Raw genomic sequence first — 576,716 nt, forward strand, 5'->3', positions numbered from 1 at the left:
AGCACTTGTCAGCAATGCTGAAGGAAAGAAGTTAATACAGCAGTGTGGGGACTTTGGGCCAAATGCATGAAATATCTGTCAAGACATTTGTGGAGGTGTTCAGGATGTGTCTCCCATGTTCTCTGGCAGGAGCAGCAGTGGACCTGGGCCTCACCAAGGGCTGCTCCCAGCTCCACCTTTGGAGCCACCGGTTGGTGACACTGAAATGCCTCCGCCACAGAGCACGATGACAGCGTGGCTGGCTCCAGGTAGGTTTGGCAAAGCACAGCCATGAGCCCTGGGCTGATGTGCCCAGGGGTCTGTGCACTGCCATGTTCACAGTACCTTTGGCATTATAAACTGGCTAGCCTGCATTCCTTGTTTCATAAAGTCAGAAAAAAACCAAGAACCCAATGTTTTCACCCTGCTCCTTTCTTTTTCAAAGTGTCATGGCAATTTTCCCTTCACATCCTGCTCTGGCAGCCCAGTAGAAAGATGGTGATTTTGTACTGTGCTGTCTTACCTGAACCTGTTAGGCGGTAACTGGACACTGCAGGAGGTGAGAAGGATGGGATGCAATTTAGCTATGGGAGAAGGGTTTCTACATTGAAGTGCTGATGCCAAAACATATTCCTGCACACCGCTGCAGTAGCAGAGCTTGTGCAGGGAAGGGTCAAGGCAGCTGCTTGCATTACTGCATTATCCTGCATCCCTCCTGCCTTCCCCCTGAAAATCCTGATCATCTGCCATGGCCACACTGATGTCAAGATGTTATGACCACAATTGCTGCAAGTGGCTTTATTTTTCATCGCCACTTACCTTTTCTGTTCTGTCCACCTTGCTTGTGGGTGGTGCAGGGATCTTGTTTTATGTATTACTTTCTTAATACAGTGCAGCCATGCCATGGTTTCCCTTTGGCAGGAGGGACTGCATGGCAAGACTCATGTTTACAACACATTGTGGTGCAACAAGCATCTCCAAAACGTCCATTGCTATGAGAGCCTGTCGCCTTCTCTTTGCAGCCATCCTCTCCCCTGTCACCTTCTCTTTGCAGCCATCCTCTCCCATGACATGTAATGCCCCCCCCCCCCCGCCCCCCCCCCCCCAATTACCAGTTATTGGAAGTTTTGAAACTTCATAAGATGCAGTGGCTTCATTTAGACAGCAAAGCTGTGTATTGAAATATGAATTAGTAGCGTGTGTATCGGCAGGATAGACCATCTGCTATGCTCAGCACCCGGGTTTGAAGCTGGTTGGCTGGCAGGACAGCATGTGTTTACAGAAAACCCTAACAGTTGTAAAGGAGCCATTTAGGTTTATCGTGTCAATTCCTGTACAACTCCATGAGGAGAGATTCCTTTCACAAACTCGCATAAAAAAGATAGATAGACTAGTTTTGACCTCTCTCAAAACATTTGACGGTTGAGCTTGTTGCAAGGATAAAATATCTAGAAGAGCAAAAAAAAAAAATATCTTGTCATTTCCCCCTCTTAAGCATTAGACTCCTTGAATGCAACATCCATTCATAGCTTAGTTCTTGCATTATAATTTAACTGCCTTTTATTTTCCTTCTGAGATACAAACACAGGAGCTGTACATGATTTTCATACCATATTATGTGAGCCATTGTGAAAAAGCTGTCCGGAGTAATGGCTCCATTTCAACATGATGCATATGCCAAGATACAGAGATCATTTATTTTTCTTAAAAGTGAAATGAGGATGAGATTAAAAACGTTATGTTTTGCCTATATGAGCAATATTCCTCTAATCAACTGTTCCAAATATATTGCCTCTTTGTAGCTTCTCTGTAATACAAATCGTCCAAGGTAAGGCACGTTGTAGCACACCAAAGGGATTTATGTTGCCACATAAGCATCCCTCTTACCGGGGCTATCACTTGCAAAGCACTGATATACCAAGGACAGGGCAGAATAAAACCAGATTGGCCCTGGGGATAATTCTGGAATGAGTGCTCAGTTACTTTCTCATACATGGAGGAATTGCTAAAAAAACCAAACAATTACACTCGTTACTGAATGTGCTGAAACCCTTGCTACTGTTTAACAGGCATCTATATTGTACGTATAGTTCATGTGCATATGGAGGCAGAGTAAAAAAGGACCATTCTTCTATGTAAAGCTGAGGCTGAGACCAAGACCTCTGGTCATGGTCTCCCATGCGTGACTGTGTTGGACCGAGAAGACAAACTAAGAAACAGCCAGATTTGAAGCATCTCTGAGATAATTCATTCCAACGTGCAAAAGAGAAAAAAAAAAAAAAAAAGTATCTTAATATATCGGTCTTAAGACTTCAATCATTTTTTTTTAAAAAAGTGCTTGTTCCTTTTGATGGAAAAACCTATGAAGCAAAATGAAAGCTGACAAGATGAGAGTTGCCAAGCTGGGGGAGAAAGCTGGCTCTTGCGAACATACCCTGGCCAGCCACCTGTGTTATTAAGGCCCCAGGTATGGATGCTTTAGGACTAGTAACACACAGGGGATCATAAGCTGCATAAAAAGTGAGTGTAATTGATATTCTAAAGAGGAATATAGTATGCTGGTAATTCACAAAGAGCCCTATGGCTTATATGAGGTAGTCAAGCTTGGGTAAGGACAGGAGACTGGTGGGATGAAGAGAATGTTACCCTTATATAGCTCAGGTGTTGTGCTTATTAAAATCCTCTATCTAGGTCATGCCTTGAGTGCTTAGATAAGAAATACAGATAAGGAATTGTTTTTACTATCATAGAGGTTTAGATAACTTTCTCTTGCAAACTTGTGTATATATAGGTCCATATAGATGTGTGTGCCTATGCATATGTGTGTACATGTATACATAAGGTCAAATTTCCTTTATCCTGACCAACAGCTTTGTGCTGGTGAGAGTCAGGGATTTGGTGCTCAATAGCGGAGGAGCAGAACAGGGAGAATCAGGACTGTCAGCCTCCATCTCCAGGAAGGCAGCAGATTAATACAAAACCATGAGCACAGGTTGTCTGCTGGGGATTGCATTTCATATTTAGGTCATCGGGGAGTGGAGGGTGTCTCCAGACGAATTGCAGAGGGTCACTGCAGGGGAGTTAAGTACCCAGGACCCGGTTTGGGGAGCACTGCATCACCTGCCACATCCCTCGGTGACTACAGGATGCTGCAGGCAGTCCTGGCCCATTCTAAAAGCAGCTTGTTAATGCAGCTGGGTGAGCAGAGCCCTGGAAAGCTACCTTGCAGAGAGTTTGGCAACCCAGCTGTTGGGTCCACCTCTCTGCCTTTGGGTGACCACCTCGACTGTTTGCATTAAGACACTTTCTTGGGCAGACCGCAGCAACCTTGTTTCAGAAGAAATGGCCTGGCCCGGGAAGTCTGCTGGAAAAAAGCCACTTGGGGGAGTTAAGTAGCTGATTCAGCTTGCACAAGATGCCATGGACAAGTCATCTGTAATGGAGCCTAAGGCTGGATCTTATTTTACATTTGCAAATATCACAGTCCAAAATTTCATTTTCATATGTAATGCATGTGCCTTTAGTTTCTTGTTCTGACTTTGTTCTTGATTCAGCTTGTAACTCAAGGTAACACATGGCTGCCTCACCCATGGACTAGAAACACAGTGACTTTGAGTGTTTCTATGTGCCATTGCTCTTTTTATTATTGTTAATGTTGTTGTTGTTATTGTTATTATTATTATCCACACTTCTTTTGGGAGTATTGTTCTAGTCTGCTTATTTCTGTTAGGTGGTGGGATATGGTTTAAAGAAAAGAATGACAACGCCTATGACAGCAGCATTTTTCAGACTTTTTCTGAGCATCCCTCATGAACGGCTGCGGATGGGTTTGGTGCGCTTCCCTGCAAGGAGCTGAGTGGTGCAGCTACACCATATCATCTCGCTGCCTATTTCAGGCTGTGTGCTGTACCCTTCTGGGTCAAAGCGAAAATTGGAGAGGATCGCAAGCCAAAGTGTGGAAGATGACTCACTGGATTATTTTCTACTTTTCAAATATAACCCTTGCATTCTTGCCAATATATCGATACAGTCAGGCTCTCCCTCCTGCAGCAAGCCTCATGTATTTGTATTTACATATACTATGTAATGCCTTAGTCAATATTCGCCCATTTTTTTATATTTTGTTTTTCTCCCAAACAGGCACTGAAAGACTGAAACTGCAACCCACCTAATACAATTTATGTAAATGCAATGTACCAAGGGTTCAACTAGCAATGTCTTTGGTAGCCATGGTCCTTCTTTCAGGACTTACTGAAACTAGTCAGAACGGCTCTGGAGTACCGGACAACCCACGACCTGTTTGACTTTCAGGAAGGAGAAAGCAGCTCAGATGAGGTATGTTCTTACACGGAGACAGGGTGAACGGGTGACAAAAGCAATGCAATCAGAGCTGGGAAGGAAGGTATCTTTGCTCCTCTCCTTTCTATAATGATGATGCTCTGCAAACCCCAGCCCAGCTTGATCTGCATCTCCCACTCCCTGTTTTGGGAGGGAAAAAGGGGATGGGCTCAGGTCTGAGAGGACTGAGTTGAGGCTGTTGTTATTGGGGAAAACACAAATACAGGGCTCACAGTAAGGAAACAAGGTTGATGGTACCTCAGTGGGAAACCTCACCAGCAAAGCACTTAATCTCAGGGATCATTTTATTTTCAGAATGTGGGACATAAATACACAGTTAATTGTGACCGGAACCCACAGCAATAACCTGTTTATGGGAAAACTCTAGTCCTAATCTAGGAGAACTGTAATCTTACCCTGCCATCTAAAATTTGTTGCTTTATTAAGATTACATTCTCAGCCAAAAAAAAAAAGTGAGTTAGTTTGATATGTTTATTGCCCTTTGTCAGGATGGCAATATTTTTTTCTGCTTTGAAAATAGATGTTCCTGCTTATATGGCTGTATATTTATCCTTTCTTTTAGTTTTTTCATTACTGTTCCCTTTAATCATTTAATGAGGAGTGTTCAGGTTCCTGATGATTTAAAATTATGAGTCGCAGAGACACTGGCAATATCTTTGCTAGAGTAACGTTGATCCTCTAACTTTAAGACTTTCAATTCAAACCACATGTTTTTGCCACTAACTCCAAAAACAACCCCTGGAGTTGTGTGACTGTCACTAGAATATAAACCATAGCTATTCTGCAAACAAAAGCCACAGTATTTAAATTGTGATTATGGTCAGAAAAGTGACTATTTTAATCATTGCTCTGGTTTACTCTGGAGATCTGCTCCCTTTGCACATTCCAAATATCTCTGCAGATTTTTATAGACTGAAAGGAGATTTTACTGCTTTCCACTCCTCTCAGTCCTACGGAGGCCAGCCAATGCAGGGCAAGTGAGCCAGATTTGTTCCAGGCTCACACATCAGCGGGAGTGTGAGCTGAATTCCCCGGCAGGACCTGTCGAACAGACGATGTGCCCGCCAGGACAAGCAGCCACGCTTTCATGCCCCCCAAGAGCTCACAGGGTACAAGGCAGTTAGAGGGGGGGCAGAATAAAAGACCAAAACTGCAGTGTTTTCCAATAAATTTGATTGTTTTCAAAAAGAAAAAAAAAATCTCAAAAGGCCCTGTGGTCTGGAAAGGCTTTTTTGAGTGCAGCTCCTGGATGCCACCCTGCTTCAGGGGTAGGAGCTCCACACAAAGGAAAAAAAAATTTTTTTAAAAAAAACGGCACTAGGTACAGAACATGATGCAAAAATCTCAAAGGGATTTTCTTTTCCTGCTGGCTTTGAGGAGATAATTCAGTCCCTTTAACATCTCCCTTTTGTGAACACTTTCTTACAGCCTTCTGGGTGCTGAGCTTCACCCTCTTTGGACTCCTACAAACCCAGTCACTGCCTTCCCCCTGACTCTCAAGGCCCTTTTTTGTGCGTTTGCTACATCAAGAATCAAATCCTATTTAGAGGGTGGCTGCTTTAACTCTCTATCTGCATTTATGTAATGTATATATTTTGTTTCTGTGAAAATCTCCTATTACAGTATTGGGAATGTTCTTCTGATATATGTGTATTCAAAATATATGTTGGTAGGAGAAGACCTAATTCATTTTAGATGGTTTTATTAGGCGTCTCTTAACAAATCCCAGAGTATGTAAATGAAATATAACTATACGTACATATTCATCAGTCTGTTCTTGGAATTAAATATGAGCGCTGTGACATTTGGTTTTAAGGAATGACTAATTAACATGTGTGCAGGATGTTCTCATCTTCCTGCTTTGGAGTCCCGGAGTCAGGGAAAAGCAGACAAAACATATTTCCACTCTTTCTATCGTAGTTTGCAAAGCAGAAAGCTGTTCATGACAGCCAAGAACTTCTCAGGCTTTTTTGTACCTGTTGGGTGCTGACATGGGGCCCCTTCTTGAGCATTTAATGTTGTTAAATGTCATCTCGTCTGTGCTGGGGCCAGAATCACATTTAAAAAAAAGTGTTGAATCTGACCTGGCTTTTAATAATTGCACCAACAAGTCGCAGATCACAGTAAAGAGCAGGACAACTTCTGGAGTACAGCCACTGTTGCTGGTGATTTACCTCCACCACAGGATGCTGTAAAACTGGGCTGAGCCCTAAGATGTTCCCCATTCCCACCATCCCAGAGGTGCTCTCTAGGAAAACCTGGGCTGGATCCTGCAGGGGTGTTTGGGGTTTGGCTGCCTCGATGCCATGCTTGGGAACACCAGGCTTAACTGCGCTGCTGGTGAAAGTGCAGAGAAAAATCTACTTTTGTTTTCAGTGGGGCTGGCTCAAGTCGCTTTTGTGCGAGAGCGTGTGTGCAGGGCACACACTTTTTGCAGCAGAAAAAAATAACTAAAAAACCCCCAACAACTCACCATAATTTCTTTCTGAGGTGCTGTGGGAGGGCGGGCACACCATGCTGCCCCGTCTGAGCGCTCCGGAGAAGTTGACCAGAACAAATCTCAGCAGGAACACACAAACCTCTATTATACCTTTTAAAAAGCTCCCCATTGAATGCAACCGGGCAGATGGGAAGGGCCCTTTTATTTCCTTTTTCTTTCTCCGCCTGAGTTCATTCTCTCCCTTTGGGGAAGCCAGGTTCAAAGACATGCCAAATGCATCAAAACCTTCCCAATAAAGTCCCTTTCACCTCCTGGTGGAGCGGGAGCGTGCTGGGAGCGCTGGGTCCGCCAGTGACTTTCAGGACTGTGTGTGGCAAATTGTGTGCACAGCTCCCAAAACAATGCCCTGAATCGGACATCTAATTCCCTGGAAATTAAATCCCTCAGCTGGTCAAGGAAAACAGGAGCCAAAGGGATTAAACAGTGCAGCAGGGAGAATCTTTGGGGCTTGATGGGGCGGGGTTTGGTTCTTGTGGGTTTATTCGTTTTGGGGGTTTTTTTGGCAGAGGGGTAACAAAGTAGTGCTTTAGTGTTTCTTCCATCCCCATTTTAATTTGAACCATGCATCCCTCCCTTCTCCTCGTAATCCCTGATCCTCACTGCCATGGGAGAAAAATACTTGTCTCAGGTCTGTGCTGATGACCCAACAGGTGAGCTCCTTCCTGGCAAGCACTGCCCTGTTTCTGGCTGCAGAATTCATTTCTGTGGCCATGGAGTGAACGAAGGGGGATGCTGCAGACACAAACCCCCTCCCCATGGCTGCAGGCATCCCGCATCACGTCAGGTCCCCGCTAGTGCCTGCAGCTCCCAGCAGCTCCCTGGCAATTTGCCTTTGCTCAGTCCTGGGCTGTTTATCCCGGTACAAACTTGGCCAGGACTGGAGCCGTTTGGGTGTCAGGGAGGCCAGAAATGAGGCTGAGGCATTCCCATTGATTTTTTGCTGCCAGTTTATTAAATATGAGAAGGTCCAGCCATGGATGCTCTGGTACAGCGCAGCGAGTGGCTGGATGCTGGATAAAAGCGCAGTCTCTGCTCCTTAGGAAGCGATCTTTCCCCACAGGGCTACTTTTTAACTGCTACAAGTCAAAACTTAACGGGCCTAGCAGTGGCAATTTTTTTTTTCCCTTAAAAAAATCAGTTTCCTATGTATTTTTACTGACAAAAGCCTGAAGCTTCCTTTATATGCTTTATTTTCTTTCTCCTCTGAAACGATCGTTAGACAAAAGCAGTTTTGCTGCTGGTTAATCAAGAGAGTGATGTGGCCCTGCATTTTAATCCTAAACCAATTAGCAGGATTTGACATCATGCCATTAGACTGCTTGAAACAAAAATCAAGGACAGCGTAATGCAGCTAGAAAAGAACAATAACCATCAGCACTGCCCTGTCAAAGGGGAAGGAAGAAATTTGGCTGCGTGTGTAATTTCCAAGCAATCCCCCTTCCCTCAAACCTGAGCATTCAAATGAGGGAGCTAAATAATAATGAGAGGGGAAAATGTGCAAGCTGTAATCACATGACCTTAAACTGCACCAGTTTTAAAAGCAGAAATCACTGTTCTTGCTCCTGAGCCGATGCAAATTGGTTGCAGTTTTAAATCCTGAGTTCTGTTTTATGATTTCTTGAGCGGGTGTTTTGTGCTTTGCTTTGCAGGCAGGTTGAACGCACACCGGGAACGGCAGCATCTCTGATGCAGCTGTAGAGTGAGGGACCCTGGTGTGAACATGCCAGCATCCCTAAGAAACAACTTCCCGGTCACGTAAGTATCTGCTTTGCCCAAACCACCCTAAAATAATTAATGAACAAAGCACCTTTTAGCAACTGTACTTTTTGCTGGCAGAAATGCACCTTACAGCTGATCCCACAGCGGTAGTGCAGCCTTAGCCGGTGGCAGGGACTGGAGCTGGGCTGGCAGGCATTAGCCTGGCCACGGCTACTGCCGGCAGGCAGAAATAAGCCTGGCGAAGATGTGGTGAGAACAAAAATGCAGGCAGGCCCTGGGGTGCAGTATTTGAGGGATGAATGCCTAAAGCACATCGGGGACTCCGCGCCTTGCTGCGCTCTCGAGGCTGGCAGTGGAGAGCTGGAGCCAGGAGTGAAACCCAGCGTCTCATAAAAGCAGCATATGGATGGAGCACAAATGGATGGGGTTTTATGTCCTGTGCAATATTTTCATTGATATTTATTTTGATTTAATTTGGCTAATGTGCAGGAAAAATGAAAATGCGCTATGCTACTCAACATCTGATGAGGAGACGAATGCTTTTTAAAATTAGTATTCCCACATAGGCAGTGATCTTTAAGGTCTGCCCAGCAACTGTGCTGGAAAATCATGAGTCACTCCATGTAAATCATGAGATGACCCTCAGAGCAGCAGACTTTTTTAAAAAATGTTGAATTGTTTCAGTTAGCATTACAGTTTCTAGTCTTTCTGCTTCAGCCTTTTGTCCGTAACTTAATTTTCCTTTTAATAAAAGTGGAGTTTCCAACAGCCTCAAACCATTTCAAAGAAAGGGAGGTTTTAAAAAAATTAATAAAATACCATAAGATTCATGATAAAATGGTGAACAATGGCAATGGTCGTTATCCCTGCTTTGAGAGAAGAGAGGTTGAAGCAGAGCCAGGGAGGACAGGAGCAATGGTCACTAACTGTAGCGTGAGGTTGGAGACCAGGGTGCAAATCTCTGCGAAAGACTTCCAGGGTGAACCTGGGCAAGTGACATAACCCTTCCTCTCTCGTAGCTGCCATCTGCAATACAGGATAAAAAGAGTCCATTTCCTCCACGGGGACCTGTAGAAATAAATGCCTTAAAACTGGTGAGGGGTAGCAGCGATGGCAGGGCCACGTGCAGTCTGGGAAGGAACAAAAAATAATTCTGCAAAGGTGGTAGCAACAGATAAATCCTTGCCTTCCCACCAAAGCAGCACTCCAAAGCTTTGTGACTCTCAGTTTTGGGGGGATAAATTTGTGAGAAGAGGTTAGGGTGGCTAACGTGAGCAGGGGCTGAGGGACACCCAGAGCATCCCCCCCCAAACCCCGCGCTTCACCCCGCTGAGGCATCCCCCCAGGGCTGCCTCCTACTGCAAAACTGGGATTGTAATGTCCCAGTTCCCTCGCCTGTTAATAAAGGAACAAAAAGCGCATTTGCCTCCTCAAGGGTGTTGTGAGACAAAGTTGGTAAGTGTTGAAAAGAAACCCAAACCGGAGGAGAAAGCTGGCTTTGTTGCCTTCGGACACAGACCACCGCAGACCTTGCTCAAATTTTGCTGTAACATCTCTTGAATGAAAACGTGTTCTCCCAAAAAACCCATCAAACACGTCCTGACTTGAAACGGCTGCCAGGGTAGTGAAAGGAGCCGCAGATTATAGATCCTCGGGGCTCTTGTGGCAGCAAAATGTTTGTCCCGTGGATTTGGGCTGAATCCAATGTATCCAAAAAGTGCTCAGAGTGACTGTTTAACCCATCCTGTAGGGAAAAAGAAAAAAAAAAAAAAAAAAGAAAAAAAGAAAAGAAAAGAGCTAAACAAACCAAAAAGGCAAAACAAGAAACAACAGCAAGAAAACCCCTTTATATTAAAATAGTAATAAAATTGAGACACTAGCCAGGGAAAAGGAAATTCAGAACGTCAAAGGGTAAACCTCAGCCTGATTCTTAAACTGAACTGGAAAATAAAGGAAAAAAAAGAAAATTAAATTCAATTGGTCAGACTTTGTAAACTGGGCTTGGGGCTTAATAAAGTAAAGTGCTCTCCGAGGACAACAGCAACACTGAACTTCTGAATCTTCAGAGCTGGAGAGGGCATCTTAAGGTACCATGCAAAAAGATAAGATATTATCTAAAAGATTACTGATCCCGTGTTTCTTCTACCCTGTATCTCGCTGAGATCTACAAAAGTGAAAGCCACGTGCACATTTTTTAAACTTTTGTTGATATCACAATGTGCATACTGTGATGACAGCCTCTGGAGGAAAATAATGATGATTTTTTTTTTAAATAGGAATATGTTTGAAAAAACCTGTTCTAATCTAGAGAAAAATCTAAGAACAGTAAAAAAAAATTCTCTAATCCAAGACTAGAACAAAATTATCACAAAAGGAAGCAGAGGAAGGGGTGTACCCACAATCTGCTATAACTGCAGAATTAATTACTGAAAATGATGAAAGAAATGGAAGCTTTAAGAGAATGGTGGTTTTCTGCTGTATTCTGGGCAAGCAAATATATCAGTCATCTGAGATGGTAACAGGATTCAGAGAAAACACTGCAACTGCTTGGTGGATTCCAGGTGCATATTATATTTGTAAATACAGAGTTTTTATCCTTAGTAAAAAAGAAAGACTTGCCTCTCTGAGATCTTTGGGTTTGCTTGTTTAATTCCTAGCCTCAGAAAACAAAACCTTTTTTTTTTTGAATTATTTGTCCATTTTTGGTTTTCAGCTGCAAAGTCAGTCTCCTTAGGCTTGCATTAATTTGATGTGTATCCATCTTAATTCAAGCTGATCCATTTTAATCTTGGCAGCATATCGATAGCAAACGGGGACAAAACGCCATTCGGTGAACTCCACTGTACCAGCAACACCAGAGACAAAACAGAAAACCTGGGGATGTTTCCTGGAATCGATTCCTGGGCTGCAGCTCAGTCTTCGTATGTATATGATTTTATTTTATTTTTTTATAGCCGAGCAGTTATCACCATAATTGTATTTGTAATTTCAAGGGTGCATTATCATACTAATGGATGATGAGCACTCAACAGTCACGAGAAACATTAATTAAAAAAGAAGTCCTCCTGTCCTAGCAGGGAGATTGTTCCCTAATCCCCATTATGGAAATCGGTTAAGCCAAGAGAATATTTCCTTTATAGTTTCAGCTCTTCAGAAAGCCTTTGATGTCCTAAGCCAAAGCAACTACCCATCAGGAACTGAGAGACGTACTTTGTTCCCCCATGCCAACTCTTTACTTATGTCTGTCATTTAATTTCCCCCATAATATGGGGGAAAGTCTTAGCCAACATCTTCATTTTTGTTCATTAGTGAAATCATGGTAATAATACCACTTTGCACTTAGCTCTCTCCTAGGCACTTTGGTGGTATCTGTCACTGTGGTGTGTATAGAGAGAAAACCCTCCATCCAAAAATCACCAGTCAGTAAAGTTTCTGAATATAAAAAAGGTTGAAGCACTACAGGACTGTATTATTATCACTTAAAACTCTGAGAGGCATTAAAATTATGAGTGTGGGAAAGGTGTAAAATGTAGCTGGCTGCCTTGGTATCACTGGGGCTGTCAGTGAGCTCTGCTCTCCATCTCTGCCCCAGGCTTAGCAGTCACTCTTCTCACTCGGTCTTGCTGTTTCTTCCTCAAATAAGAGGTCATTTTTTTGCTGTGCCAGAAGGTGCTCTGTGCATCCATTATTATGCTGTCCTTCACAGCTTTAATCTGCCTAGGTAAGCTGCATCCCTAAATAGTTTGAAAGGCGATAAAATAGGTACACAAAAAAATTACCGCAGCTTCTATGTTCTAGAAGGGGTGGGGTGAGGGGGAGGGGGGATGTCCTGAAGAGCTCTCTTTATTAATATGAGATGGCAAATATTTTTTCCTGTTTATTAAATCATGTGAAAGGTTAATTATGGTTAGCGACTGTGGGTAGAAAACAATTCTTGGAAGATGCTTTTGTAACAACAGGTTGGCAGTATGCAGAAGCCATCTGCTTCCTGCAAATGTTAAGGTACAATCTCAAACTTGTGAGGTTAAAAATTACAGATTGCAGAGTAGTTTGGTAGAAGGAAAATCCATGTTGTGTTGATGTAAAGTTGCTCAGTCTCCTTGACACACAGCCTGGAAGGAATGCCAAGTTCCCTAAAGGACGGTATTTGGCTGGAGAGGACCCTCGCTTGGGGTATTCTGTACTCGCACTGGCTGTCTACAAAGCTAATTAAGCTGTTTTTGTGCAGTGATTCATCTTTTTTAATACAGAAATTAGTTTCAAATCCTGACCCACGAAGAAGAGTGGATTGTGGATATAATATTCTGCTTTCAAGCAGGGAATTCAGCTTCTTCCATGGAAGAGGATAAAACGCTGTCATCGTTATCAAGGTGATGCGCTCATGAAACTTGTTGCTTCAATCCACCTAGTTGTGACTGCAAAGTCTTCATGGTAAGGACTGTCTGTTTGAAAAGGAAGAGCTGTCACCCTCATTTTATAGAGTAAGCTCGGCAAAAAGATATTAAATTATTTGTCCAAGAGCATGCAGGGAGGTTGTGGCTAATGGAATTAAACCCAGATTTTTCAGATCATAGTGAAGTGCCTTAACCACAAAATGATTCTTCCTCTCTGTGGGTCAGCTACTGTAACTTCAGTATTTGGGCTGGGTTTTCAAACGTTTGTCTTCTTCCAAGGATCGAGTTTAATTCTGCTGAATTTTCCACTTCCATGAAAAACATCGCCCAGTTTATCTTTCCTCTCTACAAATAACTTTTCCCAAATTTACTTTCTCCCCACCAAGGAAACGCAGGCTGAGACACCAGTAAGAGGAAGGATGGGGAACTGCCATCACCAGGTCTGTCCCTGTTGCTTTTCAGCCAAATAGGCAGAAACTTTTTTATTTTGTTTCCCCCCCAGACACTGATCTGGGGCAATGTCATGCAACCTTCAGCCCCTTTCCTGCTCTCATAATTTACTTACAAGACCTCCCCATGCTTGCCCCCAGGAGCTGGCTGCTGAAAGTCTGCCGTGTAAAAAGGCTCATTTCCAAATGTTGCCGGTAACGGAGACACTGAGTTGTTTACTGTGCAATAAAATGATTCAGGGCCTCATTTCTAGTGCCTCTACCCTGAGCAATTTTGTCAAGGCTACGCATGTGTACAGGGCTCTCTCCTCCAGCACTGCCTTATTTTTTGACAGATGCTTTCCAGCTAGATGGCTTCTTCTTTAAAGCATTCTGTAAAGTGGTTTTATCTTCCCCCTTTGCGCTGGAGCTAGTGATCCACTCCATTATCGACACCTCCTGCCAAGAACGGTGACCTGCTGTTAAAAGCCCTGCGGGTGGAGGAGGAAGGGGCTGACCCCTTGGGCAATGCTGCAGAACACCTTGCCATTATCTCCCGGTCATTTATCACAGCCTTGCTGCCCGGTGCTCACAGCTTGACTGCCCTCACCAGAATCGTTAGCGGCAGGACCTGCACTAATCTGCATTGTCCCCTTCTGCTGCCATCAGTGCTGCGGTCTCATTGCATGCACGGTCCTGAGCACGGCTTCTGATGGGCTGCAATTGATGGGTTCTTCTATTTCTGGGCTGAAACCACTGATGGGGAAGAAGGAGCCAGCTTTATTCATCTGCCTGTCATGTTGTCAACAGGCCTGGACCTTTCTTTCTCTTCTTCCTACTCTCATCTCTTCAAGGAAATTGAAGATCTTTACGGGTAATATCAGTAACGCTTTTATCAGGCTTCCTGGAGCGCCCTGTGAGAGTTGGCTGCATGTGAGGGACTGAGGCACACAGAAATTAGGGATGAGATTTTTCAATCCCACCAAAGGGATTTGGATGCCCAGCATCCATTAAAATGAGTAACAGTTCCTGTCCCGCCCTAAATGGCCGGAGCCCAAATTGCTCCACGAGATGGAAACCATCTTGGTTAATGCATGGACACTTAAGCCCTCAGCGTCTGACTTCACTTATATTTTATTTCCAGCAAACTTAGTTGATCATGTCCAATGAAACACTTGCACCCCCCCCACCACCACCCATTACCCGCTCCCTGACAGCTCATCGGGCCATCGCTTGCCAGCTCCGCTATCAGGGGAAGGTGATGAAGGTAGCTAATTTGTTTGCAAGTTGGTGAATGATGTAAAAGGTTCCTCGTCCATCATAATAAAGGCTCTCGAAAAAAACGAGACAAATGGTCCTTCCTCTCATTTCGCCTGCACTATACGGGGACATTTGAAACTGAGGGAAAGTTCAGTGTAGCCATATGTATGGAGGCATGCACACAAATCACAGCTGCTGTTAATTGGATCCAGAAATCTAATTGGTCCCTCATGGTTGGCCAGCATTACATATAGGGTCATAGCAGCGGTGATGTGGGATCCGCAGGGACTTGGTCCACTCAACTTGGCAGCCTGGTAACAGGGGGCCGTGCTGGCACCATGGCCCGGGCCAAGCTGGGGTGCTACTCTCCGTAGCCAGGAGCGCAGAGCTGCCCCAAGCAGCTCAGGCTGCTCTTGCTTTCCCTGACCTGCCAAGGGGGCTAAGCCGCTTGGAGCATCAGCATGGGTCGCTCACTAAGCAGAGCAGGCATCCAGGGCCCTGCCCAACTTGAGGGGGGATGAGGACATAAAATAATATAAAATAACATAAAATAATGTAAAATAACTCCAGGTGGTTGAACTGATTAATGCCTCACCCAGAAAGCATCCCTACACCCAAGCGTTGAGAAACACCTCTTAAATTGCCAGAAATAGGATGTTTCCTGCATCCCCTTCCTGCCCAGTGTGCATTGCAACCTGCTTCTCTGTGCTAAGGACTGTTGGTCTTTTTTAACCCTTTTTAGGACCATTATCATACCATCCACCTCCACACGTGAGCCGAACCAGTCGCTTGGGACTTGGACGTTCCCAAGGTACGTAGAGCCAAGGGGCCTGGGAAAGTGGGGAGGAAAGCCCCAGGTTTTGGTCTCGGGTCCATTTTAGTCCTGGAGAAGGCTCTGAGTCTTCTTATATTATGCAAATCTCCTCAGCCAATCCTGATTTTAATAAAGTTGATTAATCATTGTGCTGTGGACAAGGACAGTTATTCCCTGACTTATGCTACGGCGTTTATTGAAGCTGTATCCTTAAATGAATTACTGCAGGGATCATTAAATTTTGACTTAAATTGGACATAGTAAGCTCATTTAAAAAAATAAAAAGCTTAGCAAGTTATATATAAACTAGAGGAAAAATTAATCTTCTCAAACTGTCTCCCATCTTCTTTTCAAGCAGGAACCTAAAGGGCAGATTTGCAAAGGGGACTTTTAATTTGCAGGGCAAATTTTCACGAGGGCACTTTGAAGCTGCATTTGTGCAAATCCTAAATTGAATTGTGGGCTCAAGATTTGGTGCTTTATTCTCATTCAGCTCAACGGGTCCCCAGATTTGGGGTTGGCAGTAGAAATATTGCTCCCCTGGAGAGAGAAGGGGAAAGCTGTCGCCCTGCCCCTGCGTAGTGCCAGAGGGCTCAGTGGGAAGTGGATGCCACTCCATGAACAGGTAAGGGTGGATTTGGGGGGAAAACAGGGTGAAATGGAAAAGCTGGCAGCATGTGCCCACTGCCTTTGCCATGGTATCATTGGGAGCCATGCCCTGCACTGGGGGAGCTGGAGGGGAGCAGAGACCCAGAGAAGAGGCAGGCAATTTTTATTGGGATTATGCTAAAAGGTCACATAAAAGATCCCACCATTGGTTGATGGCTTTAGGGTTGCAGTATTCATTCACTGAGGGTTTTTAGAGGGAGTATGGAAATGTTGAACATAGGTCTAGTCTTTTGCTTCGCAAGCATTTTAAAACAGTTCAGTACTTGTTTGTTTGATTCTCCATGTATAAAACTGTTAACGTTACTCCTCGGTGCTGAGGATACCCACAGGAATGACCACAGTGCCTCGATGCACCGGGGCACGGGTGGGAAGGAGGTTTCCAAGCCCCTGTCCCATCTGCTGCGGTTTCCTGAGAGCATCCCTGAGAGCAGAGCTAGGCAGACCATCAGCCACTCAGTTTGGGGTAGCAGGGGAGCAGGTACGACCCCACTGAGTCCCTCCAGATGGGATAGTACCATGCAAAACCCCAAACCCCGAAGCCTGTGCATAGCAACATTCAGTATGCATTTATTAAATAAAAGAGGACTGTACCTCTGCCTATGGATATCGGTTTCCATTAAGGGGGGAAGACTATAAGCAAAAGTAAGGTGATAAAGCAGGGGGCTTTGAAGTAGTAATATTCAGATCCCTCTTGATATCCAGCTTGTACATTCAAGTCACACTTATTCATCCCACCTTACGCATCCCAGTCACACCATCCCGGGGGAAGGGGTGAGCTCAGAGGGTAAAGGGATTGCAACTACATGCACTGCATCAGCCTGTTCTCCATTTTCCATGCCTCTCTGTATTTTAATTAAAAATCTTAATTAATTTTTCACTTTGTGTCAAAACTTCTTTCAGCACGACTATCAATGATGGACATACCTCTTGGGGAATGAAGCATTCTGCTAGAGAAGGGGAAGATACTTTTTTTAAATGACTGTTGTGCAGCAAACCTGGAAGGGCTGCAGTTTACCACCTCTTGCTTGGTCATGGCAGGATCAAGCTGCTGCTCTAACACGAGATTTCAAGGCAGGTACTAATATTTTTTTAAAATGCAAACTGTGCTATGCTTCGGATCTTTAATACATAAAATACATTTATTTAAACAATAAATGCAGAACCGCATATGCATGCCAAAAAAACCAGAAGGAAAATAACGTAAAGCTTCCACGCCTCTGTGCTTTGTGCTTTCTGGCTGGGGGCTCAGCAGCCGGGGTGTTCGCGTCTTCCTCTGTAACCCCAAAGCGCTTTTTCTCTCCATGGAAATTTCTATTGCATCGCCATCTCGTGGTTTTCTGCAAAAATTGCTGGTGCTGCAGAATGCCTGCCTTACACTGCCGGTGTTTAATTGCACGATGACACCTATTAAAAGGTAATATCCACTGGACATGAGGTGCATAGGTAATTGCAATTACTATTGCATAGCCGGGCCCTTAACAGTGAAGCTGGGGAGGGAGAGATGCGGGGACTTCAATTACAATTTGTGCACTCGTGGGGCTCGGCGCTGCCTTTCACATTGCTGTCCGCGTGTGGGCTCTCATCCACGGCCTTGTTACTCACTCTCCTGCGTTACATGGACTTGGGAGTGCTGGAGAACATTGTCCAATGGATTTTGTTTTTGCAAATGCAAAGAAAGGTATATACATGGGAAGGACCAAGAGCAAACTCTGCTCCAAATGATTCAAGACACCAGGGCTGTTATTTAGAGGATGATATACAGCATGCTTATGTCTATGCAATAGACACATTTTCTTTCTTTCACATCTTTTTACTTCTTTAATTAGTTTGAGCTGCACTGAAACTATGAAGGGCAAAAACCAGATTTATGAAGTTTTTTACATTGTAATTTTGGCACTGGTAATGGTTTGGAAATGGTCACTTACTTCAGCCTACACTACTGTTTCTGTTTACACAAAGGTGTGGGGTTTGTGAAGATTACAATGAAGTTTAGTCACATGAACGTGCCTCGCACCTAAAGTTTATAAAAGGCTGTCAAAACCTGAGCTCTCAAATTAATTTGAACATGTCCCAGCAGTGGTCATCACCAGGTAAAAAAACCTCCAGGCCTTAAATCAGCTTAGTGAGGCAGGGCTGTGCAAGAGCCCCTCTGTGCAGGGAGGTGAGCAGGGGGCTGTGGGTGCAACGAGGGATGGTTGTGAGGTTGCAGGCACAGGGCTGTGATTGCACGGAGGAGTTGCCACAAGGTTGCAAGCATGGGGCTGTGATTGCAAGAGGGGATTGTTGTGAGCATGGGGTTGTGGTTGCGAGGAGGGATGGTTGCAGGGCTGCAAGCCCAGAGCTCCCCATCTGCACTGGGTGCTCTCTGCATCCCCTGGACTGAACCCTCTGCCCTGGAGCTGGGCTCCCTGGGGCTGCGTGAGCTGCCCCAGACCAGAGGGACCCACAACAGCCCCAGTCTTGCAGTCGCAGCACCTTTTCTGGCTGGTGAAGCAGCGTGCAGGGGGTGAAGCACTCCAACCCACTGTGGAGATGAGTTGCAGAAATGATCATCAGGCTGAAAATCTCAACTCCAAGCATGCCAGCAACAGCTCTCCAGTCCAGCCCGCTCTGTTGCTCAGGTCAAAATTTCCTCACCATGGTTTCATCCTGCTGGAAATGTAGTAAGTCTTTCCAGGAGGCTGCATATGTGCCCCTGGTTTTCCTCAGCAAGGCAAGGAAAGCAGGAATGTTGAAACTCAGCCGGAGGTTGGGAAATTGCCCCCCTCTAATACAAGCCAGACCCATGGAAACCCTCCAGGTCTCAAAAGCCCTCATCGGCCCAATCAGGACTTTGATGACGAAAAGCAGAATAAAAGTGAACAGGAAGAAAGTGAGTTTAAACAAGCTCAAACAAGAAACAGCAGATTTTGAGAAAGCGAAGTGAGCAGCAATGGGCAGCCCCAGCTGTTTGAGCTGCCCCAGAAAAAGCCAAGAAACCATGGAAAATGACATGTTGTGGTGAACGGCACAGATCCCCAGGTCTCTCCATAGCCATGTGCATACGACCATGAGCACTATGAACAAGGAAGGACAATGTGTAAATCACTAAGCAGTTTTGCTGGTGAAGAGTCCAAGTGAAGCCAGTTTTTTGCTCAGCTTTGGTGCTTTCTGCTGACAGCTGACCCATTTTCCCACGAAAAATCACCCTGAAGGTGCTGGCCAGTGGCCTTCTGCTGCACATCTCCAGGGCATATCAGCTCTGCTGCCCCATCCTCACCCCTGCTGGGTACCCTCCACACCCCCTGTTTACAACCAGTTGGAGGAAAACACAGGGTGCTGTCCCCCCCATTGTCTCCCCTCACCCTGCTAAGCCTCAAACAGGGTTTTGCTTTGCTCCCAGGACCATGCCATGCGCTTCGTGCTGCTTCCCTCCAGCCCAAGGAACGTCAGGAACAAGGCAGTGCAGAGGCCCTTTGGGCAGGCTGCTGGGTGGGACGTTACTGTTGCATTTGGGACTACTCTTAGGGCAGAGCAAACACTGTTTCGGCAATGGCAGCGATCTGTGGGTGCAGGGAGGACGGCCTGCAGCGGGACCTGGGGAGGAAGGAGTAGTGTTTGGCACACAGCACCTTTGGAAGTAGCTAATCTATATTATTAGGCATTGTAAAGCATTTCAAGAGGCAGGTTCCAGCTTACGTTTCACTCCACCATGGAACAAGTTCAGACACAAATGAGACATGAATGGCTTCCTTTACACCAGTTGCCTCTCAGCAATGTTGAGATTTAATTAATCCCTTTCTGGGAATAATGTACAGTATTACCCTAATCTCTAATGCAGGATATCAGTGCTAATGCTCAGCATAAAAACTGAGGCTTGTGAAACGTACAGCTGGAAACACGGCCATGCCCCCACCGGTCGGACTGCTGCGAGCAGCTCTGCTGTGATCTGGCTGGCCTCAGCACTCCCGCTGCTGGGGGAGCTGAAATACTTGCTGCTGGTGGTACTCAGGGCTGTGGTTTTGTGCTGAAGCTTTGCTACAAGCCAAGAGAATTGTACAGCCATGTGAGTCCCAGCTTTCCTGTTCTCTGCTTCAGTCCTGGCCATGTAGCCAGTCCAGCTTTTGGTACCATATTACCCACTGAAGGGGAGCAAAGCCACCCAAGGAAGGCAAGTCTTCCCAGGCATTGATGGGAAATGGGTTCATGCAGTCTTCCTTTAATTTAGCCTTGCCAGAAAACCTGCAGAGAAAGCTTCAGCGGCTGGCTCCCACCTCCCAGCACCTCCCTGGGAGGTGGGTGCCCACATCAAGCTGGTGGAGCTGCTCAGAGGGGAAGGAGGCAGATTTCACTCAGGAGTGTTTGAGCAGGATGGGCGGCTTGTGTGTGCTTAGCCAGCTTTGCAGTGAAGGAGGATTGCCTCTTTTTCTAGAGCCATCAACTGAGAGACAGGAGCCTGTGTCCCTTGGGTCGCTTTGGTAGCACTGAGTATTCCTGACAGCCCGTCCCCTCAACCCTCGAGTTCCTGCTCTCCCCTCGGCTCTTGCACATACACGGCCACCTGCTGCCAAACTGCCCTGACCCCATCTGCTCCACTTTTCATCTGCATCTCCTGGAAACCACTCTTCTTCCTCACCCTTTGCCCTAGGTTATCTATAAAGGGCTAATCCCAAAGCTAGTGGTGTCAAAGAAAGGGCTGCCATTGACTTCAGGAGACTGCAAGGACCTTAGCTGCTCACTTCAGGGTGGATTCTTAATAGATGATTAAACAGAGGAGAACAGCACAGGCTCATCATTGGGACACTTTTCTAAGTGAGCCTGCATGTGATTTCTTTCCCCCAGGAGAATGCAAAATGTGAGGGATTGGAACAGGTTGATGCTCACCGGTGTTCTTTGACAGGGCTTATCTTCATTTGCATTTTTGTAGGTGAGAAGTGAAACGCTGGTCGGGTTTTGAATGAAAACTGCAGCAATTTCAGTGCAGAATATCAAGACATGTGCTCTGGGTCGTCATGCACAGAATCCAACTGGAGAGGATCAAAGGAAAAGGGTCTATTTTTGGTTTTACATCTACTAATTACTCTGAACAAATGAGCAATGCATCTGAGAAGTAATCTTTTTTCAGGTTTCCATCTGGTAAAAGTCTTGTAGGTGCTGTAACTTCAGAATAATTTCAAGCCTGTACTTTTCACTGAAGACTCTGAAGTTGGAGTCAACCAGTGAGTGGAAGAATGCAGATTTGCTTTTGTGTCATTCATGTCCATTCAGAAAACTACTAAAGCAACGTGCCTCAGGGCTTTGGACACCTACCTCCGATAATACCGGACACAGTGAGTTTTATAGTTGGTGCAGAATGCCCTTTGCATAGTTTTCAGAAGAAAAAATGTTTCAGAGGATCAGTCCTCTGTTCCTCATATATCTTCTAGCTGTATTGGTAGGTGGCCTTCCTTCGCAAACCTCAGCTCACATCGGGGAAGGTTTGTCCTGGTATATTGAGGACAGATGTATACTTCACTGCGTTAACACCAGAGCTGGTTCCTACTTCAGGGCTTTCTGCTACGCCTTCCCTGGGGGGATATGGATGATATGCTAGGGAGGTGTAGAGACATCACTCTTCTGTTGGAGTTCTCCTAGGGCTAGTCCTGATGACTGACTGCAGCTCAGAGAGGCTATTTTCCAAGCATTGTCTCTGAAGACGGTGGAGGGCGGTGGGTGCCTTCAGCGGGTGCTTGGATCTTAACATGCCCTGTCCTGGTTTTGCCATCGCAGTACACCAAAACTCCATCATTCCTGTAGGTGAGTCATGACCCACTGAGTATCAGATCAGAGATGTCTTTCCCCCTGTTATCCATGTCCTGCTTCCCAGGAAGCATTGCGTTAGGCATAGGCATAGCAGCAGTGTCAGGACAAACAAGCCAGAGCTCAGGCCATGGACCTCCATGGGGCCTCTGAAACTGGTACGTTGAGACTGGGCATCCTGGGACCCAGTGGCTTCCTCTCTGCAGCTCTTCTCAATGCAAGGCGAACTGGTGTTACCTACATTGCACCTTTCTAGCTCTTTGTCTTCTGAAGACCTGCTAAAGACCTTGAAGCCAATTTAGAAGGGATATAGGGAGGAACTGAAAATAGACAAAATGACCTTGACTTCTCAGAAAGAAGTGAAGTATTTCTCAGGGCTTCACTCAGTTTTGAGAGGTATGAAGTTGCACGGCTGGGACATGGTCTGACCACATCCCCACACACCACCTTTGCAACACTCAGTGCTGTTGCAGACAGTGACATGTCAAGAAACATTGGTTAAGGCAGGCACTCTTGCTTTTGCAGAACATATTTTAAATCTGTATTTTTATGCAAAGCAAAGAAAGAATGAAAGACAACCGAAAGAAAAAAAGAAGGAAAGAATGAATGAGCAAATTAAAAACGAAGGAAAGAATGAAATTTAAAAAATATTACAGGAGCCCAGCGCAAAGAGATGTTTCCTTTTTATAATCTGCCGAGTTATAGCAAGGTGAGAGCTCCCTTCACCTCTCCATCCTGTTCTGCAGTGATAATGAAATGGCACAGTGGGGAATGGGGAGGGTTGTGGGGATGTGGGGAAGCATGAAGGAGTCAGAATTACACGTTGTATGTACTATTACTTCAGTCCTATATGAAGGGTAGAGTCTTGCTATATTACATCTAAGGAATGCAACAGTACTTAAAGACTGAACATCACCACTTCTCAAAGATACATGGATTAGTACAGATTTGCAGGCTGGTTCCTTGGGAGGCCAGTGGTAATTCTGGGGTCAATTTCCCAGCTTTCTGTGAAACTGAGGTTTCACATAATTTTTGAACAAGTTCCACCCTCCGAATCGTAGTGTCATGGACCTGCAGAAAGGAGTGGGAGCAGAATGGGAGACATGAGAGCTGTTGCTTTTTAGACCGATTATTGCAGAGTATTCTGTGCATCATTCTGAATTTGAGCTTGTTTTTGTATGGAAGTAACTGGCTGGCAAGATTGCTGTAAGTATTCCTTGTAGAGCTGTGTTGGGGGAAAAAAAAAAAAGATTCCTTTTTTACATGGAAAATTGTGACTTTATAACTCAAAACTTGAAAAATTTTAGCTGAAAACTGTGGGAGACTTCCCCGATGTGGCTTCTTGTTTTCCAACAAAAACAAAATAGCATAGATGGAAATGGAAAGTTTCTGTTTTCATTTAGAAGGAAAGTTTCCTACCAGTCCAAATAGCTGGTAGTCTCCAGCCTGGCCCCTCTGCCAGCCTCTGACTTCCCTGTTGCTCATAGATCAGTATTTTCAGGAGGTGGCGGAAGTTTTGCAGAGCTGAGAAATGGTCCGTGCTTGGCCCCAGCTGCTTCTGGGCGTGGACAATGTCCATGGTGTATTTGCAGTCACTTTGCCATGGATGTGCAGCCTAGGAGTTGATGGAAAACTGACACCCGTGGCTATTGGAAAATAAAAATCCGTTACCAGGCTGTTATCAGTAATAATTTTCAGTGAGAAAGGATTTTTTAGGTCAAGAAATATGGAAATATAAACTCTTTAACCCTTTGTGGCTGAAAGATTTGTTCAGGAGTGGTAACATGGTTGGTGGCAGCTGAATTCAGCTGGGGTGGTTCTACTCACCGTGGCACCTCTCGGAGCTGGGGTCCCCTTACCTTAACAACCCATTTGCATTTCCAGGAGGGTTTGGGACTGGGAATAAGGGCAGCACAGAGACTGCATCTTAAAAGCTTGCCTTTACTTCAGGGCAGAAGAACCCACGGGTTCGGTATAGGGGCCTGACGCTGCAAGCACAGCACACCCAAGTGCCCATCTGTATTCTCACCCATGAGCTATGGGCAGACTGGGGATGCTGAAGGGGCCCCATGCAGTGGTCTCCCACTTCCTGGCAGCACCATGGCCACCCGTGCATGGTGTCACCATAGGCAAGGCACCTCCAGTGACCTTCAGAGAAAGAATTATATTTGCAGGCAATAAACTGTTGCCCACATATCCCGTCTCCAGCTAAAGCGCAGCCTGTTAAATTAAACCCATTTTGTTAAAGGTTTTTAATGCTGCTTGCCCATATGCAGAATTATGTCTTTAAAGATTAAAAAATCCAATATAAACAAAATAAATCCAGGGAGCTGAATGCATGAATCATTATTTTAGTACATATTGTCCATTCTAATCTGCAGTCCAATTGTGAAGTCATTCAAAATGCTGCTTCTCAGTAATTAGCAGGAATCTAACTCAGAGCCAATTTCTGATTAAATGTGCTTAAAATCAATAAAACATCATGAGTGATTAGAGTCACGTGTGATTAGCCCTGTCGAACAAAGCAGAATAAGTTATGGCCTCACTTTAACTTGTCAAAAAACAGAACTGGGGGTGGGAATGAGGAGGAACAGCTGATATTTCTATAAAGGGTTTTTCCAGTTCTCTGCCTTTCTCTTCGCTCCTTTAGAAAAGTGAAAGGATTGGTTTGTTGTCTGAAAATTACAGGCTGAAGGGGAAAGTTTGGGGCGGCTTTGGCTTCTCTTGTGGGTTTGTTTAAGGATATGCTGGGAATGGCCTTTTTGAATCCTGCGTCTCAGCTGCAGGATGTTTACCTGCTTCTCCTGGAGTCACCTCTTCTCCAGCTCAGTTCTGGCTATTTGGAGAAGGAAATACCTATAAGATTTATACTTTTTTTCCCCCTGGAAGAGGCACAAAGATCTTTTCTCCCTCTCTGTGAAAGGGAGAGATGCAGTGTCATATCTCCTAAGCGTAATAGAAATAAAGAGCAGCAGCAGCTCAAAACCAGATATTGATTGAAAGCACGAGAGGTAAAGCTGGTGGTGAGGTGGTTTTCCTCCATCACGCTGCTGTGCGTCGGGACAGCTGACAACACCCCTGCCCTGGGGTGCCCTGGACACACACCACCACCCTCTCCATCTATTCGGGGTGCGGCATGAGGTGCCGGTGATGGAGAGTGGCTTTTTGGGCAAACGGCTTTTGGCAGCATCCCCCCAGAATGGCAGCTCGGGGCCGGGGGGGCGGAGGCGTGCCAGCACCCAGCTGGGAGATGGCTGCGATCTCACGTTGGGTGCGTGGGGGCTGCGTGGGGTGGCAGAGCTTCTCCCGGCGCTTGGCAGGGCTCACCAGCAAAGCTTCCCTTGACGTCAGGAGATGGAGAACAACACTCATTTATAGCTACAGCTTCTTCACTTACAGCTGTGTGACCGCATCCCCGCCGGTTGGATCCTCAGAGGAAAATCCAGCTGTAGTGCTTGGTGCTGCCGCGGATCTGGCCCTAACAGCGATGCTGCTGGGGCTGCTTTCTTCCTACCTCAGTAAGCAGAACAAAAACCCCACATCCACCACGTGCACATGGTGGTGGGTGAAGCGGGGAGGCTTGGGAAGCATTGTCCCAAGTGTTTTTCCGCTGCAGACTGTGTTTAATTATATTGTTTCGTGGCCTATTTGAGAGGACATTGTTTATTTCAAGCGTACATCCGCATGCTCATTTCCTGCTCTCGGCAAGGCTCTGGCCTTCCACCCAGTGAAGCTCAGGAATTTTTGGCAAATTCTGATTATGGGTTTTTTCCCTGTGTGCAATCCTGACACGTCCCCTCCTACAGACAGACAGAAGTTGTACGTGGAGCTGCTCAGGACTGCTCATTCCCATGAGACTCCTTCTCTGCCTGTCCCCTGGTGTAACAGCTTGTCACACCTGGGAGATGCGATAAGCCATCAGGGAAAGCCATATTTAACTTGGGTAAAGGACCTGGAGGCACAAGGAAACTTCTAAGAGGAGCCCTGCTGTGGGCAACCCCACCATCTCCAAGCACCAGCTGAGTTTTGGGTTGGCATTTCTTCCAAATGAAAAGGTCTTGCAAGCCTGCAACTGAAATGAAAAGGCAAAGAACTTTCATTAAACGGTGTTCTTGAGTGAAAATCAGCCGTCTAGGTTCAGTGAGGGTAGGCTGTGTGTCACAACGTGCTGTAGGTCAGCACTGCCAACATGGGGATGTCACTTCTCATCAAAAGGCAGTGCACACCAACGGGGACAACGCACCTGGTTCGCCCTATATAAATGTTCTCTGATAGGTTTTCTTGCTGCTGTTCTTGCAAGCTGCTGGTCTTTAAGAGCAAAAATAATGCAGAAACAGAGAAGCAGATCCTCAGCAGATGTCCATGGCAGTAGCTGGGTTGCCCCCAAATTACACCAGCTGAGCCCCAGGGTCTGCTGTGCTCTGAGAGATAAATCACCCTGCACTGACCTCCTGGATCCAACAGCAACGCGGGACCATCTGTGCTCGTCCTCGATGCCACGGCACATGTGGGGAGATCTGCCGCTCAAGGCGGTCAGAGTCAGGACCATCCAACACAGGGTGCTGAATAAAACCCAGAGCTGAAAGTAGGAATTACATAAATCAGCTAATTATTCCTCTCCCTGCACCCCCTGTGCATAGTTTGGTGTCTGAGTTGGGGTTTTTTGCTTTTCTCCAAAGCAGCTGGAGATGGGATGTTGAACATGGTGTGTTATTGCTCCTAGTGGTATTAAAGAAAAACATCTCAAGTGCTGGTTGGCATGTTTTGATTATACGTGAGGGTAAAATGAGTGCCAGATTTTGAGTGGGGAAGACTTCTTCCTCCAGATCAGATTAGCAGGAGCTGTCGCGGGAGCAAAGCAGGGAAGCAAGGCATTGGGGGGCAGGGGGAGCCCTGGACGTACTCTCTTACAGTTAATTTGGCATTTTCGCTGAACAAATCCCTGCTACAGGAGGCCAGAGCCCTTGGTGGTTCCTTTTCTCTCTTCCTTTGGTGTTACTATTTGTGGCTTTATTTATTTGTACTAAAAGCCTTAGGCTCATTATGGCATTTTTGTGAAGTGTTTTTGTGGCTTGTGTTGAGTGAGTGTGTGCAGAGCAGTTGTTCCCTGGACCCTTTTGGATTAATGTTTGTCATATGATTGCCTGTGATTTCATGACCTCTGTGGCTGAAGTGAGCCCTGTGGGTTTTTTTATGTATGTGCAATTTAGCTTTTAATTAAGGCCTTGTTATCCAGGGAGTTGCAGCTTGGTTGGCTCGTATGCCCCAAGGTTCTCCTGGCTTGATACTGGAGTAAGGTAGCCCATATTTGGAAATATTCAGCTCGTTTCTCTTGTTTCAGTTTTCCAAGCAGTTTGAATTAATCTTCAGTCTTCTTTTCCAATGTTTACTGAAGAACAGCAGGTTTTTTTAACACTCCCTTTTATCACGCAGTGTGATCAGTCGAGCTCAGACAATGCGTATTCTTGCTGGGGTCTGTTGCTCATTTAGCAGTCTACAATCTACTAATGAAGTGCAGATGCATTGAGGAAGATCCTCCCTCCGCGGATGAACCCTGGACCAGGATGCACCGAGGAGCCGTGTCCTGCAACTCGCAGCAGCCGCTTGCAGGCCCAACGGGCCAGAGGAGTTGTGCTGGCTGTTAGGAGAGCTACTCGTTCCTAAGAGGTTTTAGATGCTTTGGTCACCCTCGTACTTCGACATGTCAGCACAATTTTCTCCTTCTTTTCTGTTTTTCAGGTCCCTGTGTTTAGCTCTTAAAATACATATTATACATGGGCCTAAGGTCTGCCTTTTTGTAGGAAAGCGAGCAGTTTCTTTTGCCGTGGGTTTTGGGTGCTCGGGCTGTATCACGTGCACAGGATCCATTTTCAAAGCTGACTTCTTTTTCATGCACGATTGCTCTCAGCTCTCTCTAGAATACCCAAAGAATCTGGGAGCTTTGGCAGACACCTGGCTGCAGATTAACACCAGATGACCAGAGCAGATAGGTACCAGACTTTCATCCTGCCCCTTCGGATAAACCTGGCTCCCCTCTTGCTCCTGCCTCTCCCCAAAGCAGGGATTTACCTGACAGCAAGTACCCAAGATATCCCCACACTCAGCTGTCTTACTAAAGTAACCTAAAGATTACTACCAACAGCTTTCCATGCATCTGTTTTGGAGACGTTTAGCATAAAGGGAACTCAGGTTGAATTCTACGGCGGTGGTTTGGGGTGTAGTTCTGGACAGTCCCATGACATCTCTATGAGGAAGCAATTGAGGTGCCTCAAACACCAGAATTTCAGTACCGGACCAAATTTTGAGAACTAGAAGGCCTTGAAGTATTTGTAGGCAGTGCTTTTATTGATTAAATGCAAATTTGTAAAATCAGGATCCAGAACTGAGCTTGGATTTGATACATTTTACAATTTTCTTGTACATTAGGTGGGCTCCAGGATCTCTTGTCCTGGTCCGGTTTTAACAGCTTAGTGCCTCATTCTTAGAGAGCACTTCTCACTGCCACCTTTGTTTTAAAGCTACTGATTCCTGCTTCCCAGTTTTCCAAGCTCAGTGATGAGATGTTGAGCTGGGTGCTACAGTAATCTAATAATCTTTAGAAAACGTTCTGGGGTGTTTAATATTCTCATAGTGGCCAAACTCTGAGTTCGGTCAGTTGTAATCATCACACTGGAGCGTGGTCAAGATGCAGTCTGGCCTGGACCCTGTGGCCATCTGCCCGCAGGGAAACCAGCTGCCTCTCAAGGTAGAAATACCCTTCAGACATCACGATAAATCCCATTTTCTACCAACAAACCTTCATTCTGCAGCTTACCTCCCTGTGTGTGAATGACCGTACTTTTCAAATAGGTTTGTTGGTGGTTGTTTATGTTTCACATGGCCTCTTGGAGAAAAGCCACACCAGATAGCCTGTCAGTAACCATGAGTAGATTTGCCAGACCTTGCAGAAATCCACCACCAAGTACATGCACCTTGGTGGGATCACCTGGGAAGGCAGGCGCCTGTAAATCATTTGAGCCAAGGGGTTTAGAAAGGCAGCTATGAAGGGACAAGATCCTCCCGAAGGAAAGGCACATTCAGAGCATTTTAAAAACTGATTTCAGTGATACAGGATGAGTCATGTCTACTGACATTGACTTCTCCATCGGTTGCTGAGAGAAAGGGATGCTTGCGATGCAGGAATTACCTCCCACTAAGTTCAGATGCCTCAGATGGGTCAGATAAATCACACTTTAGTTACTCATTTCTCTCCACGGATGCTAAAGGGAATCTAGACCCCTAGCACTAATGTAGACATCAATCCCGGAGACTTCTAACATCCGTGGAGATGTGAATCTCAGCTGGGTTGTCTCTGCCTCGAAGCTTGAATGTGAGAAAAGGGAAGGCAGGCTGACAGCAAAGGCAGCAATGAGAGGCATAAACCAGATGCAAAACGTTGAGAAAGACAGAAGCTATAAGATAGCCCATAGTCCTGGGAAGCTAAGAGCGCCTATCTAAGAGTGAAGTAGCAAAACAAGAGAACAGCAGAGAAAAAAAAGCAGGGCTGGACCAGTGCAGGAAGATGAAAATTTCCTTTCAACACTAAAAGTAACAGTTTCTAAAATCCACCTTCTCTGTCCCTCCCAAAATGTAAATGCTAGTAGTTACCCCTGTGAAAATCTGGAGCAGCTTTGTGGTAGTAAGTAGCAGATTCTTGGCTACTGGAGCCTCAGTGTGGCAGATGGGTTTTTTGGAAAATGACACTTGCGGAGCCCAGCTGGTAACCACAGCTGAGATCTCCCTATCAGAGATCTTAGAAGTCAACGGCTGTACCGGCTTTGATTTCACTGGAAACAGTGGCTGGGCTGCTGGAAATTACACCCAGGTGTTAGGTGGAGAGGTCAGACTTGGCCAGCGGCTCCCAGGATGATAACGGACCCGTTTCAGGCAATTCCCCGTGTTTACCACGAGAAATGTCTGCATTAACTGTGATATTGCTGGAACCTTTGGCACATGATTTTGCCTTTTTAGGTGAGCTATTTAAAAATGTCCTCCCCTAGGTTTGGGTGATACTTAGGTCTGGTTTGGCCGAGGGTTGGGCATCTCTTTCTCTCCATGCCCAAGGCACCTTGCTTTGCAGAGGCCAATCTGCTGCCAGCCTGCTGCTAAACCAAGCCAGAAACAGGCATTTTCCACCCCCCAGCAGGAACGGTTGGTATTTAGAAACACTTCCCTTCTGAATCACAGGAGAAACTTGGAATATTAAAAGATTTTATTGAATAAAAGGATAGTACACTGTTTTATCTGACATGTGGGAAAATGAAAATCGATCAGCAATTTCCCTGAAAAATAAACAACGCAGCATAGGGGAGTTCTCTTGGTGCTGCTGTTGAAATCTTTATGCTCCCAGCAAATGTTGAAGAAGTGTTATTTTCTGCAGGAGAGGGGAAAGCATGTGGCGTGTCTGACCAGTTGCACTTGCTTCCAACTCAGAAACATCAGCTGGGTTTTGACTTTATCCCTGCTGAGGGCTGGATATTGTTTCCCCAGCACAAATGACTTTGTTTTTGTTGAGTTTTATTATTTTTTTTCTTGCATGAGGTCTCCCTGTACCCAATAATAAATGAAGGGACCTCCAAGTGTTTTCAGTGTCACCTGCAAACTGGCTTTTGTGTTTTCACCTTCTCTGAGATGAAGAAAATACAGTTTTCTTTGTACCATCTGATCTGAATGCTGTTTAACCCTCCTTTTCCAATAGTTTCTGTGTCCTCAAACTTTGTCTCTAAAACTTACTTTTTGCGCCCATGCCATATGCACACCCACCTGGATGTGTTATGTGCTATGTTATGTTTTATGCTGTGTTAAGTGCTGTGCACACACACCTAACCATGATGTGTTATAAGTAGAGATAGCTGTGGATTTTCCATCCTGTCATTTTCCAACAGAAAAAGTAGATTCAAAAACATCAAATTTTGCTGTTGAAAAATAGAAGTCCTTTCCCACTGTATGCACAGCCCCCAAATAAAGCCATCATTGGGAAAATTAAAATTAAATATTTCATTCGGGGATGGATTGTTTGTAATTAGAGTGTGTGTGTATACATACATATAATGTTTCAACTAAATGTTTTATTTTTCATTATTTCAACCAAGTGTTGAGCTGCTTTTGCCAGTGGTGAAACCAGGAACGTGAAAGCCATGGTTCAGTCCCATACCTTCTCATGGGATATCACCTCTCCCTTCACATGATGCACAGTGATCATCGCAGTGTTACAAGTGATGGGAAGTGGCATTTGGCCAAGGCCACAGACCTATGGAAAAGGGGAAAGTCCTGATTCCAAGACTGGGATTTGACGTTTTACATCATCACTCTCAGAGAAAGGGGCTGGGCTGCTCCTGAAGGTATGTCTGGGTCCATGAGATACTTCCCATCACCCCCAGGGAGCACTGGAGAAGGTCTCTGGTTTGCCAAACTAGCCTTTGTGAGTGGTTTTATGGAGGCGAGTGGTTGCAGGGGCCTTCTTGTTGCCATTCCTGCTTTAGGAGAAACCAAAGAAGGGCTGCAGTGACTTTGGACAGGGTCAGTGGAAGTGATGGAGTCAAGCAGCTGATGAAGAAGTTGATTGGTGTGTGGCTGGTCTCAATTTATATTGATCTCTACAAACAAGGGAGGCAAGTACATGTTCTTTCAAAAAATATTTTAATTTTTTTTTAAAATATTTAAAAAAATAATTGTAGAAGTCATTGCTATCCAGTGAGTAACTGGAGGTGTACAGGTCTGGTGGTTCTGCTTTGCTTTCAAAGCCCTAAGGCACTTTTAAACACAGAGTGATCCTGTTGCTGCTGCCTGTACGAGTTCACAGTCATCCTCTGATCAGTTCTCCTCTCCTCATCTCCCTAAAAGTGATTAGTGGTTTGTCCTTTCTGTTGTACTTCTCAATCGCTTCCTTTGCAGCAGCCCAGGAGAGCAGGAGATTCCTGCTCATAAGCTCCAAGTGCAAAATGCTGTGGCCAGGATGGAGAGAAGGAGAAGTAATGCTGGCCATACTTTAGCCAGACTGGCATGTGGGACACCAGAAGACACCAATGCAGAAAGCTGGAATGAACATTCCATTTGTGCAACATCAAAGAAAAAAAATAAATGTAAAATACAACCAACAGACAGGCTATATTCAGGGGTCTGCTTACATGACATAGAGTTTGGGAATTACATCTACCCAATGGAAGTAAACTGTTTTGAAACCATTTTTTACCAAAGTTGCATTTTCTGAGACAAGACACCCCATGAACTTCACTGGAGAGGTTATTTAAAGGTTAAGTCGTAGCACTGTGAGTAAAGCATAGTCCTGAAAGTCAAGAAATATGTGTTCCCCTCCCAGCTCCGTGGGGATTTTACTGCATTACCAGTAACAAGTAACCTCATCTCCACGCACAGTGTTTGTGCATTCCGCCCCTTTAACCCATCTTAGTCTTTCCTCTGGCTTCATAGTCTCCCAACCAGCTAGTGAGCAGCTAACGTGCCAGCCGAACTGAGGGTGTTGGAGCTCATACCCTGCCTAATGGGTTTGTTTGGATCTGATTAGAGCAGTTTTATGTAGCTGGGTGTACACATGGCTGCTAGAACCATGGGATCTGAGCTCTCTTCCTGGGTCTGTGCGACTCTCCTTGTTTGCAACATCTTGGTTTTTTGGCAAATCAGAGTGCATGCTAAGTACGTGCTAATACACAGACTGAATGACAATATATTATCAGAGATTATTTCACTCCTTTCTCACCCTCCATTTCATGGGATTTAGACACTGTACACTAACCAAGGCAAGAGTTATTTAGATTGTTTATTTTTCACAGAGGAGATTAGTTGATTTTTTAGGGAGAGGGAGTGTTTGTTTTGTTGGTGTTTTTCTTATAAATAATTTTCTTTTGGCATCTAGGCATGCTGGAAAAGGAGAATTATCTATTCCACAACTACAGCCTTAGCTATGATCTAGTTATGTCCTCTGAAATTCGTGTCAGCTTTCAGAAATGTCTATTGTAGAGAAAACATACCATTATGGCTATTCTGCAGTATTTAAAGGACAGAAGCACCTAAGCTATTGCTCCCCTGACTTCTGTTTCCATTGAGTGAAAAATATCTTACAGACAGAATATCGCTGATCACCAAACACAGTGCAGAATTGTTGCTTGTTTCCTATTCTCTAACAGGGATGCACCAAAAATAGAAACAGCTGCATCTTCAATTGGGTGAAATTTGAGTAATGTTGATGCGCTTGAAATAAAATGGGAAAGCCATGCGGAGTGAGGGGTTTGATCCGCTAGGTGCAAATGAGACCAAATTTCAGAATTCTATGGCGTATATAGTTCTAGATTTTCCATGACCCAAAACTCAAGAACATTTGAATCTAGGGTTCTAGTTTCTTCTTATAAAGACAGCAACATCGGCACAAAGGTTTACAGTAGTCTGCTCAGGGAGTGCTCTCACCAGGAGATGCTGACAGATGTAGCAGACCAGGGACTGCCAGATGATCTCAACGAGATTTTAGAGCATGAAAGTAAGAAAGCTGGTTTTCTGCCTTAACCCTGTTCATTTCAATGATATTACAGGTTCTAATAGAATTTACTCAAATTGGTGGAATTTTTCCAAGAGTTAAAGTTTTAGAGTGCCAACCATTCAAGAACACCTGCAGGCTGTAATTCTGAGGGATTATACGTCTCTCTTATGTAGGAATATACAGGAAAGTAGCCCCCAAATCCAGGACCCTCCATGGTGCTGTCTTCTGTTGTCCTTGCCTGTAAGGCTGAACCTGCAGGTGTTACTTAGCATGGGTGTTGGACCAGCTACAGGTCTCCAGCACGCAGCAAAGCTGTTATTTAATAGACAAATACTTCTGAAACAGTCAAACTGAATGCAATTTCTGCACATGAAATGGATAAACTAAGTGGTTTAGGTCTTGCAGTACCTAAGTATCTTCAAAGACCCCAGCCCTGAGGTAGGACCAAACACGGGACTGTTGCACCAGTGCTCGTTGCCGTGCTCCTTAAGGAGACAGCAGCATGAGCGGGAAACAGGGTTGTAGTCCTATTGCAGTGCCACGTTGGGGTGAGTTTGTTCCTCCAGGTCTGTCTAGGGCTGACTGGAAAGCTTTGGAGGATCCTTCTTACTTGGCTACTTGTCAGCTCATGGAATCGCACCTCTGTTGTCCCCCCCTTCCCATTCCTCTCAGCCTCTGTGGGTCCCCAAGGCCTCCCAAAGGCTGTCCCTCTGCGACTTTTACATCTTTCACATACTTGGGCTCATTTGTCATGTCCCCCGGTTTACTCATTGCACGGTGATGCATATTTACTAATTCTAACATTTCCTCGTTAGTCATTCCCTCCAGGCCCATTAATCACTATAAATTCCCAAACGAGAGGCTGCAGTACATCGCTCCTTCCAACAGACAGCTGACACGTAGTAATTAGGCAGCTGAACATAAAAATAATGAGGCTGAGGCTCCCGCAGATCTCCTTCCCCCTCTCAGCACCTCGGGGGCAGACTCTCCGCAGCGCACGGCCCCGCACGCCACCGCTCCTGCCATGGCTGCACAAGCTGCTCCCTGACACGGATGTGCCCGTTTTCCTCTCTTTACCCCCAAAACCTGCTCTATGATCCATCAGAGAGGTACCCAAGCATTAAGCTTCATGACTTCTGGCAGTAACCTAGACACTGAATTATTTAATCTCTCTGCCTCCCCTGTTTCCCTGTCATGAGGGGACTCGTCCAGCTCCCATTGTTCATCTCTACCTGCTGCTCCAGAAAATCCTTGTGCCAAGCTGCCCTGCCAGTTTGCCGCAGACTCGCTAACTCAGAGCACACTCTTGGAAATAATGCATCTTTCACAATGGCTTTACACCCTGGAATAAATAGCATGATTCAGGCATTGGTTTGACTGCCATGTGCAACGCAGAAATGGTCTGAGAGACCAAAAGGATCTTTGTGTCCAGCCTAATTTTCCTGTTTTCTTCTATTCTGTCTCCTCTGCACAGTTAGGGAGCAGTTCTGCAGTCTTTTTTGTCTCTTTTTTCCTTTTCTTTTTTTTTCTTTTCTTTTTTGTTTGTTTGGGTTTTTTTTTGGTTGGTTGGTTGGTTGGGGTTTTTTTTGGGGGAGGGGGCGCAGAATGCTTTGTGACGATCACTTTTGTTTGCCACAGAAATACCCTGGAAATGGAGTGCCCATGGAGAGCAACGCAGCACCATCCACTCCAAATTACACTGTCGTATCTGGCATCACTGGCCAAACTGGAGTTAATGGGAGGTAGGAAGAAACTTCCCCTGTAGCTCTTTTTTTCTCCTGCTCCCTTCTGAAGCAATGTGTCTTGGCTGCATTTGGCTTAAATAGACCCTTGATCTGCTTTGTTTATGGTAATTTCTTTATTCCTGTGAGAGAGAGAGGCAAGGCAGCACCGAACTGATATTGTTCTGGGACTGCAGATGGGCAGATGGTTTGAAAAAATGACTGCAAGATTTCACTTGCACTCTGGGCCTGTCTTTCACATTTGGGTGCAAAGACCAAGTTTTGTCTTCTGTCACGGGGAGCCTAATTTAGATTGCCTAAAACTTGAAATCAGTTTGAAGACAAATCCCCAAGGTCAGTGACTCCACAGATTTGGAGGTTAAGGAATTGAGGTTAAGAACTGACAAACGAGGATGTCGAGGCAAGATTATGGAAATGAGGATCTGTAGCAAATTCTCTCTCGCTTCCCCCTCGTAACCTCCTAATGACATTAGCGCCTGTCTTTGACAGTCCCTCCTCAAAGGGGAACTTACTTGAGCACTAAAGACGCTTTTATGATTCCCAGAGACACACACAGGAAAACATGTGGGCAAATCTGCTAAGACCCAGATATGGGACGCAGACCTTAAAAGCCCTACACCGACTTAAAAGAAATGACCTGAAATAAGGAAGAGAGCAAAACCACAAAACACAGTTGGCAGGTGGGCACCTGCCGCCGTATCCCCATCCCGCTCCCTCTGCCCAAAGCAAACATCCTTTTTTACCCTCACCCTGCTGAATGTACTCAGTTGAAAATTCAGTCTTCACACCTCCCCAGTGAGCTGGAGCACTTCTACTGTCCCTTCTCACAGCTGCGAAGTTGCGATTCAGAGGGATTAAAGCCAAGATCATAAACCATTACCTGTTAACACTGCCTGCTCAGCTCAAACCACTCATCTCCCAAGTCCTCAGAGTGAGTTAGCATTTTGTGCAATGCATTTTTGTTGTTACTAATGCAACCCTGCTCGGAGGTCGCTGAACTCTTTTACTCCAGGGAGAGTTTCTGGACACCTGGTCCAAGGCCAGAAGTTTTTTCTGTATCTCACCCACCTTCACAGAGGAACACTGTGCCGGGCATGGGCTGGGTTTATTTCTGCAGGGTGGTGGTTCTTTGACTAAAACACCAGACGCACATTTTCCTGCAAGGTTGTGTCTCACCTCACGCATTGCAGCTTGGCTGCTGCAAATAAGGTTTCCTCCTCAAATCAGTGTAGCAGCAGACCTTTCCTCCCTCTTTTGCTTTTGATCTTCCCCACTGTAACTACACAGAGAGCTTACCGAGAACCACTGGATGAATAAGAGGCATTTAATGGAGATGCCTTTACCTGCCCATCAGGTTGGTCGACTGAGCCATGGGGCTCACTGCTTCTTGTCTGTAGGACTTTTCTACCGGTGTTGGAGAGATCAGGCCCATTTCTCTCCTGTGATTAGATGACAGAAAGCAAGGTGAGCACGCTCCTTTTCTTTTAATATATTAGCCAGTGATGGCTAATGAAAAGCTGAAAGATAGTTTTTAACTGTAAAGTGAGTAAGATATAGCCTGTACGGGCAGCAAAGTATCCACGTGGATGGAGGCATTAAGTATGGATAAATAATGTACATGGCTTTTTGAGAAGCAACTTATTCACCTGTCTAAAAGACCTGCCATCCTATTGATCTCAGCTGTATGAATTTATGGCCTTGTTATGAATTTTCTCATGCCTCAGCTCCCTAACATTGCAGCATTCATTCAAAGTAGCTATAGCTTTACAAATAGATTTTTTTTTTTTTCAGAAATAGAGTTTTTCCATCTGTTTGTTCCATTTTCCCATCTGTTCCTACAGCCTCATAGTCTTGTTCAACCTGTTTACAAAGATTGCCTTTAAGTGAATATATATTTTTTTTTTCCATTCCAGGACAATTGTTTCTTTCACAGTGGTTTGATATGTTCTTAAAGTGTCTCTCTGAACTACTCTGGGAACTTTTTTCCTAACCCATTTACCTTTCCAATATGTGTTTTAATCCATCGCTGTGACCATACGCTTTAAGGCCATGAGGAGTTCTTGTCTGATGCACAGTGATTCCTGCGGCAGGACTAGATGGTGACCTGTGGCTAGAGCCCTGTGAGCCAGCATGCCCTGTAGATGGCATTACAGTGTCCTGCTGGGGACCACAAAGGTGGGTGACATCAGGGCATTACCAGTAGTGCTGCCTTTGGCCAACCAGGTGAGTCAGTTTAGGTGTGTTTCTTTTTTGTTACACTAAAATAGCGCTCGCTGCTGCCAGAAGCAGGGTGGCAGAGAGCCCAGCTACTGCTCTTTGCCACCATACGGGCTTTCCACCACGATGCCATTCAGTTCCCTGCTCAGGAGCATTTGCTGCACTCATCTAGTGTGACCCAGGTGTTGCTCAATAGCTATAGACATCTTCTAAAGAAGAGTTATCAGGCCATTCAGAAACACAAGCAGCTTGTGATAAGAAGCAGATCTATTTAAATTAAGACTAACTTACCAATAAATAAACTGCCTGTTATCAGTAGAGGCCTTCACTGAAAATGGTCTCGCAGCACCTCCCAAGGGTTCCTTTCACTGAAGAATCTCTAGTAGCTTCTGAGTGGTTACTAGAGATTAAAGTACCCAAGGCAGTCCCCAGCCTGTGTTTGACCAGTCTGAAAAAAATGCTCAGGAATCGTCAGCCAGTATTGTATTACATTTAGATCAGAAGCTGGATTGGATTTGTCTCTGTAATTGTCTGAGAGACACAAGTAAGCACCCTTCGAGAAGCTATCATTTCTGCCTCAAAGAAAGCACAAATTTGCATCTCTCCAGGCCACCCAAAAAGTGATCTTTGATTTGTCAAAATAATCCTTTATGCAAAGGAATTGAGAGCTTGGAAGATATCCAAAAATGTGTTAATCTACACTTTTTCAATTTCTCTTTTTATGTAAGGAGGGGGGGAACTAATAATAAGCTTGTAAATCATGTGGTTAGGTTTAAAGAAAAATGCTTTGGGAAAGTTTTCTAGCCTTCTGCAAGACATTTTGGTTTTATTCCTTCTGTCTCCACAAGGCTTTTGCCTTCTACCGTTTGCCAGCAGGAGGAAGATTGGAAAAATTCTACTGGTCCTGTCATCACAAGGGACAATTGTGGAGTGGTTTTATTGTTACTCTTCTCCTGGTAGAATGAGATCAGACCCTCCATTTAGCTAAAGACAAGGCATCTTCTTTTTCGTTCCAGATGTGCTAAGCTATTTGTAAACAATGAGGCCTTTTGTCATATTCAGCATGAAGTTCAACACTTTGCTGCATGTTCATGAGCCTTTGAAGACTGCCGTGCTCCACTGTTCAGGTAAAAGGGCTCACAGAAAGTCTGGAGCAAAGGATACCCCAATTCCTGGTTTCCATGCAGGAAGACTTCCCCAGAAGAGCTCATAGCAAGCACTGACCTTCCAGACTAAATGCAACATCTACTTCTTTTAAAGGTTTATAATTAACAAGAGCACCTTGCTAAGACATGTGCATGATGCGGGGGGAGCAGCGTTTTGTAGCAGTCCCTCCTTTTGCTCTTGGTGGTGGCTTTATTTTAGGGGGGGTCTTCTGGCCACTTGGAGCTAAGCAGAAATAAGCTATAAACTTACTTCTAAGGGCAACTGTCTGGGCCTTGGGTGTTTGGGCACAAGTGTCAGTCCTGCGTGTTTGCTAGCAAGCTCAAGGCTTTACCTTCCAGCTCAGCTTAGTTTGATATAAAGTTTATCTATTACCAACCTGTGTTGGTTTGGTTCCCTTTGTTCCCAGAAAACAAAGGCTCTGTGTTCACAGCTAAATCCACACACACGAGGGTTTCCTTTAGCTAAACAAAAGCCCACTAAATAAGAACGTTTCTCCCTTCGGGATAATGCTGCATTCCCCCCTGCTTATGGTATGCAGCATTCCCTTAGTTCACTTATTTTGTTACTTTTTACAGTTCAGTTTCCATACGCCGCTCGCTGCTCATGTGTGGTGCCAGTGCTGGTGGTGATGAATTTCTTGTGGAGCTGACTTGAGCAATGTCTCTCTGAAGTAATCATTTTCTGTCTCCCCGGCGTTTAGCTGAGTACATAGTCTCCAAGACCTTTCACCAACCATCTATCAGCGACGAGTTCAAGCTAAGCAAGAACTACCCTGTTCCAGAGGCTGAGCAAATCGCATGCCTACGTTGTAACTAATTATTTCTATTGGCTGATTGTTTTTTAATGTGTCTGTTTTACAGGTAAACAGATTTATCTTAGGAAGGCAAAGGTAATAATGATGCTGGGGTTTACTCATCGCCTTCCTTTGGAAACTGAAAGGCTGAATGTTGTAATAGGTGTAATTTAGCTGTACAGTCACTTGATTTTCATACCCGGGCAGTATGGGCATCTGGGATTGCTGGGCAAGATTGGGGAAAGCCTGAAAAAATAGTGGAGCCTCCTAACAGGACTCCACAAATGCATGACATTAGCCATGCGGTCTCCAACCCCCAACTCCTCATGAACCTTCCTATTAAAATTGAACCTTTCCTAACTGGCAAATTCTCTGGAGAAGCCAATATCTGGTACAAGGAGCCCACCACCTAGACCCCGCATTCAGGCAGCACAAGAACATCAGCCATTTGTGATGTTCAACTCACCCTTACGCTCCCAGGTGCAAATCAGAGCACAGACATCTTGCAGGCATCTCGGCAACTGCTCTGGCAAGCGTGGTGCTGCTTCTACATCGGTTGTATTGCAGGAGCACTTAGATGTGTCTCAGGGCACATACCCATGGATCAAGGAAATCCAGAAACACAGTGCTCAACCCAAAATGCTTATGACTGAAACACCAGGAGGGTGGATGGAAGCACAGGAGACAGAAAAGCAATGTTCATTCTTGCAATTTAGCACCAATCAGGGGATTGCAAGAATGAAACGGACCCTGAAAAGCCCTTTCAAGCTTACAAAATCAGGAAAAGTAAGAAATTCACCAAGTTAAAATTCTTGGAAGGGAATGTCATATGCATATGCTGTAAGGTAAAGCCACGGGCAGATAGGGCTGTCTGGGTGATGTCCTCACCCACGTCACCCCTGCACGTTTTTCGAAGCTGTTTTTAAAGAAGTCTGGGTCTTGAAAACAAAAAGCTATGGCTAAAGGTATTCAGGAGTGGCATTTGGCTGTCTTCAGTTTAGCATGGCCAGCCTTGGAGACCTGAACCAGTGTGAATACCACCAAGCGCTCAGTGGTGTCCATGAGCAGTGGTCCTGTACAGGGTGAACGTTTGGGTCCCCCATCCTTGGAGTTTTCTGCTTTGGAAGCATCCTTCTCCTTTTTCTTCCCACCGCTGCAAATATCCTGCTTTCAGTGGAAATTTTACCAGGGGCAGGTTTTCTTGCCTGCCCTCCTTGGGCTGGGATGAGGAGGAAGACCTTTACCTGCTGCTCTCTGCCAGGCAGGGGGCACCAGGAAGGAAACAGGACCCAGCCGCCTGGCAGCGGCTTTTTCGGCTGGATTTCGGTTTGCCTGCTGGGCTGGGGTTGCAGCTGGCTGGCCTGATCTCCTTCCCTCCCACCGGCTCTCACTGAGAGCAGAACATGCCTTCTCCTGCTGATTTCTGCTTGCCATATTGATTGCAGCAGGGTATAATGGAGACAAGTCAGGCAGAAAGCCAGCCACCCTTGGGAATGATTAAAGAGCAAGCAGAAAAGGATAGAAGTGAGGAAAAACAGGCTGACACTTAGGACGTGGCGGATCTGGAGCAAATTGTGCCCCTTTCTCCACCTCGCCCCAGAGCGGTGCCTGGGACAGTGCAGCAAGCACCTCTTTTTCATCTCTGCCCAGAAGAAGCATCGTATGGACCCCATGTACACGGGGAACAAAATCCCCCCCGAACGTGTACAATATCCCTATTGTGCATGGATTTGCAGACTGATTATTCAGAGTGTAGCCAAGGAAAGGTAAGGCTATGACCCATTGTTTTCCTGCGATCAATTGAATACTGTCATTTGCATTTAAAACGCTCCGAATTTGCACTGTCAGTATGCCAAACAGCTGCTCGGGCTTTTCAGCATTCCATGGTGACAATCACACTATCGTACATCATTGGCACCAGGATTTGCAATACTCTCAGTGTCAAAATTTTGTGGGTTTTTTTTTTTTTTTTAAGAAAAAAAAAATCCCCCCCCCCCCAAATACCCAAACCTGTGAAAAATCCGCTTTTAAAATGATGGCGTTCGATGCTGCTAAGCAGGCCTTCACAGATGCCAACATATCAAAATTCATCTCTTTTCTTCCTCTCCTACAATTAAAAGGTAGTTAAGAAAGAGGCTGTTCCTGATAGATCCACCTTCTGTTTTCTCCTTTGTATGCGTATTATTCATTAGCAGTCTAATAAGAGTTTCAAAATGCTCTGTGCCTCTGCCAGCAGGGCATATGTATGTAGACATGTGCTTGTGACAGATAAGTACATAAACAGCATATTGGCACCAGAAAGACATCTGTGCCTAGAAAAACGCTTGTGATATGTACATAAATGACATTTTAGCTCTAGTCAAGTCCTTGTGGCTTTGAGAGGAATATGTGACTGTACTCTTCTCTGTGAATACTGAAAAGGTGCATCTTAGAAGGAAGAGTATTTTAGAGGTTTATGGAGAGTTGGAGGAAGAGCTTGGATGCGGGAAGCCGCCCCGTGTGAACAGCCGGGGTTGCAGCCCCGGCTGTGCCAGGTTGCGGCAGACGGCGGCGGAGCCTTGCCAGGGGGATCGTGGGCGGCTGCCGCCGGCAGCGCCGTGAGCACGGCCCCCTCGGGGGGAAGCACCCGGCACCCCCAAAATCTGATTCAATACGTCCATATGGGGTCTGCCGTGCCAGGCTGGCAAAGGTGATGCAGCTCCTGACTATGACGGGAATCAAACCTTGGCCCGAAGACCAAAATGTCAGGGGGTGATCCAGGGCCTGGAGGCACGGGGAGTGCTCCCTGCAGTGCCTCCTGCTACCTGCATCTATCAGCTGGCTGGCAAAGCTGAGCGCCATCCCTTCACCGCAACTGTCTTCTGCACCAGAAAAGGGACGTTTTGGTCCGCTACAGAAGGGGACTGAGCATCCCATCTTCTGGGATCCTTCCCAGGTTGCACAACGGGACACCATAGGTCTGGTCACACTGCTTGGTTTAGGCTTGTAATGCCTCACTTTGCACATTCATGGTGGCGATTGCCTGCCTGATAGCTTTAATTAGTGCTGCAAAGGTTGTAGAAGCCAGGAGGTTGTAGGTGAGAGGTCTATGGGAGTCCCAGGAAAACTAGAGAATATTTGCATCTAGTCTGAGGTAGGAGAGAGAGAAGATGCAAAACTGGAGGCACTTTAGTATTCGCTGCACATGCAAGGCAGTAAATATGGACTCGGCGCCCTGAGTTTGGGGCTTGGACTCAGAACCCGGGATGCATTTGAGCCCTGAGGTCCCATGGGAGCACTTACAGCCCAGGGAAATCATCCTAAGCAGGGAACCGAACCTGAAGGACTGGGCTCCACCATGCCTTCCCTGAGCTTGTTCCAGGTGCCCCAGCACTCCCGTTCCTGGCTCTCTGCAACTACAAATCTCCTGTAGATTTCGTTGTACCCAGTAAAATAAATCCTTAAAGGAAATGAGTGTCCATTGCCTCCAGGTCCATTAGGACTCACCTGGGCTGGATCATGAAACAGCAGCTGCACCTGTGTGAGATCCCCCTGGGACGTGGCCTTAACACACACCTCGGGGCAGTCGCTGCTGTTCACCTGGCTGCCCGTGGTGAAAATGGCATTGCTCCTTTGGGTCTGACATAAGGAGGAAAGAAGCAGTGAAATATTCCTTGGTGTAAATCAGGATGGAGCCCGTCAGTTGATGTGACCTGAGCACACAGCTCCCCAGGTGGGTGGGGGTCTCACACCACCAACGTGGTGGATGGAACCACAGCGGTGGATGAGCTGTTAGTTGCCTGAAAAAAGTGTTTGGGGGAAAAATTGTCTCCAGTCATTCTCATTTTGCATGTGATTTTTCCTACATATGTTTCTAATCATTAAGAAATTCTGTAGCTTAAATAACGCTCTGAAAGTACGGTAACTGTTGGACTACATTCTGTTGTAACCTTATTGAATTTCACTTCTCTGGAAAAAATAATGGGATACTATATCTTGAAAAACAAATGGTAATTGCATTTTTAACAGAATGTTTCTCTTTGTGTTTCAAAACCTTCTGCACACAGTTAGACATCTAGCCAGGGAAGAAGGTACAAAGCATATGGGCCAATTTCTGTCTGTTGGCTGTTCAAGATGCCTTAATATTCAAGCAGTGATGTGTGTGTGTCCATGCAATATGGCACTATTTGTCTGCATGGTATCCACGAGCTCAGGTGAGGCTGTCAAGAAGTTGAGCACTGGGGTCAGAAGAGGTATTCAAAGGGGAACTGGGGAAAGTGGCTTTACATCCTGCTCCTGATTAGATGTGTGGGCGTACATCCTTATATTAATTCACATTTTGGCTATTTGGACCACAGAAGACCAACGTTCCTGTGTTAGTGGTGCTGACCAGAGGCATGGGTTCATCTTTCAGGTGGCCAGGATCTTATAGCCGTCGGTCTTGTGAAGATTGCAGAAAAAGGGATTGTCCAACACCTTCGTACTGCCCACGCGCCGCAGCCATATGACTTCCTCCTCAGTGCTCTGGGGATTTGCACATCACCACGTGCTGAGAACTGATTTCATTAAAGCCCGGGACCCAAAATAGCATCGTCTCAATGCAGTTGGTAACATGCTGGTGTTATTGTCTACCGAGGTTAGGAGAGCCCTGGTAGTACTGGAACGCTCTTCCCCAATTTTTCGTAAAGCTGGCGTGTTGAGAACTTTGTGAAGAGATGCATTTGGACATGGGAAGCTTCAAGGCAAAGTAACAGGCTTGAGGTTTCTGACTGACAAGACACATGTGAGTACATGCAAAATGTGCTCCTCCTGCTAAAAATAACATTTCTCCTGTCAACCACGATGCATCCGCCCCCACAACACCACCCAGAAGAACACATTAACACCTTGGCTTTGCACGTAGCCCGATTCACAGCAGCCACAAGTGGTAGAGGGATCTGCACTCTGTGTGCATGCTGACAAATCATATGGCATAGCGCAGAACAGAGGAGTGAAACTGGGCTAGCAGAAGTTGACGCCTTATCATCACAGTCCCTTTGAGCATGCTGTAGGCTGACACCTCCACCAACCGAGTCATCTCCCCGATGCCAGGATGAAGAGCACGAGCCCACTATCCTGATATAGCCTCTGGTAAGCAAGGCTCAGCTTGCCACACCAGGATGGGTGGAATAGGTGCGTTGACGTAGACGGGTACAGGAGCATCACGGGGGCATGGGCACAAGCAAAGCATGCCCGACCACTGCTGCTCACAGCTGTCCTACAGTGAGATGTAAAGTATACTTTATATACCAGTGATGTGAGATGTTCCTCCCATTACTGGTCACCACTTGGTGCCTAATACCATCCAGAAACCTGTAAATAATATTTTAAGCCAAGAAGTGTCAGGCTGCGGGTCAGTGTTGCCCTTAAAGAGGAGTCCTGCCATGGCTAAGGTGCGGGGCTGTCATACAGCCCGTGAGCTTCTACTGGCACTGCAGTCACCAAGGTAATGAAAGACATGGTCAGCAAAGCTTTTAAAAGTGGGGAAAGACTAAGGAACGCCAACATTTTTTCCCAATTATTATTTCCTAGGAAAATTTGCTTTTTGCCCTGAAAAACTGAAGCTTTCTGAAAAATGTTGAAGGCAAAGATTTACTTTCCTTCTGAACTTCTCACCATAACTTCTAGGCAAATAATTTGAAAAATCATTATTGACAGCTTTGCTTTGGTATAAATTTAGATTGTTTGCAAAGTAAATCTCTTTAAAAAAGCACCAAACAAAACCAGAGGTGGAAACAAGTTAAGCTAAATATTGGCAGGTGGCTAGAGGTAGAGTTGCGGTCACAGAGGTCACTGTCGGTCCACTGCAGTTTTACCCTGGGACAATGTGAAGCTTTACACAAAGAAGATTTTCGGAAAACCCAGGAGATTTAAATGCATAAGTTCCAATCTCTCCTTTACCTGCCAAATGCATGAGCCTATGTTCTCAGTCACAAAATTAAGCTTCTTTAATTCTTGTTCAAGTGGCTGGGCAAAGGGCTCCTGCAGTGCTTCCCTTGTCTGAACTTCACCTGATGGCTCTGGCAAAGCCTGGCAGGCTTTGGTGGGTGCAGAAGGCATCCAGCCCTTTGCAGATGGTGCTTAGCACTTAACAGGATCAGCCCCTTAGCGACATGTATGATGTCCATCACCTCAGATGCCTTACCGTTTCTTAAATTATGCAACGCCCACCATATGTAATTAGCCAAGTAAGCTGCTTTCACCTAACCTCAAACGTTTGTAATGCTTATAATCCCATCTAGGTGTCTGTATAAAGGAGCTCCTTGTTAAGGGCAGGAGGGAGGAATATTCTTCTGTAAGAAAATTAGGGAGTTGTCAGAGATGTAAAGCTAAAGGTTCGCAAGATTGCTTTTGTTTGGCCAAGTGTTTTGAGGTTTTGGGGTTGTTTTTGGAGATGCTGGTGTTTAAACTTAGTTATTCAGCAGGTGGTCTGGCAGTAGCTGTACGTGATAAAGGAGTTTGCTCATAGCAAGTCCTGTCCCCACTAGGCTATCAGCATCTTAGCTTGCTGTTTTCTTTCCAGTCCTTTCTTACTCCTGTTTTTGCAAATATTACAGCAGCTTCAACTTCCTTCCTGGGATGAAAATCCATGAGTTCATCAGCCAAGATGGAGCTTCAGTTTTGGCCTGATTTGGTTTCTCTCTTGACAAAGCTGAACGGTTGGACACTCTTGGTGGTTCTGGTCATGTTCCTTTTGATTATTGACTTTGTGAAAAAGAGACGACCCCGGAATTTCCCTCCAGGGCCACAGGTCTTTCCTCTTGTGGGAACCCTTGTGGACTTAAAGCAGCCCCTCCACCTCGCACTGCAGAAGGTAAGAGCTCCATGGACTTTTCTCCTGCTAACAGTATTTTAACTCTTCAGTGACTTTTGTCACCAAACCTGTGAAGCAAGGGTAGCCTCTGAAGAACTGGCTAAATAGTAACCACATGTGGTAGATGACCTTCCTGGGTTTTATCTCTTACTATCTTCTCCTCTTCCATGGGTGTAGGAAGGTCCAATGGGAAAGAAACCCATAATGGAGGAACACCAACGCGTTCCTCCTTTTCCTTCCCATCTGACTGCTGCCATTTTCTTCTGGAGCCCAGAAAGGGTGCAGAGGGGCTGGACCAGGCTGGGGCATGGATGGCAAGTGCTGTGTGGGAAAGGGACCGTTTGGACAGTGAAGATCACCTCTGGAAATCGTCTTGTCATTGTCTTTGCTCAGAGGCCAACAATTTGCCCCATTACATCTGAAAGAAACATTTAAGACCCTGAGTTAACGATCCCTGTGGCTTCTTCTGTGTTGCAGAAAGAGGCAGTGATTGCTCTGGAAAGGTTTCCAGAGCTTTGACTCCCACCAAAGCCAACAGAAGAGGGTTATTCTATGCGTGCTGAGTATGCTTCTCTGAAAAAGTGGAAGGAAAGGTTCTGACTTGGTGGTTGCAAATATCCTTTCTGGTGATTATTTATCTCTTGCTTGTACTTAGCACGCTGATGCCAGTCTATGTACCCCGGGTTTTCACAGGCCACTATCACAGGTGTCCCCTAGGGGAACCCTCGGTGAAGGCTGAGGTGGTGTGCTAAGGATGTTTTGTCCATACGCACAAGTATTATTAACAAAATTAATCATGTTCATTTATACACACACTGACTGAGACACCCATTTGGCCCCAGACTGGTTTCACAAGTCTCCACAGCAGTTCAGGGTGATGTCCTTTCCTGTAGACTCACACTAAGAAGAGGATGGCCTGAGCTCCTTGGCAGAGTGTGGCCTGAGAGACAACATGATCACCCTTTGCTCTTAGACATCAGGGAGCTGAACGCTGCACAGAAGACACTAATGGTAGCCAAGTCTGTGCAAGGTAGATAGCTATAATTTGGCCATAAATGCATTCAGGCTTAAAATTAGAAGTAGGTTTCTAGGCATTTGCAGGTGGAGCCACTTTCTAAACGAGACAGCTGGAGCAAGAAACCACACTGCTTTAGACAAAAAAGTTGATGAAAGGAATTGCCCCCAGCAGCAAGAGCCTGGGTATGGTGACCCAGGTGGTGCCTTCACCTCCTACCCTATCTGTGAGGAAGAGGGACGGAGCAGATGCCCCTCAGTTACAAAGCAAGTAATGTCCTTGTTACAATCCTTGTTGCAAGTTAAATTGATGCAACTGCCTGGTGAAACCCAGGTCATACCTGCTAACAAATACAAGCAAACTATCTCTCCCACACTACAGCTCTCCAGGATTTTTTTATGCCGTCTCCAGCCTTCGTGGAATAGTTCAGATTGGGTGGGACCTGTGGACTTGGGTCTGGGTTTTTCTTAAGTCCGCTTCCTCCAAATGGGACTAAATTCGAAGTTATTTGAATTCATAGGTAATTCGGGTATTGTCTAGGTCAGCTTTGAAAGTTTCCATCTTCTTGCTCTCAGAGGGTGATGAACTCTCTTTCAGCTTACCGGTCGGTACGGGAACATCTTCAGCGTGCAGTTTGGAAGCCTGACGTTTGTGGTAGTCAGCGGGTACCAGATGGTGAGAGAAGCTCTTGTCCACCAGGCTGAAATATTTGCAGATCGGCCAAATATTCCACTCCTCCAAGAAATATTTAGAGGCTTTGGTAAGCACAGCTACCAGGATTTTGGTACAAAATATTCATCTCTTTACAATGATAAGAATTAGAGTGAAAGAAACAGTTTGAGTTCAACCCTTGCTAACTTCACCCATGAAGGTGAAGTTAGGTTGCACAGAGTAAGGCAAGAACTTAATTCAGTCTAATGATCTCACAAGTGCACGTTTTAATCTCCTGGGATTTTGGGATGGTGATGGAATCAAAGTCAGGTCTTGATGAAAGAGGAGAAATAAATGCAAGCTGCCCAGAGATCAATAGGCTTGTGGAGTTTTCTCCTTGGTTTTAATTTCTCCTTCACTTTTTTCCCCTCAGTCGCATGTAGCTCCAGAGACGGGGTATGGTGCTCCTGCCTGCAGCTCTGCCAACAGTGTGATAGTACTTATAGTATTTTGGCTTACACCTTTTTTTCCCACGCAAAGTGACAAAGTAACAGATTAAAGCAAATCCATAAAGCTAGATCTTTAGCATAAGCCAATTACTCTTGAATTTTAATTCCCAGGCAAAACTATAGTTTTTTCCAGGTCTGTGGGGTTCGTTTGCTTTGGTGGTGGTGGGGGGTGGTGGTTTCAAGATGAATGGCCATTGCTGAATCCTATTGCTCGTGTGTGACCCAGAGCAAGGTTTGTTTGCTTGTGTTTTCTACCTGCAGGGCTCATATCATCCAATGGGCATATATGGAGGCAGCAGAGAAAGTTTGCTTTAGCAACACTGAAGAGCATTTCTGTAAGTTTTGAGGAAAAAGTGCAAGAGGAGAGCCGGTACCTCGTGGAGACGATTGAGGAGGAGAAAGGTGGGTGGTTAAGGTACAGCCCTGTGCCCCAAGCTTCCAGCTAAATGAACAACAAGGTGTAAAACTCTCAGTCTGACGAAGCTCCTAACACACAAAACATCTCTTCTGTTGTTCAGATCTCTACCTTATGCTTCCAGACTGTGCCTTTTACCACTATTGTAGACCTCAGGCCTCCCATTTTAGTTCTTCCTTACTAATATTAAGCAAACATATACTAGGTGTTTATTAAAACTTGCATGTTTATATGGCTAAGAAAGTCTCTCCCGTATTCCGCAAAGGAATAAATGCAGCTCTCCTGCTATCAGGCATGTATGCTCAGAGGCTTAGTTAACCTCTGCTTGTCCTTGGTTTTGCAAAGTATTTTAAAACTTGTTTAGTCAGGCTTTCCTTTTGTATCACGCACAGATGAAGCGTGTGCCTTGCTTTTTTTATGGTCCAGCTTTTAACAACTGCCAGAGGGATATTAGTAAGAATAATTTGTATGTTGGTACATGGGTGATGTTGCACTTCAGCTTTAAATAGAAGCAGATGGGGTTTAGCTAATTCTATGGAGCTATATATAGTAAACAAGAAAGATCTAAATAGGAATTGCAAAATTATATACTGAACTTGCTCCATTTTAATTGCTGTTGCACTGAAGAGGCCAAATACTTCATGTTGCCAATTGATTATAGTCCCTTATAGTCCTAATCAATAAACTAATTAAGCCACTGGTTTGGGCCTTTCTTCCCATTAGTAATGACAAATAGCGATCATGTCCATCACTCTAATATCTGAGAACGAGCCCAGTTTAATTACTTTCTTGAAGAGTGGAGAGATTAGCAGTCCTGTGCAGAGTGCCTTGCATTTCAAAGTGATGCTCCCCAGCGTACTGACAGCAGCTCGGGGCTGGACTGAATTCCTGACCGATACTAGTCTCTCATATCATGGCAAGTAGCTCTCCAGGCTGCCTAAATGTGCCCTAGGAGGTGATGGTCTCAGCTCGATAGCTCTTCCAAGGAATGCAGATGTGGTGAATGTCATACCACACTTTGCTCGTACTGGAGCTGATGTGCATCATGTCTATGAGCCATATGAGCTATTGCTGGGTTTTACAGGTGGGTGCAGAGACTTGCAATCCTCTCCTTCTCCCCTCTCTCCTCCATCTCACTTGATTTCTTTTGGGTGGACATTTAATGGCCAGTGCGGTGGCATTTTTGCAGTGTGGCTAGTCCTAGCTCCTTGCCCTGGGCTGAGCTTCAAGGGACCCTCTCCTGGTGTTTAAAATTGGCACCAAAAAACATGTTGTAGCATGCAAACCTCAGCCATAGCGTGGCAGGCACCTGGTTGTTTTCCCTGGAAAGCAGTTCAAGCTCTACTTCAGCAGCTCTGTGCTAGCATCGGTGTGTGCCAGCAGCTTGGGCTGCAGACAGGAGGGGATGTCCTGGGAGAAAGGATGTCGTGGCCCACAATGCCCAACCTCCCATGGGGTGCTGGAGGTGATGGGGGTGGTGAGGACCCCAGGATGCAGGGCGAAGCCTTAACATCACCATGGATGAAAAGTAGGTGAGGTCTCACCCCAACTTCACAACTTGACCTGGTAGAGAATGTGGTTTTGACTGAGATTTTTAAAGAAAAAAAAAGCAAGCTCTTTCATTTTGTTCCCTCCAGGACAACCATTTGACCCTCATTACAAAATTAATAGCGCTGTTTCGAACATCATCTGTTCCATAACTTTTGGGAACCGCTTTGACTACCATGACAACCGTTTTCAGGAATTACTGCACTCGCTGGCTGAAACGCTGCTGCTCATTGGAAGTTTCTGGGGCCAGGTAAAACCGGCTGGATGCTTTTCTAGCTTCAGCTGCATGTAAGTGCCCAGAAACCAGAGTTTCTAAGGCACTGACATAACCTGCTTCTCACTGTAGAAAAGAGTCATGTTATAAGGGAAATGACCACAAGTATTGTTTTACATTACACTGGGTTTCTACACAAAATCCATCAGGAAGGCAAGGAAGAAAGTTTAAATTACTAAGGCACATGGAGAAAAGAACACTACAGGATTGTAAAACCAACCTTAAGCCTGACATAACCAAAGAACAATGGAAAAAGCTTACAAATATCTATGTTTCTACAAAAAGAAGAGCCAATTAGTAGCATGATCTGTGAAAATTCCTATCTTTTCCCCCATCCCTTTCCCAACCAGTTTCTCAAATAGCTTTTTTTTATTACAAAACTGCCTGTGAGTCCAGGTGAAACTAGGTGGATTTGGGGACCACATACCATGGGTCAGGTCTGATCTCTGTCCCCTCCATGGACCCAGCACTAAGGGGCTCCTCTGGGTCCACATTGACTTTGACTCCAGTGGCTATCTCACATTAGGTGACAGCTTTGGCCACCCAATATGAGAGAACTTTATCAGCAGAAAACATCTGGCCGATTCTTATCTTGTTGGTACTTGTTTACATCTGTGTAACTAAATTGACCTTTGTAGCAAAACTACTATATTTTTCCCTGGCAGCAAGCGGAACTAATAAATTGTACTATCATCCCAGCTATGATACTGGCCCATTTTTAACTCAAGAAATGTTCTTTTGCTCTTTTTGGTTTCTCACCAGCTGTATAATGCTTTTCCTTTGGTCATGCGATGGCTGCCAGGACCCTTTAGGAAAATCTTCAGGCACTGGGAGAAACTTCAATATTTTGTGAAAGGAGTGATCGCAAAGCACAAGGAGGATTTGGACCAGTCCGAGGCAGGGGATTATATTGACTGTTACCTGAAGGAAATAGAAAAGGTAAGAGGGAAATACCTAAAGCCACCTAAACCTTAACCCACAAAATCAGCAGATGAGACTCAAGGCTGCTTTGGCAGAGGAGCTCATGCCTCCTGCGTTGTCTGCCCCTCCCTACCTCTTCCACTTCAAACTTTTTAGCAACAGCAGGAGGCTGTTCACTTTGCAAACACACAGATTTTTTGGTGGGTTTTTTTTTTTCATTTGAAAGTATTTACACTTTGCCTCCTTCCATCTTTCATTCTGTCACACGGCGTAGGAGGACTCTCAGGGAACATGTTCACGTTTCTGAGAGCTTGGAGGCCTGTGCTTGCTGTTGTGAAACTTCACATTTAAAAATGCTACCTGCTTTCAAGAGTCACCTTACTGCAAACAGGATAGCTTTCGGAGCAGTCCGTAGGGCTTGAAATTCAGCAAAAGTGAGGGGTAGAAGTTTCCATGTCCAGGGGTTGTGGATAATAAACTAGCAGAAGGACTTGATTTATGTACAGGTGGTTTTAGTTTGGGTTTTTGAAAGCATCCTCTCCTTAATAGAAGTTTTCATCCCCATTTTTTTTCCCCAAGTTTAAGGATGACACCAGCTCATATTTCCACGAGGAAAACCTGCTGTGCTCCACCCTGGACCTCTTCTTAACTGGGACTGAGACAACGGCGACTGCCATCCGCTGGGCTCTGCTCTACATGGCCGTGTACCCCCACATTCAGGGTAGGGCCACCGATGGGTCCTTCATTTAGCCCAAAACTAGTTAAGTGAAACTCACAAAAGAGTTATTTCCAGCTCTACCACATGTTGGACATCCCTGTGCCCCACGTTTCTTATCGGGAACCTTCTGAACACAGATTTTTTTTTTTTTTTTTTTTTTTTTTTTTACTTTTTGCAGAGAAAGTGCAGCTTGAAATCGACACAGTGATCGGCCAGTCCCGCCAGCCCATGATGGCCGACAAGGAGAACATGCCGTACACCAGCGCGGTGCTGAGCGAGGTCCTGCGGGTGGGCAATGTTGTGCCGCTGGGGGTGCCCAGGATGTCCACCAGCGACACTACCCTGGCCGGCTTCCACCTGCCCAAAGTACATGGACACCACCAGCCTCCCCCTCATCCCACCATCCCACCCAAAGCATGGGCTGCATGGCCCAAGTCCCAAATTTCACCAGGAGGGGAACCAGCCAGCAGGATCTTATGGAGATATCACAGCTATACAGAAAATACAAGCTCTCCTGTAGTGCTGTTATGGGTCTCACCTACTTGTGGAGGAGGATTGTGAGATCCTATGGTGCTGGTCATAATTTTCAATTTTAAGAGGTTTATCCCTTAAATTAACCCGCCACACATAATGGGAATAGAAGGCCAAGAAAAAAAGGAATGCAAAGAGTCTGGGTTTGTTATTTCCACAGAGTATTAAAAAGTAACACTTGATAAAAGCCAGGTAACAGGGATTGATGTATACACACCATTCTGCAATTATGAAAGCAAATACAGGATTTAGATATAAGTAGTCTCTTCCATGTATATGACTGGTTGAGTCAAGGAAAATTAAAAATAAAAAATCTAGGTGTTTTGCTCCACACTGACTAGAATATTTCTTTTTCTGATAAAGGATGTGGAGATAAACCAGATCGGGTTTAAAAAGCAAAATGTGATGAAGTGAATCGATTGAAAATTATTTGGTTAAATTGCTTCAAATTCCTATGGGAACACAGTGTTACCAATTTAAAGTTGGTGTATGTTAACATCACCGGTGACAGCAGCACAAGGTACAGATCAACATTATGGTGATATATAAAACACACAGAAGTGAACAATTCTGCAGGCTTTCACTCTCGTTTAATTACATAGCTCAGAAAAAAAACATTTTGCCCTTAAAAAATGTAGTTTACGTTGTGTGTGGAACCGAGCTAATAATACACTAGTCTGACAACACGTCGGCTCTTCTCCATCACATAACGGCCCGTTTTCTCCACCTCTTGCAGGGCACCACCCTGATGACCAGCCTGACCTCGATAATGTTCGACAAAAACGTGTGGGAGACTCCAGACACCTTTAATCCTGAACATTTCCTGGAAAACGGCCAGTACAGGAGGCGGGAGGCTTTTCTGCCCTTCTCTGCAGGTAGAATGATGGATGGGAAGGTGGTTTTCCTTTTTGCAATGTTTTTTTTTTTCCCCCCAAGACACCCCCTCTGGACTAGGAGGTACTGCTCCTTGCCCAGCTTCCAGCCCATCCCCAGAGTGAAAATCCCAGTGGCAGTTAATACTGACTGCTGGGAGCGGGAGGGAAATCAATTTGTCACCGCAGGATGAAAAAGTGACGCTTTTTTCCTCTTGTGCAAGCTGTGTAAATGTTTTGGGTTTTTTTCGCCGAGTTTTCCCCTCTTCGTCTATCGGCACAGCCACCGCAGTTTGCTCAGCAGTAAACTTCTGGGGAAGGTTTCTGCAGAATGTGTGGGTGAACATTGCCACCTAACCTTTCGAGGAAGAAAAGCTCCCGCAGCCTGTGCAAGGCCGCGCGTGCGGGAGCCCCAGCGGTGGCTGACGCTCGCCCGGGACTCGGTGAGGTTTTTACTCCTTTTCCAGGCAAGCGGGCCTGTCCCGGGGAGCAGCTTGCCAGGACCGAGCTCTTCATCTTCTTCACAGCCCTCCTGCAGAAGTTCACCTTCCAGGCGCCGGCGGCTGCCACGCTGACCTTCGCCTTCACGCTCAGCCTCACGCGCTGCCCCAAGCCCTTCCAGATCTGCGCGCTGCCTCGTGACTGAAGGCCGGCGTGGGGCTGCCCCCCAACCCCCTGCTTCAGCCCTCCGCAAGCCAGAAAGTGTCCCTTCGGCCACCCGCCCCGCGGAGTTCGGGCTGAAATGGTGAACTATGGGCATCTCGTACCCACCAACAGGCGGGTGGCCACGGGAAGGGCAGAGGGCCACATCTTGCATGCTGCAGCAAGGACAACCCTTGTGGCTCTTCCCTTCACCTCCTGCCTCCTCCCCTCTATCAGTTCAACAAAATGCATGAATTTAAAAGCTTTATTACTTAATCTCCACTGTCCGCAACCCCCAGGGAGGTGTTTGCCAGCTGTAAAAGCATGGGAACATGTTGGGTCCATGTTGGCTCTTCCATAGGGGATATATCCACCACCCAGAGACCATTTAGCAACCCCTAAATCCGAGTGCTGCAGCACACCAAATGACCATGGGCTGTGTTCCAAGGTGTCCATGGTCAGTGGGGGCAGCTGGCCTTGGATGTACAAGCTCTGGGTTCATGCCTTAGCACCAATTTGGACTTCCAGGTGGCCTATCCTGAGCCTCAGGTGGGCTTGGGCTCAGTGTGCTGTATGCCCCCTGCACCATCACTTTGGTGCTTTCTGGTGGAAATATCTGAGCTGAGATGTTTGCAGCAGCAGCGCGTATTTTTTTTCTCTCATAAGGATATTGAAATTTTAATTAGGAGGCTACAGGGTGCCAGAAGCAGCTTCCACCAAAGGCCAACCCAAGCAGGATGGCACAAGGAACTGTGCTTCCAGTAGGTCTTGAACGCCTACAAAAACAGTATTGCAATTGTGGAAGCAGGAAAGGTTTATCCAGATAAGGTTTGTGCTAATAAAATACAAAGTGGGAAAGAAAAGTTGCAAAAAAATAATTGTGTGGTGTTGCTCAGGAGTGGTTTAACAGAAGCCCAGCAGCATGAGAAGTAGCAGTGTCAGAAGGGCCGTGCCCACGCCGGCTCACTGATGGCTGAGGAAGGAAATGTGGGCACGGAGGCTTTGCGGGGGGAAGGCAGGAGATCTCCACGTACCTTCCGTCCCTGGCAAAGGTTTATGGCCACGCACGGTGTGGGGCTGAGGAGGTGGCTCAGGGGTATGGCACCCTCTGTGGTGGAGACACTGTTTAGCCCATGCTGGGGTCTCTCTGGAAAAGAGTTAATTAAATATGCAACTTGTGGAGAAGTTTTCCATTTATGTGACCAAGCACTAACGCTTAAAAATGTTTTTTCCTGTGTGCTTTTGTTTAGAATATAGCCACAGCAAAGATTTATTCCCCACCCCCCTTTTTTTTTTCTTCCCACCTTTCACAAGTGACTTTTTTATGGGCACCTACGTAGGGCACTGAGTAGTTAACAGGAAAAGAGGATTAAATCAAGTTTCATTTCCACTGGCTTTAGCCTCCATCTCTGCAATAACCGCCTTTGCTGCCTTGCAAAGCAATCACTGTGCAGTGGCAGATCTATGCCACATGGGAGAGTCCTTTGCACATCACATCCCTGCCACGCCGGGCACCCCGGGATTTTGTCAATGAGCTGTCCTTCTAACTGATCGCTTTAATCCTATTGCAGTTTTAATTAATGTTTCGCAGTTACAGGCTCCCGTGGTGGTTTGTGGGTTTTTTTCTTTCTTTCTAAAAGAGAAAACATAAAAGATCTGTGGACTTTTTTTTTCACCTATGAAGTTTTCAAAGCCATTCAGGACTAGCAGTGGTTTCTCTCATTTTTTTTTATTCGCTTTGGTGTAGGTCTGAGCTCTGGGATGGGGCTGCAGCTTGTATTATTTGCACTGGCTTAGCAAACAAGTGTTGAACTCTTCCCTCTTCCATTTCAAACTTGCCTTTCTCTGTTACTTTAGGGTTTCCTTCCCCATTCATGGAGAGAATAAAAGATTGAAGTTGTCTTCTTTTTCTTTTTCTTTTTTTTAAATCCATTGAAGGGGAAAAAAAAATTAAATGTAATGATCCCAAATCATAAAGGCAGGAGGCGTGAACATGGAGGTTTTTTGAGTAGAACATCTCATGTGAATGAGGGGGAAACTCCTGCCTTTCCACAGGGCTCATGCCTAAGTGCACTTAAAAGCCAGAGGTAAAAAGAGAGCTTCTCCTGAAAAACAGCTTCATCCCCTTTATGTTGCAGAATAAAACAATGATTTAACTTCTCAAGTTTCTCAAACGTAAAGGCTTTGCCCTCACGTGTATGGCATCACTCTGGCGGTGCTGCTGCATCTCTGTGCTTTGTCTTCAGCACCGGACAACCCCATCAGCCACATCCAATGTCCCCAAAAGAGAGAAAACGAACCCGAATCACCCCCCGGGGCACGAGGAGGCAGCTGACAGCCGCAGCAGAGCCACACAGTGTGATGGCAAACTGCTGGTGCAAATGCCCTCGCTTCTTCTGCAATAAAGCACAGCACACAGCTCCACGTCCACTGTGGTGTAGTGCCTGGCCAGCCGCCTGCCTCGGAGCCACTCTCGGGTGGGAAGATGGTTACAGGTCCCGCCAAAGGGCCCAGCACCTGCTGTGGCTTTTCAGCACCTGCCCCGGGTTTGTCGGGCTTTGGGCACGGCTTCGGCATGGGCTGCACGCTCGACAGCCACAGCGGGCGGGAAGGGATGGCGGGAGGGCCTGGGGCAAGGCCGGCTCCCGGCCGGAGCAGGGTGCTCTGCTTGCACACATCCAGCCGAGATGAGAAAATGATGGTGCTTAGAAACCGCTGCAGATCCTGGACGGCTTCCAGCCCACATCACCCTGACACACCGAAACCTCAACCAGTGAGTCAGATGGTTTGCGAAAGGTTTGTGCAACCTTATCTCGGATGGCCCTGCTGACCTGGGGCTTGGTCTGGGACTCTTCATATCACTGAACGAGCTTCTGCAAACTCGGAAAGCGTGAGGAGCTCAGAGCGGCGGGAGCCTCCCCGGCACTGTGAAGCCGACGCTGGGACACGGCACGGTGAGGGCACCACGGGGAGGAGAAAGTGGGACTCACGTCAAGCCACGGGCTCATGGGGACAGCATGGCGTGGCTGCCAGAAGGTTTTAATCCTGGCCCCGCAAAGCTCCTTTCTGTCCTTTAGGCAAGGACGTGGATCACTGGGGTTTTGTAAAGCAGCGGTGGGAGGCAGGAGGGGAAAGAGGGAGCTGGGGGTGTTATGGTTTGTGTTCAGGGTTTTTTAAATGGGATCAGAGGAAATGCTTGAGTTTAATCAAACAGTCCTTGCTGAAACATGGGAAAGCGGGAGTTCAAATGTGGTCTCCAGGCCAGGTCAGCAAAAGCTGCTTGATGCTGTCTTGTGTTTGTGCCCCCAGCACCTTGCCCATCTCCCCCCATCCCTAGGGGGTTTGGTGGCATCCCTTGAGCTCAGCCCGCCCTGACCTGCCACAAGACACATCCCTGTGGAGCTCCACCATCCACCCATGCTGTGCTTCCTCTGGGAGAGCATCTCCTTCCAGATGCTCCTTGTCTTCCTCACTGTCTTCCTGCTGGTCGCCAGCTACGTGAAGCAGAGGCAGCCAAAGAACTTCCCTCCCAGCCCCTTCTCCCTCCCCCTCATCGGGCACATGTACCTGTTGAACTTCAACAACCCCCAGGCCACAGTGCAGAAGGTACAGGGGTGGTGGGCACCGTGGGGAAGGGGGCGGAGGGGGTTGCGGTTACACCACCTTTGCAGCATGGGGAAGGGATTAACCCCAAGCCCATGGCCCATGGGGACCTAGAGGCGGCAGGTTCTCCCTTGGTCAGCAGGAACATCATGAAGTTTGCCTGGGTAGGAGGAGGGGGACAAAGGTGGAGCGACCTTTTTGGACAAAGGGCACGACATGATACCATGCACACGGTGGCAGCTGTAGGAGCCCCATAGGCCTGGCCAGGGACTGGAAGGGTGTTTGGGAAGGGCATGAAAAACACAGGACTGAAAAATCAAACCTGGACAGTTTTACTTGAATTATGGCCAGTTAACACCAACTCCTGATTAGTGATTTGGGAAAAGAGGAAAGAAAAAAGACTGAGTCAAGCAGACACTTGTGCAAACACCCTGTCTCCCCTCCTGCTCTCAGCTTCCCTTATTTTCATCTGTGTCCCTTGCCAGGGCTGTCCCTGTCCCGACAGACACATGCATTGCAAATGAAAGCCCTTTTATTTATTTTGCCCCCCCCTCCCAGCTTTCTGAAAAACTTGGGGACATCTTCAAGCTGCAGCTGGGCACCACATCGTTTGTGTTCGTAAATGGGCTGCGGATGGTTAAGGAAGCTCTAGTAAACCAAGGGGAAAACTTCATCGATCGCCCTGAAATTCCAGTTGACAAGGAGATCTTCAGCAAGTTAGGTGAGTTATCCCTCAGGACACGTATCTCAGCTGTAAGGTCAAAGAGTTGACCCTGCGGAGGTCCAAGACAGCTGGAGATAAGACAGAGCCCTGGAGCTCTCTGCCCTCGGTGGAGGGCCCTGCCTTGGCTCACAGTGGGGTGTTCCTGCAGGACTGGTCTCCTCCAACGGGCACTTGTGGAAGCAGCAGAGGAGGTTCACCTTGACCACCCTCCGAAACTTAGGCTTGGGGAAAAGGAGCCTGGAGGAGCGCATCCAGGAGGAGTGCCGATACCTCGTGGATGTGTTTGGGGACGAGCAAGGTGAGTGCTATGACCCTCATAAGCTGTGCTGAAGACAGGAACCGGTATGGCCCACTATAATTTCACCCATGATTCATTGCATGCTGGAAATACAACTCACCTTGCAAGCGATGCTAGCACCCTGCCAGCATCCCAGCTCACTTTTACAGGCATTCTGCCTCCTAACTGACTGGTGAATGCAGCTAGGTAACACCCAAAGCGTTAGTCATAGCCCACCCTCAGCCTACTGCTCTCTCGCAGATCTCTGGAAAGTCCTGTGCGTGTGTAAATCCCAGTGTTTCCGATTAATTCAAATGACGTCCACCCTTCTGCAGCTCTTGCCTTCCAAAGTAAACAAACATCTCCGTAGTCTGATTGTCAGGGTGTTTGCCAGACTTGGCCAGCTCATGGGGGTGCCTAGGCGTCCCGGGAGAGCAGTGACACAAGAGGGTGCCCATCAGGGCCGCTCATTGCACTTGTATTTGTTGAATATTTTATCTCTGACAACTGTTTCCTACTTTTCTGTGAAGACTGGAAGAGAATTGATCATTCCCCTTTCCTTCTCCAGGAAAGCCTTTCAACCCCCACATTAAAATCAGTAACGCCGTTTCAAACATCATCTGCTCCATCACCTTTGGCAATCGGTTTGACTACGAGGATAAGGACTTCCAAAAACTGCTGAAGCTCATTGACGAGACAACTAGCCTCCACGCGACCATCATGAGCCAGGTACACCCTCCTGCCACCAACATGGATGCTGTGCAGTTTTGCAGGGCCATAGTTTCTTCGCTGTAGTCAGCCTCAAAACTCGTAGTGTTTTCATCAGCAAACGTCGTCATCATTCCCTATTCCTTCACACAGGGTAGATTTGCCTGTAATTTGTTCCTGCCTATTTTCAAGCTGGGCAATGGTCATATTGCTCTCCCTCACCCCACGCCACCTTTCCTGCCCATCGTGCCCACTGTACCATCGGGTAATACACGAGTCACTCCGTAACAGGAATATCAACCCCTTGTAATGGTCTCCTGGAGCTGAGCTATTTCCACAACTCCAGCAATTCAGTGGCATCGCAGGCTCCTTCAGTTTTGATAACAGTCCTGTATTCCACTCACCCTTCTTCTTTTGTGTCCAAAGCTGTACAACTCTTTCCCGTCTATAATAAAGTTCTTCCCTGGGTCCCATCAAACCATTCGTAAAAACTGGAGGTTGTTGAAAAGTTTCGTGAAAGAGAAGATCAACAAACACAAGGAGGACTGTAACCTCTCAGAGAACTATGACTTCATCAGCAGCTACCTGCAGGAGATAGCCAAGGTCAGCAACGTGGAGCAAACCCTTCCGCAGCGGGGCTTAGAACTCAGGAGGGATGAGAAATGAGCCTGAATTCCCCATCGGAGCTGCCTGTGTAGCCATTTAGGAGCTTAGGACGGACATCGGGCCCAGAGCACCTGTTAGTGGGATGGAGGCACGGGGGGGGCCAGCAGCGTCTGCCAAAGTCCTTGGGGTTGACTTGGACTAAGCCAGTGTCAGGGCAGCCCTTGCTGTTCACGTGGTACTAACGCACCTTTTTGTGAAGGGCAACGGCATCTTCCGGGAGGAAAACCTCGTGGCATGTGCAACCGACCTGCTGTTTGCTGGGACCGAGACCACGTCCACAACCATCCGCTGGGCTCTGCTGTATATGGCCATGTATCCAGAAATTCAAGGTACAGTTAGAAAAAAGGTGGTTTTCCCTGCTTTTAGCCCTCACAGCTTCATGGGAGCCTCTTTTTTTTGAGAGAGAAAAATGGGGAATCCCCCTACACCCACACAAAAGAGGTGCACAAACAGTAGCAGGTGTCCCAGGTCGGTCCTTGGGGGCCCCTCACAGCAACCCCTTGTGCTGTTCCAAGGGTGCTGGGTTTTTTTCGTGAACCTTGGCTGATCCCTGCTGTTTCCCACCAGCCCGTGTGCAAACAGAGATTGACACGGTCATTGGGCAGCTGCGGCAGCCAGCCCTGGAGGACAGGAACAACATGCCCTACACCAACGCCGTCATCCACGAAGTGCAGAGGAAAGGCAACATCATCCCTTTCAACGTGCCAAGAGAGGTGGTGAAGGACACGGTCTTGGATGGCTTCCACATACCAAAGGTAACCTCACTCCTGAGCACTGAGACTTGAGCAAGGGCCTCCCAGTTCCACAGGCAGGATCCGCCAGACCAGCTCGCTCCTGTGGAGGCAGGAGGGGCAGAGCTACAGCCTTTCTGCCCTGGCCAGAGTTCAGTCCTAGCGAACTCGTATTTTTGCCATCCAAACGTTCTCCAGCATGTTGAATGGTGCAAAGCACTGCAGGGTGACACCCCTCCACACCCCCTATCGAGGCACAGATCCCATCTCACTTAGCTTTTACAGGAACTTTGGCCCAAGATTACAGCAGATAAAAATTATGCTGGTGAGGGAGAAGTGTGGGTATATAATAATGCACCTCTGAACAGGCAAGAAGTAGAAAACACTGCCTGTGCGGGGGGTGATGGACAAATAATTGCAGCAGAATTTGACTGTGGATGTTCTTCACGAAGAGGAGAATGAAAGATAAAAAGGTCCTTCCTGCTGCCAGTGACAGAGAAAGTGTGATTTATTTCTTTTTCACCTACTAGGGCACCCTTTTGCTCACAAATTTAACCTCCGTGATGTTTGACAAGAATGAGTGGGAAACTCCCGACACTTTTAACCCCGGGCATTTCCTGAAGGATGGTCAGTTCTGGAAAAGAGAGTCTTTTATGCCATTTTCTATAGGTAAGATTTGCTGGACCATGGTGCTTCTGTGCTGAGGCACTGGGATGGGGCTCCCAACTGCATGGTGGAGACACAGAGGAAAATAGCGATGGAAAGGGCAGGTGTTGGCTGCACCCTGGAAGAAGCCACTCCAGCAGTGCTCAAGTGGCCACCCCAAAGCACCTCACCCATGCTCTGAGCCCTTTCTCATCTCTCTTCACATGTACAGAAGAGAGATGAGGATGAATAAGAGACCCTAAAAACGGCAGAGACCCTAGAAACACCCTCACCAAGGGAAGAGCATCGCTCTGTGCTCCTGCTTCCACGTGGCTGAGTTCACCAAGGGCTTCGCTGTTGCCACCACAGGGTACCCCAGCCAACAGCTTCCCCGGGGAGACTGCTTTTAGCACCCCTGCTTCCCATACCAGCCTCACACACCACCTCTGGTAGCTCTTTGGTGCAGCTCAAACAAACCACCGCTCCCAGCACGGCCACGGCCAGACTGTGCACGTCAGCACAGCTCACCGGAGCACGTGCCCTCCGGGGGCAGCCCGCGCTGTAAAGCCCATGGCGTTATCAGAGCTCAGTTTGGGCTGCAAATCTCACCCTGGGAAGGGGGTGACACAGCTGGACCACGGTCCTACGGGAAGGCAGGGGCTTTCTCAGCAGTGAAAGCAGCTGGGCAGCTGGCGCAGGCTGAGGATGCCATGGGTGGCTGTCTCCACAGGGAAGCGTGCCTGCCTGGGCGAGTCGCTGGCCCGCTCTGAGCTCTTCCTCTTCTTCACGGCTCTGCTCCAGAAATTCACCTTCCAGGCGCCCCCGGACACCACGCTCACCCTCCAGTTCAAGCTAGGCATCACGCTGGCCCCACAGTCCTACGAGATCTGTGCCGTGCCGCGGTAGGGAAGCCTGGGCCACCATCCTCGCAGGGAAAAATCCTTCGGGAAGGATGCTGAGAAGGAGCCCTCGGTGGCTCCCCTGGGCAGTGGTAACAACCGCCTGGCTCCAGGGAGAGGCTGGGTAGTTTCTTTTAAAGCAATTGCAAAATAATTTCTTTTCGAAGCAGACCTTGCACTCTGTATCACATGAGAGAGGCGATCAGCCTGGGATCTCCCAGGGCACTTTTAGGCTTGCCATATGGCACTGCAAATGAATGTGGGGCTTGGGGCTTTCCTAATTTTATGATGGATGGCCATGCTTCACCATGGCAAGAGAACGAGCAAGACTTTAGGGATTGCTGTGTTCAGGCTGTGGCTGTGTACTGTGGAAGAGCAGTACCAGCCTGTGTTTTATCACATTAATAGAACATTTTTTGGTTTTGTTATCCTTGGCATGTAATCGGGTAAAAAAAACCCAAAAGTTGCTCTATAATATCTCTTTCTCCTGCATCAATAAACGCTTACCAAAACATTTTTGTCACGAAGCGTTCTGCAAAGTGAAGCCCAACAGAGGTGATTCCCAGCCTTCAGCCGTGCCCAGAGCACCAGGGGGTGGCAGGGGGCTGCGAGTCCACCCAGGCAGGGCCTGGCCCACGTCACTGCAGCATTGCTCTCCGTTAGCAGAGGGGCCGGCACTGTAACAGCAAAGGCAATTCCTACAGAACTGATGAAAATAAATGTCCCTGTCAGTACAAGTACACTAGCAGGTAAACCATCAAAGCCTGTGGCCAGGTCCTGGCTTGCCACAGTGATTAGGAGTGTAACACCCACAGGGAGCATGTGGGGAGTGCTCTCTGCTCCGCCAGATCTCTAGAACTTCCAGCCATAGAAGTCACAGGTCCTGCCTTTTGGAATATGCTAAATCCTGTTTACCTGCCCAGCATCATCGAGTGGCTGGTGTGGCCGGGGTGGGTAGAGGGGTGAGCTCCAGCAACAGACGATGCACAGCTAAACCTGCTTCACACAACAGTCTAATGAATAAAAAGGTCCTTTGGAAAATACCGCCAACAAATTACTAATGTTTCAAACCACCACGTGTAAGGTGAAACAGTTCCAAGATTGACAGACAGCTGATGGTTAACACCAGTAAATGCATCAACTCCAACTGTGGCACCACGGGACCCCAGCAAGGCCTCCAGGCACAAGAAGATGCAGCTCCCAGCAGTGGGACCGGGGGCTGGTGGGAAGGCACGGCGCCGATAACGCACACCTCCACCTCCTGCTTGCCTTCCGGAGAAGCGAGGGGAGAGCCATCTTTTCCTGTTCATTTTCAATTTTTCCTGCAGTACTTTTTACATGTTCCTACAAGAAACCAATTTTTCCCAGCACCTCTTCCAAGAATTAAGTCATCTCCTGAAGGACGTAAAAGCATCTTTTTTCATGCAAGTATTAATGCCCAGGTGGGTTTCAAATCCTTTTATTTTAACCTGCATTTTCTTCTCCTCCGAGTACACAAGGGAGGAAGCATGGAAGGCTGGGATGGCCCTGCAGACCGGCTCATGGAAACACCCTGTGGCCCCACAGCTGCACACTGGGGCTACACACAGCCATACAACATAAAGCAAAATTCATAGCTGGTGAGCACGGGCTCTGGCAGGGCTCTTTCAAGCACAGGGCTTGGCAAGGAGGCTCTGCCCCCTCCTCTAATTTTCTGTGCCAGACACAGAAACAAGAGGTTGGACTAAGTTGCTGTTTCTGGCACTGGAGACCCCTGTTTTGCAGATCCGTAAGGTGGAAACGCGAGAACACGTGGTAGAAACTGAACCAGCCTATTTATAAAATGCAGGAGACCCGACCAGGTTCTCACCAAAGGTGGGATGAGACATCCCCAACCCCAGGTCTCCACCCCTCCTCTCCCCACGCCCACCGCCCTCCCGACCTGCTCCTGGCAAGGGGCTTCAACATCTTCCCTTCGCAGCAGAAACTAGGAAGTTCATTTGACTTTCTAGACCTTTCTTTCTTTTCCTTCCTTGGGAGAAGCAGAAGGGGAAGGCTGGAAGCAGGCTGAGTGCCTGGAATCAGCAGGGAACAGGAGAGGGGACCAGTGACAAGTTTCTGTTGTGTGCAGCATTACTCCCAAAGCACTTCCAGTTCACAGGTGTCATCTGAATTTTATTTTTTTTTCTCTCCCCAGTGCTTGGCTAAGATTCCCGTTTCCTTTCCCAGGCTGCTGCTATATCCAAAAGCTTCCTCCCCCTCCTCCCCGGGTCACCGCTGGGTTAGCTGTACTCCGAGCAAAGAGCACATTTCACAGGACTGTTTGGCACCACGTCGCACGCACAGCTGACCTCACCCCCTCGGGGCTGTACTGTACCTGCACTGCTCTTCCAGGGACACGCATTGCCTAAACATACAGACCTGCTGCTGCGGTGCTTGGTGCCCAAGAAGCTACCAGAAACGCCACAAGCAAACAGGGCTGCAGACGCAGGCTCTGCGCAGGCAGCCTGCATTTGAGCATAGCTTCTTGTGACTCAGCAGGTGGAAACAGAGGGTCCCGGTCCCCGCTGCACACAGCACCCCTCGCTTGTGCCCCACACCCCCCCCCCCCGCCCCAGCATGGGTGTCCTGTGACAGCTCCCACATGGGCTGAACACATCCTGCAGCCTGGCCCGGGCTTCCTGCACAGCTGGCAGCCCCTTCCCTTCCCTCCTCCCTCACACACACACCTGCAGGTTTTGTTCCTCAGCATCTGAAAATGCTGTTACATTCAGCCTCAGAAAGAAGGAAAAATGGTGCTTCCACGTCTGGTCATTCACCTCACCCTCACCGGGACCCTTCTGCCGCTGTGAAGGCCCTTCCACAGCCAGACACCACACAGCTCCCCACCCTCACAGGGGCAGCAGGCCAAGGCAGGAGAAACTGTTACTTACCCACGTCAGGACAGTCAGGCTGAGGATTATTGTTCAGAGAAAGGGAAAACCTGTGGCAAAGACAGGTCTGACAGGGCCCCTAAAAGAAACTTGTGACATCATCTCCCTGCGGATCTTCACTCCGGAGGGCTGAACGGCTGCCTGCTCTCATTCCCAGCCTCGCTTCTGGGTTGAGGTTCGTGCCCAGGGAGCAAGAAGCTTTCAACAAGACTAAGAACTGGGCACATAAATACCCTGCACAGCAGGCTGAAGAGGGCAGTCTGTTTTCCAAATAAAAACAAGCACGGTGATTTAGAAGTGTGTACCTGTCTGTCCTCTGTGTTCTCTTAGGTGGGGCTGAGGAGAGCACAGAGATCCTAACTTCTTTCAGTAGCAATCAGCAATCGCTGAAGTCACTCAACAGCTCACGTGTAGTGGCTTTTAGTCTTTCCACTTCACAAGGTCACCAAGCGAGCGCTCAGACGCCTGTCAGCACACTGAGTAGAGGCAACCAGCTTCGGGGAGGAGCAGAACTGCAAGCAGGAATGAACTGAAAAGAGGAGGGGAAGGTAGCACAAGCCTGATGCGTTGTTGTTACAGCAAAACATACACACACTCATCATACATACATGTTACATATCCTGTAACATGACATTTTAGATGGTGTAATCAGACGAACTGGGTCTGCATATTGACACGCCACCCAGAAACACGGATGCTTACATCAGCTGTGGACTATTAAACACACTGCTTGAAATAAAGACACCAAAGAATTAATTTTAAAAATCTTTATGTGAATATAAAAGAATTCTTTCCAAAGAAAAATAAAACCAAAAGTTTAAAAATTAGTGCAATTTTTCAAGTTCTAAGCAACACAGTGTTTACAGTTGTTTTAAACAGAAGATGTAGACACTGATACACTGAAAACCTTAACTCCAGCTTGACTATGGGAGGAAGGGAAAAAGCAAAAAAGTTAAGAAAATTACTTTACTAGACATTACTACCTCTTAAACAATTGTTTTCCATTTCTAATTCCTAAACTATTTATGGCTACCTAAATAAAACATCAGTATTGCTTATATTACTTATTTCCAAGTAAGTGTATACTGTAGAAAATAGAATACTCATATATATATATATTTTAAAGAACAAAAACAGGTGAAAATTTATTTTCAGTGAATGTTTTCTTAATCCACTATAATACAGCTGTTGCAAAAGAATCTTCTCAAAACTGCTGCCTGATCCACCTTGAGTAGAAGAACCTACTAGTCCAAAATTTGGATTATTGCTACAAAACACTTCATTTACATAGTGGCTATTTTTAATATTTTATTAAAAAAATAGTAACTGATATGTCAATCAGAACATATTTTTGTTTCTTTGGATCTATATCACCCTATTGGTAATATATTTGGATCTATATAATGGAAACTGGCTAAAGTTACTAATAATGCTGAACAACTTTAGCAATATTCAATGACTTAATCTCATAATTTGCATCTGTTCCTAACTGTGCTGTCTGGGCATGATACGAATCCATCTTGCAGCAGAGACAAGTAGCCTCTTTCTTTGTCCTGCCTCAGCAGTGGTGCACATTGCATCAAAGAACATCGCATTGACATTGTTCTGCTGCTACGTGTTGCATACAACTCAGCTGTAACACAGCAATGCTATTAGTAGCCTCTTTTGTTTGACATGAATGAAGTTAACGTTGAAATGGTACTCATTCCAACGCCCCTTTCTGCACTGCCAGATGAGCTGAAGTGAACGCAGCACCACGGCTTACGATCAAATCTTTATTTCTACAGATCGGTTCCTCATTCATAGGACATAACCCCAGTTTAACCAGTTATTAAACAGCCACTCTGAAACAGGTTCTCAGTCCCAAAGAAACACTTAAGTTATAGTTACAGGCTTTGATTTTAACAGTTTGGAAAACTCCCAAGTAACATTTCATCTACTACCTGAAAACCCGATTCATTTTTGGCAATCCCAACAGGACTGTTGGGGATGACCTTGCCCTGAAAAAAGGCTGATCCCTGTTCGTAGTTCTGTATTTAAACTCTTCCATCCCTAGCCAGAGGACAAACTTCCAATTAAATGATAGGGAGGTTCTTGGTCATTTTTGGTCCCAGGGTCTGCAGTTTTGAGAAGTGTACATCAAAGACATTTGCTCCAAGTTTTTCACTATTCAGCACCCGGTATGACTACTGGCACAGCTCCACTACTGTGAGAAGTACAACAAATGCATCAACCCTACTAACTAGATGAGTATTTGAAAGACGTTCATGAAAGTTTCCATGCTGCAGAGAACGAGCATTAAGAGACCCATTCAACACCATCGGGGACAGTTTCACATTTCACTACGACAAACCAATGTACCAGGCTTTAGAAACGTAAGCACCTTGCTAAGAGTTAGTCTCGTGTTCCACTGCTCACCACCACCTCCCACACCACTAGCAGATTAAACAAACAATTGTACCTCAAAAATACAAACCCCAATAACATCACTGCAGCAGTAAAAGACCTCAAAACGCAAGAGGTAGTCCAAAGAAGCATAAAGTCCTGAAGAACACCACCTGACAGACAAAACTCTTCAATGGCAGTTTGTCTGGCATATTCTCTGCTCATACTGTATTCAGCATGAGACTGGCTTTTCTCGTGTACGCAGAAGTTTTGAAAGAGGAAATCTCTGTTGGATGCCTAAATGTATAGCACTGTAAAACTACCACAACTAATTAGCAATGCTAAGTATTAAAAATGAATACTTCCCTTTTCTTTAGCATTGCAAGCAATGCCCAATAAAGAATTTGAGATGCTGGGAAAGGAAGAAATCAAAGAACAAGCCACACTGAAGGGCATGCAAAATGGAGAACTAGTAAAATTTCACAATTCAAAACTTAAATTCTCCAAAACTGAATTCCACTCTCAAAAACAAAGATGGCCTTTGGTGAAGACAGACATATGTTTTCATTCACGCATATGACTGAGTTTTATATTATATCATGGACTAGTACAGCACCCCCAAATATTTAGTTTAAGTGTACTCATTTTATCTTAAGGGAGCTCCTTTTATCTTAAGGGCTGCTGTAATTCTGTTTTATTTAACTATGGGTATAAATGAATTTGTTCTACATGGTTTGCAACGAAAAACAGACAATAACAAGCTTCCTAAAAATACAGTTCCCAACAACAGTAATATATTTGGTACAGTGACACAAATTTTGTGAAAGATAGCAGCTTCCTGCACACTAATTTCAGATAACAATCCCCGTTCTTCTTCGATCGAGATATTACAGTTTGCACTTTCCTCCCTGCCAACAATCCTTACTGCCAACAACTAGCAAAGCTATCTTTCATTCATCTGCCTAGCAGTTAGTTCAGAATAACTGTAGTGAAACAACATTTAAAAAAAGAGGAAAATTAGTTTCTATGCACAGGGTTGTATAAATAGCTGGAAATAAATGGGGTTCCTTCCCACCTAACTCCCTTTCTGCAAATAAATGCAATGTACCAATACGCCAGACTTTTAAAATGTAGCCCAGACTTTTGAATTATTATAATAGCTTCTCTTCTTACGCAGGAAAAGACAGCTTATTTGGCTTTAGTGAATTCAACATCTTAAAGACAGGTTTTCCTTAATGTATATATGCACAAACTTGATCTTTTCTTTTTTAAATAAACTGAGTAGCTCTGCTTCTCACTTGAGATGACAAAACAAATCCTGTCTTCTCTTACAAAAAACAAGTCAATCGGTACTAGACCTCTTTTTCTTTTTCTATAAATACAAGTATTTTCTTGCTTTTAAAATTGTACTTCACATTCCAAAAAAAGTACTTTTTCAAACATGGTACCAATCTTTTACATTTATTTTTAGAAGAGCCCAGCAAAACCACCCAATATTGCCAGTTTCCTGAAGTACATTTTTGCATAACATCTTCCCATTACAAAAGTCAACTTTCTAGCCCAAACCCATTAAATAAAGTTTTAAATATATAGTGCCAAATTTTATATTTACAATATATTCTGAAGGCAAATATAAATCTTTTAAGTTGTGCTTGTAAGTACCTACTGCAGTTAAATCTACTTCTACTTGGAAAACTATGTGCTACCTTCTAGATGCACCACTGATCAACTTAATCGCTTCTCGATAGGTTCTGATGTTGAATTTGCAGCTGCCCACCATTCTAACCTCCTCTTTCATCAAGTAGTTATAGTGGAAGCCATAAAACATTTAAGGACACTTTAGCATGTAAGTTTCCTTCACGGTCCTTCTGGTTTAATCAGATGTTGCACCTGGTACTTTAACAGTGAGATTCCTTCTGGTATTGGTGACGTGGCGTTGCTGAGCTAGGAATGAGCGCCCGGGACCGTCTCTGCAGGCACCGCTACTGCCCACCAGCCTTGCTTCCATACCTAGCTTCTGAAGAGTGAGGCTCTGCAAATACATTAAACAACATTTACACTATAGCAGAAAGAAGAAAAAAACCCATCCAGCTTTCATACACAAAGCTCATCCTTACTTAGCATGCACACCAAATTTTTTACTGTATTTCTTATCTACTCTTTTCCTGCCATAAAAGGTATGAACCAAGGTTCAAGGAATCAAGATTCATTCACATTCATACGGAATGTGTTAATTTTAGCTTATTGTAAAGTTGGTCCTTTAGTAAGCCATTTAATTTTACTTTCCTTTTTGATTTCCCATTCCAGTCTGTCTTTATGAAACTATATTGAAACATTGCTTCATGTGAAGATGAACATCTTTCCCCAGCCCTCTGCACAGCAATCTAAGGCCAAATGTTCTAACCACCTCTGCAACACTGCTACAGGATGAGAAGGTGGCTCTCGCTTATTTCACAAATACTGCGCTAAAGATGCTGAACATCTAAATCAGGAGTCTGGAATCCTTTTGAACCATGGCCTCCCTTTGTCTCAAGCCCAAAAACTTCAACAACAAATGCTACTGAACATTCTGGATTCAGGTAAAATTCCTGATGGAAGCTTGTGCCAGCAAATCGTACATTACTAACATGGAAGTCATGGCCTATGCCAAATTTTAAGTCTCCTGTTCCAAAGCACAAAAGTAGAAAAGATGTAACAAAATAATTTGATGAAATAGTTTATTGTTAAAATATTGCTAAAAAGAAAAGAAAAAAACCCAACAGAGCAAGGTAAGATTTCACTGTCACATTTAGCAAAATGTGTTGTTTTGGTTTCTGAAATACCAACAAATGACCTTGTGACCCACCTTGTTATACCAGGCAGTTACAATTAGCTTTTCCTCATAATCACGTAACTTCGCAAGTTTGTATTCAGCCTGCAAAGAGAAAGAGAGAAGAGAATCTCAATTAAAACAAAAATAATCTGCATAAATTTACTGCAGTCCATCGAGGGAAATAAACACATGCAGCAGAAATGCTTAAAAATGCGGAAGAACTTGTAAACAAATGACTATGAGAGAAGTTACGGACTCCTTCAGGAAGAAGCTAAATTTTACACAAGTTGTAGTTCAACTTTGAAACATACTTTGAGGGGGTGTGTGTGGTGGGATGAAACTGTCACGAATGAGCAGTTAAGTCACCTGAAGACTCACCAAAGTTATGAGTGAAAAAGTTTTAATCTGTTACTTGCTCGTGACAGAAATGCATGAAAGTCTAGGGTGTATCAGAAAGTCTATAAATAATTCAGTAATCTTTTCATCGGAAAGTCAAAGACAAGAATGTATCTGTAGTGGCTGAACATTCTTACGTTACTGAATTGCTATTACATAGTATACTTAGCTAATATGTACACATAGCAGAAAGTCTGAGGCCACAGCATTTATAAAGTCAGCCCTTTCAGCTTATTATAACCAGTCCCATCAATATGGCTATAAAACCAAACTGCTGCATTGCTCAAGTTTTTTTTAGCACTTGTACTACTGTCAACAACCCTTTCAGGATTTCAGCCGAGCAGATTTTACTGAATTAACAGGTTTTACTCTTCTATATAGGACTACAGTGTATGAAACCACCGATAACCAGGGATGTAGTAAATTAAAGAAGTCACTGCCCAAATACCTAGTCCCTCACGCAAACTAAGTTACGCTACTACTGAAAAAGGTCACACTGCAGCGCTGAGCAACCTACTGTAAGAACAGCAAAACTATTAGCTTTACGAAGTGTTTTGCCTGAGTTTTTCCAGAGGGTTTAGAAAGAATCCAAATTAGTGTTTCAGTTGCACACTGAAAAACACTGCTGAACAGTAAACTGCTGACAGACTTACACTAGGATACAAAGTTAATTAAGCCCAACCAAGAATCTCTAGTTTTGATGGTCTGCGCAGTTTCTAACTGAATGCAGTGTTGAAGGGTATCGGATCATTGGGATACAGCAACTTGAGTGTCTAATACCAGAAACAGCAAATATGTCAGAAGTCACTATTAAATATTAAGTTTTTACCTCTAGTGCTTCAATTTTTTTGTCTTTCTCCATTATCTGTTTTCTGAGCAACATAATTTCTGCTGATGCGGGATTTAGCTTGGGATCTAAGGTTTTTATCACCTGTAACAAGGCAAAACAAAAGCATTACAAGTCAGGTTTGATTCACAACAGCTCCGCATCTCTTTTGCTCACAGCAGAAACATGAAAACAGACTGAACACTAGTAAGGCAATTATAATGAAAACTAGGCTGTTACACCGGAGGTACATCAACGGGTACAAAGGAGTTATTAATGTATCTCATACTTTAGCTAAACCCCATTCGCTCACACATTTAACTGACTGCAGTTAAGCAATTTGACTAAAAATGCTACAAGCAGCTACTAATTTTAATTGAGAGGTGGGGGGGAGACACCTCAAGTCGATCTGTTTGAAAATTTAGGAGGGAGGAATGTTTATGCTCAGAAATATGCCACTCACATTTCTCGCTTTCTCAAGGTACATTTTATATCGTTCTTCCATTGCTTTCATATCCTCATCTTTTTTTCGCAAAGCTGCTTCCAGCTCTCCAATCTTCTGGGCTATTTACAGAAATTATCAACACACACGTACAAAATAAAAATAGACATAGTACTTTCAAGGCTTCCATGTTCTCTTGATTTGACCACCCTCCCCCAGAGAAACTGTTTAGCTACTACACAATTTCTTAAAGTTGCTATTTCTGTTTCAGTTGTACCATAAGGTCCCACCTGACCTTGAATTCCAATTGCAGAGTACTGTTCAACAAAACTAAGCCCCATGAAACTCTCCCTGCCCACCACCATGTGTAAAAAATCCCTCCACCCACCCCCACTGCAGGTTTAAAGCTAAGCTGTAGAAGAAAGCCTTATCCAGAAAAGTATCCCACAGCCCAGTGGCTATAGGAATTTCAGAAGAAACTTAACACAGTCTCAATAAAACCCCAAAAAATGATACACAGAACTTACGGTTCTGACTAACATCAGGCTGGAGTTCTGCAAGATCAGCCTCCTTCTTCTGTAACTCATCATGAACTTCATTCAACTTTTCCCTATGAATGAAAGGTTAGGCAAAGTATTAAGCTCACAAATAATTTCATGCACTGTTTTAAGACTGAAAGCCGAAACTTGATGGTGGTAGTGTTTAAACAACTATTTCAAACTCTGGCAATGCTTTTGAATTTAAACAGAAATATTACTACATATTTTTGAAGAACCACAGAAGTTGCAACTTGTGAATTGAGTCTCATTTACCCAAAACTAAAAACAAAAAAAGAAAATAAACAATAAAAAAACCACTCCAGCATCTCCTTAGCAGGAACTACACCTGCTGAAAGGATGGAAGTATTTCAGAAGAATGAAACACATTTTAGGCCCAGCAAGAGTGACTGTTTCAGTACCATGTTGGAGAATCAGAACAGTTATAAAGCTATTGGTGATGAAGAGACACTTAAGTGGATAGTAGCATTACAAGATTATCAGGATCAGAGTAGACAAAACTAGAACACTATATACTTAACTCACCACATGCATGATTCTCCAATCAGTGGCTTTGAAAAACAAGACATCCCTACAAAGACTTAGGCCCTTTCTGTGCTACAACAGTCAAATTATTTAGCATAAATAAGCTACTGCAGATGCATGTGCCTTACTTACATATGTGCTGCCAATTTCTGCTTCAGGTTGCTAGACTACGAAAGGAAAGAGTTAAAATTTAGTTGTATTTCTGTATTTCATGCTGTGCAATGTTAAAGTGCTCTTACAAATCAGCCAAGAATACTTAGCACACCTAAATAAGTCAAACCAAATAAATCCTAAGAAAACTGCATTTTTTCATGCATTTCTGTAACTGTATTCATATTTTTTGCGTTGCACAGATACTAATTCCAGCATCTTTTTTCTTTAAAGGTATCCTTCTTACTACACCACTCTTTAAGGACAAAAGCAGTGGATTTTAGAAGTAAAGCAGAAGGTAGAAACGTTAGTTCCTTAAAGAAGGCAGGGGAAAAGAATCACATAAAACACGAGCTTTTCAATTGAAATGCAGTTGGTGTGGGGGTCTCGTGGATTCTCATACTACAGAAACTAAGCTCGTCTGCTCTGAATACAGTGGAGCCAATTCTGTGTTACCTAAACTGATGGAGTTTGGAGACAGGAGAGAGTTTTTACAATACATTGAACAGCCTCAACTGTTTAAGATCCTTGCTTGATCTTTTGAAATGTGTGTGTTGTTCAGGATGAGGAGGAGAGGGGTCGGGTGACCCAAAGGGGTTCAAAGCTTGCTTACTCTTACTGCTGCATAAACTAGTGCCTTTCAAATTGACCTTAAAAAAATAAAAATAAAAACGCACCAAACCATGATCTTGCCTTCTCAGTAGTTATCAGCACTAGACACATTGAAAAACAAGAGGCACATTTAAACAAAGGAATTGATGTTGCACTGAAGGATTTTAAACACAGCCAGCAATATGTCTTCAAGGTCAAGAAGCCTGAACTTTTAACTTACTCCTTCAGTCTTGGATCCCTGCTCCTGTAAAGTCTTTTGCAGATCTTCAATCTGCTGTTGTAACCCCCCAATACGTTCTTCATTTAGCCTTTTAGGAAGAAAAGACAGTTATCTAAATAGATCACAACAGACAGATTTTTTGTTTCATATCTGGATGATAATTTTTCAGAGGGTCTACCCAGCAGGACTAAGCCACAAAAAAAGTGACTTCAAATGCTTTTTTTTTGACTTTAACTTCTGCTGAAGCAAACACATAGCAGCTTTATTAAACATTTCAGAATAAAAGACCTAGAATCATTTCAAGTTTTGAGACAACTACCCAAAATTCTCACACCCCAGTAAACTTTCAGCACTCACTAACTGAAAAAGAAATTCAGACCATGTCCCAGTATTACAACATGATTAGTTTGAAGTTCTAGAAATAAGAGTTTATGTCCCTTATTGGTCTACCAAGAATCATTCAGAGCTAAGAGCGTCCTATAATCAATACTTCCTTCAGAGTACACACAGACCTACCACATTTTATAGCTACTTTTGTTTGCCTGCTCTATATCCTTTTGTTAATGATTACACTGCTGAAAGAAAAAGGATAATTGGCTTCCTGCACAGTGCTATACTACAGATGCAAGCCACAAGGCCACTTCTGAAAAATTAGAAATCATTTTTTGCTGTATTTTACGATGCTGTTTCACCTATCACCTTTTCTCAGTTTCTAGTTCATTCACTGTCCGATGCTTTTGCTCCAGCTGTTCCTGTAGCTCTGTAATACGCTCATTTTCTGATCCTTCCTGTTGTAATAGAAGCATCTTATTTTCATGCTGCAGCCGAATAAACATTTCTCTGAATCAAAAACAACAACAAAGTCACTATTAATTAAGAGAAAGGTGACTAAATGTAGGAGGTAACATTCCTGTTCACTCCCTCAACTTTAAAGTCAGTGGAACAATTCTGCTTAATGATACAGTTGGGCTAACAATCCAACTTCTTATTGAAAGGTAACTTACAATTTTCAAATATCACAATAGTGTTTCTTTAAAGAGATATGAGCAAATTTTTAAATTAAATCACTCCAAAGCCAGATTTTATTGTGCCTTTACATTTCACGCTGCCAGACTTTAGAAGTAATATTAGCTACTGTGTATTATTTATTTACTCTGTCTGCCAGTGGCAAGATAAGAAATGTTTCATTCAAAGAGGATGTTTCAAATCAAGCTTTATATACAGCAATCTGATATTCTTTTAAGAAAGAATGCAAACTAATTACAGTATGGGGAAATAACTATGAACAGCTACGTGTGGATCCAGACAAGCATCAAGGAGGGAAAGCAAGAAGTGGGAGACAGGGTCATGTTGCCAAAAATACTGGACTTTCAGAGAGGCAATATTATGACCCACCCACAAAAATCCGAAAACAACCTCAATCTTTTTGTCTCACCTATATTCTACCGGCAGAATTTCAGCAGCAAGATTCTCATGGCTTTTAAGACGAGATCCACCTGAAATTGCATGGGAAGTTTGATTTAACAAACTTAAAGAAATCACTGATACACATAAAAAGCCTCTGAAGATAAAGCAATACCTGTTTGACTCAGGTGATCCTGCTGCATCTGTGAATACCGGAGCTCTTCATTTGTCTCTTTCAATGCATCACATTGTACTATCAGCCTCTGAGAAGATATATCTGAGTTAGAATTAAGTCATACTGCACCACGTTAAGACCAAAGAACATTAACAAGGAATAGTACTGACACACACACACACATTCTAAGACCTATTTTATGTTTTAGATGCACACAAACATACACAGGAAGTGCTGAACTCATTTTTATGGTAGCACTGCTTCTGGGAAGGTTTTCCTCTTGCAGATTTAGTGGGTGTTCAAATACACTCTCGTTTCAAGGGACTTACCTCTTTTTCTTTGATTAAAGCTTCATGTTTTTCTTCAAGTCGCTTCATTTCAAATGCTAGCTTATCAGCTCTTTTTGACTCTTCGGACAGTTTGTTATGAAGTTCTTGGACCTTTTCATAAAAAGACTATATTCAGCATATGGATGCTGCAAGATGCTACCTTTAAAAGCTATGTTAAAACCTTCACTCCTGCCCAGTTCAGCCAAAATAAACAGCTGGGCCTCCAAGGTGCAGGGAAAGATGGGATGGGGGGACCCATGTGTTTGGGGAGGGGGGGAGGTTTGCTGTTTTGTTGTTTGGTTTTGTCTTCTAGGGTTTTGGGGGGGTTTTGTCTTTTTTTTTTAAAAAAAAACCAACTCTTGGATCTCTTAATTACTAATGAAATAAGTGAAATTGAAATAAGAGCTTTACAGTTTAAAAATGAATCTCCATGAAGAAAGTTAAGAATATTACATACAAGTAATCTCAGTAATAGCTTAACGATCTCTCGCAGGCACACAAAGTACCTCAGTTAAAGTAAAGCCTGCAAACCATGGACAACCAATCTGTTGAGAAGGTAACTACAGCTAAGCTTGCAAGTGTAATAAACAGGGGGAAACAAAAGTGAATGGCAGAGTATGAATGACTGTTCATGAATAAGAAATTCTAAGGGGACAATACATGTTAATCCCATGCGCTGTTAAATTAAGATGTTTGATTTGTTTTGGTCACCAAACCATATCTAAATAGAACTGTTTTAATTAAGATTACTATCTGAAGAAAAAGTAACATCTTAAATATAGATGTAGCCTTACCTGTTTTTTGTAGGTTTCTAGCTGGGCACGTGCTGCGTTGGCTTTCTTCAGCTCATCCTCCAGACTGACTGTATTGTGCATGTACATCATGTTGGTTTCCTGCAGAGATTTGACTTGCCTGCGGAAGTCATTCAGGTCCTGTAGCTTTTTACGATACACTTCGACAGTTGATTCCAGCTTACTTGCCTTGTCTGCAGTAGCCCTTAATGAAGAGGAATTAGAAGAACAAGTACATTTCTTCAAAAGATTTTAAGAAGTCAAATTCTGCTGTCATGCACATTCAAGCTGTTTCCACAGACAGATGCAACGTGCTTAACAGTTAAAAGTTAAATCTTACTGCTTCGTTTTAAAATGCATAATCAATGAAAAATTGCATTACGCAAAGATCACTTCTAAAAACTGAGATCACCACAGAGTTTAAGTGGGAGTAAGACTGAGAGTCAGATGCCAGAAGTACAAGCAAGGGTTAGTATGCCAAATATCTCTAGGGAATTCTGTGGGGTGCAATGTAAACGCACCACAACATCCTGTGCTAGATAGTTACCTCAAAGTACTGGTAGCTGGTACGGAAAAACATGCATAAGTTCTCATTATGGGATTAGACATAATTAGAATGTAACTGCACTGTAAAAATGATCATTAGCAGATATGACCCAGAACTGTCACCTGATCATTAACAAAAATTTACGTGGTAAAAAATATTTGGATCATAAATACACAAATTAATTTTAATATTTGTTTGACATCTGCTGTATCATAGCACTAGAAGCTAGTACAAGACCATTATGGAAGAAAATCTACAGTTAAGATTTGTTTCAGATGTTACTTAAGAACTACTATAAGTTAAACACCTGAATCCACTTTTCTTTCTATGTTTTATTCACACTATTTTATAAATAACAGACCTGCTTTTGCAGTACGGTTTGCTTTGGATATTTCTTGGGTGGTCTGATATTTAATGTAGTTTACACAAGCTGGAATGTTACGTTACATTAGCATCAAGGTTATTGTGAATTTCATCTCATTTTGTTAATCATGTTGCTAACCTAAATCTAGCCTAGAATGCTGCCACTAAAAGTCACGTTAAAGCTCTAGCTTTATATAAGCTTTTCTACATCAGAAAAGGCAGCCTCTTGCCAACAGAAATGTCACCTTAATAAGGATGCAATCCCCGCCCCGATCTCTTAATTCTTGCATAACTTACAACCTTCCATCCCATATGAAGAAGAATAATTTCTGCATTCATTAATCCTGCTTCACAGAAAAATTTTATGCTGCTATTCTTATGCAAACAACAGAGCCTATGCCTCAAAGCTTGCACTCCATCTCTGCTTTGTCAAAGGGCCCTCTTCCAACATGTATTTTAGATCTCATTCAGATAAGATCTATCTGCAGAAGTAACACCTCAGAAAAAAAATCTTGTTAAATACAAAGCCTTGGATTTAGCCATTAAATCCTCCTAATGTGTGTACAGGGAGCGCTCTCTACTACATACCTAAGAACATCATTTTCATCTTTCAAGGCTCTAGATTCTTCTGCCAAAGAGGTTAGCTCATTGTTTCTATGTTGCAGTTCAATCAGTTGTTTTTCTAGGTCTTCACAATGGACACGATAATCATCTTTTGCAGCTTCAAGCCTACCAGATCAGAAACAGGAACACTGTTAAGAACTCATTGCTATTACACATTTTTAATTTTGTACTAGAACTACTGAAAATAAACAAGACAAAGGAAACCTACTGATTTAAGTAGCCAGAAAAACGGTACTGTAAGCATGAAAAATGTTATGGTCCACGTGTTTAATCACAATGAATTGTATACTGCAAGTTTGCCGTATCAGCACCAAGGGATCACATGAAAAGTGATACCTTTCCCCCCATAGGGATCACAGGGAAAAAGACTAACACGTAAAAGAAATCAGTACCGTAAAGAAATATGGTGGGGTTTTGGGGGGTTTAGGGTTTGGTTTGCTTACACACAAATCACTTTGGCACTCATTTTCTGCATTCTATCACCTTTCTTGAAGTGTCAAATGGCTACAATACAGCAATTAAAAAGTAACATTTTCTACAATAACAGTTTTTGGGTTTTTTTTAAAGGTAAGGACTGTCTTAAATATGTTTATACAGTTCTAGATGCCCCATCCCTGGCAGTGTTCAAGGCCAGGTTGGCTGGAGCTTTGAGCAACCTGGTCTAGCAGAAGGTGTCCCTGCCCATGGCCGGTGGGTTGAAACTAGATGATCTTTAAGGTCCCTGCCAGTTCAAACCATTCTGATTCTATGACATTGAGATGGAAAATCCTGAAAGAGTACCAGAAATTCTCATGATATATTTGAAATGACAAGCAAGGGATTTTTGAGAGAAATAATTTCATACCTGAAGTTTTCTTCTTGCAGTTGTTCCAGCTGCAACTGTGCATGAAAATACTTTTTTGCAACCACAGTACTTGGATCATCCAGAGAGTCATCTAATTGCTCTAGCCTGTCATTCATAATCTCATTTTCTGACATCAAGCTGTTTTTTTCATCCTGGAGGGCAGCCACCTAGTGCAGATAAAACAGCATCAACATTGTAAGACCTGTTCGACTGGAAAGAACTACAGCAAGACAGCAGTACATCACCAAATTAGTTTATGAAAAAGGCTGAGCGTTTAGAAATTTTAGAATGTAATTTACACAGCATACTTGAGCGTACAGATGCTTTAGTGTATGACAGTTATGAAGCACTAAAGGAAAAGTCCCTCTAAAAAAAAAAAAAGACAAAATTTTTGTAACTGAAACCATGGTAAAGGCAGACAACGTGAAACGGAGAGAAACTGGTACTTTCATTAAAAAGGATACCATGGACGCTACACAAAAAAAACCCTAAGTATTGGTGTAAAGATACTCTCCATCTTGCTCGTACTTAACCATAATAAGCAGGATGGCACTGGCTAGCACACCAACACAGTACTGCCGTGCGCTCAGCAGTGAATGGTTGTGCAAGAAGCGGTTTCAGGCGCCGTAAGCTAGAAAGCACACACGCAAAAGAAAAAAAACCTAGACAGCTTTATACAGAGCATGCATTTTTTGCAACAATCAAACAAGTTTGATATTGGAAGTGTTCACAGCTAAGCAAATGAGAATACAACACTTTATTGAAACAGTAAGTATATTAACAGCCATAAAATGGGGAAGGATTAAGAGGATAGAACCTTTAAAGTTTTTCTAGTGAAAGCTGTTGTGTTAATTTTAACATCCTGTCAAACATAAGAGCATGTAGCACGTGTTAGTTAACTGGCATTTAAACAGGGACAATATGCTTTTTTGGTTATGTTTTCCTGAATCATAAAGAAAACCTACCTTTCTTATACTCTTGGAAAATATCAAGGAAGACTGAGACCTTACAAGTGAATTTATTAAGAATTAGTTTAAATGAGAAGCGTCAGTCAATACTATGGCTTCAAATAAATAAAATAAAATAAACATATCATGGTGACATTATTAGATTAAACATCAGATATAACGTAGAGCACACAATATTAAGAAACAGTTTGTTTGTGATCACAATTCAAAATTCTATCAGGAAGACAGATGTAAGAAAACAGCAATTAATCTACCACTTCATTAGGTGCTGGCTTTCTAGGTTCACTCCTTTTTACATACCAGATCACTTTACCATACACATGCACACAAAACACCTGAGTAGAGAGCATATCTGAGCCCTGCTCAGTGTCATACTTCCTGTTCAAGGTTCAGCCACTCCTTAAATATGCACATTCACACTTCTAGAATAATGTTAAAAGAACACCCACCTCAGACTTAAAAAAAACAAAACAACACAAAATTATCACAAAACTCAGAGCGAGTTTTTAACCTTTTCTCAGTTGCTTCCTGATAGCTTTCTCTTCTCCTTTTCTATTATGTCAACGTAACAGAAATGGTGTCAAAAATCAACACAAATTTAAATTAAACCACATCACGTTACTGAAGAGCTATGGTGCCATTAACTCATCTGTTTATGCTCAGCAGTCCCTTTCTCTCAAACATTTTTCATGTCTTCACCCGGCCCACGCTGTGTTACAAGCAGCTGGCTTTGCATAACCTATCATTACTTATTAGAGAAATCTCAGAAGAGAAGTTTGTGGGAGACAGAAGAAAGCCTGGGACTTCTCTAATGAGACATACTAAGTCCTTAATGGAAGCAGAAAGTGCAAGTGAACTGTTATCCTAGCACCTCTGGAAGTATGAGCTTTTGGACAGTGAATACATTTTTTGAAGTTTAACAACTGTAATCTGTGAGTTTAGCTGCCTAATCAACCCTCTTGCCCATTTAAAAGAAATCATTTTCTCCGGCAGATTCTGCTCACAAGCATTTTCAAATCTCTGTTTTCACTAGGAAGCCTTACTACAGCCTCAAGAAAAAAGGAAATGAAGTATTCTAACAATAGCTTCCTGGGCATGGCAATTACCTATGAGCTATTCTGAGCATTCCACTTTGTCAGTTGTCATTGCCTGTGAGAAATGTAAAACTGGCCTCTGGTTTTGTGGTTTGTTGGGGTTTTTTCAGAGGTTCATACAGCCGGTATAGTGCTCTGGCTCCTACAAGGAGACGCCACCCAAATGTTCTCTTTGTACAGAATCAAATCTGAGATGAATGGCCTTACCAGATAAACCTATTTCTATTCTCAGATTGTAGTGCCATAAAAGCAGAATCAGACAGAGGGCTAACAAATGGATTTTTTTTTTCTTTTTTCTTTAAGAAATTGATTAACATGCAAGTTCTGTTTATTGTTATGAAGTCCTCTCTCCTTCTTTTAAAGAATGACTTGATTAATTTCTATACCCATTAAAAACAAAAGTAGGCCTATTATCAGTGTGGTTCGAAAATGTCAGCAAGAATCTATTAGTTTCCATTATTTTTGTTTCCTAAAATATCCTCCATGTGTAGAGCCTGTGCACAACTGTGTAGAGAATTCTAAAAAAAATTCAAATTTTAGACTTTCATCAACTCCTATTAAAAACAGCACTATTTTCCTACAATTATATTTAATGACTGATTATTAATGAACTGGATTTTTTGGACACCGTTCAAAAGACTAGAAGAAGAAGTGACTAAAAATGAAATGGGCAATTTTTAAAGCCATGGTAACATTGTTTTGATGCTACCTGCTACTAAGGGTAAACATAAAGCTAGCAGACCAAATGACCTTTGAGTTAGCAGCTGGCACACTTCCATCAGAAAACTATTTCCAGTAATTGCATTTTGGAGTAGAGAATGATTGCTTTTTCCCCAGAAACAGCTAAGAAATCTCACAGAAACTTAAATAATTCAAAATGCACTTTGCCTTTCAGAATTTCTGCATCTTAATAGCAGCACCACTACATATTAAAGAAATAAGCCATTCTTACCTGTAAATCTAGCTCTTGACATCTTTGTGCCAACTCTTCTTTTTCTGCTAGAGCTTCCTGAAGATCTTCCAAAGCTTTTTTAAGCTTTTAAAAAATAAGACAGTCAGTCATTCTGGCCCATATCCAAAGTACTCACAGTTCTAGCTTTCAGAGCGTCTCAATTGCTCATAACCAATTGTTTAAAAAGGATGTGTTAGGTGCACACACTGACACAGAAACCTACGTGTATGCTGTTAGATCAGGATCTCTGTTCGTTTCACCTGCATTCTAAATGACTACCACACGTAATAAATTATTGAAACTCCGAGTAACATCCAGATTCAACAACAACAACTTAGGCTAAAAGCGTAGCAAAACCAAACATAGGAACAATCACGTTGTCACAATTTCAAAATCACTGCCTGTTAAATCAAATGCCCTTCATCTCAGAATAGAAATACTGACGTTCCTTCATGGGCAGATACTTTTAAAGACAACCTCATTTTATGCACAATGCCTTGTAGTGTTCAGGTTATCAAGAACTTTCATGGCCCCTTAAAAATAACCCGAAGTGTTTAGCCTGACATGGCTGAGCCTTGATGTGCTCCTAGCTGCTCTTGCAATGCAGGTTTGCACTGGCCAGTTTTACCCCACCCAGAAACATGACATAGCAGTCACCGTTGTGTTGGGTTTTTTTCAAAGAATGCTACAAAATCACAGATAACTTTTCACTTAATTAGCAGTGAAGAACAGCATTACTTTATTGTATATTCTCTGCCTACATCTGTATGTTGCTCTGCCTTTTGTGTACCAATATGGTTTAATCAGATCAGCTCAGAGTGGAAAACAGACCAAATAGTCTGTGCAGATAGAAGACAAAAAGAGTGCAATTTATTGTTGTTTATTATTTTTTTTAACTTTTAGAATTGGAGAGGAAGAGAAACCCTCCTCTTCATTTGAGGGATGGCAAAATACCAACTTATTGTTCAGTCTTGAATTACAACAGCAACAAATACCAGGCAGTTACCTGCTGTTCCATTTCACTCGATGCATCAGACGTGGAAGGACCTGTTATTTCCTTGCTCATGAGCTACAGAAAGGCCACAGGAAAAGGAGGTTAAATTAGAGGTTAAATTCACTCTCTGTTAAGTACTAATTGGATTTTCCACCATGTCCTTACATCCTTCAATATATCAAAACAGATTAATGATAATTTAAAAAAACAACTTCATAGTTGATAAAGAATTTAAACAAATCTAGAATAAAATTACTTTTTTTTACCTCCCATCTCCCCAAATTAACCAAATTAGCAGTAACATCTTAATGAATGAAATCTGTGATCTGTTGAAGTTACTGCCATTCCCTAGTCAAGTTAAAATGGAGTGAACCAGAGGATGAGATTTCACTCAATTAATTTACTAGTCATCACACTTCTTTTTGTCATGTTAGTTGCCATTAAGCAAACAATGGGAACACCAACATAGTTCTCACTGATCTCCAGTACAGTATGTTTGTCAAGAATTACAGGGCTTTACATCTTACTCAGGCATTATAGTATTATTTCTGGACCTTCTTCAGAAAGAAAGTTTGATTAGTTAGAATAAGGTTTATGGATTTATTTCTCTCAATAGGCCACTCACAGCTTTAAAGACTATATAGTCAATTTAAATCTACATTTTCAAACCTACTACCACTGATACCTTGATGAGAGTGCAATTATACATAACATTTTCTTCAAAGGCAGTATCTAGTTTCTGCCTCCCTCCACACTCTGCCTCACAGTCCTGAAGCTCACAGATGCAAGTGACTGTAGAGCTGTGCTGTGAGCTAGATCACTAAGATGATCCAATGCAGAACAAGTTAAGATAGTGGGGGATAAGAGTAGAAGAGATGCAGCTGGGAGTTTGTAAATCAGATGCTGGAATGTTCTGTCAGAACAATGTAGCCTCAAACAGTTACAGTCAGCTTAACTTTGGGTCCAAGACTACAGCACTGGGACAGAAATTTCAGTACTTGACTCCACTATACCTGGCAGTTGGCAACGAGATACATTTTTTGTATGGAACAGGAAATCTTAAGCATTTATTGTATTGCATTGTTGTATGTTTGGGCATATGAGACTGAAATAAAAACCCTTAGGTTGGGGTCTGAGACTTTTTGGTCCTGGATACTCCCAGATAATTTAGGGAAGTACTTACGCTCTTCCCTGACCTTTGCTTGGACAACAGAATTCAACAAGATGAACAAATGGATATTGAGACTTCTCAACTGACAGCATTAGGCTATCAATTATTACTTACCTCTTGAATAGCAGTCATGACAACATGTTGAACAGACTCTTCAAGGGTCATGATATTTTGTATGTGTTCTGTGGAAAAGAAGTGGCAGTGACTCATGACGTTCACCTTAATGGTTTGATCAACATGACATACTATTTGCAGAAAGATCCAGAAGAAACTATTCTCTATAAAGCTTCTTCAAAAGAGGTAGCACTCTTTTTATACAGAGCACTACCATTAACCAACATTATTATCCAGTAATATAGTAGATAAGGATAAGAGATTAGAACCTCTTAAGTGAACAGATTTATATTACATATAATAGAGCAAGGAGATTTAAAGACATCTGTATTTACATGGTTCTTTGTTCATACATTCACCTATGTATTATACATAAGATTTTCCAAAGAATCACTAAGCTCACAATTGAGTTAATAAATAAAACTCAACAGAAAAAAGTAATTGCCAGCATCTGCATTCCCAGCGCAGCCTGAGGGCTTACTTCCTGAACACGCTTTTATAAGTCATTTCAGACTACCTGGGAATTGCACCTACTCTACTAACAGAATCATGCTGACGATTCCTTTGCCGTCAGAGCATCGAGCATTAGCTCCGGTAAGGGGAGAGAAAACACAACTAATTCAGTCTTGAGCCTCTGTAGACAAACAAAAGGCAGTTTCTAATACAAGCTTTTAATTTAATTTGCTTGATTTACATCCAAATAGTTTTAGGTCTCAGTGCATATTTTAACAAGTACAAATAATCCACATGCACTTCGGACTATTATTTTTAAACCCACCCTGATCAAAGTTTTGAGTTTTATTCACAAAATTTTCCCATAGATTTTCTGCTTTTAAGTGAACTCGTTTCAGAACAGGCATCCAATATATTAACAACAAAGACTTTTTGATAGATAAGAAAAGTTTCTACATCTCCTCCACCTTAATCGCCTGAGGCAGTCTGCTGTTAGTTGAACAGGTTAAGGTAGTGCGTACCTTGTTTCCTTTCACAGTTGACTGCACAACCTAAAATAAGCTGCAGAAGCCTTCCCAGTTCAGTAGGATCTGAGTTCTCTGATATCCGGTTTAAGTCCGGAATAAGCTCTTCTGAAATCTGCTGACCCAAGAACTGAAAAAAATAAAATAAATAAATGAAGAAAGAAAGTAGGCTTCCACTTTTGTACACAAAAATCTGGTACAATGTAAGAAATCTGGACTCAAGTAAGCCATCCAGAGAAAATGGTCCATTAATAAGTTTGCTACTGTAAAACTCGTGGAAGGGAAAGATTTTAAGCATTAAACACGGAGATACACACTAAAAATGCTGCCTCATGAGGGAATACATAGATAGCAGTACCGGATTAGCAAATCTGAAAAGGCCTTGATCCAGCAGAGGTTCTTAACTAATTTGTTACAGGGCTTCGCACATGAAACGCAGCTGTCACACACTGTGCCTCCCTTGCACCAGCAATGACTGTCCCAAATGCCTGTCTCCACCCCACCAGCGATGTGTGTTTGGGGAAAGGGGTACTCAGTGCACTGCTAGCCAAGGGCCTTTACCATGCTTGGCACCTCGGATTTTTCTCTGAATAGGCCTAAATGTAATCTAAAGTACACAGCATTAAAAAATATATGCAATGAAGTTATTCACTTTAGTAACAGTTCTGTAAAATTGTTCTGGCAAAACCACAAGTTCGGAAAGTCTATTAACTAAGGGTTTAGTTAGCTGACCACTTACACAAAAAAAAGCAACAGTGGTAAGTTAAAAGTTCTTGGCTAGACCTCAAATATGAGAGAATAATTTGGTCTACCAACATAATTAAAAAAAGGAATTAAAAATGCTTCCAAATCAAGTTGCTCCCTAATCCTTCAAAAAGCTCCACATAAACCTGAAGTAGTTCTTCTGGGCTTGCCAGGGAGCCTCAGTCCTGGCAACACAGAGAGGTTTGGCACTCAATACCACAACCAAACCCAGATGAGACCAGGAAGCCATAAGATGGTCTGGCAAGTTTTTCTATACCATACCCATTACATAACTGTAATCAATCTCCATACAAAATTCAGCTTGCCTTTTTTTTTTTTTTTTTTTTTTTAAACTAAAATACAGCACCCTTTTACGGCTACCATATTCATCCTGCATGAGAGAGAACAAACTATAATCCCTACAGTGTCCATGAGGATTTGTAACTTATCTCCCAGCTTCCAAGTGAGTAGGGCTGCCGAATCTGTTTCTGTTGTGTACAAAAGGATTACAACTTCACTAGACAAGAGCAAATACGAATGCACACACAAAAGTCAACAGGCTTCTGCAGCTCAGTCCTTATGACACTGACCTGGGCAATGACGGAGACAATGACGGTCTCCAGATTATACTCAAAGAGTCTTATCTAAAATACATCTGCTCCAATTTATTTTATATTCGCTCAGACCTCCCGCTTAACCAGATAACTATCATATACTTTCTGCCAAAAAAGTCCTTAAAATACATTATTTTGACAAGAAAAAAGAAATGCAAGCTAGGTGAAGGAGGACAATAATCAAAATGTTTAATTATTAGAAAACATAAAAATTACTTTTTCCATACCTCATGATAGTAGTCCATAATTCCTTGCAGTATCTTCTTCAGATTACTGGACTAATGGTTGTACATGAAAGATAAGGTTACTGGCTTTTATTAGAATTCTTAATTTTGCTGAAATTAAATAATAATTTATAATAAAATGTTTACATAGCAGCTCTACAAGAGGACCCTATAATGACACGGGAAGAGATATACCCCAACAGGAAATCCCCATACAACAATGCTGGAAGGCAGACAGTTCAAGTTAATTTAAAATAACCTAAAAAAGTTTGAAGTTTAAGCTTAATTCTGCAGGGTTTGGACAGCTAGATACTCTCAGGACAAAGACAATGCTCAACCCCACAAACTTTCACTGACTTCAGTTTTGAATACCTTTATTCTCCAGTTGTCACCAACATCATCTTTAATGCGGTTTAGCCAAGATGCATCAAACCAAGCAACATCTCTGAAAAAAAAATTAAACAATTAAACATAAATAAGCTCAGACTTAAATAAGATATGACATTCCCAGCATTAAATCATCATACACTTGACTACAGTGTCTAATGAGGCACGAATTCCTGGAGATTGCAAGTTATACCTATGACACAAGAAATTTCCATCCTGCTGGCTGCACTAAGACACTACTTTCCAGGGAAGGAAGAATTTCTGTACATGCTTGAGCTAGCTCCAGCTAGGAACACAAGGATAAGGCGGCCTTTGTTGTGCTGAATTTTTATCCCTGACAAAGTGATCCTAATGGCATAAAGAAACATCTTCTTTTGACTAGTGCTGACGTTAAGTTTGGTTCCTACTTTTGTACATTTGGGTTTTCCAACATTCACTACAATTTATCAAAGGCATTTACCAAGAAAACAACAACAACAACATTTTAAACTACTGACATTTCATATTTTTGTATGTCTTTGTTTCCCTTGAGCAGAAGTATATTCACTTTGCCAGCATAAATAAGGATGAGTTGCTGAGTGAGGTGTTTACACACATTGAGCTGCCAAACAGTACATCATAGCATATCTAACAATTTCTCAGCTTTTACACAGTACTGTTTATTCATTGGTCTCAAAGCAGTAAGAAAAGTCAATTATTATTCCCACTTGCATATAAACCAACTTGTTTATAAAGAAGCTTGCCTGAAGCCTGTGGCAGCCCAGTACCGCAAACACATGGGAAGTGACCTTCAGCAAATCTTCACTAAGCAATCCTAAATCAACTTTTGCCATGCTCCAGGAAAAGGGTGAGCTCTGTCCTTACACAGCACATTTAAAAATCTTTTCAAGCAGTCAGAGGGGATTCTGGATCTGGCTTGTGGGTTTTTTTGGGGGGGCATGGGGTGGTGTTTTAAGTAATTTCTTAGTAATCAAAAATATAGTTTGAACAGGAGATGGTAATTCAGACTTCTCCTTTGTTATCTGAGCCAACAACAACAACAATAAAATTGCAGTGATGACTTGTAGCATGACACTCTTCCAATAAAAGACTTGTGTTACAACCCTCTGAAGTAACTGCAAATTTCAAAACTAGTGTGTTGCTCAACCCAGTACCATTTGTCATTACATCAATAACATAGGAATTATTCTGCTTTTGATAATGTTTAATAATAAAATTGCCAACTAAGCTTCACATTCTTTCTTCCACACAAATAGTAAGCTATCATTTAAATCCCAGAACTCAAATCTAAATCAACTGAGCAATCCCAAGAGGAAGAGAGCACAAAGGCATGCCTTTTGAACTTTTAATTCCTCATTTCAAAGAGGAACATATTGCCTGAAGCATGGATATCCACGGAAATAGTGTCGATGGGAAAAGTGAAAAAGATCCCATCATTCTTCCCAATTACCCTTAAGTATGAATTTAATACTGCAGCATTCTAATATCTCATCACCTCCTCCAGTCTATCGCTTTGTTCAACTATTATATCATCCCCAAAACAACAATGCAAAGGCATATTTTATCTTCTGCTATAAACCATCCACTCTAAGTTTCTGTCTACTTTCAAAGCAACTATGCATATCAAACAAAACCCTCAAGAAATTAAACACCTCCTCTTCAAACTTAAGTATCAACTTACATTTGGTGAAGTACCTGTGCCATGGCAACCCCATTAGTCAGGTCCTGAACATCTCTGCAAGGTGCAGCAGTATTGAACGTCTGCAACTAAAAAAAGGAAAAAATTGTGTTTCTTGCTCAGAAGACAGAAGGACAGAAAATTGGTTACCATTTTCCTGTTCTTCAAGGCACAAGCATTTAGCATGGTGTCTTCCTACTTGATGCAGTTGAAAACCCTTTTGAACTTGCAGTTTTTAAGCCAACCCAATTATCTCAATACTTGTGACTGTTAATTATGACGAGTAGCTAAAAAAGTTTGCACTACCATGTTTTGCTTTTTCATTCTATTCCTTATATTGTAAATCAGATTATGGAATACTGACTTGGGAAACTAAAGTTGTATTTATCCATACCTCAAATTATGTTGCAGTGCTTAGTTCTGGACACATAACTGCCTAAACAAAAAATGGCATCAGAACAAGGGGCAAAAGGTGAGGGGGGGAAATCCAGCCTTTTACTATAAGCATTTAGTAACAGAAGTCACGACACCAACAGAAACCCCTGAAATTATTTGGGGGTTAATAACACAAGGGAGAAAATAACGAAAATAACACAAAAATAGTGGAAAACAGCCATCTGAGAGCTACTGTGGACTTCCAGGATATGAAGATACCTGAAAAAACCTGAACCATTTCCAGTCCCGTGAGCTGGCAAATTAGTCCCCTGCAATTCGGGAATTCCAAAATCACTCTAAAGATATTCCTGTTTAAATATGCACCTTGAAAATACTGATATAAACCCAAGAAACTTTACTATAACCTGAAGTTATACATCTTTTCCTGGTAATAATATTTTATTCATATATTATTCCTGGTATTTGTATTTTATATTTATTTATTTATTTATTTTCCGAGCATCACACTACCTAGTGTTTAAACACAGGGCTGGACACAGTTTTACCCCAACTACATACTTCTATCTAAAAATTAAGCAACAAAGTCCCAGTTTTCACTCTCCTCCTCTATTACAAAACCAGATTAGGGATGGAATCATTTTATAAGGAGTTGCCTGATATAGTCTATATTAATTGTTATATGCAATCTTTGTATTTTAACTGGTGCTTCCAGGCACAAGTACAATTACAGCACAAGCAAGATGCAACTCCCGTCTTAAAGAAAAAAATCTAATAGCTCGAGCATTTTGCAGCTAGTTTCTCCAAAAGCAACATAAATGATGAATACTTTCAATATGACTGCATCCTTAGAAAGCACACCCAGCAGACAGTCCTATACGTAAGAACCCCATCATCAATGTGATGTATAACACTAGTTTATTAAGACATCCACAGGCAGCTCTTCTGGTGCCCTGCTAATTTATGCCTGTAATTCTGATTCACATAAAAATCCTTAAAATACTGAGGTACCCAGGTCCTCAGACCAGACTGTCAAAAGCAACCGTGAGCTCTGCAAAATATTTCCTAAGGTTCCGCAAAGTTGTGTCTTGGAGAACCCCTGGAGCATAGACAGTGTATTTCCATTTAACAGTCCTCAATGAGGTTTTCTTCCATTAACTTGGCCAAGACACTTTTTGCTGCCACAAACTCGGCACACAGACATTCAGCAAGGTATCCCCTCTTGTCAGTCGGTCACCTGCTAGCTTTGCCTCATCTCCACTTCTTGTGTGGATGGTGAACAGGCTCCTCCCCAGTTGCCTTCTGCAGAAACTCAAGTCCATATTGACCAGTACCATACCCATCTCCTCCCGCTGTGTCTTTCCCCCACCCCACAGCTCTCATCTATGCAGCCAATTGCCATATGGAAGCTCTTCCATACTTCCCATGAGGGCAGGAATTTGTTCTCTTACTTTTCTGGTTTTCAAGCATTTAAGATCTGTACGATGGGATAACCTCAATCTTAAAAATGTTTTGCCATTTTGGATACTATGTGTTTTTTTTTAAACCATCCCCAAGCTTATACCTAACATTTTGATAGAATTAGCTATTATAACCTCAATGTTTTATTCCCCAAAACCCAAACAGCTCAGAACAAACTATTCTAGGCAAGAGAGCTGTCTGCACACACATGGCAGTTCATCACATAGTTAAGAAAACAAGAGCTCATCAACGATTCTTTCAAGTTCAGCCTTCTTTACAATGATGAATAAAACAGAAAGGAGAAAGTTTGCTGTGAATACGATTAGATGATGTATACGCAGAACAGAATGGAAGCAAGAACAGATCCTTATAATCTGTTCACTATGAAACCCAGCTTCTTAAACTTACTATGCATACAAATGTCCTAAACTACCTGTCCATCTGTGAGAGGGCTTTCCCAAACATCCTGTGACCAGAGGTCACTGGTGAATAACCTTATCAAGCGTGTTTGGGAAATGGAGCTACTCAAACCAGAGTGATGGAAACGCTGTTTGCAGCTGTGAGAATTTGAAGCAGTTATCATCTACTCTATGTTTATAATGAGTGACCATATACTTTGAATATTTGCTTGCTTGCTTGCTTCAAAAGAGTCTAATCAAGCCAAGAAGAGAAAAATATGGGAAGCATGTGGTTGTTTTTTTTTAATTTGTTTTTCAGTTTTAAAAAAGTGGGGTTTAAATCTTGTATTACAGCAAGTGAGAAGTCAGTAATCCCTGGTAGGTTACATAAAAGATTAAGTAGAACACCACAGTCTAAAGCAACTGTGATTGACAGCATTAGTTTCTAATACTACAGCAGCCTGAATGCCAACAAGAACAGGCACGAAAGCTTACGAGTCAAGACGGAGCACGCCAGAATTCAGAGTTTTACGGCACAATACTGTCATGCTGCTATTTGTATGCACCCCCTTCTAAACCAAATAAATTGGTAAGTACATATAATACCATTTCACCCAAGCCTATTAGAGCAGGTAAACAAAGCCTTAGAAAACCCTGTGACATGCAACACTGCTTTATGTATGCCAGTATCTCCAAGAATAGAAACAGCTAATTAAAAGTAAGCAAAAAGCAGGACTGGGAATCTTAGTTTCTCCATATATTTAAAAGTTACATAAGCACCTAGAAATAATAGAAGTAGTATTAATTATGGGTTCTCCAAACCCTATACCAGCCTAGTCATTTCCTCAAAACAGATTTTTACTATACTTGCAAAACCAACGAAAGTAGTAGGCATGGGGAGGAGGCAGGTAGAAGCAGCCAGGACTGTAGCAGTACTCTCTCCCCCCAACTTTGATTAGTTTTACTAAATACAGCTTCAGGGCCATGCTGCTACTCGTGCTGAAAACCATTTCAGGAATCTAGCTTAAATGTACCCTACCACTTGCTACTATAATAGAAGCAAGTATTTTTCTCTCAGACATACGGCTATTATGCTCACAATATACATCTGAAAATGTAATTTTGTGGCACGTAACACTTAAATGCCTTTTCTCTGGATCTGTTGAAGGCTCTTCCAAACAGCTGTAGATGAAACAGGAGTGTTCACATTACCCAGTGAAATTCAACCTATCCAACTCTTGGGAAGATACGGCCTCAGTTTCATCCACATGATGTAGAGTTGAGGTTCTCTGTTTCATACTCAGATTATACACACTAGGGACAGAAGTTTTATGGAGTTAGTCAAAGAGATGTGTCTCTGGACAATGCACGTTTTATAACACAGAATTTGTTAAAATAAAAAAAAATACAAGATCTGGCGGTAGAACACAAAAAATCATGAGCATCTCTTTGCTATATTAATGAGTAAATAAATTGAGAAACCTTTAGAACCACATAGAGTTACAGAACCCATTTCTCTTCAGATCTTCAGCCACCCCAGATCATTTCCCCCCCTATTATTCAGAATGAAATTAAAATTGAAAGAATGTGTCAAACATATCTTAATGTTAACAACTGGTGTCTACTACATTGTAAACTGGGTCCAAGAAATAGGGTGTTAAATCTAAAAACATGCATCTGGCAATGCTGACTGTTGCACAGAAAACCTGAACACACAGAGTTGTATGTACGTTGACATTAAGGACACTACACAAAGCTCTTTCAGGTTAAGGCTAGTTAAAGTTCCATTAGCATTACCTTTAAAAGTCATGATGTAATTACAGCTATGCATTCTGAGGATACTAGAAGTGAGTATTAGGCTTAAAATATTTGAAACAGGAATTGTAAAAATTTTAAGAGAGTTCAGCACTGCTGACAGGATTTTGAGAAAAGAGTTCAGGAATGCCCTGCTTTATTTTGCAACTGAATCATGATGAAGTTATTCTTACGTGACTACTGAGAGGAAAACAGAAGGTTAAAGAGCCCCCAAAAAAGGAAAGAAAGGTATGTATAGATTAAGTGACAAAAGATATCCACCTCAGAAAGGCAAGCATAAGACAACTGAAACTCTAAAGGCCAACAAAACATCGGAAAGATACAAGATCACTACAAGGCAAATGGAGAGAGGAAAAGGAAATAGTTTTTTCAGTGATTTATTAGACTTTAACTTGTTAAAACTTCTGTACTATCACACAGAAAGTAAAAGGAGTATCTACTCCGCTATGTTGCTATCACTTTTGCCAGTTTCATTCCTAGATCTCGACAATGCTTCTAAAACAGTCCCTTCTTTCCCTGATTTACACTTCACACAGCCAAAACACCTGCTATTGCCTCCTGCCAGGTAACTGTGGCCTTCCCTGCCAAGATTTCATCTGAAAGTTGTATTTAGCAGAGCCCACCCTTGCCAATAATGCAGCATCTACAAGAGCAGAATTACCCACAAGGAAGCAAAAGAAACTTGTTAAGACATAAGGGATAAAAACAAAGCAAGCCTGATCAATGAGACGAACACATAGGATTTGATTCCGTATCTTAAAGGTCTTTTCCCACTTAACGTGATTCTATTGTTCTAAAGACGTGCTGCTCGCACAACCAGCGCCCACGTTTCGGTGTGCTGCGCCTGGCTAACCCCTGCCTTCACCTATCCAAACCTGGGATGAACCGTTCCGAGGTTTCTGCTCCCGCCAACTCAAATCAAATTAACTGCACGTATTTATTATTACTGTTAATTACTGGGCAGTTCCCACACTGAAGCCACTGCTGCAGAGCCACTCCGTGGGCCTACAGGACACTCAGAGGACCCCGTCTGCGCTCCGCGGGAGTCGGGAAGGCCGTTTCAGCGGCTCCAACACGCGTCTGTCACGCAGGCCGCACGCCCGCAGCCATGGCTGTCCCCGAACCGCCTGCGGCTCCTGCCACCTGCCGCTGGGGCAGCTCCCCGCCCCGCCCCGCGCCTGACAGGAGCCCCGGGCGGCGGGACGCCGGCCCCCGGGAGCCGCTCGCCTCAGGGCGCCGCCGCCCCCCGCACGGCCAACAGGTGCCCCCGTACCGCTGCCGGCCGCCCGCCGCCCGGCTCCGGCAGGGACAGCCCCTCCCGCCGCGGGAGGCCGCTCCTGCAGGCCCCCTCGGGGGCAGCGGGGACGCGCCGCCGGCGGGCAGGGAGAGGGACCCCGCGCCACTCACCCAGAGGATGAGGCTGTCACAGAGCAGCAGGTCGGCCGGCTTCGCCTCCATGGCGCCGGCCTCTCCCGCACGGCCGCCCCCGCGGAGGGCGGCTGCGTGAACGCCCGCTGCAGCGAGCGCGCTCACGCCCAGAGCGCCGCGCAGCTGCCGTGACCGCGCGCGCGCCCCCCCCCGCCCGCACCGCCCCCAGCGCCCCGCTCCGCGCGGGGGGGGGGGCGGTGCCAGGGCGGACACGTCAGCGCCCGCCCATGCCTTCGAACGCTGGGAGTGTCAGCAGGTGTGGCCAATCACAACGGAGAGGTGTAGCTGTTCGCGCCAATCACGAGGGCATGCTTTAGGGGCGGGAACGCACCGCACAGCGGCTGGTCGCCTCAGCAGCCCGCGCTACAGCCGCCGTGCGCGAAGCTAGGTTGTGTCGCGTACCAGCGGGGTGCGGCGTGGGCCGGGCAGCCGGCTGGTACAGCCCCTGCCTGCCCTCCGCTGCCCCGGGCCTGTGCAGGGGAGCCGGCTGGTACAGCCCTGCCTGCCCTCCGCTGCCCCGGACCCGCGCAGGAGGCGTCGCTCCGCCTCAACATGGCGGCCGCTGGCTCCTCCCGCGCCGGCGGCCCGGGCCGCGGCTGCCTTCTGGTGGTCGCAGGCGCTGGCGTGGAGGTGACGGGGTGAAGGGCTGCTGGCTTGGCTCAGGCTTACTTGTGTCTAACGTGTAGGTAGGTTAGTGTGCCTGTACCGGCCACAAATGTTGCTTTCAGAGCAGGATACAGAATTGTTTGAAAAATACTGTCGTTAAGTGAGGCAAAAATGTAAGTTCGTCCTTCTGGGGAGGCAAAGAATGGAAGGCCCTTAAGCACGAGGCTGGTGAGCAATTGTTTCACACGTTCTCCAGGCTGGGGGGACATATGCCCCGCCCAGTGGCACAGGTGGGATTGAGAAGGTCAGTGGCAGTTTTGCCTCTTTTTAGTTTATACTGCTATTTTTTCCCCTCTGCTTAGCCTCATAGGCTGTTACCAGAACCAGCCAAAACCCACTAGAGCTCAGTGTCTCCCGGGTGGCAGTGCTCACCCTGCTAGCCCGGGTGGTGAAGGAGGCCTGGCAGTTCGAGGGCCGCTGCTGAGCTCCTGCCCAGCAAGGCTTCCACGCCCCTGGCAGTGTGCAGGGCATGCTGCCCAGGCTCCACCGGCAGCCCTGTAATGACTGCCTGCACAGTACATCAAACACCACCAGACAGGCACTGTGCATGTTCATCTTTGGTATTTCACTACATGATGTAAAAGTACTTCTTTGTTTGGACCGTTTCAGAAAAAAAAAACTTGCTTTCTTCTGCTATATTTGTTTCATAGAAAAAACCTTCCTTATTTTATCAGATCTTGGGTATGCCTGGTTCAGATCTTGAATACCCTGCCTCACACAACCCAGAGAAAAGATTTAAGTACCTTACACTAGGAAGATGTGATTACTCTGTCTCCTTTGCTGTTTCAGCACAAGACCTTCAGTAACTTTTCTCTCCAACAGCCTCTTTTACTAATTGAGTTGAACAGTTATTTTGTGTTAGGTGATTCTGTTGAATATTCTTACATTGCCTCCTACTGAAATGTGCAGGATGGCATTAAACACATCAGTGTTTAGGTCAGTCTAAGAATTGACTAACTGGAATAATAGCTGTTATAGGCATCATACACTCTTTTTGGCTATCCTGCTTTAAGATACATGCTTTAATTTTCGGTTACTGATTCTACTTTGACTCACAGAGATTAAAATTGTGGTGGATGACGTGGACAGTATTTACATGACTCTTTCTCCTTATGATGCTGTCTGGAATTGATAAAAGCTCGAAAGTAGACTTTAATTTCTGGACACCCTTTGACTGTTTCCTTCACCGAAGGTTCTTAAAGAGATTTGGTTGCTATGAAAGATTATCAGAAATCCTTATGAAAAATAGAGTAAGGAATAAAAGCTTTTACTATAAAATCCCACAGAGTTCTGTGCTAGGATTTGTACTGTTGAGTGTGCTTATTTTAGGTTTTTAATATTTTTGCTTTTTTATGGTAGCTGTTGCTAATTATTTATATTTTTTTTTACCCCTCATCATTTGCTTACTGTTTTTCCTTTCTGTAATTTCATGTCTTTTCCCTTCTCAGGAATGTCATAGCATCTGTCACTTACTACCAACCTTCACCCAGTTTCCTATGTCCCATTTCACAGAAACATAATTCTGCATTTCAAGTTACTGATTTCGTATGTTCTTTCTCTGCAGATTCAACCTCTCACACTTGTTTTCTTTATACAGTGTCTACAGGCAACTCCTTTTTATCCTGGGTTTATGCTACATAAGCCAGGGAGCAGCAAAAGCCCACTGCCTTCTAGGGAATATGGAGCAAAGAGGGAGAATGCAGCCAGTGGGGCAGGGGCTTCACCAGCCAGGGCCTCATCCCACAGTATCCAAGCAAGGCGAGCAGGCAGGGCCAGGGCTGTTCAACCCCGAGTTCAGATGATCAGGCAAGTTCATGGTGATGAGGCAAATACAAAGTAAAGCCCGGAAGGTAACCCGCCGGTCAGGGTCAGGCTAAGAGAGAGCAGCCAGAGTTCAGGCACAGTCCCATGATCACCAGGCAGGTGCACAGCAACAAGGCAGTTCTGAGGTCAAGCTGGGAATTCAGTCCACAGGTCACAAGTCCACATCAGTGGAGTCCATGACCAGGCACAGGCATGACTGTGACTCTGCTGAAGGCGTAAGGCTGAGCTTAAATAGAGTGGGCCAGGGCAGCAGGTGTGGATGGACGCAACCAACTGAGGCCATTCAGGTCTGTTTGTGCACTTGGGGCCCTGACAACATACTCTGTTTCAGTGGGGTTGTTTTCCATACATGCAAAAACTACTGCAGAGAACAGCTTTCCACTAGAGGGCTAATACCCCTGTTTCAGGGTTGCTCCTCATTCAAAAGCATCTAGAAAATATTATTTATAAAGGATGGCTATGCTGGAAAGGCATTACAGACTGTCGATAGCACAGGGAGCTTGGCTGGTATCTGTGGGAGAGGCGTTCATCTGAAAGACAAGGCAGGCTACACAGGTTTGGTAATCTGGGGTTATGTCAGAAGAGATTGGCTGACCCATGCACTCCTGGTTGGTGCATCCACGTCAAACAGCTGACTCCAAATGACTGAGTGCTCACCCAGATAAACTAGTATTAGCACACAGCAAGGATCTTTCTAAGCAAAGCTATGTTTACAGCATACTGAACTCTACAAAAAAACAAAATACAAGTACATACGGAAATCTGTGTAGCTATTTTACATCTTTCAAGTTGCAGCTGCACAGGGGCACAAGGAACACAGCAGCACTGGCAAACTATGCTCAGAGATCTGCTGTGGGGCAGATGAAGGGCAGCTATGTAAGTTATGTAGAGTCAAGTGGTTTGGTTTTATGTTTTAAGCCTGAAAATTTCTTCATGAGCTGCAGCTTACATGAATGTGTGTCAGCAAATTCTGGTTTTGTGTGAATCAAAGATTATGACCTATATTAACATTCTAGAAATGGGGAAGACTAGCTTGGCACCTCATGCCAGGACTGCAGTTCAGTCTCCTGATGTCTAATGTCCACTGTTACTACATTTTAAAAGTCAAGTTAAAGTACTTCTCGCAACAGGAACTTAATTAAAATGTGTTTACTCTTTTTGATAATGAATCCCTTGCCTTCTTGACAAAGCATCTGGCAGTCTTTCAGTAAGGGTTGTCTACCTTCCTTAACAAAAAAGAATGGCATTTGCTACAGTAAGTTAAGTTGCTAGGCTTATAAATCTGATTCCTAAGGATTTTTTATTTTCAATGGGTCTTACATTATTATATTCAATAATATGAACAATATTTAGTTCAGACATTATTTGGTGGCTTGCTCAAGAAAGCCACATATCCAGACACTTGAGTTTTCCCATACCCTGTGTGGCAGATATGCATGTCTGTTGTAGTTTAAAAATATTCTTGTTGGAAAATACTAATCTACAGGACTGCATCTAAAAGGGATTTTCCGAGCACTTGGAAACAAAGACGTCAGAATGTAAAAATACCGAACAGTGACACTTGGTGGTTAGTTATGTAACTTGCATGTTTCTCACCATTAGAATACATGAGATGAAAAATACCATTTTTTCAGTCATATTTAGTAGCTAATGTAATTTATGGAAGTCTGCACTTCCCAACGATCTTCCAGAAGTTTTAGAAGCATTAAATAAGCCTCATGATGTTCTGTGGCACAGAGGCATATTTGAATTTTTCAAATGTAGAAACTAGAAACTCACCAATTGCCAAAATGTGTTGAGTTAATCATTACACAATCAAACTGATTTGATACATGCTGTATTCTCTGGGCCACGTGTCCCTTCACATCCTGTCATAATCTCTTACATCTTCCTGGCATATACATTCCTACTTCCTTTAGAATCAAGCTATATGTGTATTGGAAGTTACTATATTGTCACGAAAAAGGCATTGGCTATCTGTTTATTCTCAAATGTGTCCAATTTAGAAGTTACTGTTATCAAATAAAGATTATTTAGCATAACTAACACCTAAAAATCATAAAATATTAAGAAAAAAGCCATTAATATGAACTCACATTATTTGACCGGCTAAAAATTACCCATACCTTGCTGGTCTCACGCAGGTTTGTGTTTCCTGATGGCACAAGAGATTGTCCAGGCTTCCAAAACCAGGAGGTCACTAGCAGTCAGCACTCACAGCCTTGAGATTACAGCTGTAGCCCCAGGGCCTGCAGGCTCCTTAGAAAGTTGCCCAAGAGACCTGTGTCAGCTGTAAGAGTCATAGCAATCACTTGCTTACTCCATTCAGGTGTTAAAGCGGGCAGGGAATGACTTCATTATTGCTTTCCAATCTCTCCATGAGTTGCATTTTACAAGACATGTAACTGCCAGGGCAGGCGGAGGTACAGAGAAAAATCATACTCTGAAAAGGAGCTGTTTGGGCACGTGATACCAGCTTACTTCCTTAGGTCTACCTGAGAGGAATAGCTCGAGGAGGTAGAAAGAAAGGCTAAAACCAGAAACAGTAAAAAGAGACAGACAGTCCTGATGGTTGGGGTAGGTGACTGTTTCAGTGTTAGTGCCTATGCTTTTCTACGGGTTTTGTTGGGGGCAGGAGGTATTGCTACTGGTGTTTTAGGCGAGTAGGAAGATACAGGGTATACAGCATATGTCTATATTGCACAGTTGGCCAACATCACTGGCTCCTGTGCTGTGTTTGAAGGAGATCCCATTGCTTTTTCTCTAAAGAGGCTTTATGGTACTTTCCAGCTCAATTATGCCCTGAGGGAAGTGGGAGCAATGTCATGATGATGCGTGTACAATTTTTCACTAGGTAACTTAAGTGTCTGTTTTGTTAAATACTCCTGAAATATTTTGTCTGACTGTTACAGGAGATGAAAGTAATTATTATCTATTCATTATCAAAATAGTAGGAATTCTGGATATTTTGTATATTAATTTTGAAAATTAATACTTTTTAAGAGAGTGTATTCATCAAAGGAGTCTTGTATTCAGGCTTTTCTGAAAGGTAGAAATATTTTCACATGGAATAAGCATCTTTCAAGTATTTTCACATTAGATGGAAATACTTTCATCACTTGAGGCCCTTTCTTGGAAGTCATTCAACTATGAGAACACTCGCTTTTAATAAAAGACTGTTTAAGCCAGTGGGATTCCTGGAATTCCTGCGCCATTTATGCTCTTCTTTACACTTTTTTTAGCACATCTTAATGAACATTTTCTTTGATCCCCACAGACTTAATGGTGGTAAGAAACAGTCATCTCATTAAAACTAGGAAGGCTGTTTTACAATGAATTTAGTTTTGACTGGAGTAATTTCTGGGGACCTTGGTTACAGACTCTCAGGTATAGTTACCTTAGCCCATGTGATACTGTCAGTGTGTATATGGAGTACAAATGCATGTACACCTGTTATACAGAATAATAATATCTATTATAGCAGTTTCAGGAAAAAATGGCAAGTACTTTACAAATGTTAGTTAAGGTTTATCGTATGTCAGTGAAGTAAGTATTGATGAACTGAAACAGATGTTAATTTAACAATATTGCTAACATGAGCTATGCAGATCACATTTTATTACAGAGAATACTAAATTGCAATAGGTCTCTATTGTTAATCTCACATGTAAGAAAATAAACAAAACCTGGCAGGATCCCTGTAGACAGTTTTTTATCTCTTATTAGCAAGAGAAGGGGAAAGGAGCTGACTGGACAGGAAGGCTGCTTGGACTTGATCTGACACAATTTTTAAGCAGCTTGCCTTAGTACTCTTCAGAGCCACAGGCTCTGCAGAGATGTGGCTTCTTTTTGAAATTATGCATGTGAATATTTCTGACCAGTCCACTGTTTCTCAGTTTTCATGGGGAAAGGAAATTGACTTTGCAGAGTCAAAAAGAAAAAGACAAGATAGACTATATGAGGAGTACCTTACCTGGTCACTCCTTAAAGAACTAGAAAAGATGAATGCAAATAATGATGGGTTATCTCTGCTTTAGTATAATGTAATTCTGGGGGGTGGGGGGTGTAGAAAAAAGGTGGAAATAATGCCACAGAGCCTTATTTATAAGTTATATAAGTTATATATAGCTTATAACAGAAGTTGTGATATCTCATTAAATTCCATAAAAAGCTATACTGGAAACAAAGCAGGTCAGAGGTGGAAAACTACCTATGTTTATAAAAAAAGGCTGTGACCAGATCTTTGTAATTGTACTTTTTGGCTTCATAGAGCAGGAGAGTAAATGGTTAACATCTTTAAGGAATGATCTACCTCAGTTACCTCAGGGAAACACCTCAGATTCAGGAACTTTTATGAATGGTGACTCCAGCAGGAGAAAATATTTACACCTCTACGACAACATTTTTCCTCAACGAGACCTCGCTTTGTCACTGTAACTTCTCCTCCTAGCATGCTCTATCGCTGCCTTAGTTGTTTCCCTAACATTTGTCAATCTCATATCTATGTTTCTCTATTTCTGGCTTTTTGTTTACTTTCTCACAGATATCTGCACTTCTATTTTAGTACTCTTATCTTTTTCAGTGAACAAGGTCACAAGCGAAAGTGGGCTTTGGCAATTCCAGTATTAGCTGGCTGACGTTAATTGACTTCATGGAACTGTTCGCACTGTCATGGTAGCAGCTCCTGGCTTTACAAGTTCACATATATTAAATTTCTCAGATACAATTTCAGTTGGTGCCTTAACAAGAAAATGAGTACTAGGATGTGGGCTGTGACAGAGACTTATTTGTCACAAGCAAATGCGCATTCAGACTTTCAAATCTTGTTTCCACAGGTGCACTGAAAAGGCAGGGCAACGTTGTAACTCTTAAGGTCCTGTGTCCCAAGAAGACCGTTTGGTTTGTAGATTCTGATCCTGAGATTGTCCTTGCACTTATTTAATATTGTGCACCAAATACCTCCAGTTTTCACCGCAGTCTGAGATTACTCCATGAGTAGGCTCATGAGCATGTTTAGTTTCAGGATCAGGGAAATCACAAACTTTATTTCCAAAAAGAAGTAATCCCTTTAGCTTGGTTCTGTGCCAGGGTACTGTATGTAGTCTTGGACAGAGAAACTAATTCTGGTAATATCTCTAATCTCCCTAAACACAAAATAATTTTCAAAACTGCATCCCATTGTACCTATCTTATACTATTATCTTGTTTTTCAGAAGCATTATCATCAGCATAGAAGATTCACTGAATAAAACGTTAATAACTTATTATTTTTAAGTGGGAAATTAACAGTCATTAAAGAGTATTCCTTTCCCAACATCTATAAGTTGGTGGGGAAAATTACTAAAATACATGATTTTAAATGGAGTATTTAAGTAGTGTTCTTTAGTTGGAGAAGGAAAGTGATCAAAAATAGAAACACTAGGTGAAAAATGTTGTAGCTATCACTTGCTATAAAATAACACAGAAATGTCTAAACCCCAACCATAGCTACACAGACTAGGATAGCGCTATAGGTATGTAAAGCATGATATGTATTGTTCTGATACCACAACTTTTCTATATTAAGCTAGTTAGCATGCACCTGACAAAATTTGAGTTCAGATTTTCCATCATTTTTATATGAATGTGATTTTCCTTTTTTTCTTTGAAAATAAGTCTCCGTCTGCCTAAAAATTTTGAACACATTTTCTTTCATATTTTAAGGTTCTCTTGATATAGCATATTCCAAAGAGTGAAAGCCAACTCCTACAGCAGGGGGGTCGAGTCTCTTGTTGACAGATTGCTTTCTCTAAGCAGTGCCAGGGAGGTTGCAGTTATTTTTATTGGCATTTCTAACAAAACTACCTTTTGCACTCGGATCATTTTTTAAAGATAGAAGTTATTATTGCCTGATTTTACTAGTCATTTGCTTATGTTTCCATTTAAAGAGATTTCTGTCTTGCTTTCCTGATGCTCTTCACTGACAGCTGGTCTGGTATGTTTTGCTCTTGCATAGGAACCAGGTTCACAGTGGTTCTGATGGCTTAGCTCCTCGTTTTAGCAGAACACTGTGAAGCCTGCCTACGTATCCAGCAGCCACCACTATTACATCCCAAGACAGAATTAGGTCACAGCTGGGACACACTGGGAGTGCATAATGCAAAACTCCACCTCAGTCGAACCCCCCTTGATTTGTGTCAAATGCCATTACGTAGGCCCTGCTTCAGAACATTGCTAGGAAGTGTTATTTCACATCTTCATACTTCTCAATCCCATCTTTATATTTCTCAGGCCCAATTTTTAGTTAGGCTTTTGTAGAGTAGAATAAGAAACTTGGTTTGTAAAATTGGGAATGAATAATGCAATAATACGAGCGATTGGCATGAACAGACCTGTTGGCTTTGATGGGACTATTCGACTATGCAAAATAACTTGGGCACTAAGTGTTTGCCAGCTCAAACTCCAAAGCCAAAATGACAAGCTTATTATCAGCAAACAGTATCACTTGCAATGTAGTTGTGCTTTAAAGCCTCAACCAAAGATCTAGCACCAAAAAACCCAACCTACAGTTAGACTAAATGGATCTGGGATTGTAACTTTCAGGCATGTGCTGAGACCAAAGAGGCTGGCAAGGCAATAGGAGTAACTGGCCTCGGGCAATCATGGTTTTTCTGATGTAATGTATAGATTATAATTTTATTGTGTCTATGATCTTTCTCAAAATATTCTTGAGCTACGTGAAGGGAACCTGCTATTATTTAACAGTCTTTCTCTGGCAAACGGGTATGGTCAAATTCCATGAGTTAAGCTTAACAGAGTCTCACTTTCCCCATTAAAGACTGGGTGCTGATGGAAATGCAAGAAGACCGCATATTCTCTGCTGCTCTGCATCTAGCTGTGCATGGGGCAGGGGGAAGTGCTTTGAACTGTAATGGTAACTTGAGCAATAATAGGTTTAGAGTGACCTAAAAAATGGAACTCAAATCCAGCTTATTGAAACAATGCAGAATTTAGCATCCAGTTTCCAAGACTAGCGTGTCTGTTAGGTAAGGGCATAACGTCTGCAAAAGAGCCATAGTGCTATGCATACAGCCCCTGGCAAGTAGAAGGAAATCTGGGCTCATTTCATCTTCACAAAACGTTTATAATATTTTTGCTATTATTTAGTTAGAGGGGGGCTTACCTCTGTATTAAAACCATTCAGATCCTTTTTTGAGTTAGTACTAATCAATTGCTCAAATGGCCTAGCTAAAACAGATTTAATGTGTTCAGACCAATTTTCCAGTGTATAAACATTCCTGTCTAAAATAATCACAGGAATAAATTACATCTTTGTTAGCAGCCTTTATGAATTTAACAGAGTTAAATTGAGCAAAGTAGCTGGGAAAAGGTTGGAGAGAAGGAGCTGTGCTCAGATATTTGGGGAGTACATTGGGGCAAAGCACTTTACTAGAACAGCCTGGAGAGGATGCTACTGCTTAGACTGTGTCAGTTCTGTGGATAAAGTAACGGCTCCAGCTTCTGCATCTGTCAGTCTGGCACCTTTAATAAGTAATTAAATGTCACTGTAGAATTGTATACATACTTGGATAAATAATAAATGACAGCTATCACACTAGCATGCGAGCACACATGCGTACCCAGGGCAGGAAATCACATACAGCATTTCATTTGTTGCCAATTTATCTGTAACAAAGTGAGGAAGATGCCCTGGGGTCTGGTGACTAACAAGGAGCATTGTTTATGCTACAAATCCCATCCGGTTATTAGTCTTTGAAAAGTGCTTTGTTTAGCTTATCAGTGCTTCAGCAGGAATGCCAGGGGCATTATTTTTGTTCTAAGTGTATTTCTGTTCCAATATTACTGACTCCCGTTCCACCCCTCCATAAGAGGTTATGTGTTACCTGAGGGCTGAAAATTAGGCATGTGCTTCAATACCTTGTTGAATCAGGATCAGGATGGTTAACACTGCACAAAAACTAAGCCCTTAACAGGTTTCCTTATTAATTTTGCTGCATTAAATTGGAGGACATCTTACAGAAGTCAAGCCTTTCTTAAGTCCCATGTATATATGCCCATCAATTAAAATTATTTTAGCATGTTAGACTTTCTGCTTAACTTCCCCACTTTACTTGATAATTGGCAATATTGTATTACACACTCTGGAATTGCATAACTGCAGAATTAGATTATCACAAGTGTCTGGCAAATTTTAAGCCTTTTACAACAGTACTGATAAGCTGCTACTCTATCAGATGATCAAAATACCTGTAGTGTGCCCTTGATCAAGTTAATATTTAAAAATAGCAATGCAATTTTTAAATTAGGTTCAAGTATCTTTTCAATTATGTTGAACATCTTTTGGAGGGAGATTTCTACAATGTTTTAGAAAGGGAGGGCTCCTGGGTTTATTTCCCAGGAGTCCTCTGCTTTGTTAGCAGATTTGCTTTACTTGAGGGGAAAAAACCCAAACCACCACATTTCTTTCATAACCATAATTTAGAAAACCTGACAGATCCTTGCCATTGAGCAACTAAGTTGACAAAGACACGTAGCTGGCCTTAATGAATGATTTTACACCACCACTATCAGCTGGTGTAACTCATTCAGGTCCTCTCAGACATCTCTGGAAGGAGGAATGGTAAGCCCAACTTTGTGTAGTTCTTCTGAACCATGGTAGGAAGTGTTCATTAGAATAATATCAATAAATAACCAAAGTATTTATTTATACTTTTAATCATGAGATTACTTTTGGAAAATCTACATGAACTGATTCTTCCTTTTAAAATATGTCATGTTTTTAATTGCCTTGTGATTAGGATAAATATGTATTGTCAAAGAATGAGCTGTCCAGTGTATCCTCCCTGATCATCTTAATTGTCCTTGTAATTGAGGCACAGAGCAGTTGCTCACCTATCAAAGGAATCTGACCAAGAGGTCACACAGTATTATGCCTTCCTAACAAGTCTGAACCTCAAAGCAAGGTCTCTTTTTCTTCTAAATAATGGCACATGTTCATGGAAACATAAATAAATATTTGTTAGCACTTGAATCTGCTAAGTGCTTTTTAAACTTTAATTCTTTCTGTTAAGCATGTTGATGAGAATGAACTCATCACTCATGCTTTAAAATTAAATTTCCTTGTGGTAGAACTGAAAGATGTTGTGAGCTGAGGTGTATCAGAGAGATAAAGGTTTATACCAAGGAGCTTCTGGCTTCATAATCAACGTGATCACACCTTTCATTTTGCATGCAAGTATTAAACATTTATCAAATCTAGTGGCTGTATTTCAGTACAATAGACTTGATTTTGCAGAGTTGTACTATAATTATTTTCTGAAATGCTCAGCTTTCATTTTAAGCCAAAAGATGTGTCCAGATTTGAAAAGATCTCCTTATTTTTCAAAAATCTGACTGTTATATAGGGAGCTTCTGGCCTTGAACAGTTTCAAAGCCTGGCCCCTAATGAGATACCTACATGGAGAATTCTTTTGCAAATCTGACCCCAAAAACAAGTAACAGCTGTGGTGCTCACTGAGAAAGGAATATAAACATAAGGGCCTGATTTTAGAAAAACTTTAAACTGTATTTAAAAATAAACAAATAAACTTCCCATAGTCTTTGCCACCCAGCAAATTTAAAATTTGACATAAAATACATCGTCATCCATTGCAATCCCTATAATCTTAATCAAAGTCTTCAAAAGTCATCTGTCATATATGAGCATGTATGTCACAGTACATTCAGCTTTCTTCTTGCTAGTTCGTGAACCTGGAGGCGTTCATTTTCCTTCTGTACTTTTTACATAGGGAGTCACTTTATGTCCATTATTGAATTTAGGCGCATGGTCTGGTGAAAATTGCTGCTGGTGTGCATTGGTGTGGTGATGAGGGTTTTCTCAGTGGACACGGTGATCGAACCAATTTGGTCAGTGAGAGCACTATGCCAGCATCCCCTATGTGGGTGATGGCTTTCACCACTGAGAATTAATTAAAAGGTGACCAGTGCCACCTCTTGAAAATTCGGAGCCCTGCCCAGTTCTTTCAAAGAATACTCTGGTGCATTTGAGAGGATGCTGGGTCCCCAGCTTTACAACGTAAGAGTTGAGACATGCCCTGTGTTTAATATTACTGTTGGCTAGTGGCAGGCATCTCCAGTACTTGGCCTGGGTGATTTAGGTATAATCCTTACCTTTCTCAGTCTCTGTCTGTGCTGGATAAGGTGCTCAGGAGTCTAACTCTGGAGTAGGGAATTCATGATGGGGAAGATACCCACAAGATAGGTATTGTGGTACTTAAAATTTGAGGTGGCAGAGTTTAAGGCTTTCTCTGGATCTTTGGAGCCTAAGTCTGGTTTTGACAATAATTTGCTTCTGAACTTTGGAATTTGGTTTTGGTTGTGTGTTGTTTTGTTGTTGGGGTTTTTTTGTTTGTTTTGTTCCACCAAGTGAAGTAAATTGGCTTCTACTGGACTATACATTTTACCATCCCATTCTGGCTGTAGCATGATTCCCATGAACATGGCTTAGAAACACCAATATTTTATGGTTTTTAAAAATGACTCTTAGACAAAAGCTGACATTAGCTGTTCAAAATTAAGAAAATTGTATGGAAAATCTTGACTTGGGGTATCTTCGTATAACATAATGGGAGTTGTGGGGCTTTAAAGTATGAGGAATTCTTCAGTTTCCCTCCATCTCAGATTTGGGAACAGACTCATTTCAAACTTCACCAGTGTGAGCAGTATGAATCCTGAAGGAACTTTCCAACTTGATCTTCTGTGCCAGCTTTGTGGCACTCTCTAATCTGACTGCAGCTAATCAAGGTACTAGAACATGATGCTTCTGCTGAGAAATGATGCAAGTTTATCTCACTTCTCCCACAGCAGAGATGTTTCTGGCAGAGGAGCCTAATTTCAGTATGCTACTTAGAAAACTACTTCCATAGCCCCCGTTTTATTCATCAGAAGTACTGCACAGTATCAGTACGGCAGTGTCCAGGCCTGGGATTTTCAAAAGGGAGATAGGAACCAAGATTCAAACACAAGGCTATGAAATAGTAGCTTTTATGGGCACTCTCAGAGTTTCCCACCTAAAATATTAACTGGAATGACAATTTTAATTGTGCTGTTTGTAACTACATGTAGAACTACTGCATGAGAGGAAGCTCCCTAAAAATCTGTCATTTTATGCAATCACACTAAATATTTATTTTAAGACACAAAATACTAACTGCCATAATCACTGTTTCAATTGCTAATTCAATCTGCTAGTTCAAATGTTCAAAGGCTGGCTCAAGATTTTGAAACGGGTAAATTAATTCTGGCAGACTCATAGCTATGTCAGATATCATCTGTCTTCTGTTTCTGTCAGGTCCAGCTGGGTGGTCCCCTTATAACCAGGATAAAGTCAACTTGAACACCATTTTGAGTTCTTGGACCCAATAAATGAGAAATTTGATTATGTGCATATAATCTTTTAAAAATAAATGAAAGATGTGGCATGTTTTTCCTAGCCTGTCTACTCAGGACAAGGCTAGGTCACTGATGTCTTTGCCGAAGGTGACCCCAAGTCTCTTTTTTTCCCCCAAAAAATGCTCTGTTAAGAATGGCTATACCAGTTCAAAACCAGGGCAATCTGCCCTCTCTGCAGCAATGGATGCCTAAAGAAGAATAAAGAAACATTAATGATGCTTCCCCAGAATACTCTTTCATCATCTAGCGATTTATGGTTCAGGAACTTCCTCAGTCAGGTGCTACCGTTGCTTTTAATAGTACTTGATGCATAGCACCTGTTGAACTCAAATTTCCAGTATCCCTAAGAATGTCCACTGCTTAACTGCATATGTAAAGAACTGCCCGTTTATTTTTTTTCCTCTGAATCTGCCACCTGTTAGTCATACTGCAAGAGCTGGTTGAGTTTCCCACCTTGGGTCACTGAAAGAAAAAGAAAATAAAAAGCCCCCCTGTTTTGTGGTACTGGGTTTGAATGATTTTTCTTCATTGTATACATGCACATATCCTTCACCTAGTGTTGTTAGTGCAGGGTCATTGTCTGGGTCTTTTCTCAAATTCGTAGTCCTAACTCGAACTGAAGTGCTGTGAGAGCAGAGCTTGAGCATTTTCAAGGTCTCAACAGGGACCTGCACTCACCTGATGAGTTTCCAGCCCCTTTACCTCGTAGCTTACCTCAGCAGCCAGGACTGGTATCATATGGCAACGCATCAACATTCAATTTTCCTATTTTCTAAACAGCACAAACACTGTTTCTGTGCACTTGCTCATGTAACTCAGCAGAAGGTGAGTCATCTGGAAAAAAACTATAATCATTTGTCCCCTAGGAGTCATATAGTAAGTTAATTACTGTACAACACATTCTGATACAAAATACAGGGGCAGTTTAAACCTCTTGAGGTTGCAAAGGGCAAGAGAGCTTTTCAGAATTTCCATTGATTATGGTCTGGGAATGCTGGGTTTCCTGTGACTTGGTATCTATTGCATAATCAGGAACACATTTGGCTCCCTTTGTTGTATGAGACAAGCTAAAGATATGTGTGTATTATTACTCTGCACAAATAAAGAGTAGAAACCTAATCAGCTTATGTCATGTATGCAGTGTTTATAAACACAACTGCTCTAGGGCAGTTCCTCAGCTGATGAAAACTTACTGCATCTTGTATCAGTTGAAATAATGCTCTTCTGAATCAGCAAATACCCCACCACTACTGCATGGGAAGTAAAAATTTAGGAATGTGATGTGCCATACGAATTTTTAGGATTGTGTTAAAACCTGCTTATTTGGAGTTCACGTGTCAGTGTACTGGACTGGAATCAGATCGTTGCTCTGTTTAAGTTATTCGTATCCACTCATCCCAGCTTTGTTGGGCTATTGTGTGGTTGTTATCTCAGCAGGAGATAATCTTATCAGTGCATAGAGAGGAAAATCTGAAAACAGCGTAAATGCCTTCAGCATCTGAAATATTTCTGTTGAGAATCAGAAACAAATACCTTTATAACTTCACAAAAAGTAAAGGAGAAAGACTTTTCTCAGTAGTTATGGCGTGTTGTTTTAAAACCTCCAGTTCTTCTAATTTACAGATCCTCATTATAGGAAGGAAGGACTGGTATTAAAGGTGCTGATTTAAAATTACTGATTTGGTGAACTCGTAATTGTAGACATGCCTCTGGCAAGAGACCCAGTTTCCTGAACACTCATTTGGCAGAGCTGGATGATGGCATCTCTCTTAGAAATACTACATTAGAAAAAATAATTACTTTAAAATATCTTTGTCTATTGTCAAATGAGCTTGAGTCTTCAAATTAATTCTGAATCTTCCAGTATTTGACATGCAAAATACAGAATCTATTCCATTTTCTCGTTATAAAAACTTCTATAAATACATCAAATCTTTGGAAGTGTATTCATTGATCTGTCATCAGGTGCCAGGTACCAATCAGGTGTTGGAAAATAGATAGGTGCCAGTCAGGTATATGAAAAACAAATTAAGAAAAAATCCAAATCGGGCAACAAGGGACAGCAGGCATACAGTGATACTGTAATCTCAAAGTACGCCATTGTCTCATCTGAATGCCTGACTTCAGTAATGCAAAAATAATACCCATTCCCTATAATGCTGGACCTCTGTGATCGTTAAGAAACATGTGAAGTTCATAATTTTTTGATCAAAATACAAATTAAAGCTGTAATTTACACCGTCTCCTGTTAAACCTCACTAAGCCTGCATAGGCAGTGGAGGACAGTCAATAACCTTCAAGATGCTGCCTTAAAATAAAGGAACTTCCTTGGAAGCTCCCTCCCAATTTCAGAAGTGCCCCTCTGGTTCTGGGACTGATAGAAACGTTGAAATAACTTTACCTTGAGAAAGAAAGGACACTAACCACACCATTATTACATTTTCTTCAAAGACTAATCTCATCGTAGTTACGGCAGTCAAACATATGGTCAGATGTAAGTTTCTCCACAGTGTGCTAAAACTAAGAAGGCAGGTCCATCATCCATTACAGACCAGCTAATGCATCATAATAAAGGTAGCAAAACCTTTCCATGTGGTAAGGAATCAATAACAAGTAAGAACAGCTATTTTGTCTCCAATTGTATCAAGCCATCCTGGAATAGATGAATATATTGGCAAACAGGCTTTTACTGCTTACAGGCAATGATTTAGGAGCAAAGACTGGAAGACTAACGTACATCCTTCAGCCTTTCCCCTCCAGAAATATGATAATACACTTTGGAATTTAAAATGCCTCTTTATCATTTCAGAGGCTTACAGAATTCTTAGCTTCCCACTCTAAAAACAAAGCTCAATATTATTTTTAATTATAGACTTCACTAAGCAAAGGGAAGGATTGATTGGAAGCAATTTATTTACTTAAATAAAGGAATCTCTTTGCTATGTAGCCTATGGCATACACTAAGAGTACCATTCTGCCACCCAAGGAAGGCAGAGAACACACTGGACTTGATTTTAGTACATTTAAGTGATAGGCATAGCTACAAAGGAGGAAGAAATACGGTAATGATTAGTTCTGTGTGACAGCTATACTTAGTTTCTGTGACTCTCTGCTAATAATAGTAAATTATTATTAATGAACTGAATATGTCAATCAAAATACTAATTTACTGAAGACTCTGTACTACTACTCTTCCAGGTCACTCCAAATTTGGCAACATAGTAATCACAGTGACTTGAGCTGCCCCATCTGCCTCCAGACAGCTACTCTCCCAGTAGAAACCAACTGTGGACATCTATTCTGTGGTAAGTTCTCTGGACTGGCAGTGCAGTGTTCAGACAGGGTACTACATAAAGCACTCCTCAAACAGAAATCTGAAGTCCTGTGTAAGAACCAGGACCAAGCCCCTCTCCCTGGAATTAACGTAAGTGCTCTCACTAGAAGCAGCAGAAGTCCCATCTTTATATCAATAACTGTATTTTTATTTGCTCATTGCTTTCACATCTACAATGTGCCACTTTTGAAATACCAAAGAAGTCTTAAGATGACAAGAAGTAACAGATCACCTCACAGGATACTGTTAAATTACAACACAAACTCACGGAATGGGTAAAACGCACCAGAAAACCACACAATGTATATTCAACTGTGAAAAAAAAACCTATTACAAAAATCAGCAGTCAAACAATCATACAGTTTGTAACTGTGAAAGCTCAAGACGTAAAAACCAGGAAGTCTTACCTTCAAGTGTGAACTCACTTCTGAGAAGACAGCTTGTCTTTTTAATCAGCAGCAATAAAAAAATCCAGCTATCCCATAAAATTAACTCTGCTTGTATTTATATTGGTGAAAACTGGGAGTAAGACACACTGGACTTAGGTCTGATTTGGTTCAACAGACTTGTTTCCCATCTAAAACATTTGTCTAAAGTAAAACAGAAGTGATCTAGAGCATGAAGGCATAATTACATTGGTTTGTAGTCCTATAAAAGCTTTATAAACAACTAAAATAATATATACTGAAAGTCACATATTAATTGAAAAAGTGAGTTTCTAGTTGTGTATAAACGTTCTTATAATCTGTTTATTGTTTTTCAAGTAAACCCATGTGGTCATACAGGAGAAAAATATGCAAAGACATCTCATCATGATGTATGCTCCAGTCCAGCATCTGTCTTAACAGGAAATGGACAGACCCAGATTTAGAGGGTCCTTCTGTTGAGGCTACCCATGGTGTGCTCTCCTGTCCCCCTCCTGTGCATTTATAGTCACTGGATAATCTAAGTAAAACCATAATTCTCTAGATAAATGTGTCTGCTAAATGCCTTCTTTGAGGCTGCTAAGCCATATGGTGAGGATTACAAAATTTAAATGATTTTTCACAGGGAATACAAGGATGAAGCATAGAGTAGTGGAGGGAGTTACGTTCATAATTGCATTTATAAAGAGGATTTCAGTATTTCTAAGGCCCACATTCTGCACTAGAGCCAGTGTGAGTTTTGCATCTGCTCTGAAAGGTGGCAGGATAAGGCCACCAGCATACTTGGACTGAATGTTACTTCTCTCAGACCTCTGAGATACATCGTCCAGTGACTTACAGGTGAAGTTTACAACCTCACTGCTTCAGCTGCTTATCAGGTTCCTTGCTGAACGCTGTCATCCCCACAGCATGGCTGGCAGAAGAGCACTGGAGTTCATATTCTGATGAGGCTGAAACTGCCCATGAAGGTTCTTCAGGGCGACTGTGCAGCACGAGACCAGTAGCCTCTGGCAGAGGGGCAGGCAGGCAGCTGGAGGCAGTACTGTCTGATACTGCCACCGCAAGTCACATCAGAAGACACTGGTCAGAACCACAAAGCTCCATTCTACTGCGCTGGCATTTTACAGAGACCTTAAAGCAAGTGCAAGTGACATTTACAAGCCATTGATGCTTCTTCCACCGTGTAAGAGCGTTATAAAAAGACCTAAGCACAACGGAGAACAAGGGGCTGTGTTGTTAATGCTGGTGCAATAAAAGCACAGTTTTATCTTTAGGAAGTGTCATTTTTCTCTACGCTGAAATGACTGCTCACGCAGCACAACTCCTTATCACCACTGCCGCTGTCTCTGTGCTCTGAAACCACAACCAATCAGTGGATCACCAACAGCAAGGGACACTTTGTAGGGCTCATCTACCTCATGAGCGACACCATTTAATACTTCAGGTTGTTTCATGTTTTCATAATAGTGTTTTATAACATACAGGAAAAGGATGCTTTGAATATAACTCACTCCAGGACAAATGGTAAGTGTATGGCCTCAAAATGTGTTTCAAATAATGTTGTGATAGTTAATAATTTCAAGTACAAAGATAGACATAACAACAAAGATCATCAACTTTCCTCTTTTGCTAGCCTGGTTAATTTTCCCTTTTCCATCTGTGAATATGACATAATGATATTTTACTTTATTTTGAGATCTGCAGAGGAGAAGAACCATACACAAACTTGATATATTTTATTATCATTAGCTGTATAAATTTAGCTGGGCTTTAGTTTCCTCAAGTACATCACCATTCACACTCTGAAGCATTGATTCCAGTGCAATGCATTATATATGTTATGACTATGTTTATATAGTAGAAATGGCCTCTGTAACATGTCTGTTTTTCATGCCTTAAACCAATAAAACTTTACATTGGGCTTATCAAAACCATTCTGTGTAGATTTAAGTCTGTTGTGACTGAAATCGGTAATAAAACTTCTCTTGATGCCCTGTGGAGCAGAGCTAAGGCAATGCTGAGCTCTCTTAATAAATTCCGCTCTGGTAAAAGTTTTATTTAAAAAATGTGGTCAACCCAGAGCTTTTAAAGAAGATTAATGTGGACTTATAAAAAATGTCTGATTTTATTATTAGTAGTAATTCATACAGTTTGTCCTGAAGTTTTCCTTTTCAGCTTCAGTTTGAACCATATGTTCAGGAAGTTCAACTGAAAAGCGATCCTTGAGCAATATTATTTCTTTCTAATTAACAATAACCACAGAGGTATTTTAGAGAAACCTACAGACTCCCTCAGAAGGTTGTGTAGCAGGCCAGATTAAAACAGGATTTTGTCTATATTATGAAAAATTCACTGAAGCCCAAATAGGTCAACTTCAGAGGAGTCCTTCCTTTCCTGTTCTACTAAACAAAGGATTCTGCATGCAGCAAATTTTAATTTCCATGTGTTTTTTTTTCTAAAAGCCCTTGAAGAACTATGGGATCCATCAGTGCTCCGTTGTCATCGCTGAGACTGAGCACAGGCACAGCAATGCAGCCATGTGGATCACGATACGGGATCTGGACCCACTGGGTCAAAGCGGTTCTTCGAGTCAGGTGTGATGTTTGTCAAACATGGAAGTTCAAGCAAAAGCTGGAAGCTGGCTGCCAGACTGAGTATATACATACCGCATGGGGATTTAAATATAAACACGGCCATGTGCCCAGCCAACTGGTCTGGATATGGAAACATAATAGAAGAGTCATAAAGCAAAACCCTGCACACAAATGAAAACAAAAGGAAGAAGCACAAGCCAGACAGAGCAAGGCTCATAAAAAATATCTTTTGGCCAAATTTAACATCCCTAGTCTGAGTATGTAAGATGTAACAGATAGCATCATGAACATTTTTATACTTGATTTCAAACACGGTTTCTCTAATAATCCCCTTTTCAGTGACAGGGTGGGTGCAGAAAACCCTGCACTAAAAAGCACGTGAAGATTCCTTGTTATACTACTGCTTACAAGAAACTACTTGCTGATTACTTTTAAGAACAAAGAGCATTTTCCAAGGCAATAAAACAATTCCAACAAAATGGCAGTGCAGCGTTCTGCTTGTTTTCACTGGGGTTCTTGTCAAATTTGATCAGTTTAAATGTTGATTCATTTTTTTCCCCTGACCTGTCACACTGCACACTGCACCCGGGAGCTGAAAGTCAAGCTGTGCTGCTTCTGATTAGATGCTATTCGTGCTTTGCTGGTTTTGCTGTTAGTGCCAGCACTGACATTCATGTATGTCAACCACCACTGTCAGCTATACGTGCCCTCTAATCTTACTGTCCTCAGACTCTGCCCTCTTTCACACCTGAGACCTCGGGATGTTGTATTTAGAAGTTAGCAGTTGTCTGGGTAAGGAGAATTGAACAGAATGCAGCAAGTCACTCCTCCAGAACTGTGCATTTCCAGAAGGGTAACAGAGTTGAAATACAGTTTGATACCTGTACGATACTTCATCACCAAAATACATGTTGTGCCACCGGGAGTCTGCATGCCCAGGCTGTCCCTTGGCTGTGCACGTTGGTTTATCTGCCATAACTGGCGCTCATAACCCCTGAAAGCCATACCAGCTCTGGAGGAACTCCACATTTATGTGCTGCCTTTGTCCACAGCAGCCAGCACTGCGCTCTGAAGCGTGCCTGTATTCCCGAGTGCTTCAACAACAATCCAGGGAGCTTCAAGCATAAGATGCTACCCACAGGAAAAGAAACTGACTCAAAGTCTCTCTTAGGAAGCCCATGTATGGCTGTATATACCAGCATAGAAGAGCTAAGGCTCTGGTTTTGCACAGTCACTTTGCAGAGTAAAACTATGTATTATAATGAAAGAATTACGTTTACTTTCAGAGTCAGTTGTAGAAAGAGGGTTTATTAATTCTGACAACTTCCTTGTAAACATTAAATATGCTCAAATATATTTCATGCATCTTAATTTCCTTTTTGTTTGTGGGGTTTTTTGTTTTGTTTTTTTTGTTTGTTTGTTTTTTATTTTTTTGTTGTTGTGGGGTTTTTGGGGTTTTTTTGGTAGGCTCCTGTCTGATCACATACTGGAAACACAGTCCCTGGTTAGCAGCAATAACCTGCCCTCTCTGCAGACAAAAGGTGAGACTTAACCTCCATCTCCACATACCATTATGATACATATAAAAATGACAAGCTTGCGCTCTTAATAGCAACTTTGTTTATCCTCTAATTTTCTGTAGCGTTTCAAAACCCACTTAGACTTGAATGACCCTGCAGCCATTCGCATTTATCATTTGACACGTCATGTCAGGCAACTCCGTGAAATATTAAACAGGCCTCCAGCATTTTACTTTTGCATAGTTCTCTGGGATAACACTCCATAAAAAGCAATATGGAAATTCCTAATCTCACCTGACCCCAGTCAGAGGCTGCCTGTTGTACTGGAAGGTTGGATGCGGGGTATAAAAGGAAAATGTTCTTGCTATTGTGGAACTGCCGGAGCTGGACAAAGGTCCAGTTGCAAGAGAGAAACTACAGAGAGGCACATACTACAGAACGCTGTCCTTTATACTGGAGATTAAAATACTCTGTGCTAATGCCAATCTTATCTTGTGAAGGTGGTTCTTCTGGATAACATCTCTTGTGAAAGCAACAAGATAAGCCAAGCAAACAAATTGTACATGACATTAGAGATTACAACAAGTGTTTCTCAGGGCAGCCTCGACCCGTGAGTATTTATACCTCCACATTTACCCCGTTAGTAGCGCAGAGGATTGAAAGAGACCCAGCAATGAAAACTAGTTTGTATCATTATGTGAATTACCTTTTACACACTTACTGGCAATACTGTAGTGGAAGGGTTACGATCCACTGCTGGGTCCAGCACTTTCTGGTAAAGGTGCTTCTTGGAGTTCCTTAGCTCGGAGCAGTTCTTCTGCAGTCATCCTGGCAGGGAGTAGAAAGCAGTGTGGGATGAAATACAGGAGGCAAAGCAGAACTAGAGATGGTCAGGCTGGAACTTTCAAGTATGAACTTGGATTTGAACTCCAGGATTTTAACTCGCCTCTGAAATTTCAAATGTGATTCCAGCTTAGAAGCAGCTGTTTTTTACCCCAGGTATTGCCAAATTTGAACAGTCCATGCTGGCTCTGCACTTTCTTGAAGTGGGAATCCCAGCTGGTACAGAAACATGACAGGCAGTGGAAATGATGTGAAAGATGAGGGCTGAAGGCACAAGTGAAGCCCAATCTTGACAGGACGTAGAACATCACCAAAGCAAATCTTCCTCTCCTGTCACAACCTAGTAGGGGTCCTGAAAGGACTGCGGGGTCCGTTTCGATCTATGGACTAGACTAAGCACTGTGGAGGGCAATATTATTTTTCAACCCAACGACCTAGCATTAATGAAGAGGAATAATCACCCAGGCCTATGGCTCCTGTCCACAGCCAGGCAAGACTTGAGGCCTCATTTTCAAGCATTCATATCCTACACTTGATGCCAGGTTTTAACGACAGGCATATACTCAGTGCAGCCATTAAGGCTCAGTTTTCAAAAGGATCCAATATCAAGCATAAATACTTTATTTTCAAAGTGCTAGGGCTGCAGGGATTCCTTTTAGAAGTGTGCCGCCAGATACTGCAAAATAATTGGACAGCATAGGTGGATTTGGACAGCACAGAAAGGTTCTGCGTTCAAGAAACTGGAGTCTAGAAGTGCTTAAGAGACACCTTGAACCAAAAGAACTGCATGCATCAGAACGCAAAATTATGTCAGTCATCTGAATATTTAGTTCGCAGGTTACCTTTATGACATACAGTTACTCCTGACTCTTGCCTTGTGAGGAATCTTCATTTGGGGTGGTCTCATATGGATTTTTTTTCCTAAGAGTTGCCATTTGCTCCTTTGGAACTATCATATGCTTGTCTTCTCCGTTTGACATGAAGCCTGGGCCTCTCTGTAGGACACTTAGAACAGCTGATGACATGGTGGTTGTTTCCTTTCTTTTAATTTGCCTGATAAACATTTGTCAGCAAATTGCACCTAATGGGGTAAATACGGCAAGGCCTGCAGCTCAGAGCATGCTGCCAAGGGCCTGACTGCCTCAGACTTGGGAGTCCTTGGTCAAAATTAATCAAGCAATGACAGGCTTCTCTCTGCAGGCAGCGTATGATGGATTTGTCGTTCTGTGGCTGACAAAGGCTGAAGCAGGACGCAGTAATACTTGCCGTGGCCAAGTGATTCGATGTGCAAGCACTTAGGCGGCTAGTTTTACCCTGTACACTTGCTAGACTCTTTCATGCTGCATTTTTCTGTAACTTATCTTCATACAAAGTGCGTGAATTGAAAATGCCTAAAGCTATGAACAGAGCTTAAAATTACAATGCCAATCAACTTGCAGCTGAAGGGTTTTACAGCTCTTGAGCTTTAACATTTTACATCTTGGCTCAATCTGAGCAAAATTTTAATTTGAGAACTTAGCATACTGTACAATTTGCTAAGTTTGCTAAGTCTTGTATAACACAAGGAATGTTAGATAGTATCACTACAAAATCTTGTATCAGTGCTTCATGTTATCACAGCTGATTACACATCCACTGGAATACCGATTTTTTTACAGTTCTGCAATGAGTACAATCCTGATTTTGAAACAGATAATACGATACTGGTAGTTACACTGGCTTGGAAGTAAAAAGCAACTATAATGTAGAAGTATTGCAAGGGGGGAAAAAGCATTAAAAAATCATGCAAGAAATGTGAACAAATCTCTGGGTAACTTTCGTATAAGCCTCTGCCAGGTACACAGCTTCCTTGAACTCTGTGCATCTAAGCTTTGTAACAGTCAGCATGACTCTCTGCTTCCTTCCTAGACTTCTTCATACACTCCTTGTGATTTCCTTGTAAGTCTTGGTACCAGTTCAGCCAGAGAGATCAAGGCCAATTTTATGATGATGATATAAATAGCAGGAAGTTTACAGAAAGTTTGCCCAAGTTGGGGGGTGTGTGTGTGCATGTCTGTTTGTGTTGAGCTGCGAAGAGTTAAAAACGCTGGTACGGTACCAGACAACCCCACACATCAGTCCCTATATAATCTGTACATTTGCCAAGTACTTGGAGTCAGTGAACTTCATTTTTACATATGAATTGTACATTAAGCTTTATGAATATTTATTGCTCACAATACACTGGTCTCCAACTGTTCTTTCCTTCTACATATTTTCAGCCAACATATTTTATTATGCCCTTGAATTCTAAGATATGACATACCATTATGTCGCAGTCATTTTCTTGCTTGTTACACTCTTTTTGTTATGATGTTTCTTCATTTTTTTTTCCCATCAACTTTCATTGTCTTTAATTATGTCCCTGAACTTGTGAAGCTGTTTCTTTTAACAATGCATACTTTGGAAACTGCAACAATTGCTTTTCCATGAACTACGAGGCAGGAAGTGCATTGTTTCTTTAAAAAAAATTACCAGATGTTTTTGAGTGCTGACTGCTAACATAAAAAAGCACAGAAACTATTATTTTCCAAGTTCTCTAAGTGTAATTTTGTTATTGTGTAACTTCTGTTTGCATTTAACTGGGAATTACTGCCAATACTAAAAAAATGGAATTTCTACCAAGCTAAGTGTATAAAGATGGAGTCCATCTATGTGAATACAGACTCCTTGGAAAGAAACTGTAGGTTGTTTCTCTTGCATAATACACTCACCAGGAGAGTGGCAGTTAGCAGTTTGAAGAAAAGAAGGATCCTCGTGAGTGACCTACAACAGAGTTGTAGCTGATCTGAATTACACTCTTCTGTTCTCTCACCCCTTGCTTCTTAATCCGCTCCTTCAGCTGGGGACCCTAGTTTTGCTTTTTAAACAGAATTGTACCTTTTATTAAGAAGTAACCTGCAGGTGGCAGAGAAAGAAACAACTTCTGAGAGAATTTCACTGGCAGTGCTTGGATCTTGCAGGATCAAAACGAATTGTACTGTCAGAGGTGAATCATTTTTGCTGTATACAACCAGCATGTCCACACTCTCCTTGCGCACCCAGTTACGCCACAACCTCTTGTCATGAACCCGGCAGTACCTTGTAGGACCGGCTATTCTGGGCAACCTTCAGAATCACCTGGGAACAAATAAAAGCCTTCTGTTGCCTGGGTTTGGCCAGCGGGTTTCTGGGCCCTGACAAATGCAAGTCTAAGGAAGGAAAATGAACCCTCGCTCCCTCTGCGTTCCCTGTACCTGCTGTTGCAGAGTTCAGCTCTGCAGCTGGCGGCCCGTGTAGGCACATGTGCTCTGAGCTGGGCCTGGCTGGAGCAACATGATGAGAACGGACAGGGAGAGCTGGGCTCTTCAGGGCTGACTCCCCATGAGGCAGCTGGCAGGATGGAAGGGAATGCACCTGCATTATGAACATATTTTCAGTGACTGCATCTGCCTGACTTAGTCCTTCAATGTCAACAGCGGGCCGTTTCATATCTGCGCAGTGATTAATGCTCACTGAGGGCAAGTTACTTGCAAAAGACAAAATGGCACAAATTATTGACAGCAAACCGACTGCACTGCAAGAATGGAGGCCAAAAAAAGAGCAGGAAACAGAAGAAAACAGAGAAAAAGACTGCACAGCTACAAAAGCGATTCTCAAATATCAGCCACCAAAGAAGAATTATAATCAGCTAAAAAATACAAACCCAAACTGAACTTGCCAATGGAAATCGTGTTTGGGTCTCAGCTGTGGCAGACACTAAAATAAAAAAGACCATGCGTGATGCCAGGTGTAGTTACCTGTGAAAAGCATGGCAAAGGGCAGCGATTCAAGTCCCTTGAGTCATGTCCGTTGTCCCTTGTGCTGCTCCTGCTTGTGGCCAGTCTAAATACAGCCCCTGGGGTACCGGCAGCTGGCCGTCTTGTCTTCTGACCGGAGCAAATGGTTATTCCTTGGCCCCGGGGTGCAGCGATTACCGACAGAAAATACTCAGTGCTCCGCAGTGAAGTGAGTGCATTTTATTTCTCATTAAAAATTAAAATGTAGACCTTAAATGATAAAAGCATATTTTCACCATGGACAGTAGAATTACCCTCATCGCAAGAGATTTGTTATCCCTGCTGTTCCCCAATTATGACTCCAGATCAGAAGCTGTTCATGATGGAGCGATACTCTCTCTGATGTTCCACAAGTTTCAGAAACACTTCGTATTTCTTGTCATAAAATCTGTGTAAGAAAGTTAATTTCAGCAAAGCCTGAGCTTTTAGGATTTAAATCCCCTGTAACAGATATGTTTACTTCCTTCATTTAGCATCAGAGCCGCTCCGACTCTTCCCTAACCCCAGCTCGCACAAGGAGCAGAGTCCTGCCGGCAGGCTGCCGGAGCAGGGCTCCCCCCACAGCTGCCATTTCCCGGTACAAGGACACCTTGCGTTTCCCCTCCCGCCAGCTCTGGAGCTCAGAGGGCTCTCCCTCCGGCGGGGAGGCACGGGGGCTTCGCGCCCTCCTGCCCCGCACGGCCGCCGGGCTCCCCGCAGCCGCGCAGCGCCCGGGCCCGAGGGCGGGCAGTGCCGCCGGCCGCCGGCAGGGGGTGCCCGTGCGCCGGGCGGGAGCGCCTCCGCAGCGGGCCCCGCAGCGCGCCGGGCGGGACGCGGGGATGGCCGCGCCGCTGGGGACCCGCCGCCGCTCCGGGGAGGCCGCTCCGGGGGGCAGCTCCGGGGCGGGGGGGGCAGCTCCGGGGGGGCCTGGCGCGGCGCCGAGGCAAGGCGGGGGCACGGCCGGGCCTCCCCCGCCGTCGGGTGCCCGTGTAATCCCTGCCAGCCCGGGCGGGCCGCGGACACCGGCCGCCCGCGGGGCTCGCCGAGGCCGGGATTACCTTTGATGCTCGTGGTTAGGCTGCACGACTCTCCCGATTTTCCCCATTTTTGCCATGGCTTCCTAGTAAAAGACAAAACACAAACTGGAAAAGCCTGTTTTGATTTAAAATACTTTTTGACAAGAACAAGATGTTTCAAAACCAATCGGAACATTACTGATGTATTTTGTTTCGGCTGAACAGGCCAGATGGCATAAAATATGTTCAATCCCATTATATAGTAGTCATGAGAACAAAGTGCTGCAGACCCCTCAGTAAACCAGAATCTGTTCCTCTTTCTTTCTGGGAGTCCAAGGCAGAACAGACTTATCTTTTATTATTTACACCAACCAAAAAACACTGCATCCCCGGAGGGGAGATTTCTCAAACAAAATGATACCGTACGTGAAATCCCTTAATCATATTCTTAAATTATCAACTCGCTGCAGCAGGGAGGACTCGGGTGTGCTCCAAGAAGCCAAAGGTAACTCGCAAAGTTCTGCTATGGAGCCCACAGCCAGCCGCGCAGGCCAGCACAGAGGTGTGAGGCAGCCCGTGATCCTGCTCTGCTTTTGGCCAAAACAATGTCAGGCAAAGGGATCTCACAGAATGCCCCTCTGGGACAGTCACCTGTGGAAGGGAAAGGACCGAATAATAGGCTCCTTTCCTCATCTATGCGAGATTCTGATTTTCTGTGGACTCTCCTGAGCAAGCCCGCTGGAATGAGACACTAATGAGTGAATGAGACACTAATCACATTAATAGAGGATCAAGCCCTCAGGCAAGGGTGGAGGCAGCAGGCACAGGCTATTTTCAGTGGAAGTTATTTCACAAGGAGCATGAAAGCAGTAGCTTTCAGATGGAACAGTATCAAACACAAAAGATCAGGATTCAAGAATCAGTGTCTGATTAAATCAGTATCATCGTTCATAGCTTTTAAGCAGGACCTTAAATCTGTCTTAATGTCAGTGCCTAAAGCACAGCACTAGGAGAGTGTCGGAATGACCCCTGGAGAACAGTCAGCCTGTGCTGCGGCTGGAAGCCATCTAGGCAACTGCTATGGCTGGATTTTTAAAAGGGTTGGATGATTTTATAGGCTGTAATACCTGCTGTAGTAAAATCTTTGCTTTCCACTAATCCAGCATTTCACAGCCAGGGATCTCCTAGAACTGCACAACGAAGATGAGCAATGTGAGCACTGTTTCACTGGCCCAGGACAGGGCAAGCGAGATGACCAGCAGCCTGTACGTCTTTCTGGGTTCCCCATTTCCCCTGTTAAAGAAACGCGATCATGACCTAAATGGCAGGATGTGAGCGGGCTGCCGTGCAGCCAGCAGGCACTCTTTCTCCCATGCACAGCGGTGTTTGCTCAGCTAGGCACGAGGTGCCTGGGATGCCACCCATGTGCCAGAGCAGCCGGCAGCCCCCAGCTCTGCCTGGCTGCCTGAACCTGCCGTATCACCTGGCATGTTCTCGGCACGTTTGCTTCATCCTTCAGCATTGACAAGTCCTTTTATACTGCAAGTCCGAATTGCTACTAGAATGTGAAACACCTACTTTCTACGTTTGTCAACCTCAGGGGGTTAATACTGGATGAAATTGTGGCTCTACCAAAGTAAAAAGCACTGCCAGTGATGGTGCAGTCAGGGTTTTACTCCGCTAGGGCTTCTGATAAAACAGCAGGGAGTACTTCTGTGCACTCACATGCCCGTACTCTTTCATATGTGCAGAAGTTGGTTGTATTTTGATTCCCCAAGAAACACCCTTGAAATAACACTTCCAGTGAGATAGTGTGTTCTTTTCCCTGGGACATGTGAGCCTGCTGGCACAGAGACTCTGCACACCAGCCAGATTAAAATACTGGCATGGAAAGGTTGGTATCTTTCCCAGTAAGAGAAATGGGCATTTTATTCCCTGTTCTTTAACAGGTGATACTAGCCCAAGCATTGTTCCTGTTTGCAATAGTTTGTCTTTTACAACTCCCTTGCATGGCCAGCTGGATTTAGAGGCTACCCCAAAAAAATGAACAAACACACAGAAAAAAACCCCTCTCGGAGTAAAAAACAGTTCCCTCTGTTACAATCAATACTGCCTCTCCAGATAGCGTGTGTCTTACAGAAAACATAAGGCAAAGGCAAAGCCCCTCGAAGCACTGTCACGCACGGCAAGAGTCACCTTGCTTTCTGCTCCCTGCTTTCTCTCTCCTTTCGAATTGCCCTGGAGATACTGAACAAAAATAAAACCAAGACATCTAAAAGGTCTAAACGTATCAGACAAATGCCAATTATTTTTTTTTTTCAGGTGCAAAAAAAATGAAAGAGCTGGACCAACTGCCATACACCCCCTCTGCACAGGCAGGCCCTGCCAGCTGCTGCCCCGTCCCGGGCAGCGTTCAGAGAACAGGACTCGAACAGCGCCTATCCCAGGACACGCGCCGCTTCTGCCCCAAGTACCCCACACACCTGTGTGCTGCCTTACTCTGCGGCCTCTTATGACTTCCAGTACTGAAAAACACATTACTGCTTCTTTGGGAAATAAGCCAGCCTTTTGAGATAGAGATATCTTCAGACAGGTTTTGTTTTTATGCTGTTCCTCATTAATTCCAGGTCTCCTCAGGCTGGTTCAAAAGACAAGACACCAGCGCCGACTCCAGCAGGTGTGGAAGGTGAGGGCAGCCTGGCTCGGCCCAGCTGCCCCGCTGGCCACTGCAGCCCCGGGCCTGGCCGGGGCTCCCTCCCGCACATCCCCTCGCTCCCCACCCGTGCCTCCCCCACACCCAGCACTTGCAACACTCCAGCTTTCAGACCAAGTGCTTTGCAGCAGCCATCTTCAGAGGGTGAAACCAAGGGCTGATGAAAGCCCTCCCTATGAGGTCTCCTCAAACCTGAAACCCCCGGCACAGAGACCCCGTCCTCCCACGGGCAGCAGCAGAGGGTGCCACTGCTCCCAGGGGGCCCGGAGCAGAGCAGGCTGGAGAGATCCCTAAAGGAAAACTGGCCCCTCAAGGCCGGATCAAAACTAGGAAACAGGACCTGGCTGCTGCTTATCTTCTGCTGGTCCACCCGACTATCCACCTTTAGCTAAGGAGGAAGACGCCAAAGCAATCTTTCCAGTTTATTGGCTAAAATACTTACGTATTTTTAAATCTACTGAAAATACATAGGTCTTTGAGAATCCACTGCATTAAGGTCTCACAGCAACTACCATGGTAATGTGGAATGACATGTTAAAAAATATACACCCAGCAATTTTTAACGACTCACTCATTCTAGGTTGCTCAAAATACGCTAAATTAATTCCCTCTCAATTTGCATTTTGGTTGTGTGTTGTTTTGGTGTTTTTTTTAAGTCAGTTTGGTCATTGTTAGTTTGAACAAAAACTATACTCCCAGAGGAGAGTCTTTTCAACAATTTTCTGGGGGCAAAGAGGAACAGAACATTGAAAATATGAATTTATAATGAAATCGGAAACAAAGGAACATTAGAATCGCATTACTGAATCGGATCAACCTTGTGCACTGCTCTGTCTCCAACAAAGCCTTAAATATAGCGAAGTGATAATACTGCTGTTCAGAAATAGTTTGTTTGAGGGTTGACATCCAAATCTAATTCCAGTCACCAAGAATTTCACAATCTTAATTTGAATGACGCTCTATCTTCTTTGTTTGCCAGTCTAGACAGTACAATGAATAGAGTGATTTGAACACAACGAATTCTCTCTTAAAACAAAATATTTTGTAAAATTGCTTTTTAATCATTTCTTTTCTCTCTTTCCATAAAGGCTATGCTATAAATAAACCCTGAAAGTTCGCATTTGATCATAATTTCTAAAGGCTGGGCAAGAGGCAAGTGAAGGGTTTACACAGAAAAAAAAGAGAGGCACTGTGGAGCAGAAATAAAGGGATGCATTCATGATTTCTAACCTTTTGTTAGAGTGTCAAAGCTGAGACAGATACAAGCCAGTAAACACTCTGCTTACCATGAAGAGTTAGTCAAACGGGGTTACCCTGCCCCGGACAGAAGGAGCCCAGGCCCAGGGAACAAAATTCTCCAAAGCCCACCACGGTTTCAGAACAAGGTGCTGTTTTGCTGCTGGAAGGGTGACCCAGCAGGGGAAGTCAGTAGGCATTCAGGTTCATTCCATGCTGAATTCAGCTCTTCGGCATGATCTGGGGCAGCGGTAAATTTAAGACGCCAGGGCAGCCTCAGCAGGCAGTACACCTCCCAGGGAAAGCCTATTTTGACACAGCATATAAAAGCTGGAAATTTCAGCTGTCGTCCTTTCAATAATGGAAAGGAATCCCTAAGTCTGATTTTCAGTAGTGACTCAAGGACTCCTGTGGCTGATATTACTGAAAAGTAATGGGATGTAGGCCCTTAAAAGCACATTTCAAATGAGAAACCAGATTTAGGGATGCCAGCCTTCGGTAAGGAAATCAATTAACATAATCCCACTGAAATTAATGAGCTGGGAACATCAGTCCCCTTAAGAATTCGGGCTTCTGCTTTATTTAGGTACTTTAAAAATTGTATCCAAAGTTAAATGGATGAAGCATTCAAGCACAAATGCAATTTCCCAGCTATGTTCTCCCCACTTACTCATTTCAATAATGTTTGGACTCCTACCTAGTGTAGTCATTAATAGTGAGAACAACCACATACCATCTAAAGCTTTACTGTACAGTTTCAGTGGCTGGAAGCATTTGGCCTGCACACACAAAAGCATCCAGCAAAGCTCACCAGACTGTGTGGGTATACCGTGCTCCAGTTATAGCAACAGCGTGCCAGCTACTCGGGGGAAGGATCCTCAGACAAATGAAAACACAGAGAGGCACTCGAATGCTAATTAACTAAGTCTGGTGCTGGTCTGTGGCTTGTCCAGTGACAGCCGTGGCTCTGTTGCACCAAGAATGAGCGGCCTACGAATGAAGGATGAAAAATACCTCTGCCGCAAACCAGTTTTGGATCATAACTTATAACTCATTCGGGAATCTCGGAACAAGCTGGCACAAGATGGCTTACCCTTCTTCTCCCCAAACTGAAGTTGTTCATTCGCTTCATCTTAGTACTTATGCAAAAGGAGGAAATGATACTAATTTTCATTGTGCCAATACAAGCCAAGTGATCAAATGCTGCCATTCTTACAGCAAAAAGTAGTGAGAAATCTGTACAAGCAAATGTGCTTCTTCACATCATTCCGGAGAATGACACGAGGGTATGCATGGAAGGTCAGTCTCAACTCCTGAATCACACAGACCTTTGAAACACGAATTTACCTTCCCTACCCTGAAGACATTACTCAGACTCCCACTCCAGCCAGTCTTGCCTCTCTGGTGTTTTTGTACAGCTCCACAGTCACAGATCCAGCATCAGAGGAAAAGAATTTAAAAGTTACCCCGTTCACAGTAGACTGAAATGTAGGAACATTCTTCTCCACCAGATTTGTTCTGATTTACAGATTTCAGCAGGTGTAAGTACCTTCAAACTAACAGTCTGACTTTATACTTCTAAGTCCTCATAACAAAAACAGTAAATAATGTTATATGTAATAACTCTTCCTGCTCTTCAGCAGCGAAGAACCTCTCTCTCACTCATCTCTATTCCACACACATAAGCTGAGACTAGCAGATGCTAACTAGCATCATTTTAAGAAGTCCAGCCACAGATATATTGGAATTTGAGGGGAAAAAATAGATTTCTTGAAATGCTGATGTTCAAGAAATACTTTTAAACTTTTCTAAGAACTGTAAGCAAGGCTGCTATTTTCTTATAGGCCTTTATTTAGGGATTACTTACTTAATAGCCTGGAGATGCAATATTCACCTTATCTATGCTTAGGGGAGTTACATGAATATATTTATGTAACACAGCCCTAGCAGAACATTACTTTTTAGTGGTATATGACTGCATGAAGAAAGCATGTGATGGACCGTATACAATATTTTTTTAGTCGTTTTTTTTCCCCCCTTAAATTTGTTTGAGTTATAGGGGCAGATCTTGGCAGCATGCACAAAGCCCAAAATCTGTAACTCAATTCTCTGTGGTATTCTGAATGGAGTGAGCCAAGTTTTAAACACATTATGGATAAATATTAGAGCTGAGCAAAAATTTCACACCTAAGACCAAAGTGTGAAAATTTGGCTTTCATTCACTTAGTGAAAAGGTGGAAAATTTCACACAAGCTTGTATTTTCCTTTTGCTCTGTTCCAGCGTAGATTTCTATGTTCATATCAAACCTCAGAGAGACAGAGAGAGTTTCTGTCTGTAAGTGAGACTACAGAGGAGGGAGAAGAGGATGGAAGGATGGAGGTCCAGCGAGCAGGACACCAGCTCAGGACTTGAGTTCAAGTCTGTCTTCCAGGAAAAAGTCACTGGCCTTTTGAATCTCACTATCCATAACTCAGTAACAGCGCTGGCCCATCTCAGAGGAGTATTTTATGCAGCTGTTGAAGACTGTGACAGCAGTAGCGGGGAATCAGGCAGGTAGCTTAGAAGAAGCACAACACTATTCTACCCCTAAACCATCCAACTTCAGTTGACAGAGGCCAACTGGATGGATCCTCAGTACTGAGACAATGCAGTTTTCTAGTTCAAGCACTGAATCAGGAACCAGAAAGTTTGCAACGGACTCCCCAGGTCACTGGGACATGTAATTTACTCTCTTAATTTTCAGTTACCTCTCTCTGAAATAGGCTGCTCCTGTTATTTTCCCCCAGGTTTGGTCTAGCTTGTACACAGTTGGCAAACTCTAGGTTTGTCCCTGACTTTGTACTGTGGGTGGCAGACGGAGCTCTCAGTCCTACTGCGGCCCTTCATGCCTCATTCAAGTACGTATCGCTTGACCCATCCTCCACCACAGGAGCATGGCTTTCACTCCTTAGTGTCAGAGACAGGAACAAATGGAAAAGAGATCACATAACAGTAGAGACAAGTGCAGATGAGGACACAGTACATCTTCTACCTCCAAAGCACCTACTTTTACTCTGCTTCAGTGACTACACTGAGTATTAGACAGGCTGTGGCCACCGTAGCTTGGCATCGCACTGAGCTTGTGCTTCAGCCAGGCCGGCCAGCCAACAGACAAAGCCATAAGAGGAGCAGCAGTGGCAATGCAGCTGCTGTAAAGGGTGGCTTGTTGTGCTAGCGATGATATTAATTACCAAAAAGACCAAATTTAGAATGGGATGAGGGTCAGCTATGATTGCTACATCATCTATCAGCTGGAAACTATGTTTGGGTCTAAGCTCTAGCCACACTGCTACTAAATATAGATTGGTTTGTTGTTGATTTGACTCTGCACTCCCCCAAGTTGCCTTTGACTATCAAATAATTAAGCAGTTTGCTTTGTGAGGGCTCCACTGCTGGCACCTCTTAGTGCCCAAAGCTGCTTGGATGCAAACTTGACAGCTTAGCAGGGGTTTCAGCTTACCCGGGCAATGGAAAGAGCCCAAGTGTTTAGCTCCTGTTTCAGTTTCACAGATTGCTGGCACTAGGTGCTGTGAATCAACAGTCTGTGGGCAACATCTAAGCAGTCTGGGGCACGGTTTAGCCACACTTACCCTGACATGAGCTTGTATAACTTATTCATGAAGCGTATGGCCACTTTACAATGCCTGTGTACGAAGACCCAAGGCAGCTTTAATAGGGCTAGCCCGGGTACTGATAAGATGCGATCACAGCAGCGCGCAGGTCTGCCCAGCCTGCCCAGCAGGGTGGCTTCCACAGCCGAGCGCCCGCTCTGCCTCCCGGCCGGCCCCACACCAGGGGTGGCCATGCCACAGCTGGCAGCTTCCTTACCGGAGGGGAGGCTCCCTGACTCCACCACCAACGCCAGACCGTACAGTTCCCTCACCCCCTCCTGAGGTGGAATACATTTGTTAACCACACACAGCATCACTGTTACAATAGACTAAGAAGGTTTGTCCGTATAAACCACATGAAAATACATTGATTTAACCCACTTTTTAGACTTGGAAATGTTATGCTGACAAGTAGCGCTGTTTAACAGAAAGCAAGCTCACCTGGGAGTCGAGAGCAGATCCCAACAGCAGATCCTGACATCAGATCCAGATGCAGAGCACTGTACTACAGCTACAAGCTACATCAGCCCTACTCGTCACTGCTGGTGATGAAGTAAACTAAGCTTGGGAGCGCTGCTCCTCGCAAAACCTGGAATAAGTTATTTTGCTTCTCTGGCTCCCTTCTCACCCTCTGTTGCACTATCTGTCCTAAGTTTTTTCCCCTCAATTTTAGGTGGTAAAACCTTTGGGGTAGGCAGGGCAGGTGTGTGATTCCACAGTGACCTGCACAACAAAAGAAATGAGCTGGACAGAAAGCAGGAGTCGTCCTTTGGGCAGGAGAGGGTAAAACAGAGAAGCTGAAGAACAAGCACCCACACAGGATATCCTGACACTCACTCGGCTGTGTACTTGACACAATATTTAGTTGAACTGCACCACTTCCTTTAAGGTGCAAAATTCAGATTTATTCAGCTGATTTCTTTTCACGTTCAAGCTGAACGTACAGCTTTCCTTGCATTTAGTCATTGAGTTCAAACTTTTATTTGCCATCTGGCAATGGATTGGGGTTTACTGGGGGGAGGGGATAGAAAAGGGGCTTTTTTTTTTCTTCCTTTTTTATTTTTTTTTTTTTGCATCTGTATTTGCTTTATGAGCTATGGCTAAGGCATCGTTTACACATGGGGAACTGGACTGGGTTCTCTCAATTCTTTCCATATGTTCACTTATGCTGTCAAAACATTTTTTCGATCTAATTAATCTACACATGTCTCTCCACTTCCCCACTCGCTGGGTTTTACCATTTTGGGGGTATCTAGCTGCGATTTTGTCAGCTTCTGCCTACACTTTGCTTTAGGGTTACTCCATCAAGAAAACAAAACTATTTGCAACATTTCACTCTTCTCCATCTGCTTATTCCTCCCCTATGTCCAACACTGCCGAAGGAGAATTTCCTTTTCCCCTCACCTTTCAAATGTATTCTTTGCCATTCTCCAGTGTCTACCTGAGGTTAATGAGGGAAATCCCTGCTGTGAGTTTTGATTTGGGATTATTTTTTATCTAGTTAATTTGATGTGTGGTTTACTATAAAAAACAAAACCCACCCTGTTCCTCAGAAATATGCTTACATTTTACCCAATCTGGACTGCATTTGGGAAATTACAGTGGACAGGGGCTCGTAAAAAACAAGAGACCTTTAAAAAAAAAAGTCTTTCACTACTGTAAACCTGTAGAAGGTTGAGATGTTAAAGCAGAGAGTGAAACTGCACTAAAATATGAAGAAAGCCTTTCTAGTAACCTTACAGACATCCTATCTCCAACAAAAAATATCACTTAAAAGAAAAACTGGTATTTTATAGATATCCAAAGTGTGGCAGGCAGAGAGTAAAAGCTAGAAGAAACGAGAAATCGGTTAAGACTCAGAGCTGGACTGCATAGCCGTTTCTCCTCATGAAGCACAGTACAGGACAGCTACTGTGACAGAAGGCAAATGGTTCCTTGCCATGATTGCGACAGACAAGAAGTCAGTAACCTTTCCTAACACATCGTTTCAGAAAGTATTTTTCTTTCCCAAATTAGGGGCTACAAGTGGCTCAACTAAGTGGGAGCTGAAGCAAGGCACGCTGCTCACCGCAGGGGGGGTTGACTACCTGATCTTTAAACTATTCTATGACACGGTTCTGTGATCAGCTGATGATATTGTCCCATTTTGTTAAAAACCAGGCATCCTCTCCTCTCTGGGTCTGAAAATCAGAGGCAGCCAGGGATGAGAAGCTACTGCTCTCATTTGCTGTTCTGCCATTACAACTGTCCTTCAAGAAGAGCGCTGCTCCTAAAAAGCACTTTAAATGCTGGATACATATCGCTACAAATTCCCTAAACCTGGGAAGCTTGGTCTGACCAATGGGACAGCCAGTCTGTTGCTAAATGTGCTCTAACACCACCAAGGGAGAATCTCAACCTGAACTGTGAAATTCCCGTAGGCACAGACCTCAGAGAGACTTGTATGAGGACACTGTAACAGTCACATCCCAACAGCTGTTCTGCTCTCCTTGCTCCTAAAATGTTTGGCTGCTATCTCTCGGAGACCACTGGGAAGTGGTAAATACAGTTCTCTTTAGCATTACAACTTCCGTGTAAGTAGGAACCTCTTTCTATGCACAAACTGTCTGTGCATTGCAATTACATTTCTTGCACAGAAAAACCTGGAGGCACCAACTTACACAAATTCATTGGGAAGAAATTTTTCTCATCGATAAAAGTCAAAAGTTAGGCGCATCACTACTCTAGCTGTCAGGCCTGACATTTTTCCATACAAAAGCAAAACCAAGGGCTATTAATCCCCACCTGCCCCAGAGCCATAAAGGAGCCTTTGATTACAGCATTATTACATAACCTCTTTTAATGAGCAAATCAAACCTGCCATCCAGCATTGCCAGCAGGAATTTTTAAAGGTATCTGAGGCATCTTTTTCCTTGGGAGATCTTCTAAGAAAGCATCTGTATTCATTTGGCAAATAGAAACAGAGCACATTTTATAATTGACTGTGCCCAAAACAATAGCTGGTTCTGTCTGAAAGCACACCAGTTAGAGTTAAAAGTGCAGTTAGCATGTGAGTCATCAAGTGGTAGCAGAGCTTGGCTGGCTCACAGCCTGAGATCTAATATAGCACCATCCTGCCCCAGGGGTTATCTTAAAAGCTGAAATCTTGCAGAGAAGAGGACACTAGACAGCCTCCACCTTCCCACCTCCAAATTTTGGCTAGGTGGGAGGGTGGACAAGCTTGTTTATAAGCTATCCTTTTTATCTCTGGGAAAGGCGAACACCACAAAATCCCTCCAGAGGGATGTTCTCACCGTACAACACCCAGCTGGGTCACCATTCCTACTTTTACTTTGCTGTCCCATCCTGTTTCCCTTTTTCTAAGCTCCCAGTGATCTGCACCTTGTGGCTCCTATTTCCAGGCAAACTTTGCCCCTTCACTCTAATGAGAAATTTCTAACCCACTGCTCCTGAAGCGCTTACAGGGGACAGCTCTTCCCAGCACAACTTCTGTGACTGTAAGAGGGCAGTCAGATACATCGGCTCCCGAAATTTAATCTTGGACAAGTCACGCAAGCCTTCTACACCTCAGCTTCTCAGATATTCCATGGGAATCAATAACACCGCTAGATTAATATCAAACACTTAGGAGGGAAATCCAGCCCGTGCGGGACACAACTGAAGAAAAAACACTTTGTGCTTCACGATTCAGCTGATCCTAAGAATCGAGCCAGTTCCTGCTGCTGAGGGTCTGTCCTTTTATTTAAAGACAGCAAGCTGAGAGAAGAGATGAATAGCAGAGACTCAAACGGCTCATGGAGCTTTTCACTTGTAGGTCACCAATCAGAACCTCAGCGAGGTCAGCGAGTGTTTGTGAGTTATCGTGGTATGCAAGCTGTTTATAGTGCCCTTTGCAAAGGGGATTTATTAGTTTCAAATTAATTTCTATTGTATGCAGTTTTCACAAAATGAAACCCTCCACTGTTACAACTTGGTCACTGTTAACCCTTTGCAAAGCTACACAAGACAAACTGCTACCACCACCTGAACAGCCTGCCTTCTAAAATCATACTTGAAGAAGTGTCCTAACTGTGAACTGAGCCTGGATGACCTCAAAGAGCCTTTCCTAGCCTTGAGTAGAGGCACAGCCATGAGAGGAAAGTTGTACTGCAGCTGCACATACTGTTCCTCGCTCGTGCATAAATCGGGAAAGGCAGAGCCCAGCTCTGCAGGCTTGTTCTTTACTCCCCACAGTGACTCTGAGCCCTCGCCGGGTCTGCTCGTTGAGAAAGATAAGTGTGTGTGCTGGCAGCAGCACAGGCCTATTCTTTGCAGAAAGTACTTTCTCAAAGAAAAAACAAAACAGAAGAAGCAAAAATGAACAACTATATCATTATCTGATGTGCTGAGATCTCAGCAGAGATCATTTCAAAGATCCATATTGTTTACAGCAGCTGATGAGTCTAACAAGTGCTGAAGCTGTGCTCTCGCTTAAAGTGCTAACATATTTACAGTTTTCAATCCTGTCCTTAGCACTTATCTGTCATTTCAAGATGAATGCTCCTTTTGTACAGGCTAATTACTTGCACGAATACTCCACTAGCTCAAGATCCCAGATTTGTTTCGCTTTTCCATTAGCAGCAATTTTGTACTTTGGAAATTGCTTAATACAGCAAATCTAAAAAAAAAAAAAAAAAAAAGCTGTTTTTTATTCAAAGGTATTTCTTTGGCTATGACAAGTCTAGAATAGGGGGAGGGAAAGTGAATTACTTTTATCTGATTAAAGTCCTAATTTTACCGTACAATTTTTCTAAATGCACTTACCCATTGTTCTGCTCTGGCTTGGTTATTGGGATTAGAATAATTTGTGAAGAGCTATATAAAATCAGACTTTATCAGATCTAACTGAATTACTTGATAAGAAGTGGTTTTCTCATGCTCAACATTTTTTTCTCTATATATAGTACATCAAAAATTTGGTCGGGTCCCATCCTGCCCCCTCCTCTTCCAACAAACAGTAGGACCATGTACAACTGAAAAGCTGTCAGTCATTTCATTTTTACAGAAGAGAAGGAATGCAGGCCATTCTACAACTGAGTAACTTAATTAAAAAAAATACAACCCAGACACGCCAGAAAAAGGATACATTTATAACAAGGAGGTCTTATCCTGCTGAGTGTTTTACATTACATTCATTGGGTTACTGACCTGTCACAAACCAGTTTCAGATGCAAATCAAAAAATGCTCAGCAATGCAAGATGCATCTGTTGTTTCTGCTAATCCTGATCCCACTGCAGTTAAAAAAAGGATAACATCTGATTTTCAGAAGTCTCCAGCGAGCATCTACAACTGCAGCTTAGAAGGCTCCATACTTGAGCAAAAAGAGCACCCAGTGTCGCAGCTGCGTGCTAAATGTCTAAGTTACAGCGTTAGATGTCTAAGGCTACAAGCCTGTGAATGAAAATGCTGATCTTGAATTGGCCTTTGCTGCTCCTAAGGAACTGCCAATACAAACTATGAGTGAATTTGTGTTTTAAAGGATGTGGTCTCCCATTCCTGCCCAAATATTTTCTAAAAACAAGAATTCTGCACATGAAGTGCATTTCATTGTCAATGTATAACACAACCTCTAAAAGTAATGAATGCTGTAAATATTAAAAACTGATATAACCTTTAGAGTTGTAGTAGTGTCATACTGCCTAGGCCACCTTTCATATTATATACACCGCAATGAAGATTACCACACATAATAAACTGGTTGCAGTTCTCAAGTAAGATTCTGTTTTCCCGTTCAGAAACCAAAAGATATTCCAATTATGTGCAACTGAGTTGTCTACCGGCATTTCCGTTCTTACTTAAATCTTCCAGAGCAACACCATTAGCAGCATCATAGATTTTCTTTGCACTTTTAATTCTATCACTTTTAATGTAACTATAAGACCAGCCTCTGAGGTACTTAAACACCGCTACGTCTGCTTCACAAATCAGTTGGATGAAGAACAAAGTTAAACAACTTGCCCAACGTCACAGAGTCAGTGGCAAAGCTGGCAATAAAACCTACGTACTCTGACCCTCAAGCTAGGTAACATATATTGTTTTCTCATTGCAAAATTCTGCTTTTATTTATACAGAGGTAAACTCTGAAGAATTTGATACTATAGCGGTTTACGTCAGATTTGAACTAGTACTGCTGATGGCAGGGTGTCTGCCATCACCAGGCTAAGAAGAACGACATTGGCAAATGCAGCTTTTTTTCCCCTCTGTCACTAAAAAATACTACCCTACATTTTACATGGTATTTGTGTGATCTGTGAAGCCAGGCGATTCAGTTCTTATCTCCAGGACATTAAACAAGCCTGCTGATTTGAGGTGTCTAACATTTCTGAATGTTCATATCTGTTCATACTTGAGGAGTTACAATACAAACAGGGATCCTGATACAGAGAAGCCCTTCTTACTTAACCCTTACTGCTAATGCTGCAGAAAAAACACTGCATGCATGGGTGGAATACATACACAATCCTCTCCAACCCAAAACCCTATTGCTGTGTTGCAGATGTAAGGCGGTATCTATCCATAGTACGCTTTCCTGCTTTCTGAAGTCACAGGCAAAAGAATGGCAAATGCCATCATTTGGACAGACTGAGAAAGTTACAAAACATAGCAAGAAACACAGATTGGAGGAGAATTAGGGAGGTAAGTTTAAAGGCCGCTGAACGAATTGCTCGCGTGAAACAGACCCTGTGTAATTAGCCACTAGGGGGAACAAGAGTCATGCTGCTTAATTAAGGTGCAGTCACTTCGAGCAGGGCGCCCCGAGGGTTACCTTGCCCGGGGAAGCTGGCTGAACACTTTCCCTGTAAGCCTTAGAGTGGGACAAAGCTGTTCTGACCTTTGTCTGTGTTTCACTTTCCCCCTTCAGGTCTGTATAGGCCTTGGCAGAAGCAGTGAACAAGACCTGAAGAATTTACACATCTTTCATTCTAGCTGCAATTAACTAGGGCTGCACCTGAAGCACCTGGTAAAAATATTTAAACAAAAACCTGGGAGCAAAAGGGGGGAGACGAAGGATAAGGAAAGGACCAAAGGCAAAAAAAAAAAAAAAAAAAAAAAGGGGCAAAAAAGGCAAAGCTCGATTTTTCAGACAGTGTACACTTTGACGGTGGCTCTTTCAAAGCAGAAGGGAAGAAACCCCACATGCAGGTCATATGCAAGCTGCCTGAGAACCGCAGAGCCATGCTCTGCTGATACCGTTGGACTGAGGCAGTGGTTGGGAGGATGGCAAGGGACCTGCCCCCACTGGTGCCTGCTGACCTGCACCAATGAACCTGCATGAGAAAAACCAATGAGGCAAAAAGTAAAAGCCCCTCTCGGGCCACTTCTTCTCTGCTTCTGCTGAGGACCCAGAGCTATTCAACAGCATGGCTAGGGCTGAATAACAGGCAATCTTTCCTATTACCATAAAATGACAAATAAGTAATAGTTACAGCCTGTAAACACAAGACTCAAATTAAATAGAGTTCTAAGGGGTACACTGTAACTGGAAGCAGGATGCTCCTCCGATTAGAGCCAGCTCAGCCTAAAGAGTATCAGATGTTACTCGGGCCTTAGAAGGCCTGAGACATAAACTATGCATGTAAGAGAAAAAGAAGTCAAATGACTCATGACAGAGTTTGTTTTAATATAAATGAATTCTTCTGTCTCTTTGCTTTTAAAGACTTGCCATTTCAGATCCTGAACAGCTAACCCAGGCAGCTGGCTTCCTTAGCCAGTGTCCTTCATTTTGTGTATCAAACGCTGGCATTTGCAAACTCATATTCCTTTGGCTAAGGGAGGGCAGTTTATTTTAGCATTGTGATCAATGCCATCCTAAATCTTTCCTTTTCCAATCCAAGAACACTGGCACAGCCCAATAAGCGCAGTGTGGATACGCTGTACGCACAGAACAGAGCATCACAACCCTTTACTGAAGTCCTACAGGCCTTGGGAGTGGACCTGGGGGATGCAACACTGAACAAGCTTCAAACCATCCCTCCCTCTTTGCTTTTTATTATGTGAGACACAGGTAAAGGACTGAGACATGGAAAGAGTATGGAAAGAGAGAAAGAGAACAGAAGAAAAGGAATAAAATTAAAGGGAAGAAGAGAAGAGAGAAAAGAGATGAGAAGAAGAATCAACAGTTGAGAAAAAAAGTGAAAAAAACTAAACAAAAGGGAACACAAACAAGAAAGTGGCAAGAATACAAGAAGAAAGAATAAACAACATGAGAGCGGGAGTAGAGAGAGGGAGATGGCGGGGATATTGGGGATTTAGTGCCAAAAAAGAAAAGCCCCATTTTCCACTATACCTATTTTCTTTCTCGTGCTTTTCTTTCTCTCTTTCCATGCCTTGTTCTCCTCTGGGATGAGTGAAACTTCCACATCCAGAAAGCCACAAGCGTGGCATTTTGCATCTCACGGCAAATGTGCAGGCTATCCAATGTTTCCACAGGGGCAAAGTTATACAAAGCAAATGAAAAGGAAAGCTTGCTCAGTCTGCCTTTCATGCAATGCAAGAACCATCCCTTAGATGGGACTATTGCAAAATTAAACAACCTTACAACCATGACCAGTAAATAATGAGTAATGTGCTTGTGTATACAAAGCCTTTACACCAACCAATCAAAGAAAGTGAGAATAGCTCATCACAAAAAGACCCCATTTATCAGAAGGGCTTCAAACAGCTTAGCATCTTTAGGGCCATTACTCATCTCTTTCACCTAAGCTAAGTACCAGCTGCCAACCCAGAGGATAACACATACCCAATTTATCTGCTGTAAGACACTCGAACACTGCTTCCCTCAGTCTACTCTACAGATATAGGATTCAGCACCTAAACTACTTAAAGTTAACAGAAATGAGTGATTTCATGACAACAGGTTGGAATACACTCGTCTGGGACAATTAGGCAAAAATTGTCTTACTAGACGTTTTGAAAGCAAAAGGAGTCTGACAGAAGGCTACTGGACTCAGTATTTCGCTGGATATATTCAAGGCGTTTAACTCAGTTCTGAGCTACAGGGCTGGGCAAGGAAGGGATCTTCAAAACGCAACAGATTGTCATCCTCCACCCCATGGTTTGGGGAGGGAGAGGTTGGGCTGGGCAATAGCGCAGCCCTCCCCACATATTCTTGTCATGCAAAGACTCTTCAGAGGAAAAAATATTGATTAGAAGTTGGTTTATTTTCCAGGGTGTTTTCCCTTGCTGGATCCCCTGCACGTCCAAAGCTCCAAAAGAAGTAACACAGTTGGATCTAACACTCCGCAGTCCGCTTAGTGAGGAGCGCATTGCCACATCACTTTTCCTTGACAAAAACAATGTGCTCCCACCAGAGCTTCCACACCACACTCCTCCCTAAAATGTCTACCTGGTAAAGGACTAGCTGGAAGCTGTGCAGAAAACAGCAACAGAAAACCCTTCATAGAATCGTAGAAGGGTTTGTGTTGGAAGGGACCTTAAATACTATGTAGTTCCAACCCTGCTGCCACTGACGGGGACACCTTCCACCAGCCCAGGTTGCTCCCAGCCCCATCCAGCCTGGCCCTGAACCCTGCCAGGGATGGGGCATCCACAGCCACTCTGGGCAACCTGTGCCAGCGCCTGGCCACCCTCACAGTAAAGAATTTCTTCCTAATATCTCATCTAAATCTACCCTCTCATACTTTGAGCAGGTGCTCACAAAACCAGGCCCTACATGTGTCAAAATGTGTTTATGTACTGAAGGTCAGTAATGCTCAGGGGAATGCAACCCTTAGCAGTACTACACATTTCTTAGCTGAAAACTGCACTTGTGAAAAATGATAATCCAACTCGCTTTTGCTGCTTATACACGCTTATAAGGCACAGCAAGGTACAGGCACAGTGGTTCTCCTTATTTGTGTTCTTCTAGTGTTTTTCAACCCTCATCTGGAGGAGTATCTTTGTACAAAAATCTGCAGCTTATGCTTTTCTGTGCCTTGGTGGTTAGCCTTTCTGCCTGATTTCTCTCAAGAGTAACAATTATGGTCTTGCTAATCATTACATGGACACTTGTCCCAATAAAAACAAAACAGAGCCATGAAGCTATTTCATATGGATTCTCTACATGTCACTGTCCAATTTCTGGTATCAAACTGTGTCTCAGAAATGCTTTAAGCACAGCGGGTGCGAGAAGTTGCTTCAAAACAAGAAAGCAAGCAAGGGTTGGGAACGGTTGTTGTAAGTCTCTATGAAACCAAGGGAACGGGAACCTGTGCCTTAGCTGAACCAAGAAAGGAGGATGAGAACTGGATTCCAATTCTGAGAGTGAGGAAAGCCAGTATGCTAATAAAGCAACTGCCTTCTATCACTAATAAAACTAATAAAGGTGACAGGATCTCTCCTCTACCATTTCAAATCCCTGGTTACATGAAAGGGAATAAAGAAAAACATCTTTACTGTTAACCACAATAAAATTAAATGTATTGGAAACACCTAGATAGTACACAGAGTCTTGTTAAACTATACAGATAGGGCAAATTTTGAGAAAAGCCCCTCTAGGCATCTTTAGGAGAAAGGGCAACACAGTACATGTAAGTTATAAAACTTCTTAAAATATAGGGGTGACAAAAGTATGTTCTAGTAGTACAAACTACTGGCATCAAATCCCACAACTAAATGATCGTTCTGTCCTTCAAAAAATTTATTGTGAAAAAACCTCAAGCATTTCAGACAGCTAGTGCTGTGACTCTACATGCTTGTGCTTTGCCACAGAACAGTCTGATCCCCTGTGCTGACATAGCAAGAGTGCAAATCCCTGATGGAAAATTAATCTCACAATGTAGCCAGATTGAGTTTCCAATTCTCCAGTGCATAACTTGAAGGTTGTTCTGCTCAGCTACTGAAGAGGTGAGGGCAGAGAGACTTTAACTTGTTTGACATCCTGAACATCATTTAAGCAAGACACGCTCTGAAAGGGACCTTACTGGCTACTGACAGTCACAACAGATCCACAGTATCCTCCTTTGTACTCATCCTTCCTGTAAAATATTGCTATCACACTTTTCCCTGCTTAAATGGCCTGGACAGAAGGGGAGTCCAAGGTCCGAATGACTTCAGCTCTGTCTCTGAATATGCGGGTAAAATCTGTCCTTAAAATAGAAAGGAGATGGATCACAGTATATTTTAAAGTACGTATCTCTCTCCTATAAAGACACATTTATGGTTTCCTCATATTTATGGTTTTCCTCAAGAAAAGCCAGGGCCAGCAAGCTAAAAAACCTGTAAGGTTGTGATATTATTAACCTTCTTCTACAAGATGATCTTAGTCTTAGTATGCTTGAAAAAAAAATCAACTAATTGTACATCTCCTCAGACAAACCCCACCATGGTCATTTCATGGTTTGTTACAAAAATATACAGCAGCAGAACCTGAACTATTCTAGGCAGCATGTTTTCTCCTGCTTGCCAGGTCTTGGGCTCACTGACAGATGAGAAGAATACCATTGGTTTAGTAGGAGTCTCGACTTCTGCAGATTAACAAAACATCAGCTGATGTCAGTTTATTAAAAGCTAAAAGACACAACAATATGTCTTAAACCCACAGACAGAAGAGATTATATTTACCTACATACGGTTGTTTCTAACGTGTTAATCGGGTATGTGCGTGCAAGATAGAGAATTCAGGTTAAGTCAATGGAGCTATGCCAGTGCGCAAAGCCAGCTACACCTTCAGCATAAAGACAGAGGATTAAATAGATAGGTTTCATCATTTGAGCGTCTGAGATGGCTTCATTACCTTTTCAGTCCATCCTCGTAAATGTGGAAGAAAAAGTAATAAAATCTTTATCACCACTCTCAGACAGAATTAATAAACAGGTAAGTCACATTGATATCTCAACACACCGTGCCCCTTCTCCTTCCACCGATGACCAAATAAAAGGCCAGCTTTTATTTAATTTCATCACTGTATTTCATTAAACCACCTACTTTTAGAAAAATAATATGGCACACCTTTAAGTACTGGATTTCTGAGATTGTCGCCCCCAGTGTTAGTACTTCTGTGCCAAATACTCAGCTAACGTAAATGGGTAGTTCTGTTACACCAATATAGCACACTGAATTACTGCAGCTGCCTTTCCTTGGCATTAAAGAGTTACTGAGAAATTCCAAATCTGAACATTTGTGCGCTGGATGACATTTAAAATGGAGCTTGCTAAGTTTCCACAAAAGGACAGCACTTAACAAAAGACACCATCTATTGTATCCTATTACCTACAGCATCCACAGCTTGTTTCCGAACGGGTAATAATATGAACGAATTGCAAGAGCTCTAATAGCCTTTTATCATTTCAAGATGTGTCATCTACCAGTGAACTGTGTATCAGATTCCTGTTCGGGCTCTGCTCCAGCACAGTACTTCAGCACATGGGCAGTCCTGCTTATCTTCAGCTGAGCTTCTTGCCTGCTTGAAGGTTTGATGATGTACCTAAGTGCTCGACTGGATCAGGGCACTGGAGTAAACCAGTGTCACTCCTCTGAAATCCTGGAGCAATACTGACTTACATCAACTGAGGATTTTGCATTATGATTATGGACTAAAATCATCTGTCATTTCAGTAGCTGTATGACCTGCTACAACAAACTTTGACATTTTCTTAGACAAGTTTTTACCTGTAATAATTTCAAGTGATATAAACCGACTACAAATCATCTAGTCTGACAACGAACCAAATGCTACTGTACAGCACGCACTGATCTGATAATACATCAAATGTATGACAACATATAGCGTTAGACATTGCGCTCCACCAAGAACATTTAACAGCAACAGAGTTATTTCTCTCAACTCCAATATAAAAGGCAGCCAGCAGGATGATATCAAATGATGGCAGCTCTGCTTCTCATAAAAGGACCTTGGGGACTCCAAGGAGATTTGTGTATCTGCACTTCAACAGCACAGCAATGTGGAAATGTTAAAGTTAGTAAAGCAAACAGTCCTCAAATGAGAAGGGCAACAGATGTCAACCAGTATCACATGTCAGTAAACAGCAACAAGACAGAGGGTACTTTTCTTAGCACTTTTGTGAAAGCATCATGCTATCAGCTACAGCCACATCTCAGCTGTTTGACCCTCGAAGTGGTGGTGCTTGGGTGTGTGATTAACTCCCACCAAGAGAGGATCTCCAAACATATTGAAAGACTGTCCACTAAAGTCAGCTGAAAGACAGTAGAAATGCTTCTGTATATTTATTGTGGCTTGAAAAGTGAAAAAAAAATTATAAAAAAAAAAAAATCACACTCTCAAACTGATTGAAAGCTCATTCTGTACTTGGCAGAGACAGACAAGCATTTATATTTCTCAGCTTTAATACAGAAGGATCATCCTTAGGGCAAAAGAGTAGTTGTGATTCATCTGCTTTTTACCCTTACAGCAAAGACTTCTGACAGTAAGGCCAAAACATGCTAACTAAAAAGGCACTCTTTGTACCATAAACACTAGGCCACAAGGAACTGGACAGTGGCCATCAAATCACTGCCTTTTAATTTTTCTCTCTCATCTATATTTCTCTAAAGATTTCTGGTAAGAAGGCAGCTGACTCTATACAAAAGCCAGAGGCATTGCCAGTATCTTGGTGGTTTCATGCATGCCATATTGAATCTAACTTTATTACACAAGGAAAAAAAAAAAACCAAACCCTTTCAATCAGGCAAAGATGTATTTCAGTGTCAAAACACCAGGGAAAGAGGTAAAGGGATAGAGTTCTACTGCCGAGTCACTGCTTTGAGTCCAGGCCTGGTTAGCTCCAGTGTGCTCCAGAGCCATCGAACACCTTAGCTGCTCACATGGAAAAGGGTTTGGCTCTCCTCCAGCGGTGGAGCCCACATCATGAGCTGTCTGAGACATCCCTTGGTAACTTTGCTGCCAGTCATGAGAGAACGACAACTGAACAGACTGTGAAGGTTCAGCTCTCTCCACCATTAGAATACACTAACTGTAGATATATAAGCTATGCACTGAACTGAAAGTCACTTTTGTCTGGAGCGCATGTCCTGTCAATTGAGACTGATCGGATACAATCCTGGAAGGAATTTTTTACAAAATCACTTAGATGAAGAGGCCATACCCAGCCAATACACTACTCGGAAAGGCAAGAGCTGTCTCCTAGCCTTGCCCATGGATGGTCTCCACTAAACCTTGGGCTCAAGCTCTACACATACAAATCTGGAGCTTTTGAAGAAAAGGAAGGCAAGATCACAGCCCCTTAACACACTCCTTGTATGAAGCACAGTGCCTAAGAACAACCATCTCCTTCCTCTGCTTCTCCAAAATCCTCTGATTAAGCGAACAGGAGAAAAAAACCCATCCCAACACAGCAGGAAGGCCTTTACTAAAAGGTGCATTAATTGGGTAAAGCAAGCCAGCAAGATGATTAATTTGCTGCTCTCCTTCAACATTATGTTTACACAAGTTGATTATAGCACTTAATTACTAATTCACCCTGCTCAAAAACAAGAGTGCTTTAAATTTTTAATGAGATGAGGGAAGGCAACATTCCCTAACTCAACAGGGAGAAGTAATTTTATTTCCTCTTTTGATTTCCCAAGTTATTACCATTTCTAAGGAAAAAACTATCCCCTCCCTGATCTTTCACTCATTTCTTGCTTTTGAAAATATGGAAATCAACAAGACACTTGTATTAATTTCAGTCCATGACCTGACAGGTAATGCTTTGGAAGAGGAATAGAGGATCAGATCTTCAACTGAAGCATGTCCATTGAAAGAAGTGAAACAAAATTACACCAGAGACTGCCCAATCCAGAAATGGAAATAGCCTGATCCCCTCCAGTTCTGTCAGCAAAAACGTTGAGTATGTCCCAGCACTATTTCTGGGTGTTCTTCTGCAATGCTGTCTATTCACAATTGCCAGCTGGTCCATTACCAAGGCTGTGGACTAACTGTTGCACTGAAGAACGTTACATTCATGGTAGTCCGTAACATTTTCATTGTTAAGAGGCGAACACGCTGCATATTGTATGTTCTTCCTGGCTGATCTTTATAAAACTTGTGTCATCTGTGGGTTTTGTTATTCGATGTTATCCTCTATGCTACACCAACCAACAACTTCCTTAGACAGCTGAGAGGAGAACTCCATTAAATGAAGCATAACCAAGCAGTGCACAAACAAAGCTTTTGCGAGTTCCTCGAGTTCAGATTTGTCAGTGATTCATCTCCCCTGCACCACCATCATTTCAGACCCCTGTCCACAATACATCTCCCTCACAGCTATGGACTTTGCCTGTTACTTGAAGACAAGCCAGGTGACCATGATCCACATAGCTTCTAGGGCTGCTTCCAGGGATGCAAATTGTACCTAAGGGGTACTTCACTTGCTCAGTGCTACTGCTGCTAAATGATTCAGCTAATCCACATTAGGTAATGACCTAACACCCCCTTCTACAGAATCTGGCTCATTTTTATGCACCTCCAATCTGCTTTCATTTTTTTTCAATGAAAAAGCTTTTTGCTATCTTTTTGCAGGATATGCCACCAACTTGCATGGCAATCAAAACTAACAAAGACAAGACTACACCTCCCTTACAAGTCAATTTTACGCCTGAAAAATCTTGTAGTCATGTAGACTCTAATTTCTAGCTCAATGTTTTAGACCAGAAATGATTACAGAAAGCTGACTGCAGAAAGTTACCAGTAAAAGCTATTACAATAAATCATACAGTTTCGTCTCTTCCATATCAGCTAGTAACAATGACACGCACATTAATACAGCAAATCCAAAATAAATCTGGTAATCTGGTTTCATACAGGTAATTTTATTAATTGCTTTAATATGCAATTAAGGAATAGTCAGTGGGCTGCAGGTTTTTATAAGGCAATAATCCTGTTCCCTCGTGTACGGCTTTGTCCCAAAGAGTAGGCTATCCAAAAAAAAAAAAAAAAAAAAAAAGAGCTGGATGCCTGCCAAATCAAACAGCACCTTCTTCCCATTTTCAATTACATACAAGTGAGGCAGAGTAACGAGGATATACTGGAAACTTTGACATTTATTTATTGAACATTTTTACTGAGAAGGAATTGCTGGCTTGCTAAACCGGAAACTATATTTTTACTACAGAAACAATCACATAGAAAACCAGGATCCTGCTGCTCAGCATGAAAAGAACAGCTAGAGCCAATAAATGGACCCATCTAAGCCAGCAACGTTAAGGTTATTTCATTCAATGCAGCACATATTTCAAAAATCCAAAACCCCAAAATATAGTGTATACATCAAAAATCCTTATGTCATACTATGTTACACAGCACTGTCTGCTGTGACCCGGCCAGGCTGTGTTACAGCCTATAGGCACAACAATCAAGACACAAAAAAATCACTCAAAGAAAAAGGGTGTAGCATTTGTAGGGGCAAATTAAAAGATAAGCCAAATTGCAAGAGAAAATTCAGATTTTCTCCCCTTTCTGGAGATTCTGGAGACTAAAAACACCAAAAGATGAAACGGGGAAGAACTCGCCACACTGCATGTTCTTTTTTCTTTTTGGATAGACCAATTGTTTTAATTCAGTTTTACCACAGAGGAGAAAAATGCAGGGAGAGTAAATGAAGAGGAAAATGGGGAAGTCAACATTCTTTGAAGAAACAACATATGGTGACCAGGCATGAGAGATAGAGGTTATAAATCTTTCCTTGATAGAATTACCTAAAGATGAAATTGCAGCTTCAAGGGGCTTGAGCTTTTAAACCCACACTAGAATCTAGCAAATTAACCTGTATGGTTACAAATTTTGCAATAACTTTCATTTCCAATGCTTCTCAGTGAAGGCTCAGCATACTGAGAATTTTGGTATTAATACAGATGTGGTCAATAGAAAGCATGAAAACCTTTACCCCACAAATCACTCAAAATATGCACAAAAAGATGAATATTAAGAATTAGAACAAAATGCTGCATCCTGCAAATAGTCACTGCTGTAGTATAGAAAGGGAAAAGAGACGGGAGATAGGCTGGTGCTTGCTTCTTTGTGAGAAGAAACCTGTTTAGGGATACCAAAGGAGAGAGGAAAAGCTCTTTAGTGCTCCAGCCACTGCGAGCAACCGCCCACCAAAGTGAAGGCCGAGAATCCTGTTGCCTTGTGCACTCTTCGGCCTGGGTTCACCATAGAGCAGTACCCTGGTGAGCAAGCTGCCCGTCCTTGTAAAAATTGTCCTCTGAAGCAGATGCCTCCCCATTTCAAATTCCAGTAATGCAACACCACAAGACTAAGCATCAGGAAAGTGTATACAGGGGTACGACAGCAACCACCACAGCCACATACTTTACCCCTAAGGAAATACCATCCAAATCCAATGCATTTCTTAACTGTTAAGCTAAATAAAACTTAACTCTAGTTATTACATAAGGTACCCTACAGTTGGGTCTTCCCTAGGTGACCCATCTTTTCTTTCCTCTATGGAAAAGTAATGCCTTGGTAGATATGAAGGATCTTGTCTGTGTGTCCTGATTTTGTGAGTGAAGAACCAGCTGCCAGAGCAGTGGCTCTGACCCGGCAGCCCCATACCCAACCCCCTACAGTGACAGAACACACAAGCAGGGCAGCTCTTCACACATAATGCACATTACACCCCAAAGCATCAGGTTTAGCACGCGGATGCAGGAACAGCCCTGCTCCACAGACTGCCCACAGCATCCCTCACTGTGCACACAGCACACGGGCACATACGTCCTAGGAGATCCCCCGGCAGAAGCCTGGCAGCACTTCTGCTGTTGCTTCTCACTAGTGGGTTTCACATGTCTGTTCAGCAGCCAGTCCTTTTGTCAGTAGAGCACGTTAAACCCAGACTAAGATTATCAGAAGTGATTTTGAGGGATCCTGGCTTTGCATGCTGTTTCCAAGCTGTCCTAAAGATGCATGAGTTTTAGAAAATGAAAAACAGCCAGCCCATGAAAACCTGATAGCTTTTAAGTGTTTTGATTTTGATGTTGAGTGGAAGTGTCCAAAAATCATTCTGAGAAATGTGACCAGTCACTGGGACAAATATAATAAAAATTCCCATTCAAACAACCACAGACATAAGGAAAGAGATTATGGGTAAATAACCCACAATTTTCTCCTTTACTATTAGACTGAGCAAGCAAAGAGCTTTGGAAAGCACAATAATTAAGCACAAACCATCTATTAGAGGACAGGTAACAACCTTTACTATTTGCAGACTACAACAATGCTGTGTGTTTGCAGCAGCACCTCTAAGGAAGGTTTGCTTTGGAAGATGCATTAGAAAAATAATAAGAGAAGTCTATGGAACCACAATGCTAAATATGCATTTACACCTCCCTGCCCCCAAAAAGACTTTTATTAAATTTCTTGTTTCTTGAGCAGATGTAGCTGAATTCTTTTAAAAATATTTTTTATATAATTGTACATATTTGCTGCATGATACAACTGGTATTGCCATAGGTGACACCTCTTTAACGCCAATCTTCTGAACACACACTAAGCCAAAACACTTTGCAGGTGGTTTCTTCACACTGCAGCGATGTTGTGGCATCCTGGATAGGATTCAGAGCCTCACCTGGCTCCCAGTGATCACCACCGGCAGTATGATGGAAAGACACATGCTACAAATGCCCAGTGGGATGTATAACAGCAGTAGTTTCCAAACTACTTTCCCCTTTTCCATTTCAGTGATATCCCAGGGAAGCTCGCAGGCTTGACCTGTAGCTCAGTGAAACAAAAGGCAATTCTCCTGCTGACTAGCAAACCCTGGAACCAGACCTTACACAAATAGCTGCTGAAGCCCTGAAAAAGCCAGAGGCTGCCTTTGGGAAACCAGACTCCCTATGCAGTGCTGAGGCATTGCATTGCAACTTGCATTTATTCTTTTTCTTTATGTACTGGTATTAACTTACTTGGTTCAAGCAGAAATGGAAAGGGAGCATAAGGAAGTCCAGCTCCCAACAGCCACAGGTAAGCCCTTAGGAGAAGTTTACTCCAGGACAGGAACCTGCACTGTACTTACGACAAACCAAAAACTATTCCCATAACCAAAGAGGCAGGTACCTCCTGACATACCGTAACAGTAAAAGAGCAAACACCTTTTAAATTACAAAGTCTGTGACGTGGCTCACTCAAAGGACCTAGTTTCACTGAAGAAGACTTCTGAAGAAGTGTGCTACAGAGACTGACATATATGTACGCATGGATAAAATACATTTATCTGCTCTGACATTATTGGATAAGCTTCTGAAATATTTCTATATATAAGGGCAGGGTTACAAAATAAAGGTAAACGAATACACCAAAATTATATAAAAACACATCACAGAAAATCTCACATTAGATTTTTCTAATGGTTATGAAGACAGACTTAATAAAAAAAGTTTTGCGATGTTCGGTTGTTGCACAGTAGTGGAAACATCTTAAACTTGGAATGAAGTACCTACGTATTTGAAGGCAGAACATTAACAGAAGAATTAAATATGAAGTCCTGTTACCAGAAGTTGCTACTGAAATTACATTTTTCAGAATAAGTTCTCCTTACAAGCACTTATATCATTAAATACATACATATATATGTATGTATGTATATATATAGTACTACATGTATTTGTTGCAATGGGATTCATTTTAATGGAAAAAATTCTTATGGAAGGAAGCTGCTCTTCCTGCTAACCTACATAGCACTGCAGAATAGTCACATTTGGAAATTTCACATTTGGAAAAATGCCAAATATGACCCAGTTCCTCAGCTTATGTTGAGCTTTTTATTGATTCCAGTGGAACTGCATCAACTTAACTAGGTCAAGAAGCTGACCTCCCTATTCAGAAAATATATTCAGATAAGTTTTTGTGCAAAATTTTATCTACAAATTTCTCTGCTGGATGTTAGTGTACCTAGGGACCATCCTGATAAATAATTCTGTCCAACTGGATGCAGTGTACGGCTCAGTGCCCTTGTGTAGCATGAGGAGATGCTTTCCTTATACTAGAGGAATTGCCGGGTGGGAAAACAGATAGGATTTTGGGCATTCAGACCTTTGGGTTTCTGTATACTACTGTTGTTTGTAAGAATGCAGCCAAGTCATGCTTTGGCTGACCCACTGAACATAAAAGCCTTACTGCTACTTTTACAACTGTTAGTGGACAGAAATAACATGAATAAACATGAAGTTCCATCCTCATTATTACCCCTGCATTCACTGTGGGCAAGACAAGAGGTATAGGTGTGTCATTTTTTACTGCATAAATAGTGCTGTGCTGTTTCTTATGTTTAACATCCCTCAATACGCAGAAAGGAAAGTAGGACAAATGTATCTGAGATGAAAGTGTGAACTTCTTGCAGGATCAGAGCCTTGCCAAATTCTTTTTTTTGTCTGTAAAATTACATGGCCTAACTTCATAGACAGCAGCTTCTACCTGCATGTCCCTACAGTCAAAAGACAAATGAATCTTCAATACACCTAAATGACACAGGGAGTAAAAAAGAGGGTGGAAGGAAAGCGATGCTGGCTCTTGTCCGGCTGTGCAGAAGGTACAAACTTTTCCACTGGAATTAAAGCCTGCGCATGGTGCCAAATGACAAAGTGTAAAATGCATTAGAACTAAAACAAACAAAAAAACCAAAACCACCACCACCAACAACAAAGGTACTGCATACCTGTATAGATGCAAAATCCCCAGAAGCACAAGCTCCAAGAACAGCAGCACCCACCAAAACAGACTCCACTTCTTTCGACAGGACAACAGGCTTGCCTATGCAAGAAAAAGCCATGCCTCTGTTAAGAAGAATACAGCAGTACTGCACTAGCGGCACACTAAACAATTAAAGCAAAAAAGCCAAAGAAAAAACGAATTAAAAAGGACTTGAAAACCACATTCGCAACTCCATTCCGAGCTACAGTCTACTGTAGATTAATGCAAATTTCTCTGCTCTGTGGTTCCAGGCTCCACGAAAAATGCAGAATTTAAATAAAACAATTTCAGCAAAATATTAATGCAGAACACAAAGCGTATAAAGAACAACCCCCCAGATGTTTGACACTGGGTACTCATCTCAAAGGGCTTGGTATAAACCTGTTACCCACACCCTCCAAACCCACGTGCCTATTAAAAGTTGACCTCGAGGGGAAAACAGGGTGGTATCCTTTTTGTTTCTTTTGCAACGGACAAAAAAAAAGATTGTTTGTGTTTGTTTTTAACTACACAGCCAACAAAGCCAGTCTGGTTTTGCTGGAAGACATGAAAATATGACTTAGTAAACTTTCACAAGCTATGTATGAAATAATAAGAGAAATCTTGTCTTCCAAATTGTGCAAAATACTTGAAAACAAAATTAAAACACTGGAAAAACAAACAAAAAACCTCAATATATATTCTGAAGTAAATTAAAAATTGTTGTTTCATCACCCGTGGGTACTATCATGAACATACTTTCCCTCGGTTCACACAGTTTTCTAAGGTCTGTATTACTACTGTAAAAACAGCAGGACGAAAGACTAGTAAATAAAAATCAGCCCGCTTTCTTAATTCTCCTTAAAAATCTGAAATATTAGTGTAAGTCCAGGTACTTTTCTAGCTGCCCTTTAGATGCTTATCCTCACTAAGTCCAAAAATTTAATATTCCTACAGTATTTGGCATGTGTCTAAATTTCCATTACTGAGATAACTTCATTCAATGAACGGTGATGCAAACACAGTGCTGGGAGGAGGGCTTCCTCTGTGAATAGCCTCAGTGATATTATGCCCCAAAAAAATGCTGCTCCTGAGAGCCAGCAGTAAGATGAGAATGAGCTGAAATTTGGAGGAAGATCTAAAGTGAGCCATGAACAACTCCTGCAGAGGACAAGGCAAATACACACTTTTCAAAATGAGAAATAAAATTATTCAGATAAGAACCAATTATTGACCTTGCACCCCCCAGGCATCCAGTTACATTATGCTATACTTTGCACTGTTCCACTGTGTAAAGTTCCTTACAACTGTCTGTCGGCGCGCAACATCAAGGTTCCACAGTGGTGTTTATGCCATCTCTTCCTACAGTTAGCACAGGCAGGGTGGCGGGGAAGGACTGAGGGTACAGCGAGACCTTGTTGCGTCACTGCTGGAATGACTACTGACAGCGAACCGGTGGCATTACAGCACCCCGTCAATTTCTCTGCCCAAACACATCCACCTTAAAACCACCGGTGTAGGATCCGTCACCTCAGCATTCCTCCGGTTCAGAGGGACCACAGCTTGGGACTTGGGTCAGCCTGGAACAGAAAATCTAAACCCCAAGCTTACAGCTACACGGCTCTTCGCCAGGCGTTGAAGCAGTGAGCAATTTCCAACGTGCTCTAAAATTTACTGCACATTTCCCGCATCATCAGAATGAATACAGAATTCTTACCAGGCAAACAAAAAGATCAAGATACTTTTTAAGTGGCCTGCAAAATTATCTATTGGATGTCTGCGTGGCTGAGTCATGGGCATTTGCAGCTAACAATAATATATTCAGGTTTTTTTCCTTTCGGGAAAGAATGGGGGATTGATCCTGGAATGTTAGTTATTTTATCTGATAGGCTCTAATGAGTTCAACATAACCAAGAGCATTTCAGTTAGATGAACTCTGACATCCCTTGTCAGTCACTGATTTTCCAAATGGGGGAGAACTCCAGGCTGCAAAAAGGCCTTTTTGTAATGAATTGTACTTGGCCGTTAGTTACAGTCAAAGAACTTCTGATTACATTTTAATCAGAATACCTTTTCACAGATCTTTTATTTTACACATCATGAAACAGCATCCCAACTCTGCACGTAGCTGAAATTCACCTAAAACACTGGAGTTACACAGGAAACGCGTGGACTTGGCAACATCACTCTTCACAATCAGAAAGCGTCACTTTGTCTATAATGTGTTTAGTGCATTTTAGGTTCAGTCGGCACTGTGCTTTTTGCTTCTCCATTTCTGTTTTCATCTCAGGTAAGTATATAAAGTGTATTTTCATCTTCCCTCCCGCATCAAGGTTACAAAGTGTGGTTTGACATTAAGGCAAGTCACATCTCCAGATCAAATGCCCCAAATCTAAGCCTTAAACTTTATTCGTGACAGATCAACTGGTCTTAATTTGAAATATACCCCAAACACACATCATTCAAAGTTTCTGTGAAATCCTTTACACTGCATTTTGTTATTTTTTCCTCGTTTTTTAAAGTATATTCAACTGACTTACAGGTGTGCTCAGATGTCCAACACACACAGGCTTAAGGGAGACCAAAAATACCATGCCAGCCTGAGACCCCTCCATAACCAGCCACACAGCCAGCACCTTCCGCCCATCAGGAATTCTACAAAATCAAATGCAACACCATGCAGGAGCAAGGATCCAGAAATCATCCTCTAAACCATATTACCGATACAGGTACGGAAGCAATTCAGAAAAGAATTGTTCTATATAATGGATACAAAGCCCAGCATAAGCAGGAAGCGACAGAAGCCCAACAGCATTCAAACAGGATGAAGCTAAGAGAGGTTCTAGTAAAGCACATCTTAATGCCAGTCATGCTCACAAAATGTAGCTCGCATTATCCTCATCTTACTAACATCTTGTAATCGGACTGAATGGAACAATTTCTATAAAATGGTTCACAGAGTTTTTAAAAACCTGAAGTAAGTGAGAAACATCCATACAAAGTTCTTACATTTGTTCTATTGCACTTTCCTAAAAAAATTGTAAGTCTAAGATCTGCAGATTGGAAATCCTGCTGGACATTTCTCCTGAAGTCTGTTTTCTAACAATACAAACAAAGGAGCTTTGTTTGCACCGCATCTCTATGTTATTCAAATGTCTTTAAATTTCAGGAAATTCAGTCTTACAGGAAGTAACATTTCATTACACACTTTTTGGCCAACCAGCAAAATACAGTTCTATATAAAGAAAGTATTTATTTTTCCAAAGACAAAGTATTTAGCCACCTAAAATAAAGTACTTTACACTCCTTTCCCCGCACTTCCTCTAACTTACCAGTGATGTCCGCGTGCATCTGCACAAAGAGAGGGTTCTTGCTCAGCCCACCGCACAGAAACAGTGTGTTGATATGATGCCCTGCAGCCTGCATGGTTTCCAAAATATGTCTTGTTCCTAACTTCAAAAAGGGAAAAAAAACCCATGAAACAACAAAAACAGATGAGCACAGGAGAGCAGCCACAGGAACAGATCTTAAAACACAATTTGCTAAAAAGAAAGATACTCTTAACTGCCCCTACCAGTAACCTGAGGGCTGGGAAAAGACCTGCAGGGGTACGGCCTCTGCTTTGCTTCCAGCCAGTAACAGGCACTGTAATTAAGAACTAGAAAAATCAAACAGATGGCACAAAGAATTGGGAAGTACATGGGCACAGCATACTGCAGTAAACATCCTGGGGCTGGCCGAAGAAGTGAAGACTTACCGGTCCGTGAAAACATGGGAAAATAGGCCTTACGGGGAAGTACTGACTAGGGGGAGGACAGGGATGATGAGAAGACACACAAATGGGCACCAGGAAAAACTGACGGCAGTGATAAGCTGCTGTTTGTGACCAAGTGCAGCAGGGTACAGAAAACATCTCCAGATCCAGAACTAAAGCCTACCTGGCAAAGCCATCGCCACCAAAAGCTTCTATTTACTTTGTATAACAGCATCTGAATATCACTCTCAGTAAAGAGATTTCAATTCCGAAGCCAAATAGCAAAACAGGACAAAAAAAAAAAAAGGAGCAAATAAAAACCTGTATTTTCTGTCTTTTCAGCAAAAAGGAAAACCTGAAGAATTTGGTATTGGCTTAACTATTTCTCTTGGCCTTTGCCCTATGAAAAATAAAATGTTCCATTTCATGCCTGGATTAATTGAAACATCTAACATGTAGGCACATTTTTAAACTTTGCGTTTACAGTCTCCATTCTGAGAAACTCTGCTCCACGAATGATGAAAGCAAATGCTTTGCCATTTTTTTAAAAAAAAATCTTTTCTCTTTCTGTTTGCTCTGCTTGCCTCCCACTACTCACTGAAGTCAACCTTCTCCCTCTCTCCTTTTGCAAGAACATTTTCCATTTCTTTGACAAGCTATTTGTCCAAAAAGAATTCCCAGCTCCTTATACCTTGGAAGTTAATTTTGAAGCTCAGACTTGACAAAATGCCAAATTCAAGCCAAAATTTTACTGAAAGTGACTCTTTGTAGGTAGATTTCCCTACAAAGCACAATCTGGTCAAAGTTTTCACAACCTGCCGTTTCAGTTTGCTTTATGCTATGCGTTGCAAGTTCGTTAAGAGGTCTGCAACCTGCAATAAACCCCTCTTCAAATAAAAGCTACTGAAAATTGAAGCTAGCGAAGTTTCATCAGACTGGAGACGTCACTACGAATGACTGGCACCATTCAGGGTAGGCCTTCAAATATATTTTGTTTTTCCAGGCAAGCGGTTATGAGGAACTTTAGCAGCCGCAACACCAGCTGGCTAAATCCATCGCTTCCCTATTGACACAGGAGGCTAATTTCTAAATCACACAGCCACAATTTTAATTATGGAAAAATAAACTGCTCTAAAAAGAGTCTGTCTCCTCAGAATGGGCTTGATGGCCACAATTATATCTCTGATCATGTTCTCATCCGTCTTAACTGTTGCATTGCATTTTGCAATGAATAGTTAAAAGGATATTCTCTTTTCACTACTTCTGAAATTCAAATTTATTAACAACTTCTCTCACAACATACACATGTCAAAGGCCCTGAGAAAGAACATGCTGTGAAAATTATTTTGTGTTTACCTGCCTGGAAAATTGTATTCACATGGCAATTTAAATTAAAACCAGACTTATTTCACTGGGGCGGGGTGGGGGTGGGGAACAAACTAATTTAATCCTGGATTGGAGAAAATGCAAATCGAGGGGCTTCAAATGCAAATTTTATATAAAAAGAAAAAAGCCTCTCCTACTGAAAAGAAAACTAGAGATTAACATTCTGTGGGCAGGCCTACACGTTTTACATGATTTTTACTTGGGTTTAAAGTTTGTCTTGCACCCCTTGAAGACGGCTAATGGCACAGGGCCGGGGCTGTCCTGAACTAGAACTGTTTCTTTCAACAAAAGTGAAGCTAAAATCGGGAGTGACAGAGTACGGGAGGAAAAATAAATTTCCGAGGTATCACATTAGCAATTAGCAAATAGTCAAACCCAAGTCTCCTCTGTCAACTTTTTAGTTACTGTTTCAAGAGTGTTTTAGGAAAACTGAATTTCCATTAACTTACAATGAAAAGAAAACTACAGTACGGCCTTGTTATATTAAATCTCATGATCAGCACAATTAGCTACCAAAAAGATATGCAGATGCTGAATTTAGTGTTCAACACAGTATCTGTGTTTTACAATAAAATTTGAGTTGTATCATATAATGAGATAATAGGTGACTTTCCCAGGATTTCCAGCAGAGAACGTTTCCACTTCATTAGCACGATATAATTAACAGAGCACCTGTTCAATACTGGAAAGTCTCTTTCAGGGCCAGTATCAGTCGCTGGCATTGTTTAAACTCTCCTAGGCATTCTTATTTAAATGGTGGGATTATACTGAAGCATCAGGTACAACCAAGCTATATTCATCTTAAAAGGGGTCAGAACTCACAACAATGAATTCCAGGCTGGGGTTAAGTTCTCATTATTTGCTGAAGAGGGAGGGTTAACACATAAGATGTACAATTCACAGTAAATTTACAGCAGCCGCCCACCCTCTACATCCCAGATGGCTGACCCAGCCTAGCAAAGTTGTTGTTTAACCAGTAGAGGAGTTTGGAAGTTTTCCAACTGAACAGAGTTTTGTCAGGAAAACTCCCCAATTCATCACACTGTTAATGTTTTGCAAAAACACCTCAATTTCAACAAACTTAAAAAAAGACCACAAAAACCCCAAAAAACCCCCAAAACCCCCCAAACACAAAAAGGATGTCAAAGGAACGTCCATTTCAGTCACCAAACCCCCAGGGACAGCATGCCCCATTGAAAATACCCAGCACCAGGGTTTCAAAACAACTTCTTTGACCCAGGTTTTCACTTCAAAATAGAATTTCTTGTGAACTGGAAATCCTGGGTTCAAAAGAAAATTAGGACAGGAACGAAAGTATTCCAATAAAGTGACCCATGTCCGCAGGCCAGCCCATGAGGCAGCTGCACAACGGCAGTCCCCCCTGCCCTCGCGGAAGGGCAGCCCCCAGCCGCCCGTGCGACACGAGGCAAGGAAGGGCTTGCCCTGCAGCAGGGAAACCAAGGGACGAGGGATCTGCTCGGTTGGGTCCCTAGCGTAACCAACTAGATCACAGCCCCACTCCAGCCCGCCGTGGCACAGAGTTCTGACTCCTCTAACAGGCAGGCAGGGGAAATCCATGGATTTAGGAACAATCGGAAGCTGAGGCATTTAGGGGAGCGCAAGTTCCTCCATACAATTGCCAAAGCTTTTTTTCCCCCCACTCCCTCATCTTCCCCCCATGTTAACACTGCCCCACACAGCATCAGCCTCTTTCCTCACATCTGCACTAGAGGCAAAAGCTTTTTAGGGGAACGTTTTCTGCACGGTCTGTCGCTTACCCTACAGCAGGGAGTAGTCACCAGTGTGGGTAAACAATATCTTGCTCCTTTAAGAAGTCCATTAAGAGAATTCATCTATTATTAGAAATCTGTTTAGCAGAAGGGAATGATCAGTCTGCCACAGAACACAAAACAATTCATTTATTCTTTTATGCACTTAAAATGGCTTACAGCAATGGCTTGAATCGTGGCCAAGTAGATAAGGGCAAGTTCATCCAGACCCCGAGACAATGTTAGTCCAACAACCTGTGCAAAGATCAAAAAGAAAAGGTACAAATCCAGCCAAAGTAAAACTATTATTTTCTACGGTTTCTTGTTGTAACAAGTTTTAAGTGCTAATTCTAAGCCTTACTTTTGTGAGCTGTACACATAATGTTATGTTAAACATGTTATTCCTGATCTGGGGAAGAACCACATAAATTGTTCTTGCCCTTGCAAAAAAGTAAAGAACAAACAGCATATTGTAGGGGATTAGAGATAGATTAACTCTGACAGTTTTACGTTATGACTCAGATATTGCTCCTCAATGTATTTAATGTAATAATATGAAAATGCTATTACATAAAAATAACTTTTTAAAAGCATTTCTCCCCCTCTCTTCCAAGCACCCTAACACTGAAACACAATTAATAATTAAAGACTATATCTTAGCCTCCTTCACTCTGACATAAATCAATACTGCACTGTAGTTACCCTGGATTAATATCAGCATAGGCAAGACCTGAAAGCAGCCGTAACTGTGGCAGAAAAAATGTGTTGCTATTACCAGTAGTGTCTGCATACAGCCATCACATCAAGGAAATTGTAACTCTGCTGCAGCCCATAATTCTTTTGTAAAATAATACAGGTATTATTAGAACCCCAAAAATATGTAAGCCATCTTTTTTTCTTTTGTTAATGTTTCCCTCGTTTGTGGTCCAAAATGTGTTGCAGCGCGTACGCCTGCCTACCCCTTCCTGTCTCAACCTCAGATATAGCAGATTTTGGTGCTGGTGAGTAACTTGAGATGCTCACTTCAAGGACAATATGCCATTTTGAAGTACATGTTTACATTAATCACCAGGCATTTTGATATCAAATCATACCGTTATGACATTCTTCTGTTACTAGTTCTGCACAGTAACATCGTGGCTTGTGACCTAGCCAATCTACCACCGTAAAGTTCAGTGAAGGGAAACATCCAAACATTGAAAGACGATGGAAAATCCCCCCAGCAGAGGTTCTCTGGTGAGCTTCCAAATGCTGCTCTTTCTGGTCCCAGACTGCAATGCTCTGAAAATGTCTTTGTACAGAACACAATATTTCAATCCCTTCAGGTTCCAAAAGGAGCAATTTTAAAAACACAAGCCAGAATCAGATCAGGTTTGCCTTTGAACAAAGGTGTATGAAGCACCATAGTTACATATTTCCTATCCAGAGAGCATCTGTGCCCATTTCTAAAATCAAGCAGAGGAGCTTTGCAGTTCTGTTGAAATTTACTACCCAGCAACTGTAATAGAGCGTATTTACTGCACATTTATCTGTTTAAATCAAGCAGTCTCTCCTTAGAATATTTAATTCCTTTCCCAAATAGGCATACCCAAATTTATCTTGAAATTCATTGCAACGGATATGCAAAATTCAGTAGACAGGTGAGTTAAAACCAGCAAGTGCTGCTAGTCAGTGCTCTGAAATGTGATTCCTAAGAAAGATATTGGGACACACACAACACTCCTCATATTTTCTGAAAATAAATGTGGCTGTAGTGATATCTCAACTACAATGATCTCTGGTTTTCTAATGTTAGCACACCTCAAAATGCAGCAAGAAACCCAAATCCTATGGGATAGTTTAAATAGCTAAGGAGGAGTATGCTCAAAATTGAGAAAAGCTCCTTCCAAGCTTTTTTTTTTTACTTTTTTCACCCTGTATTGACCTTTCTGCAAAGACAGACTGTTTCTTACCATGCCCTTTAGTGTCAGATCTGTTAAGGGAGATCTGTTACCATGGAAATCTGGCCAAACATGTAAATCAACAGTGAGGAAACCCACAGGCAAAGATTTCTTAATCAGATCCAGGTGACTGTTCAAGTACGTATATATACTGTGAGCACTAGAAGAAAAACAAGTTGGAAAAAGAGTGGGGGAGGTTATTCATCAAACATAAAACATTCGTACTACCATCAAATGCAGAAAACCCATCAATGAACGGCAAATCCCAAATCAAAAACAAAGGGGGAGAAAGGCAAAGGCGAGTGCTGGCGGAGGCCGTGGGGCTGCGGAGCGGGGGGTGTCCATGTGTGCATCCACCCCGCAGGCCAGCCGACCCCTGTTTGACAGGAGGAAGGGAGAGAATGGCAGTTTGTGATCTTGAGCCTGTACGTTGACTCCTACAGGCCCCGAGATGAGCCAGAGCTGTTTGGTATTTGGGGGGCAGTCGATGCTCGTCTCAAACAGAAAGGTGCTGACAAAGCTAGAGGAAAGCAAGCTGAGAGAGAAGAATAAGGAGGATTCCAGACAGAAACAAAAATCAAATTCTTTCACAAATATTCAAAAATTTCTCTGATTAATCAATAGCACTGGACTTACAGCTTTTCTTTTTTAAACCATAATTATTTCACTGTGTGTTATGATTAAAATGCAGCGCTAAGGGTGGAGGACAGAAAGCAAGCGGCTGCTGTTTTAGGGAGGAGCTGAACATGGGCCTAAATAGATCGTGTCTAAGTTCAGATACTACACCCAACTCCACAATATCCAACAGACTTTTTCCTGGACCAAAAGTAATATTAGGAGTAACAGTGGATTCCTCAGTGCTTTGGCTTGCAATGACTCTAGTGACATTCCATTTTAAAAATGCTGCAATTATGCTCAGAATATTTTTTCAAACACTTATGATAAACAGATTCATATATATTTTTCAACTCCTTGAAATCTCTAAGTGGGGCATTTAATTCTAGACATGTGAGTCAATAACAGCATCTAACCCTAATTACAATTGATTAGTCATTGTCTCATCCACTGTAGACCCAAACAGTGATATCCATTTAGCCTCTACATGTATATTCAATCATGCACTAATGAGATCCCTAAGGGAATTTGGCATATGCTTTACTAGTTTGACTTCTGACCTGCTAGCAGCTGTATATTTATACTTTGCATTCAACCATTCAGCTGCATGTTTTTTCAATTATACCTTACCATGTGTACGCTATCAGAGGATATCATTCAAAATGAAGTACACTTGGAAGACATTAAAATAACTAATTTACATCATTATTCACGTACTTTAAAATGTACTTTATGTGTCTTCCTGGACCTGAATTATGATAATTTTGAGGTCACAATCATTTTTCCCCCCTTGTAAAAATGGCCCTGTTTTCTACATCCTTAAAGACTGCACTATAAGCAATACATGCTAAGGACAAAGTAATTTCATTTCCAGTCTAAATCATGGCCTGACTGTTCTGAAGGAAGAGAAAGGAAAGCTTCACTCAACCACAGACCTACCAGACATCCCAGCTTCTATCTGATCTCCATCCTGCTTGATTACTCTCACAAGGATAAGCCATTCGTGCAGCTCTGACAGAACACCAGGACTGTAGAAGAGGCTGAAGTTCAGCCAAATACGCTGAAGACCCACATAACCTTGGAATTACACTTTTTTTTTCCCCACACCTTTTAGTGTTTTTTTTTTATACATGTAGACATGGATTCAAGGCACTACATTTGGACTGAGTGACTGGCAAAAATCCTTTGAACACTTGCCTGTTCCAGTTTACCATGTTTCTGTTACACATAGTATTACACCATCAGCTCTCTGGAGCTTCTTCTGTTCTATGAGAAGGTATCGGTAGCAGCTGGATCTGACTTGCAGAGTTGAGCACAAGCTACTGCTATTAAAAAGGTACAATGCTGAAAGTGGAGAGTAAGAAATCAATGCAAGTTTGCCCAGGGTGATGCTCATATTTGGAACGTCGCTTCAGAAGGCACAAGAGGTTGGTATTTAATCTGTTCAGGAATCCTGGAAGATGCCAGCAGGTATCTTTCAGGAAAAAAAAGAAATCTAAAGATTTTAGATTTCTAAATCTAAAAAAAGGGCTCTAAAACATCTAGAGGTACAGAGAACTGCCAAGTATGATGATTATATTCCTCTTGAAAGATCCCAGAATTGCTGATAGATAACGTGTGTGTAACTTCCAATGCTTTTTTTCAGGAGACATCTCTTCAAATGGGGAGAGAGCATTGAGGGGTACAGGAAAGAAAATTCTGTCCTAAAACAGCACTTTACAAAATGCCAAAGGGCATATAATCTTTGCTGTCAAACAGTTGGACACTTTTTCCTCCAGAAGATTAGAACTGTGATTCTAGGAAATAGAAGTATTCAAACTTTAAAGCATAAATTATCATATTATTTCTTTCTTTGTTGTGGTTTTTTTTTTTCCTCTACTCTAGCCTACCTATACAGGATTTAACTTACCAGTGATGGCTAGATGACAGACCTAGACAATACATAGATTGAAGAGCAAAAGTGCTACATACACAGCAAGTTCTGCAATGCAGTGAATTGCATGAAAAAAAACAATTTTGTTGTTCACAGAGTATGCCAATTAGTTAGACCAAATGCTAAATTTACAGTCGTCCAGAAACTCCTCATGTAATTCAACCCTCTCCACTTCCAGTAAAAGGGAAGAGAACATAGGAATAGTACTGGGAGCATTGCACAAGACTGGTCTTCAGCACAAGCGGTCAGTAGGAGCTGGTTTCTGGCAAGTCCGTCTAAGCCGCTCACGCCCTAACAAGTTACCACAAATTACCGCAACAGTGGTAAATGCAGCTTGCAAACTCTTGCTGCTGGTACAGGCGAAGGAACAGAAGTCTGCCCAGTGAAGCTTCTGAGATCAGCCGCCCAAGCAGGCAGTTTGCCATTGCAAACCTACTTATTAGCAGCGTTAGGAGCTTGGGAGAAAGGAAAGACAGGTTTAGGAAGGCAGAAGTAGGTGATAGACAGCAGCAAGTAAGAGGCACGGATTTGTGACCTCAGATGTTATTTTTTAATGATCCAGACATGCACGTGCTTTTTGTCACTACAAAACCAGCTTAACTCTCTACAGTACTGCACCTAGCATGCAAAGTCAAGGTAATATGCAATTGCACACCTAAGTATGGAATTCTCATTTTGTTTTCTTTCAGTGTTCATTTGCAATGGCTGAACAGATAGAAATTGCTACACCTGCACAGAGAATATACTAAACATTATAAACCAGATTCTCTGAAATATTCTGCTATTTCCAGGTGAATAATTTATCCTCATCACCAACAATCCCCCAAAAGGAGACACTATGTTTTTATTCACTATATGACAACGTAATTGAGCATATAATCCAAAGTTTGGGCCACACTGTTCGCAAAAAAAAGGCCTCACATTTGCATAGCTACTGCTACTAGTCCCTATGATAAGGCTGAAGCTTGTGCTCCATCTGCAGAAAGAAATGAAGAAATAAGGAGAAAAAAATCAGTTCAAATTGCAAAGTTCCTGATTTTTGTTTATTCAAACTAAATGCTTTAATGAATATTTGAGAAGGATAGGGAGAACGAGGATGGGGGAATTAAAAAGAGACTTGTTTACTAAATTTATAGCTATCCAAACATTTCATTAGGAGAGCATATCTGGAAAGCATTACAAAAATACCATTGAGCAAATTAACTTTATAAAATATTATCAACCTTTCTATAAAACATTATAACCCTTTTTATCAATGCTATCCTCCACAGTTTTACTAACTGCAGGAAACTCAAACCAAAAGTTACAACACCATATACTCAGATAACACGGCGTTCTATTCCCAGTATTTTGTATTAGGTGTCCTACTCACATCACAGTCCACGCCCTTTTGCACCATGAAATTAGTTGTGGTCAGTCAGTTCAGTGCCAGACCTAGTACACACAAGCAGGCTACTCTATACTCCTTTTTCCGACACAAAAAGCATGGTTTATCCTGGCATTACAGACTAACCTAATTGTTTCTCTTGTGCTTCATATGGGGGCACTGGAAAAATGGCCTGGAAGCCAAAATTTTGGAAAAAAACCCCAGATCAATCCTTATTCCAAACATACACAGATGGATTTATTTCCCGATTTCCTTTCTTAAAGAACAAAGAGAATTCTAGGAAGCATGAAACTATTTCATATTGAATGAAGTTCAATACATTTCTGGGAATACTTTTTTTAACAACAAATTAAGTCTCTAACAAACAAGTAAGGCATTGGGCACTACAAAGCATGGAAGGGTCATCCAGAGAAACCAGGTAGCTTTATAACCCCAGGGAGGACTAAAACAACTGTGTAACTGCCTGTGCTTCATACATTTACCAGGACTGACCCTTGCCTTTTAGACTAGAGTAATAAACTGAAGATAAAATGCCAAGTTTGCTGTTTTTTTCTTTAATCTAAAGAGGAAAAAGAAATTAAACGTTAATCACATTTTCATCCAATGTGCCTAACTGTTCAGCTAAGATCTCTCTGGGAGTGATGTGAACCATCTTAAACAGAATCTAAGCCAAAACAGCTTGAGAAAGTCCAGATCTGACAGAAGTGTCTGGGCTGTCTTCATCCACCTCTAAAGCAGGCCAAACTAAAATTCCACATTGTGCACAGCCTCCTGCTCAAGGAATCCTGGAGTTACCTCCAATTCACTCCTACATCTTAGTTTTGTCTGAAAATTCATCCTGGGTTTCTTCTCTGTTCTATTTGTGGTGCCAGGCAGGAGTTTTTCATGCAGTGGTTATACCTTCCTTCATATGACTGTTCCAAAGATAATGAATAATGTATTCCTAATTAAGCTATATCTCATCCTTGGAGCTTAATAGAGTCACCTACAAATTAAGACACATCATTAGCCTAAGGCACAAAGTGCTGAACAGGGCTGATGCTATGGTATCAAGAAATACCCTGGACTGGATATGAAAGAATTTGAAAAGCAGTAAGTTAATATCACCACTTAGATACGCTGAAGGTATCTGAGGGGAGTTTAAAGCTTTCATCTTTGAGCAATTACCTGGCAAGCTTTTGTAAATACTTCCAACCCACTATCAGACTTAATTCCCATTTCAGAATAAGGATAGACTGCATTATCAATTTGTAAGGCAGGTATATGATAAAGGAATAAGAACAGTGACCTGGCTGCAGCTTTTGACTGTAATTCCGGGAAGGCGACATGGCCTCGGACCACATGATCTATCTGAAAAAGAGGAAAGCAAAATTTTTGGGACAATTACATCTTAAAAATTCAGTTGCAGAAAAGGGTAATACAGTGTCATAACTTTAAAAAGACAAGACAGCTTCAAAATTACTCATGAGGTGTTAAATCCTAACCCTAATGAAGCCAATGGCAAAACTCCCACTGACATTACTGGATTCAGGATTTGGCTCAAAAACAGTAAGAAAAAACAACAAATGCTGCACCAAAAATAGGCAAAATGCTAAGCATGCAGCTCCTCAGCCAGAAGAGTAAGCTGAAAGGATGACTTTTTTCCTGTCCAACACTACCTGAAAGCGTGTCCCCTAGCCTCTCCCGTTCTCTTGCATGCAGACCCTCATTGGGATTCTACCAGGAGCACCACCTTGGCCCAAATCCCTACAACTTTCCGTATCACACTCTTATAATAAAGCACAAGGTGTGTTGTCATCCTGACAGATGCTCCATATGTTCATTGCAGGAAACAAAACATATACCCTGAAAAGCAATTATTGCTATAAAGAAAGATCAATACAAGCCCTGTCTTATAGTAAATTGATAAATCAGCTTCTCCTTTCACTCCAGAGTGGATATCATTATTCACAAAACAAAGCATCAGGTAGAACAACATGGGCTTTTAAGACAGTAATTCTGCAGGTTTTGTGGCCTCTTGATAATATGCCATCAGAGGTGACAGTAAAAGCTAAGGAGGCAAAACTACAGCTGCTGAAGTTCACCGAGTATAATCGGCAATAACTATAGGCATCAAAACCTTCTGAATATAATGAACCATACACATCTGAACACAGCAATAAAAAAAATGCACGCCTGTTCTTTCTGAGGTTTGCATCAAAGACAAAACTCAAACATGTGCATGCATTAAAAAAAGCTCAAGCCTGAATTCTGCAATCTAGCATAATCTTTTTAGAACACAGGAACAGCTCACAAATTCATAAATAAATTTATAAACAAACACCACATATACGTGTGTGCTATGAAAACACATTACACAAAAATGTGACAGAAGTTACGAACTCAGATATTGAAATGCCCTTAAGTCAAGATATGGCCACATGAGAGTTGTATCTAGAAATCCTCTCCTGCATTCTGGAGTTTACAGTTTGTGACGATGTCGTGGCATCCTTTGTCTCTGCTGTGCAGCATCCTTCTTCCTATAAATTTTGAAAATCCAGTGCAAAAGCACATTTAATACACAAACAAACAAGCTTTTTCAAAACAAATGGGAGTTCTTAATTCTTCATTTGGATTCTATCTGAATCAGTTTTCAAAATCCAACAGACTTTTCAACAGCTGTAGCAATAAAAAATTTTTTGAAAGGGAAGTGTATCAGTTTTACTTTTGAGATGTTCAATAGACTGTTCAAATTTCAGCAAAATAATTCACCTTTGGGCATAGATCAAGCAATGAAAAGAATCCCAAAGCATGTCCAATTTTTTTGTTTTCACAAAGCTTTAAGTATGAGAAAGCAGGATCTAAAAAATACTCCTTCTTAAAGACTAGAAAGGTAATGAATGCAACCTATCCTCCACACAGGGCACATACACTGTTTCCTCCTATGGCTCCCGATGTGGTTTTTGTACATACAACCTCAAGAAAACCACATGAGATACTCTGAGAATGTTTTAATAAGACAGCTTCCCTAATATACCGAACAGTACTTAAAGCTGACTCCTGTTATGGGTCCTAACATGACCATACATTTTTTCCAGCAATTTCTTTAATGACTCAGGAATGTCTTGTTCTCTGATACTAGAATGGAAAGGATTTTAAAAATTGTTGCTCTGAAATGCCCTATCTCCCATGGTACATTTTAAGTGCAGAACCACCCTGAGCCAGCCAAGAAAAAACACTGACTTGCTGTATCCTCTCTAGAGCTTAGTTAAGTGTCTTTACCCACTCCAGATTCAGCACATAGAGGCATCTCCTCTCAGAAGTGTTCTTACAGAGAAACGCACAAGGCTTGCTGTTTTCCTTTTAAAGTGGTGGTGTTACTAGCAATAATTTAATTTTACTTCTGGTTGTAGCAGTTACCTGTAAAATGGGACACACTGGTCCTAGCCCCGTCTTGACCTGGAAAATGTAAAGCTCACAAATCCCACCTGCTGAGAGTGCTTTAGCCCTGAGGCTACGGATGGGCTGGCGATGGGCTGGGATGGGAAGCAGAGGCTGCCCGAGAGGAAGAGGCATGACTCTCCTAGGGAAGCTGTGACACTGTACAGAGAGGAAGGTCAGATTCACGTGGCCAAGGGCAGGGCACAGGAGGGAACACCAACCCACAGCGCAGTGCTTAGGTGTGCCTGGGCTTCCTGATCCAGGATGATTTCTGTTTCACATTCAGTGACTGTTCCATATGGAATGTATAAATGCAGTGATGCCCCAATCTACTACTTCCTGGACGTGTACTCCGATCACTAGGCTTTTAAAAAGGTGGGTGGTGCTAGCTCTGAGTAAGCGAGCAATTACGCCTGCAATTTGGGAAAGATTAAACCCACCTGTATGTCTGGTGAGCTTACAGAGGATACCCACAGGACCGGGCCTGCCTCCCGGAGTTTCTCAAGAGGACCTGCTCACCCTTAAGAGCAGTCAGTATTTCTACAGACTGAGCAGGGAGACACACAGGGAGCTTTAGAAACTTCCAGGGTTAAGCAGCCACTTAAGGTCTTGCTGATGCTTTTGGACTCAAGCCTAAATACTGTTTTATACATCTAGCCTGTCTTTAAATTTGACTTCAGCATTTTAGTTCTGACTGACCCCTGTAAATAAGAAAATTCATTTTTAGAGAATCCAGTCTGGTTTTAATTTTTATTGACAAATTAAACTAACCTAATATAGTTAGACTCATTGCACTCAAGGAAAGAACTGAAGTGACAATATATGCGGTATCTATATAGACAGGAAAACACATTAATGTATTCTTATTCTGTCCATACATCTTTCATTTATGCTCATCAATGAGCACAGTTGTTCCATATAACACAGTATGTTACATATATATATATATAAAATTGTCTTTATCTTGAAGTCTATCTCAGTCTCCTGCTAAACTAAAGAATGAATGCCCGTCTGCCTGTGAAATAATAACAATCATCACCACCATCATAAAAGGAAGACATGCCCTTAATGCTCTGCCCCATGTATAATTCCCTATCAGAACACAAATGAACAGTCTGTAAGTGGCATAACAATCAACTAATTGCCTACTGCTTTCAGCAGCACGGTACCTCGTACGATCTTGTGGAGGTGTTTCAGGTAGTGCTCTGTCTGAATTGACGGTGAAGCTATCCCAAACAACAGGAGTTATGGCCAACCTCTCATCTCGGACTCTGTGTCTTCAAACACTTACCAGTTTTCCTGTAGCACTTTGACCACCCTCATTCAACCACAATCCAGGTACCATTGCAGAGAAATAAGGTCCCCAAACACCAGGCACAAAAATGGGTGTTTCACTGATCTGGAAAACCAAGAGAAAGCTCTATTGAATCAAACTGCTTGTCCAAGTGGGTACTTCACAACTCATGCGGGGCAGCTATCAGTGTCCAATACTGAAAACAACTGCTGCTCCTCCACTGGAGTTATTAACATGACTGGAGAGGTATAGGTAGAGACTTACTCTAAGGAGAACGTGGAGAAATATGTCCCTCATCTGCATCATTTTTAGATGACGTGACACAGCTGCAGCTACTGATTGCACAACTGCCCCCATTCACTCCCATTTACAGAACAGCTGGGTCTGGCCACGCAGAAAGTAAGAAATTTCAGAAACAGGAGTTATACTGTACAGGGAAAAAGCAAATGTCTTGCTTCTCCAGAAAAAACACCTTACTTAGAGCGAGCAGCTGGATACAACACTCTGCTTGGCTGTCATCAGAAATACAGAAAATACAGCTAATGTAACAAGCAACAAGTGTTTACAGAGCACTCATCCCGTATATTTTCAGAGTTAAGATTCGAGAGGGAATCCAGCTGACAGAGGGCCTGAGGTCCCTGAGATCTGCCATCAACTCCTGAGCCTTGCAGTGGAAGCCCAGGCTCCAGCGTGCTCAACGGAGAGTTGGGTGCTTCGGGTGGAAGCTGCCAACCAGGGCTGGCCAGAAGGGGATTTGCTTGTGTTAGCCACAGGAAATATTTGCCTGCATAAACATTAGATTTTGCCCCTTACTTCAGCTCTGCTTTACACAAACCACTCCTTCCTTCACACCTGTGAACCCTTTCATCAAGGCAGATATCTAAGCACTATCTTCCAGAAACTGAGCAGGACTGTATTCTGCTGCTTGCATACAAATATACCACCCACGTACACAGCGGCAGCAGGCTCCCATGCAATATTTTAGTGGTTAGACCACTCAGGATGTGGGAGACATTGGTTCACTTCCTTTCTCTGCTTCAGAAGATGCAAATTACCAGTTTATAAGGGCGGAGGGCATCTTCCTTCCACTTACAAAGCTGTTTCACTTTCAATAGACTAGATAGACTTTCTAGACTTACTTTCTAGTTCAGAAAGAAAGCCCATGGAGGTACAGTACCTTGTTGAGCATAAGGCATAGCACACGACTGGGAATGGGGCAGTGGAACTCGGGTCCCAGTACTTGCCACAAAGACTGGTTACGTATTCTGCACTGGCTGAACACATACAATTCTTGCAGCAGGGGCTGGAGAAGACAGGTCATCCATCTCCTGGCAAGCTACCTGCTTTACTTAGAAGCCTGATTCAGGTTTTCTCTTCCAGGACCAACAGAGGTATACCCATTCAAGGTATACACAACACTTTTTCACTGGAAAAAGAGAACAGCAGTGCAGTCCTACACCATCGTATGATGCATGAATGCACTTCCCACTACAGTCCATGTACATGGGATGCTAAATCTGCAGCTGTTGTTCTCTAGAAGGTGGGAAATGCTCCAAGAGGAGGAAACAAGAGAACTCCCTAACAAAAAAAGTCTGTATGTTTGCAGTGTTGGAACAGCAAAAAAGAGGTGTCTTAGTCAAAGGGACAATGTTTGGGTTTTTTTATTTAGACCTTGCTCTTCATTAGCAAGATTCCAGACCCGCTGAAGGATGTTTAAGGTTTGCTATTGATTTCAGTAAGGCCTGGACTTCACATCAAAATAGTTTTGAGGAGTAATTAAAAAATCAAGCCTGTTCCTGTTAAACTTGATGCACATTCTCCCTATATTTAAACAGACCAAACTTTAAAAGAGTTTTTGCTAGCAGCTAGGGAATATGCTCCAAGATGCAGTTTACTGGCATTTGTGCAACACACATGTTTAGTAAATACACCAGCAGGGAGGTTTCTGCACAAACAATAGTCTGTTCAAGCCATAAACTTACATTACAGCTGATTCTTGTCATGAAGTTAAGTAGGAAAACAAAACAACAAAAACTGGTTCCTCAAACTACATCACTACAGTGTCAAGCAATCCCCATTTCTCGTAGGAACACATCTAACAAATACGAGATTCTTGCTCAGTTCTCCCCTATCAGCTCTAATGCGCTGAATTACTTTCGCTAAAGATGTTTGCGTGCACATGTGTGTCTGTGTGTCTGCGTAAGATTTTGGCTGCCTAAACCCATTAAAGAGCAAGAATAGCTGCATTGAATTTAAAAAGGCATTTATGACTCCAAGTGGACAAAGCTACGTCAAAAACACTGCAAAGACATTTGGTTTTGTTTTGTTTTCTCTTAAAACTACAAATTAATACAGCTTTGAGTTTTCAACACCTCTATGGGGGCAAACCTTCTTTTACAATTTCAGTAACAAAACGAAGTGCAACAGAAAGCAAACCCTAAAATAACCTGATTTTTAGACCAGTTCCACATCACCGACCTTACTGAGAACACAGCAGACGGCCAAAATTCCCAGTTAGTATCTGCTCCAAACTAGTGATGGAAGATGGTGAGAACCCAAACGTCCCATCTCATTCCTATCCTGTAGTTGGGGACACAATGCATCTCCCTGCAGGTGGAAGGAACATTTAGGGCAGAAGGGGCCCAGGTTTTTGAAGTCGCATCTCAAAATATTTTTGATGCAGCAAACTTTGCAGTGCTCTGTACTCTGCTGCAATTTCTGAAGGAAGAATCTAGCTACACCAGATGTAGCAAGCTTAAAATCCAACTGCTGTGTAGTCTGAAAAATCAAATAGTCTAAGCATATTAAAACACAAGATGCTTTGTGAAATCAAGAAGGACAATATAGTTAAAAAACACCAAACAAACAACAACAACCCCAGCCTTTTCTTCTATCATAAGTCCACAATTTAGCAAATTGTCCTGTAAGTCTGATAACACTGAAAGGTTTAGATTGATTAAAAGACCAAAGTCTCCCTGGAGCCAGCACTCCTGGCCTAGTACTTTGGACACCCACAGGAATTTGCCAGGACAGGATATTTCCGTCCTGGCTCTTCTCAAATTACGCTGAGACTTTCTTATCATCTTACTACTGGAGTACCGTTTGTACACATTCCAGCAAACTTTCAACACATAAACACAGCAAATGAGGGAGCTGCGTATCACCACACTGGTGAATATAGCCCATAGGGTACTAGGTTATCATTTTTTTCTGCTTTTTAACCAGAATAAAGACCACCAGCTATCATGCCGGGCTTTATTCATACTGCATACGGCATCATCAGATTTCCTATTTCCTCCTTCCACTTAAAGAGTTTAATTCACATTTTGTAGACTCTGGATTGTGATGCATGTGGAAAGTAAGAAAACTGGGAAATAACATACTCCCCAAAACAGACACACAATCTTTGGGAAGCAACAGGGTGAACATTCTTCCATAGATCTATGGATAACAAATAGCAAATGGTTTCCATTTCCCCTCCTTGAAGTATTTGGACGATGCTTAAGTTTTCCAAGCCATGCAGCAGCTGGCATTTGTATTTTCATAATAAAAAGTCCAAGTTCTGTTTGAGAATACATACCACCCAATCCCACTAAAACACATGACCAGACATAAGCGTAAAGTTGGAGAAATAGTGCAAAGTTTGCCGCAGAACCCAGAAGATAAGCACAATTTACCAGACTCAGAGCTATTTTTGTTACACTAATACCACGTCCTTTTCATAGCTTTCTATTGCCTTCAGACATTCTTATGATGATATAGAAGGATCAGTGTGTTGTCATGATTTTTTTTTCTTTAATGAGCTTAAATAAATCCTTAATCTTTTTAGTATAAAAACAACATCTGTTTTAGATTTATGGGCAATTGATTTTTATTTTTAAAGCAAATAAGAGATGTCATCCTTCTTTGAAAGTTAGAATACAAATTCAAAGGGAGCCTCAGATTTTCTGCCTTCTATTTGAATTAAAATCATCCTGTGACACCCTCCTATTGTGAGGCATATTAATGTTTATTATTCTTTACATATAGTGAAACTGAAACACAGAGAGGATATTCTCTGCTAGACATTAGAATGATTTCTGCACATCAATTATGCAGCAGGAATCTGAAGATGGGAGATGAGAAGAATCTGAACCTATTCACACTTTGAGCCATAAGCAGCATCTATAAATATTTCAGTTGAACATACACAGAGACTACTGCCCTCAGCTGTGATGATGCTTACTTACAGAAGTATTATACTCAGACAAGCAAATCCACCTCACAGTTATTTGATCTGTGGATGGCGAAGAATCCTTTTGTGCAGGAAAATGTCACTTTTCTATGTCTGCCCAACACACACATTCCTGCTTGCTCAGCCCATCATTTCAGATGAGATGAGCATTAAGCAGTTCCAAGATTCCTGTTCATTTGATGGGAAAAGAAAAAAAAAAAAGAAAAAAAAAAAAAAAAGAGTTCAACACCTTCTGAAAGGGAGAAGGGGAAAAAAGTTCTGTTTGGGAGGACTTAACCTCAGTGTGTGCTTTATAAAAGTTCATACTAATATGTAAGATATGTAAACATTATAGAGCAATCAGAAACAAATGAAATGATGAATTCAGTTTAACAATATTCAGCTGTGGTGCAAGTGCCAGAAGGCTCTTTTTGTTATGAATAGATCATTTGGATGAGTTACAGACCAGATTTCAACCCTGGTGTGTGCTAAGAAAATCAATGTCAAACTATCTAAGATCAGAAGGTATCAGCAGCACATCTGGCAGCCCACAGAAATGAAAAATGTCTTTAAAATATATAATGCTATATAGAACTAAGCTAAAGTATGAAAGGACCTGCTTAAATGGCACTAATAGGAGATCTGTAATGTATTTAATTTAGTTTAGCCCTTCGCACTTGCCTTTCCCTCTAAAGCAAAAACGGAAAAGAAACCCACCTCTGTTGTAAAGCCTACGTGGAAAAAAGCACTACTTACCATGTACAGGCTAACGTGCAGCTCGTGTAAGTGAATCAGGGGAGTCAGTGCCTTTAATCCAAACTAAATTCAGCTTTCAGGACTGTCATTTGGTACAAGGAGTGGAACAGGACACAGACCTTCACAGACAAGAATCACCTAGGCATACAGCCATCCCATAAAACGAGCAAGTTGCAATGTGAGATTTATTTTACTTAGCTTTGTTTTGCTAGACTAGCCATAATGATCAGGCACATGCTTGTGTTTCCTCCTTAGTTTTATGCAAATGTTACGACAATCAGGGACAAGATAAAATAAAACACGCCACACTGGTGAGAGCAGCTTTATGGAAGCATGAATTTCAGCAGAATTTTCCTCCTGAGTTGACACCATCTGTTACTGGTACAGGCTTACACAAATTCCTTACAAGAATAGTATTGGAGAATTTGGCTACTACCTGAAAAGCGCATCATTATATTAACAAGGTATACTGCTATATATCCATCTCCTGCCATTTTCATTTCTGCTTCCTAATATTGGGACTCTGATACACAGCAGCATTCTAGTATCACAGAATCCCAGAACGGTCAGGGTTGGAAGGGACCTCTGGAGATCATCTAGCCCAACCCCCTGCTAAAGCAGGGTCTCCTGGAGGAGGCTGCACAGCATCGTGTCCGGGCAGGTCTTGGGTGTCTCCAGAGAAGGAGACCCCACAGCCCCTCTGGGCAGCCCGCTCCAGTGCTCGGTCACCCTCAAAGTAAAGAAGTTCTTCCTCATATTCAGGTGGAACTTCTTGTGTGTGTTCGTGCCCGTTGCCCCTTGCCCTGTCGCTGGGCGCCACTGAACAGAGCCTGGCCCCGTCCTCTTGGCACTCGCCCTGAAGGTGTTTGTGGACATTGATAAGGTCCCCTCTCAGTCTTCTCCAGGCTGAACAGGCGCAGCTCTCTCAGCCTTACATGAAAACAAAATTAAAACATGAAAACAAAACAAAACAAAACAACCTATGGTCACAACATTTTTAGAGTAACCATTTAGTAATGAGAAGCTAGGTCAGAAAATCTGTTTGAAAATCACCTCACTTACCAGCTTCTATAGCCAGAAATTCAGAATAACAGCTGCTTTTGTTAGGCTAAGGCAGGTATGAAAAAAGATCTAAGATATTAGTGGAGAGTAGGAAAAGAAACAAGGAAAAGCACCGTATCAGTCACCAGCTAATAAATGCTCTTTACAGTTCTGGACTTTGATCATTGACAAGTCAAATACTTTCATTAACTTGTCTGCTGACTTAACTTTCGGAGTTTCTGACTGTGGACTGAGAATACTGACATTCATTCAATGCAGGGGTTTTACACTGATGCATAAAATCCTGTATTAAGAAAACTGTATCATTTTGCTTCTGCTGACAGATGGGCCTTATATTGCTATTCTACCACAACTCTCTGACAAAGAATGAAAGAGATTAATAAAAAAAGAAGAGAATTCAAAGGGAAACCCAAGAATGTTTCATTTCTAGGCTTCTGGTTCAAACATAGGTCATAGTAATAGCTACTGAACGTGTGATTTAATAACAGCACTTTCTGGTGGCACATACATATTTACTGGGCAGAGTTAGGGCATGCAATTGTATTTTCAGTGATTTTTTTTTTCTTTTTTTTTTTTAATGCTCTAAAATTGCCACCCTGGCATTATTTCTTAAGCACTAAATGGGTCGAAAACTAAGCTTCTCCATAACTCTGGAGGCAATTCTCTAGGTTAAACTTACGGTAAGTACAGTAGATTTCTTAAAATACATTTGGTTTTAGCAGTAATAACACATTAAACACCAAACAGCATTCAAGCTTTAGCCTGATGTAGAATATAGGTAAGAAAATGAGGTCTTGGAACACAAGAAATCTACTTCAGAACATAAAGGAAATTAAAAATTATTAATATTCCAACTCCTACAGGTCATATACCACCAGTAATTTATTTGATTATATTTTAAGCTTACATCCCCTGGCCATCATTGGTTTGTTATGTAGCTGCATAGCTTGTGGTGGCAAGTCACATAGCTCTCTTACATGTGACAGGTTGGCATCCCTTGGCCCATCCACAGTGACAGAGTTGCTCTGCAATGACGACTAGGCCACAGAAGTTTTTGCACAGAGCTAACTTTATTCCCCTGGAAGCATGGAAGTTATGTGAATGACAACAACATAGATTCAGAACGTGGACTTTGGGATTCTGCCTGAACAATCCGTCCACGGATGATTTTGGTAATCTGTTTACATACAGTTGAAGAATTCTGGTTTATGTGATGAACTTACTTCCATAAATGCCTTGCAGAATATGCACTCCATCATTTGTTGCCAAAGCCGTGTCACAGGTTTACCAAACCCAGAGACCTGGGAAGTTACTAAACCTTAGAGACTCCCATTTAGTTATGAGAATAGCAACAGAATGAATCAAAGCAAGACAAAATTGTCCAACTATGTCTATCAAGGTTGCACAAAAAATAAAAAAAAAACATTAAAAAAATCAAAGACATCAGGCAATATTTTTGCAGTATAAAATACTGCAAGATAAGATTTCTGACTGTGGAGCCAGGCAGGATTGAAAGAGACAGACAGAAAGGCAGCTATCATCCAAACAAACAAAAAAAAATTACACAAGAGAATCGAAGGGTGTCTGTAGTAGGAAAGTTGAAATAGAAACATGTATTCAGTATTATTTTTTTGCCCAAGCTGGTTTCTTTTCTGTAGGCTATAGTAAAGACATGTTTTTATGTCATTTGTGTCCCCTCAGTGCCTTTAGTCTCATGGGAGGTAAGTGTAAAGGTGACTGCTTGCAGGACTGGAGCTCTGGCAGAGGTGTATGTGCCTACTCAGCTCTCAGGGCTGGAGGCAATTGCCCTGAGGGGTCTCAGAGGAGAGTTTACACCCGGAAAACGTAATTAAGAGGTTGAGAGAGAAGACAATGATACTTATTAGACACCACCATAATATTAAGAACACAGGTCCAGAACATTTCAGTCCGGCAGCTTAGCAAGGGTGCAAGTGCAGCAGACCCACACAGGAGCTGTATGACAACATTAACAGAAAGAGCTTTTTGATTTTGCTGCTTATTCTGCACTTGGTAATTACGGCAAACTTGTATGACAAAACCCAAACCAATCAGAACCACACCACCACCGTTAATTAAAATGTATCAGAATTAGAAACATACAGAGAGTACACACCAAAATGCAGACTGGGCTCTGAAATTTCTGATGATGATTTAGAGCTCGTATTCCAGTTCAATCTCTGCTTCAGTTATTTTTTGGACAAAACACCCAGTATAACTTACAACTAGGAGACACAGATGAATTCTTAGGGACTACTGTAACCTCTTAATCCAATTAGTAACCCTTAGGAGAGGAGCAGCAAAATGTGAATGACATGCATGCAGAACTAATTTTCTAAATTCTCCATAAAACATTAACTCGTCTACAAACTACAGGCCAAACAAGGTATGTGATTAATGCCCAGCAAAGAAATCACACTCCCATGGCAACTTGATTGCCTCATCTCCAAAAATATTTCAGGTGAGTTATGCAATGGGACTATTTACTGCACAACCTGGCTTTATATCAAACAAGAATTAATTAGAGGAAAACTTCACTGAGATTATTAAACATTTCCACTGTAAGATTTTTATTCAAGGCTAAATAAGGAAAGGTATTTGAAAATTCTTTAAATCTTATGATTTTTAATGAAAGAATATGTTGAATCACAATAACATTAGTTATTCAACTTGTATTTAATTTATATTTACGGGTATAAAGAGAAAGTAGCCTGGATCAGTGCTTCGAGCCTTGGGAGCCAAAGCCTGAACTTGTACAAACCAGCATATTAACCATCAGCTTCCATGGAGATATGTTGACTTTTACTGCCTGAAGATCTAGGCTAACACTTGGATTTAGACACTTAAATAATTACTCTGACTTTCAAAAAAGCCGAAGACCCACATTTCCCATTGATTCCTGGCTCAAGAACTCAGGACGTGGAGCCAGCTGTTTAGCTCCCCAACACGGACTTGGGCACCTACCCTCAGGAAGAATGTTGGCCCTAGGTTTTTTGTGTCTATAAGAATGCTAACAAATGTCCATACAGGTGAGAGACACCTCTTCAAAGAAGGGACAGCAGATACTTAGATACAGAAGAAGAAGAAGAAAAGAAGAAGAAGAAGGAGGAAATCCACCTGCTTCTTCATGTTCATGTTCTTCATTTCCTAACAGTATGGAACAAGAGAGCTCTTGAAGACAGCTTCTGCAGTCAGTGCTTTGTCTCCGAGAACAGCACACTAGCTCCTTAGGCACGCTTCAAAAACTGAGAACTGGGTGTAACTTTACTAGACATACTCTTCACTAAGGGGGATGACCACATACTCAAACATTTACTGCTTTAAACTAAGCCACCAGCAGAAACTGTAAGGCAGTATTTGGTGGTTTCCTCCATCACCCAGAGGATCCTGGTTCTTAAAACAGTTAAACACATCAATTAAAATGTTGCTTAAAACTGACGACAACAACAACAAAAAAAAATCAAATTTTGAAAAAAATAAAACACACCCCTGTTTTACTCAGCTGTATTTTACTTTACCTTTTAAAATGCAATCTATCAGGCCCTTGCCAAGAGCAGGGAATGCAGGAGGTCACAAGCTGCACTCATATAAGTAACTTTTCTGGAGGTCTGCCACCAGAAGCCAGTTTGAAGTTCCATTTCTGAGAAAAGCCTCTGACAATGGATGCTGTGGGGCTTACCTAACTCACCTCACTCCTTAACAGAGCAACAGACCCCTCTACACGGTGGCCCGTTGTTAGATAGCAGCCAGGTCCAGCCTCTTCATCTGAGCTGACTGTGGGTATTTAATGTTTTTTTTCCAATATGCTGCATCAGTTTTGAGCCAATTGTATGTACAGTATTAGTATGTCTTAGGGTACAGCCACATGAATAAATTATTATGGGCAAAACTAGGAGGTCAGTTGCCTGGCAAAACCACCTCTACTCATCATCTTTTTGTGGTGTATCGTGTGACAGATCCCAGGGACCTCGCACATTCCACAGGAAACCAGGGCCAGGAGTCCTACTGCAGAGTTGCTGACATTGTGCAAATACACATTACAGATTACTCAGTTAATTTCTCAGTCTGCCTCTACTCTTATTACTTGACCATACAAAAGGATTCTAAAATTCTTTTTTTTTTTAAATACTAATCTTATGAAAGAAGCTTGCAATGATATCAGCCTTCAAACATTAGCCAGCAAAGCTGGACGACTGAGATTTGTTTTAAATAGAATAGTATTTTTCACATTATAAAATCCTGCCATTTTCCTGAGGGGAAAATACAGTGCAAGAATGGTAGCCATCTCTCCTACTGTAAACTTTTGACTTCCTCTCTTTGCACTCAAAACTACAAAATCAAAAGCAGAATATAAAACCAGAAAACAAGAAAATTATATTGGAAGCAAAAAGCTCTTCAATTTGTTTGCCTTACCATTATCTATTTTAAAATGGTGAAAATGTTAATAACATATCATTTCTTTGCCAAAAAAAAAAAATCAATCTCCTTTTCAGCCAGGAAAAGATGGCAGTAAAATGAGAGAGACAGACAGAGAGAGAGATATGAAAATTTCAAGCATGATTAAATCAAATCGAGTGACTACGTATCTTATTTTCACTATTATTGCCTACCTCATCAGGGCGAGGAAACTCAACTGCACAAAATTCGAGTCTCACTGCATTTAGGGCTGCCATAAACCTTCCCACCTAACCTGCTCATAAGGACAGAATAAAACCAGGGTGGGTGCTCCAGTCCATAAACGGTACTGAAATCCCAACAACCTATGATACTTAGCCACCAAACTCTCACAAGGCTCCCAGTAATGTCTTTGTAGCTCCCTCCCATCCAAACAAATCTCCTAGCTGTACATGCGGAGCCTGTACCTCCATGTACTTTTTGATAAAAGCATAAGAGACAGCCTACAACCTATATTCTCATTCTTTCTCTCTATGCCATAATAAAGGAGCTGGGAGGAGGATTAGAGATACCACAAACACATGACCCATGACCCACCGTTCAAAAGCAGATGATGCACCATGGAAAAAAGGTGCAATGAAGTGCTAGGAGATGCGATGCGTCTCTCAGCCACCTCATCCTACCTTTCACCCAGGAGCACTCCAGCCACAGAAGATGGAGAGGGCCGCGTCTGAACAATGTGTTCCTCAAGTCATGTTTCAATTGTTTGCTGAAATTTGTCTGCTGTTTACAAAAGATTGGACCTGTAATCGGACATGAATGTTTGGAAAGTGGTCACTTAAAAGCACAAGCTAGAAAAGGAGCATGTCTTAACAGTACCCGTATCAGGACCATTAAGTAATCACCCTACCACGCTACCTGTAGGCACTTTGTGAGACAAACAATTAGAGGGGGGAAGTATAAAAATCAGTGTTCTGGAAAAGACACAAACTTCTCAACCTTCCATGAGATCCACTGAGAGTGGCAAACTTCTGCCAGCAGTCTTCTGACCACTGAGCGATGACTTTACTGACCCACTGTGAGCAGCAGACTGTCACGTTTGCCTTCATGTGGGTAATCCACCCATGAAACGCTAAAAAACTCCAAGCCATCTATACAAATTAGGGTCACTAACCTCACGTGTGATGGAGGAGAATGGCAGCTTGCGGTTAGATAGCTCTACTATATTGGAAGTTGGATCCTGAGACTCCTGTTATAGAGGCAAGTCCTGAACACTGTTCAGGTAAAACTGAAACCAATGAACAGAAAATCTGAGCAGTAAGATCTATCCTTCCAACTGAGCAACAGACATAAAGACCAAGATGGTAGAAAAATAATCCTGAGACCAATGGCCTGGGGAGGCTGCTTGAGACCCAGCAGATGGTCTTCTAAAAAGGCATCATAAACTAAAAGGTGTTAGAGGGGTAGATGCACTTGTTTTATTTGTAGAATGATGCTGTTTTCTTTGTAGAAAGTTTCTGAAGAACTGTCAGATGGTTGAGACACTGGACTCAAGAACTGAGAACGGTCTCCAGAGAGGGGCTGGAGCAAGTGGATCAGACAGCTTCTGTATCAGTACAAGGAGCATCTAGAGAGCAGTTTCAGATTAACAGTTAAGTCATTCAGAGTTATATATGAGACAGGTCTCCAGGAGATCACAACGGGAGCAGGAAGAAGTCTAAGCATAACATCTGCCTCTAGAACTATCCCTGGGTTTGCTCTCCCCAGACACAGAAAAACAATACTGGTGTCCTCAACAGAAAATCTGCACCTCTGCAAGATTTTATTCCTTGGGTGTGAGGTTAACCTCTTCTGTTTATTCCAGGAAGCAAAAGTGGAACTAAGCCTGGGACAACCTGAGAGTTTCACCTCTGAAGTAAAACAAGAATGAATTAATGGGTAATCATTCCAGACTCATTCAATGTCCACTGTTTCCCTCTGCCTAAATCAGAGATGCAAGAACTTTAAATGCCTTATCAGGGACCCTGACCAAATGCCCAGCTTTGAAACAAAACCTTTAAACTAGATGAATTTTGACTGCTCCAAGCTTGAAAGTTCACATACATTACTTCTGCCTTTTACCAGTATCCATTAGCACAAAGCATATTTTATGTTTCAGCTTGAGAAAGTATACAACAGGCATGAAGTAACAGATCATCCTTTTCTTTGTATTCCCAAAGTTCAAGGTTTCTTACATAAATTAGTAAAAAAATACCTTTAATCTGTTAAATTGATTTCAAGATCTAAAACAAAAAAAACACCACCAAAGCACCCACATTTCATGATGGATTCAGAAGCTTTTTGCTAAGCACTTGGGCACTAGCAGTTCTGCATTGATTTATTTTCTTGTTTTATTTAGTGAAATGTCTGGACACAGATATACAGATTAACCTTTTTTTTTTTTTTTCTTTTTTTTCTCATATTTACTGTGTCGCCTTCCTTGAAATGGAAACTACAAGTATTTTGATAAATGGATTGAAAGGTTGTCTGGTTACAACACAGCTTCTACTTGTGTCCTCTGCTGAAATGCTATTACGTACCCTTCCAAAGCAATGCTGCTCCATGACTCACAGCAGTTACTTCTGTGCCTCTCATAACAATAGCTCACTGGGGATACAGGGCCTCAGATGAGCTTGAACAATTTATACCACCCATTTATTTTTACTTCTCTTCCAATGATAGATACTCACTGTCACAAAATGCCAGTTTATGGGAAGATTATAAATTTTCCAGCACAGATAGCTAACTGCAGGCCACTTTAAACACGCACTTTATAACACTACAGTTTGCTGCTGTGCTAAATTAAATTCCTGAAAAATCATCACAATATGAACTAACTCTTCTCAATGTTTAAAAACAATGAAAATCAAAAAGTCAAATCAAAGCTCTATACGGCCCACTAACCTGTGTTAACAGTGGCCAGTAACAGATGGGAAGGGCGTAGGAACAGGGTAAACACACAATAATTCTTCCCCAAAATATCCTGCCAGCCTCCAGTGAGTTGAGGTTCCAGCAAATTTCTGTTCTTACTTCCAACCAACAGAAGGGGTCAAGTCTTCAAAAGTGAGTGCCTGACTGCAAACAAAACGCATTTTTCATGAACAACCTCTCACTAAAAAGCTCCGTTTGTGCATTGGAAAAGAAATTTACTGTAATGCTTACTAGTAGATTAGTGTAAGTCTTTTACGAGATCACTGGAGGTTTTTAAGTGTCTAATAATCATTCCTTTAGCTCACAGCCCTTCAACTTCAGTTCTGGTTCCTAAACAAACACGCCTCAGACGCCACTTGCAGCATTCTTATTTTAGGAGACTAGTGAGACCTCATCCCAACCGTAAAGGTTAGGAACTGTGCGTATGGAACATCTGTGTCACAAATAATGGTGGATGCTGCACCTCACTGACCAGGTACAAAACCAACTCCACCCTCCAAATGATACTTAAGAAAAGCCCACCAAGCCTCCCAGCCAAACTCCATGTAGTCCAAGACAGGCCCAGCCCTTGTCACTGGGGCTAAGACGTCAGTGTGACACGGTGGGCCAGTACAGGAACTGAGGGCCTCCCTAAGGGGTTTCCAGCACTGACCTTCTCCCAACGAGCTGATGGCAAAATTGTGAATTGTAGGAAAATATGAGCTATCCTATCTCATACCCCTTCCTGGAGACTGTATTGTAAGATCCTTGTCTTCTCTCAAAAAGTATTTTCATAGTTCCCTCTGACATGCATGCTAAGTAGATCAAGTCCTGATAACCCCAGTCCAGTCAACTCATCATCCTTCAGATGCTGCCAGTCCTGAAGGACCTGGAGCATAGTAGCTGATGTGATAGAAATTCAAGTCAAGGGTGGGAAAGAAATCTCAGATGTGGCATTTAAACAGGAAACTCAAGGGGGTTTTGCATGTAGGTATTATTCCTAACCTCACTATTTATGGGGCAGAATTATTCTTCAAAACAACCTGCATTCTTACTGCAATTAATGGGAAGTATCAAGGAAAACTGAAATCTTTTCAAATGAGGTCTGGTGTATTTATTGACTCTGGATGCCCTTCCCACATGCCTTAAGGCCCTTCTTATTTATTTGTTGCATGATACAGTTCATTTTTGAGATTCATTTTCCTTTTTCACCATTACGTCAGTATTCCTTCTATATTAGTGAAGGCCACTACCAACAACAGTATCATACTTAAAGGTAAAGTCTTCTGCAATACCGCTGAGTTACTGGAAGCAGATTTACATTACATGGGATATGCTATCACACACTATTTTAAACATATTTTTAAACGTTTGAATAACTAAATGGGTAAATCCTGAGAACCTTACTTGGTGTTTATTCAGCCCTTACTTACTGAGACAAACTCCCAAGGACAAAGTAAACACTGAGAGAGGACCTCAGGCCTTCACCCACAGTTACAAACAATGAACTCAGCATAAACTGTGATTCCCGGCTGACACTGGGAGAAAAGCAGCAGCTAATGCTTCTCCTCGTTTTGCTTCCAGAATGATTATATGAGAAGAGATTTACTTTCTCTCTAATAAAACTTGCCCATTCTAAGATCTTCCCCCACCCACAGCTGCAGCAGCAACAGGAAACTTAGAAAAACTACTGATTCATGAGAGGCTGAATAAAATTGGAAATGGAGGAAAAAAGCCTTAGTCAGAAGCCTACTGCCCAAATACTGATGAATTTTGCCTGACTGGGGGTTGCTGGTAGAAAAAATAAAAAGGTAATTAGAAATACCATTGCATATATACCACCTTGGACCATGGAGCCCTTTTAACACCCAGCACTCACATATCACACTGTTCATTAGAAAGACCTCTGTCTGCACAACTTCAGTTTCATGCTCATATTACAAGTGGGTAAAGTAAGGAAAGGCAACAATCTGACAGAATCATACGGCAAACCAGAAACAGTAAACAAAACCTAGGATTTTGACCCCAAATTCCACACTACTCATTGCAAATACGGTTAACTCCAAAATTTTAAAAGCAACAGAAAAGTATTACATTGTTTTTCATGCAATAATTGTATTCTTTTGAAAATTCTATTTAATTTTTCAGGGCCCAGAGACAACACAACTGACGACCAAGGACATCCCTTATCATACCTCATTTCACTTGTATTTTGATTATTCTTTTACAGTTCAGTTCTTGTAAGACAAGGAGCACAAAAAGGAGTCCTTTTTGTTCACCATGAGATCTAGACACACAGAATAAACAGGGTGTTTAATAAATTCATGCCTACTCACAAGAATAAGATAAACAAGGGAGCTGGAAAGGCTGTTCATTATAAATAAATATGCTTGTGATCTGAGAGAAATCCCCCATCCAGCTCTTTTCAGAACAGAACACTCCAGGAAGACACTTGGATTAGCTCACGACTGTGGGCTTCAGGCTAATACTTCTTCTGAGTCTAGAGAGGAGCAATCAGAATTGGTTAGTTTGCAGCGTTGACGAGAGTGTTGTACCTGTCAAATCTGATATCGTAAGTTTGAATAATCTAGAAGAGGAAAGACAAAGATCTTCTCGTGTAATGCAAGAGCTGCTGCTGCTGCTGGACTTGTGTGAACAAAAATGAGAATGATGATACTTAAAGAACTGATCAAAATTAAGTTGCTTTATCCTGTCCCCTGCAATGGAGTGATGCTATGCTATCCAAACGTCACTGAACAAAGACAATTTTATAATTTTCCTAGCTACAGCATCCAGAATACAACCTCCTGCCTACAACAGAAGAAACAAAATTGCCCAAACTCTATTAAAATATACAATTGTTAGGGTTAGGAAATCAAGGTGCAAGGTGCAAGCCTCTAGAGCTGGACCTACTAACGGGTAACCCTCAGTGCCACATCGCTCAACGTAGAGAGGCCCAAATTAGGCAGCCCAGTATTTCCAGCAGCCAGACCAGGTAAATCTTAACTAGTGTCAACCTAAGTACATAAGAAGCTCATTCTCTCTTGCTCACTCTTCTAAGGCAAAAGGTTGGAAAAGGAGTGAGGAACAGGAAAGGAGCCTGATTAGCAGTCAGACCTGGAAGAAGCCCAACATAAGCCTATATATCCATTGTGATTGCGTCAAAAAGAATGGAAAATCCAAGGAAGGAAGAAAACAGATCTCTGGTTTACACACTGTTTATCATGTAGTGCAATATACTATTGTCTATAGCATGTCAATGCTGTCATTTCAGAACACAGAACTTTGCAACGTACAAGGCAAAATTTTCAACTCCAATGTCATATGCTCCCAAGGCACTGAATAGGTGCAGCTTGTAAAAGCGAAGACATAACAATTAAAAACCTATTAAACTATGAAGTGCCTCGGTCTCCCACCTAATAAAACTGGGATAACAGTTCCTGCTCTCCTACCCCATTCATTCACTGTTGCAAAGAACCCCAAGACCACCAAAGAGAAGACACTGCAGAAAGGCTTAGTATTGTAAGTCTGACACCCTAATACGTAGCTGTGTGTCACACAGAGCAGCTGCAGTTAACCACAGTATGGAAAGCACTGCGCCTGTTGGAATTTTCAAAGCAAGTGTTTTCACTGATGTCAGTGAGACGTCTCTAGAACATGAGCCTTCGTATAGTCTCCAAGCAGAATATTTTTAAAGCATTCACCCCGTCCACATCTGTTCTTTGAGTCTTTGAACTCAAATGATCTGCTTACAAAAGGGAAGGAGAGTTGAATGTACCATTTTCTGGAAATGTTACCAAGCATTATCTAGGTTATATACAAGAGAGATTGCATTGCTTTCAGCTACATTCCCCTGCACAGGCTGATTACCGGCACCGCAACAGGGTGCAAAACTTGGATGTCTCTGACAGGCACACACTAAATAGGCATGTCCCATTCTCCCAGTCACCGAGGCATACCTGAGCTTTGAATTATGTCAGGCCAGGAACAAAGGAATCTTACTCATAACAAAAACTTTTAATAACTCATTTACTGAGAAAGCCTCCCTTTCATCTCTGCCAAGCTTTAGGAAAGGCTGGGAGGCAAGCAGAAATAAACATTATACAGACTCACCACTGCTGGCTCTAAAGTAAACTCTCCAACTTCCTATTTACATTTCAAGATCTTAAGCTTTGTGGTTTACTAGTTCTGCAAGTAAGTGCTTTGGGTTTTGGAGGCTGCCTGCACATGATCTTCCACCACTACTGAAGTCTTCCTAGCTTTTATTAATATAATAAGGAGGTCAGAAAAGCAACAATCTTTTATATACCCTGCTAGCAGAAATATTTTACTTCTCGCCTTTTAAAAACAAAACAAAGCAAGCAAAGCATACAATGTCAAATTAATGCCAGCAAAGGGGATATTACAGTTTTGTTTGTTTCTTTTTCAAACCAAGGATGCTAGAACATGGAATGAGACAGTCTCATTAAAAGAAAAGGGTGTGGAGGACTTCTTTGAGGGACAAGTAGAAGAAGGTGGCAGTTCATGGATATATAACCCTTCTAAGGCCATAGGCTGAAAAGGCACCTAAATAGGCTCTGTGACCTTTTCCTCAGAACACTAAATCTGCGTACACTAAGGACGGGCAACCTGTAACAACAGTTGTGAAGTAAATGTGGTTTTCATTTCATGCAGCCCTCCCCAAATGTAAAAGGTCTTCATTAGCTGGGAAGTCAGCACTGTGACTGCTGCCAAATGCAATATATAAGCCAGTAGATCTGAACTGAATGAGGACAGAGCAAGGGAGCGGTTCCTGCGATACTAATTTATTTCTCCCATTTGAAAGACACTAGCTCTGTGACTCATGTGCAGAACAGGCCTTACAGAAGAGAAGAATATGAAAAAAGCACGAGGGCAGGCACTTATCAATTTCATAAAACTCGCACAGATCATTTCAAAAACTTCCCTAGGCTGCCCTAGCTTCAATAGGTTTGCTTTTGTTTTTATTTTTTTTTCCTACTGCATTCCCCCTGCTTCTCCCCACTCGCCTGACCCACCAAAACTCAGCCCCTTTCCCCTGGTCAGGAGAAGGACAAATTGCTGCCTTTGCTAAACCCTGGGTCACAGCCAGCTGGCACTCAGGCGTGTTGCCCTGGGTTTCTGGCCCTGTCCCCTCGGAGACTGCACGCTTCACGTCAGGGATGCATGTGCAGCAGTGACTGAAGAGTGCGAGGCTGAAGTGCTGCACGCAGTCCTCCAACTCACTCTCCAAAAACACATTGCTTAGTGCCATCCCACTAGATTAAATATAGCTGGCAAAGCAAGTACCAGCCTATTTAGTCCCTGCAAGTTTCCCCCTCATCACAGATGCTTTCAAGCAGCTGAGGAGTCCCTGTGTAGTAATTACTCAAAAGTCTGCTGCTTTAACAATGCGGCATGTTCTGAAGAGGAGATTCTCCTATTGGAGCCAAAATACACTGAATCCACTTGCTGGTCTGGCTCCCACCGAGATTACAGAGATCAGGCTATGAGAACACTTTGAGCCAGCATGTCTCTGCAGCCTCCACTCCAGGATGTACTGCAAAGGACACGTACTGTGCATGCTTTGGGGGTGGAAACGTGCTTTACACTCTATTTGTGTGAACAAAGCTGGCAGCTTGGGCGGATATTGTGGAGCAAAGAAGCTCTATTGTGTTTGCCAGTCATCACGAGAATCAAATGAACAAATTTAGAATAAACAAATTGGGCTGAAGTTCCTGTAGCAGAAAACAGGCAAAGACTAGTCAGGCTTGGTAAAAGAGAGTACGGGATACTCTTCCTGAAATAATCCGTAGCAAATACTGGGACAGCAAAACGATCTGCCCATTTTACTGTTCGTGCAGTTGCACAGGCTCTGTCTTTTAGATCATCTAGTAAATGTGAAAAGACAGAAGATAAACTACTTGTGCCCCTCCAATTAAAAAAAATTACTAAATTACAAGCTTCAAACCACATACACATTATCACTTGGGGAAAAAAGAATTGCACACCAAGCTAGGTGAGTCAGTTCCCAGTGACATGAGTCACAGAAGTAACAAAAACAGATAAAAAAGAAGAGACTGTATCTAAACGTGGAAAGGTTCCCTGACCATCCCAAAAAAGAAGTTTTGAGCACAGAGAGCTGATAAAGAAGGGACGACTGAAAAAGCACAGAGAGCACATCGCCAAACAGAGACAGGGAAAAAGTATCAGAGCCTCTGGATAGGAAGGAACACATACCTTGTATATTTGGGACTCAAAATGCCAGCAAATTCAGACCCCCCTGCCTCAGTAAGCTGAAATCAGGCCAGACAATGTTCCCATTAGAAGCAGCTCTGGCTACTTCCTTCAGCTGTGAATCCAAAAAGGTGTTAGAGCAAGAATGACAAGTATTTTCATAATGGAACAACTGTGCTGGGACAAGTGCAAAGCAGAACACTGATCTCTGTGAGCCTAATTCACCACAATATAGGCAGAAATGAGAATTTCTATGTGTTTTACAGACAAAGCTAATTTATGTGGATCTCTCCTACTTTGTTCAATGTGTATAAATAGCACATACCCTGTACGCACACAAGACTAGCCAGGACCCCATACTGCAGACAACAAAAGAGAAGATGGGGTGTTGCAAAAGAAGATCCCTGCTCTCCCTCACAATGGGCTTCATTATTTTTGAATCTTGCAGCTCTGCACGCATGTGTTCCTTGTCCTCCATAAAAGGCCCAGTCTTGGCGATGAGGCAGTGCCCTCCTAGTGACTCCATAACCCTCAGCACTCTCAGTATTCCCATTCCAGAACTACCATTTATTTTTGCTTACCTTTTTAAATTACTTTAAAGTCTTTTCACAACCTCTAACTACCAAAAACCAGTCTCAGACCGGTCACAGTCAGTTAGGTGTCACATAAGTTTACCCAAACCTTACAGTCTAACGAAACATTTTACTTTAAGGAAAAAAACCTTCTCATTGTTATGTGAATTTAGTGCCCGCAAGAAGAGTGCTATGCTGGTATCAGGTAGGGAAAACTGCAAGATTTATAGGCTAGAACCACAGAATGGTTTAGGTTGGAAGGGACCTTTAAAGGCATCTAGTCCAACCCCCTGCAGTGAGCAGGGACATGTTCAACTAGATCAGGTTGCTCAGAGCCCCGTCCAGCCTGGCCTTGAATGTTCCAGGGCTGGGGCATCCACCACCTCTCAGCAACGTGTGCCAGTGTTTCACCACCCTCATTGTAAAAAATGTCTTCCTTCTATCTAGTCTAAATCTACACATTTTAGTTTAAAACCAGGAAGAAGCAGCAGTACTGGTAGATTACTTGCTGCAAGGAATAGGAAATTTCTGTGCCCAAGTCCCCTGTCACGTTGCTTGTTCATATAACTTTTTTCCTGTTTCTTAACTGGCACCCGAGAGTTAACTAAATCCTTGGTGGTTTTAAATATCTGCAAAAGGGCAATCATGCTTGTGTTCAAGACTGGGACAACATAATACAAGGTAATCTGTACCTGAAATCCCCCTGATCACATAAAGCTTTCAGAAGAAAACAAAGCATTTTTTAAACCTTTAAAATATTCCATAAAACCCGTAAGACACTGGCAGGAAGACAGGCCTTTAGGGAAACCAGTGACCTTATTCCCAGAGGTTAGGGCATGTCTGTTAGACCCGTGCAAGATACTAGTTAGGACTAAGATGCAAGCGCCTATTTCAGTGCCTCAAACCTGCTGCTATTTTACCGTGAAAAACTACTCACACATTTTGTGTAGTCGCCATGGCTACACAAGGAAAGTCTCCTAAAAGTTTAAAATCTACATGTGGGTGCTAGAGCTTAGAGGCACTGCCTGGAAAGCATGATGACATACAGCAGCCCACTCAGAAAAGTCATCCACTGAGTATCCGTCACTTGAAAGGAAAACCTGTGCTGCAGAGTCAGGTCAAACCTGCAGCCAAAGAATCCCAGCCCTAAGCTAAGGGACAATCCCTCAGAAGTGAAAGGGCAGCTTATTTGCCATTCCAAATGCAAATTCTGTCGATGACTTATGCTAGAGCAAAGGAGGCAGCAAAGAATCATGTAAAATGAATAACTGTCCAAAAATATTCAGAAAACCATCTTTTCTTTTCTTTTCCCTCATGGATAATGGATGAGCCCTGAGGTGGCAGTGACTTTCAACAACTACCAGCGCAGACCTGGACTTGGATCAGTAACCTAATTAAAACATGCCTTTTGCTTCTTTCATGAGCTATTCAAGTATCTCAACAGAAACACAAAATACTTTGTGTGTGTCTGATTACCCCAAACTGTCAGTGGTTAATTCCAGAAGTGTATCCTCACTTAAAAATGGTAGTTCTACCACAAATTAAACTATTATAGCCATGGGTAAAATTAGGTTCCACATTTGTACTTTCTAAAATATCAAAGGCATGATTAGCAAAGTCTTTTGTTCAAGATCTCTAGAGTCCTTGAGGTAATGAAAACTGGGTCATGGAGCAGTTTCTCTTAAAGTTAATGCTGTGTTCAAGCAATACCTGCTTCTGTGACTCATGGAGTATTTGGTCTAGAGAATGGAAATACTGTACCAACACCCCCCCAACGGTAGTACCCCTGCTCTCCCCCAGAGAGGGGGGGGGGGGGGGGAGGCACAGCAGATGATTTTGAACAGTTTCCTGTTACGATCCCTTGAAAGAAATCCAACTGTACTTTCACCCTGCTTTCTGTTTTCTGAATTTCTCCTGACAGTTGGCTCTTTCGTTTGCCAGAACCACAACAAAGGACGGCCTTGAGTTTCCACACAGGCCATTTTCTCCCTCTCTCGTCTCTGATCATCTCACAAAGGTATTATTGTTGCTGGCTCACTGGGGCTCAGTGCACCTGAGGCAGATCAAAGGCACTTTTTAATGCCCGCCTGACCACACAGGTCTCTCTCCCACTGCATTAAATTAAACTTGATGATTAATCTCTGTAGCCCTGAGGGTCCCTTGGTGCACACGGAGAGAGAAAATATATATTTCTATCAAAACACAAGTATAATATACTTTCATTTTATAGCCCTAATTAAAAAAAGGAACAGCTAATTTCAGCCAAATGCAGCTGCATATAGGTCTCATTAAAACACAAATACAACTGCTCTGTGTGCTCTGCATTCATTTCATGCAGTATATGCAGGTAATAGATAAAAGAAGAGTAAACCAAAGTCCTTTCACAGATTAAATCCAGAGCAGTTTAGAATTTGCTTATTGTCTGTTGGCTAGAATTGTTATACCTCTGAGCAGATGAGTGAAGGAAGGCAGTTAAGGAAACAATTATAAAATGCTGAGTAGTTACATTTAAATAAGAACCTACTTAAAACTAGCCAAAAACTGCACAAGCATCTATTCCTGAGTCTGAACTCAAGTGATTCAGAGCTTTAAAAGGTTCTACCTCGTCTACGGGGTGCAGTCTGCGTATGACTTTGGGGTTGTTTTAATGACCGAACAGAACATTGATTAACATCAACGTGGACTTTATCATGTCACTTTTGTTACATTAGCATATTTAATGGACACACATCTGTCATGGTCATGGAGTATGCACATGAAAAATCCTGTGAAAGTGTTTATACCGATATGCCATCCTCTAGCTGGGAAGCAAAACAACTATAGTTGTGAACTGGGTCTACATGAGAACTTATCAATATGCATAATACTAAAAATTAATAAATAACCAACACATCTCCTCCTCCAGGGCTAGTTATACTAAAGGAATAAGTTAGAGCCAGCTGGCCCATTTCCAGCTGCTCAACATTGCCCTTAGACCTTCTGGGGAAACTGTCTGCAAGCTCCTCGGCTCATTTTGGTCCAGTATTATGTCTATTAACCAACTCATTTTAACGATTTAAACTAACTCAGCTAAACGAAACAGGTTAGGAAGAGTTCACAGAAACCGCTGCTTCTGAAAGGGCAGAAACCTCCATCAAAAAAACTGGAAATAATAAAAGTAGTGGCAGGCTTGAAGGGTGACTTCTTCCCCAAGAGTTGGTATTTGCAGGGTGCCCTACCTGCCTAGTGATAGACAAAGAGATACCAGTGTAATTTTTCAGAGACAGAGTAAGCTAAGAGTGATGGAGTTTGAGGTTTGAAACTCTTGTTTAGGAAGAAATCCAAATATATTCCAATTGGCCTACAGGATTTACGCTTTTGTGAAATGCTCTTCTTCACAATACTGGGATTACTCACATCTTTAAATTCAATCATGTGCTAAAATGCTTTGCTGAACTACAATCCATGTGACAAGATCACTATTTATTCATGCTCAAGATCACCATGTATTCCTGCTGTTACTACGAAGACAACGTAACTTACTGTTAAGCCTGACATTTGATTATCAGCTTCCTTTCTTTTTCTCTGCTGGAGCTCTTTCCATGAACACTTCTAGCATTCTCTCTCTCCGACACCTCTAGCACTCTCATTGCCATTTGCTCATTTTGGAAAAATCCAAGTTGTAATCAGTCTAAATTTAAGACCAAAATGAGTTTTAAATAAAAAATGTGGCAGAAAAGGGTACTTATCTAAATGGAATGCTTTCAGACTCATACATTTTAAAAAGGTATAAATTTCAAAAGCAGACACTAAATTTTAATTGCAATCTCAGAAAAAGCTTTTGTATTAATTCACTGAGAAAAATTAGCAAAGTGAAAATTGCTTATTGGGGCTTTTCTTTCTTTTTAGTCACGATACTTATCATAATTCTATACATCATGGCAACTTTCAGCAGTAGAAGGATTTATATTGATTAAGTGAAGAGGTGGGGGAGAAGGACTGTGACTGAAGACATGCACTCCTTCTCCAAAGACCCTATTCTGCAACACATTAGTGACAGGCTTGTCATGGATAAGTCAAGCTTAGAGTCTTTGGCTCACATTTCAGGCTGCTCTTTAAGCCACTCTAGCATCGTGGGTTTTACTTTCCATGTCATTTTTCAGTATTGATTTCTACTACTATTAAAGTTCTTGCTTAATACCAAATGCATGGTAATATATAATTAATATCCAAAGGTAAAGATAGAGTTACCAGAAAAAAATTCAAGGAAAAGGGTGAAAAGGACAAAGGTCATTTTTCCCTTCAAAAACGTCAGTTAATATATTCCGTACAAATCAGAACTACGCATACAGCGTACCCCCATGTGGCATGACGATGTTCCACAGATCATAGCAACTCGGGATGTAATTGGCTGGTTCTCACATGGCAGGTTATGTCCTTTCACATCTGCTCCAATTACTCCTATTAAAATAAAATTAAAAATCTATTTTACAAAAGAGCAAGCCAACCCTCACAAAACAGAGCTCTTCCGCACATTGCTGACTATCACACTGCTGCTACAAACTGAAAAAGTCAACTTAGTCAATAAACAAAGTTATTTTATCAAATCAGATTAAAATGTAGTTTTATACCAGATACATAAGGACACAAGATGATTTCTCCTATGTTCATGTTTATCGCCATAATCAATAAATGTTATTTTGACAATAATCTGACCTTTACTCTCTCAGGTAGTACACTAACATGCAGAATAAAAGACTGCCCTGCTGTGAAAGGCAGTACAGTAGACTGCAGATGTGTTTATTTGTTCACAGTTTATCATGCATACACTGTATGATGTGTTTTGTCAGGGGATGAGCTGGAGAAAAGGGTAACTTGGCAGGAGATCGGAAAGCTGCCAGTTCTGTTGTCTTAACTGTGGCTGCTGTTCTGTCCATGTCAGATGGAACCATGTAAAGGCAGATTACTCCTTCCCTTAGAGGAACTGTGCTCGGCTCTAAGGAGCTTCTGCGTGCAGGACAGGGCAGGATGTAGGACAAACTCAGCAAGCACTCTGCGTGCAGCAGAACCACAGACCCAGGAGATGCCAAGAGCTTGTTTACAGAGTGGGGAAGACCTACAGCCAAGCTTCAGCGCACATCACATCCTGCCTAGTTCACTTAAGGGGAGGCTAACGTGGAAATCCTGCCCTCTCCTAGGCTGCATTCCTGCATCACATTGCCCTGCACCCAGCAAAATGCAGCAGCCCAACAAGTAATAGTCTTTTGTTTGTCTTATTTTTTTTTCTGGATGACTACTTTTCAACTGGCAAGCCGGTCACCAGACCATGCGTTGCATCTGTATATGCAATGTGCAGTCTGATGACAAGTTTGCCAATCCTGCTAGAAAAAAAGAAAATCTTTCTCCTCACTGTAGAAGGATCATGAAAGCATTTGCTGGACATTGTGAAAGATGCCAAGTGCTATTGCTGGTCAGTATGCTACATTTCATTGACACCTTCTTGTTTAGGTCACCACTGCAAGATTATGTTATCAAATTGGTCTGTTGAGGTTTGTCTCACCACGATTGCCATGGTTTTCATGGTATTATCGTGGTTGGAAGTTAGCTAGATAATCAGAAAATTAAGGTCTAAAATCTTACAGCCTTCAAAAATTTGTCCTTGCTTTATCCTAGCTGGCTCATAACTATGTAGCAGCATAGCTGTCATACACAGACTTTACTTGTAAGGAGCAACTGAAAGCTAAAGGTATGGCTTCTACCTTTTATGTTTCATTTTTCAGTGCTCAAACACAGACATGCATGAGTTCAGATTAAGAATTTTGCATAGGGTAGTCTTAAAGGCAATTTCCTGTGCTAGGCAACGCTGTGTTGAAGTTTCTTAAAGGAGTTAAAAATGTTGCTCACACTTCAGAGGGAACAGGTCTATTAAACTGAATTGGCAGCAATTGTTGCAAATGTATTTTCATAAACAAAACAAAATTGAAGATCCTCATGTTTAGATATTTTCTAATCACTAAGAAAACACATTCTGCAAAACATGCATTCTGGGCCTTTTTGAAATCAGTGGGATTTTTTCAGTGGCTTTACTAGTTTAGAGTTGCTAGAGTCTTCCTATTTGTGATTAATTGAAGTCACACACCAAATACTTCTGGAACACTCTCATAACAACGAAAGCTTAGATATTTTATTCACTAAAAATAACAATGCTGTTATAAGTCACTTTCACCTTTAACTTAGTTGGATTTTTTCAGACTCTGAGGCAGACGCAAAATCTGTTGAAGATTCTTAAGAGAGACTGAGAACAAGAAGTCTGTATACCACACAAACTGTAGGAGAGATTTTAGAAAAGCAGGCAATGCTTAGCGTGTGTACTTTTGGATCCCTTCCATAGTGACAAAGTATTTTAGATACTGTCCAACAAATTAACTACTTTTGCTGAAATAATACTGATGTCTTTTTAAAAGGTGCAATGAAAACATTATTTTTAAGAGGCCAGTCCCAAAAGACTGGTCTCCCATACTCACGTTTCTACCTGTAGGCTCTTTTAAATTGGTACAGTAGGTCAAAATGTAAGGCATAATTACTCAGCTTTTAGATTTCTATTTTTCCTTAATAGGTATCAGATGGAGTGATTCAGGAGTCATAGATGACCTCCACAGACACACATTAAATAATTCTTTACCTTTAACTTATTTTATTCAAAACTTTGAAGCTTTCATAAACTTCAGGAACCTGTCCAACAAAAACATACTTTATAGCCAGCCAAAAGCAGATCCATACAGTGCATCAAAAGTTATTAACACTGAAAACAAGATGTCCATCATGTCATTTTGGTTTAGCCTGCAGGATATGAAAGAGTCCTTTTCATTACTGTGCTGTTACAAACTCTTTTTAAAACAACCAGCAGAATGTCTTCAAGAATAAGAACAAGGACATCCTAACCTAATGCCTACTAATATACAAGTCATAACCTTAAAAAAAAAATGTAAACCTCAGTATTTCAATGCAGATCACCAAAGGGTAAGCACTAAAACATACATCATGATGTACCCTTTTCAAAACAAAAATTTTACATCAACTACTAGAGCTATTTATTTCCAGTATTTTCACATTTTAATTCAGTTTCAAAGATCTTATCTCTATTTTCTTTTCTTTTGTCCCCCTTTTATCATTACTAAAAGATTCATTCACTGCCATCCTTAGTATCTTTTAATCAGAAGACAGTTTCACTTCCTAGTTCTATTATCTGTGTTCTCCTTTTGCTTTTCTGTTTTCCTCCAGGATTTCCAGCTCTGTATTCTGTATTCCAGCAGTACTCTACACAATGTAGGCTGAATTAGACTTGAAAAAGAGTCAGGTTCTTGTTATTAACAGCTATGAAGGAGAGCCATGAAGAATAGCCTCACTATTCAGTCTCTTTATATATATTTGCACTCTCCAGCTCTCCTTTTGCTCCTGCCGTCCTCTTTTTCTATTTAAATCTTTTCTTTTTTATTGTCTTTTCTACTAGTTTCACCACCTGTTACCCTTCCCAGATTCAAGAAGGATGAGTTTCATCTTAAATCTTCCTCTTTTCCTAGACTCTACTCAGTTGTCGTGTGATTAGCGTGCAGGTTCTCCCACTGCATTATGGACACTCTTCCCTCTGTAATGTGTCTCTCCCTCTCTAACAACCTATAGGTTTTTTCTCTCCCAGCCAAGATTTCAGTAGTCTGCTAGTGTTTATGATGCCATCTGGGAAAACATATTCTGATAAACAGGACTACCATAAGCAGACCGTCTCTATCCACTGAAGTCTTACTCTGCTGGATGCCACTAGCTATGTATTTCTAATGTTAAAGCTTCTTTACAGAAGTCTATAGCAAATGAACAGATAGCTGCTTTCCATTCTTCTTTAAATTCAATTCATTGAATTCAGCACATGAAATTTACCGGGTAAACTTTTTGTGCTCTGAATCCAGTACTCACATAATGATGCCAATTAAATGAGGACCCTTCACCATCATTTTCATGTGCTCTGTGACAATCCCGTTTTTCAGCAAGTTCATTATTTCAGGTCAGCTTATTAATACATCCTTTTCAAGAACACAAAACTGCCAGGGCACATAGTCGTAAACACATTTTTATGCAATTAGGATACTAATTGACGCAAACAGATTTTTAAGTCGCAATAGAGGGGAGTCAACACATGTTCAACTATGACACTAAAACTCAGTCCTCATTTTGCATCTATATCTGTATCTAATCCTTCTGAGGTAATAAGAAAAGCAACCTGTATGATTACTCAACCTCATCAGAAATAGTTGTCAGAAGCAAAGTAAAAGAAGTTAAACATTTTGAGAGTGCCAGGCCACAACTTCTAAAAGAACAGATGAGATTTAAAACATCACAAAAACATTTGAAACAAAACTTGTACTTTAGAAGCTAATCATGTTTCATTTAGATCTAGAGAAAAATCCTCTGACGAGCAACAGATTTCCATTGAACAGTGCTGTTTCAATAACACAGAAACTTTCTGAGGCAAGACTTTTTTCTGAATCATCAAACCTAAAAAACCTCAATCTACTGCTGAAAAAGTTACATTGAATCACTCTGTTATTGACACTATTTAGATAAGGCTGAACAGCACAGTATGAAAATGAAGTCGTGGAGCCTCACCAAATATATTTCAATTTAGTTGAATCTGGGCACATCAGAATATTGTGCTGGAAAAAAAAAAAGCATAGCTAAGCATCAAGCCTCCCACTCCAGTTACGCATAAAAAGTTCAAAATGACAGAAGGGGAATGCTGTGCAGTGGCCAGTTCCCTCTCTACTCTTATTTGCTCATTTAGATACACATTATTTACATACTCTAACCTCCTAGACCAAAATCAGTGGTTTTGGTATATATCCCACATTGTGCTAGCATGAATGTATGCAAAAAAGTCTCTGTTGCATTATTTAAACAAAGCATGAACCACTTCTAAAACTAAGAAGGAAAACTAACTATGAACAAGCCTCAGAGGTGAGACTTCTCCCTTAGAATATAAATTTTTTTTTCTTCCCTATTCCCAAAGTTTTGAGCTACGGAAGATGCAAACGCTCAGCACACCAGCACGCTAGTACAACAGCATTTCTGTACAGGAATGCAAAGTGTAGAACTAGCAGAAATTAATAAACAATTTGGAAATCCAGCTGAGAAGAAATGAACAGTGAAGACCATTTCTATAAACAGATATTCAATATTAGCAGTTATTGTGATTTTTTTTTAATTTTAGTTATGCTACTTCATAAGAATAGCATCAGAGCAAATTGCTGGATATGAAATAGGCTGTGAGAAAAATGGCTTTCTACAATTAATTCAATATATTCCTGTTTCAAAGAATAGTAAATATATTACTGAGTACCTAGTCCTCCAGCATGTGCATCGATGAGAGATGCTGCTACTGCGATCCCTTCAGGGAGACCGAGATCTTTTGCTGCTTCTGGCGTTAGGCCTTTTCCAACAGACTCTCCAGGAGACAAGACGTGGTTTCCTGGGCAGACACAAGAAAAACCAAACACCTGTCAATTTACTAAACAGAAAAACAAATGTGTATGTTATTACAAGAACTCCCTTCCTCTCCCTCAAGTTAGTGTGGAATATATAAAACAAAAAAGTGCATCAAAGAACTCTATCTGATTAAGAAGTATCTTTCATTATCTGTCTGTATATTAAATACAAACATGCTAGATCAGGCTGTCCCACAGCAATTTAAAAGTTCAAAAGGACTCAATGTCCTATCTAGCCACAGAGAAAGATTTCACCACAAGCAATTAAATCCTGCTTGGCATCTTTCCAAGAGATATGAAATACTTCTGCAGCAATCCCAAGGTCCTGTGGTGGTTGCTGTGTAGGCTGCCTGCAGCCATCCTCCTGTGCATCTGAACGAGATTCAGCTCAGCCCATGCTCACAGATGAAAACTGCACCTGTTGCACAAGGCAGGGGCCAATTTTTTCTCCCCATTTCCATCCTTTCCAGCAGTCTCTACTAGGAATAATGTGTTATAGTAACAGAAACTCTGAAAAAGAAACTGGCTTAAGCAGCAGATTCCTCCTATTGCAGCTGTATTTCCTCACAGACTTAAATAATCCCTTTTTGAGCCTTCAGTGGCCTTATGATGTATGAAGAACATTATGATCCCCCCAAACTCAAGCAACGCAACCCCTCCCTCTCAGTCCTGTCACCAGGGAGCCTGGTGGCAAGTCCCACCTGCCTCTGTCTCTGCTACCGTAATGCACGTTAAGTTTTGCCTTGTGAAAAGAGATTGTTTCAGTAATTAAATCATGGTGATAGAAACTGCTCAGAGCTTAGAAGAAAAAAATCTAGATTCATTAAACTTTCAGAATTTAAGGACACCCCCCTCTCTGGCTGCTGAGTATAATCACAGCCGAGGCAGTGAGACTGACAGCTCCTGGAACTGCTACACTTCCCTCTTTAGCTAAAGATTTGGTGGGTGAGAGGCAGTGAAAGGCACAGTGGGAGCTCCCACATACCTCCCTGCCAATACCACGGCCTTTAGTAAATATCTGTAGTGTTTACTAAATTCAACAAATCTTCTGGGCAGAGTTGACAAACCTCCTTTTTAAAATAACACAAGCCTATTTCCACAGTCCATTCTATCGAGAAAGTTACACCTAAAGCACGTTCTGATGTGCAGAAAGGAAGTATAATATAACATCCTCCACAACAGAGGTTAAGAGGAATAGCGTATCATAAAATAACAGGAATATACTAATGCCCATGAGCATAATCTGCTAGAACTATAGTCATACTACCTTACTGCTCGATGCAAAGAAGGTTATGATATTAAATTCACATGCGGAAAATGGGTCTTCAGTTTTACCCATCACTTAGCTCTTTGTCTTCTCTAAGTGATACAGTGTAAGGAAGGTGCCCGCCTCCTGACGGATGCAGTGTACGCATATGGACTGCATGCACCCCTTCTTGGTGTTCGTTTCTCCAGAGTTTCTATTCTATTGGCAGCCACACCACCACCTTTGTAACGCTAGGCTGAATCTCATACTGGAAATTTAAAACATGTATAGCCAAAACTTGCACACTTGACTTTGGGTTTATATTCAAATATTGGGGGCAGTAACCATACCTCACCATCTAGCTCATAAATAAGGAAGTGATGCCACTAAACTATCTTCTCACAGGAAAAAAAAAGGTCTCTATTTTATTAATTCTTAGTGTAAAGTCAAAACATTGTGCTATCTTTTGCATTTTTTCCCCAATAAGTTGGTAGATGAGGCTGTTTCTCTTCAAAAGAACTTCTGTATTACTTTTCTGGTTTTTTAAGACATTGGAGAATAATACCAGTAAAACAAAGTTGCCTGTTTCTCTTGACATTCAAAGAATCCACCTGCAGGTGGAAGGAAGTTCAAAAGAGTTCACACAGCTAAACCCACAACTTTTTCTTCAGAATCAGTTGCCTGACCTGAAAGCATACAAATACCTCGTATATACTGCACGAGGTGAATTTAATCTGAAATAAAACCTCTTTCCAGCCACTCAGTTCCATGGTTGGCTTGTTTATAATCAATCACACTGGTCAAACATTTTAGTGTGTAATAATTTGGCGGTTAAACTGCATTTTAGAGATCAGGGCTACTATTAGACAAAATCTTTTCCTACCAACTTCTCAATTACTATTTCTAGTTAATGAGCACTAAGGGAGCAATTTCAGAGATAAAGATAATCCTCTCCTCTACAGCAGCAGTAGAAAATGACCCTATAGATTCCTTTGGTGCTAGTTATATGTCAGAAGGACCAGCAGCATTGCTATCCCCCCATGGGCATAAAGCATGTGAGAACACGTGGGGCCGAGTTTGTGATCTGAAGATGCAGCATAATAATGTTGTGTTTTTGAAAAATGAACTAACAGTAGAGTATGCCCCATCTGGTTTAGAAGTCAAGGTAAACCTGAACTATTATTCCTTGACCAAAAGCACTTCCCGACAATCTGGGAAGCGACAGCAGATCGCAGTCACCCATGACAGGGACTGTGGAGTCTCCTAGGTCACCCAACAGTCAGGGAGTGCGGAAAAGAGGTGCCAGCATGCGAGTGCAGCTAGGAGAGGATACTGACTCTGCCCCTCTACATCATCCTCCCCCCTTCAGAAATCAGTGAAAGCTCTCCTATACCCATACAGTATGTTCACAAGGAGCTTTGTAAAAGGGAAGCAGCAGGCTCTGCATGGGCGCTCCCTGTCATCATGGAAGCTGCCTCCCCACCCACGCAAGCGTGAGTGAGTGACTGTAGAACGGGCAGAGCCCTGACTGAACCGCATGGGCAGACACCTGGAAAGGGGATTCGAATTTTCATGGTTTACTGTTCACTGAAGAACTAGAAAACTCAGCCAAGCGTCAGCTTCCTTAGAATGTGTATGTATAAAGCTATTAAATGACTAAGAAAGAAAACACGCAAAAAGCAACAAAAGAGGAGCCACAATTTCAAAGTAGAGCATCTGAAACAGATGACACTCCAGTACTAGACTGGGAGAGGGTGAGTAGATTCTTACTTGAGCAAAACACAGTGGCTTTAGAAGCCAAGGGACAACTGCTATAAAAATCAAGGTATTCCACTGTTACACACCAGCCCTTCAACAGCAGGTGCTGCCACCCCTAAATCCTACCTGTCAGGGGGAAGACGCTGTCAGAGAGGGAGGAAGGGAAATGAGAGCCGCCTGCATACAGAGGCGGGCAGTGAGCGTGACAGAGGGCTGCATAAAAGAGGCAGTGAAAGGACCGAGTCTTCTCAGGGCTCCTGCCAAAGTAAATGTATCGAGTCTTTTGTTTACAGTAGTCTCCTGTGCAAGTCATTTACCTTTGCTATAATGACTTCCAAAATTAGACCTAACCAAACAAACCCACAATGGCTGAAGCTGGAGAACTTTCTGTTTCGGTAACGCAATGCCTTAATCCACAACCTTTTCATTTCGGATGAGACACACTATTTCTAGCTATTTTTTGCCCTATAAAGCAGCGAGTTTACAAAAGGAAAAAGCCGTCTGAATCTCTTCCTCCTCTTTTATCCTTCTTCGAAGACTAATGTTAGAATTTGCTATGATCAGGCTTTGTTTAAAGAATTTATGTGGTACCAAGGACCCTTCTACCTTTTTAGGCAGTTACTACAGCAACCAGCTATTTACCAGACGCAACACACACGACAGACAATAGATCTTCAGTCAACTTTAGTAATCAAAATTCGCTGTAGTGGCTTACTAATATTTAACAGAACTAGGTACTTTAGGACATAGACCTTTTTAAAAACAACAAAAGCAGAGCGCAGCAGGGGGCCCAGCTGACTCAGCTATGATATACTCACTGCCAGCAGCTTTTCATCTACCACGCAGAACGGAGCTGCATTTCATACGCACTTATATTTGGCTCTATAAGTGCACAAAAGTACAAAAGGAAGAAAATCAAAAGGAGACGTCCCTTTTCTTCACTAACTTGACGCAAGTAAACTTGAACATGGATATATCAATCCCTTGTAGAGATTCCAGCAACCTCAGAAAGAAACCCAACCGAAGGGTACATCCTGACTCTGTTTTACAGCCTCCCCCAAACTGGACAATCGAAATGCTTTTTTAATTTAAAAGACAATACACAAAAAATATATCCTGTTAAATATGCAACATAGAGCACGCGCTGAAGAAGTTATCTAGTTAAACACACGTATAGCTGATTGTTCTACAATTTTTAACCCAGCCGACCAGCAGAAATAGCGCTAAGATCAGAAGGAAGCAGAATAACGATGCAGACTATAAAATTGTACTTTTCATTTTTTTCTTAGGACTGAATGCATGATGGTTAAAAGGTGTCAGTAACAGTCACATTTGGGCTTTTTTTAACCTGGAAATACCCTCCATAAAATTTCCTGGTTGGCAGTTAAAAACTTCAGGATTTTCATTCAGGAAAACCAAAACAAATTGTGATACTATAGGCCAGCTTATTTAAAAGTGAGAAAAACAGTTGGTTAAACAAGATCACTTTGGCTTTCTTCAGTTCAAAATTCATCTCTGTCTCAGCAAGCTGCCACAGTAGCTTGAGGCAAATCTGATTTGGGTCCTTTCCATCCCACTCTCCCATACAGCTTATGCCTTTGGCTGAACTACATCTCAACTACCTAACATGTAATTACTTAAGGCAGACATATTAGGTTGCTAAATACTGGCAAAAGCAAGCAACCAATGTGCAGGCAGATCCTGATTCATTAAGCTGAAAAGTAAATTGGTGTGCAGACCATAGGTGGCTACTTCAACAAAGACTACTTCCTTCTTGTCCAAATGAAAGACAGCTACTTCATGTATAAATGATAAGCTTTCCTGGTTAAAGGTCAAAAGAAAAAGAAAAAAAGCATTCTGCATCATTGGATCATTAGGCATGTACATTGACGGACGTGACTGAGTTTTCGTTACTAGATTTCAGTGAAACAGTGCAGAATGAACACCTCTTGTAATGCATGGTTCACTACTCACTATGCTGACATGCATGTGGGTATACAATACATAAATTCGGATGTCTTACTAACTAGATGCAACGTATTTGCACCCAAACTCAGCTACCTGATCTCACATTTTTGCTTGCACGCAATAATCTCAACAGGCTGATGACTTAAGATTTATGGCACTTTACAGCACAATATTTCTAATAGTCTCTCTAAATACGAAGATCATGGATCTAGATGACGTGACTATTGCCACACTTTCAGAGTTGCAAGTAATCAGACTTTTTTTTGGTACAGGACATCACTAGGATTGTACAGGCAATTCTGTATTAATTACAGATTATTACTTAACAAAATGTTTTTTTATTACTGGATGCTTTTCAATGATTCACACGATAGCAACTCCTCTTTGAAGAAACAATTAACTCTTTTTCAAAACCAAAAGACATGACAGACCAAAAATAACCTGATCAGTTACTCAAAGGACACTTTGGAATCTTTCAGCTAAGCTTCTGCACAATTTTACTCCCCACCACATTCACACAGTATCCAGTTCTTATACCCATACTGAGAAGATACTGATGCATAATAAAAAGTTCAGAAATCACTCAGGAAAGCACTTACAAGGATTGAGGAGTACAACTGTCCACATAAGAGTTTTGGAGAAAAACCTCATGCAGTTCAGTGTTTTCCTTTAACACAGAAAATGTCAATCTCTGCAGTTCAGGCATGTCACTACAGTCTGCCAGACAGGAATGGCAAGTTAAAAGTTCAGATTAAAAAATAAAGTTAATTCTTTAATTAATTCATTACATTTAAGAAAAGACAGTAATTAACAATCAACAACCTTCAAGTCTGAAGTGGGGTCTCCACCACAGGAAATTATAAAATCAAGACTGGTTCTACTTTTAAACTACTTAAACATTCATTTTGGGGAGTCCAACAGCCTCTGACATGGAGGAAGTGGGCAAATTGTTTGATATAGTCCTTCTGGTTCTGTGAATCCTGACTCATAAAGCAGACATCACTGTTTTAAAAGATATCCCAGTGTGAGGCTTAAGCAAAAAAAGACAAGGAACAGATCAGGACCAGGGAGAGGAAGATTCAGGTAAAAAGAAGAAACAACCTACAACTAATCTGAGAAATGCGCTTTTTTTTTTGCTTTTTTTTTTTTTTAGAACTGTAGGAAAAATAAGAAAGGAGGATAATATGTGAGAAATTTAAATACTAAACAATCACAACAGGCTCAAAGTCTTCTCAAAGCTTCTCCTATGACTTTTAAAAACAGAAATTAAAAGAAAAAGCTCCTAGTTTTCAGACCAGAAACAAAGAGAAAGCTCAGAAGTCCACTATGTTGCCAGAGTAGAAGAAAAGATGATTCCACAGGCAGACAGAGTGAGACCAGAACTCTAAAGTAGGCAGTAGGAAATTATTTATTCTTACTTTTTGAAAACTCTAAGGCTTTTACTATTAATCGTCTAAGCTATGATGGAGCCTGAGGATGAAAAAATACCACACAGTACTCTTCAGTTCTTGCAGCAGGGAGGAGGAAGAATTGGAAAGGTACAATCTGCCAGCAGGACTCACCCTGATGATAAGCAGGGTGAATGATGGTTCTTCCCCTTACAGTGCAAGAGGAATGGAAAATGTCACCCAGAAACACTGTGAAGAAACCTGAGCTACCCAAGTGTAGCCCAGCCCGTTACAGAACAGTTATTGGAAAGAGGAAGAATATCTCAGGCTGGAGAAATTGGCTGACGGGACACTCATGAAATTCAAGAAAGGGAAGAGCAAAGTTGTGCACATGAGGTGGAAGGAGCCCATGTACCAGGACAGGCTGGGGGCGGACTGCCTGGAAAGCAGCTTGGCAAAAAAGGCCCGTGAGGTCTGGTGGACACCACGCTGAACATGAGCCAGCGACGTGCACTTGCAGCACAGGTGGCCAGCAGTCTCCTGGGCTGCATTAGGAAGAGTGAGTGCCACCAGCAGGCCAAGGGAGCTGCTCCTTGCTCCCTGCCCAGGCCATGCCTGGAGTGCTGTGTTTTATACTGGACTCCCCAGTACAGGAGAAACGTGGACATACAGTAGCAAGTCCAGAGAAGGACCCCAAAGATGACAGAGGCATGTCATACAAGGAGAGACTGAGAGACTGCAGACTTTAAGGCCAGCAAAGAGAAGGCTTGGAGGTGTGTGTGGGTTGGATCTTATCAGCATGTATATAAACATCTAATGGGAGGGAGTAAAGATGATGGAGCAAGACTCTTCTCAGTGGCACCCAATTACAATGTGACAATGTGCATAAACCAAGATACAAGATACAAGAAATTACATTTAAACAAAAAAAAAACGTTTTTCTTGGGGAAAGATGGTCAAGACACTGGAACAGGTTGCTCCAGGCAGATTTTGGAGTTTCCATCCTTGGAAATACTCAAAAGTCAACTGGACACAGCCTTGAGCAACCTGCTGTAGGTGACTCTGCTTTGAGCAGGAGAAGCTGGACTAGATAATTTCCAGAGGTCCCTTCTAACCTCAACCATTCATTACTCATGTGATTCAGTGATCTCAAGATGGAAAAAACATGAAATAAAATAGAAATCACAGGAGCGTGTAGCTTTTATGAGAAAAATTCTTTCTAACTTCTTACTGCTGAATCATATATTATGAAATAATGCCTCAAGCTCTAAGGAAGGAGACACCCTAAAACCTCTCTGCACTGTGCCAGTTTCAGCTCCTTTACAGTTGCTACAGCTCTTGGACAGACTGAAATGACAGGAAGCCAGAAAAATGTTAGCATATTTGGAACACCCTTCACTTGTAAATTCCATGGATTTTGACAGCATGTAAGTGTAAATATCCTCTGATTCATCCTTTTAATTTTGTTTGAAATTGTAACATGTTGTAATTTATTAGGGACAGCAAAAGACCAAAGACAGATACTTTAGAGAACCCTTTTACTTATTATTCTCTACCATTTGCAAAGTACAGTGTTCAAAGCTCATTGTTACAATAAAGCTTCACGAAGAACTGGCAGCTACAAACTGACCTGAAAAAAAAATAATCATCATCCCTTTCTCTCAGCCTTCAAGGAAATCCCTCATATACTTCGAAGCATCTGGCATCAAAGGCCTTGGAAAAGATAGAAAACTGGCAGAACTAATGGATCGACTGTTCCTTTCACAGCTGCTGGAGCATAAGTTAACATTGACTGTATTCTCCCAGCCTGGACTGAATCTTCCATTTTCAGCCTAAATGTAAATAAATTAATAGAACTTCCAAGTAGTAAAACTGACTACTACTGACAAAATACAAAACATAAGCAGACTCTATCTAAGTGAGGTATATAACATTATCTTCATTATAGCTATATCTCTGTAATACCATTATCTTCATTAGCTTTCTATACAGAAGTAGACACTGGCACACACAGGAATATAACCATTCATATGATAACAAGTTCATGAATAAACAGCCTGCTGGTTTGTCACTTGTCTGAATGCTAGAGGGCTGCACCCGTATTTGAAAACCCAGCATATTGTAAAGACTGCGCATGCTGAGTGACAGCAGGTACCAACCAAGGGAGTCACAGCTATCAAGCCCCAGATGATATACCATTTTCTTTATCATCGATTTGTGAATACATACTACAAATGAAAAAGCGTTAGAAAAGAACATCCAGTCTTAAAATTCTATAGAACCTTCTTTTCAGGGTATTCAAAAATGGCACATGCAAGTGCCCAGGTACACGAAAACATCAAGCTTCCAGTCCCCGAAGTCCAGGAATTACGGGAAGAGTTACAGACAAGACATTGCAAAGTGCTAGGGCTGCACACTAAAGCACAGTGTGCTGGAACAGGGAGGTGACACTATTGTACTGATGTATGGGAGTAACGACCACTAACCATAAATGCACTTTAGAGTCAGGCTGAACCCTTCATAACTGAAAATACAGTGCAAAAATTTAAAAAAAAAATTAAAAAAACCCTCCAAACAAACAGAAGAAATCCTACCAGATGTGGATTGAGGCAGTCTATAGGAAATGGGAAGCATTCTGCTTGAAGGTGGCTAAGAAGGACAAGTGGGTACAAGACTCAGAACGGCTTTTAAGTAAAGAGATGTGTAAGGACCAGAGGGTGTTCTTCCTTACAATACCATCACCTGCGAAGTCAAAATCAAACATGAAAGAATTCTACCAGTCTTATACCCAGCAGGGCTACAGTTTCAGAGATACAAAAGAGACAGAAGTGCTGCTTGAAGACAGGCATAAAACTCTGATCTCCGTATTATCCAGTTATATGAAAGTTTATGGAAAAAAAACCCCAAGTAATTGTAAGCAAGTTTATCATTTTGTGAACAGGATTGTTAACGACAGCTGTCTACAAAACCCTATCTGCTGATATCACAATCTGTCCATGCAAGAGTTATTTTCATTAGCATATTAACCTCAAGCATTCAAAGTTCAAGGCAATTGCTGAGCTTCCATAAAACTTGTGAGATTTAAACAATCCAAATGCAATCCAAATAATTTTCTCAGTTCTGCCTCAGATGTTCATAAAAATCCCATATGTACTAGTTGTGTATTAATTCACTTTTGAAGACGTGGCTGTAAATTCCTAGTCAGGAAAAGCTGGGAAATGGGTTTATGAAATCCTTATCATGTTGAAAAGCTCTATTTCCAAGTATGCAGCTTGCTTTAAAAACCCCACAACTTTGTTAAAATTAGTGTGCTGCTCCATTACAGATGGAAGAAGGTGACAAACTGTCCTTTACAAAAGACAGTATTTTAGTCTTCAACACACAACCTACAGGATCAGTGAAACCTATTCTGCAGTATCTGCAATGCTCTCTCAGACAAAGGTGCCATCTTCAACCAAAAAAAGACCTGGTATAAAATATTACCATTCAGTAAAAAATCATTATTTGGTCCCTTAAGTAGCCCCTGAAGTAGAGGGCTGTGGTGAAAATTTAGCAGGCATTTTCCTCCAAATGGAATCTACGCTTCAGTACCCTAAGAGGTCTATAGTCCATGAAATTTTAACGGAATTGTTAATGTCTTTCTAGGTTTTATAATACCACAAAGAGATACTCATCATGTGCTTTCACCGCAGCAGATAAATGCTAATGCCTGGAGTACACAACACTTTCAGAGTGGTTTTGAATACAAGCCATCTTGTACTCTCTTGGTGGGCAAATTAATGGGATCAATAAATTCTGTAGTATCTCCAGATAAGACTCTTTACCTTCACAAACATGATCAAATAAATTCACAAGGTATAGAAGGGACCAGAAACAACTCATTATGTGGATTCCCTGAAAAGTTAGTCTGCTCTGAGAAATCTAAAATGTCAAACGCCTGGGAACTTTCATATGTGAACCCACACCTTAATGTGGGAAAAGTTTGTGGAAGATCCTAAAGGTCAGGTGTGAGGGCCTCCTTATCAACAAGGTCATATGTTAAGTTAAACTGAAACTAAGAGAAGGGTACTACCTGGAACCACAAACATCACTCTGATTACAGTAAATAGATTTTTAAAGGGCAAGACATTTTAAAAGTGATGTTTAAAAGCATATTTATCAGAATAATGAAATATGTACATTAAATAAGTTGTTCTCAGGGAATTTCCATAAATATTTCCAGTGTCATGAAAGTTAAAGGTACTCCAGAAAAAACATCTAGCCATACCTATCCATGTCTAATTCCCTCTGATTGGAAATAATAATGATTTCACTAGAGATTTAAAAAAAACACCACCACCACATACCTTTTTGCCTACTTTACACTGGTAAACTATGTATTTACTTTTGTTACAATAAGAAAATGTTGCTAATTGTATCTTGCCACATTTTGCTTTGTTTAGAAAGAAATGATGATTCAGAGCCTGTTAATCTCTTAGGAGTGAGATGTAAGAAAAACACCATTGTCTCTCTTTACAGGGGGAACATGCAGGCATTAAAATACATCCTTGTATCTGAGCTAAACAAACCTTGAGCAGACATCCACAGACTTGGACAAGCTTGAGAACAGAAAAGGAAATTCCTCTAGAATTACTTCAGACTTGTTAGAGTTTCGGTTTTGTTTTCATTTTAGGAGGAGGTTTTGACCATGTACAACCTCCCTTCAACCTACTTCTACCTAGGTTATCTGGCAATTTCAAGTTCCTTAATCTGCAAGCCAGCTAAGTCTACTGCTTCAAATTCTTTTGTGTCAGCTGTAGCATACCGTGACGTGCTTTCTGGAAGCACACACTCTGACTGTTTGTCCATTCGAGTTACTTAAACAAATTGCCTTCCTTTTGTATAATGTGCTGAAGTTAACAGCAGCTGAGGCTGTTCAATTATGGGACAGCACCCTGAAGCAATATTATAAATATAGCTTGAGTTGAGTTTATTCATGGTGTGATCCCGTGTTCGTTGTGCTCAGCGTGGCATTTGTGGGCTCCTGGGAGGAGGTCTATGCAGTGATGGTGTCTCACCACCAATGCTGACACCTTGGGAGTTGGTAGGAAGGAGTCTTCCACTGCACAAGACCATTCCAGCTGCAGTTTGACCACTGCTGCTGTAGTGACTCAATGGCACTTTCCCAGTAGGTGAATGTACACTATCCTGATTAATTTGAATTAAGAAAAGCAGAGCTTATTCAGCATGCTCTTCCCAAGTCAAACAACACCAATCACTCATTAAAACAAACAGATCCCCCAAACTCTCATTGGAACAATGCTATCATTCTCATTTTCCCATGTACAGGGACACTGATAAGATTAGGAGTGGCAGAGAGCAAAGCACTTCCACAGCACACAACACAGACCTCAGCAACCTTGAGTAGCTTCTGGGCAGGGAGTGAGTTGTTTTGTTTTGGTGGTTTTTGTCTCCTTCTGAAGCTAAACCCTTCCAAGAAATTCCAACAGGTGCGGTTTAGAAGATAAACCCAAAGGAATGAAGGAGTAGTTGCTATCTGGTTTCCACATTCATACAGAGAGCTCCATACTCCCTCTTCATAGATACATGAATGAGGTCACTGTCCTGCTTTTTTTCTGATTTTATCACACGGCTAAATATAATGAATTTAACACTTCCTTTTTAAAAAAGGAAAAGGTTAGGCAAATGGGCATGGAAAAAAGCATATAGTCTATCTAAGGCTAGGTTTCAGCATTATTATGCAAAACAAAAACTGTCGGATACTTAAGATACACCTAAGGTAATCAGCCCAAGAATCTGAAAATCAAAGGATTTCTCAAGGTGAGTAAAAGTATGTGCTCTTCAGAAGCTTCAAGTTCTAGCCTACGGTTTGGTGCATTTTTGGAGGTCAGATTCTGCTTCTCCAATTCCAGCTGAGAGATACCCACGTATTCTATGGTTCATTTCTTGAAAATCAACACAACTGCCCAGGGAGCTAGACACTTTCCCCATTAACTCAGGAAAACATCTTTGTCTCGCAAGAAACACCTATCAACAGAAGTTAATTTACTGATTTATTTTGTAAACATTGTGCTTTAAAAAAAATATAGACCTGATATTGGACATAATGATTTTAGCCTTGCTAAATGTTGTGCCATATATAGATTAGTTTTATGAGGCTTCCATCACAACAAAAGACCCTTTTTATTAGTGGCTACTTTATCATTTACAACATGTATGTTTAGTTACTCAAATGGCAAATTGCTTTGTGCTGTCCTTGAAGTGCATTGCATAAATATTGTATTAAAGCCTTAGCTTACACTTCATAAATAATTTATTTTAAAAATACTCTTCCATGAGACCACCAGCTGCCGAGATGTTCAGTTTTCTGGTAAAAACACGTATTTATTGCAAGTCTTATTTTAACTTGTTGAAGATTTGCTAAAAGCCACATGTGATAGATGATGTAAGAATTGTATTCAAACTAAAACCTCAGGAAGCTAAAAAGCCTGATAGTCCTAGCAGGTTTCATATCTTTGCATAAACTGTTTCACTTGCAGGGGAAAAAGCTGAAATCTATTCAAGGAAGTTTCAAGTACAATTTCTGATAACCTGAAAATGACTTATAGTATATTTTGTGATGATCATAAAAGTTAATAGATTTCATTTCACTACAGTCCTCCCTACACCATTTCCATTTCATGTTACTGCATTTAAACTGCTGTACAAACTTGTTCAAAGTGCTAGACATTAAAAAAAAAAAATCAAAGGATATTTCAGATAATTAACTTTGATGAATGAGCATATTTTAATTCATGTCTGGTAATATTCTTGTTAATGACATGTCTGCTTAGGACATCCATTAAAAGTCCATTAACTTAACAGGGAAAGTCTAATAAAGTTATCCTGGAAATTTTCTGGTATATTAACATTATGGACTTTTAATGAATATCTGCTGTAGGAATTGCTATTAGCAAGACTGCCATTCTAATTAAACTTAGGGTCTAAGAGAGTGTAAAAAACAGTATGACGATAACAACAAGCAGAAGCAGCACTTTTTTTGAAAATTACTGTAAGGGAGATGGGTACAGATCACATGCTATCAGTAATAGCTATAAATTACTATGTTGTGGCTTTTTTTTTTCGTAGCCTGCCATCCAATATACCCATATCAGGTGTCATCTTCACATAATCAGTTGCTGAGGCTCCCATTTACTTGTTAGTTGTTGCAACTGAGCAGTACTGAAAGGCTAGCTACGCCTTTCAGAAGGGTAAAAGACAGAAAATTTAAACACAGTTTTTCATTACAATGCAAAGTAACAAGTGTACTTAGGAAAGCTGTGTCCTATGGGCACCCAGCCTTGTTATCAACCCATCTGAAGCTTCAAGTTCTGCTACATTTCTGCTGACATTCACAATAATAGAGGAAAAGATTTTTTTATACATAGATATCTTTTATGTATATATATATATATATATCTTTTTTTATATATATTTAGCTTTTTATGTATATGTATAAAACAAGAAAACTCCCTGACGCACCTATTTTTTCATACTTATCCTTCACCAAATCTTCCAAACCTATCATTTCCCAGAAAGTGTCATCCCAACCTCCATCTGGAGTGTACGTCCACTTGCACACTACTGTACAGAGGGACCTAGAAAAGAGACAATACAGCACGGAATCAGGCAAATGAACAGATTTGGTTTTAAACTTGCGACTTGAAACAACTTTGTGCAAAATGATCTCTTCATTCACTGGTGAAAAATTCCAAGCACAAAGCTACCATTAAAAAAATGGTTCCTGTTCGGAGTGATGTCTTGAGATACCTTAAAAGGACCTTATGTTTAAGATTCTTCTATGCTGAAACAATTCCTAGTCTGGGCACTTCATTACATAAATCAGTCAAGTAACAGGTCATGCATATGCCTAGAAGGCAGCATAGCATGAACAAAACAGCAAGAAGCTCAGAGAAAGATTCCTGCTTTTCCAGGCTGTACCTAAACAGCGATGTTTTGCACACAGCATTTCCTTCAAAAAACTTTCTATTACTTATGTTCAAGCTGAGTTACAATTTTCAGGAGATTATGGACGCACTGATAATTAGGTTAAATGGCACTGCTTCAACACCTGCAAGTACAAAATGATTTTATCAGATGAACATGCACAAGCCAATTGCATCCAGCTACCAAAGCTTCTGCATAGCATGTGTTCAAGTACCATCACTAGGTCCGTATTTCAGCAGAAGTCAATGACAATTCAGTGACATGCTGAAACAGCATTAGCCATGAAGCAACTGAGTGTAATATAAAGTTCTTGTTTCAGGTCTCGTTACTGAATAAACTGATGCTAAAATTCCCTGACAGTATGGTTTCACGGGGCGGACTACAGGAGCAGAATACAAACAAAAAAAGAAGAGCACTTGCAGAAATGTCTATCATAACAAATAGAATGCTTTTCTCCTAAAATGATCAAAATCCTCAACCTCTCATTCCCCCCAATACAAATAACATTCCTGAAGATTAACTATTACACAGACTGTTTTCTGTCTGAACACTAAGAGTCATCTCAGAAGATCAGCATTAAATTGTGCTTGAAAAGTCAATAAACTAAAAAGTATTAAAAATGCTAAATACCACTGAAAACTTCAGCTACCTCTTCCCTTGGGAACTACCATACCATCAAGCATAAGACATCTCAGATGCATTTGAGGGAAACACATCATCGTAACTGTTCTCAAAGAGAAATCACTTTCAGAGGAATTTTCTTTGTGAGTCAATTTTAGCCAAGGTTTTAATAACATAGTAACAGAAACTAGCAAAGAAATCAGCAAAAAACAGAAAAAGAAAAGCTATTTTTATTTACCATGGACAAATCAAAGATAAGGCTTCTAGACACTGAAACGGTACACATAGTAAAGCCAATTAAGAAGAGGAAGAGCCTGTTCACACAGCTGGAAAACTATCTGGAACTTGGATTCACCATATTTTGGCAGTTTACAACAAGAACCAAGGATGTACAAGTGAAGGCAGGATTCTCACAAGGTGGGACGGCTAAAGGCGCTGTTCTCAGTGTACATCCTCTTATGTGACACTGAGTGAAGACTGGCTGACTATATGGACTCCCCACACTCCCACTTTCTCATCCAGGACAGAAATGTACCTTTTAAATACATCATGTCATTCTGTTCTTTCAGAGTGACCATGTTTTTACCACCAGAGGACTGGTGATGTTCACTCACAACCCCACTGTTTATAGGGGTGCATTGTTTGCTCTTTGCAACCAGAGAACTTATTAACATTACACATTTTGGGGAAAAAAAGAAATAGAGATAACTATTTATAAACACCATGGAGATTATTTGAGGGTTACTTTCCAAACAGTTTTCACACACACACACACACACACACACTTTTTTCTCACTAAACAGTTTAAGAATAGACCAGACAATTACAATTTAGTGTCTGGTTTGAAAACAGAAAAGCATGTGACCTGTAACTACAGCAATGACAATGTTGATATAAGAAATTCCAGTTTCCAAGGATTTAAAAGACAGACACTGAAATGTAATTAGGACCTTTGACAAAAACTGTGTGAATAAATTCTAGGCTGAAGAAAATACTGGGGAAAAATGAACATTTTCCCCAAATCAGCTCAAACCTCTCATTAAAAGGAAAAATAAAGACAGGATACTTGAAATAAAGATCATCTCAACACTTCAGGAAAAAATTCTAGACATAAAGAGTAAAACAATAATGTACCAAGGTTCCCCAAATATGGTAAATACCAAATCATAACAAATTATCATCAGAACCGAACATGTATTTTTCTAATTAGATCAATGTTAGGAACTATTGCTACACCCTGAAAAATGCTCCAAGGACGAGAGCTAAATGCCACGGCCCCCCACTTTCAAAGATCACGAAGCAACTCCCTCGGAGTTGCCATGCTTATCCAAAGAGAAATGTGAGCAGCCTTGCTGGACTCCAAGGAGCATGTTTTAAACAGGGGGTAGCTCTTCCACACAGCCCCCTCTGAGGAACACCACATTACATACGCAGGCCCACCGAAACAGCGTGAATGGGACACCTTGGCCCTCGCCATCCACTGAATTCCAGCATCTCCGAGCTCTCTTACTGCCTATGGCTGGAGTGAACATACTCTAGTATGAAATGGCAATGGGGATGTGATTTCATCCTACTTGCATAGATCTACAAATGCAAAGTGCTTACAGAAGAAGGACAAATTGATAATTTCTGGTTGAATTTTTAATACAATATAGAAAACATGAACTGGGAAGGACACCTTTTCCCAAATGAATTAACTGGCAGATCTGTATTGGAAGGTTCTGATATGAAGACCAACTTCAAATCTGAGCTAAAACACTAAGCCATCAGATTTTTATTTTCATTGCCACAGCAGGAACCTCAAAACACTTGTTGTAAACACAGTACAAGCATTTACACTTCTCTGGAACTTAAGCTCCTTATTCCACCCTTGCCACCACTCAATTGCAACGTAAAAAGTACATGTTTAATTGAACAATGTAGCTTTATCCAAAGCCCTAATATCTTACATAAAATATTATACTGCAGAATGTCTTTCTCAAGAAAAAAGAATTTATTTGACATGCCTGTAATGACAGATTAACTTCACTACATGCTTCAAAAGAACCTGGATGCGTTGAACTCAAATCCCTGCCACTTACCTGATGAGGTGCTCTAATAATTACACACAGCTGCTCAATTTGTATACCTAGAGAGCTGTAGGCACATGTAGAAAGAGCAGTTTGCTCATGGGTTTTCCACTTTTGAACACCAATGGCATAGATATTATTAGCTTTATGGGCCATCACTCAGAAATTTGCCTCTAGAGTATCACCCTGAGAAACTGATAGCACAACTCATAACTTGGAAAAACTGTATCCAGAAAGGCATTATGGTAAAGAGGAAGCCAAGGAATCAAATCACTATACCTACAAAGAAAGCCTCAACTATTAGAAAAATCTGTATTTCACAGCAACTCCTAAACTTTATGAGATGAAGGGCAGACATTAAACAGAAACAGCACTGATACTCACTGTGGTATATCCCTTTTTTTCCTAACTATTTGGCAGTATTGCCTCAATTATTTGGCCATAAACACCAGACTTGCACTAGCTGAAGCTGGATGAACCAGATGGATGGAAGCAAATGTTCCCCTTACTTCACTACCAGGATCAACCGGGTTCAAAGGTGCTGAGTTAACAGGCAATCATCTAGGCAACAGTCCTCTCCCAGCTGCCTAATCTAACGCAGGCCTTGAGCAGACATGGTGCGGAACCCTCAGCAGCACAGGCCATATTTAGCCAGGCTGAAATACCATGAATTTGAAGACTCTTTTCCTCAAGCATATTCCAAATACAATGAAATGAAAGATTTCCTTTCTCTGTTCGGAACAAAAAGTTTTGCTTAGCATACTCCTACTGAAAAAAGCAACCCTTTTGTATGGAAATTTTTTATTTTATTTAAACCAGATTTTCACAGGAACATGATTATGTTTAGAGTTTCTTACAAATTCTAGTCTACAAAAAACTATAGGATTTTACTTGCATCCAACAGCCTAAAGAAAGAAAAATCCCTGCCACATTCATTATAAAGTAGATTTGGCTGGGCACAGCTTATTACACAATCCTTTCTATTACTGTTTAGCTCTGAAGTTTTGCACATCTCTTGCTGAGGACTGACTGCAGATGTGCTGAAGTCCTGTATGACCAGAATCTCAGCACACTGGAAAAAAACACCAGCAGTATGTCCTCACAAGAAAACCATGAGGTTCAGGGAGTCAGCAGTGGTTGAACACACACTGATAATTCCCAAAATGCTGTCTGGAAGGTACTATTTGCCCCACTAACTTTCAAAAGGATCCAGGGCAAGTAGACTCATGGCCAAAGCAACTCAGGTGCTCAAAGGTAGTTGATATGTGGCTCTTCCCACACTGTCTATTCATTCTGAGTATTATCTCTCACTCTGTTGTACTTCTTGGAGACAAGGAAATTGGATACACTTGTTAAAAAATAGGTAATACTGTATGGTCTTAGTTATCTGCATAAAAATGTACCTAAAAGATAAAGGTCGCAAAAACCTTCTCCACATCTACTTAAGAATTGCCAAAGTTTTATGCTTTGGTCCGTTCTTTGCTGACACCATCTCCCACACTCCAAAAGGGATAAAGGAAGCATGGTCGTGACTACCAATTCTGCAGAGATTCTGCCCTGCCTGGGAGAATACTTGCTATCTTTGACAACAAAATACAGTTCGGTGTGGGGGTGTGCTGTGGTGGTATCCCATAACTGCAGCGGTCTGCTGAAAGTAATCATGATTTTGAGTATAGGTTAATAAAAAAGTCCTACTAACAAGAATAGTTAGCAAAAGAAAGAGTTTTCCCCTGAAATGTAACCCCAGTAAGGCATTAATACATGAGGTTGGTACAACACCAATATGATACCCTCTTATTCAGGAGGGTTGGTATGATACTAGTTAGGCCTGGAAAAGGAGTCAGCTACTGGCTTTAAAGGCAGAGAACCCTGTCTTGATCAGCTGGAAGTGAATGGAAGCTTTGCACTTGATTCCAAAGCAAAAGGATCTACTTCATTCATTCTTACTGCTCAGAAATGAATTTAAGCTCATGAACATAAATAATTTACTGGCATCACAAAATATGTTCAATGGATCACTTCCACGAAAACTGTCTTTGCAACCTGGCTGTCGTACTGAGGGTGGCTTGATGGTGGTGAACTACGAGCAACTGCACCTGCTGAGGACCGTACCAAAGCTAAGCCCTACAAAGGCTAGCATAGGGTACAGTGAGTTCCCAAAAGGAATAGCATGCAGGAGGACAAAGTAACTTTCTGTGGTCTGTTGGCCAGATTTATTTAAAGCTACAAAGCCTGAAGAACTAAGAAAACTATGTGACATTCTGAAGGCCAGAAGGAGACCTGAAACAATGGAGTGTGACTGTCACAACATCAAACATGTTTTTTCTTTTGTTCTGCAAACTGTAAATTCAAAACAGATTTTGAATTCAAACTGAAAACCAGGGTTTAGGTCCTGCTCAAGTGAATTTCTCCACATGCTGACATCTGGACCAAGCTGTCAATGTCCTCCCAGATTATGCACCCCACAGTCTTGAGGCTTTTTACAAAAACGAGCAATTCACTGCTCTAACACAGTCACAGATTTGACTGTGTTTTTTGCAAACATGTTCCAGACAAAAAATTAACACACAGCACAAATCCTCCCAGCATCCAGGCTTTATATTAAATAGAACTGGGCATTGGTACTACAAAAGCCTGAAATACAGCAGACGTTATCACGGAACAATAGGAAACATGTACTTATTCTCAGCTCCATTATGGCTAGTGTCATATACATTAATAAATGACCTTTGAAACAGAACCAGATTATGAGATCCACATACACGGCTGGTATTTCTACCTGCCATCAATCTCTCTGCCTGCTTGGTGTATTTGGCAGCTTTGGGGGAAATGGGAAAAGAAGAGGGCAATTTGTCCTAAGGCAATACTTCTCAGGTAACAGGAGAAAAAACGTGACACCCAGTCAGCTAGTCTTGAAATGTGTAAAAAGTATTGGATACTGCCCATATTAAGTGCTAAAAAGAATCAAAGAGCAGTGGGTTGAGTTCACAGCGGTGCGAGAAGTGCTGCACCTGTTGTCACTCAGTTACTATAGTAGATCTCTCAGGCAGATTAGTTTGAAACCACAGGGCCAAGTGAGTCTGGGTGTGCTCTATTTCACATACACTGTCTGCATTTTACTCATTTCGCCTATTCAACAGCTCTTTAATTGCATGTACACAAACCAAAACATGACAGGGTCTGGTCCATGCACCCAACCGTGCAAATCCCAAGTTCCTAATATTTACAACACACCACTTTTTATTATTATTGCCTTTGAACCAAAGCCTATGAAACTCCTGCCTGCTCAAACGCACTGTCTTAGTACAGCAGTGCAACCTGATTCTTGCCTGAAAAAGTTTTCTTCTAACAAAACATTAAATGTGCCAAACAAAAAAGACAGGTGGGGAAGCCTGTTCGGGACAACTAGCAGACACATTCTAGTTGCACTCAGAGGCCTTGACTTTCAGTCTTCGCATGTCTGAGGCCTTAAACCTAGCCAATAAAGGTAGCAAGCAAATTACTGTAATCAGTGTTAGCAATTCTACTATAGCTTCATCCTTTCTATGCTCTGGTAACACTTATCATAAATAATAAAAAGTAACACAACTGACATTTAGATTTCTTAAAAGAAGTTATATGCCACAGCCAAAGCGAAGCTTTCTCCCCATTTTGAAATTTTCACTAAAATCGCAGAGAAAAAAAGAAGATAGATAATATAAATAAGTATGTATATATTTATATAAAACTCAAGGATTAATTTCCTCCTTCTGTATGATGCAATGAAATGCCAGTATTTATTAACATTAAGGTCAATGGCAATTTTGTCATATTTCACAAACTCCAGTTTGCAACATTCAAGAGTTAATGTTCCAAAAATTATTTGGATGTTAATTTTTCTGTTTTCTAGAAGTCTTCATTATCTCAGTTGAAACATCATCATCATCATGAGGAAAACTCAATCTCAGAAAACAGCTCTTCAGTTTCAAAAAATAAGGTTTTAGTAGAAAAGACTCATTTTTGCTAGAAGTGTGTAAGTTTGGTAAAAGATAGCAGTACACGAACTGGCTAACCCAGAAGACAGTGAACTGCTCATGACTATAAGCTGGATACATTGAAGCTAATGATGATGTTGGTATTTGACTATATACCTTTCCAAAGCCTTTCAGGGCATTTTTTTGTTGTTGTTGTTGAAAAATATTATATTGTAGTACTATATCTGGCTGAAAGATTTCACACGTCTTCTTTAAAATCTGTGTTCAAAGTATTTGTTTGACAAGATACACTATTCCCTCCATTTTTTTCTGAACACTGCTGACTCTGTGAACTTGTATGATCCTAACAGACTCCATTACAATCAACAAGACTAAATTTTGGTTTTGAAATTGTGAACTTGTATTCAGGAGCTTTACTGGCCTCACATCTGGAAGGTCAGAAGTCTCCCTGGACTGGTGGCACAGCTTTTATTTAAAAATGTGAAACGGGTCTCCCTTCCTTTACCGTAAATCTCCCTGCCAAAGCACAGTCCATGGCAGAGTAATGTACTCTTCTAGGTGAGAGGAAGGCTCTTATGGAACAGCAGCTACATCGCAGCCCTCGAAGGACTGGTATCCATCAAGTGTCTGACCAGCGGAGGTAGGCATTACCCCAGTACTTCAAAACTTACTTATCAGCCAAAGAAATGCATAGGGCTGCAAGAGGTAATGGCATTTGCCCAACTTCCACTGAGGTGAAATGAGGAGTTTCTCTTTCGAACTTTAGAGATATTAGATCAGACTTCCTCACTGCTTGAGGAAACGTATGCTACAGATCCAAGCACAAAAATGGTCTCTATGGCTCAAAGGGCAGCTGTCCCGAGGCAGGTGAAACAACCACAGACGGCCACGACTGGTTTTCTCATGCAGCAAGCAGGAGCTCTGACTCTGGCAAAGGTTGCATCGCATGAAGAAAAGCACTAGCTAAACTTGTTTCACAAATACTGTCTCCGTGCCCACTTGCTGGCCAGTCCCATTTCAGTATTATACAAGTTCTCAACAATAGCCAGGAAGAAAATACCAGAAAGCAATTTCTTGTACAAGCATAACATAGTCTCCTTGCAGATTTTTTTCAGGACCTCAGCAAGATGGGACATTTCAAGGCAGACACTACCAGGGGCTTTTAGGCCTTTTGTCAGGATACAACATGTAAAAGCAGGACTCGACTCTACCAAACGCACACCACCATGCCTGCATGTTAGAAGTCCCACTCAGCCCTTAGCAACAATCAGTGGGCAGGAAAGAAAATTTTTCAATTAGTAAATCAAGAAGTTAACATAACTTCTGTAAAGGGGAAAAGGGAGTAATTAACTCAAACCTCACTCAAGTATTTGGTGTTCATGCTGTAACACTTAGGAGGTTTTTGGCTGGCTTTTTAAATCACAGAATTTTCTAAGCAAGCATGTTGCTTACTTAAAGGGACAGATTTTATTGTATGAAAAAGACAATTCACATTTGCAATTTTCTACACCCACATCTATAATTAATCTCCTCTGATTACAGCCACTCCCTGACAAGATTCCATGTTATATTTAAACTCTGGGTGCCACTTTGAAAGAAAAAAAAAGAACAATAGGATCATTTTCAAAGACTGCATAGCAGCACAAGGTTTCAAAGCAGCAAAGTGCTTTAAACTCTGGTGTCAACCCACTGACGACCCCAACCAGAGTTAAGAGTGACCTCTAATTACCACCACAATAAGCACAGAAGTCTCTTGAGAAACAAAGTGTAGATGTTTCCTGTACTCCAGAAAAAGTATGAGACTGATACTGTATTACACAGATAAACCTCAAAATGACATACTGTTGGGAAAACCATTTCTGCAAAATTCAGACTCCAAGGATCAACCTACATATGTAAAATGCTGTGTTGGATAAGTTACCTTAAAAATGTAACTTCTATATGTCTTGCTAGAGATGTGAAAGCATGCATTTGATATACAAGTATTGAAGGAAAACTGGCATGTTTTACTTTTTCATCAATACATACACACACACACATATTTATACACAGATATTTATTTTGGATTGGGAGAATGTATCTGTTTGTAATTGTTTGCTGTAATCTATTTAAACCTGTCCTTTAAAATATATAAATAAATGCATCAAACACTGCAAATGCCAGAAGAGTCATGCAGAGAAGGTGAATCACACTAACTACACTGAGATTACATTTCTTTTACTAGTTGTAACAGAGTCTAATAAAAAAAAAAAAAATTATGTTCCTCTTTAGGAACACACTATGAAAAGATTTAGAAGATTTAAGGCTCTCAAATGCAGTTTTCCTAGAAGAAGTTATGTCATCAGACCTGAAGGGAACCACCCATCTCAAGTGCAACATATCGAGTCAGATTAATCCCTTGTGTACACCCAGTAATTTCAGCGGATTCACACCAGGGATGCATTTAGCTAAACATGTTGAGTTGGACCAGAAAGTATAAAATAAGAATATTTTATCCACCCACATACGCCTCACCATGTCATGAGGCAAGGGGAAACAAACAGTCAGCAGACTGCCTGCTTTTTTATTAATTTCATTCTGTATTATATTACAGACACCCAACCAAGATTCAAGCCCATTGTCCTCAGCATTGTTGAAAAACACATAATGAGACACAGTCCTAGACACAAAAATGTATTGTCTAGACAAATCAGACATAGTATGTGGGATTGGAAATACTAATCTATTCCCTCAAAAGATGGCAAAGAGAGGCAAAAGAAATTGAGTGACCTGGCCAAGGGTCGAAGAGTAAACCTCATTCAGACCCCTGAATTGAATCCTGAAGTCCAGAGACTCAGTCTGCAGACCCATTCAGATACCATGATGCTGAACATATGAAAAATCTACCTATGCACAGCTGCAATCTAAATCTTTAAATATGAGACTAACAAAAAGTGTGCACATATATAAAATTGAATCATTGTAAGTTTTAAAAGCTTAATAAGCAGAGGAGAGATTATAAAAACAATCCAAAAATGGCAAGACAAATTAAAAGCAAAACTGGAAATAAAGCCCACGTATCTAGCTGCTCCAGCCCAGCAGCCTGCCCTCTGGACATAACTCCTGTCATTATGCAACATCAGCAGTGCTTCAGTTCAATTTATTCAGAAAAATACAATCTTACAAGCTCAGTATTTCTAGCAAACTGCTGTTATAGGAAGTCAAGTATCTATTTCAATTAAGAGCTTGTACTTAAAAAAAACACTTTCTCCTGTTACCTTCTTCAGGCTGTTAAAACTATTGCACAATTAAAATGGAAAGTATCAGTATAGAGAGCCGGTATATAGCCTTCCTCTGGAAGTCTAAGCTTGAAGAACTTCACCGCCATTCAAGGCTTCATCAAACACTCAATGAAGTTAGTCAAAAGATTAAGCAAAGACTACAAGTAACTGAGAAAAAGGAAGCCAGGTTTCAGGCAAGCTCCCTCACCACCGCATGGCTTTTCACAGGGCGAGATTACCCTCTCCAGCAACAGAAATATCTCCCAGTGCAATACCGGCAGGACACCGCTACTCACATCCACACGGGCACCACCTAACACATCTGTCAGCACCAGCTGGTGCTTCAGCTGTTGGCTGTCACACAGCCACACGTATTCTCACATCTTTTAGCTGTATTAGAACAGATTTTATTATTCCACGGGATTGGCATCAGCGGGCTGTAGGAAGATTGCTGTTTATCCTTCTACTGTGTGAAAAGTACACAGGGGACATGCACAACCAACACCCATGTTTAGGGAGCACAAAGGCTTAGGAAGTGCTGTGGACTTTTCCAGTGGTTTAGAAAGTGTGGCATGATGCTGAGGGCAACATCTGCCCAGCAGCCACGTGGGCATTGACACTCTATACACTGACTAGTAAAGTAAATCTTCACGTGAGCAACACCGCATGATGTGGTTTATGCTGTTTTCATATAATTGAGTAGAATTAGGATGGTGAGGGGAAAAAACCACCTTCACAGCCCTAACATTGATATTTTGAGAGAGAGAACTATTAGTCTAGAAATCTCTTCACAAGTTCACTATAAAGACACATTTTACTAATTAGTAAGTAAATAATGTAGCACAGTACTTGAACACGTGCACAAGTATAAAGACCTGAAGAAAAGTCCGTAGAGTTAATGGGAGTTTTTACCAGCTTAGTCAGACTATGCTGAACTGGAACCTTGGCTGTCATGCACTTGTGGCCAGACAAAGCCTAAGTGAAACCAGAACAGAAGCAGAGAAATTGCCAAGGGTACTGCAATAAAAGAAAGTTTTAATAACTGTATTTTGATGCAGGCTGATCCGCTTTCACGTGCGCAACTTCAATACTGAGCCCTCCTTTACTCAGGTAAACCACCAAGTCTTACTCAGGTTAGGAAGACAGGATTTGGCTACCATGTGCACCTATATCAAAGATGCACATCCGAGATTCCTACACAGTCAATGAGGTGTGTTACCTCCCATCACAAAAGTCAGCTCAGTCAATATATATTCTTAAAATCATGTCATTCCTAAACACTACATAATTTGGTCAAAATTTACAGACATTAGCATCAATTTTTAAAAAAAATTTTGATGGTTTGATTTTAAAGGTGGGCATTTCAATCAGAGGAAAAGCAAGCTGACTCATTTTACATAAATCATACGCTGTATTGTATTTTAATCTTTTAAATGACAGTATCATTTCACCTATTTCTAGAGTATTTAATAATAAATAACAACAATAAAAAAACAACAATAATAATGGCTGGAGTTTACAGTCCTTTAGAATTGTAATTCATATAAAAAAGAGGTTACATTTTTTGAGCAAATCTCAAGAAGCAAGGAGATCAACAGTAGTATTTCTGATTTTGCAAACCAAACTAAGAAAACCTCATCAAGTAGAACCACAAGGAGTTCTGAAACAGGCAACAGACGTGAGTAAAAGCATACATAAATTTCCATAAACAATGAAAAAAACAGCTTATTTACATCAGTAGGGAGAGGAATGGGAGATCAATACCGAAAATAAGGTAGGCTAGAGTGTAGATAAAGTAGGTGTCATTATTCCTCAGAACATGGCAATAAAGACATTCAAACAAAACAAGGAATCATTACACAATTGGAAAAGGCTATGGGTATTGCTGGGACCAAATCCGTAACAGAAAAAGAAAAAAAAAAAAAAAAAAAAAAAAAGGAAAGAAAGAAAGGAAAGAAAAAAAGGAAAGGTAAAAAAAAAAAAAAAAAAAAGACTACATTACTTGGCTATCTAGACTGCTTTGGTCATAATAACAGAGAGAAATAATATAAGGGAACATAAACTGTCATTAATTGAGCATGATTTAAAAGAGCTATCCCCAGAAGGATGTTATCATGTTGTCAATTCTAGGATTCCTCTTTCCTTTATTTCCTCTGAAACAATTACTGCTGCCATTTTAAAGGAGAAAGGACTGGACAAAACGACCCTTCACTAACTTGTTCTAACAGTCAAGCAAAACACCCCCCAGGTTCTTCAAAGAGTGGCTACAAGAAAGATGTTACTCTTCTAATTTCAGGTACTTTAGCCTGTTACACAAGGAAGGTGGACATCAATGGTTTTTAAATTCATTTAAATCTTAAAAACAACTTCATCTGGGAATGCACATCCACAGCTCTCTCAGAGACAGAGCTCACCCTCCCAGGTAAGCTGGGTAATGCCTGAGCTTGCCTTACACTAAACACTGTGAAAGGCGACGGTTGAACCAGAAGGGTGGAGTTTACCACTATTCTAAACTCTAATGAATGCTTTCATGCAGCTCTAACAGCACTAAAATATTTGTCTTTTGCTTTCCTGATACTTGAATTATACTGCAATACTTACAGAAAATACACTTGCAAATTCTGCAAGCACAGAGAAGAAGTGAATTTACTAAAAGTAAATTCAAAATCCCTATGTTAGCTGCCTGAAAAAATTAAGACTGCTTTATTCCCCCTTTAATGCTTCATATCTTTTTAATGAAATAAAAAAATGGGGGGGGGGGGGGGGGGGGAGGCTCAAAAATTCCCCTATTTCCGTGTTTTACCAAATGAAGTGATGGAATTTAAAAGATCACTCTTCACAGAAACCCTGTGTAAGAGAAAATAAGAACAAATTTTTAAAATGAAATTTTGCAAGCTACTATTTATCTGTGAGCTTGGTCCTAAAAAGACTTAGGTGTGAGTAACCTGACCTGAACGAATGGCGTCTTTGACGTCAACTGGAGCATTTAAGTCACTTGTTTGCATAAGCAACTGCAGGATTGTGCTTGACTTATTCTACATAGACAGTCTTTACTAACTCCTGCAATTAAGTCAGCAATATCAGGCTGTACGTTTTGTATAATTAAGCCATCTTCCTTGGTGTAAAGTGGTTTGCACCTTGACAAAGAAAAGCATACTAAAACCTAACTCAATGATGCTCTAAGATGGCTTTAGAGGTGAAAGGCCAACTTTTCCTGCCGGAAGATGCCGGAACAGAAATCCCAAGGTCTGATTTTAACTGAGTTGTCACGAATGGTATGAGAAAGAAAGACCTGCTGTCCTGTAGTAATCAGAGATATGCAGCTCTGGACTGCAGTAATGAAAAACATAAATAAATAAATAAACAAATCTACACTCAGATCAAAAAATAACAGCAAGTGCCACCTAAAAGGCAGCAGTTACTTAAAGAGCATTTTCTGGAAGAAGGAATAACGTGTCATATCATGGGCTAAATCCACAGTATTTTAACTGTCTGAAGATGCTCTTGTCCTGTGACAAATGGTGCCAGTCAGATTACTCAGCTGGAGCAAGACATCAGATGAAAACTTCTCTGGGTGGACTGACCTTAATTTTTCCAAATTCACAATTTCTTCATAATCAGTGCCAATTAATCTCAATCAATAACCTACAGACTCTTTGCAAATCATTATACGTGTCACACTGAAATCACAAATTATCCTTCCTGGGCCATCGGTGGACAAAAAGTTCAGAGAAGAAAAGTGAACAGCGTAAGAACAGTTCCCCGGACAGTCATACAACCAACAGCCTGTTCATACCAACATGCTTGGATAGCAAATAAAAGGACCCAGACCAGCAAAGCACTTAAGCACATGTTTTAACTTTAAGCACGTGCCTAAGTGCTTTGCTGGAAAAAGGCCCAAAGAACGAACATGGTTAACTGAAAAGCCCTTCGGAGTTGGACAGACAGCTTTGTTTTTCCATTAACTCTAGTTGCTAGTAAACACACATTTGGTCTCAGCATCCTGCCCAATATATTTAACCCATATCACAAAAATAGTGATCTGGTACCACCAATCTCTTTACTCAGTGAAGTTCCACAAACTGGGAAGTGACAGAACTGCAAGACATGCTTGGGATTTAGTTACTTACAAGGCACGAGTAGAAGCAACACCTTCACAACTCTCTAACAGGCAAACCCACATGAAGGCCCTGATCGTTAAATACTCTTTAGTAGTTGACCACACAAGCTTGCATTGTCCTGACTCTTCAGCTGCTTACATCAGGCTCCACAGAACAACCTTGGGACACCTCAGAAAGAGGACACCAAACAGTGCCACCAGACCGATAGCTCTTCTTCCCGTCTCCTGCTTTCAATGGAAAGAAAGCCAAACTTGGAGAAGACCATTTCTGACGCTCGGCCTTGGGAATGCTACAGCCTTTTTTATTACCTCCACCTTGGTCCATTAATAACATTTTTATATGCATCAAATTTACCCCAAAACCAAAATGAAAACAAAATTCCCTAGAATAGCTTAAGCAAAACGCTTAAGTTAAAAAAAGATTGGAGTCCAAAAATGGAAAGATGATTAGGGAGGTAGGTGAATTTGGAATGAAACAATAATAAAAAGCCCTAAGAACACATCATATATTCATACTTCTTGAATCATTAAGGCTCTGCATGACAGCTCTCACAAGCACTGGTATGGCAAACTCACTGACTTTTAAGCAGGAGTGAAAGTGGTTAAGCCCTAGGACAAATAATTTGAAAATCTCAGCACAAGTCTGATCTCAGAGAGTTTAAAGGAATGCAGACTGCCCAAAAACACAGCAGCTGTTTGTTTTTTCTGCCACCTTTCCAAGGTTCATGTCTGGAGTGAGGATAAACAGTTCTGAAAAAAAGTTATGTGGAGTTCAGACTTTAAGAAAATAAAACATCAGACTAGTATTTCTTGCAGAAAGATTAAAAAACCCCAAACCTTATATTATTCAGCCCTGGAAGTTTTCAGGTAGAGCTCTCAGGAGCAGAGGTAGATGGCTTGAGGCTTCAATATATTAAAATGATTTCTCTAAACCAGTCTGCATTTTGAAAAGCTTGGCCTGATGTGGTTTTCTTGAGCAATACTCCTCCAAGCAGAGTTTCAAATTTAATAAGGTAAAACTGTATTCCCTATTTTACACATGCGTGTGCACACACACACACACATAGGCCCTTTCAGATAAACCAACAAGTAAACAAGACAGTGGATGAAACCTTAGATATCAGCCTGAAGTTATTTCCATCGGCACAGCAGATATCATAGTTTCACGGTAATTTGTGCTGTCATTCTGGACACCATTCTTTTTACTCTCACTCTTCCTTCTCTCCTTATTGTTCTGTTTGTACCAAAGCAAATGAGCATGTACTTTAATTCATTAATTAATATGTATCTTGATAGGTTAGGCAAGTAGAAATCTTTTACTTAAAGATTTTATTAGGTATAACTTTCCTCTGAGCTGCAATTGAAGAGACAGAAGCTAAAAAAGAAGCAGTTAATAGAAATTTACTTAGATTGCCAGCAGAGCTAACCGGTGTAAATTAGGATTGTCTGTGTTGTTACAGGCAGGTCAGAAATAGCAGGAAATTTCAGGCACCATGTTGAGATTCAACATCTGTTTATGAACTGTCCTTATATGCAAAATGAAGAGTTGCTACATGACAAAGTATACAAAACCAGGAAGTCTGAAACAAACTGGAAACCCTCCAAAAAGCTTTCATGTTATATTCATACCTGGTGGTACTGGGGCATCAGCATGAGGAGTGGTGAACACTAAAGGACTCCAATTTATCTTTGAGATACAAATTATATATATCATGGGCAAACATTACCCAACCCAATATAGGAAAGATACTGTTCTTGAAGGGGACATATCAACTGCTCTTTCCAAATCCAGACTGCAAGAGTATGCCCACAGAGCTTGGGAGATGGAAGCAGGGAAGCCAAGAATGGCAGGAGATGGGACAAATATGAAGAACAGGTGTCAGCAGCTTATCATGTTCTTACACATTCCCCATTTTCTCTTCTTTAAAGGGAGATGAAAGGACCATGCATCATCAAACTCACATAGAGATGCTGCATTCAAGGAACTAAGGACAACACCGCACCTACCTTTCCCATTAGGTTGGGAAGTACACTCAATTTTTTTCTTGAAAATAAAATTATATCACAATATCGCTTTTTCTCAAAAGAGCCTGTATTAGTTATTTTATATACAACAACAAACCAGCATCAGAAACTCCCACAAACAGTTTCATGGAGGGAATCTCAGACAACGGAAAGTACAGACAAATAGCTTTCTATGTATTGTGGTACATTTTCCCCCTCTCACCACTTTTAATTAAATATAAAACCACTGTAGTGTGCAGATCCAGCCTCACCCTTCAGAAGAACGAGCTCACCTTGGAAAATGAGGTTGGAAGGAGAGAAGAGTATCTTTCAAAGCTCTAAGTTTCAAAACTGTAGGTTTCAGTCTACAGCGAATGAAAGCGGGAGCTACTGCCTTCATCCTAACAACATGTACTACATATGCATAAATGCAAGTGGGGTTTGGGGGCAGGGAGGGCTTTGAACATAACAGGCATATCTCTCTTTGCACATCTTCAGATAAGGTTTTCCCAATCAACTTCTGCAGTATGAAGGGCTTTCCTACTTTCTTGCCCACTTAAAATTCCTTATGCAAGGGTACTAGAGGCAACTGGTATGCCACTTTCCACAGGCTCCCATTTAACAGACACTGGCACATGGAGCCCGGGAGTGATGGCAGGAGAGCCACAGGGCTGAGGCTCTGAGCTACCTGCAGCCTGCCAGGTAACACAGGGACAGGCTTTCTGAGGAATGTTTCCAAATCCCCACTCAGGAGAGTCCAAGGATACATCAGTACTGCAGAATACCAGCAAGCTCATAACTCAGGCTGACAAATCTGAGATAGAACACTCGAACTAAAACGAAGTGGACAAACACAGGTTCTAATTTAATGAGCAGCTCCAGGGGCAGTTTAAAGCTGAGGGTGAGCAATGTGAACCAAAGATATATAAAATCCAAATATTATCTGAAGCCAGCTAATAGTAAAATACAAAATACAGAACTTCCCCTTCACTACAAAATTAAACAGCCATGTTATCCATGTACAACATCCTATCCACAGGTGAATGAACTTTCCTATGTATGCAGCGTCTGACAACCAATAAGCATAACTTCAGTCATCTTTGCTGTATCACACTGCAGTCAGTATTGCTTCACCTGTTTCTCTCAAGTCAAACAGTTAGAATCCTACCATCGAAACTTAATTAAAGAAGGTAGTAAGAAAATAAACAATCTTTCTTGGAATGTCTTTGATTCCATAAGTACATACACATTTCATCCACTGAAGACTGAATTACAACTTTCACCTAATGAGCAGCTTAATGGAACAGCACTGTAATAAATAACGGGGAAGGAAAAAACAAATCCTTGGTGATTTCATATAACATATTATATATTTATATAATATCAGACTCACTATCTGGCAACATCAATTTGCAAGCTACAGTAAAAGTGTTCACTCTCTCAATGTAAGCAGAAAGCATTACCAGGCACTTACACCAAATCAATAACCAGATCTTACTTATATATATTTAAAGCAGCAGATGTTCTACCATGATGCAAAAATGACAGAACACATATGTGGAACTGTCTGGTTTCTTTAGACACATTCTTGAAAGCACTGTATCATTGATCTAAGATTATTTTTATAGGCAGATGACAGGTCAAGCATAAAAGTACACTATTTTAAAGGTTACAGAGTTGGCAAAATTGGTATCACTGCCACGGACAAAGAATAATTTTCTTTTGAAGTCTTCGTTGTCAGGTTATTTACATTTCACAGTTAAAAGGCTCCTCTCTGGATAATAGGAATGCTAAAACAAATACGAGAAAAAGTCCTATGTAAGCTAATGCTGCTTTAAAGAGATAATGTAAATCAACCCTGACACCATCAGTGTCATCCTAAAGCACGATGAGAATTTCCAGTGAAAGTTACTAACATTAAACAGGTTTAGATAGCCAGCCAACAAAAATAAAGCAAACATGTAAGTAAACTGCCTTCCAGGCCTGGACTGTTGTTACAGACATGTATTACAGTGAAAGGGATAGGAGGAACACTCCAGTGGTGAAAAGCATTTGTTTGGGAAGTCTGGAGGAAGAACTGGTCCAGAATAAATAATTTACGGTGCGATCTGTGAAAATGCCTGTGGAATAGGACACCTAATTCTCACTTTAAGTTAGACAGAAAGCTGGATGCCCAGCTAAACACTTTGATGAATGTTACCCTTCAAATTATATGGCTCTTTTCCCATCCATAAAATAATAAAGGCACTTTCTTAAGAGCAGCATTTAAAGGCTGAATTTATTAAGACTATTCCATATGCAAAATATTATAGAAGAGTTAAGTTTAAAAATAAAAAAAAATAAAAAAATTAAAGACAAAAAGTGTCCCTTGTGGAATAATAAATTTAAGTGGGTTTTAATACTTTTAAGCACTACATGAACACCTACAATGCACAGACTTCATGCTACATAGCTTTTCCTTCACTGGATGAGAACACTCCTGGAATGTTATTGTTTTCAGGGGGGGTGTTTTTTAAGAATTTACTGTGAATATATGCATTATATATGTGCACACTGAAACACTGCTGGGGCTGTAAATGACCCAGGAGATCATAAACATGGCTATTTTCTTATCTGGTTCAAATTTATGCAAGAAAGCAATTGTTACACAGCTTTTGCTGAGCAGAGACCCAATCTCACAGGGGACAAGGGCTTTGCATGGGGCTTCCCATGATGTTTCACATAAGGAAGAGTTCAAAGAAGACGACAGATTGTTTATAACATGCCTTGTACCATGAGGGTCTGATCCTTGATGGTGCTTACAGAAGCTAATGCAACAAAAACATACGCCTTCTGAAAAACAAGCCTGTATCTGAAGAGAACCAAGACGATTGTAAAAAAATGAGATGAAGAGAACTGAAAGACAACAAGCTCCTCTGTGGTTTCTGCCATGTCTTTCCTCAGAATTTAAGACCGTAACACCACAACCTCGTTCAATACTCCTCCCCCACCACCCCAGTTTCAGTGAAGCACAGTTATCCAGTCCCACCATTACTTAGCATGTCAGGAAGCCTGATCTCAAAACCCCCTAGCCATCTCTTTACAAACTTTATTAAGGAGAGATTATTATCTGACTCTCAGAGAAGCTAATAATTACAGTATTCACATATATAGCTTCTGCACAGGATCAACAATGAAAGGGTTGTTTAAACACAGCTCCTTTGCTTCGATGGAAAACTTTGTGTGTGTACAACTCATCAGCTCAAGAAAATGTTAATGACTATTATGGAAAAATATGACAGAAACACTATCTGATGTACATAGTATATTTATTTAAGAGGCTTCTTAAGCATTTTGAGACTGAAGAAAAGACCTTTAACAGCAATGACTATATGAACTCTGATTTTTAATTGTTAATTTTTTTTCAAGTGCTGGAGAATGTCTTAACCATCACACAGACACTCTCTCTCTCTCTCTCTCTCTCTCGTACACACACTCTCAAACTACCACACTAGGCAAGATCAGAGCTTAACAGCCAACAAAACACACATTCAATCCCTGAGATCATTTTCCTGAAATAGAAAACTACATATGTTTCTCAAATTTCACATCAAGCCACTGCACAGCCCGAACTGCAGGGAGAACAGCGCCAAGGCTGCCTTTGGGCTTGGGGGAGTAAGAACCTGAAAACAAGATGATTCCTTTCATATCACCACGTTTCTCATCCACAATCTAAACTTACAAACACCCGCATTTAACAGCATTTCTAGCGAGGGTTGCTTATCAAGCAGCCTTTGCTTTGTCAAATTAAGACACATCGCCTTGGATTAGTGAGACTCCCTGAGTTCAAAATGACTTCATGGTTGGCTCAGAGTTCACTGTCTCTGTGGCAAGTTGCCAGTAATACATCTACTACCGCGACTGCCCCCAATCCTTTTCTATACTGACCTAGCTGACTTTTTTTTTTTTTTTAGCAGCAAATGAACACAATAGAAAACTAAAGGCTAGATACTGTCACAGCTAATTAACAATCCTAACATCTTAAAAAAAAAATCGAAGTAGTAAATATTTGAAGATCTGAATGCAAGTCTCAATGTCTCAATGTATGTCAAAGCTGTTGGAAAGGGACAATGCAGTTTTTCTTCATTGTGCAGAAACAGTTAGACACTATGAAGGGCTCCTGTTCTTGTGGAAAACACATTAAGCTTCTTTTGCTAATACTTTGTAAAGGGCATTTGTACAATAACAATAGCTAAAGCTTCCTGTTTGCCTGTGTGCTTCCTGGCTAACGTTAACGAGACCTGCTAACAATTTTCTTATTAAGCACACAGAACTCTTTCAGATTACTCTGTAGACTCAAGGACATACTGTTTTCAAATAATAATAATAAAATCTAGCAGTAATGGCCCACATTACATCTGCCCTTCACAGTCCTGACAGTTTTTCCAGGTATATGTTTCCTATTTTCTTACACTGGATCAGTCTGTGTGTCACCAGCCTCCAAAGAACATGTTTTGAATTTATTAAAAGCCTGATAGAAGTAGAATTTGCTCATTTGGCAAAGATACTGTCACAGGGACACTTGCTTTTGGCTCCATGACAAGAAATTCATGGTACTTTGTTTGTTCAATCCACAAAAACACCATCCCTCCCCTCCCAACCAGCCCTTCAAGATAATTCTCCCTTCTCCAGAGATTTCTCCAAACAAGTCTGCAAGTCTGAAGTCTTGGGTTTCATTTCATAAACAGGACACAAAACCCGAGTGCAATTCAGGATACTGTCACCGCCACATGGGCTGCAGCGCTAATCACAAAAGCTTTCTGAAATATTCCCTAGCCCCTTTCTTTCCAGAGAGAGGACTAATTTTCAGACGAGGCATATTCTGAAGTAGGCACAAAATATAAACAAGAAGCAGCCAAATGCCAGAATCCCAGCCAAAGGGTATACATTAGTCATGGCAAGGCCAGAAAGGAAGGGAAGGGCAGCTGGCCCCAAAAAAATGGTGTCTGTGCTGCTCCAGTTACCACATCTCACTAAAAGGATTGCCCAATCCTTTAAAAAGACACAGGCATCCTTCAGATAATCATTTAACTCACACCAGTTTGTTTTTTCAACAGCGCCTCTAAACACAAGCTCTTTTTCCAAACTCTCCCGCTCTTTCAAAGTTTCCAGCCTATCTGGATAAAATATTTGGTGAGGACTGCGCTAACCACAGTGATGGAATACCTCACAGCCCTCAGAGTAAGCAACCTGTTAAGTGTATGTATGGATCAGTTTAACAGATGAAGGACAAATACAGGAATGAACAAGAATTAAATCCTCAAAGGTATTCAGCTGCCTAAACACCTCCAAAGATGTAGGTTCAATTCACGTCACCAAATCTCACAGGGAACATAACCGAGCAGGGACCTGAATCCAGATTCTTGGATTCAACAGCACCTTCCTAGCTTTAATTTTTTTTACAAACTTCCATCACTGCAGTTCAGCAATGGACCAGACTCTGCTCCTATTTATCCCAGCGTACTCTGCATCAAGCCTGCTAACATCAGAGGAGTTCTGGGGATTTAAATCAGTGCAACAGAGCCATCTCTAGCCCTAATGATAAGCAACTGGCAACAGGTTACAAATAAACTTTAAGGACTTAATCACTGCTTAACATCAAGAGTCAGCTATTTAAACGTTGACAAGACAAGGGACTAGCCTCTTTCTCAGAAATGAAAGAAAACCATTCGTCAAGGTACCTTCCTGTCGGAAATACACTGTACATTAAAAAGTTCCCACTCACTCTCACACAGATACAGCTTAATGTTAGTTTACTTCATTCCCAGAAATGCTTTTTTTGAACTACAAGCTTTTCCCTTTCACTTTGCAGTCTGTAATTACCATAACAGTATACATCTTTTTTCTTTTAAAACTGATTTTTGCTGGAGAAACTCATCACCCCGAGATCTGTGGGAAAGAGATAATTTGCAAAAGTTCCCCCAAAAGTATAAGAAATACCTGTTACACCCTTTTCCCTGCCACAATGGCTAGCAGTTGAAGACTGAGTGGGCAAGTATTTCCACAGGAAAACTATTTGGGTGAACATTCACACATGAGGTGAAGCCTCTACTAGAGAACACATTACTTTCCCCAACTATTAACATATCTAGAGTGTAGTAATATGAAAAAAATTCTTCTGCACAAACATCCAGTTTGTTCCAACTTTTTGGGGAAATTTTGGGAGGTGGCTCGTAGCATGATGTTGGACACTATCTCAGTAATGTCAGCCTGGCATTCTTCCCTATGTTTCCAAATCCTTCTCCACAGGTTTAATCTCTGGTTAGAGCTCCTCTTAAACCATGTAAATCCAGTACAGACTAGCTAATTTCCCAATGAACGAGTTGCTTATGGTTGGAAGTGGCACTGAAGCAGAACAGCGGACCTAAATACACACGACCTTTGAGAAATTTGTGTGTGAATTCTACCCACTTTAACAGCTCAGCCATATTATCTGCAATGCAATCCTTCACAATACAAGAAACACAGTAAAATTGTAGATGTGCATCTCGGATAAGAATTCTCCATTCATAATCCAGTAGCCTCTAACTAATCCACATAGGTATTTAGATTTTATTACGATAGCTTTATCCAAAATACCATATAAAGGAAAAGTTATCAGAGATTATAGATGGTGGGTAGAAGAGAGCAATGAGTCACACTCACCCTGAGTAAAAGTGCTGAGCCTCTGAAGAGCTTTGCTAACATGTCTGTGAAAAAACAGCTCGCTCTCCCTCTCCACAACAGCATTTCTGAAGTAAGACAACTGAGTATTCAAGTGGCAAAACCAATACTCATTGTTGCAACCTTGGGGGACAGGAGCAGGGAAGTTCCAAAGTTTTAATTTTTTTCACTAAAGAGCTGTCAGTAACATTTTTAATGCAGAATAGTAAGCCATCTGGATTACTCAGAACAATTCAATGGTCTTTCATCGACCCAAAGAAGAAATAATAAAAAATAACTATTTTTAATATGGACTATTACAGGCAACAATCTTCCAAGAACAATGGGAATCAACGATTTGGAACTTATCCTTTGCAATTCATGGGTGGATGCTGTTCAGTGAGATCTATAGTGATTTCAGAGACAGTAGGTAAATATCTCAGAATATATTTGAGTCTCCACCTCTGCGGTAAGAAGCACTGACTGTTTATTATATATCCACTGGAAAAAACATGACAACAAGGCAGTTTAAGCCAGCAGAATTAAAGGTGAAAGACAAACAATTTCACACCCAGAAACACACATCAAGAACTGCTTTTCAAATACTCCAAATCCTGATCTCACACCCTACTTAACTTTGTGCACCAAGTAATCTCACTGAAGCCAAAAAGACTGTATGTAGTTTTCAAATGTTGAATATATATAAAATGTTTTGAAAGGCTCCTTAAAAATTTAATGAAGCAAGAGTAATAGTTTCAATGCATGCAGAAGTCTTTCCTATAAAAGTGCCTTTGGAACTGCATTTGTTGCAGTAAAATCCCCATCAACAAACCAAATTTTAAAAAATAAATCTGTCTTTTATCAGGCCAAGTTATGTATGATTCACAATGACTAACACTGTGTCTTGCCCTGTGAATAGGCTCCTTTGTGCTCAAAGGGAGAAAAGGTGGTAAGAATCTTATACTTGACAAATTCACACTTCCCTAGTATTAACAGCATATGCAGGACAAATTACTTGACTTCACCAGACTACAAGGAACTCCCAAGAAACAGGTGTGCATGGGGGAGAACAGAAAAAGGAAAAAAAAAATAGATTTGATTCCAGCAAAACATTTCTTGTCCGTATTTTCCTGTCTTTTTCTTCCTCCTTTGTTAACCCATAAGACATTCCACTAGAGCCAAAACAATGGGCTTAATTTTGGTGAGTGCATTAAGGCAGCAAAGGAGGATGTGCAAGAAACTGTTTTATCCAAAATAGAAGACTCTCAACAAAAGGGTGCGGAGAAGACTTTGTCCAGAAAGTCTTTTCCCAACATTCCTTTCTTCCTTACAATATTCATCAATAAAACAAGTTTTTGAATAATCAAAATGTCATTTCTAAGGGAATGAACTTGCCAGTAAAAATTCTGTCAGCTCTACTTTTAAGTGTAATTTTCTGTAGTTTTGTTGTTTTGGTTTGTTTTATTTTAAGAGATATTCTCTGCCTCACCTCCAGAAAGTTACAGCTAAGAACACAAAGCCAAAGCCAGGCAAACCCAAGGAGCTGTCATTAACCCCGCACCCTCCCTTTTCAGACAGACTTCCAAAGCAAAACCTGAGCTTCACTGAGCTTAGACAGTCGCAAAATCCACTGCAAGCCATGACGCCTGACACCAGCTGACAGCACCGCTACACCTAGTGCACAGCATGACTCTTACCCCATCCTTCTTTCCCCGTCCCCACACCCACACATAACACTGCTCCCTAAATTAAGGCATCCATGAGGGACAGTAGGCAGGAACTCCGTTATCGTACCCTAAGCTCCTATATAACCCCTCCCAACTTCCTTTTAAACTTCCTGCCATATATTTTGGTTGCAAACAAAGTTGCAGACAAGGTTGAACATTTCAGTCTCAAGAATTCAGACTGTACTGTACAGGTTAGATGAGCACTAGAGAATACAACCATTGGTTCGTAATTAGTAATATTTATTGCAATCGAAGTTCCCAGGAGGAATTAGGGTCCTACAGTGCTGGGCACTAACGACACCCCAAAAAACACCTGCCCTTTCCCAAAGGCTTCACAGAAATTATAACCACTGACAGGTACATGCAGCAAGCAGACAGACAAATACTATGTTGGAATAGCAAGTACCAGGCATGGTGTAACTCTAGCACAAGTTTTGTGAAAACCACAGCGGATGGGAATTTGCAGGACCAAGAAAAAGGAATCTAGATCCCCCGCTAACACAGCATCAGTTGTTGGCAGCAATCCATCCCTTCTACTGCTTCAATACAATCATTCACTTTCCAACAGCTAAAGAATCAATCATAATAACAGTTACATTTCTAAGTCTGCAGGAAGGCATTGCTGTTCTTTTCCATCTGCCCTCACAAACTCCACTAGGTTGGAGGTTAAGAGAGATGGGGAGAGGGAAAGGTAGAGAGAGGGATTTCTTTTACACTGTATGGCCACCACTATTAAAACCAGGAAAGGCAGATGTTGCTATGGATCAGGGAAGCTTCTGGGAAGAGCGGGAACTCTGTTCATCAATGCTGGAGATACCTCTGCTTTAGCAAGAGAAGAATTCTCTTTCAAATATGTCACCATTCTCTCTGAAACTACTTCACTTTATTTAAAATTAAATTCCAAATTTTATTTTTTCTTTAAATCTTATTTATTCTTTAAAAATAAATTCCAAATAATATTTGACTCCAAGCTCACATGGACCATATGGTATTTTAGCTTCTTCTGCCATTAGCACAAGGTGAACATTTCATGATTTGCTCACACATTTATCACATCTATTAATCATCACCTGGCCACAAAGCCAAATTAAAACTGTGTTTGGAACTGAGTTCCAACCAGGGTCCCTAGCCAAGTCAGAAGTACTATTCTTACTTGAATTAAGAATAAAACCATGGAATGAAGACACTCCCACCACATGCAAGAGCAGATGAAAATGTCCCCTTGTCCTATTAAACAGTACTTTTAGTAGACAAAATGCAAGAATCTGTAACCCACTACTCAGTCGTACCTATTTTCTCGGTCATCATATCCCCCAACTACCTCAAAAAGTTTTTCTTCAGGACAGGTGGCTACTTTTCCCACACCTGACTGTGCCTGTATTTGAAGAGCACTTGATATGTTACGCTCTTGTACTGCTTATGGTAAAAAGGCAGTCACCACTCTCCATCAAGTCCTTTGACCAAAGGGTGCTAATTCTAAATCCAAGTCTTCAGTACTTTCACGAGATGGAGATGCTGCATGGCATATCCTCTGGGAGCCTGGGATTTATCCTCTTTAAGTTACAGCTGCGTCAAGTGGCAAGACTGCTTAGAGTGCAAGATCTTTGGGGTGAGAGTTATTCTTCTGTTACATAGTTATACAGCATACAGCAGAATATGACTGAAAGTCCAAGGGAAGGAAGATTTGAGATACAATCTTTCAATTGTCATCTAGCAAGTATTTGCACAACTACTCACTTTTATTATTCTTTTTTTAATATTTTTTTAAGTCAAACATAGCACTTTCTTGCTTTATAATGCAAGATATTTAACAATAGCTGTCAATCATGGAGACTAACTGGGGAGAAAGAGTGCACTCAAAAAGAACTGTGTCTGAGAAGGTATCTTCCATTTCAAGAGAGACTAAAACTATTCTGTGACCAGTTTTCATTTCAGACTACTGTTTGAACACATTCAGCATCATAAATTGCTGTGGAAATAACTGTGTACTGCACCGAGCTGACCATTTAATTGGTCCATAAGACTTTATTTTAAATAAATAACACTGTACCTCATTTTTCACAAAGACCTATTTATCTGCAAATGCGCTTCACTTGCACTGGTCATTTTAAACAGGATTTTAAAGGAGTTCTCTCAAAGGGTTTTATTATTTTCTTTAAATTTTATAATTATTTATAAATTATAAAAATATTTAATAATATTAAAAATTAAAATTATTTTTAATATTACATTATTAAAAAAACAAAACTTGCTCAGCAAGTATTCTAGGACGCTTTTCAGGAGCAATACAGCTGCCGTGTTTTACAGTGAAGTGAGTATTTTAAACAAGATTTTACCAGATCCCTCCCACATGGCAAAGAAGTGTTTTCATTCATTTCTCAAAAAAGTCAATAAATTCATCAACAAAAACAGATTTCAAAGAGTTATTAGAAGCATATTTCACAGTAACTCGGGTAATCATATTTATGTTCCAAAATGGAGTACAAGACCAATTAACTGACAGTTGTAGCAACATAGTGTTATCTGTGAATTACACTGCTCACAGGAACAACTGTGTTCAGGAATGCACAATGGAAGCAGGAGATGGGCTCAAGATGTTTTGGAGCAGGCTGAATTACAGACAGATGTACATAACAGCATGTCCAGTCAAAGTGAATTAAAGCAGAAGCATACATAAGTAAACAGACAAAGATGACCAAATCATAATTAACATACCTTGCAGTGACACCTGTGGCTTTCCAAGATAAAAAATCAGGAAGATCAAAGAAATAGCCTGCCTTCTCCCAGCACGATTCTTTCAAGTTCTAACAAAAAAAAAAAAAAAAAAAAAGAAAAAAAAAAGCAGATATTAGAGGCCAGGCATGCTCACATCCTTATTTTAATGCATTTACAAAAACCTGGCATTTATGTAAACATGACAAATTTTCCAAACCCAATATTCCGATCACCCAGTCTGCTCTACTCACTTTACAGTGATTTACTGCCTGAAGAACAGAGCCTTTTCCCCACCACAGACTGATCACAAGAAAAGAGTTTCCCATGATGAGTTCATGGAGACACATGTTTCGGATCGATAACATAGGCTCTCTCAGTTCCCCATCAGCTGCTCAATGTCAGAGCAGTCTCAAAGTCATAGACAAGTCTCTCAAAAATAATTTGATTGAAGAATGCCCTGCTTTCTAAAATTAACCATTTTAAATTTATTATTTTTGAGTTATAAGTACAGGAAGAAAACAAGCAGCTCTGTGAGCACAAGAACCTGTAAGCTTTCGAATTTATTTCAAAATAACTGAAATATGATTGAAGTGTATAAGAACCTGTAAGCTTTCAGTGAAGCTTTCTTCCACAACTAGTACATTCGGGAACTGTCAACTGCCTGATTAACCAGTAACAATCAGCTTTAAATCCTCACTCCAACCCTACAGTTGCTATCACAGCAGGCACATGAATTCACACAAACAACTAACAGAAGTTTATCTTTGCTAACTCTGCCCCTCTGCAAAATTTCCTTGAAATTCGTTAACAACACACCAAGTAGTATGAATGCTATTTGAAAAGAGGTTCAACATTGTTTCTTCAGCTGAGGGAACAACTGAAGACAGCTACAGGACAACCCCCTCCAGTTAAGAGTGGGATACCTGCATGCCTCTGATAGCCATGTGACATTTCCAAACTGCTAATTTACAGAGAGTTTCCGACACTATACTCTGCAGAGAGCTTAGTGGTGTAGAAAGCAAGAAGTCTATCAGAAGAGGTCGGTCATACCAGCTGGGCAAGGCTCTATTCTTTGTCTATCTCCAAAGTTCAGTCTGATTTCAGCTTATGATAGCAATGCATATTCTTAAAATCTTTTAAGATTTTTAAAATTTTAATTAAAAACCTTTAAAATTCTTAAAACTTTTCTACAAAAACAGTCTCCACACTTGCCACAGGTATCAGCCAATGATGAGTGGGAAGAAAGTTTCCCCAAGAGTAACATTTTATTCCAGCGTGACATTAAGAGTGGGCATTGCTGTCCTGCAATACAATACCATCGAATGGCCACCTCTGGCCACAGCACATTAAAATAACTGAAGAATATCAAAAGCAAGCGAAAGTCAGTCCTGCTAACCACAAGGTTCACAAATCAGACTTCCACAGGAAAGTAAGACTGCTTCAAAAACTCCACCAGCTTTTTAAATAATCGAAACGTGACATTTTCTCACTTAAGAGCAGCTGGTGTACTAGAAATGCAAATCCTAGCTGGGGTCATTCGGGCACGGAGCCCTGCTAGACGGCACACCTTCAAGTAAGAACACAAGTCAGGTCAATAGTTGCACCTAGCAGGCTAAGGCAAAGCTGGAGAGATACTTCAGAAGAGCATGAAATGGGAAACTATGTGGGTCCTCATCTCTACACAAGAAATTTGAGGGGTGATTTATTTGCCTTCTTGTCTTCTGGCTTTCAGGTCCCATCTTTTTCATCTATGTTTCGTAAGTTCAGGCCAAGACTCTTGTACAGGATTCCAGAAGCAAAAGACTTTTTAGAGAAATAAAAGTATTAAACACTAAGAGAGTCTCAACCGCACAAGCTTTGTCAACAGCAACTCAAATCCTTCCCCCAAAAACCCTGGAAGAACCTGTGGCACACAGCTGAACAGAAGGTCAAAGTATTTTAGCAAAGGTTCTAGGCTTTGTTATTAGGTTCTTCTTTTCAAAACTTTTTTCCCCCCCAAATTATTCTGAAATTGTCTTGTTAATTATTGACAGTTTAAATTATCTGCATTTGAAAAGCTGCCATCAGTTTTCTCCAGCAAAAATTAATTACATGCAGTATCAAGCATGTACATGCTGAATTCAAATAAAAGATAGTTCCATTTTAAGAAATACTACTTGGCTCTATAACTTAATTCTGATACTATGTGATATCAAACCGAAATCTTACAAGTCCAGAAAGTTACTAAAATGGAATCTATCAATTCTGGAAACGAAGGTCATTTAGGTAAGTACAAAAAAACCAAAATTTTGTTTAGTTTTGGATCATGCAAAGAATCTATCTTCTTTGAGTTTAGTTCTTCAAAGCTTCTAAAACTTACCAGGTTTCCAGTAAGTTCAAAAAAAGAAATGCTCTGATTACAACTTTTTAATATAAAATGCACAACCTTTGGATGCCTGTCCCTGATCAGTCGGGTTTAGCTTACCTCCTAGACATATGTGGCTGCTACTGACATCAAATTTAACTTTGTATGTGAATCCAAAGGTGCTCCACAGTGTAGTACAAAGGTCCTTCAGCCCGATTGTTTCGATAATAAAAGCCATTGTGTATTGTTAGCATACCTGATAGTCTTCAAGAAGCAACAGGAGTAGTTTGGCTACTGGACAGAAATCGGATTAAGAATAACTGTCCTCGTCAAACAAATTGTTTCATCTAAGATACTCCTTGGATCCTTCTTCTATTACTTCGAGAATTCCCAAAAGCCACATGTTAGTGACACTAAAATATGTTGTTTCATGAACATCCAAATGATTCATTCTCTGCCATCTTGATGCTGTGTCATCACTAATTAGTACAGACAAAAAAAAAAATCATAGCATGCCCTGATGCTTTTTTCCAAACAAATTTAAAAGTCTCCATGTTTTCGACACTCACTGAAGTTAATTCTAATTTATTTTCACTCGCAGTCAGGAATCTGTGACCACATTAAAAGGACTGTGGAAAAGATCTGGGAATGTTCCCAATGCTGTATTCATATCCTGCAACTCACCCTCCAAACTCACTTGTAAAGAAGCTAACTCAATCTTTCTATTTTCCAGGGGTACTTATGGAGTCCCCTTTCTTTAGCTCTCTCTCTGATTGTTTTGGGGTTTTTTAACAACTATGCCTCCAACAATAATTTTTTTGAGATGCTTACAGATAATCCCAAATACTTGGGGGCAAAGAGTTTAAGAATTATAATGTACAATGTCTTTTAATCTTCCTAGACAAGAAAGTCTAGAGGAGGGATCAGGGAACTGAAACAGAGCACATGAAAGGCCTCCATTGGCCATTTATTCCCTGTCAAGTCAAAAGTTTATCACGAAGCCACACTGCACAGTTTTGTATTGTGTTAAAACACCCACACAGGCGGAATTTCACGTGAGCTCCAGCATCCAATACAATTTTTTGGAGACTCGGTTATATACCGAATATATAACCTTCCTATAAGATAAAGTGATCTTCAGACATCTAATGTTTGCGAAAACTTTTCTTCCAGCAGAAATAAAATGTGTATATGAACACCAAAGATGTCCTGACTTTTGTCATTGCTAGTACAGATTAAATATGAATCAGATTATCTTAAATGCCATTATAGACAGCCTTTGTATCAGATCCCTGTTGCCCACAGGATTAACTAAATATGGGCTAGAAGCAAGACATCTGATTTAGCACAGGATATCAGTCTGAATTTCATGGCTACTTACCAGCCAAAACCCACAAATTCAAAAATCATCCCAAACCGGTGTGTTAGAAATCTAGATTAAAACCAGGAGGGACAGATGGAAGCAGAAAAGTCTTTTACCATTTAGTGTAAAAAAGAAAGCTGGTGTGAGCATTCAAGTTCTACATCAGGTCAAAATCAAAAAGTAGTCACTTGAAAATCAGAAAAGATGCTCATTCACCGAAGAACTGTCCGCTTTTCCCAATTCAACCCCGAATTTGAATCTCAATCTCCCAGGCAAACTGTAATAGTAGTGTATCACTCTCTTTTTCTAAATTACAGAAAACAAATATACATTGTGCGAAAGGAAGAGAACAACTGAAGACTTAATGCACATGCTCATGAGGATGTCCCATGCCCTGTCCCAATTCAGAGAAGGCAAGGACTTCGAATTTGGATCTCCCACACCTCAGATCAGACGCCAAGCCATGCAAACAGAGCTATTCGGAGATACCCAAGATAGGGTCTGAGCAAAAACTCTATCCTTGCCAGTGCCAAGGCTGCAAACTGATCAATTTTGCAACTACCAGTTGCACACTAACTGGTTAAAAAAAATAACTAACTGAATTGTCAGATTCATCTTAAGGCTAGAACTGGGGCAGGGGGGAGAGAGGGGCTTGGAAAGTAACCTCTTAGAGTAAGTCTACGCTGAAGGTGGAGAAAACTGCCTTGCTGCAGTCTCTACCACCAAGACACTGTCTTAGACAGATGCAGGTATTTTCAAATCCCTGAGGCACCCTGAGCGTAGCACCACAAGTCAGGCAAGCATCAGAGCCCAGAGTCCATCAGAAACGGCTACAGAGGGACAGACCAAGCACATCAATGGCTGGGTCGGCAGAAGACTTGTAACAAGGCAAGAAGGACAGTCTACATGCATGTTGTAAGCCTCAGCACACTGCAATGGAGAGATGCAGCTGAGAGACAAAGTAGGACATACTTAGAGGTGTAGGTGCTTCATATCTCCCAGTTGTTAACCCTTTTTTTAAATGGTACTTCTGCTTGATTAGCAACTGCAACTAAAAGCCAAGCTCAACAGTCCAAAGTACAACTTAGGCATACATGTCTGTACTACGTAAGAATTTTGAAACAGAGCTGTTAAAGCATTTATAAACAATTCTAATCAAGAGTTCAGTTCCAAACTCAGTAGCCTGGACTCATTCTCACTTAATATGGAATTTATTATTTAATTTAAAAATATTCAGTCACATTCAACAAAACAAAAAGTCAGCTGCAAAGGCAGCAAGCAATAGAGAAGACATGCATCAACAAAGAAGCTGCTGCCAAGCTCATGCCAATACATCCACTATTCTTCTTCCCTCTATAGCCACGGAAAGATGTTTGAATTGTTTCTGTAAGTTATCCCACTGGTGGCTTCAAGTCACAAGTATATAGAAAGAAGAGCAATGATGCATAAAATGGCAGTTGTAACTGAAGATGTGAACTGACATACAGAGAGATCACTGACCACTGTGCCAGAAAGAAAAATAAAGATTACTCAAAATCTATTGATTTTAGTTATTAATTGCAGAGGAATGATGTGCTAGCCAGTTACTCTGTGAAGTGATTTGTTTGCTATAGGGAGTCTCTTCTTTGCTCTTATACACCATGTTAAGAACAGGGTTGTGAAAGCACGGTATAGATAGACTGGATTTCATTTGGAGACAGTTACTAAGCAAATACCTACTCCCAGTCCAGTATCCCCCACCCATTTAGAATAAGCTACAGCATCTCTGATTTAATGGGACTAGTATTTTTTAGAAATAGCTGACTTGTAATGTCATTAGTATAAGGAAAACATAACAAGCATCCTTTTGTTTTGGCACAAGCTACAGTAAAACTTCCAGCCAAAAATTAGTAAACAAGACTTTCCCCTCTGCTACCTCTGGGAAGAAAAATGCTAACAGACTAATTCTAGAGCTGGACAAACCTTCACTGCAGTTTTTACATTGCTCTGTTTAAGCTAAGCTCTCACTGCTGTCATGTTGGTTTGCCATACCATAGACATCCATACAGTCATTTTGTACTGACAAACATCTGTAGCAAGATATTTTCCAAGTGAAGGAGTATGTACCTACATTTTCAGTTCATATGCATGCCAGATATACCAGAACTATCTACACACTCATTCAGGCAGTGAACATCCAATTTCTTTAGCCAAAGTCAACAAAACAGCACAACCTGCTCAGCAAAGCTGCAAAAAATATACCCACAACTACAGAAGTAAAGAACTATTGCATTAATGTTCTGCAAGATAATTCCAAATAACGAAGAAATCTAAAGAAATAGCAACAAGAGAAAGACCCAATAACCTGAGATTACTTTCCTTTTCAATGAAGTTTACATTTGAACTTATCTTACTGACTTTAGGAAGACTTGGTCAGAATTATCTTTCACCTAGTTGCTAAATAATTGTGAAAGGATAATGATTCTTTATTTCAACTTCATCTACAGTCAACGGTCTTAATTGAGCTGACCACACTCAAAAGTCAAACGTGATGGTATTCACAGAAATCACCTTTTAAAAGAAATTTTAAAGAAAATTCATATATTCATATTGCTTCATATTACAGAGTTAACACTGGACTTCTCTTTTATCATCACATGGTCCACGTGGGCAAAGAAATACAATGTTCCTCATAAGTGGACCACAGATGCGCACACTTTAACCAGACTGCCCCATAGGCTCTGCAGTAGCGGTATTTGGTTGAACATTTACTGCAAACAGCTGTCCCCAACATGCAAACTCCACTTGCAGTGATGGCTTTCTCATATGAACACCTATCTGCAACCACAAACATCAAGACCACCCAATTAATTTCACATAGGCTAACTACCAGGTGCCAGAGGGTAAAATGATTCAGCAGCAATCAAACCAAACTGAATCTAAGCCAATACAATTCAAACAAGACCTCAGAAGGCCTATTATGGCCTTCATACTTTAGTTTCTTACTTCAAAGCTAAAATGGAATAGAGATGAAGAGCTGAAAGAACAGAATAACCCTGAAGCCTCCAGTCACTAGGTAAATCCTTATTTTGTGTACAGTGGGAATGTTAAGGAGATGAAATATTAAAGAGAAAGCATTATATAAAAGTTAAAAAGAAGCAGCTGAAAGTAACTTGGGACTTCAATTAAAGCTGCAGCATCCCTCTGCAAATAAACACAAGTGTAACAAGAAAGCCGATAAGGACCAGCATCTACTTCTCATACAACTATGTCAGCTCATTCCTCGCAGTGAGGTCACCTTCAATTCTAGTAACAGGATGATGTAAATGGAAAAGCACACTGAAGTCACCTTAGCCCTCTCCCCTTCTCCTCCCTCTTCATTACTTCTAACCAATTCAGAGTAAATTTGCAAAGTCATATTATTTAGCAGAAATTCAATTCCTTTCTCTGAGAGACAGCCTAATCACTCGAAACTTAGCAATACTGCTGAACTGACCTACATCAGACCCTTCCTCACAGAGGTCAAGTTTTCAGATACTACAGCTAGGAGAGCCCAGGGCAAAAGTGAGAAGATAGGATCTCTTAATGTGGCCTTCCATAGTCAGGTTAGCATCATGGAAAGGGAGGGGGAGGCTTTGATGACAACGTACATGCAATTAATCTACAGGTATAACAACAGTCCAAATGTTCACTAAGTATCAATACCTTAAATAACTTCATTCCAAAAGTGCATCTAGTTAGTCTACTCAATCGCTAGTCTCCTAAACGACTCTTAACAAAATAATTTAATTTACAGTCACATTTCTGCAACTTCTTTTTTATTAGCAAGACTGCAGTTTCATATGACTGAATCCATGAAATATGGAACATGGAAAAGTCAAGGGAAGTCTTGAATATTTACCAGTTAGGCAATAAACTAAAAAAGAAACATTTACATTTATGCCAGCCTAAATAAACTTTGAAGCTCAAGAAAACAATGTTAAAGAGTTCTGAAGAACTGAGGATCCACTGGAAGGAACATATTTCATTAGGACTAACTTAAATGTTCTTCCAATTACATGCTGTTTATTGTTACAAATACATAAAGTTTGATTAAAAGAAAAGTATCAAACATTTTCCCAATGACACAAAAGTTACCCCTGCTAGTTACTTCAATGGATTTATAAATTATTCTTAACTATTATTTTTATATTTATATTACACTATAAAAAGTACCAGGATACTTTATCATAACTTCAGGTATAAAGCAGTTATTTTCCCCACTGCACCCACTCTGCAAAGCCTAGACCAGCGCAAGCAGATATGGAACGTGCACAGCTCCGATCCCAGGCACAGATGTACAGGGAGAAAATAGCAAAAACATTTAATAGCAGAAACATTAAATTCCTGGGGAGTTCAAAAAAGTTCCAGGGAATTCAAGGTGAAAGTCAACAGTGAATCTTCATATATTAGGGTGTACCCACTGACCTGGAGCATGACTGTACAAAGTGTACAGCTGTGCTTTTTGTTTTGTTTATAAACATCCATGTATTGTACATATTCTAGCCATGTCAAGCTTTCTGATCAAAAACTTGTCAGAAACATCACGCCTACCACAGGGGCACAGGCCCAAAGCACCTTCTGGATACACCTCAGTTCGGCCAGTTTTGATTATGGTTGGTCATAGAAGAATGTGCCCAATCCATTGCTTCCCCTTCCTGGCATTCTGTCAGGGATATGACAACATTAGGGAGGAGTAGTAAGAAAGGAATAAGGAAGGAAAGGGAAAAAAAACCCCATCCCTATGGTCCATGGCATGGAGATGTTGACTGGGGAATGACAAGGTTCACCGTCTCATACGTTTCAAGGACTAAAAGGCTAATGAAATTTTAGGAGCATGTTTCAGAAAAAAAGGTAACTTCACACAAAGTACAGTTAAACAGTGAAACTCATTACCACAGGACACAGTGGGTGCAAAACGTGCCATGTGAGTTCAGAAAAAGATTAGCTAAGTTCATGGAGCAAAACACTCACTACCAATCAGACAAAAAAAATGAGGCAAGCAGATTTCTGGTCTGACCCATTATGGTTCTTGCATCAAGCAGCAGGCTGCACCACTTGCAGTCAGATGGCTGGAAATAGTTCTGGAAATACTGGGAGTGCTTTCAGAAAAAACTTGAACCAACCGTACATATTTGCAGAGGTTGGCAGAAAATTCTGGGAGAGCATTTTACAATATAGCAACAGATTTTTGGGATGCTTTGAGAGGGATCTTATTTTAAAGCAGCTCCTGAGACTGCAGTGCTCACTGGAGCAAGCAGTACCTCGGTAGGAAAGGTTATTTCAGCTATGATATAGAAAACATAAGCAGAGGTGAGGATTTAGTAAAGATAAATGAACTTCTCAGATCTACAATACTTTAAAGAAACCTTGCTGGTAGCAGATTTGGTGACATTTAGTAGTCAGGGAAGCTGGAGAGGCTGAAGGCCGCAATCACAGACAGCCAGGCACACAGTGCGGGCAGCCACTATGTAAAACTCCCCCAGGCAGTTCTGCCAACACATCTCAGCCCTAACATTCCAAGCTCACAACAATTCCATTTTGGCCCTCTCCTCAGCAAGGGCCACGTTTTTACAGAGTCTAATTTTATGCCCATGAAGTTCCCACCTAGCCAACTGATTTAACATGTGGTCTGCGCAAACCAGGTAAAGTGCAGTTATTTTCTGAATACCAGTTGTCACAATTATTAAACAGAAGCACAAGGGAATAGCAGTTTAAACTCCGCAAAGCCTTCAGATAGTCTCAGTTAACAAGCATACAATAAAACCGAAAAGTTTCTTTCTACTTGCTAATCTTGTGACTCTCCCAATGGATGTGAAAATCAAACTTCCTTTTTACCAGTTTGTGCATTACCACTAGCTTACGAAATAATCCTGCAATCAGAATAGAGTATTTTTTCCTTGTGGTATATAAACTAGATCAAAATCTCACTCTGCCACACCTCTGGGAACTGTGCAGTATTAGCAGGAAAGAAATATACTAAACACAGAAAAGAAAGATCATACAACTTAGAACACATGAAGGAAACGTTAACCATTTTATAAGTAGTTTTCCTGACCATGCCTTTAATACCCATGTCGTATTTTATTCCTATATAAAATATTAATATCAAAAAAACTGAAGAGACGTAAGTATTTATTATTTGTAGACCACTTGAAGACACTCCAGTGAATAACAACATACGTGCAAACTGGTGTTTTAGCTCACATTTGGAGAACCTGACATTCGAAGGTACTGTAAAATTTGTCGTCCTTGGCAAAAAGTGAGCACACCTGCATTACATGAGGCTGAATTTCAGCTGTCAGGCTAACACGAACCTTTGGTGCTAGCCCTAAAAGTCATGCAATACACAGGCACATTATTGTGATTGGCTGTCACTCTTCATGCAATTCCTTTCATCCTACTTTGCAACGTGTATAGAAGCAGTAAGCAAAGATTCAATCACATACTTCTCCAAAGCTAAGAAGTTTAACACTACACGCCCACATCTCAACTGATTACAGTCACCTCCATAATAAATATTATTGTGCATTCTCATGAGCTGGCTGAGGTGCTACTGTAGATGTTGCTTAAGGTTGCCTGAGTTAAACAGGGTAAGCTTAAGCAGTTTAACAGTATGTCTTTGCTAGTCCACACAGGATGCAGGAACTGTTGTGTGAGCAGCTCAGCAAGCAGATCCCGAGGTAAAAAAAGCCCTCTCTTAAGGATAATAATCTCCTTAGCTGGTATGTCAGGAGCTGAAAGGGGACATATGAACAAGCCCTGTTCTATAATGCCCTTCTGCTACTGTTTGGCAGTTAGGGTAAGGTGAATTCTATTTCCTACCCATTTGCTCATGGAGGGAACAAGTCCTGCAATGCTGGCCACCCCCTTTATACTACATCAATTATGTCACAGGGCTTTGGGACCATAGCACAGAATTACATCTCTCGGGACCACACTTAGAAGCCCCATAGTCTGGGCTTTCCTGATCAGTCAGGTACTGATATTCCAGACCTTGCAATATAAAAATGTTTTAAACACAATGGATTCACTTAAGGTTTTTAAAGCCTAATTTTATTATTTATAAAATGACTGACATATGATACTCATAGCTCGAGATGGAAAGAACTAGTAGATGGATATTTGTTTTTCAGTATAGCAGCTACAAAGAACTATTCTCTATTATCGTTAATCTGTCAGTACCTGCTTCTACCAGTTAATTCCTTTGACCTTCCCCAATCTGCACCTTGTTACTGTATCATGGTTCCTGTTTGTAAGGACAGTAGACTTTGGCTGCTTGAAACTGGCAGCAAGTAATTTACATTTGTGCTTTGTTAAAATGACAGCAAGCATCATTGAGACCAAATGTAAAAGCCAGACTGCAAGAGGTCATAAAAAATTCAAGTGGCAAACATTTCTCCTTTTATCTGACAGTTATTATTAAAAGGCCATACATCATTCTGTAACACACAGAATTTAAATGCAAGAGACAGAGGTAGAGTTCATTACGAACAAAGCACCTTCCCTCTACAGTGGTCTATTTCCTACAGGTGGGACAGAACTAAATTGAAGCTCTAACTGAACAGTTTCTCTACCTGCAGCCAAAGACATCACACAACCCCTCACTGTTGGATGCAATACCTCGCAGGCAGTACCTCTGGCCAGGACAGCCCATGGTGAGATGGTGCCTTTTTCAAATTGCCCCAGAAGTAGCACCCACACCTCTGTAAGCATCCCCAGCTACAGTAGTTGGAGCAGGAAACACTCCTCCATAACTAAATCCTAGGATGCTTTGTAGACCTATTCGCTACCTGCAGCTAAATCTGTGTGTGTGTGTGTGTGTGTGTGTGTGTATATATATGCACACACACAAAACCTTAAAATTAGGTAAGAAAGGCATATTAAATGTTTCCATCAGGAAACACTAGATTTCAATAAAATCAAAGATATTTCTAAACAACTGAGAGGAAAAAAAGAACCTCAAAACATTTTAATTACAGCTTAAGGCTGGCCTTACTTTGCACACCTTTGAGCTGAAGACTTTTGTTTTAGAAATTTTGTTTGCAGAAATTAACAAAGGGCATTACTCACTAGTAAAAACACGCCACAGTCTTAGGTGTACTCACTTCCTTTATCCACAGCAATTTAGGTGGCTGCATTTCCACAGACATCACCCCCCCTACATAGCTCAAAACCCTGTGTTGCGTTGCATTGATGCACTCAACTTGACTGACTGCACGATGGTCCATCCACATAATAACATTCCTATAGTTTTGTCCTTGGGAAAGAAGAAGAAAAGAAAAGAAAAAAAGATGTTATTTTAGGTCTGGTTTAACCCCACCTCAGTACTGTAAGTTACTAGACTCTAAGCCACTTCACACTTTCAATTCTACATAGAAAACTTAAATTCTATTTGTGTTAATAATTCACAGTAGATATCGAAAGATAAAATTCTAGCCCTCTGAACCAACTTTTAGACATGCTGAGCATTGAGAATGCTGACTGAAACCAGTCAGGCCTGTGAGCATCCAAGAACTTTGAAATGATGCTCTTACAGACTGTACTTCATGCAAAGAACCCAAACTTCTCGACAAAGTACCACATATTTAGTTAAAAATAAAAAGAAGCATTTTGGTGACTATGAACTAAAAATGTGACAAAATATGAGCAGTTACGTTATAAACTGAAATTAACTCAGCTGTCAGCTAGTTAAGACAGTTACAGGGATTCTTCTTCCTGTTCTGTTCTGAGAAGAACTACCCTAACTCCTTTCAGAAATTCAGAAATACAGTTTCAGGGGGTAACTTGCCGAAATGCTTTTATTCTGGATGTGGAAGGAGAGAGCATTTGGCAAGTCTGCATAACACTTGAAAACAAGAAGCAAAGAATGTTTTATCAAAATTAACCCACAGAGGACCTGCTAGACAGGTAGAACAGAAATCCAGATGATACTTCCGATTCCTCTCTTGCTGAACTTCACGACACAGCCACTCATGCATAATCTTGAAAATACACTCCGAGACAAGGCAGAAGTATGAGGCACACCAGTATTTCTAACATCAGTTGAAATACAACTTAGAACTATGAGACTGCCTGAAACCACACCATCGCACACCCATATGAGTGTTACAGTATTCAGCGCATCCTTGTCTTTTTATTTAACATCACTGCATAAATTCAAAAGTTCTTGGGGATATCAGAGAATAAAAAATGAGAACTGAATTTGACTCAATAGACCAAAATAGCCCCAGACATCATTAGGCACTGAACTGACTGTAAGAGACTCTCAAACTGAAAAATAAATAATCTCATCTAAATTTAGTGAAGGACATTTTGGGGGCAAAGCTGGTTTTCTGAGAAGGATAGGAGAAGATGACAAATACGTCTGAGAATAGAAAGGGAACTTACACAGAATTGTGATTATCGCTCTGTAACTACTGATTTAGCACACACCTAATCTTAAATGGGATTCACTGGAAACAAAAAAGCGCATCACAGACTTTTTGAGTCTTCTGAATCATCTACTCAAAAACTAGTAAGAAAAATAAAATGTTTAGAAAAAGGTCACAGACTGTTTCTGTTGTTCAGCATAGTCCCAGACAAAGATGGAACATTACTGTGATATAACACACAAGCTGAACCTCTTGCCTGCAGCTTCACGACAGAGCAAGCAGTTAAGACTATAGCAACACTAACATTTTTAGCATTCCTTTAGCCAGTGTGCATGGGCATTTATACGCACTATAAAAGCTGTGATTAGTAAAGTCTGAAGGAGGAGAAAACACACAGGAAAGAAAACATGAGCATAGATTTCTCTAAGAAGCGCTCTCTGAGCCAAGATGAATGTATTTGATCTTAGGATGCCAAACATTTGGCAAAACAGCAAGTAATTCTTATCTCAAATTTAACTTTGCAGCAAAATTATAAAAGTAAAAACAGAAAAAAAGTCCTCTTGTAATAAAGATTCTCTGTCATCTACACCTCCAAGAGCCAGCCCCATAACTCAGCATTTGGATAACACTGGAAGTTCACTCACATCAGTGGCACAACGTGCACAGTAACACCAATTTTTGTGCTGGAGCCCTACCTTCACAGTTGACTGCCAAAGGTTGGAACTGTTTATCCACAACAACAAGGGAACATGTAGCATCAAAACCAACCCCTCGAATCTGGCTAGCATCTACTCCACGGACCACTTTCTGCAAATACACAAAACAGACAAGAACACAAATATATCCATATATATGCATGTGAACTAGTCAGCACAGAAAACGAGTTACAAGTTAGAAATGCAAGCTCGAACTCCAGAATTTTGAGATTCAGTGTTCTTTAACACCTCTAATAAAAAAGACATCAAATTACAAAAAATGCTTCGGTTTTCAAAACTGAATTCAAAGGTCCATGGAAAAATCTTTAATAGCTTTTTAATCTTACTAGTCACAGGCTTGGATAAAAGCAGGAAGCACAAAAATACCAGAAAATCAAGGAAGCAGAAAACTAGCAATGGTCATTTTCTCTCTTTTTTAAAAACCTGGAGCTGAGCTGTATGTGAAACATGGACATAGGATTAGGGCCAAGTGTTTACAGTTACTTCACTCGGTTCCCACCTGTAAAAGCAACGACCTTCTAGAACTGCTTTGGTAATAATTGTGCCATAGCTTTTTGTCTTGCAATAGTGAAGGGTCCCAAAAATAAAGTTGGTCAAAACCTGTAGCAGTGATAATGCCTCTGCAATGCATACATTTTCAAAAGCTCTGCTACCAGTTTTGGATAGCATACTTTTTGGAAGATTTTCAAAAAAAATAAAAAATCACTGCCCCAAAAGGTCTGAACTCCATGGCTTCCAGCAGCACTGGAAAAATAACCCACAACACCCACACGGATTAAGTGCCAAGTGAGGATGCAAGACACCTAAAATGTAGTGCAGTAATAAAATGCCACTTCTCAGCAACAATAAAAATATCATTATTTTAATTAGTACTATAACGAAAGACTTTTACTAGATTTGCTACAGTGCCAGTCTCTTACTGGCTCTGCAAAGCTATAGTTTCAAAGACCATATTTTATGGCTTACATATAAGAGATTGTATTTAAAGAGGTCCAGAGCAAGAACAAAGCAAACCACAAAGAGAAAAATCACACAAGTAGAATAAAAGACTTGCAGTGATTTATCATCAAACTGTTCTTCCCTATCAGTCCTGTCACTCCTGCTTTTCCTTCCTTCCCCCTCACCTCATCTCCTTCATCTCAGGGAATTTCTGCAGAGCCGAGCTCATTAATGTTTGAAAAGGCTGATCAATAACAAGAGAATGGGTGAACTGTCCATCTGCAAATTACCAAGCACATCATTAATATTTAAAAAGCCAACCTTAGAACACAGAGCAGGCTGGGGCTTTATTAAGAAAGATGAAATGGCCTACATGTGCGCTGCCAAGCAAGGTCACTAATTTGCTTTTACCACCAGCATGTATGGGCAGATCGTTGCATCAGAACATACAAATTCTCTCTTATGGTGAGGTTTACTTCATTCTGGATTTATGCTTGATACTATCCACAAACATTTATTTTTTTTTTTAATCTTATAATACTGGATCCTCTTATAATGAAGATCACAGGTGACAGTTGTTAGGCACCATCCATAAACCAGATTACGATTTCTCTAGTATAAATGTTCCTTTGACTCCAGTGCAGCACAATGCAAATCTTTAAATACATGCAGCAGTACCAGGTTTTGAGCAACCCTGACTCCTCAAAGAACTGTCTCGTGGCTAGAATATACTCCAGCGAAACAAACCCCACAGATGTGAATCCTGAAGGCAGTGGCTAAGTCATCCCCCTGAACTAACAGCACAAAGGAATTTATTTTCAGTTGTAGCACAAGCTTCTATCGCTCTGGCCTTCAGCTCCTCACCTATCTAGTAGATGCCATGAGGCTACATCAGCTGTATCCTCAAGGTGCCTTTAACGCACAAGGACGGTTACAAATTATACAGTAATACAGCATGCACAGAACTGAATGGTAAAGGCCAGTGACTGGAAGACCTTAAAACTTTCAAAACTCGAAGAGCTACCTGCAGCACACATCTCCTTCATTTTGTTTTTCTTCACATACCTTTGTGACTGAGCAACAAGCAGCCCAGATGTCTGCAGAGGATTGCTCATAGTGGTCTGGTTGGGGCTCCCAAATTTGGATTGGCTGATCTGCATGTGCCACTACTGTCCCAAACCTGTCTACCAAAGCCGCACGAACACTTGCTGACCCGACATCAATTCCAACATAGTATTTTACCAGACTTTGCTTCTTACTGTTCATTTTTAATAAAACCTGTTGGGGAAAAATAAAAAAAGAGGTTAAGAACAGATAAAATGACTGATGATGGAAAACTGCGCTGAACAGGACAGGAGTGATGCTGTACAGGCACTTTGCTTACTAACTCTTTTTTGCAGCAACTCTTTGCTTGGTATTTTTTAATTAATTTGAGTTTTCAAATCTTGCACTAGTTGAACCATTTTTCTTCAAATGTTTGCTTTTAAGTCACATGGCACAGAAGCACCTGAAAAGCAAGTTGCAAATTTGCCCGTAAGAATATGCATGCTATGATAAAGTCCACGCACTCACACAGTCGAGGAAATGAGCAGCAGTCATGCAGTACCACGTCTACGTAAAGAGAAAAAGAGGGAAGGAGACAGGAAGGGAAGGAAAGGGTACAGTTCCAAACTCAGCAGCAATGAGGGGCTAGTGCTTTACACAGAAGGGAAATTTCAACCCAGACACTCCTGGGTTTTTCTGAATTCTGGCAGATGGGGAAGCTGCTGATGCCTGGTAAGTTGAATTCACCTCTGGACAAGACAGCAAGAACCACCACAGATAATGTCATTGCCTCAAGGCAAACAAATTATACTCCTGAAGCAGTGAAAGGGGTGGTGTGCCTGGCTCCACTGAACCCTGACCTGAAGAGGAACCAGCAGCCAAGAGCCGCTGCCTCCCATAGAGCCAACCAGCTAATGACGGGAATATTACTGCTGAGTGAGACAGTGAGCCAGGCTGAATTTCTGCAGAATCTGAAAACAGTTTCCCCTTCCCAAAAAAGTGTTGTAATGCTGATACTTAAAATAACTAAATGACAATCTGGTACATACTATCCAATTTGGAGCCCTTCAAAAAAAACCAACAACCAAACCATCAAACACCCGAGAAACAAACTGATTACATTTTTAAGAGCTATCCATCATCAATCCACACAATTTTAAAGACTCAGAAAATAATAAGCTGAAAATGTGTTATGAGAGCATCCCAGGAAATCTCTGCCCATTATCTGACAACCTACAAGAACAAAAGTGAAGTTAATTGATTTAATTATTCACAATGTGTTGCTTATTTCACCATATTATGTTTAACTATTTGACATTTAATACAGTGACAAATGCACTGTACTTAATTTCTCACAGTTTGTTCTTAATTAATAGTTAACATTTACATTTTAATCAAGCTGGGAGAGTACTAAGAGCTGATACAGAGTATCATGAAATGTCAGACAAGTATCAAGTTCAGTGCTTGTATGAACCCACTAGGCCTCGGGAACACATGAAAACAGCTGACACGTAGCTTCTGAATTCCAGAAAATGAACAGATCAATTATAATGTCATGAATACGCAGTATTTACAGAGCACCAAAATGGCTCCACTTAAAACCAGCCCATCTCCCCCAAAGAAGTGACCTGGATTACTTCTGTATATGGAGGATGAGTTGGTTAGAGGGAAGGGCACAGGCAAAGGGGAAAAGATTCGGAAAGCACCGCTTAGTAGAACAATAAAATTATTCGCATTTCTTTTTTTTTTTTTTTTTTTTTTTTAAAATAACCTGAGTTTGGTGGCAAAGGGTAGCAAAAGCCTGATAGAAAAAGCAGTGGAACAGAAAATGGTGAAAGTCCTCTTTCTACCTTCAGACAATAATAGCTGATCATATAGTAATGGAAATGATACTCAACTTTAGACCTCTTCCTGCCCCACCCCCCAGAAACATCCAGAGTACAGGTCAAGATCTATCCTTGGGTGTCAGTTTGAACATAGTGGTGGCACAATGTCAGTAGCTGTTGACATCTATGGTTGCCTTGTAACCACTGCTCTTGATGGGCAGCTGGTCAAGTAAAGACGAAAAAGGGAGTCCCTTATCTCAGAAAAGCCCAAGCACCATTCTAGATAATAATTAAGCAGCGTAACACCTGAATTAGGACAAAGTTTCATTTGCACTTAAAACAGCATAAGAAACCTACCCAGCTTCCCCTCATCCTACTCCGTAAATGGTTCATGGAAATGTGGATAGTCTGTGGAGATCTGTTATCACAACCTGTCCCATACGATCATTTTGTACAGCCTGAACCTGTCATTTCATGCTTAGACTATGGCTGCGGGGGGGCAGGGACCATTTCTTCATTCTTCACTTTGACAGCCTTACCATGAGGGAGTTCTGTCCATCACTGGAGCTCCTAAGCCACCCGGTACAAACCAAAGCAGCCATCACACCACATTCTGCATGCACCACGGTGGGGTCACTACACGAAGCTGCACAGATCATTGGCTTCTAACAACATCAGAAACTAGAAAAAAATCAGCGTTACAGAGCATATTGCAGTACTGATGGAACTACCAACTACTCTCTCTCAGCATACTGATTCTGCCCAGTAGATTAGGTGCAATCCACACTAATCTTGTTAAGCAAGGTCATCCGTTCAAGCGATGAGCAATCAGCTAAAAATAATGGTGTGCCATGAGTCTAACACCTAGGAATATTGGCAAGAAAGCTCGCTTTATTTTCTTGGCCCTGGCTCTATGACCTGGTCAGACTAACAAAAGCTAATGCCTCTGTCACAGACAGGACAGTTCTCCTGATATCAGTGATTAATACTGCATCTGTCAGCTGGGGATACTTACAGCACTCTCCACATTCCTCTTAGCCCTTGGCTGTAAAAGCAGTTTTAAGACATTCTTTGCAACAGATGATGTTCACTTTTTAATTTTGCACTCCATCTCCTCAAAGTTTAAAAGGCTGGCTGCAGATGCTGCTAGCTACTTGCATGAAATTTTACTATAAAGAAATTGCATAAGACTGTTCCTGATACTATCTCACGAATTTCCCTCTTTTTCCCTATTTCGGCACCGCCTTTAGCTGCTGACTCATAAAAAGATGAGAATAAACCACAAGCTGCAAAGCAGAATTTTTTTTTTTTTACATAGGCAAGTCTTTCTTACTTGCTTTTCACCAAATACAAATAGCAAAAGGAGTATTTTACATCCTGCCTCTTTCTCTCTCACACACACGCGTGCGCACAATATTATTCTAAATTTTTATTTCTCTTCTTGTTATGGCAGCCTTGATTTTAGCTCATTAACGTGTTTTTGCTACTTAGAGAACAAGCTTAACAGATGTTAGAGAATGAAGCTCATAGTACCTCCTACTCAGCACTTAAAATTATGGCTTTGCATTGGATTCTTCCCACAAACATTTGAAACCTGGAACCCAGTCAGCCCATGTAATGTTTACTTTCCTTTTTTCCTTACTAAGCAATGAGGATGTGCATGTGTGAGTGCCTGCGCAGGAAGCAGTTTGTTTACGTGCTCAAGCTGTACATATCAGCCTAAGCATATCCACTATTTTATTTCTGTAAATCAGTGGACATCAGAAAGAGTTAAATGACAGAGTCCAAAACCAAGAACAACAAACCAATTTTAGCTGGTCTTTCTCAGAATAAAGCTCAACTAGATTTATAAAGCAAAATTTCAATATCTTATGAAAAAAGGCTAAAAGTAAATATTAATCCTTTTTTCAAGCACAGCAAGCACTAAGTTACCCAGCCTGTTCAAAGTATAGCATCTCTCTGATTGGATCGGATCTGCTTGCAAAAACATAATTTTATGCCAAGAGATTTTCTGGAATACCAGTCTCTTGGTATGCCACCTATTTGTCAACTGGATCCAGAAAAAGCACTATCATCTCTAGGTCATAAGTGTCACTAGTTAGGGACTCTGCCTAAAGGTCTTTCTTGAGAACCTAAGAACACAGCAGTGAGGTTGGTGGATAATATTTAGCCAAAGTACTTTAATAAGAATTAAAAAAGGAATGTTGTCATTCAGTTTTGTTTACAGAAGATTCCTTTGGTACAAGAAGAAGCTCTAAATCAGAAAGGAAGAAACTCTTTAATGGAGTTCAAAGGTAGAACAAGGTCCCTTGCTTTGGAATCTGGACGCCAACCTTCATTGCCATGTGCAAAGAAAACTTTGTTGTGCAAAGAAAACGCTCTTTTGGATTTTGTAGCCAAAAATACAAATTGGATTCTTAGCATACAACTTCTGCAGTCAATACAATCATGAGGAAAACAGCGAACCAGAAAAACAATTGAAATAAAAAGGTCCAGTCAGATGGATAAATACCTCGAACACAGTACTCCTAACAAGACACCAAAATATCTGTTGTATGGGTGATGCAAGTTTATGGCCTTCCCAAGCAGCAGAAAGCAGTGCTGATGGTATCACTGACCTTCTACACCCCTGAAGTATCTATCTAAATCAGGAAGCCCAGCTTCCTGCAGCCAAGAAAAAAAAGCCTCCAAAACTTCGACAGAGCTTTGCCTGTCCAGAATTAGGGCCTCATATTAACAATTTATTGTTTGGATTTGCAAACAGAAGGAGACAGAGCAAGAGAGAGAAAAAAAAAATTAAAGACATGTCCAGCTTGACCGTGTTAGCCCATGACTATAATTGCTAAGACAAGGACAAGAAGCCAAAATTCCCTCCAAGCACTAAAACAGCAATGGCCTCTTTCTTTGCAAATCACAGCAGGGATAGAATGGCTTTTCAAACAACCATTTATGATCAAAGGACTACAGCATATGATAAATATTTATATGGCTCATTAAATAATAGTCTGTATAAATATTATTCAAAATGTGTGTGCTGGAAACCACAGACTTCCCAGTTTATCCTTAAACAAATGTGCTAGTTTCCCCACATAGGCAATGAAAAAAAGGGAGGGGTGAAACTGTCATTTGCAAAAATATTTCTTTTTTTAAAAAAATCTATAACATTGTTTAATTTGAAAGGAATGACTAAGTAACCAGATGACTCATTACAACTAACTACTAAACTCAGTCTCTCCTACAGTACTTCATGGTTATCAAATTGCCAGGACGTACCTTTGTTAAACTTACTGTACAGGAAGGCTGCACACTCCCATGCACACAGGCCGCAGCTCAGCAGAAGAATTTATCAGCAGCAAGTATAGATTTTGTGGTACCATCTGCTTAAAAACCAGGAATTATGAAGGACTGGCACATCTGTTGTAAACTTTGATCTTTGGAATGCTGCAGGCTGCCCAGACCCAACAATCATGGATAAACAGTATGTTTTTAGTAGTGCAGCTGTACTTTTCTACGGATTACCAAGAAAAAGATTAACAGGCTCAAATTAGGCTTCATAATCCTAGTGTGAAAAGGTCTAAATGTGTTAAATAAAAGCTGCTTTTCACTTGTAGAAAGGAGATAAAACAAAAGAAGCACTTTTGACGTTATATTGGCACTTTGCTGGCTTTCTAGGGTTTCAGTAAACTAACAAAAGTGGTGGTAGTAGAGTGGCAATCTCTTCTTGAGGACAGTGAACATCCCTTCCTCTTCCAGGTTTTTTAATTCCTGTTTGGATGTGAAAAGACAAAGGTGGCACATATCTGTGTGGGACAGTGGGAGCAGATGGGGAATTCTAACACTGTGTTGAAGGGCGGGACTAATATAGAATAATACCCCTAAATGCCCAAGGGACTATGCTATAACTATCAACAAGCATTTACTTCTCAGCTACCCAAGAGCAAACAAAACAAAAACAAGGAAAAAAAGCACACCTCCTCTCCCCTTTTCCCTTCCCAAAACAGAAACACGTACATGCAGGAGATCTGTGTCTTAGGAATGTGAGGGCTGTATTAACAATAACAAAACTGGAATAAAAAAAAAAAAATCCCAAGCTGGAGAAAGCATGCTTCTTCACTCAAAACAAAACACTTCTAGATTATTTCATGCATTCTCTGGTAAAGCCGGTGGAGCTTTCTCACATCTTATAATAAGGAAAACCGTCTTCAAATAGTGAGAGACCTCATTTTAGTAGTAGAATCAGACCCCAACTCCCAATCCCGTAATACCTAGATTGTCCCACCAAAACCTTCCTAATTGGCCCCTCAACACTGTAACATAGTCTCAATAAATTCCACCACAGGACTGAAAATATTATACTACTTTCTAGTATCTCTTTTTCTCTCTATAAATAATTCACTACATACTAATCTTCTGTAATGTCTCTCCATATCGTTTTTTTCCCCTCTCTCAGTGTCCAAGACAAAGCTATTACTTCATCGCTGCCTTCTGCCCTTTACTTCTATCTTCTGTATTTTAAATACTTTCAGGCCAAACTACTTCCACCTGCTCTGATACAAAGCAAGATATATCCCAGTTTATCCTGGTGTAACTAATTAGCAGAGATGAAAATGACTAGACAGTATTCTAAGAAATGAGATCCAAAATGTATTTATTTTCAGCTTCTCCTGCCTACATAGGTATCTCACTCATGAACAGCAGAAAGATGTCAGCATGACCGTTGTCAACAAATATCAAGCTCTTAAATGTACAACAGTTGTTTTTCTCTATAATCTGCTCTAAAAGAGATTTGTACTAAAACAGAAGAATGACGCTCTCCTTCCACTTCCTCTCTTGATCTCATACTGGGTGATACAGTCCATAGTCCCATTGGCATGAGCATAAGAGCAACAGCATTCTGGACCCTAATTAAAGAGAAGAGCATGGCTGTATTGGGTCATAAGAAAGGTCCAGTTAGTACAGTATCATGCCACAAACAGCAGAAGCCATCAGAAAAGCGTATGCCTGCCTGCCCTTTTCATCCAGTGATACTTCCCCAGGACACCTTCTTCCTCCTGCTATCTATAGTAGAGACACTTCCTGAGCCAGAAATTTTATCTTTAGAATTAGCAGACTTGGAAAGCTTTTTCCTCTCCAAATTTGTTGGAGCCCTTCTTGAATCCAGGGAAGCTTCTGTAACTGCAAACTTCTGTGGTAATAAGTTACAAAGTTCTGTGTAAACAATGTAAGAAAAAGCCCTTTCATTTGTTCTGAGCATGCCACCTGCTAGTTTTGTTTGATGTGCTCAGGTTCCCGAGCTACAGACATTAAGCAACTGCTCCATATTTACCTTCTCTGTGCAGTCATGATTACATGGCATTCTGACTCACCCCCAGAAGGCTCACTGCAGCTATCTACAGACCCTGGGTGATGAGCTGAGCTCACAATCTTAACAGGGTCAGTTAAGTCAAAAAGCATTTTTTCTGCTCTCCAACTGTCAGGGATGTGTCAATAATAAGTACCATAATACAATGCAGTAGTAAGTACTACTAAGCAGCAAGTAACAATCTCAAGACCACTCTGGGCAAGTAGAAATATTGCTCAGAGATGCCTACAGTAGAAAAATAACATGTTGTTATCAACTGAGAGGTGCTGCTTTGGAGCAGAGAGGTAGCTATGAAAGGCCAGGGAATTCCAACTCCAGGTACTTCCCAAAACAGTGGCCCCCAAAGTCTGCCTAAACAGAAGAACCCAGGAACTCCTCCCAACTATGAGCATGGAGAAGACTTAAGGCTACTGCTCACCCTGGTTTTCTTTGGAAGGAAGATCAAGGTACCCATGTGGTTATTGCATGCCCTGATAGGCTCTGCACTGCAACAGGCACAAGGCTAATGCCACAGCACACCTTGCAGAGCAGCCAGGCTGCCTGGTCAGAGACAGCCTGGGAGGCCAGCGGCAGAGCAGCTCTCTCACTCTGATTATCAACGTCACAGTGGTAAACTGGGCTGCCCCGTTTGTCCCCCAGCCTGTAACTATGCTGCACAAAAGAAACAAGTTCAGCTCGCTCTCTGCTCCATTGCTTGTTCAACACCGGGAACAGCAGGAAACAGCTGCAGAGGAGCTCTCAGGCAAAGGAAGGCTGAGCAAAGAGCCACCAGAACACACAAAATGAGAAGACTGTTTCCTCATGCTACTGAGGAAACCCAACAGCTCCAATTCCGTCCAAGGCTCTCTTGGCCCTGCCTGGACTGGACCATCACTTCAAAAGCAGGGTCTGATTCTGCATCCATTAAAGTCAGTAGCAAAAATCCCAGCCATATTAGTAGTTCAGGATTAAACTCTTCGACACTTGTGAACATCACAGGTGCACTCACACGGCTGCAGCATTTTGAACGCTTGCCATAACCTACAATTTGTCAAGCAGAGGAAATGTTGACCAGTTTATGCCAAGACACAATCCTCACACAGGAAAACCAAAGGAATTAAAAGAGGGTATATATCAGCACCCTTTCTTCTCCACACCCTGAAAACAGCAACCGATACAATTCGTGCACACCAACCTATTTAGTTCCATTCCCTCCTCTGACACCGCAGCTGCATGCATCCCTAAAGGCTGTACTAATGATCTGGCAGACAGACATGTCCCAAATGACACTGCAGAATGCTTAAGCTCTGAAAGAAGACACTATCTTGTTTACATTGACTGTGAGGGGGGGAAAAATGCCATCTGATTATTACATAAATTCTAGCTGTAATAGCTTCATGACTAGTTGAAAGGAGGGTAACAGGCTCCAAAATGACTGATGGATCCAAGTGGTTGGATCCATCAGCTTATTAACCTAATGCTACAGAAGGTCTTTCTTATGCCTGCATCTCTTATCACTTTGACATACCCCACGCTGGACAGAAAAAACAATCTCCATTCGTTGCTTGTAAAACAGAGGCAGACTCCTGTACTGTGACTTTTGTATTTTTTCATTGTCTTCTATGCTATAATGGAAATGGAGGAAAAAATTTTAAAAACCCAAACCACAAAACACACACATCGAAAAAAAGCAGCATACAGTAAACAAATCCCTGGCACAATACTGTTAATTTACAAAATATCTGTTTAAACTATAAAATATAACTTGAAGTAGAATGCAATTCAAAAGGCACAATTACAGTTCATGTAACCATATACACACTAACTTTAAACCGCATTCCGGGAGCAAAGCAGCCTCAGCACCATGAGCTTCAGTGCAGGGTACACATGCTTACCTGGAATCCTGGGTATTTAAAGCCATTGTGCTACTGTGGGTACCAAATTAGCCAACTTAGGTTAATGTCGATATTCTAATCACATCTCTAGATTCCAGTGCTGCATCAAGATTGGATTTGGCACTAGCTGTGTGATTACGTATCAGCAAATCAGTATAAAAATAATTTTGTTCTGAGTTCACAGTTTTATAAAATGACAAAACATCAAAATTAGCATTTTGGCTGAAATCCACTGCATTTCCCATCAAGACTTACACTTTTAAGCAACATCTGAACCAACTGTCTATAATTACTCCTGGCAGATACTGGAACACTTAGGCCAGTAGTAGATGCAACAGTGAAATCAATTTTTAAAGACATGCTGTAAACCACTTTTTTCAAGATGCTCAGCCCAGAAGCAAACGTGTCTATAAGCCAAATCCACAGTTTACTACACAGTATTTGTTCACTCTTGCATAGTAAGAGCATGAGAAGAATGACAGCCCTAAGTAATCTGTAATTTTAAAATTAAACATTTATTTGGGCTGCAATTCCAAAAAAACTAGCCCTGAAGTTCCTGTCACAACTGCTTAAGAGGAACTGAGCTTGGACTTTTGCTTAAATTAAAAGAAACACAAAACCTGCACAGAAATCAGATCTCTATAGACCATACAAGCGTGACATGTCTACACCCCCTTGGTTTTTGCGGTGAAAGAAGCAGCACATCTATTCATCTGAACCCAGTGAGTTCTCTTCCTTCTGCCTAGATACACAGCTGAGGGGGTTTGTTTGTTTTGTTTTTATCAATACAAAATCTGCCTTCTTAATGATCTTATAAGTCTCTTAATTTCAAACTCCCACAAAGACAAGCCTGAAAGGGTATGAGGCCAACACCTCTCTGTAAGTTCCCTTAAACGACATTCTCAAAACATTTCAAAAGTCAAGAGCTTGTAAGCTTGCTTGCCTCAAACAGCTGAAGGTCACAAATTCAGTTCAAAATTTATGAACAGTCTGAGTACTTTCCCTTTCACACATGGAAATGCAGAGGGGAAACCAAAGGCAGCTCAAGACACCAGCCAGAAGGTATTAACAAAAGTCAAAAAAAAAACCCCAAACAAAGCTGATCAGCGATTTCCCTTTGAAAATGACACTCAGAAACATTTCTACCCAGGCCATGCCACTACTGTCGATTTTGCACATCAAGTTCTTTGATATTCCAGTGGCAGGTATCAGGGAAAAATTTCAACATGACCTTAGAAAAGCCCAAGACACAAAACAGGAACATACAGGAGAGCTAACCTGATCCTCTCCTGTAAATCTGCTAGTTCTCAGGAAACAGATCAACCTCTAACAGAATCAAAAGAAACCTTAAAGGAAGAATGCCTCATGGAAAAAGAGAAGATAGACTCATTAAGGAAGTACAAGCAACAAAATGGCTAAGAGCCCTTATTTGAGAAGAGGAAGACTTTTTTTAAGAGAACCAACATTTTAAAATGCTAATTTAGCTGAGGACTGTTAGAAACACAGGTCAGAGTAACAGAAGTGGCTAAGAATACTTCTCAGCATAGTACTAGTTTATTTAGTCTCTCCTGACACTATGTATTTATTTCTGGTCTGATTCTAACAGCTGGGAACAGCTGTCCCTGTAAGAACCCAATTCCCCGTCTTCCTCTTTCATCCGCCTATCCAAGGCACCCTTCTCAGGACAAAAACAAAAAATCAAACAGCTTTTTTTTTTTTTTTAACCATATGCCAGCACATATTCCTGAAGGAAAGGAGCCATTAACATTTAAAGGCACTTTAAAATTTCAGTATGTTTTTGTACTATATTTAAGTACAGTTAGAAAAAAACTTAATTTCAATAAATTAAGCAAATGGTCTTTGAGGATGAGGGACTAGGTGAGGATGAAAAACGAGGAGACCACCTTCACAGTAATGTTTCTGTTTATTCCTTTCTAAGATCCTCAGAGATGAGAGCGCCCTCTCTTCTCCTTCCCTGAAATTTAAGTGTCTTCCAGAGAAGAAGCGCTGATGCTAAATTTGTTGAACTAACAGGTCCCAGGCACCTCAGCAGAGAAAGAATCTGCAAGGTCATCAGTTCCTAACTGGTGCAGAGCACGTCACTAGCAAAGAACATGGCCATTACGCAGAGGTCTGGAGCAGAGCTCCCACAATTAAACTCCACCAGGTTACTGAGGTGGGCTCCATGCCAGCCCACAAGCTTTATGAGAATGCAGGAGCAACTGCCATGTGAAGGAGACAGCACTGCAAAGGTGTGAGAAAGCAGAGCTGCAAGAGGAGGCAGGAGGCAGCAGTGGAAGCAAGCAGTGAGAAGATACCAGTGCCAGCAATACCTGTGCCAGAGATACAAGACTGGAAATTACCAACTTGCGTAATGGCAAAAATTACATTTAAGGAAATCTCCCAGGGATCCGGTTGATTAGGCAAGCATATGTGATGGAACGTCCCATCTGCCTACGTCAGGTCACCTGAGCGCTGCCATTTAAAGTTCAGGGAAAGGTGCTGGGGAAGATGGTGACTCCCACGCCATGGCCTGCAGGAAGCACTGCGGGGGGGAGCGATGTGCCCCGCCACAGCCCCACGAAAACTCAGGTGCCCCCCAGGCACTGCGCACCCCTGCGCTGCCCGGGGCCTGTCAGCACAAAGGGACCGTGAGGAAAGGCAGAGCCATTCCCATTAAATTCAGGTGTTATAGATAGGCTGTGCCGTTGGGAAACATCAGTAAAAGCAAACTTGGGGAAGCCAAGTGGGGAGACTGGAATGTAAATCCTCTAATGCCCCACCAGCTACACAAACCCCAGGCTCTGCGGGGCATTTGGGACAGCTGAGGGGACGCGCGGCCTGCACAGGCCGCAGGGGCCTGGGGGCGCGGCAGGGGGGTGGCGGGGAGCTGCCCGCCGGCGGCGGGGCGTTACACAGGCCACCACGGGCCGGGCTGGGCTGGGGGTTTTGCTTTAACGGCAACCCACCACCTCGAACGCGCCGGGGCGCCTCCCGCAGCACCGCCTCACGGCCGGGGAAGGTGCTCGCTGCGGCGCGGGACCGGGGCCTCGCAGGGCCGCGCCGCCCCCGGTAACGGCCGCGACGGCCGGCGGCGCGCGGGGTTGAGGGAGGCGCTGCCCTGAGGGGGCGGCCCCGCCGGAGGGCAGCCCGCCCGGCCGCGGCCACTCGCCACCGGCGCTTGGCGAGCGTCAGTCACTTACTTGTCCCCACTGAAACACTATCTGAGCGGCGCGGGGCGCGGGAAACCGCGCTTATCCTGACAGGGCAGTTTCCCGCCGGGCGGCCGCTGCCGGGAAGCGGAGCGGGCCGCGCTCCCCCCGCGCCTGCGCCGCCGCCCCCCCGGGCGGGAAGGGGGGCGGGAGCGGCCCGGCTCCCCCGCCCGCCTTTGAAGGCTGCGCCGGCCGCTGCCGGCATCTGGTTCGCGTTTGGGGCCCGCGCGTGGGGCTGGCCCCGGGCGCCGAGCGGGACCTGCCGAGTGTCGGCTGCCCGGGAGGGCCGAGCGCGCTGGGCCCTGTCAGGAATTCAACTGATACCAGGGGCTTTGCCTCGGAAAGGGAATCGTATTTCGCCTTTATTTAAAAGCGAATAAAACAGAAACAAGGAGAGGGGCTGGCGCTTTTTGTTAAAGGGCCTGTCGCTAAATCGTATTTCTCAGCCGCAGCCCCGCTGCCCTGAAGTGCAGGAATACGGGGGGGTGCAGGACCGTTTGGCATTTCAGCGGTTCAAGAAACCATGTCAAATACCGAGGGAAGAATAAATGCAAAGAAACAAGCCGAAGAGTATGTCTGGACTGAGGACATCCTCCCACCTTGACCCATAAATATATAATCACTTCTTAAATAAATAAAACAGGACTGCAAGCCACGAGTTAGATTTTCTGCGTGTGGTTACCCTGGGAGCTTTACGTGAAAAGTTAGAAGGTTCCTGATGGGAGGAATAAGCCCTGAGTTTAGCTCGGGGTTGCTCAAAATGGAGGGAGGACAGGGCCGTAGGGACCCCAGAGGGGTCCCCTGAACAGGCAGGCCAGTGGTGGCAGGGCCGGAGCCCACCCGGCCCCCACGGCCCCTCGGCAGCCGCGGGTGAAAACCCTCACCTTCCCGCCATGTCCAAACCCTTCCGAAGAGGCCCCAGGGAGCTACCAGGGACTTTTTCCCGTTATCCCCCCAGTATTCAACAGCAGGAAATCTTGTAGCAAAAAGCTCTCTTGCAACATGGTCTGAGTTTTCCCACTCGGGCCCAGGCAGAAATCCTGCAGGAACAACCTTGCTCAGGGAAAGATGAGTGTTGTCTCGTGGTTAGCGCACAGGGTTCGTGGTCAGGAGCTGTGGGTTCTCATTCCAGCTTTGCCACTGAATCATTTTGAGAGCTTTGCTAGTCACTTCGTATTAGAACCAGTTAGTAATTTTCCGTTGGAATGATTTTCTGATGGAAAACACTGCTTCTACAAAACTGAAATCTGGGTGAAAATCGACATTCCATTGGGAATAACTTGCATCTAGGCAGGGTAGGAAAGGACAGCAGACCCAAACTGAAGTATTAGGAGTTTTCTTGCTTCACTCCAAATGTCTTGCTTTGAATAGGTAAAACGTTTTTTAAAAATACCACCCTCCTGCCTGCAGTTCCAAGTCAGCGCACTGCATGGTGGGAGTACGTGCTCTCATGCTCTGCTTTGCTCCTTGGGAGGTTTGCACCTCTTCGTAGTGGGATGCAAATTTCTCTCTCCTGAGACATCCCAATCTGAGTCAGACCCGTCCAGGCAGGCAGGCAGGCTGGCCCATGGGAACAAACCCTAGCGTAGTCTACCTCTCTGACCAAGGAAGTGCACCACGGAGAGAAAGTACAGAGTTCAGAGACACAAACAAGCTGTTTCGTATTAGTTCCATGACCCAAAACAAAATACTTGGACTGTGGATATACTAAAGTGTTTTGTTCAACTGAAAAGCAGCAAGATGAAGCCCAGAGAAATGGACTGAGTGTGCTTCTACTATCTCTGGCAATCAAATCCTATAAACCCTTCCATCCACATGCTGAGCTCCAGTTTCTTGCTCTTCACCCTCTCAGCTATCTCCCTTCATCACTGTTTCGTTCCAGAATTATATTCCTTTGTTCATTAAAAACTAATTGCATTATTTGTGTCCTCCACATATTCAGAGATTGCTGACACTTTCTTTTAATATAAATAATAGTTGTTCTCCTCTCACAGTGTATCTGTAGACACCATTTAAATCCCTTCTTAACTTTTGTTTTGCCACGTTAAACATTAACCATTTACATTTTCTTTCATAACAGCAAGTTTTGGATTATCTAATAAGCTTTCTCTGCACTTGTTTCAGTCAGAATTCATCTTTTCTGAACATAAGTGATCATCGCCCAACAGAACGCATGATGTTCAAAACGACATCTTGCTAGTGACTTGTACAATGACAATAATAATTCCCTATGCACCCTTTTAGTTACAGACAGGGATCATTTTTGCCTTTTTTACATCTATGTCACATTAGTACCTCAATTTATCCAGGTCTTTTTGCTCCAATAAATAGGAAAAAAAAACAAACCACCACCAACAAAAACCCAATCAAAACACCAAAAACCTCCACTGGCTGTAAGTACAGACAAATGTATTAACTTTTCCTTATTACATTTTTCCATTTAATTCTACTTCTCTAGAACTCACATGGTTTCTTTCCAAGGGGGTGACAAATGAAGATATTTTCAAGAACAGTTACAAGATCTCCAGCCTCCAAAATCAAAGCCCTGAAAATGCTGTTTTCTTTAATGAAAGAATCAAAGTTAGATTATCACATATTCCCAAGACCACATAGGGCTTAATTCATTACTCCTTTGAAATATTCTGAAAGCTGAGGGTTAAGAGGTGTTATATTAGTGCAGAATAATGATGATTAATTTGTGCTTTGTATCAAATATGGGAAGAGTAGATATGTGTGCAGAGAATCCTCTACAATTTCAAAATCTTTCTATAAACTTGAAAATACCTTATGGATTCATGTATATAGAACACATGACCGCTTTTTTTCTCTTTAGAGTGTGGCTGTTGTAGTTTTGCTTCAGATATTACTGTTTCAAATAACTTCTTTTTCAAAGATTCTGGACAGATTCACTTTAAAATATACCTTTTTGCTTTTTTATTACAGAGTAACTAATGCAAATTCCATTTTAAATGTGCTTTCTGTGTGACAGGAACATTCTTTTTTTCATTATTAACAAAAGCCCATATTTCAAGCTGTAGGGATACAGCTTCAGGTAGCATAAATCAGCATTGTTCTGAGATGGCCTGCAGTCCTCTCAACCAGCAATGCAGAACAATTTAGTGGTTTTAGGTGACAGCTGGCATCTTTGAAATATTCTCTTTTTCAGTACTAGACTAGATGTGACACTTGCTGGAGAAGAAACCTTGCATAAATCTGTCTAAAAAGACTCAATCATATTACTTCACTAGCAGTGGTAACCTTTCGAGGCCAAAGTCCAGACAGGTTGAGAAATGGAACATGAGTACATAAAGGTGACAATTCCATTAACTGCAATCAAAGAGAGAAGTGAATGGTGAGATAAAGACAAACGACTTATTCTATAAAGAAAAGAGAATATGTGTGCGAAGGGGAAAGAGACAGAACGTACATTTTCCAGCCTTGTCAAGGAAATAAAGATTCAGTCCCGCTCCACTTATAGCACCACAAAAACGCCTCTTGGCCTCCCTGGATGCAAGCCCTGGCCCAGCATCCCAGCCTCCTGTTGAATGGCAGTGCGAACCATTGTCACTGCAGGAGCACACCTGCACATAACTGAGACACTCCAGCAGAAAACTACGTGCAGGATCTCTTGCTGAATTACTCACCATAACCATGCTGGAAATGCAAATGCTGGGCCTAGCTTTGCAGTCAACAGGGCATTTCGCAAAAATAAATAAGTGGGAAAATTGTTGGCATTTCTATATCCAGTGATTCAGGATTCTCAAATATACCAGGCAAGATCTTTCAGTCCAGTGGGGTGCACGTCAGCCACAGAGGCTGAACAGAAATGGCTTTGGGACTTTCTTTTGGGCCCCAAGTTGGAAAGCATGGGTACACATTCATAACTGAAACTACCGCTGCAGGGAAAAAAAAAAAGTTCTTCTGCAGGTTCAGTGCCAAACTTCAGCACAGATAAAAGAGAGATTGTCGGGGCATATCTCATCCAGTATCCTTCAGTGAGGCCAATGGTGGCATAAGCAGCATCGTTAGGACAACTTCACATTACCTACGGTTTTTCAGAGGAGGTGGAAGCTTAGAGACTAGCCATGCTGGCTACAGAGCTGCTTTGCAACACTGGAAACAAAGCCATGAAGGGATCTGATCTATTATCTCTCAAATCTTTCTAAATTTAAGATACAGAAGAAATTAATAATGCAAAATCTATCTATATATACAACCTTCTCCCCTTTTGCACTTTTCCCATTTATGTGTGGCATGTTCAGGAATTTCTGTGGAGAAAACTTCATCTAAAACCAATTCATGTACCAAAGCAAAACAAGCAGGTAAGCAAATTGTTTTACTTACAGAAGCAGAAATGGATCTTCGAGCATTCAAAAATTCCACTTACTTAGGTATTGATTAGCATAGCAATTGAAGGGAACAAAAGATTTATAAAGGGTCATGTAACACATGCTCTCTTAGGCAGTTAAGACAAGCACCTGAGGGTGGTTTTCAATCTCATTTTTAAGAAGCAGTATAACACCGGTATAGGAAGTAGAAGCTGGGAAATACTTTGGATGAAATGCTTACTGTGTCATTAGACCAGGCTTATTCATTCAAACAGGGCAATAGGGAAGTAAAAACAAACTGAATACTATGCAACGACAAGAAGGGATTTTTGAGTGTACAATAGCAAAAAAAGGAAATTTCCTTTGGGGGACTTTTTCTGTTTTTAACAGAGATATTAAGTTACTTTTAGATACGAGAGCAGTCAAAAAGGGAAATCTCTGTTTTACACAGCTTTAAATATAGCTACAAAAATAATTCAGGTTTTATCAATTTCTGACCCGTTTCCTTACATTTTGGGTAGCTCACCTTTTAATACAAAGGTCCAAAGCCGACACAAACAAGCATACAATGTTTCAGGCTCCACCAAAACTCCAGTGTCTTGCCCTGGGCCTGTTCCTGCCTGCCCTCTTGGCTGGATACCCATATCCTTTATTCTCAGGGGAATCAGCCTTCCAAAAAACCACTTGGCACTTGAGTCAGGGCTGCTCTGTTTTCCTAACGTTCACAGCAGGCAGGATGTTTTCGGACTCTGGTACCCAAGAGTTGAGCATTCCAGACAGCACGGGGATTTTTCATTTGAAACCACACTGCCAATGCCATAAGAGTAAGTGAAGTTCTGTGACACTGTGTGATCCTAGTGGGAAAACAGGATGACTTTGTTGCCATACAGTGATACACAAAGGGAAAATGTGCACGACTCTTGCCACCTTTATAAGCCCTCCTGTGGTGTGAATGCTGAAAAAATTCTGGCTTAAAGTCGTGTTTTCTCAATTGGTTCTCCTCTGGGAAGACTGCCAGAACTCCACAGATTAGGTTAAGGATAAGACCCCCCTCCCGAAATGCTTGGCCAGAGAAGATGCCCACTGCTGCAGCATAGCAGTGGGGTGCTCAATAGCCTTTGCACACATTGCTGCTGTACCCATCCATGCTACCAGCATGTGAAAATGTTCTGTCTGCTCCCCAGCACAGATTCAGTCTGTGAATACACAGTGCAGATAGCCCTGCAACTTTTGCATATCCCTTTACACTAATTCTTAAAGATTAGAAATATGACTTTATCATTAACATTTAGATGCAAGTAATTCCTGAGACCACTAATGTCAAGGCCATCTACAGCTGTGCAGCCTTTGCCCTGTGGAGCAGAAACTACATAGGTGAGGGCAGGTGAGTTACAATTCACAGGCAGGACGGGGCTGCTCACCGGCCAGGAGCAGCCATACTGCCCTGCTCTGTCCGGAAGGGAGATTTGCCAGAGCCATCTTCCATCATAGCCCTGTGCCAAAGTCCAGATGTGCAAAATCGTGAAATCACAATCTGTTGAGCTGGAAATGAATTTCACAAGCCAAGCTGTGAAAATCTGTCAAGCTCCTTAAATTTCACAATACCTTACATCGCAGGAAAAATAACTAACAGAGGTTAAATATTTTTCTGCAACATGCTTTCAAGCCTTTTTCCATAGAATAGGACCAGCTTACGTGAAGCAGTTTGTCACAGTGGTGCTATATCATACAGTGATGTAAATCCAGTCAATGTGGAGAAAGGTTGAAGAAATCTTAACCACACTTCAAGCAGCACGTCCTGTTGCCATGCCTGGGACTTGCTGCAAAAGGCAGATCCTGTTTTGCCCTTTGAATTCAGAAACCAGTGAACACAGTCAGGGGAGGCCAAGTACCATCAGCATCTCTTAATTTGTAAAAAATATAACTGTCTGTTCTCCAAGGGTAATACAGGAATCTGTACTTCCCAGATTACAAACAACAGGCAACTTTTCTTTTAAACTCATTGCAAAATGTATAAATGATGTTCTAAAGCCAGCACTGTAATCTTTAAAATCTTAAATTGAAGAGGGGGTCACTGAATTACATAAAAAGAAGTTTGTGGGATCATTTAGCTACCTCAAAATCATACACAAATAAACCAAACAGCACTATGAACAGGAATAAAATCACCATATATGAAGCTAGTTCCTACAGCAGTTAGATTTTCATGCTCTGTATACAACCCAAAACAAATTGTCTGCTTATAATTAAAATATGAGACTGTTTCCAAAAGTCTTGCCTCTAGGGAGATAATTTTATACCACAGGGCAGATTCAGCCCTGGTGTAGTATTTCTGATTTTCATGGAATGACACCATTAAAGAATTTGGCCCAACATCCTACCCACACTGATGCAATTCAGCTTTTAAGGGACAGTTATGGGGTTTCCTCCTAACTCAGGCCAAGTTTCTGGAACAAGGGAAGTCTGTAAAAGAAACCGTTGGAGGGATGTTTTAGTCTGGCATTTAGGAATATTCACATACTAAAAAACGTCACAGGATTTATTTTGTACGTCTTACGCGCTAGAACTTCTTGCTTTTTTTCCTTTTCTTACAGATACACTGCCAGTAGGTGGTCACAGCAAAACAAGATAAAACCCCAAGAAATGTAACGGAACAATTATAGACAGCCATGAATAGAACGATATTTGTGGACCCACTTAATTCTGCTTCAACTTTGTTATATAAATCTATTTTCCAAACTTAATGTATTGCCTGAGCTTGTAATATACAATTAACAGAATGTCTGCACCACACAGGACTCTGGAGAAAAATTTAAGATGTTAATGCTCCAACATTTTACCTAACTTCAAATATTTTGGGCATGATTGATCTCACATACTGCTTTGGATTTATGCTTTGCATGACAGGTGGAAATCAGAATATACACACTGATGCTCTCACTGATGTTGAAAACTTCTGACTTCTGTGCAGCCTCAGAGAAAAAGAGCTATAACGCTTCCCTCCTCCTGGAGCTAACCTGGTCTTTCCTAAAATCATACGGCTTCATAGGTCATGGCCCAGAAAACAGGAGTTTCCCCAGCTCTTCCTGCCAGCCCTACACGTACCGGGCACCGTGACGAGGGACGGTTTGCAAATAGTGGAAATGTGACGCTGTCAGAGGTCTGGGGGAGATTATTCCATTCCCTCTGCAGATGTTTGAGCTGCCCAAACAGCATGAAGCAGATGCCTAGGTTTTTAAGGCTTCCTGGGAAAATCAACACTGTTTCAAAACTGTATCAGAACCGAAACTATGGAAAGATTAATCAAGCTTAGGTCAAGAGGGAAGAAGGATGCAATAGCTTTTGACAACAGTGAACTGGTAAATGATGTAGCCAATGCTGAGCTCTCTATCAAGTCAGAATATTCGGTGTATCACATCGCAAACTCCTTTAGAGTGTTGACATAGTATTAAAAAGAACATGGAAAAAGACAGAGCAACCAAAGGTACACTTTAAATTTCCTACTTGCATTCTTACACTAATCAGACAATTGTAAAGCCTTAGTATAAACCAAATGGAGCAAATGCTATCAGTAAATTAAAACATATGTAAAAATATGTGTACAAAAGTTTAAAAACCTTTTGGTGGAGAAGACAGCTGCAGTTCAGGGTTTGCTCCAGTCAGTTTTAAGCACGAGCAGCAGAATGGAACTGCTTTAAGCCGTCTTTAAAATCACGTTCTAGTTGCTAACCTTTGGATTTTACCGTTTGTTTTTCTAAGCAATGATAAAGAAATCACAGCTTTAATGAACTTAATCATTGACCAGTCTGGAAAACTGAAAGTGAAATAAAAAGCAAGACACAACAAAAATCAGAAAAATGGTACATTTTTGCCGTTTCTGTCAGCCACCGCTATGAAATGTCATTATACAGCAAGATAAAAAACTGAGGAAGGAAATAAATGGTAACTGCACTCTTATTTTAGGCTATTTTACGTCTGATTGTTTCAAAAGTAGGAGGATTATGAGACTGTGCATGTAACTCCACCCTCTCCAAGAACTGTCAGAATCATTGTTTATGAGCGCAATCCAAACACAAGAACAGTTTCCTTACCTACAGTATGCAGTAATCATGGAAATATCACGGGATATTCTAATTGACACCTTGTCCCCCTCATCATGACATGCACTTGAAAGTCATCATCTTGAGAGATACAGGACTGGAAAAGTAGGATGGCAGATAATTATCCCGTGGGCTGCAGACATTTCCCTCAATGGAATCCCAGCCACTGAGGGACAGCAGCTAAGAAGTGAGCCCATGAGCCAGGCACAACTCCACCATGATGGGCACACTACCTGCTAGAGCTACATGTGGCTGCTGTGAGCACAGGGGCCTCTACAGATCCCCCTAAACTGGTGACAGGGTTTGAGGAGGGAGGAACACCTCTATACATACTCTCTTTCACTGCCTTCAAAGGGAATGATGCTGTAACTCTGTCCACTCATTGGTTTGTAGATTCTTCTGCTGTAATGCACATTTCCCCCTTCCCCCCCCACCCCACCCCCCCACCCCCCCTCCCCCCCGAAAGGTAAACTATGAAGAACTGGAAGGAGAGAGAAGAAGCTTTTACTGAATGAAGCAAGTTTTCCAGAATAAAACCTCCAGAATAAAACCTTTTTGACCACCTATTACAGTCAATCTGATCCACTAGTGCCATGCTTCAAGTTTACTCAGATTTTTTCCTTTGCTTTATGGCTTTTAAATTAACTGGCAGCTCAAAGTTTCATCAAAATCTATTTTGCATGCTTTTTCAGCCTTTAAAAAATACCCATCCAAGAATTATTTACTCAGCACCAAGCTTTAGGACATCACCTTGGTATGGGAGGAAAAATATGCTGAGAGTTGCTTTGTTTTAATATGTCAGTGAAGGGAAAGGAATCCCAGACAGAGCTGTGGATGTGACTGTTTATCATCCTTTGATAAAATAGTACGTTCTAAGTTAGCTCAGTGTATTTGTGTCGCTGAGTTTCTCATGTTGTTGAAAATTGATACCAATACCATGATCTGAATAACTTACAATTTTGACCCAAGAATAATATCACTCTTTAAAAGAAAGACCTCCAGAATTAAGATTTCAGCTGTTCCATCTTGAGCTAGAGGACTGTTTTCCAAGCTGCTGCCTGTATTGGGCTTCAAACCAAAACCAAATGAATGCTAAGGAGGAAGCCTAATGTACAGCAGTTAAAATATATGGAGGGGTTTGGGTTTTTGCAACATCAAACCCTTCAGAGTAAAAAATATTTGCAATTTGGTATTGCAAGCATTTCCCTTCCCACTGGAAGGTTAATTTATCATAGCAGAACACACCGCTCTCAGACAGTATCACAGGCTGGTCCTGTTCTTGCTACATTAACTTTTTCTCAACCAGAAGAAAATTAGTGTCACCTGTGGTGATGGTTGTCTGTTAGATTGTTCTCTTCGATCATATATATACTCCCATTAAAGGGAACCAATTTGGAGGTTGAGAGTAAGGCTAAGGATCTCAGTGGCAGTTTTGGCCTCTTAATGGCCTTTTCAAGGTAATCCACATTTTACCAGTGGCCCATAATGTTACCTTCATTTCTGACTTGTTCCATATTTATTCCACAGAACTTTGCCCAAAGCCTACGACCACAGAGGCTTACTGACTGCAACTCCTCCCAGCTCAGCTTCCAGCAATACATCCCAGCCATTCGCAGCTTCTTGAGCGTGTAAAAACCCACACTGGTATTCTGGGTTGAGTAACCATGTTCCTATACACCCACTCCACTCAATGTCCTTAATATTGGGTAACAGGAAACCAGGGGATGAAACAATCTACTACTTTTGGTTTCTGAGGTTCTGAATCTATAAGCTCTAGTTCTAGGGGGTATCTGCTCTTTGACAACACTTCCTATATTGTGTTTCAGCCAGGAAGATGGATGTACCTTAGTTAAAGTGAGTCATTCACTGAACCTAGGCCAAACTTTGAAGCAAATCTGGGCCAGTTTACTGCCTCAGGAGGAAACCTGGGTTTTGCATGAATTAAATGTGAAAATAAGCAGAGCCTGACTGACATCTTCTCTGAATTCCAACTGTAAGGGTAAAACCCAGCAGGCATGAGCCTTAGGCATGACAAAAATGAGAAGGGGAAAATGAGGCTTCCTGTCTCCCCTCCAAGAGCCAGAGAGACATGTTACTCAGAACTTAGGGTAAATTGTTAATTATTTATACACTAATTAAGTAATGTTTATAGAATGTCTTACATATGTAAATCTCTGTAAATATGCTTACATTTTTCCTGCAGTCTCCAATTAAACGAACTTTCATTACAGAGCAAAACAATTCCATACCAACTTGTTACACCAGTTTTTTAGCTAGGCAACTTTTCAGCTAATGGTCCCAGCTCAAGCTGCACTATTGTATTTCTCTACGGAAATTTCTGTGCCGGTTTGTCGTTGTTTTAATTCCATCACAGATCACATTCTGTTTAATGATAATTTGATTTTGCATTGCAAGACCCAGATGTGCATTAGGAGGTCACAACCTTTCCATTTATCTCTTAAAGTAACTATTTTTTCCCCAAGTTCCATCAGGTTAAAACAGTTAGCAATTTTTCTCCTTGAAGTGTCCCTTCAGCTTGGCCAAGATATATAATAGATCAGTGTAGCTACAAATGCATTACAACATTAGTCATCAATTAGTTTTAAACCATCGCTGTAATATATCATTTATCTAGCTTGCTGTAGCACTATTGTGAACATTTAATTTTTTAAAGGCATCTTGATTTTTTAACCTGACGGCTGCATCCCCCTTTTGTCTCCTATACAGACATCTCCTTAAGGAACAATAAAAATTAGATTTGTTTGACCCGCTCTCAGGGTTCATTTAAGCGAGATGGATTTTAATTGCTCTGCCTAGTCTACCAGACAGCTTTTATGTAATATTCCAGACATTTACGCACTGTCTTTTCCCTTGCTGTAAGCAGGTGTGTGTGACCACAAATGCCTGTAAAGCAGCCCTTACAATTCATTTCACATCTCTGACAATCCTCTGGGAAATTGCTTACTCTGAGGTATCATTGGCATCAAATTAAGGGCTCCGGTCATTGCCACCTTCCTCCTAATACCATTTTCTTTTGTCCTTAAGATGCAACTTTTTGTGTGGCTAATTCTAAAAGGACTTTGCTGAGGACTCTGTTCCTTGTGCTTGTGTTATCACACAATGCAGATGACTCACCTCTGCAACTTCCGATAGCGGGAATGTGCACAGAGCTTTACCTGTCTCTCCCCAAATCCACATCGTTCTTCTACCATGTGCAATACATTTGACTTAGATTTATGATTTGAAAGGCTTGAAGTATAGAACAGCCAAGACTGAGAGAAACATGTCTATGCCACAGACGTTTAGTATCTTGAAGTATCTCTAACTTCAATTAGTAAGTCACGCGAGCAAGTTATCACAGCATTGACTCAGAGCCCGAAACACCCTGAACATCTCTGCCAGCTTGGAGTAGAGGCAAAATGAGCTCACATTTGCCCACGATGAACCTTATTTGCTCCAGCTGCTCCAGCAAGGAGAGCAGAACCTCATGCGGAGAGCTCTCTCCCTGCTGACTCTCCTCTTCCATGGGTGATACAATCTGAAGACAAGGTCCTCTATTTTTCCTGCTCTCCCCATTCCTAAAAAGGAAGATTTGGCTGTTCTGTGCATTACCAAATCAGCACAAAAAAATGGGCCTCCTAAGCAGTTATTTGTGCCTACAGCTGGTTCTGGTCTACTCTCTGTTGGACACACACATATGTACTTAATTCCCATTTGTGCTGGATGCCTATTAAAAGAACAAATCTGCAAGTGAGGAGGGTCTCTTCTACCATGTCAATGGAAGTGAAATACGTAAATCTCCTGCATGCTGAGGGTGAATGTATGCTGAAAATGCTTGGGAGAACAGCTGTGAAAAAGAATAAGCAGTTTGTATTCTGCTGCAAAGTGTCACTGATCCAACATGCTAAGCTGATCCTTATGTAGTACATTGTGCTTGCTCCATTATACTGTCTACTGCTTCCATGTGTGGGTAATTCAAAATGCACAGCATTTCAGACAGTGCAGAAAAAAGGGACAAACCTGGCTTCTTCCACCACCGTATAACCAGTATGGTTTACAGCTACAAAGGACCACTGGGTTGGAAAGAACAATTCCAGTTAGGGGCCTCATGCAGGGAGTGGAGATGGAGATCGTGGTGAGCCATGGAGAGAGCTGGGGAGAAGCAGGGGGAACTGCCTGTCTTTCCCAGTCCAGGAAGCCATAAGAAGGAGTGGAATAATCTTCCTCGGTGCCACTGTTTTTCTCCTCTTTTGTCTGCCAGGGGTGAATTCCAGTCATTGTGAGACTGGTATGTGGTGATAGGTGAATCAAAACATTTAAATAATATTAAGGTTTCTGTAGGAGACTGAAAAGAAGTCCCGTTTCCTTTCCTTAAAGCAGAACTGCACAGCTCAAACCATTTGTTTTCCACCTGCCCTGTCTGAGCCAGCGCCTGAGCCCGATGATAAACTGCACACATGGCTTCCCTCTGGACAAGAGAGAGAAGCAGCAGAACATGTTAGTTGGTAATTACAGCATCAGTGTCAGATGCTACATTTAGAAAAGTCTTAGAAGACTTTTACATGACATAGGAACTATGATTACAGCAGTGACATCAGGAAAGAGATGGGAGGTCCAGTCCACTTAGTTTGCATATGGACACATAATTCTTAATTTCACATTCTGTTTTTGTTTGTTGTTGGTTTTTTTTTTTCCTAGGGCTTGTATATCCATCAATAACACATGCCAGTATTTTTTACTTCCTTGACAGAAGCACTGGAAATCAGAAGCCATTTATTTAGTACCCAACAAAATCAGAAATAAGAGCAGGCCTCAGCACTAGAATGCACATTTCTAAGCCTCCGAGGACCAGATGCAGCGGAGCTGGAACACTTAACAGCTGTAACGGCCACCGAGGAGTCACATTTGTTCAAGAAAAGTCACATTACTTACATTAATTGGATGTGTCCAGCTCATCCTGAGTCCACTTAAGCCTTGGCAAACCTCTAGCTCCAAGGCATAACAGAAGTATTAATACAGATATTCCTTTCTACTATCCTATTTACATAATGACTCCCACCTTTGCAACCTAATACTTATTCTTTGGAACACAGGGAACTCTTGACTCATATTTGGACTGGGATGCCAAAACCTCCTAAATTTAGAGATGTTTGGAACAAGAGAGTTTGGTTCAGGCCCATCCACAACATCAAATTAAACACAAGTCATCATTTGCGCGAGTGACATTTTCAGCATGTCTAGAGGCTGGCGTGAGCTGACATTCTTTCTCCCAGTAAGATTTACAGAATTTGTGCATTGAAAAGTATTGAGGTAAACCATGGTCTGAGGGCCAAGTGCATAAATTAGACCTGTCCCCTCCCTTCAGTAAATTACATATATACATGCTGTAGGTTGTCTAACTATGCTTTTGGCAACTTGAACAAGCCTGTGTGAGTGTGTGTTAGCAGAAAGGGAGTTTCTGTCATACTCACGCATTTACATTTTCTAAGACTTTGGTGCAAGGAGTATGTTGAACATCATTTTTACCCTCCATTCACATCAGATTCTAGATTAAACAGACAGAAAAACCCCATAATATTAAAAGTGTCGGCACATACTGCACTTTCTCAGCAGAACTTGTGTTGTTTGTACATCGGTTTGGTTTAAATTACATAGGGCAATTTAAGGTCAGCAAGAAATGCTGGATTAGCACCCTCAGAGACTGAGGTCCTCTCCTCATTCACAGAACAAGTCCAGATCAAGAAATGTCAATTAAAGCTTCATGCACGATGCTTCTTCCTTAGAACACAGCTATATTACCTCAGGTCAGTGAAGTGTTTACCTGTTCCTTGAGCCCTCTGCTTATACGGCAAAACAAAATGACCAGTTGGCATGATGACAAGGGGACTGACACTATCGAACTGCTTCTTTAAACACTGTCAAGATTTTTATGAGCTGCATATTATATGCAGTAGTCCATGTACCTGTGAAATAACTGAATCACTGTCTTCCATGTGTCAAAATGATGCCATTTCTGGGCTGTTCCATCTTCCTCCCACAGATCTACCACATTTTACGTAGAATGCATGGCCTAAAAACCCAAATACACGTTGCAGCTCAGACTGGCTCTTGGTGACTTCTAAAAAAGTAGTAAGAGTGAATGCCACTAGGAAACCCACACACTATCCCAAAGGGATGCAGTCTGCACTCTAGGCTTTCAGCCTTTCCAACTGGATTATCTGTGTGAAGCTTTTCTCTATGACCCAAAGAACCAGTAGAATTATTTTTAATTGAAGGCTGAAAGCCTCACATAATCAGACGACAGAAGAACTAAGGCTTTCTGAAAAATGGAAAACACAGAATTATTTTGGATTAAAACACAGAAGAACTGAATATTGTGCATACAGTTTCTCCCAGATTTCCAACAAATTCATCCTCTTGCCAGACTTCTCGCTCAGCCCAAGGCCTCCTCTTGCAAAATTCCACGGTATCCCATCTTCCAGGCTACCTGAAATCTCTGTTCCTCCTCAGATTCTTTCCAGAAGGTCTTCCACAGATCCATGGCATTCCAACCCTGTGGCATTCCTCAGTATCCCTTTGAGCAAGTCCAGGATGTGCTACTTTGCACGATCTGTTCAGGCTCTTTCTACCACGTCCTCAGCCCCTCTTAATGTCTCCTGTGCAAGGTGAGGGAGATGAACAGCAGAAGCAGTTGCAGGAGTGTCTGGACAGAAGGTCAGAACTCTGTTCCTTCCCTTAAATCCCCCGTGTTCACCTCTTAGCAAGCAGAACTGTTGTTCCAGAAATGAGATCCAGAAATTATTTCATTCCAGAAAAGAAAGTTACAGGAAAGGTTTCCCTTCTTCCAGTTCTTTCTAAAATGATATGAAGGAAAAAAACTTGATTGTTAGGGGGCTGAGTTGGCAGTGGGGAGGAAATCTTGTGTGTCTGTCTTCCCGAGCATTCTGTCCTCTCCTTTTGGCATTGCGTGTTCAGCCCCGGTTTGGAGGTGGCCACTGGATGGGAGGTAGATTTACCTGAAGAGGGAAAGAAAGTGATGGGAAAGAAAGCGATGACAACTAAAGTGGGCTTCCAGTTCCCTGTCAGCACCTGACAGGAGGAGATGGTGCATAACGCAGTGAATGCTCTCTCCATACCTCTGGAGCCCCCGGCCCTCTCTGCTGTGCTGGTCCTCCAAGCAGCAGAAGCCAGGCTGCAGGGGCAAAGCTGACAGCACCTTAGGGATGACTCAGCTGCTTTGGTGTCAATGGGAGACCAGTGACAGAGCACCAGCACTACTTCAGCAGCTCCCTCCTTGGCTTTGCCCTCCTGTTTCCTCCTGTGCCTCATCTACTTCTGCTTCACAGTCCCTTCCCTCCTTTGCAATTAGGACTACACTTCATTAACAGCCCCCAAAACACAAGCCTGAGTGCAATTCCCAGACACATGGCTCCGGAGACTCTTTCCAATGCACACCACGTTTTAAGAGAAATGCTTTCCGTTATGCCACCCGCTCCTATTCCCAATAACAGAACAGCCTGGTAGCAACTACAGCAAACTCGTGGTGGGAAATGTAACAGTGGAGAAGTATTCAGCATTCACAGTGATTTCCTTCACTATGATTTAACAGAAATGTAGCTGGCATGGCCTGAATATAAAAAAATGGTCTTTTGACTTTGCTGCTGCAAAGTTATGCAAATTCCAGAACTTCTGTTTCTGTACATAAAAATTTTCCAGGGGAGAACATGCAGAGGAGACAGCCATGTGCTGTGGCCTGAACAAGAATGGGGGAATTCAGAGTCTAGTCCCAGCTCCACTCGCAGACAGGTACTTTGGCTAACTCTGCTTCTGCTTTCCATCATAAGACCAAACCCAGTGATAATAAAAATCACAATGAAAGCAATAGAAAAATATTTGCATAATTATCTAGCATGTGTTTGCATGCTTTGCACGTTAAACAAGGGATTGTTCCTCAACCCACGATCTCAGGACAGATAGGGAAGTAGAAAATGGGTAGGAGAACAGGAATGAAACCTAGTATGTGCAGAAGTAAATTCAGCTCCACAGAAAAACAAGCTGAAATGCATATTTAAGAGAAGCTAAATATGCAAAGACTCAGAGCCTGGTGGAAAAAGTCAGGGAGTTCATATTGGAAACATAGGCTATGACACAGAAGGAAGTATGGAAATAATTGTGGAAGAAGCTGATAAATGGGCGGACTGGGCTGGAAATACTGGTAGAGCTGAAGGCAGTATCGTGACAGGTGTACAAACGATGATGATGACGAATAGGTTTTCAGTTTGGACAGTGATGAAGCATGAGTCCTGCTGACTAAGGGTGAAACAACCCAGACAGTGACTGTTGGATTCCGCTGCCCCAGGGCAAGATGCATGGGGCTGCATCTAGACCAAGGCAGGACTGCCTGGGAAATAATGCAGCCTCTGTGCATGTTATCTGCAGATCTCAGCTGCTTCCAGAGCAGTGCTCGGAGCCAAGCACCCGCCTGAGGAAGATACTGCTCCACAGCTCTTTGATATGGCACGTTTACCAGCAGGTTCAACCAGTAGTTCATTGAAACATGCATTCGAGTCAATGGGACAAACCCATGTGGGAAAACTGTGAGTCAGGTTGCTGCAGGAGTGGCACCCCTGCCCTGTGCCCAGCCCAGCGCTGTTCCCTCGGCACCCAGTGAGGGTCTGCCACACGTCTCCATTTAAAATATCAAGCCCTGCCTCACCTGGGACAAATTTACTGCTTTGATCTTTAGACCCCACTTTCTGTGTATACGCCAGATGAGGTTTCCTAAATGCTCGGACATCCATGGAGACAGAAATATCAACAGGAATTACTGCAGAGATATGTCACCTTGGAGAATTTAACTTACTGTGTCCCGTTCGAGCTTTGGCAACTTTTGGCCAAGGCTGGTTGTATGATTTGTTGAACTAAATTAGGGAAAGGTGGGTTCAAGAACAGAAAGGTGGAGCTGAAGAGGAGCTGAGGTTTTCGTACTCAATGAAGTAAAATGATAATCACCTATCAAGAAAAAAATACATGATAGGTGCCTCTGGCAGTAAAATTCTTAAAAGCATCACAAGCTACAGATCACAAGAAAAAAGACAAAGACATAAAATACAACAGAGAAATCCAACCATGGGAGAACAGCAAGAAAAACAGCTGGTTCAGATATTCATACTGAGAAAACTCGAGCTAACTACCAAATATACCCTTCCCACCCAGAAACAATTCGGGCTTGAAAAGAGCACAAACATCTCTTAACATCCTATATCATTAATTGCCAATTCTACTTGGTGTCCAAATGCCAGAACATTAACATCTGAATTCAAATATGGTGTGGTCCTTACCATCTGAAAGTAACTACATACTTTGCCCCACAGTACACTCCTTAGGGTTCATGTCGGGAGAAGCACGACTTGCCATAGGGAAAATATCAGTCAAAATATTTTTATCTTATATTAAGAGTCATTCACAATCTCCTACAGGTTTTTTTGCCACAAAACCAAGGAAAAGAGAGGTTGTTTAAGCACTGTCTAGTCTCAAAGACTGCAAGTGGATGCCCATCCAGTTTTCCTATAGTCTGGTGTAGTCTTTCTTGATGCAACACGCATGTTTAGCCGTCTGCAAATTCCATAGATGTTTTTAGTAAAAGTGGGAGGTAGCGCTACCAAAGGAGAACACGAGCCAAAGATGTTCTATTATCCACATCCTATTAAAGGTCAGACAGAGCTCTTACCTCAGTGCTATGATGTGACCAGAAACTTAATTGAAAATATACAAAAAGGTTATTAATAAAGAGATGAAGCCACAGTAAATTTAATACAGCTCACAGAAGGACTTTTGCTAGAAAGAGAAGGTTAGATAGATAGGCCTTTAATTAAGGTGTATTGCTGGGTTAAGTGTAAATTTTCCAAGCAAGCATGAAGATAGAAAACTGATAATTGCTTCCAATTTATATTATAAAAATCAGTCATATTCATTTGACTACCTATGACAGCCTTACTTAATTCTAAGGTTCATTCACTTAATTGGAAGGGACAATTCTTTGCGTTAAAACATAAGGAATTGAAGAAAGAGACAGACAGATTGCAAGAATTGAACGAACAGCACTTTAAATGAAATCATTAAAACCCCTCGTCCAAGATTCTCAATAGATTCATGTTTGCTGTCCTCAAGGGATATTTATTATCAAAGCTGAGTAGGAAAAGATGGGAAATTACATCAGAAAAAAGTCTCTAATGGTCTTCTTCAAAACTGAATCTGAAGAACTCCCTGTTTCTATTACTATCATAGTTTTTCCATGTCTCAAAATTAGTGTAGACTAGAAACTCAAATATTTCTCTCACTGACAACTCTTGAAACAATCGAATAACTGGTCAAGTGTAACCAAAAGATAGTCACGCATATAAACTAAATTTGTTTCAACCATATTCTTGTCTTTTACTTGTTCACAACAGAGCGTTACAGTTTGAAGAAAGCATTGCTGTAAGTATTCATACAACTCTCTTTGCATAAACCAGCCTCAGAAAAAAAGCCTTACTAAAGCAATGAGTCTGTGGGTTTGGGAGTTATCCAGTTAGTGATAAGGAAACAATACACGGTGGTTTAAGTGGCAAGTAACAAGCAGTGATGATAAGAGCTAACATTTAAAAGTAATAGTCCTAGAGAATACAAGTCATTCAGAAGACTAAATGTAAGTATCACTTGTTGACTACTATTGAATAATAAATCTACATCTCTTTTTCAGGTAAATTGTCTTAAAAAAAGAAGATTAAGTTCTGAGGAGGGTTGTTTAGTTTTTTGGCGTGAATATTGACACAGCTTCAGTGATGCCTAACTGCCTGCTCTCCTTCCCCTGACAACCAACACAGGACAGCTGTTTCCACATTTATGGTTACTGGATAAGAGATATAATTCCGTAATTATAATCAACCAAGGTGCACTGAATTTAAATCTGTCAATGCATAAATCAAAATAAGTGCATCACAAATACATTCCTGGCATGGGCAAGTGGGTTCTGCTACAGACGAATGCCTCAGCAGCACTGTGCCCAAGTCATTTAAGCAACCACTTGAAAAGCATCCATAGCAGAAAGAGGACCATAAAAGTGGGGAAAGCTGAGGCAAAGACAACGATAAGCAGCACAGAGGCTAAATCTCTCCCTGCCAGAAGTCAAATGACGTTAAAGAAATTGCGGATGGTTTTGGTCTATGTCTCTGGTTTCTGAAGCGAAGTGACAGGGGATATTACTCCAGCAATGGATATAAAGAGAAGGTTAAAACATCCTGATGCTGATTGTTCAGCAAATATAAAATAATAATGTTGTGAAAGTATTTAATACTTTCTATTTTCAAAGTGATGAGCAAGCTTTAACTAATTAAACAGCACAGTTAAGAGTAATGAAAAGCTCAGATGTTAGGTTTCTAATAGGAACAGAATAATAGATTGAATGAATTGTCTTTAAACAATTTAAGACTAAAAGAAAACACCAAAACATTCGTATATTTACATGAAAGAAATGAGATCTCAATACATCAAGAACATTAAAACTAGCAACAATAAATTTTTGTCTGTCAGCAGGAAGGGAAGACAGAGCTCCAGAAAGCCCAGGGAGGATTAGGGAGAACACTAGACAATCGACAGTGAAACAGACACAAAGCTGGGAACGTAACTATAAAGTGCTTGAGGAAATCCCTAAATCCACTGGTATTAAAGCATTTACAAAGACTTTTCAATTCCATGGCCAGCCTCACTATCAGGAGAGTTCTGTCATTTCTGACACTGGAAGCAGGATTAGGGATCTTCAAGCCAGTAAGTTAAAAAAGCTTTAGTGAGGTTTGAAGTGACTTCATGAAACGCACTTACAGTGGTTTGCTCAAGAAAGACACAGCTAATAGCTACTAGTAGGCCTTAGCCGTGCACACAGAAAGAAGTAAAAGCAAGGTAAGATATAGCATGAAACCGAAGCATTTCAGCTGCTCAGCGGAGCATACACTATCAGAGTTCAGTGATACCTTATCAGAGCAGTGAGATTCCCCCCTTCCTTTGCTTCTGCCCCTGTGCTATGCCTGGCACCCGTTGATGTGGCCAGACAGCTATTTGTGGAAGTACATGGAGAAATGGATCACTGAAATAACCCAAGTAAAAACCAAAAACTTCAAATCAAAATCAGGGGGACGGTTTGTTTTCTTTAGCCCAGATTATTTCCATGATCTAATTTAATGCCCAGCTTCACACACAGTTGGACTGGCACCAAGAGGAGACAGTAACCTGCAGCACAAGGCCAGAAATGAACTTCCACGAGTAGAAGAAACATCTCAAAAGTGCCTTTATTGCTTTGTTTTTGTTTTCAGTAAATGTAAAATAAGCCGCCTTCAGGAACAGAGAAGTAAGCTAACTTCCATTTTCCAAGGGTAGAAGCAAGCATCCAGGCTGTTATCACGGACTTGCTGGAATGTTGTGTTCACTCACACCTTACTCTTCTCACTACCTCTGAGAGGGACAGAGCAAGCACATTAATTTGGCACTAAAAATTAGTTCTGACAAACCTCCACGTTTTCTAAGAAATAAGCCCTAAAAAGAATTTGTCTGGTGTCTGAATTGGAGTAAGATGTGAAAGGCCAGCAAAAGCTGAAGAAATATAATGGAAACTCCCTTTGCTTTCAGAAAGTACAGGGTCTAGATAAAGCATAAGGAGGGAAAGGGATCGTGTTATTTCAGGGAAAAAATAGCCAGGGTTCTTGCCCAGAGGGACAGACCCAGCCATTCTTAACTGGAAGTGCTCCCCTGTCCCACTCTGTACCAGCTTCTGCTTCTGCCAACAAATTAGAGGGTTCTTAAATTACGTCTCTATTGTGCAGTAGTTCTAAAAGGATGCAGCATACGTAGAAACATGTAGCTGTTAGATCAGCTTCCTCATTTGCTTTTCTGCATATGACACCTCTTTTACTTAATCCTTTTTCTTGTCTGTGCGCTCTGAAGAAACTATGAAGCTTTGCATCCCAGTGCTTACCCAGACGTGAGGAGGTGGTGCCCACCCATCCAGCCCAGTCACCTTTTCTCAACAACCTTCACTCATCCCCTCTCCTGCCACCTCCGCATCCTTCTGTCTTTTCATTTGGATCGTTCTCTTTCATTTTTAAACCTCTACATTTTCGTATGTGCAACGTCTTAACAGTATGGGGTGGCACCTTCACCTCTAAAGCCCTCTGAAAAGCACCTTTCCTTCATGAGGTCACCCCAATTAGCTAATATGCTGCACTTCTTTTTAGAGAGGGATGAAATTGCTTTCTAAGCAGTTCCATGAAACTGGGACAAAAGAAACCTACTTCCCACTCTGCCTTTGTCACGTGGACTCTGACATAGGGGTTGTTTGCATTTCCCTCATAAGGGACGTTAAGAAGACCCCTTAGCCTTTAATTGGCCAACTATTTGCACAAAATCCATAGGAACTTTGTGTATTTGACCTCTGCTTCTCAGTCAGGTTGGGTTAATATCAGCCAAAACCATCAACAATTACTAGAAAGGGAACAACAGACTATCACATACATACTGGTCATCAGTCTTGTTTCCTTTGGAAACTTAGCTAAAATAATCCTAGTAGCACTTACCTTTTTTCAAGGACAGCCTTCATGAACAAAGATACGATGTTGAAATAACTTTCTAACCATTCAGGTATCATTCCATGTTATACATTCTTTTTGGAGAAAGCTGAACACAGTAATTAAAGCAAGGTAGAAAGAAAATCTGGCAAAGAAGAAAACAGCACAAGGTGCTGTTGTCTAAAATAAAGACACAACCTATGAAAAGCTTGGCTCTCCTCCCTGACACATCTTCTTCTTTGACTGTCCAATGTTGTGGGGTTTTGACGGATTCATTTCTCATTCAAGAAGAGAATGAGACAGCTTATCTCACATTTCTTTTGCCAGTTCTGTTCGTAAAACAATGACTTCACAGATTTCTCATTCTACTATAGGAAGAAAAAAAGGTTTCCAAAATCAAGTATTACTCAACAATAAGCAAATAATGTAGAACGGTTTTGCAATATGGTAATGAATTTTGTTAGGGCCCAGCCCAAAGCCCTGTAATGTCTATGGAAAGACTTCAATCAAGCTTGATCAGGCCTCATAAATACAGCTATTAGTTCAGACCGAAATGTTGATAATGCACAGTGAAATAACTTGGGGCTTCACTCAGCCTTTTCACAAACAAGCGTCAGCAACATCCATGGGAATTACGCATATGCAGGTGTGGGTAAAAAGCAAGTACGTTGTCTACATCAAGGTCTCCACTTAGGTAGCAAATGTTATCCTTAGGACAACGTATCCAGCATGCTGTCAGTCAGCCTTACTGATTATTTTTCCAAATAACAATCTGCAAGCAGCCGAGTGCCAAAATCACTAAGTGATACAACAGCAGGAAGAGGCTGAAATGCAAGCTAAAGCCAGGGCCAGACACGACCCTTCCCTTTTCTGTCTAGCTCTGCTGCTCCCTTCTCTTTTCAAATTGCATTTTATTCCAGAATTATACACTTATCAGTCCTCTGAAAAAAAAAAAAAGGCAGTAACTTCTACACTGTCCCCTAAGCCCTTCCATCTTGGTCTGCTTCAGCCCTTACTACCCCAGCTATATTTCACCTCTACTACTCTTTCTCCTGGGATCCAAGGAAGGATAAGTGTGGCCATCAGAAAGAAAGCCTTAAAACAGCCTTAGTCTCCAGGGTCCACAAGCAGGTTTAGTAAAGGAGATCATGTCCAGCTCCTATGTACACGTGTGTATATGTGTATATATATTGTCATAGAATAGCCTGGGTTGGAAGGGACATAATGCTACTTCCTAAACTTCTAGCCCTGATAATACTAGAATGATATGAAATGGAAAAGCAGGAGTAATTTATACGGTCACCGCCATGGTAAAAGATAACACTTTGTAAGCGGTCATATGCTCCCAGGGACAGTACGCAGGGCTGGAGGCCAGAAGCCTGAGCTCATCCTGCCGCTGACATCCAGTTCAACCTTAGGCAAATTATACGGCTTGATCCTAGACCTGCTGAAGTCATTGGCAAAGGTCTGTTTGACGTAAAAGGAGGGGATCAGGTCCCGCATCTCTCCCCTTCTTTTGTTGCAAGGTGTCTCTAGGGTGAAAATGTGTGAAGTGTTTCAAAGATTTAAAGTACTATGGTTGTCATCCAGCAATTCCAATTCATGCCTGATCATTTTCACTTGTGGGAGTAGGCCCTTTGGCTCCATAGTCGTCATTATTTGTACCATTTCTAGTATTATTCATAACACATCTAGTTTTCTGGCATATTTTTATTAATTTTAGAAGTGGAACATTTTTAGCAGCATGCTTTACATATTCAATAGATGCATGATATTATTAACCGAAGAAATGTCGTAAGAAACACAGAGGAAATATTCTTCTTATCACATTCATTATTTAATTGTCGACAGTTACTCTCAAGTCAACCTTCTGCTGTTCAGAGAGAGTTGTCACAGGCCACTTATACTGTTTCATCGGGTCTTTTTAGTGAGTCTAAGCCAGGATTCATTTTTCTTCAGTTTAGAGTTTACTCTATCAAAATGAAAAAGCAAAATCACATCTCAGGTGAGGCTGTAGCAGAGCTCAATTCCACAAACACCTTGTAGGGATTTTTTTTACTCCATCAAACACAAATTTGCAAATCTTGGCTCATATTGCATCTACGTGATGGAAATCTCAGCAGCCCCATAACGCTGCCAGGGTTTGTAGATTGTTCTCTGGATCCTCAAAGAGAAGTAAAATAAAGTGGGTCCAGAACAGATATATGGGTTTGGCCATGTTTGCCAGTTTAATATTGTGACTGAGTCGCCCAATTCTTTTCCCTTCACTATGCTAATAGTTGGAATTGCTCGTTCTCTGTCATCTATTCTGTGGTAGTGTTGCTACAGAATGAATCAAATGTCTTCCTCTAGGAAAGGGCCTTACAGGGCAGAGATTCACAAGGTGTTCCATAGATTAGATGCCTCCCTTCTTTCCATCCCAAAAGGAGCGTCAATGAGCCAAAAATCTGCTACAAATGTCACTTATAAAGGAAAAGAAAGTTGCTAAGACATATTCAGTACATGGACATGTCTGGAACAAGGTTAAATGAAAAACTGCTAGCATCCACAGCACACCTGCAAAGCGCAGATATATCTGTGTATCTGTCAGTGCCAGCGTGACTATTTCCAGGACCAGTTTTCTCTGATTGATTATATACAGTTCAGGGGATTTTTTTGAAAATTTCCATGATTGTTTTCATACAAGTTAGACTTTGGCCTTATAAAGAGTGTCCTCTTTTATTGAATACAGTCCTTTGCACGTGGCGATGAACTAGCACTAGCCTTTATCTTACTTAACTTTACCTGTCTAACATAATCAGCAGTACTAAACTACCCACCCCAGATTCCCTACATATTCTGCGGAGTATTAGGAAGTGGTATTAGGAAGCAACTTCAAAGGGCAATTCATTTCAGCCCAGCAGAACAAAGACAGACAGGATGAGTCACCATCTCAGAGTACCTACTTGTCCCCATTGAGAACAGAACAAGAGTTGGCTGGCTTGTTTAGACTGAATGCTGAACTTCAGATGGCTTAAGTTAGGTGAAATGAATCCCACTCTTTTATTCAACATCAAATTCTGCTGCTTCCCACAACCTAAATTATTTTAGTCATCAGGTGCCTTACTCACTGCCTTTTGCTGTTTTGTTTAAGGAGCTGATTTACGGAGTAAAAAGCCTTTCCTAGAAATGAAAAAGAAAACGCTTCTTACATTTTTAACTTTGCTTCTGTTAGCCAAGGACTTCCTGCAGTATGGCAAGGTGTGGGTGTGGTGAACTCTCTGCGTGCAAGAGATGCCAGTGATGCTGAAGTCAAGGAGTAGGAGATAATTTCCAAAAGCTTCCTGGCAAGCAGTTGGTCAGCCGGGTGTCAGAAGAACACAGAAATGGTCTGGCTTGGCTGCAAGAGCCGTGTCGGTTGGTGGAGGAGAAATGGGCACTTTCCAGGGAGCACAATGGGAGTAGATATCCCAATCCTATGGAACCTCAGCAGCAGCTGGGGGTGTCCAATTCCCTCCCAGTCCCCTGAAAATCTGAGTGGTGGATTTTGAAGATGCAGCTAATGGATATCCTGGTGACTCAACATGAGTCAGTCCAATTAAGAACTGAATCAGGCTTTCCAAATATTCCCATGAAGCTCCTCCTCTGAAGACTTCAAAGTGCATTACAAAGATACAAAGTGCTAACAAGTAGGATAATCCAATGATGATATCAATTCTGGCATGACGCCTTCCCATGTGACCAGGGACAAGTCCATTTAGAGGCAAGCTTATTACACATTTTTTAGAAGCCACACAGAATTTAGACTGAAATATAATAAAGATTGCATCTTGAAAATCTTCTCTGTGGAATTCTATAAACTGGTTGTAAAATTTTATAGAAAGAGCATTCCACTAACTATTGCACTCTGGGGGCTTTCCTATAATAAATACCTGTCCTGCTCCATTTTGGAACATAAACTGAGTTTTATTGCTCAGTCAGATCTGTTGTCTGAACCATGTAGCCCTAAAATCATGATTTTGCTATCAACCTCCTGTTTGTCTGAGGAGAAAATAAACAAAAGGCAAAGCTGAACAGAACCATGTTAAGTAGTTGTTTAACTCTTCCTTGATGGAGCTATGAAGTACGGCATTAATAGCACACAAAGCAGCTGTAGAGTTTTAGGACTCCTTTAGTTCCTTCTGAGGACAATGATAAAACCACACACTGGTTTCATGTGGGTGAAGGTGCTGACTGGATTCTCAGAAAATAATACTGGGCCAGCCCTGCAAAATAACAAATAGTTTGTCAAAAGCAGTGACTGCAAGGGCAGCTGAGCACACTCAGAAGCTTCACTGCTGCTGTTACAACAAAAATGTTGGGGGCCTAATACTGATCTCACTGAAACCAACAGGAAAGCTGCTACAAGCACCAACAATCCTCAGCCTCAGTCCTCATGCAAGTGCTCTTTGTTGCAAAATACGATAGCGCAAATCAAATTTGAGAAACATTTTGTGGGCGGCAGACGGTATGTCTGTCCTATACATTGCATTGATAAAGTATACAAGTCATCACTGCAAACACTTGCGCAGTATCTAGACAGTATGAGATCTGCTTAAACCACCTTAACTGCACAGTGCCCTACCACACGTTAGCGGCTGAGTGGCGGTGGAATCTCAGTGCAGCAAGAGTGGATCAAGACCCTATAGCTCTAGGTACCATGCAAAAACATCCAGATGACCTCAGACAGTCCCTGAAAATCCCAGCCATTCTTGTTTTACCTGTGGGTTCCCTGGTTGGAGAGGTGTTCCTCCAAACTAGCATTTGGAGCAGAAGACTGCCAGCATCGGCCTTGTTCTCATGTCCCTGTCACACAACCAAACCCACCACTGGCACTAGCTGCCTTCCTTGCTCGCAGCTTTCACAGGGGTTATATCTATACTGTGAACTCGGAAGGACCAGGGCACAGCTTTGATCCGTGATCTCAGGCTGTGTAGCTGTTAGAACACAACCTGGCATGGCACTGGCCTGTCCCGGCTAGCGCTCTCCCAGACGGTCCCTGGGCACACGGGAGACAGCGAAGGCCAAGGACTGTTCCCAGTAGGCCGTCTGGATGAGGCCACCTGCTTGGGATGTAGGAATGGGGGGAAAGAACTGAATCATGTGGATATGAGTCATGATACACTACTTGGTGTTTGGGTTATTTTATTTTCTAGCCATAGCCAGGGAGACTAGGGAATGAATGGTCACTCTTCCTGAGGCACTAAACTACTCTTGGTGAAAAAAAAGTTGCTCACTGAAAATAGCACTTTGGTGAGAACATGCAAAGAGAAAGCTCATTGCCTTTGACGAGGTTTGCCCTGTGCTGTGGCTAAGCTGAGGACTGCAGTCTTTTGGGCTGCCATCCAGCTGGATTCAGCAGCAATTCATTCACTAGCAAAAAGCAGAAAAAGAAACAGGAAAAAACGATATGAGGTTACCATGGCTACTGGACTGTATATTTTCTTCTGACCATTATCACAAATTTTGCCATCCAAACAAGCAACAAACGTCAGAAGTAATGTTTGGGTTTGGTGAGCATTCATTTCAGATACACCACAGGGAAAGGTACTGCCTCTGAGCCCAAGCAAGTGGCACATTTTCATCTGTGGGCAAAATACAAAGCACAGCCATCCAGACTTCTAAATGCTGGCCCTGGAGCTCCTCTTCAGTAATATTTCCCAGTTATGTTGAACTTCTAAATTTCTTTTGTGATGGTTGTTGAAAATAACAGGTCAAGAGTAGCACCACATAAGGTTTTCTGAAGGACTAACATATATTAAAAACTATAGCATTTTGTAGAGAAATGGCACAAACTTTGACTTTGTAGATGTTGTAGAACAATGAAGAGAGGACAGAAACAAAAGCCACGTAACCAGTTCCTCTTATCAGTGATGCTGGACTGCAGAGCAGATTCTCCTGTATTCATTTATGATATATTCCAGAGCAACAGGTGGAAAGACAAGTGGTGTTTCTTCTTCGCTCCCCTGTGTGCCCGGTCAGCTTATCACTAGTATTCAGATAACATAAAATACAGCTTAAAAAAACTCACAAAATTTTCATTAACCACTAACCCTCCACTTGCTTTCCTATTACTCTATTTCATCCTGCTTCCCTATTACAACCCCTACACCCTGGTCCACTTCTGGGAGCAATACCTGGATTCTGCATCTGCTGCAGAGCCGCCTTCCCTCACTTCCCTGTTTTAAGCAAGCTCATTTCTTTAACATACAGGCAGCATTTACAAGTTTGAGGACTGAAATGATCTACAGAAAATTTCTTATCTCTGCCCAGATTTCAAGCGTGCAGTCTAAGGACCTGGCTAAACCAGAACCTCAGTGCTGTTGATTTACCGTTCTTGTAACTCAGACATTTTTGACAAAGTATAATAGATCAAAAAACCCAGAGAGTTTCCTTAGATATCTTTGCCGGCTAAACCGTCTGCATGAACCACAAGCTACTCCACAGTTAATAATAACAACCTTCTCCCCCCAGCACTTGGACTACAAGCTCTGAGTCACTGCACAGTTGATTTGAGCTTAACCCTAATAGCTCTGTTATGTCGTGACTTATTCTTAAATCTTCTTGGAAGCAGGAGAGTGTCAACAATAAACTTGTAAGGTTTAACACTCTAAGACCAGGTAAACTGCTTTATCTCAATTAAAAATATCAGCAGTGTCCTTTCCACTACATCACAGAGCTGTAAAGTAATGCTGGAGCAAAAGCATGTGCCTGCTGGTATATGCCTGAAGAGGTTCTGGGAATTAATTCTGCTTTGCAGAACTATTCCAGTTATTCATGTGACTCAGCGGCTGAGACCGGGATCTTCCTGCACTCACAGGGTGACGTGCTGATTCAGGCTGGTTCAGCAGCCCGGGATAGGAGAGACACCTTATCAAAAGAAAAGCCCTTGCTGGGGACAGGCTCTCCCAGTAGCTGAAAGGGAAATTTCCATTCAGCTATCTGCACTAGCCTGGTGGGGCAAGATTAGCAAGCTCTTGTTAGATCTGGATGATTTTCTTTACTCTGGGTAAGAAGGGAATCATTCTTTTCAACCAATAAAATATTTCTTAGTGATCTCAGGGCTAAAGGCTAGCATTGTGTCAAAGGAAAACAGCACTCTGCACCTCTGCTTTCCAGGTCACACCTAGGAGTATTTCAGCCACACTCGGGGCTCAAGTTTTATTGATAAATGTTTTAGAAGGGATTAAAACCTGCCTAACCCTTGTTGTGCACGTTGCAGACAGGAACAGTAAATTGGAAGTATTGACCAGCACCTCCTAGACTTATTCAACTTTGCATGTAATGACTGATTGAGACATCCATAATGGATTAACCCCTTATAAACCTACTGCTAAAAGTATCTTGACCGACAGGTCCCTCATCAGCCTATTATGCACAGCAGATAGGAATCACCTGATTAAATGCAGGCACCTAGGATGGAAACCTGAGCATCTCTGCCAGTCACTCCACACTCCCTCTGTGGGTAACACAGTATAGGGAGTGAGTTCAGTCCTCCAAAAGCAAACATCTAAAGCCCGTCTACCCAATGGTAGCCAAAGCATTTTAAGTGACCTGCCCAGGATCTTACAACACAGACTGTGGCAGATCAAGAAGACTCACATCTAATTCCTGCCCTTATTCTCAGCTCACAAGACCACAGCTGCCCTATAATCACATAATCATAGTTCTGCAATTCTTCAGTGAAGCTGTGAATGCATTTAATCAAGGGTCTTAAATCTGCCAGCTCCGGAAAAACAGACTTCCTTTAGTATTATGCACAATCTAGTGTTTTTGTAGGAACAGCCAGTGTAGTCGATATAATCTCGGCCACCTAAACAGTACAGTATACAGGAGTACCTGGTAAAGTGCAGGGGTTACATCTCACACCCTCATCGATTTGTCCTGATACATATAGCAATTGCAAAGTATTTTTGCCACGTATTGTACCAATTGCAATACCAAAGTATCGCTTCCTGCGCCTACTGTTCCTCCGCAGCCTCCCTCCCCTGACCTTACCGTTGGATTTTCCCTTCAAGAAACATTATTTTCTGTCTGCTCTGCTGCTCACTTTCCCTCAACAAACAGCACATTCAAAATATACAGGTAATACTGTGTTTAACCCTTCCAATGGGTAAAGGAAGCAGCCCATGATACATATGTGAATAAAAAAAAAAGCCATCTGCTGACACAGGCTTTAGTAGTATCAATGGATTGGAGCAGAAGAGATACTGCAAATAAAACTCAAACCAAAGCTGACCACAGTAGAAAGGAAAGGGAAAAAAATAAAATATCTAAAACTATCTCAGGATGTTCTCCCTTTCCACCCTAAAGATCTGGAGGACTTCTTAATTACTGGTCAGACTACAGCTGCTAATGTAGCTACAGCCTCTCACAACTGCCTCCAGTCCAGAAAGCTGTAAATCTCACCAAATTTCTACATGAAAAGCATCAGGTACTCAGAGACATAAATGCACATGGTATTTGAGGGTTAAAAAACAGAGGAAAACTATAGCCTGGGAAAATTAGGGGCTTTCCATTCCCGGTGTAATGGAGGGCCAGATTTAAAGTTTAGAATGAGAAAAGTCATTGAAAGGAATTAGACTTCAAGCTTCCTGAGACACACAGGCTTTGTTTTGCAAGGCTATTGATAAATCTATCAGTCTCCCGATTACTGTCCCCCCCACCCCCTGAAAAAGCCTCTAGAAATGGAATTTGCTGCCTTAATTGGAAGGAAAAGGGTTTAAAGAATATCTGCTGTAAGGTCTCTCTGAAGAAGGAAAGTCCCTGGAGGCAAAACAATAATTGGTTTTGACCTTCCGCAGTTAAGGAGGCGTTGGTAAAGACGAGACTTAAACACAGCCTGACAACTGTGAGTTCCAATCAAATTCAGAAAGAGACGGAAATTGGATAAGCAAATTCCTTTTTGTTCATGACCCCGGTCCCGCTTTCCTTTCCCCCTGCAGCATGACACATCAGAATCTTTCCTGCGTACCATAAATCACTGGCAAGACAGCAGTAGCCTTTGAATAGCTGTCTTATGTTACGTTCATATCTTCCAGACAAGCAGTATTAGCAGTCCCCTGTCTACTCTGGAACAGCAGCCACGCTAAGCGCAGCACAAAGGCGAGCTGCAGCGAGGAAGGAAGCAGTGTGATTTCATTGCTGTTTGCAGCACGGTGTAAATTCCCTCTCTCAGAGTTTGGAAGAACTCTTCACAGTAGCACTAGTAGCTGCTTGCCAATTTAACGAAATTTGGTTTTGAATGCAGAAAGCCCCAATCCTCATTCTGTCAGAAGCTGCAGCTGACCAAATGCTTTCCTTTTTGTAAATTTAAGCTCGTAGAGGACACTCTTTGCCATTCCCTGCCACTGCTCTGGGAAACGTAATGTTTCCTGTGTTACCTTCCGCATGGCAAGTGCATCTTGTCTCGGTGTCCTTGCAAACTCCTGGCAGCAGCTGGAGGCACCTACATGCTTCCCACAGCCTGTGCCTGTCAATACTCATCATCTCCGCTCAGCAACGCCAAGTGCCCTTCAGCCTGCCAAGGCCTACCCAGGCCCCTCGTATTATTTGTTACCTGCAAGCTCCACCACTTTTAGGTAAACCAGAGAACTCGAAACTCATTTCACTGTGTTAAGGACATCTTCAGTTAATAATGCCTCCAAGGCCAGCCGAGCAAATTTTTCCCTACAATGGCCCTGAATGCAAATTTACAATTGAATGTCATTATACTTGAAAACATAAAAGAGAAATGGCAAAGACTCACAACACAAAGACCATAGACCAAATAAAAACGCATGAACTAATGGTGAATTTTTCCACCTTAAATGGACAGCCAATTTGAGATGGTCACCACTGAAACCCGACTCATGTAATTTGCAGATATGACTCACAAGAGCTGGAGGTCCAAAAGCAATAAAAGCACAGCTTGGAGAGGTATCAACACTTTGGAGACAAAAATTAGTTATTTTTAGGGTCTGATGAGACAGAGGTGAAAGTGTAAGTGGTCTACTTAGATCAGTGTGATGTCCAGGTATTTTTGCAAAGCTGAAATGGTTTCACTTTCTCCTGGAAAGGAGCTAAAAGCCAGGATTGGCTTCATACAGATAGGATAGAGTTACAAGAGTTACAAGCAGCAGGACTGTCCCAGAATGCCAGCTCCACATGCTTTGACCTTTTCTCAAGTTTTGGGAAAAGTTGCTTCTTACACGTGCCTCCTTCAGCTGAACCTAACCCCTGTTCCATTAGCCATGGCTCTTCCAGCCTTTTAGGTGTCATGACAGCTGACTTCTGCTGAGCCTGTGGAAAGGGCGCAGCCCCAGAAGCGTTCCCTTGCTCTTTTAGGCCAGAAGTGCCCCAAGAGCGAATGTGACATTCAGAGTGTAACAGTAAAGCAGAATATCCTGACAGTATCCAGGCCATGCTGCAGCTGCTGCAAGTCAGCAATGCTTAGGCTCTGACCTGGCACCTTACGCGCTCTCCGAGACCAGGGGCATTTGGCCCAAGCCTAGCCCCAGCAAGCAGCAAGCAACCGGTACACACAGTGCAACCGCGACTGATCTTCGGAAGGACCAGATTTCAAACACATTTCAGAATCACAGAGCTCTACCATTTGCATCCTCCAAGTCTCTGCTACCACCAAGATGCTTCCCAAACATGAGTCCTACCCTGCCTCATTTCTATTTAAAAAGATTTGGTTAATTCATTTTGATTTGGGGAACTCTAGCAACTGACGACTCTCCTTGCTCTGAATTTCATTCCACAGACTCAAACTTCTACAATGCACTGCTCCCAGTTTTTCTCTCCTGTCCTTAGGAAGTATTACAGACTATGGCCAGCCAGCACAAATTAGGAGGAGAATGAATCCTTGTCTATAATAATGTTGAAACTGTGTGTAGGCAATGGGAATTAATAAAACTGGAACAGGCTCAGCACTGGCGCTTTATGTAGGACAATACGTACCTCCTGAGCTGGGTCATGCACCTAGCACGTCCTTGCCGAAGTGCCAACTCTGCAGAGGAATGCTGACACTTACAGGGGTGCTGCTATGTACTATAGTAGTGCAGAGGCTTCTGCAAAGAGCCAGCGAGGCAGGTTAGCTGGGAGCATATCAAAAATCTATAAATAACATTATATAAACAAAGTTCCATAAAAGACCTAAAAATATCAAGAGGGAAGTTTGTCAGTTGTTGGGGTTTTTTAAGTTGTTTTATTTATTTATGGAGTTCTACTGAATGGGAATGAAGCTTTAAAGCCAGATAAGAAAAGAGAAAAACCTAATATTCAAAATGCAAGCTGTTGCGTACCTTTAACGCCCCTAGAAATCAAACGTGCTGAGTTCCCATCACAGTGGCACAGCCTAGCCTAAAACCATGGTGCTAAACCATAGTTGACTATTTACAGTTGTCACTTGACGCTTGCTCGGTGTTCAGAAAGGATGATCCTCGATCTCAGGAGGCCTCCATTTAAGCAGCAAGGAATTCTTGCCACTTTTTTTTGTTTCTGCTTCTTGGTTTTAATTTTCATGTTTTAACTTCTTATGTTTTGTAGCACTTAACAGTGAAACAACAGGCTTCAGCCGTTGATCTCAAAATAGTTTTCAGATCTCACACAGTTTTCAGAAGACAAACCAGAGTCTTAGCACACTGAAGCAATTTACCCGAGCTACCTGGGCAAGTCAGTAGCAGCAAGAGCCCAGCCCCTGCTGTCATCAGAAGGCCATAGTGATTCCTCCATCTTCTCGTATTTTCAACACTATGAGTTGCAAGAGGGGAAGCCCATGATGGCAGGGGTTACATTAGGGCAAGAAATGAGCCAAAACACGTCTTCAGTGTTACTTCCCAACACAGAAGCAGGGCAGAGTTTTCTATCATGATCCTTTAGCTCTCCCCGTTAAGTGCTATAGTGGTTTCTCTTAAGAGGAGGTCAGATGAGGACCCGAGACAGACAATTTTCACATACTGTTCCAGCGCCAGGCCGCAGGAGAGAGCCCAGCAGAGGCTTGCCTTCTGCATGGCACCTCAAGTTTGAGATCTCCTCAATTATCCATACGCAGCTGTTCTGGGAAAACACGCCATCCTGCTGGGGTGTGAGCATGTCTGCGGAGTCACGCCATGGCACAGAGGCAGCAGCTCTCTTGACTTGGAGGGCACTTTGCCCTGCATAGCATTTTGGGTCACCACATTTGTTTTCAAGGTCTCTTGAATCCCTCAAATGTACATTTTAAAGATCACCCAGGCAGAAGCTGCCGTGCTTTCAGTGACACCTCCGTCGAATTCTGCTCTCCTCTAAGAGGGGGCAACCTAGCTCTCCCCTGCCCAGACATCCATGCTATGAGAATGACACACCGCCAGTCACACTGTTCACACCAACTGTGGCAGTAAACTTTATTTCAACTTTGACATTTAGTTCCTGTAGAGTGACTCATGACCGCCTATGATGCTCCGTGTAGGGATGTAAGACTCAAAAGCCAATGCAGAAAAAAATCAGCAAGCTATAGAAATCAGAAAGATGCATTTGCTGAAACGAGGCACCTCATCATTTTTCCATACTCCAGGGAGGAAACAACAGATGAGGACAAGTTCCAGTTGCTAGGTATTTTTGCAGAGAGAAGCTGGCAATTTATATTTAAAGGACTCTTTACTAAGTCTACTTTCACCTAGTGCACTTTCTAAAAACAGTCTGCTAGTCAATGGTGTCGCCAAAACCATTTAGCTTAACAAAACCATCAGGTCTTGCAGTTTCCAGAGTTTTAGGGAAAAAATGGGACCGTGAAGTTGTTTAAGAAGGCACTGAATAAAACCATAAGGAATATCACATGCACTCCTTATCTTGTTCAGCCTGTGCATAATCCTCGACTGACTGACAACTCCTAAGAGAAACTTTAGTGATGAATGACAATTTGCGTCCCTCCTGACCAGGTCTGAGGTTTCTCAGGGGAGGTGGTAGGTGACAGCAGAAAACAAATTTTGTTTCTGAAGGAACAGTGAAGCATGTGGGCACGGGGCTTTGTTGTCTTGAGGAATCCACCATGGTGAAGCCAGGGCATCAACCACTGCTGACCCAGACACAACTGAGTCCCCTTCGCCTGCCACTTCTAAATTTACTAGCTATGTTCTGGATCTATTTATGTAGCTGGTGCTGAGAGAGCACTAGGAAAAAATAATAATTCTTAAATTCCTAAATTAACTTTCTGTATGCGCATATCTAGAATAACTTCACAGATATCGATCAGGACAAACATGGTTGTATATAAGTTAACAGTTTTGGTTTTGTAGGTACTAGAGATTTTCTTAGAATGAGTGAAGACATTCTGAAGACAAAGTAACACACAATTTAGCATTTGGCATTTACTTAGAATCTACATTATGTACAAACACATCTTACAAGGATGTGCTCTCACTTTCTCAGAGACTGAAAAGATGCTTCTTTGAAACCTTTAATTTCACAAGGAATACTTCCTCATACCTTCAATGTATATATGAAACCATAAAACCTACTTTACAAATGGAGCTGAGCTCTGAGGTCAAAGAGAGCTCGTAGATTCTCAAAGCAGTAGCTGGTGTCAGCTGGAAGAGCTCTGGATTCCTGCCGAGCTACGATGGCTTCACCAGGTGAAGAACAGCCCAGAGTGCCCAAGTTTGCCTTAAGTTTCCACCTATAGGCATAAAACACATTACACCAAGCTCCTGCAGCAGAAAATCTGTAAACAGCTAAATAAGGGCCTATATGTATCTGCTGACTGGAAAATGTCCAAGGTAACTTACTCAGAAACCCAACTCCTTTCCCTCATCTTGCATCACGGAATCATTTATTTGCCTAAAGGCAGTTTGAGGCAATTAGTATATTCAAAGGTTGGTATTAAGACTGCTATTGATAGTGGTGTGGGGAAGAAAATTGCAGTGCAGTGAACGTCGGTAATCTGAGCATTTTTGGAGTAGAGCAGTGTTCAGATTAATGAACGTCGATGCTATTTCAAGGTTGTGTTTGCTAATATTAGTATGTAGTCAGACATACCAAAGCCAAAGTTTTGACTTAAGACAAAATGTAGCCATGGCAGCAGGAGTGGCAGAGGGGATAACACATTAACATTTGGATTAGCAGGTTTTGGAAGAAAGAGGTTTCAGTACATTTAATTAGCTTGTCTTCGAGTTCTTGATCTTGTTTCAAACCACCGAACGCTTAAGGTCTCTCATGAGTCAGTGTTTCTAACCCATGACTTGCAGGAGAATTTTTGAATACACCTAAGCGGTTTAGAATCTTACTAGTTTGTGGATGAACTTACACTCCTGAAATTGCTCTCCAGGACCTGAGTGCTTGTCAACAGGTATAGCTAAACATAACTTATTCTTTCACCTGAATATTCACCCAGGTTAAGAGAAACAATTATATTGCTCACTCCTATTTCCAGCTGAAGTGTTATCATTTTTGCTTCCCTCCAACTTGGAAATAATTTTTTAAGCTCTAAAAAGTCTCAATATTTGTATTTTACGTAAGCAGCTTGGAAATGTCAAGCTTAAGCATCTGATATAAGGAACAACCCCAAGTTATTAGACCCCCTTGCAAGACTAGGCACTAAAATGTGCTTGGGCATGATAGTCAAGTGATGCTTATCCAAAGTTATGCCTTCTGTGCCTCACTCAGACCACCATGGCAGAGATCACGTCAGTGCTTCCACTGTAAACTTGAAATAGAAGTTGCAAGTGAACCTGAAAGCCAAGCAGAAGCTTTGACAAGGGCATATCCATTTCGGTGCAGATCTGTACCGGAAGCAGCTCACTCAGTTTTAGCACGTACAAGGAATAGAAATACAGTTAGTGATTCAAACGGAAGGTTTTGCACTTGCATGAAGAAGCCTGGGAGAAAAGGCAGATGGTGGGAAGGTCCTGTACACCAGCTACTGGAGCCCTGTCCCCACGACCAGCCCTCAGGAGCGTTAACCTGGCACAGGAGTGAACACGCTGCAGTCAGGATTTACAGTGGCAAAGAAAGGGACAAGAGAATCATGGACATTGGTGCTCTCTTCCACCTCCCCTCCCCAGGTCCTGAGATCTGTGGTGCAGGAGGATGGGACAGTAATTCCCGTTACGCATTTTTTTGGTCCAGAGGGATGAAGTGCTAAAACGGAAACATCTTGGCTGTGCCTAAACCCCCTTGCTTGAGTCCAAGCTTCAGCTTGACACAGCCAAGGGGCTGGACCTCACTGCACCTGGACTTCAGGACAGAGCTGGCGTGGGAGCCAGGTCTCCACTTCTGTCAAGCTTCTCTGCCTGGAGTCCAGCTGGCCGGCTGCGCTGTGACTAGACACAACCACAGAGAAGGGGCAGAAGAACAGTTTCATTAATTCCTCCATCTGGCACAGCCTTTGGAGAAGCTTCGGGCACTTGATATCACACAAATACTGTAGAGAACATTGCAGAGACCCCTAACTTTGGTGGTTGTTTATAAAATAGATGTTTTGCAGCAATGTATTTCCAGAAGGAATTATATCATGGAGATATTTTGCTTTTATTTATAGTAAAGCCATTAGAGAGTCACAATGTGCCAACAGCACCACTCCGGTACACAAGCTACCACAAGAGCTTTCTTTTCTAGGGGATGGGCGGGGAGGGCGTGGGGAAGCAACTCTGCCACAGCTTTGTGGGGTATTCGTAGTCAGAGGGTGACCTGACAGCGACCAACATACTTACCTAACATATACTAGTCCTTACACAGACTACATCACACAATCTACATGTTTGCATATTTGCAACCTAATGCTAGTCATTAAATAAATATTAAACTGATAGGTGGGCAACTTAGGCATGCAAAAATAACACCAGATGTAAAGAAACAACTCACATATTACAAACACACGAGTAGGTAACAGAAATGCAAAGGGACTGTCAGGTAGACTAGTCTGCTATCATTAGAGTAAGTAAAGGTACATCTCGAACAGAAAAGAGAACATCTCACTGAATAGTCCACCAATTTAATAGGCAGCTTTTCCATTTGCATTAAACATTTATAATTTGTGAAACTTAAAGTCATTGAAGTTGCTTGATAAACAAAAAGGAGGAATCGTTTGACAGATTCTGGGGTACAGGAGGAGGGGTAACATGCTTTCTACAGGTTTTTACAGTATACCATAGCATCCAAGTGCCCTCTGGTAATCCCTTAAAAATAATCTCTTACATCTTTCACATAGGATCCTTTCTCCACATAATTTCATCTCATTAAGTTTTATAGAAATGCAGCCACCTCCCCAGATTCAAATGATAAGCCTTCGGTTTCTTTTAACAAGACATCAAGTATGGTACAGATGCTCTGATCTGGGGTCAATTTCAATTCTTAAAAAACAAATTACTCATAGTACGTGTTCAGCTCATTATCCATGTGGGAGTAAAGGAGTGAGAAGTAATACTGTTTACCTACCTAACTGCTCTGAAACCAGCAGATTTCCCTCGCACTGCTCTACTACTTTTCTTCCATCATGACTCTGAGAAGATAACTTGCAAATAACAGTCTATGACCAACTCTGCTATGAAGTAACCTTCACAGTTAAATAGACCAGTGGCTATGTAGGTATGTATGCACAACAAGGCATGTACATGTATGCAAGGCTAAGCCCTGAATTTGGAATTCTGAATTTGAATCAGATTGTGTGAAATTCTCACTTTACTGACCTCAAAGTCAGAATTTCACCCTGGGTACTAAAAAACATTTTATTCTGCTCCTCCTGCCCCCCTGAACTGCCCAGTTTGCAATAAAGTCCATTAAAACCTCTCTTACAAATCCAAAGGCGCACTGAAACCAATGGTTACCTTCAACCAGTCCAAATAGGAAAGACCCGGAGTTCCTAGTATTTTATCACACAGATGTGTCATTAGAGAAACATCTGGAAAGAGCACCACATGTTTGGCTGGATGACTCTAGAAGAAACAGGTGAAAGGAAGCAACAACAGCTTGCTCTGTGATTGCTGAGATGACTGTGATACAACACGCAAATGTGAGAGCGCTGTGGAAAGAACCTTAGTTCTGCCTGATAGACTAGCAATGCATAACTTAAGGTATTTTAAAGGCCAGCTGCTGGAAATGAATAGTATGCAGCTCTCACAAGCGAAGTCATCAAGGAGTTTAGCAGATTTTTCAGAGAACCTAAGTCATCTCTGAGTCACTGGGAGATTCACCATCTAAAATCCTCTAGGGCATTCTGGAGGATGAGCCCTTCAATACCGTGCATTTGACAGGAGTTTTGCTTTTAACAGCATGAAAAAAAAATAATACTGTCCCTATTTTTCATCCCAAAACTTAACTCAAGTTGAAATTTTCCTCTAACCTACCCCCACTATTTTCAAATTGAAATTGCCTTACTTTTATCCAAACCTAACTAATCTATTAAAAAAACTACTAAAAACTGGACCTGGTACAACCATAGAAATGAGGTTTCACACCAAGGAGGACTCTCTCCTCCTGTTTAATAGTGGGTACATCTAACCTGTCACCGACATTTCCACGGCAGGTGCCAAGTACCAAGCCCTGGCCTCCCACAGAGTATTAAACCACCGAGCACACCAGGATGGCTGCCACTGACTGCTGCTGCACCAGAAGCTCATGGACAAGCCCATCCATACACAGGTTTGCATTTAAGTCTTGCTGGAGTCACTGTTAGTGTCCCAGTATCCCACTCCCCAGACCCTATACCGTGAGCACCTCTGTGGTGAACACCCCTGCCACCACACAGAGAGGCTCTGCAGAGCAGGAGGAAAATGGCCCGCTGTGGACACTGCAGACCTTTGTCCAGCTCTGGCTTTTAATGCAGGAACAGCAGCATTTCCCATCTGGTGTAGGATGCCACCCTCCTTCCCACAAGCAAGCATGGAATTTGCAGACATGGCGGGAGATGAATGCTAATCTCAGCGCGGCATCTCTCATTTTACTGCCGTTTAAAACCTAGATGAAGACTGTGCTGTCACTGTTCTGCCTTTAAACAAGCCCTTTCATTTTGGTGCCTTGTGCAGGGCTTTTTGTTTTGCCTTTGGGTTCCTTTTAACTTTGATTCTTTTATGAGGGTTTTTATCCCCCTTTCTAGATGTCCCACCCACTCAGCATCACTTGAAATGAAAAGATTAGATGTCAACTACTCTCCAAGTACAGCATAAAAGAGAACAACAAATTCTACCAAGGAACTTTCTCAGACTGTAAAAATAAAAAATGAGTTTGTATTGGCAAAGGCCTCTCTTGATCTGTTAATATCAAGGAAGACAAAATTATCTGTGTTCTTTGTGAAGCAGCAGTTGTTTTAGTGGGGAAGGAAGCCAAGACAGCTGTTAGATAGTTCAGCACAAAATACTGACAGTGACACACCAACAACAACACCAGCAGTGAGGGACTCGGCCAAACCGCCAAAACACCAAGTATTATTAATATTGCTGCTTTTAAAAAGTTTGACAAACTGCAACAATTGAACAATTTTCAGAGTGAAAGATGACTTTCTAGTTCATCTTGGCCTACTGCGCTTAGAGGACGCTACAGACAGAGCAGCAAAATCTCTCCGATACAAAAGACACCACTGCGAACACGGAAGCCGGACTTGGTCAGCACTCAAGATTCAGTGGGGAAGGAGCCACCCAGGGTTAGTTTGGATGCCAGACTTTATTCCTTTGAGGAAGGAGAGCCCGTGAGATTTCAACAGCTTTTGAGGAGTCCTCTGCTTAAGCTACTTGAACAAATGGCTTTGTCCACATGACCTGCAGCATACCCAACCCCATGACAAAGGATTATGAAATCAGTTTTTCCACTTCCTTCAGGGAGGATGAAATATGGCGCGCTGCGGTCGGGAGCAAACCAGAGGTTCCTGACTGGGACCTTGCTCTCACCCTGTCATCTTGCTCTGGTGACTTGACCTCTCCTGCACATCATTTTCTCCATTTGTTCTAACTTCCCAGGAAGGGTTTATTTGCAGATCTTTAAGACTTCCAGATAGAGCTGGTATTCAAATACAAGGAATTTCACTCTGTTTTCAGTCACCCTTCCTATACACAGCACCAGGAATAAATAGGGCTGCAGCCATACAGCTACAGGTAAGTCGCATATTATGTTCAGCAACAGAGATGGTAGGGAGCAAGATTTGGCCCATCAGCATGAGCTCCTGCCACCAGTGCAATGTAAGCTGTTGAAGACTGCAATAAACTTGCACTCTGGCCTTGTTTGGAAGGTTTCATGTCCAATTTCTCCCCTTCCAGGCCCCTGTGTCCTCTGGAAAAGCTTTCTTTTACTCAACTACACCCTTCTACATGGCACTCTTCTCTCCAGCTGCACCTTCAAAGCTTCGCTAACTCCAATTACTATCTAAATTGCATTTATGGAAGAAAAGTCATTTTCTTTGAGTGCAGAATTACATGTTGGCTGTTTTCTTATAGATTTGGATCACAAAAGAATTTAGAGGGAAAAAAAAACCCAACAACTTACAGCCCAGCTTGGCTCTCAGTAACAGCCTTTGTCCTGCATCAATGGATGTAGTAGAGAACGGAGCGTGATATGTTTTTATAATAAAGAACAAGACCCCATAGCTCTGATGGAAATCAAAGTCCTCTACCCCACCGACAGAAATGCTATGGGCCTGTTCCAAAACAGAGCTCAGCCCTAGATCTCCCAAAACACTCATTGCTTATACTTGTGGAGAAATTATAATGAACACCCTTTTCACAGCATCCGTGACTCCTGCAACCTTTCCCCCCCCTCCTCTCTTTTTATTAGGGATGCATCACATCCTAAATTCTGTAACAAACGTTCTTTACAAGGCAAGAATAATTTACAATGAGTGTTTTGTGGACAGGGAACTCGTACTTTTCAAAACCCTGGTTTTGCATGTGTATTCAGCTCGCCTGCAGCCTGCACTGTCAACTTCAGTGAAAATTCCTGAGATCCTCTAACCTGCGAGTGGGAACCTTCCCAAGACAGAAGTGGATTTCACAAGCCAGCAAGTAGACAGAGATAACTCTGAAGAATCTGGAAATCAGTAGAAATACTTAAACATCCACAGCAAAATTCATTTTCAGTGTATGCTATTTCACATTTCAGTTTTATGCTGTCATTCAGCAAGGTTTTTACTCAGGGTGCAGATCCTTTTTACTCACCAGATTGAAGAAAACCTTGCCAAATGGGAACTTTTAAGAAGCTGCCCACTGAATTCACAGGAGATGAAAGTAAAGTTGCAGTTCTAACAGCAACATCACCTGACAAAGTCTTTGGCATTTTATATCTAAAAAAAACTTTTCTGCAACTTCTCAGCATTTTCAACAGCTGGATATTATCCTGTATTCGTAGGCAGGTCCAAATATAAATAGTAGTTTCTCTACTGACCCACATACTTGGCCTATATTCAGAGTCTTTTAAGATGTTTCCATTAGCCGCAGAACAGTGTCAGGGTATTTCTCCAGTGTAATCTTATTTATGAGGTCCTGTTTCCCAGAACAAAACAGGACTAGATCAACCAGAGTCGGGCTCTTTGCTCACAGTTGAAAGCCTGTTTTCCTCCTGTCCTTCATGGACACATACCTTTTTCCTCAGCATCTTTCAGGGCCACATTTCCAGTTTTACTTCCAGTCCTTACTGTCTGTCTGCCTCCTCTCTGGCTACTCCCCAGTGCTTCTGCTCCCAAGGACACACAGCTGCCCTGAACAATCCCCTCTGCCCACACAGCTGAATTTCATCCTAGCTAGCAAATGTTTGTTTCTTTGGAGGTAATGGCTACTTTTTTAGCTTTCTTCTGAATAGAACCTAACCACTTTTTACATCTGTTCTGAGAAGTTATCAGCACCTCTGGATTCAGTGTTATATGAAGGAAGCAAGGCTAAAAATGGTGAAAAGCCATAGGTGATGGGGGGAAATGGGAAAATAAAAAACCAGGAACAAAAAGGAAGATAGCAGAAGCTGAGGCACATGGCTCCACAATTACTACTTTTTAATATTTTATAACTTCATTTACTGTGCTCTTGACTCATCTGGTCTGTGAAATCTCCAGTCCAGAGAAATCAGAGTAACTGAATTCATCTAAGTACAAAACCCATGGCTCAAATCCGCTGGCCTTTATCTGGGGGAAGTCTTTTATTGGAGCTTTCAGCTGGAAAGAGACTGCAAGAATTTGTGGCTGTGGAGGATGCAGTTACAATAAATATATAATTCATCATGGAGAGGTTTGTTAAAACCGTTAGGGATAAAATAAATGTTCTTCTTTCCTATTGAAAAGAGATGTCAGCTTTTCTCTTACGATTACTCAAAGGGCTAGCCAGGCAGAATAAAGGCTTATTACATTAGAAAGCATATAGAGCCCTTTTATGAACTCTGGCTGCAGCCATTCTCTTTGTGAGACTCTTTGTTTCAGTTTGTTTTTCAGCAGCTGTATCTGATCTGTATCTTGCACACTTTCATCCTGTGACAAAACACAGCTGCAAAGTGACTAGAAGTTCCTCATCTGTCCATCTCTGCATGTTCTCACAGATGGGACAGGTATGTATGAGAAGCACCGAAACCAACTTATGGGTGTATTGGTATACAGTAATTAATTTTACACTGAGTCACAAAGTCTGGCTATCTCTCTGCTCATCTTTCTTGGAAGACTGAATGATAGCGCCATATCACAAGATACTGGAGTTCAGCAGTACAAAGTGAAGGCAACTGCCAGCACAACAGGGTGACTAGGATTGCCACCCCTTGAAAACAAGGTTTTAGGACAGAAAACCTTTGTTTTCAAATGTAGAATGGGAAACTACTCACTGTGCGTTTAATCCAAATCTTCCACTCTGAAAAATGCTTGACACTCAGAGTGGCAAGAGCACAACTGATGCACAACAGCTTCAAGCACTTCCTTGCCCAATTTACAAAGACACTATCATAGTTCAAAATATTACAGTCCCACTGTATAAACTGTTGATGCTTCGTTTAGACAAAGCTGCCTCAAGAGAAAAACATATTTACGTAAGTGCATCCCTGTGTCTTCCCTACCCTCCCCTACTCCCTACCACTTCAGGAGTGCCACTCCTCACAAGCTGAGGAGGAGAGGAGATGCAATGACATTTGTAAGCTCGATGGGGGAACGCAGAAGACATCATGCAGCCGCAGGCAGATTTTACACAGTAAGGCTGCAATGAATTCAATGCATCTTGGACACCAAAGGAAGAGACACGAATATCCTATGACTGCTGGACTTGCCATCTCCCCCAAAGTATCCCTTCTCTTGAAGTTTCCTAGCTTCTTGAAGCACATCCTCTCTAAGGAGCTGCTCACCACACATGGGTTACCCTATTCCAACCCTGCAAAAAGACCACTAGAAACAGCCGCTCCCAAAAGGCTGCGGAGGAGCCCTCTCCTTCCTGCCTGCCCCAGGTACTGGTCAAGGGCTGCTGAGAATCCCACAGCTGCCAATCGTGATTTACAAAGAGGGAGCCAAGATACACTAATGACTGCAACTCTTACCACTAATTACCACTTATTCAGGCACTAATGGACTTCGTTGGCCGATGTAAGTCAAATGTAAAAGCCTTTGCAATTTGAAAAGAACCATTTTGATTTATTAAACATTGCGGATCTCAGGCACCGATAATGGTAAACATGCCCACATTTCTCTCCACAGTTAAAGAAAGGAATGTACACAGCAACACCAGCTGCACCTGCCGGGCCGACCACGTTTGACCTGGGCTGCACTTATAAGTTATACCGGTATTATAATTTGAGTTCAAATACAAACAGCAAAAATAGGAGACTGGCAAACATCTTACAGTGGATGTAGTTCTCAGTCATGTTAATTTTTAATCTAAGAATTGCTCTCCTCTTCACGCAGGAAAACCAGCTGCAATAGTTATATGGGGCAATACATAAATAAATGCACGGTGAGCAATCAGGACACCTTGCCACCAAGAGGTAAATCTCCATGATGCTCTGCTGCTGCTCTGTGATGACAGAGGTGGCTCTTTGGAGACTCTAGTACTGATGTACAAAGCCTGCCCACCCACCTCCCTAGCGCCTGCATTCCTCCTTGCTGCATGCTACCAGTGAGATCAGCCTCTGCTCACTGCAAGATGCATGCAGCAACAATTCTGCTTGCTGAAATATACAGATACTGAAAACACTCCACCTCCTCATCATCACTACCCAAAACATACTTACTTCGATGCCTGCCACTGAGGGACCTGGGCCAGGCACTCCTCTGCCAGAAACCTTGCTGAAAGCAAGAGGAGTTTCACACTCCTCAGGAACAGCACAGGCAACCAGAGACAGTAGAGAAGGATACACGACATTTTGATAATTTATGATTTTCCTTGGGTTAGTTTCAACCCCTGCTGCATTTTGTTGTTCCAGTATGCTGCTTTCTTTTTGGTGCATTGTTTGAGATAAAATTTATTGTTAAACTGACTCTAGTGGACACCTGGCAGCACTAGAGTGCAAGTTCTGCCACTTTGAGGCACCAGAGCAAGAATTAAAATGCTGGGTGGAAAACAAGCTGAGCCCTGATGGTGTCCATCATGGGTCCCATGAAACAAGACCAGATGAGACAGTGACCCCTGTTTCAGCTATCGCGTTGGGATGACTTTCTACTGCTTTCATCAGTTTTGTCTGCATCTTTCTAACAGGACTTTGAAGCTGAGGAGGTCTTGTTCTACAGAACTGCTAGAAGCCTCAAGAGACATGATGTTCAGTGTGTGAGAAAGAAGTCAGTAACACAAACTTGTTCCCTTCCAGTTTTGCACCCGAGACTAATAAAACCATGCCTTCTCTTCAAGGTACCGGTTCAGATTCAGTCCTCTTGGAAATGACAGAAAGCAAAAGAGCAAATATTTTGCTGATGGGAAAATCTGAGTTATTTTTAGCCAAAAGGATCAAAATTAGTTCATTAAGAATTTCTAACTGATAATGTCAAACCGTTCATATCTGTAATTAATCTTTAATACCGTAGTAATTTTTAGAAGCTAAAAAGAGCTACACTCTGAAACAAGGAGTCAAAATGAAAGTCACTATTTCAATCTCAAGTACTATCAACATTTCCACTGAAAACTTCATCAAGATGAACTTCCCCCAAATTCTAACTCTGCCAAAACAGCATTTTCCAAACGAAATAGTCTGTTAAAATTAAAAAAAAAACAAAAACAAAAACAAACCCAAACCAACAACAATAAAAAAACCCACAAAACACCACAACACAAAACAAAAGTGCCAAAACACAAAACCTGGCTACCTGACAGCCTCAACCTCTCCAAAAATAACTAAGCCAAATCAAATCCACCCACCTTCCCTCTCCATCATAAAGGCCGCCTCTCACAACCTGATTATGAACCTCAGCGCACGCTGTGGGTTTGGTTCAAGCTGTAGGTCCTGGAGTCAGGCTGATTACAGGAATACCCCACGGCTTGCCTACACTAGAAAGGATTCGCTCGGAAAGAATTTGCTCAGACAGAAATACCAGTACATCTGCCTTGGTGAATAGCTATGGTGGACATCGTAGAGCAGCAGCAGCTTTTTCCCCAAACAGACTGGTTTGAAGGTGGAAGCCCATTCCCATCACAGCATCTGGAGCACAGCTGGCGCTGAGAGGTATGAGTTTCTCACTCTCTTGATGGATGCTGCTGTGCCAGTAGAGCTTTCTAGTGTACATCATAGCACTCACTGAAGTGAGCGAGGGCTTTTCTTGCTTTCAGGACTGAATTTTAAACCTAGCTAATAACATTTTGGCACCTGAGCTGTGAATTTTTCATTTGTGGGGTTGAAAGAATGCACTAGTTTAATTAAGAAACTAAATGAAATCAAATGAAAAAGGAGCACCACTTCCAGAAACTGATTTAAATGCTCTTTTGGAAATTATTAATTATGTACTTAAGTTTAACTTTTTACTTAATGAACATTTCTACACACAAGTCACACTTTGCTGTTCCTCCATGACTGAGGAACCGAACTTCATCTCATCATTTAGAGATGTGAAGAATCTTCAAAATTATTTTGATTTGGTAGCTTTTACATTCACTTTGCAGCCGCTTTTCATGGGTGTGATTGACTTTAGTAAGAGGGACAGCAAGGAAACAAGGGAGATCTATGTCCCACACCATGTTAGGCTGTAGCAGGACAGGAAAGACAAGAAGAGAGCACCAGTGTTTCTCAACTGCAGTACATTTGCAGAGAGGGGGTCTAGGGGAGGAGAGAAATCAGGTAATCACTCTGTTGAAAAGAAAGGTGTTTCCGGGTCACCAAAAATTCCAGAATTATTCCAAGTTTTCTCCAGTCTTCTTTTCCACTGCAAAGACCAAAACCTGCCCTGTCAGATGCCAACCAAGCTGTTACTTGTTTTGTTTTGCAGGTTGCTAAGAAACAGGGCTGTTTTTGCTTACTTGCCTCCCTTGGGCTATTTCACAACACTTTGTAATATACACTGCTCTTTTTTGTTGCACATCTGGTTTCGATTTTAGGTTTCAGAACCCCCTCTGAAAACTGAGATATTAGTTTTTCATATCTATCATCTAGACAAAGTGCATCAGCCTGTCAAACTGAGTGCACCGGTGAGACACATTTAACCCTCTCAAGTAACTCTCAAGTTACCCTCCACAAAGCTATTTTCATTTGTTGTTGAGTTCAGACGGTGGAAGTAGCTCAAGTATTGTGTCTAATTTGCTGTGTGAAATTAGCTGCAACCACCATTAAATTTTAGGTATGAAATAAAAGTACCCATTTCTTCAAAACATTACACTGGATAGAAAACCCTCATGCCTCGCAAACGCTAGCAAAGAGCGAGCCATCCAGTCGATTAATTGATCATCAACCCAGCAGATGCCTGACAACTTCTCCCAAAGCTTCTAGTCTTTCATTTTCATTGGAAGCAACTACTTACAGAAAAGCAGCTAACGAGCACGGAGAGGGGTTCTCCTGCGTCTTTGAAAAATAGTGTTGCTGGATGGCAGAACAACCCAGCTTGTGCTCTGGGACAGCTGCAAACACGTCCTTCGGCCCCAGCACTGCAGCTGGCCATGCTGAGTTCCCAGTGCCCCCAGCTTCAGGTAAGTCAGACCCTGGCCTCACAACCCATCGTCATGGTCCATGCAGCTCATTAAGAGATTTTCCACAGTACTGATCCAGTACAAAGAAACTGATGGGGATAACATGTATTCCTGCTCTGCTGATATCCCTAAATTAAATGATCCTTACCTAAGCCCTCTCCCAGAGCCATTCCTCATAGTCTGCATGTAAAGCTCTGACACAGAGGAGCTAGGCAGAGCTAACAGTGTTTCTTTAGTCTTCACCCATCTGGTCCCAGCATCATTTAAAGTTGTAATTAAAATTTATATCACTAGGCTAAGGTCACTCAGAAAACTTATGCCAAGAACTACATACATTTGACACCCTGCAGAGAAAAGAAACTGCCTCTGCTTCATCCTGATGGAGTGCTCCCCCCACCACCCCGAGTACTTGTCTCCGTGCCCTTCCTGAGCTGCTCTGGTGACCATCTGATCTTATAAAGTTGTATCCCCACAATGAACGACCATGGTTTTCCTTCTTTTTTTGAAGGGATAAAGTCAGTGCTAATCAAATAAATCTAATCAAATTAAGCTAAGCTGGACCTTAGCCTTTCAAGTTGGAAAAACCATTCAAGCTTTGTACAGTGTCGTTCCTCATCTCTATATAGGTCTAAACATAGGGCCACCATTCAGAAGCAATGCATATAAAGCCCTGCTCCCTCTCTGGGACTTCAAACACATCCATACTGGTTCCCCCTCCTCCTTGGTTGTTAACTTCCTCTCATGCATTCTCAAGAGCTGCTTCACAGTCCTCTTGCCCTACTTTTCATGTACAAATTCTTCAGGGAATCCTCCTTTTTCAGTAGGACAGAGGGACCTGCAGGTTTTGGAGCTCCTGTGCAAGACCAGGGCTATTCACTTTCCTGGCCCGCTAGCTTCTGGCAGTGCCAGTGCCAGGGAAGGCCTGTAGTGCAGCAGATTTTAACAACACACATCTTTCTGAGCATCACCAAAACCATCATTTAAAAAAATACACCAGCCAGGAAAGCCAGGTCTGGCACCTGTGCTTTGTGCTGGATGAGGTGCAGGCTGCCGCAGCCTGTCTACACTGAACTGGGGCTGCCGGGACTCACAGGTGGGAAGAGTAAGGTCTTCCACAGGGTATCCACCTTCTTCAGCAACACCAGACCAAACGTAAATCCACAAGCACCACATTACAAACCTTAAGTGAATATAAAATTTAAAGTCTGGTTTTCACCCTTCTCCCGAGACCCATCCCAGCTGTGTTAAACATTCATTCTGAAAAAGTTATCGATGCCATGGAGGTTTATACCATTAAAAATAGAAATTTGGAGATTCCCAAATTTTTGTCTCATGGGCAGACTGCCCTTTCCTAAACACAGGAGTACAGGATGATAGAGGACTGCTCCACCATGGAGAGGCTGCAGGTTTTTAAGACTTGGGAATTTTAGAGAGCTGCCGAGTTCTGGCCACATTGCCAGTGGCTGCACCTCAGGGTAACGTCCCAGCCCGCACAGCTCCCCCCTGACAGGGCACTGAGCGCAGCTCAGCGCAAAAAGGGAGGTGTCTGAAGGACAACCAGGCAGCGCAGCATGGGATCTTCCCTAGCCGGCCTTCTCCCAGACACAGCAGAAGGCAGCAGAGCACAGAGCTCCTCTCGGGACACTGCACGGTGAGCCCAGGGCCAGGCAGCAAGCCCTCCTCCTGTACGGGACTCGCAGGAGTTGGGCTGGGACTTACTGCTACAGGGTCTCTGTTCTCCACATAACCACTGGTGCTGTGGTCCTGCGGCGCAGTGGAGATTGAGAGCGTACAGGACAAAAAGCCTGAGGAAAAAACCTCACAATAATGCATACGGTTGCATCCCATCATTACCCTGTTACAGCTTTTTAGGTGCTCCGGGGGCAAAAAGCGAAACAAAGGTATCAACAGCAGTAAAGCAACAACCTTCCATGTCTTCGCATCAGGTCTAAATCAACGCAATACTTGGAGCCCTCATATCCAATTCTCCCCCACACCCCTTTTTCTTCTGGTGTAGTCAGGATTTCCCCTCCATGCAGCCTCTTGCCAGTTCAGCCCTGGAATGATCCAGGCAGCTCCCTCCACCCAGCAAGAGTCCTGCCCAAAACGCTGTCCTGCCGGCGTGAGCTCACCGTGACCTTTCAGCAAAGCACAGCCCTTCGTTCCTCCTCGTGTTTCGAGAAGCCTGTGGAGCAGTGCCTTATTTTCAGCTGGTGCGCTTCACGCTTAACCAATTAATATCTCTTCCTGCAAGGCGAAACAGCGCGGGGCGCTGTACCAGGTTCAGGCAAGTGGCTTGTCCCGATTGATGGAGGTAGGTGAGGAGAGGGTTAAGAATATTGTGGAGCAGTGGGGGCATAAGAGAGCTTAGTCTGGAAGCAGTTTAAGTAACCTAAGGAGAATCTGATACAGACCAAAGAGACACAAGTACAGATGCATTTAATAGAAGCTTCTCTCTGCTCGAGATCTACAGCTGAGACTCATGCAGCAAAATGTGCTGTTTGGAACATACTGTGCTCCAACCACGATGGCTACGGAGGAATGGGAGCCAGTATTATGTGCTGGTGCTCTTAAGGACTGAATGTTCACTTAGCACACACGTTTGGGGAATGTATATTTATACATACATTTTGGGATGCAGCACATCCCATCGTGAACTTGGACAGCAGCTTGCTCTTCGATCTAAGAATTCATCTATTGAGAAATCCCAGTATTGTGTAAGTAAGGGCACAGCCCGACAGGCTGTTCCAGCAGCAGCTGAGCCAGGTTAAGACATTACCACCTCCAGCCTGGCCACAGCTGTTTATCCATTGCCCCCCATTAGGGGTTACCACCCTTTTCCATGAGCCACATAACCACATGTGTGGACACTCCCAAATCTGGCTCTGTCAGAATGATCCAGCTAAGCTTAAGTACTTTTTAGTAGGTTTATTGTTTAGGCTTTCTTTTTTTTTTTTTCCTTTTTTTTGAGCTAGCTCATCTTGAGAGTGATAGTTTCTTGACTCGGTTCAGCCGCAACTGGAATAGCATCTCTGACCATGCTCCAATAAAACTGTTGCAAAATTGCATCAGTCGGTCTCTTCAGTCAAAGCCTGTAAGCCTCCTCTAAAGATAACGAATTTAATACTAATTCCCTCAACAGTCTTTTGTTCACTATCTCACTGTTTCCTAAGTATTACTGGAAATTTAAATATCTCGTGGTGAATTGATCATTTTTGTTTGCCGGAGTCTGAATTCTCCGCCACCTTATTTAAGGAGATCTAAGATAATCAACACTTTGAAGAAACCCCCTCCAGTGCCTCTCTCTTCCAGAGAATTTATAGTTTCCCTTAGGTGCAGAACTGCAAGAATCCAGTAAGTCACTGGGGAACTTTAACAGAGACTGTTGATGCATTTACACTATTAGTATTATTACTTTATTTCATTTTCATTTCTTGGCATATGGGACTTAGAAGGCTTGTCAGGCTAGGGCCTCACATAGCTGTGCCAGGAGGCAAGAAAGGTAGTTTGGGGAGACAAAAATATTTGCTTCGCTGACCTCTGCGTTTGGCTCCTAACTCAGTTCGATTTGTATTCACGGCCGTGCATGTACTTTCAGGGAACACGCATAACTCAGGCCAATTGTATGAGATTGGAGCACACAGAGAAGCCCTACTTAGGCTCTGACATTTAGCAAGCCAAGAGGTTTGAAAATGGAGCCAAGTCAATTGCCTGGCTTGGCTGTATGAACCAAAACACAAGCCTCGCCACTGGATTTGATTATATACACATGAAAAGAAAATACATAAAATGATACATAAGGTTCTTGTAACCTCCAAGAGCTGATGCCAGAATATGCTTATTGGCTTGGTCCTTCCCTGGCTCAATACCACAACTGAGCACAGAGCTTAGCCGAGGCCACGCTCAAGTTTTCATCAGATTAACTCTTCAGCTTAGGTCAAAGCACCCCTTTTCGCATGCTCTAAGATCTAGCTTTTCCCTCAAGCCCCCAGGGAAAGTAGTAGCTGACTATATGAATGCAGGATTTATAGCCCTTAAAGCTGGTGCAAAAGGTGCTATAGCTGCCCACAAGAGGAAAGTAAATTGAATTAAATGAGATTAGGAATCTACACAACAGAATAGCCAGGAGACTGTTTATGCTAAATGCAAAATACTTGAATGAGCCAGCCCCACATAAAGTGTATTTTTCCTCTGCTACAGATCCTATTTATCTTTCCACACAAACTGGGGTCTTTGGCTATGCATTTCTTAGTTTAATTACACTTAATAATTTAGTTAGGAAGCTTAACCCATACAGACTACCAGATTGATTTGAACAACAAAAGCCAGCAGACACTGAATGTTGTATTTCTTGGAAGAATATGAGTTATTAATAATATCCCTTCCAATGCAAATATTTGTGCCTTTCTCTACTGTCTCACTATTCTCCGGATACCTTTTTCTTAGTTTGAAGTATTTGATATGATTACCTGATACGTCTAACAACCGAAGGAACACATAACACTTTCGGGAAGGGCTTAAAAGCAGACATTATTACTTTACCAAATTTTACTACAATAACAGGGAGACTAAATGTTTCCCTGGAAATGAGCAGAGCTAACAAGATGTTAAGTGTTTTCCAGTAACCCTTGTGCAAGGTGCTATTGGCAGCTTTCTGAGACGATCACTAAAGAGATCCTCTGAAAAATAAATCAAGCCTTTACCCAAAGAACTCAAAAACTGAGTTACTTCAACTAGGTTCACTTCTGGAGAAGAACCTGTCCTTTCAGAAACATCAAACCCAAGGGCTTGAAGCAAATAAAATTTTCCTGGAGGACAGAGAGAAGCCAAGAGTAACATTGCAAGAGCCAGTAATTAGTATGCGACCCGTGGGACAGGTTTGTAGTCCCCAGAGTTTCTCAGCAGTAGTCTTAGCCTTAGCGTCTCTCTAGCAGGACTGATAATACATGGTCGTATCAGCCATAAAGTGCCTGCAAAACACAACTCACAGTTTGCTTTCCACAACAGTGGAGTCCCAACATTCAAGTATATCGTATCTTCTTCTAAGGGATATGCTGCTCTTGTGCAGCTAACACAGGTTAAATGGTCTCATCTTTAGGATTAGATAAAGACTCTCCTTATAGTCTCGCAGCTGATACTCTCTGTGCCTTCAGCCCAAGCTTGCTGCCTTTTCTCAGATGTGTCTGCTGGCCACATCACTCTTCAGCCATGAATCAGCGATACAGCAACCTGCCATACCCCTGCAGAACGCTCTCCCAACCGCTCTGACTATGGTTTTGTTGAGGCCGACTTCTCATTCCAAACTAATTACATACATTTTTATTATATGACAAGGAAAAGTTCTCATTCATCCCCCCAATTCAAATTTAATCTGCACTTTAACTCTAAAACTCTGAAACATGCAATGGGGAAAGGTATCATTTATACTGGATGGATCTCCTAGGCTGGTTCCAGGTGGTGGAAAGCGACATAAGTTATTTTGGGAAATCTCAAACAGCTCTGGGACACTTCTCTCTGCTCACCAAAAACTATCCCAGTGAGTAACAAACGTCACTGGGACCATAAGGCTTCCACCCACCCAGGTATTTCATCGTTGATTGCTTGACGCATTTCCATTCAAAATACCTCAGTGGAATTCATGACAAAATGGACCAAGAAATCCCACCAAACTTTGACGAAATAAAGAACTGTGAGAAAACCAGTCACTGCAGAGACAAGCTACATTCAACACAGCATCCGAGCTGTTTTTCTTTCTTCAAACACCTGCTTACATTTCCAAAGCAAAGCCAACACAAGGAGAACCTCCTCATTACAGCTCTTAAACCACACCCAGGTTATACTCTCTGGTAAAGTAGCCGTATGATGCTCTTGTTATAGCCCTTCCTCTCTCAGACTACTCTGAACACCATTAATGAGTTACAAGAAGCTCAAATCTGTCAGCGTACCCTTCTCAGCCTACAAAGTGTGCGTGACCAGACAGACGCTGCAAATGAAAGGCACATCCCACCCCACCTCAACAGCCACAAGACAGGTCAAGCCACAGAAAGTGGCTTAATTGATGTCAGTTGTGGGTTACGTATATTTTTGAGGGCCTGGGGGGCTGCAGGTACCTCTGCACGTGCCTTTTTTTGAGTGCACGTATAGCCTACATCCTGCAAACAGTGGAAGACTCAGTGGCTCATTGAGCTACCTTTGAGAGCTACGTGTAGAAGTGCAACAATGCTGTGGTATGGGCTGCAGGCTGGCTCCCTGCTACTCCATCCAAATCCTTTGTTCCTGCCATCTGCATTGTTCCTTCCATATTTTGGATGAACTGCATTCCCAGGGAAGTATTGAGACCAGATCATCAGTGACATGTGAGCTGGTAGGCCACCGCTGAAGTTACGGAGTAATGGATACTGTGGTTTGCTTCTCCAGGTCAACTCATAACGGCAAAGAAATAGAAACCTTTTCCTATGTTCAGTGGATTCTGTGTTCAGATTGCATCTTCTTCCAGAAGAGAAACTCACTTCAGCCAGCTCTGCTGGCTTCTCTAACACTCTTAGCACACACATTTATTGTTCTAACCTAAAGTAATTTACTGCCACTACAGTTACTCCTATACCAATGTCTCTTCAGATTTCAGAAACTCCTGTATTCTGCGAACAGAAAGCAGTTCAATAGTGCATTCAAACTCTCCCATGTAATTTGAGGTTTACTCTTTTCACTTTCAAATGAAACGTCTTTGAATTAGTTTTTGCCTTATAATAAACAGATAATAAACAGATTCTTGGTTTCCTACAGTAAAAAGAGAAAAGACTGTAAACTTCAAACTTTTACAAGGGCACATGGGACTATTCTTTAATTTCACTCTCTGGCTGTGGAATCTATACCCATTAAAAGTGAAAAGCTGAGATCTGATTACTATTTGTGCTGTTACAAGTTTGCATTTCTACCCCCCCAAACAAAAGGCAAAATGGGCTAATGTTCTTTTACTTTCCGTTTTTAGACCTTTTTTTCCTTCCTGTTACAATGTGGCACCAAAATGCAAAGTTTGAATTTCCTAGAGCACAAAGAAACGAGCTACTAACTACACATTTCTTTTCTGAAAAAGTCTTTACAACAGTATTACATTGAAGATGTAAAATATTTTCAATATTTTATAAACTATGAGATTTGGCTACTAAGTGGTAGAAAGAGCAGTAAAATGGACCCCCTCTTTCCTTGCTCTGAATCATACTGATGTGATGATCCAAGTATGTAATTCCTTCCCTGTTTTGCTGTATTTCTCTGCAGAAGCATAATATATACTAATAACATAATTGAGTTACAGACATAAATGGAGACTGGGTTCATAAAAGCTAGCATGAGATGGCCCATAATCTAACCTGACAGGATGGGAGAGGGCAAGAAACAGCAGAAGTTTCCATCTCCTCATTTTATTGTTGGAAATATGACATAGTACATAAGGCCATATTTTAGAAGATGCTAAGCTTCTGTACATCCTGTTGTTGTACTATAGTAACAAGTATTCCCTATGTCTGAAAAAGCAGGATTTTATTTGAAGACAGGAAAGGGGTAGCAGAACCAGGATCTACATGTCAGGGATGAACAGCTTTCTGGATCTCACTGTGGATGTAACCGTATCCATGCAGCATCTCCCTGCTGCACCCCAGGCCCAGAGGCAGCTGCTGGCCCTGCCCAAGCCGGGGCACAGCCCTGCTCCTGCCGCAGTTTGCCAAGTTTTAAATGTCGAGCTGTCTGTTTGCAGCAAAGCAAAATAAAGCCTTGCAGTCCATGTGCAAATCAACAGCACATGGATGAGTTTTCTCTGTGTCCCCCATGACTTGCATTGGGTTTGATGGTAGAGTTTCAGAATGTTCCGGGCTTTAAAGGATGTTTGGGAAGTCTGCTTTCTCGTACAGTTTGGAAAAAAACCTTAACTGTTTCATTAGAAGGTGTTATTTCAAAATTTGTTTTCATTCCTAAACAGAACCATAATGATCCAGCCAATGCTCCCAATGCAAACATGCTTAACGCAGAATGGTTTTTAGAGCAAACCATACGTTCCTAGACTTCCTGATAATATACTTTGCTGTTACAACAAATATTTTTCCATAGGTTTTGAGTCTGTGTTATCAGGGTTGTGATAAAGTTTGTTATTCCCCATATACAGAGATTAAAAATAGAAAGCATTATGTGTCAACTGAATTATTTCCATTGGATCAAATGAATCCATCTCATCCTGATTTCCAACCTTAATTCTAAACATTTCTTGAAGGAACTGAAAAATACATAAATATGAACAATCGCTTGAAGTAAAAATATGCAGGGTATGTTCTGAAGATATTGACATGAAATGACTGACATTATCAAAGGATCTCCTTGCCTCAGGATACCTAAACGAAATTAAATTGTTTCTGACAAGTTCCTGAAGAAATTTTTTGTTCAAATGAAACCATATTTTCAAAGAAAAACATTTCAGAGAAAAATCTGTGTCTCGCCCATTTAGCGTAGAGTCCCTGTGCGACTCATTGACAGAGGGGAGCTGTTTGCTGTGCCTTGTAACTTTCATTCTGAAATTGCTTATTTTTAATGCTCTGTGTCAGAACTCAGTGGCAATTTGGGGATTTTGCTTGCTTTTTTTAGTTTTTTATTTTGTCTCAGTATGAGTCATTTGTGCTGTACATTGATGTTGCTGCTGTTTGTAAACAGTGGATTATGAGTTGTTCCTAAAAACTAGAACAGGTTTTACCAGAAGGGTGCCCAGCTACTGCCTTTCCCTTAAATATTTCTTTCTCCTATTCTGTGTGCATTTAGCTACACACTCAATTCCACATATTCTTGTAAATGTAAGAGCAGAATAAATTTAGGAACCACAGCACTTTCAGCTGCCCCACCTCATTTTCACACCAGAAGTTTCTAAACTACTTCTTACAGTCAGCTACTACAGATATGCATGAGCAGCAAACCACTGCTGCCTCCAGGCATGTCTTGTCTCCACGCTCATTTGCAGCATTTTTCTCAGGACGAGTGGCATGGGGTAGATTCTGAGACTGTTGGTTATTTTTGCAACATGGTTGTACTGAAATCAGGAAAATTCAAAACAGTGTATGCTCAATAGAAACAGAAATGGAAAGCCAAAATACTTTCAGACAGAAACTCAACAGTGTGAACGCTTTTTGGGTTGGGATGTCCAGTCTTCTCAGCCCTAGGGTCAGTGGTTAGTTCTGCCAGCCCTTGTGAATCGTATGGATCAAGGAGTCCAGGTAGATAAAGCATCTGGTTGGATGTAAATACTGTAGATGGATTTCAACTTGCACTTTCTAAGCTCCCCTTTAAATATCATCCACACACACACGCAGACTTCTCCAAGACAAAAGGCTACTAAAAAAATTATGGAAGAAGCCTTGTAATACTTCCAGTAGGACTCCAGCAGCTATACTGCGTGTTGAGCCTCTCTCACGCTGTATCAGCATTTCTGCTTCCATGCTAAAAACTGGAAGTGAAAAACCATCTTGTTAGAATAACTCAGAATCAAGAAGAAGTACAGAGCCAGGTTGCAAAACCAGGAAAAAAATCAGAGGGAAGTAGGTGACCAAAAAGGAGGAAGCAGATGGTTTCTAAATAATCCTTGTATTTGTCTAACTGGGTAGCAGAGTTACCAATTAACCAATCCAATAAAAGGAAATCTGCATATTAACCCAATTTCTTATGGCAATGCATGGAAACATCTCCTGTTGGAGTCATTTCTCTCTCATTTTTCTCTCCCCAAAGGTATCCATACCCATCTCACAAGAATACCATGAAATTCATTTGGTAAACTTTTGTCATATAAAGGAGAGAGCTGAAGAAATGCAACATTATTTCATAACAGTTTCTCAACAGCAAGGTTTTTGATCTTCATAACATTATCCAGAAAAAAGACAGACATTTCTGCTCAGCTGAACCCAGCTGGCTGTGTTAAAAACATTTCAAAATCTGCCACTTCCCCCCCCCCCCCCAATGTCTGTTAATTTAGCTAAAACAAATCAATTAAATGTCCCAATTACAACTGAAATATATAATTATATTGTGCACTCAGTTCAGTGCATACTAATGAAGCAATCACCACCTTCTCATTAGTCACTCTTGAAAATTAAACCCAAGTGGGAGCTGAAAAATGTTTTTCTGTATCTTCAAACAAGGTACTTGATCCATTCTTCACTTCTTTCTAAACTTGAAACTTGAGCAGAACAGCAGAAAAATATACAGGATCTTTTTTTTTTTTTTCTTGTAGTTAAAATTCAAAAGGAATTATCATCCCCTAAGGTGGATCAGCTCACTTATAAATTAGAGACTATCTTTAACATATATGTTAATCTTTTGCCAAAAACTTTTAGCAAATTAGCATAAATTCAAAAAGACAGTGCATAGTTCTTTCAAAATTACTTTGCTATAATGTCTACCTCCAGGTAGGCTCCTAAGCAGGTAAGGCTTGATTTTAAAAAATTGTAAACAGTCTGCTCCTGTGTATGACATCTATTGGACGTGAGACCGCTCGAACTACTGATCTGCATACCTGCTACCATTTTGTAGATAGATGTTCTCTCAGCTACATATGCATGAAACCTACAGATCTGCCTAACTGAAGGAAGAACAGTTCAAAACAAAATTTGCATAATCTACTACAGAAAATAGTTGGTGAAACACTTTACCTAAGGATTCTCATCTTAATATCACTGCAGCTTTGCCTACTTCCTCCCCCTACTAACAGCCCCAGCCCGACATGCCAATGCCATTAGAAGAGGTGGGTGCACACAGATGTGGTGTGGGTGCACACAGATGTGGTGTGGGTGCACCCCTTCTTTCTGCCCAGGCAGCGGACGGGAGACGGGGTAGAGTCCCCATCTGCCAGCATCACACAGCTGCAGCCCAGCTCTCCCTGCCCAGCCACTCCTAATGCTAGCAACAGCCAGGACAGGGAGAGGGGGGACCTGCACAAATCCTGGTGTTCCCTCCTCAAGCTGTTGCTGCCACGGTTATTGCCGTGCCTGGTACTTCAGGCTGGACAGACACCTACAGCAGCGAGGACATGGTGCGGAGGCACTTAGCAGCCAAGAACAAAAGGAGCAGGAGAAGTTTACAGCCCGCCAAAGCCGCCACGTAGCATCGTGACACAAAACTCGGTAGCCTTAATTCACCACCACCTTGAACCCTGTACAGCCACATACAGCTGCATAAGGTGGCCATGAATCTTTAGGATGTCAACTCATGGGGCAAAGGTTACCTTCTGAATTTGTTACAGCACATCACGCGGTGGAGCCATGGTTTCTCAGTATCACAGCAACACATGACATATTGATAATAATTCTGACAAGGCACCACGTAGACCCACTTGCATCACAAGTGTGCAGCAAAGAAGGATTTGCCCAGTAGGCTAAGAACCTGACACGTTCCCAGAACATATTTCTGCAAGGCTCAGTATTTTTTTCGTATCAGGAATGAGCAGCTCTGAACTCTTCATAACTTGGATATGTCCTCTGTTTTGCAATTAATTGAATACTTCATCACAAATCTAATTTAGATGAAAAGTATTTTGGTGAGTGTGCTTTGCCTGCCTAAACAGAAATATTATAGCAGCTACTTAAATGGTAATTGATAAATGCGTAAAATTACTACCATTCAAACTGCAAATCAGTTAGCAAAATTCAATGAAAGTTTAAACATTTCATTGCATTAATGATATAAATGCATAAATTTACAGAGAACGGCATCCAGGCATTTGGCAGTCTTCCACTGTATTTACTTAAAGGTGATAATGCATTTAAAAAGCACTTGAAACAGAATATGTATTAAGTGCTACTAAACTTGCATAGATTTATTAGCACAAGCTTTTAGACTGTCTATGCCCTGAAGCAAACTCATTTTTATTTCTGGAAATTAAAAAAAATAGAGCGATAGATCACTTTAAGAAACATCAGAGAGGTCGCTATGGTAGTTATCTTAAAATACAGTATTTCTTCATGACAAGTGTCATTCTGAGCCTTTAGCTTGTATGTCACTGACTGATAGGACTGCCTAAGAAATGTTGGTAATATCCGCAGGATGTTTCATTTACACATTAGGGAAAAAAATGGTACTTTGGAAAATTCTCTAGCATCTCCAGACACTAATGATCCGACATTTCTAGCACCTTAAAGTGCCCTGTTTTTTCAGACAGCGCTGAAATCCTGTCCATCTAGAACAAAAATCAGATGCCTTTAACAGTGCTGCTAGCCAGGCATTTCAAATTCTTTTGGGAACTTCAGGTGATGAACATCACTAATTCTCACAACAGACGCAAGCAAAGACAGTAAGAAAATATCTGCAGGTATTTAACAGCATTTGCAAAAGTGTTCTAATAGCATTTGCAGGACAGAGTGCATGCAAAAAGGAATATACTAAATACGTATCTCAGGATAAATCCACAAGCTAGATATGTGCCTGCATCGTTATCCTCAGTGAAGAGAGATCAGTAGATCATCTTGAAGAGTTAAGTGGGAGGCAGGGCTTAGGACTTCTCTCTGAGCTGGAATAAAACAACGTGATTGAGATGGTTGGTCAAAGAAATCTGGGAATTGTGTGTTGTGTGTCACAGCAGCTTGCGATGGGTTCCCATCTCTTCATTTCAGGAACAGCAGAGCAAACAGTATTTGTGGCTAAAGAATTAGAGTAAACCTAGCTACTGTGAAGAGTTCACATGCCCTGTTCCTGTATGTCAAGGCCCCTAAATGCACCTGGACCTTAAACACAAATGTTTTGTATAGAGGACATGGAGGAAGGGTGGCATTTCATGTCACCCAGCAATAGCAAGGCACAGCATTCGTGTCCCCCGAGTCCTGTGTCGGGGCTCTCTCTAACGCCACCAAGCCTTCCTAATTAGTATTCCTATCACTGTTAGAAACAAATTACTGCACATTTGCCACACGAGCGTTCCTGCTTCCCACCGAGGTCAGAGATGCTGGCACTGTACGGCCTGCATCCTGAAGCCCCCACACCCCCTTCAGGCTGCCAACGCAAAACTCCCCACTGTCTCATGCCTTGTGCAGCCAGCAGCGTACGTGCATGTGTAAACACGGCCCTCCTCACCTGCTACAGACATACACGTCCTGCACTCGCGGGTTTTTGTCTACACTTACAGGTAGGCACCCTTCTCTTGGCTGGTACAGGTTCTGAATAGGTGAGCTGGAATGAGTAGATGACAGAGATTTCTCTCCATTTCGATGCTTTTCTGGCCAAAATCCTTGCTAGGATTAACTCAGAAAGACCCTTAAATACAACTGAGAGCAGGACTTGGCTCAGGGAGTGTTCCCCAGTTTTATCCCTTACAGCTCTTCATTACCACCTTCTAAATCTGTAATGAAACCAGGAGTGTTTTTACGGCGCTCTGTATTAGAGCATTGCTAATAAGTAGCTCCATTAAAAATAGTAAACATAAATCATTTATTCATTTTATGCATTTCTAAGTCCACTTGAGAATATTTTTGGCTGAACCAAGACACAAGTAAGGGTGTTAATTATTATCTTACTACAGCAATCAGTTAATAAGGCAGTTATGAGAGATGTTTGTTCGGAGGTTCTGGGGTGCCCGCAGGCTACTGAAGTCATTGTCTGGGGAAGAACACCACTGCTGGAGCTCGCAGGAGTCTGATGGCACTAACCCAAACCCCCCCCGGCCCCTGTCTGCCAATTAGCTGAACAGAGAGAGCAGACATCAGGTCTGAGCAGGGGAACTGTAAACAAGCGAGCAGGTAGGAGCTCCCAGCGCAGGTCTCGCACGGCGGAGAAGTGTCTGGGGCCCCCTTCGAGGAGGCTGGCAGGGCTCCGTCAGTGGGGAGCGCAGTGCTGGAGGGGGGAGTGGGTTCGGGTTCCTTCTGCTCCCCCAAAACAGCAGCAGCCTTTTCTGGGCTCCGTTGTTTCCTCAAGCCGAGGAGCAGGGCTCTGCACCTCTGCAGCTGCACATCTCTCATCGCTCGCCTTGCCAGCTCCCAACCCCCTCCACGGATGAGTAAAGGTAGTATCTTACAAAGCTGAGCACCTTGATGCAGCTCTGCTTTCCCTACTAGCCTGTTCATCTGGTGTGAGAACCCCAAATGCTTTCAGTCTCTTCCAGGAGGGAATAGTTCCTTTATTCACTCTCCTGCTGCACCAGAAATGGCCTGACATCCAGACCAGTGTGGTAATGACCAAAAGCCATCGACTGTCTGACTGTGGCCGGATGGCCTTTGCTTCCACCGTATTCCCAGAGAGGTCAATACCACAAAACCCACTCTCATAACTGGTACCTTCAATCCAGAGGCCAAGGACAGAATGTGCTTTAAGATTAAATGCTAAAGTTAAGGTTCAAGGAGAGCAACAGGTTGGGGCATCTTGCTCCACTTCTGTCTGATTTCTGACTGTTCAGCGCTCAATAACTTCTATTTTCTATTCACTATCGCAGCAGCAGGGGTGACAAGAGCTAAATACCTCCACCAGTGACTTGCGGAAGGAAGGTTAACCTAGTCTCCTGAAACCAAAGGAAAACCACAGCTGCCTGCCCTCAGCCTAGGGTGTGTCAAGGAACCTGTCCATAAGGAAAGTGTTTCTGGTTATGAATTATATACTACAAAACCCCTGTGGCCCTATTAGAGATGCACTTTGAGGTGCTCCAGGGGTAGCCTGTACAAGAAGCTAAATTCTCCCGGTGGGACAGAAGAAATACAGCAGTTGCTGGAGAGGAGGGGAAGAACCAACTTTCTGATGTACTTCAAAGCCAAATAATCTGACTCCTGTCAAGCATCAACAGGGGATGATTTTATGGAACCTCAAAACACTTAAACTGATTTGCAGCCAGAAATAATTTTAAAAATGCGGGCCCTTTTACTTGTCCTCCCTAATCCAACTGGCCCTCAAAATATGACTGTATGAGAGACAGCCCATTTAACTTGCACATGGGAGACCCTATTTGCTTGAGACAAAGCAGTCCAAGAATAAATCCAAAATCTGTTCTACAGTTTAGGACAGTACCTGAGCAGAGGACTGTTCCTTGTCAGTGAGGGAAATACTGTCATTCCCATTTTGCAGATGGTAAACTGAGAAAGAACGGGGTTGAACAGCTAATCCAAGGACACAGGAAAACCTGTAGTCAGGCTGAAAAGTGAACCAAGATCTCCTGACTTCATCCAGGGCGATTGTTGTTGGGCAGATTATTTTTTTCTCTCAGGAGATTCAGTAAAGCTTTCAACAAATCTAGCATGAATGGTCCAGAGCTGACACTGTCTCGGGAAGCTCCTCCTCCACTGGAAGAAAGTAGATGGAAAATAAGTATTAGACACATCCAATTTATTATTTAATAATCTATCAGGTTTTATGCTGGAACGGCTTGCTCAGAAATAGAACCAGATTTCTGTTTGAATGAGGATGGCAGGACTGGAGCCTTGGTATCTGATCTCGCTGCTGGAATTCATCTGGCAGGAAGACAGCTCTGTCTGCATATACTGCAATTTTTTACTAATCCTTTGATTCTTCTAACCTATCTCTGTCTGGAGTGTTAACCCTCAGTGCAGAGGCTGTGCTCTCCGTCATACCTCTTCAACACCTAGCCTGCCAAGACCTGATCTCAGATGGGAGCTTCTCTAAAACCAATATAACAACAACAAGAACAACAGTAAATTTCATTTGCTCCCAGAGGGAGATCTGAAGAGCATCCCTTCTTGGACAACCACTACCCTGACAGAGCTCTAGCATCTCTCTGCCTAGAGAAACTCCTCCTTAATACAGACAGTGGGACATTTCAGAACCATTATACCATACAGTTCAACTGACACTTTACAAGACAACTTCACTTTTAATAAAGAGGTTAAATTGATTCCCTCCCATAAATTCAGTAGCTACCCCAACTATGCCTCATTGAGAAAACTTCATCTGACAAGGGTAATGAATTATAACCAGGATAAAATGTTTCATTAAAATACAGATATGGGAACTTAGGAAGCATGTTTTTTGTAAGGATAAAACCAATTTTGCTTCAAAAGCAAATACTTAGCCATTTTTCAGGTCAGTAAGTTGAAGTCTGGGTGTTATAAATCCATCATCAATGTTTTCTTACAGCTATAGTAGCTGACACATCTGAATCACTGGGAGCTAAAAGCATGCCAGAAGAAATGAGCACCATCAAAACACATCAGAAGGAGATGTATAGCAATTGCTTCTCTAATGTACCCGACTGCTGACGGAACAATATTATCTTGCTTTCTCTGAGAGTGGCCGTGTGTAAAAACGAGTTCATAATGAACAAATGTCTGTCCATGAAGGAATTGATTTAAGTGTATCAATTAAAAATTAGCCCTAGTATCTTCTGAGGGATGGTTTTAAGCATAATTAATGCAAAAAGCTTAACAGCACTCTTCTTAAGGTTCAATCAAGTATCTCTGATAACGGTGCATATGCACTACTCCCCACGTCCAGGGGAGTGTAAATGACTCCCTCTTGCACTGATCCACTTAAGTAGTTGTAAAATCTTGATTATATCCATGTCGGATGGATTTAGTCCAGAATAAAACTGACCAGAAAATTATTCCTCCCTCCCCCATAAAACATTATCATTTCATTACAAAAAGATGTTGATGATTAAGCAAACAATTGTGGATAAAATCATGTCCAAGTTTTTGTTTTTCTGGTGAAAAATGCATGTGAAAAAGGAGCTTTTTCTTCAAAAAGTTCAGAGGTCGTGTTTATGTCTAGATTCAAGTAAACAACAAATTTGCCCGTTACATTTTGATCAAGAGCATTATTTGCCCTAGATGATAATACAAGTGAATTCACAACCAAAATGAAGTTATAGCTTTAATCTGTGAAGGAATAAAGTCCTAGGGACTACTACTGTACTATCATTAAGTGTAGGACACTTTACAAAAATACATGTTAGAGACAAGAGTTTCAAAAGTCTCCTGTAAGCTGAAATACCCTAAAATGGAGGTGCCAAGATCTTTGGGTTTGGAACTGGTTTTGTCTCATACACCCATAGTGCTTGGTCTTGTTGGCCCTTTCTTCTCTGAGGCAAGAAGCTTGTTCTAACACACTCATCTGCAGTGGACACATTTGATCTTATGACAAGAAAGGGCACATGAGATTCTCCAGAAATAGGAGAGCCTGGGGTCAGCTGTGGGGCATCAGAATATTTCATCATGATAACTCACTGCCCAAGTCAGAGAAGTCCCACGGAAAAAGCATAGCAAAGTGGGAGCTGGGGGCTAAGAGAATGGCTCCAGCATGTGGTATTTCAGGTACCTCTGTCCCAAAGAACCCATTTTCCTCATTCTCTCTAGAATTTTGTGATACTGGTATGCAAATAATGAAGTCAGAAGAACTTGTGTCAATGCCTTCTGTAAGAAAGACTAAAATCCAGCATTTCTTTTCATTTTTCTATACAATTAAGACAAAACTGTATGAATCCTGAGGAATTCAGTGCTTCAAAATCTAAATTTTACAGTATGTTTTTGGAAGCATTTATATCACGAGAAAACATAAGGACATCCTGCCACTCTAAATGCATTCATATTTCAGGTATACGATACCACCACAGTTTCAAAAACAAGCATCTGAAGAAACATTTTTTTTTTAAATAAGGTATTTTTTGTGGCCTAATGTTAAATGATGATGTCTGAAGAAATCTGGAACGGTATTAATCATTTAAACTACTCATTGATTTAAATACAAATGTACTGATAGGTGAATACGCATCTACTGGTTACATTAACCTGCCTTCACAAAAAAAAATATTTCATGTGATACAATGAAATGCTGCAAAAATGAGTCATTACCTTCTAAATCTAAACTAAGATCTTTAAAAGACTGAAATGATGGAAGATTTTGAAAAGCCATATTTCTGTATTTTTGGAATACCATGCCTCCATTTTTAAGGCTTGATTTCTTTAAGTATTTAGAAATCCCTTCCCACTGCCATTCAGAAGAGTACTGAAAAGTCAGTGCCTGATTACTCAGTTCTTCGTGACTTGGGACCTCTAAGCCCTATGCAGCATCAGTGACTGTCACATCAGGAAATACGAGCCTGGATATGCAGTGCTTTTGCTCAGTACACCAGAACTAAACCAGTCTTCAGTGGAAGAGGACAAGGCTTGGGCTCAGTTCTTTCCTTCTTAGTTTACAAACCTGAAAGAGGAGCAGCGGGAGGGATACAGAGGCATCTTCAGGCTTTCAATGCTCCCCTTGGTTGCTGCATCAGTTTAAACAGCTGTAATTTATATCATGCTCATAGGAGAAATAGGAAGCAGTAATCTGCTTTGTAGCCACAGCTACTATTTCACATGTTCCACCCAATGCATGCCATTATTTAAAGACTGGCTTGTGCAACTTCTCTATTTATTACTGGCTTATTTTTCCTTTTGCTGCAAGAATCAAGCTGACAGCTATACACGTGTACCTGCAATATGAAATCATGCTCAACAAGAAAAAAGTAATTAAGATGTTAGACTCTTGGCCCATGCCCTGAACACTGACAGAAATGCACCACAACTGTGCTGCCCTGAGAATGACAAAGATGCAATGACAGAATTGCAAGATACAGGTACATGCGCTCCATGAGCAGTCGATGGGAGCCAAGGTTCCAGCTGCAGTAGCAGCTGTGGAAGGCAAGTTCAGGCAGATGATAGGATGATGGACGGTAAGGCAATGATGAATCCAGGGAACAGACAGCTGTTTAGCTACCAAAGAAAGGGACCTCGTTAATACCTCTGAGCATGCCTTTTTGGTTAATCCTGCAATGAAGTGTAACATGCCAAGAAAGGCAAGTACCCTTCTATCCCATATACTGCAAGAGTCTTCTTGGTGTGGTCAGAGCCACCACCATGGCCTCTCTTCCCGAAATACAGTCTGCACATGATAGGGAGAACAGAAACACACCACTTCTCATATGGCTTTTTTAACAAAGCAATTCTAAGAGCATAGTGGTAGAAATTCTGGTATGAGACTGCTTAAATTCAGCTGGTCACATGCTGACTCTTCCTTTGGACTTCTTAGTCCCAAAGTTTAGGGTTTTGTACACCAAAGACATCTCCTTCATATCCTGGGTGTGTTGATGGGTGACCTGTATCACAGACAGTCAGCAGGACTTAGCAGTGTTGTTCTGCCAGATTTCAGCGCTCCCCAGGAAGGTGTCTCAGCTGAAGGACTCAGAACCCACCACATTATTGCAAGAAGATTACATTATTCCTGATGCAGTAGGAATAGAAAACATTCTGTATTGTAATATGAACACAGTGTAGCCTTTTTGCACAGCAAAAGCCTCCAGCCACAACAGCAGCAGGAATTAAAACCACACTTACAAGATGTCCAGATACAGTATATGTTTTATCATTATTCTACAAACATATGTTTTGTGTGACTTGGTTCATTTATTTCCTTTTGGTTTTCAAAAGCCAACACATGGCCCTGAACAAAAATTACACTTCATGTTTTATTTGTTCAACTCAGTTAAAATCACAACACTTGTTTTGTAGAGTTTTACATAATAATGTGTTGTTTTCTATGTAATTTAATTTCAGTAAACTAGCCTGAAATAATTTAAAAAGTCTACGGAGAGTTTGTGAATGCATTGTTAGGGACTTGGATTTTAAACATTTACTCATGTCAGACTTAAAATTTGATTTGAGTGTGGGAGTTAGCTGCTTCCCTGTTCGTACATGGAGACAAAACCCACAACATGCGACAGGATAAATTCTTCCAGCTTATCCAGGACTAAAAGGGAAGGCTGCTAAACTCTGATGCTCATCTATTCAATTGGAGGACTAGTGGGGACAAAAAGAGGTGGTTCAGGAAACCCATTTTTCAAGTACAGATTTCAAAGAGGTGGGAACCGATTGTCTAGTGGAAGGCTGGGATTGCCTGATAGCACTGATGGACAGACTGGGTGAAGGAGATATGTGACAAAGGAGATGAGAGATGACAGTCCCTCAATGATCAGTCTGGAAAAAGAAAACAAAATGTCAGCAGCAGTAAGAGAGACTGAATAAACTGGGGGAGAAGTCATGAGCTGGGGGAGACCTGGACATCTCAGAGACACTGACCAAGACCCACAACGTTCTATAGAGCAGCGAGAAAACCAGTGCAGGATTTCTTATTTTTGTTTTTCCAGGTCTGTTGTTAATCGTTTTTGACAGACCTAAAGGATCGCCTCCTGCTGAACAAGGCTGGACTTCTGGGAAAGAGTGTGCTTGAACAGGGGGAAATGAAGGAGGGTAGCATATGTGGCTGGCATTCCTGAAAGCCAGGTAAAATGCTAGTGTGGCCGCATAGTAAGGGGAGTCTAAGAGAGAGATGACCCTGAGCAATGGGGCCAAACACATCGGTCAAGTTGGGGTTGAACTAAGGGAGCTTCCCTGGGTGTTCAGACACGGCATTGCTGTAGCAGTGAGTCAGAAATGAGACAGAAGCGACTCACAAAGGATGAAAACACTCAACACAAGCACCCAAGGCATCAGGAGGCTTTACAGCTCTGAAAACCCTACAGTGTGTCTAACTGCAGCAGTAAGTACCCACATGACATTAAAAGTTGGTGCTAGATCACTTTTAAAAACAGCCGAATCTTTCCAAAATTGTTTCCTCCAAACCAACTTTCTCCTAAAAGCCCCTGGAAAACAAACAAGCTGTCAGATTTGTAACATCCAAGACTGTATTTCTCGTCCTTACCCTCCTGCATGCATCTGCTTTTCTTTCCTTTTTTTTTTTTTTTTTTCCTCTTCTGCTTTCGTATGGACAATGTATCAAGCAGTGGGATTTTGACATCAGAGCAGAAACTGGTTGCAACATAGCAACGCATGACGAGCAGAGAAAGAGAAAAGAGGGCAGCACACCGACGCTAACAAGCTTGTCGTGTATCCGGCACTGCTCGTCAGCTGTGACTGCACACTGCGCTCCTAATTTTGATATGACGGCCACGAAGGATTGTGTTCCTTCATTCTTGCTTCAGCTGAAGCTACGCTGCAGTTACAAAGGTTCAGAAACGCTCAGCATGCATGTTTTAAATTACAGATAATTCATTTTGATATGCCTTTTTCTTGGATCTGTAGACAAAATGACTGCAGCGGGGTTTGAAAAAAATCAAAGGCAGGTTTCCCTGGGAGATACATATCAAGCTATGCCTGTGTCTCTGGAGTGTTGCAATACAGCTTGCAGCAACCAGGGAGAAATCAGTTCTCCTTTCCACAGCAAAGGTTTGAAAAACAAAACAATTTCTTATATCTAAAGAAAAACAGCTTCAGTGGATTGGTTAAGAAGTCTTCCTCTGTATTTTTGAGGACTGACCAACATCAGGACCACAACTCCAACAAAATTAAGATTAAGCCTGTTGTCTAAAGAGATTGCTATTATACTTAGATTTCTATTAAGGTTTCAAAGTAACATAGCACTAAGTTGCCAGCAAGAAGGGGGGTGGGGGTGGGGGGGGGAAGTAATGAAGTTACAGTCCCTTATTACACAAACGCAACTTGAGACTTTTTTTAGGATGTTATCTATCAGCCTGTCTGGCAAATGTCTGTCTGGTAATAATGTATCCGTCTGCTGAAACAAGCCTAAATAATGCAACATTATATCAATAATTAATAGGCACATAGGTCAACAAGTTCAAGACTAATACAGGCAAATGAGAACTGAAGGAAATGGCTCGTTTGGGGCAGCTGCCAGGCCCGACATGGCAAGCGCAGGTTTGCAGGAAAACGAAGGCAGGAGTGTTTGCAGTGCAAATGCCAGAGCACAGCGTGCTTCAGGGAACATAGCTCTCCACGCTTACATCTGCTCAGTCCCCACGTACTTACTCACGGAAACCAGGAACCCACCGGGGTGGCACTTCCCAGGCAACATGGGATCGCTTCCTCTGAGAGAGAGAGGCAAAGCCTGCTCTTTGATTCATACCTTCACTGAAATTCCCAGAAATGCTGTTCACCACCTGAAGAAGGAGGGAACAGTTCTAAAGGCTGCTGTTTCCACCACTGGGTGTACAAATCTGGCACACAAGATATTTTTTTTTTTCCCTATAAATAAAATGCTCTCACCTGCCTTTACCTGTCTGTCAGATGCCAGAGAATGGCTGAGGCTTTTTTCCCTATAGTCAGAGAAACAGATGTATTCAGATGACGACTCACATCACCCCAACGAAAAGTTTCTAAGGGGGGTGGGAGAAGCACCCTCTGAAGGTGCCCCTCTTCATAGAGGGAGACCAGACAGCTACCATGAACTAGACACTTTTTAGATGGCTAAACACAGCGAAACAAATGAACGCCGTGCAAAATGTCAAACTCTGCATCCTTTCCAAGACTGAGTGGGCCAGCGAGCATCAGCAAGATCACATCTCATGTGGATGCAGCAGCACCAAGGGCAGGTCTTGACCTTCAAGCCTCCTTAGATGCGTGCGCTGCTCCAGTGAGCTCTGAGGCCCTGTGGCACACCCAGACAAACAGAAGTTAGCTCACAGAAGAAAAGAGCAATTACAGTATCCCGTGCTCTTGATTTGGGAGTCTTTAACTTCTCTAAGCACATCTGGTAGTCCAGATGAATTGTGAGAAAAATACGTATTGCTGATTTTAGTACAAGCTGACGATAATAGCTGAGGTCACCTACCAGCCAAGAAAATTTGTGTCTGAAGTAACCTGAGGTATTTTAAAATGGAAAAAGAAAAGAATCAAACTTGCCATATGAAAATGAAATTAAAATCAGAGCAGACATCAAAATAGAGATATGGAGAATCGGGTATTAATAACGTCTCTCTTCTGAGAAGAGTACAGAAAGTCACGGTATTTCTAATTGTGATTCCTCACCAGCGGTCAAACCAGGAGCATGGGCTCCCATCCCATACAGAAGCCTCCTGACATTACTTGGGATCCAGTGATATAAATAAAAGACTGAGGTTGCTATTTGTAAAACAAACAAAGGAGGCAGGCTATGATTGTCAAGACTTCATCACCTGCAGTTGTGGTCAAGGATCCACATATCAGGTGTTCAAGCTGATCCGTGCACACACACACCCCCTACACAATGGGACCCCTTAACAATAAAAAAGTTACTAAACATCTCAAAATGCACACAAGTGCAGTGTGGTGTGAACACAGAATCTTGGTGAAGCAATTATACTGTGTATGACAAACTTGTCTTAATAGTAGTAACTTAAATGCATGGGGGAAAGAATTAGATTTTGGGTAGGGTTTTTTTTTAGTTGGTCATTTGGGTTTTGTTGTTTTTTGGGTTTTTTTTAAACATAGGTCTTGTATAAGAAAACACAGCAAACATTGCAGATACATTTTCAGAAAACCACAGCTTACTTACAACCAAGGCAGTACAGAAGGGAAACTGAAAGTAGAAAAGAGAATCACAAGCTGCAAAGGCAATTCTAGTAACAAGTCATTTTAAAAAGCAGATGACCAAGATAGAAAAATCCCAAATTAATATTTCCAGTAAACTTTGCTTTTAAAGTTGTGTGATAACTTAGTTACTGAAGATTCTGTCAAAGGGATTTTCTTCAGAGAGAAGTCCTAGAGTATACAGAGGCTGTTTTGTGCTCTCGCCTGTTTCTAAATAGAAAACACTGATTCTGCTCACTCAAGGAATTCCACCAAGCTCAGAGGAGTGACACCAACGAGTTAGGTCAATACATGATCCATTTCTGAACTAAGATGAATTCATAACAAGAAAGTCATGCAGTCCCACAGTTCACACAGTCAAGGCTCTGCAGAATGCATTATGAACCTTTCCTGTCTTCTTCTTTTAACAGAGCACATGGTTTTTGGTGTGCAAAAGCGCCAGAGGATTTGTATGCATTACCTCATATTCAAGAGACCTAAGCACTTGGGAGTAGATTCTACAGAAATTAGTGCCTAAATGCTGGACCCACTTTTTCTCCCAAACTCTTTGCCTAGGTAACACTGCTGCTTTCCAGGGAGTTTCTGACCCACCCAGGAATCCACCTGTAGAGGCAGTGGTTGAGTGGGGCTGTGTTCAGTCAGAGCGCACACCCACTGAATTATAGAAATCTGCATTTAGCCTTACAACGCCAAGATTTTACAATCAATACCATTGCAATTTATTTCTGTAACTTACCTCTGGACAGAGGTACACATTGCCTAAGGAGGAATGAGGAACGCCGTGGGAAGTGCAAGGGGCTCTGCATCTCTGGGCAGTGACAGAGGAGCAGGAGTGCAGCACCCTGCTCCTAGTAAGGGCAATGTCTCCATCCCCTCCTAGTCCCCTCCCAGCTTCCATGGGAGCAAACCCAGGTGCTTAAAAGCCCCATGTATACATCTGAAGTCCTATAGATGATCTTGGACATGGCTAAAGAGTGAAATGTACCTCTGAGAGCACCTGCAACTGATTCCAAGATGCAAGACACTGAATAGGAAAAGGAAGTATCTGGCACCTAGACTTAGGTGGAGTGCAAATTTTGCATATTAAAGACACTACAGTTGTACAGAAATGATCAGATGAGATGACTCCTGGCAAGAGGTATAATATGTACTTGTATAAAGAACCTCTGGGACGGAGACACCCAATTCCCTTTCATTCTGAATGGCTAATTCCCTTCGTCTTTGAACATCCACCTAGGTTATGTGGGATGTCATTAGGTTCCCTGCTTCTCTCCTAAGGGTAAAACAGTGAAGGCCAATTTTTTCCAATAAACAAAATCAGATTTCCAGGGTTCACTTCTGGAGTAAGAGCAACCACTTCATAGTTCAAAAGTAATTGCTTTTATCATAAAGTAGGATTTTATCAAAAATCCCTCAACTTAGTTGTGCTGAAATCAGAAATCACCTTTTATCGGTACACATGGTCCTCACCATCTTCTGACACTTGTACGGTTCTGTCTCTGACCCCTCTTTATGCCAGCTCCATTTTTGTTGTACAAAGTCCTCTGTTCTACAATGCAAAATACTCTTCATCAATTTAGACAAAAGAACTAAACTTCAAGAGGTACTGTGTTTGCACAGAAGAAGTTTGGGAGTCAGCAAATTAACATGGTTTGTTTTGTATGTCCAGTTACTCGATCCCAACCCCTTTCTCACCCATATAGTAGGAGGGGTTATTCTTCTATTCATGCCTCACTGTCTTTTAATGGATTTAGGGCACAGCTCTTAAAAATGTATAAGAGAGACAGGCATCGCATGATTTTGCTATGGATATTTTATGAGCAAGTCTGGGTGAATGCCGTGTGCTTGAAACAAAAGACTGCACAATTTGCTACCAAGGCAGGATCTGTGTTATTATGTCTTGCATTCAAGGGTTCTGAGAAGTCTTGGGCAAGAAAAACAACAAAACAAAGGCATGGGAGAGACACCATGGCCTAGTAAATGGGTCAAGACAGCACCGATACACTGCTTTCATTGTTATTAATTCCTATAATTCAGTCATTTGTCAGAGAACAAATCCGACTTAGGAAGCAGCAGCCTGGCCCCTCCTTATTTTATTGGCTGTTATTTGGGGGTTGCATTTGTCAGTTAATTGACTTAAACTACTACCTTCAAAAGACAACACTAGTACCTAGGTGTTTTTTACTTCTGCACCTGCAGCAGCCACCATAAGATATTTTGGTACCAAGAGCCCCTTCAGCCATTATTTATCAATGGAGTGATTAATTTACATCTGGAGCATAGACTTCCACCGCTACTGGACTGATTAAAGGCTTTGGTTATTCAACTGACAAAGAAGACATCACTGATGTTCAGGCACCTGAATCTTTCAGATGTGTTTTCATAGAAACACAGCTAAGGGAATCTGCTTCCCTGAGGAAGTAGGGATGTGCTTAGTACTTGGTACCTTCCCATTTCCAGCTTGACTGTAATTCCCATGACACATCTTTAAGGGTAAGATCATACTCACTGAGGCCTTGGTCTACCAACGGTTACTAAATGCAGTAGGTTGGATGCAACCTCCAGCCCAGCAAGTCCTGAAAACAGCTGACTGCCAGAGGCTGGCAGGGCATCCCAGGAACGAAAGCTGTTCACTGTTTCTTACCTTCTTTCCCAAAGTATCTATGATGACTGATCCCTTCCAGACAAGACATGGGAAGGGTGGTCCCATCTCCTAATCCAGTGCCAAATTTTCCTCTTTCATATTCTAGTAACTGCAATCTCCATGAGCAAGAGTGTGATGAATAAGGACGTGATACCAGATCCAGACAGTCTCCCCTAGGGAGAGTTCCCACTATGCAACAGCAACAACCCAAATTCTCTATCATCAACTTCAGTTTGAGCTTGCAGACACTGGCAGGTGGTGTTTTTTTCTGTGGGTTGTTAATCTCATTTATCATGGTGGGCCTACAAGGAATGAAGCACTAAAGCTCTTGCAATGCTTAAACTATTCACTGAAAAAGACAGACACAGGATGGAAGTGGGGATACAGCACACAATCCACTGCTCATCAGCCTTTCCAAATCTGTTTCTGCAAGTACAGCAAATAGCATTCTCTTCATACTGTTTTCACTTATAGGTAACTACAGAGCAACACACTTATGTAGTGCATTAGGACTGGAGAGCTGAAGGAAACTGCAAAGCTAAGTACCAGTAACACATACCCAAATTCTAACTGCAAGCACATGCATATATGAGCAGCACCCCATCTACAGCTAAAAATGCCAGTGTCTTTCTTGTAATCTTACTCAGAAGCGAGGTTTTAAAGAATCAGCTTTGTCAGAGGCATAAGATTCAATCTTCTGTTTCAGTGCGATTCATCATTAGGGAGGGCATGAAGGAATTTTTACACATTACTTTTACATGTCACTATCTCATTTTTCCTATTTGAATCTCTTACAATAAACTCAATGGATCCACAGTTTATACAGCAACCCTGTAATAATACTCAGAAAATACAGAGACTTTTGTAAATATTATCTTATTATACCAAATGTAACGACTTCTATTTGCTATTTATGGGAATGCATTTCTCAAGATGCTTCATAGTAGAGAAATGTAAATACCTCTTAAGTGGCAGTTTCTATAGAAACTTATTTTTCCAGTGAATTGCAGAATAAACAGCCTCATTTTCTACTTTGCTTTAAACCTCACAGAAACCTGCAACATCTTTCCAAAGTGGCGGATAATAATACTTCGCAACTCTAGCCATTTAGGTCTTTGAAGCTTGCTGTAAATATGAACTACTTATGCCTTCAGGAGTATCCTTAGGCAATAGCATTAGTCTCAGGAAGAAGGGGAGGTAAAACTGCAGGTAAAAGACTTTATACAGAGCAGGATGTCACTGCCTAACAGCTTGATGTGCACTCACAACTTTATTGCTGGCTCTATCACAGTTCATCTTATCCCAACCTCAGAAATCATCAGTTTTACTCCCATCAAGAAAAGGTCTCTCTCAGTAGTAGCTCTAGAGTGAGGGTGGAATACAACCCCAAAAACAGACAGCAGCAGAAGTATTATTTTTCAGAAGCTCAGTTGGGTTTGCCCAATGGATACGTGAGGAGTTAGCAAGTTATCTCAGGGCTGGCCATGCTGCTGCACAGCAAAGCAGAGCATGGAACAGCACTGGTCTGGAGCTGGTTTGCCTACCAGATTTCAAGAAAGCTAATATCAGAAACCCATTTTTCCTGGCATCGACACAGCCTGAAGAAGCTCCCATGAAAGTGGCCATGAGGAATTTCTGTCCTCCCCTCAGCCTGTTAAGAACCGCTGTGCCCATCAGGTAAGTCGAGGAAGGAAGCTGAAACTCAGTTGGGCTGAGCAACCACTTCTGATTTTTTTGCTACGACACTTCTTTTACAGGGAAAAAACATAAAAACACTTAAAACATGGTATGAGTGCAGAGCCCCACTTGCCCATGAATGATGCTTTCCAGTAAGAAACAGAATGTGTTTCCCCAGATCCCTTCCCACTGCCCTGGGGATGTTGCTGCTCCTCAGGCTGCTATGGAAAGCTGCCTGGGCATCAGGCACTTAATCCCCCAAGGTGTTTAGATGCCAGATCTTCATGTGGCTAATTGTGCTGCACATCCCCGTTACTGCCATCCCCAGTCCCGCACAGATGCCGTACGTTAGTGCTGAGATCACAGCCGTAGGAGTCAGCCCTCCTCCACACACCAGATGGCTCGCTCTTCTGCGTTTGTTTTTAGTGCTTACCTATCTGCTCCTCAACTTCTGATAGTCATGTGAATTTGAGAAGGGAAAAAAGAAAAGACTTCCCCGACAACTAACAAGGGAAAAAAAGTTTCCTTTTCATATGCTATTTCAAAACACAGAGAATATACTCAAGAAGCATTCTGAACCTTCTCAGAAATTATAGAAATCAAGAAATAGGGGCAGTCAGAAATGTGGAAAGTTCCTCGGTATCCAAACAGTGTGGGCAGCTCAGTCAGTGCTCTGCTCCAGAGACAGAAGGAGACACGCTTCAGACCAGTGGACAATAATGCCCAACATTTTGGCTGGCTTCCAGTTCCACTGCATAATGAAGAGCAGGTATTTTCCACTTTAACCTTGTCCTTGCTAACCCAGTGGTATTTAAAAGATGGTAAATCCATCTAAATTTAGCAATCAGAATCTGATTGCACTCTCTCACTTTTAGGAATGGACATGTTTTGATTTTATCTAAACAAAACAGCTTGTACTTCTGTGCTACCTTTGCAGTAAATAAACATGTAAATATATAAATAAACAGAAACTAGTGCAAGTGAGGCATTTTACAAATGTGTGATATTTCCTCTCTGGACTTCAATCTGGTACGGCCCTACTAACTGTTATGATTTATTCTGTAAGTTGAATGAGATCCAGCTCCTGGGGGGGATATATAATTACGTCTAAAATTTTTTTTCTCAAACTTGATTGCATGAAGAAGCCTTAAAGTGTGACCCATCTGCATTCTCAAGACTTGCAAACAAGAAGGCAAATGGGGAGACCTCTAAATGATTTTTTTAAAAAGCATCTTAGGAACATCTTGCAAAAGCCTATCTTGACGTAGACACGTAGATACTTGACGTAGACACGTGGTAATGCTTACATGCTAAAATAAAAGACAGGTCATTTTATGCCTAGAGCCTTCTATCATGTCACAACAGTGTTTGTGCTGGTGGCAGAACTGCTTTCCTGTGATCTTCCCTCTCCTGTTGCAGATCTCTCCCACCTCCTGCTTTGGGCTTCTCAGCTTTACAGTCAGCGCAATCAAAGAGCACGCAGAGGGGTGATGTGTGCCAGGTGCCACCTGTGGTTCCTGCTCCCCGCAATGAACTAAAAGGGTGTCCAGCAGCTCACAGAGGTGATGGCACCATTAATACCACTGCTGTGGCCTGCATGGATATGGCCAGAAGTGCATCATCTCTTCCAGACAGGGATATCAGTTTTGGAATGGACCAGAAAGACAAGTGTTACCTCAAATAGGCAAGCTGGGTATCCTCACGGAAAAATCCAGGTTTTTTTCTTCCCATCACTGTACTGTCCTCCATTTTCTTCCTATGGCTAGAGATTGATGAACATCCATTTTCCTTTTCCCCACTGTAATGTCTGTTGCTCTCACATCCTGGTCCCACTTAACTACGTCCACATCCTTCCATACCGCAGAACCCCATTCTCCCCATCAGTGGTCTCATTTCCTCCCCCATTTCTCCCATCACCACAGCCCCTATCTTCTCCTATTCCCAGCGGAGAGCACTTTGCTCCCCATCTGATTTGAATTCCTCCCTCCTTACGTGGGCGATGAATCATTCAGAGTAATGGCATTTTAAAAACTCTACAGAGAAGGTAGGTAGACGCAAACCCGAGTGGGAGTGCATATAAAGTACAGTGTTAGTGGGTACCTTCAACCCCAAGACTAGAAGTTCCCAAACTTCCCTGATGTATAAACAGTGCCTAAGGGCTGGATGCTTCCTGCTGGACATATGTGTTGATGGCAACTACCACAGGCCAAACCAGTGCCACGTTATACATATGAATATATAACACTTAATATTTAATCTTCATTTACCATTTATCATTATCATATCATTTAATTACATTATACCATTAACATATCATAGATCACAAAAGATTCAGGAAGAAGTCAGAAAGATTATCTAGAAGAAAAAAACCCAACCATAACAATGAAACTGTGTTTCCATTCCATCTCAACATTTGGGGGAACAGACTTTTCACCTTGAAATGCTTCTATGTCATTAATAGTGCCCTTTCTATGAAGAACCACCGAAGGTAAGTAACATTTTTCAGCTTTTGGCCTATCAACTACTGTCTTTTCTGATTAAACTGGAGCTTAATTCTAGTCTTAGCCCTGCACAGATTATCTTAGTTCATGTATCACCAACAAAAAGCCCTTCTAATTAGAGGGTGATTGGAAACAGTGGTCATATCGTCTCACCATAGGCCATGTCTCAGTGACATTTTCATTCTGAGTCACAATTTGATTCAAGGCAAGAAATAAAATTTTTACTGATGGAAGTTCTGCAGTATTCTTTATCACCTGAACACATGAAACAGAAAAGCTACAGTATGTATTTGTCCAGAACTTGATGTGCTTAACAAATAGCATGTTGTTTAATGACTTTACTCAGAACACCTACATGTTTTGTTCCTGTTACTTGTACAGCTCTTACATGTGACAAAAGAGACTAATTTTTCAACAGAGGAGGTAGAAGGAGGGGGAACAGCTTATGGACTTTTAAACATGTCTTCTCTCTGAGAGGCAAATATAATAATAACAATATGGGGCTCCATACCAGCTGTGTCTCAGGGACTTCTTTTAAACCTGTTTAGCCTATAATTGAAGGATAATTTTCCTTATTGCCAACTGTCAGCTCACACTGACATCACAAAACCCAACAGTGTTCTTTCTGGCTTATGTTTCATCACAGTAAAGAATTCTGAAATCTGAATTTTCCTTTGTGTGCATGAGTATAATCCTGAAAATTATGGCCTTGGTTATATTTGCGCAATACCCTGTACCTGGTAAAAACTTTGCGGTGCGTATGTACCCCCCCAGTCACCACGTGCACTAGTGTGTCCCTCTTTCTGCTCCAGCCATGAAGCTATGGCTTGGCCACCCCTGAAGCTCCCTGGCTTGTTAGCTCAACTGTGATTGCCATTTGATGTTCAGACCTCCCCAGTGCATCCCCCAAGTCAGCTCTCATGTAGCTCCGTGTGCCTCTGGGATTTCAGCCGATTGAAGCTATGCCTGCCCGAGGTGAGCATCTTCTGCTCAGGGAGAGGCGCATCTGCTCTGCCATCCAGCTTCCCTGGGTACAGAGCTTTTCCAACCACCTTCTATGTGCTTCCTGCCTGACCAGGATGAACAGGGACAGAAATAAGGAACTGTAGAGCCAAACCCACAAGCCTCTAAAGAGCTATTAGAGACCAGTGTTCTTTACACACCCCAAACATAATACACATGCATAATAAACAGCCAAAAAGAGCTCAGGCTGACATAAAAACCCTACAGTCTGTTACAGGGCTGAAAGAAAACTTAGCAGACAGAAGGATGCAATGTTGCATTTTCAAGAGAGTCACCTCTTGCGTTGAAAAATCTATTTAAAACCAATAAAACTTCTGTTTTCCTTTGGTCATGCTTTTCCTGTGTCTGATCCTGCCACAGCGCAGATTCCCATGGTGTAATTAGAGACCACAAATGACAGAGAAAAAATATGTGCAAGTGTTACACATAAAAGTATTGAGGATAAAAAATTGTCTAAAATCTCTAAACTTCTAAACTCTAAAATTCTTCTAAAACCAAAATTTTTGAGTAAACTGACATTGCAGGTTTTTTCACTTGGATTTCAGACAGAGGCTAGCAAAATTTACAGTAACAAACATTTTAATTGTCACTCAAATCAGAAAGTGACTCAGCACTGCAAGGAAAAGCAAGACTAAATGTTGTGAAGTTCTGACAAACCCAGCTGAGGAATGAGCAAGCACGAGTCCAACTTGGAAGCAGACGCAGAGTATGCTTCTGAAGAAAACTTTGCTGATTGTATTTTGGAGGGGGGTTGTCACAGGGCAGTTTCACTGCAACGTCAAATCACATGTGGACATCGAATCCAGTGCCAAATAATTCCTTGTGGGTATAAAACCAGTTGAAAAATTCCAGGAAGCCCTCCCTTACAGAGGAAGCCAATTCAAAGTCCCCAAATACATCCCAAAAAACCCACTTTGTTTCCATGTTTCTCAATCACAGGCACCTCTTTCTGGCTTCAGGGCAGCTCTATCACTATTTTCAGACTTCTCATCTTTCACCCATATGCACAAGACAGCTGGCCCTGATGAACTCACCGGCCCAGCCTCTGCTTGTCTCTGGCTTGGGGTAACTTGTACTGCTTACAGAGTTTCTTGAGAGCAGCCCCTCAGATAACCTGCACACCCAGATAACCCCTGGTTCCCTTCCTGCATCTCTTGACAGATCTGTCGATTTGTCCAGCTTCTGGAGGAGACACACTGAAACCAGGAACGGAGGGGTCAGGTGAGGGGTATCAGAGATAAGGAAGATGGAGGGATCTGGGGGAGGGCAGGGGGAAAGGGAGGAGGTTATGCAGGGCCAGAAGCTGGAAATGAATTACAGTTCGAACTAGTGGTGTGGCCTGCAAACCTGAGGCCCAACACAGCTGGCAAATCTCAGTAGAAATCTCGTCAGTTTCTACACTTCACATACAAAATGAACAGAAACATTTTCCTTCCTTTGGCTAATTTTTATGCAAATAAGAGACAAGGTCCAGTTATAAGAAGCTGTTGCTCCCCGGTCCAGGTTCACATCAAGTTTCTGCTTCACAGATACCAAACCATGAACACATCGTGGCTGGGAAGAAACGCTTAATTCCAGATCCAGGCTGGAACAACAGATGAAAGCTGGCGGTTGGAGCAGCAACTGGCATAACCTCAAATCTTTAGGAGAAGCCATCAAGGGACACCAAGACTGATCTCTTCCTCTGCCTGTTGCAACACATCTGCTTGGGCCAGGATTCCAGGCCATTCCCTTACTGACAAACGTCAGCAAGCAGCGTGTGCTTTTGAAGGCTATTACATCTGTGTCCGACTCACACTCACTCCAGAGGTTCCTGTTTCATATCCTGTTCTGATTGCTCTACATTTATCACGTAAATTAATTTCAAGTACACACAGGGGGGTAAAAAAGTTGGTATGCATAAAGATTATAAAACCTGAGAATTTGTTAGGGGTTATAATAAAGCCTGGTGTCAAAACCACACTCCCACTACACAAATACACACGTACACCATGAACCATGGGTTGTATTTCAAATGAAAGTTAAGGCACAAAACCAAGCCATTTGGTTTCCAGCAACCTTCTAACATGCGCCTTTGGAGACCTCCTAACTTTCTGAGTCCTTACAAACATCACAAACTGAACGCTAGAGCCAGCAACACTTACTCCTCCCAATAAACTGCACTGATACAAGCCCTTCAGAGGCAGTGGGTCTCTGTGAGACAGGAACAGTGAGCAGTAACAGATTCAAGTGCTGGCTTCAATGAATTTGAAGGGAAACATTTCTCTCAAACAGTCAGAACATGTTGCAGAACTTTGGAAATTTTGTGTTTCTTACCTGTGGGACAGAGAAGCTTTAATTTCTAATAAACAGACCTTTTTGCATCTGAAGGCCATACTGCTGCAATGAGCATTGCTCTGACAGGGCAGACTGCCACAGCCCTTTTTGCCATCAGAGAGCTCCTGAAGGCTGTGCTGCCTATGCCTGCTATTCTTGAAAACAGAGATGGGATTACAGGCTTCTGTGGGGTGTCCTCAACTCACACCCACAGAGACTCAATGTGCAGTTCTGTGCCGACATGATTCTTCCAACCATCTACTCCTGTGCTGGGCACTAATCCAGGGAAGTTAAAAAACCCTCCCCCATGACACCCACTCAGCACTACAGTATCTGTTTCCCAACCCTTCTGATAAGTGTGACTGTTATTCTGTTCTAATATTGTCCCAAACACAACAACATGCCCCTAAGTTAAACAGTAAAGGAGGATAATTCAAACTAAGCATTTACCTGCAAACAGTTTTCCAACAAAAGGGGTAAAAAGATATCCCAGCCCAAACCCAACAGAGCATCACAGCTACTGCCTTCGGTGTCTATGATCCTCTAACAACTGTGACCATGCTAGGACATCAAGGGCTAGGTTCAGCAATCAGACTTGAAATACTTCATGCAATAAAACACCAAGTGCATGTTGTTTGGCTCTGGTTTTCATGCTGTAGGTTACAAATGTTTTGAAAAATTTATCTGTCTTGCAATCAGTAAATAAGCAAGTCCTGAGACCCTTGATGTGGGAAATGTATTTCTCTGATAGAAATATATTCCCATACCATCACCAAAGGGAGTGTAAGTCCTCAGTGAGTAGTAATACAACAGTCCTACTGCTGTAGCCTACTCAAATTGTCTCTGCGATTACCTCTATCCACCGAGCAAGAACAGCAACACGCAGTTAGTGCTGTTTTTCAGTAACATCTGAGAACAGACCAAACTCTCCAAGTTCCTTGGTTAATGCTATAGCTTACTGGGCTAAGGCTGCGCTTCTATGAGCAATGCTTAAACCTGCTGTCAGCTCTAAAGGTGCAAGAGGTAGAGTATACCCACTTAAAAGACTTGGTACTAGCTCCTATTTCAAGCTAAACTTCATCGACACTGTTTATTTAGAAGTTAGGCTTTAGGATTCACACACATCTCCTCTCAGTCTCTCCAAGACAACAGTAAATATCTTTTTTCTTCCAACTCCCAATATGAGATGTGCCCTAAAAAAATCTCCTGGATCATTTAAATACCAACATAAGGATTCTTGCAACACAGGGAGAGAAAGAGGGGGATGTATACCACATGAAAAAAAGAATTTCTCCTGCATCATCGGTTCTCCTTAGAAACTCAGAGGAGACTGTTTTGTGTACACAACACTGTCTCTGTTACAGACTTCTTTGAAGTCTGAAGAAAGGGATGTTGCAAAAGGGAGCTCCTACAGTGTGCAGCTCATCTAGTCTGCCTTTAGGTCAACCCAGATGGAAGAGATAGGGCCCTCATGGCTCGCTTCACCTTCATCTCTCCATTTCTGGGAAGGGTTTCATCAATGTCACAGAGAAGATGTTCAAGCATGCTGCATTCTTGAAGCATAAACCCCCTCTTATTTCACTACAGACACAGCAGATCCAAGTGGATCACGGAGAAGGTTATTTGTACCTATTTACAGTACCTCACAATGCAAATGAGCTGAAGACTGAATATGCAAATAAATGCATTTGAGGAACCAAAGAATACAGTTTTCTCAGTCACCAAAAATGCTCTGCTCTTTTTGTTCTTCATTTATGCCTGTCTTTCTGTTTCCTAAAAGGAATCTTGAATAGTGCTTAAATATATATAACTGTTTCTAATGTACTATAAAGAACAGTGATGAGTTCACACTTCCCTGAACATGACCTGAAGGCTTCAAATTTATTCAGACAGGAAAGCACATACCTTTTTAAAGATAAATTATGTGACTACAGAATCAGATATAATTAATATAGTGTGTCCTCATTCTCCGAGGGGGGTGGGGGGGAGGGTGGAGATTATCACCATGAAATATCAGCCACAGATTAGATAGGGTATGAAAGAAAAAGATTAAAATGTGAATCGTGGCTCTTGTTCAGATACATATCTTTAGCGGAGTAAATTTCACCTAGTAAGTCATTTTAGCTCCATCAACAAACCACTAATCTCTGGTAATGGTGTTCCAGGTTACCGACTGAGTTGAAATACATGGGAAATGAATGAACGCAGCATGCAGATCCTGGATACCTGTATTTGTGATGCTGTTGACACAGCAGAGGCTCGGTGTGCTCCTGCTGCAGCCATGCTTCCTGTTACTATAAACATGCTCTGTTTGAAAAGGGGCTACTATGGGCACACATGTGCAGTTTATAGCTACTTTTGTGCCAACATAAATCAAGCCCAAATGCCATCTCAATGACATAATGTAAGACTTATGCTTAAGGGAGTCCACATACATAAGTGGGTTCCAAAGTAATTAATTTGAGGAGTCCACTTACTTACATTTCAATCTCACAACCAGACAGAGTGTGCCGTGGTTCCCTTGACTTTTTAGCGTCAGACTCCCCAAATTTCACTCTTCCATTTCCTTCACTTCCTCACCTTTCAGGGTCAGAGCTTAACACCGCAAAGGGAAATGAAACAGAGAAAAACAAAACGAAACAAGCTGCAAAGCAGATTAAAGCCACGTTTGACATTCAGAGGTACAGGGTTCCTTTTGCAGTTACAGGTATGAAGTAGCAATAATTTTGTGTCTACAACTCTCAGTATAAACATGTTTTTTTTAAAAAAAGGAAGTTTCCTAAATGCATCCCCACTCAAAAAATGTCATGGCTCTTTAAACATATTCTATTTAATGTTCGAGTCAGCTGTTTTTTGGGGGGTTTTTCTCCTTAGAAATGGTCTGGGAAGTAGACAGAAACCATCTTACATTTCCCTCAACTCTTACTGCTCTAAATGCACGATCTCTGAGCCAAAGGTGTTTGCAAAGCAAGCCACAGAAATATGTGCTTCTGCTTGTTAGAGAGGATGGATCTGCCTGCCAAGTGTCTTCTCCTGAGTGAGACCAAAAGAATTGCCATCAGCCTGTGGCTCTTGCAGAATTCCTGCTCTGACTGCACTGTTAAGCAACACCCCACACACCAGTCTGCTCAGAGAAACTAACTTGCTAAAGTCAGGGTCCAATTCCTTTCCCACGAAAATCAGAAAATTAACTCCTACTACCTTCTGTGGAGGCTGGATCAAATATCAGTGAAGAGACATGCAATTAGTCATGGGACAAAATGACCCATCCAGATTCAAGAGGAGAGATGTTTTATGGGAGGTAATTACCCAATTTATATATGCTGCCCTGAGTCAGTGGGCATGAGGCCATTTAGCAATTCATGGGATCAGCCTCAAACCAAGGATTCCCATTTTTTTGCAGCCCAGAAAGCTGGAACCGTTTCACACAGCCAACACGAAGGTTATTAGCTTGGTCCCACACTTCTCCCTATAAGATGCTCACAGCTCATTGGGGAGGTCAGAGGGATTACAGCACATTTTTGCAGATCCTAGTTCATTCTTAAACTGCAGTGTTTCCATATTTGTTTGAGCAATACTAGTGCAGAACCTGTCATATCAGACAGGCTGCTTCAGTCTTCATGCTTTTTAAAGAAGAGAGGATAGTGATAATGAGGACATTTCCAATGAGATCTCCTCTGGTTCATTTTAAATGTTCACCCTCACTTTCGGAAGGGATTTCACCTTTGTTTCTGATTTACTCTGATGAATGTGTAGCAAGTGCCTGGGCTGCCTCAATACTTAATGCACGTATTTCCAGGAGTTTCTATAGACATTCATCATTCTAGCATGATCGATATATAACGAAGGAATATGAGAAGCCAGTAACAAGAGGTCAGACTTCATGGACCTGATGAGAAAGGCCCAGAAAAAACCCGTAAGAACTGGTAAGAGAGCATAACAAAGCATGGCAATGACTAACCTTTCCTGTTAAATAGGTGTTTACACAGCCAAATTCTACTAAGCTATTAACCGGGCAGAAAAGAAAGACCCTCACTTCCAAGTGGATTATTCCATTTCTTCTTTCTCATTTGGGACCTAGAAAACAAAATTTCAGAAAATGATGCCGTGGTTTTGAAAACACTAATACAATTTGCTGAACACCAGTGGTTTCTTCTACAACAGCTTAAACAGACATACAACACCTCCATGATTATGAATATCTGAGGGAGGAACCAGATTTTTCGGTTTTACACTTGGAATTAATTCTCCTGTACCTGCCTTGTGTCTGAAGAGAAGTAAACAGAGGGGGGGAAATGTGGCTAAAGGAATTATTCAACAAAATCAAAAAATGCATGTGCACACTCTTACAAAAACAAAGAAAGCATGCAGAGAGTTAGGTTTCTTACGAGAATCTCCTTTATTTTAGAGGAGAAAATGTAACGATTGTATGATTGTAATGTTTACGTAAAGATAAATGAGCAGGTAGAATAACTGAACAAAGCCATTAAACAAGACTAAATTCCCAGATATGATTTAAATTAATTCATGGCCATATAGGACCCTCTCATGTCAGAATACAATTCAGTCTTCAGAAAAATCAAAATAAATGTTCAGAGTTTTAAAGGGTGGGTCTGCAGTTCAGAGGTGAAACAAAAGCAGCTTTTCAACAAGTCATCCCAAATTTAGAACCGAATATTCTTCTGCTACAAGGCAATTAGACGATTCTTCCAACCTGGAGATGGAAGAGCCCTGAAAGAAAATGCAATGCAGTAATCAGCCACACTTAACACAGTAACAAATCAGATGAGAGTGGAGGAGTTTAAATGAATGTGCAAGTAGGAAAGAAACACAGTACAGACTTGAAGCTTGTCTAATTTTTTTGAGGTTTTAGGAAAATAAATGTCTTCCATCACATCTTGTCTTTTGCTTTCATGATCATTTTGCGATTTCCAGATTTTTACCAGCTACAAAGAGAACATACTCTACTTTGCACATGATGGTATGATACCCTATGGTGACAAAATGATATCCTATGCCAGATTAGGGATCTCTCTGGTCCTTACGTATCTGTGGTTGTAACCACTAACAAAAGCTTAACAAAAAAGTAAAAGGAAGTTTGCAATAGGCAGCTATGGGCAAATCTGCCCACAAGAAGTTTCTTTCTTCTCCCTAAAAGTCAAAGCCTGATCTGCACCCTGAAGTAATACCTCTGCCTTATACCACTCCTAATTATTTTCAATCCTTGGCGTAGTCACTGTAAATACTTTCATAAACTGGATAAATGCACCTTTTTCAGGGTTCTCCTGAATTCTTCTTGGTGGTATTTTGTGGCAATTAATTTGTTTTATGATCTGGATACCTTCAAAGATGCCTTAATCAAGAGCACATTCTGGCCTCACCACAAAGCTCCTAAAATTCTTATGCATTAAGTCCAGACAAGCCACTCCAAAAATGCAGACAGGTGCCCACAGGACGGGCAAAAATGTCAGAATTTCCCCATGCCGGCTGGTAAACATGTGGCCCAGCTCCCTGCTCATCAGCTTCTGCCACAGGTCTGGGAAAGAGAAGGTTTGAATCCAGGGAGTTACTCTTCCTTAGCCAGCTCCAGGGAGCTGCACCCACCAGACACTGATCCTGGGAGACGTGCTGTGGAAGCCTACCTTCCAGCTGTCCTTGTGAACCAGCTGCTGGCTGCAGACAAGTCCTTCAGCGAAGAGTGAGGGATGAAGGAAGTGGGAACAGGCGCAGCAGGGACACTCCCTGCAGCCTCCACTACTCCCAGAAGATGTGCTTTTGGGGAGCAGGGGCAGGGAGCCTGAATTAGTGGTTTTAAAGTTGGGGGAAGAGGTGCAACAAGTCTTAGGAGTATGTGGGAGCACACAGGAAAGAAAACGAGGGAACTGCTGCTATAGATCCTTAGGTCAGTGTAATCAGCAAAGGAACACACAATAAGCCAGGAATGAAATCACGGCTGGAGCAATGATTTTGTGCCACCAATAAAATCCTATGGGCAGCAGTCATTGAAAGGGTAGGCTTAGCCCGGGTTTTTCATACTTAGGAGCACAGGCAGTCAGCCTAGCTAAAAAGCTGAGAGGCTGTGATTTATGAGGACAGAGCTAGGTTAAACAACAAGTAAGGGCAGACATAACAGTCTACAAATACCCATAGGAGTGAATGTCAAGGAGTATGAGGAATTGTTTTGAACAGCAAGACAAATTTCCTAAGACTGAGGTGCAGTGGCTTGTGAAACACTTGCCCAAACAGCTGAAGTTCTGTTGGTCACGACTAGCCTGGGCAAAGCACGAGCAAAGGAAAGGCAAGGAACAATTCTGTGTTGCTGGACAGGTGAAAGAGATCATTCAAATCTGTCTCATGTTCAGATGAGTTCCACATCTCCTTCACCACAGAAGCTATCTGCAAAGTTCAGCAAGGTAGATGAGCTGGAGACAGCATTCTGGAGACATACTGCAACTGCTTTTCCCATTACAATTTTTGTGATAGCGGCAATTACAAACCTTATTTAATCAAGACTGTTTCAGGTTGATTGTATAAATGAAGAATTCACATAGCTGCTGTTGTAAAGGAGTAAGCACATAACATCACTTATAGCTAGAGAAAGACTACCCACCACAGCAGTTTTACTACTGTTAACATCAAATTTATCCTGCACAGAGGGTGAGCGTTACCTCATGCACCCTTTCTCATGCCCACTTAAGCCCCTGAAATAGCTCTTACATGGACCTGAACTTTGTTCTGTGCTGAGCACCTGCATGAAGGGTAAGATCCAGCCTAAGGTCATGTTTCAAGGAGGTAAAGATTTCAGTAGCGGGCCTACAGAACATGCCTGGTACTCCCCACATGGGGAAAAGAGCTGCTGGGGCCACATCGAGCAGGAATGCAAGGGAATGCAAAGTAAAAAGTAAAAAAACCAAAAAGGACCTTTGAATTTTGTTTATCAGCATGGCATTGCAACTGTGGCAAGGTGAGGAACAAGAGGCTACAATTCACAAGGTAGAAAGGGAGAATGGGATTGCCTCAGAATCCCTCAGATTGTAAAATTATCACCTAATTAAAGGAAATAAACACAGGTAAAGGGGAGAAAAGAGCTCCTGCATAGTCTGGAATTGTGATAAGGGGAGGGGAAAGGACTAAAACAAAGTAAATGCACAGCCACAGGCAACAAATGTAACCCTAAGATACCTTTTATCTCCCTCTTTTCTGGCAGATGTCCAATCCCCAGTCCCTGCGGAATGGTTTGTGCACCAAGGAGGATAAAGCCAACAGTTTCCTTACTCCCTCCTGCCCTGAGACATTGGATCACTAATGTGGAGCACTGCTTAACTCAGAGAGGGAACCTAATTCTCACTTAGCCCTGACTCTCCTGAAAAACAATCCCAATGCTGGTGTCCAGTGACAAGAAAGGAGAGACCAACTGTTCCTTGGCCTCTGCATGGAGGAAGAAGGTAAATTCCCTACAACTACCCCCACTGTACAAGACTTTATATTTTTTTCAGAATGCAGAAGTGAGAGGTGAAAAAAAAAAAAAAAAAAAAAGAAGAGGAACCACATGTGACTCCTGTGGTGAGGAGGGGACTGAAAGAAACCCAGGAAAGCTGGCCGGGGGGCGGGGGGGGCAGGATTTTTTTAGGCTGAGCACCATTAGGTGGGTCACTTGATGGCTACGTGGTTTCAACACATGCACAGAACAAAATACACTGCTGGAGTGTCATAAAGAAAAGAGACGGATTTCAGAACAACCTAAAAACAAGCTGCAGTTTGTCTCCCATCTAGGGAGGACCATCCCAGCTAGGAAAGAGCTGACCATCCTAGAGGAAATTCTGCTCAATATCATAACAATATTTCAAAGCATTTTGGAGATTTTGGAGTTGATTAAAGAGAAATTCAGGCATAAAAAACCAAAGAAGCTGAGGAACTCTTTTTGTCAAAGGTTTACAACTGGCAGGAAAAAATGTATTGAGGAAGAAAAGCCTTGTAATTAAATCCTTAACTTGAGATTCAGGTTCTTCTTCTCACCTTAGCTTAATGCTCAAAACACATTCACAACAAGAGGTGCCTTACATATTTGTAAACACTATGTTGCTTAAAGGTATGTGATACAATATAAAATATCATAATCCATGGCATGCTGCCAGGAGGCTACAGTGGGAATAGCTGACTGACTATGCAGTAATGTCATTCCCGGGGTAGATGTATCTAAGAACATTCAGGTAGTGTCATGGTACACAAAATTGTGCCAGGGAGAGATTTTGAGTCCATTGTGTTGGTTTCTGTGTTGAGGAAGGAGAGTGTCTTTCACCTCGCTGACTTGTATGGGGCTTTTTCTCCTCAAGTTTTTTTGGAAAAATCTTGAGCAGGAAGCTAAAACAATTACCTGAACAGAGCCATAAATACTGTAAACTTTGAGTTTCCCAAATAAGCACTTTCTCATGTACAATAGCTTCCCATGAGTGAGACTACCTTCTGCCATTCACTTTCATTTCATTAGTTTTGTGGTGTGTCACAACAGATCACACTAAAAACTGAGGTAGGACACAAATAGAAGAAAACAATCCTTACTGTGAATCTTTACTTTTGTCTGAAATCCTTTTCTGGATGTTTATGGCATCCCATAAAGTTGCTGAAACATGCCTGCTCTATTTTTAATTGTCATTTTAAATGCCAAAACCCAGAAGTCTTGCTTATATTGTATGTGAACACAGTGTCTGCTTATGTTCAAACCCTCAGGCACTTTAAATAACTCTACTGTACACAGAGAACGTTGTTCATTTTGTTTTTACAATTTTTGCCTGTGTAGAAGGAGCTCTAATGTCTTGAGAACATAAATGTATGTTCATAACCAAGGAGCAAGATCACAGCTGGAATCTACCTGAGCCTCGGATCATATTTCAGCAGTGGCATAAAGCAAAAAAGCAACTTATTTCTCTGTTTAATTTACAAGAGCTACAACTGGAACAGCACATACTAGACTAACTGACGTAACGCACAGGTGAGTGCATGTTACTGGTCCACCTCTGTGCCTGATCCACAGGGAATATCAGCCTGTTTCAGCCAGACTTAAGAGCCATTACCACTGTAGCCCTAGAGGAACCTTGTCCAAACCCTGGTGCATTAGTAAAGGTGGCAGCTGCCATAACAGCCTTCTGTGTAGGCTACAAACCTGGGACATAAAATGGGGTTCTTTTTATTGATTCCAGTCAGTTTTGTACCAAGCCTCCATTGTTCTGTCTTAAAGAATAAACCATTACATAGAACTCATAAGCGATTTTGCTTTTTTTCTTTCAAGGATTAAACAGGAGCACATCGTAATTTCCTTTAAATGCATCTATTATTCATCAGTATTCAGTAAGTTTTATTATGGGCTTAAAAACAACAGTATATATATCTTCATACTCAATTCCGATCTGCTTAAAACAAGAACATGTGTTCTGAAACTCATATTCACTGTTTAGATGTGATTGGCCATGAAAGTCACAGGGTATAATACGTGTTCCCTGAGTAAAGACAAGGACAAGTATCTGGCCAATGTTCATTTTTCACATTAGTTTGCTGTAAATAATCTTACATGCAATTTTGCCACTTCCTTTCTGTTGGAGTCTCTGCAAGTAGGTTAGCATACCAGGGCTTGCAGAAAGCCAACACACAGTATTTACAAACAGAGAGGAAATAAATTAATTTCACTGTCTGATTCAACACTGGAGGAAGGCTTTTTGCTTCACCCACCATAATAAGAGAAGGTACAATCCCTCCTCTAGTCTGGCCATATTACCAGACAAGGATAATTCTGCTGAGTTAGGGCTACAGACAAGGGGACAAAGAAAAATAGGCTTCATTTTTCAGCGTTCATCCCATACAGCCAGTCCTGTAATAGCTGTCATTATTTGTAACATGCGCAGTAGAAGCATAGATGGAGAAAGGAAGCCATGCATGTAACACTCTCTTTTTAAGCAACCATCGTTTTTTGCAATGATATGTATAAAGGTCATTTGGGGTTTTCCTTCCCTTGAAGTTGGGTTTCCTGAGAGGAAGGAGAGCTGAAATACAGGAACAAGTGGCTGCACACCATTTCCAGCACCAGTAGACCTTCCTCGTCGACACAGGTTTAGGAACCACACCTGAATCTCCAGACTTGCTGATGTCCTCTCTTTAAAGGAGAGAAGATGGGGAAGGAGATGGGTGGAGAAGGTGAAGAGGTTGGTTGTGTCCTTTTAAAGGCCTTGCAAACACAGCAAAACTGCTCCCATACCCTTAAATCTACGATAAAAAGTACGTTGCAATACAAGTGGGAAATACAAGGAAATGTTTCAACCAATAAAATGTGCTGGACTAGCATCAAACTTCCGCTTAAAAAGCTATTTATAATAAACAACAATTACTTACAGTATCATTGCAAGATCACTAGAGGACTCAGAGGTCGAAGAGTACCTGGTTCATCTGGCTGTGACCTGGAAAACAATGTGTCACATATCAGCAAAAACCACCAGCAATCAATGTATTTTTTACGAGGTCTGTTAGAACAGGAGGAAATGTTCAAACCCGGACTGCTGGGCCACTCTGTGACCTAATCCTGGTCAGAGAGAAGAAAACCTGCCATTCACTAGATCACCACTGATAAAAGAGAAAAACCTTAGTTTACTAGATAAGAACATCAGTTTGTCTGGGTTGCAAATCACTTTTAAGCCTCTAAAAGGGTTAACGGGACCCTAGAGATAACAAATACATTATGCAGCTGTGTAGGTGCTAGGAAGATGAATATAGGTTGATTTTTACAAACTTAAGCTATGCAGAGTGAGTCATAATTTGCACCTTGCGTCATTTAATAAATGGGTCTTTTGAAAGTCAACCCACTGTGAATGGGCTGCCAGCTCTCAAAAAGCCAGAACCTTGCTCACCGGCCCACAGGCTGCCTAGTTGTAGGATCAGAAAAGCTGTTCTCCCTAGGTTATAATGTGATGGTAATAATAGGATCCAAACAAACAACTATATGTTTGTGGGTTTGCTGCATCTCTCTTAAAAGGTCAAAAGGTTTCGATTGAAACAACTTTTTATTTCATGAAAGATTAATCCTTAATCATAAATATGTGTTAATCTCATTGCTGCTTCTGCTGTGCCTTGTAACATTGATTATTCAATTATGTCTCACATCCACTTTTTGATTAATACCTTTGTTAGGAAAACCTTGAAAGTTTAGATAAGTAACGTTTGCCTTTGTGCATTTCAACTGTAAGCTTCTGTGTGAAGGAAATTTTTCTATTTTGTAGTCACCCAGGGAAAAGAAAAGCAAGTGGAGGGAGGTCTACATGTTCACAGGGATCTCAGCACTGAGGAGACGGAATAATCATCTTTTGTTGAATACGAAAATAACAAAAAACAAAGTAAACAATACCCTTTTGTTCTGAACAAGAAAGGCAGGGCTTTAATAGTCTTTAAACGAGATAGAAAATTTCCATCCAAATGGAACCATGGAGTAGGTAGACATATTACAACGTTTTGGAGTTCAGTGATTAAATTTAATACTGTGCCAAACAGTGATTAGTTGATGAAGGGCGTTCATAAACAGAATAGAAACAAGGGAAGTGTGGCTCCGGTATAGCATTAGGCCTCCAGTGCAGTTTGGTGTTCAGCTTTCTACTTTAATAACAGGGTCAAATAAAAAAAAAGTTTAATTTGATTTATTTCCTTAAGGAAACTCAGTGCAATTGTAAACATAAGCTGACTGGTATATATCACTGAAACTTCAGCATTCAGGGTCAGATCCAAGAAAAGGGCTTAGGTACCAACTGAAGCGCAGAAATGTATCCTTTTCTTCAGCATTTTTCCAGCTCACTAGCTCAGTCCCCCGGCACGGAGTACTTGTACATGTGAATCCCATTACTAGACACTGAATTCTCCTAACTCGCTGTGCAGGCAACGTAGCATCCTAATTAAGACTTCTGAATCCCTGCCTCAGAGCTGGGTGCATATGTCCTTTATGGATTTTTGCCTTAGTGCATTAAAATCCCCTATCCAGCCCAATGTGACACATTGTCCTTAACACCGTACATATGAATCAAGAGAACAGGAGCACAAATAATTTTTAACTTCTCTGTGGTCTCTCTCAAGCCTACCCAACCCAGGCAGCAAGCATGTAGTGCACAGAGAAGTCAGCAGCAATACATGAGCCCCATGCATACAGACAGCAACTTCAGCAAATAGTCACTGGTTTTGCAGAGGACAAGCAAGATGGTCCCTTGGTTTTTTCAAATGAAATATTACCACCTGGACTCTGAGAAGCTACCTCTGAAGGAAATAGAATTTTCACTTCAGTTTCTGCTAAATGAACTGCTTCAACCCACCCCAGCATCTCAAGTATCGGTATCTGAGGTCTCACAAAAGACTCACATAAGTCTCACAATATATAAGCAAAATTAAACTGAGATATACGTGCAGTAGAAGACATGACAGTTCTTTTCTTCCTTTTCTATCATCACCTGTGCCTACGTTCCAAGCAAAGGCCACCATCATTCTAATTTGAAGTCCTCTTACTTTATTTTGGACCAGACCTGCTCTCATCTGCATTAGTATAAATCTATTGTCTCTTCATGGACTTTGTCCAACTATATTCTGGTGTAAGCAAGATCAGAATATTATTTTGGTGATAATTTGTGGGGTTATGCTAAAGGTCAACATTGGTGCAGGCCACAGATTTTGGTGAAATCTCATATATTTATGGGGAAAATAATTTACAGTTATGAATTATTATAATAGTAACATGATTTGTTTTTAAATGGTAACTTGTGATTGCAAATGTAATAAAAAAATAAAAGAATCTTGCATAAAATTTTCAACCCATCCATCAATTAACAAGAATTAATCACCAAGGGTGTTATGTGTGCTAAGTTAGCTGCAGCTTTCATTACAAGAAAATAAAAAAGTCTAGGAAAAATTGTCTTGGAGTCTCTATTTAGCACTTCAAATGAACGGTTGTGCAAAGCTCCTACTGGAGTCCTTGTCATGGGCAACTTCCCTGACTGCCAGAGGGCCAGGGAGCCTTTCTCAGCAGTTGGAGAAGCAAGTGATTTGCACCTTAAGAAAAATTTCAGACTTACTCTTTGCGTATGATTTGTGTTCCAGGTGGTGGTAAGATGTAAATCCTAGAGCCTTTCTCCACAATGATCAAATGCCAAGAAGTGGAGCAGTTTACTGGAACTGCAGCAGCTTCTAATGTCTTTGCAATGACAGCTTTAACTAGAACGGTACAATATTTTATACTCTGTAAAGCTGAGCTAGACCATTTTGGCAAAGAGTCTGTCTGCCTACCAAGGGTGGGGTAGGTAGTTACTATCTATATAATGACTTCCGACTGCAAGTGGGTCAGGTAATTCAAATAACTAGCCAAAACTGCCTTTGGTCGAGTCTGGTGGAAGTCTAGCCTGTAAGTAAATATGTCCCTCTGCTACAGACTGCACATCCTCTGCCATGTGATGTCTCAGCCATTTCCTGGTACTGCCACTCCAACAACTACTTCACTTCATCTCCCTCCGATTGTAACATCGGCAGTTTCACCACCGAGGCTGCTGTTACTGCACTTTCTGGTGTCAATGGCCTGCTGTGAACTGAAAAAATACCTGCTGGAAAAAACAGTCAAGCACTTGAATGACACCAAAGGCTCCTTCTCTCTCTGCCTTTGTTGTAGTGCATCAGGCAATCAGCCAGTTTGTCAGTTCTGCTTGTCCGGCTCCAAACCAAATGTTTCAGAATCCAGCCTGCACAAATAATCAGGTTTTAAAAAGAAACTGCAGCAGAAGATCAGCTTGCTGCACGTGATCAGTGTAATGCTTGGCTTTCCCTCAACCTGAGCCTGCATGCCTTACATTCAAACACGTGGACTGTGTTTGATCCTGGCATTTGGACTCAGATAAAAGGGTGTGTGTGTGTGTGAGTGTGTGGTGGGGTGGCAGATCCCAAACTCGGCAAGATGGCAGAGGCGCTGCCTTGCATGGTGGTTAAGAAATAACTCATATCTGGTTGAAATGTTACAATAAAGGTATGAAATAACTTGAATGGTAAGAAGTAACTACCAGCTCCCACAGTTCCTTCAGGCACTACGGACGGGGCAGGCTGCCCTGCCTGATGGCAAAGCTCATTTCTGTGCAAAGCAGCCTGGCCATAGGCCTGCCGCGCAGCAACCCCTGAGAGAGCTGCTGGGAAAGGACGCAGCGGTTATTGAAAAGGTCCTGCAAGTATTCAGAATATAGCTGTTTGCCACAACATTTTGGGCAACATTGTTCATATTGCACCAATTCACTAAATTTTCTAGGTCTGAAAGGGAGTGGAAATTTTGACAAGCTTTGCAGTTTGTAACAACTCTCGCTAAGAAAGTCAAACTTATTTCAGCAGACTACAGTTGAACCACAAAAAGAGAGGTCCTGAGGAGCAAGGAGATCCTACAGATACAAGTCAGCAAGACCAAGAGGTGTCACCATGTTTCATAACTCAGTCCTTTACTGGAAACCAAGTCAGCAAAACAAAAAGTTGTTCACAGGCTCTGGTGGGCTTTGGATTAGAGTGATGCCTTCTGGGGAACAGCTTCATGAATCCTGGCAGTTTAGAGTAGCTCTTTTAAAACATTTCTGAAAATGAACTAGATATTTCATAGAAATGTGTTATCTTGAAAAGTTTTTGCTTGTCTGTGTTTCAAAACAAGCATGTTCCTGTAAAGAACAAATGAATGTCACTATTATTCCTAAATGTATTTGTAAATTAATATTGTAACCGTGTCACTTAAAAATACTCTGTTTTGATCTTCACAAGGTTATCCCAGTTGCTTCACCCCATAAAATTAACCACAAACACAATACTGAATGAGTCAGAACACAAAGCTGACTCTAAGAGAAGGGATAAATGCCTCCAGAGAGCACAGCAAGCAGGAGGCACGAAGCAAAGTTAAGGGTGCAGCAGTGTGTGGAAACTGTTGAATGAACAGGAACACTTTTCTGGAAAATTCTTGTTTATTTCAAGCTTTATTTCAAGCTCCTTCACCTCCCACCAAAGCAAACGACTCTTGCAGGGTTTGAAACACCTGATGTGATGGACCAAAGTCTGAAGTGGAAAGATGTGAACTACAAGATTCAAGCTCTGAGCAGGAAGGTGGGCCACAGGCTCCGGCACTTCTGCGCAGGGGCTTTGAAATGAGTTTCCAAGGGGCTTACACAAAAGGTCCTTTCAAAAGTGCTCCATAAAATACACCTGAAGAAAGACCGTTAGGAGTAGACTTGGTTTAGCTCTGCTCTCGTCTGTTTAGCTCAGGTGTTGTTTTTTCACACACAGAAACACATGTACAGACCTAGTACACCATACAATGCCTCACTAAAGTCTTCAAGTGGTGGTTATAACTTCATCCAAGATCAACAAGACCTTTTTCCACAAGCAATCCTTTGTGTTTGGGAAGCCTTTGCCCTCAATTTTACTGTCTCCCAATCAACTAACAGGTGCTCTACAGTCAAATGTGAGCTATTTAAGGGCAACCTGCATAACAACTTCCCAGGCTGGCAAGCAATCTTAAATAGTAGGTAGGTACTGGAATGGGTAAGTTTTATTCAGACAAACAGGAACACTCCCAACAGGAAGAGGAAGGGGGGGGGGGGGGGGGTGAGGGGGGCAGGGAAAATGATATCCTTCTTGGTTTCCATTTGGTTTTCTCTTTCCTATGTTGGCATAACAACTCTCACAGAAGAGAATGAGGCTCCCAAAACCAGACACCGTGGTAATCACATTATACAGTGGTGGTTCTTGAAACTTTCCAGTTTTGTTTTGGTCAACAACATAATATGCTGTTAGTATACATGATATTTTCTCCACTTTCACAGGGCACAGATAGCCATATACTGCTAATACTGAAAGCATCTCATTTCAGGCAATTTGACTTTTATTTTTTTTCCCTGAAGAAAGCGCTTTAGGGCAGGAAAAAAAAAGTGAAAAAGCTCTCTCAGCTAGATGCCAGATGTGTCATTTTGCATTGTAAAGCCACACCAGAATTTTATAAGCCATGCAACTGCTCATTTGCATACCATTCCCATATCAGATTTTTAGTCTGTTTCTAGGATCAATGCATTGATGTTTCTCATACAAAAGTTCCTGCTAAGAACATTGTATATATGCTGCCTTATGCTGCCAGATGAGTAGAACCATACTGCTGGTTTCTTTGGTCTAATGTCACCCAGGAAAGGCTTCTGGATTTTTAAAAATTCATGTCAACCAGAAGAGACTGCTGCTGTGCTCCACTGCTGAGGGTCTTAAAAAAAGACATCAGCCAAATCACAGGATGTGGTAAGGGTGTCTGCGTATTCAAGTTCATTCAGATGAGGAAAGAGAGGAGAGTATCCTTTGTCTTTACAAAAAATATCTCAAAGTCTGGTCTATGTCCCCAGTAACTTGTGAATTGCAAGGAGCAATGGAGTGCTTTCACTTGGTGTATACATGAGTAAGCAATAGGTTCCCATTACAACTTCACCAGAGCCCCTCCACGCGCAGAGGCAGAGGGCACAGGGTGGCACGTGGCCTCAAAGGTAAGTTGGTTCAGAGGTGCGTGGGAAGGCCTGTGCAAGCAGCATTACTGGAAAGAAGTCCTGTGGTCAACAAATACGCGTGAGCCTTCACAATCTCCTGGATGTATAAAGTAATACTAATTTGCTGAGATGCTATACAATTACTCAAGAGAGAAATCCCTGCGTAAGTGCTAAGCTTCCAGGCAATGATGAAATTATACTAGGAGACTGTGACATTACTGTAAGTGCCATCGTTTCTGCTACTGTGATGTTTCAGTCTACATAAAACCAAAACTCTTTCCTCTTCTTTGTCCTCTCTTTCCCCTATGCCAATACACAAGTACTGGCACTGCATCTCTTTTATATTTAATCAGAACTACTGATATTTATGGGGCATGTGAATACATAGGGAGGAGAAACAAAGAAGATGTTCACAGGCACTGCTGGCTGTGAAACAAGAAGGGCTGTATCACAGGGAGTATGTCAAACCCATAAATGGTTAGAATAATGAAAAAGAAGACTACTTTTACTGTGTAGTCTTAACACATTACACCAGGCCTGAGTACACATTACACACACAGAGGAGCAGCCACACCAGTGAGAGCCAGCAGAGCTCCACAAACTATCACATAATAGAATGCACAAAGCAGCAGGCAGGCCACAGCATCACGGATGCAGCTAGAAGACAACCAGCATCTTCCTGTGTATAATGTGACATTTACTATGATATATGGATCTCTGCATGTGAACTGTCTCTGCCTGCACCAAAAAAAAAGGCATCTCTTGTGCACAACCAGACAATGGCTAGAATTAGATATACACAAGAGATGACAGTTTACATCATTTAAACCTGGACAGGCCTGCTAGACAGACTGGAGGTCAGCAGGTGCAGAGACTTGCTCTTTGAAGATGCTTACTCAGTATCAGTTGTGCAACAGGTTATCAGCGTGGGTTGCTTCCGTATAAGGTCATGACCCGAAAGAGTGGAAAAACTTGTTTTGTAGTAGTGGAGGGATTTTCCTGAACTAGGTTAAATAATATTTATTTAACTAAAGCCTGCAGTTGCTGGAGTTGCTCTGGACTGACATTAGCATAGCTGAGATCTTTCATCTTCTTTCATCTGCTACAATGCAGAAAATCAGTGCCTATTCATTTTCGTATTCATTCGATGTTCATACCGGAAACTCACAACTGGTTTTCTGGATTCCTTGATCCTTCAGACAGTTTCTCAAACCACAGGAAACTTAAAAATATCACTGGTTCCAGCCCAGCCACACATTGTTGTTCTTGAAATCTGGGTTAGAAAATACTTACAGTCTCTAAAAGAGAGAGACCTGAAGTGAAGCACCTCTGTTACTACGCTCCTTTATTTAAACTATTAACCCTGAGAACAGAAGAGCTACTGAAGCCAGATTTGCAGTTCATTTTGTTCCTTGACACCGATTCCTACATGTATTCTCCAGTGCCTAGTAAGTATTTCACCTCTGCAGCAAACATCCCCTGGGGAGAGGGGGAGCACAACAGTGGGAGACACAACTTGGGCCTCTGCACTATATTCGACTTTTTATTTTCACTGAACATCCAGGATTTTATTTTTAAGACCTCCACCCTTCTAATTTGAAGAACAGGTTGAAAAGTTACTGGGGGAGAAAGTCAGACATCTCTTTAGCAAACCATGGTAAATATTCTCTCTGCTCTGCAAGGTTTATCATCTAAGGGAAGCAGGTGCTAGTGACAGTTTTGCAGAAATCCACCAGAGTACTCTACAAAGCACTTTTTAGGATTATTTTCAGGAAAGCAGAATGCAGACCTCACCTGGCCCAAATGACAGCCTCTACTGAATGCAGCAATTTTGTATTTATCTACCATTCACCCACAGACTTCAGGGGGGCTAACAATACTGTTTCCCCTGGCAAAGACCCCTATAGACTAATCCAAAATTGATTAACAGCTCCAGATTTGGACTGTGATGGACGCTATAATGGAGTGCTCCTCCCTGCTAAACATGCCTGCTGAAGTGTTTTATTAGCCCACGCAGCAACTGCAGCTGCCTCCTTTCTCCCTACCCAAGCACACTTGCAGTTAAGGATCTTCCTGGTTTGCAAAATTAGAGACAGTACATGCCCGAGCAGCTAGGGCTTGGTATGGTCCAATAAAACAATGAAAGAAGAGCAACAGATGTGTCACCTTAATCCAGTTTAGGGACCTACAATTACTTAATATGCATTTGCCTATCTTAACCAGCCTCTCAATATTATACCCTTCTTCTCTTGCCCCCTTTTTACACTTCAGCTGCAATATTTCACCAACTAAGGGGACAATTTCCACTGCAAAGATGCTTAGTATTTTCAATTGTAGTTTGCTTGTGAAGAGCCTACAGCACCTTCTTCATAATCCTTTTTAAGTACAGACTATTAACAAAGGCTTGTAAGTGTCCAGACAGAATCTACACAGAGTGAAGAGGTTATGATTTGAAATTATGTTTCTTTTCCACTGTAGGTGGATCACTATGCACTTGGGAGTAAATCTGCTATCTTTTGGGAATGTTTCCAGTTAACTCCATTCTAACCACATTTGCTTTGCTTGGTTCTGCTTCAGGAACTGAAACTAGCTTGGCTCCAGCATTAAATAACTGAGCAGGAAATAGCAGAAGGTTTACCATATACAGGCTGGCCAGGGGTGGAGCGATATATTGAACTAAAAATATAGCAAAGATTGGTTTGGGACATCCAGATTGGTTCCCTTTTAATTAGGAGATATATAAACTCCCAGTGCTGGTGATTAAGTTATCTTCATTGAAAACACATTCACATATTCAAATGTCACCATGCTTCAAAAAGGGAAGTGTTGAGACTTAAAAGCATTAAGCCCCAAAATGAGGATCTGGTCAAAATATGCATTCTGCACTTTGTCAGTTTGTCTCCGCACCCTTCAGCCGTCAGGGTGCCTCCCTCTGCCCCATCCCACACACAAGCAATGGGGTTAGAGGAAACTTTTAGCTGCACATCAGAAAATTCAGCAATAATGCTAACCTGATAGGAAATTTCATCACGGGTGGGGATAGTGTTTATTTGGAAACTGGAGGAAAGATAGGAATAGCCTCAAGCACCCAGATGAAAAGGGGCAAGCAAAATACAATACTGCAAATGCGATATAAAATTTGTGGAAATTTTGCCAAAGGAGTAGTTGCAAATGAAGTCCCAAGTCATTAGCAGGAAAGAATCAAGTACCAAAATACCCTTACGATCAAGATTTCAAATCCTTCAAACTACTGTCCAATCTTTTAATTAACTTGTTATAAAGATGCAACAAAAGAGAGTTTGTGCCCTTAGCTACCTCTAATATACACTAAGGTAGCATCGGCGCAATCACTGAATCAAGGCAAAACAAGTAGAAACGAAATCCACTTCCAGTCTTGGGTAGCAAACTCTAGGTTTGACTCTATGTTACTCTTTCAACAATAAATATTTTACTGTCTCCCAATCACATTCTGGAAGAATGAATCCTACTCCAGATCTTAACTAGACTGCAAAAATAAAACCTAGATGGCTCATTTATTGATACTGTGAATTATCCAAACAAGTAATTTTATTGCTATTAAGCAAAATATAACAGCTGGAAAAATAAACCTCAAGCTGTCATTGAGAGTTCAGCTACAGAGAAAGAAAGTGAAATGGTTGAAACAAACAGAAAAAGCACTTCCCAAAGAACGCTGAGAATGGGGTGAGCCCTTGTTTGCTCTGATTACTGCCAGATCGATGTGGCTGTTTGGTTTGATGGATGAAGAGATAGCAAGTCAGGTGGGAAAGTGCCCCCATGAAAGTAAACCTGCATTGTATCTAATCCACTAGGGAGGAAAACTGTGGGAAAAAATATTGTTGGCAAAGTACAAGGCACGCAAGCCTGCTATACTATTCTTGCTGTTCTTCAGAGGAAGACAGGAGCACAGATGTTAATGCAAGGGTCTCCCCAGCCTGGGGAAAAAAAAAGGGGGGGGTGGTGGCAAAGAAAAGAGTGCCTATCCAAGAAAGTTACTCCTATCATTATAAGTCTCCCCAGTTCTATTTAAAGAAAGGAAAAGAGCCAACAGAAGAAGCTGTGTTTTGCAGCCCTGCATAAACACCCGCAGATAAGGGTGGTACCAGGTGTCAGCTAGCCCTGCAAAGTCACTGAAATGTCAAGGATTGTTTTTCCTCTACTCCCTTTCTCTTTCCTCTGACTGGGAACTGCCAATGTTTATTTAAAAGATATCCCTTGTATTTGGCAAGAATGCCAGCAGGGCAGACGTTAATGGATTATTATTTGGAGCTGGAAGCCTGCCAAGGTGATAAGGATAGCCTGCCTACCCAAAGGCCCAGAGCCATGCCATTAACAGTGGGAGTCAGAAATGAAATTGTCCTGCCAGATGCTTTGCTATACTGAGTACAGCAGAGACTTTGAAAGCGAGCTGCCTCCAACTTATGTTTGATCTGACCTACAAAAATAATTAAATAAGTAAAGAGGCAGACACGGGCTATAACGGGGGACTAATCCATCTGTAAGACCCAGGTCTGATTCCTCTCTTTTGCAGCAGTGTGGAGAATCTGTTCAAACCACCGTGAAGTCACTGCAAATGTTTCTTTCTGTTCACTTCTCTGCCCTTGAACTAGATCTCAACCTGGAAGCCCTGAACTCAACTGCTAAAAGCAGTGCAAGTCAGAGACCTCATTGTACTGCTGCAGCTTCAACAGCAAAATGACAACAAAAACATACCTCATTTTTAGCTCTGCTCTGAAAAGGAGCCTGTCTTTGTGGAGCTATCCCCACAGTAAAATGGTTAATGCCAGTACCCCCTGAGAAGGCAAGCCTGAAGGAATGTGGTATTTTGTGTCTGAGATATATTTAGATTAACATTGTTTACTATTAATCTTCCTCTCCGCAAAGCCCTTTCTTTCCCAACAGACAAAAAATGACCAGTATCGCTCCACCCTTGTTATCATATGTTCTTTGGAAGACAACCTTTTCCATGGCCCATCAGACAGCATGGACTATAATTAAGGTGCTTATAATACAATTTAGTAAAAGCAGGAGCTGGGGCACAGTAGCATTTACTGCTGTGATTGAAAACCTTAAAGGTTATGTGGAATTTACCAAGTAGTAATTTTATCTGTTTGGAGCTGGCAAAAAAAAGAAACTCTGTGCTCATTTGAGAAGCTGGTCTGCCACTAGTGAAGTTGAAGTAAATAGAACTGCTTTCCTGCTTCTCATGATTGCATGCAATGAAGTATTACCCCAGACAGCTGTTCCCTCTGAAAAGACAACACGCATGAAGATTTAGGGGTTTTTTTTTCTCTGCATTTCTTTTTTCTCACCTTAAAAATGCCTAAACCAAACCCGCAGGCTCACATACTATTACCTCTGGGAGAACACACAGCCCACCTTTGCTGGTGACCTCTCCTGGACTACGTTAAAATCAGGTTCAGAACATGGTGACACCCTTACGTAGAGCAGTCAGTCATTTCATACCAAGAGTGATGGCTAATATTGCCAAAGGAAATTCAGTGCCAAAATAAAAATACATTTCTTTACTAACTTCTGACATTTTGTTGTGCCTCTGTGCAACTGTTCTTGAGGCCTTTAAGTAGGATTGTTCTCTGAAACAGGTCTCTACCAGCAGCACAAAATTCAGACATCTGGAGCTGTAGAGCCATCCTCAGTATCAAGGTCATCATAAGGAGTGTCAAGTACACAAGTCAAGAGAGAACTAATCTAACAGCAAACCTGGGGTCTGGAACTCGGGCTGACTTTTCTGTCTGCTTTTCATACTACGCTAATTTTGCAGACATTTGAGTACTTGCCCTGTAGCTCAGGCAGCATAGTACAGCTGATTCTGAATGGCTCTGTCCTCTCCCTACTAACTGTCTGAAAGAAGAATAAGGTAGGAAAAAAGACCCCTCTTTTCCATCTGATATTTCTGTCCGGTTTCTTGATGGGAAGATATGTGAGGTTACAAAGACAAAGTCTTTTTGATGGATGTATCAAGAATTAAATGAGATCAAAGTTATTCTACTTTCTGAAGGTAATTTACATTTTTAGATGGATGCCTAAGCTGGAACACACAATTTAACCAACGCCAGACTTATTTTACTCCACAGTCCTCAAGTGGAATCTTCACAACAGGAAGGTGTGAATTGCTGAAACTCTACTGGGTTGTCAATGGTGAAAGTTAGTGAATTCTTGGATGTAGCTTTGTATTAGCATCACTTTCTGTGGTGATCATTTAATGTGGAGGTTGTTTGGTATCTAAGTGCCTTGGTCTCACAGCCATGAATTGCTGGAGCTGAAGAAAGGTAAGTCACCTATGCATGTCGTGCATGGGGTCTCCAGGCTATGATGGCACAGGTGAAAGTTTGTAGAGAAGAGTGCTGCTGCAAAGAGGGATAAACAACTCAGGCATGTAAACACCACTTATTGTTTCTTTATCATTCACTAGGAAACAAAGATAGTGTTTCTCAGCAGCAGTTTTACCATTACAAACAGCAATCTGATTCCATGGTATCAGAGCTTATTCCTAGCACTAGGAGTGGGTGCACCAAGGAAGGACAGATGGAGGCTGTGCCACAATCAACATGCAGTAGGGTGTCTGTCCTCACCCACTCATCTGCCTTCTCATTCCTCTCTGACTGCACTGGGACTGCTCTGACCCCACCCCGTAAGCTGTTTCTTTCATGCTGTCTCCTTAGTTGTTTTTCAAGAGCTTTCTTGCTGCCCACATGTGTCTCCTCCTCCTCTTGGATGCTGTGGTTTCTACAGAAGCAACAGATTGCTGTGATGTTGTCCTTTTGATCTAATGAGAAAAACTCCTACAGCAATGATGTGCATGTGTTTCTTTCCACATTATTTAGCAAGGGGGCTTGGAGACACACATCTCTCCCTGGATCCTACCTTTTCTGTAGGTCCTACCTTTACTGCCACTGCTCTCTCAGCTTAATAAGCTTTTCCCTCCCCCAGCCCTAAATCTGCAACACTTCTTGCTCTCACCAAGCAGCCATCAGTCCTCACACTTTACCTGCCCTCCCCGTGGACTGCTGCTACTGTTCTTCGAGGTAAAACCGTCCACACAGCAAGTGTGGGAACGATACCAATGTCACTTCATATAACCTGATGTGCAATGCTTACTAAGTTCTTAATCATTGTGTATTTTTCCACAGCTTGAGTACAACACAGGGTTTTCCAAAGTCAGACACAAAAACCTAGCTGGCTTCAGTCAGGGCTCCAGGGTCACTACTAAAATACCATACAGCACCTGCCCATTTTCTCTGCTATTCCGTCTCTGGTAATAGCTCATCAACAGGATTAGCTCTTTGTGGTTGAACAGGGATATCAGGTTTCTTTCTCATTTTTGCTCATGATCATTTTATTTCTGAATCACAGACTCAAGAACGGATTTTAAAAGTGGCAATGATCATTCCATGTACTGGTACTGTTCTAAGATCTCAAAAAGCCTATATTCTCACACAAATAAATTTAGCCTTTCAAATCATTTGGGGAAGATAAGAAATAGTTGTACTCATCTTACTACAGGCAGTGAGGTTATTACAGATCTGCCAAAAGACAAACTTGGGCATTGGTGGTAAGAGAACCCAGCTCCATAACGTGCTCCCCAAATTGTTTTCTAAATCACTTGGAGCATCACCTAACAAATAATCTGAGTCTCTGTGCCGTGGTTAATCTCAGTGCAGAAAGCAGCACTGCTTAGCACAAAAGCTAATTCTCACCAATCAAAGGAAGTATAAAGGTGCATTTTCTTGGTAATTACAGTTGTACCTATCAAAGGGAACTTACCACAACGGACAATATCAAGTCTTTGTCTCTCATTCCCTACAACAATGCAATAGACCTCAGGATTATCAGTTTCTTTTTAGAAAATTCCCTTTATACATCTCACCTTCTTTCTTGGCACTTTATTGGATTGCTATATTTCTCTGTAAATTCCACCTACCTTCCAAAGTCCCCTGTCTCCCCCCACAACAGCACTGGTGGGCTCCTTCTACCACTGGTACTGACTCAGCCTGGGACCACGTACAAATCACTATGGCTCCCAGGGCTGCAGTTTGAATCCCATAAAACAGCTACTTCACTTCTGGAGGCTTGATGACTAAGTATGCCAAGTGCTCAGCTCCTCCCATGCAGACACCTGATGAGAGTGTCACAAACTAGTAAGGGACTTGTCAGCAAGGTCCCTGTGCTCTCTTGAAGGAAACAGTCAGAAAAGCAGACCTGATACAGTGTGGGAGATGGGCTTCACACATGAAAGCTGGCTCTTTGTACACCTCTCCCCCAGAACTCCCCTATCAAGACCACAGTATTAATCCATGTGACATGTCCTATGTACATGGGACAACCTCATGGAAGATCAGACATATCAGTTCCTGTGTGAAGCCACCTTGAAAGATCTGGCAAGCCTAAGCACAGTAAGGTTGTGTGCATAACTTGGAGTAAGTCTGAGCTTACTCCATTCGGCATATGATGCAGAGTCCTCTGTTCATTTACAGATGAGCCAGCATGCAGTCTGAGGGCATGGTTGGGCTCTCAGAGAGTGTGTTCAAAATGGATGGATGTTCACGGTCCTGCCTTGCTGTGACAAGAAAGACATTTTTAGCACCAGAAAAAACATGGGCACTCTGAAGTTTGAAAGGAGTACAGGTGTGTACATGCGTGAGACTTGTCTTGTATAGTGTGTCAACATCCTCTCAGAGAGATTCAGTTTGCTTGGCAGTGATGGAGAATCCCACGTGTGGTGCTGTCTTAAAGCCGAGATTCCCAGTTTGGGTGACCTCCTCCCATGCACTTCATTAAAGTGGAAAGAAAAAAGAGCAATGCTCCTGGAGCTCACTTAGGTCAAATATGAGGTTTCATTTGCCTGTTTGCCTCATTTTGCCGTCATCTTGAAGGTAAAAATAGGGGGTGGGAAGGCACCAAGAGAAAAAAGCACCATAAATCATTCATTGTATTAGCAGGAGGCTGGATTGGCAAGCCTTGCTCATTTAGCTACCTTAAACTTCATCCAACCTGCTTATCCCCAAGCTGCAGGAATAACAGACCACTTGAAAGGTAATATTTTTACTATTAGTGAAGAAAGGAAAAAATGTGATCTTTTCTGTAGCATGGGAATAATTTTTCCAGAACTACATAGAATGAGCCTGAGTGAATACTGCTATTTTTGGCAGTAGCCCTCCTGCTTAGCTCACATCAATAATTTTAATGCTTTATTTGTGGTTTGGGCTGTAAGCAATGGTGAAAGCCTGTGGAGAAAAAAAAAAAGTGGCAAAATTTGCTAAATAATTTTGAGTTCATGACATTCATAAAAATACACGCATGTTTTCAGAATTCTTAGAGTCCATACATGCTCATAAAGCTTAACTATTGAAAGCATTTTATTTTACATATGCAAACATCACTGAATTACTCTTTATGAGGTTTTAATTGGACCTTTAAGGTTTCAGTGGTTACAATGACAGACTGTCAAACACATTCTTAGATTCCTGTGTCTTGCAATGTCAGTAATACAGAGAATCACATGTTTTGTCCCAGTAGCGTTTTTCTCAGTATTTTTCACTTTTTATATCACAGCAGCACCAAGAAGCCCCACTCAGATATCAGGGCTCTGGTGTTTCAGGTGCTGCGTAAACAAAGAACTAAGCCAGGCTTTCAAGGTCTCAAAGCACTTTACGTTTTATGGGGAGATACTTCACTACAATAATTACAGCTTATGTTGTATCGTCTTCCTTGCTCTCCTACAGCGGTTTTGACCCCTATGTAGGTGGCCTGCTCTTCAGAGCTGCGGAGATCCCAATGCTCCCTCCGAACATCACTCCTCCTCCTAGTGCCACTGCTTACTTTTTCTTTTCCCAAATCTGCTTTGGGGAAAAAAAGCAGAACCACTGGACTATATCTGGAAAAAGATGTACTATAGGTGGGGATTTGTCCAGCCAAAGAATATGTTGTCTCCCAAAGCTCACTGCAGACTGGTCACAGGGCTTAAACTGCTATTTGTTTCAGAAGAAAAAGCTTGATTCGTAACTGTAGTAAAACAGCAAAGCTCAGTGAATCTACACTGACCAACCCAAAATAGAGTTGGCTCAAGTCACAGTAATATGGACTGGGTAAAAGCATTTCATCACAAAAAAACCACAAAAAATGCAGACCCATCTGAACACCTAAGACTGGACAGAAAAGGGCTCTCTTGCTCCTGAACTGCCCCCTTCCTTGATTTACAGGACTTATCAAAAGTATCTTTAATTTGTCAAAAATACCCACCAAAAAAAGCATATAGTTGACCATCCTTACAAAAAACACATTAAAGCATGAACCAGCTCATAACAGTCCCAACACACCCAAATATTCACAATCTCTTAAGTACAATAGGAATCATATTCTAGTTAGTCATACTGCTCAGGTTACTGTAGTTTGGCATGTATTTAATTACGCAGTTGGATCAGTCAAGGAGAAGTATTAGCAGGGACAAATTTTGTCTCCAACAAAATTAAGTAATGAAGATACTATTAGCATTCATGAAAGAACAAAGATATTCTCATATTTTTAACAAGCAAACAACTACACAGAAGCATCAACTCAAGCTCAGCACATCTCATTTAGGACTGTTGCTATGTGAGTAACTTAGGCTGGAAGAGGAATAATTCTTTTTATTACTCCAGAGCAACTCTGTTTTTTCCTAAAAATTATATGTTGAAGTTCTATGAATTCTGCAGCCAACATCAAATTCAAAATGATCACATTAACAGAAGGAAGAGTAAAAGTGCAAGAAGGGAAATTCTAGTGCCTCTCTCTAGTCAACAAATACACATTAATGATGTCAAGCTGAAACTTACATATACAGGGTTAAGCGACCAGTAAATTTCATTTTATTTTTTTTTAATTGGAAGCTAACAGGGTAGCAAGGCCATCTGAATCATGTTTACAACACCATGTACTGGTTGCAATTAGAAGTTGTGGATTTGATCATTAGTTCACTGGTTTAAACACAAATGCATTGGCTGAAATACAGTCATGCTGGGTTTAATAACAGCAATTACAGAGTGCATTATTCCAGTTCATGTTAGTACTGCGAAGACTTGGGGGGAAACTGCTTGGCAGACAAACTCATCTTTTAAATCCTGTGGAGCAAACAACTGACATGCTAGTGCCTTGCTCTTAATCAAAGTATACCCAGAAAGTACATCTGTACCAGTTTCCCAAGCAGGCAGTCCAGGGCATTCAGAGGTACAGCCCAAATAAGCCCATTCTAGTTGTACTCCTCCTATGTTTGAAGAACCTCAAAAAGCATCAAGCCAGACAGCAAGAATAAGAACGACTTATAAATCAGTGGCCCTCTGGACTTAACATGCACCCCATGGGCAAGAGACCAGCTCCAGCGAGTGATTCAGAAAACATAATGTTCTCTCTTCAAAACGCAAACCCAATCCTAAAATGTAGCGATTAAGAGTATTCCTGGAAGCTGAAGATAGAGGTTCAAGTCCCTCTGGAGAAAAGGGACTAGAACTCAGCTTTGTTACAGCCCAGGTAAGAATTCCCTTTATTAGACTCACTTTTTAAATTCTACACATCTAATTATTAGTATTTGATTAAACAGCGATGCATTCACAATGAAGAAAATAGTATCTATGATCAGACAAATTAAAGATGAAACTAACCAGGATCACTAACAACTGCATTTTCTAGCAAAATTGCAGTTCTGAAAAATAAGCGATAATTATAAAATATTAATGCACAGCCACCTTGATCAATTGGGTGTGGCTCCTCAAACGTTCATTACCAGTAACAGCAGAATCTTCGCTTAGAAAATGAGTTTTCACAATGTCTTTCTGCAAGGTGATGGGTTATCGTTCACCCTATTGCAACGTGTTCAAATTGTGTAGACTACCCCCAGCCCAAGAATACCCCTCCCTTTTCACACATCTCTTCAAAACCAAAATTGATATTTTAAAGTATTATAGCTTTGCTGCATAACCTTCAAGCTCAAGCCACTGCCTGAGGCACAGTTACTGTGAATTATTATTTAGAAAAAGATCAGCCAGCATAAGGCAGGAAAAGCACATTCATTAGAAAGAATATCAGTATCTATATACCTAGAGCCTGACATACTAGAGAATTGCTGTGGTATAACTTGATAAGAATGAGTGAATTTACAAGAGTATAAAGCTAGAATAACAGTGGTTGAAAGGAACTAAATAGGAATCAGCCTCAAACTGATTAGGGGCCATAAAGGAACATGTGGCCTCAATCATGACAATGCTGGGTTTGAGAACAAAAGCTACTTCTCCCTTTCATAGGGACAGTTCTTGAATTACATAGCCCTTTGAGACAGGAGACATGCTAGGCCATGATATGCAGATAACCACTAAGCTAGGCAAAAGACTTCCTTCTGCTCTACACTAATTGTCTTAAGCAGGATTTTACAAATAAAAAGCACTACTTCCTAGCCCCTCATTTGAGTATATTCCACCCGTCACAATATATTCCAGGGACCACAAACCACAAGCCAAACATGCCCTCTGACTTCAGTTCAAATAGCATATGGCCAAGGGTTTCCAAGTTATTATTTGATAATACTGAAAGGTATTACAGTGTGTGGTCCATCAAAGGCATCTGAACAGTTCATTCACCCTACAGAGAAGGAAGGCTTCCTCATGCTGGTGTATTTTAGCCTGCCTGTAATTTGAAAAGGATGATTTTTAGAGCTGGTTACAATTTGAACCTTCCAACTTTGAGCAGGTTTTGGGACCATAATGTCATTGTTCATTAGGGAGGGAAATATGAAAAAAAATCCATTAAAAATTAGAAAGTTTTAGACAACTGTATTTGTTTTACTTCACATTCGGAGGGATTCAGCATCCGTGTCATGTTACACAAAGTAAATGCAATATAATGAACTCTAGTTCAGAAGGTAAGAACGCTTCTGTAGAATGAAATTTATCATGATGCCTCCTCACATATCAGGAAATTATATATATTAGCCCAGCGTGCAAAACCATTATGGAAATGTCCTTTCCCCCCTCCTGTCCTTAATAACTTCCAAACAAACTAGCAGATTTCAAAGACATTTAACAGAGCCAAAGAGGTTTCTAAGATATTAAACTTCTAGAAACTGTGTGAAAATAGGTGAGTAGACAAAAAAAGGTGCTTAGTGCTTCCAGCAAGGGGAAAGGTTGCAAAATGGGCTTGCGCACTTAATGAGACATCGTCAACTGTTTTCCATGCTGGAAGAAAGAAGTATGATGCTTTTCCCAGTGATAAGCTATGTAATTACAGTTTTGACCTTATATTCACTACAAAAATCCAACACAGAAACCCAGAATCAATGTATTTTACTACTCCTTGTTTGGGCTAAACTCCTTGTTTGGAAAACAAGGTAATAAAAAAGCTTTCTGGTTAAAATAGTTAAAATGTGATGGCTGATCTGCAGGTGAAAGCAAGTGCGTGAAGAGAAGAAAATAGCAGCATTCTAATTAAAAAAAAAAAAAAAAAAAAAAAAAAAAGGAGCACCTGCTAAGTTTGATCAGATTTCCTCCTTGGGTTTACCCCAGCCTGCAAATATAAACAGATGGGGTGCCCCAGGTAAAAGATATCTGGCAGCATGAAAAAAATCTCTTCCCACTGGTAATGAGCAGAAGGATCACCTTAACTTAGTAAAGTAAATATTATTTTTAGCCAAAATATTAGTTGTATTTCATGGGGTTTTTTTCCTTCAATTTCTGAACAGATTACGCTGGGTTCAAGGTGAAATTATTTGGCATGTTGCTAGGATTTATCTGTAGGAAGATATGGATTAAAAAAAACCCCACCCAAACCAACAGCAAACAACCACATGCCACTGCTGTCACACATTTCATTTGGGTCATTGCTCCAGCCTCAAACTTATCATTTGTACTGGGCAAAGACCTCCTGAAGCAATTAATTCTTTTTAAAGAATTGTAAAGACAAGTAATGTTCATGAGGTTGAGTGCAGTTTCACCTTGTCGCCTGTGCAGGAATCGAGGAAGGCTGCACAAAGCAGCCATTCAGAGAACAGGAGGGCTGTCATTGACAGAAACACTTTCCAAAACATTCTTAATGGAATTTTGGTGGAAGGTGTGACACAGCTCCAAATATTTGTTTCTTTGTTTCCATGGGAACAACAGCACAGTGGTTTAATAATAAAACAACATCCATCCTCTGAGTTTGAGAGAGTTCCTTGATTTTTGTTTTGAGTTAAAGATTTATTTTTCCATGGGTTGCCTCTCTCCCCAACAACCAAGTTGCACAGTTTAACGCCTTTCAGTACTTTGGGGAGGGGATCCAAAACATGAATGACAAGTCTTGCAAAACTCGTTATTATCCTGCTGCATGTTATAAGCTAAGCACTGCATTAAACACATTCTAAGAAGTCCATATTTTGTAGAGTTAGGTTTTTTCGTATCAGATTTTCAATGTACGCAATTGTTCAATCAACCTCTCTCTGTATTATGGAGACGTGACATAACGTCATTGGAGGGAACAGAGTCCAAAAGTTAGGGCGTAAAACGTTGTCAGCACTTGAACTTTTAATCCTAGTTGCAAAATGAAGGGAGGAAGTAAAAAGGCAGTTATTCACACAGCTTTATTTTACAATTTTATTCTATCTAATATATTCTCCTTTCTAGTCCATAGGAAGAGGAAAAGTCTTCCAGAGGGTGAATCAGAGCAGCTTACTTGAAAAGCTCCTGCAAAAGGCACCTCAAGCATCTGCTCAATTAACTACACAGAGAACCCAGAGACAGTGCCCTCCTATGTTTGGCACCTATAGTAATGTTTAAAGTTGGGCTGCTTTTACATTTCCCAGGGATTGTGTGTAATTTTGCTCAAGTTACTGTACCGGAAAAGGGTAGGTTTGTGTAGAAAAATGGAATTGTGAAATTTCATCAGTGGTTTTGAGACTGAAGGGTTTTTCTCCTCATGTGATAGCAATGTATGGTCATACCTTATTCCCAAACCTGGTGTACAAATACAAGTATGCACAATGCTCACTGAAATATCTGATGCTTTTGGGCCATCAGGTGGAACTGAAGTTTCAAAATACACAAAGGATGTTCTTGCCTCTCAGTAGGATGTGCATGTTTAGGTACATTTTATGCTTTTTCTTCTCCTACGCATTAGAATCGTATTATTTTAAAAACCATGGAAATTGCGGCCTAGGTAGCCGCTCTGCTAGAAGCGAATCTTGTTATGATAGAGTATGGAAGAGTATAGGGAGAATCTCAGCACTAGTAAATACTAACCATGCCACTGGAAAATAAATAGACTGACAAATTACTGTTGACGTAATCCCTGTGAGAGTGTCTAGACTAAGGGAGTCAAACCTACTGTCCGTAGGCTGAAGCTGGCTCCCTGGAGTCTTTCCACCAGCCTACAGTTTCTTGTGCAATATCCACTGCAATTCAGCCGGCAGGCACCTGCTTGCTTGTCGTCCGAGAAGGCCAGAGAGTGTAGACAGAGAGACAGGGAATTAATTCTGCTCCCTGCCACAGCTGCCTTGCCTTTTACTTGTGCTCCTCCAGCCCAGAAGCAATGCAGGAATCTCCCAAATATCTATTATCTCTCCATCTCTACAGCCAGCGTAGCATCTCCAGATATGGAGAGCATCTGATTCTCTCAGTCTCACTTTGTGTTCTAGGTCTGAAAGTGGTTACTTTTCTGCAAGCGGTATTCCCTTTTGTCTCCTGCCAAGGGAAAAGAGAGTGAAGATGCAAAGGAAAGATTTTTTTTTTTTCAAGTGGAGATGAAGAGAAGGATACTGGAAGAAACCCAAGCAAGAGCCAGAAATTACTAACATGGAGGCAAAAGCCCAGAACAATCAGAACTTGGTGGAAAAACTGGGATAGAGATTCCTTGTGAAAGCAGCCCCTGAGGAGCAAGAAGTAAAGTAAGAGACACAGAAATGTTTCATTCAAGGCATTTTCATCTTCAGGCAAAAAAAAGTCTTTTTTTACTTCAAATGAAATCTGTAACATTCAAAAATAAATAAATCTCTCAGCAGTGTGACAAGAGTGCAAAATGTGTCTCTTCACTCATCACCCACAGACTTGAACTGAAATAGTAATTTGGCCCTTACCAAGGTGTACAACCACTTAAATAGCAGTGCTGTAAATCAAAAGGTCCCCACAGTCTCCACACAAGCAAGAGTTTGAAGGTCACCAAGCATGATGCAAGTGTCAGGCATGAAATATTTCTAACCAGACCTGGTGCTTGTACCTTATCATCAATACTGGTGTGTGTGTGTGTGTGTGTGTGTGTGTGTGAAATCTATGATCCATTTGCACTCCTCCATGTCTGTCAGGATGGGGTGAGATATGGCAAGCAGAAGCTAACAAATTGGTTCAGTGCACAGTCAGGTAGACAACTCAGTACAGCCACCCTGCTAAAACATAACAAAAACAGCTTCCCCAAGCAGGGTGGAAATGATAACTTCCCTGAGACTTGGCAGATCAAATAGTTGTGGGCAGTTTTGACATTTCCCTAACATTTAAATCTCTCATCAGGCAGGTGACTTCATTCTTTATGCCAAATAAACAATTCAACGCTTGCTCACGGTAAGGAGGCTCTTGAAGTTATCTCCATGCCATCACATCACCAACATCAAAGAGTAAGAACACCCCCTTCCCAGCAATGGAAACATCCCAGTACCTTTGGCAATTCAAGGCCTGATCCACCTCCCATTTTGTGAGAGGTGGCACAACATGAAAACAGACTGATGCATGAGCTGCTACAGACAGTGATTCCCAGCAGAATCTGCTTTGCTCTCAGCACCTGCACGTGGCCTTGATGGCCAGCTGTGTACACCACCACCATGGGACGAACGGTCTTGCTGTTTTCCAGGCAAGTGACTATTGCTGCCAGTTTGATTAAATTACAGACGCTTTGAGAGACTTAAGCAAATCATCAAAAAGAGCAGAGCAATCAAAACTAGCAGAGCAATCAAAACTATCAAACACAAGAAATCATTAGTTGTCCTTTGGCTCAGGAGGGAAGAGGCTCTGCAGTTACTTGGGAGTCTTGAGAGAGAAAAGCGCTTGACTACTCGGGCAGAGAATCCAAATAAATCCTGTTTCCTTGGGGAACTTATGCCTTGCTCTCAGCCTGCCTTTCAGATCAGTCTCTACTTAAGCTCTTTCACTGGACTTTTGGCTGAAGCCCACTACCTATGTGTTGTTTTCCCCACAGAGAAAAAGCAGCTGCTTTCCCAAGGCCTGAGAAGACCCGTCTGACACATTATACTCAGGGCAGAACAGGCAGCCAACAAAACAGGCAGGGAGCCCTCCTGCCTCTCGGTGACATTACAACTGATCTACACAGACCGACCTAATCTTCTTCCAGCCAAACAGTGCTTTTATTTTTTTTAGTTGCTTCCACCATCTCTGTTACCAATGACTAAGACCAAAGAGAAAAATAAAGTACAGAGAAGGAAACCAAAAAACAACCACCGAAAAAAACCCCTCTGTCAAAAAAACATGCCCTACGCCAGAAGTATTAGTTAACAAGTCTGATTACTGGAAGGCAGTCTAAAGCCCTGCTTAACTAGGAAAAAAAACCCAAAAAACAAAAAACCTCAACCCAAAACCTAAGAACAATATGTGAATTTACTCAGTTCACTTCTCCCCAACCTTTACTGGGGGCTGTAACCCTTCTCCAGAGGGAACCATCCTCTCAGTTAATGTATCCCCATTACACTCACCACATGTGTCTCCCCTGCCTCCAGGAGGGACTAACCATGCTCTGAAGCACAGACAGAAGACCCGTGAGACTTCCAAGGTAAAGTTGCTTTTTTTTTTTTTTCTCCAAATAGATGTCACTCAGGAAGGAAGTTCAGACCTTTCGAGCCATTCTGAGATTTTGTCTCCTGTTCACCTACATCTCAAACAGCTCCGAAAACGTCTCAAATTCTCCCAGTTCCAAGGAGATGCAGTGAAGCGCCAACTTTTTGCTCTAAGATCTCCAGATGAAAGGTGATACTCAAGTGCCAAATACCACAGGTTTCTAGTGGTCTCCAATATCCTGAAAATATGTTATTTTTAGTATGTGGTTGGCAGAGAAAGGAAGTGTTAAATCTTGGACCAGTATCAAATCTGACTGAAAATTAGCAGCCAGGAACATCCTCTTTGATTATTTATTACACTTTCCCATATCTGAATAGCCCCAGAGGGGTAGTAACAATGACAATCACTAGGAAAACACCTGACAATAGCACATTAGTAGAGAGCATTCGCCTGACTCTCCCCATGAAAACATCCTAGAGTTTGTTTCCTCATTTTTGATGAGCAGACTCCTGGCACAAGTAGGATGGTCTTCCAGAAAAGGGCCCTTCAATCTTTGCTGCAACTCCTCCACCGCAACGCTTGTAAAAAAGCAGAAGGAGACAAGAAGAAAACCCCAGACATTCCACTTGCAGAGGTTCTGATGGTGATAGAACAGCCTGTGGAGCACCAAGTCAAATTGCCTGTATTTACAAACACAGCACAAGAAGCACATTACAATTGGTCAGTGCTCATAGAGGCTTCAAGGTCCTTCCTCTCAGTATTTCCTAGCTACTTTCTAAATTAAGAAACATGATCTGCTGCAGTTTTAACAGCATTTGATCTGGATTACATTTGGCATGGTGCTGGGCTAGCCCCATTTAAATCACTGGAGTATCTACAGGCACCAGTCAGCATAAAATTGGAATTCAATGCCGCTTGCCCGCAGGGTGGACACGGCCTAAGAGAGGGGTGGTTGAGCAGGACACAGCTTTAGCATCATGTTTCTCATTTATTCAATACTAAATCAAAATTCAAATGTCAACACCATTCTTGCAGTGCTCCAGGTTTGCCCGTGCTGTCAGACAGCAGCTGAGTCAATGGCTGTGAGCTCTTCAGCACCATCCTCAACAACTGCCACATCTCCTGCACCGCAGGACAGTCTCACTCACCTGCTTCCCGCCCATTGTGTCCAAATCTCTCATGCCCACAGTGCCAGGCTAGGGTCTGTCTCTGTCATGCTCCCTGCCCGTTAAAGGCAGCAGGGAAGCTTGATCTGTGAGACATCAACCAGCTGCATCTGCACAGGGAGTCACAGAGCAGGAGAGGATCCATGATGCTGTACTGCAGCTAGCACAGGCAAGTGCACTCCCAAGGTGCAGAATATTCAATGAGATCCTTTAAAAACGTTGTTTTCTTAGTAGCAGTCAGTGCAAAGCTATTGAGAACCTTTTCTCTTGGCAAGCTGTGAGGCTTGGCTGCCATCTCCTCTCACCTACTGAACCAGCCAGGCTTATCATCACCATCAACCCTCACCTAGAAGCAGAGGTTTGAGTTTTGATTCCAGTTTTAGCTGCCTTGCTGTAGCAGAGATGAAGACTTAGCTCCAACCTGCATGGAACGGCCTCTACTGAACCACAAAGCAGCATTCAAATACTGCTCCTCATCCCCCCAACTCCTGGTGTGACCCCAGAGTATACTATGAGGTCTCAAAAGGGCAGACACGCCAGGGCAGGGTATTTCCTCCAGTCAAGGACAACATGGACAACTGTCACACATGCACTGCTCCAGAGGCAGTATGCGAATAGCTACAAAATGCACGGGGAAGCCTGCAGTGTTGCTAGCTAATAAGGTCAATACAAATGACATCAATTCCTCTAGGTCAGAACGAATGACAACCGGGACATGCCACAGAAGGCTGCATGGAGAATTCACAGATGGACAGGCAATCTCAATTAAACTGTCCTCCCCTCCCATTCTCCTCTGAATTACTGCTCTAAACCCCCTTAATTATCTAAACTCAATTAGTCTTAGAATATTTGAAGCTTCCTGTTCAGACTAATTTCTCTCTCTTTCCTCATCTGGAGTGCTTGACTTGCATTAAACAACACTTAGTGCCTGTGGTAAGGAGAACTTTACAAAGGCAGGTCAGGACTTTGGGGTATTCACAATCTCCCCTCTATCCCTCCAGTGTCTGAGAAGACCATGCACTCAGTCGATGTGTATATCTATCCAGATGAAATTTCAGCATCTCTGACATGCTTTTTTAATATACCTTAAGCCAAACATTTTCATTGCTAGCAGCAACTATCATCCATTGCAGCTATTTTCACTCCTAAAGATTTCCGTATGTACTTTCCAAAATTACTTGCAAAGCAGTAATTTTCTATTATTGCTATTATTATTCCTGGGAACAAAAAACCATGGTGTTAATTCCAACAAAAAAGAACATCGGTGGCAAAGCAGATAGTAAGACAAGACAATAGAAGGAAGCAGTTAAAAGATTCCCTTTCATTTCAGCAATGCAGCTTCTTCGTGCTGACTGAACCTGCACGTTTTCATTCAAAGGACAGCAATAAAAATCACTGAATTCAAAGCCTCCTATTTTAGGCTCTGCAATGATGGAGACCAACACGAAGACTTCTCTCGCTGTCTATTTCTGTCATTTTCTATTACAGCCTTGTAAGAAAACTCAATCATAAGGTTTTTTACCTCTCCTGAAGTCTGAGTATCTTATTCTCCCTACAAAACATGCGTGAATATAGGGCCTTTTCAGGCAAGGGAGCCCATAGGATAATGGCCCCCACAGGGTTGTCGGTAGACTCACACCTCCAGGATTGGCTAGAAATTATTTGATCATTCATGTACGGAGCCAGACAAAAGGTTGTTTCTGTCCCCCCAGACAAGGTTTAGAGAAAAAAAAGTATTTTTTAGCAGCAATTACATGTGCACATGGACTTTTCAGCTTCATTATCTTGATTCAATCTGATTTTTAGATGCACCTGTGCAAAATACGTACTCTGAGTTGAAAATTAGCTACTTTAGCTTAAACCTATACCAAAAAAATCTTCAACTAACCCTAAAACTGTTAGTTTGCCTAACAGGTTGTACTAAATTAATGTCACATCTGTACTTAAAGCAGTTCACTGATGCCTCATGCAGGCAAACTCTCACGGATAGGAAACTAAAGCACAGACAGATTAAATGCATTGCTCAAGATTAAATAAGAAATCTCTGGGCAAGCCAGAACTGAACCTAGTCTGAGTCCCGATTCAGCACATTAACCACAAAGCTGTCTCCACTAGCGTACTTACTGCCTATGCTATGGTCGCTGTGTGGGATGGAATGCAAGCTGCTTTATGGAGAGCTCTACTGGGGAACCAGGCATCTCTAAGGTGCAGTAGCAGGATTACACTTTTCCTGTTTAAGAAGAAACCTCTCTCTCCAGCCCTCCACAAACACAAAATTCTTCTGGCCCAGAACTGGCTGGAAAACAAGAATTCCGTTTTGCAACTATTTTTGAGGGTTTAGCATTTAGTTTTATTCTTGCATTGGGATAATACTGAAATAGAAAAGTAGACATTTTTTTTTCACCAAAGCCAAAACAAAAAATCGGGGGTGGGGTGGGGCAGGGAAGGAATGTTTCTCTCCCATGTCCCTTAGAAGTGCTCTTATTGAGAATACTACCTATCCCCTGTACCCTCAGATTCTCCTGTCCTGCAGTCTCTTCCCTCCAGAATTTTTATCTCTGAGTGAAAAAGGTTTCAAAGAGACCAGTTTCATGGAAACAAATACATATCTACCTGAAGTTCTGCTGTTAGCATTGGAGTGACATTTTCTTTAGGCACGTAACGACAATAACAGGAGAAGGCGGCTATAAACCACATTAGCTCTGGGCCTCAAAATTCAGACCATAATACAAAGAATCACTTTGCACAGTCTATAGCTGAAAATGTCTTTCAGGCTTGCTACTAGGGAATGGCCCATTTACCTTTCCAGGTCACATTTTGGGTTTGGTTTTTTGGTGGGGTGTTTTTTTTGTTTGTTTTTTTGGTTTTGGGTTTTTTTCCTCTTCATAGCTGTTGATACACAGGGAAATGATTAAGCTTTTAATTTGTTTTGTAAGCTTTTAGGCTGCAATCTGACATACATTTTTCATATGAACCAGGCAATAGCGTAACTCCTCTTTCAGGTAAGTATCAATTTTTTGTGCCTATTTCACCTTTTACAGGGCATCCATGTACAGAGTTTGGAAGAATGTAACTTAGGTTCACTGCGCAGGTATGTTCCCACTTTCCAAAAGCCCAGCTGGGCTCCAACAGCTATCACTGAAAATACCAGGTTGTCATTTTATCAGAGAAATTTCTGCAGCATCAAACTTCTATATAAAGTCTGGCCCTACAGGTGTAGGAAACACTTTAGCTAAAATGCTATCGCTTAAGCAAATTATAAAAACCTGTGAATGCTGATTATTTCAGCACCCAGACAGGGATAAGAAACCTTTTGGCTTTGACTTGGATAAAAGACTCCTCCTTTCACCAATAAAACATTATGGAAAAGACTAAAGTAAAGCTAAATGATATTACCCAAAGTTATTCTAACAGCTTGTAAAGACAGATGAGAGTCATTACATTATTTATGCACACAAGGGTACCGGGATAGACAGGATTAGATGATTTACCCAAGATCAAACAATGAGTCAGTGACACAGTTTTCTGCTGTCCAGTGAAAACACGGATGTACAGTAAGCCGAAAAGAATTCATTTATTCCCCATATCAAAAGGATAAAGGAGAGAGCATTCCCTCGGCTATCCGAGCTCATGGTTCCGACAAGTGTTGATAGAACTGAATTTGGCAAGCAGGAAATTAGCTGCACTAGTCACATATGCAAAGCATTTGCTGAAAACAAAAATCTCAAGTTACTCAATTAACAACAGTTTTCACTTGCTGAAGCCACAGACCTATCTATCACAGCAGCAATTTAGTTCTTGCTGCTTTCTGGAGAAGTTAGGATACAACCCATTCAGTATTCATGGCACAGCATAATCAGCCAGGACATTGTGCAATGCCAGTCTTGCCTCATGTCTGCATTCAAATTGCATGAACTGAGTTACTTGGTTTCGGTCAACACCAGCTTGGATGGTGGGATTCTGAATTGTTCATGGATCAGATTGGGCTGATAGGATCAACACGAAGAAGGAACAATTCATCTGAAGGCTTGTCAACCCTCAGAATGCCCTGAAGTGGGCCATATCCTGCCATAAATATTTGCACAAAAATCCTGCTGACCTCAGTGGTGGTTCTCAGTACAAAATGATGGCAGGATGTGGTCACAGCGATCCTTCTAATAATAGGTTTTCCATTGAGATCAATGGACATTGGGCCTCATTTCATTGCCAAAGCTTGGTTCTGAGCTCTAAAGAGAGACATTGTTTTCCTGCAGCAGGGAGCACACAATTGCCAAATTTACTTCTGGCAAAGGCAGAGGTTTATTTTTAATGCTGAATAACACCAAAAATGTCTGATATTAATTAAGAGAGTGCCTTCCTTCTGCATATCTAAAAAAAAAAATCTTCCAATGTTGCTGTTGGAAAGACACACAGAAAACATTAATATATCCATATTTAAAGTCAGACATAAAATAAGCAAAAACCACTTTTCTGTTACCTGAATGCAATTCTAAGGTGAGTTCTGCATGCATGGAAGTAGCAGGTGCTCAGCTCTTAACAAAAGTAAAGCCAATTTAATACAGGTGTTAAAGACCCAGGCCCCCAAATAAGTTCCTCACAGGCACATTCCTAAGTCTGTAGGCAGCGCCCTTAACTCCATTTTTCCTGAGCCTATCCCTCCTTTAGTGTTCATTACAGCTTTGATGCCTATATGTAGAAATCCTTATCTCCAGGATGCTAAAGGATGACTAAATGTTTTCCAGTGTTTTATTCATTATCTCAGTTCAACTTAAACTGATTTTAATCTTGTGGTTCTGCTACAAAGATAAGCAGCAGCCTGCCAGGGAAATAAGCATTTCACAGGTTAACAGCACAACTCTTCTCAAGAGGAAGCAGGCTTGCTTTCTGCCTTATTTTCTGGAAAATGTTAAAACAATAAAATGCATGAGAAGCAGTGGAGAACAAGTTGTAAAGGAGCTAATTTCCTGCTTGCAGCAGCTCTGATAAATTTCAATCTGGGATGACAGGGGCTGCGAGAGCAAGGGGAGGGACAGCTCTCTTCCTGGAAAGCCAGACAGGATAGGATTGATTTGAGACATCTTCATAGCCAGAACAGCCAGTATTGGCTAATCATCAGAAATCAGAGACTTCAACCTACAGAGAACAGAGAGCAAGGAAGACATCTGAATCAAACCCTCAGGTTCCAAATGTGTAAACTAACAAAACAGTAACACACACACACAACAAAAAAAAAAAAGCCCCTGCTCACACACAAGCCTTCCTGGAGACTGACAAATGCCAAAGGAAGTGCCAGTGCCCTGACTAACAAAAGAATCCTGAAACGCTGCAGGCTCCAGTGCCAGCAGCGGCAGAGCCGGCACCCAGTTGAAAGTGGGTGGCTGCCTGACACGGCTGCTGCCGGATGGAGCAGACAGCTCAGCATGAATCATGGGGCAAAGGATTCCTTCAGTCCGGGAGGAATCGGTACAATACACAGGCTGCCTGCTGTTTGCTGTCTTTTTTTTTTTTTTTTTTTTTTTTTTTTTTAATACTCCTGACTTTGAGAGACCAGCCGTTTCCTTCCTGATGTGCTACGTGGGCGTGCAACCGGGAGATGACTACTCATTGATGGCACTGTGCGTATGTGAGCGGCTGCATGAACGCGATAGTGAGAGGTGCCAGACTGAAAACCCCCAGGGACTGAACTCTCCCAGGTAGTCCACACAACCAACCACTGCTTTCAGTGGCTACTACACAGCAGATCTCCCATCATCACCTTCTCAAAGGGACCCCTTCACCAGGTCATGTGCTTTAGACACACACACACACATACACAGAGGAGATTACTATGAGTCAACCCCACTGCAGATTTAAGACTTTTGGAAATCCTTCCTGGAAGGAGGAATGTATCTGTCTTCCTGGCCACATGGCTGGAAGCAGGGCAGAGGGTCACAGAGTTTTCTTACACCCCCTCTAAAAATCTACAGGAGCACTTTAAATAGGGCTACAGGCAAAGCTGGCTTTGGTTTACTAAGCCCTCTTGCCCCAGAATGGGGAGGGGAAATACTTCTATTATGCTGACCATGTATCTTCACTCTCATCTCTGTATGTCTGGGAATTATTTGAACCAAGCCATCTTGAGCCTGGGAAACCACTTGAAATTATTCTCCCTGGCCATTCAGGCTTTTGGTCTCTCCATACACCCCAGGTCTGTTTCCGCTAGGTCCGGTTAACACGTAACAAGTTACCTTCTCTAAATACTTCAAAAGGCAGACCACTGATCACAGACACGAGACCACCACTGTGGAAATTGTTAAGTCCAAAAGACTAACTTAATTAGGCTCTATTCACTGCTATTACCTCTAGACATGTTCCACAGATACATTTTGATTTGTGCTTTCCATAGTATAACTCTCCTAAATATGTCAGAAAAAGAGAGACTGAAAACACAGTCAAAGGGAAAGTGATTTTTAATCAGATACATACTGTTCAATACTACTGGCAGTTGGAGTCTTTGCATTTATTTCAGCGGGCTTTACATCAGCTCTATCACCAACTGGCAGACTACTCTGAGGAGCAACTGTTTTAAAAGGTAGTCTCCTATGTGTGCTGCAGAACTGTCAATACGTAGAGAAGAAATGCAACTGAACCTATCAGAACAGACAATGCAAGAAAAAAGGTCTGGTCAAGTTGGCACCCTGCATCCCCAGAGCAGGAAGGCCACACCTTCAGCCAGAGCCAATGGCTTGACAAGAGTGACAGTGACATGCACCTCTGCTCACATCAGAAGGAAGTAGCTGACACTTTGACCTGACTTCATGTAAACTTTTTGTACCTTCTACTGCTGTGCAGCGGAGCTTCCAAGTTCAGTCATTGCCTAAGTCTCTTGCAGCATTGCTTAACAGTGATCTTCCATCTGCTCTTTCCCATTAGCATCAGTGACATCTTGCCCAGTTTCAATCTTTCTCCCTACTTTTTATCTTCCCTTTCTCCCATCAGTGAGTACGATGCACTCCATGTTTTATTCTTCTCCATTAATCCTCTTCTTTCTTTTCCTATACGTGCCTCCTCTGCAAAAGCAGAGGAAATCTCCTGGTGAAAGTCTGCCCCTGAGGACTGACTTCCATCCCTTTCTGTCCTGCCACCTTTCTACCACTGGAAATTCACCTCTAATTTAGCTGTAACCCACATTCATGATCTCAGCAGTATTTTCAGCTTCTTTGACCAGCCCTCAAAGCCGTTGCTGCCCAAATACCCCCTTTCTTCTGTCCCCCTCTTCTCTCTCTTCATTGAACTTGGCTTATCACATCCAAGAGATAACCTGATAATGCACAATTTATTCTTTTTCTTCTCTGCCAGTAAGGCTCTCTCACATCCTATAAAGAAACCTCTTATCTGCTTTCCCTTTAGCCTCCCCACTGATCCACAAATCAATCTGGTTTTCTTTTTCTTTACCCTTACATCTTTCTTCTGCTCCAGTGCTTATTTTCTTTCTCTATACAGCACAAGCTTGTGCAAATTTCTGCTAACTTAAAAGAACCCAAATCCATTCTTTCACCAGCTCTGCCTTTTCAAGTATTGCTCACTCTGTGTCTCCCGTCTCCCACCTCTTCCTTATATTTCTAAGATCACTGGGCTCACCATTGGCAAAAACATCTGGATTTCTCCTCTTCCAGGCTCATGCCGGATTCTGCCCAGCCGACCTCCTTCATTCCACTAAAATCATTCTTCCCTCAGTTTCAAAAGGCACTTGCCAAACTTTCAAATCAATATGCTATCTTTTGTCTCCCAGGCTTGTCATCCAACTTCAGCACTCCTAATCAAACTCTTCTGGAAGTTCTGTCATCCCTTAGCTTAGATGGTTCTTTCTCCAACAATTCCTCTTCTCCCACTCCCATCACTGTGCACATGTCCTAAGGAGGGTCATCCAATGGCTTTCTGTTACCCATCTTTTGTCAGCTTCAGTTTCCTTCTCTACAGAGAGTGCAAGAAGCAAAGAAGAAATCTCATCTACAGCTATGAAAAACATACAGCACTTTTACACAGACAGAAATCTTTCTGCACTCCAGACCTTCAACCCAAGTTCAAGTTCCATCAAATACATGCAGACAGCACCAGGAGGTTAGAGTTTGGCTTTAAAACAACAGGGAGGAATGTGATGTTCAAAGAAGAGAACATATCACTGGCTTGAAAACAACTACAAACATGCCCAATGCATATTATTGGCCATATTCTTAACTGATTAAATCTTTACCAGCTGAGAAATGTTTCAGAAGTACCTATTATCCTAAGAGTGGCTGCAGAGACAGTCAATATCCTTCCCTATCCTCACCCTTGCCTTTTTCCATTCACTTAATGAAACAGCTTGCAACTCACACTGCTCTTTATGCTTGTGTTTTTCATGACAATCAAGTCCAGCAACAGCAGCAAGTTAATATATTTACTTTGGGAAAGGGTGAAAGGAACAAGTTCTGGTTATGGTATCCCACATTTGGTCAGGATCCTGCTTGGCTAACAACGTGTGTATACTGATAAACGTCCTGGTTTACAGGCACACTTCCTGGTGCCTATTGAGCCATGCTCTGCCATGGCTCCTGAATCAATTCAGCATGGGTGAGCTGTGGGTAGGGGAAAGTTCACAGTTAGTTGCTCACTGCTAACAGAAAAATGGTTTAGAAATTATTTACATCAAAGAAGTGTGTCTCCAGTGCCTAAAACCTGTAATGGTTCCATTGTATTTTTTTAACAGGTGATTCGCTTCCACTAAGTAGTTCTGATCTTGTTGAGAGTGAAGTACATTGCATCTTTGTGGAATGACAATATATCATCCCTTCTACCCACATTATTTTTCCTTCTGCTTAAACCACACAAAGACATTAACTCAGGGGTCCTCAAACTTTTTAAACAGGGGGCCAGCACGCAGATTAAGTGGCAGGCAGTCATCTGCGGCTGCTTGGTTTCCCCCCCCAACCCCCGGCAGGGGGTGGGGGGTGGGTGGGGGGTGTCTGTAAATACCGGGGGCCGGATTGAGGACCCTGAGGGGCCGTAGTTTGAGGACCCCTGCATTAACTGATCAATGATCCATCGGTCACCAATTAGAAAAACCTGGAACAGTACACTATGTGCAGCAGACTAAACAAAGTAAAAAGTAAATCCTTCACATCTGTATTTCCACTGTCTGAAAATTCACTGATTTTGACCTGCGACAGGAGAAAAGTCCTTATATAACAACACCACATGAACAGTTCTCATCCCATTTCATATGAACAATTCTCATCCCATTTCTGTGGTTTCAAAAGTATAATACTCATATCCTCAAAAGTATCACTTAACTTTATCTCCACATCCTACAGTGATTCAGTCTTTGAAAAGAAGAGTTGCGCTCTGAGTTCATCTGACATTTCCAAATTTAAAACGAGGCTGAAGTAGAGTATTGGCATTTACAACAAAACCACAGCATAGTAGTTCCATAAACCACTCCTCCAGCTTCTAAGACCCAGTTGCCTTCAGTGGACCACCACTTCAAACCTGAACTTTGCTGACTAGCTTAAAAATTTGTTCCTGGTATCATGTGACAAGTTTCTGAAGCTCACATGTGTAATGGGGTATTTGCTGCTAGTATGAAAAGAAGAAAAAAAAACCCAAAAAATATAGTAGAACATGAGGTTCCAATTGTCTGAAAAACAGTAACATCTGTTAGAGTCATGAGCAGTTGATTAGCGGAGTTCATTTTTAGGGTAAGGCTTCAGTAGATCAGCTCTTCTATCTAAGTATATCACTGTAGTTGCTGGAAGCATTACAAAGAGTTACAAAGAATAGGCGGGAGAGATATAAACAATTTCTTAGGGTGCTAGTATCCTTAAAAGCCAACTATAACGTATTGGTCTTCAGCACTGCTCTACATGATACGAGCATGTGAAAATAACAGCTGTACTTAAACCTTGCTTTTATCCACAACAGCTAAACATCTGCCAGTCTTTCAGTTATAAACCTATACTATTTTTGAAGCTTAGAACTACAGACTGTAAAAATTCTTTTGGAAGATAAAACACAACATACAAGCTGTCAGTCTGAGCACACTTCTTACTTGCAAAATAATCACACCAAGCAGGGTTCAGTCTACCAGTGAAGACAACGACAAAAACATCAGTTGCTTTTTAAGATGCTGCTTGGATATGAACGTAAAGCTTTTCCAGCTCACTGTAGTAACATAAGGATTCACAGCTTGGAACATTTGCACAAAAAGCAGAGGTTAATCAGAAATGCTAATTTGGCCCATGTGCACTCTAAAGCTCCAGTGAGATTGGATAGATAGCTGAGCTGTATATACTACTTTCATTAAGGCTGCTGCTGCAGATCTGTGTTTATAACACCACAAACCTTGGCACCCAGGAATACAAGAAACCACCAGGAAGAAGATGTCTTTAAGGTTAAGCCTCCCTCATTAGCCTGAATATCTAATAGAAGGTTTACTAGGAATCTTCGACCTAGCTCTTGCTCAGTTCCTGGTGTCAGTGGCCTGACCTAACCTCCCAGTTTCCTAGTGCTCCATCTTCATCCACCTGTCACCTCATGCGTATTCCCCATCCAGGAATGGGGTACTGTTACATTAAAAATAACAACTAAAACTTGATAGCAAGCAATTTCACTTCCCCTTCCTGACTTTACTGACTATTTTGTCTCTAACAAAAACATAAAATAGCAAATACAAACAATGTGAAAGATCAGTGGGTTTTGTGTTCAGGTACATAGTTTGATTCAGCATACTGTGCAACCCTACTATGACTTTGGGAATACTGTTTTATTATACAGAAATTCAATGGTGCCCCCTTTTTATCATGAAGGACAAACTTCCAAGATGTTACAGCTACCTAAGAAAATGGCAGTTACTGAGGGATTGTCAGGGTTTTGAGTTACTTTTAGTCTACCCTAAAGCAGAAGAATCTCTTCACACTTTTTAAAGTAAAAATTGTATTTGACGGTGGAAATTATGATCAGGTGTCCCTAAAAAACTTGCTTCCATCTGAATAGATCCAACTTCTGCAAGTATTCTTCTACCTTTCAGAAGATATGGCACACCCACCCTTGAAATCCCTTCCATGCTTTCCAGTTCTCTGTAAGATTCTTCTTTTAATCTTCCTATCATTAAGACCCTATCATATGCCTGTTTTTTCTTACCTAAGCTTATAGGTAGGTGGGGAATTCACCTGAAAGCACTGTTCTTGAGATGCTAGTGAAGGCAGAGATGACCACTGTCTCTAAACAACAGAGCTGATTATCCTTCCCTATCTAACATGTAATCAACTTCCAAACCCACATGGTACAACATGCAGTGAACCTCTGTGGAGTGAATAAGGTCCAAGCATCAACCTAGTTTGGCTTTTCTAAACACATGTGAATCCTTTTTCTAGTGTTCCTTCCTGAGAAATACAGTCCAGTTGTTTCATCTGTTGACCTTGATGACTCGCTTGTAACTCGCCGGGACTCTTCCCTGTAACCCCACTGGGGAAGGAGCCCAGCTCACTGTGTAAACCCGGTGGGCTGTATCACAGTTAAAACACAGCCAAGCAGCCCAGCTATGAGTTTGGAAGTATGTGCAAAGCTTCTCTTGAAAACCCAGAACTGAACTGTGTGCAGACTACCTTGTTTGAGCTTCTCTATAGCTCCAGCAGATTCTCTGGGTTTTATTAGGTCCTCTGTGAGGGTGCAGTACCCTGGCAGATGCAAGGACTTTCTTCTGAACCACACAGCTCCTTCAGACCAGCTTGCTTTCTATGAATTAGACTGACCCTTTGGCTAAATTTAACTTCTGTGGAAAATGTACATTAATTTCTTCTCCGCTCCCATGCAGCCTAAGACTTCCTGTATGAGGTTCCCCGCTTTGTTTCTTCAACAAACCTTTTTACAACCTCTTCACAGTATATGTGAACTTTTGCAAACTAAACTGAACTCACTAGATGCAAGTCAGATAGAAGATGAAATTTAAAAACCTACACAGGCACAGCTGTATGCCTAATAAGCTAATTATTGACCTAATAAACTCAGGCCCTTAGCAGGGGTTATTGTTTCAGGCCACAAGCTACTTTAACATGAACACTTAACTTCTCTAATAGAAATAGTTTACACCTGGCTATCTTGACATATGAGCAGACAAAGCTGAAGCTCATCCATAGAAGACCAACAGACCTGCCCTAGGTCACTCCTATCAGGTCTAGAGACATTCACTCCCTTGTTAACGTCAGTAGGTAAGTGCCACCTTTTGTCCAAAACTGCAAAACAGAACTTTCCTGGATTGCTGTAAAGATTTAATGACTGACTTTGCTACTGCAAAGACCACTCATGATACAAAAATCGCATTGCATCAGCTTCCTAATATCATAAAACTCAAATTCATATCAAAGACTTGTGTTCACAAAATTATTGGTGCTGATGATGACAAGTTCTTAGCAAGAAGTAAGGGCTGAGATGAAAGATCTTTGGTGAGCCACAACATTACCAGAAGCCTCGGGGACTCAGATGTTAGCTTTCTCTCTGCCATTATTTATGAACAATAGAAACCTCTAAATGATCTGCTCATTGGTGAGTGAGCTGTGGTACAGCTCTGTGCAACTTTGCATCAGAGATGGAAGAAGATGCACTTAATCAGCATAGAATGACACAGAAGTGGAAGACACGGCTCCATCCCTTCTCCACATCACCCATTGTGCACACCCACAGTCTCTTAAATAGCAAATAGCAAACTTGTGCTACCAACATATAGTCGTTGCTAGTACTGCGACAGAAAACACACATAAGTATTGGATGAACAGTGGTTTGGGGATTTATCTCATTATTTGGCTTAATAAATAAATAACAGGATAAATAACAGCAACACTCAACTGCCAGGATCTGCCTAATTTCTTCCTTCTCTTCCTGAGAACAGATGGAAACAGCTCCTGTAGGATGCTTTGGACTAGGCAGAACGAAGTGAAGGGGCACGTTCCTTCCAGCACTGAAAAAGCCTCCAGGAGCCACAGAGCACACATTGCAGAGGAGAGACTGCTTGGTTTCGATGTCTGTATCCATTATGAGTAAGTCAGCGGTGCCCTGACAAGAAGGCCTGAAGAAATTGGGGCGTGGCAGCTGTTTGGCACAGTGAGAGAGGGCCCAGAAGCCTACACAGAGGGTTTCCTCTAGGACAGGCTAGAGTACAAGCCAGGGCAGGAGGTTCCTGTGCCACTGTGAGATGGGCTCCAGCCTCTGCCAGAGCTGTGTGGCTCGGCAGGGGGAGGGAAGGCAAGACTTGGCAACCTGGGCTGTCTCACACAGTAGCAGGTTTTGTTCTCCACAGGACAGCCTAAGCCCTATGTGGCATGTGTTCAGACTCTTCAGTAAAGGACTGCAGTCCTTGTCACTATCTGGTCTTCTGCTTAATAGCAGTGGACCATACCACTTAATTCATGTGGCATACAGGACTTGATGTGCCCTGATTTTCCCCCGCTCCAGCTGCCCAAATGATGGTTAGCAGGCTGAAGATGAGTGATGCTTGCGGGACTGAAAGTCTGCTGCTCTTTTCCCCTTGCAGCAGTCAGACCTGCCAGGCCCAAGAAGCTGGTGCATCTTCTTCCAGGACACCACTCCCACGCAGCACAGCAAAACCAGGACTGTGATTCACGAGTGGAACCACTTCCCTTGGGACAGATGTAATGGCTCCCATTTCCTGCCCTCTACCCTACCTAATTTTTAAGGTTCCCATCCGCACCACAAGAATCAAACAGCTTGCACAACAGCTACTGTCCTGCTGTAGCTTACGGCCCAACACTTCAAGGTGTTACTGGTTAGTACCTTTAAACGTTGGGCTGTACCCATTTGTGATGAGAGCCCTAGAAATTGCCCCCTTCCTTTTAGTAAACTCCTTTAGTATCATCATATGTTGCTCTTAGTGCCCATGAAAATACAGCTTATGGGGCCTGAGTGTTTAAGCACCCTGACACTGTTTTACTACTTTGCCTTTTGCATGCAGATGGCATATCAATTTGTACAACCTGGAGAATACAGAGAAGACATCTCACACGTCTGGAGATGATGTATTTTCCCTCCCCAGCCCAAATGAATCCTGAAGCCATGACATTTATAAAAGCTTAATCATACATTGCTAAGTTTTTGGCAAACCAGATCAAATATTCTTAATGAAATCTTTTTTAAAAGTGGTTAAGACACTCATGGTCTCATGGACTCCCGTGGACACGCTGAACACCCAGACCTGTGGCTAGCACTACCTTGTGTGCAAAGTGGCGTATTTGGTCTGAAGACAACATGACATCTGCTTACCATTTCACTTCAGCGGGACTGTGTGATTAGAGTTAAGCAGGTGACAGCAATCTGTGTTATAGCCTTTTCTGAAAAGTGACCATCTCAAAAAGGTTCAAAGTATGATACCCCAAAAGGAGATTCAAAAATAGCATTAACTGTTTTTACAATTCACAAGATCATAGGATAATTTGTGTTGAAATGGACCTCAGAAGGACATCTAGCTCAACCTCCTGCTCGAAGCAGGGTCAGCTATGAGGTCAGATCAGGTTACTGAAGTTTTAACTAGTCCATTTGCCTTTTGGATGTCTACTGCAAGCACTGAAGAGTTTGGTCTTTGTATTAAAACAGAAGGATTTGCACTTAGTGAAAAAGAAATGGTAACAGTCTCAGAAGTGCCAATGAATATGATCCAGAGGCTACCAATAGTCAATTAATAACGAATGTTTTCTCAGTACTAACTCCTGAGTTTTGATTTCCTACGTACTATTTCAGCAACAAGAAGTAAGCTGAGCTGCAATGGCTGATTCTCTAAATTCTCTTAGTTTGATTTTCACAAGTGGCATTGACACTGACAGCTTAGAACACATGAGCTTGTAATGTTTACATCAAAATACACATACCATGAAAGTGTATTTGTGTACTGACCAAGTACACTAAATTATTAGCTTTACATAAACTACCCTCAGAGCCCATCCCTGGAACTAATAACCTGTTCATTAAAGTTTCCTTAGATTCTTAGTGACATTTCCTGATAATGGTCCCATTTATAAGCACAGATTACATTTAATATGCAGGGCTTTAACAGCATTAGCTTGTTCTAAAGTGTGCTTTGGCCAGTGTTATCAGAAATGTAGTTGAATATGGTTAAAGGGCAAATTCTGACACCTTTAGTCACCTTTTCCCACAACAAGTCTCACTGAATTAACTGGAGATCGATGATTAGAGAATGAACAAAGGGCTGAGACTGCACACAGGGCTAACACAAGGGTTACCATTAAACAGTGGGACTTCAGAATACCTCTGTGATTGAAGTGGCCCCAGGTTTTCTAAAATTCACCTTCAAAACCTTTACAAGTTTTCACTGTTTTATCAGCATGGTTAAAGCAGTGAAACTTTCTGAGGTATGTAGATTTATATTTTCTGAAATGTGATTTTACAATTCAACTTAATTCGCACACTAGAAGGAGAATATGTCCTTAATTTCACTATAACTGTGTTCAAACAAAAGAACACAGTTGGAATAGTCTATAAAAAAAATACTAACATCACTAAAGCTGACAGAGTTTCTCTGCTACAAATTTGTACGTAAACAAAGACTAGCAAGAGCCCCATGCAGAGCTGCTGCGTTTTGGACTAGGAAAAGCAACACAATCACAGGTTGAGAATGGCACTACTGAGCATGAGATGGGGGCTGTTAATTCAGACTGACTGTAGTTCAGGTGCATTCAAGTGCTTTGTGTATATAGGGGACTTTTTATAAAAATCATAAAATGGTTTGGGTTGGAAGGGACCTTAAAGTTCTGACACCCCTGCCGTGGGCAGGGACACCTCCCACCAGCCCGGGTTGCTCCAAGCCCCATCCAGCCTGGTCTTGAGCCCTGCCAGGGATGGGGCACCACACCTGCTCTGGGCAGCCTGTGCCAGTGTCTCGCCACCCTCACAGTAAAGAATTTCTTCCTAATATCTCATCTAAATCTATCCTCTTTCAATTTAAAGCCATTTCCCCTTGTCCTATAGCTACAGGCCCTACTAAAAAGCCCCTCTCCACGTTTCTTGCAGGCCCCTTTAGGTACTGAAGGGCTGCTATAAGGTCTCCCCAGAGCCTTCTCTTCTCCAGGCTGAACAACCCCAACTCTGTCAGCCTGTCTGCACAGGAGAGCTACTCCAGCCCCCAACACACCTTCATGGCCTCCGCTGGACTTGCTGCAACAGGTCCATGTCCTTCTTATGTTGAAGGCCCCAGAGCTGGACACCATATTGCAGGTGGGGTCTCATGAGAGTGGAGCAGAGGGGGAGAATCACCTCCGTCAACCTGCTGGCCACACTTCTTTTGATGCAGCCCAGGATTCAGTTTGCTTCCTGGGCTGCAAATGCACATTGCCAAGTCATGTTGAGCTTCTCATCAAGCAATACCCCCAGGTCCTTCTCAATCCATTCTCCACCCAGCCTGCATTTGTGCCTAGGACCTTGCACTTGGCCTTGAATTTCAGTTCAGTTCTAACAGTCAAAAAATTCCTAAATTTCTCTAAAATTTCTAAAAGACCTTGACAGTTTAGTCTGCTTTAATGACACAGTATGGAAGACAGGACACTTTGCAGCAAAGATGTTCTTCACTTTAAAAACTACATGTGGGCACTTTCTGAATTCAGAATAACTAGTGTACTTCTAGCAGTGCTCCCACTATCATTTCATGTGTGTGTCTTCCCAACAACAGACATCCTTCAAAGCTCTGGGTCACAAAACATGACACACTGTGTATGCTGGGACCACTACCAACAGCTGGCCAAAAATCCTAAGGGGAAAAATTTCTTTATTGAGTGGTATTTCCCATATTCCAGCACAACCTTTCCCGACTACTCCTCTACCTTGTCTGGCAGAGGCAGGAGCATCCCTTTTCCAACCAGGATTTATTAAACAATCCTGTGCTACATTTAGTGTCCAAAACCTATAGCTGTAAATCGTTTTTCCTCCTAAATTATCAAATTCCATAGTCGTTGGTCAGACATGCCATCTCCTGTCTCATTGTACCAGAGTTGCTATCACCCGCTTCCTTATTGCCCAATCAATGTTTCTAATTGCCCTCTTCCTTATTGTTTGATCTCTGTTTCTTCCTAAATAACTCCTTTACTACCATTCAAACATGTGAATAACTTGTTTTAACATGCTTTACATGACAGATGTATTGAAAGAACAAGCAGTATAAAAACAACGTTAGAAAATTCACAACAGATCTCAGCCAACAATGTGCATTAAAGGAGTACATGGCATTTTCCCTCTTTTCTTTTCTAATCTATACCATCAGAACTGTTAACCCCACCTACTAAATCCACAGGCACACACCTAGCACTGGTACAAAAGGAAAATGAGCTAGAAAACACCTTATAATCTCAGAAAAAGAGAAGATGAGGATGGTATGACAGATTCATAAAGAGGAGCAGTATTTCATCCTTGTAACCGTGGAATCCAGTTTTGTAATAATAATTGTTTGTGCTGCTGACTTCCTTCAACACCTGTGACCCTGCTTGTCATGGCCTCATTGCCTGCTGGAAACTTGGCAGAAGGCAAGAGAAGAGATATTAGGGAACAAACGCTACATCCTGAGAGAGGCCATAAAGTCCAAAGGTTGAACAGAATTGCCAGGAGCAGTCTGATAAACTAAGGAAGTATGTGGCTCTGAAGAGACAAACTGCTGTGCCCGAGTACAATATGTGCAAATGCCACGAGCTGCACCCCAATGTCTCGCACACTTGAAAGAGCACATTACCCAGGGACTTTTCCCAAGAAGCCCCCTTGAAAAAGAATTATTCTAAGCCCCTTTTTGAAATAAGTATGTGACCACACGGTGCACTGCACATGCCAGAATTTCACAGATCTTAAATTTGAAAAACACTCCTATTCTTTCAAATTAAGCTAGGATGATTTGTTGATTTAATAAAAAGAAAAAAACCCCATGTAAAACCCCTTCTGAATTAGCATATTCAAGCCTTTCTGAAATCTGGCTCCAGGAAAGAGCTTGTCCTTAAAAATCTATCAGACTGTAACTAAGCTTGTAACTTGGCATGTGAAATAAATAAGCCAATAATCAGATCCTTCAGAAAATTTCACTTAAACCTGTAAAAATATCTAATAAAATAATCAGCATTTGAAAAGGTTTTATTCAGGAGGAGAGTACAGCAGCTTTGGTTTCATGTCAGGAAGAGCACGGGGCATTAACAACCAAGTTTTTTTCCCCCCTCTTTCCTATCCACCACTCACTCAGTTACACCAGCACAACTTTTTATGAAGCCACACTATAAATCTGAACAGCAAACACTCTCCTGGCTTTCAGAATAAATCAAACCAAGCGCACAGCATGGCCCCCACACAGAACTGAGCAAGCACAAGGGAAGAGGCAGCGCAGGAATGGCAGCCAGCGGAGGGAGGAAAAAGGACATGAATTGCTTTGAGCTCATATTGCTGCTGAGTACTTTCTATTATAAAACCATAACCTAATATGCTTTCAAGACTATGGCTCTGAACAGCTTCACATTGCGCACCTCCTTCCCTACGCAAGACCCTACAGGGATCTATACCATTGCAGAAACGTGCCTGCGTGGAGAAGTTTGCAGGCTCTGACACTGCACTCTATTATACTTTTCATCATTCACTGAACGAGAGGATAACCCCAGCAGTGCTTGTAAACACAACAGCTTCCTCGAGAAACAAAAGCAAAATCCATAAGTACAGCTGTCCTTGTAAGTAAAATGCCTGACTTGGGAGGGCTGTCCTCCCGGGGGAGCTCAGCTGTGGGAAGCAGGAGCAAGGAACTGCCTTTTTAGGACTGTGGCTGAGCAGAGCCGGGAAGCGGGGAGGCAGGAACGGGGCTCCCGCAGCAGCTCGCTGGCCTAATAAGGAGAAAGCCAGGTATTTCCCCAGGCCTGACCAGCACCCACACAGCCAGCAGCAAGGTAAGGCGAGGCAGGGCCCCCCAGCAGGGCTTGGCCCACCACCTGCCGGGGGACCCTTGGCCACAGCCACACTCCTGCTCTACACCCCTGCTGTCTCTGGCCTCCCAGCATTTCAAATAGGCCTTATTAGGAAGCGGAGAAGCTTAATTAATTGAAAGATCGTTTTCAGATCTGTGAATCCAGATGGTTTGTGGGTGAACCGTACTTGATTTTAATGTGACATTTCAAGGCATTCAAGGCAACATCTTGGAGCGCGAGTCTCTACTGTCAGGCATCTTTTTAGCTACCTGCATGAGAGGGCAGGTTTTCGGAGGTGATGAGCAACTGGATTTTCAGAATACTTTAACAGAAGGGGCAGAACACTCAAAGCCTCAGACACTCAGCAATTTTTTTTAAGCAAGCTTTAGGAACACACACGATTAAGACTCCTCCTCAGTTGCCTAAAAATTAAGGCTGCTTGACAGAAAAGCAAAAAGATTTTACATTAATTCAGTTTAAGTTACATTTTGTTTTATTACCTGTTTATTATTCTAGGGACCAAAACAAATAAAACCACTTCAGGCCAAATCCATCTATATAGGGTACGTGTGTAAGAATCCCTGCCCATGAACTGTCCCATATTGCTCTTTTTACTTTCCTGACTCTAGTTTTATGAAGTAAAAAGAGAAGGCTGTGAGCAACATAGGAAAAAAGTACAATTTCCCCCCAACAATATCCATTTTTAAATTTGATTTTTAAAACTTTCTCAGAAAATGGCAACAAAAATGGAGTGTTCTTGAATATTTTGTTTGCGGGGGAAAAAAAAATAATTTTCCTATAGATGTGGTTAAAGAAACATAAATTACAGTATAACATTAAAATAAGACACTACCCATCCAGGAACAATACAACATGCCACTTCTGAATATAAAATGGTTAACTGAAATTCAAAGAATTACCCACACCTTTTGCCATCACAGTTCCTTGAGGTTAAACTTTGATAACTGCCTGTCTTGAGATGCTGAATAGCATAGGTTTAACTGAAAGCAGCAACTGTTACCCTAGAGATATGAGAACGGCTTGGTAGTTTTGATCTGTACTACTTTTTGAATCCACAGACAAATATCTGCTCTACATCATGAACTACTGCCATCATTAATGCCTTCAAGTAATAATCGCAGCAGGAAGAAAAAAAACTTTGATTAATCTTGCCACATCCCACTTGCAACATATTGGCAAGAAAACATGGAGGAAGTACTAATTACCCATGGATAATGACAGGGCATCCGTTTCTAGGATTCCTTATGAGACTCAGGAAGAAACGAGGCAGGAGACAGCATAAAAAAATTACATTAAGCAATTGAAAAGTATCTAGATACGGGACAAACTTATTCAGCATGAGCTCAGATATTGTGTAGGACTTTCTCCAGTTGTTGATTGGGCTGGGATTACATTTCTATAGCTCCAAAGGAGTGCTAGGGAAGGGTGATTTTCATAAAAGGAATAAAAGTTTTGACACCAGGTTTCATAATGTAAATTCATCCTTTAAAATAACTTGCTTGCCAAAGTAGTTCAGCTGCCAGAAAGGGAGAAAAGCAGGCAAACTATTCCCTTAAAAGCAATGACTGTGCTATGCTGCTCAGGTACACAAGGCATCGCTCCAGAACCAGGGAATGTTGGCTCATTAGAAGCAATTAAAAAAACTCTGAGGGGATTTTAAAAACAACAACTTCCAAAAACAAAACATGCATATATACCACATGCATTTGTTTATGCAGCTGTAATGAGTGATGAAATCCATTTATGAGCTGAAGTCACAAGATTCTAAGCAGGTCTTTGTTTAATCTCAGTAAGTCATGACATTTCCCTACTACTTATATTAATGTGACTTGGATGAACATTTTCAAACTTACGCACTTGGTTTTTAACAGTGCTTACCAGTCGCGCTTCTCATCTGCTTTGCTGGAGACTGAATAGTCTACTTCAGAGCCCCCACTTCGATTAAGGATCCTAAGGACAGATATAGAAGTCTTGTTTTAGTTTAACATATGCCTGCAATTCTTGAATTCAGCAGATAGTCTGCAATTCTTACTCAAACTGAGACTCTGCAACCTGCAAAGGGTGTAAATAAAAATCAATGAAACCATTAGTGGAATGAGTACTTACAGCATCAGCCCTTCTATAACCACAAAATCTATCCAGATGGATGTCCTTAAAAGACTTAAGAAGGTTTGCTATAGACAATGGCTTTCATTCCAGCACATTGCTGTGACTTGGAAGAATAAAATGAAGATAAATGCAGCTGTTTGCTGCTTACATTAATGCAGCACTAGTGCCCTGAGTAACAAAGGTAGGACAGAGTACACAAGGAAAAAAACCCAACAAAACAGCACAAATAACTATTAAGTTGCATATGCTTTTTGTGTATTTATAAACTGTGCTAGGCTTTAGATTTATTATTATATAGCTTTAACAGTATACAAATCAGTACTCCTGCATATAAATCAAAACCACATTTTTAGCTTTGATATTAAGGAAAAAAAAAAAAAGGGAAAAAAAGGTACTTGCCACTGCTGCTCTTGTCATTACACTTCTATTAGCTTTGCAAACAGACCTGATGCCTTGTGAGGATCAGATCAAAACTAAATTATTCCACGTGTGCTGTTGATGTAATATTTTCTTTATATTTCTTTTAAGGAGGAAAAAAAAGATTAAGACTCCTGACCTGAACAAAAAGTCAATCCATCTAATGCACAAAAGCAGGACATCCCAGACATAGAAATTTTTTTTCCTTCAGACCTTAAAGGCTAAAAGAGTGGTGCTGTCTATGTCTGTTCTCCATTCTGTTTCTCATGCTTGGCTCATTCATCTACAGCTCTCCAGAGTACGAAATGAGCCAGGAGAACAGGTGGATTTTACCACGTGTCACCAAATCAAGATGGCAGAAGGATACAAGGAAAATGCAAAAGTCTTTCACCTAGAATGTTTTGTTCCAAGCAACCTGTTGTTTATATGCAAAAGCATAATGTACAAGACAATTTCTTCTTGGACCCAGCCTCAGGAGGAGTCTAAAAAGGCCAAAGCCAAATATGCATAACCAGCAAAGTTAATGTATTACCTAGATAGCATGGAGTATGCTCCTGTACCTTGCATATTTTATGATTATTTTTGTTGATATAGGAATATAATATGCACTACTGCCAGTGTCTTTCCTGATGTGAAAAAAAGTCCTAAAACAATCACCAATATGAGGCAGCCAAGGAAGCAATGGGACTCCTGAGATGGAAAGTGACACTTTTTCTGTCAATTTCAGACACACACCTATTAGATGCAGGTTTATGTTACACACCAGTACTACATGGACTTGGGAAGACAGATCACATTCTTAGTAGGACAGTATAAACACTTTGTTACCTTCAGTTTCCTTAGGATGCCTGCATCACTCAAGTGAAAAACACAATGTATACAAACCATACCAAACACGAATCTGTAATACTCTTAATATCACATCAATTTATATATGCTAGATATATTCATTGAAAAATACACTCAGATGCAACCTTCCTACATAAATTCTAAGTCTACAGGGATTTCATTTTATACTCCCCCTTTTCCAAAGCCCCATTATTTCCTTTAGCTTTTTGGGATCTACTATACCAGTGTGCCAGAAAGAAAATTACTAACTACTGAAGTCAGAGAAACAAGTGAAAAATGCGTATCAGTAGAAAACATCATTTAATGTGCTAGTCCACATGAACTAAACCCAGCTGAAAAGTTCTGAAAAGGCACACTAAAAAAAACCAACCTGTGAGAGTGGTTAAGTAAACAGTTCCCTTACTGGATTTGCTATAACTGACTAAAACCTTTCTTCCCCTTTCCACATTAAAGGAGAGCCCTAAAACCACATTTTGCATATTTTATTAGTTCAAACCTTTTCTAACATGGTTCCCAGGGCAGAAAAAGTCTAACATACTTTAAAAAATGAATCTAACATTGTTCTAAAATAACAGTACTATAACCTGGTGGAGTGTGAACAACAGTACTATCAATAAATGTCTACTCGTATTCCCAGACCCAGAATGGAATTCTAAACAATTTTTAGCCTCTCAGATTCAAAATTTATTGAATGTGAACTTGCACACTAGCTTTAGTAATCAATGTTACCCATCTCATGCCTCTGACTGCTTTCATCAGAGAGAATAAATGCACATTTGGAGAAAGAAAAACATTTTTGTGACTGTTTTAAAAATCGTAGTTGAAAGTTTCTTGAAAGGTCAGAAAGCTAGGAGTTATCTTGCTAGAAACAGATTAGCAGGCAGAGTGTAGGCAAGGTGGTCAGGGTGTATGGGAAGTGTAATCTATCAGATTGATAGCACCACTATGCATATGGTACAATTATATCTTATCTTTCCAGCCCTGCAACCAAAACAAACCACACTGAAGTCTTGGATTCAGATTCTGTTGTGTTTAAGTACACACCCCTTAGGGTGGCGACCCAGGACACACCACACATCTTTTACTTCATGTAAGACAAAATCAAAACAAATATAATCAGTATTTTTCCTTTCAGGACTCTCACTGAGACTCTTTGATGTGCTTTCCCTAATCGTTTTCTCTTTTTAATCATCACGCTCAGGGGTTTCTCTGAGCTTATAATGGTCTAGTTTTTATGTAACCTCTTCCATGCGGGCGCCTTCCCAAGCTCCCAACACAGCAACTGTTGTAACAGTACACAGCAACACTACACCAAAGGATACCTTGTCCAAATGAAACCAAAAGGGAAATTTAGATGAGTACATTCTGCTTAGGTTGGAATTTTGGCTCAGGCACAAGAGCTAACACTCCTGGTCTTGCAAAAAGAAGCTCTAATGGAGATACTGAAAATGAAAGTATGTCTTCTACTTCAAAGCTGAAAATCTGGCCACTCCTGTAACATGTTTTTCTGCTCAGGGAAATTTTACTTAACTATACCTATTGATGAAGGGGAAATCCTTGGTCCTACGTGTCAGCTGTGGGTTTGCCATTCACTTGAGACTCCACCAGTATAATTTAGTACCCATGGTATAAAACCAGTTAAATTTCTAATTTCTATATGGCTGCTTGCCAATTTTTCGTTGTCTTAGGGGCAATTATTCACATTTACATTTTATCTTGATTTTCTTTAGCAATATCTCTGTTTACACAAAGAATCCCTCAACAGATTACCACATTATTTTCAGCATTACCCAAGAGGTGCATTGGTATACTAGAGTTGTAAGATTTTCCAGATCCACTATTAATAAAATGCCTAAATTTAAAATAGGCTCTACATAAAACTCACATAACTGGAACACCTATAAAAAGTCCTGTAAACAGCTGTCCTACATCTAAGCTCCCAGTAAATTGATGAGATTCTAGAGTTAATTCCTATTTATCAGCTAAGACTTACTGATACCACTGATACTCATCTCTGTTCTCTGCTATGCTCTGTCAAGACACTGCACATGGAGGAAGCAGGAGCTAAGACAAGAACTGGAAACATTTCTTTCACGTGGGAAGGTGTCCTGCTAAGAAACTGCTTATTGAACCTGACAGGGAGTGTATAAACAACATTAGAGGGAGTGCTCACACATGTACTCCCAATAAAGGGGAGGACAAGGCAGCGAAAGTCAAAGCTATTACAAGACAAATACAAATTAAATACACTGGTTTTAATCTCCAGGATACTAAAATATTTTTGAGAGCTCCCAGTGTTGGTGGGGGGAGGGTTAGGGGGAGCAGTAAACCCTACACAGACTTTTCTTATGGCTTGTATCACCTTTTCCAGGAAAATCATTCTAGAAAAAAGCAACAGAGGATTTTGAAACTAAAGAAAAGCACTTGCTAAAAGATAGCTTGCTCTTTGTAAAACTTCCCATGAGGCCTGAAAAAGCACCCTGAGCATGCAACTTCACCAGACAGCTTTGCATATGAAATGCTGTTTGTTTCAGAAATGGTTGTATACTTTTACTAAGGGGGTTATTCCTGTCATTTGTCCCCTAATTACTGATCTGTGAGAAACAAAAAAAAGGAGTCAGAGCTACCACAAAGATATAAGCATAACTATTAACGTTCATGGGATTTTCAACATCCCCCCACCTTATCCTGAAACTTTAACCCTTGAGTGAATGCTGCCATATACATTTCCTTTGTTTGGTTGTCTGGGGGGCCACCTGGAAAGCACCAGCATCCTAAGAAGAAAACTGCTATTGTTTATTCAGAATTCCCTTAGAACAAAATCTTGCTGTCCATTACCATTTCCCAGAAAGGTATATTGTTCTGTCGGCACCCATCTCAAATTCAAGTGCAGAGACATGTTTACGGTACGTGCAGCAGCTCAGATAGGCTGGGCTGTTGCAATCCTGTTGCAATCCTGTGCAGAAAACAGAACGTTAAGACTGGCATGCTGCTCCCACGCCCTCCCCTTTTCAGGCTTTACATTAACTCAGTGACACCCTGCTAGGCACAAGGTTTATTTACACAACACAAAGTCTTGAGACAAGCCTTTGTTCGACTGCAATGTTGACAAGGCTTATGAAGTGCTACCGACTATAGTAAAGGTGTATTAAGAATCAACCGAGGACCACGTATGAATGAAATGTTTTGCAACTCGCTTGATTGAGTTTCCAGCTGCAGCACAATTCTCTTTTAGCCAGAAGCTGCTGAGACAAACGAGCAAAGCTCCTGGCTTTCACAGAGACCAGTGAATTGCACTAACACGGTGGTTCCACAAGGACTTTAATCTGGGATATACGGGTGACACCCTGAAAAGAAGCAAATGCTTCTCTTCCCAGCCATTCAGGTTTTTCGCTGGGATAGATTTGAACGGGATGTATTTCCCAACGCACTTCACCTCATGGCTGTGTCAGCGCAAGGGAGGGGACAGCGTGGGAGCAGGAAGAGGGCAGGACTGCCTCTTTTGTCAGCAGTGCCGGCCGAAAGCACTTGCGGAACTAAGGACATTGTGAATTGCGCTGATTTACATCTGCTACAAAGCGCTCCTTAGTTTTCCTTAAAAATGACTGCTACATGTATAGCATTTTAAAACTTAACGTACAAGTCAAAACAGGCAAGAAAGCTTAGGTGCAAATTTATTGGGTGGAAGTGTCCAAGGGGGGCTGTAAGCTTCACCTCCCCAGGACTGACAATACCCACTCCTGTGAGGAGGGCGTGGCTGTTGCACCCACCCGCTTCCCCAAGGGCTGTAAAACGTAGAAGAGTTCCTGTGTTTCACATGATCATCTTCTTGTCAAAGTTTTGGACTAAGTATCAAGGCTTTTTCTTTAAAAAAATCTACCTGTGTGAAACTGGAGAGGTGCTGATCACTGTGCCTCAGGTTCCCCCCTTCTGGGAAGCTAAACATGTAATACTTCCTCCTACACAGCATTTTTTACATTAACAACTCCAAATCATTGTCAGAGCCTCTCACAGCAGAGACTCTAAAGGTAAAGAAAAAACCAAACCACAAAACCCCTCTAAAAAAGCAGACACACAGCAACTGCAAGCTATTTGGTCAAAATGTCAGAGGGTGAAAATGGCATAAATCTAAGTGCCTGTATATGTTCTACACAGTCCTCAGTCAGACTCAAAATGCATTACAAAGCTGATTAACCAATAAAAACATCAATCATTGATATCCTAAAAGCAGATGAGGCCAGTAACAAATATTTTATACCAATAAATTAATCCCAGATCTTCCAGATGAAATTCCATTCTTTTTTTGTATCTTTTTTTCATAATGCATCTTTAAATAAAAATAGTTCATAACACTGGTAAAGCATTTAGTCCCCATAGATCTGCATGCTTCACTAGAACTTCAGTCTCATTATACCCATTTTACAGGCAAGGAAACCAAGCCACAGAGATGCAAAAAGTGATTAAGGGTCATTCAGCAGGGAGGCAAAACCAGGGAAGACTACAGATCTATCCCATTTGAGTTTATTCTGTTCTCCTGGTTTTCTCTGCTAGTATAGAGAAAATAAGTTTACTTCTCATTAAACTCTCAAGGTTATGTCAAAGAGATGAACAAATTTTTGTTCCACTTTGTAAATTCTCATGGTTGTCCTGAAGGGATATATAAGCCCACCACTACTGCTACAGGGTTAGGCAAATATTTTGCAGACCAATAACAGATGTAAAATATACCACTGTTCTTATTAATATTTACATAATAATCTAGGGCTGAAATTGGCTATCATTGAATTGACCTCAGATCTTTGACATAAATGCCTATTTGAAGCACCTGGCAATAGGCTGTAAGCATCCACACCCAGAACTGCTTTGTCTGGGCTTGCAGTTTTGCCAGCCACACAGCTTCTCCTATACTGACTGTAAGGAATGCAGTAACTGGAAAACATCAGCACAAAACATGCTTATATAGAATAAGGCTACGTTGCTCTTACAACACACGTGCATAACCTCTCTCACATGACTTACCTGAATCCATGGCCCGCTCTTAGCTGAACAGAAGCCTCTGCAGATATGAGCACACCGCAGCTGGTACCCAGATCTCTAAATACCATACAGCCATTTTTGCCTAGTTGTGCTTACTAGAAAAAACAAACAACAAAAAAGTAAAATTTAAAAAAAATCTGAATTTCAATTAGCAGCCATCACAGCCCTTAGGCCTTTGCTTTATTATTGTCCTTTTATCCTAAAAATTTTCCTTGATCTCATGAACTTGTTTCTAATATATTCAAATGTTATGGCTTTTTATAAGTTTCATATGTTCTTAACAGACTGTGTAAACAGTCCTGTGAGCTGACCAATGCGCCTGCCAAATGCACTGCTGGCTGCTCACGCAGTACTGCTTTCAGCACACATGTGAACAGTGGTCCTGAACCCATTATAAAAAGAAAAAACCCAAGATCTCAGGTAAGGATCGATACTGATTCTGGACTAAATTTTTCATCTCCGTTTCCTTCTGAAACAAGGGAACATATAGACACTGCAGTGTTGGCAACTGGATACAATTTTTACCAAAGAAGAGAGGAAAGAACATCAATTTTGAAAGTTTTGAGTATCCTGGTTGTTCTCCTACAGAAGTCCTAAGGGGCTGCTGTGGACAAGTCTGGGATATTCCCATCCTGTGAAGGGACAGGGCTGCCCAGACCAGTGGGGAGCAGCTACGCAGTCGCTGTGTGATACATCAGCTGTGATCAGAGATCAGGTTGTTTATTATTAATCAGACAAGACTGAGGAAGAGTAGCAGTTTAGTAGCATCTTCTTGAAAACTGAAGTCTTCAACTCGTGCTTTCAGGTACTATCCTACCCAGGCCATGCCCTTTCCTCCCTACAAGGCCTTCCTTGGCTATTTGGCAACCCTAACTGCTCCCACACCATGACTCCAACACAAATGACTGTCATCCAGAGTAAATGTTTCCATTTGAATTACATGAACAGGCACTCTGTAAACTTCCCCACAGGCTCCGCCACTATAATCCCTGGGAAGGAACAAACTGCAAGACTTTCACTATTCCATCCTTTCTCTGTTTATTGCTGCTACTGTCAGAAACATGAATTCAGACAGGTGTCCTTACATCTGTCAGCCACTGGTGACATTCAGTAACAGAAATTCACTATGTCCATGCCTGAACCCACAGCACAGAGAAGGAAAGCTTGACTGCTCACTGGAAATCCCTCAGCTCTATGGTGCTTTACACTAGGCTTTTTTGGTCTCACGCAGTCCTGCTTCCTTTCCTTCTCCTGTTGCAAGCACCGCTTTATCCCAGGTTGCCAGGAGCCTACTGTTCCAACAGCTGCTAAGACAGAGTGAGGTGTCAATTTTGACAGGATGCCAAATTTTTTATTAATCAAAAATCCAAGCATTTTGTATTCATTCAGAGACCCTAATCAAAACTGAGCCATTTTACTAAGGGCTCTGAATGGTTAAATCCAGTTATTCTGAGGCTTTCAGTCACAATTGGCAACTATGTATCAATGCAGTTTGTTGCCACTATTTACTTTGTGTTTATTGAAACAATAAAAGGCCAGAAAAACTAACTTCAGTTCTCCAAAGTGAAACTCCACCTCAGTAACATACAAGCAAATGCACACTTGCAGTGGAATCTTTGTCCCCAAACACATTAAATATCTTTTCAAAGGTGTTCACTTGCCTTCCCACCACTCAGCATTAGTATGCTTCTATTTGTATGGTAAATTTTTTCATGCGACCAGTTCGCAATGCTGAGCACAGCCGTCTGCTTCCCATATGCAACACATCCTCCAGCGCCTCCTCTACTGCTTACCTTCACTCTTTGGGCTCCCACTGTGGATCAACTGCTATTCTGCCAGCCTCCTTTGTGCACAGAGGATTTTTCCGACAGTAAGCTCCACAGGATGGGAACTTTGCCCAATACACTATCTCTCAGAGCACCGGCTATGCTATGGCATAGAAATAATGAACACAGAGACATTAATGGTGTGACATTTAGATCTGTAACATCCTAAAAACCATGCGGAGCAAGGCCCCAGGGCTCCTTTAAGATTCATCTCTAAACAACGTAGTTAATTTCTATTTGGTCAGTTTTTTGATCAAAAATTATAATATACATACAGCTGTTTGAATAAAAAAAGATATAGTTCATTAGTTATTTGAAAATACAGTTCTGAGCACTTGCAGTGACCACTGAGATCCTCTATAAAGCTAGCTGGGAATGGGACAAATAATAGTCAGAAACCTAGTATAACTATTGGGTAAAGAGATCATCCTATCCACTTTAGAAGACAACCATATCAAATCTTTCATTCGTGTGTTGCTGTACATAAACGTCCAGGGTTTGAATTGCTCAGGCAGCATTCTTAAGAAAACAGAAAATATTTTTAGTGGTTCCTCCCTTACTTCTGCAGTCTTCCACTGTGTTTATTGTGCGGCTGTCCTGCCCCAGAGGTAACCCAACAGGTCTTGCAAAGTCTCCCAGCTTTGCCCCACCTCCATCGTTCACAATCTTCTCTCTCTAACCTACTCATTTTCCTTCATTCCACAAACTATTAGTTTCAAAGAAATTCAGAGATTAATTAAAATGATTGGTGGGATGAGTAGGTGAGGGGGACAGGCCAAAGGGCTTGACAAGAAGAAAGATGAAAAGGACTAAATGCGTATAGCTTGGTTATGCGATGACTAATTGAGGGTGGAGGAGATGGACATGATATTCATTTACAAGTGCCTATAGCTCTGAAGAGCATTTTTCATGTGCAAACCGAAGACTAGCTCAAGAGTAGCTTTCGGTCTTGTTGTACAGATCTGGTTCCAGGGTCCTTTGCTTCAAGCTGTGAGTCTCACTCTTCCCCCAGCCTGTGCATTACCAACCCCCTCCCTTGTATCCTCATTTTTTTTATTTATTTTAAATTTCAGCTCAGCTTTCAGCCAGATTTAGCTCCTGTGTCTCTACCTAGCCACGTGAGCTCTACTGGGAGCAAAGAGCAAAAGGAGAGGCCATGGAAGCTGGGGGTGGATGAGGTGGCACCTCTTTACCACACCTTGGCTGCTTCGCTGCAGACTTAGGTGGACTTGAGCCGGCTATGAAAACACACCTTGAGGAACCAGGGAAGAACTGTGAGCAGAAGCACCTGTGAATTATTTTACTTCCACTTAGCCTAAAGAAACTCTGTTCCTTGTGCCCTCTCACTCCCAGCTTCTTTTACTATGCTCTGATGTAGTAAATAGAAGAAAAACACTTGCTCCTTCTGACTCTTCAAACTCTTGTCTCCCTCAGTTGGGGAAACCTGCTCTATACTAATTCCTTAAGCAATTGGGGAAACCTGTTCTGTACTAATTCCTTCAGCAAGTGAAAAGCAGTACAACAACATCCACTAATTCCCACTCTTAGTCATTTTTATGCAGAGGTGAGGCAGGATATCACATTTGAAAGCATGAAGTAAAACCAAAAAAAAGAAAGAAAGAAAAAATCTATATAATAAAAATAATTGTCTATATAATAAAAAGATTGTGGTAACATCTCTGATGAGGGGAAAAAGCAAGATAATGCAATATATCTAAGTTTAAAGAAAAATAAAAACTACATGGAAACAAGCATTTTCTTTCTGCAAGTAATGTTTCCAATATAAAAGAGCAGAAACTGTCGGGGGTTTTTTTTGGTTTTGTTTTTTTTTTTTGTCAAATGGTCCAAAAATAAGCCAAAAGCATTTGTGATAAAGGAGTGAAACAAAATAACAAACCCATTTAATCCTGGACACCAAATATAATTTAGATGGATGTGGTATGTATCAGAAATTTTAATTTGTCCCTGAAAAGCCATTTAATTATTCAGATTATCTGATTGCCTCAGTGAGTCTTGTATTGATTGATTAGAGAACTTTATAAATCAAAATCTGCATTACTGCTGCTCAACACATCTGCCCCTCACAGCAAGAGAGATATATAGTTCATTTCCAATCCCTACCCACAAGTCAGTTTATTGAGACATGTAAATGGCTATGGTTTATAAATGGGTTGGTAAGTGTTCTTTCATACTACTAAAGGAATATTTACTTAAGGATGTCAGGAAAGGGGTAAAAAAAAAAATAGCCCTAAAGTAATAGCTGCTTAATAAATCAGGGCATAGTCACCAAAATTCCCAGCTTCTTGGCTAACGGCCACGAAGGATCACCGTCTCTCTATTCATGGGCCCCACTTCTGATCTGCAGCACTCAGTGAGTCTCAGGTGGTGATCTTGGGGCACTCGGCTGAAATCTAAGCTGAGACCTCTGCAAGCGCCTGCTCACCAGTCAGTCCCGAATTAGGCAGAAAATCCCCTGGGAGCAGCAAAGAGCATTTGTCTTTGATTTCAGAGCTCTCCTACTATGCACAACCTTTATGACCAGCTTGACTGTGTACTGCTAGCCTCGACCAAATAACCTCTAAGTGAGTGGCAATTACCATAATGAGTGGACTGACGGGTGGGTGTCCCCCATAGCTACAGGCCTCAGTAGCAACATGTCTCCAGCAAACTGGAATGTCTAGTCCTGAATCTGTAAGAGGAAGGAAGTAGAAAACTAAAATGAGTGGAGGATTAAAATAAATAAAAAAAATTAAATTACTTTAAATGAATCCCTCCAGCCCGATCAAACACTCACTGAAGCTAATGAAAAACTTTCATTGATATAGTGGGGCTGAACTGGACAGACTATAAAGGCACAGTTTTTCAGGTTATACAAATACATATTAAATAGAGTGGTTAAAGCTATACTGGCTATGTTCCTTGTAGTCTTAACTTGGCTTTCTAGGACTAAAGAAACACACAAAAAAAACCCCAAAAAGATAAAACAAAGAAACAAAACTCTAACAAATAAAATATGTCAGCAATTAATGAGAACAAACTTAATTAGTATTATTTGTCTATACAGAAAACTGACTAAAACAAATTATTTGCATGGTTTCCTACATAACAGGATCTGAAAAGAAAAAACATACATTTTTTTAGCTTAACTTAAAAATAATTCTTATTTCACAATAAAAACTTCCACACAGCAAACTACTTAAAATTCACGTCTTACATTTCTCCAGAATTTCTTCCTTGCATAGACAAGCCTTTTACAAACATCAAAACTGCACGCTGACACAACAGAGACAGATCATTTATGGACTATCTCTGGGGATTGTTAAGGCAGCAAGGACCACCACATCAGGTCTGACTAGATACCCTATCTCTAACAGGAGCTAAGAGCGGATACCTGGAGAGGCACACAAAACCAGGGCACGCACACAGCCATTTTGCCTCGGGATGCTCTCCCAGGCACAAGCCATTAGTACCTTTGGGATTTCCAGAGTCAAAGATGCACTGCCTTCATCTAATCACTTTAAAATTCCTCAGTCCACACAGTGCTCTTGCCAAGGAGTTCCACAGCTTAACTACAATTCTGTGAAGACATTTCTCTGGTTTACTCTGAACCTGCCAGTTCCATTTGATGCCCCTTGGCTCTTCTGCCAGAAGAGTCAGTTGCTGGCCTCTATTTATCTTACATGTAAAGATTAAAAAGGAGTTAAACAACTTCTAGCATTCACTGCATTAATGAATTTCAAAGATTTTCTTATGCATATGCAATAACTTACTGCTGTTTGACTAAACTATTTGCAGCTGAAGCTACAGTGGCAGCCGAGTAGTTCGAGTTACCTGCAACACAGACAGGCACTGCCAACGTCAAGGCTGCGTGTATGCCAACAGCACACAGCAAGCCCCCACTTTCCCAGGCAAAACTTTGTATTTCATGTCATGGAGTTCACACAAACTTAGAAAGAAGTGTATATATTATTTGCATAATTCCAGTTAGCATACAAAGCAGCACTAGTGCCCACCATGTGGTCGAATGAAGTCAGGTGGGCACACCAGAAAACAGAGAAGAAAAGCAAAATTATCAACAACTACAAACAGGGGAGCCAGACCTTCACTTTTCTTTCACAGCTGCTTGCATTTCTGTTTGCTTCATTGTTGCTTCCTATACTGTAACTGATAATTATGTCATTATGTCTAGGAAAAAATAGCACTGCAGAATTTGAAAGTGCATTTTGAAACCTAGACATAAGTTTGTCAGCTTCACATATCAAAGTGATTGAACCAGGTAGACCAAGTTCTTCACTGACATAAAAAGCTGGACCATCCTACAACAGCAGGTAACAGCTTCGCGTTGCAGGCATATAGAGGGATACAGCAGTCCACCTTCAGTCCTTGTCCTACCCCGTATTGTCACTGCCTGGCCTTGAATAGCTGCTGCACTTTATTCTAGAGGTAGCTGCCTGTCAGCATCAATATGCACACCTCCCAGAGAAGGGGTTGTGCGGGCTCGGTGAGGAGGGGGAAGGTAAAAATAATGACCCCCAGCAGTAGGGCACAGCTTTTCACTAGGGCTGTGCCGTGCTGATGCACGCCACGCTCAGCACGACATTACAGCAAACCACAGGTCACCCATCTGTTGCTCCGAGGTGAACATGCCAGCACAGACTTTTCTCCTCGAACAGGATCCTTCAACTCCAGCTTTTATTTTCCCTCCCCACTAACCCGTACTTCCACAGTAATACTAGGGCACTCTTTCTAAAATTAGGCCGCCGCTGTCCCCTCCCCTTGGAGGACGAGTTTAGAGAAGCCCATCTGGAACCAGACTTTTTCCTGTCAGGGTTCATTTCCCCGGCTCTGTTCTCCTGGAATGTTTTTGAGACCGAGAATTGCCATCTCCGAGCTAATGGCACAGCCATGCCCCCGCGGACACCCCCACCGCGGCCGGGCGGTACCGGACGAGACACCTATCACCCAACCCCAGCTGTCCCGTTGGGAAGGGGGGGGAGGGGCACAGGGCCGTCCTCTGCCCCACAGCAGCGCGGCTCAGCGTCCTCCGCCCGGCCAGCGGCGTTGGCGGAGCTCTAGGAGCCCGGGCCGCCCTTCCCGGCCGGCGGGGCTCCCCTGAGAGCCGCCGGCCGCGTCTAGAAGGCAGGCGAGGGCGAAGCCTCAGCCGCCGCCAGCCCCAGGCACGCCTGGCCGGCGGGGCGGGGAAGCGCTGGGCCCCCTCAGCGGGGAGCACCGCGGGCGCGTAGGCGGGGGCCGCCCCGCGGCGGTTGGTGCCCGCCCCGGCCCCGCCGCGGCCAGAGCACCACCCCCAGCCCTGCCTGGAAGCCGCACGGGCGGCGGGACGGCGGCGAGGAGGGGAAATCACGTGAGGCCTCCCCCGAAGCGCCACCTGAAGGGCCGTACCACCGGCGGCGGGAGGGGGGGGGGCGGAGCTGGTGGGGAACACACACAAGCAAACCAACAGGCCGAAACCTGCCGGCTCCAGTCCGCCGCAGGGAACGGCCGACAAACAAATAAACAAACGGCGGCGAAAACAGGCAGGGAGCGGCAGCGGCGGGCGGGGGCCGAGCGGCGGGCGGCCCCTCCGGCGGGCGGTTGGTACGTGGCCGTTAAGGAGGCGCCGACAGTGGCCAACCCCGCTCGCGCTCTGGACGCGGTAACCAGATATTCAAAAACAAGACGTCAGCCCACAATGCCCCGAGCCGCCGCCAGCATTACCTCATCCCACAAGGCCCCGCGCCGGCGCTAAGAAGCTTCTAGGGGCGGGGTGGCCATGGCGACCGGCTGATATGCACCGGGCCGGGCCAGCGGCCCGCCTCCCCCGGGAGAGGCGGCGGCAGCCAATGGGGAGCCCGCGGGGTGACATCATGGGCTATTTTTAGCGGGCTCCCGGTCGCTGATAAGTGAAGGGCTCCACGCCGGGAGCGGGCTCAGAGCGCGGGGCGGGCGGGCAGGCAGGCGGCAGCGCGACTTCGGCCGCCGGGGGGAGGCGAGCGGAGCAGGCACTGCACGGCCAGCACAGCAGCGGAGCCGGGCAGGGCGCGCAGGAAGGCGGGGAAAAAAGTACTCGCGGCAACTTGTGCCGGCGGAGCAGCGCGGCGGCCCCGCGGCGGCGGCAGCAGCAGCAGGAGGGCGGCGAGGCGCCCCACCGCAGCCCCGCGGGCCAGGCCAGGCGGGCTCTCAGCGCGGCGGCGCCAGGCACGGCGGGCCCGGCCCGCGCCGGGAGGACCCTCCTTGCCCCGGCGCAGTAAGGCTCTGCCTCCTCCTTCCCCTCCCCGCGCGGCCGGGAGGCTTGAGGCGGCCGAGCGCAGCGGGGCGCAAGCGGCGGCCGGGCAGCTTCTCCGCGCTGCCGCAGCTCCCGGCGCCACTCCGCGGACTCTGTTCTATGAGTGCAAAGATGGAGCCTACTTTCTACGAGGATGCTCTGAACGCCAGCTTCGTGCCGCCGGAGAGCGGCGGGTATGGATATAATAACGCCAAAGTGCTGAAGCAGAACATGACGCTGAACCTGTCCGACCCATCCAGCAACCTGAAGCCGCACCTGAGGAACAAGAACGCCGACATCCTCACCTCCCCCGACGTGGGGCTCCTGAAACTGGCCTCGCCTGAACTGGAGCGGCTCATCATCCAGTCCAGCAACGGGTTAATCACCACCACGCCAACCCCGACGCAGTTCCTCTGCCCCAAAAACGTTACCGACGAGCAAGAGGGGTTCGCGGAAGGCTTTGTGAGAGCCTTGGCGGAACTGCACAACCAGAACACCATGCCCAGCGTGACCTCCGCCGCTCAACCTGTGAACAGCGGCATGGCACCTGTGTCCTCCATGGCCGGCAACAGTAGCTTCAATACAAATTTGCACAGTGAGCCCCCGGTGTACGCTAATCTCAGCAACTTCAACCCCAACGCGCTCAACTCCGCACCTAACTACAACACAAACAACATGGGCTACGCACCTCAGCATCACATAAACCCCCAGATGCCGGTGCAGCATCCCAGGCTTCAGGCTTTGAAAGAAGAGCCTCAGACTGTACCTGAAATGCCAGGGGAAACTCCTCCCCTGTCCCCTATTGATATGGAGTCGCAGGAGAGAATCAAAGCCGAGAGAAAACGCATGAGAAACAGAATCGCAGCATCCAAATGCCGGAAAAGGAAGTTGGAAAGGATTGCCAGGTTGGAAGAAAAAGTGAAAACTTTGAAAGCCCAGAACTCAGAGCTGGCATCCACTGCCAACATGCTCAGAGAACAGGTTGCACAGCTTAAGCAGAAGGTCATGAACCATGTCAACAGCGGGTGCCAGCTAATGCTAACACAACAGTTGCAAACGTTTTGAAGAGACTGTCTTAAACGAGAACTGTGATATCGTGGTATAACTAAAACAGAAAACCAAAAGTGGTAGATGCATAAAGCTAATGGGAAAAGCTGAAAGGCTGAGTCCTGCCTGTGCTCTGCAAAGCGCATGTGTGGAAAGACTGGCAAGCCTTCAGCTTGAGTTAGTGAAGCGGCCGGCACCACTCCGAGAAGTGCTGTTCCTGCTCAGATCAGATGTCAGATCTTCGTTTAACATTGACCAAGACCTGCATGGACCTAACATTCGATGATCATTCAGTATTAAAGGTTAAACTGCAATAGAAACTGTAGATTGCTTTATGTAGTATTCCTTAAGAAAAAAAAAAGTGGGAGGGAGGTTTGTGGGAGGCTGATAAACAAAAAAGAACTATTCTGCCTGCCTTCAAGTAAATTGTGTATGTACATATCTTTTTTATTTTATTTTATGAAAGTTGATTAATGTCAATAAACTACTTCATGACTTTGTAAGTTATTTTTATGTTGTTTATTTGGGCACTGCCCAGTATTGTTTGTAAATAAGAGGCTTTTTTTTAGCACTCTGAGTTTACCATTTGTAATAAAGTATAATTTTTTAATGTTTCTGTTTCTGGAAAAATTCTAGATGGTTCTATTATATTTAAGAAAAATAAAATCATTAAAATGCATTTCCCCCTCACACTTTTTTTTTTTTGCTAGTGCCCTTTGTGGTGAACTCTGAAGAGTAGGGATTATGTTAAACTTACTCTGTAACGATAGGCATGTCCTGAGGAATGTGTGAGGAGAGGGAGAAGCTAGATCCTGATCGCTCAACTAATACAATTTTTGGAGTTGTCCTGAAGTTGTAGTTCCCAGTCATAACCTGACTAGCTTGCTTGCCATATTCTAGCGGCCCAGTTTAATCGGCTAACTTCAAGCAAGTTGTGGAGGGGTAGAAAACCAGTGTATGAAATAGCTCTATAACTGGAGCAACTGGCTACTTGATCTGATGTGCTTTTTATTAAAGCCCTCAAGAAGGTAAGGCAAGCAGCTGTACTTCAAAAACAAACAAAAAAACCCCAAACACCACCACCACCCCCAATAAAATAGGCTGTATGCTTCAAAAATAGAAACATTCACCTTTATTCCTATGTTCCTTCCCAGAAAGGAGGTGATCCTTGTTTTTAATACTTATGACAATGCTGCTGTTAACAGTAAAATAATTTTATAACCCTCTCCCTACCTTTAAATCACTTCTCTTTTGGGTGTTATTGTGGGTTCTAAACTTTTTAGCAATAGAAAAGCTGGGAAAACTGAACCTAGTGGGAAATCAAAAGAGCAACTTGCTGAAAAACAGCAGCTCCTGTTGCTTGTTTCAGCAACTTGCTGAAAATAGCAACTTCTCTGGCGCTTCCCATGTTTTTTTTTTTTTATAAGATAATCTTGATTTTTAGTACAAAGGCAATACAAATACATACCTTAGAAACATGCTACTTAACTCAGGGCAGTGGGGGAGAAACAATTCTACCATGATTTTCAATACTGTACCTAATTAATTTAGTTCAATAAACATATTTGAAGGGAGACCAGATGTTTTCCTGCTTGCCATTTAGAGCCAAACAGCTAAGAGAAGATAGATACTATAAAAGACAACCAGAAAACATTAGAAATTAATTATTAGTGAATACTAACTTTTCAGAGCAGGCAGTCTTAAAAATTTCTGTTTTTCCTTAAAATAGGAATAAGCATAATTTTAATTGAAGTGACAGTCTTGTTTAAGGTCAAGTCACAAAATGACTAGATAATTGGATAGATACACTGTTACCAAGATCCTATCCTGAAACTTGCAACTAATGTGGGTCAGTTCCTTACAGGAAGCATGGAAGTATTTCTCCTCTAAATTCCCTCCCCTTGTATACATTTTATCACATGAGGGGTCGTTCTAACGTTTAAAATATGGTAATCCCTTCCACATCATAATCCAAGTGTCAAGGTAGGCACTGTTCAGGTGGTGTTTGCTGCTGTCAGAGGAATACAATTGTAACAACACCAACCAAACAAAGGGTTACTAGGAGGATACTGTAGTTTGCCAAGAGTACATTTTGCTGATGTCAGCAACCCGGAAGGTAAGTTGATTTTGACCATATGTAGGAATAGACAGCAGAGGGATAATACACAGCACTGCTGGGTGTGGTTTTACAGGGATTTAGCAAGTGCCAACTAGCAAAATAAGCAGGGCAAGGAGATTAATTACCTGCAAAGGTGCATGTTTAACTCTCAACAGTGCCGGGTTATGGAATAGATGTTACTAGCAAGCATTTTGCTTAATCACCTAATTACGTAAAAAATAAATACATTATATAAAATACTATGTTAATTAAATACAGCTGAATGACAGTCTGCTCCACCCTATCCTAATACGCACACAGACATTTAGCATTGCAGTTATGTGTTTTCTCTCTCAAGTTCGACATTCTGTAGTTCAGGCTAAAAAGTCACTGAGGAATAGCACTACTTGTTAAGCGGGCATCATCTGGTGGGTTGGTTTCTGTGACACAAGTTACTTGACTTGGTCTAGTTCAGGAGGTACTCGTGTCCAGTCAGAGAATTTACTGTCAAGCAAGGTGGGTTTTAGTGCCAGTTACGAAGTTTCACAAGGAGAGGAGAAGCAATTTAGGTGAACCCTTTCTTTGGTCTCACATCTCGTTTGAGGATCAGGCCTAAGACAGGGCAAAGTAAGTTTATATTCCTGCTACCTCCATCTGTTTTGTAAACAGTGTGGTGGGCTGTGAGCCTGTTGCTATCTGGTTCACTTCAGCATAGATGAAAATTCAGCAATCTGAGTATGTTACCAGATCACTCAGTGATCAATACGCGCAACTGTAATGAAAAATGTGAGTGCATTTGTATGTGGTGAAATGCAAAGTTTTAATACTTACTTAACTGCCAAGATTAAAATTGCCTAATGGACTATGTGCCTTACTTCTATAAGGAATAGTCAGTTCTCTCCGAGATACAGAGAAACTCTCTTTTTGTTGCCCCAGCTGTACTCACAAGGGAATATTTTGCAAATAACAGCATTGTGAACATGTATTTTGTTTGGCTGTGAGTGTTGTCAACGGATTCAGGAAGTGAAGTCAGAAAAAGGCAGGGTTTCAAACAGGGCAGGCTACACAAATGCCTAGGCAAAGAGCCTCTAATCAGAACAACATGTTTGGGCCACACAAATATTAATTACAATTTGGGTCTGTATTAAAACCAACAAAACCCTCACACTTTACCCCGTGAACAGAAGTAAGCTACAAGGGGAGTTTGACTATGATTGGATTTAAAATTATACAGTGAGTAAAGTACTGGTCATTACAGAAATAACAGTAGTAATCTAACTTATTTTATGGTGGGGAAGAGTTACATACCAGCAAGTTTCAATCTCAGAACACAGTAGCAGTTTAGAGTCCTGATCCTTCAATTGCCTACATATCTGTAGGTCCAAAAAACACTAACCTCAAAACACGGCTGTAGGTCCAAAAAACACTAACCTCAAAACACAGCGCTTCAAATACCAGCCTAAGGCAGCACATAACCATTTAACAATGAAGTCTAGCGACCAAGGGACATCTTAGCTATCCTTCCATTATATAGAAAGATGTGACCAAATACAGACAATATCCCTCCAAACCTATGTGAAAAGTGACCAACAGTTTTGTCTCACACAGAAGCCTGAGAAATCCACTACAATAATTACTTTCTGAAAAAGTAAATAGGACTTCCAATGAAGTACATTACTGCATACACATTAGTGATCTTATCCCCACAACGCTGCAGGAAGCAAAGAATCTAACTTACAGGTACCTAGGTTACTGTACAGGAGGCTTACATCTTGTACATAGTATCACACAGCACGTATGGCCACTGCATGATGGGGTGTGGAGCCTGAACCAGTGGCAAAATTGGAAGTTACAGAGCTGGATCAGCATGGTATTTTGCCTGAGTGAATAACCCTGACCAAGGCTCTGGAGTTATTAACGAGGCAGCATTACTGAATAGAGTGCGGAGGCAGATGGACCAGCTCAGGCTGGAACAAGCTTGGGCATCAGTGGAGTACACCATGGAGTGCGGTGTACTGTGTCCATGAGAAGCACAAAAGCAGAACTTAAAAAAAAGAAAGAACACTTATCTTTAATATCAAGCCTAGCACCTTCTCTGTTCTCCATCTCTTCCTCCCTACACCTACGCCCAAATCTTAGGTATAACAGCATAGAGTTACCCACATCAAGAAATGCAAACCAGTCCAGGCAAAGTTTGCTGTGTAGAAAAAAAAGTTGCAAACATCATAAGTGAACATAAAATATTGCCAACAGGCAGATGGACAGCAAGCAAATAATATTTTAAAGTAACATATACACAAACCCATTATGAAACAGAATAGACTTTAGCAAAATCTAGCATTAGCTTAGGGACAGGGGAAGGAAGGTAGTACTAGCTTTACAACTAAAGAAAAGGAAAATTCAAAACTTAGGTGGTTTGCTTTCTTGAGAAGGTAATTCTTCCAGAGAAGCGCTTGTTCTTTAGAATTACATGCACTGCCAGCACCAGTGTCTGCACCCAAGGACTGGTGGCAATCGTAATTCTACACATATACATCATTGTTGACATGAACATTATAATACAGCCTCTGAACAGAGAATGGTGCTTCTTACAAAGAAAACTTGTAGAATCATCATATAATTTACCGTGAAAGCCTCTGACGACTTAAACAGTTTTAGAGTGGTTTTGCACAGCAGGGCCCTCTTTTCCAATTTTGCACATTATTCTTTGCAGGACATTTTTGTTAAGGAACAACAGAACTACAAAAATAAAATTAAATGTTCATCACGGTCCCTTCTGTCCTTAAATATTCTGAAATACTACAAACACAGTTACAATGGGGAAGAAAGGCTTTTTTTAAAGTTAATTAAAATATTAAAAACACTGCTAATTTTATTAGTTATGGAGTAACAACAGACACTAGGGGAAAACAAAACAAAAGCCTAATTCAGAAAAATGAGTAAAGTGAGTAACCTATTTTTGAAATCTTATACAGAACTCGATAGGTTATGACTGATCTGATTAATCCAAATCTCCATAAAATACCTAGAAACTAACTCTGTAAACAAAAGTGGAGGAAGAACTAACACTTGTTTTCCTCAGTCTCACAATTATTTTGTGGTTTTGTATTCTCCAAGCAATCTTTAGGTTGATTCCTTAAACAAAAGGACCAGTAACTTGCTAGAAATTCCCCTGGACTGTGAACTTTGTTCCTTACTCTCTTCTAAATTAAAACCAATTCCCGTGAAACCTGGTAGTATAATAACAGCAAAGATGTGGGAAACAGGACAATTCCAGCAGATGGAGCTCAAAAGCAAACAGTCCTGGAACAAGCTACACGAATGCCTTTTTCGCTATTCGCTCAGATAGTGTAGTAACCAGAAAAGTCTTCAGATGAAACCTGCTATCACACCAACATACTAAAAAAAAAATACCTGAAGAATTCAGGGAAGCTGTTAAAATTAATCACTGCAATGAGTAGGGAGATCCTGCATCATTTTAATCATAGAATAACCACTGTTATTTCAGGGGACTCTAAGGGTTCAAAACCGTCCATCCATGGCTGTTTTTCTGAATTCTCACCCACGATGATGAATTAGTGGGCATGACTTTTAGATGACTGCTGTTATCGTGCCTTTTATGTCTCAGAACACAAGCTGTGAACACACACACAACGGAAGTATAATCCAGTGAACGCTGTTATTCAAAAGCACAAAGCCATTCACATAGCACTCATATTGAAAAGAGATAACTTAAGTTTTGAATCTCCACTGAATGGATTACTGGTAGGTTTAAAAGCATGGCCTAGCACTACCAAAATTGGAGCCTACTTTTTTCAAGTGATGCAATTCTCAAATTTGCTGACCTCTATGTGACTGCAAATCAAAGTGCCATGGCACCTATAAAAAGTTCATTTTTCATTTGTGTCCAAAAGTAGTTTTAGAACTTTTAATGGTAGTAAAAATTTTGAGTGGCTGCACCTACCTTGCAAGTTCTGGTTGCTTATTTTCACCTTGAGAAATGGAACACAAGAAGATCCTTTTTAAATGAAGCTATATCACTTTAAAGATACAGCTCAGGATTTATTCAGTTTAACTTCTGGCACCTAAGTTATCTAGGTTAGGAGGCACCACAAGTTCTCTTTATGGTTAACAGAAAAGCACAGGCCTCTTCAGAGAGTGATTTGGGTAAACTAAATTGCTAATTGGAAATGCCTGTATGTCAGCAGTCTACTTTTTTTAATTTAGGAGCCTCTAGTCAGATAGGATGAAACCTATAGGGTTTGATGATTATCTGATTAGAGTCAGGAGGGACTTCCTTCTACTAAACAGAAAAGTTCTGCAAACATCTACCACGTGTTAGTGATGAACAAATTTCCGTATGCAAAGTTTTACTCTACTACATCATATACATAATGTACGCTCTTTTTTCCCTATATGAATACTAAGGTATCCCCAAACATTAACTGTTCAAAACTCCTTACAAGAAGCCATTAAAAACAAGACTTACTATGAACCCTCTAGTGGTGTCTTAGGGCCACAATCAAGATGTGATCTTTATCATGCTGAATAATCACCAAGTGTCTGACCCAGTTACCTGAAGAGGAGAAAAAGAACCCAAATTCTCAAAGCAAAATCCATTTCTAGTTTTCTTGTTTAGTTCTGCTATCATAAAGGTTGTCCGTTCTCCCTGCTTCCTGATAAAGTACTTCTAAATATATATATATTCTAACTAGTTAACAAAGTGCTTTTATATGCAAAATTACATTAAAACTATGTAAAGCTATACAGCAAGTACAGCTGACTTCAGGACTGACAGTACAAGAGTTCACAGTTAGTCTACAGGAAGGTTGCTGACCAAAGCTAACTCTTCAAAAGTTAACAGCAAAGCTTCCTTCTTTAAATGATGGAATGTAAGCAGAATTTAGTGGTCTTTGCCCAGGTTTCCTCTCCTTGAAGCAGAGGTTTCTAACGCGTATCTTTCTAGGGCAGTGCAGGTACCAGCACATCTTTCCCTAATTTCCCACTACATCAGTTTTCAGGGCTGTGACCTGTGAAAAGGCAGGCTGCTTTTCTCTATGCAGATTTATTTGTGCTTTTAATCCATCAGCTTGGTTAGAGACTTCTGAATTTTTTTTCCCACTTCTGCACCCCCAAAACCACCTAAGCTTAGTATATTTAGGGAAGTGCCCCTGACTAAGCTTCACAAGTACTGACAGCTTTTGCTTCTGTGTAATTTTGTGAAAGTAACAATATAGTTGACCAATTCAATTCTTTCTCAAAATGTTGATTGACAGTTACAAGTCCTAAAGATGCTGGATATACCAGCTTTGGAAAACAGGCAACTGATAAATATTGGAAAGAAAACACGTTTAAAAATCATATATCTTCTTACATTGGGAAACAGGGATGTCAGAATTTCCAGAGCAGAAAGAAAGAAAGAAAATGAGCAACAGCAAAACATTTTGTCCTGAGAGGTTTTTTTCTTATCACAAATTTGCTTACCCTCTGACTAAACACTTATTTTCATAAGAAAGTTACATAGCTCTAGCTCTTTAAAACTGATGGTTCCAAACTGGTACGCAAGTATACACCATGTTACTTTTCTGATGTAACCTGGGGCCTTGCTGCACGACTCTGGGTAGCTTTAGCTGTGGTGTTTAAAGAAGCTACCAATAAAGCAGTTTAGGTTTATATGCCAGTTTGTAGGCTGCAGTAGCTAAACAGCTGGCTACTACTCCTACAAGAGCTGCTGCTGCCAGGCGAGCGCTGACAGATCCGCCTCCTGGCCTTAGGGAGCTCAGCTTTGATGTGTGTAAGCATTTTCTTCACACCGGTGCCAGCTTGAGCAACCAGCTTTTCCCTCCTCCTTTGCCTCTTCTTTTCCACTCCCTTATTTGTGCTGGTAGTGCTTTTTGGAATATTGCAGGATACTTATTTTAATCTGTATTGCTCCCCTTATTCTGTTAACCATGAAGGTCTACAAACACCTGAAATGATGGGGGGCAACAGGGGAATATAAATATAGGTACAAGCAGTAGGGATGTGGCATCTTCTGAAAGAAATGCTCACAGCAATCTTCAAATTACCACAGATTGAGTCATAGCTCTTAAATTCATTCTTCCCAATTTATATTACGCTACAAAAATGCCCAGGCAGATTTTGCACCAGTTCTACCAACTTAATTTGAATTCACACTTTTGGTTAAACAAGCTCAACTTCCCATATGGACAAAACTATAAAACGTGGTTTGACTTTCACAGTGAACATTTTTCATGCACCCATTAACTTGAACAAGAACTGTGAGTCCTTAGTGTACCTGCTTTATGGAACTGTTTTTGTTAGATGACTAACTCTATGCATATATATATTTAAAACACTTTAAAAGGGCAGTGAGGTTATTATTCAAAGTCTTATAAATGGAATTTCTTGCACATGTTCCTGATATCAGCTTCCATGTCTGTTTTGAATTTACTTACAAAATACACTACCACACCCAAAATTAGTTTCATGCTATTTCCTTGCCCCCCTCTGTTCACTGTTATCATTCTTATGTGCAGAAATTGCTTCTCTGTTTTTCACTGGACAGGAAATGCCAGACTGGCAATATGAGGAAGGCTTGGGTTTTAACTTAATGTTAATTGTTGTTGCTTCCATGGTTATATGTCTATGGGTTGAATGTGGCATCTTGATTAACGAAATGCTCTCACAGTTAGTATCTGTAATACCTATTTGCTACTAGCAAAGCCAGTTACATTTCCAATCAAACTCTGAGGGTAACAATGGCAAACTATGGTGACAAAAGCAAGAAAGTAATGAGCTCAGTGAATGAAAGACCTTACAAAGTTACTCTCTGTTAGAAACAGCTCCATTCCCAAATGTGTTGCAAATAGGAACACCAGCAGCTCAGCTGAAGAATAGTGCCATGTTATTTTCTGTAGCCTTTCTAATGGTACTTTCTCCTGAAATTCAGGTCTAAGCATTTTCACACTTCCACAGACCAATCTAAGAAGGAAAAGCTAACATTATTCCCTTTGGGAATACACGGCCCATCATAGCACTGAAGTGCAGGCCCATCAATCTGTGAAAGCAGGCTACTAACAATCTCACCCTTTCCTGCCTCTTTAGAGAGGGTCTAACTTCTATGGTGGCAGTAGTGATCTAAGGGCATTAAGAAGAAATAAGACTCCTTGCCTAGCAAGACCTAGCAATTAACATACAAAAATAAAACCAGATTCCTCAGTGTTTCTGGGATTCAGCTGATACCACATCAGATAATAACACAACAAGTAATGACTTAAGAGTTCAAATTCCACCTACAGCTTTACACAAGGAGCTACTTCACAGTCCCACACACGAGCTTCCATAACTGCTGGTCGCGTGAAACATAAGGGAGATCTATAGCGTAGGAGAGAAGTACTGACCTTAATTCTCCATTTTCCAGGCAGCCCAGGTCTTGGCTTAAAAAACAAAACCAAAAAGCCCCAAATCAAAGAACTATGCCTTGGCCTAAATCCTCCCTCTGGTTTGGATTTCAGAATAATACTGACGTCACAGAGATCTACACTCAGATTTAAATGATTCTATGACTCCATGAGTCTATGAGTTAAAAAAGAGAAGTTTTATAAGCATAGGTTGAAAACAAACAGAAACTCTCCATGTATTCAGGAAAAATTATCACTTTGCTTATACAAGCAAAAATGATTATTTATAATGATGGAGCTCCAAAAATACATGAAAGGCTCTTGAAATTCATGAGAAGAGTCAGAATAAAAGTACAGTTCTCAAATACTGACAATTTTTTATGGCTTTCTATTTCTTTTCTTGTCATCCATCAGCATTTGCATAATCTAAAGCCTCTCACCTGTGATCAATGATATATTAAAATGTATTTCGATTCATTTATTAAACTATATTAAATTATATTTAAACATCAGTGTACTCTGATCTAAAACTGGAGTACTATGACTCAGCCAAAACCCCTAAGATTCTTTAAGTTCATTTGCCTAATATACACTTGCCAGGCCTAATATCACAAGCCTCATCCTAATCTTGAATTTTGGTATTATTTGATACTTTATGCTCTGAGATTCCTTCCTTAACTCTGAAACCTTAATTTAAGCCAGCTGTTCCACAACAACTCAACATGTGTGGGATTCTCCCACTAAATAAAAATTATAACTATGTTTGGGGTTTTTTTAAAGAGATATAATGTCCGTTGTGAGATGGCTCCTTTTAAAGACAAACTATCAAAGTTGGTTCACCCATGTAATGTGAAAATGAATCTGTGCAGAACAGCTGCGTATGGTACTTCAATGCCTTGACCATGTTAGGGTTTCATTTACAAAGTTATGTTGGCTTTTTTAGCTTTCCATTTTTACTGAGCTATACATTTTGTTTGATGCTGAGAATTAACACATAAATATTAATATATTTGCCCTCTCAGCATCATGGTATGAGCCTGTTCTTTAAGGTAGTAACATACTGCTGACAATGAAGATCACGTCCAGTTAATCCTCCTCTGAGCGCAATGGTAGTTCCACTGCTGTTCACAGACTACTTTCATGGCACATAGGATGCATGTGAATCGCTGTTTGTGGGAACCTGCTTATTTTGCCTCACTTTTATCCAAGACAGTATGTATCTCAGGAACAGAGAATGAATGTAAGCTGATATACCTCACTTTAAATTTTACCTTTGCCAATTGCTTATTATGTTGCTTGACAGCGATGGCCACCTTTCTAACAACAGCTGCAGAAGAGGACAGGTGAGGTTTCTACTATCCCCTCCATAAGGTCACAGGCTGATGGCAGCCTCCTGTGCCAGTACACCATGCTGTGGATCAGCTGAGCCGGATACATGTGTCCCAGCCCACTGCCCCGTCTCTGGGAGAGGCAGAGGCAGAAGGGTGGGAAAGGTAATGGGTTAATCAGCACAACCGCACACAGGAAAGCCTATGTGTCACAGCTCTTACTGTGCTTCTGTGAACAGCAACATCCTTTCACCAAATATTTTAAAATACTTATAGTGTATATAGTATATATTTATGCAATATATTGGTATGAGGATTAACCATATATATGCAACAATAAAGACATTCTGCATCCTGCTATTAGAAGCACTTAGTTCCCTTATACACAATATAATACTCTATAACCAGTATTTTTTATTCAAGTTGATTTTCTTCCAAATTGTGTACACTGAAGACTATTGTTCATGGGAGAGGGTGTATATGTATATATATGTATCTATAATAGACCATATTACAGATATGCTAAAAATACAAAAAAAATTAGCGCTGAAATATATAGCTTTTCAATACCATTTCAATCACAAGAAAATGGGAAACAGGCTGTAGAAAAAAAGCACTGACAAACCAGAGGCCATGGGACGTAAAGGGTTAAAAATCAGTCCAGTATTTAAGAGTAACAGAATGTTTTCCTGTAAACTCCTTCTATGGTGTGATCTAGGGGAAGGTCCAACTTAAGTGCTGGATGTTCATACAGGATTTCCTATGACTAATGCTATCACCATTCAAAATTTTTAATTTAAAGTGTGGGTGTTATATACAGATAGGAAATTTACCATTTAGAATTTCTTATTCGAAAATGAATGGAAATTACTCTGAATTTCAGATTCATTTGCTGTACATGGAATGATAGTATAAAATAAGGAAGTCACTAAGTGGCGTATGCTGGGATTGCCTGCCAAGCTTTTACACAAGTCTTTTATATCTGAACAGGATTCACAGGAAGCTTGTACAGGAAGGCCTTTTCCTTCCTTGTTTTTGAAAAGCTTTGTTGGATGGAAATTATGCTACTGACTGAAAGAAGGGAAGGGGAACAAAATACTATCCTGGTGGTTTTGGTGCCAGTCCATGCAAAACTGAAAGTTACACCTAGATAACATTAATGCAACCTGTTGTAACATAAACTAACAAAAACCAAGCCTACAGAGCACACAAGATGTTTTATAGTTTTTGATTTAAAAGATTAAAAAAGAAAGTAATACAGGTACCAAACCAAAACAGTATGGAAAGTGCAAACCTGAGACGTAATCTGTTACAATTAAGCTAAATTTGCCAATATTTCTAGCAAGCATGCCATGGCCACGTATATTCTCTAGGAGGTTTGCTCTGAATTATATTGCAAGCTATGACTGCTTCAGACAATTTTTAAATAGTGGTATTTTATTTGATTAAACATGAAGTTACTAATAGCACTTGAGCTGTCACTACAATATCCCTTCTTTTATTTCTTAATGTCATGTTGATACCATTTTCATGATGCTATATTAACTTTCAGTTGAAACTAAGCTTTCCCTATGTCTTGTGACACAAGAGAAGGTTGATTCTCTAGCTCATCTCTTTACTTACTGTAGCTAATTCATGGCACAAGTATGTGCAAACAAATGAAATAAAAAACCCCACACCACTATTCTTTCCTTAATATGTGTCTTCTAAAAGCCCTACCAGGCACATTGCTATTTTGTGTACTGATGCTATACACATTGAGCCAAACAGTTTGCTTCACTGGAAACCGTAACAGCAGAAAATATATCTACAGGTAGACTACAATAGGTCTAGATGGTTCTTCAGCATCTACCACGTCACCTGGCAGGTGTCCCAGAGATGCTATTTAGGCAAGGGGGAAAACAAAACAAACCACCCCCAAAACCTTAAAACTTTCTTAAATAGCAAATGCTTCTACTGCATAGCAAAGGAGAACAGAGTTGTAACTTAGTGTGTGGATGATAGAGGAATAATGGTGGAAGAGGAGACTCAAATAGGCATAAGGCAGTAATACTCAAAGGATGAAGACGTAAGTAGTACAGGGGATAATGGAAGACATTAAAAGCATTAGAAAGAATCACTGAAGAGCAGGAAGGTCTTGTAAAGACTGTTGGTGGAGGTGTGCAATTCTCTCCAGCTGACATCAAACATTCACAGTACGAAAGCTATTATTAAAAAAAAAAAAAAAAAAAAAAAAGGATGCTGATAAAATGAGTCAAGCTTGCACTTTGTAGAGTAGCTATGGCACAGGTAACCACCATATGTATTCACGTGCTGTGAGAAAAGGCATTCCTAGAGGAAAGAAAATCCATGCCCGTGTGTTTTCATTGCTGCTGTGACCAAAGCCAGTTCAACAAAAAATAAAATAAGAAAAAGCCTCTTTATGCAGCAACCATTTCTCTGTTCACAGTGCAGACTACAGGAGTAGGGAATAAAAGAATTACTTCCAGGAACAGGAATAGAGAAGTCTGAAATGAAAGCTTCAGATGAGAATGCACATGATTTGCAAAGCAATGGAAACTGAGGGGGCAGCTAGGTCATGCCTTTCCCCTGCTGCATGAATCATTCTTTGAATGGAAATTTGAGTAGGAAGACATAATGGCTTGGGAACAAAGAGAGCTGCTGGAATATCACAGGTGCAGCTGAACAGAGAAGGATGTTTTGGGATATGCCAAGGAAAGCAAACACCACGAATCTGGAGGAGTTGTCAGGCCTTTGTGATTTAGGGAGCTATCCAAATCAAGGGTATTTCTCATGGAGTCAAACAGAGAGGAGTATAGCTGAGGTCCTGATTCAGTGTTCCAATTAATCAATTCCTTAATGCTAAAGCATAATTCATATTTCAGAAAAAGACAGGAGGTGCTAATGTCCTGCTAAATGTTCTGGGAGTAAAATTTACATTCCACTGAGGCACCTCTCTATAGTTAGATGCATAATTATATACTTTGCTGAATTGCAACTAATGTGAAGTGCAGGAATCCAGATCGTGACATACAGGAAGACACATACATTCTGGGGGAACCAAAATCGTCAGTCAAAGCCAGAGGATTCAAACAGAAGACAGTGGAAGCTGTCAGAACTGGAAAAAGCAGATAACATGTGAAAGAATCAGCTCTATATGCCTCAGAAAACCCTCTAGCAATGAGAAATACTGTGAAACTGAACAAAAGGTACTCAACAAGTTACAGAATTGTGAACAGATGAAAACACTAATAGGAAAGAAACAATTACATGCCGATGGTCTTCTAGCGTTGCTCTACCAGGAAAGTTAAACTTCATTCTGATGTACAACAAACATAAACTGAATGCAACTAAAAATCCAAAGTTATCTTAACTAGTTGATCAGGATAGAGTACAACTGAATGATAATAAAGGTAATTGGAAAAAATAATTATACGTGTCCACATTTTTTCTAGAAGAAGGAAGGAAAAAATGCTAATCAAAACAAAAAAAGTGGTTACAAACAAGCCCCTTGAGTAACTTGGATTGTGTGAAGACTACAGGTGCTATATATTTAGATAGAACAGTGAGAATGTACTGGTGATAACTCAATAGTAAGACAAGTAGAATTTAAATGAATGTTATATTTTAGCCATTTAATGTGAAATAACCAAAATCAACTTACTTCTCTAAATACAGAATTCTAGACAAAGAAAAAACTAATGAAGACAAGCTAAACCAGTGCTGCCAGGGAATCTTTCTCAATCCTGAGTTTTCTTTCTTTTCCGTACTGCAGTAAACAATGCTGTTGAAAAACTCAGTAGCAAAGAAGTAATGTAGGAATTACAGTCACTCAAGGGTCATGAAAAATCTTGCACAGAATTTTTTTAAATGGTGCTAATTACTGTCTTCTGTAAAACTATGGCAGTAAGAAAAATCTAAAGGACTCAATGTAATAGCCTTCCAAAGCTCAGACAGCAGGGAATATAGAAACTGTGTTCAAAGTAAACGGACAGAGAAACAAGAAACAAAGCTAGAATATTAAGAAAATAAATAAATAAATCTTATGGAGGCCTGAAATGACAGCTGTGGAGAATGCAACAGATGCAGGGAATCTTCTCTGATGTATTACGAGAAGCCTATCAGAAAGGCCAATTAGACTCAGCCAGGCCCAACCGTTTCAATTGCCCTCTAACAGGTTTGAAGAGGGAATTAACTGAGCCCCTATTCAATCTGCTCTCCCACCTGCAAGACTACAGTAGCTTTTTGCTGCTGGTGGTGTCACTAGAAACCAAAGCTTACCATTGCTCATTCAGCAGACATATTGCATTTTTAACAGAGCAATTTAATGTAATTTTTCTTACTGGAATAAAAAAATATTGATATTGTTTTCACACCAAATTGAAATAAGTTTTATATTTCTTCAAGTTCTGAAAAAAGCCAGCTGTGGAACTAAAATGGATTTGAACATTCTTTTGATGTAATAAGTAAAATTTATATACATTTTACTGTAAATGGATTCCTTGGAGACGGCAATATTTCGAAGTGTGTGTGTGGAGACTTCATTAGCAAGACACTGTTTAGGTAAATATCCGTATTATGTCTGATGCTTGACATTAACTGTAGCAACTTAACAAATAATAGCAATTAAAATTGGTTTATGACACAGCAAAACATTATTTCCTTTCAAAGTCACATTTGTCTCTAGTCATATCTACAGCATTTTATAATCAGCAAGAATAAAATTCTGCTTGCACACTGGTGCAAATTCAGAATAGCTTTTCACAAATTACATCTACAAACCAGGTTTTGCCAAAAGGCTTCTGTGGGAGATTTACTGGCACTACCGTATTCACCTTCTGGGCGTAATGCTACCAGTAAGGTTTGCCCGACAAGTACAGGGCATTTAAGGAGGATCTTGGTCTTCAGCAGTTAAAGATCTATAAAGTATTTTCTTCTGTAAGATTTGACTGACAAAGTGTATGTTGCTGACTCAAAACCACAAGGGCTTGTTTGGTTTAAAATGGAAAAAAAAAACCTGCCAATTTTGGAGAACAACCCTGGCCTTCCCTGCATTTAGTTTTGCTGATCCTTGAAGCTGCCTAAGTATTTAGTAGCTTAATACTTTTACATCATTTGCATCTTATGCTAATGAGATGAAGGGTAGCATTTTACTTGAACTGCTTTCTATTAGCATTGGTCTGAAAGGACACATTTAAAACCTCCCTCTAAAGGTATAAAATAAAAATCATGACACTTCAAGCCAATGAATTGGAAAATGTTTTCTCCTCATAGTAAAATCAGTATCAGTGTCCAGGTTTAGTCAATAGATCAACAGGCAATAGTTGTTAAATGTAAATTAAGCTTGTGACAATAAAGAATTCTGCAGAATAAGTATGTATAGACACCAAAACCTAGTAATACTTATCGCTTAGAAAAATTGCAGTATTTCTTTTGGTTTTAATTTGCACTATGAAAATTGCAGTAACTAAGTATGTGTTTCATCATATCACCACTAACATTTTTTGTTTGTTTCAAACCAACTTTTATTTTATTTATTATGTTCTGAAACAAGAACATTGCTTTTCTTTAGCTCTGTGAAGCTAAATTAGAAAGCTTGTTTTCCCTCTACCTCCACTATGTAGCTTCTCATAAAACTACCTGGCAAGTAATTCCATGAAGAACTTTGGAAAAATACTTAGATTTAAGTATGCAAAAACCTGAATGGCAAAAAAATGGTTTCTAATTAGCTTGGTCATTCTTCACTATATTTGCATGGTAAACTGAAATAAATGCATGGTAAACTGAAATAAATTTGGTCACTCTTCACTAATATTTGCATGGTAAACTGAAATAAATGCATGGTAAACGGAAAAAACAATCTTAATCCTTGCTTTGGCTGAGATATGTATGTTAAACCTCATTCCTACAGTTCAATCCAGATAGACAGCCTGCTCTGTCAGCATTTACAACCACCAGTGGCACTTTGCAGATGTATATTACCCACTTAAAATTACCCCAGGTTAGGAACTTCATAAAAGTACATACTAATCTCTGGAAAAAAAGAACATTTTGTATTGTATGAGTGCAGCGCTTAACATGATCTTTGTTTGTTTATACTTCAGGAAATAGTACTATAATGTTGGGGTAACATTGTGACTTTTATTAGAAATACAGTAAAATACCCGAGTTACTAAATCAGCTGTTGTATTAGTACTTAGTATTTCAAAAGCATCCATGAAGAGTGGACAATGCTGGGAAGCTGTGACTTCTGCAAAGTACCTCTTTCAAGTGTAGGACCCAGCACAGGACTCTCCAGGGGTGGTTATGGCATGTCGATGCCTAAGTTGCAGAGAGGATAAGATGGGAGCCCAGCACGCATGTCCGAGGTGCAAAACATGAGCCTGGGCAGATCAGCTTCCCCCCAGCTCCAGCAGGCCCCCACTCAGGCTCCTGCTGATACACCCTCTGTGTCTGCCAGTACCACTCAGAGGACATCACTACTCTAGGGAACACCTCCATTTAAATACCAGCCAGGGTAGAGATTTCTCAGCACCAGGAAGGCCCCAAGCTTACTCTCTACAGAAATATGACTAATGCAAACAAGACCCCTCAGTGCCAAAGCTCCCCTTTTGACTTCCCTAATTTATTGCAGTTAATCTTTAGGCAAAACTAAGCACTACATTTTGTCTCTCTTGTAGACATTCTGACGAGTCAGCTTCTATTCCAGTGTTACAGTAAGCCAACTACGCTCTAATCATCATCATGAACACTTCTAGCACTGCTGTTTCTCAATCTAGCTATACCTAAATATAGTTAAACCTCAGCCAGCTAGGCCACACTTAGATTTCTGGTTATCCAAAACAAAGCTTTCTTTGTGAGCCATGTTTATTAATGAAAATGCCTTGATTACCCAGATATATTTCTCCATCCTTCATGATGTTTAGATAATGATGTTGGCTTTATTATCTCTTACAGACTAGCATTTCTACAGTGAGCTACGTTGCCAGTAAACAGCTGGCATTACTGCGAACGATTGTCTTAAAATGAAATTAAAGTACACATTTGGGAAACATAAAAATATCACGGTGAGTGAAACCGTGTTATTAATGTTTGGCTTCCCCTCGGTGTTATCAAGAAGATGCCCCAGAGAAGGTGAGGAGTGACTGGCAGTCCCTGCGTTGCCTTGCAGGCTGCTTGGGCAGGAGGCAGGCCGGGAGCCGGTGGAGGAACGGTGACCTCTGCAGGTCGCGCCGGCCGCCTCCTGCCCGACTGCGCCAGCTGGAGCCTGGGTTCTGCTTTCATCTTCCAGAAATTAAAACAGAGAAAATTAGATGCGTATTTGATGATGACATAGCAACATAAAATAAACTAGAAAACACAGGCACGTGTTAATTTCAGAAATAAACGTTCATCTTTGAGAAGTCAGAAAACAATACATCAAAGGACAAAAACTTCAAAGCACTCTGTAACTTCAAAGCACTGCACCGACATTAATAAACACTTAGGACATGTCTGTGAGGTAGAAAAAGATTTCCTTTTTAAATGCTTGTGTAAACAGAGCACAGAGATTGAGTGATTTGCCCAAGGACACAAGTTAGTAGCAAAACTGAGATTGCATGTCAGAAATAACTGGCTCGAGTCTCCCAGCTACAGGTGGGTTAAATCAGTTCCCTACATGGACACTTACTCAGTGGAGGCCAAGAGAGCGCTCTTTCCTATCAGTAGCATCACCGTCCCTTTTTAAGGCATGCCCTAAAGTCTACCGTGTTGTTTTCAGCTGAATATCCTCCCACAAAGTCGGTGCTGAGTATATGTAGATCTAGCTGAATTAAGGTAGTCTTACCTGTACACAGAGTCTTCCTCCTGCATTTAACAATGATATTAGAGCTTAAGTGGTCTATGTGAACATTTCCAGTATTTCTCTGTCACAACTATGTATTCACTACAGGCTTCTTGACAACACACTGACTTAAAATACAATCAGCACACCTAGAGTGTGAAGATTCGTGGATGACACTGCTGAAGCTGAACCTGCACTAGTACCAATCACAATTCTTTACTACATCCTTCTAGCCTAAAACATACCATTTCCTCAATGCATATAAAAGCTTATCTGCTATACACCCGTACTGCAGAACACAAAGATCCTTAAGTGCTATCTGACAAAGATGGAAGCAACCGCCACCACTTTTTTCTCAAAATAACGTAATAAGGAACAGTCCTTGGATACACAGAGCTAAAGAAGCCAGCGGAAATAAAAGTGGATTGTGAAGTACTTAGCAAGAAGAAAAACCACATTATGCCTCTCAGAAAACAAATAAATGTAAAAGACAACAAAGAAGGCCAAAAATTTGCCTCTTCCTCTCTCCAATTTATTTCTTTTCTTAGATATTCAGTAATATTAAATTTTGCCGTTGTTATTTTTAATGAAGAGCTTCCTGGTGATCCCACATGTTTATGGTCTCATGCACTTAATCAAAGGAGAAGAGATGTGGAACTTTAATATATTTCCCTTCTTTAAAACATTTACATGTCAAATAAATAGAGCTAATAAGTTTAAAAAATATAAACAAAAAGAATGCTTCAAATAGCCAATTCCAAATCTCTTCTCAACCGTTTGGGTTTTTAATCTTTTGTTTAAAGTCATTGTTGGAACAAAAGCTTAATTCTAAAACTAGTTAAAATATTAATTAAAAGATAAAAGCTTTTAAAACATAGTTTCTAAACATAACTCCATGCAAGCTTCCAAAATCTTATGGTCAAATGTGATTCTTGTTTTAAGACAGAATTTCCTAATAAGTCACATACTCATAATTAAACTTTTTTTAAAAAAATTGATTATTATATTTTGAAGGCTGATTTGCATCTAGTAACAAGTAATTTGCTGCATATTATTTTGCCAAAATAAAGTCCCACAGCGACTCTGAAAGAGATGCTGCCTGCATATATTGTTCAAATGTTCCTCCTCAAGGCCAGTTAGGAGTACTGCACCCCTTCATTTGTACTGTTTACTAGTAAAATTTCTGTATTCAGAACACTAGGACATTACTGTCATACTAACAGACTCGTAAAGAATATCACAATTTCTGTTTCTAAATTTTTCAGGAGTTCCAAAAATTCTTGTCCTGTCTGCATTAACGATACTGCTCAGCACTCACAAAACATTCTCCATTGCCAGAACTCAAAACTTTCTTGTGAAGATATCAAGTATTGCTATCTCTGTTTTGCATGGGAACAATAATAATGATGACATAAAGATCCCGTTTCACCAAACTTTAAGTAAGGACTATTAATTTACTCAAGCCATGAATAGATTTTCAGTACTTGAAGTCAAATCTGAAGACTAAATAACTTGCAGATCACAGGCCCAGTCACGCAGATTTGGGAACACAATTCAGACCTCCTAACTCCCAACAATAAACCATAGTTTTCCATGTTATGCATTAACAATCCTTAGCTAAATGACAAAGGTTTTGCTGTTCTTGGTGTAGTGCCCTTCTTTGCATTTCAGAGGAATTACTGGGCTCTTAAATTGGCTGCCAAATTTGCTGACTTGGTAACTGGCTGGCTTTCAAAATATATATTAAAAGTCTTGCCTTTCCTGGCTATTTCTTCAATAAAACTTTTTTTTTTTTAATAGAGTAAGCTTTGCAATCTTATAAAACTAAAGTCAACAGAAAAAAATTAAAAATCTTATCAGTCACATTGTACATGCTGTTAAAGAAAATACATGCAAAGGCAGCAGGACCCAACAGAAAGGGCACTGAACTAAGAAACAGATGGCAAAATGTGCCATTTGCTTAAATAAGGTCAAGCTTTCAGCTTTTCAGCTCATTTTTACTTCTAGCTCTTACAGAACTCTAATATCAATTTCTCTCTCAATTGGTTTCAAAATGTGTAGATGATTAATATTTTATTTCCTTCTCTCCAGGAGGAATTTTAACACCAATAAGTTAAATTAATTACAGCTAGATTCAAAGGTCCTACACCCATATTGAAAACTATACATACTCACAGATTAGAAACTCTATTTAATTACACTTAAAATGCTGCATACTGAATCACACACCTTAATCCACCTCACGTAAAAGAATGAAGTTCCAGACAGACTCCAGGTTACAGCAGGAATGACAAGCTAAACAGCCTTTAAGTTAAATATACCTCATAGACTGAAGTTGTAACTCATATTAGAAAGGCTGGATCACTTTTTATAACTAGCTGCTTACACAGTTTATTTTTATCTAGGTCTTCATGTTTTCATTTCATTATATTATAGGGCTTTCACCTACACAGCTGGCAATGTGTACTCTTTCATTTAAGATCATACAAGGTACGTAATCATGGCAACAGTAACTATGCTGTGAATTTTCTTTTGTCACGTTTAATAGACTGGTCATCTAGGCACCTACAAAAACCAGCTTGCCAGAGGAACCGAGGAACTTGATAAACAAATATCTTCTATGCAAATATCAGATTCACAAAATTATTTTCTTTCATAATTATGCATAAAAAATCTGGAAGAAGTCTTCCAAGTGGAATATCTTTACATATCACAGATTTTTGTTTTGTTATTAAACTTCACTTGTTGCTAAGGAAGAACAGAGAAGATCAAAGGACTTCTAACAACTAGAAAACCGAAGGTGAGGGAGTTTTTATTTCCTTTTCATTCTTTAAAGATTTATCACTGAACTGCAACAGTTGTTGATTGATAGTTCTAAAAAAAAATGTGTAAAACGATGTGAGCCTGCTTTGCTATTTCACATATAACTTCAAACACCAAATAGCTCAATTCATGTTCTGATTATCAACATGATCATGCATACAACTAACCTGTTTACAAATCCATATGCAATTGAAGTCCTAAGAACTAAAAAAGAAGAGCTGGCAGAAGGCATAAACGACCCAGACCATCTTCTGAACTGGCTGATAGACAATGGTATTTTTAGCCCAGAAAAAAAGATGGTCATGAATTTCTACAGGACACGAACAGAAAAGAACTCACGAATTTTAGACATACTGATTTCTCAAGGTGAACGAGCCTGCAGGCTCTTTTTTTACCCATGTTTAAAGCAAGTGGAGCCAAAACTTTACAGCAAGATGAGAAAATATGTCAGTGAAGTAAATGAAAGCATTGGAGATGCTAGAAGGCAACTGATTGGATATTTACTCGAAAAAGACAAGTTTTGGTTTGAAAATAGCAGTGAATGGCACCAGGAAAAAAACCACAGTCCTAGAAGAAAAAATCAAGAATGGGCTATTAAGAAGGAAAAAGCAGAAACTCAACTTTCAAGGGCAGCAAAACCTAGAAAAAATTCTGCTGATGTTGGCGTCTTTGATGCAGTTGCTAAAGGCTATCTTTCTGAGTTAGAGAAAACATTGAAAGATAATGATATAAATGCACTAAACTCTTCAAGAGAAACACTTCTGCATGTTGCAGCCGCCAATGGACATCTAACGATAATGGAGTACTTGATCAGCAAAGGTGCAAAGATAGATGTGAAGGACAAGGAAGGCAGAACACCACTGCACAGGGCTGCTGAGAAAGGCCATGGTGATGCAGTGAAAGTGCTTCTCCGACATGGCGCTTTTATGTACGGTTCGGATGCAGAAGGCAAGACACCACTTCATTTGGCTGCACAGAATAACCACAGTCACATATTGAAGATGTTCCTGAAAGAAGAGGCAAGAAGCTATAGGAACCAGCACAACTTTTTGCACATGGCAGCTCTTAAAGATGAGAGCAGTGTGGCAAAAATGCTTTTAAAGGCTGGTGCCTCCACTGATGGAAAGGATGAAAAAGGATGGACTGCTCTCAGTTACGCTGTTTCTCAGGGGTCTGAAAATACTGCGAAAGTACTGCTAGCAGCTGGAGCCAGTGTTGATTCCAACATGGTCGAAAGAGCCTTCAACAGCAACCACCCATCCATCTTCAAAACACTACTAGAATATTCTAAAGATTTGTCATCTGACATAATGGAGTCAGCTCTTTTTAGAGCTGTACAGAAAAATCTGCATGGAATCGTAGCAGCTGTAATTGACAGAGGTACAGATATAAACGTTTACAATGACATGCAGTATACTCCTTTACTCCTGGCATGTGAAACAGGCAAATTTGAATCAGCAAAAGTTCTCATCGAAAAAGGAGCAAACTTTGGAATAAAGACTCCTGCTTCAGACACAGCTTTGCATCTTGCAGTTCAAGCTGGGGCTGCTTCCATCGTAAATCTGCTTCTGCACAAAGGGATGGAAACTAACCTTATGAACCAAGCCAATGAAACCCCACTCCACGTTGCTGCACTTCATAATAAAGGAGCATTAGTTGGCCTTTTAGTTAATGCTGGGGCCAAAATTGACGCTGTCACTAATGAGTTTGTTACTCCCCTGCATATTGCAAGTCGAAGAGGTAACACTGATGTTGCCCAACAACTGTTGCACCACAAAGCCCATGTTAACGTTAAGGATAAGCAGTCAAAATCCCCTTTACATTTTGCTGCTGAAAGAGGAGACAAAACAATGGTAGAGATGCTTCTGAACGCCAAAGCGGACCCCAACACACAAGACAAAGAGAAAAAGACTCCCCTGCACGCTGCAGCTCTGAGAGGACATCTCAGTGTCGTGAAAGTTCTGTTAGCTAGACAGGGAAGATGTGGAGTTAAGGACATGGATGGATGCACTCCAATGCACTATGCAGCCATTAAAGGAAACACAGAGATCATAAAAATTCTTCTGACATCAGGGAAAAATAAAAATATTGATGATAGAAACATTTGGAGAAAGACTGCACTGCATATCGCAGCGGAATATGGACACAGCGACTTGATAAATCTATTGCTGAGCCACGGGGCGGTCATTAATGCCTTAGACAGCAGCAAGAATACCCCATTGCATTGTGCGTGCAAGGCTGGTCATTTTAATGCTGTAAATTCCCTCATAAACTGGTCACAAGGAGATAAAGCAAACTTACTAGCTGCTAATAGTCTCAAAAAGACCCCATTGCAAGTAGCAGAATGTAATAAAACAGAAAATCAGGCTCAAATTGTAACACTTTTGAAAAAGAAAATGTTAATAACAAAATGAAGATGTAAAGAAAAGACTTCTAAATTTAAATGCAGAATTCTCTCTCAATGTAATTTGGATAGTACTTTTGCCCAGTATGATTAAGAATTCTGCTAGGGCAGTCAGAGTTAACAATCAAAGCAGGCCATGGAAAAAAAGGATCTTAAAGACAGTGTTGAACTTCTAAGTATTGATTAGCCTTTTGCTTCTCTCACGAATCTCATACTTGGAACCTATTTAAAAAGCACCAGTCTTAAACTCATTGTGTATGACATCCACTAGTAGAAATAAAGATTTACAGAAAAAAAGATGCAAAATAACTTTTTATATATATGCGGCTATTAGCTTGTATAGGTAGCTTAGTTAAGCATTGTTTGGTAAAATCAAATTTTATAAAGCCATCTATTATGAATAAGGAGACATCTGCATCCTTAAGGATATAGAGCATAGAGATGTTGGAGTCGATAACACTAGTTTTGTTTAGCTTGTGCAGACCTAACTGCAAAGGTGCTGTCAAAAAGAGATTGATTTGCTCTCCCTTTCAGTCCAGCCATGCATGCCTGCTCCAGGGTTGTATGCCTGAGCTGATCCAACTTATTCCACAGCTGTAACTGAACCAAAGGAGAAGCAGGGTAGCAAAGAGCTGAACAGCACTGGCTCTCCTGAGGTAATATAGTATTAGCTTGGTTTATGCTTGTTGTAATTTTAGTCCAAATCAGTTTGCCTCACATGGGGCACCAATTGCCGCAGCACAAACAAGCCAGTGAGTGACAAAAGACTTTACCATCAGTCAGGTTCTACTGTCCATGCCCTCTCTATAGTCCTGAGGCCAGATCACTCAGCTCCTTGTCTCTGCTACCTCTGCCTTCTTCCTGCTCCAGGCTCCTCCTCCATCCAGCCTCCCCTCCCACACTCCTCAGGGCTATTAGCGGAATGAGCTACAGCTGCACATCTTCCATGTCAACCAACCCACTGCCTTCGAAGCAAGGCTACAGCTGCATATTATCAATGTTAATCAACCCACTGCCTTCATTCCTCTACCTATGCTTATTACAGTATTGCTCTCTGAGCTAATTGGAGATCAGAAGACATCTCCCTGCAAATTTACAAGTGTGGGGTTGCTCTGTTCTAGCTTTACTAGATTCATTCCCCATGCTAATAAATCCTACCAAGAGGCTTGGTATAAACCAACTAGAGTAGTGCGTGCTCAGAACTCTCCTAATGCCATGATGTCTAATAACACTATTACGTCCCTGCCCATGGCAGGGTGTTGGGACTAGATGATCTTTAAGGTCCCTTCTAACCCAAACCATTCTACGGTTCAGTATTGGACTGGACCCTCTTTAGACATTTCTGTATTATACCCTATGACATGGCATTGACAGATCCTGAGATTGTAACAATTATTTTTCTGTCTTTCCTCATGCAATGCTATGTCTAGATTTTCCTCATGCAATGGTATGTCTAGATTTTGTGTTTTGAAGTAGAGATAATGAAAACAATCATATTTGCTGTTTATTAATTTCACCTTCAAATCAATTCCAGCACAAAGATGTTCAGAATAAAAAGGTTGCAACAGAGTTTATTGGTTCAAAATACTCGTATTGTCATCTCTTAAAACAGAAAAGCTTTCTTGAGTCGATGGAAGATTCTCTGTGGTCATTTTCTACACAGCGATAATCAGCCCTCCTGGCTCTTCACACCTCCCTTCAGTACACGATTAGAAGGCCAGTTACCACGAAGGGCCAAATACTTCTTGTGAGGTGAAAGACAGACTTAAGAGCGTATGAGAGTAAACCTGTGATTTTTATAGCTGTATTTACAACACTTCAACCCGACCCACACAACATCCCGCTGCTGTCACCTTCCAGATGAACGAAAAGCCACAACCGCACGCTGGGAGGCACACAGAGGCCAGAAACACCGACACCTGCGGCACGATGCACCGCCACAGGGTCCCTCTTCAGCCAGGCCGGGCTGGGCTCGCCGCGGGCGGCTGGCTAAAGCGCCGCCAGCCGGGACAGGCGACTGCCGGACGGGTCCCGCCGCCCCGCGGCCCTGAGGCAGGGCTGCCCACCCTCACGGGACTGACCCCCCGGCGACAGCGGCCTGGGCGGGTTCCGACCTCCCTCTGCCGCAGCCCTGCTCTTCCTCCCCCCGCAGGCCCCCGCGCTCCCCCATGCCTGCCTGACACCCACCCCTCTCCCCCGCGCTCGCCCTCAGCTGCCCTCGGCGCGCCCCGCCTACCCCTGCGCCATCTCTCCGCCTCCGCCCCGGCTTCTCCTCAGGGCGCGGCTTCACCAAGGGCTACCGCGCACGCGCCGCGCCCCGTTCCCGCCCAACCGCCGCCGCCGCGTCTCGCGAGATCGTCGGGGCCGGTGTCATGGCGGCGGCTGCTGAGGAGCTGGAGGTGGATATCGAAGGGGACCCGGCAGCTGTGCCTGGAGAGACGGCGCCCGGGTGAGTGAGGGCCGTTTGGTGAGCTGGTAGCTCTGCCTCGGCGGTAGCGCTGCCCCTTCCTCCCGCGGCGGGCAGGGTTTGTGCGAGCGCGGCGGCAGTTAGCCTGAGGAGGCGGCGGGGGCGGCTGCCACTTTCTGAGGTGCTGCCCGGGGTCCCGGCCGCCGTCGGGCCTTCCCTCCGCCTCGGGGGAGAGACCCAGGGGTCTCGCTGAGGGGCCCCGGGGCGCGGGGGTGGCGGTGTGGAGCGTCACCGGGCAGAGCGGGGGCCGCGGGGCCTGCGGAGCCGCTGAGGTGAGTGCAGAGCCGGCGCCGTGGGCCCTGCGGCCCGCGAAATGGGGGCGCTCGGTGGGAGTGCTGGGAGAATCCTTTGGGATACACAGCCCGAAGGAAGAACCTGCGTGGCATAACGGGTGGTGAACTTGTGGGCACAGAGGGTTCAGACAGCTGGACGTGGGAAGGTTCAGAAAACTGGTTGGACAACATCATGGTAAGGGGTCTGTAAACGTGCCGAAGTGAGTGAAGCAGCTGTAACTCCAAACCTGGCTATTACACAGGCTGGGAGAGGCTGAGGGATTGTGCCAGAGGCAGTGGCCGCTCGCACGCTATCCTAGCGCAGCACCTGCCACCGCAGGAGGTGGACTGCTGGCCAAAGGGCACTCCTCATCTGGCCCATCTCTCGACATGCTCCAAAATACAACAAACAGGACTTGTGTTGGTTTCTGGCTGTACATGGGGATTTATCCTTACCTCTAAAGAGGGGTTTGAACTGCTGATGCAAAGCGGTTTGGAGTAGCAGCTGAGTTTAATTTACTAGCATTGGAAGGGATATAGGGCTAACGAGTCTTTAGAGAAGTCTGAATGTTCTAGAAGCAAAAGATTTTTGAAAACGAGTAATTACATGAATTACTAAGGAGATTTTATGCTGCATTAAAGTAGGAGACAGTTGATCAATGACCTTAATCGGTGACAAATTTCTAAAACTAATAAGTAGTTATTTACAGAAAAGATCAAGTATGATCTGAAGTCCCTCAGAGCACTAACAACCCTGTACAGTAGGATTCTATTAAACCTCATGTAAGTATGAGCTTTCCTCGGGAAGAAAACAGGTTTGTCTTAAGAACAGGGTGGTTTTACCTTATTGGGGGAAAAAAGCAGAAATGTCACGTGGAGATAATACAACTCAATAAAACTTCTAATATTCAAAAATGCAGTTCTTTATTTGTCCGTAAAATTCTGTTTTCTTTCATGTGTGTATTTTTTACATAGTCACTTGTGCTTTTAGTTTTTCTGGATGAGAATTTTTACTATTCAGGGTTTCACTGGTGTCTTGTACAGTCCGCAGTGAGATAGGTGAGGAGTTGCTACTGAGATTACTAAAAAAGATGATTTACTGAAGGGGGGATTTATGCTGCATCTAATGGAATACAATAAGAGGGTAACGTTATATAAGTCTGCAATATAATAATTTAGTTTTAATACCTAGTTCTGTCATCTTCTGTTAATGTTGTTGTTATCTACTGTATCTTTTTTTTAACTCTGACAGTGTTAATTTTGTTTGAATATGTTTGCGTTGTTTTGAATGCTGGAATTTTTTTCAGAGATGATGAAAACACAGCTTCAGGCCTGCTGCAGGATCATTATCTTGATTCATCTTGGAGAACTGACAACAGTCTCGTAAGTATTTTCTAAATGAATGGTACTTCTAGCAAGGTTATCAGAACTTCTGTTTCCTCCATTCTCTTCTCTCCATGTATGTGGTCTTTCAGGTTTTTAAGCAGTCCTGTTATGTATTGATTCTTGATGCTCAAGTAACACATGACAGAATTCAAGTATTAAAACGTACTTGCATTGTTTGCAGCCATGGACGTTGGATAGCAGCATTAGTGAAGAAAACAGGGCTGTCATTGAGAAAATGTTGATGGAAGAAGAGTATCCTTTTGCCAGTTTGCTTGTATGTTTTTCCGTAGAACAACAAAAAACACCCTGTTTCCAAAGGAACTGGACGAACCTTTTCTTAAGATCACTGAAGCACTGTCATCTTGTAGGTAGACTGCAGAAATCAGGGAGGACCCCTGTATTAATCATCTAGCTACCTGAAGCTTCCTCTGATGCTTCTGATTCTTCAGAAAATCAGTCCAAAGCTTGTAGACTTAAGCTGGCGCTGGCACCAAAACCAGCAATATTTGTCCCCACTTCCACTGCTTGTTCAGTGCCACCTCTGGTGTTGTGCTGATGCGGCTATTTGTGTGGCTTCATAGTGAACCTGATCAAACAGCTGATCTGGCTAAAAATAGCTAGTTCTTTTTGCTGAATTGTTCTTCACTTGGGCTGGTTTACTGTCTGATTTTTGTCTGGCATCATTCATACTTCTGCCAGTGTGCAAGATGAAAACAGGAATGAGGAGCTGCTGCTTTTTATTTTTCTCTTTTTTTAAGCAGTGTTTGCTTAATTAGTCTTACCAGTAGTAGCCTCTATGGCTTAAGTTGGCCTTGCCAGCTGCTAGGTAGGTTATAGTAATAGAAATCATGGGCTAATTTATTTTCATGCTCTTTTTGAAGTTGCGTGTAATAATATTCAGTAATAGAGAAACAAGAAAATAAAGCAATTAGTTTTCCTAATAGAATGAATTATTGAGACTTAATTTGAAAGTAGATAAGGTACCAGCACAATGAAAATTACTTTATTTATATTCTAAGACAAAAAAGAGAAATGCTGTTGTAGAAACAGGATACCCAGTTTACTGCAGGTAAAATGAGTGTGGGGATTCAGAAGTCAAATGTCACTTCCTTGTGCGTTAGACCATTTCACACACTTCTACTAGTTTATTTCAGTTTTGAAAGCAGTGCATATTTGCTTCTACATGCTGAATAATTATGAACCAGTGTAATTTATATGATTATTAGAATTTTCATGTGTACAAATATCTCTGATGTTTTGAAAACTTAACTATTTCAGATATTATTTATCTAATAAATCACTTTCTGAAAAAATATGGCTCAATCAAAAGGAAGTGGAGAAAAGATCTATGAAAAGGTAAGCTGTGTTCTGGCAAAAATTATCAGTTGGATGAGAAGAAATGAAAAGTCCTTCCAGAATAAGGTGGTTTGCTGAGATACACAACAGCATCACAATTATTAATTTTTATTTTCACTTTTTTTTTATTTGCAGCCCACATAAGAAAACTGGAAAAGTCATGTATGTACATTTTAATGAGTGTGTTGCATTTTTAAGTGTGGCATCTGTTTTTTATTAAGTTAACAGATACTACTTAAAAAAAACCCCAAACCTTACAGTTCCTTAGTTCCTTTCTGTTTGGCTGTGCAAATTTGGTTAAGAGACCTTTCAATGCAAAGAAATATTGCCGTCTGTAGTAACTGGCTTGTAGTAAACTATTTTGGTTTTTGTAGCACAGTGGTCCTTCTGAAAAAAACCCTTGTTAATTCTAGTCAGCTTTCTTGCCTGAACTTTTCTGTTTGCTGCTTCTGTGTATTTCTATACCATTAGTTGCTGGTGAATATTGTGTTGCCTTGCCATCTTCCTTTGTGATGGAGATGCTGACATAATTCTCAATATTTTATTTATCAGTCACATTCACGTTTACCTTGAGTTTTACCGAAGATGGGGAGTAGTCTTCCTGCCAGAAGTTGCCTTCAGTTGCTGGGATTTGAGAATATATGTTTTTAAGAAAGCACTAACTTCTGCTTCCTGTTTTTCAAGGGTGCGATCACCTGCAAAATCAGCTAGCTACTCGTTGAAGTGGACGTCTGAAGAGAAAGAACTGTTTGAACAAGGACTGGTAAGTTTCTTTATATAGGTAGTATTTTGAATAGAAGTCATTAGTTTATCTTAAATAAAATTATATTTAATATAAATAAGCATGTTTTATTTATCTGTTTCTGCTTTTATACTTCTAATGTGTAAAAATAATTGCCATCTACAAAGGCTGTAATGATAAATCAGACTTATATTGATGAATCCCCCCCCAAGATGATTTTGTTTACCAGATTTTGTTCATGTGGGGCTGATTACAATTTGAGATCACAAACTATTTCAAGTACACAGCTTTATGGATTTTACAATCATAATGCTTTAGTTAACTACAGGAAATATAATGTGTTCTTGAGGCCAATCAGCTAATAAAGTTAAGTCCTTTAACTACTGTTGTAAGGTTTTTAGAGTATATGGTGGTACAGTGCGGAGTGTTTGCTTTGTCAAGCACAAATTTGTTTCAGTAGAATTCCTTGGGTTAGTAGGCAGCAAAATTCACCATGTACTTCAGCTGGGTGAAGATGATCATCTAGTCAGGCAGAATAGCTATAATTCCTACTGTTGGATGCAATTTTCTTGGTACAATATGGATAGTGAGGTTCTTTACCGTGGGTTTGTGTTACTGTTTGTACATTTGTATGTATTTTTTTGAATTTTTTGAATTGAATAATTGAGTGTTTAAACTCTTTTGACACATAAAGTGCAGTGTCTGGTATGTTACAGTTTGGGTAACTTAAATGTGCTTTGTTGTGCTAGGTGAAGTTTGGCCGCCGGTGGACGAAAATTGCCAAGTTGATTGGAAGTCGTACTGTTCTACAAGTAAAGAGCTATGCTCGGCAGTATTTTAAGAACAAGGTAAGCAGCGTTATCTCTGTATTAGCAAAAGGGCTGTTGGGCAAGTGTGCTGTTGTACACATAGCTTGGTTTAAATCTGTCTTCTCAAGGTACTGCTGCTAAAAGTATGTACTCTATTTATTCCCATATTCAGAGAAGTGGAATATGCTTATTTGCAGACTTAAATATGAAGTCAGAATTGATTGCAAATTCCTAGAATGGCTTCATTATTTTTATTGTTGGTATAAATAAATAAATGTATACACTTGTAGTCTCTTATGCTGTTGGTCGTTCGTCTGAAAATACTTGTTTTCCACTATACAGCTGTGTGTTGTAGTTTTAGCTTTAGCCTTATTTGAGACTTAGGGAGAGTTTTAAGAAGGAATTACTACTGTTTAGGTTTATTTGATTATTAATGATTTATTTTCATTTGAATAGAAATACATACTAATTCACGCTTGGGCTAGAAGTATACCTATAATGCTGTGTAGAAGTCAATTGTGATAGATTAAAATGTATCAAAAGGATGAGATGAGGAAGAAACGCTTCAGATTATCTGCTGTTCAAGTAAAATAGTTCCAATTATTTGGGAGTCAGAGGGGATCGTTTTGTTTTTCCCTCCTAAAAATACTTTGTATTTTCCTAAGGCAAAAAATGGTGACTCTCAAAAAGAAGAGCAAAGTCAGCGTGGGAGCAGCCTTCCCATTGAAGATGGGATAAGGGTAGAAGCATGGTCATCTGGGGTCTTGAGAGGCCGTGCAGACCCCAATCTGAATGCCGTGAAAATTGAGAAGTTGTCAGATGATGAGGAAGTAGACATAACTGATGACATGGATGAAATACTTTCTCCTACCTTCCAGCAAGAAACTGGAAAATCTGAATCATCTATTTCAAAAAGTCCAGTTGAAGAAACAAAGGGAGTGGAACACGCTTTTTCACCTGTGGGACACAGTTCTGCAGCTTCTTTACCTAAAGAAGATCCTCAACATACCAAGCAAGATACAGTGGATGCCTTAGTATTTCCAGGTGTCGCTGCAACATGTTCTCAGCACCTGAATGGTGATAAATCTGTGAGTTTAGATTACCACCAATACAATAATTTTATTGAGAAAGCTGAACAAGGCAGACTAGTAACATCTCGTGGTACTAGACCGGTAACTGACCAGGAGCTTAATGAGGAACAGAGAGACCTGGCTGATAATGGATTGCTTTTTCCTTCTCCCTGCCAAGTGGATGAGGATCATCAAGAAGAAGCAGAGGAGCTTAAGCCACCTGATCAAGAAGTGGAGGTTGACAGAAGCATCATTCTGGAAGAAGAAAAGCAAGCTATTCCTGAATTTTTTGAAGGGCGTCAGGCCAAAACACCAGAGCGTTATTTGAAAATTAGGAATTATATTTTGGATCAATGGTAAGATGCAATAATTACGTTTATTGAAGTAAGTGGTGAGGATGACTTGTGTCCTGCTTTGTTGTAGTTAAAACACTGCTTAGTACTAACAGCTTGCTTCTGAAAAGAGTAAAATTAATTTTATGGTGGCATTATAAAGATTGCCAGTGAACAGCTCTGATTATTAATGCTTCTTTTGAGTCTTCCCAGGTTTTTTTTCTGGCATTCTGGAAGCTAAAAAATAAAAATACTTTAAAGTGTTATGAAAATGAGTAGTGTCCTATACCAGAACAGGCTGCATCCGTTTTAGTTATGTTAATTTATTACAATTTTTATCGTCTTGTAAGAATGCATATATGGTTTTAATAAATCGTTCCTCAAAATAACTGATTAAATTAATTCGGTAATGAGGTCTGTAGCATTGTAGGTACTGCCTTTACAGAAGGGCAGCTAGAAGAAATAGTCTGTGCTAGAGCCAATAATGTTGACCAAAATAATGCTTCAAATTAAGAATCAGTTTGGAGTAGTGCTTGCACACTTGAATATTTTATATTCCATCTTCAAAGAATCAGTTTAAGGAACTGTAGTGATTTGTGGGAGCCAGTTCAATACACAGGTTATTCTATTAGCAGTTCAGTTCTGCATGCTTGTGTCTGTTAGCTTGCTTTTAAGTAGGCAGAATTGCTGAGTTTAACTCTGCCCTTGTTCACTTATCTTGTGTATTGACAGCTTATTCTAGTTGCAGAGAAACTCTAGAATTCCGTACCAGAGAAGTGTTGAGCTGAAACAATTCAGTATCAGTTTAAAAGCAAGTAATAAGTGCATAAAGAGTGAAAACAGGTTTATTTATTACATGGAGGAATCCTGTGATTATATGAGCTATTTAAACTAATCTAATGAATACATTCTATCAGTTTAACTTCCAAGTAATTCATTGCTTCCTGGCACCAGTCATGTCAAAGAGTTTATTTTAACACATGGGACATAAGTTTCACTCTGCATAATTACGGATGTGTGTGAATAACCCTAAAATAAATTGCGTTTTGTGAAGTTTCTTTTTTTGCTGTGATTGCCCTGCACAGTGGTGTGCATTGTGGAAGGAAAAAAAACACTTCAGTGGCTCCTCTTAGCCTCAGCTTAAGCCACACAATTCCTTCCTCCTTCCATGATTTGTTTTACTATTTGACAATGTGCTATGCTTTATTTTAGGGAGAGATGTAAACCCAAATACCTGAATAAGACTTCTGTACGTCCAGGCCTGAAGAACTGCGGTGATGTTAATTGCATTGGACGGATCCACACCTACTTGGAATTAATAGGAGCAATTAACTTTGGCTGTGGTAAAGATATTTTTATTGGAATCAATTCGGAACGCATCTCTTGTTTGACTGTCAGGGGTTTTTTTATTAAAATGAATGTTTTCATGTGAAGGCTAAACGTTAAGGTTAGTAGATGTGTCTTTAAAAGAAAAGTCGTAAGTTCACTTCATTGAAGCATGGATGACTGCACTGTATCAGAATCAAGTATCCATGTGGATAATCTTCTAAATTCTCTGTACTCTTAATGTCTTAAATAGTACTTGTTGTTACATTTAAGTTGTGAAGAAGACAATCTTTCTTTGGACTGTGTTTAGTATATTTGTGTTCCAGCCTATATGGCCATAGCCCATTTTGGTGCTAATGTTGAAGGACTACTTAATGTTAGGGTGTACTGCTGACACAGAAGGATACGCATTAATCCTTACTAGGAAGGACTTTCTGAGAAGATTGTCTCTCATGACCTTTGAAAATCTTAAGGAGTTTGTAACCTGCTTACAAGATTATGGATTTTTGGTTTTACACAAGACCTTTTCTCTTTGCTTCCTCTTCCCCCCACCCCCCGCCCCCTGTTTACCACACGCCAGCTGCATTTTTTTTGTTTTGTTCTTTTCTTTGTCTGGTGGATTTTTTTCCTGATACTTGCTGTATCTGAAATTCTGCCCTCCTTCCACATATGACAGAATTCAAGTTTTGTTTCTTTTTGCCGACTGAATTATAACTGCTTCCTAAATAAAAACCAATGTCTTCATCCTCAGGGCTAGTTTTTTTACAAGATTCAAACATTAAAATTAGGTGATATGTTAAAAGCATATATGTACACCTGTAACATAGAGTTATAAAATATTTATATGTAAATTATAAAACTTATATGTAGTTTTAGAGTCTCTGGGTTGATTTTGGCCTGAAGCTGAATGACAGTCACCTAGGAGAGTAGCAATGTCCTGCAGATACATTTCGTCTGAAGTAAATGTTACTAAAAATAACAATAAGGAAGGAGGTTTTCCTGTCTTAAAAATGCTGTGGTAGTGGGCGAGGGCTATATCATCAGTCAGTAATGTGACCAAGAGGTGTCTATTCACTGTGGGCTTTTTGTTGCTTTTTTCTTTATGGCATTTGTTGTTAACGTCTTACCTATGTCATTCTTGGGTCTGTACCAGTAGTAAGTGGCTACATACTTTACTGAAGCACAGTGCATCTCTCTTCTGTATCTTGTAGAACAGGCTGTCTATAACCGGCCCCAACCAGCTGATAAAACACGATCCAAAGAAGGCAAAGACACAGTGGAGGCATACCAGCTTGCTCAGCGCTTGCAATCCATGGTACGTTCTGGTAAAGGGGCGGTGGGCAGCAGAAAGCATTCAGTGTGAAGGAGGTCTTCTCATTTTCAAGCTAGGGCATGTCAGGAAACATCTTCCTCTCATTCAGTTTGCAGTTTCATTGGTATGCCCTGTAATTTGAGTGTCAGTCTGAGTAAAAGTTCTGCTGTCTGAGAGGTGTCTGCCCTAATGTCTGCTATCTTACACGCTTGGTTTCTGTTCAGGTACTTCACTACGACTGTGTTTCAGTCTTTTCCCTCAGCCCTCACCCGTTCCTCCCCACCTCTCTGTAATCTGTTAGCCTGAATTAGCCAGAAACTACTGGATTGCAGTGGTAGTATGTAATTAACTTGCTTCCATTTTAACTGTTAGGTACGGTAGGTATATGATATGGCTTACAGAGAGCCTTATGCACACAGTTAAGTACGATGGTAACGCATTTATAACCACATGAACTACCAAGGCCTGCCAGGTTTAATTTTCATATTCACATTTAACGTAGCAATTTTAAAGTACTTCACAGCAATATAAATCGATTGGTGAGAGGATAACTAAATCAATCCCACTAAAAAAAATAAATTGAAATGTAAAGAACTGTAATGTACACTAGATGTAAACATACTGGGTTTATAGCTTTTTGTATTGTCTGAGCTATAAATCAGAGCTGGATAATAATGTGCTGTTGCTGTCAGAAATGTTGATGATCCATGGAACATCAACCAGGTGTTATGGTTTACAGCCTTAAAACCCAAAAATTTCACTGAGGTGTTTCATGACAGATGGTGAACTACTTCATTCTGCAGGACTCCAGGGTGTTCTTTCTTTTCTGGAAATATGTCATAGTGTCAGTAACATTCGTGTGGCAGTAGCCTTTTGGACAATGTTCTTACGGCTGATGAAGTGAAGCAGTTTTTTCAGGAGTAAGAACCTTGACTGACGTTGATTTGCTTGCTGCAGCGTACAAGAAGACGGCGCGTGCGAGACCCTTGGGGAAACTGGTGTGATGCAAAGGATTTGGAAGGACAAACATTTGAGGTAACCCTTCTGTTTTTTAAACTTTCCTTAAAGAATTAATTCTGACTAACTGCTAGCAGGTGGTGTTGCATCAAATAGGTAAGGGAAACAGTTGTGTAATAGGTACTTAACCTCTCTTTGTGGAAGCAATAATTTGAAAATGATGTAGCAGCTGTTACATCTTTATGCTGCTGATAAATCCAAATGTACTTTGGTGTTTGCAAAGGTGTTCCTGTTGTGAGCGTGTAGTGCCCTTCACTCTTCTATGCCCATAAAGCTCTTCGCCTTGTCTTGTGGGAGATTTCATGACCCTTTGTTTTCAGTTAACTGCCTTACTAAAGCTAACAGTAGGGGATAGGAGAATGACATGTAAATGTTATTTTTTCAGTCCTGTATGGTTTCTTTGTGTTTATAATGCACGTGATTGAGTCTTAACATTCTGGGTATAGCAATATCCCCAGAAATACTGTGGTTTATTAAGTCCTTGGAAAAATCGTGCAAGTTTAAATATTTCATAGAAGACTCGGAAAGAAAATATCCACTTGTTCATTCCTACAATTTCAAATTATACAAAAAGTGAAGAACTGGAAACATCCTGGTTTTGCTGTCTAGAAACCCACTTATATTTGCAACCTTCAGTCATGAGTATCTGTAACAATTCCATAATGTTATAACACCATACCTGTTTTTGAGTAACTGTGGTTAGTAATTCCAACACTTTCTGCAAAATACATATTTGGATGGAAATTTAGTTTGAAAACACCCCTAACGAAGGGTCATGAGAAATTCTGGGCATGGATTGTAAGGGTGGATTTTCTCCTTCGCCAATCACACTTGCATTTGTGCATGATTTGCTGTACAGGCTGTGATTTTACTGAATTTCATTGACTTGGAGAATGTAATAATTCTCTCAGCGGGCGTCTTGTGGACTAGATCTCTGACGGTCATTACTTTCACACTGCTCAATTCTGCTAGGGCTATTGCCCACTGGCTCGGGTAGTCCTGTAACGCAAATCGACAGCATCTCGAGAGGATGCTGGTGTTAAGAATTTATTCTGGGCTGGTTTTGCAATCACTACTGAAAGAGCACTTAAGACATTAAGGTAGAGTTAATTTTTTAAATTTTTTTTAGCATCTATCGGCCGAAGAATTAGCAAGAAGAAGAGAGGAAGAAAAACTGAAACCTGCAAAATCTTCTAAAGGTTCGAGACAAATAAAAAGGTATTATTTGATGTACATCATGTTTAAACATAGGTCTTCTAGAAGTGAAAAAAATGTCTTGCATAGTGTCAGGCTGGAACGCCGCAGATCATTTATATGTGTTATGGTCTGAAATAACACGTGCAGTTTGAATGTTTCATATGGAAATTCATGAGTGTGGGTAGTGAAGTTTCTGTACTTGGTGGAAGTCATCCTAGTATGGGATGGGAAAATCCAGTAAAAAACCCAAGATTATTCCTCCTCTGCCCAGGAGACAGTGGAAAACTTGAAACGTTCCCTCATTGTCCTACATCTTTAGAGAAATTTTCTTTCATTTTATAGTTCCTTTGATCCCTTTCAGCTGATACCGTGCTGTTTGTTCACTGAAGAAAAACAGGTATGTACCCATGAGTGAATAATCAAGAATGCTTTATTATTTACGGTACTTTTCTTATACTCATTATTGTGTTTATCACTTCAGGAACCTTTTCAAGTGAAAGTGTCTTCCGAAGCACTTTTAATAATGGATTTGGTGAGGATTAAGCTTTGTCTTTTAAAAAGCTATGATGTATATGTTGTGTTGTGGTTTTGTTTTTTTAATGGGCAGCACCAGAAATTTGAGAAATGCAGTACTTTGCATTCAGACCTAAAGCGAGAATCTAGTATTAAATAAAGATTAAAAACCCCTAAAGATGCATGGGGTTTTTTTATATTGTGCTTAATGTACAACCATTTACCCTCTAGAAAACCTAGTAAGAGTGTTACTACCTACTACAGTCTGTCATACTTGAAATATAATTCGCTTAAAGCTACTTTCTGCAATAGACTGCCATTTTGAAATCCTGTACATTAATTTTCTACTAGTCTGGGAATTGATGTTGTGTTTATAGAGCAATGTGGGGGGGTGGTTGTTGTTTTTGGTGTTGTTTGATCTTAAGAACAAGAGGTTGTACCAACATTTGTGCAGTTGTTCAGCGTTGCACAGGGTTCAGTATTTAAAGCTAGCATTGCTGCATGTATGGAAGTGTATAGTGTATTTGTGTAACGTGTATATAATCAAGCGTAATCTTTTCTGTTTGCTTTAAGTGGAAACACTGGGTATTTGAGAATCCCTAGCTGTCCTAAGTTTTCCTTCTGTTTGTCATTGAGAAGTTACTCCCTTGCAGTGAAGCCAATGTATTCTGTTGTCTGCAGAGGGAAACTAGGAGAAATGATACCACTTGGACTTTAATTACTGTTTAATATCATTTTAGCACTCTCATGTATCTATGGCAGAAGTAATAGGGCTGCTAGGTGGAAGATACTCTGAAGCTGATAAAATTGTAGAAGTAAGTGTTTGTCTTCTTATGTTTTCTCTAAAATACTAAAACTGTTATGATAATACATATAATTTGAATAGATGTAAATATTACTTCTGAAGGGCAACAACTTAAATATATGAAAGTTGAAGTTAATTGTTGTAGTCTTGAATGTTAAGAGTTACGCTTATGTTCAAGTGATGGCCTGTCCTCTGTCATGAGGAAGATCTGGTATATGACTCTTAAAATTCTTTAAGTTTTATTGAACTGATGGAGATTTCTTGCATTTATCCATCTGGAGACCTTTTTAACAGGTTTGTGCAGCAGAGCCGTGCAATAGTCTCAGTACAGGACTGCAGTGCGAGATGGATCCCGTATCTCAGACGCAGGCCTCGGAAACGCTGGCTGCCAGAGGGTACAGTGTTATCGGGTGGTACCATTCCCACCCGGCCTTTGACCCCAACCCCTCCATACGAGATATTGACACTCAAGCTAAATACCAGGTACTTGTTGGTGTGTACATTCAAAATAAATAAATAGGAAAAAAAACCCCACCCCAACCAACCACCCTAAAGCCTCTCTGGCATTTATGATCAAATACCATTTTCACTGTAATGCATCTTAAAATCAGTTTATTGATAAATTGACATTAATTCATTTGTAATGTCAGAATGCTGTTCTGAAAAAGGTTGTATTTCTTGTATGTGTCTTTTTTTTGTGTGTGTTTTTGTATTTTCTAGAGTTATTTCTCCAGGGGTGGTGCCATGTTCATTGGAATGATTATAAGTCCTTACAACCGAAATAATCCTCTTCCATATTCCCAGATTACTTGTCTAGTCATTAGTGACGAGATCAGTTCTGATGGTTCCTACCGTAAGTATCAGTATTTTATCCACTGACTTCATTTTTCTTTTCCTTTTGGATACTAAGAGGAGAAACTTTGTCTGTTCTTGAACTTGAGAAACAGGTATTTGTAGATTTATGCTGGTAACTTCTGCTGTACAGAACCAGGAATTTCACTTAGAGTAATCCTGCAAGTAGTCCGTGCTGTCATGACAAGAATAAATAGGTATAAATAGAAGATTATTTTTCTGTATTAACATTTCCCACAATCTGTGAAAGAAATTAAAGGTTTGGGACAGGGGTTGGGGTTGTTTACACACAGTATCCATATGAACAGCTGAGAAACCTGCTCTGCGTGTATTGCGTAGACTTTGCTGTGTAACAGAATTCTGAACAGATCCTCTGATCAAGGAGACAGAAGTGTAATACCAAAGAATTGGCAGCTCTAGCGGCCAAAAATCCTTATTTGAGTAACTTTGCAGTCAGAAGGTCAAAGGATCAAACTTGCCAGCTGTCCAGGAAAGCACAAGATGGGAAAGATGAAACGGTGTGCTGGCATGAATCCCAACTGAAGCAAACAAATTCTTGATTAAAAATATCACTGGCGTTTCCTGAAAAAGGGGTGATTTCCCTTCTTGAAGAGTTAAGAACGTATCGCACAAAATTTATGGTGTTTCAAGTGATCAGATCTCCTTCCCTAATGTGAGAATTCCCATGATAACAGTCTATGGTTATGGTAGCTGCCTCTTCGCTCTCCTCCTCCCTCCACCTGTTTGTCACGATTTTTGCATCCAGACTCCAAGGTTTCCAGTTTCCTTGGCAAGGCAATAGCAGAGGCCGTGTGAGCCAACAGTTCCCCCTCTTGTTTTTTCCTGTGGAAGTACACAAGGGAGACCATCTGCCTGGAGGCTTGCTTCCTCCTCCCAGGGGAAGCGAAGTGGTGGCCACATCTGTGCAATACTCCCTGTTCGCCGTACTGACAGTCCCCTGATCTCGCCCGCATCCCCCATGCATCCCGCCCTCGTGGTGTGGGGGTAAACTACGTAGAAACTTCATCTTGATTGTCTGAGAGGACTTCATATTTATGTCTCTCTCCTGAAACCAGCTTGTTACAAAATGGTGTCTCCTCTGGCTCTTTAGAAAAATTACAGCGTGGCAGCAGTGGATAGAACTATACACTCCGCAAATGAATAAGAATGAGTATTTCATATGAGCCATAAATAGTTAAAAACGCATTCCGCGTTGAATGCTTTTCACATTTGAGATGTGTTCAAATAGCAAATTGTATTTATTGCTTTCTTTTTGCGTACCCTGAGGTCTAGTTGGAAAGCATGCGTTTCATCTCATTAAATTATTACGCTCTTGGAAAGGCTTTTTCTTAATTTATTTTTAATGACTTACTGAAATTTACACTCTCTTTCGTCGTGATTTTTGGTAACTGAATCGTGTTCTGCAAGTAATACTCTGGTGTTCCTTTGGAATACTTTCAAAATTCCTCTTCCCCCACCTGCAATAAACTAGAATTTCTTCCTTTAGGAGAAAAATTCCTCTGAAATCTGGAACAATAGTCAGCCGCTTCATCAGCCAGTTCATACATGAAAAACCCCACCTTTTTTATTCACTTAACCACATAGCTCTTAGAGTATGAAAATGGGACTAAGTTGTAAAAACTCAATTTATTTCACCATTTTTCTGTTACATTGTTGGTTTCTGTGGGCTTCCTTATGGCGTGAGGAATTGGCGAGGGCAGGGAGGAGAACAAGTTTGTTCCCTGCTCCACCAAAATGAAGTTTGGAATCCGAAATGCGTCAGACTTCACTGGCAAGTAACAGAGCTGCAGCCTTCTGCAGGCAGGAATAAATTATGAATGGTGATGGGGAAGGAAGGGGTTGCGTTTAGAACTAAACAAGAAAAAAAGCTGAGTGTACCAGCAACACTGAATGACCATGTTCAATTGATTACAGGCCTGCCCTACAAATTCGAAGTACAGCAGATGCTGGAGGAACCTCAGTGGGAATTAGTATTTGAAAAAACGAGGTGGATAATTGAAAAATACAGATTCTGCCATAGGTATATGTCTCCTTCTGTTATAAAGAATAGCCAGTTTAGAATTCTTGCATGTTTATATTGATGTTTTAGTAAAGATGTGTGGCTGCTTTTGACAGCACTACTATTTGTTTTTCTTCCAACAGCAGCGTCCCCATGGATAAAATTTTTCATAGAGATTCTGACCTGACTTGTTTGCAGAAAGTAAGTTTTCTACTTTTAGCTTTTTTAATTTAATTTTTTTTTTCAAATACAAATTTGCTTTCTATCAGCAGAAGTCACCTGAAGTTACATTTTTACAAATCGGAGAGGTAAACTAATCACAAAAAATGACTTCTGTGGTGCAGCTTATGTAGTTAAGCACACGGTGAAAATCAGAGTGCTCGTTTGAGAGGGTTGGGGGCAGCGGTTAAGTGCAGATACTGAGTTTTAACCTCTGTTTGGAGGAGAATGGATGGCAAATTAATCATGGTTGAGTGTTGTATGCCTTCAGTGGTGAGAGCTGCCTGTATTTCAAGAGCAGATCTGGGCTTCCTAGTCCTTTGTTCGATCAGGAAGGCAGTGCTGTGCCGTGCTTCTCATGCATAAGTGACAACTTTAATTTTCCAGTCAGCGTAGTCATTGCTAGCAAGTTCTAAATAACTACAGCTGTAACATTAATTGCACAAACAAGACAGAAAATCTGCCCAAAGCGAAAGACATAAACAGAAAACACGTACGCAATAATTACCCACTTCTAATTTTTCTTTCCCTCTCAACATGACTTTACTTACAAACAACTTAAATCTAAAATTGACTTGGTAGAATACTCTTGAATTTAGCTGTTGTGTAATTGGTTTTAAATCACCCATGTGTTCTTGTGTGACTGTTCCTTTTTAGAACATATATTGTACAGTTGAACGCTTTCTGTAATGTTAATCCTAAATAAATAAATCAGAATAGTTTTGGAAAACTTACTGGCTAGAAGGGGAAAAAAAATAAACTCAGGAAAACTGACAATTAAAAAAAAGAATCTTCTTTCTTTTGACTAGCTTTTGGAGTGCATGAGGAAGACTTTGGGCAAGGTAACAAACTGCTTCATTGCTGAAGAGTTCCTGACTCAGATAGAAAACTTATTCCTTTCCACGTACAAGAGTGAGCAAAAGAGTAATGCCGAAGAAAATGGGGATGCATGTTCAAATGAATTGCCAGTCTGATGGCTTTAACAAAACACAGTTATGGAATTCTGATTTTATTTTTTCATTTTCTTTCTCTCCTCCCCATTATGTCAGCTTTTGCAGAATTATTGTCTGTTTTAGTAGTAACTGTTAAAGAATCCAGTGTCATCTTATTGTTACGGTTTAAACATACTTTGAAAAACCCCTAACGTGTGTGGGCTGACTACATGAGGAATACTTAATTCTAATGTTTTGTAAAAAAACGAGTGCCACAGTATTGATTGACCAACAGTCTGCTGTTTTGGAAGAAGGACAACCTGTTGAGAATACTGTGCTTTAGTTTCCAAGGGGAGTTTGTCCTCGCTCAAGTCTTCCAGTTTAGGAATTTTTTCTTGTTTTTTGTCTACAGGTACACATCTAACTCGGGATGATTTTTTTCCTTAATGCTTTAGAGATTATAAATTTGAATTAATTCACAAAAGAGAAACTGAAATGAAAATATTGTAGCTCACTGATTTCAAACTTTCCTGATATCCGGTCTGAAGTTTTATTCAGTTGTTGTTTAATACATCATCTGATTTTTTTTTAATCCCCCCCCCCCCCCTTGATCCCTGTGATCAAGTAGCTTTTTGGCATCTTCTTTGCTGTCTTGCTTCTGTATCGGGGAGGAAAAGCTGGCAAGTTCTCCTGACTTCTCAGTAGTGGTTGTGCTTGTTTCCAGTGGAAATGATAACTCCTGTCTTATTGCAGGTTGCAATCTTTCTGATCTTCCATTCTGTGGGGAGGTGTTACGTTGTCCTGCCAGATCGCTGTGGTTTGGCCTCTTCTCATTGCCGCTGTTTCCTGTGGAAACAAGAGCTCTTGACTGATGGCAAACTGAGGGCAACAAGCAGAAAAGTATTTGTCTTTTTAAAGAAAAAACCCACCAACTTTTATATTGAGTCTTCTCTATAACGTGCAGTTCAATAAAAGTACACTGCTTTTTGTCAGTTCTTCAGTTAGCATTTCGTACAAGTATATATTCATATAAATTAGTCATAGGAGGATTGATCTTGATCGAGAAGTTTCTTGATCGCAGCTTGGCAGTGTTTCCTGAGCTGTATCACTTTAAACCTTTACAGAAAAAATGCGCTTAAATTTTGCTTTTGAAGTCATGAGGAAACCTGACTTGTACACAGTTACAACTATTTACACAGATTTATCTTGGGCAGAGTTTCTCAGCGAGGTCTGAAATATATTTGAAAGGATAAAGCAAGCAAGACCTTGACTTTATATCTAGAGGGGGCTGACAATGGACTTGGTTCAGATTTTAAAAAAACCTATATGTGCGTATATCTAGTTCTACGTAACATAAAAGGAATTTTAAGATTTTATATGTTTACATTTTTAACTTCATCTTTTCATTTGTATAAAGAGTTTGAAAAGCTTTAAAATTGTAGAGCTGCATCCCAAGGAGGGAACTCCTTCCCAGGAAGTTAACAGGACTTTGTTTGTCACGCCTCATAAAACGTTAGGCTCTTTCTCCGTGGATGGTGCAGAACCCAATTTTAGGAAAATGTGAGCCCTTGATGCTCAGTGGTTCTCCCAGTGCAGATTAAAGAGCTGCGGGCTTAAAAATACTGGGGAAGGTCTGTGCTCTCTTCTGTGTTCGGATCTGCTGGTGGGTGCAGCTTCACATCCCGCTACTGTGTATCATGTACAAACTTGGTGTATCCATCTACAGAAGGCATGTTGACTCGGTCTGCGTATACTCTACAGTGTCATCTTTGGGGCTTGCTAATCAAAAATCCTGCATGGCTTTCTGTATTTCTAGTTTAAACTACGCTCCTGGTGAGACAGCGTTCCTTCCCTGCTTAGCTCAGAGTGGTCTGCAGCGTCAGGTATTCTTTTGCAGTTCTGCGGAGGTTACTCTCTAGAAAAATCACCCACAGTATAAATGTGTGTACTAAAAGCTGTAATTAGTTCTGATTTGTAGGAAGATAATTTTGATCCTCTTGTGTAACAGAAGTATGAGGTAGGTAACGTTTGTTGTCCACATATGGTCTGTTTCCAGCGACTTCAGGATGGAGGTCGGTATTACTCAGGTAGTGGTAGCTGTGCTGGCTGCTTCTCTCTTTAATGACTAAAATTACTGAAGACAGACAGTTGTTGTATTGGATTTAACAGGGATGTTGCACAAGGCAAGTTTTGAGTAAAACATGCTTTTGAAGCAGTTTGTCTCTTGAGAAGAAGGCCTGGTGCACTATGGAGCATTTGATGTGCACGCTCAGGCTCCGGATTTTAGAGTTCATTAGCAGGCTGGTGTGAGCGGAAATGCAACTGCTAGTACCAGCGTAACCCAGTACTGTCACGCGGTGTTGTATGTGAGTTGGAAGTAGCACATTTGTGATGCTAAGTAATAATTCTATCGGCAGGAGCCGTGGTAAGAAAATGACTTAACCTGCTTTTCATAATTTATTTTGACTGTGTGGTTAACCATATGAGTTTGGAAGTTGCATGCTTCTAAGGAGATAAAAAGCTATTTTACTAATATTACCAGTTCTGCTACCAAATACATATAAGACATTAAATACTTTTCTTGCAGAATCTGTCCAGCTTTTCTTTTCACGCGAGCTTTGTTTGTGTACCTCTCGCAGACTAATCTGCCCTTTCTTTATGTAAGACCAGCTGTTATGCCTTGCCAAGTTGTTGCTCAGGAGGTGGGAAATGTTGGAGTACCAAATAGAATGATACAGTTTAAACTGGAAGAGCCAACAGTTTAAAAGTTAAACAAAGGGGAAAACCCAAACCCCCCACCCCCCATGGTATTTGCCAGAAGTGACATCCTTTGTGAGTGTTGACTGAGTCAAGTTTTGCTGTCCAGTATCAGCAGTGCGTCACCGGCATACGTGCCTCGGGGTCCAGGGGAGGTGAAGGGAAGGCCCTTTTATTTTTTTATTTAATAAGTAATTTTCCGAGAACAATTCAGTTGAAGAAAACAAACAAAGCCCTGAAACAAACAAAACCAGACCTCAAACCAGCTGAACAAAAAAGGTTGACACTTGCCATTGTTATTAAGTACCTTTTTCCTTTTGCTTGCTGCTTTGGTGTTCCTGACGTGGTCGAGTCTGCTAATAAAGACTGTATATGCAGTACCCTGAGAGGTGTGTCCCGTGTCTGTAACGGCCGCTGGTCTCATGAGCATCATCACATCTGCTCGCTCTTTACTCCGAGTCACGGGGTGGTTGTTGCCAAGTTTAGCAGCACTAGAGGGAGCTTTGTTTCAGCCGGTACAACACCGGGCTTTGAACTAGGAGCAAAGTTACTAACCGGTTATTGCTGGGGCATGGGCACTTCTGGCTGGTGGTGACATTTTCGGGGCAGTAGCTGTGTACGTCGCTATAGGTTTGTTCCTTTCATTTCCTCCTAGAAACCCTCTGCTTTGGTCTCCTCCGGCACGTTATCTGGTGGGACTTGGTGGCAGGGATGCCAGGAGGGTAGGTCGCAGTTTCCACAGAGAGCATCCTGGCTGTAGGATCACCGAGCCAGTGCTGTCAGGGCTTGTCTTCACGGGCAGCTCCAGGGAACTACCGCGGTGACCATGGGGTTGCCTTTCACAGCAGCATGTTCCTTACCCCCCTCTGATTCAAGCTGGTTGGTTCCAGCACGGTTCCCGCCAGCCGCAGGAGCTGGATGAGCTCCCCGCGTGGCTGGCAGGGCACGGGGCCTGCCCGGCAGTACCGGGCCGCCAGGCCGTCCTGTTGCGCAGGGGGAGCGGCGGGGCAGGTGGGAAGCGAACAGCAGGGAGCTGTTGGGCGCGTCTGGCGGAGCACTGCACCCCGGCGCCTGCAAGGGTGCTGTGCTGCTGCTGCGCACCCCGCCGGGGCAGTGAGGGGTGTCGGGATGCGTGCGGGGTGACCATGTGGCCCCCCCAGAGCTGGCCTGTGGGAAGTAGCTGGTTGGTAACGCCCCAGTGAATATTGTAATTGTGTTTGATACCGGACAAAGTATTTAATGGCCTAGATAAAAGCATTCTGGTTGTTTAATTGGAAATGCCTTGCTGTTTTACATAGACCTAGTGCCCTGGGTTTATGAGATTTGGAATTGTGCCGAGAAATTGTTTCCGTGGAAGCAGAGATCACTAAAGAAATAACGCACTCCCCATCTCCTACAGGATTATTCCTCTTACAGCCTGCTGTTCTGAATAATTAACTCTTGTAGTGCCGTTACAGCTTAGTGTGGATTAAAGGAAATAATACTTTCCTTTCAATGTCATAGAAGCATTACATGTAGAGATATATAGATATTTTAATATCTATATGGGTATATTTATATTTGCGTGTGCATATATATGTCTATATAGATATTTGAAGACTTCTGTCTTTAAGTCTGTTCTCTCCTTAGTTACAGAGGGGAAAATCCACCAGCAAAAAAAAAAAAAAAGTCAATGGAGAAGCACACTTTCATTTTGGCAACTGATGCGGCTCTGGCAGGGAAACTTGAAATTACTCCTCCTTTGCCCTTGTCTTGCCACTGTTCTACGCTTTTTGCCTGGTGACGGGTATTTTGTAAAACTACTGTGGTGCTTCTAGCCACCTTTGAGGGAAGGGGCAATGAATGTAGTTTTTAATTAAGGTACGAGCAATGAGCGTCTTCCACCAGTAGGGAGAATGGCCCATCTCGGGGAAGCTCTCCAATGATAGTACGAGACTGAGACCAAGCATGACCACCTGTACACATACAAGCAAAGTACTATTTCCTGAAAGTCCTGTTTCTGCCCGTCCATATGGTGCTTTCTGAGCACAAGGGCAGCGCAGCTCTTGACTGTTGCTGTACGGCCATCGCTTCCCTGAAGCCAGTTGTGAGCTGCCGAGTTTACAGCAGTTGAGGCTCTGTCCTCCAGAAAGAAGGAAACCAAAACTACTCTCTCTAAAGTTCATAATGTGAAATAGAATAAAGACAAGACATGAGTATGTAGGTGACAGTTAAATTGATCTTGACTTGGAAGGAGGGATATGAAGTTTAAAAAGAAACAGATTATTATAGGTAAACAAATGACAGAAATTAAAAATGGGAAGTTACTAAACTTAGCAAAGATTCATCAATATGCCAACTTGAAATACTTAGCAATTTTAATAATAATTTTCGCTGTAGTTCTCAATTATTTTCTAAGAAAGGTACCTCCTGTTATTTTTTGCTGAAGGAAGGGGAAATAGAGAGGTGTGACAATGTGCTATGAAGCAGCCAGGAGTAATTTGAAGAACTTGTCTCATCTCTGCTCCCTCAAGAAGTGTATGTTTCTGTGGCTTACTTAGAAACAGGCCTGGCTGCAAAGTCCGACTCCGGATTGTGCCCTTCTCCAGGGGCTACAAGGCATTTACACCTGGAGCTTGGATTTGAAACTTGTAGTGTGTCACAAATACTCCGCTGGCGGCCAGCTCCCCACGGCTCCCTGACGTAAGCCATCGGTACAAGCAGCCCGGCCTGCGCTGACCTGAAGCAGGGCGGGCCCCCAGAAAAGCAGCACCGGCTGTGAAAGGCGCAGCTGCGGGGGTGGGCGAGTGGCGTATACGCTGTTCTGTGGCCGTTACTGGTCCCAAAATAACGACTTATAAAATGTCTGACGGTTTGACGGATCAGATGAATGGGCCTTGCTTAATGCAAAGTGGAAAATACCTTTCAGCTGCTGCCAAAACACATGAAAACGGTAACGTGTGCTGTGTAGATCATTAGGGCACCTGGGAGCAACTGGAGTGTACTGCAAAAGGCATTACTCGAAGTTCAGATTTCCTCAAAAAGAACTAACAACTTTGTAAGGGTAACACAGGCATGAAAATCATTCCTAGTACTGCCTGGGGGGAGGGAAGCTCTCCCTGCTGGAAGATGAGACAGCTCCCGTGCTCTGTAAGTAGGAGAGCAGCCATCAAACTGATGAATAGTTGTTCCTCCAGATTTGGCAGCTACTCCAGGCAGCATATATAAAACTTCAAATTGCTTTATTTTATAAATACATGAAAGTAGAAAAGAAGTAGTACATAACTGTTAAGGATCTAGACAGTGGAGTAATAGAGCAGCCGTGTGATGGAAGATGGAGGAAAAACCGTGATGGAAGTGGAGGAGTAAGGTTTCTTCCAACAGAAATGGGAGAAATTCTGTACACGTGAATTTACACAGTTCATAGAAAGTCTAAAGAAAGGGAAGGGCGAGCTGCTTGTGCTTTAATCCGTCAGGGAAGCCCAAAGTGCTTCAGGTTGGCCAAACCTGTGCTTCAGGTTGGCTTTTGTCTCTTCCCTGTTGTTTCCTCATCGAATAAGAGGGAGGGCAGGCATCTGCAGGCAGGAGTTGGTGTCACTCCCTGAGAAGTAACAGATGAGAGCGCAGCTTGTTGACATCTCCAGAGATGCCAGTTGTGTTGGAAGGAGAACCTGTTTGGTGGGTCTGATTTGAACCTTGATGAAGGCTGCAGCACACCAGTGTGTACAAGCGAGTAGACTCCGTGAATAGACGGAATGTGCCCAGGAGGGACTGAGAACTGCACCTGCACGCTGGTGGGTTCAGATCACCAGGTGGGCTGTTCAACGCTGCCCGCAGAGCGCGCGCTGATGAAGGCAGAAATGATCCCTGTGAAGAAGAACCATTTCTGGGGCCGTCCCCATGGGCTGTCAGGTACTGACAGTATTTATGATCCAGACTGTGAGAACAGACTCCCCAAGCAGGCAGCGCAATCAAACTGATACTTGCTGGTGTGCGAACACTGCCAGAGTAAGAGAACCGAAAAGGGCGACAAAAGCCTGATTTGCACTGAACTGGTTAGAACAAGCTGCATCTAAGTTGAATTGAAACACAAAAAAAGTTCCCGTGCCTTTGATGTTCCTGGTGTACGCCCTGAAACATCTGCTAGAGAGCCAGTGCAAGCTGCACCCCAAGTACATGGAAGCCATTAACTGTGATGCCCACTTACCCAAATGTGCCTGAGCAGGAGTGGTGCTGAGGCATCTAGGTGTGATGTAGATAGAGCTGATGTAGCATGTTACTTTGAAAAAGATGTAATGGATGGCTCTGTATTGCATTCCAACTGCTCATCAACTGCCTCTGCCAATGGAGATGCTCTAGATACTGAAAAAATACAGATTTACTATGCTGATGAAAAAACACCAGTTTTGCGTGAGACAGCTGGTTGCCGGCTTTAGTGCTGCAGTGGTGTGGTGGTGCTGACTGCTGGCTTTGGCATCGCTGTGCTAGTTATTCTGAGGTGGCTGCAGACATAAAAATATGAGAAAGTTGAGATTAAAGAAATGGGTGAAATAAGCGCACCAAGCTCACAGCTGTCCCGATCTGAAAAAAAGAAAGGCAACAACAGGAAGAGGAAAAAAAAAGAAAGCACAAAATACAAATAGTAAGCAGACTCAGCATATGTGGATGGATTTGGAGAGTTTTTTTCCTTTCTACAGATTTGTACAGCGATTGTTCTAAATTAGTTTAGTAAGAATGACTTTTTTTGTGTTTGGGTATAAATTAATTTGGGAGTCAGTTACCTAAATATTTTAAATGCATCCTAATTTAGAAGCTAAGAAAATTGTTACAGCTGTCTATTGAACATAACGCAGAACGCTCTCACTAGTACTGCAGGTCTGGTTCAGCTTGCATAAATACTCTCTGAGTGCTTCTTGGTTCATTTACTTATAGAAATTCAAATACTTGCCTTGGCATAGAGTTATATAGCTGCTTTTCTGTTGGCAAATACTTTTTTTAAAAAATGTGGAGGTTTGGGTTTTTTTCTGTAAAGTTGCTGGAACTTTTTTTAAGCAAATAATTTTATAAGTATTACTAAATAACCAAATAAGGTTGTGATAAGCTACTCTGCGGCACCAGAGGCTTTTATACAGTCATTTGTCAGGAAGCATTCCTGCAGTCACTTCCAGATGTGGAGATCCCAAGTTTGTATTCAGGCAACACAGTGAGCTATTCCCACTTGAGCTCTTTAACAAGGTTCTGACACTCCTAGGCAGGAAGGATCCCTTGATCCCAATGCAAGTGTAAGTTAACCTTGGTGTTCTGCCCAAATTCAGACGCCGGTAATAGCTTTCTGTCTACCTAAATTCCCCTTTTTAGTTTTAACAGGAGGAGATATTTTCCAGTGTTGTACAGCTTCACAGAAAAGCTGCACAATGCTTCAGGACAAGCTGAAAAAGAGCTTTATTCTAGTAGAGCTGCAGGGGGAATTTAAGAGCAGAGTGCGATTACTGAAGTTGGAATTTGGCCAAGACACTAGAATTGGACTTCTTTGCTACCTACTCATCTGCTGCGTTCCTTGTCTGGGAGGTCATATTCACCATGAAGGACATTTTAAAGAAAATAATGCTAGTTGTTAGACACTGAAATATTGGCAGTTATATTCTCTGTGCTGTGTATGGGTGCCTGAAGTCCCACCAGTCTAATCTGCTTACGTTCAAAATGACACCGCTACACCTAGGCACTGCAGCAGGGTCAGCTCTTGTATTCTGTTAATTACTTTCAACGTTACTAGTTTGTAATTCTAGTAAGTCAGTAATGCGCTGCTTCTAGGGCAAATGATTAAATACGCACCTCTGATTCTACTGAATGAATAGGATACCAGGAGAAGTGACAATGCTTTGGTTCTGTTTCTGCCTTTATTTATGCAGAAGAGGAAGAAACTCGCTGTTTAGGGCGTGGGGGTGTTTGTTTAATATTTTTGGCTCAACATACACCATTTCCATTTAACCTTATTCTTGTTGACTTACCTGCTGGAAAAATTTGGGCTTTGGGTACACAGAATGGGGCATATACATCATGTTTCCCCAAACCAAAATTTTTTGCAATTGCATCAGCAGTATTAATACATTCACAAAGTTTTGGCGCAGAGTCTATAATTTATTGCGTGCCTTGCAGAAACACCTCCAAGCTGGCTGTTTTTCAATCAAGTACATATATCAGCACTGATAGAAGATTAAGTGAGAATTTAATATCTGAGCTGAATTTTCCCAGGTCACAGGAAAATTCAGAACTCAGCCTAACTCCACACAATTTTGCAATGAGGCTTTTATAAAATGGATTATATTAAAAATCTGGAGCTCAGTAACCTTCGGTGCTGAAGAAATGTAGGATGAGAATAAAAATTTCCTGAGTACGTTGCTTAACCACTTAACTTACGCAGACCTGATAAAAGCTATGTGTTTGAGAGGCTTTTGCTGTCCTTCCATCAGCGAAGACCATGAGATGTGCAGTCTTTTCTGGGCATCTACTGTGCCTTTCAACATTCTTTTAAAATCACTGCATTTTTCTCACTTCTGTCACAAGAAAAAAAAACACTCAAGGTGAATGATGCGGGTTTGTATTAAAAGAGAATATAAACATGTAGGCATAATTTTTATTAGAAGAGGCAAAACCGACTAATTGTTGAAAAAATCTTAACAGTTAACAGTTTCAGCATCTTTCTTTGGCTGCTGCTTTTCTTTTTAGAAGCTGAGATTGAGAAGAGAGGTTGTTGTGGTGCCATTCATATTTATATTATTCATTAAAGGACTGACCCATGAAAATCATCTGTTGTGATCAGTTATTTCATTGCTAGTCATCAAGCACCAGAAGACTATGCTGCCAGGGGACTGGAAATGCACTAGGGTCATTTAATAGGAGGGATAAGGTGTGTGTCTGCAATTAATAAAAAGAATGCGAAAATTAATTGTAGTGCAGAGCTCAGAGAGCCTCTGTTTGGACTAGATCATTCTACTTGAATAAAACTATTCAAAGCCCCTGTAGGATCTGGATTTTAATAAACCAAACATACCCATTGCTCCTGCTAAGTACTTGCTCCTCTCCTGCTGCTCCAGTGATACCAGCTCTTGAGCTATACGTTAATATCTTTTTTGCACATGGCAGCTCAAGTATTTTATCATAACAGCCCATGATGTTCAGCTTGTGTGTCTTTCTGTCCACTGCTGTTATTACTGAAAAGGAGAAAATGAACTGCTTGTCAGCTTTGAATTTTGCAAAATTAAAAAGCTTTTTATCATTCATTATCATTTAGAAATTTCTAACTCTGAAATTTCCAGTTACCCTCTTCCTGATTACATTATCCTGTTTTAATGGCATATTTGTTGTATTTAAGTAATTAACCTTTATACTCTTTGCAGTGAGATAGTGATGGTGGTTTTATGTTCTAGGTGGCACTGGCTGACAGCTTTCAAGCTGTGCCCTGAACAACACGATGACCATCAATCTTGTATGGGTTTCTGTGGGGTCTGCTCAGGCATAAAGGAATGCAGGGGATTGCTTTGTTTTGGAATGCAGTTTTAATACTCTGTAGGTATAAATACATACATATTTATGCATCTGCTTGTAGGTAGATACAGAAATAAACCCATCGCTGATATGAAAAAGTGCCTTTGTGCTATTACCTACCTGGATTACATAACAAAGGCTATGCTTGCTTTAATGAAGGTAGAGCTGTCTGTTGCCTAAATTATGTCCTGCAATTCCAACTGTGGTGAAGGGCTGCCTTAGAAAGCTCAAAATAACCACTGGCAGAGAAAATAAATCCTGTCTCTGTGCTACAGTTCTGAAGAGGATAGTGCTGCCCTTTCCCGCACAAAGCAAGTTTTGGCCTTTGCTTTCAGCTTTTTGTTAAAACTTTTTTAACCACTCAAGATCTGAGGACTGTGCCAGAAGCAATGCCAGCACTACCGCAAGGAAATGAAAGATAAGGATTCATGGAAGGATTAAAACCCTCTTAAACTCTGTTCCCTCTGTTCCCCTGGTAAAATCCAGTCATGCTTATATATGCAAGTACATATTCTTGAACACATTGACACAAAATCCCTGAATTTGCAGATGACTGGTGTGTATACACACATGTCCATTCCCACACCTATGGAGACACACACATCACAATTTACATTAGAGCAGGGAGGCCCTAGAGAAAGCTCTTGTGCTGCAGATCCCACATTGCACGCAGCCAGCCTGCAGTCTGCTCTGGCTCTTATCAGTGGTAAAATAGCCCAAACCTGCTGCTGTTTTGGAACAACAAAGAATCCTCTTCTTGTTCCATCTTCCCCTGATTAAGAATAATCCTTTTACGGATGTTTACACTGGGATTATGGCCAGATTAGGTTAACAATGTGAAACAAAATGCCCGCTGCATAGATGCACCCAATCCCTCTCTTGTCCTTTAGTATGTCTGTGATGTTAAGCACTTCGTGACAACTAGAGACAAGATCCCCCCAGCAGTCCTTAAAATGTTTAAACCTCAGGGAACCACCTTCGAAAAAACAAACCAATTTCTATTGCTTGCATATTGTAACCACTTTTTCAGAGAACAGTTAAAGAAGTAACAAATATGCCCTTCCTCCACTTCCCCTTAATTGGACCAATTAATGCTATTAAACAGATAGTCTTCCTCACGCAGGTATAATTATCCTTTCCAAAGCATTTCCACTTATTTGCCTCAGGGTTATAAGTACTGCAATTACCTTTTTTTTTACTGCTAAAATTAATCTTAAGTCATTACAATTGCTATCTCTGCAAGAAAAATCAACTTGCAGAACTTTTACAATTATTATTCAGCAGTTCTAACAAAATTCCTTGTACCAGGATTTATCTAGTTAAAATTTCATACACGCCAGACAACCTGACAAGATTCACATCTCATTTTCATGAGGATCCCTATTCCCTGCGGGATTGCACTCTTAACAGTTCTACTCCAGCACAAATCAAGTGCCACAGAAACAATTAGGGAGACTTTGTACTATCTAAATGAAAGCCTGAATGAGAATGAATTTCTAATTTTCCACTGAGATTTTTGTATGTGGGCCCAACAGTACTGGTGGTGTATGCACCCAACCTCCTTTTTCAGCTTGCCTTTTTTTTTTTTTTAATAAACATTTGTCCTTGTAAGGCTTGAAATGAGAAATCTCAGCATTTTTGCTAGTCTGGTTGCACACAGAAAAGCTAAGTGGAACAACTAAAAAGTAATTGGATGTGGCTATACTGTAGCCACCGCACTGTGCACTGCAGACACACACATTTTTATCACAGGTCTGTTGAGTTCTCCTTTTTTCTTCCTATCTTCACATGCTCTTTTCTGTTGTTGATAATAAGGTAGCTTTCCAATTGCCTCAATTCTGCTGAAGAACTTAAGTTTGAGTACAGAAACTTAATTAACGTTCCCCTTTTTCAGTCTCTCGAAATAAATTCTGCATTTTAGACAGCTAGTGAATTATGCGATATTCCCTATTTTCACTGATGTTTCTATGCAGGTCAGTTGCTTTAAAAGCAGTTTAGAAATCACATGCAAGAATTAGAAACTAGGAGAATAAAAATTAAGTGATAGATTCTCAAAATTTCTGCCAGTTTTGCAACTACTAAGCATCCAAGTTGCCCTCTAAAGTGCAATGGTTGTCAGATCTGGCAAGCTGAAACCAACACGTAATGCTGGAGTTAATTTTCATTACTTCACCTTAAGGCCCTCAAAATCAGAAATTCCTAAAATGTATTTAATCTGCATGTTTATACATTTGGTTCCTTAACCCCCAGTATCTAGTCTACATTTATCTTACCCCAGAGAAGAAGAAAAATAGCTAAAATAGTTATCTGGGTTGACTAGCATCCTGGGCCAGCAAGTCAATGTAAGATTGGCAGCACTGAGTAATTCCCAAAATGCCAGCACTGAATAACTGGCACTAACAAACTGGACATCTGGGATATCAAAATAAATTCCTTAGTAGAAAGGGTTCCAATAGTCTTTTTGTGGCTTTTACTGAGAGTCTTTCATTAAAATATTGCAAAAATAGCAAGCAAAGAAAAAACCAGTCCTTACTTGCAACTTCTTTACACGCTTTGGAAAGGACGGACTGTATTGCATTCGATAACAACTTTTAGGAGGAACAGTTTTGCAGCAAACTTCTGTTTGGTTGAGTAATTTCATCTTCTGGATTTTGAATCTACTTTTTTTTTTTACACCAACAACATAGATAATGAGTGGAAATAGTTATTACCTGTTAAATTCTTTAGTGGCGTCTACTAACTGGCATGTCAGTGGGGCAAGGGAAGGCAAGGGACGGCTAGTATACAATACAATAGAGTCAGTGGATCAAGACAGGAAATTCTAGTGAACAAGATTTGGAAAAATCTTGGTCTTTATGAAGAGTGTTGCCTACTCTTCTAAGTGACCATGAACTCCATGAAATCCAGAGATTTCAACTGGCCTGACAGGCCAAGTGGCTTTAAATCCAGTTTCTGGCTTGCAGAAGGCAGATGGAGTGCACTCTTTCTATCAAGACTTCAGCCCAACACTAATGAGCAGCAGTGACCTACAGCAAAACTGTAATGACAAAACCATCAATTACTAGTTTTTGCTTGGATTTATATAAAAGCCAAATATTTTATTCTTTTATAATAATTATTTTTTCATTTGAAGCTGAAGACTGTGCACTTTAACTGACAACTTTTTAATTGTGATAATCAAAATTGGTAGCAGGGAGACTTTAGTACCAAATTGTTTCCACCTGAATATACAGAAATACATTTTTTATATTTACATTTAAACTGTTTTCCATTACTTTTAGGGATTCGACATTTGCTTTTGTGAATGACTTCATACATAAACAAAATCTCATTCAGTTCAGTACAACGACTTAGAGAGATACAAAGATACTAATGGCCACATCTACACAGGAAAATTCTACCTGTTAAGCTTTTGTTAATTGTGCTAATGTTAATTGTACTAAGGACTGCTGCATTTGTATTTGTACAGTGTATGTGGAGAGCAAAACCTTTGATAAGCTCGTATCTAGTCAGTCAAGGGGTTTTAACATTGTGGTTTCCTCCACAACAACTTGAAGCAAAGATGTGTGGTCAAGTAATGATACATAACTCTGTGAGCTCCATCCCACCATGTACAGAGTTCACAGATGTTTCATAAGCAGATCATCTTTGAAATAAATAATAAAAAAAGAGACAACTGTGACAACGTTTCCCATCTGAACTTACTCTACAGAGCAGTTTTTCAGCATTGAAAATTCAGTGCCACGCGGAAATTCATGTGAAAACCTGTATCTCACTTATGACCTCTAAGTAGGTTTTATGCAGTCTTAAGGCACGAAAGCTCACCTTCTGGTCTTCTTCAGAAATGTGAATTACAGTCTTTTTTTGAAGAAGAGATGAGGCTAGTAAGCGAAAACTCTGCTAAAAAGCAAGTCTGAACTTACCTCTACAGAATTTTTTCTCTCTTATTTCCTCAGAAAAACAAATGGTTATAGGCATATATATTCATAAAAGTTCAAGAGGAGCCATGGTATAAAGGACTAGTTTGATCGATTTCTTCACACTACATGTCTACTAAAGAGAAACACCACTTTATAACTATACAATTGCTCAACTGTTTACCAGATTTTCATATAGAGAGATATTTAGTGATGGTATCTGATAGACAGATCCTCTAATTACCTGTGCTGTATTTGCTGCTTGTCTGCTTTGAAGTTTTAATTGTAAGTGATGCCGCTTGGGGAGACCTGCAGAAGTGCAGAATGTAGAACACGATTTTCAGCCCCGTCCTTGCACACTCAAAACATCCATTGAGTTTAACAGGAATTTAGGTGAATCAGGAATGCAGACATTGGTCCTATACCCTCTAAGCAGACACTTAAATAATGCATCTGGAGAAACAAATAATAGCAAAAAGAAATATGCAAAGAAAAAAAAAAAGACATTTTCAGCAGACTTAAAATGGAGGCTCTGTGAGGTGGAAGAAATACATTTGCTCTACAGAAGAAATGGTAGAAAGCCTTCATGCTTGGCTTACGAATGGAAAATTCTAGATAAAGGGGACAAGAAAAGAAGCAAATACAAAGTCTAAGAACCACATTAACCACAAGAAGACATTCAAGAGAGCTTCCATCTCAGTTCTTGATTTCTTGACAGCTGGGATACACACGTGCCTTAGGTTAGACAAAGTGCTTTTCTGCTGCTGTAGTTCAGCTGTTTTTGTGACTGGGGCTGACAGTCACAGAAATTAATGCCATGCTAACTGACTGGCAGATTTTACTCTTCCTGCTTATGATAACGGAGGCTGGGTAGGTCTTAAAGGAATTATGTCTAATGAAAACAGATTTCCTAACTGTGACTATCTAAGGTTTCCTCGTCCTGGACTCCCAAGATCTGGTCACTATGTATCTTCCTTGGCAGCAGGCATCCATGCTTAAGAACAGTCATAGAAGAGGGCATCAGGAACAAAAAGGGATGGCCTAATGAGTATTTCAGCAAACACTGAGCAATAATTGACTGTGCTCATACACAGAGTGACTGCTGAAGGCAGGATCCGTGCTTCTTTACTTTTGGAATGAGAGGGCCTTTGATTATATGCAAAGACTCATGGCTTGTATGAAGCTCTGGCTGCCCTGTCATTACTACACCACTTCATTCAGCAAATAACCTGTTTTTCACATCACATCATTTAAGATGTACTTCCGCAAGCTAGACAAGTAGGCCAAAAGTGACGTATCAGGTTAGCAGCTTGCTGCTTTCTTGGATTAGGGAGAAGGCAAACATCACCTCCCCACCTACCACCGCTGCAGCAGAGCTAACCGACACCTTCCACTGGAGTGCCACCAGCCCTCTCTGGTAGCAGGAAGCACTTCCAACACTTCAGGACTCCGAAACCAGCAGCAAGCAAGCCCAAGGCATAACAACCCATGATCTGAAAGCTGAAAGGACCTTGAGGTCTGGCTCGCCACCTCTCAACAGCCAGGCCCAGGGACAGGGTCGTCAAGGGCCAACCCCAGCCTTGAGGTGAGGCAGGGCAGCACACAAGCCTCGCTGCAACGCCGTGGGCGAAGCCAGGGGAAAGGGAGCACAGGAGAAGAGACGACAGCAACACGTCTCTGCGCCTCCCGAAGGGACAGCCCTGCCCGCCTCCCCGCGCAGCCCAGCCGAGCCCTCCCTGGCTGCCACAAAATGGCGGCCACAGGCGCCGCCGCTGCCGCCTCGCGCCGCGCGCGGGGCTCGAGGCGGTGGGCGGAGCCTCTGCGGGGGCCGCGGCGAAAGGGCGCGAGAGGCGGGCGCCGCCGCCGGAGGGAAACGGCGCGGAGCTGAGGGAGGGACGGCGGGTGCCGCCGTAGCGTCGGGGCCCGGCCCGCCTCCCGCCCTCCGCCCCGGCACCGGCGGCGTCTCCGCGGTCAGACCCCACCTCCTCCTCCGCCTCCCGGGGTGGTGAGTAGGGGAGCCCGGTAGAAGAGGTCTTTCCCGGAGCAGACCTCAAGGACGTCCAGCTGTGATGGCGGCCAGAGCTGTGCCCCCCCCCCCCCGCTCGCCCGGGGTGGGCGCTTGCAGAGTGACACGTCTCCCTTTTCCCCCTCCTCACGTCAGCCCATATCACGATAGTGGCGACAGCAGCCAGGTCGGGGGGTTGCTCGCGTGCGAGATGCAGGGCGCTGAGGGACGGCTGCCGAGGTCAGCACCCAGGGGCGGCCCGGGGCGCCAGGCCGCTGCCAGAAAGGGAGGACAGGGAGAAGGCGGGTGCGGCCGGCGGCGCGGCGCCCCCTTCCTGAGGGGAGGGCGACCGTGCTGTCTTCGTGAGGGGCGGGCGGCGGTGCCGGCGGCGGTGGTCAGGGGAGCCAGCGGGTGAAAACGCCCGCCGCGGGGCCTCTCAGGCGGGGGTGGCCGGGCCTGCCCAGCGGGAGGGCGTTTCTTTTTCCATGCTCCGTAAGGGACTGCCGGCTGGGAGACTCTTTTTCGCCGTGAGGAATCGTTTGTTTCTAGGACAGGTGCGGCAGTTAGGCATCCTGTGTTCAATAGCAAAGGTCTTGGTAAAATGTTCAGTAGATCCCTGTTTTCCTCTGTATGTGTGAATAGCACCTGCAGTAAGTAGCCCAGTAGTACAGAAAGGTGATGGTGCAGATGTGTCTTCCGCAAGGGGCACCCGCAGTCATTCTGATCTGGTGGTAATAAAAGCAAAAGGAAAAAAAACCAAACCCACCTTTGTTTTATTCTCAGTGACAAGGCATTGGCTTTTCCACAGTCAAAACCAGATTGGTAATAGTGCAACAGGATGCAGTTGTAGCTGTGACTTCTTGGGTAATGTAGCTGTTGGCAAACGAATGCCTGGTATCTGTTCAGATGAAGCAAAGTAATGTGTCAGAGTTTCATGTTTGGGTGGTTTTCCTAATACCTCTCTGCTTTTTTTTTCTTTGTTTCAGGGTAACCAACTAAAGAAGTTATGAATATCATCTGTGGTCTAAATTTGCTGGGCAGAAACTGTATTTTCTTTCGTTTGGCTTCTTTGACCAAGCAGGGGAAGTGCAAGAATCTCTGTAGGTCTTATGGAGCATATTGCCGAACTCAAGTCATGTGTACACGAGACAGATGCCAGAGGTTGGATTTGAGTGGAAATACTAGAATCTGTTTTTTGACTGGAAGCCCTGACCCCTATAGAAACTTCACTGGTAAAGGACTGAGATGTCTTTTGAATGTCCCAAATACAAAAGTATACAAGAATGTACACCACGGTTTGGGAAAGTTTTGCTTTCAGTCTTCTTGGCCACTGAGGGAGAAGCTCGCATCCCTGCAAATCAGTTCTGTAGGGCAATTCCCATGTCATTTTTCTTCTTGGAATATTCAGATCATCAGGTTTTTTCGCACATCACCATCGTTACAGGCTGCACCAGTTCCTCTTTTCTGGATTATTGTTAAGCCAGCTCAGAAATTATTTGCTATCATTCTTGGCAGGTAAAACGTTATTCTACATCCTCTCCCAGTGTAAGATCCCATTATACAAAGATGTGTGCATGAGTTTGTGGTGAATGGCAGGTGTATTTGTAGTGATTTCGGTTTAATATCCGTACAAAATGTTGTAGAACTGGGGCCTAAACTGATGCTTTGCTCAACAAGAAGGTTTTTTCATTATCAGAGGTTATCTTTTGCTCTACTCATTCTCATTTACATGTGGTAGAGGGAGATGAGCCAAGGTGCTAAGGGGCATTTCTTCTGTGGGAGGGAAGAAATGGAATGGAGTAGAAGCCAGTGACAGTATAACCTTCCATAAACTCATGAGGTGAGACTGTAATAGAGAGTACAGCAAGGGCAGACGCTAACAAATTCCTTTTAAACTATGGCCTGAGTTAACACTGTTTGTATCTTACAGGAGCATAAGAAATTGGTGGAAGGCACTTCCTCCTAATAAACGGGAACTTTTTAAAGAAAGTGCAAGAAAAAATAAATGGAAGATAATGCTGGGTGTGAGTAGCTTAGGAGTTTTATTTGTCATGTTTTACTTTACTCACTTGGAGGAGACACCCATCACTGGGCGCGCTCGACTGTTGGTGTTTGGAAAAGAGCATTTTAGGGAACTGTCACAGATGGAATATGATATGGTAAGATTTTAAAGAGTTCAGACGACTCTAAAACTGTTAATACTTTTTCTTTTAGCGATGAGATAGTCCAATTAATGAGGTGGACAAACTGGTGTCCTTGGTAAGTTTTGAACTTCATGCTCAGAACCCTACAGAGCACCTCCCTATCAGTTACCTCTTTGTCCCCATCCTTTTTGAGAGTTCCCTTTCTGTCAGCAGACCATGAGGGACACGTGGTAGTTAAAGAGCACTGTTACATGAGTGTAGCAAATATTTGTTACTGTGTTATTGTAATATAACAAGAAATATAGAAATCTGTTAGAAGCAATAAAAGCATAGCCAATAGGTTTATGTTGAGATCCATCTCATTTTCTATGCTGATTTGAGCATTCTTTGGCACTTGTTTAAGGCCCTCTTTTCTAAGCTGTCACTTTGTAAGGTAATACTCTCCACCTGCATTCAATTCTACTTTTTTTTTTCCATTGGATCAGCTCATTTTTCTTTAATTGGTTTCTTCTAAACTGTCCGTTGGACTAACTTCTGTTACTTTTGAGTTCTATGACTTTCTGTTCTAAAGCCAGTGAAACTTGATAAGCCATATAGAAAAATGTCACTGTATTCCTGTTTGATAGAGAATGTGAGATAAGAACAGAATAAGTACAAGGATATATTCAAATTACATCTTCTGTATAAATTTGTCCACCTGACAAATTACAACAGAAATACACAGATACAGAAAAATTGTAAATTCAGATGGAAATCCAGGAAGGTATAGGAAGGTTTGCTAAATTGTGATGCCAAGCTCAACTTGTGTATTAGGAAAATACCAGATACAGGAGGCTGTAGGACCAAGTTTATGCTATATTATTTTTGATCTGTGGTCAGTTTACTTCATTCTAAGTTTATTAATCCTTAACTTGTGAGTCTGAAAGCATGAACTGTAATATATTGGCTTTGGCTATATGAAAGAAAAATGTATTAAAACCTAGTTGTAACTAAGTTGTGTGTAAGCGCTAAATTTGTTCAACAGTTAGTCTACTGCATGTGTGTTCTGCATGGCAATCATGATTTTTTTTTTTTTTAAAGTGGATGGAGGAATTCAAAAGTAAAATGTTACCTGAAACAGATGCACGCTATCAGGTTGTGGAGAGAGTTGTTGGTCATTTATCTGAAAGCAATAAGGACATCCCGCAGGTCTTGGCGCTCAAGTGGATTATCCATGTGGTGGACGAACCAGGTGTAAATGCTTTTGTGCTTCCAGTAAGTTGAACCCAATACAAAAAATATTAGTAATATTGAAACAGCATTTTATTTATGTGTCTTCTAATTAATTTTCACTCTCTTTGTTTACAGAATGGCCAAGTGTTTGTTTTCACTGGACTGCTAAATGCAGTTTCTGATATTCATCAGCTGTCTTTCATTTTAGGACATGAAATAGCTCATGCTGTGCTGCAGCATGCAGTAAGTATTTAAAGAAAGCTGTATAAATTTTCTAAATTAAATCTGATTACTTAAGATTTTCCCCTGTCATTACCGACCAAAGTTTCAGTGTGACTCTTTCTAATTAATGAAAAGTTGAGTTTGAAATGAAAGTGTTCTACTACACTATATCCTTATTACTCATGTAGTACTTAATAACTGTCAGAAGTCCTGTAGTAGTTAGCACCAAGTTGACCAGTACTTTTTTCATAGCCGTAAAACTGGACTGGCTCGCCATTAGCAATCATTTAGAACTTGGTCCGCAGATGCCTCTCCTGTAGTGCACACATAAGGAACTGAGGCCCTCAGCAACTTGGTTTGTTACTCCTACACATTAGTATCTAAAGAAGTAGATATGCTTTAATAAAGTATTCTAAAATAAATGATATTTTTATTAAAGTAGCACAGTTCTAGAATACCTGGAGCTTGATTCTGCATTTACAGATGGTTGCTTTCACAGACTCAATTTTTCCATATCCTGACTGGATGTCTTGAAAGTGGTAATTTTTTGCCATTTGAACAGAATAGATGTATTAATTTTGTTGTGCTTTGTAGGTACAACTGTAAAAAAAGCGGATGGTATAGAAATATGGCTCATACTGTTCTAGGTTGAGATGATTTGCTAGAAAGTGCTTCTTTGCCTCCAAGTTGATTTCTTTCTGTGCATGTCATTTAAAAAATTGTATTTATTACCTATCCATCAGTTTGAGAAGACATAATGAGAAGCCTGTAAACATAAAGATCCTGCTAAAATTACAAAACTAATCTGGAAGTGGGTAAATACATTTTGAAGGTAGTGGAAATATAGGAGAAATGCTTTACTGTGTCTTGTATGATTTTGGGTGAGCGACAGTTCACATCATAGTTTCTTGGGCTCAGTTGAGCCAACTAACTTGTTAAACTTAAAAATAAAAAAAGTATTTCTGAAAATAAAAAAACCAAACTTCCATATCTTGTATGGAACCTGCATCACCCAACTAGCATAGGGAAAAGTATTGCATGATCTGTCTTGTAAATGCTCAGATCAATTTGTTGCATGTCAAATAAGAGCTCTGAAAAACAGAAGAGTTTAAATTCCTTTCCTAAGAGTGTCTCAGCTTCTGAAATTAAAGGAATGGAACAGAAAAAAAATTATGCCTAGTGTCCCCTTATCCCATTAGTGTTCCTGTCTAAATGATGTCTATCTCTTCTCCAATTAATGTAAAGAACAGTCTTCTAGGTCTTTTTATAGATTTTTTCATTCCAGCTGAGGTGTTCCATGGCCTTCTTGCTAAAGAACTCTGTCTGCATGCTGCCATCACCTTATCTCTAGCTTTGAAACTCTCTAATTGGGAGATAGCCAAAATGTGTGTGTTCCAGCTGTATTTATGCAGTTGATATGGATTCTGGACTGAAAGTACTTTGTATCTAACTGGATGTTTTGTGCAAGGAAGGGGGCTTGTGCTGCTTGCCCTGTTCCTGGAGCTGCATAGGAGAAAAAAAAAACCCAGTGATTTTTGAAGTGTTTCCAAATTCTGTTATGTTCAAAAGAAATGTCAGACAGCAAGGAATGAAAATGGGACATTTTTTGTTTGCAGGCAGAGAAAGCCAGCCTGGTTCACTTCCTGGATTTCCTATCACTCATCTTTCTCACTATGATTTGGGCCATCTGTCCTCGTGATAGTTTGGCAGTTGTTGCCCAGTGGATTCAGAGCAAGTTGAAGGAGGTAAGACTGACATTTTACGAGTCTGACATTCTGAGATCCACGGAAAAACATTTTTACCCTTGGGGAGATAGTACCACTAAATAGTATGTTTGAGGGAAAAAGGGAATAGGAGAAATATTACAAGCAAAAAATCAATATTTTAGTATGTTTTTGAATGAAATATGTTTTTATGAATCTGCATCTACTTTAGTTGATGTATATTTTAATTTGCCATCTTGAAGAACTTTAGGTCTCCCTAAAAGAATGATATCTTGAGTCAAGCTGGACAGGCTTAATGTTGTATATGTTGAAATACCATGTTTTTATTTTGAGTAGTTGTCAAATTGTTTCTAAACCAAATACAATATATGGAATTCTTTAAATACATTGTTAGCGGTAAGAATGGTTTCCAAGATAAGAAAACTGAGAATCTAAACATTCATTTAAAGTATAAATGCTGTGATAAAACTTGCTGAAATAATTTTTCAGACAGCATATATTCCAATAAAGTAACGTTCAGAGGCTTTTTCTTCAGTGGTCTAATTTACTCTGTGCCTCTGAACAGTTACTGATCTATTTCTTTTTGAAAAATTAGGGTTTTTTTAAAGAAATTTTGCTTACATCCTAAAACTTGAATCTGAATTTAAGTGAAAGAGCTCTTTGGTTTCTTCGACTTCTTTTGATGCTTTTCCCAAGATTTCCCTCTGTTCCTTAAAAACATGAAATTAAACATAAGCAATCTGTTTTGGTAGTTCTTATGCTAATAGGTAGATGTGTTGATTCTGAACATAAATTATCTCTAAAGAGCTTGGATATTTGTACAAGTAGCTAAGAAACCAATACATTGATGAATGCTAGCCAGCATTTTGAAGAGCTGAATTTGGAAAAAACAAAGTGTGAATCAATCCTGAGACTGCTCATAATTTAGACAGCAAGATTTAACTCCCTGTCAGCATCTTTCCTCCCCTTCTAGTCTAACTGCAGCTCATGTTTTGGCATCGTGGGCTGGAGTTATGCTTTAGATTGCAAATGGAATCTGAGTTTAAGCTTGTAGTTGTGGTGTGCTATAGGAAAGTTCTATCCTATATGAGATATTATACAGTAATGTCCTAGTTCAAAGCTCTGATCAAATCATCTTCAATAACATTAAATGTACCCATATATAATGCAGAATAAATGATTAATACTTGCAAAGCTTTCATCCCACATACAGAAGATGCTGAATAGAAAATTTTGTTGCTGTCACCCAGAAGTGCAATTTCTGTTTGCTTCCTCCATTCAATGTTTGCCTGTTGTGCTTATGTGAAAAGGGATCTTTCTGCACAAATTCTCAGGGTGTTCCTTTTCCTCTTCTTCCATGACTATATTTTACTTTTTAAAGTTTTAGCATCCTACTCTATGAAAGGGTAATGTAAGTCACATTATGGTACTTGCTTCTGTTTCAGTATTTGGGTTTTTTTATGACCTCAGAGGCTTAACCTCTTTTACCTACTGACTCTTGTTTGTTTTCTGTTATAAGTACTTTCCAGTGACTCTGTAGGTCTTTTGGCATGCTAGCTCCAGTTCTGCTTTTTTCTCCAAAGCTAGTGGGTATGCTTGCCTTAAGACATCGTTCTCTTATGAGATTCATGCATGGTTGTTCTTTAGTCTTGTATTTCTGAATTGAAACATGTTGGCTTTGTTTTTACAGCAGGAGTTATTTTATATGGGAACTATAGTTTATCTGGCTAACTGGGAAATGGTGTTTTAGGAATATATGACAGACTAGCCAGGGATATCTTTGCTGTTTAGTGAATATATGCACTCCAGTAGACCTAGAGCATTTCTCAAGGCAATAGGAACACATATTCCACTTTGAATAATGACTTTGTCATCAGAGGATTTATAATTGCAATGTTTACGGTGGTCTGTAAGGAAACTTAAGAATTTAGAAAGTGACTTCATCTATGGTTACTTATAAACCAGCATATTTGGCTTTAAAAAACCTGTAGAGAATCAGCTTTGGTTGGCTTTTATTTTTGACCTAGTAAAGAAAAACTGTTGGTACTACTTTAGAAAGAACTAAGAAGCTGGAGATAACATTTATGTACTCAAGCACTTAGCCCACTTCTTTGGTGCTCTTAATTTGTAACTGTTTTGTGGTTTGTTTGGGGTTTTTTTTAGCTCTGGAACTTACAAGGAAGACTTATTTTTATAACCAGATAAAGAGGTGATAAAACTTTTTTACCTTCGCGAACCTTGCACGTCCTCATTCTTCAGTTGATATTTCCTAATCAATGTCTAAACCAGAATGTTGTGACTTGTTCCTTATGTCTGCAGGAGCAGGCTGCTTTAACAGGTCCTGATTCACATTTGCTGTAACCTGATATACTAGGGCAAGGCTGCCCGAATCTACATGAATTACATATACTAGAAGATCGTGGTATATATGACTAAATAACTATTTGAGAAAACTACCACTGTCTTCTAGTGTGTGTTAATACAATGTTGTACCATAGAAAAAATAGGAGAGGAGTTGGTCAGATTTATGTGTTCTAGCTTGATTTCTCAAGAGCAATTTATAACTTGTGTTGAGGGGGGTAATCATGACAGACGAGTGGTTTCTGCATGAAAATGTTTATGGCTACATTCCATACTGTGGGCTGTTTACCATACAAAAGTAGATCATACCAAGTTTAAAGACAATCACCATAAAAGTTGAAGGGAACCACTGGAGTTTTTTTACGTATAGTTGTACAACAAAAATATTATTGCCAATAGAAGAGTGAAGTGAAAAGGTCTAGTTTAAAGTTGTCATTGACCCTTCAGTTGCTGCCAAAGTGCTGTGAGACTGGCTGATGCAAGGGGCCGTGAAAATAGGTATAATATGAATTAATTTCCACTGAATACAGATCAATGAATTACATATAATGGAATTAAAGATTCATTAAGAAAATCAATACTGATCACATGCAATGTGAACATTATGAGCAATACCATTTCTTATTAGGTTAGAAAAATAGCTACAATGCTGTAGCTTTGTACACATTCAAACCCAAGAAATAGAGCTTTGATGTGTTTTTTTGCAGTTCATGTTTGATAGACCATACAGCAGAACATTGGAGGCTGAAGCTGATAAAGTGGGACTTCGGTTTGCAGCAAAGGTAACTACAATTGGTTTGTTTTGTTAGCAATTTACCAGACATTTTTCAGTTTCCATTATAAGCAGAGGGAGTTTCACACTTCATACAGAGGTAAACTGTGTGTGGAAGGGTTCCCAAGTTTTTGAAGAGATGTAGATTAATGAAGTAGTGAGAAATAAAACAGTTTATAGCCAGAATGACTTTGTCTTTCCCTAAATTGTATGTAATAAAATTGAAGTTTGAGAAGTTGTGCGTTATTAACTGCACAGTATATTTATTACTACTAGGAGAAAAAGCTACATATTTATAAAGACGAAAATGCAAAACAGTGAGCTTGCATAAGTAGGATTTATTTAACTGTATGTAAAGATATAAATCGCTTTTCAGATTTTTGGTTCATTAATAGTTTCCATCTATTGTGAGAAGTTCTGAGGAATGCTTTATATATTGTAGTGCACATAAAATATTCTGATCTATAATATCTATTCTTACAAAAATACAGTAATGTTTGAGAGCTTTTGATATTGTGATTATATTTTATGTGATTGCTGATAATTGCAAGATATATAAATATTGTTCTAGTATTTAAAGATTGAGGCTAAATACAGCCATAAAAGTAAAATGGCTTTGCTAACGTAAGGTAAAAATTTGGTCAGAAACTACTCAGCATTTTTTTCACAATTTGTTTTTTTCAGCCACTTTTTTTTGTCCCTGTGGATTTACATTATAAATTAAGAAAGTAAGACACCTGTTTCATTTCTAGCCAAGCGCGATAGAGCTGGATAAGTGTTAGATAACTATGAGACCAGCACCATCTAGTGTTAATATTTTATAGGGAAAATTTCCTTTTCTTAATAATTGTTGATATTTCTTCAAGGAAGAATTTTTAAAATTAACTTTGATTCTGGGACTGAAACTGCATTTGTATTTTAAAGTCACCTAAGGGACTAATACAATCCATGGAAAAAAATGTCATTGCTGTGTGGGTGCTCACTGCTTTCTAATACCTAAGAGGCAGGGCCACACTGGAAAGAAAGAAGCAAAGTGGTGTCTCAGTATTTCTCTGCTTGTGTAGATAATCTTTTTGTTATGATTATTTTACGAAATAAATTCGAAGGATAAAGCACCACTTCTATATTTTGTTGTGTGTGTGTGGGTATTTTCTTACCTTCTGAGTACCTGTGTCTTATTCTCTTAAACAAATGAAATTAATGGAAGAAATCTTGCTTTCTTCTCCCCTCCAATTAAATTCAAATATAAAGAAGTCTGGTGATATACAAAGGCCATTTTTAACTTAGGGTTCCATGACCTTCTATGGTTGAATATATACTTCATGGAGAGAGAGAGAGAAAGCAATTTTGCAGAATTACTATTTTAACCTGTTGTGGATTATACAGATCACCCTTGAAAAAGGCAGTGTAATCACAAAAAACCTTTGCAGTTCATTTTTAGAGATATTTAAGTATCACTTTATATTTTTTACTCTAAATTTCTTCCTGTAGTTTCGTCTAAATCTGTGGAGATGAATACTTTGTTACTCTGCTGGACAGTGTCTAGCAAATATGACTTGGAATGTGCAGCTGAGTGTTTTGTTCTTTAAGAACAAGTACATGCCAGAAATTGAGTCTTTTTCTCCTGAATTCTGTAATTCAGGTGTAATTAAGATTGGTGGAATTACATACAGATGTTAAAAGGAACAAATCCAGTATCTACGTGGATAAGTTTTTTTACTGCATTTAAATATTTCAGAACAGCATTTTCCTGTCAGGTATGAAGGGGACCATCTAAACAGGCTTTAGAGATCTAAAGTTTAAGATGTCTTTCGTAATTCAATATCCATTAGAATGTGTATTGTATTACTTTAAAAATAGAGCAGTGAATACATTTCCTTTCTGTTTTCAGGCTTGTGTGGATGTAAGAGCAAGCAGTGTATTCTGGCAACAAATGGAATTAGCAGAAACCATTCAAGGACAGCCCAAGTTACCAGAGTGGCTCTCCACACACCCTTCTCATGAAAACAGGGCTGAGCACTTAGACCGACTTATCCCAGAGGTGAGCAGAGTTGAAGTATGTCTTTTTCTCTTAAGATGGTTGCCAGAATTTGTTTGGTATTGATTCACAAGCTACTCTTTTAGAATTGTGCTTATCTTTCTCCTTACAGAATTTTTCTGTTACAAAGCTCTTTACCTTTTATTAAATAAGGAAAAATTAAGGTAGCACAGGTAAAAATAAGATTATGTTCTAGAGTTGGATTTTTTTTTTCTGATTTCTGATTGAAGTGTAGCATTTTGCTTTTGAATGGCCTTCCTGGTATAGAAGTGACAATGTCTCATCCATTCTTTTATCTTTTTTTGCCACTTTGGAATTTAGTTTTTTAAGTTGGATCCCTAAACTGTCTTGACTTCTCTTGCTTTGGTAGCTAGCCCTAGGCTGTTAAATAGAGAATGCTCCATCCTATCCTGTGTCTCTCACTGATGTGGGATTGAATACACCTTGAATAGCTGCGCCTCAGAAGAATGTCAGATCCCCAGCAGAAGATTTCTTAATAGCCCTAGTTATTATATGTCTCTGTAGATTTGCAGCCTGCTTTTTTCTTCACATCTCTGTCACATTAGGGAGGAAATTTTACCCCACTCCAAGGAACTTGAGCTGATTCACACAGTTGCTGATCCGTCTGCAGTATTTTCTCTTTCTTTCAGATTTCCTCTCAGAGGAATGCCGAGTGGATAGCTACTTGGGGGTTGTCTTAATTTGATGTGCTACTCACTGGTAGCTGAAGGACAGAGAACCGTTCCAAGCTTAGTAATGTTAGTTTGTTTAGTGTTTCTTTAAGTAGTGGGGTTTTCAACTACAGAAAATTAACATGTATTGGGTTTTGCTTAGTTTTTTGTTTTTAAAATAGTGTTAAAGCACTTCACAACAGTACTGTTTTTCAGGAACCTAAATTGTGTTTGGAAATCTGAAATAGTTTCTTATCATCTCTTTTTAAAAAAAAACTCTCAGTCACTCTTAAGTCTTTCTGAATTCCAAACTGTAAGACAATTGAAGATTTATTGGCAGAGGGAGTACTAAAATGTTGAGGTGTTTGCTGTTTTCAAAAGAGAAAAAAAGATTTTCATGAATCCTTTGATGAGAATGAATGCAGTGAATATTCTAAATGATGGCATAAATCTAAATCAGCATTAGGGGTAGGACGCTGGAAACCAGCTAGGCTGAACATTTTAAATTATTAAACTTTGCAAAGAGAGGGTGTGAGACTTTTGATGGATTTTTCTGACACATTAGAGCAGCTGAATGGAAAATTACGCTTGTTGTGGAGCCTCAGTTTACTTAGATTGAACATAAAGGATTCAGGATCCTTTATTTTCATACAGTTATTGACTGGCTTATAAAGCGGTAATAAAATAAGTTACTACTTATGGTCTACCTCAGGACTGAGCAAATAAGTTAAATAACTGAGCAACTGTGTAGAACTGTTATTTCTGTCTTATCTCTGGTAGTTTAATAGGTGGAGCAGCCTTCATCTTTTTATAACCACTCTCACTTCCAAGAGCAGTGGAGTCTAGGAAATTTTCTTCCAAAAGATAATTGAGGAGGAGATGTTTTCATTTGCCTTTTACCTTAAACATTCTTTGGAGTAGGATGAGAAAGCAGGGGCCAAAGGCTCCCTGTGTTCAACGGAAGTTCACTAGATAAGTGAGGTTGATACTGCAAAAGTGGAATAAAAATGAAAGAAAGTATGTAGAGGTGGTGTTGGAGGCTGCTTGTCTGAAGCGTTGACTCCCCTTCATCTGACCCGTCTTCTTGAAGCTAGTTCTCAGGCATTTAAAGGGAATCCCAGGGCTTTGTTGTTCAGTATTGGCGCCTTTTTTGTTTCATTGTTCACATACCTAAAGCTTTTTAGAACAGTATGTTTACCATATATTAATGGCCACTAGCTATTCAGAGTCCAGGAGGAGAAGCCACAAAGGGCCTTTTTATCTCTAGTATCTCTCTGTGAAGGAACTGTATTTCTTAAGATTCAGTATTAGATCCATTGTGAGTGTTGTTGTGTTTCATATGCTCATGGTTTTGAAGCTGAAATGGTTTCCAGGACAATACAATACCTATTACTAGACGAGCTACTGTAGTGGGGGAAATACGGACAAGTTTTTTGACTTCTCAGGCCACAGATGTTTCTCTGCAGGACTTCTTGTGCAAGCAAGTTCACAATAAGCTGTGATCATATAAAGTGTGAGTTTTTCTTCAGGTAATGAAGTGGCATGTCTCAAAGAGATGACTTAACAGTCTCAGGAAATGTAAATTAAAGCAGGAATATCATGGGGATTCTCCCGGGGATAAGTAAAAGACAGGGATCAAATCAAATGAGTTTTAAAAGATCTTGCCTCTGGTTTCCTGAACAAGTTGGAAGCTACAGCCAAGCTGAGGAATTAGTAAATGAAAGAGCTATAAGCAGTTACAAAGCGATGGTGTCCTGGAAAGGAAATAAAGGAAATTAAAAAGATTTACCATGTTTTGAAAGGATTTCTCCCTCAGACTGGGAGAGATTTGGATTGTCAGCTAGGAAAACAGAACATACTGTTAATTAGGAATCTTAAATCTCTTAGAATTCCCGCATGGAAGGTGGTGAGATGTTTGATGAAGGCCTATGCATTTTATTTTCAGAAAAAGAAATCTTAGAATAGTTTTATAGTAGCAGGAATGATGCTTACCATTGTTCTGGAGAGAAAAATTGTGGAAGTGTAGTGCCAGAGAGCAGCTATAGGATTTTCTCGTTATCTCTAAACTTTTTTATTTTAACATTCTCTGACTTTCTACAGTTTGTCTTCCTTTTTCCTAGTATGCTGTTCAAATAGAGACTGTACATCAGCTGAAGCCTCAGCTAATACTGAATAAACCAGAAGGTTATCTACTGAGCCTTGCCTGTGACACAAAAATTCATCTTGACGTGACATTTGCTTTTTTGGCATCATGTTGTTGGCTCAGATTGCATTTTTGATTCACTGTAACTCCCGTTTCCCACTCTTTCTTGTGGAAATGCCATGGTGAGATTGTTTCAAGAGTAATACTCAGTTGGGATATGTAATCTCTACTGCTCTTTTGTTTGCTAGGTCAATTAACTCGTCAACAGAAAAAAGTTAATTAATTTAGTTTGGCAAGATCCGTTCCTGTTAAATCCACATTGAATGTTTATTTTTATTATTGTTTGGGTAGTTACTGCTTATTCCTCTTATCTGCTGCCTTTTGGATATAGAAGATACATTTATTTCACTTCCTTTTCATGAATGGTTTTGTAGTTTTGTATATTTGGCCTTTGGTTATGATGTGAAGATTGCTTCAGATACTTCTAGCAATATAATATATTAATTAAGCCCCATCAATGTGAAAACTTAAAGGAAAGTAAGAATAAAAAATACTGACCTGTGTTTCTATCCTCCCCGTAAAATTGTTAAAAGTTTTGTCAGAATTGTTCTTTTGTGTCAACAGAAGCAGTGAAAGATGTGAAGTAGTATTATATATAAGTTGCTTTTCTTCTCTAAGTAACAAATCGATCCATTCTTTTAATCATCTTTTTACTACTACTTCATTTATAGAACCTGTTTTCTTCCCTATGCCTGCTAATTGTAGTTAATTTTGCAACTTGTTTCTTATTTAAATATTTTTTCCTTTTTTTTTCCTACATGCTTGTGCTGTTTCTTAGTTTTTGTCAGACTTGCAAGGTCAGAGTGTAAGTCAGCCCTGCCGAGGTAATCACAGTTAATACACAAGAGACTATAACCCTTGGCCTGGTTTGCTGACAAGAGAATGATGTGGCTTTTATACTGAGAGAGCTGATGGCCTGAGAGGTAGGGTGCACTCCAAAAGACTGTAAGGTGTCGAGATGCAGCAGTTAGCCTGGTATCTGTGACAGTGGTGGAGGATTAATACTGAGAGCTAAAAAATACTTGTTTCTGTATTTTTCCCAGCTGGTAGGCTTTATATCAAACCTATAGGATGAGGCAGACCTCTGTAATTCTTATACCTTTCCCCCACCCAGAATGTTGCAGGTGACTGCAATTGTACTAATAAGAAAAACAGCTTCAACTTTGTTACTTACAAGCAATCATTTTGATAGTTTATTTGAGATCTCCTGAACTGGTAAGCGTGCAGGTGGTCTTTAGTCTGAATAGCAGCCCTTCTCTCTTCAGGATAACCAGAAAAGGAGAGCATTAAAGTACTCTCAGTTCCCAGGTGAATCTATGTACTCTCTAGCTAGTTAACCTTGTCTCAGTTCTGTCTGTTGTCTTTATTGAGAACACTCTTCAGTAAAAACAGTCATTGAAACGTGTTCTTATTATAATGTCAATATGCATGTGCTTCATTAAGAATGCTTTACTTATCCTCTTAGCCAAACAGTCAAAAGCCATTTTACTTGAGCAATTACTAGATTTGAGGTTGCTAGAGATTTTGGAAGTACAGTACAGCTCACCACATTGAGCTGCCCTGTCTTTCAGGAAAAACTGTATTGTAAGCTCCTCAGTCTGTTACTGGCACCTTGATGATGTTATGGAGCTACTGGCACAAAACAGAATAGCAGCAGTCAACTGAGCCAGAGAAAGAACACTTTCTAACTAGGGTTGAATGTTGCATGGCAGTCACAAATGTACGTACGAGGGCTGCTTTCACTAGAATGCGCAGTCATAGCTGTCTTTAACAGTGAGATGACATGTCAACACAGCTTACCATTCTCAGAACTGTACTCTTTTTAATGGCATGTGAGTTGATGGTGTTGAATAGATAACTTCTACCCACTTGGACAGCTTTACGTCTAGCAAGAACGCTAAGACATCTACAGGGTGAAAATGTTAGCTCTGAAATACTGGTTTTTTGTCTTTGCTGTTGTGACTTTATTATTTTAGATAAGTGAAACTACGGAAATTGGCCAGACGCTATATAGCCACGAAAACCAGAGATAAAAAATTGCTAAATTAGTTTAAAAGAGGATTACGTTGCCCTTTCCAGGATACAGCTTAAATCTTTATATTTCCATTTGCCTTGAATAATGCTGCTTGACATTAATGCAGTCTCGCAGCAGCTTATGTTCTGGAAGAGAACAAGAGAAAACTCTTGGTTTGTCATAAATGTCAGTTTAGAAATTAATTGGACACTGAAGCAGAAGAATGTTCAGCAGTATGGTTGCATTTGGTGACTACATGGACAGTCATGCTGTCAAAAATGGAATACTGAAAACTTTATTTGTATTTTTTTAGTTAGGCAAGAGTAATATTTGCATGCCTAATCTTGACTTGTGTAGCCAGTAATTTGAATGTTACATTTCAGCATGAAATAGCTGCAGAAGCGCTTGCTGCATTCCTGGAATACGTCTTTTTCCAAAACCAGTTGTTAAATTTAAATGTTATTTGTTCCTAGCCATTTACAGCAAACTCTTGATCAGTTTACTGTGGTAAAGTCAGGGAGAAATGTGGTTTGGTACCTCCTTATACAAAGAAATGAGTTAAGAAGCTCTGCTCTTCTATTTTAAAATCTGCTCTAGTAAGATGTTTCCAGTGTCTCCTGTGGAACAATACCAGATTGCTTCAAAATGATGGGCAAATACTTAAGCTTAGGTGTACTGGAATATTTGGTCTGATACTTCAGCCAAATCTGGTGTATATAAAGCAGATTAAAAATTTGTGCTTAGTTTTTTAAAGGCAGTGCTAGGACTGCTATGAAAACTGTGTTACTTTCTTCCTCCTCTTTAATCGATCCAGAACATGTGAATCAACCCACGCTTCCCGCTAACACTCCCTAGTGCTGGTCAGGAGGCACCTGACTGCAACTGGGGACAGGTCTGGCCATCACTTTCCAAGAATCCATGGTTATGAAATGAAGTGGAATAAAGTATACATTTGAACTTATTTTCGTATGAAAGGATTAGAAATAAAGCTGGTTGTTAAACTACCCATATTTTTATGCTTTTAATTGAGGCCAAGATACAGATAATATTGCGTAGAAGTGGCCATACCACAGTGACCGTTGATTAATGCTATCAGGCTAGTTTTTGATTTGGTGTTTTACTTTGCAAATCTTGAAAAAATAGTTCTCAGTGGAGATGTAGAACCCATTAAAATTCTACATGTAATATTTTGGTAGATGATACATAGGATCTTACTTTTCTTGAGTTTAAATGGGTCTTGTAGGAGAATCCATGGATACTATTTGGTCTGTGTATAGCCACTTGCAAAATAATGCATTGGACTTAGTTGTGTGGTATCCATTGTTAGCTCTAAAACTTATTGCCTGTTTGTATGGACTAAATAAGGTGTGTTCAGCTTTGTTAAAATGAATGCCAACTTAAGCATCCTTTAAAACAGCTGACTTTTTAGAATTTTATATCAACTTCTCCACAGTGCCTTTGAGACAATGAGGTTGATCCATTGTCATACCTTTCTCAGATTGCTCACGAGACAAGGTGATCTTGGGGGAGTGTGCTGCTGTAGTGGGTTTTGATTCTTGGGCAAATTCTTTGGCTCCTTTGTGCCTGTACTTTCTAATCTGTAGAATGGAAACAATGGCACTTACTCACTGAACAGGAGAAACTTAAACATTGGTCTCTTAGTGCTAGTCTTTTTATCCAGATAAATTTTTACATTCTAGAGACATTATTTTCTTTGAGTACTTGGAAGCTGTGTATTTGAATGCTTGTTGGAGATGAGATCACTTGTGTAACTGGACTTTAACTATAGTGATCAACCATCTGGATCTCTGTGCCGAACAGTTAAATGTCCATTAGTTATTGGAGATTTTTCCTCCTTTTTTAAGTCAGACATCTATATATAGTTACTTCAATAACAGAACATATCTGATGAAGTGAAATATTAAAAGCCCTTTTTTCTTGATGCCGTCATTTTAATTTACGTGTCAATGTAAATTAAAAGGTACTGATGTTGACAAGTATCACAGAACAGTTGAAGAACTTCTTATCTATTTCTGCTGTACCTTTTAGAGTATCCATTTTGTGAGACAATGTGGGAAAATGATTTTCATTCTTCATTTTTTTCCCCCATTGTTTTACCATATTGCTACATTTCTTCTCAGGAATTCTTGTTTCTGTTGAAAAGCTGTTGAGTAAGACCTCAGAGTCTGTATTATACTCACCAAGCTTTATGTGCAAGTGCAGACCTTACTGGAAAGCCAAATCATTGACTGAAACCTTTTTTGTTTTCTTACCTAAATGAGCTTGATTTCTTTTCCTATGTATTCACAGGCTCTTAAAATAAGAGAGAGCTGCAATTGCCCATCTCTTTCTGGACCAGATCCTCGCCTCATTTTCAAACTTAACATGCAACATCTCCTGGAATCGTCTAAAGATCAAGAAACCCCAAATTCTACAAAACAAGATCTCTCAAAACCAAAACTGGATTTTCCTCACACTCAGAAAGTGGAAGATATGCCAGTAACTTTTGCAGTTAAACCTACAAACTAATTATAAAAATTTTCACTTTTTATGAAACTTGTGGTCCCTGAAGGTCTGTCTTATAATGCGAATTTGTCTTTGAATCATAAAGAAGATGTAGTCACTCATATTCTGTTTCTTTTATGTGATCTGTCATTCAAAGCAATAAGGAGCCATGCCTACACAGGAAGAAGAGAATGTTGAAGCAGAAAGTTTCTTATTCATCAAGAGTTACTAAAATAAATCAGTTCTCAGGGGAGAGATAATCTCATACAATCCAGTCACACATTGTAATTTTCAGCTTTATCAGGTTCACCTTGATCAGAGGACAGATGAGCCAGAAGCGTCCCTAAAGCAGAGCAAAAAAGAAGTACAGTTTTCATCACTTAAGTTGTCTGGTTTATCTTGCTGTAATTTGGGTTAGATCTATTCAGCTTCATTTGAGAAATAATGAGGAGAGCTTACCGCCTGTTCCATATATAGTATGTTTAAAAATACTAAGCTGAGATGCGGTAATAGCCTATGGGCTAGATACACCCCCACTTAATTAGGTGGATTTACTGCTGGGATTTTTCTTCTTTCTAAGGCATTTCAGAATATGGATTGATTCAACATTTTTCTTCTAAGTAACCTGAAAGGATTGCACAAAGTTCAGTTTAAAAAAGGAAGTTAAATAATTTTCAAGGAAGTCTTTTCTTCTGAAAGAAACACTGTATAAAACCCATAGTTTGTTACTAGAATGGTTTGCAAGGATGGCTATTGTCTTTTTGAAAGTTATCGACGTGCCTTTTGGGAGGGTATTTTCAATGCAATGGCATTTGATTTGGATATATCCTTTTGGATAAAGTGATTGCTGATGCAGGAATATATTACATAGTGGACAAATACAACAAGGTTTCTTGACTGCACAGCTTTTGCAGCTGTACCTTATCCTAAAAAGTGACTTCTCTTCAGGAAACTGGCATCTATTGCTGAGCTTCCATCCCCTAAGCCACAGATTTTATACTGTGGAGACCAATATGCACTATATAGGTAAATCTCTGCCTTTCATGATGGGCTAACCAGTATAGCCAGTGTTTTAATCTTCATTTGCACATGTTTGAGTTATCCTCGCTTTGCAGTTGATGAAAATATTGAAATGCTGATCTTACAGGAAGATGTAGAAAGAGATGACAGTGAATGAAAATATAAAAGGAAAATCCCATTCCTTTATCTGTTGAGATGTATTTACTGTTAGGCTTTTTGTTACTCACTTGAATTAAAACGAAAATCTGTTTCATGTATGATAGGACTCTACATGGAGGGGACATTCAAAATATTGTACGGTGCATTGTATTTTGAAACATTCTGTTTTATATATGGAAGGGGACAGACCATCATATTTCTTCAGTTAAATCAGAATGCAAGCTTTTAAAAATGAAAAAACCCCTATTCAGTGTTGTCAGTGAATATATTTGGAAAAAAAGTTTGTGAAACAAGTCGTTTTTTTACTTACTTCAGTTAATGAACCAGGGTCCTTTGAGAAACACCAGCAACTACCTACCTTATCTCTGTTCAGAGGTAAGTTGATGTATCTGTAATGTTCGTGATCCTAGGTCTGATTATATAGGTCTAGATTGGCTGCATATTGCTTACAGGCTGTTTTTAAATGTCTGCTCAGTACTCCTGGCAAGAGGCAGAAAGTCCAGCCTGACCATTATTCAACCATCCATTTTTATTCTTAGTGACAGGAGTTTTTGTAACAGACATTCCGTGATGTGTTGAAGCATTTGGACATTGTCACCTGAAGGTAAACAGAAAAATACACCATTTAGATTTCCCTGTGGACCTTATAGTTTATACTGCAGCACCAAGACCCTAACACTGCTGCTTTCTCGCTCTGGTGCCAAAGCTTGGTTTGTTATCCAGGGCTCCTGGTTGACATGCAACTTGATGCTTGTGTCTCTTAGGACTAAGGAGAACACAGAAGAGGTTTTTATAGCCTTCAAGATGAAGTATGAAACTACACAAATTTCGGATTTCTGCTCTAAGTGACTTAAAGTATTGCATTGGAATGCTGGAGATGCAGTCTTTAAGTTCACCAAGGGAGATTTTTCACTTTATTTTATTTGTATGTAAATGGTCTTGTAACCATGACTGTGGTGATGTGAGAGAAAAGGTTTCAAGGGAGATGTAATAGCTTATATTAGACCAACAAAGGGCTTACGTACTTTTTCTGACTATACTGCTCTAATAAAACGTACAAAGCTTACATGTGCATGCAGAGACACACGCATATGTATGTATAAAGTACACATAAAAACACAAGAGTTAGGCCTCTACACTAAACCACCATAGTTTTAAGTCCAAAATGGGATGCTGAAAATTTCAAGTTTTACTTTACATCTTAAATTATCCCTAATATTTTTCTCAAGTGCTTTGGGAGAAGTTTCTTCTTTCTGCTTCTCTAGTGTCCAACACAGAAAATGCCTTGTGCTTATCTGTGTCTTGGAGGGTACTTTCCCCTTAAATTCTTACTGAATACTATATGTTATATTTGTCTATATTGTTAAAATATTTTGGCTTTTCTTTCTTGAACAGAAAAATTACAAAAATGTTGTTTTCCACAGTTTGGGAAGTCAGTAAAAATTGCACTTTGTAAATCAAGGAACATACAATCATTTTAAGTTGTGTGTATATACATATAATTTATAACCAGATATAAAATGCATTAAAATATAAACTATAATATATTAATAGATTATTAATCATAGTAATTATAATTTCAAAATATGTCCCTTAGGAAAATACTATGGATGCAAGCTCCTGAGATCTGTAGGAACTTCATTGCAGTTGTGTAACTTAGTATGTCATGGGAAAAACAGATCTAGAAGCATTGTTGAAGGAATTCAGTACTTGACAGATGTATGCCGTACAAGAGGGAGAATAGTGGCTAAACGGAAAAAAGGTAAGATAGATCAGTAGAAATGCACCTGCATTTCTATCACCCATACTGCATGCTGTACTTCACAGCTTCCTGCTGGAAGATTAAATATAGAGTACAAATTTCACTAAATCTCTTAATCCATTTACTTGAATGTTGAGAGATTTGATAAGCAGGGGATGTGCATTCAAGGCAGTCCTGTAATAAAAATGGCTCCTTAGAACTTTTGGTTTGTCATGTTTACTTTTTTTTTTGTTTGTTTTTTAACTTGAAATACCTAAGTGCCAGGAAAGCAAAGCAAACAGCTGTTGGAATGCTCTTTGTTCTTGAATTCTTTTTGTAGTCATTAAAAATCCTGCAAGCTTGATGTTTTTCTCATATTTTATGTAGGCTGCCACAGCTTTGTTTTTTCTGTATGGTGTTTCTAATTCAATACCCCTGGTTCAAAAATTGTTTCCAATGTAATAGTCTGTTTTAAGCTATTTTACTGCCATCAAAATTCTCTTTGCTGGAAATCCTTGTTGTTTTCCTGGATCTTGGGAGCTTTTGAAGGGGGAGCAGGATGAACACGAAGTGTGGTTGGTAGTAGGGGGAGCAGGGTAAGACTTTCCTGTCAGCTGCACACTGCAGCTGTTACTTTAGGTTTCCAATCCATATTGCAGTGTGGCTTAGTCACCCACAGTAAGGACTGGTATTAATAACTTACATTTCTAGATCACTTAAAGCACCTCATAAATATTAGTGAAGCTTTTCCAGAATACCTGTATAGGTGAACTTACTAACAGTTTTATTGGAGATAGAAGCTTGGTCAGAGTGATTTTTAGCAAAACATTGCAGAAGATCAGTGAAAAAAAATCTGGGGCTGGAACTTTGGCATCTGAATCATTCTTTAGCTTACTACTGCACACTGAATAATGCCAGTATGTCTAAAACTGGAGTCCTCATAGCAAATTGAAGTGATAGGCTTTGGGTGTTTGTTACATTTATACAGTTTGTCACCTTTGGATGTGTATCTGCAGAGACTGGATGTACCTCTTTATGCATATTTGACTGCAAAACAGTTACTCGTTCTTGACATAGTTATTTCTTAACTGCTTTCTCTTATGCATAAACTGGTTGTTGTTCCTTTCCTGCCCATCATCACTAAGGAGCTGATGCCAAAATCTGTTGACACAGTGATTATTTAATCTTAAAAAACATTTAATCCCAAATTTGTGGTTCCACCACAAAACCAGGGTTTGTTGTGTACTTAGTGTCACATTAACTTTAAGATAATGCTGCATAAGAGTTGGCTACAATTCTTCCTTTCCCGTGCCCTCACCACATCCGTGCTTGTCTGCTAGAAGCAGCAAGGGCTGCTGAAAGAGGAATCAGGATAAGCAGAATGGAGAGTTAACTAAGTAAAATAAAACTTTGTTGCTGGGGTTAGCAATTGTTGGCACATCTGTAAAGAGGACCGAGTGAGTGTCTCTGGTGTCCCTCGTTGCTGCCTATGCATATTGCAGCCATCCAGTAAATGTGCTGTTTGATCCCGTGAAGCCTAAGGCTACATGCCAAATACAGGCCTAGCACAATATTCCTGACTGCATTGTTCTGGCTGTGCTGGTTAAAGTCTGCTGTTCATGGGATGAGCCAGGGGATTTTACCCTGATTTATGAATGGATGCAGAGAATTGTTAACTCCAGCACATAAATTCATTATAACTATTAAACTAAGCTGAAATTGAACCTTTTGACCTGGAAGTGAATGGCTCCATAACATTTCATTAATCCTTAGAGATGTTTAATTCCTGCTAATTTGATATTTCAGATATGATCTTCTCTACAGATATAATGGCTTAATTAGTATACATTACATGATGTCTCTTCACACTACAGCGTGTACAGTATTTATCCACTAGAAAAGTAATTCAGTAGAGCTCAATTATAATGCATTGACTAGAACATAAAAGTTGAAAAGGATATATGTAGTAGGCATTATATTTTAAGCATAAACATCTTTCAAGCAGTCTTCTATTTGTTGATATCTGTCACCTTCTAAAAATGATGTTCCTAAACCTTTTGTTACAGCTTACTAAAATATTTTAGTTTAAAATTCAGACAATACTGGATTAATTAACAAATCATAACCAACATTTATTGGGAAAACAGTTGATAGAAACCTGATGTGTAACTTAGTCACCTGTATAATATCCTTAATACAGTCTTTCGTATTGCTGCAGACTAGCAAAACAGATGTGAAAATAGAGGTTTGAAGAATAACTTGTTATTTGGTATGGTTGTCTTCTGTGTCTTAGTTTGATAAAAACACTGCTGGATTACAGCACTTTTTGGTGATAGATACCAAAATGGTGTGCTAAACAAATTGATGTTGTAGCATTCAGCTTGCAGATCTTTTAGTGGAAGACACCTGTTTCAGAGCACACAGCTCCATGTAACAGTTCAGGACAGCGATTCCAGTTGGAACTGGAGGGAACAGGCAAGGAGAAAGGTAGTAAGTCTTTGGAATCTGGTAATTTTGTGGCTGCCTTCCTGTATGAAGTCAGTGAAGGCACAGAAAAGAAGCAGCTCTGATAGCTTGTCTTGGAAACAGTTCATTTAACAAGTGGAAGTAAAAATGTTGCTTGTGGCACATGCTGTATAATCTGACCTGCCTAATTTTTCCTTCAGCTTTCACTGGCATGTAGATTTTCACAGGAAAGATGTGTTCGTTATAACTATTGGGACATATTGTGAACAGCCTTGTGGTCATTCTCTCTTTTGTTTGTAATGGCAAATACAAGGACTTGTTTCCAATGTGAGTTCCATCAAAATGATACAAGTCGGTTTTATTCCTGTTCATGAGTGAGATTGTGGTCAAGGTCTTCCAGTTTCTCTCAGGTTCTTGTCGTGTCTTTTCTACACAATCCAATGTAGAAAATTCAAGTGCAACAGTAGTGGGGTAAGAAAACCAACATTTCAGCATCAAGTCACTGTGGAAAAAGGGTGTAAGGGGATTCACGCATAACCAATAGAAGCTACTGGAAGTGCTAAATGGGCTGAAAGCTTGGTAAACTTTTCTAAAGAGGCTCTAAAGTTCTTGTGCAAGTTTTACTGTAGGTTCTTCATATTCTCAAATACCACTTTTGACCTTTACAAATGGCTGTTGAGGTCAATGCAAGGGGCCACAAAAGATGCAAGAATCTTCTGGAAAAGTGGTATTTCTTACCTCCCTCAGTGCCTAATTTCTAGAATTGCATAAAGAATGGGGTATTTGGCCCAGTTGTCAAATGAAATATTTTCTCCAAACTTTTAAAGGATGTTTTTTCATGTTGGTATTGAAGTTGGTCGTCTTTTGTCAGATCAGTGTGTACAGAATAGTACCCAAATTTAGATGACTGCTGCCCCAACCCAGATGCTCCCCCTCCTACCGCTCTCTGCAATCTTAAGACTTGAGTTAATGAAATTTATCTCTTTTTTCCCTTCTAGCAGCATTGATCTATATTGTATATTTGGACTCCAGAGAATCAGAGCTCCTTATTCCTTCCTGGGATATGTTGTTGTCAGATTTATTCCATACGTGAACAGAATAAATAATGAAGGAGTAAATGATGAAGGCGTAACCTAGCAAAGTGGCAGCAGTGTGATTTGTTAGCCACGAGATGGCGGCTGGGCTGCCTGAGCTGGTCTGGAAACTGTTGCATTGCAACACCTTCATTTTTAGTCCGGCTTTAGTAAATTATCAAGGTGATTTTCCCTTTCAGTGTTAACTGCAATGACTCTTCCCTGGAGTAAGCTTGAAACATTGTCCTTGTCAGCAGTGAATCTCATGTGCTTCTGTTGAAGGCTTTCAGTTCTTTATCTGGATAGCAGATAACTTCACAGAAAGCTGGTGTCTGGCAAGCCTTACTTTCCTTTAGCAGAAATGATCAGGAAGGAGTGACTGAGTGAAAAATTGTACGTGCAAAAATGAAATATGCACCATTGAATTTACACTTGTAGTAGCCAGTTTTAAGCCACTATTGCAAATCCTCCTACAGTAGGATAACAAATGAAGACAGGTTTTTATTTTGGTGATGATGGCATGCTTGCCTCTGTCCAATGATTAAAGCAGGATCTATGCTCAAAGGAGATAAGAGATACGCTTCTACCTTTGCTACTGATGTCCTGGGGCTTGGGTTTTTTTCTTCCTCTACAACCTGTCAGTGAGCAGTGAGGGTGGGGCTGCTCCATGAGGAGGGGAAGTGAGCTGGGGGCTGAGGGTGACCACATTACCAGCTAGTCATCTTACAACAGGGTGAGCAGCACAGTGTTGGTGGTAGGATTGGGTCCGATTGACAGTCCAGTGATCATCAGACAGGTTCTAGGTGACAGGTCTGGTCCAAGGTGAGAGCGGAAGGTGCAGCCAGTGTGTCAGGATCAGCAGGGCACAGGGCTGTGTACAAGCTTACTCCAGCAAAGCTCATCAAGGCCTGGAGGCTGAGCTGAAATGGAGCCCTGGGTGGTGGGTACTTGCGCAGAGGCCCCTGCTGAGGCTGGTCAGGGCAATTAAGGCCTGCTGGCGCATTTGGTCCCTGGCAGAACCATCCTGGGATAGGAAAGCCTGTTTGACTGTATAATGTGATAATGGAGTAATGGTAAAGTTCCTAGCGAAGGAATGGAGACTCCAGATTTCAGTTTCCTATGCCATCTTGCAAGGGTCACATAGATTTTTAGTGTGTCAGTTTCTCTTCTGTAAAAGAGAAATGTGAGAGAATAAATTCAAGAATGAATAGGGTGTATCAGGATGGATATGTATCTGAGGTGAGGAGAAAAAGATAACATTAGGATAGGTTGATTTTATTTTCTTCTCTAGAACTCTGTTTTTAGAGTATGAGGAATAATGGAGATGGGAAGAGAGTGCAGTTCCTTAACATCAGCCAGCCCTACTTATTCAGGATGGGGTGAAATGAGAGGACTCTGGTTTTGTTCTTTGGTCTCAGTACTTGGTGGTCACTCTCTCCCCCCATTCCATGTGAGGTATTTCATGAACTAAAAGGGTGAAGGGAAATAGCTGAGCTTGGAGCTGAACGTGTCAGCTGGATTTCAGAGACTTCCAGGTATACAAAGAGCATCTTCAAATTCTAGAGCCTGGAGAAGGTTTCTGTGTCTTCTTTGAAGCACTTTAACAAAATGGGGAATGATTCTCAAAGCAGTCAGAACCTCGGCTAGCACTGTGTTTGGTGGGGGTTTGCCCACTATGCTATATCCTCAGCTGTATCACTGTCCCACTACTTTGATAATACAGATGAGGCTATACTGGTTTGTGTTTCACCATTTTTTTCATTCAGCGAACTAGAAGGAAACAAAACCCTTGAGAAGCAACAGGGTCCAATTTTCAAGTGTCAACAATGAGGCCTCTGTTCTGTTCACATTTAAATCCCTGGCAAAAGTCCCAGTAGTTAGATCTGGATTTCTCCCTCCTTAAAACAATATTCTTCCTTTTGTGCTTTATTCTCTGCTTGTCAGGATCAGCTGATTATGAGCTCCTGCACAGATGACATTTTATCTTCAGTAAGCAGGAAGGAGGCATGAATTAGGGCTTAAAAAAATGTTCAATAATTAGCCACAGAGGAAAGAAAACATCCAAAAAAAGTACACAGAAGGAATTGACTGACTTCATTTGACTGGGCTGGAAAGTTCAGCTGTGATGATAGTGGTTAAATTAATTATGATGATTTGGTGACAAGGAAGCTAGTTTGTCCCCAGATGATGCGTACTATTTTTTAACGAAGATGAAGTAACTGCACGGTGCTGCTGCTGTGTGTCAGAATCACAGATAGCAGGTATTCCTCAAGACTTGTACACTCCACACTCATTCAGGGCATGATGCATGATGGCACAATTTGATCACACACTAGCCCTTAAACCAGAGTTCGGGTAAGTCTGGATGGCTTTAGCGTTTTATCTAAAGCCTTTGTTATTGTGAATAACTATGACGAACGCAGTCTCGGACAATATGGTGGGTTGTGAGCTCTGGCATTAAAAGGGCAAATTCTTATATTTTATCTGAGGCTAAGGGAGATGTGTTCTGCGGCTGTGCCAAGAGTACTACCCTATCACTAGTAGTGACTGCTGTCATGAATGCTGCTGATCCTGCATCATCTTCTGTTACAGCTGCATTCTGCTTTAGCTGCAGCTTTAATGGCTGGAGGTGTTTGTGGGCATAGCTAACATAGCATACATAATACACATGTCCCTGTATGGTATTAGAGAACTTCTCATGGCTGTCTCGGGGTGCAGTATTTAAATGTGTCCCTGCTTCAATTCCTCATGGCTGTTTGGTCTCTCTCATCATTTTGGGTAACTGCTTTAAAAAATACCTTACTTTTAATGTGCTGGCCTCTCTTTGTTGTCAGTATTGCGAGAGAAAGGATCCACTGAAATTACTTTTCTGTGTGGCTATGGAAGCCATTGAGACCTATGGACTTTTTGATTTTTTTTTTTTTCTGTGAGCAGGCTATCCTTGAGGAAATCTCCTTCTCTTCAATTTGACTTCCAGTTTTATCATTGTAATGTTTCATAGTGCCTGTGGGACATATATGTCAAGAGGCATCACATCTTGGAGGATGTTTCTTAATGGCTATCATGAGCTGATACCTAGGATTTTAAGGAGGACCTTGAATTTGATGGGGATAACAAGAGCAGTTAATGAAATGAGCACAGCATTAGCAAAGAGAAGTGTTCCGAAGGTTCTCAAGCGCTGATGCTGGATAACACTGGTCAGTTTGCTGAGTGGTAGCAGGTTTGGGGACATTAAACTTTTCCTTTTGTTGTCATTGATGTGGAGTCAGGCTGTAACTCATTGCCAGCATCTGGCAGTGTAGTTGTCAGGCATGGGTGTGAAGCGATATGGCTGCTAATGGTCTGAGGGGTCTCAATCAAGATGCCATAATAAAAGCATAGCTATTTTTAGAGGACAGCCCCCCACCCCCAACCATTTATACCAGTTTTGCTTCATTTTAGTATGCTAATAAAAAAGCATTTTTGCCATGTATAACTTTACCTGCATCAAAACACTTTGCTATAATGGTTTACAAGTTTCCCTGTACCACTAAAATGTTCCTTAAAATCATTTGGACTTGGTGTCATTTTTATAGACTGCATACATAATTCTGGCTCCTGGAACAACAGGAACAAAACGCGTTGATGCAAACCTCTCCTATAGGAGCTGTAAGCACAGTTCTTCCACTCTAACGCTCAACAGAGCTGCTTTGTGACCTCTGTCTTCCTCTAAGGATTTTTCTATCAAACCTTCTTTCTTATTCCCTGCTCTTCTACTTTAAACTCAGTTGCTGGAAAAGATAAGGATAAATCCAGGTAGCTGCTCTAGTTACCACTCTTTTCTGCCTCTGTTTTAAAATAATATGAAAAACTTTTGACAGCTAAGAGCCTAGGTGAGATGAAGTGGCTTAACCCATGGAGTACGGCAGTGACTGCAAGTAATGCATGGCATCTTGAACTCTTCCTATAGAGACTTTCACCCCAGGTGCTGATACATCAATGACTCTTAATGTGCAATCTATTAGCATGTTTCACTGTAACAGTCTAATGAGTTGCAGTAATCCAGCCTGGAGGTCAGAGATGAAAGGCTTGCTTTTGAAGCTGCTTATTGAACTTGATTCTCCCATCTTTAGAAGGTCAGAAAACTCATCCACCAAGAGAATGACCTTTGCCAGGTCACAGAGACTGATGGGCAGGTTGGCCTGTGCAAATCTGAATTCTGAAACCAGTCTTGGAAGCAGAAGGAAGTGGTTTCGTGTTTTCAATAAGACAAGGCTACCCTGTATCTTTGTTAGTTTAAAAGGCTAACGTAGGAAATCATGCATCTTTTAAAATAAAATTGAATATAGAACATACTCAGATTAGCATGCTAATAGGTTTGGGCTGCAAGTACCTCATTGAACTCAATGAGATCATGTTTTCACATGTCTGCTCCAGTCCATCAGGCTGACCTACTGAGAAGGTAATAGAAAAAATGCAACAAAAAAATTGTCAATGCTGAGACAATTTAATTAGGTTTTTTTTGCTTCTACAAAAATTGTCTAAATAGAGAATACAAAACCCCCAAAAAACCAACCCCAAAAAACTTTGGCAAAACTACAGCTTGCTCAGGCTTCCTGAGGCTTTAGAGATTTTGGTGCAAAGGTACCTTATAAAGCTGTGTGTAATTTGTAGAAAGGAAAGAGCCAAAAAAAAAAAAAAAAGGGAATATCTATCTGTATCTTTCATTCCCCACAGGTGGGCTTCAAAGACCCAATGCTGGTCACCTAGGAAACTTAAAATCTTGCAGAATTCTCTCCTTTAGTATGAAAAATTTTTTTAAACCTCAGTATTGTGATTAATTTTGACAGTAAAACGTGTGGATTTGCACACTGTTTTTGGAACACAAAGGTCTGAGGTCCCTCCAAGTGAAAGGTTTGAGCTTTTTGCCCTTTCAAAGCCAATTAGATTTTGGCCAGAGCTTTGTGGGTAAAGCAGAGCCACCTTCTCCACCTGTCCTCATTTCATAGATACCATGTGGCTGGGGTTTTGTTCCCTCTACTTCCTTTGATTTACACTGTCACATAGACAAATCAAAGCCTACCCTTTATTTATTGCAGCTAGTAAGAGTATGCTGTGGACTTAATTCAGGATATGGACTCAAATCCTTCCCTGGAGCAGAGTATGGTACTTTGTCATTTGCAAACACTTGCAAGCACAGTGCTTCAGAGTTCCTGTAAACAAGAATAAATTCAAGGAAAATTTTGAATTACATGTGTAGTTTGAATGAATACATTGGAATCAGAGTAGCACACAGCAAGACAAATCTATCCATCATGGGCATTTAGTGTAAAGCCTGTATTTGCTTTTCTTTGCTATTCACATAGATTCGATCAACATAGCAGTTCTGTCATTTGCTAAATACATGGGCTCTGCTCTCCAGGACACCAGCTCATCAGTTACCAAGTGAGCAGCCTGTCATAGGGCCTGCGCAGATCATTTGTAACTGTCACGTACCCAGAGATCAGAATCTTCCCAAAGTCCGATCCTTTGATGGCTTGGAAATAGGCTAGCTGGACCTCGTAGCAGGCCTTGTTGGTTAGAAGGGAGGGTGCTGCACCTGAAAGCTAGGCATGGAATTGGAAGGTGTGGGTCTGTTGAAGTTAGGTGGCAGGCACCAGCCTGCGGTTTTAAATTTTTGTATTCATTTTCCATTGATGTCCAAATACACAGGCAACTAATCTGTTTTTGGAATTCTCTGTCTTGGATCACAGTCTGCTGCGTTTCTTTAGAAGAGCTATAGGAAAGGCATGGAAATTGTGTTACAAACTTGGACTAATGTCTAGGCAAGGTCTGTGCACAACAATGTGCTAAGAAAGCTGCACTGCCTGAACAGACCCCCCCAGCCCCAACTCCAGAATTTTTTATCAAGCTCTTTGGGATGCCAAACAATTGTGTGAGTTACAGGGTGCAGTTTTTTTGTTGTTTGTTGTGGTTTTTGTTTGGTTTTGTTTTTTCTTCCATATTTCTGCTCTCTGGAAAGCTAAGAATTTACATCTTTTCCTGAAACTGTGTATGCCTTTGGTTGTATTGTTTTCTAGTCCTTAGTAAGTTCATTAAATATGGTTAGAATGGTAAGTTGCAACCATTACTATTTTTGATCTTAAAGGGCATTTTTTTTTTTTGTACAATTTTCAGTTGTACAGCTTTCAGTTCAGCTTTCAGTTCCTGCTGTGTTTCTGAGTACTTTTTTTACTAGTTCTTGGCAGAGTCAAGGACTTTCATGATGATGGTGCTGGGCAGCAAACACAATTTTAATGTTATTTTATTCACCTATATCCTAAAAATTGTTCTAATATGTATTGTGTCTTGGATTCCTAATCTAGACTAATTGAGTTCTGTTCTGATTTCTGTCTTTTTAACATTACTATTTTTATTAGATCAATAGCTGATGCGTTTAACTTACATGTAGCAGGAATTGTATAGTGGCTGCATGTAGTTCTAAGCCACAATTTCCCAGGGATTTTGTAGTAAGGCGAGTTGCCATAGGTTAAGTGTTCTTTAAGGGCATGTTGAAGTACTCCTGGTTATTTGGATTACAGATTCCCTGAATATTGTTGACATTATAAGCCTTGTGAACTAGAATACTTCTTTGGGAGCATCTGTATTCTGTGACTGTATTATGTGTGTCAATAAAAGAATGAGGGTGACCTAGGTAATTTCAGTCATGTATCCCTCCATCCCTTCCTTTTGTCACTAGCAAGTAGAGAGGAAATTTTAGTGTTGCTTCTTATTCCTGTGAGACTTCTGATAACTCTCAAGTTCTTAAAAAAATGATAATAAAATCTTGTTGTCTTTTGTAGACCTGTTGCTCATTAGTTCATTGAAGGTTTATCTGGGAAGTTGTTATCTACTTGCATGTTATTGCATTTTCCTTACTACTAAATATATTCCACATATTATTAAATATTTCATTTATTATTAAATATCTGAAAAAGGTGAGTTGTGGATGCAGAACAGTGGGAGGATGACCATGCCTCTGGGCCTGCCTGCTTATGTCCTTTTTCCAGCTGGAAATTTTGCCTACGCAGACCTTGAGACCTCAAGATGTCTGGTGATCTGTCTATAACATCACCTCCAGCACGGCTGTCAAAAAGCCAAGTTTTTCATAAATTTCTGTTGCTATTGATAAGGACAGCTGCAGCATGTGCTTCATGAGTACATCGTTGCTGTTATGCCAAGCAGCACATAAACATGTATTTCTGTACTAGGAATCCCAGCACACCTAGCAGAGATCCATATGAAGCCTGTTTCCAAGCGAGACACTGTCACAGCCCAGCAGATCTCACTAATGCAAGACTGCTTCTGGTAATCAGACTGATAGTTCTTGTCCTCAATTTTGTGCCATTACACCTAGATAGCTCCCCTAAGGACTAAAACTAGCTTCTTGCTAGTATGAAAGCATACCCTTCAGATCCTTGATGATGACACTGCACTTTCACTAGCCTCAATTTGGACTGGAAACCCCATATCATTTATGGTTTTGCATTTTAGTTTCCATTTAGTTTGTCAACATTCTTCTTTGACTATGCTAGAATATTCACAATTGTGTGATTCTCTATCAGTGAGTTGTCTCAGTGACATTTCCCACTTAGGAAGGAAATGCCAGAGTTCTACAGTGTCTTTGCTTTTCACAGCTTAGGTCAAACCTTGCCTGAACGCTAACATACTTTCCTGCATGTTAATTTTAGTTAATAGCTATTCAGTAAAACAATGCATCCAGCTCAAGATATATGGCACAAATTAAGCTGAACGCCCAAACAAATTCAGCAACAGACCCTGGCCTCAGTGGGCTCTTTAAGTCCAGTGTAACATCCATTTACATTGTTTTATTTCTCTCTCAAACTGTAACTTGCTCCCTGTGGGGTTACATTGAGTTAGTTTCATTTTCGCATTGTACTAGCACCATGATAGTCTTGCATTTAAATAGTCTCATTTCATTTTGATATCGTGATGTCATTTCCACAGAGGCGTATTGAGATTGTCTGGAGAATTTAGTGATAATGCCAAGGCAGAGTCAAGCAGCACTACCCAAGCTAGCCAGTTGGCTAGACACATTGCTGGGCTGCACAGTAAACTCAGCTTCAATTTCTGAGCCCAGTCCTGTTCTCTGGACTGATAACACAATGTATTTTTATATCCTTTGAGCCCAGTTCACTCTCTCACTGGTGGAAAGCATGGTGTGTGGGAAATAGCGTTTCTGGGGAAGCTAATAGTTTTGGTCATGTGCAGGTCAGCAGTAGCTGGTGAAGGACACAGGCAGGGCTAGTTCTCTTATGTCAGTGTTTCCCCATGGCTGTGGCTCACAGAGAATTTGCTGTGATGTCTAGTGATGATTAAAGCTGCCTGCTGGAAGATCCCATGGTGGGGCAAGGAAGGGTGAGTCCATCCCCTAGGTGCCATGGAATATAGGTGACTTTAATGTACCACCTGGCTGTTCGGGAGCCAGGAACAACTAGACATTAGTGAGTCCTCTGAGAAACATATACACAGCTACTGCAGTACCCCAAGTACCCTGAATACCACAGGGTATTCAGCAAAGCACTTCCCACTGTAAATGTCAATCCCTGCACATCTGTCTGCATTCTGCATTTCATCAACAACTCACAAGTTGTGTCCTACCATGTGAGAATTTGTGCTAGACCACCCTCTCCCAGCTCAGCCTGAGCCACTCGGGGAAGGAGGGATCCAAGTTTCAACTGGCAATAACATGTCTCCTAGGCCAGGATGCAGCTCTGGGACTTTGCCCCACACCTTCAGCTCCAGCAAGTCTTGACTTTGTGGCGGCAGCAGAGCTAGTACTTTAGGTCAAGGTCTTTTTTATTTGTAGAGCTGCCATTAAATCATTCTAACATAGTCATACTTTTGTATGTATTATGTATCATACCATAGTATTTATGGTAAGATTAGATACATGACGGCATCCACAGCAAATAAAGAAATACTGTCTTGGTGGAACGTTCACTTTGAAGGGAAACCCTAGCTTTAATGTGCTTTTCTTTCCCTACTGCTATAAGATTTCCAGGGACAAATTCAATCAGGCTGTTTGACTCTAAAGGTGAAGTCTTCGTGGTTGCTGTTTTCTCTTTTAATTATTTTGTTTAAAAATAAATGAGTTCTGCAGCTTTTGAGCTTGAGGGTTGGTGGTTTGGTTTTAATTCTCTCCAACAGCAGTGAGACTACTTAGTGTGAACCTACAAAAGCAATTCTGTGAAGCTGCTGGTTTTAGGCTTCTAGAATGATGCAAGAGTAAAACCATTTGTTAGAGCTACCTCTGGGATCCAGTGCCTATATACATTTGTCAAAGAACACAATATTGAATGCTTCATTTTCCAAACACTAGGCCAAGATAAATTATATCTGGGTGTTGAGCCTTCCTGATATAAATCAGTGGCATATCAATAATAGGATTCAGCTTCCCTCCGAAATTTTAAAGTAAATGTGCTAGGATCCTTGTGGGAAATAGTAGGTTTCATTTCATGGACTTCTGCAAGGAGTATTGTCAGTGGAGCCGCTTTTTAATCTGGCCAGAAGACTTAAGGCAAAGTAAGTGTAAAAAGCCACAAACTAAAAGGGATTGGGATGATGCTTTGGAACAAGTCTTTCTGACTGATAAAGCAGTGAGGGCATTTAGAAACCCATGCAGGCTGATGCAAGTTCTTTAAGGTTAGAGATGAAGAAATGATGCTTTTTAAAGGTCAGGTGAGACTTGGGAGTCAAACTGAATGGGGAAGGAAGACCATATATGGAACTGAGTATTCGTTGTACTAGTCTTTGACTTGAGAGGCCTGGGGCCAAATCTTCTCCTAAGTCTTAAATAACAATTAGTTTGGTGGTTTGATTCCAAGCTTCACTTTTCACATCAGGCACAAGTGTAGTTCTGAAATCTGTTATGATTGAATGACATTTTGTAGCGATTTTAAAGTACTTTTGCTCACTTGCATTGTCCTCAGTAACACTTTCATGGACTGTCTTTTGAGGCTGACTTCTCACTTATGCTTTCCAAAGAATATCTGCTGATTTCCTGTGACATTCATATTCATCATAATTGGAAACAGTTCAGGCTTGAGCTCTGAAATCATCATTATCCTTATAAACAGAATACTGAATCTGCTTTTTTCCACTTTGAATTTGAAAGCAAATTCTACAGTGGCTGATAATTTCCCAGGACCTTAAACCTCAATAGACAAGTACCAGGCAGCTAGCTCTGAGAGCCAGAGATCACGAGTCCGTATTGATCCCTTACTCAGATACTCAAGGTGCAGAGATGAGCTGGATTCATATTATCCTCTGTGTATACTACACATTAACAGTAGGTGCACAGTTCCTCCAGTGGCTTCTTCTGCAGTGAGGCACCATACAGAAATGTGATAAACGTGCTAAAAGGGAGAAGAGTGAATAAATGAAAGAAAAGAGGCTGTACCCCAGATAGCAGAGATAAAAAATGGGGAAACAAGCAAGTGGAAACAAAAGAAATGGAGAATTTCAGCAAAGATTGAAAATGTGTGACATATTAACATGTGTGCTGCAGTGGACAAACTGTCCAGTAGCACAAGTAACCAAATAACAAAACCTCATGAACCTGTGTACTGCGTTCCCTTTTCCTCCTTTAGAGACTACCAAAGAAATAGATTTGCTTACCCACCCTTTAACCCTAAAGTGTGGAAGAATAAATAGTTCAGAGACCAGGGACTATACCTGAGAGTCCTAGGTTAATTTCATTGCTTTGTCACAGGCTTCCTGTATGACCCAGGAAGGTCAGTTCCTTTACTCTGCTCCAGTCCAGCAGTAGTGAAGTGATATAGTTGCTTCTTTACCTCCAAAGAATATGAAAATTCATGTGTTATGAACTGCAGAGCTGGTTGATGTGGGCAAGGACCAAAATGGGTTTGGTGGTATCATGACATTAGTCCCCTGCTAGTAGTTTGTGATTTTTTGTTCTTGTTGATCGAAACAAGAGAAAGTAAGAGTATTTTGGAAGGAAGATGCTAGAACATTTCATCTTGAAATATTGTCATTGTCACTACAGGAACCTCCTCTCTTAAGTCATACTTTAAAAGGTGTTTTTTTTCCCACGCAGATATTCAGACTGGACTCACTGATTCCTAAAGACTGTTTCATTGTAAATTAGTATTTTACCTATAGCTGTCTACCATGTAATATGAATTAATGCTAGCCTTCAGTGACTCTACTTTTATTTATACTCTCCAGGGTTTAGTAGCTTATAGGATTATAGAGTTGAATTCAGCTAAGTAGAGTGAGAAATCATATACTAATACTGAGAAGCGTTTATATGGCTGCATGTTTCTACTTCTTTTAAATATTGTTTTATTCATGCTTATTGTAATATTTTCCTGGATAATAATTCATCCAATGCAAAGCATCTCCCTTCTTTCATGTATTTAATTATAGTATTTGTTTACTGATGGCAAATACTTTCATAGATGAAAGTAGATAAAAGGAATAGATGAATCAATCAACATAAGGTAGGAAAAATGTGTATTCGCAACAATCTACTTTAAAAACTAGGGCAAACAAGAACTTGGATACTTTCTGGTTACACTTGCTACTGTTACTGAGCAAGAATACAGTATAGCAAACACAACTTACCTTTGCCTCCAAAACTTTATAGATAAGAACAGACCTATTAGGTTAGCTGGAAGGGGGTCAGGCTGGAGAGGGAAGGCTACATTGCCCTCTGCAGGAGTCACTGATGACCAAAACTGCAGCCTGGAATCCTAGGTCAAATAGCCTTGGTTTAAGTAATCTGTAGGGTAAACAGACTTCCTAACAAATATTGTTGTGAAATATAGCGTTCACACCATAAGAAAGTTGATCTATTTTGCAGATTTTAAAAATCTTGGCCATTGCAGCTTCTCTTTAATACTTTGACCTATTAAATCTAAGGCTTCATGAAGGTATTACACTGGGATCAATCTCACAGCTCATGCCCATCTCTATTATTTCCAAGTCTTTAATATTAACTTCTGTTGTGTTTTTACACGTGTTACCTTTGCAGCTATAAAGGCTAGAGCAACTTTCTTGTTTTTATGTAATGCTAAATTAGGGAGAAATCTATAACGGTAAGGAATCATTGCCCTAAAATCTTAGCTATTACTCCAAATGTTTTAAAGAGTTGCAGCAAAAATATGGGTTGCAGAAGTACCACTAATAGGTATGGAAGGTCACTTACCAATCAGATGTATTAATTCATCTAAGGGACCAGATGTAACATTTGTGTAATTAGGTACAATATGCTACAGTTATGAAGCAACATAAAGAAATATGGTGAAAAATAAACCCAGGTTATGTGATGTGAAGATCACTGGTCCATACCACATATGGTATGGTATCACTACCTATCAACAAATACTTTGTTAAGGTTTCTGTACTCAGCCCCTAGCAAAGCTACGTTCCCATAGGGGAGGTAGCATGTTCATTACTTTCAGATAATTTGTACAGCTTCTCTGCTATTGTTGTACGTTTGCTTTTCAAATTTATAATTTCTATTCATTTTTCAAAATCTGTACACTTGAAATATTTAAGTGTATTAGTCATATGAACTTCATTGTTATAGCATGTTTTACTTTAATGGACATGTTACAGCCTGTAAAGCCCTTATACAGATGCAATTTGTGGTATGTGTAAATCTATCATTTACAATCGGTTTAGGATGAATTTTCTAATGCATGATCCCTGCTTCACTGAGACTAGTGGCAAACTCACCAAATGTCAGTTTTCTTCAGTTTAAGGGCCACAATTCAGAAAATTTCTTAAATGTTCAATAACACTGAATATTGTGCTAAAGGTGTTTTGCTGGGTGGGCTACAGTTCAGAAGGTTATTACTGGTCCCACAACACATTCCTACTGTTGGTCAACTCTCTGCTTACCAGTTACTATTATTTGAAAAGGGAAGTCCTAGGAACTGGCCAGCTTCTATTTCTGTGTTTGTCATTCAGATGTAGATGCACATCAGCATTTAGGCTGCAAAGCAGTCTTGAAATAGGTTCTTGCTTTACACATTTTAGGCCATAGTTTGTATTTCATCAATAGATGTATTTTGTTCTAAAGTATCCATAGGGGAAAAAAAAAAGTCCCTTTGATTTCTCCTTCCCCCCAGTATTACTATTATTGATTGGTCCTTACTAGTGAATAATGACTTTCTTGAAGTGGAAGCAGATTACAAAGTGAAATCCAAGAGTGTTCAGGCCAAATTCTGCTTTCACTGACACCAATATAAATCCAGAGGCACTCAAATGGGTTACAGATATACACTGGTGTAACCAAAAGCAGAATTTTGCCCTTAGTCTTTAACAACTCATTAGGGATAAATAGCCTTTTAGCTAATGAAAATGTAGCATTTTTGTTAACAGCTTCATAATGATATACACCAAGTGCTACATTGCCTTGATAATTGGAAAATTTACTTGCCTTTTTCCTTTGGTAAAACATAGACACTGTTGTTGTTCCATAGTAAAATAATTGAGCCATAAAATCCAGACACCCAAAACATGCTCATAGCATTTAAGGATAAGCAAATTGCAACTATAAGCAACTAGCCCTACTCAAAACTGGCTGAAGACAGAACTGTGGAAGATATGATAATGTTGAGTTCCCCAGTGCCAAATAGGGACATATGCTTTTCCATGTGATTTTTCAGAAACTCTTCCTCCATCCCCAACTGGAATTTTGTTCGGTGTCAGAAAATGTGTAATGGACCTTGAGAAGTGAACAACCATGTCAAGAGTTGAATGTCAAGTTGGATGCAGGCTTTTGGCTTTTTTTCTGAATCCTAGCTTTTTTATTTTTGCTCCTGATCAATTTGATTCAGCCTTCAAAGGTTCTATATAGAAACAACCGTTTTCTTCCCACATAGAATGGGAAGTTTTCCAGGTCTGGCCTCAAACACCTCCTATTTTGTTCAGCAGCTCTGAATATCTGTCTTAGAAGGTTTCTAAATGACAATGCCAGTGTTGGAAGCAGTGTATTTCTTTGCTTGGCTCTGGAGTTGAAATTTTCCGTTTTCCAAACTCCTCTTACATGTGAGGATATTAATAAAACCCTCTTATCTTAGTTTCAGCCAATCTGTTATCAGAAAATACTTCACCATACATCATTTATATCTTAATTAATGTTTTATTACAGCATCTTTACCTGGTTGCTCACAGAACAGCAAAAGCCAGCAGCTCCCTGAGGGATGGGGAGCCAAAAGTAGTAACAACCAGCAGAGCAGGGCTTCACCAGCCAGAGCCACATCCCACCGTACCTATGCCAGGCAAACAGCAGAGATGTAAAGATAGGGGCTAGGTCCAGGCAGGAGTCTGGATCACAAGACATCATGGTGACAAGACAGGCCTGAGATCAAGCCAGGAAGTCAATCTCTAAGTTAGGATCAGTGCTTGCCACATGGGCCCATGTTGATGAGGCAGGGCCAAGGTCAAGCCAGGAAGTTAGTCTGCAAGTTGAGGTCTGGATCAAGGAGCAGCAAAGCCAGGAACAGGCACAAATGCAGTTACATTGGAAACCAATACTACTCCGCCTCAGGAAGGGGCTTAGAGTTTGTGGTTTCATGGGTGTAGGTGGAAGTTCCAGGTGAGGCTGGTAATGGCCATTAAGGATTCTACTGCCCTCAGTGCCCTGACAGTTTAACAGATAGATGATAGGGTCTCTGCCAGGCAGTGGTGAATTCCACTAGGAAATAGTAAACCTGTACATTGTGTCATACTGTGGTTCAATAAATCTGTAAGAGTTTTAAACTGGCAAATGTGATTCAGAAGTTGTACTTTGACTCCCCAAGTTGTCACAAACAGCGCACAGAACAGGTGTGTGGGCTTGTTTCTAGCCAGAGCAAATCACATCACCTTTATGCTGCTTTGATTTCCTCACTGTTGTCCTTTTTGCTTGTAAGTTCTTTGCTTTGGGGATTAATTCTTGCTGTGTATTTACAGTGTTTAGTCAGAAATTTTACCTGAAAATGCTGGGTGCTTCTGTACTATAAATCATAATTTGATAATATTTTGGAGGAAACGTGACTTACGTGTTTCTTTAGGGAAAAAATTTCAGTTGCTTTGACTTACTGGCTATTCTGATTAACTACTGTATTTTTAGGTCTGAGTAATTGAGCTACAGTATTCACAGTGGAGTCAAACCTTGTGTTTGCCATTTAGACCAAGTACAATTCATAGACCATGCCATTGCGGAACACCCCTTCCAAGTTTAAGAAACATTGCCGTTAAATGAAATATGTACATTTATCTATAGGACTAGATGAGTGTATGTTGCATTAGTTACCTTAAAAGCAGTTTTTTACCAACTATTTAATATTCATCTATGGCAGTAGAACTGATGTTAAAGCATTGGGCGTGCTTTGCACATATTTCTATGGGTTTTCAGTCTTGGTGAGTTTCGCTTCCCTTTTCTTGCTCCATTATTAGGTATGGAGGCAGATAACTCAAAAAGCAGAAAAGTGATTTCGTTGTACGTTTCTCAAAATCTGCTTATTAGGTTAAAGCCAAACATTTTTGCTTTCTATTGTATTTACAAAAGTAATAGTAATAAATATTGACAAAGCTAAACAGCCTCTGGGAAGGAGCAGCCTAGAATTGCTATACAAACATGCTTTAAAAATTACCTACAGACAGTACTACTGTATTAAAATAATAATCTAAATGAGAATACTTGCTTGAATACTACTTCTTTTGCTTTCCTTTATGTCGAGGAATAATGATGGATCTTGTGATAGTTTTGAATGAAAATATCAGTTGGGGAGTGGATTTACATAACAAAATCAGTAGAGCATGGAAAGCTTTCAGCATTGCTTTCTGATTTTCCTGTGTGTGTCACAGAAGTTATATTTAAAAAGATAGATGATTGCAAGTTTGTTTAGGAAGACAGATCCTCTGGGCTGCATGTATGAGATCTTTACATATGACAGCTGGCCCAACTCAGAAAACACTCCAGTTCCTCCTTTTCTGTTCCTATAAATAAAATCTGTAATTGGGCAGGTGCCACATGTGGGGCAAAATGTCATAATTTAACCACTTTTTCATATTTACTAGTCAGGTTCTCTCCATGTAGAGATGCCCTTCTCAGTTATGCTCTCTGGACTGTGCTTACCAAAGAGGAGATGGAATCAGACATGTATTGTCCTGTCTGAAAAGATTTTATTTCTTTGCACATACAAAGGGAAGAATTTGCAGGAAAACAGCTTACCATCTTTACACCATAATTAACCACTGGGTAGTCATTTCATGGTTATCTGTGTCTGGGCTTTCTGTTACAGTAGAGTAAACCTAGCAGTGTCTTTTTCCAGTGGTGCAAGCCAAGAGATCTGCTACAGTCTGATGGGAAAGGGACTAGTGTTGAAGGGCCTAGGTCTGGAAAGCCTGCTTTCTTGTGGATCATAAAGGGTATGTCACTTAGCTCCATGTTCATCACTTCCTCTCAGAGCTGCAACCATCCATCTTTTCAGTGAGCAATAATGGTTGTTTTGAGGTTTTTTACTACCTTTGAAAATCTTCATACCCAGAAATCTGTGGCTCTCTGTCAAATGGAAGGGCTGTTTTGTTGAGCCAGCCAGTTGAACAGTGAACTAGCTAAGCCTCAGGAGAGGAACACCAAGGGAAAAGGGGGAGGAGAAGAGTGGTTTTAACATCTGAGCTGCTGGTTTGTCACATAGAGACCCCTTATTTATTCACCCCTGCATTGCTGTACAAGTTTTGTCTGGTCCTGTAGCCAAAATCTATCTTATATTCATGCCTGATCTTGTTTTACACTCTTTTTTCATTATTCTGTAATGCTGCCATTTTTGAATTGGTGTTGAGCTGCTGCCTGTGGCATGCTTCTGGCTCTCCAGATGGGGATATTAGGTCAGTTTTCTGCACTCCTTTGAGACTGAGCCTCTCTAGTTGGCAGTTGGTTCACTGTCTGCTTTATGATCCCTACTTTAAGGCTTCCAAGTATTCAGTTCGAGCTAAGACCAAAGAGAAATTTCCCTAATTTTAAGGTAGGGACAAGTTTGCAATTAGCTACTAATGGAAACTTTATGGTACCCTAAGGGTGATGAATCAAGGAAGGTTCAAATCCCCAAAAAATTGTTTCAGATCTGCAGAAGAGTAAAAAAGCAGTTTCCTAGATCCCACTCTCTTTTGTGATAAGTCAGACAGGCAGTTTCTGGTTGGCTTGCATTGTTTCCAGTTGTAAAGGATGGAAGGCAGTGGGTTGATTAACATTGATAATATACCACTGTGGCCTTGCTTCAAAGGCAGTGGGGTTGATTGACATGGACAATGTGCAGCTATAGCTTGTTCCTGCGGAGTGGTTAAATAGCCCTGAGGAGTGTGGGGGGGAGGCTGGATGGAGGAGGAGCCTGTGGAGGGAAGAATCTGGATGTAGCAGAGAGAAGGAGCAGTGTGGTCTGGCCTCTGGAGGATGGAAAAACAGCATGGATGGTAGAATCTGGTCAATAAGGACCTACTTAAATCTGTTTTTTTATTTTTACGTATAAATTCCATTTCATAACAACAATAAAACTTTTCAGGCACCTTGTTTGAGGATGATTACTTCATAGGTAGTAAAAGTAACTTGGTCTCATTATACAATTCGAGATGTGTGCAGTAGGCAATTGTCTATAAACATGCTGCTTGACGGGTGTTAATGTTTCATTATATTTACTGTTTTCTTTTTCATGGCTTCAAGTAGTATGACAGACTTTTTTTTCCCTAGGAATAAAATTTGGTAAATCTTTTGCTTTTTCTTGGCAGAGTGCTATTCCTAGTCTGGCAGTTAATGTGCCTCAGATATGCTCTAAAAATTGAAGAGAGTAACCTCATTTTCACACTTTGCCTAGAGGTTTTATAGTGTAAGGAAAATGTCTGATTTGTTGTGTGTGAGAGAATATCTTTACAGAAGTGCATAATTTATGCTGGTGTTTTAACTTGTATGCTTAAATTAGGCACTCAGCTCTGCTTAGTTTCCCAAATAATATCCCAGTTTACATCAGCATTTAAGCATGTGCTGAAGTGTTTTTTTGAAAATACAAGTGATTTTGCAGCTGCTCATAACTGAGGTCACTATCAAAGTTCCTGAGTAGATCAACCCCTTAGAAGCCAGATATGCTCAGCTAAAATAGTCTCTTGCTTATGTGGCTGAATTTGAAATTAGATGTCTGGATTAAGACATCCATGGCTGAACATTTTGGGCATCATGTTTTCAGTGCTTACCAGTGACAGTTTTAATTATTATAATTACGAATACAAAAAACTGAATACTTGACTGCTTCTTCTCTGCTCTGCAGTCATCATCAACAGGTTCAGTGTGTCTGTACTTACTTGGAAATGAAAAGTTTACATTAGTAGAAGAAAATCAAAAACCTTATACCTTCTATTGCTGTTTAGAGGGTTCACCTGATTCTGTCTGGCTATTGTGAAAATAATAGTAGTAATAAGAATACAAATGTTCCTGGCCAGCTGTTTTGACCTTCTGCAACACAGAACGTTTACAACAAGGATTTAAGCAAACTGAGGCAGATTGTTATATGAGACGTTCATATAACGGTAGACTTTCAATGTTTTTGACGTTTTGTGGTCAGGGCCTTCCATCCAAGATGCAGGTGCTGTCACAGAGGACATTGTGTAACCCAGAGATTTCCTCTGTTAATTTCTATGAGCAGGAAGCTTAGGCTTTTACATCACTTAAATCTTAGACTTTTATATCTTACACCTTTATAGTAGTATGACGACTGCTTTTAATGGAGTGCTGTGTTCTTTTGGAAAATGGGGTTAGGGAAGATTTCTTGGGTCCCTGAGTCCTGGCTGTTGCTGGCTCTGGCAAGCATATGCTGTAATTCCATTCACAAATAGTTAGGTTGTCTTGCCTCCACTGGAACTCTTCCAGAATCTTGGTGGTCTTGTGATTAGAAACCACCTAACTGGCTTCCTAATTTTGCTGGTGGCTGATTGATATTGATAGTTTTTGGGCTGATAATGCTCTTCCATTTCATGCTTTCTGCTAATGCCCTTTTGCTTCATGCTTCTTCCTTGAGGTATTTTGTCTTCCTGGGATATTTAGAAAAAGCATTTGTAGCACTGACTATTTGATAAAGCTTTTGGATCTATCCAACTTGCCTATCTCTTCTCAGCTGTGATCTATAGTCACCTGAGCCACCCCTTACCCCTTCTTTTCATCTGCTCTGTTCTGGCAGAACTTTTTGTGATATGGATCATATAATCTAAACCTCATCTGGTCACTTTCTACTGAAGCTTAAATAATTGGAATGTCAATAACATACCATTTAAAATCTATTCTACTTAATCTCCCGGAGTGGTGTGTTGGCAGATTGTGAATGTCACACTACTGATGAGCAAAGGACTTGGATAACTATGAGCTTCTAATCAAGAAATTAATCTAAAATTGTATATCTGCGTAAGAAATGCTGGCACAGGAGGGTGAAGTACTCACTAAAAGCAGTTGGGCCTAAAGTGATTACTAAAGCAATTCAGGCCATCAGGGACTCTACAGAATGTAGGTCTCTGCAATGATTCAGCCCTCATAAGCCTGTCTGATTCTTCCCTGCCACAGTGCTCACTAACAGAGGAAGTGTTGCAGTGTCCTCCTCTAGCTTGTGCTCACTGACCTGACTTCAGGAGCAAGCAGAGAGACCCAGGACTTACCCCAATAGCCAAAAATTGTCCATTCAGATGTGGCTGGCTGTGCTGTTGTCAGTGTGCTCTCCCATGTGTATGCTAGTCCTCTTGATGAACCTTTAGAGTAACAAGTCTTGAAGCTGTGGATATTCACATCTCTCAGAATTACTGTCTCAAGGTATCTGCAAATTCAGATGGACACCACCATATCAGTTGCATTTAAAATATATTATCAGGACCTTATTTTCAGTTCTAAAAGATATTAGATTTCAGCCAGACACTCAGTAATGCTATTCTAGGATTTTACAGTTTATTCTAGTGATTTGAATAATGACTAGAATAACAGTTTATTCTAACCATTTGAACTGCACATCATCATGGTAACTGAGAATTTATTAATAATGCTTAGAGCTTACACATTGCATTTCAAAGAGACTTACAGACAGTAGGTAATTAATAGCCTGATGACACTGATCTGCCTATAAACTTCAGTTCCTGTCACAGACCTTTTTTCTTGTAAAGTGCAGTTAAGATGTCTGAGATCTAAAGCGTAAATAGAAGACTTTGTGGTCTTCCGAGAGCTGGAGCAGGATGCCCAAGCTTCAAGTCATTATCCTCTCTCTGGCCAGCAAGCAAAGGGAATGATGCTCCTTAGGTACCACTCAGACAGAAAAACTACTGTTATAAGCAGTTTATTTCCTACTGACTGGAGAGGGACAGGCTTCTACCACAGGAACCTACAAAACACAGCATGGGACAGTGAAGTTGCTGCTCGGTAACTTGAGTGTTCAGAGGCCCAAATACAGATGCTGACTCTTCTGTGTGACTGATTTTCAGCACAGACCTTTTGGCACCCTGAAGGGTGTCCTAAAAACTAGGCTGCTGCCTTCTGTGCACCAGGACTTGCTTAGGGCAGATATGCCCGTCCCGGAGCAGATGAAGCCCTCAGCAGCCCTGTGTTCCTGCTCCAGTGCTGGATTCCACCTGGCAACCAGGCAGACCTGCTGGGAGGTGGCTGCAGGTGATGCTGGTGTGGTGTGTGTCTGTAATGCAGTATAAGTTTAGTACAGTCTAGTACAGACTAAATTTTGGAGACCAGAGTAAGGAGGGGCGCTGTCAGTGCCAGAAGGTGGAGTGACAAACAGGTTGTGGTAAAAATGTACCTTATTCCCAGAGTCAGAATCTTTCCAGGATTTAATCAGTGTCGTGAGAATAGGCTTGGTCAACACGTGGATGAGAGATCTCTCCTGACACTAATAAGTTACTGGCATCAACAGTTTGCAGTCAAAAGATAAAGATTCAGGCCTAGTATTTTAATGTAGTTTATTGTTTTCCCAGTTGTTTCAGGATCTATGTGTCAGAGGTTAAATCCTGCCAGTATACTTCATAGACTTTCTGATGACCTTGACATCCGAATGTGAGTTACCTTTTCCATGCTTAAAGATTTACTTTGGTGGTCTGGTCATAACCTGTACTGAATACTCTGTACAGTTATTTGGCATAGATATTCTTATTTAAAAATAAGGTAAGTTATCTAATGAAGATCACACAGGAAAGCCATAAAAGTCAAGAATGGTAACCTGGAGTCTTTACTTAGCAGCAAGATTCACTTTATCCTGTTCCCTAAAATATTGTAAATAAGTAAACCATGTCAACTTATTAGCTGTTAATGGGAAAGCATTCTAAACCACAGGTTAAATAAGTAGTTTGCAGGTAACTTAGACTATCATAGATGGGATGAGAAAAAATACTTTAAAAAATGTTAGGAAATAGCTTTGCGCGCTTGATTTCTTAAGTGCAGAAAGAAATGTTGTTATTGCAGGCTCATGCTTTTTCATCTGATTATTGCTAATGCAAATTGCTAGTAGGGAATGCATAAATCTGCACTGCAGCTCTTGAAATTGGTGCAAACAGTAAATTTTTTTGCAAATATATCTATCCACTTCAGTCCTGTAATGCAGAATGCTACTTTCATAGTGAAATACTTGCTAGACATTGGGTTGTTACAGATGGAAGATAAAAATTTTATTTCTTAAAAATTGTGCAACCATTTTTCATTTTGCTGTGTTCTCACTGAGTGTGTAGAACAACAGAATTTATTCTCTGAACATGTTTTGGGAAGATGGAAGTTGTACTTGTGCGGGGAAGGTTTCACTCCTGATCAGAGAGGGTAAAGACAAAGCACTCTGCAAAAACATTTAATAATGGATCATTTTGCTCCTCTCCTGTAGCAGGTGACAATTAGAAGAGAACATAATGTGGGGGAAGGGAAAAAGCCCCAACACTATAGAATTATTGAGCTGAACAATATCTTCTCTTCCATTTCAGAGGGAGGATTGGAGAGAACTTGACATTTTAATATTTTCTAAATTACTCTGCAACATGTTTTCTGATGAATCTAATCTGGTGCCTCTTCCAAATTGATATTTCATCCAAGAATGTTTGGGCAAATACGTTAAGCCAGTAATTTAGATTTAGCAAGTTTTATATTTTAGTACATTTTAAAAAAGACAGCCTAATTTCCAGAGTTAAAGGAATAGGGCTCATTATTTCCCGTGCATGGAGGTAAATTGTTTTACTAGCAAAACTCTTGTATTGATTTTCATCCTACATCTCAATATTGAATGTTGTTTACAGTAAAAGTTGCAAGAGGATGAGTGGGTGCTCAGGAGGCAGGAGATAAATGAAAAGAGCTCTCTGATTATGGGACTAACATCCCTATGCTACTGATACCTCTGATGGTGACTCATAGTTGTTGTGGCCACTATTTTAAAGCCAATAACAAATGAAGTAAAATGGTATGTTTTAACTGTTCTTGATAATTCTCAGTAACTCATGGAACCACCAGCTTTTCAGATTTCATCCAGACCTCTTACATTTTGGCATGTGAGCCTTGTTTTCTGGGCCACTTTTAGGAAACTCCTGACTGAACAAAAGTGAATTGCCTAAATCCTTCCCAGCTCTATAGTTCAGATGACTTTGAAGAGAAGAAATCTCTCCTCAAAAGTAACTATCGATATTCATCCTCTCATTCATTACAATAAGCTGTTGTCAGGTGATCTTCAAGACCCATCTGCTTGTCTCTTGGCCAGTAGCATTTTGTGATATTTCTGGTGGTAGCAACATATTTTGTAACCTTGAGGAGCCTGGTCAAACCTGTGAGCAAGCTGTATGGCTGCTGCAAAGTGTAAGGAAGTAGGTGAATATTTCTGTTTGTCCTGGCAACCTAGAAGTGTTGATAAATCATACTTCAAGTCATCATGAATGTTGGAGTTTGTTGCTTTTGATTGAAATCTAAAGTAAGCTATGTCTGCTAGAATATATGCTGCCTTTTTTATAAATCACAAATTTAATATTCTTTTATAAACATCCCTTTATGTATGCTGAGGAAAATTTACCTGTAAACAACAGATATAGTTCATCACAGTTACAGTCTCACCAGATTTATTCAAAGTTTTGAATCTGTCTTAAACTCATTCAGAGATAGTTTCTGTGCAGAAATGATCTTGGCCTCTGCTACTTATGGTTAGCAAGCAACACTGCCTTTCAAGTGTTTATGTTGATGCAAGAAGTAGAAACATTCTTTTTTTCTTTCCTTTGTTTTCCAACGAATTAAGTCATTTGGCACTATGGTAATGTAGTTCTTTAGGACAACTGCTGAAATGGTCAGGTCAGAAAGGAAGTGGCATTGTATTTTGGATACACACGGTTTTTGTTTATAAACATTGGCTCAGTGTTTTTTGTGTATCAGTGGCTGGTAGCTGAATCTAGGACTGTAAAAATGATAGGCTATATAATATCCTATTTAAAGTTATCAATGTGCTGGCTGTGTAGAGCCTTTTATGGCACTTTCTCATCATGGGGAATTTGAAACCCATCAGCTGACAAGGGGGAAAATATATTAAAAATATTGCTGAAAGACTTAAAATCAATCTGCCTAGCACCAACTTAACTTGTTGCTAGAAGAGCTGTCCTTGATTATTACAGAGCAAACTAAATTTTTCAAAGGCCTGCCCATCCAGTGTTTACTTGACTTGTCTGCATTTGATGGAAGAGTACTAGGAATTTATTAGGCATCGACAAATGGAGTGAGCTGAAGGATTTTCTCCAGCAGTGGACTGAGCTCAGTACCACCCAACATCAGGTTTTGTGTATCCAGTCAAACACGTTTACTATTACAAAGCAGTCAGCCATTTAGTTACTGATGAAACAAAACAGAAAGCTTTTAAATGTATCCATAGCGTATTAATCTTTTCTGTCTGTTCACTCTTTTGTCTTTGAGCCAGGCACGCTGTGTGTCGTCTTTGTCTGGTGCATACCCTTTATTTATATTGTAGTCCTAACACTGTTAATCTGCTCAATAATTTATAAGACAGCTGACCTCAACATTAGGTGAGCTATTGAACAAACATCAGGGAGTGTTAAATTCAGTTTAGGCACTGTAGTCTGAAAACCCCTCAGAGTCCATAGACTCCACTAAGTACACATAATGCATGGAGGGAATAGGCATACCTGGGCTTCTGCACATCCCTGTCTTCTGTCATTACCCAGCTGATAAATATTTAAATCACAGACTTAAGTGGGTGGACCACTTTTTGTCCTATTGTCTCCTCTTTCACTTCTGTTGCTAAAGGTATAATCTTTGCACACAAACCCTGTTTAAGTACTCTGTTACTAAGGAAACAAACTTGTCAAGCATGGACCATGTGGGAATAATGGTGATTTATTTAGAAAAGGAAAGGTTTGTCATTTTAAGCTCACTACTACAAAATTGCTTTTTGATTACCTTCAAGCTTATTGCATTGTCTTGTCACAATAAACTATGGGAACAAGTGGAAAGGTTAATAATTGTGGGCTTTGTTCTTGTCAGTTATTCTGCAAAAGCTCACAGAGGAAACCTGCACCCTTAGCTTAAAAAGGAACACATTTCAGTAGGACCAGAGCAGGATCCTGGACTCCATTTTTGTTGCTATTTATTTCCTAGCTGCCTCCGAAGGCAGCATGGCTGAGATGTGCAGATTTGTAGACCAGCTACAAGGATGGACTCTGTGATACACTGCTAAGGGTAGGCAAGGTTGTTTACACATATTTTTCAGAGTGGGGGTGGGAGAAGGATCTGAGCATGGTAGGAGAAAGACCAGGAGATTTGAAAGTGTTTTGTAAGGTCTAATATATAATACATTTTCTGAACCCCACCACTGAAAGTTCCTTTTTTGTTAGGTTTTTATTTTATTTTTTCAGAAAGTCCATTTAGATCCCAATAATTAGATAGAAAGAAGTTCTAAGTAACTTCAGCATGCTTTGAGCTAGGTCTAACGTGCTTTTTGTCTGGATAAATTAATATGAAATCAGGAACTTTCTCCTGAAGAAACTGGACCACTTTCTTGCCTAGGGGTGTGTTTGCCAGACAGTACTCTTCCACTGTGAGCTGCCTGAAGATTAAGGAGTTAAATTATTTGAAGAAAACAGATTCAGAGATTCAAATTGTTGTTGGCTTCGGGGATGCTTCAAGGAGTGATTGTAAAAAATCACCCTAAAATCTTCTATATTTTCACCATATGAGAAAGATTTAGCATGGTGGAAAGTTTTTGGAGTGGCAATTTATTAGCACATAATTGTTCTTATGGTAAAGTTTTGAGGAGAAATCCAAAACTGTTAATATAGAATACTTTTGAAAATTAATAGGTTTGAGGTTTTTTAGTATCGAATGATGACTGTTTTTGAATTTTTTATTGGAGTAACTTTAAGAATATTTTAAATCTATATGGAGTGTTTCACAGGGCTGAAATGAATATATTTGTGTGGAGTTTACATTTTGAATTTATATTTTTATCTGAATTGGCAAAATAAAAAAATCTTGAAGTATTTCCCAATAGAGAAAAAATATTTCCTACATACTTCTTGGCAATACTGCCAGTTTCTCTCAGTAATGGCAGTCTTCCCTGCTCTCCAGAAAACCCTGGAAGCTGACTGGAAAAGGAAAAAAATCCTTGCTAATGTCTGTCTACTCTCTTTTCTCATATGGGATTACTTGCCTCCCGTTTTGCTAGAAAATGAATAATACAGTAGTAAAGGATGCAGCATCAAGTATTTATGGCAAATTAAAAAGCATCTCCAGAACAATTTAGATAATAGGGAGTGGGCCACACCTGTTTTGTTCCTCACTGGAGTGAACTTTTGAGGAATTATTCATCAGTGTAAGTTACTTTCATTAGCTACAAATATGAATGAAGAATAAATTAATCACAACATAACAGGAGTTTTATGTTGCAATTATGAGCAATTTGGTATTATTTGCTGCATTAGAGTCTGGTTCAGTAGTGCTTGTACTTAATGAGTGGGTTCATACCATTGTATTGTGGAATCTATATTGAAGCTATGTAATTGAATACATTGAGATTTGGTCAGTAGTTTTTTATCCAGCGGTAATGTCAGACACTACCATATCTTTATTTGTGATTTGGAAAGTACTAGAAGTATTGCAGGATGTTCTGTAGTGCATCAGCTGCCCTGTTCTGCAGCCCTTCTTTATGTACTCTTCAGGATCCAGAGTTCTAGAAAAGGGCTTAAAAACCATGACACTCTGACACAATCTTTTGAACTTTTCTATGTCTCCGTTCTGACACCTGACTCCAGATTAAATCTTCTGAGTGACGGGCTTTGTGGCTCCTTGGGAACTATTGTTCTGAAAGCTAGAACCAGATGAATAATTTAATTTTCAGGTGTCCCCTGAATAGAAGAAAGGAAAAACAAGTTAAAAACAATTGTCAGGTTAGCCAAATTATTTAAATTTTTTAAAACTGAAACATAGATAAACTGTTCTTGAAAATGGAGTTTTAAAATTAAAACCAAAAAAATGTCATTTTGATGAGGATGATTAGTATAATTTAGGATTTAATCCTGGACCTTGGTAGTTGTGATCTCTTTGGATTACAAAAGAACAACAGAGGCAAAAGGTCTGTGGGCTTCTGGACATAATACCTTCTTTCCATTTTTTCCTATTTCCAAGGATGTATATCTAATTTTTCTTCACAGCCATGGGCAAACTGAAACTGTGCTTTTTCAGACTTCTGGTCAGGGCTGGATGTTTGCATGTGTGACCATTCAATTCTTAACAAAGAACTTCAAGTAGAAACCTTAGAAAACAAAATCTTATGTTCTTAAAAAACAAACTTTCATTTGTTTGCACCATAGTCTGCCTAGATGTGGCTACATCTTCCGGAGAGGAGTCTCTTCAGCCTTTGGCCATGCTCCCAAAGCCTGGGAAGAACTGCTCAGCTTTAATATGAGCTTCCATTTAAGAAGAATTTCTAAGCAAAAGGCAGTGTACGTGTGTTTAGAGGCATGCCAGTGAATGGTTGAACGATGAAGTAACTTGAGATTCTGTTTGTGGCTTTGTTTATTCTAAATGGTTTTAAATGGATTTTTATTTTGGCATATAGATGTTAAATGCACTGTGGCAATCAAATGCTAAATCTTGTAACTTTGTTTTAAAATGCATTGACAGAGGTAATTGTAAGGAATAAAAAAAGGTTTCAAAGGTTTCACTGTCATGCTTGAGCCATACCATAAAAGCAGTCTTGCTGCTGCGGCCATCTATCAGTCTGTCTGCCCTTCAGTCTGCTCAATCAATACTTGTATAAATATCTCTTCCCAAGAGACAAACTCAAGATACTACCTTTTTCATTACTGCAAGTAGTGCCAGTGAGCCATGACAGCAGGGTGAGGATGGTGGCCTTCAGGAAAAAGTCACCAAAGCAGAGATTCCTGAACCATGTACACATTTTCACCAAAGAAATACTATGTTGCATTTCCATATATCCCTTGTAAGAAGTGTAGCACCTACCCACAGAAAGCTAGAGCACATTTCCATGAAAGGACACAATAAAGAGGATTAATGTTACTCACTTTGATGGAGGAAGAAACTCCCATTTCTAATCCTTGTTTTGTGGCAGTATGATTGATTTCTTCACTGTGTGGTGTGGGGCTGGCATCACTTCTGAATTTGTCTGTATTGCCTACAGCTCCCACTGCTCTAATCTCTTCAGGTTACTTTGCAGCTTGATTAGGTCCTGCTGTGTGTGTGTTATACCTCCTCAGCAGAGCTGTCACCTGTGCATTTGATCACAGTTGAATTCCAACTGTAAGAAACACCCAACAAAGTCATGTCATGTTGAGAACAAAGTTGTTTGGGTTCCTGCTGCTATAGCTACGATGTCTGAAAAGCCTTGGGAAACCTTGGCTGGAGTTGAGCAGGATGAGACATTGCTTAAAAGTGACTTCATTGTAAGGATTAAAGTAGATCTGTGAGCCCCTAGTTGATCCCATCAGCTATAGTCTGAGAGTCACTGTTGAAAGGGACAAGTGTCCAAATCTGAGAATCCTATGGTTTCTGGTATTTCATCTAATTTTTACATTGAATTCATTATGCGGTAAAGAGTGCAAGGGAAGGGCGACATCTTCTACTGATAATTTCCTGCCTTATCTTCAATAGCATCTCTTTATTATGGGACCAAGGACATGTGCTGTGTTCAGACTTACAATTAAGGTTTTGATTCACCTTTTTAGATTCCCCCTAGAGTCAGTGGAAGGAGATGGCTGTGTAGAACGATTTATCCCACTCATTTTAAGACTGTGAAGTGTTTTGGGGAAGAGCCTACCCTCTCTTCACTAAGTATAGTGAGAACAGAGGCAACTAACTTAGACTTGATGCCCTACTGAAGTTAGACTAAAAATACCAGGTGAGATAAATCCCATGCGAGATGCCCATGCTAGCTGGCCAGTCGGCATTTTGTTGACGGGGCCACATCCTGCCACAAGCTGTTTGGTGCGTGTTTTGCTCAGAGGGGCAGTGTGTGGCTTTAGCAACCTGCTTTCTCGTTTCCTCTCTGACAGCAATAATGCCATTTGTGCTCAACCAGTTAAGCTTAAATCACTAAGGATTAGTTTTTCTTCTGTAATTGGACATTTAAGTTCCTTGTTCTTGCAGTACAGCTCTATGCTTGAACCTTGTACCTTTTTAGAAGCTGTTTCAACGTTCAACTGCATATAAAATCACAGGAAATATAGTTGGAAGCAAGTTTTTTCCTGCACCAAGGAAAGACCAACTATGCCTAGAATTATACAGATGCTATTAGCCATGTAAGACATTAGAATACTATCATTACTCAGGGTCTTGAATAACACAACCATACAAAAATGTTGTGACTGAGTACCCATGGGAGGCTGACTGAGAGCTCAGCTGGCCTCCATGGGACTATATCTTACCTTCTTCTCTAAATAAATATATTCTTTTCAAGTTTCTCTTATTTTCAGAGCCAAAATGACTTTTCAGGCCTTTCTAACATTAAAATTGTTACCTGAAGACCAGAAATGACTTGCTGAAGAATAAAAAAGGCCATCTTCTTGAAGTGTGCCTCTGTAAATATCTTAGATGTAATTTCATAAAGGTAGATGGCATCATTTAATTTTTTTCTCTGCTCAAATGGCAGTAGGCCTAGCAGAGTGAACAAAAGGGAGGAGATAGGATGTCTTAAAAATAAATCCAATTCAATTTCTGTATGTGAGTTGGTTGTATTTTATTTACCCAGACATAAACCAGATTCTATATAATCAAAGCTTTGGCTTGTTGCACTATATCCAGTTACTTTCAACAAGTTGTTTTGTGTGAGGCACATTGTACACAAGTTTATTTTGTAATCAATTTTGTTTTCGTCCCCAGCCAAGCTAGAGTAAATAGAATAAGTTTGGTGTTGCTGAAAGGTGGTCGTGCAGCACGGCATTGTGACTGCCATTCAGGGGACACCAGGGTGCTTCAGAGGCACAAACAGTAAGGCTCATGTTAAGAAGCCTTTATTAGGTTTGAATGTGCAGTAGTTTAGATATCTAATATTTTTAAGTGGATGTAGCTAAAGTTCTCAGGAGGGCATGTGGGAAACACCAAGATAAAGTTCTGGGCTTTGCTGTTGCTTTTTCTGTCTTACTAGTTCATTATAGTTTTATACTCATAGTTTTATACTTTGCATAAAGAGACTGTTTTTAAGAACCATATTTGTGCCTTCTCCCTTAAGATGCAAATTTAATTCTACTTTAGGTAAGAGAGTTACCTTGGAGCTGAGATTAGAACCTTATTTGGTTTTAAAATAGTGTGTGGTGGGAGGAGGGGTGGAGGGCAGAGGCTAGGAGAACTGGCAAGGCTGGAAATGGAGCACTTGTGATATTTAGTTCTAAATCACATGTGATAGTCTGAATGGACAGATCATAAAGATCTTTAATTTCCAGATGGGTTCCTATAATGTCTTTTTTGATGACTCAGCTGATTAACAGGATCACATAGATTGATACCAAACTGACTACTATTTCATGAATAATGTTTGTGAGGTTTTTAACCCTTTTGCTGCTGAAGGTCAGTCTTGATTTTAGTGCAACTTAACAGTCATTTGAAGACTTCCTGCAAACTGTATCTACTTCATAAAGCTCATGTTCTTCTTGCCTCTTCTGTCTCTCCTTGCCTAAAATATTAGCATATTCTAAGTGATACCATTTTTCATGGAAAATACACAGGGCATTCTCATTTTGGAAATCAACCCTTTTTTGTGTTATTTTAATGTCTTCCTTACATTCCTTCTCTTCAAGCACTGAGGAAAAGACCTTCACCATTTTATGACAAAGTGGAGTCAGCACATAAATAAACAGAGCAGGCTCATTAGTGTGTATCGTCAACTGTCAGTAATGGCTGAGAGTTGCAGCTTTGTATATTATAACCTACTTTATTCAGCTGGGGTAAGTTAGGATGCAAGGGCTATTCCCTGTGCTGCTTAAAAAGTGCCAGGACATCTTTAGTTTCCAGCTGGAAGAATCACCAGAGACTAGTAGGAGGGATCTCTGTTTAAACACCTTATTTGAAGGTCAGAACCTTTAACAGTGTAGCAGAAGTACATTGCAGTGTCAGCATTGGTTATGAGCCCAGAGCCTAACGTAGGGCTCAAAACCATGACCTTCTACACCAGAGGCAAGAATGTTACCAACTGAGCCCATCTGACATTAATTAAACCCCCATTAAAAAGGAGGGCTTTTTTCCTAGTTTGAAATGTGGTTTCCTCTGCAAGGTTTTATCATGCATATTTTATTATGAATTCTAGCATTTGGACTATAGACCCTGTTCTGATCTTTTGGAACCACTGTACATGGCATATGTTTCATGCAGATGGGAGATAAAAGGGAGAAAAATATACATATTCATTTTTTCCAGTTTGTAAGATAGGCGGCTATGTTATGACATTCGGGAGCAGCCTAAAGAGTAAAGTTTATTGTCTATTACCACATACTGATATGGGGAATATTCCATGTGGTACTAATGGGACATGAACAGAAAAACTCTGCAAGGTTTAAGTTCTATGTGAGTCCTCAGGTTTATCCAAAGTTTGAATATCACTTGGCAATAGAATCTGGGAAGTCCCAAGACCTTTCTGCTTATTCTCATGAGCTCCTCTGGGAAGAGTATTTACTCACAAGCCTGTTTTACCTGTAGTATAACACACATTTTCCTTTAAATCAGCCAAGGCTTACAGTAAGTACAGGAAAGCAGCAAGACAGAGTTCAATGTCAACAGTGTCTTCGTTTCTAACAATATCCAAGTGATTTATCAGTATTACTGAGGCTCCCAGTCTGATGTTGCAGGGGATGGTGGTGTCTGGCTGTTTGGATACTGTTTAGGAATTTGGATACCTGGGCTAGTCTTAGTTCTGCCATTTATTCAGTGTTTAATCTCATTTCCCCATCAGTAAGAAAGAGGGAAAAGTCTTTAAACAACTTTGTACCCACAGACTGCTTCACATCTTTCAGTGTTAACACACAGTAGCTCAGAATTGCAGTGCTGCCCAAGGGAGCACCCTCCCCTCTTGCTTTGGCACTAAGTTGGAGGTCACCAATTACAGGACTTTCCCTTTCAAACATTTGACTCAAGGACTCCTGACACAGCTGAGCCATGTGAATTCCTTCCAGCAGAGGACAGTGCTTCTTCCAGCTGTGCTCATCGGTTTACTGCTTAGCTGGATGTGGGGTGTGAAGAAAGCTTGTAGACCTGTGATGTTTTGGTGTCTACAAAAGTGCTAAATAAATACAAAAATAAATTTATCTGTATCAGCTAATACTCCTTTTAACAGCACTGCCCTCATCTTTCTTTTGTACATATTCCTCCCTCCTAATCACAGCTTTGCAGTTTCAGACACTTTTATTTTTTCAGCCTTTTAAGGACACACTTTTAGTTCTTCATTTCTAGTAGGCAACATACAGCCAAACCTCTGCTCCTGTGTCTGTTTCTGAGAAGACAAGATTCATCACTCAGGATTTCTTGACCCTCTGAGGAAAGAAGCTGATCTTTCTTCCCAGCTCTGTAGAAATCCCTAATGCCAAGACACAGTTCACTGGGAAATCAATATAAATAAAAAGCAGTGAAATGTCTTTGTTGTGAAGCAACCTCTTTGCATTGCATGTGAGCTCATGCAGAGGGCACATCCCAGTCACCAGCCTAACTGAGCAAGTAGCAACACCATTGATTCAGAGTCCATCTTGCTTCACATCCTCTCCTGCACGTTGATGCAGCCTTATTCCCCTTCTCAGCTTGTCCCCTTTGGTCAATTGATTAATCATCAATATTACCCACCAAAGGCAGCTACAATTAAACAGACATTAGATGACTTCCCCTCACATTTAATAACACTGAGCTCAATCAGACACCCAACACTTTGCCTTCCTCAAAAAATTTTGGCCAGTATCCCGTTGAAATAACATGCTGTAAATTCAGCACCTGCTGAGGAACTGAATCGTTGGACATTTTGTTAAACACTTTCATCATCTTGCACCTTCATGCTATTGACAGTTCATCTGTGAGCTGCTGTAACTGAGATGTGCATGTAACTCAGAGCAGTCCAAAAGAAATGTCTTACAATGTATATGAGCTAGTTCATGTGGAGACAGAAAAATGTTGTATGGAACAGAGAGAGGAGAATATCCACATAAAGCCTTAAAATCTGTCAGAGGGGTGCGTGTAAACACAGTGGCATCAGCCCCACAGCTGCTTTATCCTGAACAGGGCAGTGTTAGCTGGCGCGGACTCCCCGGATAATCTTGTTTCATTCTGTGGGCTTCATTTGGATCGATCTTATGGTACTTCTCAAGTCTGATCAAGGTTTAATTACCTTTCTTCCCCCATGGGTACCAGCCCCAGGAGTTTCTGCAATAGGGGGTACAGGTCAGTTCAGCCCCAGGTTGATGCAGTACTCTGTGAGGGGAGGTCCCTCTCTTACACTGCATGGAAATAAGTATGGCATCTCAGGCCTTGACTTTGCACTAACTCATGTAGATTATAAAATGCCACTGAACTTCTACCCTCTGCTCACTGTCAAACGGAGATATTTTAACTTTGCCTAGGTGCAAATGGATGTGTAAGGTGAGGGTGGAAGAGCGTGGAAGGAGGATGAGTGGAAGAGGAGACCTGTTTTGTTCTGAGTGTCTTTGAACACCCTGATGTTCCATAGACTGTTGCAGGTATGTGGCTCAGTGTAAAACAGCAGAACCATTACTCCACCGTACGTGCTGAAATTGTGCCTGTTTTACTGAAGAGGGAGTAGAATTCATCTGTTAAATTATGTAGTCAATTGATACTAAAATACTTGAATAAATTCAGAGAAACAGAAAGAAAAAAATTATAGATGTGAAGCAATAGAGACTTGTCATTATCATAGCCTGGTGAAAGTTTCTTTTCTTGTATACATTCATCATCGAAAGACTCGCTGTTTTTATAAATTTCCTGCCTGGCAAGTTTTCCATCCACAGATTTCTGAGAGGGTTGAAGCCCTAGAATATATATTTAGTGCCTGCCGACAGGTCCCTAATTATGGCTTGATTAATCACAGCAGTGCCTGCACCTGTCTGTGCTAAACATCTTCATTTTTGCTTTGTGACCCGTGCAGGATATGGGAACACATGTAACAGTGGCTGTGGAAGCACCCAGCTTTGTTTTCTTCTCTGCTGTTAGTTCTGCTTCTGCTGTGACCACAACAAATGATTTCTGTTTTGTGGGAGTAGGGAGCTGCTTTGCTGATGTTTCTTGGGAGGCTGGTACACGCTTGGAAGCTTTTCTCAGGAATTAAAAAGGGCTAAAACCTGGTTGCATTAAGAGTTAATTTTAATGCACCATGCCTTCCACTGAAATAGGTTCCCATCAACCCCAGTGACATCGATGGAAAGGTTCACAGGATTTCCCCTAGATACGGACAAAATGCCTTTGTCTTGAAAGCCATTAAGTACACCGGGAAGCCTTGTAGGTCTTGAATTGCTGCAGGCTTATAGGGATATGCAGAACTGTGGCTTTGACTTTTTGAGTGAATGCAATAGATTCTTCTCTTTTTATTTTGGAAAAGTCTTAAGGAACTGTTAAGGGTAAAACAGGGCCTTTTCTAGGGAGTAGGATGAGGTAGTTTGCACAGGACTCGGCTCAATGCCATGAATAAGGGGAAGGAATTCATAGGGCACTTGAGGGGAATGTGAGACTCGAAGCCATTTCCTACTGGGAAATACAAAGAGCAGAGAGAATCCAGTGAAATGACTGTGTTGAGAAGGGACTCAAAGGAGAGGTTAGAGAATAGTCTTCTGCAGAGGGTCCTTTTTTATTTTTCAGAGGAAGACTGAAAAATGAGACACTTAGAAGGGATCCAGACAGAACCAAGAAAAAAAATATCTTTTTTTTATACTGTTGAGATGAAAAGGCCCAACTGAAACTACTCTTAGTGAGGAATGGGAGCAATACACATCAGCTTTCATCTAACAGGGCTGAGGATCTGCTTTTCAATTTGGCAACTGGATAATAAATCTGGAGGAAATAAATTTGATGTGGATCAAACCAAAGTAGATGTAATGTTTTGCATCCTGAAATGAACACCAGGATCTTAATTAGTACAATACAAAAATTTCTCTCTGACCTTGGAATGAAATGGTTTCTTTTCAGGATCTTGTAAAAATAGCTGAAGAAATGAAAGGTTTGATTGACCAGACGGGAGGAGCTATGCATGTCTCTTTCTTTTAAACACAAATTCAAATATACAGGGAATTATGCTGAGCATCTGCAGTTCTACAGCTAGAAAAGTCTCTGTGCATTGTTACCTTCATTTTGCATGAATGAAGAACAATTCTTCCAAGAAAGCTTATCTGCTAGAATTACATTTTCTTCCAAACAACATGGGCTGCTGTACTTTAGGAAAGAATTTCTGGAGGTAGTAAATAGCTCTATCGAATGCACAGTTCAAACATAAAACAATTTCTTTTGCTGTGGCCCTTCTATTTTTGAACAGACAAAGGCACATTGTTATTTGGAATCTGTGAAGCACAGAGAGTGTGCTGTGTGTAGCATGAGGCATGGGTGCCTGGATTGCCCCAGCTGGCAAACTGAAGGAGCAGAAGGGAAGGTAGGAGAAGGGAGGCGCTCAGTTTAGGCAGAGCTGTAGATACACAACTAGAAAGTTGTTACAATAGAAGTGAATGAAACAATATACAGAAGGAGCACCAAGTTCTGACTGATGGGCTGGAGGGTAAACATCATGGATCTTAAACAGCCTGGAGGGAGGGAGGAAGCTGTAATTGTAGAAGAGTAAAGTTGTGAAGGTGAAAAGGGCATAGGCAAAGTCTGAGTTGATATGACTGAAAGAAAGGCTCAAATATTATGCAGAAGAGAGTTTGCTGTATCTGGTCAGCTTGCATGTGAGAAGGAGGTGGCAGAGGATAAAAGGTAGTGCTGACATTGCTAGTCTGGGAGAAGGGGAGGGAAGCAGGGAGGGAGGAAAAATTAAGAAAATAATGGAGAAAGGCAGGAAGGGGGATGGTGGAGGATATAAGAAATAAGGTGCTCAATTTTTTCCAAGTTGCCCTTGAGCTGGCAGGGGGGTTACGCTGGATGATGTGCTGAAGAGATTTATGTATATGGCGTAGGGTTGGAAAGGCAGATTTGTGAGTTGTCAGCATAGAGGTGATAGTGCATCAGCAAGAGAGAGCCATGAGAAAAAGAAAGAGTAATAAGCCCAGGCCAGGTCCTGGGAGATTTCCAAAGAGGAGGAAGGAGCAACATCACTAGAATAGACACCAGAGAGCAGGATGTCCACCAGGAAACAAACAGCAGGAGGGCCTCAGCCTAGTTAAGAAATGGCTGGAGAGTTTGGTGTATGGAGGGAGCATGAGCATTTAGAAGTGAATTTTGGGCAAATGAATCAGTGTTGTAATTATTACTAAGTAGTTTTATATGACATAAGTTTGAGAGAAGGATTGGCTTTGAGTAGCAGCTGGAGTTCATGGACTGCTGTCTAGGTTGGAGTATTCCAGAGGAAACCTGTACCTGGAGTCAAACAAGCCAAAAGGGAAAGAGGGCAGAGGTAGCATTCTCTCCTCCATTTCTAATGGCAGTGACATTTAGCCACCGCAGTGATAGATATTTTCAGACTGTCCGAAATACACACATCCCTGTGGTGTTTGCAGTGGGTAATGGGCACCTTATCCTCTCCTAGGCCTTAAGTGTCATCACCTAGCACAGAGCTATGTGCTTGACAACCTGGCAACCAAATTGTTTGCCAGAGTTTGCTAGTCACAGCTCAGGAGCACAGAGTAAATGTAGTTTCACAGCTCAGTCTGTTGGTTCTTGCATGGCACCAACTGCAAACAGGAGTCCCCCTGCTCCATTTTCTGTGGACATCTGCCCAACCTTTTCTTGACACCATGGGCTCTCTCAGTCTATGCAGGCGATGGATATGCCACATGCGTAGGTTAACGCAGGTGTTACAAAGTGCATTGTAGAGTCTGTGCTCCTTGAGTCATGGAGTATGTCTTGGTGTCCTTTTCAGACCCGGGGGTGCAGAGCTGCAGAGCGGCCAGAGGGTGTTCTGCTGATAGGTCTGGCCAGGGTTTCTTGCTGGTACACTGTTGTGGTGCAGCTCTGCCTTGTTGTATCTTTCAGCTCTGGTGCCTGAATGGGAGTGGCAGGGCTGTGACCCTTTCGATGCTCATAAGTGAGCAGCACAGGCAATGGTCCTGCAGGCTGGGCAAGGAATGGAGGAGACAGTGCACTCAGGACCTAACCTTAAGTTGCTCTCAGGCAGGGGTCTTATCCTGATTTATTTGTCTTTTACTGGGTTTCAGAAAAGCTCTAAGAAGGTTTTAGAGTTCAGCCTATGAGGATGTTGTCCTACTAATGGACTCCTGTGTAAACTCCTCTGTAACCCAAGCATCTTTCCATAGCACAGTTGTAAAATGTTAAGATCTGCACCCTGAGGATCATTTGCAAATGACAATCAATTGTAATTTGTGAATAACAGATTATGTTATTGCTCTGATTCACTCCATGCACCTGCTACGTACAAATGTCTATAAATAACCACTGGATTTTTTAAAATACCCATCTTTTAGCACGAAGTATCACCCCTATATTGAAGAGAAAGATTTTAAGTGCCTCATTTGTATGACTGGGAGAACGTGGTTTTCAAGGCAACTCGGATACCACTTCAGGGAGTTAAAAGACAAGTGTTCAGGAGCATTCTAGCCTTCACAGGTACCGCCAGGAAAGGTACACCGAGTTTTTTTGCAGAAAGTGAAAGCTGAGGAAGGGAGCTTTTGGGGAATCTCATTCACAAGTCCTGATTTTAAGAGGTGCCGAGCGATGCAGCTGCAGTCAGGACAGTGCATGGAAATCACGTAAGTGGAAATTAGATGTCTAGGAAGAGTGAAAAATCCTAGTAGGCACCTCTCTGCAGCTTTAGGTACCTAAATACGTTTAACCAGCTGGTCTTAGGCCATAAGGTCTAAAATGTTAAGCAGATATAAGTAGATAGGTAATTTGATTTTGGCTAGCAGACAGACAATGTGATTTCAAGTCATGTATTTTTTAGCTATTTGAAATAGATCTTCCTCGCCCATCCCCCCCTTTTGTTTTGAAGCTTCTGATTTTAGGCTGTTATTTTAAACTTCTCTCAGCTGGTGACTCTGCTTTTCAGCCCTTCTGTTTTATAACCTTTGTAGTCGTATGCATGAATCTAGGCCAAGTTACCGCCCTCTTTTTGCTTTCTAGTGTCTTTGAGCTTTAAAGTAAGCAAAATGCAGCTCTTGTCTGCTAGAGCTGGGAACCTTGGGAACGTTCTTTTGCATTATGTTTCGGTTTTTGTTTATTGTTTTTTTTTTTTTTTTAATTGGCTTGTATACATTGGATGAGTCGCCATCCATGTGAATTGTTCCCTACAATTCAAGCACAATTACAATAAAATGTGCATAGGGGTTTTTGCCTGGTTTGGAGCATGGCTTGCTCTTGAGTGCCAGTGGAAAGCAAAGCTAGGTGCTGTCACATATCAGGAAGAGATTAAGAAGGGAGAAAATTTTACAGCTCTTCTGTGATCATTGTTCAAAGGAGAATTCTTGTGAAATGAGGATGAAAATCAAACTGATGGCCTGATTCTCCATGGCTGTGCAGCCATCCTTTCCTTCTCTGGTTTTAATAAATGCTGTGTTCACCCCCACACAGGCAAGAAACATCCATGTGACCACATAGGGAGACCTTTAAGAAAAGACCAATATTTGCATATCTGTTACGGCTATACTCAGTGTTAAACTTGTTTCATTAAAATTTCTATTTGGATAATATGTAAGGTCAATACTGTCACTGTTCTGGAAAGTTCATTTATTTTAAAATTAAAGGTAAATGCAGCAAGTATGATACTCCTCATGCTTCCACCTGTACAAATCCACTGATCCTGAAAAGTAAGTGAAAGCAGATCTGGGACCAATGTGTTTAGAGATGACGGTCTGCTGTGTGGGGAAAAAAGCATGCTAATTACATGAATCCTAATTTTCAACGTAAATCACTTTTATAATCTAATATAATATAGATGCTCTGAGATCCTGCTTTTTTATATTCAAGGGATGGTTATTATTTCTGAGGTCCATTAGCTTTTACACACCAGTTAAGGCTGTGTCAATTGCTGGGATTGAGAAAACACAAATAAATGCTTGAGATTACTTAAAAGTACCATGCTTCCCTAAGTTTACCAGCTTCCAAACCTCAAGCAGCCATTTTCAAATGAATTTGCCTGTTGAGAAGGCTGAAGATGGGAGCTCTTATCCCAGAAGAGAGGAAGGGGATAGCTGCTTTCAAAGTCAGGTGTCGGTGGGTTTCCTGGCCTGTTTCTGGGCCGTTAACAATTCTTAGGTCCTGTGCCTGGTCTGGTCTAAGTCTTTCCAGGGTTTGGGCTCTTCCGTGTGGTCAGTTGTGGATTACAAGTATTGCTTAACAATTCTCAGAAATCAGGAAAGGGGAAGAAATTATCTAGGACAGTTACTATGGAAGTCACCTTTAAAGTCTTACAAAAGCTATTTTTAACGTGCACCAAGGGAAAATGTGTATTAAGATGGATCTGTTTTAATTTTAACATTTCTCATGTAAAATCATAGCTTTTTAAAGGTTTCATTTTGTATACAGGAAACTTCTGTGTGTCTGTTCAGCCTACTGAAATTACAAATCTGTTTGTTAAAATGACCATGTTTGTTAAATAACCATAAACTGGTTACAGTAACTTTCACCCTTAAGGCAGCTGGCTTGAAAGTAATCGGATGGTGTCTGTTACCCTTTTCCAAGTTGGTAGTGGTCTCATATGTCAAATGAGCTCAGTGGCTTTAATCCCTGTCCCAGATGTCCACAGCACAAAGAGCAGGGTCTCAAGCAATAATCTTTATGTCAGTCTCAACAGACAGAGACAGAACTACATTCACCCAGGGGAGCCAGAGGCTTTCTTGTCAACAAAGATTTTTCCTCCAGCAGAAAAGAAGGAAATTTTACATTAGAGCTTACAGTGGTTGGTCCTTTCTCCAGTGCTATTTCCAAAAATTACTTTCATTTGTAGATGAGAGACTGAATGAAGTGGAAGTCCACAGCAAAAAAAAATGTCAAACCCCACCTTTTTCATTCAACTTCAGAATCCTGGTAGTTGGACATTATTATTGTTTTATAGGAGGAAACGGGATTGCAAAGGTGGGATTCATGATGCTGAATTCAAGCATCTAGAATGTAGCTGTAGGTACCCTTATAGTTAATGAGAACTGGTTTCTCCAGAGAGTGAATGATTGGCAAATGAATTTTCTTTCAGAGCCTGTGGCGATGAACTTTTAGATGCCTAGAGTTAGGCCATGTGAATGCCACCCTGCCCAATAAAAATCTTTGTCGGGGGAAGACAGAAACAGAAGAATCCCATGTCCACAGCTTGATTGCTGGACCATCTTCCTTTATTTAAATTCCTGATCTATTAATGAAGCAAAGCTTTGCAAATAGCTTCATGCATGTTATTAGTCTGGGGAACCTGGGAATGCAGATGCTGTTAGAATGGGTAACACACAGTGGATTTAGCTGTTACATTCAGAAAAGCCACCAGGGCAGTGCTCAGCACCCTTTGTACATGCTGCAAGCTGGAAACCCAGAGCAGGAGAAACTCACACCCTGTCGGTTTTTCTGTGCTGTAGGGATCAGGGACATGTTTTCTTTACATGAAATTGTGCTGGAGATGAACCTAAGCTCATCGTTCTGAAGGTGAATTTCTTTTGAAAATTCACTCTTGTGTTCAGGTCTTGTAATCTGAACTCGGCAGTTATGAAACTCAAGGCCAGAAATGACTGCTTCAAATATATTTTAGAAATGCTCTTAAATGGTGGTTGAATGTAACTAGCAAAAACACTTAAAGAAAATCAAACACAAACATTTCCTACTGAACCAAAGTCAGGCAAGGTTTATATAAGGGACAATGAATTTTTCCCTTTAATTATTTTGAGTTATTTCTGTCAGCAAAAAGATTAAATTGGACAGCATTTTGACAAAGTGTATATTAATCTCATGCAAAGAAATGGATTTTGCATCACCTATGTATATATGTGTTTATCATCTCATTAGAACTGATCAAAGTGTGGGGTTTTTTTTAGCTTGGTAACTGCCAAGATCTAAAAGAGGCCTGAATGATGGTAAAATGATATCATCACTTTAACATCAGTGAGCAGGAGTTGTTAAAATGGTCATTTCTTTTCATTGCTTCATCCATGAGTTGAGAAATCCAATCTTATTCTTGTAGTAACCAGTGTTAGCACAGGGGAATGGAAAGGAACATCTGGAGGCAGAAAATCCATGGCATTGACCTGAGGAGGTCAAACTGTGATACTGGCCAGGATTGAGGGAGAGGGGGTAAATGAGGTTAAAGGTCAGATTTGACTCCTGATAGATAAAATGGAGCTCAGGGAGGGACTCGGGGAGTAGTAAGGTGTTCCTAACTCTGCTAGCAAAGGGTTTCTGTAAACCTGCAGCCTGATCATTCTTCTGAGCTGGGAGATGAAGACTTGGCTGATTAGCATGCAAATGCAATGGCATGGTAAAAAGTTCCAGATGATTTTATGACTAAGCCTTGCTGCAGGGAAAAACATGTTTGACAATATGCGTTAGAAAAGGAGAGGTGAATGAAATTAGGTATCAATCTACAGTCAGCGTGGTTGGGAAGGTATGTAGCAGGAGATGCAGGTACGTGGGATGTGAGGAAGAGAATCCTGCAAACAGGAGCACAGACTGAAAAGGGGAAGCCCCTGCTGTTTTAAAAAAAGAATACTAGTCAAATAAATGCAACTTGCTGCTTGGCACTAATGAAGCAGATTAATAAGGCTATTGGAGCCCATATGGCCACAGAGATTTCCTTGGACTAAACATTGCTAATGAATGTTTTCAGAAAGTAGTGTTTACGCTCAGACATATTTCACCCTTGGAGTGGCCTCATACGTGAGGTAACTGCAGTGTTTATCTTCATGCATCAGAGGCATCATCTCTCTGTGAAATAAGTATTATTCCCATTTCACAGAAGGAAAAGTGAACCAGAAAAGCAAAGAGCAACATTTGCAAAAGCCACCTTTTACATCAGGCCTTGATTTTTCATAATCTCAGAGATTATTAAAAAACCCAAATTTTAAACTAGTAGAATGGGGCAAGGAAGAGGATCAACAGTAGACCAAGGGTCCAAACATGTCCTGGTGTCAGTTTTGTGTATGACTGTGGGTGTTGTAGAAGAGGTTATTTGGCTACTGCTTATTAGAACCAGCTCTGCTGCAGGCATCCAACTGCCCGAGAGCTGGTGGCAGACCCCATAGCAGCAGAGGCCATCCCCATAAACACATGTGCCTCTCAAAATAAATAACTCATAACATTACCAAAAACGGTTCAGTGACAGGACTCCAGCACAGGTCGTCTAAGTCATGTATCTGGTTAACTCTAGGAGCCTTTAGGGTTTGACCTCGCGACACACTGGCTATTTTTCTTACCTAGTGCTTCTGGCATCCTAAAGGGAGGCTAGTCACATTTCAGTTCAAAATTATGGCCTGGCTGCTTGGGTTCAGGCAGTCAGATGTGAAAACACTTGTTTCATTCTTAAATGGAGATTCAGTTGGCTGAATGTTTGCTGAACAAACATATCTGCAACGATATCGAGAACAGCCACTCCAGGCAGCACATAGAGCCCCTGTTCTGGTTTCTCAGCTCCCTATCCCCACATGCTTCCCTGTCATTTTGAGCTCTGTGTCCCTGTGTAGTCCTGACCAGTCAAGATAAATATGTTTTTCTTTTGCTCTTTCTAGAGATGGGGAATTTAAGCCCTAAATTTCCCTGAAAATAATTCTGTTGCAATGTTTCCTGAAAGATTTCTAAAAGCTCTTGGCCCTGGCTGCGCATTTTACATTGCATGTGTGATGCACGTTCAGACTCCATTTTGCTTTAGCTGACTTAACATGTACTGCTGCTTTGTTGGGTTTTCCATATAGTGAAATCTTGACTGAACCCAATTCCCTGCCAGCATTAGTGTCTTTAGTCTGGTGAAGTGGCTGTAAACATGAACTCTATTATGTTGTGTTTAACTGTGAGTGCGATGTGTGTTTAAAGAAAGTTACCTTTGAAAATCCATCTCCAAGTACACATTTATCCCAGAAAGCTGAGGAGAATTCACTCCACACCAGCACATAAATGTGTGTTGATGCATGTACATGCACATGTGTGTGTGCACCCGGTCCAGAGACGACTCAGAAATACACCTAAAATCATATGTCATCGATGTGAATGGCAAGGTAGGAGCAAAACCAGATGCATCAGCTGTCTCCAACACAGTTGCCCTGTGGAAGGAGGCAGACCAGCACCGCAGGTAGCAAATGTCTTTTTCCAGAGCATGGAAGTGACTGGCTTGTAGGCAGGCATGAAGGAAAAACTGTGCATTACTTTCATTGTCAGTCTGCCTGTCCAACGACCTTGTTAGACAGGCCATTAGGATGGACAATAGACCGATATTTAGCTTCTTTTTGTGTGTTTGTGTGAAGGCAACAATTCTTAGAAAGGGCTTATTAAAAAAAAATGCTTGCTAGCGTCAGAAATTAAATGTACAGGGTTAAGATAGAGAATCGTACACATGGAAATACAAAGAGGAAAGAGATAGATAGATAGACCTTCTTAATCCAGAGCTGCTACTCCTGAGAGAGTTGTTCTTTCCATTCTCAACTGTGCGTGAGCCCTTCCATGGGAGTGCTTTATTTGTGGAGGAGAATGTCCTCCGTGCTGGATTCCTTGCTGCACTCTGTGCTCTTGGTGCAAGACAGCTGAAAGTAAAAGAAAGGTAAAGTAACATGCAAGGGAGAAGAGAACTAGAGTAGGATGCTGTGCATGTATTTTCCACCCATTCTCACATTGCTAAAGGACAAGAGAGGGGTAAGAAAGGGGAATCCTCCAACTGTACTAGCAGAGAACGCTTGCTTTTCCCCCGATGCTTGTGCATGTCACTTCTCTTTTGGGTAAAACTAATATTCCTCTTGAGCAGGGTGACAAGGACAACAGCACCCACATCCTAGGAAGATTGTCTAGTAAGCACAAGCTCTTGTATGGGAAATGATGCTGTGGTAGCATTGCTGATTATGTGTTTGGCCCTTCAGCTCGTTCAGGATTGTTGGAGTCTCACTGTGCCCTGTGCACAGGCAGAGAAATAAAACATTTTATCATTAAATTATAAATGTCTGAGATTGGCTGAACTAAATTATCACAGTGCATGAGAGCTGTATGATAGGAACGAAGTTCACTCCTAAGCTGTTCATTATTGCAAAGGTTCTTTCCAGTGTCTGTTACACAGCTGAGGTTGGACAGTAGTAGTTCCAGTTGCTGGCAGTGTTTGCACAGCAGCTTTAATTATTCAAATATTTCACACTTATGGCAGTTTTTGGACCTTTTGTGCTTTTGGTTTGATATGGTGAATACATCTTTTCAAGAAGCTTTTCTTTTAAAGATGAACAGTAAAGCAACAAAGCCTTTTACATCACATATACGCAGTCAATAAAGCATTTCTGCAAATTTGGAAAAATTTATATTTTCCACTTTTTGATATTTGAGAAGTAATTCTTGATTTTGCTTTTTTTTTGCTTATTAAGTGGCTGAGGACATCACTGCATGGCAGCAAGTTGAAATGAAAGCAAAGATGAGTTAAAAGAAGGTCATGTTTAGTGAGATTGTTCTGAATTGTGTTAGTAGATAATATCCACTTGCCTATGTAAGCATTTCAGTACTGTTTATCGCAACAGTGCGTGAGTGCTTCTCAGAGATTAATAAGTGTATCCTTGTCTGTTACTCTGATATAGTGTGTGGCTGTTTTATTAGGGTGAGATTTTAGTCACAGACAGATCAAAGAGCAGATTCTTCAAAAGTGTCAAGGTGAGAAAACTGGTAGTTTAAGACTTCTAAAGGAAGTCCAGAGTTGCACATCCAGAGCCTCATGAGATTGTCATGTCTCTGTATCATGCAAATACCCTGCAGCTCCCAAACCATGCAGTCAACTTCTTTTCTTTTTGTTGAGGCTTTAGAGGAGAGCATTCTCTTTGGAAAACATTCAGCATCCTTCTCCCTGGCATCAGTCTGTCAGAGTTTCTATTCCGATTCTGCCAGCAAGTGGTCAGTAAATGTGTGATTAAAGTGAAAATACGTATGGGGCAAACAGAAGAGTTGTCTTTTATCATTTTTCCCTGTATCATAGAAAAAATTAATATAAATCTGTGTCAGGAAGGATTGCATGAACAGTAGGTTTATTTGCATTTAGCATTACACTGTTGGCAAGAAGTGTTTTTGCATTAAGCATTTGACCATTTCACCAGCAGATTTTGCTGCCATCATTTAAAAAGAGGTGAACATCATTAAAAAGCCCTCCTAGGTTAAAATGAACAATAAATACAGGTAAGAGTTTGCGCAGAGGAAACAGGCTGCCCAATGCACATGTTCTCAGCTGGGTGCCCTTGTCACAGGTACTGGTTTTGTATCTGGTTCCCCAGTGTGCTGTGGAATTTGAATTCTTCCCTTCACACAGCATGTACAAGCTCTCACACTCATTTTACCTCAGGGTCTTTTGCAAAGGCAAATGGCACTGCTGGAAACTAATCAATGTAATTTTTTTACTCTTCACAGAGGTCTATTAGCAATCATGGCTGCAGTCTTGGGCTGTAAATGGGGACAAGTGTATTCCTAAATTCAAACCCAAAAATGTTTTGTGTTTTCTATAAAATATTATTGCCTTGGCTTGTCTCTGGCCAGCATCTTTTGGGGCTTTTTGTGTTTTCTCTTTTCCCCCAGATGCTGTAGCTGGTTGTCAGGTAGGGAGATGCTGCTGAGGATATTGAAAAAGCTCAAATGATAATGAATAGGAAAAAGCTAACTCTAACGTCACTTCTATTGTAGAAGCCTTGCACAACCTCTTCCTATATATGTGTACAGGAAGAGAGTACAAATATTAGTTTTATTAAATGAGACACAGACACTTCGTTTTTATGCTGTCTGCCAACGGAGAAGACAATAATCATTTTCACCTTACAAAGACAGACACAGCTTTTATGGTCTAAAATCCCAACAGAGACAAAGTGCTGCAGGTTTATCATGGCTAAGCTAAGCAAAGCTGTCCTTAGGGCAGACTTTATCTAGTTCTGTTTCTATAGATATTTTGTTGGCCCGAAGTTTACAGCCAAAGAACTAGTTTATGTTAAAGACAATCAAGCAACTTGTTTATAGTGTAAGAATGCAACCTGTGTGATTTGTCAAATCCGATGAAGGAATTCTGTGGAGTAAGGGTGCAGGGTGTAACATTCCCTGGTGACTGCAGGAACCACTGACCAAAATTCCTTTTCCTATTGAGTATTTATATTGAGAGCAGTTAACTTAATTGATGAACACAGGTTTGGCTAAAAGTGTCTCTGGGTCTCAAAGGGAAGCCATTTGATTTCCATCCCTTGCCCTGGCTCCTCTGAGAGCTTGGACATGAGGGCTGTGGTTTCTTTTATGTGTGCAGCCAAACTGCTTCACTGTGCTCATTTGGGTAGGTTTTAAGCCTAAAATGAGTCTGAAAATTTAAATTCTTATGTATTACAAGAGCTTGCCCATTTATCGGAATAAAAATTATAAGGATCATTAATTTGTGCATATGTAAATTAGGAACTGGAGAGGGTTTTGTGATAACCAGTGGTAGCATGTGATATACACCATCGCAGTCATGCCAAGGATGAAATGTGTTGATTGCCTCCAGGGTTAACCCTGCAGCTTTCATGCAGTGCAAAAACAGCTTGTTCTGCTCACCATGTGGCACTGGAGCACAGGCAGGAAAGGTCACAGGAGCAATCAAGATCAGCATATCCCTACTTAGGTAGGGACCCCCCGTGGCTGTGGGATTAGCTGCAGAGTCTGAGCTGACTTCAAATACATATTTACTTTTAAATGTCCTGACTCTCTTACAGATATTTGTTGATTCATTAATCTGTGTTCGTATTTGCCATGAACTTGGACAACACTGGCTGTTTCTTGCTGTTCGTCTGGTTTTTGTCCTTGCTGGGTTTTTGAAAAATGCAAACAGGAGGAATTAAAAGGTTAGATTATTTTGATAATGTGTCTCCCTGCAGGAGTGAGGCATAATCTGACAGGCTGCTTTGAGAGCTTTTCTGATAGTATGAATTTTAGAAGGATTCTACAAGAAAACTAATAGCAAGCATCTGCAATTATCAGATAATATGTTTTAAAAATATGACTGATTTTCTAAAATATTTCGGGTTTTAGGAGAACAAATTTGGTGGGGTTAAGAGGAGCTGTACATCTGACCCCCTTTCATCTTAGCTAGAATTTTGGTATGTGAATTTAAAGGCCAGACAAAATTTATTCTGTTTTCTCTTTATTGTTCCCATAACATTTGGGTAAGCAGTAAAAGCACATCTGCTTCAGGAGTCCGTGTGTCCCGTCGTCCCCCCCCCCCCCCCCCCCCCCAGCACCTGCCCTGGCCAGCACTGGAACAAGTGTGCATCCATGTAGTGCTGTCTCCAAGGCAGGTATTTCTCAGGGAGAAGTCACTGACCTCCTTGTTCCCTTAGTCCTGGAGATACTTGCACTCACGTTGCTGAGACTCCCCAGGGAGGTGGGGGTGCTGATGCCTACCCTGGGAGGAGGATGGCATTTAATCTTATCTTCCTCAACTGACATCCCTGCTGATGCTGGAGAGGAGCTCTGGGAGCAATCCCCAAACAGCAGTGCAAGAGATGTCTGTTTCAGGGGATCCTCTAAATGAATCCTCAACATTTTCTTTAAAAAGAGACACTTCTGCTGGACAATTATGGATTGTGACTCTCCCATTTTTTCCAGAGGCAGAGAGCTTGTGTAAAAACTGACTGACATTTAAAAATGCCAGCAATCTTATTAATCCTTCAGTTTGAGAAGTGTTTCTTGGGGCTTTGTATGTGGAATACCAGTTGGAGGACAGAAGGGTGATGCAGGCTCACTGACAGAACCAAGCTCTTTACACAAACACTGAACTCTTTTAAGTCTTACTTTTTTAAAAATTGTGTTTACCATGTAAGTTGTGACTAACTGGGAAATGCACCTGTGAAGTTTAGGGCACCTAGTGCCCCCGAGAGTTACAGTTGTCTGAATACAAGCTCCTTTGCGCTCTGTCCCATGGTTGACCCCTTTCTGCCTTGAGAAGAGCCCCTTCTGGGGAATTTAAGGCTGTTCTGGGTTCTTGCTAGCAGAGAGATGTGCTGCTGCTCTTCCTCATAGGCAGGGTGCACTAATGCAGATTACTGTCCAACAGTAATCGAAACGGTATTGCCTGTGTATTGTCCTTATTCCAGGATCACAAGTCAAATTCAAACCAAAGGACAGTATGTGACACTGCTTTCTCTTCTGGAGGATTGAAAGGTCAAGCACATTAAGATGTCTGTTTCCTTTTCTCACTTCCCAGTTTGTGGTAACTGGCACTCCAGAAAAGCTATAGCACTTCTCCGAGGAGACCTGGGTTCAGTTAAGCATCTGCCAGAAAAAAATGCAACCTTTCCCCTACCCCACCTTTTTTATTAGCTATGTTGCAGTTAGTTGCAGGTCTTTTCTCTGCAGTGGAGGCGGAGGGAGGTAGTTTCAGGTGGACGAACTGTTCTGTGAGCTGCCTTTGTGCAGCTCCCACTGCCTTTACTGAGAGCTGCTGAGCAGAATTTGGTCCTAGGCTGGGCTGACAATGCAGTTCAGAGAATAAAACACGTTCCCCTTCTAACGGCTGCTTCAACAGCTAGCTCTGGCATATGCTGCTGCCAGTTTATTGTTACTCCTTTATCTCAAGGAGGAGAGCTTGGTGCCGGGTGGTGATTCAGACTGCTGTTTTTCCACGCCAGTGGAAGCGACTGGAATCGTGCATGTTTGCTTTGTGCCAGATGTACGTACATTTTGATGGAAAATTTCGGTATTGAAAATCGTTCTCAGTGGTTGGTAAATATATTGTTTTGTTGGATGTAAATCTAGCCATGTGCTGCACATATAGAATCAGAGCCAAGGTTACTTCACTTCTAAATCTCCAGTGACCATCCAGTAAATAACAGCTCTGGAAGTCCGGAGTCTATTGACAGAAATACAACTGTAGATCAGTCTTACAGGAATGACTCATGGCAGCAAAGTTAGGAGAGAAAAGAGTGAAGAGGTTTCTCTAGTCAGTTGATTTGGTTTATTAATACAACAGCACTATTGCATTAGCAAGTATATTTGATGTGTAGTAAATGAAAAAATCAGATGCTTTCCAGTTCCTGCCATTGGTATGGACCTGCTTTTTGTTGAAAATGGGAGGGATGTATGAAATTATATTAGGGTAAGAGGGTATGTGTGCATTAAGGTGCCAGCCAGCCTCATATGGGCTGAGCCATCTGTAAGCCATGGGTGCTGGCCACACATTGTGAAGACACAGTCTGTGGGTTAGTGTAAGGTCTTAAATCCTGTGTTTGAGAGCTTTTATTCTTTGACCTGATTCACTGCAAGGGAATAAGTTTCAATTTGGAATAAATTTTGACCTAAATAATTGAATGTTAATCTTACTTTATTTTACATAATACTTTATAATAATGCGATTGTAACATGTTTAGTGTGGGGCACAGAAGGCAACAGTCTACAGAAGCTGACATTTTGCATAAAAGAAACAAAAAGAGGACCTAAGTTTATCTATTCAAACTGATAGCAGCAGTTGGGAAGATTAACCTTTTAATAATGACTTCCCTTTTATGTATTTTTGGGGATGGTCTCTTGCAGGTATTCATTTGTGATACTCAACAATCACATTCTGTGCAGTATGGTATATGTGAACGGAATAGTTTAGTAGGTCAAGCAAATGCAGAAGAGATTGAACCAAACAGGGTGAAAAGAATGAACTATAACAGAATAAGTGTATTGCAGGTCAAGTGCTGCTTGAATGAAGCAATGTACTCGTGTAAGTTGCTAGATACAAAATACTTTCCTTCTTGGGGAATTATCAGAAAATATGCACTCAGTGAACCAGAAAGCTGTGAAATTATTTAAAAAATTAATCCTCAACTGTGAATAGCAAAAATGTCAGACTTATTTTGCATCTAGATTTTCATTCCAGCAAATATAAATTTATCCTTGGATTCTTTTGTCCTGATTTTAACATTTGCTCTGTTTTACTGAATATAGCTTTATACTCAGTCCGTGTTTTCTTCAGTGTCAAGTTAGCATAAAGAAATAAGGAAACAGTTTTCAAGTAGCATTTAAAACCACAATGTTTGTGTTTAGGTATATTTTCAGATGTAAGCCAAATAATTTAATTACTTATCCTTACAAATCTGAAGTTTTCTTTCTTTTACTTGTTGGCACAATCTGCTGTTTTGCACTGGGCTACTTGTGTTGTGGAGGAAGCACCTACATGTGTAAGAAATAGAAAAAGGGATTGCAGAAGGAGGAGTGCAAGGTCCTGCACCTGGGTTGGGGCAACCCCCAGTATCAATAGAGACTGAGTAGGGAATGGATTGAAAGCAGCCCTGAGGAGAAGTACTTGGGGGTGTCGGTGGACAAAAAGCTCAACATGGCCCAACAATGTGCACCTGCAGCCCAGAAAGCCAAACAAATCCTGGCTTGCATCAAGAGCAGCATGGTCAGGAGGTCAAGGGAGGTGATTCTGCCCCTCTACTCTGGTGAGACCCCCCACTGCAGCCCTGCATCCAGCTCTGGAGCCCCCAGCGTAAGAAGGACATGGACCTGTTGGAGCGAGTCCAGAGGAGGCCATGAAGATGATCAGAGGGCTGGAGCAGCTCTCCTGTGCAGACAGGCTGAGAGAGCTGGGGCTGTTCAGCCTGGAGAAGAGAAGGCTCTAGGGAGACCATAGAGTGGCCTTTCAATACTTAGAGGGGGCTTGTTAGAAAGATGGGGACAGACTTTTTAGTAGGACCTGTAGTGATAGGACAAGAGAGAATTGTTTTAAACTGAAAGAGGGTAGATATAGATGAGATATTAGGAAGAAATCCTTAACTGTGATGGTGGTGAGACACTGGAACAGGTCACCCAGAGCAGCTGTGGGTGCCCCATCCTTGGCAGTGCTCAAGGCCAGGCTGAACAGGGCTTGGAGCAACCTGGTCTAGTGGAAGGTGTCCCTGCCCACGGCAGGGGGGTTGGAATTAGGGGATCTTTAAGGTCCTTTCCAACCCAAACCATTCTACGATTCTATGATTCTGTGCAGCTTGCTGGCCCATGGATAGTACTTGCCTAGACTACAGAATGTATGAGTCTTCTTGAGCCACACAGACTAAAACCTTTCAGTCCTTCAGGAGAGCAGGGCCCCTAAGGCATGGGTGCAGACAGTAGCTATTAGAAAATTTGCCACTGGTACTCTGAGATCTGTGGATCTTCTCTGTAGTGCTGAGAAAGGCAGGCAGTGTCCCTTTGCTGCAATGAGTGTAGTGTGTTGATTATCCTGTGGCTCATTCCTCCAGGACATGGACCTATTCCAGCTTCCCATTCCTGGTACCTGTCAAAATTTCTGTCTGCAGGCTGTTTGGGTTGATGTTGTAGCTTTGGAAATGGACCTGAATGTTATGTGATAGGCTTATAGGTGTTCACACTTACAAGCTGCACAAAAGGAGATAATGCAAATACCAACACAAGCCTGCAGAGAAAAAGATAACGAGCTCTCAGAATCTTAGTAACTGATCATTTGAGTTATATTCATTTGCTCCTCTACAACTATGCCCATTCCTTGATCTACTAGATAAATACATTAGTTTCTCACTCCCCTACCAAGGTGTCCTAAAGGAGTATTTTCTCCAGGCGTATTGGAAATTGGAACTTTTTAAACAAGTTGATGTCATTTTGCCAATGTCAATCAGTCTCCATCTTCTGCTTCCCCTTTAGCCATGACATCTTTTACTCCTGCCACACCTTTTGCCAGAATGAACAATTCAATTGACTGGTCTGTTTTCGCTCTTACCTCCACATCCCATTGGCTTGGCCTCCCCAGGCCACCACCTTTAAGAAAGCAGTTTCTCACTCCCTTAAGGCATGCCAGAAGTGAAAGGGAGTTTTTTCTTAACTGCAGCTTGTTCTTCTGCAATATTTTCCTTGTAAATAGCCAGAGCAATTGCAGTAACTAGCACATGGAGGGACCTTGCTTTCCCATTGATGGAAAGTGGCACTTCTGATGTCTTGCCCCTTCCTGCACCAGAGTGTGTTCTTGTTAAACAGTGGTCAGCCACTTAATGAACTGCGCCCAGCCTGCTTGACTTCTCTTCCAGTGCTTGTGTGCGCTGGATCCAAAGGACCACTCCAGCGTTTGATACTAGCAGAACGGAAGGACTGGCAGCTTCCAGCCCCATTAACTCCTCTCACAGCCCCGTTCTGAACTGAGGGGACCTGCGTGCATGGCTGGATTCACAACTCCAGGAGCAGGAGCTGAAATTGTCAGTGTTGCCTCTGTTCAGATGTTGGAGCAGCCAGTATTAATGTTCATATCCTCTGTCCCAGCTCAAACAGCTCCCTTTAAAAACTCTCCTTTGAACTCCTCTCTGCTTCATTTTCCCTGGGTGAAACCGCCAGTGTGTTCCAGTCAATGTCAAAACACCCCTTGAATGAACAGAATTAGGACAGGCTGGGGAGGCCGTTATTGCCCTGCCTACACGGGAGTGATTTGGGACTGATATAATCTGTGCTCTTTGAAAGCTGAGTTATTTCCATGAAGGTGCCTTAGGAGTGTAAAATATTATTAGAATATGCATTATTATTTTGATTTTCACCTGTCAGTACTGACAGTGCAGCAAAGGGCACTATACTGGAAACGTGATCTGCTCGCTTTTCCCCAACATGATGCAGCACAAAACCAGGTAATTGTTACACGCTGCTTTTACTTGGTAGCTCGGTCCCAAAGGATATTGTATTGCTGGATGACATTGTGCTGGAGTCTCTGTGCTTGATTTTATTTTGAGTAAGTCATACCTCTTTATACATAGATAATGAGCCCACTGTGCACCTGGTACAGGCTGCACAATATTATTTAAAACATGAGTGTCTGAGTATGCCTGAAAGTGAAGTTCTCTCATAAGTATAAGCTGCAAACCCTTATTCAACATTAAATCAAATCAATGTTAATTTGTGAACTAATTAGCATTTCAGGCTTTTTTTTCAGCAGCATGGTGATTTTGTATATTACGCTATGTGATTGTACTGCAGTACATAATTATGGAGCTGAATACATTGTCTCCTGCTGACATGTTGCAAAAGGAGTTTCTTGCAGCAAAGGATGCTCGCTACGTCTGAATTAAAATAAGGCTACATACCCAAGTCCCAAGCATCTGACCCATAGTGGAATTAAATTGATACAACGTCAGAATCTAGCAGCCTTGTTGAACAAATGGGCTGAATATATATTAACTGAATTTACTCGCTCACATTTCTACTTTATTTTAATCAGGAAATGGCAGGATATCCTTTGGTGTGAGATAGATAAGACAGGTATTTTGTGTGGGGAATACACATCAAAGGAAACCAAGCGGTGTAAGGAGAAATTGTTGGGTTTTTTTTTTAACTCTGAGGTCTGAGTGCTGAAGTACAGGAACTGTTGGTACTTGCTCAGCTCAGTGTTCATTCTCGCCCAGAATCCTCTCCCTGGCAGCAGCCAGCACCAGGCAGCTGGAAATGGTGTAAGAAATTCCATCAGTTGTGTAATAGCTGCCTCTGTTATGGCAAAAAATGATAGAAGTCTCCTCTACATTTACCTATATTTACCTAGCAACAAGAATTTTAATTTAGACAGCACGGCACATAACTAGTTTTAATAATATTTATGTTCTTCGTAATCTATATATTGTCTTTGATGACACTGATTTTTCACAAGTAATGTGGTTAAGATAAAAGCCTCTTTCTTGCCATAATGCAGAGTGCACAATCTGCACTGAAAGGGCTGAACATTGCACCTATCTAATGTAAATATATAAGATAGATAGTAATGCAGCCTCACTTATGTGTACAGACAGTAACCTTGTTTTAAAAAAACAACACAGAATTGTAAAAGGTTTCTGCAAAATTGAAGATAAGCATGTGCATATGGTTCCCTATGATATTCCTGAGTCAATCAGCAAAAGTTCATGTCCCCAGATAACCTTTGCCCAGGTGAGTTACTGCTCAGCTGCTCATAGGAGTCAAAATATGATTGATTGATTGTTGTGCTGGGAACTCACTGGTCTCCTGCTGATTTTGCCTTGGTAGAGGTGAGTGTGGGACTGTCAGAAACTGTTTTGGGTGTTTGTCTTTTTGGACTGACAGGCTATTCTTGCAGCAGAATGACTCACTGAATTGCACAGAACCATGATTCAAACCCTTCTTCATTATTTGGAGAATTAAACACTCAAAAGTGTTGGAATTTAAATGATCAGCTCTGGCTGTCTGGGTTAGACTCTGAAGGAGTGAACTGGGACAAGTTATAATTCTGAGATGTTGCTTTGGCTCTTTTTGTAGGCTTTTTCTGGGTTCTTCTTTATTACTTGATCTGGGACTGATTGTAACTGGAAAGGCTAGAGACTTTTAATTTTTAGTCTAAGGTTTTAGGAATAGGCATGTTGGATCTCTCTATCTGTATGCATTATCTATTGTTTTTTCTTTGAAAACTTTTGAAGGCCTCAACTAATTTCATCCAAAGCTGGCAGGCCATTAAGTTCAGATCTCATACAAAGAGATGGCCTCTGAGGAAAACACAGCAGTATAGGTCCATTGCTTTGGTAGATGTCCAAGATCTGTAGGTAACAGGCTACATTGATACTCCAGCCCTGAGAAATGTGGTTACAGACTAAGATTCCAAAGGTCCTGACTAACTCATCTGAGAGGCACTGTAAGTCGGCTTTCTCCAAGTCTTGCCTGTGAAATTCAGTTGCCTACAGAATTGGACAAGGTAATCATGACAGTACAGCCACCTTTTTTTCTTTTGTTCTTCAGTCCAGCAAGTCATGTAACCTCACATGATGCAGATGTACTCATCAAATCTAACAGCATTTGCCTTATAGTAAGATAAACACCCTAACATGTTTATTTATTGAACCTGCTCCTCCCCGAAATCAGTGAGTGAATTATCTCTATTAAAATGTAATGAAATTAAATTGATGATTTTTACTTTAGAAGTCCAGGATATCTAGCAAAGGGCTAAAAATATGAGCTTAGGTTTAATGTACATTGTGCCATTTGTGAATCTCTGCCCACCCATACCGAACTCTCATGCTAGTTCTGGACATCTGCATTATTAGCTGAAAACTGGATGAGAGGACAATTGGTGCTGTTTTTCAGTTTTTACCATAAATTTCTTACACTTGTATGTTTAAGGCGTTTAAAAGGTTCAACATTTCTCCCCGTTACATTTCATGGTTGATTGTACACAGGGCTAACCTTGTGCAAATACCCCAATGTGCCAATATTTTCAATGCAAACAGCAGAAAGTTGAACTATTTAGAAAAGTACAATTGAGCCCAAGAATCATACTAATTATATCCTTGGTTATTTTCACACAGAAAAATATTTCACTCTACGCTCTATGTTTATATGCTAAAGATGTTTCTTCTTGTCTGAACTAGCAAATATGCCTCAGGGAGCTTTATTTTTGGTTACGCATTTAATGCAGAACATTATTTGCATCACAGAAAGATCACACATCTTCCCCTTGCCTATTTCAGCTTTTCCATACCAAACCTCAGGCTTTCCTATTATTTGTAAAATTGCTTTTGTTTCCAGTTGGGATCAGATTTAGAAATGGAAAGATCAGGGCATATTAGAATTTGTAGCTAGGGGAGAACTCTGCTCCAAGTGCAGAATGCTAAACCATGATGGGGAAGAGGGGATGCACAAGACAAAGGAAATGGTTTAGAACAGGTTTTTTGGTATCTGATTGCTATTACCCTGCAAAGGAGTTGAGGACAGGAGGAGTAAGGTATAAAAGCAGGAAAAGTGAAGTATATTCTTAAATGGTGTAGATAACGATTCTATAAGTCCTGAATTTTGAGGTAAGTGATTTTGTCTATTTGGGAAGAAAGCTGGCACTGGTTTAGCATTCAGTTGGAAAACCTCAGGACATATTTCAGGGAGAAGGTACAGAGAAAATGTTCGGGTTTAGTTATTCATGGAAAAATTGTAAGAATGTTCCAGTTTGTGCAGCCAACACTGATCTGCTTAACTATTTCCCTGTCATCTCCCTGTTTACAATGGATGTATAAATGAATTTTTAATTGGATTCTATTGTTAGGAGCAGGGTTTTTTTAATTCTAGGCAAACATCAAAAAATGACTGGCAACTCTAGAGATAAGGTCCGCTCTACTTTCCAGCAGCAGCTGCAATATCAAAGGGGTTAATTTAGATCATCAAGGTTTCATCTTCTTGCCCTCTAAGGTCTGATTCATAAAGCTGAAGAGATGAATTCAGAAATTTCCAGAGACAAATGGGGGAGAAAATCAAGATATATGAAAAAAAGAGGGTGGAAAATTAAGTTTTGTCTCAGTGTATGTGGTTACCAAGCAGGGCTTGAAATTCACTTATGTTCTTGTGCAGATAAGGTGTTGAGATGTTTCCCTCATATCCTGGGCCAATTTTCAATATTGAAACAGATCAATGATCCATTTAGTCTCCATCACTGGCTAATGCTGGAAAGAATGGCAAAAATCCTTGATGATGCATTTAACAGTTAAAAACTACAGAGATGGGATTGCTTCCAGCTAGTGTTTGTCTTCTGCCCCTAAAATATAAATACTAATCAGTCACTATTGTAATGCTGTTCTAGTTCATGTATTTGTATATGAAATTGATACTAAACAACTTGCTGAGCTTTTCTGAGTACCATGCTCTGCTCTCAACATCCCATGGGTTCCAATTCAGCAGGTTAATTAAACTACCACTGTCTTTAACAAAACACCATCTTTCTATTAACTTTAATTTAGTTTTCCTCTAAATAAGCTTTTGAATCTTTGTGAAAAAAAAAACAACCAAAAAACCAACCACAAAAAAATACCACCACCACCACCAAAAACCAGCAGCCAAAAATTGTTATAGTTCTAAACCATCCAGCTCAGAGACTACAAGGTGTAATGGACAGTTATGCTTGAATCTTCTTCTTAACCAAAAGGAAATAGGCAAAAGTCTTAATGTCTCCACTGGGACAATTGTTAGCAGTATGAGCTGGATTCAATCAGGTTTTGCTTTCCACATTCTGAACAGAATTCCAAAATTTGCTGATCTTTTTGCTAAAGCCTGAGATGATGAAGGTGGTCTCAAAAGCTTCAGAGGTAACACTGGTGCTACCTAAAACCATGCAGATGTGCCCTGTTGTGGAGACCACTGGATATAGCTATGCACCCTAAAGCTGTGGAGATCCAAGGAGCCTACGATGCTGTTTTCAAAAAAGTAGTTTTAAAGTGGGGCATGATAAATCACTGTTACAGAGAGAAAGAAAATCATCTGTTCTCTGTTTCTCTGGTGGAAAGGATGTGGTGAATGATGCTGGGCTTAAATATCCATTGTGTGGCCATAAATTCAAAGGGAAGGTGAGTAGAAACAGAGGCAGGGTCCCAGCAAAGTGCTGGGTTATTATTCCAACCAACTCAAGACAAATCTAGGGCAGTTCCACTGACTTTTTGTTTATTTTTTTTTCTAAAACTGAGACAAACATTAAATCCTAACAGAGGTGGGCTACTGGCAAGCCCAGGCGGGTGGATGTGTGCTGGTTGATTCAGGCTGTGGGAGTTTATGCTTCACTTGCTCAGCCTCCTACCCTTGTGAAACAGCAAAGGTAGCACCAGGAGTACATGGGTGGGAGAGGAGGGATGCTGGCTTAGAGAGGCACTGAAGGGCATGGGAACACTGCAGGAAAACAAAACCTCAAGTCTAGATGTTGGTTATTTCTACCACAAATGTTTTCTGCTATTCATTGTCCACTTGGTTATTTAGATTGGAGTTAAAAGTCATGTTTGCTCGGTGCAAGCATGGTGGAGCTTCAATATTGACTGAAGCTGCACTTATTATTCTACTACATCATGATGATCCATAATGGTAGACATAAAATCAAGAAAACAAAATTTAGCCAGGACTTCTGGACCTTGTATTTAGGGGAAGGAGAAGAGAGGGAGGGCTTGGCATGGTGTTCTTTGATGTGTTTTTACTTGAAGGCGGGAGGAGAAAAAAGATGGTTTTGTTGCTTTGAATCAGTTATGGGAAAAGACCAAGCCTTTGTATATCATCCTCATGCACCCTGTTTTATGTCTTAAAAATGTTATCTGCTCTGAGAAAGTACAATTTGTAGAGCAAACAGTAGAGTATTCTTTAAATGTAAAATAGGCTTTTAATTAAAGAACCAAAGCCTGACTACATTATGTCTGGATTAATTTTACAGTGGTACCAGCAGACAGATAACCCTCTTTCCTTCACAGACAGCAGCCAGCTGGTAGCCCAGTGAGAGCCCTAGATTTAACCTTTTAAATTTTCTTTTTTAAATGCTGATTTCAGTCCTATCTGGTATATAGAACAGTTGCAAGTGTAGACACAAAACCAGAAAATGCTAGTGCTCTTTTTATTTTTTTTTGATTATGCATGGCAAAGTCCAGGCTGTTTCTTCCTGCTTGCTTTTTCCAACACAAAGGACAGAAACAAGCTAAATTTTTTACCTAGAGAATACTCAGCACAGGTGTGCAGGCTGAGGGATACATTTCCTGAGTAGTGGGGAGGGGAGCAGTTGTTAGCCCGTTTGAAATTTTGGGATTTGTTAATTCTTACATTCCTGATGTGCCTTAAGTTATCAGATCACTTTGGTTTATTAGCAAAAAGAAATTGTCTCTGTTGTTCTGCTCTTTAAACTATACATTCCAGCAAATTATAGGCATAATGTAAGAGGTGGCTGGATCTCTCCCTGAAGAGGTAATGGGGATGATCGACTGCAGCAATGTGTGAGGAAAGCCTCTTCACTTCAGCTCTACCCTGACAACTACCTCCAATAGTTAGGGGTGTCTGGTTTACTGTGGTAGCTGGTTTCTGTATGATGGCACAACTGAGTTACAGACAGTGGTATGGATTCAAGCTGTTGCCTGTGGAACTGGAAGCCTACAATTATGCTTCTTCTCCAGCTAACAAATAACTTTTAGCATAGGGATGCTCCTTATTCTATGAGACACCTCTGCAGGAACCTCGAAGTGCAGGGATCTAAATGACCTTCTTCCCATTCTGTTTCTTAGGTCTAGAAGAAATAAAATCCTAATAGTGGTCTGTAATGTATTGAGGGAGGAATGCAGACACACAGAAACCAGGATTAAGTTCCGATAGCATCTAAGTCTGTTATCCTTTTGCATTTGCTTTTTTTATTGTGTGTGTCTGTGAATCCACACGGTTTTGTAAATTTCCCCTTCCTGATGTATATCTCTTTGTTCTTTGAGAAAAAAAAAGAGCGGAGAATGTATGTATTGTTGAACTGACCTCATCAAATTCAGTCCACAGCCTCTAGGAAGTTAAAACGGAAAGTCGTGGAGCACCTGCACAGATTCTTGTTTACTTTAGAAAATCCTAAAGATTTAATAACAAATGTTGTCCTTGTTTATTTCTGAGCTTTCTGAAACCATCCTTGCAGAGAGAAGACTGTTCAATGTGCTACATTTTGAATTAACAAGTTAATCTATAGCTTCTTGCTGAAAGTGAGGGGAAGCAATTACTGGTATGCATTAGATCACTTTAATTCCAGGTATACATTCAGCTATATCTTCATTGGCCCAAAGAAGGACTGGGGTTTGGACAGAGAGAGTGAACAGTGATTAGCCAAAGCAGCCCATCTTTCTTTTCATCATGAAGTTTTAATCAGTTACTGTCTTACATGACATTTTTCAGAAGCTATTCATTACTCTTAAAAGATGCTTGATTCTGTGACAGTGCTGACTGTGTTGTCTATTGTTGCTGCTTTTGCAGACAGAATGGTATTCATTTATGTGTCATATCCAAGAAGATGCCATTAACTGAAGTTCTAGATTCAGTAGTCTGATGCCAATATGAAAATGACTGATGCTGACCTACGTAAATGATACAAATCAATTAACAAGAGTTTTTCAATTATTATATAGTATGGGTGACCTGATAAGAACAACCACAATGCCCTCTTACGCAGAGCAGCATTTCTGTTTGCATTTTGTTCTAATTCTTCTTGGCACAAATGTTTCTTGCACAGAACTGTTATAAATCAGGCATTCTGAGTTGCTGGGATTTGCCTCACCTGTGGGATGAGAGTTTGTCAAGGTAAGGGCACAGGCTCCCTCCTACCCCTGGAAAGAAGCAGAGCATACTGCTATAGCTGCGTATCCCTCCTGCCTGTCCTCCATACTGTCTGTGGAATTTCTCAGTGCTGTGGGGCATTTTCAGCTTCCTGTCTGTGTGCTCCTAGAGGTGCCACCTCATTTGCCAGGCCTGCAGCCCATTATCCTTTCTGGTCCCTTCCCTCACAGCATCCTCAGAGCTGTGCAGTTTCTGATGACCTCCTACTTCTGTTGTCCTTTTTGGGTCCCAGGGTAAGTGAGGAAGAAGAGAAATTAATGGAGATGAAGCTCATTAAAGAAAAATCAAGAACTGCCAATTTATGTGGTGGAATAGTGCAATGTAAATTTTTAGCCATTACAAATAGGGAGGGAAATTTGTTTATTTAGTTCTACTCTTTCTGCACAGCCATGGGCTACTTTGGGTGCAGGTTGTTTCCCATGGTTACCTAGTGCTCTATTAGCACATGCCCCACTCCTTGGACCTCATCATCAGATGTAATTTATCTCACTGTGCCATGCCATTACTGAAACCCACTTACTTGAGGCTGAATTTAGCCATTAGTCTATAAATTTCTGGGTTTTCTGGCTGGGTAAAGAGTCTATCATGAAAAATATGAATTATTTAGAAATAGAATTTCAAAAGGGAGCAGGTAGAAAGCACCTGTGACTGGGAGAAAAAACAGTCTTCTCCAGCTGCAGTGTTTTGATTAGCATTAGAAATATACATTTCTCCAGCACATGTGAATCACTTGGTTGCACTTACAGTGCAAAGTCATTTTGAGGCAAGCACCAGAGCGGAGGTGGTGTGTGGTGCCTGGGGAGGTGCCTTAGGAGGGAAAGCAGGAGTGTTGCATGTTAAGGCTATGGCATGCCTATTTGGAGTGAATCTTAGCGTGTTCTTTAAGGATGAAGCCTTTTTTCTGCACACCCTGTATTTACTAATGCAGTTGACTTGCAGAAGTAAAGCTAAGGCCATGAAACTAGATAACAGAGGAGCTGCTTGGTAGGCAGCCAGGAGACATTCCTGGAGGAAACTAAAGTAGGTACAGAGGCAATAAACTAATGGGAAACACTATGCCTGCTAATGAAAGGGAAAATAGTGATGAGGGAGTGTGAAGAGGGATTATTACTGAAGCATTCACACTTCTTTGCAGAGCTCCTGCATTTATATTCAGATTACTTGATGATACGCTGACTCACGGAGTTTGTAGAGTTACTCTTTTCCATGGTACAAAACTACCAGGTGATTTTTTTCTTTCTTTTTTTTTTTTTTTTAACCAACAGTTTCCAAAGGTTGGCTTTCTTCGCTTATAGTAAATGTCCTAGTTTTAAATTCACTAGTGTAAGGTGTCTGTCTCTGTCTTTTACCCCTGCCTGTACTGAACTGTGTGCTTTTTGATGTTGAAAAAGATATCTTGCACAGATTGCGCCTCGCAGTTGGTAATGAGGAGGAGTTATCGTCACTGTGCTATTCTGTCATCTCAGTATGCTTTCTGTAATGTGAGAGGATTATTACTGATGCTCTGCTGGCTCTATTCATTGTTGTGAATGAATTATGCTTTTAAGCTGGGCATTAGCCTAAAAATACCTTCGGTACCTTAAGTGGGGATTATTATTGCTGGTTGTGTTTATGGTTGTTCTTAAGAGCCCACCAAGAATGGAGCCCCATTGTGTCAAACACTGTACGTGTGTTGCTCTCTGCCCCAGTAAATGTCTGTCTAAAAAGATATATTTAGGGTGGGGCCAGAGATAAAGCATACAAACAGAGTGATTTCACACAGCAAATACTTTTCTGCAACGGATATACAAAGACTGACATCTTTTTCTCCTGATACTTTGGTTTGTCTGAGGAAAGGAGAGCATCTCTCCCCTGTAGTGTTTTGGGGTATGGGGTAGAGTCCTCCCACCAGGTATCTCAATGCTTGCTTTTACCAGCTCGTGCTGGCTGCAGTTTTATTTGCTTTCCATGGACTTCCCTCAGGTGTCACAGGATTTTGGGGTGAGGGACAGTGGGAGGCAAAGTCAGTGAGTGGTACCATGCAAGTCCAGGTTTTTTTCTCTTTTAGTTTGTCAAGGTCTTTTAATGCTGAATTATTGAGTGTTTGAATCTGAACATGTATTTCACCATAAACAGAACATTTTAGGGAAGAAGGTGAGGAGTTAAGTTACTCAAGGCATTGCCTTTGGATGGCTTATGGGGAAGACTGTCAGGAGGAAACAACAGAGAATAGTCCATGGGCTTTCTCATTTGCAAAGATTCAGTTGCTGTCTTATTTCTCCCATCGTAAGATTGTCTCTCTGAGTTTTCCAGGTGGATGCATCACAGGGGCTGGAATGTAGCCTGACAGGTAGAAATCAAAAGCAGCATGTCTTAGTGATGCTTTGTCAACTGTGAATAACAAGAAACATTTGGGGGTTTGTTCTGAAAATCCAGATGCCATCCATTTTCAGCTCTCAGCCTCTGCTGCCCTGGGCAAACCTCATAATATGTTACGGGCGGAACATTTGCTGTGCTGTGTATTTTGCTCCCACAGACATTTGCCTAATCTATCTGTATGCAACTCTAAATTGGGTGTCAGCTTCTTTCTGGAATGAAATCTCTATTGCCCTTGTGACCTGAAATCCAGCGGACAATATTGAACATGTTCTGTGGCCGATTTGTGCTTAATTCTTAATAATTTAGGTGACCAATTGCATGAAGTTAAAAAACACAAACTCTCTAGAGCATTATGTTTTTGCATAGTGATGCTGATAAATAAACTGACAGTGGAGAGGGTGAGACCAGCAGCAATTAGTCAGAGCTTGGTAGTGACCATTCCCCTGAAAAGGCTGTGAAGTCTTGGTGCATATAATGTCCCTTTTCCAGTCGAGCATCATTTCCAGTACGGTCTGTGAGCAATGGTTTAAATGTATGTTACTCTGGGGTGTGTGTCTATATATGTATGTTTATACATGATCTGGGATTACTTAGCCTGAATATTTCAGGATGATTGTTTGATATAGTGATGTATGTGACAATATATAGATCTATTCATTGAAACAACAACATTCCGCATTTATGTAAGTGTTGCACGCTGCAATACACTTACACTTGTATCACTGGGTATGAAAAAGTATACCATGCCTTTTCTTGACAGTGCACTTCAGAATATATTATAGGAGTAATATTTTACCAGCCTAACTCTCTTATGATACTAATTTCTTCTGCTTCCATTCCTCTTTCTTTTAAACTTTGAATACCAAAAGGAGCAGATTCACCACAGGACTCTCTTCTTTTACTGTTTAACATAGGTTGTATCTTTATAGATGTAACAAAAGTTTTGTTCTTCATAAATTTCATATCAATGAGCTAGTGGTAAGCTGTTAATTAGAGTAGCCTTTTGAACTCCAATTTTCAGCTGGTAAGAATGGGAGAAAAAACAATGACATGCAGGATAGTGCCATGCAATTTCTCCAAGTAAAGATCAGTAAATTTTCTGACAAGGCTTTGATGCTGAAATGCTGCCTTACTCATAGTAAACACCCAAGTGAAGCAAATATTCCACCTAGCTGACAGGCCATGAATGCTTCCATTAGCATGGGATAGTTCTAATGCATTTAGTGTGTATGTTTAATGCTAAATGCATTAGCACTTAATGTCAGGAGCTTGTGACCTGCTAGAGTCAAGGGGTTAACACAAATTAAGAATTGCAAGAGAGATTTGTCACTCTTTATAGCTTTGTGTTAGAAGCTTTAATTTCATTACTGAAGCTTACTCTGTAAGGAAAGAGTATTCTTTTTCTGATATGCTCTTTTTCTTTCTTTTGAAAGTAAAGACCAATTACCCTGCTAGCATTTGCTACCACAGGAACACCTCCTGAGAAGCCCCACTCTTAACATCATGTAAATATACCTAGTAACGTAGTAAAACCTGCAGAATGTTACCTAAGAAAAATTTAGCTACCCAGCCTAATTAACAGATTAACATTACAAAATCAAGTCTGCAGTGGACACCTGTGCCTAAATGTGGGCTTTCATTTTCTTGTCCTCTCTAAAACCAGAACATTTTGGACTACAGTTGCATGAGAGAATGAGGCCAACATGTGAAATACAGCAGCCACAACTACAGGGAGCTTTTCCTCACCATCCAGTGAGGGTTAAGCAGCCCTTAACCTTTCCACTTGACCTTGCCCCTCTTGATACTTCAGCAGACAGTGGCACAGCTGTGCAGTGATCCTCAGTAGGGATCAGCCCAGGTGAAAAATAACATGGGAGGGGAAAGTGGCATGACAGAGGAGTTGGCTTAGAGTCTGGAATGAGCACAGAGGGATGAGCATCAGTTTTGCCATATTGCTGATGACTGTTAAACTGCACAGAGCTTGCTTTATTATTCAGTGAGATATGAGGAAGATGCACCTGATCTCTTTTACAGCACTGCAAAGCGATACTGCTTCATTGCCTTAATAGTAATTTCTTCTAGCAGTAGTAGTGTTAAAGTCAATGGAACTGCAAACAGAGCATAAAGAATATGCCAGCCTCGGTAGGGTCAGGATGAAGAGCTGTTGTGTTGATTGACCTCAGGAAAAAAATATTTTGAAGGGTTTTAAAAATTATTTTAATTAAAACATGTATTTTGATGAGTGGAATTTATGCTAATTGGCACTTGTACGTCACCCTTGTTCTAGAAAACGTTTTAGAAATCTGAAAAACTTAAGCTTCTCGTGGTGCTTCAGTGAGATGATGCTTACCTGTTCCTCACAGAAGGGCAGTAAGGGAAATGTTTGCTCACCCATGGCCGGTGTGTCGGGGCCCAAGCACACCAGCAGGTCTTAATTGCCCTGACCAGGGGATTCTCTGCAGGCGCCTGCTGCCAGGGCTCTGTTTCAGCTTGTCCCTGGTCCTTGCTGAGCCATGGCAGAAGGTAACGTGGCAGGAAAGAAGACTTTGTCACTTGATTCCTGCTCAGACACCTTTGCTCTGTTTTCCTTGAGGGCATGTTCTTGTGCCTGGTACTTTTCTACACTTGGAGTGTTTTGCTACTGATAGGCAGCTGGATGCACAGGTGTACTTTATGCAGCATATCTTGACTCATAGCTTGTGGGCCAGGTCCAGCCTGAGGAACATCTATGTGATTTGCTACCTTTTCCACAAAGGAGGAGTAAATACTGCTCTAAGAGCAGACATCTCTTGCACCCTCCCTCTATCTTTAACGTTTCCTGCTGAGATCTGGAGGTGGATCTCGGAGGGTCTGATCCTACTCTTACCACTCTGTGAAGAATTGCCTTGAGATCCCAACAATTTGTTTCCTTCTGTCACTACATCACTTCCCTGCCCCTGTGTCTCCCAGCTGCAATCTTGGTTCTCCAGCACACGCATGCACCAGTAATGAGGCTGGGGGTACAACTATGGCTTCTGAGAGGACCAAGCATTCATCTCTCTAACTGAAAGGTTGAAGAGCGTGTTTCCTTTCCCTTTCAAAGTATTCTTAACATCTACCCCTTTCAATAGACATGCATTGTTGCTAACACGCCAGCGTATTTCTAGGGTTATGGCTACAAGAACAAGTTACTACAGGGAAGGATGGAGAAGAGTTACACCACAAGGTAAGAGCTGGCCGTGGAGCAGCTCACACAGAGTAGAGCTGCACTCCTTTACCCTGCGGCAGTTTGTTCATGTAGTGCCCTGGCGCTAGCCTCATTAACCCTGCCATGTCCTCAGAGTACAAAGCTATCAAATGAGACAGTCCAACATTTTCTGTGTGTGGAAGAGCTTAAATTGGTTTTTTCTACTCCTAGTCTGAAAACCAGCCAACTGATCAGTTATAAGCTACGTGCTGGGCAGCAGTGTTAAAATGCCTATAACCTAAGATGTATCAATAGTAGAGCCTAAACTGACTATAAGCAGTATGTGAGCATTGAACATTCCTCTGCTTATCTTAAACTGATTGCCAAGGTATCATTTCGCATTAAGGGGAAAATCCAGTTAAAAATCTATTCATGGGAGAAAATCAGCACAAAGTGTCTACTGGTAAAGTGTGCCTTGATTTTAATTTTTTTGGCTTTCATTTCGTGAAGTGTTAGATAAGTGGATAAGCAACAGAAATTATATGATAAAGTTGTCTGTGCTCTGCATTTACATTTGGGTAGTAATTCCGGATGAGAAACCAAGCCCTGTGATTTGACATGCGCCTTGTGCTGACTGTCATAGCCTTTTCTGAGAGTCTGATTTAGTTGATTTTGGATGAGGTGAAAATTAATTAACAGACACCAGCATGAATGCCTTCTCCATGAAAATCTGAGCGGTGAAGTAGGATGCATGGTGTAACAAATAGGAAGTAAGGATAACTGCTGATATGAAATGAGACAGAAACCTGGAGCTAGTGGGAGTTTTATCCTTATTCTCTAATAAGCCCTGCAGTATATGGCATCAGCAGGACAGCCTCCTGCAGCAGGATGGAGATGAATGTCTAGGATATGCAGGTGTGGGCAGGAGCTATTTCCCAGCTGTGGCCTCTTAACAGTCTCTGCAAAACCGAAGGGCTTTATCAGGCCTGAGGCTTCCCACTACACCTGGCCCTTGAGAAGTGTTAGAACTACTCCTCAGCTGGCCAGTGACTATGATCACTGCTTTCCCTCTCAGTTTCTTCTTGGGCCTTGGGTTTTATTTTGGTCTAACCTTGGTTGCCTCTCCATTCCCCTGGTCGCTAGCTCTGGCTGTTAGGCTGCCCTGCTAATGCCTTGACCGCAATGACCCCTAGCCTAGCTGTCTGTGCTCTATAAAATGAGACCTTTTCTTCATCATACCTTCTTGTTTTAGCATGCCTTGAAACTGAAGAGAGTGATAAATTGAGCTCAGGCTGTACCTTGGGAAGAATTACAGCTCTCTGAACAACCATGCATGCAGGGTGAGTGTTTTCCTCTGTACAGTGGCATTTTAAAGTGACGTTTGCTTAATCTAAACGCTTGTATTAAAAACATGCATTTCAGTAACCCTTGTTTATTAGTCTGTACAGTATTTTGAAGCTGAAATTGTAACACATTTTACTGTGGTTTTGTATGTTGTTTGCGAAAAACCCCCACAGAAAAACCCAAAAAACCTAACCCACCAAAACTGAAAAAAAACCCCCACAAAACCCAAAAAAACCCCAACCCACAAAACCTGATAAAATTTCTGATTTCTTAGCTGCTGTACCAACTATATGAATAGTCTTGCATATCTCGGGTTTTTTTCATCTTTGACCTCCCCAATATAAATTTCAACAGACAAATTCAGATCACAAACAAAAAAAAAACTTGCTTGCTGTTTGTAAAATGCATATAGTTACGTTGTAAATTAGTGTAATGGATATAATCCAGTAACACTACTGTCAGGATCACTTTCTTTATGCTTATTAAAATTACATATACATTTAAAATAGATTTATAACTGTTTCTATATCCAAGCAAAATCTGGCATTTTACTAGCTGTGCCTTTGATAGTTAAGGCTTTTGTAGGTCTTTTCGTGCTCTCTTTGTGGTTAGTGAGAACAGGGACTGTTTTGAAGTTTCTTCTTTTTAGGATCTGCAGCTAAAAATGTGCCTACTCATTTATGTTAGTGCCACAGTTGTAATTTATTAAAAATATATATAGATGGGTTGGAAACTTATACATATGGATTCATGGAAACTTCAATTTTCTTTATACTTACAGCAAATATTCTAACTCCAGGTTGAATTTTGCTTCTAAAACTTGAGTTTGTTGGATAGCCAAGAGGCCACTAAGTTATCTGTGGCTTTAATGATGCTTGCTTGTACTGTCACACCTACCAGTGATGCATGTGCTTGGCATCAGCAGCTCTTCCAGCGGTGCCTTGCTCAGGCTGCTTGGTGCTGCTGGTCACTGCTGGCACTTTTGGGTGCTGCTGTTTGTCCAAGGACTAATAGTGGGAGGCAGACTTGCTTAGACTTGTCCAGACATTCAGGTCAGCTTGAAACTGGCTTAACAAACCTTTATTAAGTCTGTGTGATAAAAGGCAAACATCACCCTAGGGAGTTGGGATCAAGCAGATGGAAGCATCCCATCTTCCAGATGGGAAAAATCTCAAAACAGTTCCAGCTAGAGTTCATCTTTATGCAGCATAATTCTCTTATGCATCCACCTATTTCTTCTCCCACTAAGTGGTGGTTGGATATTTCATTCGCAAAGTGTGCATGCAGGCTTCACTTACAGTGCATGCTATGTGTTCAGTGCATGCTGTATGTATTTATATGCTGCAGTTGTACACTTCCCATTCTGTACCTCTTCATCCACATGACACCACAATGCTGTGTACAGACCTTTGTTAGTCCTTGGACAGCTGACGTTCACCTTGTTAGCCTGTCCCGCAGCTGTTGATCAGTCACTCTCAAGCTCCCTTTTTTCCCCAGCTGCACAGCTACCATGATTAAACTGCATATTCTTAAGACCTTCATAGAAATGTTCTAACCTATTCCAGGAATGATCTGAAAAAATGGTTGGAACTGTTTTCTTCCCTGTTTGCAATAATCTGATGGCAGCATGTGCATCTTTGTATGCACAAGTCTTTGTGGGGTCAAGGCCTCACTGGTGTCTTCCAGGTTCATCCAGCATCAGCTTGAATGAATTACTGCTTCATGCAATCACCGAACGGAGAAGGTAGTGTGTTCTGGCAGAGCAGAACCTCGTGGGCAGTAATTAGACGTAGCATCTGTAAATTACTTTGCAAACCACGTCTGAAAGGTGCTAAAGAAGCACCTCTACAGGGATTATTAATGCATACAAATAAAATGAAATTTTGAATGCGAAATAACTAAACAAAGTCCAAAGACAGATATTAAAGGTGTGCTAGAAAGGCTGTAAATCAGTTGCAGCCAATAGGTTGGAAAAGAGTGTGGAAGCACTACAAACACATCTGTCATCAGGGTAGCTGTAGCAGCCTTATTTCCTGACTGCAGAAAGAGAAGCTTTGATCACAGCTGTCACTGAAGCACTAATTTCTTTAAAAAATAGTTAAAAGCCAGTATAAAGTTTAAAAAAGAACGAAGGTTTATGACATTGAAAACTTGTTTCAAATGTTTTCTTCCTTTCTTAGTAAAATGTATTTTAATGAAAGTAACTTTAAGACCCCAAAGATTTTTAATTTGTAAGTTGATTTCATCCTTTTCTTCTTGCTTACCTGTTGACCTCATTTCATCAGCTATCTAAATGCAATGTTTCTTTAATTAGTGAATAGTAACTAACATCAGGGAACTGGAACTGCTTGGATTGTATTACATAGTGCTGTAAATCAGGTCAAAACAGAGCCTGGATACAGAAAAGACATTCTGCTTTTCAGGTGGGTATTTACCCTGACGTTTTAATTCAGGTCAGTGGTAAGCTTTTAAGGTAATCTCTCAGTCACTGTACTGTGGTTCTTGGAGCGCACAAAGTGGATTTCTTTAGTACGAAACTAAGTCAGAAGAGATGCTCCAGAAATGCACCTAATCTGTCTGCTAATGGACACTTAGCCCACTTAAACCAAGCTTGGGCTAGGCTGAAATAACTCCCCCAAAATGCAGGGCCCTCAGTACAACTGCTGTGCTCTGCAGATCTGCTCCTATAACACTCGGGTAGCCTGTGATTCCTGTGTTGCATGCTCTGCCTTTACTCTCCATCTGCTAAAGGTGGTGTTAAGGTTGTGGGATTTTTTTTATTAAGGACGCGCTATGAATGTGTGAGGGTTTTATGGCATTTCAGCTCCTTGCATAAAAGGGAGCGTGAAGGCTTGTGGTCAGAGAAGGTGGAGGCGAGTAGGCCTGTGTTTATTCCTCACTCTGTTGGACTTAGAGAAGTCCAAAGCATCATAACTGGAGTCAGAAAAGTCCCACTGTGAGAAACATATGATTGTACTTATTTCTTCACTTTGAAGTAGAAAGAAATGATTTAAGAGCTGGCTGTGAAAGTAGGCATAGACATAAAGATAGACATAAAGAAATCATTCTGACATTGCTGCTTCCTAAAGATCCTATAAAGCGATGTTTGTTTTTGAAGCTGTTCTTCAAACTCTTCTGCATTTTTGCCAAGGCCTTGCGTAATAAACAGTACATCCGTAATAAGTGATACCTTCATAGAATATTAGCAAATCAAGCGACCAGCTCTGGTTTTAACTGCTGCTTCTAGAAACAAACCACCTACAGCTACGCATGGAATTGCACCCATTGTTTGAGTGGCAGCAGTGATAAACCAGAAGACGAGTATTATCCTGGCTGCATCCATCAGCTCATGTTACTCCACTAAAGCATCCTGAGAGAAAGGGTTAATTCAGCTATAGGAAGTATTTTGGTTAGAAGCATGGAGAAATTGGATCGACTTCTGATCTGACTTGACGATAACTGTGCAAGCTTACTCCTTGTGAAGCTGCAACCATTATGTCTGTATGGGAAGATGTCTGCTGTCTCTGCCAATTCCCTGAGCTAGGTGGCCATGAATCAGTGCTGCTTGTTCAGACACATCAGGCCACAAAGCAACCCCTGTACCAGTAAGTTCTGTCTCTCCTCTGCAGGCTTGTCCCAACACTGATATCCATCCTTGGGGCTGGTCTGCCCCCCCAGGCTTGGAGTGCAGGAGACGCTGTCCACACCTGAGACGATGCATATGTAGGAGCCAGACTGGAGCCTAAACTTGGGTTACAGCTTTATCTGATCCTGCCTTAGTATGATATATTAACATGAAAAAGAATGAGAGACCAACATATTTCTCCTTCATGGTCTCCTTGTATTGGTCTGTGTTTTTGCAAAAGTATCTTGGTCTTGAACCAGTTGGGCTCCCACTCAAATCTGAGGCAGACAGGAGGTCTATGATGGGAGGTAAATAGAATGGGAGCAAACATTAATTTAGATTTAAAAAAACCCAAACAAAATGAAACAAAAAAAAGAGGTGCTCACATTATCTGTCTGTCCTCATCTCTGAAAGAAATTTTTAACCCTTCATGTCAGTATGTCAAATTAAGATTGTCTAAAAAAATAATTCACTGCTTTGGTTATTCAGCTATTTCATCTACCCCACATAAATGTAGGAAGTGTGAAAAAATTTCTGCCATATCTTTGGTAACAATTTGCTACTGGATGAGAGAAATTATCTCCTTTGGTGTATTTTGATACTTTGCTTATTGTTGTTGAATTGCAGGTGAGTATCAGACTGAGAGTTAACTGTGTTAACTGAGCTAGAAATACGTGAAACAAAATAGAGAATCACTTGCATTTATAAATGTTGGATTCACCCATATTTTGATTGTTGATTGGCTCTTGATAGTATATTAGGATAAGGAAATGAATGTTCAGAAACAGTGAAATCCTTATGAATAGAATGGATGGTATAAACCCAGATAGTACATGGGAGGACAGAAATGTGTGGTGGTGGTTAAACAAAGCTGTTTGCGTTTGTATTGGAGGTAGGGAAGTGTCTGAGGGGAAGAACTGTACGGGTTGGGTTTGTATCCAGTACTTAAGATTTGGCTGTGTGGGTTGGATTTTATTATTTGTTGGGTTTGTTTATTTGGTTTGGTTTTACCATTCACAAATTATGATAGTGAATTATTAGGATATGTTGTTTTGCACTGAGATTTCAAAATCTGCAGAGGGAATTTTCTCCTGGATATTGCCTTGAACTCTGAACAGTATAACATTCTGGCTAATGTGTTAAGTGTTACATCTTTTATCAGGATGTCAGACCTACTAAAGTAAGCACATATCTTCTGGATTTGAATATGTGTGAATCCTAGATAATTCTGCAAGTGAGTAAGTGTAGGATAATCCATCTTAAGTGACATCTCATTTCTGCCTTTCATTTAGTTAAAGCCAATAATAGGCTGAATAAGGAGCAGATATAATCTCAGATATGCTGTGTTAGTACTTATAGTGCTTATTCAGTGGTACCAGTTGTGTGAATATGTGAAAGCCCTGAAAGATCTTTTGAATAATACCCATGCGGGTTAGCTGCTATCGTATCCTGGTATCTTCAGAACAGGACTGGGAGCAGAACCGCTTTTCTATCCTTGAAGACTTCAGAATTTCAGACTTTTAGTGCTGGTGCACCATTGGCGCTGAAGCATTTAGAATTTCTTTGGGGTGTGCGTGGACATAGAAAAAACTCAAACAAATTCCTAGAAACTTGGAACCCCCTCCCACTACTGTCCCAGAACAGGTAGTATCCTAACATACTGTTGGGATTTATTTAGATTTATTTCTTTTTCTCTTGGGGGGGGGGGGGGGGGGAGATTGGACACAATTACTAATTTGAAAAGGTTACGAAGCTTCTAGCTTCACAAGTATCTGCTATTGTAAGAACTACTCTGGCAGTTGATTTGCGAAGGGTAAAAGCAGTGATGTGGGGAATCTAGTAGCAGAGATATATAATGTTAATCTCATGTCTTCTTCAGTGTATCATTATCGTAACAGACACTGTATGCAGCGTGGCTAATGCTTTGGACTATCTAGGCAGTCACGTATTTTGCTGCCACAACCGCAACTCAAGATACAGATCCATGCCTAATAACAGTAAATTTTTTCATATAACTAACATAATATGTTTCTGTGCTGTAAATACAGGCTAGAAGATACAGGTTGCGGGGAGAAGGGAGTGAAATTTTCTTTGAGAAGTCTTTTTTTTGTGTTTGCTTGAACAAAGGAGTTCAGCAAACACTGAGGAAGGAAAATTGCCTTTTCTCTGAAGATCAGGGAAGTCAGCATTTGTTTAAGCAATCTATCGTGCCTTTCAAACGAAAGCAATGGGAAATGACAGGTTTGCATTTTAGGATGTACTATTCCAGTGTCTCCCTGCTGCTACAGAAGTACGGGTGAATCCTGCCCTTCCTTTTAAAGA

General features: G+C 41.4%; 10 protein-coding genes and 1 long non-coding RNA gene across 36 annotated transcripts; 9 read left to right on the forward strand and 2 right to left on the reverse strand.

Annotated features, from left to right (window-relative positions):
* The first annotated feature begins 8,504 nt into the window (after positions 1–8,504).
* Positions 8,505–13,806, forward strand: LOC130157226 (uncharacterized). Its single transcript, XR_008824736.1, has 3 exons — positions 8,505–8,593; positions 11,353–11,478; positions 12,876–13,806. It is a non-coding gene; the product is annotated as an uncharacterized LOC130157226 (long non-coding RNA).
* Positions 13,807–45,614: 31,808 nt separating this feature from the next.
* On the forward strand, positions 45,615–54,540 carry LOC130157222 (cytochrome P450 2J2-like). 2 transcript variants are annotated; one of them, XM_056356598.1, is made up of 10 exons: positions 45,615–45,699; positions 45,922–46,178; positions 47,791–47,953; positions 48,615–48,755; positions 50,406–50,566; positions 51,353–51,529; positions 52,091–52,232; positions 52,408–52,595; positions 53,497–53,635; positions 54,100–54,540. In XM_056356598.1, exons 2-10 carry the CDS (start codon positions 45,954–45,956, stop codon positions 54,276–54,278), a joined length of 1,515 nt encoding a protein of 504 aa, XP_056212573.1. In that variant the 5' UTR covers positions 45,615–45,699; positions 45,922–45,953; the 3' UTR covers positions 54,279–54,540. The 2 variants fall into 2 exon arrangements, with proteins under 2 accessions (XP_056212573.1, XP_056212572.1); XM_056356597.1 differs by having other exon boundaries at positions 45,646–46,178.
* A 2,272-nt stretch (positions 54,541–56,812) lies between these two features.
* On the forward strand, positions 56,813–63,041 carry LOC130157223 (cytochrome P450 2J2-like). 2 transcript variants are annotated; one of them, XM_056356599.1, is made up of 10 exons: positions 56,813–57,228; positions 57,584–57,880; positions 58,436–58,598; positions 58,750–58,899; positions 59,447–59,607; positions 60,013–60,189; positions 60,452–60,581; positions 60,820–61,007; positions 61,514–61,652; positions 62,359–63,041. In XM_056356599.1, the coding sequence occupies exons 2-10, from the start codon at positions 57,692–57,694 to the stop codon at positions 62,532–62,534; spliced, it is 1,473 nt and encodes a 490-aa protein (XP_056212574.1). In that variant the 5' UTR covers positions 56,813–57,228; positions 57,584–57,691; the 3' UTR covers positions 62,535–63,041. The 2 variants fall into 2 exon arrangements, with proteins under 2 accessions (XP_056212574.1, XP_056212576.1); XM_056356601.1 differs by lacking the exon at positions 57,584–57,880 and having other exon boundaries at positions 56,816–57,228.
* Positions 63,042–68,990: 5,949 nt separating this feature from the next.
* HOOK1 (hook microtubule tethering protein 1) lies at positions 68,991–95,013 on the reverse strand. The gene is made up of 22 exons (XM_056356571.1): positions 94,833–95,013; positions 89,362–89,447; positions 87,666–87,738; positions 87,297–87,347; positions 85,709–85,841; positions 84,735–84,802; positions 83,462–83,524; positions 82,456–82,539; positions 79,442–79,608; positions 78,562–78,702; positions 77,067–77,268; positions 76,273–76,383; positions 75,944–76,031; positions 75,800–75,860; positions 75,064–75,204; positions 74,365–74,452; positions 73,515–73,549; positions 72,828–72,910; positions 72,322–72,422; positions 71,862–71,963; positions 70,670–70,738; positions 68,991–69,856 (listed from the first exon to the last, which is right to left on the reverse strand). The coding sequence occupies exons 1-22, from the start codon at positions 94,881–94,883 to the stop codon at positions 69,698–69,700; spliced, it is 2,157 nt and encodes a 718-aa protein (XP_056212546.1). The 5' UTR covers positions 94,884–95,013; the 3' UTR covers positions 68,991–69,697.
* A 1,978-nt stretch (positions 95,014–96,991) lies between these two features.
* Positions 96,992–120,669, forward strand: LOC130157043 (E3 ubiquitin-protein ligase RNF170-like). The gene is given in 7 exon segments (XM_056356190.1): positions 96,992–97,264; positions 111,934–112,099; positions 116,615–116,688; positions 117,168–117,192; positions 117,195–117,277; positions 118,341–118,424; positions 118,426–120,669. Coding segments are annotated over 7 exon segments (852 nt in total). The 5' UTR covers positions 96,992–97,066; the 3' UTR covers positions 118,648–120,669.
* Positions 120,670–121,532: 863 nt separating this feature from the next.
* Positions 121,533–447,156, reverse strand: FGGY (FGGY carbohydrate kinase domain containing). Of its 21 annotated transcripts, none has more exons than XM_056356578.1 (21): positions 447,135–447,151; positions 416,309–416,400; positions 413,679–413,814; positions 411,868–411,980; positions 405,352–405,423; positions 359,354–359,418; positions 255,171–255,383; positions 253,146–253,257; positions 251,185–251,336; positions 239,352–239,440; positions 211,716–211,831; positions 197,690–197,818; positions 192,659–192,762; positions 168,121–168,228; positions 164,698–164,759; positions 159,487–159,634; positions 157,715–157,789; positions 153,958–154,078; positions 150,612–150,706; positions 122,405–122,466; positions 121,533–121,755 (listed from the first exon to the last, which is right to left on the reverse strand). In XM_056356578.1, exons 7-21 carry the CDS (start codon positions 255,369–255,371, stop codon positions 121,674–121,676), a joined length of 1,656 nt encoding a protein of 551 aa, XP_056212553.1. In that variant the 5' UTR covers positions 255,372–255,383; positions 359,354–359,418; positions 405,352–405,423; positions 411,868–411,980; positions 413,679–413,814; positions 416,309–416,400; positions 447,135–447,151; the 3' UTR covers positions 121,533–121,673. The 21 variants fall into 21 exon arrangements, 20 of the variants coding, with proteins under 20 accessions (XP_056212553.1, XP_056212552.1, XP_056212551.1 ...); XM_056356577.1 differs by lacking the exon at positions 447,135–447,151 and adding an exon at positions 417,182–418,948; XM_056356576.1 differs by lacking the exon at positions 413,679–413,814 and having other exon boundaries at positions 447,135–447,153.
* JUN (Jun proto-oncogene, AP-1 transcription factor subunit) lies at positions 419,470–421,699 on the forward strand. The gene has a single exon (XM_056356602.1). It carries the CDS (start codon positions 420,094–420,096, stop codon positions 421,036–421,038), a length of 945 nt encoding a protein of 314 aa, XP_056212577.1. The 5' UTR covers positions 419,470–420,093; the 3' UTR covers positions 421,039–421,699.
* Positions 442,647–444,929, forward strand: LOC130157218 (CARD- and ANK-domain containing inflammasome adapter protein-like). The gene has a single exon (XM_056356569.1). It carries the CDS (start codon positions 442,647–442,649, stop codon positions 444,906–444,908), a length of 2,262 nt encoding a protein of 753 aa, XP_056212544.1. The 3' UTR covers positions 444,909–444,929.
* Positions 447,141–466,668, forward strand: MYSM1 (Myb like, SWIRM and MPN domains 1). 2 transcript variants are annotated; one of them, XM_056356567.1, is made up of 20 exons: positions 447,218–447,347; positions 448,945–449,020; positions 449,205–449,275; positions 450,302–450,379; positions 450,515–450,541; positions 451,064–451,142; positions 451,871–451,969; positions 452,596–453,356; positions 454,545–454,675; positions 455,870–455,973; positions 456,928–457,005; positions 458,117–458,205; positions 458,527–458,581; positions 458,666–458,716; positions 459,438–459,512; positions 459,797–459,985; positions 460,223–460,355; positions 462,290–462,395; positions 462,518–462,575; positions 463,403–466,668. In XM_056356567.1, exons 1-20 carry the CDS (start codon positions 447,271–447,273, stop codon positions 463,565–463,567), a joined length of 2,502 nt encoding a protein of 833 aa, XP_056212542.1. In that variant the 5' UTR covers positions 447,218–447,270; the 3' UTR covers positions 463,568–466,668. The 2 variants fall into 2 exon arrangements, with proteins under 2 accessions (XP_056212543.1, XP_056212542.1); XM_056356568.1 differs by lacking the exon at positions 459,438–459,512 and having other exon boundaries at positions 447,141–447,347.
* A 136-nt stretch (positions 466,669–466,804) lies between these two features.
* Positions 466,805–473,064, forward strand: TACSTD2 (tumor associated calcium signal transducer 2). Its single transcript, XM_056356603.1, is given in 7 exon segments — positions 466,805–470,210; positions 470,212–470,270; positions 470,273–470,387; positions 470,389–470,456; positions 470,459–470,663; positions 470,665–470,705; positions 470,708–473,064. Coding segments are annotated over 7 exon segments (750 nt in total). The 5' UTR covers positions 466,805–470,016; the 3' UTR covers positions 470,776–473,064.
* Positions 473,065–479,593: 6,529 nt separating this feature from the next.
* On the forward strand, positions 479,594–500,878 carry OMA1 (OMA1 zinc metallopeptidase). Of its 3 annotated transcripts, none has more exons than XM_056356595.1 (9): positions 479,594–479,728; positions 480,715–481,243; positions 481,659–481,887; positions 482,953–483,126; positions 483,220–483,327; positions 484,923–485,051; positions 488,099–488,173; positions 490,055–490,204; positions 497,400–500,878. In XM_056356595.1, the coding sequence occupies exons 2-9, from the start codon at positions 480,735–480,737 to the stop codon at positions 497,616–497,618; spliced, it is 1,593 nt and encodes a 530-aa protein (XP_056212570.1). In that variant the 5' UTR covers positions 479,594–479,728; positions 480,715–480,734; the 3' UTR covers positions 497,619–500,878. The 3 variants fall into 3 exon arrangements, with proteins under 3 accessions (XP_056212570.1, XP_056212569.1, XP_056212571.1); XM_056356594.1 differs by having other exon boundaries at positions 479,631–479,968; XM_056356596.1 differs by lacking the exon at positions 479,594–479,728 and adding an exon at positions 479,771–479,915.
* Positions 500,879–576,716: the final 75,838 nt, after the last annotated feature.

This window comes from Falco biarmicus, chromosome 11 (assembly GCF_023638135.1).
Source record: "Falco biarmicus isolate bFalBia1 chromosome 11, bFalBia1.pri, whole genome shotgun sequence".
NCBI classification, from domain to species: domain Eukaryota; kingdom Metazoa; phylum Chordata; class Aves; order Falconiformes; family Falconidae; genus Falco; species Falco biarmicus.

Excerpts from the sequence above, each read along its gene's own strand:
- LOC130157218 (XM_056356569.1), top strand. The coding sequence starts at position 442,647 with ATGCATACAACTAACCTGTTTACAAATCCATATGCAATTGAAGTCCTA.
- LOC130157223 (XM_056356599.1), top strand. The coding sequence starts at position 57,692 with ATGCTGTGCTTCCTCTGGGAGAGCATCTCCTTCCAGATGCTCCTTGTC. Across the intron at positions 58,900-59,446 it reads TGTGTTTGGGGACGAGCAAG|GAAAGCCTTTCAACCCCCAC; the intron begins GTGAGTGCTATG and ends TTCCTTCTCCAG. Across the intron at positions 60,582-60,819 it reads CATGTATCCAGAAATTCAAG|CCCGTGTGCAAACAGAGATT; the intron begins GTACAGTTAGAA and ends GTTTCCCACCAG.
- MYSM1 (XM_056356567.1), top strand. The coding sequence starts at position 447,271 with ATGGCGGCGGCTGCTGAGGAGCTGGAGGTGGATATCGAAGGGGACCCG. Across the intron at positions 458,206-458,526 it reads GGTTCGAGACAAATAAAAAG|TTCCTTTGATCCCTTTCAGC; the intron begins GTATTATTTGAT and ends TTCATTTTATAG. Across the intron at positions 462,576-463,402 it reads ACCTGACTTGTTTGCAGAAA|CTTTTGGAGTGCATGAGGAA; the intron begins GTAAGTTTTCTA and ends TCTTTTGACTAG.
- FGGY (XM_056356573.1), bottom strand. The coding sequence starts at position 263,874 with ATGGAGATTGTTTTTTCTGTCCAGCGTGGG. Across the intron at positions 197,819-211,715 it reads GGATAAGTATGAAAAAATAG|GAAACCACGTCTTGTCTCCT; the intron begins GTGCGTCAGGGA and ends GTGTCTGCCCAG. Across the intron at positions 168,229-192,658 it reads CATCGTCATGCCACATGGGG|ATCAGTGAAACACCCATTTT; the intron begins GTACGCTGTATG and ends TTGGTTTTCCAG.
- OMA1 (XM_056356595.1), top strand. The coding sequence starts at position 480,735 with ATGAATATCATCTGTGGTCTAAATTTGCTGGGCAGAAACTGTATTTTC. Across the intron at positions 483,127-483,219 it reads TAAATGCTTTTGTGCTTCCA|AATGGCCAAGTGTTTGTTTT; the intron begins GTAAGTTGAACC and ends CTTTGTTTACAG. Across the intron at positions 490,205-497,399 it reads TAGACCGACTTATCCCAGAG|GCTCTTAAAATAAGAGAGAG; the intron begins GTGAGCAGAGTT and ends ATGTATTCACAG.
- JUN (XM_056356602.1), top strand. The coding sequence starts at position 420,094 with ATGAGTGCAAAGATGGAGCCTACTTTCTACGAGGATGCTCTGAACGCC.
- LOC130157222 (XM_056356598.1), top strand. The coding sequence starts at position 45,954 with ATGAGTTCATCAGCCAAGATGGAGCTTCAGTTTTGGCCTGATTTGGTT. Across the intron at positions 50,567-51,352 it reads TTGGAAGTTTCTGGGGCCAG|CTGTATAATGCTTTTCCTTT; the intron begins GTAAAACCGGCT and ends GTTTCTCACCAG. Across the intron at positions 52,233-52,407 it reads CGTGTACCCCCACATTCAGG|AGAAAGTGCAGCTTGAAATC; the intron begins GTAGGGCCACCG and ends TACTTTTTGCAG.
- HOOK1 (XM_056356571.1), bottom strand. The coding sequence starts at position 94,883 with ATGGAGGCGAAGCCGGCCGACCTGCTGCTCTGTGACAGCCTCATCCTC. Across the intron at positions 89,448-94,832 it reads GTGACAGCCTCATCCTCTGG|TTGCAGACGTTCAATACTGC; the intron begins GTGAGTGGCGCG and ends TCCTTTTTTTAG. Across the intron at positions 72,423-72,827 it reads GCCTGATGTTAGTCAGAACC|CCCAGAAGATTGGAGAGCTG; the intron begins GTAAGTTCTGTG and ends TTCTGTAAATAG.